The sequence below is a fragment of the Syngnathus floridae genome, chromosome 3 (assembly GCF_059516105.1).
Source record: "Syngnathus floridae isolate MCC-2025c chromosome 3, RoL_Sflo_1.0, whole genome shotgun sequence".
Lineage (NCBI taxonomy): Eukaryota > Metazoa > Chordata > Actinopteri > Syngnathiformes > Syngnathidae > Syngnathus > Syngnathus floridae.
Genome location: NC_142415.1, coordinates 20,852,667 through 21,379,314, shown reverse-complemented (window position 1 = coordinate 21,379,314; position 526,648 = coordinate 20,852,667). Strand labels below are relative to the sequence as shown.

At 40.5% G+C, this 526,648-nt stretch overlaps 22 protein-coding genes, 7 long non-coding RNA genes, 2 other non-coding genes and 1 pseudogene across 70 annotated transcripts; 19 read left to right on the top strand and 13 right to left on the bottom strand.

Annotated features, from left to right (window-relative positions):
- Window positions 1-25,862: 25,862 nt before the first annotated feature.
- LOC148401103 (immunoglobulin superfamily containing leucine-rich repeat protein 2 pseudogene) lies at window positions 25,863-29,810 on the top strand (annotated as a pseudogene). Its single transcript, XR_015857603.1, has 2 exons — window positions 25,863-25,999; window positions 26,614-29,810. The product of XR_015857603.1 is annotated as an immunoglobulin superfamily containing leucine-rich repeat protein 2 pseudogene (transcript).
- LOC148401102 (receptor for retinol uptake stra6-like) lies at window positions 29,670-34,060 on the bottom strand. Its single transcript, XM_088371545.1, has 17 exons — window positions 33,845-34,060; window positions 33,670-33,736; window positions 33,473-33,558; window positions 33,260-33,399; window positions 33,012-33,178; window positions 32,843-32,950; window positions 32,477-32,547; window positions 32,218-32,297; window positions 32,087-32,148; window positions 31,805-31,967; window positions 31,643-31,718; window positions 31,347-31,480; window positions 31,129-31,246; window positions 30,951-31,052; window positions 30,726-30,889; window positions 30,470-30,607; window positions 29,670-30,147 (listed from the first exon to the last, which is right to left on the bottom strand). Exons 1-17 carry the CDS (start codon window positions 33,943-33,945, stop codon window positions 29,894-29,896), a joined length of 2,031 nt encoding a protein of 676 aa, XP_088227671.1. The 5' UTR covers window positions 33,946-34,060; the 3' UTR covers window positions 29,670-29,893.
- LOC148401101 (uncharacterized) lies at window positions 33,143-37,457 on the top strand. Of its 2 annotated transcripts, none has more exons than XR_015857605.1 (3): window positions 33,143-33,409; window positions 35,268-35,413; window positions 35,599-37,457. It is a non-coding gene; the product is annotated as an uncharacterized LOC148401101 (long non-coding RNA). The 2 variants fall into 2 exon arrangements; XR_015857604.1 differs by lacking the exon at window positions 33,143-33,409 and adding an exon at window positions 34,174-34,343.
- On the bottom strand, window positions 34,739-38,091 carry nr2e3 (nuclear receptor subfamily 2, group E, member 3). Its single transcript, XM_088371546.1, has 8 exons — window positions 37,394-38,091; window positions 37,004-37,154; window positions 36,634-36,737; window positions 36,264-36,557; window positions 35,953-36,131; window positions 35,607-35,847; window positions 35,284-35,389; window positions 34,739-35,172 (listed from the first exon to the last, which is right to left on the bottom strand). Exons 1-8 carry the CDS (start codon window positions 37,482-37,484, stop codon window positions 35,040-35,042), a joined length of 1,299 nt encoding a protein of 432 aa, XP_088227672.1. The 5' UTR covers window positions 37,485-38,091; the 3' UTR covers window positions 34,739-35,039.
- Window positions 38,092-40,041: 1,950 nt separating this feature from the next.
- LOC148401099 (uncharacterized) lies at window positions 40,042-44,933 on the bottom strand. The gene is made up of 3 exons (XR_015857451.1): window positions 44,696-44,933; window positions 42,410-42,525; window positions 40,042-40,793 (listed from the first exon to the last, which is right to left on the bottom strand). It is a non-coding gene; the product is annotated as an uncharacterized LOC148401099 (long non-coding RNA).
- Window positions 43,561-48,574, top strand: dhodh (dihydroorotate dehydrogenase). 2 transcript variants are annotated; one of them, XM_088370773.1, is made up of 9 exons: window positions 43,561-45,666; window positions 46,051-46,260; window positions 46,336-46,535; window positions 46,891-46,973; window positions 47,071-47,258; window positions 47,374-47,487; window positions 47,567-47,720; window positions 47,783-47,942; window positions 48,027-48,574. In XM_088370773.1, exons 1-9 carry the CDS (start codon window positions 45,649-45,651, stop codon window positions 48,106-48,108), a joined length of 1,209 nt encoding a protein of 402 aa, XP_088226899.1. In that variant the 5' UTR covers window positions 43,561-45,648; the 3' UTR covers window positions 48,109-48,574. The 2 variants fall into 2 exon arrangements, with proteins under 2 accessions (XP_088226899.1, XP_088226898.1); XM_088370772.1 differs by having other exon boundaries at window positions 43,564-45,666; window positions 46,048-46,260.
- A 144-nt stretch (window positions 48,575-48,718) lies between these two features.
- On the top strand, window positions 48,719-53,514 carry LOC148401096 (uncharacterized). The gene is made up of 2 exons (XM_088370771.1): window positions 48,719-49,125; window positions 49,323-53,514. Exons 1-2 carry the CDS (start codon window positions 49,035-49,037, stop codon window positions 50,726-50,728), a joined length of 1,497 nt encoding a protein of 498 aa, XP_088226897.1. The 5' UTR covers window positions 48,719-49,034; the 3' UTR covers window positions 50,729-53,514.
- LOC148401097 (uncharacterized) lies at window positions 51,083-52,952 on the bottom strand. The gene is made up of 2 exons (XM_088370777.1): window positions 52,474-52,952; window positions 51,083-52,313 (listed from the first exon to the last, which is right to left on the bottom strand). The coding sequence occupies exon 2, from the start codon at window positions 52,300-52,302 to the stop codon at window positions 51,376-51,378; it is 927 nt and encodes a 308-aa protein (XP_088226903.1). The 5' UTR covers window positions 52,303-52,313; window positions 52,474-52,952; the 3' UTR covers window positions 51,083-51,375.
- On the bottom strand, window positions 53,145-55,093 carry LOC148401095 (uncharacterized). The gene is made up of 2 exons (XM_088370776.1): window positions 54,780-55,093; window positions 53,145-54,417 (listed from the first exon to the last, which is right to left on the bottom strand). The coding sequence occupies exon 2, from the start codon at window positions 54,386-54,388 to the stop codon at window positions 53,438-53,440; it is 951 nt and encodes a 316-aa protein (XP_088226902.1). The 5' UTR covers window positions 54,389-54,417; window positions 54,780-55,093; the 3' UTR covers window positions 53,145-53,437.
- A 284-nt stretch (window positions 55,094-55,377) lies between these two features.
- Window positions 55,378-57,466, bottom strand: LOC148401094 (uncharacterized). The gene is made up of 2 exons (XM_088370774.1): window positions 57,005-57,466; window positions 55,378-56,843 (listed from the first exon to the last, which is right to left on the bottom strand). The coding sequence occupies exons 1-2, from the start codon at window positions 57,195-57,197 to the stop codon at window positions 55,825-55,827; spliced, it is 1,212 nt and encodes a 403-aa protein (XP_088226900.1). The 5' UTR covers window positions 57,198-57,466; the 3' UTR covers window positions 55,378-55,824.
- A 253-nt stretch (window positions 57,467-57,719) lies between these two features.
- LOC148401091 (uncharacterized) lies at window positions 57,720-59,433 on the top strand. Its single transcript, XR_015857449.1, has 4 exons — window positions 57,720-58,026; window positions 58,304-58,364; window positions 58,648-58,777; window positions 59,286-59,433. It is a non-coding gene; the product is annotated as an uncharacterized LOC148401091 (long non-coding RNA).
- Window positions 58,444-58,578, top strand: LOC148401093 (small nucleolar RNA SNORA31). The gene has a single exon (XR_015857800.1). It is a non-coding gene; the product is annotated as a small nucleolar RNA SNORA31 (small nucleolar RNA).
- On the top strand, window positions 58,989-59,122 carry LOC148401092 (small nucleolar RNA SNORA31). The gene has a single exon (XR_015857799.1). It is a non-coding gene; the product is annotated as a small nucleolar RNA SNORA31 (small nucleolar RNA).
- A 2-nt stretch (window positions 59,434-59,435) lies between the features above and the next one.
- On the bottom strand, window positions 59,436-62,406 carry gtf2f2a (general transcription factor IIF, polypeptide 2a). Of its 2 annotated transcripts, XM_088370779.1 has the most exons (9): window positions 62,242-62,405; window positions 61,818-61,891; window positions 61,714-61,738; window positions 61,479-61,617; window positions 60,866-60,925; window positions 60,507-60,588; window positions 60,268-60,367; window positions 59,932-60,075; window positions 59,436-59,837 (listed from the first exon to the last, which is right to left on the bottom strand). In XM_088370779.1, the coding sequence occupies exons 1-9, from the start codon at window positions 62,308-62,310 to the stop codon at window positions 59,715-59,717; spliced, it is 816 nt and encodes a 271-aa protein (XP_088226905.1). In that variant the 5' UTR covers window positions 62,311-62,405; the 3' UTR covers window positions 59,436-59,714. The 2 variants fall into 2 exon arrangements, with proteins under 2 accessions (XP_088226905.1, XP_088226906.1); XM_088370780.1 differs by lacking the exon at window positions 60,866-60,925 and having other exon boundaries at window positions 62,242-62,406.
- Window positions 61,943-64,184, top strand: LOC148401089 (uncharacterized). The gene is made up of 3 exons (XR_015857450.1): window positions 61,943-62,050; window positions 63,203-63,310; window positions 63,758-64,184. It is a non-coding gene; the product is annotated as an uncharacterized LOC148401089 (long non-coding RNA).
- Window positions 62,661-64,983, bottom strand: gpalpp1 (GPALPP motifs containing 1). Its single transcript, XM_088370775.1, has 7 exons — window positions 64,764-64,983; window positions 64,561-64,684; window positions 64,390-64,479; window positions 64,064-64,313; window positions 63,732-63,896; window positions 63,525-63,626; window positions 62,661-63,424 (listed from the first exon to the last, which is right to left on the bottom strand). Exons 1-7 carry the CDS (start codon window positions 64,840-64,842, stop codon window positions 63,206-63,208), a joined length of 1,029 nt encoding a protein of 342 aa, XP_088226901.1. The 5' UTR covers window positions 64,843-64,983; the 3' UTR covers window positions 62,661-63,205.
- Window positions 64,984-66,227: 1,244 nt separating this feature from the next.
- On the top strand, window positions 66,228-72,371 carry cyp27c1 (cytochrome P450, family 27, subfamily C, polypeptide 1). The gene is made up of 9 exons (XM_088372036.1): window positions 66,228-66,673; window positions 67,229-67,419; window positions 67,589-67,788; window positions 67,871-68,080; window positions 68,329-68,492; window positions 70,411-70,577; window positions 70,709-70,787; window positions 70,979-71,182; window positions 71,257-72,371. Exons 1-9 carry the CDS (start codon window positions 66,380-66,382, stop codon window positions 71,374-71,376), a joined length of 1,629 nt encoding a protein of 542 aa, XP_088228162.1. The 5' UTR covers window positions 66,228-66,379; the 3' UTR covers window positions 71,377-72,371.
- A 199-nt stretch (window positions 72,372-72,570) lies between these two features.
- Window positions 72,571-79,308, top strand: rbm26 (RNA binding motif protein 26). Of its 3 annotated transcripts, none has more exons than XM_088371802.1 (22): window positions 72,572-73,034; window positions 73,230-73,348; window positions 73,450-73,568; window positions 73,761-73,852; window positions 73,936-74,219; window positions 74,312-74,587; window positions 74,666-74,905; window positions 75,024-75,164; window positions 75,261-75,401; window positions 75,519-75,627; window positions 75,699-75,858; window positions 76,222-76,416; window positions 76,531-76,629; window positions 76,710-76,778; window positions 76,860-76,958; window positions 77,221-77,295; window positions 77,411-77,596; window positions 77,740-77,844; window positions 77,934-78,137; window positions 78,311-78,397; window positions 78,499-78,612; window positions 78,863-79,308. In XM_088371802.1, the coding sequence occupies exons 1-22, from the start codon at window positions 72,976-72,978 to the stop codon at window positions 78,950-78,952; spliced, it is 3,063 nt and encodes a 1,020-aa protein (XP_088227928.1). In that variant the 5' UTR covers window positions 72,572-72,975; the 3' UTR covers window positions 78,953-79,308. The 3 variants fall into 3 exon arrangements, with proteins under 3 accessions (XP_088227926.1, XP_088227928.1, XP_088227927.1); XM_088371801.1 differs by having other exon boundaries at window positions 76,528-76,629; XM_088371800.1 differs by having other exon boundaries at window positions 72,571-73,034; window positions 76,528-76,629; window positions 76,710-76,958.
- Window positions 79,309-86,558: 7,250 nt separating this feature from the next.
- obi1 (ORC ubiquitin ligase 1) lies at window positions 86,559-110,858 on the top strand. 2 transcript variants are annotated; one of them, XM_088371942.1, is made up of 6 exons: window positions 86,559-86,590; window positions 107,364-107,499; window positions 108,001-108,092; window positions 108,312-108,533; window positions 108,639-108,727; window positions 109,326-110,858. In XM_088371942.1, exons 2-6 carry the CDS (start codon window positions 107,415-107,417, stop codon window positions 110,551-110,553), a joined length of 1,716 nt encoding a protein of 571 aa, XP_088228068.1. In that variant the 5' UTR covers window positions 86,559-86,590; window positions 107,364-107,414; the 3' UTR covers window positions 110,554-110,858. The 2 variants fall into 2 exon arrangements, with proteins under 2 accessions (XP_088228068.1, XP_088228067.1); XM_088371941.1 differs by lacking the exon at window positions 86,559-86,590 and adding an exon at window positions 107,026-107,182.
- Window positions 89,504-102,676, bottom strand: LOC148401085 (uncharacterized). The gene is made up of 3 exons (XR_015857383.1): window positions 102,312-102,676; window positions 91,597-91,708; window positions 89,504-89,576 (listed from the first exon to the last, which is right to left on the bottom strand). It is a non-coding gene; the product is annotated as an uncharacterized LOC148401085 (long non-coding RNA).
- Window positions 110,859-111,836: 978 nt separating the features above from the next.
- On the top strand, window positions 111,837-122,464 carry pou4f1 (POU class 4 homeobox 1). 2 transcript variants are annotated; one of them, XR_015857718.1, is made up of 6 exons: window positions 111,837-112,306; window positions 112,671-114,916; window positions 115,511-115,549; window positions 119,403-119,566; window positions 120,664-120,768; window positions 121,758-122,464. XR_015857718.1 is itself a non-coding variant. In XM_088371956.1 (2 exons), exons 1-2 carry the CDS (start codon window positions 112,184-112,186, stop codon window positions 113,670-113,672), a joined length of 1,125 nt encoding a protein of 374 aa, XP_088228082.1. In that variant the 5' UTR covers window positions 111,837-112,183; the 3' UTR covers window positions 113,673-114,954. The 2 variants fall into 2 exon arrangements, 1 of the variants encoding a protein (XP_088228082.1); XM_088371956.1 differs by lacking the exons at window positions 115,511-115,549; window positions 119,403-119,566; window positions 120,664-120,768; window positions 121,758-122,464 and having other exon boundaries at window positions 112,671-114,954.
- LOC148401082 (reticulophagy regulator 2-like) lies at window positions 120,839-124,201 on the bottom strand. Of its 3 annotated transcripts, none has more exons than XR_015857720.1 (4): window positions 123,931-124,201; window positions 123,593-123,824; window positions 122,344-122,479; window positions 120,839-121,849 (listed from the first exon to the last, which is right to left on the bottom strand). XR_015857720.1 is itself a non-coding variant. In XM_088371957.1 (4 exons), the coding sequence occupies exons 1-4, from the start codon at window positions 123,409-123,411 to the stop codon at window positions 121,704-121,706; spliced, it is 369 nt and encodes a 122-aa protein (XP_088228083.1). In that variant the 5' UTR covers window positions 123,412-123,449; the 3' UTR covers window positions 120,839-121,703. The 3 variants fall into 3 exon arrangements, 1 of the variants encoding a protein (XP_088228083.1); XM_088371957.1 differs by lacking the exons at window positions 123,593-123,824; window positions 123,931-124,201 and adding exons at window positions 123,119-123,195; window positions 123,402-123,449; XR_015857719.1 differs by having other exon boundaries at window positions 123,593-124,201.
- Window positions 124,202-162,490: 38,289 nt separating this feature from the next.
- On the bottom strand, window positions 162,491-317,225 carry LOC148401080 (uncharacterized). Of its 4 annotated transcripts, none has more exons than XR_015857547.1 (7): window positions 317,145-317,225; window positions 307,383-307,607; window positions 278,742-278,781; window positions 217,374-217,507; window positions 183,047-183,181; window positions 169,272-169,397; window positions 162,491-162,614 (listed from the first exon to the last, which is right to left on the bottom strand). It is a non-coding gene; the product is annotated as an uncharacterized LOC148401080 (long non-coding RNA). The 4 variants fall into 4 exon arrangements; XR_015857546.1 differs by lacking the exon at window positions 162,491-162,614 and adding an exon at window positions 165,887-166,806; XR_015857545.1 differs by lacking the exon at window positions 162,491-162,614 and adding an exon at window positions 166,956-167,725.
- Window positions 205,437-309,691, top strand: pcdh9 (protocadherin 9). Of its 10 annotated transcripts, none has more exons than XM_088371343.1 (6): window positions 205,437-205,853; window positions 206,672-209,789; window positions 241,757-241,858; window positions 285,386-285,461; window positions 299,077-299,141; window positions 307,403-307,569. In XM_088371343.1, exons 2-6 carry the CDS (start codon window positions 206,754-206,756, stop codon window positions 307,427-307,429), a joined length of 3,306 nt encoding a protein of 1,101 aa, XP_088227469.1. In that variant the 5' UTR covers window positions 205,437-205,853; window positions 206,672-206,753; the 3' UTR covers window positions 307,430-307,569. The 10 variants fall into 10 exon arrangements, with proteins under 10 accessions (XP_088227469.1, XP_088227468.1, XP_088227467.1 ...); XM_088371342.1 differs by having other exon boundaries at window positions 299,074-299,141; XM_088371341.1 differs by having other exon boundaries at window positions 285,260-285,461.
- A 2,688-nt stretch (window positions 317,226-319,913) lies between the features above and the next one.
- LOC148401079 (glycine N-acyltransferase-like) lies at window positions 319,914-324,024 on the top strand. Its single transcript, XM_088371269.1, has 5 exons — window positions 319,914-320,203; window positions 322,695-322,802; window positions 322,874-322,997; window positions 323,172-323,292; window positions 323,364-324,024. Exons 1-5 carry the CDS (start codon window positions 320,183-320,185, stop codon window positions 323,764-323,766), a joined length of 777 nt encoding a protein of 258 aa, XP_088227395.1. The 5' UTR covers window positions 319,914-320,182; the 3' UTR covers window positions 323,767-324,024.
- Window positions 324,025-324,161: 137 nt separating this feature from the next.
- Window positions 324,162-326,008, top strand: LOC148401078 (glycine N-acyltransferase-like). 2 transcript variants are annotated; one of them, XM_088371267.1, is made up of 5 exons: window positions 324,162-324,300; window positions 324,436-324,543; window positions 324,630-324,753; window positions 325,328-325,448; window positions 325,520-326,008. In XM_088371267.1, exons 1-5 carry the CDS (start codon window positions 324,223-324,225, stop codon window positions 325,923-325,925), a joined length of 837 nt encoding a protein of 278 aa, XP_088227393.1. In that variant the 5' UTR covers window positions 324,162-324,222; the 3' UTR covers window positions 325,926-326,008. The 2 variants fall into 2 exon arrangements, with proteins under 2 accessions (XP_088227393.1, XP_088227394.1); XM_088371268.1 differs by having other exon boundaries at window positions 324,186-324,305.
- Window positions 326,009-326,631: 623 nt separating this feature from the next.
- On the top strand, window positions 326,632-328,578 carry LOC148401077 (glycine N-acyltransferase-like). 2 transcript variants are annotated; one of them, XM_088371518.1, is made up of 5 exons: window positions 326,632-326,855; window positions 326,991-327,098; window positions 327,187-327,313; window positions 327,898-328,018; window positions 328,090-328,578. In XM_088371518.1, the coding sequence occupies exons 1-5, from the start codon at window positions 326,778-326,780 to the stop codon at window positions 328,493-328,495; spliced, it is 840 nt and encodes a 279-aa protein (XP_088227644.1). In that variant the 5' UTR covers window positions 326,632-326,777; the 3' UTR covers window positions 328,496-328,578. The 2 variants fall into 2 exon arrangements, with proteins under 2 accessions (XP_088227644.1, XP_088227645.1); XM_088371519.1 differs by having other exon boundaries at window positions 326,750-326,860.
- Window positions 328,579-328,768: 190 nt separating this feature from the next.
- LOC148401076 (glycine N-acyltransferase-like) lies at window positions 328,769-330,887 on the top strand. The gene is made up of 5 exons (XM_088371600.1): window positions 328,769-329,016; window positions 329,165-329,272; window positions 329,359-329,482; window positions 330,281-330,401; window positions 330,473-330,887. Exons 1-5 carry the CDS (start codon window positions 328,939-328,941, stop codon window positions 330,873-330,875), a joined length of 834 nt encoding a protein of 277 aa, XP_088227726.1. The 5' UTR covers window positions 328,769-328,938; the 3' UTR covers window positions 330,876-330,887.
- Window positions 330,888-332,935: 2,048 nt separating this feature from the next.
- On the bottom strand, window positions 332,936-428,654 carry LOC148401075 (uncharacterized). Of its 12 annotated transcripts, XR_015857626.1 has the most exons (10): window positions 428,364-428,654; window positions 422,412-422,530; window positions 406,250-406,363; window positions 406,011-406,133; window positions 396,163-396,301; window positions 385,685-385,782; window positions 384,457-384,647; window positions 336,485-336,622; window positions 333,751-333,847; window positions 332,936-333,675 (listed from the first exon to the last, which is right to left on the bottom strand). It is a non-coding gene; the product is annotated as an uncharacterized LOC148401075 (long non-coding RNA). The 12 variants fall into 12 exon arrangements; XR_015857618.1 differs by lacking the exons at window positions 422,412-422,530; window positions 428,364-428,654 and adding an exon at window positions 415,597-415,698 and having other exon boundaries at window positions 405,984-406,133; XR_015857615.1 differs by lacking the exons at window positions 422,412-422,530; window positions 428,364-428,654 and adding an exon at window positions 415,597-415,698.
- pcdh20 (protocadherin 20) lies at window positions 425,338-429,642 on the top strand. Its single transcript, XM_088371593.1, has 2 exons — window positions 425,338-425,887; window positions 425,993-429,642. The coding sequence occupies exons 1-2, from the start codon at window positions 425,840-425,842 to the stop codon at window positions 428,609-428,611; spliced, it is 2,667 nt and encodes an 888-aa protein (XP_088227719.1). The 5' UTR covers window positions 425,338-425,839; the 3' UTR covers window positions 428,612-429,642.
- A 5,280-nt stretch (window positions 429,643-434,922) lies between these two features.
- Window positions 434,923-441,707, bottom strand: tdrd3 (tudor domain containing 3). Of its 3 annotated transcripts, none has more exons than XM_088371869.1 (13): window positions 441,507-441,707; window positions 440,732-440,834; window positions 440,389-440,454; window positions 439,738-439,895; window positions 438,318-438,459; window positions 438,153-438,224; window positions 437,935-438,078; window positions 437,652-437,789; window positions 437,198-437,369; window positions 436,868-436,990; window positions 435,930-436,786; window positions 435,709-435,839; window positions 434,923-435,543 (listed from the first exon to the last, which is right to left on the bottom strand). In XM_088371869.1, exons 1-13 carry the CDS (start codon window positions 441,542-441,544, stop codon window positions 435,510-435,512), a joined length of 2,178 nt encoding a protein of 725 aa, XP_088227995.1. In that variant the 5' UTR covers window positions 441,545-441,707; the 3' UTR covers window positions 434,923-435,509. The 3 variants fall into 3 exon arrangements, with proteins under 3 accessions (XP_088227995.1, XP_088227994.1, XP_088227996.1); XM_088371868.1 differs by having other exon boundaries at window positions 435,714-435,839; XM_088371870.1 differs by having other exon boundaries at window positions 435,430-435,578; window positions 435,714-435,839.
- Window positions 441,708-442,363: 656 nt separating this feature from the next.
- Window positions 442,364-485,677, top strand: diaph3 (diaphanous-related formin 3). Of its 3 annotated transcripts, XM_088371760.1 has the most exons (29): window positions 442,364-442,520; window positions 442,777-442,947; window positions 443,746-443,778; window positions 444,141-444,320; window positions 444,406-444,510; window positions 444,763-444,893; window positions 445,241-445,315; window positions 445,529-445,598; window positions 446,547-446,683; window positions 446,973-447,078; window positions 447,855-447,965; window positions 448,100-448,218; window positions 448,470-448,586; window positions 449,397-449,515; window positions 449,581-449,645; window positions 449,826-449,930; window positions 450,695-451,021; window positions 451,919-452,033; window positions 457,164-457,259; window positions 457,591-457,685; window positions 458,294-458,395; window positions 459,859-460,098; window positions 461,652-461,781; window positions 463,396-463,521; window positions 464,630-464,793; window positions 466,842-466,977; window positions 469,859-469,954; window positions 470,137-470,199; window positions 484,565-485,677. In XM_088371760.1, exons 2-29 carry the CDS (start codon window positions 442,819-442,821, stop codon window positions 484,924-484,926), a joined length of 3,654 nt encoding a protein of 1,217 aa, XP_088227886.1. In that variant the 5' UTR covers window positions 442,364-442,520; window positions 442,777-442,818; the 3' UTR covers window positions 484,927-485,677. The 3 variants fall into 3 exon arrangements, with proteins under 3 accessions (XP_088227886.1, XP_088227887.1, XP_088227888.1); XM_088371761.1 differs by lacking the exon at window positions 443,746-443,778; XM_088371762.1 differs by lacking the exon at window positions 470,137-470,199.
- Window positions 485,678-526,648: the final 40,971 nt, after the last annotated feature.

The window sequence follows — 526,648 nt, the reverse complement described above, 5'->3', positions numbered from 1 at the left end:
TCATTCAAATCATGCAAAAACTGTCTATCGCATCTTAATATCTGAACATTTAAATATGTAAACTAAAGCGCAATCACTTTTGTAAATGAATGGCTTCTGTTCTTTCCATTTTCGGTTATCTCTTCTCTTATTTTCTTCTCTTCTTTCTTACCGCTATTTTTTATTTTTCTTCTACGTGCTACCGCCATTTTTATTTTTATTCTTTGTGACAGGGGTTCGCTTATGGCCTGGGAAGTTAAGTTCAGCATTCGCTTTAAAGATATCTGGCGCCTTCTAGCGTTGTGAATGGGTATAACGTCTAGACCCCGACGACCCCCACTTTTTCAGTCTTATTTCAATGCAAAAAAACATCGTCTTATATTCGGGGCAATGCGGCACTACGTTCTCGTTAGCAGGACCACAACGTTGGCCACCATAATTAATTGTCACAATAACAGCAGCTCCACATTTAAGCCTTCTAAATGAAGAACACAGCCAGCAAACAATATCGATGACACACTGAGCAGCTTTTCAGTGGCCCAGAAAAAAGTTAAGCCTTGCTCAAGGGCACCTCGGCGGTGACATTGTGGATATCCAGGAGAGGAAGGGACATTCCCTCCCCCAAGCCATACCACTATGCCAGTCAGGGAAATCAGACCTGGGGGCACTTTGGTCTCAGACCACATTAGCACTCCACAGAGCTGCCAATAGAGATATAGATCATGCAAATCAGCTGTGAACGCCAACACTGGCTCAAAGACAAAGCCAACTTGAATGATGTTTTTGGTGTGCTCCTGCACCTGCAAGTGAATTTCTTCCTAAACTTATTGAATTATTTTCGGGAATGGAGAAAATAGACGCTACTCTTGCCCCTGTATGCTCTGAGTCTTGACAAGCGGTGTTTAAATGTGATAGGCCTTCTCAAGGTTGTAAAACTTTATGACATGGCTTATTAAGCAGGCTATTGATTTTTATCGCATCTAATCTTGTGCAGTATTCAATTATTTTAGTTGCTTAAACACATTTGTGCTTAGCAGCAACGGCGACCAATGAAGACACCGCTCGTTAAATTAAGTTTCGGTCATGTGACGTGATTCTTTGTGGAGAATCTGCGAACAAGTTGTGGGTTCTGGTTTGACGAGCTCGTGAAGATAAAACAGGACTTCATCGGAGCTTTGAAGCTGCGGAAAAGTTTTGATGGCTCTATTGTATTATTGCTTTTGAAAGCACATTGAACCTCGTGTTAATTTTTCTCCCATTATTCAATTTGAGGGAAATCAAATGCCAAACTGCTACCTGACATTGTTTATTTGTCAAGCACAACTGGGACAGTACATTCATTCCCCACGGTGCAACCGTGGAAGATTTCATCATGAGATCACAGATACTGTATGTGGGAAAAATTCTTTCAAAGCATAGAAGGTGTTATCAGATCTATGATTAGAAGAGAACATGGCTCCGTTGGGTTCACAAGTAAACAATACTAATGAGCACCTGTGGGAGTCCTTCACAAAACATGAAATGGGCCAGATTGGGAGAACACCACCACTTGGATTGGGGTGGAAACAGTAACAGCTGCTCCGAGGGTATAAATGGTTAATTATCAAATCATTCAATCATACAAAAAATTATTTGAAATGTTCATTTGATTGCTGATTTTTTTTTTCTTCAATGACAAATATTAAATTGACCTGAACAGTATTTAGTAAAAAATGATTGATACAAAAATCACAATAAAGTGTAAAAATGAACAATGTCCTCGCCTTTTGTATATTTATATAATTGAATCCGCCGAGTTCAACAGAGATTCACATCAGCAAAGGGGGAGAAAAAAAAATGAAAGAATTAATTTGTCAGTTCCGAGGCTATACTATTTTTTTTTTTTTTTAGGTAATACACTGATGGGATTTTTGATGAAAAGACTCTGCCCAGGACAACCCATAATGGACTCTTCTCAGGGCTCTGCCACATTTACATGTCTGCCAGTTCAAGCAGAGCTGCGCCTTTTCTAATTTTACTGACAAGCTTCAATTTCCCAGACCCGTCTGCACACTCTCCAGTGTCACGACGGACCCGCTAGTCATTTCCATTTGACTTTTCTCTTATCTGCACACACACGCACACACAAAGCATTTCCATCAAGCAGCCAGCGGGTGTTAATGTGAAAACGGGTTTTAAATTTTATGAAGCGAGGCTACATTTATACATTTGACCGACTTCCCCCCACCCCTCTGCATATAGAAAACTGATGATAGATAGGGTGACCAAATGTCACGTAAGAAATGGCTTTTGCCACGAATATTTTAGTCGGTCCCTTGTCGCTCTGATCACATTCATACAATACAAAATGTAAACGTTATGACGAGTGTTTTAAAAAACAACAACTATATATTTGATGATCTTCTTATAACAGAAGGTAAAATGACTTTCCAGTCAAATAAGTTAATGGGAGCAGGAATTAGAAGGGCGAGCACTTTGAGCACGTGGAGTGCGATATTCACTTAACCCAGCGGCTATTTCATTTACCGTATTTTCCGCACCATAAGGCGCATCGGATTATAAGGCCTTCAATGAATGGCCCATTTTAAAACTTTGTCCATTATAAGGCGCATAGAATGAATGAACTCAACGTTGCTCAAACGTTAATATCACACAACGCACAAAATAAACACGTAAAGCTAACTTTAATAAGTTAGTCCTCATCCACAAATCCAGGCGCACTGTCGGCTTTTGAAAAAATTGGAGGTTTTTAGGAGCGCCTTATAGTGCGAAAAATACGGTAGTACCACCGACCCTCCCAGATTTATGCCCGTCCGCCATGTCAACAAATAGAACGGAGCCCAGTCTGTCTGAGATCCCCATCCACAGACAGGCAGGCAGGACTTTGGGATTTTAAATGTTAATGCCATTCAGATTTATGGGAGCCAGCTGGATTGCCACTGAGGCTATGCGGAGCTCGATACTGTTGATTTCATTGCAAAGCACACAGGCCTAAAATGTTTGCCCCTGAGCCTTTTGCGCAACACTCTCAAGACCCAACGCCGGCGGAAGAAATGAGCTGAAAATTCAATAGTCAATACTCCATGTAATGGGCAAGGTGAATAAAATGGCTATGCTTGGAAGTTAATTTTATTAGCACACAAAGTGCTTTTGTCTAGTGGAGCCCAAGGAGGAAGAAGAGAGCATTTGAGAGAAGAAAAAGGAAGAGTGAGAGAGCCCACCGATAGCCAAGAGTATTACTTCTCCTCCCATTCTCCTGCTGTGTTGTGATAGACAGACTAATATGCGGGCTCACTTTCCATGCCAAAGGCAAGACCGGGCTCACAAGAGACAACCCCCCCCCATCCCCTTCTTCCTTTGCAGCCCTTTTAACTGGAGCAGCCTATAAAGACAACAATATCTCGGCCTTATTACCCTCGAGATGGAGATTTTGCCTCAAACATTACAAACAATCTGCCTGGCCTTGCTCCCTCCATCTCTCTTTGTGCAACTGTGCAAAACGATCAATAGCGTATAAATTAGTAGAACCTCCTCCCTGGTTTCCATGCGGAGTGACTGTGTATTAAATCACACCGATTGATTAGCTGAAGTTCACCGGAGGACAACGTTGGGATTGCAGGGAGACCTCAGCAGCTTTGTTCGTGTCTCATCCTTCGTACCTCAGCGGGTTTTTTGAACTCACTATCTTGAGCAGATCGGGTTATTCATTATTGGGGGGTTAGATCGAGACTTCTGTGAATATATGATTTTTTTTAAGCATTCATGAAAGTTGTATTCAAGTTTGGTCGGAAATTAGTTTTGTGCGTTTGTTGGTGGGACAGCGGCTTGAGGGTGATAGACACGTTAAAACAATGGCACAAAAAGCGTGTCAGCAGGTCAGCTGGCAGGGCAGCAAGGAGTGAACTTCCAATCACTGAAACACACTCAGGAAAGAGAGTGACAGAAAGAGGGCACAGACACGGGATCAAAACAAATGAACTCGACAAGAGCTGCGAGAGGAGGGAGACAGCAGAGTGAGACGCTCTCGGAAGGGGGCGGGGGGCAAACAAAGAAGACTCAGGCTTCGGAGGTGGCATTGAACAGAAAAAGACCATTTTTTCACTTCACCTACACATACTTGGATTATAAATGGAGTTAGCACTGATAAGAAAAGAATATTGTTGGTCGTATACGATATTTTAATAGAAAATATTTCAAATTAAATGAAATAAATAAACCACCCAGATGTGTGTGTGTGACAATCATTGGAACTTTAACTTAACTTTAAAGAAAGGAAGAAAGAAAGAAAGAATAAAATAAAAAAATAAAATGAAATAAATTGAAAATGAAAACGAAAATGACAACAAAAACAAAAAATTAAAATAAATAAATAACAAAAAAGAAATAAAAAACCAAAAGCAGTTTGTTTATTCAATGATACACTCACTTTAACTCTCAGAATATATTCAAGCGACTCAAATTTGCAGTCCCCAGTCCTAACTCGCCACATCCATGGCCTTTAAATAAATGATAAATGTTTTCATTTTTGGGAAACGTTTACAAAACTGCTTTAGCCTCCATGGCCTGTATCATCATCTCGACTCATCCTAATGTGTGACTACAAGATGCTTGTCTCTGTGCTGCCACCCGATTGGCTCATCACCCACAACCTCTCTTGAGTAAATACACACGTGTGTGTGTGTGCGTGTGTGATTCCCAGGCTCGAACTACAATCTAGGATGTGTTTCGTTATTCTGTTCCCTGCTGTGAGATTTGATGGGTTTTTCTCACAGAGGACGTGCAAAATGATCCTGGCAAGTGATTTGCAAGTGTGTGTGTGTGTGTGAAATGGAATCGACGAGGTGATGGGACGTGTGTGTGTGTGTTGGTTGTGGGTTTCAGGAGTGCTTGAGCAGGTGAGGGAGGAAGTGATTGTGATTGAAAACCCAGGCGACACCATCTCACGCTGCGACTGTTGTTTTGTCTCCAAACTGCCTTCAAAGCCGTTTTACTGTGGCGGTGTGAGTCATTTTAATATCTTCCAATTTCCCCGACACCATTTTCCTTTCTTCCACGTAAGAGCCGGACAAATTGAAAAGAAAATAGCTCCGAATGAGTCGGAGCGCATCGCTTGTGTTTTAGAAACACTCTGGTTGTTTTATTCTAATCAACTTGATTGTTCGTGGAGACGGAAGAAAAATAATAGATGCAAAGAGGAAGGGTCTGAAAACCAGATTTGGAATGTTAAGTGTTTCTCGAGAACATGAAATATTCATGTTCATCCTGTATACGCAGTAATCAAAGTTAAAGTTTGGCCGGGAAAACATTCTTATTAAAAATTCAACGGCCACAACTACAATTCCTCTGCTTCACTGGGACTTTTATCAGGCTGAAGCTTGTTGAGATGTTCCATAGCTGTCAACACAAGCAGGAAAGCAACACATTTCACAATATTCAAATAGTCTGATTAAATTATCGCCATCGTGTATATTATTCAAACCGCAGACGACACCACGTAAAGATTTGCATACTTTTAATTTCTGTGCAAGGCTTGTTAACAACTCTCATGTTTGTTGTGTCAAAATTCAAAAAGTCATTGATTTTGGACTTAAAAGCAAGATTTGCATGATCCTGATCACTTCTGAAGAATCTCCATTAAAAACTGAAACATCTCATTTACGTGTCCTCCAGCCTTCCTTTCCCGCATTTCATACAAACAGAAAATATTCACATATGAATGAAATCGTCAGCTCCATCGAGAGGAGAGAGCTTCTCATGAGAATAATCACTGTCAGAATATTTTCCGACAGAGCAGAAGAGCCGGTGGAGGTAGTCAGACAGGAGAGTCCGCCTGCCTCTGCATGTTTTATCATCCGTCACATGAACTCCGCCTCCCCATGATTTACTGTCTTGCGGCGGCTTCTTCACAGCTGTCTGGAAGTGTGCAGAGGATGCAGCAAACAGTAAGCATGGCTTGTCCTCATGAGGTCAAAGGTCAGGCAATTGACTTTTTGGGGGGGGGTACAGCCTGGAGCGGACTCTAACACACAACTATCCATCCATACTACTTTTAATATTAACTCATTCACTGCCAACCCAGTTCATATATTTGACGTCTATAACCTTCAATGGCACTGAATGAGTTAACAAAAAAAATAATTATCTAAGTGAACAAACATTTTAATTTCTCCGTATGCTCGAAGTGGATATAAATTGTTTGAACCCTGAAATGGAAAAAGTTGAGTGTATGTGAAGGAATATTTCACGTATGGTCTGGTGTGACTGCTGCACACATTTCACATGCCACACTGTAATTGTGTCCAGGTTTCCTCTCAGCCACACACACACACACACAGACACACACAGACACACACGCACACACAACGGCAACGTATGTTTGGCATACAAAGGCAACTCTTCCTCCCTGGTGTCCACTGAATCAGATAGGAAGCCCAGCCCCCAAGAAGGAGATTACACAAATTTATGCAAAGCCTGTAAATGATTTATACTGCAGTGCACAACAAAGGGCTTTTTCCCATTTTTCTTTTTTTTTTTTTACAAGGCCGCTGACAAGACGAAGCCAGCGAGAGAAAGTGAGACATCCTGACATCTACAGTAATCCTCACATTCACATGGAGCCCCCCCCCCAACAGAAAAAATGATGCGAAATTCTGGAATGCGCATTTTTTTTCTGATGACAAAACCGATAAGAGAAACTCCGGCGCTCGTTGTGTGGCCTTGGTTTCATGTTTACAGCGAGCTTTTAAGCACTCAAGAAAGGCATGGTGTGCATTTGTGTGTGAAAAGTGCCACACTGGATGTGTACAAGTGGAAGTTCTTTATCTTGGAATAAAAGCAGAAATATATTTAAGCTCATTCTACTGCCCTTCATTGCACTCCTAACACCGAGGATCCACAATGCTCATAATGGACGTGAAGGTAAAAAATCAATCCTTGACGGTAACAAGGCATCTTTGTTATGTGGCTTTGCATTCACTGTCAAAGTTTTTAGTTCATCTATAATTACACTTTATGTTGATCTGTGAAAAAGCAACAAGGAAGAAAAAAATACACCCAAAAGTGGAGTTAAGGTACCACCAAGTGACCTAGAACAATATTATTTAACTTATTATATAAACCTTAACAACAACATATAAATAAATAAAATAAAATAAAATAAAATAATAATATAAATATAAATATTTGAAATGTCAATTGTTGTTTAATTGGTACTTCTCTCAATCAAGCATTTTCTTTTGATATCCACAGATTATAAAATCAGTGCTTTGGCACTCGCCAGAAAAATCTGAGATTTACATCAAGAACTTTCAAAAGCTAAACTAAACCAGTCAAAGATGCTGCCACAGACTTGGACAATGAAAAGAAAATATCCCTTTTTAGGCCCACTACTTTCCGAAACAGCTCTATGAAAATACGAGGTCGTATTCCCAGACACCATTTAATTCAAGGACTTAAGAGAGTTGAAAGCGACTCAGCAGTTATTTAAAACCGAGTCTCTTTTTTTTTGTCCCCTAGGACACCTGCTAGTTCTTGGACGACGTGAGAAATGCTTCTTCAGGTCAGTGATTCTGAACATGTTTCTCTGTGGTCATTGGTAACTGATGGAGTGTGACCACGCAATCCCCCTCACATCCACCTACCGTGTAACCAGGTGCTGACTCCCCCACCCTCCCCTCCCCTTCCTCTTTCAACCCGCTCCCCTTAGCCCTGCCCTTCAGACACCATTGTGTGGATCAACAATCGAGCCATTGTTACCTCAAGGTGGCGCATTGTGTGGGGTGTTCAACAGACACTGCAGAGGTGACCCTGACAGTGTCGCTCGGCAAACCCCAGGGTGCACACGGTTCCAAACTTTGCCGCTTTATTAAGACTCTCTTGTGCACATGGTTCAAAAACGCGTAACTAATTTTGATTCACACCCAAAGAAAACAAGCACATTTTATTCTTTGTAGATTTGACTAGTACTATCAAATAAAATACTATATTATTTCTTTTTTGTTTTTTGTTGTTTTTTTTTGTTTGTTTTTATTCTTTAAATCATGTTCAAAATAAAGATGTATTCATTCATAATATACTAGCATAATATCATATGCTGTATTATACTAATATTTGCACAATTATACGTAGCTATGGATGTTCACCAAAGTGTTCAACTCTTCTCAATATGACAAAGCACAGTCAAAGCCACTTCACCAACTATCACATTAAAAAAAACAAAAAAACTACAAAATATTCATTCATTATTTTGAGTGGAGATGTTGAAGCCTGATTTTCCAGGACAGCTGTACTTTAGACAAAAAGAGGGACAGAGGGGAAGGAGGTGAATGTGCAGCTGTTGCAAGCAGCGTTCTGTTGTTTAACCACTGATAGCTTCTGACCCGTCGGTTCTGGGTCGGTCCGTTTGTGATTAAGCCCTGCAAGGGGTCGGCCATTGTGTTGAGCAACATTATACTTTGATGTCAAAATGGCGAAAAGTGCGCAATGATAGCTATTTTGAAAAAGTGCATTCTTGCTTTTGCAATTAGCCTAATTTTAGTGGCACTAATAAAGTGGACCAGGTGTCAATACTTGCATTTCAACCCACTTGTCTCTTTAAATGACTGTTTTGAAGCTCATGCCCCGCAATTCCCTAATGCAATCAAGGATTGACAAGAGATTTTTCAGTTTGTTCAATATGTTTGATTGCTGTGAAGAGTTATTCCAATTTGTCCATTTGCAAGTAGGATCAAATCGTCTAAATTACTCAAATATTACTTAAATGTATTCTGCACCTGCCTTATGTGGAATTAGGTTGTCCCGACAATGACAAGTAAAAAAAAACCAAAAAAAACAGTGACTGGATTTCAACAGGCTTATGACCTCATCACGAAGGTCAGGGAGGTCAAAACGGGTGTAAAGGGTGATGTGGGAGGAGACGAGGTCAATGACTCATTAGAGCTTTAAAACACAGAGCAGGTCAAAGGGGCCAACAGCGGGTCAGATGACATCAGCAAGACATGTCAATGTATTGTAAAGAGGCAACTATTTTAAGTGGACTTCACTATACTGCGACCTTTGACCTAGGACAAACACAAAAAGTGATTAGTTAATGTAGATACGCTGACATTTGGATGTTATCGTCCTCCCGTGGACACTCAAATTTCTTAATGATGCACAACCTTCATATTTTGTCACTGTTTTGGTCTTGGCTGAAAACTTTGTGTGCTCTTATTCACCTTTGGGCAAAAATGCAATCCAAGCACTTTTATTTTTATATACCTTAAAGAGGCCCCTGGCTGAAAATCCAGGTGGGTTTTGTTAGGGTCTTCTCATTCCTACCTGTGAGACTCTTTACGTGCCTGTTGTGGCATATTTGGCGGTGACGGGAAGATTTATCGTGAGACTGTAACGCTATCAAAGGACAAGAAAGTACCGGCGTAATCCAAGTCACAGAGATAAATTGTCAATGTAGTGCGAGCGAGGCAGCTCGGCTGAGCCGCTGGCAGCCCAGTCAGCAGAGTTGGGATCACACTGGACAGCAGCGCTGCCATCATTTAGAACTCTGTTTTGGGAGATGGATTGGGAGATTTCATTCTTCAGTATTGTAGCAGAAAGCTAGACTCATTTTGTATCATTTTACCAGACTTTTTTTTAATCATTGGAAGATGATTACAGAAAATAAAGACTACAAATAGTTTAAAAGTCAATTAAGATATGCCGCTGTGACTCGTAATGTGCGCCGTGGTTGAAAGGTGTTATTTGTATCTAATAAATAGAAACCAGATTGTATTTGTTGTCTTCTATTACTAAATTTATCACCATCAATGAATGGCCCATTTTAAAACTTTGTCCATATATAAGATATATACATTTGGCCCGCGGGCCGGACTTTGGACACGCCTGCTGTAGTGGCTCAATATCGGTCCATATATAAGGCGCACCTGATTATAAGGCGCACTGTCGGCTTTTGAGAAAATTGGAGGTTTTTAGGTGCGCCTTATAGTGCGGAAAATACGGTAATTCAAATCAATCAGATCTAATTAATCCGAAATTCTCAAGGAAAATTGAAAATGAGATTTGTTTGATAGTACAGTTGACCCCCTGAGGACAGCAGATCACACTGGCACACACACTGGGAGCTCTAATGATTACCAAAGCATTTAATAGTATCGGAGCAGCGGGACTTTAACAGCGCACATATCTGTAGGATGTGATCTTTGTACAATAGCTTGACTCCCCTGGGTAATGAGCACCGCATCTTTGCTCAGATTCACATTAATTCATTTATTCCCATAGTCTCTTAGATGGCAGGCGGAATAAAGGAACAATAATAATTGCCTGATTACATTCTAGTCTGCCCCCCATGTGCCTCGAGTTTGACACCGCTGGTCTTGAATAACATTGGATGACTAAAAATGAAAATAAGCACTGACACCAAAACACAAAGAGTCTGATTTTTTTTTTACTTTTGTGTATACGACACACACACATTATGTTTTATTATGTGCGGGGCCATCAAGGTCACCACCCGTATTTAATGCGTGTTTTATCGCTCCCACTTCATCATAACGTTTTTTGAAGACGACCTGCCATGACAAAACATTGCAAAACACACTGTAGAATTATGCTTACGTCTGTTGAAGCTTTATAGCGATTCAATACTGACCACAGGTAACGAGAATATCACACAATGGAATGCAAAGATCTTCCAAGGCTGAACTGGGAATGAAAGTGAAAAGAAATGCCCCGTATTTTGACCTGAGCATAGAAGGCCATTGAGAACAGTTCTATTGAAGTCAGAGTGACTCAATATTAAATAGCAATTTTTATTTCCACATCTTTACCTTCATTTAATATATGGATGGATTGGATTTCTTTTTTTTGGTATGTTACTTCAGATTGGATTTTTTTTTCCCGCTATGTTACTTCAGTGATGGCAACTTTTGTGTCCTAAACCAGTCAATGTAAAAATGAGGATCACGGGAAGTGAACCAAATGATGATAGTATGGAAACTACCATCATTTGACATGTATTATTCTGCCATTATTATTCATTGTATGCATATAGAGGATGAATGAATTTAAACATCTACTGAGAGATGAGGAAAATCTTCCGCTTTATTCAACGTTTCTTAAGTTTTCTTTGAGCGACTCTACACTCACGTCTCGTGTCTGCTTGCGATCATTTCCGCAACACCAATCACGTCGGCTGAGTGAGCAGCAGAATTTGCAAGCAGATTCCCCATATGCCCTGCTACTGGCTTGACCTCATTGAATGGCCTTTGACCCACGCTGCATGATAAGTGTCTGTGACCTCTGACCTCTTTGGATAATTAAAGAGTTGGGACCTCGGGCAGATTGGATTGGAAATCCGTCATTGATGATTAGTGAGTTGGTCTTGGGTAAGCGGGCACGGATGAAGGCATTTACTATTTTCGGGAGTGCTCAGTTGTGAGAATATAATTTTATTTTATTTTTGATCATCAATACATTTAAATTTGAGCCGGAAAGAAGGACAGACAATGAAAAGGTGACTTATTTATTTATTTATGTATTTTTTACCGTATTTTTCGGACTATATGGCGCCCCAGATTATGAGGAACAGTTTCAAAGAATAATATTTTAAGTGCGCCTGATAGTCTGAAAAATCTCAAATGACCAAATGATGTGCGACTATATACAGAAAAATACTTTCAGCACACAAACTTTCTCAGATAGTTTAGTATAAGATATTGTGGCAAAAAGTTGACCACATCAGCAGGTACACCTCAGCGGGCTCTAATTCACCTGACATTTTCCCGTGGGCTAATTGCTATTCGTTGTCTAAAAGAGCACAGTGTGCTCATAATGGCAGGAAATGTCAAGTCGGCATTTAAAGGGGAGGATCCCTTTAAATCGCTTTGCTTTTTCGATGAAAATATACACCTGCGTGCCGAGACGTACCACCGTTGACATGTACGATTTGAAATTTGATGAGGTTAAGCTACTGTTAGTTTGTTTGTGACATTTGACGTGAACTCGCAGTGGTGAGTTCACTCAAAGCACACATCGTTTAACATTTCCAGACAAAGGTCACGTAGAAACAAAAGATGCTGGTGGAAAAACTTTTATAAAACGAGACAGAGAGGAAGATGACTCACACATTATGATTTTTTATGTTAGTAGACGGTGGAACCTCACATAATCTTTATGCAAAAAAAATAAATCTGATATTTTATTACAAATGATTCATTTTGAGTTACGTGAATTTATAAAAAATAGAAGTGCTTGTTAAGGGGGGGGGGGAAGAGCATTTACTGCTGTGCTCCATATCTTTTCTATTTATCAACTCCTTGACGAACAGATGGAAAATCGGCAAAGTCACGTTAAGATAACCTTGACGGCCAAGAAGCCAAGAAAAAAAAAAAAAAAAAAACGCAAAAAAGCACCAGGTGGAAAGATGATGAGAGGGACATAAAGAAGAAGAGAAGATTGGGGATTGAAGGAGGAGGAGAATAAATGACATTCGACTTGGTGGCCCACCTTGGTAACCTGATTGTTCCTAAATGGGAGCAATGCTCAAGAATGAAGCCGGGAGAAAAATCAATATTGTGCAATTAAATACAAAGCCCAGCGCGGTGGATCTGAGGAGAATTTGTTATTTATTAAATTCTCCTCCTCCTCTTTGGCCGCAACTCGTGTCGGCCTTTAATGCATGTGATTTTCGCTCTTTTTTTTGGTCACCTCTTGAAATGATACGACCTTTGTGGCTCCGAGAAGGCCGCAGCCATTGTACGAGAAGACCAAGGGAGTCGCCGATGTTCTCACCTATTGATCTAAACTCTGTCACCTATGAAATAGCAGCGCTGGTTTTTCAAAGAAAAGCTCAGTCACTTCACAGAACCAAATTCTTGAATCTATCAGTTGACGCAAATGACAAAAAGGTGTTAGCTCAGCGCTGCCCACTTCCAAACAAAGGGAGTCTTTGAAATGCTCTCATCTGCCATTGAGTCTTCTTTGTTTTCTTGCAGGTTATACAAATGTTACCTTGGTTGTTGTGGAGCTTTCCAGATGCAATTAACAACTAAGAAGCCATCTCAAAACAGCTTTGGAAATGTATTTGAATGCTTTGGCTTGACACTGTTTCTTATTATCTTAGCGGGGCACACGCGACTTTAATTGCCAGCCTATTTGAGCCCAATTTCCTCCTTTTGATCAAATTCTGGTTCCCGTTGCACAGGAAAATAAGGTTTTTCAAATGAACTTTTTTTTATGGTATTTATTATTTTATGATTTTTTATGATTTATAATAAACAATATTAAAAATATTTTGTGTTAAATCACTATGTTCACAGAGAAAACCTATAAAAACAGTAAGTTATGATATTCATTATTTAACAATTTTTATAGATTTTTTATGATTTAAAATAAACAATGTTAAAAATCTTTTGTGATAAATTACTGTATGTTCACAGGCAAAACCTATAAAAATGCTTATGTAAGCGTTTTCTGTCTTGTGTATGGTAAAAGTATAGACAGTATTATCTCTATTCATATTTTCTTTTTTCATTTCTGGCTCCAAAGCTACTGCTGCCCCAATTATGAGTCCAAAATTAAAAAAAGAAGTGGCTTTCTTTTGTTAGTACTTGACGCCAGCTTGCTTAAGATTTAACAGGAGGTTAATCTGTCGCAATAAAAAGATTTGTTCACAGTGACCCCTTTCACTCCCAATAAATCAATGCAGGCCGAAGAGCTGCTCCGGGAGTAACCAAAATACGCTCGCTGACTCCAAATTGAAGTCTGCGCTACAATGCTAAGTATTATCGATGCTCCGCTGCTGCAGGTAGAAAAGGCTGAGCTTGATTTTAACGTCGGCCGTAGATGAGGCTCAACAAGTAACATATGGGGAAAATACATAAACGCATTTATTGGACCAAAAGCTTCCGACCTCCCCACTAACCCCAAAGGAAATTAGGAAATTGTTTTTTTTCTTTTTTGTCCCCTATTTTCCTCTTTCTACCTCCTGTTGGTGAATTTGATCCCGGGATGGTGAAGCAGGTTGAGTAAATGAAATATTGATCCACGGTTCAGTGGCCTTGCCTTCACCTTGTCCCGCACGTTGAATTACCGACTCTTCCGTTCTGCTTGTAATAGGAATTATTACAGCCGGCCGGGGCAAGTAATTACTCGGCGTGGCGGGGAGGGCATCGGGGAGGGAGGGAGGGGCTGCCTTATATTTCTTTTAAAGAAGTTATTTACTGTGCTTACTTACTCCAGCCCCAGAACTTCCCCTTTTCCACTCCTGTCAGCCACATTTTAAAAATGAACACAGTTTTCTTGTTCATCGTCATTAATCACCAAGTGAGGAAATAGTTTGGTGAAACTTCGGAATAGGAAAGTGCAATGAGGCCGTAAAAGCTTATGGTTAGATTTCCTTTATTGCTTCCTAATTACAATTTGCTCGGGAATGAAGATTGAAATGACTTTCTTTAAGTCTTCTGGGAAGACTTTCTATAGGTAAACATCTCATTTTTAAGTACATAATAGTGGCGCAGTGAAGCAAAATAACCCGTGGCATCACGACAAAGTGGCTGTTTGTTTTTGAGGGGGTCGCGTCCTTGTCTTTGCAGCCGTCCATCTGCTGCTGCCAAGCCGGGTGACATCCTACTGCATCAGAATCCCTCTGAAGGTCATGGCAGATGGGACAAAGGAAGCGGCAGCGATCCATCCAGCGATGGGACAGCGACTTAACAAGTTTCGGGGGTGTAAGCCACTGCTTTCATTTACTTTGGACAGGTGCACGTTGAACATCGTTGAATCAACAGAAGCCTTGATCTTTGACCTTGTCAGTAATGTCCCGCACACCCACTTCACATCATTCCTTCAGTTAGTCACATTTCTAAAGGAACATTGACTTTTTATAAGTAAGGACAAAACTGGATGGTGTGATACCATATACCGTATGATCCTGTTTGCGAGCCAAGCAAGACTTTGAATAACAGAAATAGTGTTTCTCCCAGTTAGCTAGTTAGTTAGTTAGTTAGTTAGTCAGTCGGTCGGTCGGTCGGTCGGTTGGTTGGTTAGTTAGTTTGTTCATTAGTTGGCTAATTTTAGAAATGTTTGACCATGGCCACATATCAGAAATATTGTTTCTCCCTGTTAGTTTATTAGTTAGTTGGTTAGTTAATTTTGGAAACGTTTGACCATGGTCACATGTCATTTTGGAAGACATCCACCATCTTCGAATGTGCAGTCGAAAGGTATTAGGTTATTGGACTGGGCCTCCGTCCACGTTGCGAATGCCTCGAGATCTCGACTGAGCCGATCGTGCCCGACCCGTTCTAACGAGATCAGACCCAGCCCTCATAGATTCTATTACCCCACCACTCTATTACATTACATCTCCATTTACCAACCTTAAGCAGCTCCAAGCATGGCTAGGTCCTCGACCTTGTCAAAGAGGAGAAACTCTGAGAGAGAGCGAGGGAGAGAGAGAGAGAGAAAAACCTGAACTGTTGGAAGTGAGCTGATGGCGCGAGATGCAGGACAAGGAAGAAAAGGGAAGGGACAAAAGAGAAAATAGAAAATCGATTCTGGTAGAGCAAGGGGATGAAGATTGAAGGATGACGTGGAAGGGATGTCAGGGACGGACGGACGGCGGGGACGACAGCTTACGGTTGAAACAGAATTATGAGCAAATCCCAAGGGTGACCAAGGTGTCTTGGGAGACAGTTGGGGGTCATGGCAGTCTAACTTTATCAGAGGAATGAACAGTGTCATCTTCTGTCCTGTCCGTTTTCTCACTCCTATGCGCTGAAACGTTCCGTTTGCCCCACAGACCTCAAGACGGAAGACAAAAGATTGCTTTTTCTGTATCGGCTAAGAACAAAACAAATTGATCGCACAGTCGCTATTCTTGTGTCCTTGTGTATTGCGAATCATTTCTTGGAAAAAAAAAAATCATAGAGAGACGATTCAAACTGCACACAGATTTGTGTCTCAAACGTAACCGAAAACCACTTGTCCACCGTTTTCAAAGCTACGGATGCCATAACAACCAGACACTTGAATATGTGGCCTTGTGAGTCTCAAGGCTGGAGCACAAGACGATTACTGATACGGGACCTTGTGAACCTTGAGGTTGGATCATCACTAAAACATCTATCCGTCTTTTCTCTGGACGGCTTGTGCTCATTAGAGTCGCGGATGAGCAGTGCTCAAATTCACACCTAAACACAATTCAGCTAAATACATGCTTTTTTTTTTTTTATTGCTTTTATATTTTTAATAGTCTGTTGTTGTTGTTTTTGTCTCTTTTAAAGTCTTGTTTGCACTGTAGCACTTTGAGATTTGGTGTCAAATTTAAAGTGCATTATAAATAATATTTATTATTATCATTATTATTATTATTATTGACTTTGAATAAAATTATTATTATTATTATTATTATTGACTTTGAAAAAAATCTTCCAACAGGCTTTAGGTCTTTTTTTCGTCTCATCATTGGTTTGGTGTGACACACATTTCCTCGCTGCTAATCAGTAATCACTTCGCGACTGACAAGATTGTCGGCCACACTTTCTTAGTTTCATCTGGCGAGCGATATTCAAAAGCAAGCCAAGCGGTGACTGTGGCATGACTCATGTAATGATACGGTATTTTATTTATTTTCTTTTTGGTGGGGGGGCTGTTTCATTTTATTTCTTGTTGATTATATTCGATTTTTTAAGTAATTGAGCCTCTCTCACAGCATGCGGACCGCATAACCGTTATCCCGCCATCACTGTTTGCTGTACTCGGGGAGATGATCAGAGGACTGAAGATGATTTTGTGGAGGGAAAGCATCCAGTGCAAGATGCCAAAATACTGTATTTGCTCTCTGGTCTCTCAACCCTTTCATGTGTCTTGCATCTTCCCTCCAAGGAAGCATGCTGAGGGAAAAAGAGACACGGGCTTGTGTTTGTTTTAAACTCTCTCTCTCTCAAAGGGAAATATTCATTAAGTCCTCCTTGGAAAGAGAGATGAGGGCGAGTAGGCAGACAAGAAGAAGTCCACTTGCGCTGTGTAAATATCTGCCTGTTTATTTGGCTGCACATTCCGACGTCTTTGCCCAAACACTCGGAAAAAACACTCGACGGAGCAGAGGACAAGACGAGGACGCGGCGATAGCCGGGCGAATACATCAGTTTGGCACTTGCGAGCTTTCCACTGACACAACACAAAGGAGAGTTATGATCATTACCCTCAGCGAGGGAAAAGGGGGATGCATCATCACTGATGAATGTCTGACTAATAACCGCTTATTCCGTTTTAATTTGTGGCTTTATTGTTGCCAGTATAATCTCATGGCAATGATTGGAGGTGGCTCAGATAACAACTGTTCATGTCGGTGCTGTGTTCCGATAGAATCTGAATCCAAACTGTGTCACATGACCAAAAAATATGGCGATGTATCATGATCATTTCATGAAATATGTATTTGGAAAAGGCAACATTCTGCAAACCAAAATTTGAAAGTTCTTCTTTTCCTTTGGGCTCGTCCCGTTTGGGGTTGCCACAGCATGCACAGCAAGCTTTTCAAAGTCTTCCTGCATCCTCGCCCATCTGGCAAATCGTATGCCAATCTCAGCTCGGGACCACGCTGACTGTAAATCTCGATTTCCCATTAGAATCCAGAACATTGGCGAGCTTGGGCCCAGCATTTTAAATTACCGACGAAGGAAAAATGACATGCGCTATGAAAGATTTATGTCCCCCATTTCCTAAAAAATGAGATAGTGTCTGTGTTTTTTTTTTTTTTTTGACTTGCAGGCCCGGTGTATCAGCGCTGATCAAAAGACGCTCCAGCAAGCGCTCGCTCAAAGAGGGGGAAAAACTGCAGCCTGCGCTCGATGTGGGCACAGATGGCACACAGTGAGGCTGGAGGCCCCGGGCAGAAGCTGGTGCGGAATATCAGAGGGATGTGTGTGCATGGTGTCGGTCTGCAGAGGAGAGCCCCCCTGGCCAATTACAGTCCATCCAAATGAAGGCAATCTCACAACTCCTCCAGGGAATGTTTTGCAAATGTACACCCGCTGCCTGCTCACTACACATCCATCTCGTGGAAGAACGAAGCTCGGTAGTCTGGTGTTTGTGGTGCTGCTGGATGGAGGAAAGGAGGGGGGCGAGGAAGACGAGGCAGGCAATCTGTGTGTGTCCTTTGAAGCTTGTCTTATGGCTTTTCTCTGTCAGGTCTCTCTCCGGGGACAGGCTGTGGCTCCGGGAGGCATCTGTACGCTGAAAAATAGAATTTCAGCATCCAACCTGCTCCGACTCTGCTCGTGTGTTGTCCGCATTCAAATGGCAAAGGTAGAGACAAAGAATATGAGAGGAATGTCACAAACATGCAATGCTGTAAAGTAACTCGACAGATACTCTGCACAGAATAATTGCGTTTCTATTTTGATTGTGACAAGTCCAACACTGAAGGTTCTGGAATGTCTTTTCAATGCATGTGCTCAGTGATTGTCATCCTGAGTAAAATAAAACTGTTGTGGATTGATTGAAGCCCCACGGTGTTGTTCTCCAAGGTAATGCAACAGCACCACTGCTGGCTGAGGCCAGTAGTGCATTTCCATTTGCCTATATTTTGGAAATCATGTAATACAATACAAATGTATTTATATGGGCTTGACACGGCTCTAGACCATGGGGGACCAAGTCTTCGAAGCCGCTGCTCCCCGTTTGTGGAATGCCCTCCCATACCATTTTCGGTCCCCACAGATGGTGCAAGTTTTTAAGAAAGATTTAAAAAACTATTTATTCCAGAAAGCATACTCTTGCTAGTTTTTTAAATGATATTTTATTTGTTTAATTACTTAATTTGACCTTTCCTGTGTTCTGTAGCACTTTGAGTTTTGCCTTCAAATGTAGAGTCCATTATAAATCAAATCCATTATTATTATAAATAAATTTAATCTTTTTGTTACATCTTATAGTCTGGACCAAAAATGTAAACTTTTAACAGACATTACAGGCAATTGTTTCACTAAATTCCTTCTTGATAAATTGTGCAAATGCCTTTATTATTGCAAAGCATAATGCAACACAGCAAAATGTCAATGCAGATGTAGTCTTAAAAAAAGAAAAGGAAAATACTGTTCATGCGCTATCATTTCTGCTTGGGTCATCGGTCAAAGGTTTATCTTGAAGCAGCTGTATCACTGTGGCAGAACTCTGCAGGTCGCGTCCAGCCCCCCAGCTGCAGAACTAATGTGCTCCCGATCAATAGTAGCTCACAGCCAGGGCTGATATGTGCACAACAACAAGAGAAATGTGACTGCTCTTCTCTCCCCCCCCCCCCCCTATCACCAATTTTAGCTTCACTCTTCTTCAGAAAGCCATGTGTCACGCCATTGATATCATGTTCGGACATTCATGCAACTTTACAAAATATATTTGGAGTCAAGCAAATTTAAACCAAAACTAACAAACAATTGCAAAACACGAGACACCGCCTAACAGGAGATAATGGAGTTCGCAATTAACCTGAGTTAATCCTGACTGCACACGAGCGGAAAACCAAAATCACTAACAAGGTACAGAAACAAGCACACATTTGAGCAGGACCAAATGACAAGGAGCAACAACATTCTGGCAAGCAGTGTCCATCTCGGAGCACTTAAGTAGTCAGCTAATTGGACAGCCAGACAGGTGTGTGCAGGAGACTCCGCCCACCCAGCTCGCTCAGGTACTGGAAAAGTACCAAGGAGAACAATGGATCATGACAACTTGAATCTGCTGACCTCAGAACCTTATTGGGTTTATATTCCAAGAACCATCAGTAATGTAAGACCAAATCTTTTGAGACATTTTTGTTTGGTTGTGTGCCAATTAAGGTTGGGAATAGTTGCCATGTTTAATCAAGACTGTTTGAAAGGCAGCAAAAGTGCCGTGTGCAAAATCACACATTTTTATGTTATATATATTAGTGCCTTTGTTTTCCTCCCGTCCAATCACATTGCATTTTTGAGCCTAAGCAGCCTTATCTTCCTTATGTACGACATGTCAGAAATGATTGTTTCTCGTGGCAGGCAGATAGGCAGACTGCTTGTCAACTCCCCGAGTGCCAGCCAGCCAGCGTGTGCGTTCGCTTTGCGTTATCGGCGGGCGAGATTGATTTCTGTGTCCATCTTGTTTGCCCTTCCCTTTGTGCTCCAAAGCTCAATTTAGACGGGCCTATGATGTATTGACGCGCACGCTGCAAATTACCCCGCTAAAAGATGCAAGCGCACAAAGCATCACGTGGAAATGGATAGCTTCTGTCCTTCCATTTGCGTGACGGCATGCCGTTGCCGTTCGGGGGCACGTCCTCATTGTGAGGCAGAATGTGATGAGGCTAATGTCTGACAGGGACGACACCAAAATAGGATGTCAGCTGAGAGTAATATGAACAAAATATTTGCCTGGTGGCAAAGATTTCCTTTTCATTTTGATTTGTCTTGAGCTGTGTAACAACAGACAAACAAAACTACCATCCGTCTCCACCGCCTCTCTCCACACACTTTCTTCACAAAGCAATCCCTTTACTTTATTACCTCGACAGGCTGTTTGTATACCCGAAACCTAATTAACAATCTTGCTTAATTAAAAAAGAGGCAATCAGTCTTTAGAAGCATAGAAAAATAATGAGCGTGTCACTGCGGGATCCAATAAAGCCCAAATAAAATACTTTTGCCAGCATGAGGCAGTTCTGCCTCGGTTAGAACCCGCAGACACCTGAGCTAACCGCGTATTGTCGTGCGGTCAAAGGGACAAATGAGTTACTGTAATAAAAATAGCTGTAAAAGCTAGCGGGCACGTATTGGCTTGACTCCCTCACCCATCAAAACGAGGAGCGCAATATGAGCAGCCAAAGGGTTCGAGGAGACCAGACACGTCTCCGGCATACAGAGGAGCTCGCCGCTAAATGCCAGTAGGCTGGAGACATTTCGCCGCCTGTAATGTTTCAGCGCTGTTATTACACTCATTCACTCACTGTCAAGTGCAGGGCTGCCAGTTCGGCGGTGTCAGGAGCTTCCAGCGCCGTTACGTGTTGACTTTTGGATGCTAATTGGCAAACATTTAACCTGCGCTCCTCTAAAGCGGAGAAGACATTTAAAAGATATTTTAATGACTGGCCTCAGTCAGTTGGAGTCCTCGTGAACGTGTCAATCGTCTCAGGAGGATGTCGACGGGCTCTGCTGCTAAATGCTACCTGAACTTTGGTTCACTTCTATCAAACCTGACAAGCGAATTCTCGTGCTTTCATTTTCAACAACTAACAAATCACAACAACGGAAAGAAAAATGATCCGTCAAACTACGGCCACTGCAAAAAGAAAAAGCCTTCACCTTTAAGTCCTTTACGATCACAGATTAGAATACGTAGAGTAGAATACGTAGGCTGCGGCTCGCCAATGCATGTAAATACCTTCATGAATGCAAATGGCGCATTTAAAATACAAAGCAACAAGCTGAAGAAGGTGAAGGAGCCCGAACGTCATGCGGTAACAGATAGCCACGCAATGCTGTAAATCTCTTCACGCAAGGCCGACGGTGTGAACTTGCCAGTCAGGAAAACCAAGAAAGGGATGATGTGAGAGTGAAGTCAAGGATGTGTCTGCCCCGGGCTCAGTTCTGGTCAGGCCGTGATTGGTGGATGCAAGTTCGACAGCCTGTTTTGTAGTAGCCAGAATCAATGGCTTCCTATCAGTGTGTGTTGGTTTATAATGTTATCGTATTTTCTGGACTATAAGTCGCCCCGGAGTATAAGTCGCGCCGGCCATAAAATGCAAAACAGATCACGGACACACTCTGGCAGTTGCTCGAAAGTGTCTCGAGATCTTCAGCCAACCTATCTAGGCAGAGAAACTCCATTATGTGAATTAGGCTTTACGTAACAGCACAAAAGTGCAACAATGCGTAATGCCTCACTCGCAGACACAATAACAGAAATGCACGTTGAAGCAAAAGATTTACACGGTTGTTTAATTTCACACTTGAAGGGTGGCAGCCACTCCAGAGAGCCAAGAATTTGTATACAAGCAATTTCAAAGTCAATTTTCCGTGATGTGTCCCCGTCAAATGTAGACATTAGCGAGTGTTGTCGGCAATGGCCTATTGATACAAATCGATAGCTTCAGCATGCATTGCTAAACACGACATCGGGTGGGCCACGTGATTTGTGCCTGCCTTGCATTCCTCCATTCTAAACACGCTCACAGCTGATGAGTGCAGAGACACAATGACGTTAATGGTTTTGTGAGAGCTGTTTTAATTTCCCAAGTGAAGGCGGGCGGGGAGAGCCCGTCCTCGTGACCCTGGCGTGTCTTGGACAGCCCTTCTCGAGCTCAACGGAGAAAAACGGCCTTATTAGCCCAGTTCATTAAAATCATTAATAGTCATGAAATGAGAGGCACCGGAGTCCAAAAGGCTTAATGCTTCATCCATATTAATTAGACGCAGCCACAAATTTGAAGTGAGGGAAACCAGGCTGCTTTTGCTCGGGGCGCACAACACACGCACACCTGCCTGCTGTGGCGTGACCTCCTCACATCCCTCCCTCGACTGTCACCGCGACTAGCCTCGTGTTACCGCTCCCGATTAAATTCCCTTTTAATTAAAAGTGATCACATTAAGGAACTGATGTGCTTAATTAAGCAGAGTCTGGTGGAAGCATGTGACGGCTCCAATGTAAAACACCTCCCGTGGCAGGAAGAGGCCTTACATCACAACCCCCCCCCCACCCACCCATTGAAGCTTTCACCTATACCTCCATCGAACTTTTTTCCCTCCCCCTTGACACTAATCCTCTTTCGTCTTCCCCTCTTTGTTCCCCTCTGCTCTCTTTTTCCTCCGTCCTCTGACCGCTCTGCACTCTCGCTAGCTCTTACAAGTTATGACTCGTGGCTGCCGAGCTGACAGCAACAGCACGGGACACGATAAGGCTGCGACCTCTTTGGCCGGGGACGATGAGATGAATACATTTATGTGCCGCGGGAGGTTGTGAGGAGGTCAGCCGGTGCTGTCCCGGGTGTTTGGAAGCCCAACTAAGTCGCTAACAAGAGATGAGGTGAAGAGAAGGAAGAGGTTTAGAGTACGAACAGCATGTCCCGACGTATCAAACATGAAACCTCGAAAAACGTAATTACTTCAGACCGAATAAATCTGTGCATGGATGTACCGACCTTGTACATTTGAACATTGTGATGAGCTCCAATGCAAGAGTTGTAGCAAGCTAAAGAAACACTTAGGGGCTACTCATAAAGTGGTCCCGGTCCACATGCGGCCCGTGGGCCACCAGTTGCTCACCCAGACAGATACATACAGCAGATTAAAAACAATGTATGTATACAACAAACTCTATAGTCCTTGAAAATTACACAATCATGGCAAACAGTCGGGATGGAGAGTTCATTTGGAAAAAAAACCCACAGAGACAAAGCGATCATTTCAGAAGTGTAATCAATTCATGATAAATGGGCCTGTAAAAAAGATTGAATTTGCTCCTTTTCTGTCTTGTCTCCAATGTTTGTGTTTCACTTTGCACTTGTGTGTCCACCAAGGGCATCATTTATCCAGCAGGCTATAGGTATTAAAAAGAAACTGCTGCCAGGCATTGATGGCTCCTCCCGTTGTACCTGTGTGGATTGGGTTCAAAGGTCACCAGTCACAGGCAATCAGGAGTAAATGGAGCCTGTGTAACTCTAAAAAAGAGCTTTAGAACAAAGCCAAGGCCGTGATTTTGTGTGCGTGTCCGTGCGCATGTGTGTTACCGCTAGACACCCTCACTCCACCTTACCCAACATAACAGGATTTCTTCTTGTTTATTTCCAAACGTCCGACCTTGCTGACGATCGTTATTCTTCCACAAGAAGGCAAACGTCTCCAAAAAAGACCACTTTGGATTTGAAATGAAATACGTCATTGCCGGTCAAATCACTCCATGGGCATCCAGCCAATCCTTCTATAACCCCGCCAACGTAATGGCTCAACATCCCGCGCTCATCTAATCCGACGCCGTTTCACCGTCGTATTGTCTCTCGGCCTGAACGATGACAATCACCACGACAAGCTAAGGAGTTTATCATCCCCGCGCAAACCGAGCCATATTCCAAGACGAGGTCACGGTATTAAATGCACCGAGATTGAACTCTCTGTTGCTTCATCATAAAGCCTGATCCAATTCAGAAAGAGCAACCATTACATATTTGCATAATGCAGTGTCTTCATTATGTTAATTCTGCCTCCACTCATCCAGCTTTTAGGACTCTTTACACGTGTCCCGCCTCGCTCGCCGTAGATTGTGTGCACGAGTGTCTTCCACTATGCCAGCATGTCAATGACTGTGGGAGATTATGGAGGTAAATGAGGCTCTCCAAAGCTCTCCAAGCTCTCCATAGTGCACTGTGAGAGTCAGTGATACCGCAGGGCATCACGGGAGGAGCAATAGAACCGCATTACTGCTGAAATCTCATTGCTATCCTCTAGTGAGGGGTGTACGTTACCGGGAAAAATGGATGGAGCACACAGGAGGGGAGATGGTGGGGATCGGGATACGCCTTTGTGCAATTTCCATTGACACATGTGATCTCTTTAATTTTCCAGCTGGGTGAAAAATGGAAGATGACTTGATTAAATTTTGCCTCGGCTGGATTCCGAAGCAAAGTGGCACATGACTGCTGTTTTTTTTTTTTTTTTTAGATGCCTTTGTAGCAAGTTTGAATGTGTTAAAGGAGGAGAAGTCTTCCTTAGATGCTGCAAAAGCGCTGTTGCTCATCAATCTTTCAGTGTTCTGTCATGCAGGGCCGTGTCAGCGGAAGCCAGCTTTCATCAACGCTGACATAACATCACTGACTTGACTGCCAGTGCTCCTTTTCAGTGGGGGGAAGAATTTTCTTTGAGCCCCCAATGATGTGATCCACTTGGGCACTTACAAAGGAATAAAGTGTCTCCATTTTTATGGTTGTTAATTCCTGATGGCAATAGAAAGACAATAGGCAGAGATTTAGAGAAAGCTTGTGTGCTGTGAAATCAAAGGTCAGCTATTTTCTAGTCACAAATGTTTGCAAATATTATGATATATGATAACATATGCAAACCGATATCTAAAATTCTCCAGGTGTGTATATTTCTTTGTTTTATGACGTTTCGTTAAAGACAAAAGTTGAGCTAACAAGTATAAAGGTCAAGGAGAAGAGTCCCATAAAAATAAAAGAATAAAAATACTCACAAGCAAACAAAGCTTTTACTGCTATCTAGTGGAAAATCTTGCTCATTACATTTGGAGGCAGCACAAAAAAAAAATCCTTTGGATTCTTTTGTTATTCTTTCCTAATTCAGGCATCGGTTGCACATGATAAAAATGTGTTCAACTACCATGGTTAAATATTTTTTAGGTCAAGGGGGAAAATTACATCGGTTCACTACATTTTAATCATGTGCAACTTATAGTTAAGTATTATTTTTCCTCCCAATGATGCAGTTGTAATACTGGTTTTAATGTGCTGAGGTCACTATTGGTCCTGTGGGAACGCAGCAATGGGAGCAAATTGGTCCACTTTCCATTCTTTAGTAACCAAACAATTTTAATTAAAAAAATAGCTCACAAAAAATATTTGGACTGACCTTTTTTTCCTATTGTATATATTGATCATAAAAATAAAGCATAATATAAATACTTAATAAGAGTTCTCGGCACATAAGGAATTTTCTCTAACTATGCCAAAATGTAACAATATTTTTTAAAATATAGAAAAACTTTACATCTTAATGGTGATGGATAATATGAAGCGTCGTCACATTTTTTCAAATGACAATGAGGTCGATTTGGCTTTAAGATTTTTGTTTTTTTTATTTTTAAGGGGGGGGGGGCGTCGATGTATCTGCCTCGTTGGCGACGGGGGGAGTATGGGGGGGATCGAACTGCCGGCAGAAAACAGCAAGACGTGATTTCATCGTCAGCCTTCCAACTTGGAATATTCAGGTGTTGTCTGGACTGGAAGAAACGTCGGCAGATCTCTCGTCTGAACAAACGGAGGCAGGTAAGATAGAAAAACATCTTTGCTTCTAATCGACCATCATCAGTCCGACGGCCATCGTGATTGTCTCGGAATGCTCATTCATAGTTTAGATGATTGCTGCCTTGCTGAGGTGAAAAGCAACCGGACGCTCAGGCATGCAGCTGATGATCCCTTTTTTATTTTTTTTTTCCAAAACATCTGCCGTGCAGCTGCCTCCCTGCGCAAGGACGCGCATCTGAGGAGGCTATTGCGTCACGACCAGATTCTTCCCGAAATGTTTGTCATTTCAACACATGCATGACCATAAACGAGACTTGCCTTCAAACACTTGTATTGTTTTCCAGTCAGACTATTTGGGACCTTCTCTTTTGTTGTGTCCTCCTGATGTTGGTATGGACATACCACAATACTGACAGCATACATTGTATAGCTGCACGGGATGCCCTTCTCAATGCCCTGTATGGACCGAATCATCTGCTCTATATATATCCACGTGCAGCAGTGACACAGCTACTGCGTCGTTCTCATCCTTTCTTCTTAATAAGATGTCACGTTGGCATGAAATGACTCCGAACTAAGCTTGATTAATACCGATTCACGTCTCGATTGACTAAAAGGTTGTCTTTGTTTTACAGGAGCTGAAAATGGCTGTCCTGCTCTTAACGTTGGTGATTTCCACACTCGTCGGTGCCTCACTCGGATGTCCGACGGTTTGCGCATGCTCAATCAAATATGGGCGTTTGATTGCCGAATGCGCCAACAAAGACTTGATAGAAATCCCAACAGGCTTGCCTCCTACTGTCAACGTTGTTAGTTTCTCAGCAAACAAGATCCGTTTGGTACCGCACGGCATTTTTAACAACGTCACCCAGATGATGTCGCTATGGATGGGCCACAATGAAATTGTCTCCGTCGAGCCAGGAAGCCTCACGCCCATGGTTCTTCTCCGTAACTTGGACATCAGCCATAATAAAATCATCAGTTTCCCATGGAGGGATCTGCAGGATCTCACTGGCTTGCAGTTACTTAAGATGAACCACAACGAGTTGGTCAGTCTGCCCAGAGATGCCTTCATTTATCTCCAGAACTTGAAGTCTCTTCGTCTTAACAATAACAAGTTCTTAACTATAGCTGAGGGAACATTTGGTTCTCTGATGTCCTTGTCCCATTTACAGATCTTCAACAATCCTTTTGCATGCACTTGTTCCATCAACTGGTTTAGAGATTGGCTCTCAACAACGACCATCTCCATCCCTGACCAGAACTTGATCACTTGTGCCACTCCAATCACACTTCAAGGAGAAACAATAATAAACTTGCCTGATCTCAAATGCCCACAACCAAAAGTCACAATACGGACCGAACCAAATATCGACGACACGACTTTGTACGAGGGCGATACTTTGGTCTTACATTGCGAGTATGACGGGAATCCAAAACCATTGGTCACGTGGCGTCTACGTAGTCAAGCGCAAGAACTGGACCTGACTTCTACAGAGGATCATTCGAGTGAAAGGTCCTTATTGCCCAATCATTCCGTGCGGATCTTTAATAACGGAACCCTCATCATCTCACACCTCAACGCAGCGGCTGGAGGCAACTACAGCTGCTCCGCCTCCAATGAATTTGGCACCGCAGTAGATTCCCTTTCCGTCAACGTGGCGCCTTCATCAGAAGAAACATCTGCACAGGGCGAGATCACGCCTGGTCTTGACAACGCAACACAACAACCGATGCTGTCCGTGACTGAAATATCTCATTTGGATTCTGTCTCTAACCCGGATTTGCCTACCACGGAAGCCAAACCTCAATCTTTTAAAAGGTTAACCGGTTCATCTAAATGTGGACTGAACGCCAAAAAATTGCACATCTCCAGTCATTCCTTGAATGCTAGCTTGCATGACACAAATCATTACATGTTTGACTTTGGCGTCATCGCACTTTGGGTGTCAGAAACCGAGGCGACCATACGACTGGACCCCCTTCTTATCCCTAGACGGGCAAACCGAAGCATCGCCTTTGCGGCAGCTTCGGAAAGTCCCCGAAACGGCACAGGAAATCCCGATGAAAGAATCGCTTCACCGGGACTCCATTTGTGTGTCACCGCCAACCACAAACACTCACCTGTGCTGTGGTCGCCGGTTAAAGAAGGTCTGGGAACGTACCTCCTCAGCGATTTGCGGCCTGGCACCAACTACTCCCTCTGTTTGACCTACAAGGGGGAAGACTGTGAGGTCCAAGTCCTCTTCGCCACCAAAAAGAAAGTCCCCAATCTGATCATCATCATCTCAGTCAGCATCTGCCTTCTGACTGTGTCCACGGTTCCTCTTCTAGGAGCCATGTGCTTCCACTTGGTGCACAAATACCGCAGCAAGACCTACAAGTTGATCCTAAAGGCTAGAGACCAATACCAAATGGAGAGGAGCCGGGCCACCAACATCAACATCCCACCACTGACTGAATCGCCGAAGAATATAAACGCCCAGCGACTGGATGAGGACGACGGGTCCACAGAGAGTCTGGACGGAGAGAAGGAGGCGGATACGGAAGACAGCATCATGACCGAGACTGGCACTTTGTCTCAGTCGAGAGGGAATTTGGACGAATGCGAGGTCGGATCGGACTTCAGCGACAGACTCCCTTTGGGGGCCGAAGCTGTCAATATCGCAAGCGACTAGAAATACTCGCAACAAGTGCACTTGGTCAAATACTATGCTGCTTTTGTTTCACTTTGTGCCAGTGATGTCAGCGACGTTAGTCTTATGTGAATGTGCTCCAGTCTCAAGTGAAGGACCAAGACATTCGTCAAGTTACCAAGCGAGCAACTAGCTAACTCACTCACTCACTCATTAGACAATCGGCAGTGTTTGGTGAATGTAGCAAACAATACAGTTCAATAATCGTAGGGTAGGTGATGAGGTATGAGACATCTGATTAAAAAAAAAATTGGTGTATTATAACAGCGGTTGTCATTGCTAACTTGCTAAGAGACATCATTATTTGGGTAGCAATAAAGATTGAAAATTGCAAATATGTAGCAAATAATTAGCTCGCAGGAAAAAAGACAATGCAGTGGCGGAGCTAGAATATATTTTCCTTAGGGGGGGCAAGGGGTTGGGTATTATATTCAGTGATTTCATAGCATAAAACTTCTACAATCAGTTCTGTGTTTTGACAATGTCTTCGAACTTAATTTTTTGCTGACATCCACAATTTTTAGTTTTGTTTTTGATAGAATGTGTCGTCAAATACAAAAACATACTGCGATTTTTTTTTATGAACATAGCTGTAAAACCAACCCTTCTTCAATCTATTGTTTTTTTCTTACTGTCTCTTTTCTATTGTGCATTCTGGCATTTAAAACTTGTGTTTCGACGCAAGTTCTTTCACTATCTCGGTGTAAGTTGAACATTGATTGCTTTTGAAACACGTGTTAGCTTTTTCGTCAATAATCAAGATTCTATCTGCTGCTTACATACTGTGCCGTCCCAACTTTGTGACAAGCTTGCAAATGTGATATTGTACTTTGAACTACTTTGTTTTAACATGGCGTGTTTTTCCAAAAGTGGAACTCTGACCTCATTCATCCTGTTGTCATGCTGCAATTGATCAGTCCCGATCAATATATGTGCATGTCAATATGGAACCACCACAGGCCTGCACTAGCAGGACAAAAAAAAAATTCTAGATACTTGGTGCATCAAATCGGTTTATTGCAACAATAGACGGAAAAAAAGTACATCGATACTGTAGTACTTCATCTAAATGATGGAACGATGTTACCTAAAATGTATACTTGTACAATGTAGCAAAGAAAAATTACAGAGCTGTGCATTGCTAGCTTACTTCAACTTGTTGTGACAATAATAACATGTACGGTTTTAGTAAATCAATCTTGATGCTTGTAAGAAATTCTCAATCAGATTTATCTTGCTTCTCACTGGGAGGAACGGGCTCAGCGGACGGCGTCTTGACTGCTTCCCTCTTGCTGCTTGTCTGCTTGCTACGCTTTGGGCTGCCGTTGAGGACGCTCTCCAAACTCTGTGTTGTCTGGAAGTGCTTCCTGGAGCCCAGCAGGGAGGGATTGTTGACCAGCGTGTACACCAGCTGCCAGCGAGAACGAATCCTACGACTGCTAGTCGGCTTGCTTTGCGAGCTCTCTTGGATCCCTGCAAAGTCATTTAGCGTTATGTTGCATATACGGTATTTTCCGCACTATAAGGCGCACCTAAAAACCTCCAATTTTCTCAAAAGCCGACAGTGCGCCTTATAATCAGGTGCGCCTTATATATGGACCAATATTGAGCCACTACAGCAGGCGTGTCCAAAGTCAGGCCCGCGGGCCAAATGTATATATCATATATATGGACAAAGTTTTAAAATGGGCCATTCATTGAAGGCGCGCCTTATAATCCGGTGCGCCTTATAGTGCGGAAAATGCGATACTCAATACGGGCATGAATATTGCCAATGGTGTCCGTGTTATTATACCTTCCTCAGCTTCTCGTATTTTCTGGCCCACTCGGCCACCTTCGACCATTAAGTCCAACAGTAGCCCGCAGAAAGCTTTCATCACCGGATGTGTCTGGCTTACCTCTACCTTCAGAAAGTGTGTGTAGTAGTGATATGCTGGATGGGGTCAAAAGACACAAGGGCACTGATCAATGACATGAATATCTTCAAGCTTTATCTACTAATTGTGCTGTGTTGTTTGTCCTGACTGTTCTTTCCAGTCTTTCTACTTCACCTGGGTCGTAGGATTCGGCAGTACGGTGCAGTAGACTGATGTCGACACGGCCGAGATGCAAAATGTTATACAACGCCGTGATGACCATTCGCCATATGGCCACTATCAGCCCCACCACGGTGTTGATGAGGAACAGCAGGTACGTCAGAAGGAACAAACTCTCCCTGGAAATTGAGTACGATTTAAAACTGGTCCCATGAGGATTTCTACAAACGAACGACATACCTGTTATTTAAGTCTCTGGTGCCGGCGTCTTTTTTGACAAAGGCAAATTTGGCAACGACGTGCTGAAGCACCGTGATCAAGGTGATTGTGACCCACGCAGGCCTGACGCATCGCACATAGGTGAAAAATGATTTGCCTTTTCAGAATGAAAACAATGCATCAATGTTGGCTGACTGACCAAGCCTTGCCAGCAATCTCAAAGGCCATTAGGTTACGTCCGTGGAAGATGGGGATGATAATAAGGAAGACCAGGAACAAGAAGCAGATGAAAAACACCACAGTCTGGATCACCATACCTGCCAGGATAGCACAGAACAAAAACGTATATTTTCTCTTTTGCACATTTTTTTATTACCAAATAATTCATAATTCATTTTTAATTTTTTTTGGCTTTACCCAGACAGACAACTGCAGCTTGGTATCCAGTCAAGCCCATCCAACAGACAACACCAGATTTCGATGGACGGAGGTTCTTCTGGCTCTTGTAGAGGTTGTAAATGTCTCCCTTGTACAGTCCCCTCAGGTTGGACCTTAAACACAGAGAACAAGGACCACTTTCTACATAACCATTCAACCATTGAGACCATTTCACAAACCCGATTATTTACTGGTTCATGAAGCAAATTTGAAGCTTCATTTTCCCATTAATGGATACAACACAATAATTTCTTGGTAGATTAGAAATGTACTACCTGTGAAGCACCATGGTCCTCATGAGCATGACCAGACTGACCATGCAAGACAGGGTCATTGCACAGAGGTAGCAGACTGAAAAAAAAACCACACAGGAATGATCAAAACGTAATTCATTACCTCTAGCAATCAAGATGTAATTTCATTAGAATGTCCCAAACCTTCCAGCAGCCATGTGTAGAAAGTGACAATTTTGACAACTTCCATTCTATCATCAGAGAGGATAATCCCAAATCCCAGTAAGAGGAAGGCGATGTTCTCATCAATACCGGCACGGACAATATGAAGAGTTGGGACAACCAATACAACTAATAAAAGGGCTGTCTGAAAGACAAAATGCTCTACTGTAAGGCAAACGGACTTTTAACACAAAGAAACATTATAGAGAACTTAATCATTTGAGTACATGGTCATAAAATGTGTCAGGATGTTAGCTCACTCACATGGTAGATGGCCACCAAAGCCACAAAGACTGATACAGCCAATTTTAGAGGAAAACGAAACACTGAAAGCAAGATAATAACAAATGAGTTCAATAAAATGTTGCAGTATCTCTGAAGTGAAGGGTGCACACCTTTTTCTGGGATATAAATATAACTCTTAGCCACATCCAGCAGTCTCCTCACCAGTGTTGCTTTGTCAGACGAGGAAGTGCTACAAAGTTGAAAAATAATAATAATTAATCACAGCTTTCCAAGTTTTTAACCAGCAATGTAGTGAATTTAAGAACAGCTGGTCTTATTTGGCCCTTGAAACGTCCATTCTGCCTTCAAATGGCGAAATCACATTTGGGTCACTAAAATGCCGAACCAGCAAAAATGATTTCCATTTACCTGATTGCTGGCGGTTTCTTCTTTTTGAGAAGACCTTTTACATAGTCACTGTAGTAACAGCTATCTAGGTCCTGGAAGAGAAATCATTCAAAACAATATTCTATTATCCTATCAGCAAAATTTGATGTTGAAACAAAACCTTGTATTGATATTCTTAGCACATGTGAGGAAGAAAAAAAAAAAACATCAGAGGTCTTGGATAATCCGCTCAAAGATGCAGAGTTATGTTCGCAAAAAGCTCTTTATTCTAATCATGAACGTGTTGCCTAACGTTGCACAAATACATGTTGTTCAGCGTTGTGTTTTATGTCCCTTCTAGCTCATTGTTAGAAAAAGAGAAGGTGAAATTTGAGACAAACATCTCACCTCTTCAGTCTTTGTTCCTCTGATAAACAGCAAAGCAAACTGGACGCAAAGATACGCCAGGCAAGCTAGCTGAGGCAAAGTCGCTAGCAAAGAGTAGAACTTATACAGCTGGAAAAGAAACAAACTGATCAGATGTTGAACATAAACAAATATACTGAATACAAATTACCTCTGGAGTTTTTGGGCAGTCCAACTTTTGCCACAACTGGATACCAAAATGGCTGCCGGAGAGTAAAACCCCAAACACATAACCGGCCTTATGCTGTAGAGTGCTACAAACCATCAGAGGGTAGTAGAGAACCGGATAGTAGAAGATGGCTGTTATCTTCATGAACTCTGAACAAATATGGAGATTAAATCAATGTATCCTTTCTTGTTTCATGATTGTCCCCTTGAGATTTTGATGTTTCTGTGCACCTTTGATTTCAGCCGGGGTGTCCTTGGAGAAGGGCAATGGATCGGGCGCAATCACCAGCATGGCCAGCTTGCTGAACAGAAGTCCAAAGACAGCCATCGCCACACCTTTGCTCTGTGTCTGGTCCAGGAAGTTGGTCGGACTACGAGATGGTACGGCAGCCCATGTCACGTAAACGTTATCGGGAATCAGATATCAACCACTGCGGAGCTCACCTCAAGATACTGGACGATCCTCTTGTGAATCCCTGGCAGAGTTTATTTCTCCTGCTTAGAACTGCTAGAATTAGCAGAATCACCAGCTAGAATCAGGAGGACATGTTAACAGATTCTGGTGTTTCCACTTTGGCTTCACTTTTTTTAGTTTAAATCAGTTGATGAGTAATATTGTTGCCAGATTGGCCATAACTTACAGATGCCGAGAGTATGCATATGTGAAAAATTGCATCATTGGCTGTTGGGTCACACGGTAAAATGACTCTGTGGAAGAAAATTGGAACTGATGTTGATCAAAATGTATTCCGAATATTATTGGAAAAAAGCCAAAGAGAATTTTCCGACTTCTATCTCAGGGACGGTGGTACTTACTCTTTGGGAGGTTTTGTAGGCTCTGGGTTATTAGAATACCAGTCTGAATAATCATAGTAGGAATATTCAAAAGGTTGAAATTCATCCTTGCTGTGGTTCATTGCGCCTGCTTGGTGAAGTCCACCAGGACCAATAAAGCTCCCGTTCCGCTTTCAATTGAGCGGGTCAGATCCGTTGATGCGATGTTGCGACCCAATGCATTCCAGCAAGCGTTAAGAATTAAACACAGTAGATTAGCTGCTGCACATGGGGGGCGTGGAAAAAGTAGAAGAACATTTTGACCTAAGGTGAACCCTGATTAACCACTTCATCCATCTCGTCGACCAAACTCACACCGAACTTGCATATTTACGCATTGGCATTAGCTGATTTTGTGGAAAAAAATGGCAAGAAACTATGTTGAGATGGGTTGAAGAACTTCACGTATTGTTTTGCCGCAAGCTAACGGCGTCCAAAGGCATTTAAAAACCTTTTGGGGTTGCATTACTGACGCGAGAAGGTTTGTTATTCCTTGTTATACTTTTTGACAAAAATCAAATATAACACCACCTAAACAACTTATAATATCTTGGACATGTGATTTAGCGTTAAAAGTGGTTAATGTCATTTTCATGCTGCTATGTGGAATTAACTTTCATCCTTGTTCTGCCTGTTATTGACGAGACTAATCCCATCTCGGGTCTAAACAAAGGGAACGTTTGTTTGCCTTGGAAGAAAAGTTTAACTCTTAAATTACAGATTAGATTGATTCTTTTCGAAATAGTGTGGAAATAGTGCTGTTGTTTATCGGAAAAATTAATTTTGGTGTGGTTGTTGCTTGTCTGTGATGGACAGAGAGAGCTATTTTGATTTATCATGAGCTGATATTATTTATTTCACAAGCCCAACAAAATGGAAAATGATTCTGTTTCTTTATCAAGGCAGGACAACTTGAATACACACTCACACCAATATTTAATATACAGTCCATCTATCAACCCGGCAAACAAATCATCCATGGAAGAAGAGAACTGAGAAATATTTGCAAACGAGCCGCTTGACACAAAAATAATATACAAGCAAGACGAAACTGAATTACCTGGCGTGGCAAGAACAAACAGTGACCTTAAATTTAACCTTAAAAGCTTTAACAAAAGCAGCAATCTGCCAATACTGGTCATAAAATGAAGACTGCACACGTTTTTCGCCAACAGAATCAGTTTTTAAACATGTCGCAAAGTAGTTTCTCCATGGGAGTGTTTCCGATGGTTCTGTGAAAGAACAGCAGCTCGATGCGCTCCGAGTTCACAAAACGTAACGACGGCAGAAGTAGCAGCAGCTTTCCAAACCTGAAGAAAAAATAAATGGGTATCTTTGCTACACACTTTTGTGACATTCACATTTAGTCATTCCATTTTCATGTTTTTTCTATTATATTAAAAAGAGAGCCAAGATGTTACCTGGCCGCTTGACTGGGGTAATGTGAGCGGATATGTTGTCCCAGCATTACGTGCGACTGATCCTGAAGGTTCTCCACTTGTTCTGGATCTTTTAGACCACGGGTCTCTGAGGACAGCAAGAAGGAGTCGTGTGAGTGAGATTTTTTAAAATGTACTTCTTAAATTCACCTAAATGAGAAATTCGTTTTTGGCTTAAAAAAACTAGTAAAAAGCTTTATTTTAGAAATTATTTCTTAATGGTCTTACTTTGAACACCCCATTCATCAATTTTAATACTAAATTATTTTATTTCACTGGGAAAAACAAATTCTGCAGTTCCTCACCAGGCTTAAAGAGCACAATGGCCTTGAGGCAAGCGAACTCCGTGGGGTCGACGGCGAGGGACTTAAAGCGGCTAAAGACCTCCTGGAGGAGTCTCAGGTCCAGGCTGGTGTAGCTGGTCTTGCCCTGCATACCCGGGCACAGGTCTGGCAAGGAGAGCAGGGGGCAGCTGTCCAGCGGCAGGGACCACTGGATTGCACACAAGAGGAAGAGCTCGCTCCATGCTTCCTCGAGTAGGATCACCTGAAAAGGTAAAACCCAAACAGACAATGATTCACCCTTCCGATTTCAAACTCGCAGAGCATCAGTGATCGTGACTAAGCTTGGGCAATATGCGGGAAGTCACACCTGGTCTCTGAAGGGCAGGTTGGAAAATACTGGCAGGTTCTTGGCCCACTTGACCGATACAAAGAGAAGTCTCGCCGAAGTCTCGTAGATATTTTCTGAGGTGGATGGGTAAAGTGCCATGTGGTACTCCGAAGACGCCCGCTCCGGTTCATTGCTGGTCACGTCAATGTTCTCGTCAACTGGGATAAAGTAGGAGATATTACAGTCTGCTGATGATGACCATGTCGGTATCATTTTAAGTTCTCGGTCCATTTTTAATGCTCACAGAATTGCAACATAACCTAAACAATGTTCCTGTGATTTCTCCTCACCATCCTCGGGCTCCAGCTTGGCGCAAGTTTCGGCCGTCATGAGGCTGGCCATGAAGCGGTGGTTGTTGTGCGGGCTGATGCAGCGTTGCGGGGGCACCGAGGAGGTGATGGCAACGGATGAGGTGATGTGGGGCCACGTGATGACCGAGCCACTCGAGGAGGAGGACGAGGAAGAGGAGGACGAGGAACAGGTGGGCTCCCGTGTGGTAGCCAGGTGCTCCTTCTCGTGATCCACATCGATGGAGTCCAAACGCACCTGAGCTGTGCTGCGGGGCTGCCGCTCATTCTGCACAGCTATGGAAGAGTTTGTTTGATTACCTTGCAACGTTTCAATCGTCAAGAAGTTCACATGCTCCTCAAACTCATTTACCGTCTTTATTCATGCCCGCCTGCAGGCACTTTTTCAGACGGCACGCCTGGCACTGGTTGCGATGGGCTTTGTCCACTGGACACATACCCGTGCCCGCCTGACACCTGCAAACCAACAACCACATCATTTTTTGCAAAACGAGAAAGATTTTTCTACTTTTCTGAAGACCGCTGTTCGCAGATAGCATTTTTATTTTAGGAATATGTGGATTATTGCGTTTATATTTTACATAGCCATATATGTGTCTAATAATTACAATGAATGAATGAATTATCTTTTTATCCCCAAATCATTATAAAAGTTTAATTCACATAAAAGTAAGAAAATTTCCAATTTTATTAGCAATAAAAATATTGTTTTGTAATCCTACCTGTAAATGAGTCTCCTCCTCACGCTGCGTTTGAAGAAGCCACTGCAGCCGTTACAGGCGTAAATGCCGTAGTGTTTTCCACTGCTGGTGTCTCCGCATACTTTGCAGACCAGAGCTGGGCTGAGGGCTTTGCCGGGGGCCGGGCTCCTGGCTGAGGGTCAAACCCACCAGGAGGTTAGTACAGTTGCATTCATTCATGCACCATGGGACTGCCATCTGTGATGTGACTTGAGTCAGTGTAACAAAATATTGCTTCGTTAGATAGTTCTCAATGAATAACTGGTAACACATAAGTTAAATAAACTGAAACTAATTCAAACAATGAAATAAAATGAGTCGACAATCCTTGAGGTACACCTGTTGCTTCTAAAGCTGAAATATGGCTCTCACCTCTGCTGTCATCCATCCCGCCGCTCCCGCTCGACTCGGTGGGCGAACAGGACGGGGCCATGGACATCTTTGTCAGGTGAGCCTCCATCATTTTCAAAATTTTTGTTTTTTCTTGAACGGAGGGGATATAAATGTCCCCGATCCTGAAACTGTATCTGGTATCCACCAGCACGGAGAAGAAAAAAGGGGGCCCGCTACAGCTCCCAGATGGCAACCTGAGTCCCCTGCAGAGTCTTTCAACTGGCTGCAGCTTCTGGTGTGGAGATGCAAACTCAAGCTTACACACAGGTTGTATGTCCGTCACTGTCTGTGGGGGCTCCTCGGTGGCACCTCCTCAAAAGAGAACCGAGGGGCAGGGGGCGGAGGGGAGAGGGGGGGTGCCGGGGATTAGCCCCAAGTGCTGTGTAAGCAGCATGCTTATTTGTCATCCTCTTAATCTTTACTGTTCATCTAGTGGATCAATCAGTCACATTGCCCGAATATTGGTGATGCACAAAATGCGATGACCTCTGGAAGAGTTTTTTAAAATCTCGTCGGTGCATCACTGCATTTCGGTCCACGCATTTAACCGGGAGGGGACGAACTCATATAATGATATTTACACGTCTCTTCAATTGGAGTGAGACACGTCATATATTTAATCTGTGCGATTGCCTCTAAATGAGTGTTTGCTGAGGGGCTGCCGATTAACTTCCATTTTGGACAAAATGCATATCACCTGCTTCCAGGGGGGACTCATAAAAATTGGATGTGAATTTACCTCATAGGGATGTTCTCGAGTTGGAATGTGCACAGTCCAAAGCAACTACTAATTAGCTCATCAGAACTTTTCATTTTGTGAATGAAATTCCCGGGAGGCAATAAATTAATAAGTGTGCGGTCGCCATATTTGTTGACTTTCAAATGATTGATTGGTGCCGCTTCAAATCCCGCTTTCATCGACAGCAAAGCCGACTGTTCGCGCGTGAAATCCGTCTAAATTTGTCAAGTTTGTGCTGATGGCTCAAATCACTTATAAACCCGCATGGTAGAGCAAATTTTTGTCAATGTCAGCGTTTTGCAACAACAACAAGGATGGGAAAGAAACAAAAATGTCAAAAACAAGGTGGAAAGCAGTTAAGTAGATTAGGGTTTGACCACATTTTGTCTGCCCCAACACTAGTCACAGTCAATAAGAGACTGGGGGGGGGGGAACACAATTAGCTCAAAAGATTAAAAGAGCAGCGAAGACACACTTGTTGAGGGCATCTTTTGCCATATGGTGACTACTCTTTTCATCCTTGGCTGCCACTTTGGTGACCTTTGTAAGATTTACCGGTTAATTAGTCCTCGGAGGTCAGAATTCTAAAGACTTTCTGCTTGGATTCACCTAATCGCACACTGATTACCTGGATATGGAATTATTTACGTTTTGAGGGGAGGGTGGTGGGGGGGGGTTATTTTTTGCCCCACTACAATATATAAGAAAATGTTTTCCCAAAGATGCCGCACGGTAACAAAAATCTATCTTTTGTGCAAGTCTTTGTTTGGGGATTTAAAAAAAAAAAAGATTGTAAACAGCAGCAGCGACGTACATAATTTCAAATCGTGATGTAACTTTGGATCAAAGTTTCCATAAAGCAGAGACTATAAGAATAAAGCCGACAACCAAATCACAGTCCATGCAATTAAAAGAGGCCATATTTCTCTCCGGCAGTTTTTCCATCTTCAAAATAGAGTCTCTGGAGTCATATATTATGCAGCAATAATTTACCTAATATTTACTGGCCATGCCTTTTAATATCCTCCCCACGGCTTCTCATGAATGATCAAAGAACTGCTTTAATATTCATTAAAATCACCTTTCAAATATTATGAGCTTTGTAATCGTTTGTTTGAGGATATCAAATGGGCATTTATAGAATAAATATCTTTATCATAAGCATGATGATGTCATACTGTTGGTGTGCTTATTTTTAAAAATACATTTGCATATTTTTTGGGGGATGATTTTGTTTCTGTGGTAAACACAGGTCCCGACAGCGTGTGGATAATAATCTGGCGTTTTAGGTGAAGACATGCTTACATGCGCAGGCCATAGATTATGCCAAGACAAATAGATTAGCATGAGAGCAGTCTAATATTAGGATTCAAAGAATGATTAGAGGAGCGGTGTTATGTAATGATGAAGGATTCATAGCCGACTTTGAAAACAGCAACAATATACTGCGCATCGCCAGACACTTTTCTGTCTAGCAACAACAAAAAATTCAAATTGAAATATCTGTCACTTCATTTGTTTTAATTTTTTTACATTCCAGGGCATTCCATGGATATTGGTCTTCCCAAAAGACGTTCTCCAATTTAGAGTGTCGCCAGGAACATGGAGGGAATTCAAGGATGATTGTGTGGAGATGAAGGCGGGGGGTTAAATCTGATCTGACCAGTGCTGACGGCAGCATTGTGACATCCTCGCATCAGCCCCGTCTCGTGTGTGTTTGTGTGTGTGTGTTATATAACACTATGATAAATCTGCCTTTGGGATCTGACTGTGAAAACTGAGCCTCTTACCTGTACGTATGTCAGGTGTGTCTGACAGCGGATCTTAATCTTATACATCAATCGGCTCAGTCTGTGTTGACATGAGCAGACACACGCAGTATTTTTGAATGATTACTATTATTATTAAATGTATTTATTATACTCAAAGAGAAAGGGAAATCCAACTCGGATATTTTTGTTCACAACAGACAAAAAGCATCATGATTTAATGACGGTTTATTTGGAAAGCCTCATGTACTGACATTAAAGTGACAAATTCAGCAAACTGCCTTTTGAAAAACAATAAAATATCAAATTTACAATAAAAAGACATACCTCTTGATAAAATAAGTAACCTTACCGTAATTGGTAAGTTGCGCACGTATTTGAAGCTGACCACAAACGTCTCACTAGGAGGTGATGATTTGACCCAAATTTAAAATTACAGATCTAAAAATAGGGGAGGAAGTATGTCAAAGTCACAATTAGCCTGCCTGCCATTTCGGCAGCTGTAGAGAAAACGGCAGCGAGTAATGAACGAGGAGGAAAATGAATGCAGCCTCGCTCTGACCTTGAATGGTCACCAGTAAATTTCAGAGCATTCATAGCCGTCACATTTATCTTTGACGGTCGCCAAAAGGAAAGACAGTTAGTGTATCACGAGTGAAGCAATTAAGCATCCTGTTGTTTAATACGTTTAATCCCTGTAACGTTCCGTGGCTCACTTCCAGCCCCGCCATCATCAAGTGGCCCGCAACAGTGCCAGGGGCCGGCATGTCAGTGTTGGCGTTGGACCCAGGCCCGTCTTTTTGCGACCAACTCTCCCTGTCCTGACCTAGATCTCTGACAGTGAACAGCTGCGTCCTAAAGCGATGTGGTGCTGCCATCAGCAAAACAGCCAGGAGAGATAAATGTCAGATTGGACCTCAGCTGAGCCTCTTGATGCAGCTCAGTGCCCTGTGGTTTGTTTAGACCATTCGCAAACACTTGCCAGTTGACTACTGCTGCTGTTGAGGGCTTTTTTTTTTTTTTTTTAAGCTTCTCCTGTTGTTCCTTTTTCATCAGAACAATGTCTGCGTTCACAACTTTTGCCCAACATAAACCCAAATGAGGACAAGCAGTATAGAAAATATGGACCGGTAGATTTCACGCAAGGATAAATTGTCCATGCACAAAATCTCTGACTGCTTAATAAATTAATTAATTAAAAATTTAAAAAAAATACATTTCAGGTATGCAAATACACCTTTAATGTCATAATCTTACTGTGTTTGGTTGTGATTTGTTTTTTCTTGTCCCTTCTGTCAGTGATATGTTTTTCAGGTGTTCACCTGTTTTCATTAGCCCCACCCACTTTGTGTCTTCCAATCAGCTACCTCGGCCACTTATGGCATGTCCAGGTATTCCTCGTTATCTCGTCAACTTGTCTATATTAAGTTCCCTTCTTTCTGTTCAGTCTTTGTTTGACTGTTGTCGTATGTGCTGTGCTGTTTGCTGTTCATGCTAATGTTTTTTTTCTTCCTGTTACATTTGTGTTTATTTATCCCAGTGCCATGTTTTGCTCTTATGTTTCATTTATATTACTCCTGCGGCATTTCAATGCATTTGGGTCTTCAATCCCGTACACTGCACACGTGTTCTATCATTTGAGTGATTTCATCCTAAATCAGTTTAGACATTCCTTTGAATATCAAGTGCTGGCAAAGATTAAAATTATGACCGCTTAACACCACTTATAGAACTAAAATGGAACAATATCACTACTAATCTAAGCAGGTTGAATTTACGCCGTCCAAACTTTGCTGGGTAGATAAAAATCCTCCAATAAATATTATGTTTGAATTGACACCTATCTCCATCATAGATAAGTAAAGCAAACCAATTAAGCACACGTCTGGCAGATGGCGATCACAAGACCTAATTTACCTCGAGCAGTGGCACCACTGTTGCTGCGGCAGATTAACGGCCATGACTTTAGATTAGATTGGGGGGCCCTCGTGGAAATGCACAGAAAGCAAGAAGATTACGACCAATGAGGTACCTCAAGCGAAGTGTTGTTATATTTCTCTAAGCTACAGATATGTAGCTGTTTATCTGCTTTGTTTCAACAGATGGGAGCACTTTGGTGGGCAGTATATTGCTAACTGGTGTGTCTTTTAGTAGTTTGGGATTAAGGGGAGGTGGGGGTGTCTTCTGAGGCCACTGTGGTGGTAAATTGTCATTTTTCAGATGCATGTGAGGAAAAAAAGTAACTGGAAATAATCCACGCAATCATGAGAGCATGTAAGAAACCAGAATTATGAATTGATGGTGCAAATTAAATGATCATTTTGCATCTTTTTGTTAAAATAATAGTAAATGTCAGATGTTTTCCATTCATTCTTTTCGAAACAATAAGAACCACTTGCCTTCAATAGTGCTCTAATACCTCCCCGTACACACACACACACAGACACACTGGCTCATCTAGTGACTGCTGACACAGCCATTACTCACCAGTTTAAAGCAGCTCTTTGGCTGTGCAGCTCAGCCGCTTCGTTAAGGTTTTTGGGGAGGGCTTGAGTGCAAAGGGTCAGGCCATTGGGCATCTGGGATTACCACCGGCCAGCCATCTGCCATTCACAAAATAATCAGAGGGAAGAAATCAATTGCCTGGGTAAATATCGTACCCATTTAAAGACCGGTTAACTTCTTTCATGCTTGCACAATAAATTAGAGCTGATCGATGAGGTGAACGTGTCAAGAAACATTTGAATAACAATGCCGTCTTGCTATTGACACGTCTCAGTACGGCATTTGGTTCTGGTGATCAATATATACTGCACAAGGCACTACAAAACTACTACTTACTTACAGAATAAGAACTATTTTGTCTCAATTGGGAGTCTGAATAAACAAAAATTACATGTGGAGTTCCACAAGGATCCATTCTTGGACCCTTTCTATTTAATGTCTACATGATGCCCCTTGCTCAGATTATCAAACAATACCTCTCATACTTATGTGTTAAATATACTGCCTTGGTGAATGATAATTATTTATGCAGATCTCATGGGGATAATCCATATCAAAGCAATAAAACCATATGAGATTACATCTCATTAGATTAGGCTCTAAACAGTATTTTGTGCTTTGTTGCAAATACAACACATTGTTAAATAACTAGATCAGCCATTATGACAAAAGTATTCACATCCTCTTATTTTTATCTTCTATTCAAACTCCCAACTGCCTTAATCCTGAAAAAAAAAATGACTTTAGCCTAAAAACAATCTGTTGACAGACAGCAGCCGATCTGGCTACCCAAAGACAAAATCCCGATTGAAACTGGGAAAGCCGGCGGGCTGTCTGAGGTCATTGCGGTGGTCATTTATTGTCTACTTGGCGAGTGTAATGCTCCAAAGAGGCGTCAGTGAGGGATTAGACACAAGCGGCACATGTCAGGGAGTGAGAGTGTGTGCCCAAGCGTGCTCGTCACTGAGCTCAGTCCAAGCGCGGCTCGCTTATCGCAGCAGACAGATTATAATTCCGCGCAGGCACATGAAACGCTCACCTGCGAGCATGTGATGGCTACAAAGCGAACAACATTGGCGCTGATTAAACAAATGACATTTTAAAAATACAAGTCAATCAAGAAGCGTGCCAATTTTGGACGGGAATGGAATCTTCTCAAGATGGCCACCATGCCTGTCTTTGATTTCAATGTTTGTTAATTTATTTGGTTCAGAAATTAATCGATAATCACTTATAATATATAAGAGAGACATTTTTTTTTCTGTTGAGGCTCACAATGAAACTGGGTGAAGTTCACCCTTCACAGTTCCTGAATGATCCCAACCAGAATTAAAGTTAGACAGTCCGGTTCGGCTTCCACCATTTTAGATCCGTGTTGGATTTTAGCAAGCAGTGTCCTCAGCTGGCGAGCAGGTAGGCCGAAGGGCAAGCGGCTGCCATGTAATCGGGGTAGGGAACTTGAGCTGTGTCTCACCAGGTCGACGTGGCCCCACTATCATCACATTAACTTATCTCCTATTGTAACCTACTGTAATTCCCCTGCTCATGATTGATGATGTCGCTGTCTGATTACACCAAGACAAAACACCGCCAAGATCATCTTTCCGCCTTGTATCCAACTCCGCGGACTCCGTGAGGTCCGCAGTGGGAGGCTGATGGCTTTCTGTCACATGCGCACCAGCAAAGAAACCACACAAACTCAATTTTAAGACAAATCGGGAAACAAGACGGGGATGGTTATACTTTTAAATTTATTCGTGATTATGGGACACACCATCATGCTGCTGTTCCAACCCATGTAGTTGCAAATACAAACATGTAAATATGGTGGGAATACATTTAATAAAATTACATTATCAATTTATCAGATCTGATAAGTATAACAAGTGCAATTAATCATTTAAACGGATGGGTCCGATGCTTTTGAGCCTGTCTTTGGGCTGACAAATCAGGCAGGTAACTTGTGCTCTTTTTCCATTGAAACAGTGAGCCTCACTTCTCTATGAAGTACATGAAGACAGATGCCTCATTATCCATGCCAAACGGGACAAAACAAGTCCACCCCCCCCCCACCCCTTGCCCCCCAGTAGGCATTTAGTTTCATGCGCACCGACACAAGGCAACCTGCACCAACGCCGAGCCGGGCTCATCTCTGACCTTCGAGTGCAGGTCGCTCACAGAGTCACATTAAACATTGAGTGGATCCAAAGGTCCCCACCAGCAGTGTTAACAGCAGCATTGTCCTTCCTCCCCCCTGACTCAACTCACTTGTAACAAGGCACCCCCTCCAGTGGTCAGGGCCGCCCCACTGGAGGCACAGATACAGTGACAGACTTGAAATCCATTTATCTGCTCTTTGTGATGTGGACTGAAAATCACAATTTAATATCAAAGCCAATAATTGTTTCTTGTGAAGAAAAAGGTATTTGGGCTCAAGTCTGAATGTTAATTAAATTTAAATGTAGGCATCTAGTTGTGAGACCGTTGAAAAAATAACCGTGCCGAAGCAACCCTCACCTAATTTTGGTTAGTGTGATTTATTTTATTTCCCTCTTTTCAAACCACAAGGGGGCTTTGTGACATCTGTTTCAAACAATAACTCTGACATCACACACCGCCGACCCCCTACTGTGAAAATACTGTAATACAATAATTATCTGGGATTAGTTGTATTATTGTTAAATGAGAGTCTTTTGGGTAAATAATGAGGCACCTGCTCCCGAATATATGACATCAGGTCAATATGCTGTAGTTTGGCAAATAAATGCGTTCAAGCCTAAGTAAACTGGAACATGGATAATACCACAAACATTCACAGGCATATACTGCCCACTAAGCATTTTCTGGTTTAAAAGACCTATTTTAAACAATAATATTACTGCGTTTTCATACTTTACTGTAAATGTGTACTTGTAAAAAAAAAACTTTTTATGAAATTACAATGCCAGCTGCATGTTCGACGTTTGTAACAAATCAATCCGCGTTAAAATCGGTAAATAATTCAATTTGTTATCATGAATATTCACGGATGAAGATGCAACAGTATCCCAAGCGCGCTCAAGCGTCCGAGGCGCCCTCTAGTGGTTATATTTATGCAGTCCTCGAGACGAGGAACGGACTGGGTGGAAGTATCGCGAGATGATGACGCGTCCGCGCACGTTTGCGTAACATGATTGTAAAATGTGACTTGTGTCCTTTCATACTGAATCAGAGTGGGACCCATGGCGGCACATTTGAAGGTAAAATGACACTTTTTAATATCACAGACATGACGGTAAAGTTCTTAAGCTACACTAATTTGCTGGGTTTGTTTTGTTTACTCTTTGTATCATTCGTTATGGTGTAGTTGCCACTTTAAGTTACAGTGATCTTTTCCTTCTTGTTTTCATAAAATAGCAATGAGAAAATGCCCATCATAATTAGAATTAGACTAGGGTGACGAAATTGCTTGCACTCTACTTTGTTCTTCATAACTTGCAAACGCCAGGAGAGGCAAAATAGCAAGAGTTTATGCATACTGAATATTATAATGGTATATAATCCAAATCCTGTTACTGTCTCTGTCAACTTGCATATTTGTGACCTTTGCTTGTTTGTGATCTTTTCTCCTCTTTGCACAGAAGCAGCTAAAAGAGGCATTGAAGGTCATTAGCTCAGGTAGCTTCCTCTTTGCTTCCTACCTCACAGTGGTGGGAGATGAGCGTTTCTATGCCAACCAGCTGATGCCCCTGCTGCAAAGGCTAGTGGGGGCAGAGACGGCTCATGTGCTAGCCATAAAAATGATTAGTCTGGGTTTAGTTCCTGTCAATCGCTACCAGGACCCCGACTCACTGGTGAGTTGATAATCTTACTGTCCAAGAGACAAAATTGTATCCTTGAAAACCGTATTGATGCTCTGATGTGTGCAGGAAATTAACGTCCTGGGCCTGAAGTTCAAAAACCCCGTCGGGATCGCGGCAGGCTTTGATAAGCACGGGGAAGCGGTGGACGGTTTATACAAGATCGGCTTTGGCTTTGTCGAAGTTGGGACCATCACCCCAAAACCGCAAGATGGCAACCCCAAACCACGCGTGTTCCGACTGGCAGCGGACCGTGCCATCATCAACAGGTACGTCATTATTTATGAATGCCACTGCTGAATATTAATCATGGCAAGGAAATATAAATCGTTTTTTTGTTTGAACAGTGGCAAAACAACCATGAGCTGAAATATTGCTATTTTAGAAGTACGTGTTTAGAGCAACTATGGCACAAGAAACACACAAAGATGTTCCAGAAAAAAGCAAACATTACACGTAATAAACACACACACACACACACCGCGAAGAGTGTCATCAGCATAAGTCAACACAATATGCAGACTCATGTTTGCGAGTCAAGTGTCTCAATTGTTGTGTAATGAAGAAAGTTGACATCCCTCATTGCAATTTATTTTAAATATGAGATGTTTCACTGTGTTCTAGATATGGTTTCAACAGTTGTGGTATTCTCGAAGCACAGCAGAGGTTGAAGGCCCGAGAGGCAGCTCAACAGGAGCAAACAAAAGGTTTGCTTTATTTGTAATGCTTTCTTAATTTTGCCTCACTGAATATTTCACTGGGTCTGAGGCTTTTTGCGATGATGCCGATTATTTTTCTTTCTAGCTGGCTTTCCCCTGGGAATTAACCTGGGCAAGAACAAGGAGTCCTGGGATGCAAAGGCAGATTACTTGGAGGGGATGACGGGGATGAGCCCGCTGGCCGACTACCTTGTGGTAAATGTCAGCAGTCCCAATACGCCGGGTCTGCGTGACCTGCAAGGCAAAGCGGAGCTCCGAAGGCTCTTGCATACGGTTTGTTGAAACATCCGCTCGTTACCTGCCGTCATGTGACGCCTTATTTTAGAACAGAAATCAAAAACCATTTTTGTTTTGTGCTGCTATTAATATTTTTCTCAAATGATGTCAGGTGTTGAAAAAGCGGGACGGCATGCAGGGAAGACACAAGCCTCCCGTCCTGGTTAAGATCGCGCCAGACCTCAGCGCTCAGGACAAACGGGACATCGCTGATGTTGTTACTGAGGTCTGAAGTTTGAGTTCATTTTGATTTGACGTCAGGTCCTCCCAAACACACACGGTGATGTTTTTGTTTTTTTCTGTAGCTTGGCGTGGATGGCTTAATGGTATCCAACACCACTGTGTCCCGGCCGGAAGCTCTACAAGATCCTCAAAAGTGTGAGACGGGTGGGCTGAGTGGGCAGCCTCTCAAAGACATGTCCACAAACGCCGTTAGAGAAATGTACAGACTCACCAAAGGTACATTACACGCCTTTATTATTTTTTTCTGTCCCACTGCAAGTGTGTTGATGTTTTGTTAGGCAAAGTAACGATCGTCGGGATTGGGGGCGTGGCCAGCGGACAGGACGCAATGGATAAAATCCGGGCCGGTGCATCATTGGTTCAGCTTTACACAGCTTTGACCTACCAGGGCCCGCCTGTAGTCACCAAGATAAAGCGGGAATTGGAACAGCTTCTGAAGTGAGAAGTTTTGACTTTTGTCAGATTTAACAGATTTGCTTGGTTTTTCCTTCATGTCTGTTGCTTCCCTTCCACTTTTTGCAGAGAACAAGGATTTAGTAGTGTTTCCGAGGCCGTCGGCGCGGATCACAAGGGATTAGATGGAGTCACTCGCAAAGAAAGCTGATGTCTCCGCCATCTCTGCAGCAGTCTTTCCTCCAGCTGGGCAGAAGTTCATCTTTTGTTACAGTGTAACAGCGATTAGCAAAACGCTAATACAAACATACGTGACACTACAGACGCCTCATTTGAGCGTTCTCGTTGTGCAACATGAATGCTAATTAAGGTTCTGCTGTGCTCCTCTTGTGAACAGCATTGATTTATACTGTATATATTTTATCTTCTAGGTTTATGAAAGTTCACACAAAAACATACACTGGTGCTCAGTTTGTGGTTGAAAAGTTGGGGGAAAAGAGTCACTCCAATGAAAAATTTAATAATACAGACAAAAGCAAAGTAGTCAAAGATGTGATCGTCACCCCTCTTCAGATTGTTTTGCGAAGTTACTTTCATTTTCTTACCCCATTGAACCAAGGTGACCCAATGGCCTTGTGTATTAAATGTGCTATGAAAATAAAGCTGCAATTATGTCACTTTATTATCAAGAAAAAACAAGTACCCTGGACCCTGCAAAAAAAAATGCAAATGTGGTGTAATGTATGAAGTAAACGGATTTCAATTCAAACATATTGAAGCACAAATACAGATAGTTTTGTCCTATTGTAGTTGCCGTAGCTTGCTTCCCCCTCCCTTTCTTAAAAAAAAATATGGCCGATTTGTTGCGCATGCGCGCTGACTAATTTGTACAGCCACAGTTAGGAGACGCTTCATCAAATAATTGCTTCAGAAAGGAGGACTGAACAAACTAAAGCCTCGACACACAACGTGAATCATCGACTAAAAGAATCATTTTAAATTTCGTGTCCGGGTGTTGAAGCTTCTATGATTAATTTAGCATAACTTCCTCGCGGCTAACAAAGAGACGTGTTTGACAGCAACACATCGCCAAGAGGAGATCGACAAAATGCAAAGTATTCTGATTGTCGCTTGAAAATGTGTGCAAGAAAGACAGCAGAGTGCAACAAGGACCTTTGTGGACCTTTGCGTTTCAAATTGGAGCCTCGAACTGTGCTGTTCAGCGCAGGTTTGTTCTCTTGTCAGTCTCAATTGTTTAGTAGCTGTCTATCAAATATATTCCTAAAACATTTTTATTTACTGTTTACGTCGGTTCTTGCACAAAAGCATGTCTTCACTGTTCACGTTCATGACTCAAATAGATTATTGAACACGAATTTCAAAGTGGTGAGAAAAGGTTGACTTTTGTTTTCTTGTGTCCTGCAGTCCTCAATGAAGATCTTCTTACTGAGCATCAAATTAAAAAGGAGGACGAGCCAGAGTGTTCTCAAATTAAAGAGGAGGAGCCAGAGTATGTCCAAATTAAAGCAGAAGAGGGGAAGTCAAAACATCCGCACATTAAAGAAGAGAAGCAGGAGGACAAAATCACAAAGTTTCTTTTGACTGGTGTGAAGACTGAAGCGGGTGACTGTGGAGGACCACAAACAGACAACCTCTTCGCTCCACTCTCTGAAGGAGACGACATAACGTCACGCTCTTCTGACACTGACGATGATAATCGTGATAATGATGATGACGAACACTCCAAAGGTGATATGATGCGTCACACGGAAAACAAACAATTGAAATGTTCTCAGTGTGACAAAACGTTTGTCTACAAGTCGTCCTTGAAAAGACACGCAAGAATACACACAGGGGAATCTTTTGCCTGCTCAGTTTGTGGAAGACGATTCATTCAAAGAAGCACTTTAATAGCTCACACAAGAACACACACTGGAGAAAAACCTTTTGCCTGTTCCATTTGCGGTAAAAGTTATTCTCTAAAGCAAAGTTTAATATGTCACACCAGAACACACACTGGGTTAAAACCTTTCGTCTGCTCTGATTGCGGGAAAGAATTTTCGACAAAGGGAGAATTAACAGTTCACACAAGAACACACACTGGAGAAAAACCGTTTGCCTGTTCAGTTTGTAGTAAAACATTTTCTCTAAAGGAAAGCTTAATAATACATACAAGAACACACACTGGGGAAAAACCTTTTGCCTGCTCAGTTTGTGGGAAAAGTTACGCGAGAAAGGGCCGTTTAAGCAATCACTTAAAAACACACACTGGGGAAAAACCGTTTGCCTGCTCCGAATGCGGCAAAAGATTCTCTTCAAAGGCATATTTGACAAGACACACAAGAAGACACAATGCGGAAAAATCTTTTGTCTGCTCAGAATGTGGTAAAAGATTTTCTAGAAATGCAGATTTACGGGTTCACGCAAGAACGCACACAGGGGAAAAACCTTTTACTTGCTCTGTTTGTGAGAAAACATTTTCTCTAAAGGAAAGCTTGATAAGACACACAAGAACACACACTGGGGAAAAACCTTTTGCCTGCTCAATCTGTGGTAAAGCGTTTAGGATGAAGATAGAATTACAAATACACACAAGAACACACACTGGGGAAAAGCCGTTTGAATGTTCATTTTGTGCGAGACGATTCAGACAAAAGGGACATTTGAAAGCACACAGAAGAAGACATACTGGAGAAAAACCTTTTGGCTGTTCACTATGTGAACAAGGGTTCACGCTAAAGAAACTTTTAAAAGCACACACATGCGCACTGGCGAAAAACCCTTTGCCTGCGCAGATTGTGTCGCAAGATTCTCTCGAGGGAACAAATTAACTTTGCTCTGATGTTTTTTTTCTGTGTGGGATGTTCTTTATATGCCTTGAGCGTTGAAGTGTGGTATTCTCATTCTATTTAATGTCAAATGTTTCATGATGAATAAATAAAAGTGTAATTCAAAATAAAAACATCTTGTCCTAGTGTACTAAACCTTATACACCTTTTTCATAACATTTTCATTTTCTCAGAAAATAGGCGACTTTTTAAATGAATATGGCATTTAGGAGTAGATGTTTATTTGGTGTTTGTATGATGAGGGCATCCTTGGAAAGATTCTGATTCTTGACTCAGAAATTTGAGAACCCTACCTTACAAATGTCAACATATAGAAAAAATAAAATCAAGGCTTGATTGAGTGTCAATTTGGTTTTATTGCAGTCAAACCCATTTCGGATACATTAGTCTTCACTGTAAAGAGGTGAAGACATACAGTACAATCAATGACGTAATGGAATCCATCACATCATCCCAAACTATGATACATAATTTACATCCTATGCTTGTGAACTTGATTTTAGATGGTAGTGTTGTATAACATGAAGAGCGGAACATACATAAGAATTAATGTTACAAAATGAGTATTGTGTAGAATAAAAACTCAGGTGACTGATGATTATTAAGAAATGACATCTCACAGCAACACATCACATCCCTCCAGTGTGCGTTCGAATGTGTGTTATCAAACTTCCCTTAACAGAAAATCGTTTGTCACAAAAAGGGCAAGTAAACGGTTTTTCCCCAGTGTGCGTTCTCATGTGATTTTTTAAATGCGTCTTTTGAGAGAATTTTGTGCCGCAGTCTGAGCATGCAAAAGGTTTTTCACCCGTGTGCGTTCTCATGTGCTGAACCAATGTGGACCGAACAGTAAAACTGGTTTTGCAGACAGTGCATGTAAAAGGTTTCTCTCCTGTGTGTGTTCGTGTGTGAGTTCTTAGATTTTCCCTGCGAGGGAAACTTTTTCCGCAAATGGAGCAAGTAAAAGGTTTCTCTCCAGTGTGTGTTCTCTGGTGAACAACCCACGCAGATCGATCGCAAAATATTTTATGGCAAATTGAGCAGGAAAATGGCTTTTCGCCAGTGTGTGTTCTTGTGTGTGTTGTCAAATGGGCCTTCTCATAAAATGCTTGACCGCAGAATGAGCAGACAAATGGTTTTTCCCCCGTGTGATATCTCATGTGCCTTTTCAGATTCTTTTTGTGGCCAAACGTTTTGTCACATTCAGAACATGTCAAGGGTTTGTTCACATCTTCTTTGGAGTGTTCATCGTCAGTGTCGGGATAGCGTGACATTGCGTCGTCACTATCTAATAGCGGAGTTAGCAGCATTGTGGATCTTCCGCAATGATCGCCTTCTGCTGTCAAGCGTTGACTCGCGCTGCTACTCGGAGGTTCAGTCCCTCTGTTGTGCTCACTTCTGTCTTCATCATCTTCACTCTTTACGATAACACGGATCACCGGGAAGTCCAGCCCTTGAAGCTGCTCGCCCTCCTGACTGATGAAGCGCTGCTCCTCTTCTTCTTTGACGCTGGGGGGCTGCGCAAAGCAGAGCCCGATTCCGCCACCGTCATCCATTGTGTGTGTGGCTGCAAAAAATGGCAAATTTCAAAATTTAAAGTAACTACTATTGGCTCAATGTAAAATATTGAAATCGGGGAAGAAAAATCATGTAGGACAGATAAGGTTACCACTTAACAATCAAAAACAAAAACCTACTATACAAGTGAAAGTCAAGATTGCTCGAACCTGCTGCGACACAACTTGAGGCTTGTCCAAAACAGTGTCCGTCCGGGAGTTGACGTTATCGCTCGTTTGTTCGCGAAAGTTCACCCTTGTGGACAGTCTCACCAGTAGCCACAGTTAAACTCACAGAATGTGTATTTCGCACTTTTAAACATCTACTCTCGTTATTTCATATAATCACATCACTTTATACACTCTTATTTATTCCGATTAGCGCTGTGTTGCTAACTTCTGCGTCGCTTTGTAAGCAGATACCAAGCTAAGCTAAACCGGAGATCCTCGAAAGTGATTACATAGCAGTTTAAATGGCACCTGATAATTTCTAAATTACGGTTACCCCTTTATGTGATAGAATTGAAAAGTAAAATGAGATCACTATAACGCAAAAATAAACCTTGTAACAGTAACTAATTCGATGGCAGTTGGGCGTACACTGTGCAACGCATTAGCTACGGCGACCCTGTTGGGACAAACTACCGTTAAAAAGAGCGTCCTTTCATTTCATGCATGTCCGGGTGGCAAAAGGCTGCCCACCCGAAGGTTCCGGTGGAATTATTTTGTATTTTTAATGAAGATAAAAGTAATAATCCACAATTTACGGTAATATATCGACCTCAAACGCCAGACGTTTTGACATCATTTTTTCTTTCAAGGAGAAAATACCAAAGACTTAATTGATTCGTGATGCATTTATATTTCAAAAAGACAACATTATGTTTCATATATTATGACAAATTGTGAGTATCCACCACAGTCTCGATACATTTTCATTTCAAGAAAACTGTCAAATGAAAAATCAGGCAGATGAAATTTGTTTTCCATAAAGAACACAATGCGGTAAAGAACGATATCCAATACTGCGATATGTTTTCAGTAAGTCACTATAGCGACATAGAAATCTGTGAACCCTTGCAAAGTAGAAAATGCTTTTGAATATAGCTATCACACAATCTCAATATAGACATTGTTACTTAGTGTGTGTTCTCATGTGATTATTCAAAGAAGAATGATAACTAAAACTTGTATGACAGATTGAGCAAGTAAAAGGTTTTTCTCCAGTGTGTGATCTTGAGTGCGTCATCAAATTTGTCCTTTGAGTGAACCGTTTGCCACATTCTGAGCAGGCAAAAGGTTTCTCTCCTGTGTGCGTTCTCATGTGCTGAACCAATCCTGACTGAACTCGGAAATTTGCATTGCAGACTGTGCAAGAAAACGGCTTCTCTCCGGTGTGTGTTCTTGAGTGCGTTCTCAAATTTCCCTTTCGGGAGAATCTCTGGCCGCACTCTGAGCAGGCAAACGGTTTCTCACCTGTGTGTGTTTGCATATGTGTTATCATGGATTCCTTTCGAGAGAATCTTCTTTCGCAGATAGGGCAAGAATAAGGTTTCTCCCCAGTGTGCGTCCTCATGTGTTTGACCAACAATGCACGCACTCGAAAACTTGTGTTACAGATTGAGCAGGGAAAAGGTTTTTCTCCAGTGTGCGTTCTTGTGTGCGCTATCAACGTTGTCGTTTCAGAAAACCCTTTCCCGCAAAATGAGCATACAAAAGGTTTCTCTCCTGTGTGAATCCTCATGTGTCTTTTCAAATTCCTCTTGTTGACAAACGCTTTGTCACATTCAGAACATGTCAAGCGTGTGTTGACAGTGCCACATGTCCCATCACCTTTGGCATGTTCATCATCACTGTCATCATTATCTGACATTGGAGCGACGAGGCTGCCAGCTTTGGATCTGTGCTCACAAAGCTCATCTTCATCATCTTCACTCTTTACAATGACACAAATCACCGGGAAGTCCACTGCTGGGAGCTGGCCCTGACTAATGCTGTGTTCATCTTCTTCCACTTTAATGTGGGATGGCTCCGGCTCCTCGGACGGAAGCTGGACTTCGACTGCTCTCATCCCTCCGATGTCCATTGTTGGTGTTTTGATGGTATGATATCAAACTGGAATGATCAGAGAAATGATCACTATCAAATCTGAATACTATCTATGGGAAAGGTCACGAGGTAAAATAGCAGTGCAAGAGATTTAAAATCATGCACAGAAGTGGAACAAGCATATGACATCGAGTTGAGCAGAGCCACGGAGTTTGTGATTGTGACGTGAAAAGAAACGATAGCCAATCAGGAAGCTCTATGAAGCTGGAGACCAAAGACTTTTTGAGACTGACGTTTTGGGGAATCGGTGTTGATCATCTTCAATTGGGGAAAACGTGTTGATAATCCAATTGGGAAAATCGCTGTTTGCACACGTACTTTTAATGATAGGAGAAATGTGAATGTTTGAATTAGAGAAGTAGGCAAACCTGTTATATGCAATGGAACTTGAGACTCCCTGAAACTAGATTCCAGTTGTTGACGTTTTCGCTCGTTCTTTTGGATCGAGAAAGTCCCTCGTCGTACTCTTGGTATGTTTTGCAACTTCCGCGTCTCTTTGTTTACGGACAGCTAGCAAGCGAAAATAGCACCGAGGGTAGTTTATCCAAAATAAGTAGAGTTACTGACGTTCAAATTGTTATTTGAAATATTTTCTGGGTGGACTAAAACAGCGTCGTCGTGAACGATTTGACAATAACACCAGTCTTTCTTCTGGTAACCGGATGTGAAGCAGAGTCGTTTCAATCTACGGCAGGCCACTTGGACAAAATTGTTTACCCACAAGCGATGCGTTTGCGAGAAATGAGGGCACACATCGGTGAAGCGGTTTCATTATAATGTTTTAAGTTGTGTGTTTATGTCACAAATCACATATTATAATCGTAATATATATTTTTAATTACCTACTGTACGGAATTGTACGACCACTGTTTAAAACCTGCAACGGGGGACACCTACTGGTCAGAATGGTGTGGCATTAAAGCGCATGCAAAATACATTCAGTCAGAAAAAAAAACAATGCCACAGTATCATGGTTATTTTTAATTAGTTCAGTTTATTATGGATGTCCAGAAGCGATCCGGCATGTTGTAGACGCGCAACTGTTATAACCTAGTTAACGGCACCCCGAGTAGAGTTCAAACTAATTCACTACTACATACACGTCACAATACTGTGCAGTGATTATCAACTGAATCAAGCGCGTCTACAGAAATCACTAATCAGTTCGAATATCAATATGTATTTATTAAATTATTTAATTTTTTTCCTTTAGTCGAAACATGACATTTGACTACACGCAGATTACACACTACAAAACCCTAAACAAAATTTTTCACATTTGTGTCCTCGAGTACAATCTGTGGGCGTTTATTGCACTTAGAAGGTAGGTTGAAAAATATAATCTCTACAAACTGAAATGTTGAGGGATTGATTTATGAAAGAGCCTTCAAGTTTTCCATTCATACCAGTCCTTCACTTACTGCTGTTCTCACCAGCACATTTGTGTCTGTCAACTTGAAATTTGTGAGTAAATCTTTTATCACACACACTGCAGCCAAAAACTTTCTCCCCGGTGTGTGTTTTCATGTGTGTTGCCAATCCCGAACGAACCCGAAAATCTTTATTGCACACTGAGCAGGTGTATGGTCTCTCTCCAGTGTGTGTTCTTGTGTGTATGATCAAGCTTCCTTTTTGAGTGAAACTTTTGCCGCAAACCAAGCATACAAAAGGTTTTTCCCCCGTGTGCGTTCGCATGTGTATCACCATCACTGAGTGCACCCTAAAACTCGTGTTGCAGACCGAGCAGGTGAAAGGCTTCTCCCCGGTGTGTGTTCTTGTGTGCGCTATCAAATGGCCTTTGTGAGCAAATCTTTTATTGCAAAATGGGCATGTAAAAGGTTTCTCCCCAGTGTGCGTTCGCATGTGTGTCGCTAGTGCGGAATTATCGCGAAAACCTTTGGTGCAGAGTGAGCATCTATATGGTCTTTCTCCTGTGTGTGTTCTCATATGTGCCACTAAACTTGCCCTCTGAGAGAACGTTTTGTCACACTGTGAGCAGGCAAAAGGTTTTTCTCCTGTGTGACAGCGCTGATGTCTTTTCAATGTTGAGTTGTCGCTAAACGTTTTGTCGCAATCTGTACATTTCAGATGTCCACTGTCCGTCTGACTCCTCGCATCACCTTTAGGCTCATCAGCATCGGGAAAGTGTGGCGACGCATTGTTGTCTGATTGTGGAGCTGAGAGACCTTCTGCTTGTCTCTTTTTGCTTTGAATGAGTTGACGCTGTGAGGAGTGAGGCTTGTCTTCATCTTCACTCTTTACGTGGACGACAGTCAATGGGAACTTGGCGATGTCAGCTTCCTCCTCCTCTTCTTTAATGCAAGTCTCTTCTAGCTCCTCCCTGGGGCTCCACTTTTGCTCAGGGAAAAGATTATCTTTGCTGCAACTTTCTGCTGGTCTTCCTTCACCAACGTCGTCCATTGTTTGTGTGTCTGCAGAAAAACAACCCAATTTAAATTTGCGCTGAGAGGAAAATTAATCATTTGAACTTATGAGCCAATTTTGCTTATACGTGGTGTATTTTAAAATAATTTGTGTCAGTTTATGGAAAAACATATTCCAAAAGCTACATAAGTGAACGAAGTGAACAAACCTGCACTGTTCAATCCAAGCTGAGGCTTGAAAACAGCGTTCAATATTTGACGCTGTCGCTCGTTCTCTGCTTTTGTACGACAAAGCTCCTCCTCGTATTCCGCTATCGTTCTTTGGAAGACTACAAATACTTCGTCAACAGCCGCACTCAGTCGCTGATTCAGCAACGCTCTCAACATTTCCACTTTGCACATTTTTCACTCGGCAATCACAACACTCGATCTTGGCTTTAGCGGTGTGCGGCTAACTTCCACGTCTCTTTGTTTGCAGCCAACAAGCGAAGCCAATTTGAGGGGCCTTCAGGCGAGTTTATCCAAGCAGTAAGAACAACGATATTTTGCATATACATACAAAAGAAACGATGCTACAAATAACGTACTAACCCGTACAACAACCACGCTAACTTATTTGAGTGTGTTGATGCTAATGTTTATCCACGGTTCTTTTTTTCTTGTCCTATATTTGGTGTTTTACAAACTGAATTAGGGCATTACTGCCATCTATCGATTTGTAATGATTACTGCTTTGCTTTGCTAAACTGATAATCGATATTAAAGATTAAAAAAATACACCAAATGCAATTTAAAAATAAAACAAATACCTTTAATTACTTTGTGTGACTTTACTCAAATTTTTAAAATTTTAACAGCGTTAATCACGTCTTTAAAGAGGCGGAAGTGAGCACACAAGACGTAATATAATAGGTCCGGTGGTGCCTCACTTCCTGCGTAGCTACCGCAGCCATTTTGTGCTCCGAGACGTGCCGGATCAGAAGTTTCTCTGACGAGCTCGATTAGCAACATAGTTTTCGACAAAATAGTTTAAAAATAACGCCTTTAGAATGCCGAGGAGCTGCTGCGTCATCGGTTGTTTTGCAAGCAAAGCAATGCAGCCGGAGAAGAAATTTGACACAAGACGTTTTCTTTTATTGGCTACTCCAAAAATCACGAGTTGCAACCAACCCGTTCCGCGCGACACGTGAAGTCAGAATCGTAGCCACCATGGGTTCTTGCTTGTTTTATGGTTCGTATGTCCTCTTGCAGTCGAGAACTCTCAAGCCTGTTAACTGCGATATTGTAGATATTGAAACTACGGCGCTACAGCTTTGCTGCTAAAGTGATCTAAAAATTTGAGCCGCCCTCGTGGCCGACATGGGCTCGTGTGGCTAATGCTAACCCACGTGTGAAGAGTCGTTACTGGAGCAAAATTTTAATATTTTCTAAAGTAATATCAGAAATAAAAAGTTGTGTTTAAAACTAAGTAGCGAAGATACCAATTTATTTTATGTCTACCCCTCCAGATGTTCACAGGCCATTTGAACACGTGGACACACACTTCTGATGGTGGATGGCATTTTGCCTGTAAGTGTCGATTATCATTGAGAACCTGATTATTACAGAATGTAAGTGTTACTCTACTTTGCTATGGTGGGAACTGTAGCTGCATCTTTGACAGCCTGGGCACTCCTGTTGTGAGAGATTCTGGGTTTTATTATTTCAGATGCAATAATAACTGTCCCTGCGCTTTCTGCACACCCGTCTCATGGTGTCTCGGATTGAATAAGGGACTATATATTAATCATGACACTGGGATAAAATGTGCTTAGCAAACTCGCATGCTGAAATTGTCTTCTTTTTTGCTCAGGGTTAAGCAAGAAGAGTAACAGCATGAACTGTCCCATCTGCTGGCTGTGATGGAGAAAGTCGACATGCCACTAAGAAGAGTGATCACTCATGTTTGCCTGAGGGAAAACAAATGTTCTAGAAGGTTGCCGGTGAGCTGTACATTGATTTTGTTTGGTGAATTTCTATGCATAACAACTATTTTTAAGATTACAAATATACACATATAAAGTAAAGTTCCCATAGTTTAAATATTTTCCCCTTGATCAAAATGGCAGCAACTCGTTTACATCAGACACTTTGTAATGAAGCCAGGTCGACCAGTTCACGTCAGTGCTGGTTGAGGTCGTCCCATGCGTCATGAGGCATCCACTGATAGACCCGAAGCAAGTTGCATTGGTTTCTGGGTTTGCAAAGAGATGCAAAACTAAACTTTCCTCTCGCTTTCTGACTGCTACTCTGACTTGGCAGCACAGTTTGAATTGGGGACTACATATCAAGCTTTGGCTTTCTCTTTCTTTGTGTCACTTGCTTTCTTGCCATCAACATCTACAATTGGGAAAGAATCTCATATTAGCCACCTTTTGTCTGTGCAGTTGTTTCTAGAACTATTGAGCAGTTTTATGTCCTTGGTTATTCATAGCTTGCGTTTTCTTTCAGGAGTAAAATGTCTCATGGCGGGACAAAGTCGACGTTACCTGTGGCAACCCCGCTGCTTCCAAAACCTGCCAGGACTTGGATTCAGTGAAGCTGAAAACCCATTTTACATGACTGTATCATGGATAATCATTAAAACATTTTCACATGACATCTAATCAAAACCTTATTTATTACAGACGATTTTCATACTGTATTTAGAAAATATTTCAATGGGTGGAGATGAAGGAAATGCTAAGGAAAAAAAATCACAAAAATAAGGCATACAACTATGATGCAGTCGGTCATCATGCCTTTGTAAACATGCTATTAAAACTTTTTACCCCAGCATGATCCACAAATATTTACACAGTTTGTTACACACAAATTTCCAATCGAGGTTCCACGGCACACTGGGTGATGGGGTCGGCCATCACATCAAACTGTCTCGTCCTATTCATCTACTTTTTCCTCGCCTTGATAATGTCGATACTCGGGCTTTAGCTCCCAAGTGTTCTTATGCGTCCCTTTCACGTTGTAGATGCCGATGTCGCGCAGGATTTCCTTGAGATAAATCTGTGAACGAGTCCAAAAATATTGCAATCAACGTATATTCTATGAAAGCAACATTCGAATAACCCTGTAAAGTGAATTCAAAGTGCTGTCTCACCACGGGCTGTTTGGTAATGTCCACCAGGTCTTTGATGTTGTAGTATTGGTGCTTCTCAAAAGCAGAAAATAACATGTCCAACACCTGCTGCTTGTCCGCTCTTGCTCTCTTGCCTTCTTCCTTCTTTTTCCTCTCATACTCAATCTGATAAACATAAAGCAGAGAAATAAGTACTTCCTAATTGTGATCCACAACATGCTGAGTAGTAATATGGACAATTAATACAGTAGGAAATGTATACACTAATACTACATGAGGTATGCCGCTAACATTGTATTCTGACATGGTATTTCGAATGAGAAGATCTGAAAGCAGACAAATGTGAGGTAATCTTACGTTGTACGCATGGTCGGCCTTGGGTTTGAAGTTGTTGGTGACTGGTTTTGCTAACTGCAGCGACAGCCGGATCGGCTTGGTGGACTCTTCGATTTGTAACCTGTTTCAAGATCAACATGAGCATTTTTTTTTGGTTTGTTGCAAAAATACAATTGCAGTCTGAGCAAAATATTTCACGGTTCTCAATGTAGTGGTATCATTTCTTAAATAACAGGTTTTGATTAAGACAAGTCTCTCACCTCTTAAGCTTCATATAGCTTTCACTTACAGCCGGCCTGCAATCTGCTCTCTGCACCACAACTCCCTCCAAAGCGATTTTATCTGAAGGGGGGGGAAAAATGCATCTCACAATTGGTATTTGAAAGAATATTCGATTTGTAAAATAACTGCATTATCAAAGCTGACAAATTGACAGATTCAGAGCGAAATGTTGACTTTCAATCACCCACTAATCCACCTAAGGTACCTCGTATCAAAATATTTAAATCAAGAAGCTACCGTTCTGGTGTTTGCATCTTCCAGGGCGCAACCAAAAAAATGTCGGCATCTTAGGATGACGAGAAACTTGTGTGTGATTCACCTAACAAGGTGAACTCACCTGGACCAGCCCCTGCCCCCGAACCTGAGCTGCCACCATCAGATCTCTCTTCTGATTGGCCTACAGGGGGGGAGGGAGGGATGGTCAAATAAAAAAAATATAGATATGTGGGGTGGAAAATAGAGGGAGGAGGAGGAATCCACAATCAGAGCCACTCCCAGGGTTTAGTTGCACACGTTTTATCACCGGGGGAAATGAATTCAAGCCAACGCTATTGAACACATGAGCGCGCGTGCACACCAGCAAAGCAAGAAAGCTCTCACAAGCAGCGAGCAGAGAAAACCTGACCCACCACCACAAACACAACAACCACAAACGACAGTGCTGCCCAAGTTCACACACTGGCCACAACATCGAGGCAGAGCATCTTTTTTTTTTCTTTGTATCATAATAAAACCTTTCAAATGATAGTTTTGCAGGCGCTCTGACTAACAACACTTGTGCTTGCTTCCGTTTTTTTACAAGCAGAACAAAAAAACGTGACTGTACAAGTTCTCCAAAATATTGCTCACTAATGTCCAAATCTGTTGGTGAGCTCTTTCTCAATATTTGAGACAGTTGAACAACCCAGCATTCCCAAGTATAGCTCAAAGATGAGGGGAAAAATACTCACCTGATGTCATCTCTGTGAATACTGCCAATGTCTGACCTCCCACCGTCTGCATTGTCAACGGATGTTCCCGAGGTGCAGACACTGTCTTATCTTCTATCCCATCGATAGCGGTCAATTCTTCATTTAAAGTAAAAGACACCTGTAAGAAATCATGACTAAGATTAAGGTCAACATATTACAGCATAACTACCGATTATCATCATGGCAGATTGTGGTATACCATACTAGTTCTTACCTCTGGTTTCCCTAGATTACCTTTCCTTGAAAGGAAAAAAAAAACAATATGTCAATAAACTGGAATAACAATTAATGGTAATAAACCATAATAACAAAACCTACTTGGAGATTCTGAGTTTCCCAACTTCGCCTCTTCCTGTGGCTTTTGCCCATTGATGAGAGAGGTACTTGGGTACCTGAAGAATCAGAAGTTTATTTGTTTACTGGATGTATTTTGGGAAAAGCTCCACCTACCACAATCAACAGTCTTGTATCAAATACGGTCAAATCTTGCAGTTATGCATAACAACTTCCGCAAATGAACACAATGGGAACCACGATCACGAAGGAGAAAGGTTTAGCTCTTTTTTTAATTTTTTTTTCATTTTTTTTTTTAATCATCGTTCTCGTTGTGTGCAGCAAACACAACGATTGAAGTAGATTTTTTAAAAAAATACTGCAATCGAAATATTGTAGAAGCGATAGTTAGCCGGGTTAGCTAAACGTTGAGTGTTCATATTTCGAACATTTAAATACATGTACGTACCTTTACAAGCCAAACGCCTGTATTTTGTTTAGCACCGGTTAAATCAACTTCTCCTGCTTTCTCTGTCATTGTAACTTTGTTGTATTTAAAATTTTGCAATGGAGCTTTTTGGTCGAAGTATTTCGCGGATGCGTACTGTAAGACGGTGCCTTAGAAGGTTCAAAAATATTGAGGGCATTTGTCTTTTATGTTTCATGCCATGGTTGACGAATATGTGTACATTGTAAATTTATTTAGTGACTGTAATTTACTTTATTTTTACCATTTTTTATCCAATTATGCACTGAACGGTGAGGGTTGATAGTTATTCTGACACAAAACGCTTTTTTTAGGAAAAACATTTAAAAATTGTGCCTGTACAGTATATTAGAAAAGGTTTTCTCGTCACACAATTAGAGAATAAAATAATGTGAATCTAATTTTACAATACACTGAACACTTTATTTTCTTACAAAAAATAATAAACAGATAATCTCTGAAACACAACATGAAGAGACGAGATGATAATTTGCCTGTTGCAGATTTTTTTGGTGGTAGATGTAATTTCACTAGTTTGTGTTTTCCAGAGTTCCCTTGGGCAACAGCATTAGTTCAATGGTCAATTTTCTTATCTAATTTAAAAAATAAAAGTTTATTATATATAGTATAAAATGACACTGAAGCACAGCAATGACATCACGAGCATTTCCAGAAGTTACATTGACTTCACATTACTGTATAACAACAATATGAAATGATTGTTTACTATTTCTTACTGACAGCAGAAAAAAAATAAAACTACATTTACAATTGTTTCCATTTTAAGGTATGGCATGGGAAGAAATCTTACTTAGTCATAACATTTTTACACTGACTAGATTAAACTAATCTCCTAGAAAAAAATGCAAATGCCATCTCTTGGCCGTTATCTTCCAAATAATTGTCCATTTCTGTGTTTTATTTGGTGGACAACATTTGACAGTCTTTAAAGGAACATCTTATCATTGCTGTGGGAGAAGCGCGTGTTCAGTTCCTGAGATTTCTTCAGCAGACGCTGCTTCTGTGCATCATCGAAACGATTGACCTTCAGGTCAGTTTCCCGATCAAACGCTCTTCTCTCCACCGGCTTGTCTTCCACCTGCTTTGCTTTCTCCTTCAGGTTCTTCGTATGCAAACTCAGCAGAGACTCTGAGCGTTTTGTTTTCTATAATAAAAAAAAAGTATCGCATAATTGATTGTGAACATATTTCTTGTCACGTAAAGGGTTAGACAGTAAAAAGATTGATTACGTTGTCACAACTTACATTATATTTGGACACTTTGGCCGCCATTTCCAAATCCTTTTGAGAGATTTGTGGAGCAGAATCTTTCTCAGTCTCCTTGGTCTTTTTTTTCTCGAGGCGCTCCTATTGTTCAAGAATCAACTCATAATGATTGTGTTTTTATAAATTTAAATGATGCTGCAAATATCACACATGATGCCAATAACCCAAGAATGACAATTTTCTTACCCTGGCTTTGCGCTCTGTGTCTGCAGGTGTGTCGGTCCAAATGGAGCGGTCACCCTTCTCCGGACCTGACTTCTTCTTGAAAGTGCGAGCCCCTAAACCGATATGTTGTAGTTCTGGTGGAAGCTCTGTCATCCAAGTCTCTCGGGTTGGCGCCTCTGGAACATCCTAGAAATTATTGAATTATTCATTATTACACTTGCACCAATGCACATCAGAAAAATCAATTACTAGAGTATTTTTTTTTCTCGACCAACACTTCACATGAAAAAAAGAAGATATGGTAGATGTTAAAAAATAGTTATGGAAAAGCCATAAGAAACGCTTCGACTCACAACTTTAGTCAGCTTGTCTTTCATTATTCGTGCTCTGCGTTCAATGTCCTGAGCCACTGTATTTTGAACTGGACCGTCGGATGGCATGGGTCCAATAATAAAGTCATCCTCCTCCTCGCTACTGAGGGAGTCAGCCTTGTAGTCAGGTGGCAAGGCAGGCCCAGAAAAACCCTCTTCATCACCATCATCGTCATCATCATTCACTGCACGGCGGAACCCTGGAGGCAAAACTGGTCCCAGCACAGGTGGCCTGCAAGAAAATTTCAACAACTTTAGCCCAGAACAATGAATTATCCAAATCGTTTGCTTTCCATGCATTCTGTCACCTTTCTGGTGAGCTCTGTTTCTTGCAAAAACCCGGTGGCAATGCTGGTCCAAAGAAGCCATCGTCATCTTCTGCTTTTGTCTTCTCCACTCTGTTCAAATAACAGATGTTATGATTGTGTTTATGTACAGTTCACGTTACATTTATGAATAGCATGCACTTATTTACATACTCTGCATGCTTGTCTTCAGACGCGTGTCCCGTCTTGACTCTTTTGACGACCACTTCTTCACCTTCATCTGACGAGCTGGACTGTTCTCTTCGTTTGTAACCAGGAGGCAAAGCGGGACCAGCAACTAATCACAAATGTATGCTGGATGTGACACTTATACGTGATTTAGTATTGTAATATTTCAAAATGTAAATTATACTCACAGTCACGCTCATCATCAGAATCGTCCGCGTTTTTAAAGTTTGGGGGCAAAGCAGGTCCTATTGAGTTTTGGGAAGCCATACTGGCACCGGTTAGCACAAATCACGTTTACTTGTTTTCTAAAATTGGTTTTAAGTCATTGCGATCCATGTAAAACATTACATTTCGCTCATCACCCAGGACGACATTTTGAGCAAGACTGCGCATGCTCTGTTGCAGTTCACCCCGATACAGGAAGTCACCTACAAAAATATAATCTACTAAATTGTATCCATTGTGATTGTTACGGTTGCAGTTCAATTATGATCAGGCTTCGGATACATGTATATTTTTTCGATCTTCGTTTGAAGTTTGCGACTAGAAAGAATAATATTTATTTTGAAGGGTACAACCGGAAATTGCATTTTCCATCTTCCCCTCGCTTTTTAATCTCAATCTAATGACTGTTTCATACCTGTTTTGTGAGGATTAGTGGCAGATTAGAAGGTTTTAGGGCCATACAAAAACGTTGACGCAATTTTGTGATGATGGAAATTACAATTAATTTGGTTTTAGCTCTCTATAAAGCAAGACCAGCCAATTTTATCATTTTAATTTTAACAGGTGGATTAACCCTGTTTTAGCATTGAAAAAAAAACATTTGAATCTTAGTAGACAGATGCTGATAAATAAAAATGATATTTGTAAGTCAAACCGTAACAGTCACATGCAGTTTTGTAAAATGCTGTAAAAACACATGCAAAATAATCAATAAAATTCATATACTACTCTTTATACTAGCATTTCATCGGTAGCATTGGCCTTCTTTTTTCACGTTTTTACAAGGGTTAAATTTCCAATTTATTCTTAGCCTACAGTCAAGTAAAGAAAAACAATCAATGCTCAATGTGCGAAATTCTTTGGGTGACAAAAGGCAAGGTTTATTTTCACTTGACGTATAAGGAAATGCTTGGGGGGTTGTAGTTTTTTGCTTTTAAAGTCAAGACAATTTGCTTCAATAGAACTTCAAGAATGGCATCTAGAGTCTCGTGCATTGTGCAGCGTTCCAAAGAAGTGAGCGTGGGAAAGTGTCCACCTTCGTCCATTCAAATTTGCCAGCCGAAGCTGGGTTCTGTTCTCTGTGAATCATGTTTTTGTGTCCTGCCTCCTGACACTTGAGGCCACTTGGCTTGGAATGAAGTGATGAGAAAGATTTGAGTTAATGTCTGCGCAGATGCATCACCGCGCGTAATAATTGTGGTCATGTAATTGACTGTATGTTGGTTTTGTGCACCTTTGTGTACATTCGCTGTGTTTGCGGGTTCACGTCATGCCGATTGATCGAAGTGACATAACAGAGTTTGGGGGGGCATGTTGTAATACCTCTCCCCTCCTTTTCTCAAAGAAAGGATGAACCAGAAGTCTTTTTAAGGGGGGCGTAAGGAAACGCCCACATCCGTATACAGAGGTCTCCCGAAGCAAACATCCAATCCTCTTCTTTCATCGCACAAGGCACGGTTTAAAAGCGTTTCACAACACAAGCGCACCAACTTCACGTAACCGTACCACAGAGGACGAGCACGTGCTTAATGTAAACGCTCCGGAGGTTGATTTTACGCACGGGACGCAATCACAAAAAATGGCCCTGTTCAGTAATTTTACGGGAACTTGCTGGAAATATTTGCACGGGGACTATTTGAATAAGATGGTGGTCACACTGCGGGCATTGCACAAATCGGCAGCCAGCGAGGCTTTTGGGATCCCCGCGTCAACAGACGAGGACAGCGTCTCCCCGGGTCTCATCACAGCGGCGCAAGTCGGAGACAAGAACATAAGAGTTAAGAGTTTGAAGGAGATGCCCGGACCCAGCACGACGTCCAACCTCGTCGAGTTCTTCTGGAGGGACGGTTTTAGTAGAATTCATCAAATCCAGGTAAAAATGACTCTGGATGGAAGCGCATCACGCCAATTGTCCGTTTTAATATTTCCAAACCAATGTGCGTAAACCAAAGTAAATTAAGACAGTTGTTTATTTAATCACAATTTGCTCATCGATTATTTTTGAATCTATGCACATGATCGGCATTGTATATATTGTAGAGTTTTTTTTCACTATGGCCCGTGCATTGTTTTGATTCACGCAACTAGTGATTCATAATCACCCCACCAATCCAGGTACTTGCTCCAGGATTTTTTTCCAGGTGCCCAAAAAAATAACTATATTTTAAAATCCATCCATCCATATGCGCGAGGGTGCCGATCTAATAAAATACTGCAGGGGCTCAGCTGCAATATGTCGCACCATCATCCATGCTCTTCAAAATTGTCTTATTGCAATCTTCACAAAGATTCTAAATCGTGTATGAGACACACAAAAATTTGCACATGTACTCCGTGAAATGTTGTTATAGATCATTTAAACAACATCTTAAAGAAGAGCGAACAAGAATATTGTCAACATCTGTTAATGGTTGCCGATGTGTGATAGATGGAGCACAGCAAGAAATATGGGAACATTTTTAAATCCCGTTTTGGGCCTCAATTGGTGGTCTCCATCGCCGGTCGTGATCTGGTGGCTGAAGTGCTGAGAGCTGAAGGTGTGGCCCCTCAGAGAGCCAACATGGAGTCCTGGAAAGAGTACAGAGACATGAGGGGACGTTCGACAGGTCTCATCTCTGCGTGAGTAGTTTTTCTTTCCATAAAGTGGCATGGCTAATAGATTATGGACAGTACATATTGCTGGGTTAAGCAGAAATTAATAAACAATTGTATCGAAACAATTTGCCATCACTCACATTGCTTCCTATTAATTGAAAGTCATTCATACAAAGCATGAAATTTTCTACAGGGAGGGAGAGCATTGGTTGAAAATGCGAAGTGTCCTTAGGCAGCTCATCATGCGCCCCCGGGATGTGGCGGTCTTCTCCGAAGATATTAACAACGTGGTAGATGACCTGATCAAGAGAGTTTGTATTGTGCGTAGCCAGGCGTCGGATGGAGCAACTGTGCCCAACGTGAATGACCTCTTCTTCAAATACGCCATGGAAGGTTCGTAAAAGACGACGTAGCTTTGTGATGAATGGAGAAAGCCAGCCAGGCTTTGCTGTGAGTAAGTCTTTTGTCTTTGCAGGTATCGCGGCCATTTTGTACGAATGTCGTTTAGGCTGCCTGGAAAATGAGATTCCCAAAGAAACTCAAGACTACATCAATGCACTGCACCTCATGTTCAGTTCCTTCAAGACTACCATGTATGCCGGAGCCATCCCTAAGTGGCTTCGGCCCATCATCCCAAAACCTTGGGAGGAGTTCTGCTTCTCTTGGGACGGCCTCTTCAAATTCAGTAAGATGGCGACGTCATTTGATTTAATTTAATTATTCGTGCAAAGTGTCCAGGTAGCTATTTTTAAAAGCATCTCCTTTTCCCAGGCTTCAAAAATGGTGATTAAAGTGAAAATCTTTAGTTTGTGTGACTTCTGTTTCTTACATAACCTGCTCTTTCATTTATTTTCTTTCTTTCACTACCCTTTCTCTACTTGTTGCCCCCCCCTCTCTATTCATCCCACCTTCTCTGTGTGTGTCTGCTCCCAGGCGTTATTCACATTGATAAGAGGCTCAGTGAGATCAAGGCCCAGCTTGAGCGGGGAGAGGAGGTGAAGGGAGGACTGCTTACACACATGCTCGTCACCAAGGAGATGAGCATGGAGGAAATCTACGCCAATGCAACCGAGATGTTACTCGCAGGGGTTGACACGGTGTGTGATCGGCTCTCGAGGAATGCGGCGGTGCACTGGATGTGTGTTTTAGCAGCGGATGAAGGAATCCCACATGTGTGTGCGTACGTGTGTGTGACTGAGTCAGTGTTGGGTTTCAAGGATGGTGTTTCTGCCGCCTGTGTAGTTGTGCCAGCGTCAGGTCAGGGAAGTCAACGGGTTGTCCCGAAGAACCCCAGCAGACATCTGTGTTTGGATTTTGTGTGCTTCTGCATGAAGCCATAGACCACAGGTGTCAAACTCAAGGCCCGGGGGCCAGATACGGCCCGCCACATCAAATTCGTGTCATTACTAGAATTGCAAATTGTCTTCACTTTTAATAATATTTTTAATATTTGACCAGTTTTTACTGGTCTGATTTGAAAAAAGTTATTTGTCAATTTGTTTTGTAGCTTTTACTGTTTATAATATGAGGTGCTCATACATTAATTTGGGTTGACAGTCATAATGGCCCTCCGAAAGAAGCTATGACGACAATGCGGCCCACGAAAAAAGTGATACAATTATTATATTAAGGAATTTTCTTACCATTATTTGATGGATGAAAGAAAAATCATTCATCAGATCTGAGATAATTGAATGACATCACTCCATTTGTCACAACTGGTTATTTTAGAAAAATATGTAACAATCCAAATTTAAGTCATCTCTTTTCAACGGTGTCGGCCATTTCTGGAGAACAAATAGGAATGTGAACATCTGCACAGCTACTGCCTAATTTGTTCGGCGTTGTACCCAAAGTGTTTTGTGCTCATCTGCGGGCCGCAACATGAAAGGGTGTGTGTTTTTGTTGAACTTGTAGCAACGGCCATGTGCTGGTAGGGGGTGGATTTAGCTGTGCTGTTCCTTTACTCAGCAAACACAGGGGCTGTCAAGACACGTTAGCCACAGCTAGAGTTATGGCACAAACTGGCCAGAGGTGAGCTGGCTTAATGGGAACGGAGCGGGACAGATTCTCTCTCAATCTAGCAACCATTCTTTTTAATCGTGTGTGTGTGTGTGTGTATGGGGGGGCGGAGGGTAAAAATGATCCTGGGTGTAACATGGAAGCAAGAAAATCAGAGATTGTGGGGGATGGAGTGAAAGGAAGGTCTTTTAAGAGGAGTTTGGATGAGCCTCTGTTATATGATTCCTCTTGGCCTTTGTCGCAGGTGTTGCAAGTGTCTCCGCCAACTGGCCTCGATGATCAGTAAGGGTGCGAAATGGGGGGTGGGGGGGTGTAGAGGACATTTTGGAAGGGCCACACTGGAAGGCTCCCAAACAAAAAAGAATGGGCTGGATAAAGGTTTGTTTGTTCATTGTTCAGATAGTGATCCCTTACTGATCTCCTGGGTCTATTCATGGTGACTAATACGCAAGCGTCATGAAATACTTGGGTGGGAAAGTCACAAGAAGGCTGAATGGAAAGAGGGAGTGAGATGTGAGTTGATAATCCGAGGCGAACTGGCAGTATGCGGAGATGACACATAAGTGAGAGTAAATTTCTCTCTCTTGGAATTTACCAGAGTGGGGAAATGTTGTAATAGAAATGATGTTGGGTGTTTTTGTCAGAGGAAACTGTGTGAATTTAAATCATGACTATTTTATTTCCAGCAGCGGAACAAAATGTGCGGCTAGATTTAGCACATCTAATTAAGGTATATGCTTAATAATGGCAAGCGGGCTAAAGGACAAGACTGCAGCTGGTGTCTGCTCAGCACATGGAAAAAAAAGACCCCCCTCACCCCTCACTCAAAAGCCCCCCCACTCTCTCTGAACACTTATGCAACGTGATAGAAACTCTTATGTCAGCTCACTCCAGGCACTGCTTACAAAACCCGTTCTCACAAATTTAATAAAACATTCCCCGCTTCAAAAAAGATACATTAACGTGATGAGCTCTCTGTACTTTTTTTTCCAGACATCCTTCACCCTGTCATGGGCTAGCTACCTATTAGCACGGCACCCCCAAATCCAAGAGCAAATCCATAAGGAGGTGGAGAGGACTTTAGGACCTCGAACTGTCCCCGTAGCCGAAGACATAACTCGCTTACCTCTAATCAGAGGCCTGGTGAAAGAAACCCTCAGGTGAACATTGCATGCTACAAATAACTGTTATTGTGTTTGCTGGAATAGGATTATCCTTGTGTCTTATTGTAAAAGCATTAATCTAGAATGGTGCTGATTAACAGTCTTTGTGCGCTCCTCCCTGAGAGCAGGCTTTTTCCAGTTCTCCCAGGCAATGGACGGATTACCCAGGATGACTTGATAGTGGGCGGATACTACATCCCCAAAGGGGTACGTCTTGTGTGGACATTCAACATGTGTGTCTTGTTTGGTGAGCACGTGCTCGAAGAAATTGGAGTCTTTTTTTTTTTTTTTTAAATATACAGTGCAGCCAGTTGTAATGTGATCCTGCATTACTCATGCATCTTTGTTGTACCGCTGCAGTACAGTTGTTCTCAATAGCACACTCTCCGTTTTCTTAGACTCAGTTGGCTCTTTGTCACTACTCCACTTCCTTGGACGAGGAGAACTTTGCTGATGCTTTAGACTTCCGGCCGGATCGTTGGATAAGAAAAGATTCCTCAGATCGTGTCGACAACTTTGGCTCCATTCCGTTCGGCTACGGCATCAGGAGCTGCATTGGCAGGAGAATAGCCGAATTAGAAATGCATCTGGTTCTGACTCGGGTAAAAAATAAACCCAGTGTTGACAGCAAACTCTTCAAACTATGCAAATTATTCGCTCTTGTCTTGTTTTACAGCTCATCCAAAGGTTTCACATTGGCACGTCTTCTGTCACTGCTGAAGTGCACGCCAAAACTCACGGCCTTCTCTGCCCTGCAAGCCCGATCCACCTGCAGTTTATTGACAGAGAAAACTAGGTGAAAGTTTCTCTCTGTAACATCTACTGTATTGTACATTTATATTTTTTAAATTCTCACAAGACTGCCTTCTGCACATCGTCCAGTGTTTCTACTGAGGTTTTACTCGGGCAGCAAAGAAAGGACACGAATCTTACTGGACCAATGATATAAAGTAAAATACTGTAGCTCATTTTATGTTTTGCCCGTTTTAGATCAAACCACTGTATTTTATTGCTAGAGATGAGACTCCTGTGATTCATTCTGTTATTTGCTATAAAAAAATAATGAGTGCAACGCAAATTGTAACCTACATAATCACACTGATGCAGGCACAATTTCACATGCACCGTTTTTTTTTCCCTGGGTTGGACACTGAATGTTGATGGTAAACAGTGAATGTATTGAGAATCAACATTTTTTGTAAGCAATGTCCATAACTATTTTTTTTTTTGCTGTTATATGTGTACTAAACGACTTATTCCAACCAAGTATAGTACCTATATATTTTAATTATTTTTTCAAGTGTAAGCAGTGTGCTAGAATGTTTGCGTACGTATGAAGAAGAAACAGATATGTAATTGATCAAGCCGTTATTTGTAAAAGAGTCACAACTGTGAAACAAATAAAATGTAGGAGGTTTGTATTTTTGTATGCACTGTAAAAGGACAAAACAGTTTAGTGTTATTTTTATGGATGCATAATTTTAGCTATTTTAGAGGTAATACATGTAACAAAGAAAGGGATTAGGATTCCCACTTTTTTTCATGGAAGAAAATAGAACAAATTTATACAATTGTGACGATCTGTTTAATTGTATTTTGTACTGCTCTAATTGTAGTTTCAGTAAAACTGAAAATCATAAATATAATCAAATTATGATTTGAAAAATGATTTGTACTCTTCCTCTGATGGCCTTTAACAGAAGTGTGTATTTGTATTTATCTGCGTTGTATTTTTTACTGCTTTTACTGTAGTTTCAGTAAAACTGGAAACCATAAATTTAATGGAATTATGATGTGTGCTATTTTTTTTCTTCAGAAGTATGGGATGCATTATTTATAGTAATCACGAAACATACCGTACATAACTAAATTTGCATAGTGTCGTTTTTAAATGTATATTACACATTTAAAATATTAAGTGATGATTCGAATGGCGATTACAACGCTATTCATATGAAACGTGTTCTTGAGTCACCGCTACTCTCGCGATAGCTGCTAACGAGATCAAAAGCGGAAGTAAATAGTCGAACAGGCACGCGAGCTACCTCGGAGCGTAAATGGAGTGATATGTTCGGCGTGCAAATCACTTGTATTTTTTAACTGCGCAATTTTAATTGCAATCTAGAGTCGAGCTTGTGAAATTGGTTGGCATACAGGTGCACGTGAGTCGTGGATCCGTAACACTCACAGTACGGACGTCCGACTGCACGTTTCGCGGCCTGGGACTTGTGCTAAGTCGACCAGCATTGTTGCCGCTGAGTTGAGCTAACGGCGCGTTTAGCATCTTAGCTTCAACTCAAGACTAAAGTGGCTACTTTACTTAAGCGAATGTTCACTATTCATCCCGGCGTTTAATTAATCGGTGACAAAAAAATAAATTCCGGCTGGATCTAAAATGATAATAGAAAATCTGGATGCTTTGAAAACATGGCTGTCTGACACGCTCGAGCCCATGTAAGTAAAAACGTTAGCTGCTAGCTACGACTCAGTTCACTAGTTAAACTCGGTATGAATGAACTTTCCTTGAAAGCACACGATTACGCAGCAACAAAGTGTGGATGGCATGAGTAGTCCCTTTATTTAATAAAATGTCTGTGTTTCCCCTGAGCGTGTGATGCGGTTTAAAAGTTGTTTGTTCTACTGTTGTAGCTGCGACGCTGACCCCGCAGCACTCGCCAAGTATGTTGTTGCCCTGGTGAAGAAAGACAAAACTGAAAAAGAACTAAAAGCCTTGTGTATTGACCAGTTGGACGTGTTTCTCCAGAAAGGTACCGATCGATCTTGCAGTCACAAGTTGATTGGACTTCTCGTTTGATCTTGAGTTTTTTTTCTATTGATTATTTTGTTGTTCAATCAAATTCAATTCCAGAGACCCAGCAATTTGTGGACAGGCTGTTTGAAGCTATAGCCAACAAAAGCTATCTGCCTCCGACGGAACCACAACCCACTTTGGCCAAAGTTGAGAAAGATGAGCCGAAAAAAGAGGAGGTAAAAATAATTTGCCATCATAAAAACGTTTAATCCATTCCTAGTTGTACTACATGATAAGGACACACATCAGAGTTCAACCTCATTTAGCTCTCTTAGATAACTGATTGTTTAAATTGTACATATTAAAATGATTACCTTTGTCCAGTACAGCTGCATATATAGTTTCGCATGTATCGCTTTGTTGTTCAGGCGAACCGAGAAGAAGAACGTGACAAAAAGTTCTCTCGGCGAGTGAATAACAGCCCTGCAACATCGAGTTCCCGCTACAGTAGAGATAGCAGGTGCGTGTAGCAAATGTCCGTTTTATATGCACTATTTGGCATCATCTTGAACTGTCTGTCACATATGTTTTTGTAATCCAAAGGAGAGTAGACGATCGTAAAAGAGATGACCGGTCCAGGAAGAGAGATTACGACCGCAATCCACCCAGAAGGGACTCCTACCGCGATCGCTACAATCGACGGAGGGGTCGCAGTCGTAGTTACAGCCGTAGCCGAAGTCGGAGTTGGAGCAAGGATCGTACTCGAGACCGTGAACGAGACAGAGACAGGGACAGAGAAAGAGACCGGGACAGAGACAGGGACCGGGATCGAGCCCGAAGCGGAAGTCCCTCTCACAGCAGAACTCGGTCAAGAAGTAGAAGTAGAGGTAAGATTGTTCCGAGTACACAGGATTCATGAAAGTCAAACCAAATTATTCAAATATCACCCCTAACTGCTGTAACACCTCTTTGTTTCCAGAGCGGGATCCCGGGAAGTTGAAGTACGATCACGATCGAGTGGACAGGTTGGAAGGTTCTGAGAGTTACACCCCGGCTGCTCTTGCTTCCACTGCGACCACTTCCCATTTCCCCGTGCCAACACTGAGCAGCACCATCACGGTCATCGCGCCCACTCATCATCACAGCAACAACACCACTGAAAGCTGGTCAGATTTCCGCCCTGAGCACCCCGTGGATCGCGGCCCTTTCAGAGGACCCCCTCCTCAACCGAGGAAACGCTGCCGTGACTATGACGGTGAGCAAAGCGGAAAAATGCAGTTGTTAAATCCACGTCGACATTATTTGGGCTAATGATGTCATGTCCGTCCTTCAGAGAAAGGCTTCTGCATGAGAGGAGACATGTGTCTTTTCGACCACGGAAGTGACCCCGTTGTTGTGGAGGACGTCGGTCTGCCCAATATGATGCCCTTCCAACCTCCACCCATCCCAGGCGTGGAGGGCCCTCCTCCCCCTGGCCTTCCGCCGCCACCACTAATGAACCCGTCGTCTGTGAATCTGGGACCTCCTGTCCCCCCGCCTGGCACACTGCCACCAAGCCTCCCACCAGTTGCAGGTAAGCTTTCTGTCCTCCTTGGAAAATCCACATTCTGGTGAATAGGCACTTACATTTTGAGTGATTATGGTTTCCCGTCTGTGATAGGGATTGACTTTTTCCCCCCCTTGCTTTTCAGGACCACCTCCTCCTCTTCCTCCACTTCAACCATCTGGAATGGATGCACCTCCAAACTCCATAACAAGCGCCGTTCCCACAATTGTCACTTCTGGTATACGCTCTTCAGTTCCCCAAATGCCTACACCACTTTTCCCCTCCGGTAAGAGCAGCCGCGTGTTCGCTGCTAATCAAATGCATTTGTAACCAATTACGTAAATGTGGCTTACGTCGTCGCTTGTCGTAATCTTTGCGGCAGATACGTACGAGACTGATGTGTACAACCCCGAGGCTCCCAGTATCACGACGAGCTCCAGGCCAATGTACCGCCACCGGGTCAATGCCCAGAGGCCCAATCTGATTGGCCTCACGATGGGGGATGTGGACCAGCCGCAGAAAGGTAGGCCTGGTCCGATGGCAAACGTGCCAGCAGGCTCGTTTGGAAATGCTGTATTTCATACATTCCTTGATTTATGAATACATTTGATGACCTAACTTTGGCTTTGTCCTTCCCCAGATAAGGTTCCAAACAACAGTATGAGAATTGTTATGGATTCGAGCCTGAGGAAGAGACCTTCCGGTTTGCATGATGGAAGCATTCTCCACAAGAAACCTTGGTTTGACAGGTGAGAATTTATGAAGTGGAGTCTTGCCGAAGGCAGCCTGGCATAGACAAATGTCTTCTTTTGCCTCGCAGGCCAAACTATAACAAACCCAACCACCTGGGCTACCACAGAAGAGGTCCCTTCAACTCTCCCAACACCAAGCTGCTAGTTCGGCAAATTCCCTCCGAACTCAACAACATCAGCAAACTGAACGAGCACTTCAGCAAGTTCGGAACCATCGTCAACCTGCAGGTAGGTCACCTTTTCACCGTTGCCGTCCTGTTTGTTTCTTTCGTGACTCCACTATCTGCCTGGTGGTGCAAAGATAAGCAATTCTATCCATGAGCTAATATGTAACTGTGTGCGTGCTTGGGTATGAGTCTCTCAGTATTCGGCAGGGAGGTTTCCATAATGTCAGCCATTTTTTTTCCCCCAAAAAAGATATTTTACAGTGTTGATCTTTGAATTAAGGGAGTTTAAGATGGACAATAAATTTAGTGAGAAATCTATCCACCCTGGGACCCGCTTCTGGGCTCCTAAAATGCAGACTCCATGTGGACAAAACATTGAAATGGCCTTGTTCCTCAAATCATTTCATGCTGTCCATTTTCCAAGGTGGCTTACCAGAATGACCCCGAAGGTGCGTTGATCCAGTTTGCGGCCCCAGATGAGGCCAAGCGAGCCATCCAAAGCACAGAGGCTGTCCTCAACAACCGCTTTATCCGGGTGCATTGGTTCCGGGAGAACGGAAATGATGGACTAGGACAGGGTCTGTCTCACGTGCAGCAGTTGCAATCGCAGTCAGCCATGGTAAACTGTGCCTTTTGATCTCTGAGATTAATACATTTTCACCACCAACACAGAGACTAAGAAGCCACAAACGCTTCTCAGAGCATTGATTGAAATCTCTTGAACATTCAGCAGCCTCCAGCGACTTCGTTGAAGCAGTCTGTCAAAGATCGCCTCGGGCCTCTTCTCCCTGCCAACTCTGAGCCCTCGCAGGATTCCAGCGTAGCTTCTCAGGTGTGCTTTTGTGGAAGTGCAACTTGTCGATGTATACTATTTGGAATAACATGTAACCCCCCGCCCCCTAACTGATCCAGAATCCCGCTAAAGTCTCAGTGAAGGAGCGTCTGGGTTTCGTTGCCAAACCTGCAGGTCCCGTTGAGAAGGCAAGTGTCAGCCAATTAGATCTTCACGTACCCCTTTACATTGTACCAACATTTTTGTGTTCACATTTTGCACAATTTCAGGTGTTTTCAACTTCGGCGGGCCTCTCAAAGACGGTATACAATCCCGCGGCCCTAAAAGCGGTCCAGAAAAACACAGAGGACTCTTTGAAGAAGAAACAGGTGAGGGGTGAAATGTTGCAAGAGGCATGGAGGGCGTCACAAAACCCTCCACCCAAATTTATCAATGAAATGGTCTTCTGAAGATGCCAGTAAAATTCCATCTTTATAGGTGTAATTATATTTTATTGAAATTCATAATATTTGTTGTTTTTTTTCATATATCAGCTCGTAAAAATAAACAAATGGTGGTATTGGTTGCGTAATGCAGCTGTACTTTTCAATAGCGTCACTCTTTGATCATGTCCCATAAATCTTTTCCCAGGAAGCCCTAAAGCTACAGCAAGACGTACGGAAGAAAAAGCAGGAAATACTGGAGAAGCACATTGAAACACAGAAGGTAAGATCGTCCGATTGAATGGACTGGCAAAAAAAAAATGTTTTTCTTGAAATGCCAGCAAGTTACTTTGAAATATTTTGCAACCACGGTTCATTCATGCCCCTGCTGTCCACAGCTGCTGATCTCCAAACTGGAGAAAAACAAAACAATGAAAGCAGAGGATAAAGCCAAGATCATGGAAACATTGGGCACCTTAACCAAGAGCATCACCAAACTGCAAGAGGAAATCAAAGGCATCTCAAGCAGCAGCAGTATCACCAGCAATTTATTGGTACAGCACACAGTCAAGAGCAAGGCCCAGGTAATACTTTGTGAAATCTCAGCATGGACATTCAGCTCTGAATGTATTCAAGTTTCTTATGTTCATGGGATTGAAGTAACTGGTGTTATGTGTCTTGACTTTTGAAAGATGGCGGAAAGTCATGTTTGTTCTCCTCCCTCCAGGCACAGAGAGAACTGCTTGATGCAGAGTTAGATCTGTACAAGAAGACTCAAGCTGGAGAGGATACTGCTTTGCTGAAGATCAAATATACCCAACTGCAGATAGAGGTATCACATTGAGTGATCAGGAAAAATGGAGTTCAATTTGAATAATGTATATTAAAATTTCAATGATCTTGTCCACTGCTTCTGCTTAGGCTGCCAAACGGGGACTGCTGACACCGGGACGAGGCCGCGGGGTTTCATCTCGAGGACGTGGCGCTCCAAGAGCCCGCGGTAGAGGCGCCAGAGGACGAGGAAGAGGCGCCCCCCTGCACGCAGTTGTGGACCACCGACCTAGAGCGCTGGCGATTTCTGCTTTCACTGAGACAGAGTGTGTCGACCTGCTGCCACATTTTGCTGTAAGTCTGCATATTCTGACACTTCTCTGAGTAATACAGTAAATGTCCAGTAGATGGCACTGCAATCCACAATTGCACAATAATGTGCTGTCAGATAGCAATTTCATTTAATTGGTCTCACAAGTTAATATTGGATATTGTGAAGTGATTGTTCCATGTTGACAATTTTCAAGCAATTTGGAGAAATAGAAGATTGCCAGATTGATGAAAACACCTTGTCTGCAGTCATCACCTACAGGACAAGAGCAGAGGCTGAGCAGGTGAGTCGTTGCCTTCCACAAAATACTTTGGGCTGTTTTGCCTCCCACTTCCCTCTTATTTTGTGTTTTCATCTTGCATGCTTGGTTTTGTCAAATCGCAGGCAGCCCTCCATGGCTTCAAGTTGAACAACCGAATTTTACGCCTGGCCTGGCATAAGCCTGCCATGACGCTGAATGCTTCTGATGTACATGAGGTGGAGCCAGAAGAGGATGAGGTTTGTGTGATGTCTTTGTGTCTTGTAGATGAACACATTTGTCATAATGCATTCCACATAATATAAGGTCCAGTCTCAGTGCAAGCGTTGTAGTACCATTCCTGGCCACAAGAGAGAGCCAGTACACAAGAGAGCTCTGATTCGAGCTTCTCTGTACACGCTCAAGAAAAATGCACGTTTCTTTTCATCAGGTATATCTGCATATTAACCAGCTTAAATCAACGGGTTGCTTGTTTTTGTTCTTCTCCAGTACCCAGAAGAGTCACTAAGCGATGACGCCTTGCTGCAGGACGACGATGAAGAAGAGGACGACAACGAACCTCGCTCTTGGCGCAGATGAATATGATCCCGATGTTCTTTCACAGCTGAGTGCAATGATGACCAGATGTCCTGCAATTTATTTATTTTAATGCCTGTTTATAAATCTGACAAGGCACGTAAGCTTGACGTCACACTGATGTAACTGGCTGAAAAAAAAAAAACATGCAACTTTGATTCATTTTTAATATGTAATTCCAGATGCAACTTTTTTTTTTTAATGCTCTTAATGTAGAATTGTTTTTGTTTTCTTTTGTAATATGATAACTGGTTTGTCTGGATATGTGACAGCTTGCTGAATTATCAGTTTGAGAAAATACATCCTGTATTACTGTTTAACAAATTGACAGACTATAAAGTTTTTGCAGAATAGTCTTACATTGGTTGTTTGAAAGTTCATATGTAAATATTTTATGTCGAGGTTGAAAAGATTTGTACGAAAGCTTGCGTTCTCAGTAATTTGCTTTAATCTTGCATTGTTTAAAAAAAGAAACTTGAAATGGTCAGAAGACACTGCCAAAAACGGGGGGCAAAACTACTAGAAGTATGGCAGTTAGATAAACTCTGCTCATTAAACGCTGTATTGACCATTAAAAAACAACACCTAAAGAGTAAACTTCCTGAAAAATTCCTCCGTCCTGAATTTAAGGTAACCTGCTCTATGTAAATGATTCCAATCCAAGGTAAGGCACTGTCAAATATTTCAAACATCTCCACTGTTTGAAATGTGCACTCTTCCCACTTATAAAAAAAAAAAGTGAAACAAATCCTTAAAATGTATATTTTTATTGCAGGTAATCCAGTTGAAGAAATTAAGAAACTTCAAATCTTGCTGTTTTTATAGAATTAATGTATATTATATATATATGTATTTTCCTATGAATTTCCAGGTGTTGTGCTTATTTGGTTCCCGATACAGACTGGAAAAACGCGTCCTCATACCACAGCCTACAAGATTTGGCATTGTTAAAATCTTTTGACCCATCATCAAGAACAACCTCAAGATAAATTTGCTCCAGTTGATTTATCTGCATACATCATAAGTGACCATTGTAGATTACTGCATTGTTTTAAATTCAAAACAAAGATAACCACAACTACTCTTTTACAAGTCCTATTTAAAATGTGAGTCAGTATTCACACAAGGGTGCATCCATCACCATGGTCTCCTCCTTACAAATCCAGCAGTGACTTTGTTAGGTGCTCCTCAACTGTGTGAGGTGGCTCAGCACCCACAGAGACAAGCTCCCACAATTCCTCAGCCTTGGATAAGAGAGGACAAATAAGCCAATCAGGGTGGAGCACTTCAAATCTTCCCGGACCACCCTCGGTTCCTGTCTGGCTCGCGGATATAATTGTGAGGAATCAGATTTGCACATGTACAATTTTGGCTCTTCATCATTTTAAGGCTTCCACAGCAGCACAGCACCTCCATCTCAGCGAGGGGGTGTTAAAGGCCCCCCTCCCGCCATCTCATTTACCTACTGTGGCTTCACCAAACCTCAGACAAAAGAAACATCAAGTTGTAACCGAAAACCTAAATTAAATTATGCCAGGGATTCTCGTGCTCAAACTTGTCACTTAAAAGTTTGTTTACTGGAATCCGGAGGGGCTCCAGAAGATGCTCATATGGATATGCAACATCTAGGCTAGCACATATCCATAACACACTTTCCAGTGTATTTATTCCGATTCATTTGAATCTCATCTCAGGATTTTTGCAACACAAAAACATCCTTGCATGCTAATCAAATTTTGAGTCAAATCCGAATCTCAAATTATCGATTGGTTACATTTACAGTAGAAACCACCGGTCCTTTATTCCACCATGTTAGGGCTCCAATATAAAGAAGGTGTTTTCCACATTGACCCCCCCCCCCAAGTTAAATGTCCCCACCGCTACAATGGCACGCCTCTGTGAAGACATTAATATTTGATGTGATCATGGGCTTCCATAAGCAAATTTCACTCTCTAGCAAGTGGAGCCAAAGCATGATTAATTTAGTATTTCTACCCCTTTAAACAACACAGGGCCCCTGGCCACAAAGCCAGGCACAGTTTGAAACCAAAGTAGCAGCCCCTAAATCATAATCAGCATCGTCATTCAGCATCATGTGACTTTGGGGACACATTGATGTTCTCGCACATCTGCACTTGTGTGAAGAAAGCCTCGCCTCACTCACACCGACATGCACGTTAAATTCAAGATGGATTTCTTCTGCCACCTCAGGTTATCCGCCTGTCTGCCTAGTTGATGGCGAGATCTGTTCACTTGGCCTCTGTGAAGAACCTGAATTTCAGCCTGCTGGCCTCTGATGTACTGCTGAAGTTGACTTGCAGAGAAATGCTATTATTTACATTACGTCAGGATTTTGGAGCGTGAAAATGTAAACAAACCTGATTTTAAAAAGGGACCCTGCTACAGTCAATAAAATAATGCTGAAATCATGTTTTTGTGGAATGCAGTATTTAGTGTAAATTAAAAATAATAATTCAAATTCTTAACATATATTTCTCTTAAAAAAATACTACAACTTTATTTGGGACAACTTAAAAAAAATATCTTGTTCCATCAAAAATTGTTTACACAAAGTAGAACTTTTCAGGTTATGATAAAATGATTATTTGGTTTAATTCAAGTCAATTTGATTATTTTAATTTCAAACGACTCGAGATAATCGACTCAAAAAATTAATTTACATAAAATGTTTGCATTTATTTGGGCTTAGTGCTGGTCCTGCTTGGGTCCTCGATCAAGTATAGCTGCAAAAGATGCAGTGTCACCGCCACTCGAGCATTTACTTTGCAGCTACCATGACTGTGCTTAGGCTGCACACGAACATGATCAGTGTCCAGTTGAACTCCATGAAAGATAACATGCTTGTGCAGATGTTGCAGGACATGGCTGGCAGGCAGGGAAGCTGCTCCCCTCCCCTCCCCTCCCTCTCTCCTCTCACATTGATTGTGACTGTGATTTGCAGCATGCAATCCGATGCTCCGTGACAGCTTGTAACTGAGGTTAAAGATGGCAATTTAATTATGTGTCAGAGGTCATATTAAATTCTGATCCTTGACCCCTGATTTGAGGACCATCTTATTAGGGACAACCTAGGAACAGTGAAGAGAATGCATGCATGATAATAGTCAGATAATGAAAGAAGCTCGACCTACATTCAGAATTTTATGAATTTATGCATATTTGTTATGTCAAGTATAAACTTTCCTGAAGGTATGAAGTCAAATGTTTGCAGAAAAATAAATTAGATGTTGAATGCACACACATTTAAAAAAAAAAATCCCATTATAGTAAAGTGTAGAGGTTTCTTCCGGCCACCAGAAGGCACCGGGCTATTGGTAAGAGTTCACGACCTCTGATTGTGTCACCCTTTGCCGCATTTGTTTCCTGGTCGTGTTTACTCCAGAGTTCCATGTGCACTTTGCATTGGATTGCCAACTTTATCCCTGTGAGTGGTCTTATTTCATTTATTATTAGTTTTATGATTGCTGCTGGTGTTGTTACGTTGATGAAGTTGAAGGCTGAAACTTACACGTTTGTTTGTTTGCAGCAGTTCATCTTTGTCATTAAACAGTATTTGACATTGAGGAGCACATTTCTTCACCTGGCATATTTGTAATGAGACCTAACCCACTTTTGTACAAAAATCTGTTTACATAAATAAATAAATAAATAAATAAATAAATAAATAAATAAATAAATATTTTTAAAGTTGGTTCAAATTGACCCAATTTCCTGGGTCGGTCCAATTTTCAACATAGCATTTTAAATGGTGTATGTATACAGTAACATATAATAGACCTGCACAATTTGAGTCTCAGAAAAACATTTTTTTTTTTAATCAAATAATGTTGCATTCAAAAAGAAACACACTCCCTTTGCAATCATCTATTATGTCGTTGTCAACCACTGTGGTATATTACCATCAAGCAGAACTAAAGAATATCCAGCCTCTCTTATAATAATTTAAACATATTCGAATCAACGTTACAGTGCATCACCTTTTTTGTTGTTATCTATCAGTGGAAGCTCTTTGTGCTTTATGAGCCTTTGAGCTAGTGCAAGATAGTTGTCATGCCCGGGGCCCAGGATGCAAGGCTCCTCTGGCATGTCTTAAAGCCAGCCACGTATGCAAATGATTAGGCAATTGCAGATATACAAATATGTACCCATGGTCCAGGCGGTCTAATGGCCCCCGCTCCCCTCCTCTTCTGGCTTGCTCAATGGCTCATTAAGATATCCGCTCGGTTTATTATGTGAATAAGTCACGGCTGGCTTGTTATGACCCTCCAGGTTCCTGTTTGTGCTGCAAGATGTGTGGCGCTCAATTAGGCTGCCTGGCTGGCAGAGTTAACCCTTCGCATCATCCGCATCGTGGATAGTGAGGGGGTGGACCTGGGTGTTTGAGACAGGGATCAAAAGATCAATCCTAATACAGTGCTACCAAGCTGACCTCTCAGATGTAATAAAGACGCCATCTTTCACCCTTGGGGCCTATTGGGCGCCTCCCACTCCATGAACAAACCTGGTATCTTTAAATTAGCTGACTGCCGTGGCCTGCAGGTAATTGCATTAGTTTATCAATGTTGGCTACAATTTATTACTGACTGGGACCATGCTAGCATCCTGGTGTTAATGTCTACTGTGAGGGGACATGGGAAATAGGGCCTTTGTGTGGCGGGGCTCTTGTAAATAAATAAAAAAAGGACTTTGGAATAAAACACGTTATTGGTTTTAGCTTCATAGGTTCGGTTTTAATGATTACCAACAATCATTACATTTTAAAGCACATTAAATATATTGAAATACAGAAGGAACCACAAAAGGTGGATAGATTCCATTCCAGCAAATTGATCAATTTATTTAATTTAATTTTTTAAAAAAATTCATTTTATTTTATGTCCACCTAAAAAGTAACTAACTGGCAGATCAATAAACGCTCCTGTAACACAAATGAAAACACACAAAAAAAATACAATATTTGAAAGAATTCTTCTGGTTGGAAGCAGCTTTCCTCCCGTGTGCATTATGGTCTGCCGGAGGTCGCCGTCATCATTCTTCGTCCGTCAGCTGAACGAAAGCTCACTGTGCAACATGTAGACGAGTAGCAACTTCCACTTGATCAGGCCTTTGCATCTTGACTCACAAAAGTGAACACACCCTCCCTCTTTCCACTTTTGAACTGTTTCTCACACCTTCTTTGTCATTCACTTTTTTTCTCCCGCCATCTTTCACACCGCTTCCCCCATTTTATGCGTTCCGCCATCTCTTGATCGTGCTCCTTGCGCTCCCTGCTGCTTAATTAAAGCATGTATTATTAATGCGGCCATATCTTTGTCCATCCTTCTTCCCCCGCACGTATGACTGCTACATTACATTTAAATTGTTTTGCTGTACTTTCCCTTTTAAAGTCCCCCATGTAATCAGTATTTGCAGAGGCCAGGGAAAATGGCCCAGATTACAAGCTTGTACTTGCAACTTCCTGTTAGATGTGCCGCCTCGCTCACTCCGTAATTAGGCCTGTTTTACAAAGCAAATCAAAATGGCTCCATTCTGCACAATATGAGCTTAATAAAAAGAACTTGTCAGAGTGTGCAGTCAGTGCCTTAGCCAAACCCCGGGGAAAGAGCCGCAACACTTCAGTGCCTTTTGATAACGACCGGCATTTTCCTGCGGAAGCCATCAAAATGCAGAATTAAAGACTTGTGGGATTCGTAACGTTCAGAGACGCCGTTTCCTGTTGTATGATTTTTATTTTTTCAATATCTCCTTTTGTCACTTTTTGCTCAAGCTTTTTACTGAGTTTATTTACCAAGTCTGTCAAAGAAATTCCCACGACTACGATTGTATTTTGCTTCGTTTGATTTATTTGCCCAACAAAGGAGCTTGTGAATGAGTTCATACGAGGAAATTATAACAGGTGAAGCTTTCTTTTAAAGCCAGGAAACTGCCGGTTGCTTTGAGGCAGATATAAAAACAATTAAAAAATATTTTGTTTCATGTAAAAGTCACGATTTTTCAAAGCAGCTTTATTTACGTAGCACATCTGATACACAAAGTGATTCACACAACAGTTAATAACATTCAGAAGCAAAACAGAGAAAACAAAAGTGCTTCACACAAGCGTTTACAAACACAACAGTTAATGACATTCAGAAGCAAAGCAGAAAAAAAACAAAAGCATATTACAAAAACATATTCAAAGAACGCACAGTGACAACAGTAAAAGAGAAAATTTTAAAAACATTCAAAAAGTGAAGAAATAATATAAGTTTTTAACCTGGATTTAAAAGCATTTATACGCTGAGCTGACTTGACTTCTGCTGGCAGCTTCTTCCATTTGTGTGCAGCATAACAACTGAATGCAGCTTCACCATGTTTACTTTGAACTCTGGCACCATTAATTGAATCAAGTTTGCAGATCTCCAAGCCCTGTTTAAAACTCACCAGTGTGTACTTTAGAATTGGGAGATTGTAATTTCAGCCATCATAAAAAAATTGTTTTTGAAATATATTAAGTCCAGATACTGTTTGCACCTCGGAGGCCCTTGCGACAAAGTACGACAAGATAAGTCGAGACATTTCCCGTCAAAGTCACTCAGTTCTTGCCTCCTCTAACGATCACGACTAATGAAATACTTTTGCCGCTTGACCATACATCACTCGCCAAAAGCTTCCGATCCAACATCATCGATTTGGAAAGCCAATTGGCTGGCGTGCCGCTGTAAAGTGAATGATTTAAAATATACCTTCTTCATTGTCACATGACGGGCGCAGAATGAGATTGGAATTGAGGTCGAATGAGCGTAATAACAATAAATAAAGAGGATAAAGTAAGAATCTGGCAGGCGGACAAAGGCTGTCGATAAGATTCAGCAAGTGATTACCAAAAAGTGCCCATGAGTGGCTGGCTGTGTGGAGATGTTTGAAAAAGTGCGCTGCGGGAACGACATGGCCCGTTAATGGGACAGATGCTGCGCTTGAGTAATGTGCCGCCTCTTCGTGTCGACGAGTAGGTACCACTGAACGACTCGGTAATATTATACAAGAGTGTTTAAATATTTTAATTTGTCAGAGGGGCCCCTCCCATGTCCTGCATTACCCTGACAACCATCCTTCATCAGCTGAATGAATGCATTATTCATTAGCACTAATTATTTTCACATAACGTCTGCCCTGATATATTTAACCTCCACATTACACCCGGGATAATGGCCTTGTAAAATTGAATTGCAAGAAAGAAGTGGAGTTGGAAAGCTCATTTAAAGAACATAAGAGGGCGGAAGGAAAGCGAGGGAGCCACCGGATGGGATTCGAAAAGCAATTGAAGTGGGGAGATGAGAGGAGAAGAGTGTTAAGCACTTTGGGACAAGGAGCCCCAAAGTGACAGGACATTTGTTCCTGTCTCATTTGCATCTTAAGAGAAGGGCCCGGCCCCAGTGGGTCTCCGTCGGGTTGAGGAATCTCGACGCTCGACGTCAAAATTGACTCCCGCTGACCTGACGCGTGGCTTCACCCATTAAAGGAGAAAGAAACTGAATGTGCGCGACTCACGTGTTGCTGTCTCCATTTTGTTCTCCACACAGAGACCTCAGCATCCGACCTGGGAAGTCGCCAAGCTGACGGGCGCTGCCGTCATTTGGGGTACGTTCATTTCAGTAACATTACAAACACTCACCTCCAATCAATGAGGCCTTTTGCTATCTTTGTCTTATCCGGGCTGAGATCATGCATCCATTTTCCGTGCACTCAGGTGGTTGATGGGCTGTCGCAAAGCTCTGGCTTGGGAAAAATAGAATTGTTGTTTACAACGGTTATGTCCAATGAGCTACTGATAAAAAAAATATATATTTGGCATTTACAGTTGACTAGCTGACTAAGTAACATGTATGTTAAATCACCTTTTCCTATTGAAATGAATTGAAATGACATTAATCCATTCCAACCTCCCCCCATAAATATATTTCTAACACAACACACTCACACAAGCATATTGAAATGTCGTTTGCCTTCATGGGGCGTGGCCTCATGAGCGACATCAGGTCAGTCTGGTTGGCCATTTACCACATATTTAGAGTTAGCGTCTGCTTCTTGTGAGTGTTCTCAATTTGTTTTGTTTCATTTGAATCAAAATACATTGATAAATATATTTGATCCCGCCTCCCATCAGGCAATTTTCTGTCGCGGTTGTCTTCCTTAGACTGCTGCAAAACAAGGAGACCAAAATCAGCATCTCCTCTTAGTATGATGCTTTTATATCAATTTACATGAACTCATCCAATTTTTGACATATTTTCTGTTGAATCTCATCCGATGTCACAGGCATGGTACAAATGTAATTCTTTTCCAAGTAACCATCTAATGTAGGAATCAGAGTGACATTAAATAAGCATTTTGCCCCTTTTGTTGTGTTTGCATGCAGACTAATGCTGCAGAAGGGAGCGTGTTCATCTCTAGGCTATGTGAGCGAGCTACTTTGTATGCTTGATGTTGGGTAATTGCAGTTCATTTCAACTGGGAAAAAAAGGATTCTCATGCCTTTTTGTATTGGAGGCCCAGAAGGCATCGCTCTCTTTGTGCAAAGTATCTGTCTCTCTGACATTTAGATTTGCCTTTTAAAGATGGCATTTTTCAAAAATGGCATTCCTTCATATGTTTTCTACAGGCGACAAAATTATTCTTGGCCATCCCAGTCATTGTTGCTATTAAGTGACACATTCATCCAACCTTAAGCTACTTTCCTTGCCTTGGTAATAATGATATTATTTCATGCTATGTCCAAAAATGCTGCTTTTGGGGCATAATCATTATCAGCACTGCCCAAAGACAATCTTCCGAAATTCCGAACCATTCCTCCAACCTTGTGCACGAGTCGACGCGGCTCATCTGCAGACAAGAAAGAAAAAGAAAACATAAGTAAATGTGTCATATGAGTTAAAAGTCAAATAAATAAGCTATAATAGCAACAGCTTGACGGGGTTTGATGGCTGCTGAGAGTGTGCTTTTGTCTCACTACGGAGTAATAATGTCTTCCGTGAACGACTGGCATGTTCATCCTTGAATGACTCCTTTGGACGAGTCGAATTTTCCAATTACCGCTCTCCGGTGCCTCACAATCGACCTTTACCTACTCGGAAAATTACCATGCTATCCCTAAATAATTTCCTCAACAAAGATGGTGCTTTGCATTATGAAATATTCACAACTCAATTTTCCCTGCTCTATCAGACTTTGCTGCTCGCCGTAATTACGTAATAATCCATAATGTAATTCATTTTGGGCGCTTCGGGAATTAGAGTCCATGTCCCGGTAAATATGTCAGCCAATGTATGAGGATGGCTGCACTGCAGAAAAAATTCTTTCTTTATTGGGATTATTGGCATCAAGTGGGATTTTAGATTTTTTATTTTAGATTTTATTTGGACAATAACAATTACGTATAATAAAATAATATTTTTATAGTTCCGATGACTTGTCAAGAATAAGTTAACCTGTTACTGAGTCAAACTTAGGTCCAAAACAATTCAAGTTACATATGTGAGACCTTCATTTTCTTTGTGCAACTGTTGCCATGCAGTGGAATTATTTTGTTATACACGGCACTACATCACCATAAGATATGTGCAGATATGGGCAGTAAAAAACAATTGGCCATGGCTTTTATTATCAATAAAAGTTAGCGCAGAGTACTTAGATGTTCGCTGTTGAATTATTTTTAGTTGGTCTTGTGATTGTGTGTGAAGAAGAGGTAACATTTGTTTAAAGAAATATCTTAGTAAAATTAATGGGCCAAGTGTCACAGTAGAAGAGTGCTCTTTGCGTTAACAAAAAATAAATAATAAAAAGGAATGAATAGTGGCAACATCTACTTTTGTATTTCTACTTTGATGACAAATTTTCCAATATCGCTTTGTCATTGTTATCATATTCCGACGTCCCTTCATTGACTTGATAGCAATTAGCGTTGAATTCCCATTCCTCAGCGTATTCCTGAATACTTTGCTCGAAGGAGGTGTAATTTAAATGGCATCAGTCACTGCGTGAATGAGAATTATGTCCACTCTCATATCTCATGTGACACACAGCAGAGAAAGGAAAGACTGCTATAATTCATCAAATGTTATTATCAAGCTAATTATAATGGGAAATATAGTCAAGACTCCCCTTTCTGCTTCAATTAAGAATGGATTAACACAATGATCCGCCATGCTAATCAAGTTCAGAATAATTGATCATTCGTCTGAAGATGAATGAGACCGTGAGCTAAAACTCAACAGGATCGTAATTCATTTAGACGACTCGTGAAACGTGTTTCCATTATTCCGAATTGACTAATATACAAAATAATATTTTGTAGACACATAGATTGCGTCACCACTTAACATTCATGTCACAAAATGGCTCAGTGATACTTGGCCATGCTCTATTAATTTGCAGAGTGGGCTCACTTGGTGTCATGTCTTGGCAGCGAGGGTCCCCTCTGACTCTTAGCTCCCAGACTCATGCACAAGGGGGGCCCTAATTAGATTCTCATGTGTATTTAATGGACTCACTTACTTTGGTCCTGTGAGAGAGATATGGATGCTGTCAAGTGCTTCAGGTTTTCGGACAACGGAGGGACCAGTTGGATCTGTGGAGCCCAAGAAGTCAAACTTTTTTTTTTTTTGCGGACTTGAACATACGCCAAAGCAAGAGCCGAAATTAACTGTGCAAATTTGAAACTTGAAAGTCGATTAACTTTTAATGTGTTAAACAGTGTGTGACAGATTTGCTTCCAGGACTGCAAACAAAGGGAATATTAGCACTGATGCTAGCAGTGGCAATATGAGTGGCTGCTCCCCTAAGGATCTGTAAGATATTTGATAACAAGCCGCACAAAAAAAAAAAATTGAATTCAGTGATCATGACAGTCTTCAAAACTTTTCTTTTGAAAATCAGATGCATCTTTCTGTGCTTCTTAACAAGCGTCAAAGCACTCATCTTAGTCGTGTGAGACAGGAGTGAAAATGTAATTCAAAAAATGAGTTTAAAAAAAAAAGCACCTTTGGATGACGAAAGAAAAAGAATGCTGCAGAAATTCCCATTCATGTCTGTATTGATGAATCCTATTTTGATCATCTGCTGTTCATTTCTATGCTGGGCTGTTAAAATGAAATTGGAATAAATAGGTTAAAATAATTTTAAGATACAATTCCTAAAACCACCTGCCACATCTCGAAATACATTTCAATGCTACACTAAACATTTGAAAGATAATTAAGAATCACATATCTTAATCTGTGCGTTACTTTATTAGCATATCTAAAACTTAAGGTAGCCACTGTGTGTGATTGTGAATAAAAGGTGAACGTTGCCTTGTATCCTAATGAGGACAAACATCTGGAGCGGCCTCACACTGAGGAGCTTTGATGGATGCGACCCCCGTGGTCAACCCTTGGCCCCCGAAACCCACCAGGACCCATCCCGCGGAAGCCCAGCTCCTCTTAACGTGCTACATAAATCGTTCCTCGCGCGCCTTAACTGTCCAATTTGCATGCTCCCTTCTCAAAGACAACTCTTAACAACACAAGCATGCATGCAGATGAATCCCATGCAAAATTGACAAACTGATGGATGGAACTTCTCTAAATATGAGCAGCGTGGAAACACAAAGACAGAGAAAAAGGAGAGAAGACGTCCGCTGGGAGAAGGCAAGATAAAGAGGGTGGCGAGCTGGGAGTCTGGCGAGTTTTATCTGGTGGGCAGGGAGACGATGGTGGGAGGATCTGTCTCTGTTAGAGAGAACACGGCCCTGTTATTAAAGCCATTTATCACCGGCTGAATATTCCCCCTTTAATAGGCTGTGTCGTTAATTACCTAACTTTGTCAAGATAGGCAGTCTGGGGCTCTCTGTTCTCTTGGCAGCTACGCACGTACACGCATCATCAGGTGACGAGTCGCATCTCACCCTTATAGAAGCAGATTAGAACGTGACACATATCAAATGCTGTCACTTCTCTTGGGTGTCTATTCTCGTTTCTTTACAAAACTGAAACGGTGATACACCTGCATAAAAATATGACAATTTGAAACAGACTTGCAGATTTTTTTTTTTTTATTGTTACTGGCAAGGCAAATTGTCACATATGTGCTATATTCTTTTTTAGCTCAATTGTGATTATCTCTAATTGTAGCACAATGAGCCTTATGGCTTTAAAGTCCACAATGAGACTGATTTGGAAAAGAATAAAGCAGAGCTCAGAATATGAAGAGCAACTTCTGAGCCATTTCTCAGCACGACTGATTAAGAAGAGAGCACAGATTCCCACAGAAAGAGTCGAGCATGTGTCCCAATAGGTTTTCCTCTAGTGCCCAATCGTTTACATTGCAGTTATCTGAAGACGACGATGTGACAGTCACATCATTGATCCCTTTGGCCTGATTAGCTCCCCCCACGTCAAAGCAAACTAATCAGATACATTGATCATGGAACACTTTTTAACGCTTCCCCTGGCAATAATATGATTTTTCTCCAGTCAAATAACTGGTTATCTGTTGAAAAAGGGGTGGTAGATATTTGAGATCTGGAGATTTCCTTTGGGACACGGGAAAGAGTCAGTGGCCTGATTTTCAAAGCATTTAGCCACGCTGATAAAATGCTATTTCATTACCTGAAGAAGTGCCATGATTGCTGTAAACTTGATTTGTTGGACTCATAGCAACAAGGCTATTTTCATTTTTGTCCAGAAGAGGAGGCTGTGTTCCCTGCAAACAACAGGAGGCCTGTCGCAAGAAATAACGTTTAGCGTAGTCAAGAGAATTGATGCCATTAGGAAACAAAAGTTGAAATGCACTTGGTGAAACATTTTCTAAATATGATTTATTTTAAATGTGCATGATGATCATTTGTGTTGTACTAATCAATCCATCTGAGAAATGACATTATTTGGGCATTAAGAGACCCTGTTCATTAAATCTTCAGCTTGATTACTTTAGTAATTATTTACATGACCTAAATGGTGATCGTCCTGACCATTCATCAAACATCAAAAATTGGTGTTTTGAATTTTTTTATCTTTATTCATAAATACGATGACAGCCCTTTATTATTCAGTACACTTTATGTGTCTTTTGGTTTGTCATTCATAAGATTTGTTTGGCACAATTATCAAGCTAGATGCCATAAAAAAATACCGTTATTGTTTTTAGTATAGTTTTCACGAAAGCAAATCAATAAAAGAGGAATCATTTCATTGCCAGTTGGCACTGTGACAACCCTTAACACAGAGCATGGTCTAATTGATTATAGATGTCATTTTCATTATTGACAATAGGGGGCAGGATCCATACATTGACTAAACATCCATTGTGAGTAGGACAAGTAATTGTGCTGTGATGCCAATAAGCGCACAGCTTTGGGGAGTTCTGTTTTGTTGTTGCCGCCTGGACTGCACTTGACTGGACCTTCTGTCATTTGGGCTTACATCATCAAAGTGACACTTTTGCATCTCGACACGCTCCCGACGCACGTGCCGACAACTGCGGAACACGAGACAACCTCTGCAATGATGGTGATCAAACATTACGATAGCATAACATCCCTTCCTGTCTTGACTGCCACAGCCTGAGGCAAAACATCAGCGCGGTGCCTCGCAGCTCTTCTTATGACAAAATGTAAATGTCTACCTTCATGTCTGCTTTATTGCCACTTGTCACTCGGCTTTAGCTGCTTATCCATCTTGTGAGTTTTTGTTGGAATCATCAGACGGTGACTATACGGCTGCTCAAAACCTTTTTTGCTTGTAAACTCAGATTGTCAGAAAGCCAAGCTGCTTTACAATCAACGTTATTTTGAAATAGACAATAGATTACATGTTTGGGCAAGACAATCATATTTGCAAGAAAATTCATGTGACAACTTCAAATGTGGCCCAGATGTCCTCTGCAGGTTGACCACTCCAAGGAAGTGCACATCCCATCATTATGCTCGACACTTAATGTCTCATGCGCCCATCAACATTGGAGTAGTCATTACGCATGACGGTGTGTGACTTAAAAAGCCTGCCTGGTCACATCTGATTAGCGGATGCCTAATCAGACAAATCCCCGCGCAACGTGGACTGCAGCGGAAAAGCCGAGGTTGATTTAGGAGACGAGCGCAAAGAGGGTCAGAGCAGACGACGGGTCCTTGGTGTAAACAAGCAATGAGATTACAAATGTAAACACAAGAAGAGCAACCTTAAAATGGAGCCACCATCTTTGCGGCACATCTGTTCAATGCAAGCCGAGTTAATCATTCCTGGCTTTTTACTGGACTTTTGGGACAGAAATCTCAATGCACCTGTTAAAGCTGCATGCACATCTACTGCCATCCAATACAAAAGATATTCTGCCAACATCATGATTTGGTTAACTTCTGTGTATATCTTAATTACTGTATCACAATTATTTGGATTATCATTATAAGGCGCACCTTCAATTAATGGCCCATTTTAAAACTTTGTCTTTATATAAGGCGCACCGGACTATAAGGCGCACCATTAATGCATCATGTCAGATTTTTAATCCAAATCAAATCATTCTCCATTTTATCTTTTTTATGTCAACTTCAGACGCAACAAATTACTTTACAATGACAAAATAATGATCCATAGTCTTTTTGATTCATGATTCATAGTCTTCAGCGGGCCACTTGTGATTGATTTCATGACACAATGCTTTGGGCCAGTTTAAATTTAGGAATTTGGTCCATATATAAGGCGCATTGTCGGCTTTTGAAAAAACGTTAGGTTTTTAGGTGCACCTTATAGTCCGTAAAATGCGGTTTTCCTATTTATTATTTTTATTATATTATTGATTGATTTATTTGTGTATTATATATTTTATTATTTTTTATTGATTTATCGATCATTATTTTGCAAGGTGTTTCTGCTATTTTGGTTACCATATGAGAGTCAAGATATGACAATATGAGATGTGCTTTTCTACACCACTGCAAATTACAAACGCACCGCAATATACCGTCTAACATATATATGGACCTCACAAGTGCTCCTAATGTTGTGGCTTGTTGGTTTAGGAGACATAGTACTTCAAAAGCTTGTTGCTAATGTATCCATCAGTACAAGGCTGACAGAGTGAGACAAATAGCTCCTTGGAATGGCTTTAGGTCAACCTTTGCTGTGTAGGAACCACATGATGATGGGGAATTGCGAAAGCGCTTTTTGAGAAGAGAGCGAGCACCTCAGAGGATATGACGTCGTTCAGGGGAAACGAGCGGTCGGGGACTGGGGCAGCAGCGCAGCCACAACTCTTCACTCAGTGGCGTTCTAAAATATTGAAAAGCTTTTGTTGTGCCTAGTTAAACATTCACTGATGTGACACAAACTGTGAACAATGCCATTTCGCACACACGCAAAGTCCTCCATCTCTGTATAATTCATGATCAGGAGATGCAGAGGCAGGCCATAGTTTGCTCTCAACATCGTGCACTGAGCTGGAATTAATTAAAAAAAAACATTGGAAAACATTAACTGGAGTAAATATGAAACAGGACAAAAGAGGCACTGGCAAGGTGTGCCACAAAAAGTGTGTGTATTTAGCAAGGCCAAACTCACTCCAATAATGACTGTAAAAATAAATTCAAGGTCCTCTGACCCAATGTTAAATATTCAATTCAGGGTTGTAATATCATAGTGTATTTTTTTAAATTTTAGTTATTAACAGTTATATCGATGACAGTTATCTTAATTAAATGTCAATGTAAGACTACCATCTCTGGAGCAAAGTCACATATTGCTATCCAAGAATTATGTTAAGTATGAATTATGCATCTAAGCAGATTTTAATTTTTTTGTTTTATTTTATTATATCTATATTTGCTTTCCTCTCAGCCCCCAAATAATAATAATAATAATAATAATAATAATAATCATAATAATAATAAATAATAAAGAAGTTAAAAAGATCTCCCACTTACGGCCTTTATTTGTTTGCACATTTAAATATGAACAGTGTTGGATTGTCATCATCCATATCTGGGGAGCTCATGCAAATGTTTCATTTTGGCAGCGCTTGTCTGCGCCCGGGCTGATCAGTAGGGAGGTTCGCAGCAAATAGCTCTCATGATGCTCTCATAATGAATAAATAATTTCATCATCACAGTTGGGAATCTAATTCCTACTGACATTCAATGAACATGTTTTTTTGAACATGTCGAGGTATGGGTCAGCAATTTAAACTGTAGCTACACTTTTGGTGTGTGTATGTGTTTCACAGTCAAAACAAACACAACGTCGAGCAGCCCAGGGACACTCCAACCATAATTGTGCAGGTGGCATTTAAGAACTACACACACAACAGGGGTCAATTTCTCTTCAGGTCACTGAGAATGACATCATCAAACCACTATTAACTCTGCAAATAATTCTGGCGCTGAAGCCTCTCTATCGACGAAAACAAACAGCTTTGCCCTCAATCTCAAAAGCATAACCTCAGAGTGGATAAGAGAGAAATGGCCATCTCGCCAGCAGAGCGAACAACTCAAAATGACACCGCAAACAATCGTGGGCAACATCTCTTCTTTTTTCCCTTCTTGGAGGATTGCAGTCAAGCTTCACAACGTTAGCAATAGCGTTTGCAATATCCGCCATGTTAGCTCCATATTGCTGTCAATGACATAGTGACATGCAAAAGGTGCCGCCCAAAGGTTTTTTTTTTCTTTTTTTTCTCTCTGGGCTGCAGCACCGCAGTTGAATAATTAATGCGGTCTGTCTAATACTAAATAAAGCGGACGTCACTGCTCTCCAGTGCATTTTTTTCCCCCTTCCCCAGATAGGTAATTGCACTTTTACTGTTGCACATGTTCATTAGATAAAACAATATTACTTTTCATTAAAGATGATGAAGACAAATTTGCTCGAAATGGGATGCAATTCTTTGCTGTGGGCAAATCAGCAATTTGGAGGCGAGTCACAGCATTGAGCAGAGGCTGTTGTTGTTTCTCTGTTTGGGTCAAAAAGTTTCTTTCGTACGGAGCATCAATAATTAATTACAGCAATGATGGGACCTTTACAGCCAAATTGGTTCCTTTTTTTTTTTTTTTAAATAGATTTTTGGAAATGAATGTAGATAATATTGACAGACTTGGCAACTTCTGTGAAAGTGACAAAAAAAAATTGATTTCAATGTGCTTCCACATTGAGCCCACTTTATTTTTAATTTTTAAAGAAACAATCGGCTGTGGCATTACCGAGCAATAAAAGCACAGGCAGCATTTGGGAGGTTATGGCAAGAGCATGACACGTGATCAATAGCCACAGTCGCTCGCTCTTCTCCACGTGCACCTTCAACCGCATCGCCACCTTTACCCCCAATCGATGAACTTCTCTGAGTAAACAGATCTGTCCCAATGCTCGCCGCTCCTCATTGTAAGATGATCCTCCGCCTGCTCATGCTCCTCCTTGTCCGTCACCAAGAGAAACCGGATAGTTTGTCTCAATGTTATTGCGCTTCTCCTCAACTGTCTTGTTGAAGTAAGAAGGCTATAAAAAGACCTAATACAGCATCTGCATCATCCTCATCATCATCATCATCTGTACATATGTTGGCCGCATGGGTCAAACAGCCATCAGTGTAAAATTACCTTCGTCATATTAATATTTTTCACCCTAAATATATACACATTTGATATCAGTCCCTCCATCATTAGTTGCAGATAAACTAAGCCAATCCCAGCTAACTCTATTTATACTTTATTATTATTTTAATTTCTTCTTTTCTTACTTTCGGATGTAATTTCTTTTTCTTTTTTTATATTGTTTGAAAATAAATAAAGTCCATTCGTTCATTCATGCATTCATACATGACAATGTAATTTTATTTATACAGTGCTTCGCATTATTGAAATCAGAATCAAGATGAGTTCGGGTGGTGCGAGTATTGATTTAGTTTGATATTTAGGCTACAAGTTAGCCTAGCTTAGCTCTGCTCAACTACTGGCAGAACATGCAAATTAGGGTGTTTTTGCAGATCCCTTTGAACGGGAGCATTTTGCTTGTTGTCCATTAGAGGAACTTTTAAAAAATGCAAAGAGAGTTTTTTTTTTTTTTTTTTTTTTTAAATACTAAATTGTTGCCATGTAAATGTTCATGACTCTTTTTACTGTCACACGACATCACAAAGTGTTATTGCAACTTTTCCTCCAGCTGTGTGAGAAAGGACAGATCTGTCCATCACCGCAAACCGTATACTCCGACTTACTCTTTTATTTAAACTTCCATCTGGAAAGCCAGTCTGCTCAGACGTAGCAGCAAATGTGTCCTCTTTGATTCTTAATGAAATGTTCTCACGCTTCCCCTTTTGATTTGAAACTTTGTGACTCGGACACGTGCCGCTAGATAATAATAGGCTGATAAATCGGTAGGCGCTACACATTCCGAATTCTGCCCATTACATTATATTGCGCTTTCAATCTACAAGGTGACATGAAGAAAAATCCTCAGGAGCCCGCCAACATCAAACTATTCTTTCTCGCAACAATCCAGCCACAGCGCGACAATATGCGGACCAATCTATATCTCCCGTGACCCTCCGTAACATGTCTTTAAGCTTGCTAATTAGATTTGGAGACACCAAGTGAAGGGATGGCCTCGCCGGGCAGTTTGCTATCACAAATGGATCTGCTTAATATTGGAGATTAATCGAGAAATATGTAATCTTAACCGTGATTGAAGCTATGATCTGGTTAGTGGCGAACATGATGGATGTTGAAGCACTGGTGCAAGAGAGTTGCCTTAACCCTTTTAAGATAAGATTGCTTTGCAGCAATCACAATAGTAGACATGCGTGAGTAGCAGCTTGATGAATGAATACCTGCCGCATCAAATTTCATCCGAGTTGGTCAACCCTTTTTAATTATTTGCTCTTCCATAAAAAAAAACTATCATTTGAGACCTTTTGCTATGATTAAAAAATAATTGGCTATCATGTCATAATAGTAGTTGATATTGCTCTTGAGTCAGTCCAGAATTATCAATATTATAATATTTTTTTAATCATTTTCATTTATGATCTCTCCAGATTAGTTGTCACCACAATTAAGTAAGCAGCATCCTGCATGGCGTGAGAAAATGATAATATTTCATGCATGGCCTTCTCGAGAGCGAAGACCGCCTGAGACACGATTCAGAGACAGGTGTCAAAAGAAAGGAAGAAAGTCTAATAAAAGATCTGATTTAATATGCAGCTCTTGGAGGGCCCTATTGAGCGGCTTGAGGTTCTCGCACGGCACGCCATGCGCTCGGCCCACAAACGCTTCAATCTCCTCACGGGTCATGCAACCTCAAAAAATATATATCCTTGTAACTTGCTGCAAAGCGACGAGGTCGAAGCCACATCACACAAAAGTGCTAAATCACTTTGGAGAATCTGGCGTCCCCGCCAGAGCCTTGTTAGTCACTCCCGATACGTAATGACTCCTGCCTCACGGGCAAACTAATTATCAGGTGCTTAACAGCCTCAACCTACAACACAGCTGCCATAAGACCTGTGAGGGATAGCAGGCACATGACCACCTCCTTCATCTCAGCTTCTTCCCCTCTTGTTTTCCTCTCCCCGCTCGCTTTGTCTCCCCCTTCTCTGTGTTCTCCAGCTGGGAAAGTGGCCTTGGGATATCAGCTAGAAGCATCCAACCATATGCTGGATATTTTCATGGAAGGTGTGTGTCGGCTGGGTGGGTGGGGGGAGGAGTCGCTTTCTGAAATGTAATAATTGCTAAGTAGGGCACTTCTCGACTTTGCTTTCCTCTTTTTATGCGTGTTCTTCAGATTTGCAAATGCTTTCACTGAAGAATTTTTTTTGGTCCTTTTCAAACACACAATCAAACACGGAAGACTGCAGCCAAGAGGCTGCTAAGGACACAAACACAGCTTGCTCATTAGTTCTTTTCTTTTTTGGACTCGGTCCAGATTTCTGCAAGTCATAACTTACTAATAACAGGGAATCAAAGTCGCTGATCCAGCAAAGTGCTCAAAATTTGCACTTGGCCTTCCAAAAAAAAAAGTCTCTCATATGCGAGACACGTCACCTCTTGCGAGTTTGAGGAGCTGTCACTGGGAGATCGTCTTACTAATTCAGAACGATATCGGCCGCAAGAACGCTGAGGTAGCAGAGGTCAAAGGTCAAATTACAATACGCTTGTTTTCGGAAATGACAATTTCCAAAGCACTTTAACTTGAAGTGATTTTTGTTCTCAGTAGAATAAAAAATAATCCTAGATCAGCGAGGTAAGGTGATTAAGAGAGGTTTTTGTCCACTAAGAAAAAAAATCTTAGATTTACCTCACATTCATAAATATTATTATTAGATCAGTCAGGACTGTAACCCAGACAGAGACAATGACTCTTCAGTGGCCTCAGTCTGGTTTCCGAATAACTGCTCTTCCTTACGATGTCCTTTTTGGACGGATCCTATCGGTCCCCTCTCGTTATTCCCCTCCATCGCTCGTTAACCTCTCGGCCGGCCGAATCAAAGTTCAGGGCAGAGAGGAGAACGTCAGACGCAGCGATTCAGATAAGAAGAACACCCAACACCCTCTTATAGCCTCCAGCCTAGTGATATATAGATCTGCAGGGGCTAATAGCAAAGTATTGACAGGGAAATGGTGTGCTTATCCTTCTACTGCATGCTGGCAAGAGCGCCCCAAAGCAGATGGGACATACTTTGGGGAGAGCAGGAGGAGGAGGAGGAGGGCGAAGAGATGAAGTAGAATTGTACTGGGACAAATTAGAGTCTTTATGGCTTTATTTCAGCTAATTTGTCTGTGTATGTGTAACTAAAAACACACACATATCCAGCACACAAAAAAAGAACTCAAAGCAAATACTGCAAAATGGAATTATTTCATTGTTTCAGGCATTAGCTGTGATTTTTTAGTCATGATAATTTGCTGGTGCTGCCAAAAAGAACAACAATGCACGTTTCATGTTGAGAGACCCAAAACACCTTAGGATACATTACTGAGGATGCACAACCATTAGATGTGTCTTGCCTACTGTGTTGCTTAAAATAGGTGCAGGAAAAGACCAACAATGCTAAAAAGCAAAGACTAAACATATATAAGCGGTCCTCCTGCAGATAAAGCATTTAAGGCTTGAATCAGTAGGTTATCAACAAAACCCAAGTCTTGAAACAATTGGAACCCATCCTCCAATAATTAACAGGTGACAAACAAATGACGGAAGCCTTAATGCACCATCCTAAATGGTATTTTGGTTGTTTATGATCATTATGGCACTGCTTTGAAAAAAAAATCTAATTATGGCCTAAGCATTTTCCTCAATACTTTTGCTTGTCATTTAACACCATACATGATCATGAAGCCGCTTCAGTGAGCATTGGGCAACGACAATGCAACATCTTGCCAGGGGGCGCTAAGCACTACAGGCCTCGTCCCCGACCATGATTACCCACTTGACATCTTTATAGCTCCGTGGCAGACGCCCTCTTCAACATAACTGGAGAGGGAAGCGCAGTGTGCCAAAGTGGCCCCACAGTGCTCGGTGTGGGCCATCAGAGTTTTGTGTTGACATAATTAGCCTGCTTAGCTGCCATCTGGGCTGTGGTTGTTGGCGGGTGGCATGAGCCAGGTGCTTCATGGGTAATACCAAAGAGAGGCATACAGCAGATGCGCATGGCTAAAGCTGCACTCCACGCTCGCCCTGGCGCAGATCCGGAGCAAGTTAAGTCAAAAGATGCGACCAGTCTGAGCATTCTGTTGAATTGTTTTAGCAAGCATAAATGTGGTCTCCTGTTTAGAAACCCAAAACAACCCACAGATGCTGAATCTGAGCTAAGCTCTTTTTCTAGGAAAAAAAAAACGTGCCAAACAAACCAAGTCATCAGCACTGTTATCAATGAAAAGCAGGTGCCATTTAATTGCTGCCATCCAGCTCCAAATTGGAAGACTTTCTGGAGCAGTTGAGTTGGCCAGTAACTTGATAAGGCCGCTGGATTTACTCGATGAGCTAGAAAGTTCCTGAGCAAGCAGCCGGCATGTGGTTTGTTGTTGTTCCCAGAGGGCTGGGAAACCGTATCTGCCCTGCAGGAGCATCCTCTTTGGTAAGCACTTCTTATCCAGGCCATCACTGCGGGCCGATAGCAGCAGGGTAATATCCAGTAACTGCAGCTTTATGTGCGATCCAATACTCGGATCAATCCCTCGGACAGGAGGCTCGCCATTAACCCCCGCAGATCTCTCTCTTGTCTCTCCTTTTGTCAGATATATGCACGGACTATTTTGTCGGAGACTGCAGCAAAAAAAGTGTGAGGGTAAAATAAGTATCTCTTACACCTCCTCATCAGATATTTTTGAATTCCTGCTGAAATACAATCGTAATCATCTCATGTCTCCAGCAGACTCTCGAATCAAAATGCTGAGTGTGCGATGTGAACGTACAACGTCAGGTATACTTTCACAACAAAACGTCAACAAACAACATGCGTAAAGGTAATACGGTGTCAGACATGCTACCAAAACAAAATTATGAATTCTATCATTTAACTAAAATAGAAAAACTCCCAATATGTCGGCCATGTTTTTACTGAACTGCATTAATGTTACATTAAAATCATTGGTAGTATCAAAGCTGGGTCTTATAATCATTTTCATTGTTTCAAATTAATTTTGCTGGCATGTCCAGTGATAATATCCCTGTGCTCTGTTTTCAAAGGGAAACACAAAACAAGGTGTGCACGTGCGTGTGTGTGTGTGTGTATGCTTCCTTGTGTTCAAGTGTATATGTGCAGGCAGGAAAGCTGAAAATATGCATAAAAGCAATGTTGTGGGAAGGAGCGAGACTTTCCTTAAAACTGCCAATACTTGAGGGAATCTTGCCCCATATATGGTCCCATATGACTGAGCAGAAGAAAGGCAGGCTGAACCAAAGACATGCAGCTCTGAAGAGCATCTGTAGTCCTCCCACGGAATATAAATGGGTTGTTGCCGAATTTGGCGCCATGTGCTTTGCTAGTGTCACACTAAGTAGTCTAAAACATTGAGATTGTTCAAAAGTAACATTTTTTTTTCTGCAAACATAAAAAGGGCCCACGATTGACATGTAATAGCAGAGTGATTTTCTGTATTATGAATATGAAATCTTACTATAAGTCACTCATCCACACACTAGATGGGGAGGAATATTAAATGCAACATCAGCAAAGATACTATTTGATTTGAAAGTAAATTTTATGAGTGTGGTGATCTTACTTAATCACACTTGTAAATTCAGACAAATGCTAAAGATGACATTTTTCCTGACAACTATTAAAATGTCCTATCAGGGAAACTATTAAAACAATCACCTCAAATCTGAGAAAATTCACCTACCTTCAATTTAGATTTTTCAGTGGGTCAACAGTTTTCAGAGCTGTCAAAGCAGCGAGCAGTGAGCACATCCTGGTATTTCCTGGCAGACGTCTGAGGGCCACGAGGAAGCCGGCGGCGCTCGGCCGTGTTCCGGCGACAAGCGTGTGAGCAAGCGACGAGGTCGGGCCGCTGCGGCGCTTTGTCCGGCGCAGCGGAGACCTCGGGACGGGCACACGGGGAGACGGACTGAGCCAGACTGGGCTCCGCTGCGAGGCTTTTTCGCCTCTCCTGCACTGAATGAAAGCAATCCCTAAGAGTGAATGGGTAATGAGAGACCGGCTCCTGAGATTTTAGCTTTCTTAATCATGTTCATAATTAATTCAAGAACATTGATAATTTCATTACATTCTTTTTGTCTTATCAATAAATGATGTGCCTGCACTTTTGGTCTTGTGTATACGGCGAGAGAGGGAGGAAGCAAGGGAGGGAGAGCGACAAGAGAGGTAATACTGCACTAAAAGCACAAGAGATGGAAAATGATACAAACAGGGAAGTGGTAATTATAATCTTTGACCGAGCCACTGGCTGCACAATATGAAGTCAAGTGGCTACAAATAATTAATAAGGCCTCCTGCTGTGTGTGTGAGTGCGTGGAGTTGAGCATGTGTGTGTTTGGGGAGATTGCAAAGCATTTGTGCTGACCAGGTCTTCCTTGACTGAGTTTTGCTCAAATATAAAAATTGTTTGGTTTTGACCAACATTGTGTCGTTAGCTACTTAGTTGCGGAGTACACGCTAACCTTCGGAGGACGACTGCCCATTAATGCCCTTCAGATCTCGGCTCGGGTTTCAGGGAGATTAGTGAAATGAAGGAGACCGCTCTACACCACCCCCCTCTTCTTTCGCCCAAACTTCTTTGCCCTCTATCAGGTCAGAAAACCACAAAAAAAAAAAAAGCGCACTTTATTCTTCTCTGTCTTCTAGTTTCCAGTTATTTGGCAGTGGGGAGTAATGAGATATTATGCATTTTTAATACTTCATTTTCAGAATATTCACTAACCCTTCACCTCAGATATTCACTGTGCGTGTAGTTAATCAAACGATTTTCCGCTCAAAGCTGCACTGGAAATAGAAGTGATGTAATGGATACCCCTGTTTCCTAAAAGTAGCTTGACTTGAATTGAAGAATTGTGCAAAGAACCTGACATGATCATTTGCAAAAAATAAATAAATAAAATCTTTCCATGTATTTTAGTTTTAAATATAATAAAATGAAAATATACTTTGCATGCGATGAGAGTCATTTGGTGATCTGCTTACTTGAGTTGTGCCATGGATTCTGAATTGATTACAATACTAAAGGCTAAAGCTCCAAGGCGCATTAACGATTCCAATACTTGATGTCCCATTTCTTGCTCATGTGCCACAGGCCCTTCTCTTGACATATGACCAGCCAAACACGGGAAATACTAAATAAAATACAAAAGAGGCGAAAAAAAATATAGATTTACTGCCGGCCGTTTTGACAATGGACTTGATATAAGAGGTTCATAACAAGTTTTGCATTTTCTCCCTGGTCCCCCCTCCATGCACATTTTCATCATATTTTATGTGATCTATGCATGCGGCACTCATCCTTGTGACGTGTCCTTCTCCAACAATACTTGTAATGATGGTCCTCCTTCCCAGCTGTGCAACACGGGCGAGAAGGGAGCAGCAGGCTATAGCATTACCATAATACCCCCCCCCCCTCCCCTTTCCACTGTCCCAAGGGACCAAGTGGGCCTCTGCATGGGGATGTGGGCGATGTTGGCTATGGAGGGGACTCGACCGGCTGCTGGACCTGCAGGCTGTATACAGTGTGTGTAAGAGAGAGAGAAAAGAGAGAGAGAGAGAGAGAGAGGGGGAGACAAGGCTGAAGCTGCCTGTGGGCAATGTAATAAAACCGCCACACGCTGCTGGTGGTAACGGTGGCACTGCTGCTATAGCTGCATAGGAGGGGATAAATATAAACTAGGCCTGCATCAAAGAGACGGCCGGCCGGCCCTCCAGTCACAGCCTGACTTACACCCTAATAATTAGGGCCCTTCCAATAAAACAGGGGGCTGTGGCCATGCATCTATTTTACTTGCGTTTGCAGCTGCAGTAGGACTTGGATTCGGTCTTTCGGTGAAGCTCAGGAGGTTTTAAATGAGGGGAATTTAGGTTAAATGTAATCAAGGAAGATGTAATGTTGTAGTCATTTTGCTATTATTTTAGCAAACATTGTTTAACTCAAGTGTTGCTGCTGGTATATAATAATAGCATAACCAAGCAAACACACATTTGTTGTCTCCACTGCCCTGATTGTCTCTGGCCAATCAATCAAGCCTTCTGTGTTTTCTTTTTCTCCCGCAATTGTACTCATCTTTTTCCATTGTATCGTTTAAAATACACAATAACCGACATGGCATCGCCACCGGAACAAATCGACACAATATTTCTAAACAAAATAATTCTAATCCTTTCCACCAACTTGTTTATATTCATACATGTCCAGCATTATATTTGCCGTAGCATCTAAGAAGCAATATGTTTCCAGGAATTTCCATATTTTCTTCCACCTCTGGCTACAGTGAGGCAGAATCGTTCCTAAATCACTCTGATGTGAGATTGCAAAAGGGAGACAATGTAGCGAGAGCGAGGAGAGCGGGGTGGGGTGGCAGTCCAGGCAGGGGGTATCAAACTAATTAAAGCAAGCATTTGTCAGAGATTAAGCCTTAAACAGAAAAGGTCATCTGAGCACCACAGCTCACTGTTTCGCTGCTGTGCTCCTAGGGCAGTCTAAACCTTTCCAAGCTAAATGGTAAAGATGCTATTTGGCAGCACTGGGGGGAGGGGGGGTGGGCGGTGCTCACTACTGGTGAAACTGACACCCGGGTCATCGCTTTTTGGCTGTCCATTACACATGCTGGTCAAATCTGGCAATTGCTGTCATTTAGGGATGAAAAATAAGTGCTGGACAAGATCAATAGATGCAGTCGTCCGTAGCAGCGGTGATTAATTGACTGTCGCCAATTAATGAGCAGCCTGTTGCACGGCAGCGCAATCTCAGAGGGGAAATGGGGTTGATTGAAAATTTCAGTTCAGTCAGGTATTCGGTAGCATTGTCAAAGACCGCAACAGAATTCATATTAGCTGGCCTCCTGAAAACGTAATAAGCAATAATGATTTGTAGACGATATGTTGATTTTAATAATACCACGCACAACACAGAAAAACATACAGGTGACTTGCATGACATAAATTAGTTCCAGCTATCATGAAGTTGTTCAAGACAAATATACATCTAAATAGAAAACTTGTCAAAATTGTGCCCAAAAATATCGGTGCACCTGAATCGTTTATTTATTATTCAAAGGGCTTGTGTATGTCGCTTGGATTGAATTCCGAATGTAACCACTGGACACTTAAACAGAGTGCCAACATACAAACTGGAATCCGTGTAACTGATTAATTTGGGACCAGTCAATTGTAATTGTGTTGGGGAGATGTCCTGCTTGGAGATAAATGAAGCACAGGACATGTTGGTTTAGATATGAGTGATAGCTTTTGAGGGAGTAAGTAAAGGAGTGAGTCCTTTTGTGATGAGAATCGTATAATTTGATTCATTTGTAATTACTGCAAAGACAAGACAATAAAACCTTTTTTTAAATGTGCATAAAATAAAATGAAGCAATCACGCAACATTAAATTCTGCAGCATCTGACAGTTGGAATAATATTTCTAGTTAGGATAGAGAGCATGGTTGCTAACAAATAAGAACCTTATTTTGCTAAAAAAATTAATAAACAACCCCCCCTAAGTTTTCACATAACAAAAATAAAAAACATAGAAGTTTACTTGAGCAACTATTTGTTTACAAGTTAAATTTAACCTGAATGGAAGGTATGTCGAGTACTGCACATGCTGCCCTATCTGCCGGATGAATATTAAACTCTTGTGCTCATATCGCTTCAATGTCAACCTTTTTTATTTTTTCAAAGGTATGTTGTATTATGCAAATAACATCCTATTTCAAGCAACCCGGTCGAGAAGAGAAATAACCTGCTGGGATGCATTATATATACCTGTGGCAGACACAAATAAACTAAAATTAAGGTGAAGTACACATTGACACAAGTAAAAATGATAAATTGGGTTACTTTTATTATGAATGCAAATCATCACAAAAGCAAACTATAATTGCGTTAAAAGCTTAGAAAAGATTCCAATTTATAGTCAGAACAGTTTGCAAATGTCCATACAATAAAATAAAAATGTTCATTTTATTCAACAGCACGGCATCTCATCTATATGTACAGTAATCCCTCGTTTATCGCGGATAATTGGTTCCAAAAACCACCCGCGATAAGTGAAATCCGCGAAGTACCGTTACCAACAAGAAGTACTGGGCAGGCTAACGAGTGAGCGGAAAGATGCTAATTCGCGATCGTGCTAAGACGCGAAAATGGACTTCTAAAGAATGTAAACGAGGCAATACTACATTGTCCTAAAGGTTAGACACATGTTTCCTCAATTTAGAAGTTTTATTTCGACTTTTAAATGTTTTTTTAATATTGGGGAAAAAAAATCCGCGATGCAGTGAAGCCGCGATAAACGAAACGCGAAGTAGCGAGGGATCACTGTACTTAGATTTTGCATGCCGAAGTATTTTGGCCCTTACGTCATTCCGTAGCACGATTTGGGACGTCCGCGTCATATTTGGCGCGCGTTTTTCGACTTCCGGTTACTTCATTTGAACCTTTCAGGAAGGCGCGTGTACCGTTCGTGCTCGAAGTCATGGCTCTCAACTTTCAAACTTCAACACTTTCTTTGACCCTGCCGATATCGTGTCAGATATGCCTCGGTAAGGTAATTATCGTTCTCCTGAAATTTCGTACAGCTACAAAGAGTATTCGTGCAGCGCAAGAGTGATCAAGAGAAGCCGGAAGCGTTTGTGCATGCACAAACGTCGGCTGCAATGTAGTCCCGAATCTATTCGACCGGCGTAGTTCAAGCAAGACGTACCAAACGGACTCTCCCTATTTTGCAGGTCAGACAGCCGGTCATATGTGGCAACCACCACGTGTTTTGTTCGTCTTGCATGGAAATGTGGTTAAAAAAATCAAGCCAGTGTCCCTCCTGCAGACTCCCTATTACGTCAGAGAACCCCTGCAGAGAAATTATAGGTGAGTACACAATGCATTCTGCAGCAAATCAAATGAGATCCAGTAGAAGTGTTTCCAAAGTTTGCATTTTCAAAAATATTCATGCTTTTGCACAAAGCCAGAGGGCAATGTTTTTAGAATCTATTGTAAATGTTGTTTTGAGGTGCAGTTAAATTGCATACTTAAAGCTATGCCTAACCTGTTGAGTGTATATCAAAACAGTGGTTGGGTCTTAAAAGTATATTTAAGTAGGATAATTATTTCCAAGATAAGAATTATTAGTCCCACACTGGAGAAATTTACATTGTTTCAGCACTGATGGTCAATACATAATGGAGAAATGCCAGAGAGGGATTGTGTACAAGCAGTACATTGCACTTCTGTTGTCTGCGTGTCATACTTGAGTGCTGATTTAATTATGAGCATTAATTTGTCATTGTCATTTAACAGTTGCTATCTGGCTAATGTCCACGTTCAGCCACTGATCTTCATGTTATTCGTATCTTCTGCATTCTGCTACAGGAGGTACGAATGAGAGTGATCATGCTGAGAGCCCCTCTGTGAGAAAATGTCTCAGGAAAACTCGGGGGGAGCTCCTTCTGCGAGAATATGAGGTATTGCTCCATCAGGTCAAATTTTGTTTCATTGACAGTTTTTTTTCTTTTTTGGAACACTAACAAATCTTCATTGTTCCACTAGACTTGGGACTCGGTTTTCATAATTTCTGCACATTTAATTTTTTCTTGAGATTGACAGTATTTTTTTTTTATGGGATTTTCATCAACTATGTACTCGTGTGAAAATGTGCATTTTATGCAATCGGTCTTTGCTAGGAAGAAATCGAAGGCCTCGCCCGAGAGAACGAAGAGCTAAAAACCAAAAATCAAAATCTGGAGTTGCAATTGAGGACAGCTTTGGATCCCTGCACCATTAGCTCTACGCAAACGGAAGACAAAAGAGTGGATCCGAGCTTCATGGAGGAATTAGCAAAGAGGCTTCAAACAGCCCAAAATGTTTGTGATGAAGTCAAACAGGACATGAACAAACTTAAGGAGGTATGCAAATATCTTTTTTTTTGGGTCTTCGGACATTTAATCAAGTATGCAATCAAAAGACACTCAACAATGAGAGCTTATTGTTACTCTTGCCATCATCCTCAGGCTAATAAAACACTGCGATCTCAAAATGTTGACCTGGTACAAGAAAATATGAGACTGAAAGCTGAGGTAGTCAGTAGATCTCCACAGAAGTAAGTATTTCATATTAGAGGACGATTATGCTTCTAGAACAGAGGTGTTAAACTCATTTTTCTCCTGGTGTCCTTCAGAGGGCCATTATGACTCTCATCTTCTTGTAGTATAGGCTACTTAACAAACCGATGAATTACTAGTGTTGAAATCAGAGACAAGTAAAAGCTATTCAATTATTTATAAAAGAAATGGTAATATACATTTCTAGCAATATCTCTATTTCTTAAAAGTGAAGACAATTTGTAATTTTAGTATTGACACATAAAGTCGATGCACAATTTGTCTTTGTGGGCCATATAAAATGATGTGTTGGGCCACATCTAGCCATCGGGCCTTGTGTTTGACACCTAGGTTTTAGAACAAGAGCAGTCTTTTATTTTGCAATACTTAATGTCTAGTTGAAAAAAATATAATCCTCAAAACACTTTCATAGTACATGGACACGCCTTGTTCAAGTGAAATATTATGGGCCCACTGCACACTGGTTTTCCTGTGAATCCAAAAATAGGATTAAATAATTGATCAATTTCAATCTCAAAGTGCAAAAAGGGTATTCTTGTTGAACCCTCGCCCTAAACGCGATTACCCCCCACCCAGGTTTGGTCGTTACACAGTCGCCGCCTTGGAAGCGAAAATCCAGCAGTACCAGAAAGATGTTGAGCATTTAAAGAAGGCTCTGGAACGCAGCGACCAGTACATTGATGACTTGGAGAATCGGGTGCGGGTGTCTGAAAAAAAATGCGCAGACTTGAAGGACAAAAAGAGCACGCCCGGGCTCGAGTCCTTCAGCCAGCAGCAACGGATCCAGATGATGATGAGAAGCTTGAGTGATAACGAGAGAGGCTCCATTTGCAGCAATCCCGAGGCAGATGCGCTGACATTTTCCAAGACTGCCAGTTTGATGTTCTTACCGTGTGGGGATCACAAGGACTCTCCCAAAATTCCTTGCGGACTCGCCCAAAAGGGAGAGGACTTAGATGTCACCGCTTCGGACTTGTTGCCCTCAACCCCCTCCTCTGCCTTCCGCTCGCTAACGCTTAGGAGCCCTGGCGTGCGTGAGAAGAAAGTTGCGTTTAAGCCCGCCACTCATCTCAGGAGAATTGATTTTGACGACGTCGCCAGTCCGGGGAAGACCGACACAGAACACCAGCTTGCTTTCAATATGCCTCGAAATATCGAGGAATCTGAGCCGCTAAAGCCTGTTTTTTGGGAATCTTGGAAGTTCTCCAAATCAAATGACCCATCATGTCCTGGCCCAAGTAAAGAAATATTGTCCGCCGATTCGACGGCCGACAATTTTGTTTCAGACGAGCCTGATCATTTCCAGAAGTCCAGCGAGGCCTCCATGGACGCGGCTTATCTCAACAAAATCTCCGAGTTGGACTCCATGATGCTGGACGTAGAAAGCTCCAGTAGCCGTGGTTCTCAGCTCTCCCCGCCGTCCTCCCTTCCCGCCGACTTACACCAAACTCTTGTCCCGGAACCGTGCTCTGGCGTCGGAGCGCTCTTGAATATCAAGGAGGCTTCCGGAGGAGGATGTCCTCCGTCCCCGGTTTCAGATGCGGACGAGAGCGGCGTGGATCGCGGAGGGACGTTGCATACCGAAGACCTCTCTTTTGATTTGCTCTTTGATGGCGTGGAAGAGTCCAAGGCCGGTCCCTCCGGCTGTGTCAGTCCAGCGGGTCACGACACCTGCTCCCCCTCGAAAAAAGCTGTGAACACATCAAGAGACAGACACGCGCTCAACACCGGGCAGCCAACAAAGAGGAAGTCCCACAGCCCCTTTAACAGCAGCAGTCCAACCAAACTTTCAAAGCTCATGTGAACACGGCTCTGCGTATGTCCTCTGCACTGAAACATGTTGCGCTTGTAAAATTTTGCCCATTTGGCTCTCAAGTCCAGTCTGGGCCGTCTGGGCAAACAGGAAAATCACTTTTTTTGTGTGTGTAAAACCCCCAGTATAAAAAAAAAAGATAAATAGATTTTAAAGTCTTGTCTGATAGCGTGAATGTTGTTAGCACTGCCTGTCTACTGTTGCCACTTATTGTTTGACCTTTTTTGTCCTACACGTTGTTAGTTATGCAAGAACCTCCTGGGAAAAAAAAGCAATAAATTCAAATGACCTTGCAATAGTTTCATTTTCTTTAATACCTAGTAAGGAGAAATGCCAAATAACCAAATAATCAAGATTCTGCCCATGAAAGGCGTATTTTCACCCCGTGACGTCCGTTGTGACTTTTTAAATTTTCTCATTTAAACTCAAAAGTGGCAATCGGACTGAGTTTGATGTATATTGTCATGACACACAACCATACACACGCACACAAACACTGTAATTCAATTGTAGCAGGGAGCACTTTATTATGCAAATTTAACGCTATCACGTGTATTTCTCATACTGCTAATCACTGGCATGAAAATTTAATTGGACAACCGTTGTGGTTTGAATAAATGAAGTGTTAATTCATTGAGATTCATTAATTTAGGTGAAAACTGTATAAGGTTACACTAGAGTATTAAATCAATTTGCTCAGTGCTCAAGTGGAGGTGATGAGCTTTTAGGATTAAGGTGCTTTCTTGGCTAACATTGTAAACAATCTCGCGTTTAAACACGATTCATGAAGTTATTGTTCTGTGTATCAGCGTGAGAAGTATAATTATTGCGGGTTCTAACCACAGAATTAGGTTAAATTTTAGTGTATTTATATTTTGCGCTTTGTGAGAAATGCAATGAAATATATTTGTACTTCAATTCATTCATTGCAAATCTTTCATCAAAGATGTTCTCATGATGCCTTGTTTATTTTTACATTACAAATATGTACATCTAGATTTTATACTTGACTTTTTAACAAAATGAGAACTGTTTACATTTAACTACCATTAAGTGCAAGTAAAGCTACTGTTGTCATGAACTAAATTTTTAATATTTACGCTCTTATTGGACTATCAGCCCCCCCCATCATTAACGCTCCCTCGGGAGCAAATTCTAACTAGAGACATGGCTAAAATTGGATGGCCGCAGACATGAAGGAAACTGTTCCGTGGCTCCATGGAGTGCAGCCCTTAAAATCCGCAGACGCCGCCTCTGCCCCGAGAGCGTTTTTTTTTTTTTTTTTTTTAAATCTGTCAGCCAGTTCGCTGCTCTGGCACTTTGTCTCGCGAGAGCAGCCGGGCTGGGCTTGACGAGATCTGAGGCGCTCAGGTGTAAGAGGCTCTCTCATCCCAGCAGTGGGAAACAGTAGACAGATAAGTGCGCGTGAGAGACTGCAGGCATCTCTGTGATCTCCGAGCTCAAGGCTCGACTCGGCGCACACAACACTGCGCACTCGGAGGCATCACAAGCGGATAGACAAAGAAGGATCACTGGCGGTGTCAAGGACTGTCTTTTCGGGCTCTTTTGGCCGTTTCAGCCCTCTTCTCTCGGCGCACTTTAATTGGAGAAGGTCGCCAAGATGATGTCCATGAACAGCAAACAGGCGCACTTCGCCATGCATCCCTCGCTACCGGAGCACAAGTACACCACCCTGCATTCCAGCTCGGAGGCAATACGGAGAGCCTGTCTACAAACTCCACAGGTAAATAGAAATTTTCCTTAAAACTGGCACGGGATCTAAATCTTGGGTTTGGAACTACGACCGTGCGTAATTCCACGGGTCGCTTCAAAGCGCGTTGTTTGTGCGCGCTTTTTTTTTTCTTCCACTGCAATTTCTGTGATCTTTTTTGCTGGTTTCACTTTCATCAAGTGATTTTTATTTTAACTCGTTTTTCTTTAAAAAAACAAAACAAAAAACAGCTGTGTAACGTGCCGCCGAAAAGTCCCAACTGACAGATGCATTTATTAATATTTGCCCCCCTTTCCTGTCCTATAGTCTCGACATGCTCATATTAAATGAGCGCCTCATCATTCTCATCGCTTCTTTTGACTTTTTACGCCCGCAGCTGCAAAGCAACATTTTCGCCAGTTTGGACGAGACGCTCCTTGCCCGGGCTGAGGCTTTGGCGGCAGTGGACATCGCCGTGTCCCAGGGCAAGACGCACCCATTCAAGCCCGACGCCACGTACCACACCATGAGCACCGTACCGTGCTCGTCGACGTCCACGGTGCCACTGGCCCACCATCACCATCATCATCACCACCACCATCACCCGAACCTGGAACCCCCGGACTTAATGGACCATATCAGCTCGCCCTCTCTCGCCCTCATGTCCAGCGGGCACGACGGGGCCGGTGGCGGAGGCGGCGGCGGTGGTGGAGGAGGCGGCGGAGGGCTCATCTCCTCCTCCTCCGGACCCGGGCATGCGCACGCACACTCCCATATGCACGGCTTGAGCCACCTCTCGCACCAGGCGGCCATGAGCATGAACTCGCCTCTCACTCATCACGGCCTCTTACCGGGTCATCACGGGGGGAGCCAAGTCGGCCCCGGGCTGACGGGCAGCGGGCTGCCGTCCATCAATGACTCGGACACGGACCCCAGGGAGCTGGAGGCCTTCGCGGAGCGCTTCAAGCAACGGAGGATCAAACTGGGGGTGACCCAGGCGGATGTGGGCGGTGCGCTGGCTAATCTCAAAATCCCCGGCGTGGGATCGTTGAGCCAAAGTACAATTTGTCGGTTCGAGTCGTTGACTCTGTCCCACAACAACATGATCGCGCTCAAACCCATCCTCCAGGCGTGGCTGGAGGAGGCCGAGGGGGCCCAAAGGGAGAAAATGAGCAAACCGGACATTTTCAACGGAGGGGAAAAGAAACGCAAGAGGACCTCGATAGCTGCTCCGGAGAAAAGGTCCTTGGAGGCCTACTTCGCCGTTCAGCCGCGGCCCTCCTCGGAGAAAATTGCAGCCATCGCGGAGAAATTGGACTTGAAAAAGAACGTGGTGCGAGTGTGGTTTTGCAACCAAAGACAAAAGCAGAAAAGGTTGAAATTTTCCGCCGCCCACTGATGCTAGGAGGAAAAGAAGAAGAAAAAAAAAGACACGAAACAAGTGGCTGAATTTGGGGACCAATGGACAGTGACAGAAAACCATTTTCAGTCTTTTGTCTCCGGCGACCTTATAAGCCGGTGCGCAATGGGCTGCAGTCGTTCGAGAAGAGGCTTCTTATATATTCGTTATTTTTTCACGTTATCGGTGAATGTGAAGTATGCAAATATCAGATTACACCCACCTTGCGCCGTCCCCGTAACAAGGGAAAAAAGTTTAGCGACGTCGACGTTGCCTTTTAAAACATGCGGGAAAGGGAAAGATATAAAGCGAGTTAATTTCTCCGAACAGGCCTATTATTTGAACTAATAGCCATTCACAAATTACCTCATTGATTGTCGTATAATGTGTTCTTTTTTATTTGACTTCTGTCGTTGTTCAAAAAAAAAAAAACCACATGCATTTATTTATCTATTAATTTATTCATGAGTATTTTTATTTATTTATTTATCTCTCTATTTTCCGATTGGGAGGCTGCTATAATTACAATTTCGTTGCGAAATCTTCTGGCTAAACGAAAATGTAGGCCTGCATGGAATTCTAATTCACAGGCAGCATTTGATCCTCTTTAGACTCTCACGTCTGCTGTGGACATATTTATTTCAATTTGCACAAAATACCCTTTATTTATTAGAGACGTGTTTTGTAAATACAAACATCACTTTATCACAAGATTGGAGTTGTGTTAGAATTAAAATGAAGGTGGAAACCCTTTGGCACCACAATTCAAGGTTTAAAAAAAAAAAGAAAAAGAAAAAAAAATCAACCAGAGAGCACGAAAAGCCTTGTCTGCTGATGAAAACAAAACTGAAATGTACTTTTCTGTGTTTTAGTTTGCAGTGCAAGCACTCTATGCATTGGAAGAGGAATTATGAATATTCTTTGGTACAGTAGAGCTGTCTACTGCAATAGTCGAATTTGCCTTGTGATGGTGTAAGTCACTGTTAACTGCCTGTTTTCACATTACGATCACCACGTTGTTTGTCGTGTTAAATGTGAAGGAAAACGTTGTTGCTATGATTTCTTTTTTAAAACTTTGTGCACAAATATGTTTACAGAGCTGGGGCGACGAATGTGCGTCATGGAAATGTCTCTTAAACTCGGCTCTCCTCACAACTTGACCACACGCATTTGTTGTCCCCTTTTCTTTTGCTCTTATACTTTCAATTGTATTTTTCATCCTGTACGCCAAATTCAACAGGGAGGTGTGTTCCAGCAATCTTCTAATAAATCGAAAAATTAATGTTTGCCTCTATGGTTGTAAATGGACCACACATTTAAAAATTGTCATGTGATGTATAAAATATTTAGAGTTGTAATATAAAATGCTTTAAATTAGTCGAGCAAAAAAGCTAATTAGTCAACTAACGGTTGTTAAGGACTCCGTTTGCTCCTTAATCTTAATAAAATATGAACATCTTCACAAACTCAACCAATTATGATATCATGATAAAAATAATCCAGGATGTTGATTGCATGACGATCAGAACAAGTAACGCATGATTGACATGCAGATGAGTTTTTTTTCTTAAATAAGCATACACGAATTTTGCTCCATGCAGTTGCAGGGGAAAAAAAAGCAATAATTATGAAGCAGGAAACAAATGAATTTTAATTCAGACACAATGACTGAAGCCTGAGAGAAAAATGAAAAATGAAATGCTTCCAAAATATTTTCCGTTTTCTTGCTGCTTGTTATTTTTTTTTTAAATAGTATCTATTTTTTGGGGCCACTTCTGAATGTAATTTCAAAAGGAAACGGCAATATGTGTAATTTTTGAAAACTGTTTTGCTTTCAGGGGTAGCATCACGAAGCCATTTGCCTTTCCGGAAGAGACGTGAGTATAGTCTCTTACATAATTTATTTCATTTTTATTCTTTTCATTATTTTCTCACCAAAAACGAATGTTTCAAAACACCTTCAAATGCGGGTCGCGTTAGTTTTAACCCCGCCCCCCCCTTACATTCTGAAAATCCATGCCTCATTTGCATGTTGTTTGGAACGCCGCAGCTCCACGGCTATAATTTCAGCACCACGAACAGCTCCGCTGGCGGACTGAGGAGTGATGCATTATTGAAAAGCTCTATCAAACAGCTCTGGGCTGCTGTCTCGCTGCACAGGGGCCGTGGATGAAGTCGGACGCTCTGCCTGCACAATAGCCTCTAATATGTTAATGGCCGTAGGGGATGCCTGAGGTTCCGTCCCCAGCTGGCTCGCCTGCCATATGTTACGACAGAGGCCTCTATTAATCAGAGGCATATTTCATCAGTAACTTAACCGGTATCATAACCCTTAAAGCTCCATTCATAATGGGCCGAGGTGTCGTTACTGCATGGGCCAGTCTGTGTTAGGCCGGCATTCTTCATTCTGGAATATTTAGGTGACATGATTCACCTTAGTTAGCATCAAAGTATCGTTATGATTACTTCACGTCGTATTTTCGTCCTCGTGTACAGTATGCATGACTGAATAGCGAAAATATAGCCAGGCTAACCAATTTGAAACGTTGTAGAGGTAGGGCAAGGTAGAAACCAATACAATATTTGATGTGCGTAAAAGTGCAGCTCGTTCAACGTTATCTATAGCTTCGTTAGCATAAATAAATAAAATAGTAACGGTGTAGTTTAATTCAGAGCCAATGACAACAGCGATGGAAAAAGAAAAAAAGGGTTATTGTGGCCATCTTTCGTTTTTCTGCCCTCCCCCATGTAAAAACCAGAATCTCTAAATGACAATATTTGCATCTGGAATTTGGGCAATGGCATGTGCATATAGAATTAAAAAAAATCCTTTTATTCAAGCATACTGATACAAAAATATATCATTTGTTTGTGCCCAGAGTTGAATATGTAACATAATTTGGCACTAAATTAATATAATAATAATAATAATAATAATAGTAATAATAATAATAATAATAATAATAATAATAATAATAATAATAATAATAATAATAATAATAATAATAATATCCTTTATAATGATGATTATTATAGCACCTCGTCTCGCCGTTCTCATAAATGGGACACCTTCGGGCCATTAGTCAAGGCAGTAATTAATCTATAGCAAGGATGTAAATAAGAGGAAATTGGATTCCTGACAGATGAGATGTGAGCTTCTGTGACACCACGTACGTCGCCAAATAATGATTTGAGCGCACGTTATGGCAACGCGGCGCAGCTCAGATTTACGAGCGTCTGACTTTTTCGAAGCTGCGAGCGGAAGCCAGCGGGCCTCGGAGCTAATCGCAGCTGTTAGGCACCCACGTCAAGATGGATGACATCATTAGAACGGTGCTAAAAGGTAAAAGAAATGGGAGCGCGAGCGAGCTGGCTCGCACACCGCGTTGATTTTTTTCCCCCGACATATATTGTTCAACTTCAATGCGGTGTGAGAAGAAAATAATCGGAGCGCCCGCATGTTGAGCCAACAATGCGCAGGGAGGCTGGCTGGCCTTTGACGGAAATGTCAAACTGGGGGATGTTGAGGGGGTAGATCCCCCAGATCTGCACTCATTTCCCATTATATTTGCTCAGTAATCCGCGGTGGCAGCCATGCATCGCCCGGGACTGCTTTGAGAAGCGATGCTGTTGACACACGGGTATATTTCAATCACGGAGGGTTCAAAGTCAGACGAACAACTTATTTGTCTAATAAATCCGCCATTTAGCAAGAAAAATATTTGATCTTGGGGGGGCTGACCTCTCGTCATGTAGCCATTGATGCTTCAAGGATATGCGGCTCGCCTGCATATCAAAATAGTGCAAATTGGATTCGCTCGTATGGAAAGGAACGGTGCGAGTGCGCGCAAATATTTACGCGCTTGTCGGCAAAACTTGAGTTGGAGGGCACTAGTTGCTTGTCAAGTGAGTTTGACATTGCAGTATTTCATATGAATGCGCATCTGATAAAGAGTTATATTACAAAAATAACATCAACTTTCACCAAAATAACACATGTTGACTTGCAGCAGATTGGAAACCGCAAATACTCTCAGACAGTGATAATTATTCATAATTGTCTCGTGAAAGTTGTCTTGTAAAAGTTACTTAATTTTATAATCTATAAGAATCTTCCAAGTTATTACATTTTTCCCCAGTGTAGTTTGGTGGATTCATGTTAGCGTTTTGGGGTTTGTGCATGGCTCATTTTGTATTTTGAGTTAAGAAACAATAAAAGAAACAGTAGCTGGGCAAGTAGCAGTTTAATTAGAGTGCTTATGTCTGCTGGCAGCCAAGTTGTGACCACACTAGCCTATGGTGTCCTATTCCATCGAAATGAAATTGTATGAGAATAGCCCAAGACTTTTCTAATCTTGTTTTAATGTACCCTAACGTTTAAAATACCACCCCACCCAAATATGCGCCACACATGGTGAAGCAGAACATTTGAATGATATGGCTTGCACTTTTTTTTTCTTCTCACACAGCATATTTCTGATTATTCGTTCGTGAAAAACGTCCCATGCACGCCACCTAAATTTTTGAGTGGCAGTCCTTGCCTCCAAAACCTTGTCATGACCCTGCCAAGTGTTCATTGAACCCGAGTACTCAACCCACTTCACTGACGTCCTCGCACTTGCATGTGCCGCAGAAAAAAAAATCCAAATTAAAATAAAATAAAAAAATCTAAATTAATTAATTTAAATTAAATTAAGGTGAGTTGTAAGCCTTTTTTATTTTAGTAAAACAAAAATGACCATGTATAATACTTTCCTCCGTACACACAGACTTCAATAACGAAAAGAGTGTTGGCCACCGGTTGTCCGCCACTACGCCATCAAATATTCATCACTGTTGATTAAACAGCCGGCAGCTGCTGATCGGCTGGGTGTCAAATTTGTATCCTGCTACCTCCATATATATATTCACACACACGCGCGTGCATGCATGCACACACACACGCACACGCACTGGACTGGAATCACAGTTGAGATGGTATGACCATGAAGTCCAACCTGCACATGTACTGTGTGAGTGTACATACTCGTGGTTGCAGTGTAGGGCGAGAGAGAGGGAGGGAGGGGGGTACTGAGGCGCACTAAATATTTTATGAGTTTTTAGAGTAGAGGAAAGAATGCCCAGCAAGGTTGGCTCAACTCATTTCTCAAACTATAGTTGAGGAGCATCACAGAAGAACACGCACATGCACGGCTTTATATTACATTATGGCTTCCTCTGCAGACTTTTGGAATACTGCAAAGCAGTCATTGGAAAACAAATGTCTAAGTGAGCCACAGACAAAGAGCAAGCTCATCTTACCGGTCATCGATCGCATCTCTGTGATCCTATTGGCCTCTTGTTACCCAGACTGGAATATCATCCTGCGGATCGCGTTACTGGAATATTCGACACACGACACAGCTGTCGGATCAGCCTCTCGAAATGTCAGTCAGCCAGCCAACACAATACAAATGACAATTTCTGTTCCATTGGCTGGGCCTAAAAATAGATTGCACACTGTACGGATGCAGCAGATTCGTTTTAAGGTTGACCAGCCCCTGGTTTAGATGATGAAAAGCAGTCAAGTGGCTCTTAAATAAATTCTTCTCCGTTCAAGCATATTGTGTTGTGTTGATAATCATGTTCACCGTCCCTGCGGGATCCCGTGTAAGTTGTAGCCATTTCTGACATCTTTCATCAATAGCACCTGTTCTGACATTGATTGTTCTGTTCCTCACTGCTCCTCAGCACGCAGGTGGTACGCTGAACTCTCCTGTTTATTACTCGGGGGACTCCATCGGCTCCTCGGAAGACTGACAGCTATGACAGGCAGAGCCGGAGCTGACGCCGGCACGCGACTGATGAGCCTGTCACTCCGAATTCAGCGAAGCAGCCAATGCGCCCGTCGTCAGGTCGTCAGGCTCCATAAGCTAAGATCATTATGCTTGTCCTACAATTAGTCACATAGTTTGGTCAACCAAATATTCCGCTACTGCTAATTATTAAGGAAAAATGAAGTATCAATTTTATTTTTGCGGTGATTTGATTCGGTAGATTTGGGGATTATAAAAATCATTGGCCGCAATATCAGCACAAATAATTTAGGACCAAATCAAGTTGAGAAAATTCCACTCCTTCCTTGATTAACTGTTGTGCAACTTGATCTGTCGGCGTCACTTCGCGAGTCCCTCACCCGGCCGTCATCCATATATTGACCACTAAGACAAGTGGTGAGTGGTGGAGGAAGAGAGAGAGAGGAAGGGGAGGTGATAAAAGCACTGAATAATTAAGAATGAAAACAGAGGAAATCGATCAAAGAGGCAAAAAATTGACATGAATAGCTCACCTTGCATTGTTATGCAAGACGACAGCGGTGTCGAGGAGGCAGTCATTTTTTTTTTTTTTTAATCTGTCTCACGTGAATCAAAGTCAATCCGCTAACTGCTTTGACTTTTAACTTCCCTAACCCTGATTTCTATCATAATGATGAGTAGCGCAGCAGTAATTTTTTATGTTAGTCAAGCAGATGTTAAGTAATTCTAATTGGCTGTCATAGACCTTTATTGGTCAATTAGCCGCTCAAATCAAGTGACTCAGCCTGATCTAAGCATCTTATTATACTCAATTAAAACAAATGCTCTCTGCGGTGGCGGATAGGTCTGAGAGGGAGCTCCTACCAGATACTCACTATATCATCAAGTAATTAATATTTTCATTAACTTGCTCTTTGTTGAGCTGTGACCTGCCTCTGATCATTTCATTTCCTCAGCAAGGGTTCAATACTTTAGTGGCTCAATAATTACTTTGATTTATACAGTATCTGCCTCCTTTAATGAAGGCGGGCAATCACTTCCCCTTTTTGCTGCTCGTGCCAAGAAGCTCGGCTCGGCTCGCTTCTCATGTCCAATGAATAGGGCGAGAGTAAGAATAGGCCTTGGTGATTTGAGACAGCTAAGGAACAAGAAACAGACACGCGCTTGATGAAATATTTACACCTGGATCTTTGCAGGATGAAGAAGAGGGGCTCGAGCGCAACACGACAAGCAAACAAGCACTATTAAAGATTGAAGAAATACTCGTGAGGAAAAAATCTTCACAAACATTACATTTGGAGGTAAGATCAACTGTGAATGAATAAATACCAATCAATTTTCGATCATACCTTTTACTGATTTCGTGTTTGGAGTACAACAGATCCGTGGCCTATTTTACAGACTTGCTCTTTCTTCTAAAAACTCAAGCCCTTGAGCTAGTTCGGCATCAATGTTACCCCAGACTCAAGATTTCTCAAAACATGATTGTCAGCATAATACATACTGTATACAGAGCACAAGCCAGAGGGGAAGAAAAAAAAAAACATGCAAGCATTGTTGTGTTGTTGATGGGCCGAAGCAACACCAATCTTCATTGGGACATAGCTGTGATTATTCTGATTGGATTTTTCATCAACGTAATCATTGTTTTGAAGCGTTATGCAAACAATGCAATGCATCTCAAAGCAAGTGATCAAGTGGCAACAACAGGATATAGTATGGCGTGTTTGTTTGAGCTCCCAGGCCAAGGCGAGAGGAGTCGTAAAGCTAATCTTCAGTGCCGCATTAAAACGGAGGCGAATTAGCGAGCAGGCCAGGCTGTCCATATGAGCCTCTCTCAGGAACATTTTGCAAACCCTGAATGCAGCTCTCTCTGCCATTTCCCCTTACTCAATTATTGATGGCAATTATCATGGCACACTTAGACTCTGCGATAACAATATATTCTTAACAAGAAGCAAGTCACTGGGCTTTGTGTCCAATCATCTTTTATTTCTTGGGGGATATGTTTTTTTTCCTGCACCTCTTGAATTATTATACACCTGTTACCAGAAGGGAGCTTTCCATCTGATGGAATGGTCTGACAGTCTGTCACTGATTTTGCCGATGAATGACAATTGACGTGAAAGGGTTAGGGTAAGGGTTAGGGTTATGAACGGGTTAGGGTTGGATTAGGGCAGGGCTTCTCAATAATTTTCTGTGAGTGAACGATTCGTTCAAAAGAATGAATTCTTTTTCAGTGAACGAGAGTGAACGAATCACTTCCTAAAGTCATTTGTTCTTTTTTCAGTTCATATGACTTCAACCAGGAGGTTGTGTGCTCGGGCAGATCTCGAAGATAGGACTCTTCTGGGTCACTGTGTAAACTCTGCTGATCCAGGTCTGAACAGAGGTGACAAGTCATGATCATTGAAGGGGATTGCTGTGTTTCCAGAAGATCACACCACAACCAACCTAGTTTTTGTCTAAAGAACCTTCAAATTGACAAGCCACGCATAAGAGCCACATCATGAGTTCCTCACATGTCCAGTTTCTCAGAGCAGCTGACCCTGTGACTGTTCTGATTTTGTTGCATCAAAGAAATGATTCAATGTTCCCGTGTGCTCCCTTCAACGTATGAGTCATTCTTGTTTGGTACATTAAATGAGCTTTATTCCATGTAATTATGAGATGTCCTATTTTGTGAGCGGTCACTGAACGCACCTTGAGTCTACGAACAAACATATGCGAGAGCAGCAGAGGAAGGATTCTAATGAACCAGGCGTCTTAGAAAACTAGCCACCAAAAGAAGTCATTAGGCCACTATTGGACACTGATTTGAACCCGGCCAACCCTGGTGGAATTCCAAGTGTCACTTTGACGCAAATAACGTTTACCTTCAGAGACATCAGTCAGTTGTGGGGTCGTGGCTCTGGACACCGAGAACCCGCCGCTCCCCAATATGGAAGCCTCCTCGTCAGACAACTCCGAGTCAGTGATGGCCATCGCCAGGGCCGTCGTCTTAACATCCACCTGAGCAAGACGACCATAGTGATAAATTGATACATACTGTATCTCCTGCGATATACATTGCTTGCATCGAGTTTCCTTTAAGTTCTAAGTATGGTTCTTTCCAACATTCCAAACGCATGCATGCTAGGTGAAACGGAGACTAGAATTGTTCAGTGCCACGATCACGCAACGTATCGGATGCACTGGTCTCGTAGGGCGGAACATGGCCGCAACAGCTCCAAGCTTTGGAAGCCAACTCTCCATTTCTTACATCTGCTCTGATCACTTTGTGGAAAGTACGTCATTTTGTTTTATTGACGTCAACATTCATCTGTGAGGTATACTGGATGTAGTGCTATAAGGTACACATCCACCATCAGAGGACGCTGGCATGAGTGCCTCTCATAACATTTGAAATGTACTCTTTTTATTTATTTTAATGTATGTGATGCTTTTTTTTTTTTACCCTGTGGGCCAAGAGCCTGTAATAAAATTTATTATTATTGCTCGGATATTCCCTTTTTCTTCCTGCTACTCTGCCGTGACCTAAGGAATGCATAATTACACAGCTTCATTACAGTATGTTTGTCCAATTGCTAGTTTCTAATAATTAGATTGTTCACATATCTACAATTATAATATTATTATATATGCGCATACCATGGCTGGCATCTTCTCCGTTTCGTTATAATGGCCGCCCGGACATGTGACGTTAATGCATTTCGGCCTCACGACAATAAGCCCGCCATCCTCACGACAATCCCCCCCACCCACCCAGCCCGCCATCCTCACGACAATGCCCCCCACCCACCCACCCAGCCCGCCATCCTCACGAGTCTAGTGGCAGCGGACGAGGGAGGCTTTTTGGCGCCAAATAATAACGGCCGCCCGGACATGTGACGTTAATGCATTTCGGCCTCACGACAATCCCCCCCACCCACCCAGCCCGCCATCCTCACGAGTCTAGTGGCAGCGGACGAGGCTTTTTGGCGCCAAATAATAATGTCATGTGACGTTAATGCATTTCGGCCACTGATTTTCCCGCGCTCCCCTCCCCATATAGTATGCACTTGTGCGGCGCGCGTTACACCCCTCAGTCAAAAATAACAGGCTGCCAGAAATGTCAGCGTTTACCTTGGATTATAATGATCGCGGGGATTTAATCGATTCTCCGCCCGCCTGCCGTCTCTACGGACGGTGGTCAGCAAATGCAGCTGAAGCCTGAACACGGTGAAAGCTTTATTCTATTTTTATTTATCGGGGGGGTACGCCGCACGGCGACGGCGTCGTCCCGTTAAATTCTCCTTATCAGTTGACGCACGGAGGCGGAGCTGCCGTCGGCGTTCAGGCGATGGCCAACGCTACACTACAGTCATGAAAAAACAAAACAAATGAGGAATAGTTGAACAACAACTGTGACTTATTTAGATCGTCTGTCGACGTGTTACTCCACGCCCTGCTAACGGTGTTACCCCCTCAGTGGCGGATTCCATGATGTGTTAGCTCGGGGCAATCCTAAAACAAATTCAAACATGCAGACACAAATGAGAACTAGTGTGCTACTCCACGCTTTGCAAACGGCGTTAGCAGTTTCCATTATGTAACAATGTTCAAGGTTCAAAGGTTTTTATTTGCCATGTCTGAGGCTGCCAAACAAGGAATTTGACTTTGGTAAATCACAGCCTCTGTTCAACATTTAGGCGACTAACAAAAACACTCATGACATGTAAAAAATGGGAAATATTCTCAAACATCCCCTGATCTTAAATTCCCAAGAGGGCAAGGAAAAATTCTAAACTCCAGTTAGGGGAAATGAGAACCCTTAAGAGACCACAGATGGGAGGGTCCCTCTTCTAGGTTGACCAGGCTGCAATGGATGCAGTATAACTAAGACGAATAACACATCCGTTCTGGACTGGAATGTTCTTATGATGCACTTGCCTTGCCTGTGCCTTGCGCGTGCCTTGCGCTTGCCTTGCGCTTGCCTTGCGCTTGCCTTGCGCTTGCCTTGCGCTTGCCTTGCGCTTGCCTTGCCCATGCCTTGCGCTTGCCTTGCGCTTGCCTTGCGCTTGCCTTGCGCTTGCCTTGCGCTTGCCTTGCGCTTGCCTTGCGCTTGCCTTGCGCTTGCCTTGCCCTCGCCTTGCCCTCGCCTTGCGCTCCATTTGCGCTTGCCTTGCGCTTGCCTTGCGCTTGCCTTGCGCTTGCCATGCGCTTGCCTTGCGCTTGCCTTGCGCTTGCCTTGCGCTTGCCTTGCGCTTGCCTTGCGCTTGCCTTGCGCTTGCCTTGCGCTTGCCTTGCCTTGCGCTTGCCTTGCGCTTGCCTTGCGCTTGCCTTGCGCTTGCGCTTGCCCTTGCCTTGCCCTTGCCTTGCCTTGCCTTGTACTTGCCTTGTACTTGCCTTGCCTTGCCTTGTACTTGCCTTGCCTTGCCTTGTACTTGCCTCGCCTTGCCTTGTACTTGCCTTGCCTCGCCTCGCCTCCCCTCGCCTCCCCTCGCCTCCCGTCACCTCGTACTTGCCTCGTACTTGCCTCGTACTTGCCTTGCTTTCCCTTGCTTTGCCTTGCTTTGCCTTGCTTTGCCTTGACTTGCCTTGACTTGTACTTGCCTTGTACTTGCCTTGTACTTGCCTTGTACTTGCCTTGAACTTGCCGTGCCTTATACTTGCCTTGTACTTGCCTTGTACTTGCCTTGCCTTGTCTTGTACTTGCCTTGTACTTGCCTTGCCTTGCCTTGTACTTGCCTTGTACTTGCCTTGCGCTTGCGCTTGCCCTTGCCTTGCCCTTGCCTTGCCTTGCCTTGTACTTGCCTTGTACTTGCCTTGCCTTGCCTTGCCTTGTACTTGCCTTGCCTTGCCTTGCCTTGTACTTGCCTTGTACTTGCCTTGTACTTGCCTTGCCTTGTACCTGCCTTGTACTTGCCTTGTACTTGCCTTGTACTTGCCTTGTACTTGCCTTGCCTTGCCTTGTACTTGCCTTGCCTTGCCTTGCCTTGCCCAGCCTTGCCTTGCCTTGCCTAGCCCTCATATGGCCTTGCCTTGCCTTGCTTCGCCTCGCCATGCTTTTGCCTTGTGCTTGCCTCGCCCTCCCTTGCGGTGCCTTGCCTCGCTTTGCCTTGCCTTGCCTTGCCATGCTGTGCCTTGCCTTGCTGTGTCATGCCGTGCTGTACAGTGCCGTGCCGTGCCAGCTTGTGCTTGTGCCTGCCCGTGCCTGTGCCGTGCCGAGCCTTCACGTGCCGTGCCGTGCCCGTGCCTGTGCTTCCGCCCGTGCCTGTGCCTGTGCCGTGCTCTGCCGTGCCTGTGCCTGTGCCTGTGCTTAAGCTTGTGCTTGTGCTTGTGCTTGTGCCCGTGCCCTCGCCGAGCCGTACAATACTGTGCCGAGCTTGTGCCTGTGCCTGTGCTTGTGCCTGCTTGCGGCTGCGCCACGCCTGTGCATGTGCCACTGCTTGAGCCTGCAAGCTTGTGCCTGTGCTTGTGCCTGTGCCAGCGCTTTGCCCGTGCTCGATCCTGTCTGTGCTTGTGCCTGTGCTTGTGCCTGTGCTTGTACCTGTGCCTGTGCCTGTGCTTGTGCCTGTGCTTGTGCCTGTGCTTGTGCCTGTGCCTGTGCTTGTGCTTGTGCGTGTGCCTGTGCTTGTGCCTGTGCTTGTGCCTGTGCTTGTACCTATGCTTGTGCCTGTGCTTGTGCCTGTGCCTGTGCTTGTGCGTGTGCCTGTGCTTGTGCTTGTGCCTGTGCTTGTGCCTGTGCTTGTACCTATGCTTGTGCCTGTGCTTGTGCCTGTGCCTGTGCTTGTGCCTGTGCCTGTGCTTGTGTATGGCTTGTGCTTGTGCTTGTGCCTGGCTTGTGCTTGTGCTTGAGCTTGCGCTTGGACTTTACTTGTACTTGCCTTGTACTTGCTTTGTACTTGCCTTGTACTTGCCTTGCCTTGCTTTGCCTTGTACTTGCCTTGCCTTGCCTTGCCTTGTACTTGCCTTGTACTTGCCTTGTACTTCGCGTGCCTTATACTTGCCTTGTACTTGCCTTGCCTTGTACTTGCCGTGCCTTATACTTGCCTTATACTTGCCTTGTACTTGCCTTGTACTTGCCTTGTACTTGCCTTGTACTTGCCTTGTACTTGCCTTGCTTTGTACTTGCCTTGTACTTGCCTTGCCTTGCCTTGCCTTGTACTTGCCTTGTACTTGCCTTGTACTTTCCTTGCCTTGTACTTGCCTTGTACTTGCCTTGCCTTGCCTTGCCTTGCCTTGCACTTGCCTTGCCTTGCCTTGCCTTGCCTTGCCTTGCCTTGCCTTGCCTTGCCTTGCCTTGCCTTGCCTTGCCTTGCCTTGCCTTGCCTTGCACTTGCCTTGCCTTGCCTTGCCTTGCCTTGTACTTGCCTTGCCTTGCCTTGCCTTGCCTTGCCTTGCTTTGCCTTGTACTTGCCTTGCCTTGTACTTGCCTTGACTTGTACTTGCCTTGCCTTGCCTTACCTTGCCTTGCCTTGCACTTGCCTTGCCTTGCCTTGCCTTGCCTTGCCTTGTACTTGCCTTGTGATTGCCTTGCCTTGTACTTGCCTTGCCTTGCCTTGCCTTGCCTTGCCTTGCCTTGCCTTGCCTTGCCTTGCCTTGTACTTGCCTTGCCTTGTACTTGCCTTGCCTTGTACTTGCCTTGCCTTGGCCTTGCCTTGCCTTGCCTTGCCTTGTACTTGCCTTGCCTTGTACTTGCCTTGCCTTGCCTTGCCTTGCCTTGCCTTGTACTTGCCTTGCCTTGCCTTGCCTTGCCTTGCTTTGCCTTGCTTTGCCTTGTACTTGCCTTGCCTTGTACTTGCCTTGCCTTGCCTTGCCTTGCCTTGTACTTGCCTTGCCTTGCCTTGCCTTGCCTTGCCTTGCCTTGCCTTGCCTTGCCTTGCCTTGCCTTGCCTTGCCTTGCCTTGCACTTGCCTTGTACTTGCCGTGCCTTATACTTGCCTTGTACTTGCCTTGTACTTCCCTTGCCTTGCCTTGCCTTGCCTTGCCTTGCCTTGCCTTGCCTTGCCTTGCCTTGCCTTGCCTTGCCTTGCCTTGCCTTGCACTTGCCTTGCACTTGCCTTGCACTTGCCTTGCACTTGCCTTGCACTTGCCTTGTACTTGCCTTGCCTTGCCTTGCCTTGCCTTGACTTGCCTTGCCTTGCCTTGTACTTGCCTTGCCTTGCCTTGCCATGCCTTGCCTTGCCTTGCCTTGCACTTGCCTTGTACTTGCCTTGCATTGCCTTGTCTTGTACTTGCCTTGTACTTGCCTTGTACTTGCTGTGCCTTATACTTGACTTGTACTTGCCTTGTACTTGCCTCGCCTCGCCTCGCCACGCCTCGCCTTGCCTTGCCTCGCCTCGCCTTGCCTCGCCTCGTACTTGCCTTGCCTTGCCTTGCCTTGTACTTGCCTTGTACTTGCCTTGTACTTGCCTTGCCTTGCTTTGCCTTGCCTTGCCTTGCCTTGCCTTGCCTTGCCTTGCCTTGCCTTGCCTTGCCTTGCCTTGCCTTGCCTTGCCTTGCCTTGCCTTGTACTTGCCTTGTACTTGCCTTGCCTTGCCTTGCCATGCCTTGCCTTGCCTTGCCTTGCCTTGCCTTGCCTTGCCTTGCCTTGCCTTGTACTTGCCTTGTACTTGCCTTGCCTTGCTTTGCCTTGCCTTGCCTTGCCTTGCCTTGCCTTGCCTTGCCTTGCCTTGCCTTGCCTTGTACTTGCCTTGCCTTGCCTTGCCTTGCCTTGCCTTGCCTTGCCTTGCCTTGCCTTGCCTTGCCTTGCCTTGTACTTGCCTTGCCTTGCCTTGCCTTGCCTTGTACTTGCCTTGCCTTGCCTTGTACTTGCCTTGGCCTTGGCTTTGGCTTTGGCTTTGGCTTTGGCCTTGCCTTGGCCTTGCCTTGGCTTGGCCTTGCCTTGCCTTGCCTTGCCTTGCCTTGCCTTGCCTTGCCTTGCCTTGCCTTGCCTTGCCTTGCCTTGCCTTGCCTTGCCTTGCCTTGCCTTGCCTTGCCTTGGCCTTGCCTTGGCCTTGCCTTGCCCTTGCCCTTGGCCTTGGCCTTGGCCTTGCCTTGCCTTGCCTTGCCTTGCCTTGGCCTCGCCTCGCCTCGCCTCGCCTCGCCTCGTACTTGCCATGTACTTGCCTTGTACTTGCCTTGTACTTGCCTTGTACTTGCCTTGCCTTGCTTTGCCTTGCCTTGCCTTGCCTTGTACTTGCCTTGCCTTGCCTTGCCTTGCCTTGTACTTGCCTTGTACTTGCCTTGCCTTGCTTTGCCTTGTACTTGCCTTGCCTTGCCTTGCCTTGCCTTGCCTTGCCTTGCCTTGCCTTGCCTTGCCTTGCCTTGCCTTGTACTTGCCTTGCCTTGTACTTGCCTTGCCTTGTACTTGCCTTGCCTTGGCCTTGCCTTGCCTTGTACTTGCCTTGCCTTGCCATGCGTTGCCTTGCCTTGGCCTTGCCTTGGCCTTGCCTTGGCCTTGCCTTGCCTTGCCTTGCCTTGCCTTGCCTTGCCTTGCCTTGCCTTGCCTTGCCTTGCCTTGCCTTGCCTTGCCTTGCCTTGCCTTGCCTTGCCTTGCCTTGCCTTGCCTTGCCTTGCCTTGCCTTGCCTTGCCTTGCCTTGCCTTGTACTTGCCTTGTACTTGCCTTGCCTTGCCTTGCCTTGTACTTGCCTTGCCTTGCCTTGCCTTGTACTTGCCTTGCCTTGTACTTGCCTTGCCTTGCCTTGCCTTGCCTCGCCCCGCCTCGCCTCGCCTCGCCTCGCCTCGCCTCGTACTTGCCTTGTACTTGCCTTGTACTTGCCTTGTACTTGCCTTGCCTTGTACTTGCCTTGTACTTGCCTTGCCTTGCCTTGCCTTGCCTTGCCTTGCCTTGTACTTGCCTTGCCTTGCCTTGCCTTGCCTTGCCTTGCCTTGCCTTGCCTTGCCTTGCCTTGCCTTGCCTTGCCTTGCCTTGCCTTGCCTTGCCTTGGCCTTGCCTTGGCCTTGCCTTGCCCTTGCCCTTGGCCTTGGCCTTGGCCTTGCCTTGCCTTGCCTTGCCTTGCCTTGGCCTCGCCTCGCCTCGCCTCGCCTCGCCTCGTACTTGCCATGTACTTGCCTTGTACTTGCCTTGTACTTGCCTTGTCTTGCTTTGCCTTGCTTTGCCTTGCACTTGCCTTGCACTTGCCTTGCACTTGCCTTGTACTTGCCTTGTACTTGCCTTGCCTTGCCTTGTACTTGCCTTGCCTTGCCTTGCCTTGCCTTGCCTTGCCTTGCCTTGTACTTGCCTTGTACTTGCCTTGTCTTGCCTTGCTTTGCTTTGTACTTGCCTTGCCCTGCCTTGCCCTGCCTTGCCTTGCCTTGCCTTGCCTTGCCTTGCCTTGCCTTGCCTTGCCTTGCCTTGCCTTGTACTTGCCTTGCCTTGCCTTGCACTTGCCTTGCCCTTGGCCTTGGCCTTGGCCTTGTACTTGTACTTGTACTTGTACTTGTACTTGCCTTGTACTTGCCTTGTATTTGCCTTGCCTTGTACTTGCCTTGCCTTGCATTGATTTGCCTTGCCTTGCCTTGCCTTGCCTTGCCTTGCCTTGCCTTGTACTTGCCTTGCCTTGCCTTGCCTTGTACTTGCCTTGCCTTGCCTTGCCTTGTACTTGCCTTGCCTTGTACTTGCCTTGCCTTGCCTTGCCTTGCCTTGTACTTGCCTTGCCTTGCCTTGCCTTGCCTTGCTTTGCTTTGCCTTGCTTTGCCTTGCACTTGCCTTGCACTTGCCTTGTACTTGCCTTGTACTTGCCTTGCCTTGCCTTGCCTTGCCTTGCCTTGCCTTGCACTTGCCTTGTACTTGCCGTGCCTTGTACTTGCCTTGTACTTGCCTTGCCTTGCCTTGCCTTGCCTTGCCATGCCTTGCCTTGCCTTGCCTTGCCTTGCCTTGCCTTGTACTTGCCTTGCCTTGCCTTGCCTTGTACTTGCCTTGCCTTGCCTTGCCTTGTACTTGCCTTGCCTTGTACTTGCCTTGCCTTGCCTTGCCTTGCCTTGTACTTGCCTTGCCTTGCCTTGCCTTGCCTTGCCTTGCCTTGCCTTGTACTTGCCTTGCCTTGCCTTGCACTTGCCTTGCCCTTGGCCTTGGCCTTGGCCTTGGCCTTGTACTTGTACTTGTACTTGTACTTGTACTTGCCTTGTACTTGCCTTGTATTTGCCTTGCCTTGTACTTGCCTTGCCTTGCATTGATTTGCCTTGCCTTGCCTTGCCTTGCCTTGCCTTGCCTTGCCTTGTACTTGCCTTGCCTTGCCTTGCCTTGCCTTGCCTTGGCCTTGCCTTGCCTTGGCCTTGCCTTGCCCTTGGCCTTGGCCTTGGCCTTGGCCTTGGCCTTGCCTTGCCTTGCCTTGCCTTGCCTTGGCCTCGCCTCGCCTCGCCTCGCCTCGCCTCGCCTCGCCTCGCCTCGCCTCGCCTCGCCTCGCCTCGCCTCGCCTCGCCTCGTACTTGCCTTGTACTTGCCTTGTACTTGCCTTGTACTTGCCTTGCCTTGTACTTGCCTTGTACTTGCCTTGCCTTGCCTTGCCTTGCCTTGCCTTGCCTTGCCTTGCCTTGTACTTGCCTTGTACTTGCCTTGCCTTGCCTTGCCTTGTACTTGCCTTGCCTTGCCTTGCCTTGTACTTGCCTTGCCTTGTACTTGCCTTGCCTTGCCTTGCCTTGCCTCGCCCCGCCTCGCCTCGCCTCGCCTCGCCTCGCCTCTCCTCGCCTCGCCTCGCCTCGCCTCGCCTTGCCTTGCCTTGCCTTGCCTTGTACTTGCCTTGTACTTGCCTTGTCTTGCCTTGCTTTGCTTTGCCTTGCTTTGCCTTGCACTTGCCTTGCACTTGCCTTGTACTTGCCTTGTACTTGCCTTGCCTTGCCTTGCCTTGCCTTGCCTTGCTTTGCCTTGTACTTGCCTTGCCTTGTACTTGCCTTGTACTTGCCTTGCCTTGTACTTGCCTTGCCTTGCCTTGTACTTGCCTTGCCTTGCCTTGCCTTGCCTTGCCTTGCCTTGCCTTGCCTTGCCTTGTACTTGCCTTGTACTTGCCTTGTCTTGCCTTGCTTTGCTTTGTACTTGCCTTGCCCTGCCTTGCCCTGCCTTGCCTTGCCTTGCCTTGCCTTGCCTTGCCTTGCCTTGCCTTGCCTTGTACTTGCCTTGCCTTGCCTTGCACTTGCCTTGCCCTTGGCCTTGGCCTTGGCCTTGTACTTGTACTTGTACTTGTACAGGAAAGATAGAACATCACTTCTTTTATGGACGTTTTCTCCAAGCTAACGGCTAACTTTATTGCATGAAGGGATGCGCCGTGATTCAACAAGGGGAAGATTATGCTTCTCTTGGGGTAATCTTGATTTTATAACACTTACAGTAGTTTTTAAATAACGTGTATGCATATATACGCCTAAATATTGTTATCCAATATATCAACTGCAATTTCACATTGGATTGCTGGTTTGAAATTTACTTCTAATATTATTATTTTTTTTTAAATAAACATTTATGTTGAAATTTGTCTGGTGTTTTATTCCTTGATTTTATATTCGCCAATTACAACATAAAAATCAGACATTTGGTTAACTTGGCTATATATGACAATATGTGTTGAGGGTGGGTGTGGCACTTTTCACATTCACTTAAGCTTCTTCCCTAATGAAGTGGCCTGTGATTAGGTACACCTCATGGACACTTCAATAGGTACACTACACGAGGTAAAAAAAAAGAATAAAGTGTAGCGAACGATTCAGTGAACGATTCTTTTGAACAAAGTTGAGTGAACCGATTCTAAAGATTCAGTTCACCTGAGAATTGGAATGCACATCACTAGTATAAAAGAGTGCACATGGCCAGGGGTTACCAGGTCGAAATAGCCGACTGGTTAGTGACACGGGCTATTTACTCGAAAACAACCTGGTTCGATCCTAGGTGCAACCATATACTTTAATCTGCTTTTAGAATTGGAACCTCGCTTTGTATGCAAATACAACAAATGCAAGTATTTATGTGTAAATACATAAGGTGGCCCCGCCCCCAAGTTGGCGGAGCAAACCAATGGATATACCCTCACCCCCACCTCCTGATTGGCTGTTTGATCTGTGACGTCATTCGGACACTCCATTACGTACACCGCCATTTTCAGATGTACCTAATCACAAGCCACTTCATTAGGGAAAAATCATGGTCAAAGCTTAAATGAAAGTGAAACGTGCCACACCCGCCCTCACCCCCACTTTCTGATTGGCTGTTTGATCTGTGACGTCACTTGGACACTCTGTTACAGGGGTGTCCAAGTCCAGTCCTCGAGGGCCGCATTCCTCCATGTTTTCCAAGTTTCCCTCGTTAAACACACCTGATTCAATGATCAGGCTCCTGCACAACGTGAGGATGAACTGCGGCCCTCGAGGACTGGACTTGGACACCCCTGCCTTACAGTGAGTGCCAAAAGTCCCAATGATCGTGAGCAGCAGGGGGGGCCCCATTTCAACCCCTTACACTGAGTGCCAAGCAGGGAAGAAATGGGTACCATTGTTATAGTCACTGGTATGACTCGGCAGGGGTTTGAACCCACAACCTCCCAATCTCAGGGCGGACACTCTCCTCTCCGGCCACTGAGCTGGTAAACACTTGTATCGTAGTATAACACTTTTAGTCGTTTTTAAATAATATATATTTATATATCTATATACGCCTAAATCGATCGAACCAAGCTCTTGCCGAGCAAGAGCCGAGTCACTAACCAGTGGGCTATTTCGACCGGCAGTCTACAATAGCTTGCACTGTTTTGTACGAGCGATGTGTATTCCAGTTCTTTTAAGTGAACTGAATCTTTAGAATCGGTTCACTCAAAATATTTGTTCAAAAGAATCGTTCACCAAATCGTTCGCTACACTTTCTTCTTTATTTTATTATTTTTTTACCTCGTGTAGTGTTCCAAAATATCCCATAATTATCTGCCTAAATAATTGTGACTAATTCAAAACTATTCTACTTGTTAATACCTACAAAATAACATATTCTAACCGGAGATTGCATTGACCTAATTTTCACATGGTCCTTGTTTACATGTTGCATTTGACACTGACAGCTGTTAAGTGCCACTTTAGGGCTCTTCTTGTGTAAGTTTTGTTATGGGTTTTCATTTGTAAGTTTAACTTTGGGTACTTCGAAAGTGTCATTTTAAATTGTACTTTGCTAGGTGTTCGTGTACACAACGTGTTGTGATGACATCTGCTGTGGAGTCTTCAGCTAGTCGCTTGTGAGCTGCTCCATAAAACCATACATGTTCCTTGCACTGAGAGCAAGGCTTCCATAGGGTAGTGGTTAGTGCTCTGGGCGTTCACCCCAGCGACCCAGGTTCGAATCTCAGTGGGACCAAAGCAATTTTATCATAGAAAATTTGCAACACAGTTGCTCGTGTAACCATAAAACCATACATGTCCCATGCACTGAGAGCAAGGCTTCCATAGGGTAGTGGTTAGTGCTCTGGGCATTCACCCCAGCGACCCTGGTTCGAATCTCAGTAGGACCCAAAAATTTTATCATAGAAAATTTGCAACACAGTTGCTCGTGTAACCATAAAACCATACATGTTCCATGCACTGAGAGCAAGGCTTCCATAGGGTAGTGGTTAGTCCTCTGGTCATTCACTCCAGCGGCCCAGGTTCGAATCTCAGTGGGACCCAAAGAATTTTATCATTAAAAATTTGCAACCCAGTTGCTCGTGTAACCATAAAACCATACATGTCCCATGCACTGAGAGCAAGGCTTCCATAGGGTAGTGGTTAGTGCTCTGGGCTTTCACCCCAGTGACCCAGGTTCGAATCTCAGTGGGACCCAAAAATTTTACCACAGAAAATTTGCAACACAGTTGCTCGTGTAACCATAAAACCATACATGTCCCATGCACTGAGAGCAACGCTTCCATAGGGTAGTGGTTAGTGCTCTGGGCGTTCACCCCAGCGACCCATGTTCGAATCTCAGTGGGACCAAAACAATTTTATCATGGATAATTTGCAACACAGTTGCTCGTGTAACCATAAAACCATACATGTCCCATGCAATGAGAGCAAGGCTTCCATAGGGTAGTGGTTAGTGCTCTGGGCTTTCACCCCAGCAACCCGGGTTCGAATCTCAGTGGGACCAAAAAACACTTGTGCAATCATATAACCATAGACTTCCTAGGGTTAGGTTTAAAGTTAGGGTTAGAGCTAGAATTAGGTTTTAGAGCTAGGGTTAGGGTTTGAGCTAGGATTAGAGCTTGGGTTAGAGCTAGGTTTAGGGTTAGAGCTAGGATTAGGGTTAGGGTTAGAGCTAGGGTTAGGGTTAGGGTTAGAGCTAGGCTTAGGGTTAGAGTTAGAGCTAAGGTTAGAGTTGAAGCTAGGGTTAGGGTTAGAGCTAGGGTTTGGGTGAGAGCTAGGGTTAGGGTTAGAGTTAGTGCGAGAGTTAGAGCTAGGGTTAGAGCTAGGGCTAGGCTTGGGTTAGGGCTAGAGCTAGGGTTAGGGTTAGAGCTAGGGTTAGGGTTAGAGTTAGAGCGATATTAGGGTTAGGGTCAGGGTTAGAGCTGGGGTTAGGGTTAGGGCTAGGCTTGGGGTTAGGGCTAGAGCTAGAGTTAGGGTTAGGGCTAGGCTTGGGGTTAGGGCTAGGGTTAGGGTTAGAGCTAGGGTTAGGGTTAGAGTTAGAGCTAGGGTTAGAGGTAGGGCGAGGGTTAGGGTTAGAGCTAGGGTCAGGGTTAGAGCTGGGGTTAGGGTTAGGGTTAGAGCTAGGGTCAGGGTTAGAGCTGGGGTTAGGGTTAGGGCTAGGCTTGGGGTTAGGGCTAGAGCTAGGGTTAGGGTTAGAGCTAGGGTTAGGGTTTGAGCTAGGGTCAGGGTTAGAGCTGGGGTTAGGGTTAGAGCTGAGTTTTTTTTTTTTTAAACTACCATTTGTGGTAATTTTTTTTTTTTAAACTACCATGTGTGGTAAATTTTTTTATTTATTTATTTTTTTTTAAACTACCATGTGAGGTTGTTTTGGTTTTTTTTTTTGTTTTTTTTTTAAACTAAACTACCATGTGTGGTAATTTTTTTTTTTTTTTTTAACTACCATGTGTGGTAATTTTTTGTTTTTTTTAAACTAAACTACCATGTGTGGTAATTTTTTTTTTTAAACTAAACTACCATGTGTGGTAAATTTTTTTTTATTTTTATTTTTTTTTTAAAGTACCATGTGTGGTAGTTTTTTTTTTTTTTTTTTTTTTTTTAAACTAAACTACCATGTGTGGTAATTTTTTTTTTTTTAAACTAAACTACCATGTGTGGTACATTTTTTTTTTTTTAACTAAACTACCATGTGTGGTAAATTTTTTTTTTTTTTTTTTTAAACTAAACTACCATGTGTGGTAAATTTTTTTTTTTTTTTTTTTTTTTAAACTAAACTACCATGTGTGGTAATTTTTTTATTTATTTTTTTTTCTTTTTAAACTAAACTACCATGTGTGGTAGTTTTTTTTTTTTTTTAAACTTAACTACCATGTGTGGTAAATTTTTTTTTTTTTTTTTTTTTTTTTTTTTAAACTAAACTACCATGTGTGGTAAAATTTTTTTTTTTTTTTTTAAACTAAACTACCATGTGTGGTAATTTTTTTATTTATTTATTTTTTTTTTTAAACTAAACTACCATGTGTGGTAGTTTTTTTTTTTTTTTAAACTTAACTACCATGTGTGGTAAATTTTTTTTTTTTTTTTTTTTTTTTTTAAACTTAACTACCATGTGTGGTAAAATTTTTTTTTTTTTTTTTTAACTAAACTACCATGTGTGGTAAAATTTTTTTTTTTTTTTTTTTTAACTAAACTACCATGTGTGGTAAAATTTTTTTTTTTTTTTTTTTTAACTAAACTACCATGTGTGGTAAATTTTTTTTTTTTTTTTTTTAAACTAAACTACCATGTGTGGTAATTTTTTTTTTTTTTTTTTTTTTAAACTAAACTACCATGTGTGGTAATTTTTTTTTTTTTTTTTTTTAACTACCATGTGTGGTAAATTTTTTTTTTTTTTTTTTTTTTTTTTAAACTAAACTACCATGTGTGGTAAAATTTTTTTTTTTTAACTAAACTACCATGTGTGGTAAATTTTTTTTTTTTTTTTTTTTAAACTAAACTACCATGTGTGGTAGTTTTTTTTTTTTTTTTTTTTTTAAACTAAACTACCATGTGTGGTAAATTTTTTTTTTTTTTTTAAACTACCATGTGTGGAAATTTTTTTTTTAACTACCATTTGTGGTAGTTTTTTTTTTATTTTTTTATTTTAACTACCATGTGTGGTAATTTTTTTTTTTAAACTACCATGTGTGGTAGTTTTTTTTTTAAACTACCATGTGTGGTATTTTTTCTTTTTTTTTTTTTCAAACTACCATGTGTGGTAGTTTTTTTTTTTAAAAATACCATTTTAAACTACCATGGATGGTAGTTTTTTTATTTTTTATTTTTTTTTGAAAAAAAAAACATGGTAGTTTAAAATGGTAGTTTAAAAAAAAAAAAAAAAAAAAACTACCACACATGGTAGTTTAAAAAAAAAAAAAAAAAAAAAAAAACTACCACACATATGTGTGGTAGTTTTTTTTTGTTTTTTTTTAAACTACCATGTGTGGTAGTTTTTTTTTTAAACTACCATGTGTGGTAGTTTTTTTTTTAACTACCATGTGTGGTAGTTTTTTTTTTTTTTTTAAACTACCATGTGTGGTAGTTTTTTTTTTTTTTTTAAACTACCATTTTAAACTACCATGTTTTTTTTTCAAAAAAAAATAAAAAATAAAAAAACTACCATCCATGGTAGTTTAAAATGGTATTTTTAAAAAAAAAAAAAACTACCACACATGGTAGTTTGAAAAAAAAAAAAGAAAAAATACCACACATGGTAGTTTAAAAAAAAACTACCACACATGGTAGTTTAGTTTAAAAAAAAAAAAAAAAAAAAAATTTACCACACATGGTAGTTAAGTTTAAAAAAAAAAAAACTACCACACATGGTAGTTTAGTTTAAAAAAAAAATAAATAAATAAAAAAATTACCACACATGGAAGTTTAGTTTAAAAAAAAAAAAAAAAAAAAAAATTTACCACACATGGTAGTTTAGTTTAAAAAAAAAAAAAAATTTACCACACATGGTAGTTTAGTTAAAAAAAAAAAAAAAAAAAATTTTTACCACACATGGTAGTTTAGTTTAAAAAAAAAAAAAAAAAAAATTTACCACACATGGTAGTTTAGTTTAAAAAAAAAAAAAAAAAAAAAAAAATTTACCACACATGGTAGTTAAGTTTAAAAAAAAAAAAAAAAAAAAAAAAAAAAAAAACTACCACACATGGTAGTTTAGTTTAAAAAAAAAATAAATAAATAAAAAAATTACCACACATGGTAGTTGAGTTTAAAAAAAAAAAAATAATAAAAATAAAAATTACCACACATGGTAGTTTAGTTTAAAAAAAAAAAAAAAAAAAAAAAAATTTACCACACATGGTAGTTTAGTTAAAAAAAAAAAAATTTACCACACATGGTAGTTTAGTTTAAAAAAAAAAAAAAAATTACCACACATGGTAGTTAAGTTTAAAAAAAAAAAAAAAAAAAAAAAAAAAAAAACTACCACACATGGTAGTTTAGTTTAAAAAAAAAAAAAAAAAAATTTACCACACATGGTAGTTTAGTTTAAAAATAAAAAAAAAAAAATTTACCACACATGGTAGTTTAGTTTAAAAAAAAAAAATTACCACACATGGTAGTTTAGTTTAAAAAAAAAAAAAAAAAACTACCACACATGGTACTTTAAAAAAAAAATAAAAATAAAAAAAAATTTACCACACATGGTAGTTTAGTTTAAAAAAAAAAATTACCACACATGGTAGTTTAGTTTAAAAAAAAACAAAAAATTACCACACATGGTAGTTAAAAAAAAAATAAAAATTACCACACATGGTAGTTTAGTTTAAAAAAAAACCCAAAAAAAAAACCAAAACAACCTCACATGGTAGTTTAAAAAAAAATAAATAAAAAAAAAATTTACCACACATGGTAGTTTAAAAAAAAAAAATTACCACAAATGGTAGTTTAAAAAAAAAAAAACTCAGCTCTAACCCTAACCCCAGCTCTAACCCTGACCCTAGCTCAAACCCTAACCCTAGCTCTAACCCTAACCCTAGCTCTAGCCCTAACCCCAAGCCTAGCCCTAACCCTAACCCCAGCTCTAACCCTGACCCTAGCTCTAACCCTAACCCTAACCCCAGCTCTAACCCTGACCCTAGCTCTAACCCTAACCCTCGCCCTACCTCTAACCCTAGCTCTAACTCTAACCCTAACCCTAGCTCTAACCCTAACCCTAGCCCTAACCCCAAGCCTAGCCCTAACCCTAACTCTAGCTCTAGCCCTAACCCCAAGCCTAGCCCTAACCCTAACCCCAGCTCTAACCCTGACCCTAACCCTAATATCGCTCTAACTCTAACCCTAACCCTAGCTCTAACCCTAACCCTAGCTCTAGCCCTAACCCAAGCCTAGCCCTAGCTCTAACCCTAGCTCTAACTCTCGCACTAACTCTAACCCTAACCCTAGCTCTCACCCAAACCCTAGCTCTAACCCTAACCCTAGCTTCAACTCTAACCTTAGCTCTAACTCTAACCCTAAGCCTAGCTCTAACCCTAACCCTAACCCTAGCTCTAACCCTAACCCTAATCCTAGCTCTAACCCTAAACCTAGCTCTAACCCAAGCTCTAATCCTAGCTCAAACCCTAACCCTAGCTCTAAAACCTAATTCTAGCTCTAACCCTAACTTTAAACCTAACCCTAGGAAGTCTATGGTTATATGATTGCACAAGTGTTTTTTGGTCCCACTGAGATTCGAACCCGGGTTGCTGGGGTGAAAGCCCAGAGCACTAACCACTACCCTATGGAAGCCTTGCTCTCATTGCATGGGACATGTATGGTTTTATGGTTACACGAGCAACTGTGTTGCAAATTATCCATGATAAAATTGTTTTGGTCCCACTGAGATTCGAACATGGGTCGCTGGGGTGAACGCCCAGAGCACTAACCACTACCCTATGGAAGCGTTGCTCTCAGTGCATGGGACATGTATGGTTTTATGGTTACACGAGCAACTGTGTTGCAAATTTTCTGTGGTAAAATTTTTGGGTCCCACTGAGATTCGAACCTGGGTCACTGGGGTGAAAGCCCAGAGCACTAACCACTACCCTATGGAAGCCTTGCTCTCAGTGCATGGGACATGTATGGTTTTATGGTTACACGAGCAACTGGGTTGCAAATTTTTAATGATAAAATTCTTTGGGTCCCACTGAGATTCGAACCTGGGCCGCTGGAGTGAATGACCAGAGGACTAACCACTACCCTATGGAAGCCTTGCTCTCAGTGCATGGAACATGTATGGTTTTATGGTTACACGAGCAACTGTGTTGCAAATTTTCTATGATAAAATTTTTGGGTCCTACTGAGATTCGAACCAGGGTCGCTGGGGTGAATGCCCAGAGCACTAACCACTACCCTATGGAAGCCTTGCTCTCAGTGCATGGAACATGTATGGTTTTATGGTTACACGAGCAACTGTGTTGCAAATTTTCTATGCTAAAATATTTTGGGTCCCACAGAGATTCGAACCTGAGTCGCTGGGGTGAAAGCCCAGAGGACTAACCACTACCCTATGGAAGCCTTGCTCTCAGTGAATGGGACATGTATGGTTTTATGGTCACACGAGCAACTGGGTATCAAATTTTCTATGTTAAAATTTTTAGGTCCCACTGAGATTCGAACCTGGGTCGCTGGAGTGAACGCCCAGAGCACTAACCACTACCCTATGGAAGCCTTGCTCTCAGTGCATGGGACATGTATGGTTTTATGGTTACACGAGCAACTGTGTTGCAAATTTTCTATGATAAAATTGCTTTGGTCCCACTGAGATTCGAACCTGGGTCGCTGGGGTGAACGCCCAGAGCACTAACCACTACCCTATGGAAGCCTTGCTCTCAGTGCAAGGAACATGTATGGTTTTATGGAGCAGCTCACAAGCGACTAGCTGAAGACTCCACAGCAGATGTCATCACAACACGTTGTGTACACGAACACCTAGCAAAGTACAATTTAAAATGACACTGCCGGTCGAAATAGCCCACTGGTTAGAGACTCGGGCTCTTGCTCGGCAAGAGCTTGGTTCGATCGATTTAGGCGTATATAGGTATACACGTTATTTAAAAACGACTATAGGTGTTATACTACGATACAAGTGTTTACCAGCTCAGTGGCCGGAGAGGAGAGTGTCCGCCCTGAGATTGGGAGGTTGTGGGTTCAAACCCCTGCCGAGTCATACCAGTGACTATAACAATGGTACCCATTTCTTCCCTGCTTGGCACTCAGTGTAAGGGGTTGAAATGGGGCCCCCCCTGCTGCTCACGATCATTGGGACTTTTGGCACTCAGTGTAAGGCAGGGGTGTCCAAGTCCAGTCCTCGAGGGCCGCAGTTCATCCTCACGTTCTGCAGGAGCCTGATCGTTGAATCAGGTGTGTTTAACGAGGGAAACTTGGAAAACATGGAGGAATGCGGCCCTCGAGGACTGGACTTGGACACCCCTGTAATAGAGTGTCCAAGTGACGTCACAGATCAAACAGCCAATCAGAAAGTTTCTTTTTTTAACCTCGTGTAGTGTACCTATCGAAGTGTCCATGAGGTGTACCTAATCAGAGGCCACTTCATTAGGGAAGAAGCTTAAGTGAATGTGAAAAGTGCCCACCCTCAACACATATTGTCATATAAAGCAACCAAGTTAACCAAATGTCTGATTTTTATGTTTTAATTGGCGAATATAAAATCAAGGAATAAAACACCAGACAAGTTTCAACATAAATCTTTATTTAAAAATAATAATAATATTAAAAGTAAATTTCAAACCAGCAATCCAATGAGAAATTGCAGTAGATATATTGGATAACAATATTAAGGCGTATATATGCATACATGTTATTTAAAAACTACTGTAAGTGTTATAAAGATGCAAAACAAATGCTAAATTCCAAAAACGACGACCGGCCAAGATGAGTCATCAAGCTCGTTGCACATCCTAAATATGTAAATCCCTTTTTGTGGCATCAATGTACACAGAGCAGCGTGTCAAACATTAAACACTCCCATTCCTCGGCCCTTGCTGTCCTTTATTTCCCCTTCCACTATGGAGGAAGGCCCTAGCTTGCTGTCTTCCAACGCCGCAGGGCAAGAAGCTAGCCGGCAGTGAGTTTCCATCAATTAGTGCATCCCTGCGGCCTCCTGGCACAACCCACCTTTGAGTGCACGGAGATATTGATTAGTTGAGCTTGGCTGTCACGTCCGAACTGAGCAGGCCAGGGTGATCCAAGCCCTTCACCTGAGACAAGTTCATGCTGAGTTTCCAACACACACAATGCACACACATTCAGAAATGCTCCCTCAGATGATGGCGAGGTGAGCGTGAGGAAAGATGAGAGGAAAAGTCCACAACAGTGGCCTGTCAAGACGCTGACGGCTGAGCACTGACAAGCGCTTGTTAGTTTTTCAGACTCATCTTGGCACTAGTTGCTATGAAAACGACCATGTGGAGGCAACAAAAAAAGAAAACACACCAAACCTCAAGACTGTTCATACAAACAGAACATTCATAGATGACAATAAAGCAGCTATTTGAACAAATAACAAGACGTTTGTGGTATTGCAAATTTTGCGTCAATGAAAGCAAGGCTTCAGGAGGATAAGCCGTTCACAAAATGGATGGATAGATGGATGGAGAAATCAAACTAAACCTAAACTGACGTTAAAACCAGGGCCAGGGTTTAAAACTAGAATTAGGGTTTAAAACTATGGTTAAGGTTTCAAACTAGGCTTTAAAACTAGGGTCAGGGTTTCAAACTAGCGTTTAAAACCAGGGTTAGGGTTTCAAACTCGGCTTTAAAACTAGGGTTTCAAACTAGGCTTAAGGTTTCAAACTAGGGTTTAAACCTAGGGTTAGGGTTTCAAACTATGGTTTAAAATTAGGGTTAAGGTTTTAAACTAGGGTTTAAACCTAGGGTTAGGGTTTCAAACTAGGGTTTAAAACTAGGGTTAGGGTTTCAAACTAGGGTTTAAACAACGGTTCGCATTTCAAAGTAGGGTTTAAACAACAGTTAGGGTTTCAAAATAGGGATTAAAACTAGGGTTAGGGTTTCAAACTAGGGTTTAAAACTGGGGTTAGGGTTTCAAACTAGGGTTTAAAACTAAGGTTATGGTCTCAAACTAGGGTTTAAACAATGGTTAGGGTTTCAAACTAGGGCTTAAACAACAGTTAGGGTTTTAATAGAGCATCCATCCATTGCAATTTTCTAGTTTCAAAAGTTCAGGAAAGCAGAAGGGAACACTTGTTCATAAGGTGTGACTGCACAGTATTCTCACGCTTCAACATAGATATCACTTTACCCCCCCCCCCCGCCCTCCCCTTGACTTTAACCGAGCAGAACAAAGTTAATGTTGAAGAGCTGAGCCCCCCTGCGGTTCTTAACGCTGTGATGAAATGAAGCGTTTCACCTGCTTTTCATGTCTGTGCTCACAGGAGCTGCCGTCCTATTACGGCGCCATGTCGAGCTCTCTGTCATAGTCAACAACAGAATAGCTACAATTGCTGAGTCAGCCCTTTTCACGATCACGGTCTCCTTCTGACATAAGCGCAAGCATGATCATCATCATCGTTTGTTAAAGCCTCCTCAACGTGTATGCAAATGTCATTAAATATATCGAGATCAGAAAATGGATCCTCTGCTACTGCAACATGACCAATTGTCAATTTTCCTGGGATATCATTGGTTAGCATGAGCAAGGTATCACTTCCATGCCAAAAAATCTGGACCTTTCCCAGATTGTCTCTTTCGCCTCATTGCTGCCAGGGCCAACAGGGCAAAGCAGCAGTTGTAATTGACAGCAGAATTAGCAAAACCTTAAATATATGGCAGGTGATATATCATTACCCATAGACTTGACCCCCGGTGACCCATCCCGACTCCCATGTGGGCTCCTGCTCAGGCTTGCGTGGAGCAGACGGGGGGGCGACAGCGTCTGAAACAGCTAAATCAACAGTGTCTCGCCACTGCGTTTTGCTTGAATGGTTTCATGAAAAACTAATCATCTGTTCATCATGGAGATCAAACATGCGCGGCGCAATGATTAGGAAAAGCAATCTGATCAACCTCGAACAGGCTCGGGTCCAGATAGAATCCGTTTCAGATGAAAATTTCCACTTCCACCTTCTGTCAGCTTTTCTATCATCCTTAAAATTCAAGAAAGGGACCTACAATTATTTAATTTTTAATTGGACTTTAAATGCTGGCTGCACTTCCTGCGTAGTTGCCAAAAATGTAAGGTTAGTAAGAAGCAATAAAAAAAATTGGGTTTGATTTCAGTCACTCAAAAAAAAAACCAATAAAAAAAATAAAAATAAATAAAAAAAAAATAAAAATAAAAAAAAATATATATAAAAAATTTAAAACAAAAAAAAGATAAAATAATAATAAAAAAAAATAAATAAAAAATATAAAAAATTAAAAAAAAAAAAAAGATAAATAAATAAATAAATGCAACCAATAAGGATGAGAAAGTTGAACCGAGTTTGTGGAGTGAAGTTGAACCGGTTACTGCAAGAGAAAGCATTTAAAGTTAGCGCATTCCGGCATTCCCGGGAGATAGCAAGAGAAAACGATGATTTATGACACGCGGGGACTCTCCCGAGCTTAAAAGAATTACCTGCAGATGCGCCTGTGCAGCCCAAGCAAATAAAGAGAAAATAAATAGTGGCTATGTAATGTTTGATACACCCGCTGAACGTAATAACATTTTGTCGTTTCCCACAAAGTGGACCGGAATGAAATTAGAGGTCCCTGTAGTGTGTAATGAAACGTGGCATCTCCCAACTCAAATGCATTTTGTCATCATGAGGCCGTATTAATGCTCGTCTCCAACTTTCTATTGATTGATGGGCGCCTTGGAAATAGAGACAAGCACAAACATTAACATCAGGGGACTGCGGGGGCTCCATTCACTTTAAGACTAAGAGATGAAATATGATGCGAGCAGCTACAATGACATTTGCGAGATTTACTTAATGCACTTGATGTTTGCTTATGAGACGGGTTCCAGATAAAAGTGACTCGATAGCGCCACTTATTTTTATTTTCCACTTGAAAATTATATGATTCAAGAATATTTGTGCTTTACTTGTCAGCAGCTTGCCAGAAAGGTCCGAGTCACATATGACGGTAAATATGTGTATAAAATGGAGCTCATTAATATAATTTAATAATTAATTTGGTAGAGTCAATACAAGGTCTGCCTTCAAATATCATTGTACGCTACATTTATTATTGTGAATGTAGAACTGTATTGCATCATACAAAGGGCTGGTGCGAATAAACTGAATAACATTAATATTATTATTATTTAATATTATGAATATGAGGTAATAAAAAAGAAAGAAAGGCGGGGGAGTGTTGCAGACCCATATTTTGGGTTTGAAAATCATGTTCAATAACATTTCATACTCCTCATGAAGCCCCCTCCGCCTACCACAAAGGTCAAAGGTGGGTGGGGGGTGTTTCCGGAACCCCCCCACGAGAGGCTCAGTGCCACTCCCTTGAACATACTAAGCGGGCGTTAACACCCTCACCAACTAGTGTTCACATCAACACATGTATACCAAGTTAATTGGAAACAAGATGATGAGGATCCCGGCCAAAAACATAGACGGCTTGTCCTGACAGAAAAATTGGCCAGATAAAAATTCTCATCAATTTTTACGAATGAGTACAAAATGTCTGTAGTGTATATAACAAATTATCGCAATAATACACCATCAGTAAAGACAAAGTACTCAATTGAGGACATTGGCACTATATTACTTCAGTGATTATTTTAAATTAATCATTAGAGGGACATTTTCACTGTCAAAAGCAGAACGATTGAATACAGTAATTACGGACATTGAGGATTTATCAGGTGGTGAGGATGGAGATGCTGCTTAGATCAAATACATTCGACAAGCTGGAGATGACGACTTCGGGCCTGTGAAACAAAAACCTAATAAAATAAAAAAATAATAAAAATAAAGATAAAAAAATTAAATATATAAAAAAATAAATAACTAAAAAAAATAAAAATTAAAAAAGGCAAAATGTACAACAAACAAAAGTCTATAGCAAAAGCAATGACAACAAAGACTTTGCCAGCTGTCACACTTGAAACTTAGCAAAGAGCAAACCGTCTTTTGTAGTTTGCGGGCACAGCTGAAATCCCCGCAAGAGATGGCCCTTAAATGGACCGCCGGCCATCCCACTGGGACCCAGCGGGATGAAATACTGTGTGGGCCACAATGGAGCACGTGAGCGACTACAAATCTTCAAGGCTGCACTTCGGATCACTGGCACCTCTATTGCATTAGCGCTCATTACAAAAGCTCTCCTCGGGGCAAAACCAGCAGATACACACCGTAAACTTCACGGCCGCATTATCTTACGTAATAACTTGAATGAACTCACACCTTCTGGTGGTTTCGGGCTCATTAATTGTTACTGGGAGGCGAAGTCATCGCCAATTAAGCTCAGCGTGTCTAATTTTACCGTCACCCCGCAAATGCAGACGAGGAGGAAGAGAGGTCATTATCGGGTGATGGGGAGGCGTCGGTTAATCTGTGAATAATGGCAGCGGCGGGATGCGCCCTTTTTTAGGGGAGAAGCTGCCTTGGATTGTGTTGTCTGGCAGCTCATCTATATTTGATGCTGCCACTCAGACAAATGAAAGCCGAGCCACCCGGAACAAGGGGGGGACCTCTGACACTTCAAAGTGAAGTCCTATGGGTGGGTTCTTATTGAAGCTAGGCCCGTGCGTAGCCCGACCCACATGCAGCCTGCCCCCAGCCCATGCTGGGAAGCTGCTGGGGCCTCATTAACCCTTAAACAGGCTTGAGAGGGGTGCAACATCCATGAAACTAATTACCCGAGCAACACACGATAAGACAGCCAGCGCACACAAACACACACACTTTGCCGAGTAGGCCTACTGATGAGAACAGCGTTAGTGTGATTGGATATGTCACAGTGTAGCCCCTAATTGAAACCCCCAACCTTAATTTTGGGTGGTTATTATCAGTATCAGTGTTACTCGCCCCTCCTTCTCCCTATGACCATATTTGCCATCTCGCAAAAGCAGTATGTCACAATTAGCGGAATGCGAGTGTGATAATGAGGAGAAAAGAAAAGATGAAAGGAGAGAGAGGGGACACAGGAGGAACAAAAAAAAAAAAAGGCAAGTATCAAAGAATGGTCTAATTGAGGTAACATAGTCTGCCCCATTTGCATGAGAGCGTGCAGCTCCACTTGGCCGTGTCTAATGACGCTAATGTCTTAACAAATTAATTTTGCTAATTAGGCACGCCCAGTGGTGCTCACCAACGGATTAAGCAGATTAAACAAACAACTGCTGATGATCCCTAGGTGGCCTGAAAGGTGCATTTTCTCGCGGTGGGTTTCTCCCGCTGACTTGACACGCTTTCTATATTATTATTTGATTTCTTGGGTTACTGCTTTGACACTCAGCAACCGATAATAAAGCAATATTTTTCAAATGTTTTGAAAATTTTAGCTGGCTGATGCGGCCATCTTGCCTCCAAGTGATCATCCTTTGCTTCACAGTTGGAGCATAAGTACCGCCCTCCCCACCCATTAAGCCCCACCCACTTCCCAGTGGCCAAGTGGCGTGTGTGACAGCTGCTGCTGGTAAAATGAATAGATTATATGCGGTAATTAGGTGCGGAGCCGAATCAATGTAGTCTGGGGCGAGCCCTGAGGGGAGAGGCCTTGGCTCTCTATTTCTGTCAGATAACAAAAAGACCACAGTGATGTCAGGAAAGGCACAATTCTCCCCAAATAGTTATATTTCTATTTTTACATTCCCTTATTGGACATTAGAATTAAAATATAAGAGCAGAACCACTTTAGTAAAGGTTGCTGACGGGTAGGAGGGCGGAAAGTGGGGGAGGGGGTACACATATGGAGTAGGCATCCCCAACCCCTAAAATGCCCTCCAGTGTCACATCCTAGTCATTTTTTGGTGGCAGAGTGCTGGGTGACCCGTTTGTGATCTCCTCCATAATTAACATATGCTTGTTAGTCAAGGTTGGTTGAACACTCTCCAACTCCCCTCCCAGACATTTCCGAACGGTTTTCAGTTTCTGGTCCCGTCACAAATAACACTTATCAGCACCATCGGCTTGGCTTGAGCTGATCAAATTTACTCAACAAATGAGTCCAGATCCTTTTAATGGGGTCATGAATATGAAGCACTGAATGCCGTATTTGTCCAATCTCAGCCAACCTCATTTGGACATAATGAAGACATGGAGCCACGTTTGATTATTCTCTCCGTTTCCCAGGGTTCTTGACCTCGCTTTGAGAAAGCAAACACAATCTGCGTAACCAAAATCCAGATAACAGACGACGATAAACGTGTATCTTTGGAGACAAAAAGAAAAAAGCTAGTTTAAAGGGGAAATTGGTGATGTCATGGTAGCAAGCTAGATTGGGCAGTAGGTGAATAAATTGCACGATGAGGTCCTGATGCCTCGGTTCCGCATGTGGAGGTGTCTTGGCGACGTGTGCGTGTTGTTTGCACTCAGAGCATCTCAGCGACTTCAAAGCGCTGTGCAAACTGAGCCCCTGGCAGCTCTTTAGAATCCCATCTCCCCTTTCTGTTTAAAGCAGGCAAGAGAGAAAAGACCCCAGCTAATAAAGGAAGCTGTTATTCAAAAAGAAGAAGAGACAACTCGGCGGCGTGTCGTGTTCACATCGGTTTGAAAAGACAGAGGAGAGAGGAAATGGGCGGCTGGCTGAAAGGTGTTTATGGTGGGGGAAAAAAAATGAAGGCAGGCGAGGTCACCTCCTTTTCATCTCATCTCCATCCTCAATGGTGTCGGCGCCGGTAGCAAAGCAATCGTTTGAATACCGAGACAAAACAGAGGGAAGGAATTGCACGGCGTCATCCCAAATGCTTTGAGGGGGGTAAAAAAAAAGGAGCAGCTTGTTGTCCTATATAATTGCGCTCGCGGCCAGTCAAAGTCATCGGCGTGCTGAAGAACGGCTTGTGCGAATGTTTTCCTGCACATCATAATTTGCTTTTATTATCATTTAGAAAGCCGACAAGTGTATTTGTGCCGCATGCGTCTTCATTGTTTGCGTCTCCATTATGTGATGTGTCTAAATGGCCGTGCTCTTTTCTCTTTTAATGGCGATGAGTGAAAACAAGAGACAGAGGAAGGAGTGCAGAAAGACACGGGGAGCTCGATGCAATTGACGTTGTAAAATAAAATACTTTGTAAAAGGGAAATAAATGCTGCAGCCAGTGGAAGATTCATGCGCTCAAATAAACTGGGGCTTTTGAATTTTTAATTGGGGAGCTCTAATTATGGCCATCAGACAGTACTTCTAAACACACTCTCTGCACTTTCTCCCCATTGCTCTTTCCCCCAACCTCTTCGGTTTAGCTGCGGACGCGGGCTCAGTCCGCGTGTATTTTTCCATGCTATTAATATTTGATGAAAATGGGCCAGGCTGCATCAGCTGCTCATCGCCACTAAGAACATGGCCTCCATTATGAGCCCCGCGCTTCCTCCCAGCCCGTGTGCATTAGCAAGATGACGGAATGCGACGGCAGGGGCGGGAGCTATACCAATGCGCACGGCTTCAATTATGCGCGCCAGCGAATGCGGGTGCGTGCACACGAGCTGGCTCATCAAGCATCCCTGTCGATTGGCGCTATTAAATGTTGAGAAACAGTTGGGTGTGAGCTATAATTGAGCTGACACTAATAACGAAAGCAGATCGGGCCTGCAATGCCCTCGTCATTCAGGCGTTGGGCAGACCGGAAGAATCTATTTTCTTCTTTCCTAGGAAGAAGGCTACAAAGATTTAAAATGGCTGTAAAATGAAACGGGGGCTCCATCTTCCAAAAATGCCGCACAAATCAGGGAAGGGGAAAAGTGATAGAGACAATCCAAGATTACAGCATCATGGAGGAGATTGATCCTGTTATTAAAGTTACAATTGGGGACAGTGCAACGACGTGGAGATGATGCTTGATTGAGGTAATTACGCGCCAGTTCACGTCCCCCTGCACAAGCACGCACACTCGTGTTTTGTTTCCCCGTTTTGCTCACTGGGGAATGAAGGAGGGCCATGTTAGGGATCGGGAGTTGGTGTAAAGCCTCAGTCAAGGACCTCTATAATGATCAACTCAACCTTGTGACTCCTGTCTGAGAGCTTGCTCCCAAGGGATGAGATGAGCGTTTGTGTGCGCCCGTATGAGTGGCGTGAAGTGTGTAAGGGGATTAACCCCATAATTTGAAGATGATGAGAAATAAAGAAGGGATTAGAGAGATTGTGGACCCATTGTCAGTTTTAAATCTTGGGCAGAAAAAAAAACAGGATTTTTGTGGGCAATCAAATTCTAGATAGAAAGAATACACATTCAAGTATCATGTGCAAATGTTGAGCCAAAACAAAAAAGAAATTTCTTTTTTTTGGAGGACTACAATGCTGGTTAGCCAGGAAATATACCTTTCAAGATGCAGCAGAGGGATGGCACTGGCAATCAAACTTGCCTTTAAATATCTTAGAGAAAAAGTCAAACATTTCCTAGTGTCATTTATTTATTTATTTATTTGTTTTGACTTTCAGCTAGTCCCTACCACGGCAAGTCACTTGCATCATTTCTTTGGTAATTTCTTTTCCACAAAAAAAAAAATGTGTTTTGAGTTTTTGAGAATCAATTAGAAATTCTCAGGAAATAAGTTGTATGAGATAAAGATTAATTTCAAAATTGATAAAAGATTTTTTAAAAATTGTGTCGTCCAAGAATTACTTATCTAGCTTCTCTCAATGCTTTGCTAGCAATCATTTACACATTTACACAACTTTAGGATGTCATTATGTTTTAAAAAAAAATCATGAAATACTGCTCCAACATCAGAATGTGGACTTGGTCAGAGAAGCAAACCACCATGGAGTGTTGCTGGGTCACCAAGCAGCATATTAATTACATAAAGTTGCCTACTCTGTAAATTTCAACTAAATCTTGTATGATCACAAGTTCTTGTGAACTTGATTTTCACAAGAAAGTCCCAGCGTGCTCGCAGGCCACATTTGCTTCCAGTTTTTCCCATCACCACCCCAGCTCAAATCAGTCATGCACCCTCGGTCCCGACCATAACTGCTACTAAAACATGAACTGACTGACAGGCAAGTTCCATTTGATGAGGCCAAAACAGGGCAACTTTGTGTTGAAGCTCAGCAGTGATGGCAAATGCAAAGAGACGGGGGTAAGTAGAGTAGAAAGCACCTGTCATCTCCGGCTCTCGGCCGACTTGATCAACATCAAATTTTAATTTTTCCCTCCGTGTTGGGCACTCAAAGGTTGCTCCGCTCTCGCTGCTGAATTTGTTCGTTAGCAAGCGAAGGCAAGCGAGAGAATGAGGTATAAAATTCGCCAAGTATAAATCCAGATGGTGACAGAAAGACAGAAGAGGAAGTCAAATAAATGTCCTACATTTAAACTTAACGCCATACATTCCCATATATTATTGATAACCGCACACGCTATTTAAATGAATTGTACATTTGTGAATACAATATCCATCTGTTACATACTAATGGAGGCCAACTTCATTAAAATGAATCCCCAACCTTCATTGAATTATAGTCTATTGAGTTAAACATGTACAAATAAAAATCCTACCGAGGGAAATATATAACACAATTACTTCAAAGGCTTTCCCAAAAGCACAACACCAAACTACATGAATACGGGACCCAAAACAACTCTAAACGCTTGCAGTCTCAACATGGCGGCTGTAATATTTCATAATTGGACGGCGGAAATCACACGGGCCTTTTGTTGAGCTACATGCAAGCCGCAGAGCTCTCTCCTCCACCGACTCGCACTTGTTCTCTCCTTCTCATTTGCATATTCATTGAGATATCAATTATTTATCCCTTAGCACAATGACTGGCTGCATTACCATGTGACTCCGTGCAGTATAACATACTGGCATATGCAATTGACTGAATAATACATAGGATATGGCCGATAAATCAGTGGCAAATAATAAGAAATAACAATGCTATAATGCTGTGAACAGGGATAAGGACGCATCCAAGAAATCCCCCCCTAAAAAATGCGGAAAACAGAATCTGCCCAACTATATATATATACTATATATATTAAAAAAAGTATATATATATAAATAAATAAATGAATGAATAAGTAAATGAATAAATAAATAAATGAATAAATAAATAAATAAATACATAACACACACACATACAGAATTGCTTTGCGAACATTTAGTCAGAATCAGAGTGCATGCAACAGTAAGAATGGAACACAATATTCGGAAAGCTCTCATTCAATAATGGCATGACCCCCGAGACACATTCCTGCTTCCATTCAGGTGCCCATGTGAGCTGTTTGCTCACCCTATATTATTATTATTATGATTATTGCTGGAAAAAAAAAATGAGATGACTAATGAAAACCTGATTTCAGCATTGCAGAGCTGCAACTCAACCAGCTCTGACCTGAGAGGAAAGAAAACATGGCCTCAGCAGCACAACACATTCTCTTTTAAAGCAGCACACACACACACGCGCACACACACGCACGCACACACACGCACCGCTCTTCCCAATAGCCACGTACACTATCGCCCGTTGCCGTAGCACAGAATAGATGACCACACTTACTTTAAATGTCCCGTGAAGGAAAGTTTTCATTTTTTTTCTTCTCTCCCGCGCCTCCCTCAGACCAGACCTAAGAGTCGAGCGACCGCCATATGCTCCCAGCCGCTACTTTCTCTTATCAAAGCGCTCGGGCTAAAAAAGCATCTTGCTGCCATTCATTTTCTACATTTTTCCCCCCGTATGGTCTCCCACCTTGCACGGATGCAGACTGTGCTCTCTGCATCTGGTTGCACAAGCACAATCAATATGGAAGGAGAGAGCTATTTTATGATTGGAGAAGTTGTTGTGTTTTTGGTGGTGAAATTCATTATTTAGTATCTGAACCTTCAGCAATTCAGTATCATTTATTCATAAAGTCCCTTTTTGCCAGGAGGAAATGGATACAGCTGCAGCAGTCGAGAGAGAGAGAGAGAGGGAGGGGGGTGGCAGAGAGGGGGTGAGTGGGAGGAAAGAGAGAGAACGAGGGAGGAGGATGAAGAGAAAGAGGATGATTGTGTGTGTGTGAGTGTATGAGGGGTGCAGGCGGGGTAAGTAGACGGATTGATGATATTGATCAGCCACCTCCTGAAATAAAGGTATCGGGGGGGCTTTAGTTTTTCCAAGCTGCTGCGATTGACAGATGAAGAGCCGAGATGGCTGGGAGGAGGCGAAGGCCTTGAACGTCACGCGCCGGCGCTGCGATGAAAGAAGTGCTTCTGACAAGCTCAACCAGCGCAGGCTCAAGCACACTACACAGGCGCAGGGGTGGATTGTGAGGAATCACTCGAAATGATGTTTGTTTATTTTGCAAAAGCACAGGAGAAGGGGGAGAGAGAGAGAGAGAGAGAGAGAGAGAGAGAGAGAGAGAGAGAGAGAGAGAGAGAGAGAAAGAAAGAGCGAGAGAGAGAGAGAACTTGCTTTGTAAATTTGCCCTTCTGAAGCTTCAGCTATGGACCCTACAAGTGCTGACTGATAGCGCTGCTTGCTCTTCTCTTTGAAATAAAAAAGAGGCTGCATCAAGGAGACGCTTGAGAATGCCAGTGCTTTTTATGAAAACGTTCACTATGCATAGTTAGAAAAGTTAAAAAAAAAAAAAAAAGAGTAGGGAATCATTTACAGCGCAGTGTTTTTGTCTGTGCTTTTGCTAGGCTATGACAAGCACATCACTCTGTAGCCACAGGAAAAAAAAAGTGGAACATATTCAGCTCTTTAAAGTGTTTATATAAAAGCAGTGGGAAAACAATTGGAGGTCTACAAGTGCAGCAATAGTAAACACATATTACTGAGATCCATCTCAGTCAGGTGCACCTGTAGCTCCATTGGCCTTTAACATCCAAGCTGTGATTGGTTGCCTGGTGTGTGTGTCTGTGTGTGTATAGAATGAATTATTAAAGCTCATATCTGAAAGCAACACAGAGTTAAGTCATTAATATGAGACATGCATCCATGCATCCGTCCGTCCATCCAATCATCTACCACTTTTTCAACAGACCCCCACCTTGTGCAAAGTCTCTCTATTATTCTAACATTTGTGTCACCTATGAAACATTTACCGTCCTTATTTTTTCATCCTCGGCCATAAATCGTGATGGCAAATGTGATCCTGCTGGTGATCGCGTTGTATGAAATCCTGACACAAATGTCAAAACCTTAACTCAGGTATATTTTATGTTCCGAAAAGCCATAAAGCAAAATATAAGTGCAATAATGTAAAGTCAAGTTTTTGGAGGAGCTGTCAGAAGGTGACTTGATGATGCCCTCCTTTTCCATTTTAGTCGGATTTCCATATTTCTATGCATTATAACCGTTTTGAATTTGACTATTGGAAGCATCCATTTCTTTTCCTCCCCAAACTTCGCAAAGAATATTTCCACGTGTTGAACTAGCAGCTCTGGAACGCTCCGTGTCGATCGGATGCGGAGAGGGCAGCCGGCTGTATGAGGGAAGAAAACTTTGAAGTTCTGCTTTGATCGGCAGACATCCACACCGGGGATACTTTTCTGGTCGGGATTGACTGGCAACTCCACACTCACTCATGTCAGCTGTCAATCAAAGTGTCAGTGCGTATGGTTAGCAGCGTGAGGCCACTGAGGACCAACGGCATGAAAGCTCTCCCTTCTGCTTTCTTACCAGAGGGACGTAGTAGCTCCATGACGACAAAACCCCTGCGAATAACTTTGGCTTGACAATTGCGTGTACCTGCAGCCCAACGTGATGCAATTAGGGCCCGATTATGTGCAAATGAAATGAAGACGCCCCGACGCCTGGCATGTTAGCATCCACGACTAGCCAATCCGCTGCCACTCAGAGTGTGCTAATTGATTCGCAGCTCCCCTCAGGGAACGCAGCTCCGCTCATTTGTATGGCAGTTGCTCACACACATATCTTGAAAATCACCAATTTGGCCGAGTGAAAACATCCCTGTTGTTATCGACGAGCGAATTTGGATCACAAGCCACATTTGCTAGGACCTTCTCCTCTTCTCTGAGAGTTTTTGGGTATTTTGGAGTTGACATTAATGCATGCTGAAAAGTGTTTTCATCTCTGATTTTTGTGAATGTGTGTGTGTGTTTGTGGCTCGTGCCAAATCACTGCCTTCTTTCTGAAGCCTCTCTGAAAAATTGATGAGGCGTTGATCCATTGTGTTTGTGTGAGCACATCCTGCTGTGTATGTGTTGGTGTACTTCAAAGTGTGCATGCTAACCTTTACTTTTCTACCCACAAAACAATCAATGTTGTGTGACATGTCGTTTACTGCCTGCTTATTTACCATTGTGCACAAATCAGTTTGAAAACTTTCCTATCAAATGTCATTCCCCGCTACAATCGCTAATTGGCTTGGGGTGCCTGCTGCCTGTTTCACACACAGCACTATGAATAATCCAAAATAAAAAAGAATTTAGGATTTTCCTTTAAGATGTGTGTGGACGCTTTTATCGTCCTGCTGAGCACGTTTAGAAGAGATTCTAATCTATTGGAACTCAAATATCCTAAACTGAGAGCTGGACTTAAAAAGAAAATGTAAGTGAGGGTTTTAGACACACTCTGTGACCTACTAGAGCTTTTCGGAGAGCATTGGTGCTAGCAGTCTTCAGATGCATTCGGTCGCAGATCTGGGCTCGTATTCCCAGTGAGACTGATTATCCTGGCCTGTCACAGACACGGAGGATAATTACAGGGTCTCCCTTAGGTCACTGTGCTCTCCAATCCCCATGAATGGGAATACACTGCTCAGTGACACACTAAAAAAAAAAAAAAAAAAAAGCCACGGATCCGAGGGAATTACTTTGTCACAAAAAAAGACATTTCCTTCCTGTTCGGATTCCGTTTTCTCATATGAGATTGTCACCTCAAGATTACATACTGTAAAATTATCTTGAATCTTTTATCTCCTAGGTAAATGCTCAGGTTCCAATGTTGCACTCAGCTCTAACACTCTCCCTTGTGGCGTGATTAGAAATTACACAAGGAAGAAAACATTTTCAACTTGGGTGGAAGCTGAATAAACAAAAACATTTGACATCCACTGAAGGCAGAGCTCATGTTTCAGACTAGCAGATCCCCCACGGCCCAAAGTTGAGAGTGACACCTAATCATGTGTTTATTAAAACTATTAAAGAACTGCTGTCGCATCTCTGCCATTTAAAAAAAAATAAGACCACTCCTCACCCCCCCACACACATGCTCAAATTGTCTTTGGTGCTCTTTTGCCTCCAAGACAGCATTTAGGATGACTTGAGAGGCCAAGTGTTCAACATCCCACCTCCCCACTGTGTGTGTGTGTTGACTGCTTAATTATTGATGCGTATGTATTGCTGATTTTGGTCTTTGTGTTGTCCCTTGTGCATGCTCTTGTAAGGAGAATGGAGGTATTTATCTAACTCAGAAAGTGGGGCTCTATTCCTCATCCTGTCCACACAGCGCCGGGCCATCCCAATGGATATGACCTCAGCAGTGCCGCAAACAGAGGACCTTCTCTCGCACTCACACGGGGTATTTGTTTTCATTCATCACAGAAATGATACACAGGGCTGTCCTTGAGGGCTACACTTTGTTCTGAAGTTACAGAGGAAGCAGTATTTGAAGAAAATAAATATTCCGTCATTCAACAATCCATTTGCACGGTTTAAACTTCATATTGAGGTTATTTTTATCATCACATTTGAAATATTATGTGTTTTTTAACTATTTATAAAAGTCCTGAATTTTAGATTAACACTTGTCATCAACATCATGGGAGGAATGATGATGGAATTATAAAAAAAAAGTCAACCCAAACAGAATAGATTTTCTAATTTAGATTCTTCAAAGTAGGCAAATCTTGCCCGGATCACAGCTTTGCACATTTTGCTATTTTCTCAGCTAGCTTCATGACGTCATGATGCGTTATGACCTGGAATGCCTTTCCCCTTCCATCTGAGCAATATGAAATGAACATCTTAAATTTCTTGACCTCTTAATGTGTTTGAAACCTTTTGAATTGCAAGATGTTTCTTAAGTTTAGACTGTTCCTGCACACACTATACATGACAACAAAACTAAGTTCACCAAAACCAATTCTCCAAAATGCATTCTGTAACCATTCAAGATTAATAATAGCGTAGAACGAATACTCCCAGCAATACAATGTTAGAATTTTGCAGAAATGCAATGGCGCTCTCTTGCGGTAGACAGGCCTCATTGCTCTCTTGCCATTTCATTCTCCTGTAAATCTATACAAGCGGTATTATTGCAAGCGGGCCTTTTGTAAATAGAAATTATACAGTGTTTAATTCATCTGTTTATTGAGTCTATATAAAGACATATCACACATTTTGTAAATAGCACATTGCAGTGGTGTGTACACTGTCCACTACACAATTGTGTGTATCTTAAAATCCTAATTGCAGCAATTGAAAGCCAGTCTAACTCACATGTGCTGTATATAGACCCATTGAGGACTCTAAAACAATTATCAGGCGTGATTGACCATTGTGTTGCCATTCTTAATGAATCAATAGTTTGATCTGGACTCCCAAACAGAGGATGCGTCTTATTAGTTTTCTGCGACCCGTCTCCGAGCTGCTCAATAGATCTTGTCAAACAGATCTGGTTGCACAAGCTGTAGCTCTTTGGAGGTGGAGGACCTCCAAAAACAATATTAGCAGTATTGACAGCTTTAAAAGTAGGACAAAGGTCTAATCCCAGAGGCTTGCAGACTAATGGGGAAATATCGAGTGTTGCCAGAACAGAGGATTTCTCCTAAATTGTCCATTACGTTCCTTAGACAAGCACTTCCATCAGAGATGAATGTACACTATATGCCGCATGTAGATTGTGATCAATTGTGATGCAATTAAAGGGGTGATAAATCACAGTATGTCACACTTGCCAAGCATTAGATGCCAGAAAGAAAAGTATTAAACGAAGATCTCGCATCCATTTCCTTTCTCACCGATGGTTGTCGGGGAGATTCGGATCAATGCAACCCTTTTGATCCTTCCATGTCCTGCATTATGGCACACTTTCAAATCTTTTGTCTCAATCACTTTTGCACTTCAATCCCAATTGTCCATTATCGCAGTCCACCAGATGCAAAAAAAAACCCATAACATATGGATGCAGGACGGCATCTGCCAGACTGCACTTTTTAACCCAGTGAACATACTTTGCATGTTTGACTGGATAAACGAACTGGCAGGACGTGAGAGACAGCGAGGTAATTGGGAAAGGGGGGTGCTTTCAGTTCTCTGATGCAGAACTAAGACAACAGCATGCAACACGTCTTTCGCCCGGGGCTCTATCAGAGCAGCCTATCTCTCCTCTTCAACCAGCCATGTTGGGACTGTGCGATGGTTATGCCAGCCAGCGGATGCCGCTGGAGCTCATGATAACGCGTTGGATTGGTGCAGGCTGTCAGGGCCTCTTTGGCGACAGCCTTTCAACTGACTGCTCGCTTTTGTTAGGTAGCATGATCTCCGGAGAGAAGCAATAAACTAGGAAGTATTTTAGTGTGTTTACATTTTCACCCCGACACTTCAACCTTGTAGTGAGTATGCAAAGCCTCATCATAGTCTCCACGTTTTGAGCCAAGCGGTCTCGCCGTGTTTTTTAACAAGCTTGAAATTTCTCTTTGATGAAAGCTCATCAGCGAGAATTTATTCAGGACAAATTTCAGTCTTGAGGAAAATACTTATGCCAGTCCTCTTGACTGCTTCTGTTAGCTAAATGAGCTAAAGTGTATTTTTACGCAGCTTTCGTCAATGACACCCCCCCCACACGCACACACAAATAATTCTAAATATACTATATATAGAAAATATATACAAATATTCTAGAATAAATGACAAATAATAAAATCCATCAAGGGATTTAAAAGGGCTGAGTAAATAATTATCGCATTATTTTCTTCAAGGCCCTAAATCCAAAAGACAAGTACAGACAACAGATATTCCTCAATTTTGAAAAATGATAAGTAAAAAGTTCTTGGGGGGAAAAAAATCCAAAGCAACAGTGCGTACCCCTTTTAGCGCTGACTCACAGTCTTTCAATTCATTCAAAATAATTGCCCAGACTTTTGGTGACTCAGTGTTCTTGTTCCTCATTGTGGCCAATGTCATATTATTCTGCTTGTTTCCTACTGAGCTGCATGCTGAGACCTCGCTACCCATGTCTGTGACCTTTACGATTGTTGTCTTTTGTGCCTTTATAGGTAATCTGACCTTATTAAAATCTATTTCGTAAAATATGCTCACAGGTAAAAGTCAATTTCTTCTTTGAATATGATAGCCGTGCCATTCGTCAAATGGTAACAAGCTCATGAATGGAGCAATGCAAGACAGGAACAAGTTGTAAACACACCGACACAATACAATGAAGAAAGAGCAAGACGGACGTGAGGGAAATGGAGAAAATTGCGGGGCTGGATTAACTTCAAGCAGTATTCACACTTCTGAAGTTTGAGGTTGGAATCAATAACCTTGCCTTCCTGTGTGCGGCATAATTGCCTGAGTATAAGTCGCACCCCCGGCCAAACTATGAAAAAAACTGCGATTTATACTCCAGGAAATACGGTACTTTGCGTACCTTGACCTCTTACACAGACTCCAGCGAGTCCATTTTACTTCCGCCATGTGGACCATGTGCCTTATCCCCATTGAAATAAAAGGGAAAAAGGGGCACCCCACAACGGCGCAGACGCCCTTTTCTAACTGCGCCCTTGACTACAACATGCCCCAAAGTTGTCTTTTTATGTCTGCAAGTGTGAATTTGTCTATATATCAGTGCCGAGATTGACTGGCAACTCGTCCCGAGTGTAACCACATCGGTCCAAGATGACCACTTCCATCTATGAAATAGCCTCAGCCCAATATGATGTCCTTCTTTGAACTTCCTGACCGTGTCCTCGTCTTTCTCGTTTTTGAAATTCACATCGTGGTGGAGCGTCTAATTCTCCAACCCGCGCAATCCTCGTCTCGCATTTTCTTGTATGCGCGAGCCCCCCTCCTAAGCATCACAGGCTGGTTTCGGCTGATTATTTGGGGTATCAGCGTGAGCTTTCACATCAGCGCCCCTCCCCGATTTACCCCAATTTCTGCCTCCTTTTTTCTTGTCTGCTTTGTGAGTCTGAGCTGCTTCTTTATTCTTTTAGTTCGCCACCTCAGTGAACTAACTTCACTGAGGGCAAAGTGTCGAGTGTCTACGCTCCCGCACGTTGGCGTTGAGTGGGAGCTTTAACGGAGTTCACTTTCTTTCATTTTCATCTGCTCTCTGTAAAGATAAAAATGATAACTGTTGTCGTCATTTCTCTACAGCACAATAATTCGGACAGTACAATCAATGCGACAAAAAAATGAAACTATGATATTACTGTACTCTCCGCTTCATTCCACACTCTCTTCAAAGGTCTCTGTGCTATAATTAAAGAACATTAAAAAATCACACATACATTAGATGCTCCTCTCCCTCTTTACACTGGAGGAAAAACCTCTGTGCAGCTTTCAAGTGGGATCAAGGCAGAATTAACCAACTTTAATTTGATCCGTGTTCATTATAGGAATTAAAAATAGATCTGTCCATGCTGAACTGGTAATGACAACAGGGCGGGAAACTCTTTTTTTTTTTTTTAGCCTTTTATCCAATCATGGCCCTGCAGGAGAGCAGGACAGAAAAATGGATGACTTTTGAGCATTTGATGGTTAATCCTATCAAGGATGGAGTCGTCGTCTTCCAATGCAATTAGAAAGTCCAGCTCAAATTCCGTTTGGTGGCTTTAAAAATATTCTTGCCTCTCTTGTGTACTCAAAGCCAGACTGTATCATAGTCGGCTTAATTTAATTTCACCATTTGCTCGGGGAATTATTCATTTCAAGTAGATCAATTGACTTTAATATTAAGCTGTTATTAACCTAAAAGTACCTTAGGTATATTTGATTAAAATGTGAAATAACTGCAGAGTACATGTAAATTAAAATCTTATAGCAAGCTCAGTCAGACATCTGTTTAATTTCACATCGGAAGACAAATATTGTTCTAGGTTCTTAGTCTCCTTACTTCACTGGAATTAATTTAACAGACAATTAACAGCATAGCAATGAAAACAAAGATTACACATTAAAATAGTTGAACCGGACTGACTTGCTTATATACAACTTGTCTATACGTGACTGCATGAGGTGTCGGAGCTGGAGGCAAATTTTACTCCAAGCTGACCCAAGAGAACAAAACACTATTTTAAAAAATATTGCATTAATTTTATCCAGCCCCATTGTCAAAATGGACCCTCGGGCTACTAAAAAAAAAAAAAAAAATCCTACAATGTCCACCTCCTCACCTCGTGTTTTGACAGGTGTCACTGCCGGACGTCTGTCTTGCTAATAAGCTGTGAAGCCATTTTAAATGACACCCTTCACCCCATGTGGAAACATTCGTTGTTGACTTCAAAAAAAGGTGACAACAGCCTGAGAGAAAGAGTTGTCGCTGCAATTTTTAAGCGCCGTAACAATGACAGCACGGCTGCTCCGCTCGCCTTTTCAGCCCGAAATGAACACCTGCAGCACACCCATGGCAACACATTCATACATTGTTTTCCACAGCCGCACGGAAAAGTAGCATCTGGGAGCTTGAGATCATCTTGTGGCACTAAAATGTCACAACCTGCAGGCAGCTGTCTGTAAAATTGGGATCAGCACAAACGAACGGCGCAGTGGTGAGTAAACTTTTGAATTGGCCTGCTTATTTTCCAAGTGGATGTTTTTTTTCGACTTTGATGGTGCATTAGAGGTAACGGGATGAATGGATGGATGTAAGTTGTGTTTTAAGGAACAAGAGAAACTATTTGTGACCCTCCTGTTTTCCTCCATTTGGGAAAGTGGCTACCAGTCAACGATTTTATCAAGATGAAGAGGCTGCTGCTGAAGAAAACATTAGTACAAGTTGAAGTAATGGGGGACTAAAGCTTCTTGTAAGCAGAAAAATAAGTCCAAATCAGCAAGGATCTGCCGCCACTCTGCGTTTCGTTTTGTATACAAAGCAGGCAGATTTGTGATGTTTCTAAATTCACTCTTTATGAGGTATAGATTGTTAAACATTGCGAGTCTCTGCAATGAATCCCAACACAAAAAGACAACTTGTTTAAAACGGGAGTACATGAACAACAGGGGAGCCGTGATCGCTTGTGTAATGAGCGATGACCAACAAGAGTTCATGAATAAAACAAAGTCTTGCGAGTGTGTGCGGGCGTTTGTGTCAAGCCACTAACTTGTATACATTGTAGCGTGCTGCATCGAGCACATGCATACCAGATGAGGTTTTCATACCGCACATCGGACAGGAACTGAATATCTTTTTGCGATTATTTGTCATTCAGTTTGGAATCCTTTTTACCATTTTATGAATACATTCAAAGTCAAGCGGTATATTTTTTTCAAAAGTACATGTTGGTGCAAGAAAATGATTACATTCTGTTATAAAGGAAGCAGAAATGGGCGACGGGAAAACGAAGCTTCAAATATGCTTCATGAACTAGTTGTTTTTGACTTCTCTAGATGGCACTGTTCAACATTTTGCTGGAAGCACAATGACTTGCAATTTAAATCAACAGTGCTATCTAGAGTCCAAAAATATAACAACTGGTTCACGAAGCAAATTTGAAGCATCACTTTGTTTCGTGCTGCAATGCTGAATGAGTACAACTTGTGCTGAGTGTAAATTTACTGTCCACTCAAAATAACTCAACACACCGCCTTAAATGTCTAACCTACTTCACTCCCAAGTAAAAATGTCCAAACCGCATCTCAAGTGTCAATGTTTTATATAGCTACCGATATTTTCCAGCGTTGCCTCAAGCCCTTCATCAGAGCTTCATAAGTCGCCAGAGGTATCCTTGCAGCATTCGCCGCAACTTTGTTGTCACGGTCATCTTGATTCAATCCACGTCTTTAAACGGGTTCTTTTGAGGACTTGCTGGAGCTTTCGAAAGAGGGGAAAAAAATACGTTAGGTGAGTAGGGAGATTGTTTAGTGTTGCAATGTTGGCCATGAACTTACAGATGCTCAGGAGCGTTGTCATGGTGAAGCGAATCTCTGTTGATGTTCTTGGCCACACACTTTTGGTATAAAAGATTGTGACACAATATTTGATCGTTTTTATTCTATTAAATCCCCTTTAGAGTTATGCAGTATTGATGTTCAACCTGCTCTTTGATTGCAGAACTAACATGAACTGTGATACAAGTAGATATATATTTTTTCTTCAACTCCAACCATGTCTTGCTTTGCAGAGCATTCACCACTGTGCGCCGCAAGGATCAATGAGGTCTTGCGCTTAATAGATTCAAGGTTAATTCATTTAGTTCACTTGATGAATTCACTCGACTTCCAAGTGGTTCGTAGCCCCCACTACAAGTTCGTGAAGAAGCCTCTTGGATAAGCACAGCAGTACTTACAGGAGTTACATCGATAGCTTTTTTCCCCATTTATCATCCAAGCATGCCTGCTTTGGCTCAACAAGCCATGTGAATTATGTTAGCTGGAACAAACCAACTTCCTCTATGAAAGGAGAAAATAACTATGGTTAACACTAGCGCTTTTATAAAAAATGTGACATTTCTTTTTGAAAATTGCTCATCCTTGTTCAACGACTACTGATGATGTCGGCGACACAAGGTCGCGGAGAAACGCGCCGACGTTATCCCATTTTAGTAGCTTGTCGGAGTGCAAGCACAACTCGGTAATCTACTTATTGAAAATCTACAGTGACCGACTTCTTATTTGATAGCCAAAATGACTGACAGCCCTTTCGATAGATAGTGACAACTTAAAAGCAAGCCTGCCAGGAAATTTTTCTCATTCCTAATTCCTTTGAGGGGGGGGGGGGGGAACAAATACAATAAACAAGACTTTGGCGTGCCCTTCCCAAAGTCCGCTGTCCACCCCCCCTGCACCCCCCTCCAGATATAAGCATCTCATAACAAGCAAAGCGGGGCCATTAGCCCCCTGATTATTACATCCTTTAATTAGAATTCTCATTATTTACAGAGTGAAGGGAAAATCTTGGCAGTCACATTCACATCAAAGGCATCGTCCGAAGGCAAAGATGATAATTAGATAGTCTAATCTGTCCTCTGAAGTGTCTCTTCCAAATCAACATTTCTGGATTGTTTGTTTTCCTCCCCCTCCTTCTGCCTTTGCTTGGCTAAGGGGATGTTCAATTAGATTCATTGGTGACTCATTTTCTGTCTTTTGTTTTGCCTTTTTATTCTCAGAAGTGATAAATGTAATTTAGAAAAAAAGGTATTTCCAAGGAAGTCAGAGATTCAATGTAGTTATATATGGAATATATAAGGAGTAGATTAAATATTCACCTTGCCCATAGTAGCATCAACAGATGGCAGTGTTTCCCTGCTAAGAATGTCCAGCTGGCCTGGCTGCTCACCACATCTCCCTCCTCTTTCCCGGCGTCCTCTTTGTCTCATTTCCCTTTTCCCATTTACTTATGCAAAATGAGGCTAGCGCAGAATCATTAAGTGTAACTGCTACCTGAGATTAGTGAGAGGAGCTCAAATGAAGTGTCACTAATATGTGGATTAGCAGGGCAAAGCCACCTGAAGTTGCCTATACTGGCATGTTCAAATAGGAGAAAGGATGTAATGGTGGTAAACACGTGGCACACTTATCTCCTGAACAGATAATGTTGCCATTCAGGTGCTCTAATAACAGCACATCATGTGGTTGTTACAAATGCTCTACTAGGTATTACTGTAATGTGTTGAGATTTTTTTTTTTTTTTTTCCATAAAGGAGATTACAGCTTCGGATGCAAAACGTTGAGGACATCACGGCTAATCCCAGCCGACCTGTTTGATGGAGGCTCTACTCTTGCATCCAGTAAAAGACGTTATTGAATTGTATGTGTTTGTGATTCGGTGGTTTACAATACCATAAAATGTTAACGTTGAGCTAGTGGAGTGGTAGAAACGAATTGTATGATTTGGTTGAGCGGTTTTGAGTTTCCAACTGCGAGTGAAACAAACAGCCTGAAGCAAAGAGTCACAAAGAGTCTTTGTTTCCCTAAAGTAATGTTATCTGATAATCTCATTTGAATTAGACAAATAATTAGCAAGCTGTGCGACAACTTCTAAAATATTTACCTTCCATCAATATAATTTGAATTATGACTTTGTACCATTAGTACAGTCTGACAAGCAACGAAAGAAAAGCTCTACCAAATCTCTTGGATTGACTTCAAATTATAATTTTTTTTTCTCAAGTCATTTAATCTTGGCTACAGGAGGGACTACATTAGCGGAATCATCAATAATTGCGAGCGACATGAGATGATCAGTATGGAAGAGAGGGTGAGACTCGGATAGAGGTGTTCAAAAATGAACCGAACACAATATTTTAGTTGCAAAGGGAAAATAAAAGAGAATCTTTCATGGCTGCACTCCTAGTCTGGATCCTCAGAAACCACAGACCACATAAGAGAGGAGTTGCACTTGTACAATGCTACAGGCTCCAAATGTTATTTGGAAAAAAAATTGAACGTGACTGCAATTATTTTAAATCCTCTTTTGGGTGCATTTTGCCCTCACGAGTAAAATAGGAGCGAAGACATCAGTGGGGGGTTGTTTCACATTTTGTTGAACTCCAAGAAGCTACCAGGTTAAAAGCAAGGAGTAGTCGATGGGATTATTGACTGATTCTTTAATGTATTTTTTTCTTACCTTGTTTGTTTAGTGTACTGCATATAGTATCAAAAACAACTCATTACTCGGTAGGTTAAAATTGATTTATGAGACTGACCTCAGCTGGGTAAAAGATTGCAGGGTAGGTTGGGATGCAGCAGAGTGAAAGCGTGCACGTAGATCAGAACATAGTCAGCACACATTCGTTTCACTCTGAACACACCACAGATTATTTTCTTTGATTCTTTGTTCAGACACAATCGCCTTAAATACGATTTAAGACTGCCAATTTTCAGCCTCTTTCTTCGCCGTCTTTAATCCACGAGAACGTGCACATCGATTGCTTCCATCAAAGGGAATTTCAGATATAAGCAACATAAATAATAGAGATATGTGCGCTGCATCTCTGGGCAAAGTGTGAGTACAATTAATGTCTTAGTTAACTTCAGCTTGAGGTGGGGTTCACACAATGAGGTTAATGAGACGTTCAGAAAAGGTACAGCTGCATTGCAAAAGGGGAAAGGCAATAGTTATCTATGGCTCTGCTGCAGTGTCAATAAAATGATAGCGTTATTTGAAAAGAGGGAATGGCAAATTAAAAAATGCTATCAGAGCTTGCGCAGCTTTATTGTGCGAGGATCAGTGCAAAAAAATGCAAACATTTTTTAACAGAGACTGTAGGAAGACGGTCATTTGCAGATGCAGAAAATCGGGACACTATTTCAGATGTAAACACAATTAGGTTATTTGTATACATGACAAAATTTGCATACAATTGCGCTAGCGATGAATGCTAATGTGCGGTAATGTATGTCTGCTCATTTGCTTCCTTTTCCCACGGTTCATTCGGATATTTCTGTAATGCAGGCACATAATGTGCCAGTGCTATGATGAACATTTTAATTGGGTACAATGAGGCAGTAGTTTGTAAAATAGAAACGTGCAAATGACACAACGGGAGCTTTTCTTTTTAGATCATTTGCCTCCACTGTGTTAATTTCTCCGGTTTTCTTCAACACTGGCCATTTGGCAGGTCCACTGGTGTAAAGTGGCAAGAAGAAAACTATTCTATGAGAGCAAAAAGCTGCCAACTTCAGGAAAAAAAAATAAAAAAATCAGAGCATCTATTTGTTTTAATGAAAAGAAAACCAGAATGTGATGGGCAAAAATACTTTGTGACAAGATCAGAACCAAAAGAAAATCAAACACATCTCCCTGTGAGGTGAAGCTGCTTTTGTTTGGCTTGTGTTTGTCTTGTCTGATCAGATCACCAAAGCATTTTGATCCCACCCTGTGCCACATAATAGCTTAGAATTCTCATATGAGCACTAAAGCCAAGCGAACTGCTGGACAAAGAAATGAACTCTGGGGACAAAGCACCTTGATACTGTTTTCAGTGCTCATGATGAAAGCATCAAGTTGGACTCCTCATTAAGAGATACACGGCAGTTGCAGACAATGGTGCAGGTGTTTACAGCTGGAAAAAAAAAAGTGCAAAAAGACTGTCAAGAGAAAATTTGGGATTTAATAGAGCATTGAATTGAAACTGCCGCACAGAAGCACAGCTGCGAAAGCTCACCGGGTGCAGGCGATAGGTATTATTCCATTTTAATTGCTCCTAAAAGTAAATATTTTGCTCAATTAATGTGTTTTTGTTCATTAAAACACTCAAAATTGGTGACAGTGTAAAGTGTAAATAAGTCTTTGTGACGGTGCTGTACAAATGTTGTCCTTTTGAAATATCAAAATAAATAAATAAATAAATAAATTAAAAAAATATATATATACTGTATATAATATAATGTATATACATATATAGTATATAAATATAATAAAATAAAATATATTAATATAAATAAAAGTCATTTTTGATGGGGGTTCTGTCATAAAATTTGTCAAATGTAAAATAGTCAATGTGCCTTGGCTCATTAGACGCAGGGAAACACTGTAATGGACAGTGGATTTAATGAGGCTATGGAAAAACAGCAGAGGCAGTCTTTTTGTGTACATGGATTAGTTACAGGTCGGGGTGAGGGCAGCAGAGGCAGGAGGGTGTAGACAGAGTTCAACATCCTGACAGTCTGACGTATGAAGATGTTCCCGAGTCTTGTGGAGTTGGCCCCGAGGCTCCGGTATCTTCTCCCCGAAGGCAGAACGGTGAATCGGGAGTGGAAAATGTAACCGGCAATACTGATAGATCTGATGATGAGGCTGGTGTTGAAAATGGCCGCGAGGGAGGGCAGAAGGGCTGCGAGATGACGGTTGGGGCTGTATTCATTCCGAGCTTTTCAGCGGGAGGCAGTGCAGCGTCCGTAACACACAGCCAGTGATGACACTCGTAATGGTGGCACGGTAGAAGGACGACGTGATGGTGAGAGGGGAATCTCGTCCTCAATCTGCAGAAGCAGAGGTGCGTTTGAATGTCCAAATGTGTTGGTCCAATAGAAATCTTGGGAAGAATTTCATTGACACTTAAAGGGGGTGCTGAAGTCCTCACAGTGGGAGTCAGATTGGATCTGTCACTCTGCTCAGGGAACACATTGTCCATAATATTTCCACATTCAAATGGAACAAATGTAGAATTTTTTTTTTTTGACAGGTCGCACTTTGCTTCAACGGCGTCCCCGCATCTCTTTCAAAATGTGGTCAAGGAAACCAAATGGCTTTAGTTTGCAGTCTTGCAAAATGGCGGTGCTAGGCTAGCTCTCCTGGTTCCTCCCAAAGATTTTCCCTCAAATTGCCTCAACACTGTGCATTAACCACAGTAATCCTGTTTTGTGGGGACGTTCCCAATCATACTCTTAAGGATACTTTGACAACTAAGCCAGAGAGTTGTTAAACCAACTTGAACCAGCAAACTTTCGATTGCTGGAAGAACACTCCCTGCAAAATGTGTCGGGACATGTTTACATCTTCGACCACGTCGGCGCAGTTTGCTCCAAATCAATGCTCTCGTCAGATGGCCGTAATGGGCTCGCTGCCTCTTTCATCCCTCAGCAGGCAACACATGTACAGCACCACTGTCAAGTAAATGCCTTTGGAGTGCTTGTAATATTTACTGCTGCAAGCAACCAGCGTACGGCGCCTCCAAATGAGGCTGTAGTTATCCCGCTGCTCCCAACGTATTGTTGCCGTGCTGATGACAAAGTCATTCTTTGTCTTAAGATTATCTCACAGCTCCGACGCTTTCATCTTGAAGGCAGCTGAGGGGAGGTTGAAAATGGCGAGGCGTTGTCATCGACCGAAATGACAGCGCGCGTCTCTCGCTTAAGCGTTTCCAATGGACCAATCGGGAAATGATTACCAGAGAGGGAAACTGCTCCATGCATTCACCGTATGACAAAGTGTAAAGAAGTCTGATCGCCATAATCAGATTGCCTCTCGCTCACTTAGTCCTCTTGTATCATATTCTTCAGTTCTTGCTCGGCATTTTATGGAGATTGCCTATGAATAGTCGAGCTAATGCGCATCGCATCTTAAGCCGGGGTGCTTTATGTCGCTACGTGGCCAATTTATGTTTGCATCTTTGTCAAAGTGTAACAAATCTTTGGTTTTTTCTCCAGCGACATCTTAAGAGGCGCAATCATTATCTAAGACGTTGCCTTTAACAGGCAGCGACTCTACGGCTGCCCCTGCGTATAATGGGAATCAATCTGAGAAATGGTGATGATAGTGGGGTGCCGCCGGATGGAAAATAAATAAATAAATAAAGGCCTCAGTTCATCATGCAAATTCATCCTCCCAACCGTGGCACATTCTTCAAACAGACACCTCCTCTGGAGAGAAGAGGCGCAGTCTGATAAAGAGACAAATGAGCTAGTGATCTCCATAGCAGCCTCCTACCTCGTGAGCCGCCATCCCATGTGTGTGTGTGCGTGTGTGTGTGTGTGTGTGTGTGTGTGTGTACAGAGTGCATTGGGGTTGTTGCGTGGCTCTACTGACCTTTGCAAGGATGACAAGCATGTCCAGTACAAGACTCCGTATGTGGGCTACATTCATCCCAAGTGATTACTGATGACAGCATGCGCTGGATCTGATGAATCGCCGTGACCCTTCAAGAAGTTCTGGCTAACAGCAGAGGGGGACAATAATTGCACAATTACACTAATCATACGTAATGGCTAATTGCAAAGTGGGATACTGCACGATTGACAAGTGCACACAATTTTTAATCCTGACCAAAATAATCTGGCTATCCAAATCAAGATGTTATTATGCTCTCAATTTCATTTATATACCACTTGAACAAATACCACAGTTGTAACAAAGTGTGCAAAAAAACAACAACATAAAGGGCAAGAAGACAAACATAAATCACTGAAAAACAGAATAATGTTATTATGGCAAAATTGCTTTCTTGTCGTGTCAGTCAGTTTCATGACTTATTTTCTGATGGCTTTTAGCAAGCCAAAACCTTCTCCCCCTCTTGCCGTCGCCCTCACCCCCTTCCTCCCCCCTCTCTTCATGAATTCACGTATTCCAACAAGGTGATAACAAAATTGCCTGACATTTCCAGATTTATTGCTGTATTTTGTTATTATCGCCAAAGAAATATACAGAGATTCTGTCCCATAAATCATATTGAGGGAGCAATGCAAACGCTATTGTGTTTGGCCCATTGCAACCATTTTAGAATTAGAAATAAATTGCCGGCTCATTTTCACAAATGGAAATGAAAAACCGCGGCCGGTGCCGCAGCGTGACTTTCTCAAGAAAGTGTTTATCAATGGATGGATTTCCTGAGTGCTTCTGCTACGTGAGGATCAATTTCGATTAGCTGCTGCTGCTTTGACAGTGGAGCTGATGCTTCTGCATTTTATGAAGCTTTTCCTTTCCTCTTCTCGCACTCTCCATACACCCGCATGATTGCCTGGTGCAAGTGTTAGATTAGGAAAACACATATTTCTTGACATAAAAATAGGCTGCAATGTAATTTAAAAAGCGATGCCTTCTATACATGGGTTAACGTACATACATACAGAGAGCGAGAGAGAGAGAGAGAGAGCGAGAGAGAGAGAGAGATAATATGACAGCGGAAGACATATGGGTAAGATTTATAGGCTAAGTCTGTACTAAATAATTCCATGGCAGTACAATATTTGCCTTGAGAGACAACGTCCTTCTTTTTATCCTTCCTGGATGAGTTTATGCAAAAGTTCAAGCATCAAATGGACACTAAAAATCTAAATTTGTTTTTGGACAGAATGATGCTGACAACCACGGTAAAATAAGCCCCTACAATCTATGACATACAAGACTTTTTTCTGGTATCACAGAGGGGAAAAAGGTGGAACATTTTTTTTTTAGAATATTTATGTGATTTTTTGAGGTGACGCAAAGTCAAAGCGGCACTTCTCCTCCTCCATAGTTGCAACCTTTGAATCTGAGAAGGTCTTTGTGTTTGTTCAAGCATATATCCGCTTTGAGGCAAGCTCAAATTCAGCATATGATTTTCGTGAATTTACCTCAAAGAATGTTGGCCTTTCACATCTTGTATCGTATCACACAGAATTCTTTGCAAAGTTAGAAATCTTTCATCTGGTACTGGGCGATTGAATGACCTCTAACAAATTTACAAGCCCAGAAAATGTAATAGATACACGACCCTGTAAAAAAACAGAACTTGTATTTTTTGGGGTATTTAAAGAGTCATTTAAGTTGGACCAACTTTGAGAGATAGTATATATTATTAACATTTATGGCAACAATATTAGTTAGCACAACAAAGCAAGCAAGTTGTTGGCTCCAAAATTATTATATTTTTTTAACTTGTATATCTTTAGGTTAGGGGACAATATAAGGGACAAAAAATGATGAGTTGAATTGCACAACTTAGAAATGTATCCGTTTTTTTTTTTTTTTTACTATTTAATTTGCATTAAAAAAAACTGTGGTGGTGGTTAGCAGAAGCGCCTCACAGTCAAGAGGTTCAGGGTTCGAGCCTGGGCTCAGGCCTCTCTGTGGAGTCGGCATGTTCCCACACATGCCAGTCTAATTTAATTCTCGCAAGTGTCAGCCATTAGCAAGTGTGAATTTTAGTTTGTCTATTTGTGCTCTGTGATAGAATCATTTCTACAGATAAGTCTGTATATTAGTGCTTGTGTCAAATTTTATTACCAAGGTTTAAAAGAGAGATTAGATTCTTGTTGTCGTTGCGGTTGTTTGAGTTAGCGGAATGTGCCGACAGTTTCTGAATTATGATTAAACAAAAGATTTCCCCCCCCCACACGATAACACACATTATATAAAAGTCTAAATATAGTCAGCGACAACAGGGAGGAAGATAAATTGTGACGATGACGATCGTTGAATGAAATTAGACATTCATTGCGTCAACCCTGAGTATACTATGCTCATGTGTTGCATTTGTGACAGTCAAGGAAATGGTAGTTTACACTTGCGTCTAGGTTTAAATTTAATGTCGCCACTGTCAAGTGCTCCGCCAGCAGTAAAGCAACAGAATGGCAACGATAAAAACGAATGTTGTCTGATCGTTTGAAAAGCCAGTGCAGGACCTGAGGACTTGGAGTGTAGACACAATAATGCTTCATATAAATAGTCAATAAACACAAACAGTAAAGCTCGCCATAAATAAACACTTCTGGGCTGTTAGAGAAGGGCTCGACTTGTAAAGCTACAGTACTTATTTGGCCGAGAGATTACCGTATTGAGCACTTGAACGAGTCCCTCGGTAAACGTAAAATGTCCTTTCCTGTCATTTTTTTGTAGCTTTAGTTCCAAAGTAAATGTCTTCTGTCAAATGTGCTGCTCAGGGCTGTTATCCTGCCTTGACTCTGCTCACAATGGCATCACAGCCAATGGGGGAAGTTAGAAAAACAGTTTTATTGAGTAGATTTTCCCCAAGCGAAAATATTTGATGAAAGATTGTTTTCGGGTTTGAAAATCTCCTCGCTAGACACTTTGTAGCATTTTATGCGCGTACCTGAAACACACTAGACTGCATTTGCGACCCAACTCTTCAAGGTTCTTACAAACTGAGCCACTGAGAGGACACATTTGGTGTGTACACCTGATGCCACTTTTCAGAAACCCAAATGGAGTGAAAACAAAATGTTTATGGACCACAATCAGGCTCAAGTTCCTGGTGATGGGCTACCAGTGTCACGCTTAATTTAACGGCACTGGAGGAAGAAGTGGCATCCACAGGGTCGACAGTGCACATGCCCGGCGAGGAGTCGATACAGATGAATGTACATCACCGTGGCGACTACTGTTTTTCCCAGTTATGAGCACGCAGAGTATAACAACCTTAATGAAAACTTGAAACTGCAATCATCTTCCTTTATTGTAGATTTTCTGTTCTTGAGTGAGTCAGTGGCGGGAAAAATACTTCTGATAGCTTTCTGAAATTAATATGGACTACGCAATGATATGCACCTTACTGGAGAACATTGTGACACCTTCAATCCATCATAAATACGATTTACAAGCAAACACAAATACAAGAAAATATCTTCCTACATATAAATAACAAGCCAAATTTATTTTAAAAAACAGACTACCAATTTCATTTTTTTTTCCCCTACTGAAACCAGAGTTACGTATATCTCCTCTATTTGCAAAAAGTAGTAGGACTACTAGATATTTGTAGCAATATCTGGGTGGAAGGAAATATCTTTTGTTTTATCTTTTGTGAAATCCATCGACTCTGGCACAACTAACAATTTCAAAATACAGAAATAAACATCAATAAAGAAAAGTATTCCTTACATACTTGTGATTAATTCTAAAGCCTACAAAAAACGTGGTCATGACTTTTTATGATCACAAATTCCTGCTTTACGTATGAAAGAATCAAGGTTATCATTTACAATATAACGCAGCATGCAGAATTTTCATATGGAAATTAAACATTTTACTAAGAAATAAAATCCCAAGGCTGTGGATTATTCTCTATTCTTATTTCAATGCATATAAAGAAACACACATAGTACAGGGTTCAAATACTGAAATGTCCACTCAACTGGCACAATATGTTGCAAAACATGTTGGCAGTCAAAGATGGATGTACGCATAAAAAATAAAAACACCATCGTATACACTCCCGCCAATTGGTGCTGGTGAATAGAATTCACCGCTTGAGTTGTTTCCCTCAAATTACATTTTACTGCTCTGCTGATGGTCGAGGGAACACAATTTGCGAGGATTTGTTTTCACTATATGGATTATTTATATTACACAGAAAAAATGTATAAGACTTGACAGGCGTTTATGAGTCTTGTTGTCTCGACGCATCGCTGAAAGCGGTGTGGCGTCGTGTCTGTGATTCATTCTTTTGTCTTTGCTCATCTGACCTTGTGTCATGGAACAACGAGACTACAGTGAATCATCATATACTTGCATGTTCTGTGAAATTGTCTACTGCGCTGGAATTCGCTGTTAACTCATTAACTGCCGACTCAGTTATTATCTTTGAGGTCGATAATCGTCAATGGTACTGAATGACGAAACGCGTTTATGATTTTAGCAGAAAATCTTAAAAATGGAGGTCATCCAGGATTGTGTAATGGCTTTTGCCACTGTACATGTGCTGACTGAGTCAGGAAAATGGGAAGCTAATTCGGTTAGATTCATTTTGTGAGATTTTTCAACACATGCAACATCGATGGAACGCTTATGACGCCACCTGCCTTGGAACATAGAAATTATATTATTACTCAGCTGTCATAGCCGTAGTAATATCAACACTGTTTTCCCGTCACGCTTTGTTAAAATACATGACCCGGGAGTCTTTCTCCCTACGAGGACTCTTTGGCTTGTCACCCTGTCAGCATTAAAATCACACTTGAGGCATTATGACTGAGAAAATGTGCAAGTAGTGAAAACATTTGACCTAAATCTATCAGCTATCGCAACATGTCCGTTGTAGTAATTATTGTTCCAATTAACTTTGAAAATGAGATTGAACTACGCTTGCAAAGCATTACGACAATGGATGCTTATTGTATTATTTTCTTCCATTGCGAGTAATGTACTGCTGCCGGGCATGAAACAGTTCAGGATCAAAGTCATGCAAGTCTAAAACAGTATGACAGCTGAGTTGGACAGCTGCTCTGAACTCAAGAGGAATAAAAAAAAAAGAGAATCTATACAGTGAGTTATTTTCATTAGTCCACCGATCACCCAGTAATTGCTTTAGAGTTACATTAGGGGCGGAGCTTGCGGTGAAGCCCAGTGCTCTGGAAGACGTAACTGAAAGGATCAAGGAGCAAGGAGCATTATTGGGCTTAGTGTGCGCTTGCAAGGACCGCAACAACACATCAATCGACATGATGTAAGACTACTTTAAAAATCAGTGCAAATGTACGTCAAACCTAATGCATGCTGCTTGAAAGCCACTGGTCATTTGCTCGAGTGCATTTTTTCCTTGATAGAGCAACAAAATTGCTTTAAATGAGCATAGTTTTGCTGATGGCCTACTTTGGGTAGTCCACAAGTTTAAAGACCCCACCGACTAAGAACTGTTTTGTGCTGAATTCTTACGATATAGCGTTGAAGACTTTTTCATCATTACAGATTTTGGGACTTTTTGGGGACAGGGTTGAAAAAGCACCAGACATAAATTGCTCCTCCAAAACTACTAAATAGGAACTTGAGCTGCCCGGTCACGTAGTTGGGAGACTGGCATGAGTCCCACGCCGCCCACTTTGTAATTTCTTGTGCAGTTAACAAGCCAACTATATGCCTATGGCCCCGGGGATGCCACCATTTACTAAACAGAAACCGAATGAATATAAATACATAATACTATAATAGATAATACTTTTTCCACCCTTACATTTTGCCTGTTTATTATGACCGTGGGTAAAATGGGGTCCAACAAGTTGACCCCAACATGCTAGCGAGCTATCTTTGTTTTACTACTATGCTTCAGCAACCAAGTTAAATTGTATAGCCGCATGGCCTTCTGGGAAATGTTTTTGTTGTAGAAATGTATTTTGATAGCGTTTTACTCCAAGGCTATCCATCCACAAATGTATAGTAGACCTCTCGTACATACGCATCGAGTACGCCGCGACCATTCAATCAGAATTAAAAGTGAAATCAAAGAGTGAAGTAAAGTTGTTTCACGGAGTGCACCTGTGCATTGCATTAATAGCTCTCTAATTCCTCGTTCTCTTAGCGTGGGTGGGCACTGAAGCGCATTTTCCAAGTGAGCCATATGTGGTTGTTAGTCGTCAGGGATACAAATGCAACTCAGGCCAGCTTGGTTTCTATCCCTTAATGAAATATATTGTGCACATAGAAGGGGGATGCACTCAGAGTGAAGTGCATCCTTCCAAATAAAGTGCACCCACCAGTCATAGCATTCTTTCCATTTGGGGAGCAATCATCTGCCACTGTTACATTTGCAACAATAAAGATACAAATGATTTTAGGATTGTTTGGTTGTGATTTTGTTTCCCTCCAAACAATAATCACAAGGAAATGATTGCGTTGGGCTCATTTTTAAATGTTGACTACTTGTCCTGGTGACAATGCAGGTGGAGAAAATATTAAGATGAAGAATAATTGTCTTTTTTTCTTTCATTTTTCGATCATCGTACAACGGAAACCTTTTTCCCTCCATGTGGTAATAATATACTTTTCAGCCGTCTTATGAAAACCTTATAATTAAGTCCTGAGGTTATCAACCTTTTTGAAAGTGAGAGCTCCCTCTTGATTAATGTGAAGGGCTACCAATTTACCGCCCACACTTCTGAACTAGCTTGCTAACTTGCTTCCATGAAGTCTATGGCTTGGCTACATAATGAGTGGAGATCAAAAGTAGACAATGCATGAAAAAAAAAATCTAAATCAAACCAAAATCAAGATTATATTTTGAGTCGGGTAATATCCATTAATTCCAGGATGATACACATAAATTAGTATTCGCTTATTCTGCTCTAATTAGGAGGGTCCGGCCGAAGTTGAAAATTCCAGAGCCGATTTCTTTATTTGTTTCTCGGGGCTTAGCCATGTTTGTCTCTGTTCCATGGCATTGAACACGTTATTACGACCCCCTGTGCTCATTTTGGTGCCCGACATTCCACTTCTGGAAGATTACCCAAGTCATATTATGCAAGCTGGAGGCCACAGCAGCTAAATTGGAAGGTCACCTTCACTGATATTTGAACAAAAATGAAGAAGAAAAAAAAATTCATGCTGCGGAAGATAATAGACTACAACTGAGCCAATTTGATCCGTAAAAAAAACTACGCTTTGAAACAGCATGCAGGTATTTAGCATGAAATAATTGTACATTAATATTGTATTTCACTTTCTGTTATATAGCCAGTGTTGTATGCAATTTTCTCCCCAAGACCTTCAGAATTCTCCATGCCTGCAGGTGTAGGCTACACGAGAGCGAGCATGTAATAGAGATAGGCATTTTCAAGGACAATGCGCATTTCCAACAATAAGACGGTAGAGAGATAGAAAATATAAGGAATTATACTTCCTGGCCTTGTGACAGAATACATTCTATGAAAGTATGCTTTAGGATGATGCAATGCATGTCTTGTTTCTAATAAACGCTTTCAGCCCCTGCGGTAGCTGCAGAAACACAAAAGACAGCTGCTCTCTCAGTATGTTGCTCAAGTCATGATGAAGGACTGCAACAGTCTCTCTAAAACAGAAAAGTAAATCACATCAAAGTGATTCAATGGCAATACGCCGGAAGGTAATCAGTGCCAAAACATATTTTCAAAGTTGGAAAAACATAAGGCACTTGAATGGATCAATATTTTCTTTAACTATATTTCATTGCTACGGTCAAGTTAAAAATTAAAGCCCGACCCCCCTCCAAAAAAATAAAAATAAATAATAAAATAAAATAAAATGAAAATTATTTGATTGCTCATGTTAAACCAAACAAGTATGGGGGAAGGTTATTAACATTTCTATGAACATTCCAAAATCACACTCACAGATAAAGAAAATTTCTCGCCTTCGACTGACTTAAAAAACACATTTTTGGAAAGTGGGAGGTACCCGGGGAAAAAACATGCCAGGAAAACATGCAAACCCCACGCATGAAGGCTGGTAGTATTTTTCATAAAACACATCTGGTATCATTTTGCCTATGGGAGGTGGGAGGATTCATGCCAGTGCAGTCATGAGAAGAAAACAACACTGGCATCCAGTTTGTTGTCACATGACTGAGTCTGAGTTGGCCAATATGTTGCTTTCTATGTCCAAGGTGTTTTTTTGTTGGCTCCACCGAGGTTCTTACAACACTAACAAAAAAGCAGTTTGAATTTACTCCATTTTATTTCATCAAGTCGTTGCACAGAATAAATTTGTCCAGGTCCAAATCCATTTTGAAAGCCTTTCTGAAAGATGATTTTTTATTTTGTGAAACCATTTGACGAAATAAAATGGAGTAATTTCAGCACAGCATTTCTTTCATTGAAGGAACTTAGCTTGATCAGACCATCATTTGTTCCACGGTGTTTTTGTGAATGGTTGTCTATCTTCTTATTGACAGTTGATCTCCAGTTTATAACCAAGTCAGCTCCAGTTGTGACTTATTCTAATGACAAGCTAGGTTGGGGACATTGATTTGTAGGCTTGGTAAATCAAGCGATGCCTGACAGCTTGTCTATAATATAAAGTGGGAGACCATCATATCCTCGTGGGGATTCTTCATGACCACCGCTCTTTTGTCTCGTGTTTGAGACCTTATTGTGCTCAGGTTTTCGGTGCTCAGTCATCGACCAACTAGCATGAATCACGTCGGGCCCTAAGGCGGTCCAGCTGTTCATACGTCACAACTCTGAAGCAGTTCTGTTCGTGCTGTGCAATGTTTCCACCTTCATTTTGTATTATTGCTTCGGTCATAAATTGTACTAAATGTAAACTTGATGGTGGAAAAAAAAAAAGGCCAATTGTACAGTTTAGAGAAAATCTGAGCCAATTACAAAAACAATGCATAGCCAATAGAATCGTCTGGAATCTTCTGAAGCGTGCTAAGCAACAGACTCAAGATATCACAATCGCCTGTTTGCACTTCATGAATAAATGAACAGAGGCGAGCCTCAAAATATCTGGTGAGAAGGTTTTCCAAAGTGATGAGGCAAAGATTAACCTTTACCAAGTGACAGGGAGGCTAAAGCTTGAAAAAAAAAAGAATGGATCTGCTCACAATTGCAAGCATACAAGCTCATTCTGGAAAGAAGCTGATGTCCTGGTTTGGGCTTGCATGGCTTCTTCTCAGACAGGCTCATTAATCTTCATCGATGGAACATGTGATGGTATCAGCAAAATGAACTCAGACGTCTACAGAAATATTTGCTCTGCCAATTTCAAGCAAATGGAGAAGATAGTAATGCCGAAAACATGTTGCCAACGAAGGAGGACATCGGGTTAAAGAAGTTTTAGAAAGGCCAAGTCAGGCGCCACACTGAAAGTAAAAAATAAATCTGCAAGATTCCAAAAAGGATTTTGAGATTTGTAAAAGGCGAGAAAAGCATTACAAAAAGAATGCAAACGTTCGGAGATGTCACCGGGTCACACATTATTCAACAGTGTTACAAAAGTGAGTTGTCACTTGTTCAGAAAACCCACAAAATAAAGTTAACTGATTTTTTTTTATGTCAAGCCCAAAAGTCTGCAGCAAAATAACGGAAGTCACTGTCCCAAAACTTTTGGAGTATTTATTTCACAATTCCTCCTTTCCGAATAAACAGACAGAAGCAAAAGAGCTGACGAATTCCGTCTATCCATCATGTCACAAAATGACATTCTTTTCTTGCATGGCAGATATCAATTCAGTTTTATTTGGGATTCTCTCATATCTACTGAAATAACTGTTGCACAGTAGCATCAAAGTGAGACGAAGTCTTGCCGTTTTCAACTGGAATATTAATCACAATGATTTATTATTGAACATACCGCAGGTTATCTTTGTTTGATATTTTATATTTAGTAGACGATATTTGCTTAACCTTTCAAAATTAGGCTGCACTGTCCAATTGATGAATTATTCATGGGAACCAAAAAGAAGCTTTTAAAGATCTGTTTTGTTTTAATCCTTCAACAAGCCGGATTCCTTCTTTTCACAGGGCTGTGACCAGCAAGCTCATTGCTGACTGTCCCAAGAAATGTCAGAAGGTCGACAGCTGTTATCATGGCGGCCCTTATCTTTCACTTGCAGGTGCACAAGCACAACAAAGACGACCTGCACTTGATTTCATGGCCAATTAAAGCCCCCCAATATACAGTTACTCTTATCAACAGATCATTGTACGACACGGGGAAAGAGCCAAATAGCAAAATTCAGCATTTTTTTTTCCAAAGTGTTTGTTCAAAGAATTGCTGAAAAAACAAGATGCACATTTACAGTAATGCATTTGGTCAGCTTAGCTTTAGCACTTTAATAGTGAGAGCGAAATAAAATAAGCATTGAACAATTGGTTCATCTTTCTAGCGCAGTATGATTACATTTCTATATGAGCAAAATATGCATGTGCTCTATAATGAGGTTGAAAATCTTATTCTCAAGAAACTTATGCAAGGGTTTCACAGTAATCAAAATAAATCTTTGATGAGCAACAGGAAGTGTTTTTTTCCCCAAGAAAGAATTTATGAGTCAAAGCAGATTGGGTACGCACTGAAAATCCAATGATCATCTGAGCCATGGAAATCTTACATTTTAGACTAGTTATGTCGCCATAACAGACCTCAACAAAATGTAAAAGTGGGCCCATCTTGGTGACTAACATGTCAATGACTTCTCAGTTACAGAACATTTCGTGCCAGTCTGGCCCTGATTTTACTTGACTCAGTAATTCTCTTACCAGTCCTTTGAGACGGTCTCATTTATTTTAGGGTTAGTTTACTTGGAGTTATATCGTGCATTCTGGAATACACCCCAAGTGAAAAGAAAAGCCAGAGACAAAACATTGGAGGAAAAAATTCCAAATATACATGATCAAACTTGAGAATAAAACAACATCTTGTGTTTAAACCAAGATACCTGTGATGCCTTTTTGTATTATTTTAATGAACTGCATCCAAAGCAACACTCCTGTTTTGAGATTAAACGAGAAGGAAGTAAAGTTTGAAGTATTTCGAGCAAGTGATTATGGAGCTAAGGGATTCGTTTACATTTCCAGCATCCAAATCAAGGCGGCGTCATTTGTAGAGACGAGATCAAGCAATGTCTCGGCATTAAAGTTTAATTCAAACCTAATACAGGAAATGATGGGAGCCTTTTTTCTTCTAAAGGTTTGTTTAATCATCACACGCACATCTTTGATCGTCTTCCCCTTCTTTAATCTGGGTGCATGCACTCATGGCCTGCTGCCTTTTCGGTCTCTCATTCCAACTTGTTCTTCTTCAACCCGTCTGTCTCCTTGTACTGCTTTCCTTTCTGTTGACAAAGCATTACAGAGCCGCTGCGTCTTGTGCTGCCTAATTGGTCCACATAGACTAATTTAGCATCTAATTACCAAGTTAGATTTTGTGCTTTAAAATTTTCAGGGCCATGTTTTGCCTTCTGACAACGTCAAGGCTATATAGCACCTTGTGTAGCACTGAACCTTTTGAATCGTACATTGTGAGAGGAATATAGACAAGACAGAATGCAATTTAAAAGTCTAAATAAATAAACGGCAATGACCTAATGGCTGTAAGTGCAATAGCGGATATTGTGAAAAAAAATTATTATTCAAGTACCGGTGAAGCTGCTGGCATTTTTAAAATGGATTGGAAGTGCCCACTTGGCACTCACCCTGGCCCATTTTACATGATCTGCCCCTGGAGGTCTGCTTGCAGTTCCTTCTGAACTTTGCTCTCCTGCATGAACTGGAGCAAATCAGTTCTGCACATTTACAAGGAAATGAGAGGAACTGCATCGAGTGGCAGCGAGGCAAGTCAGCTGTGCCCACGCCCACCACGGCGCAAACTGCCATTTCCATTCATACACATCTGATCGACGCTGCCAATGCGGATATTGCCACTCCCCTGCGCCAGATTTAGACTGGGCACAAAAATCGAGCACATGGAGTGAGGCCTATTGGATGAAACCAACACTGCCAATTAATCCTAATGACAAACCTCATTTGTAATCTTGTCTCAGTTGACTCATTCACTTCGTCATCCCAGACAAAATGTAAGTAAAAATGCAAGTAAAAAAAATGCGACTCATCAATGAATCACTCACTTTATGTGAGTCACTTGCTTACTCACAGCCTAACAGCACACACACTCTCGTACCTCAGGGAGACTCTGATTGACGGTAGAAATTAATGATTCACATCACATGTTAAGTTTGTCCCACAAGGTTTATCAATTGGTTGAGCGTCAGAGATTTCACACTAGATTTTCTAAAGTCAAATGAATGCGGCAGCTTCACAATTCAAAAAGACCTCAGAATTTTCATCCAAACTTCTGAAATATTAAAAAAGTTCGACATGTTTGACCTGATGTAAGACTGCAACACCTCACGCTACACTTTGGTGCACCTTGTAGAATAAGCAAGCATAAAAATAATTGCTGTACTATCTTTAGAGCCCTTGTCTGACAAGTGAAAGTGAATTTGGAAAAAATACCTTCAAGGTTTGTTTTAGACTGGTGACATTTTGACCCCGAAACCGATTAATTGCATTTTAAATGAGGGGAACGTGTTTCCAAGTCCAAACTAGTATGCTCGAACAGATTTTTAATGTCAATTGTCAGTTTTGTAGTAAGCATGAACTCCGTGTGCTTCAGGATGAGAAGCAAGATGGCAGTACAGTTAAAAGGCATTTTAAAAAAATATAATAAACAAACAGCTTGTGAGAAGAGCTGTGTTTTAAGGTGATATTTAGTTTTAGACCACAATCAGTACATTGTGTTCAACTTTACTATTTTCACTGTACATGTGTAGGAAGACAAGCCGGGTAGATAAAATAAAAAAAAAAGTTTACCACAGCTTTTGATCTATTTTTATTGTTTGTGTTGACTCGTTGGGTTTGGAAATTTAGCACCATCTTTGGTGTGGTTGACAATTACTTCATCTGTAGCGGCAGCAGGAGTGTTGGAGTAGGTGTCAGTAGCGCACTGCTAATTGGCCAAGCAACCTCATGGAAGATCAGCAAGAGCAGCACTTTCCAATGTATTGGCTCACGGGAGCATTTTACAAAAAGCAACAGCTCTGAGTGTGAAGAAAAAAAAAAACCCAGCCCGATGTGGCTATCACCTCAGGTTGAAGTCTATTGTTGACTATGGTATGACTAACAGCAACAATTTGGACTCTTCTTATTGGCTCTCATTTGCAGCAAATGTGTGGCTGGCTGAACTTTGCCATTGTAAAACGTTGAATTGTTCTTGCAATACCCTTTCATTGCTGCTGAAATGTTGAAGCTGTAATTGGGGAGCTGGCCAAAGTGCGTATCAATAGATGTGCAAGGTGGTGATCGGGTGCGGTTCTCGGATCAGAGGTTCAGAGCTGCTGAGCTCTCGCCTAGGCAAGCTCCATTCCACAGCAATTACATTCCCTCATTTACGTATGAAAAGGAAGCATAACACTTTTGGATGAAAGTGGTGATTATGTCATGAAATCAGATAAAGCTTATTTAAATGTTGAGCCAAAGAGGATAGATTGGATTTAAAATACAGAATGTGGCAGAGACGTCTAACCTTGTGAATGGATGTTTGCATGGCATTTACAAAAGAGAAAGAAAAGAATGACTACACATTTAAAGTGACCATTGTAAAGTCAGAATGCTTGCCTGGGCAACAATCTCTTAACAGCATGGCGGAACAGCGGTGCCGTTGTTAGGACTGCCACCTCACAGCACGAAGGTTCTCCATCCAGCCTTGAGCCTTTCTGTTCTCTGCTTGTCCTTCATGTGCCTTTGCTGCTTCTGTATAGGTGGTCCGGAAAGAACATGGAGGTTAATTGTAGACATTGGATTGCCCTTAAGTACAGAAAATGAATGAATGAGTGGCTTTCAACACATTGTATAAAATGATTGGATGTACTTTTCTGAAAATAAGTCACTCCATTATACCTATCGCAAATGCATCATTTACAAGAAAAAGAACAACCATATTTTTTCCAGAGTATGTCACGTTGGTAGATTTATTTTGCAAGACCGAGACCAAGAACGATCTTAGTTGCCCAGCTGCATTCGGAAAAAGACACCAAAGTGTGCATTGCTTCACTTAAACCATTTAAAAATATAGAATCTCGGCTGAATGGATGGGTGGGTGGGTGGATGGATGGATGGATGGATGGATGGATGGATGGATGGATGGATGGATGGATGGATGGATGGATGGATGGGTGGGTGGATGGATGGATGGATGGATGGATGGATGGATGGATGGATGGATGGATGGATGGATGGATGGATGGATGGATGGATGGATAGATGGATAGAAAAATAGCAGACTCACTTCCTCTCACACACACACGCACACACACACCTGTTAAGATTTAAGAATAGCCTTAGCAATATACTTGAATGATGGTCTTTGTGTTTATTGGATTAATGTCCACTCCGTGATACATTTACAGGAAATTGTCCGATAATGGCAAAGAAATAATTTACATTACACCATCTTCCGTGATAAATGATCTACAATATTGCATTTGTTCTTGTGTTACTACAATTATGTAATTCATGAGGTGGTGAATAGGCAGAGAGGGTGAAAATCGACATTTTCTTTTCTCGGCAGCCATGGCTGAAATAAAAGCAGTCCGCCCACAAACAAAATGTATATATATATTAGGATAGATATTTCATCTGTGTTTTGATCAGGGTAGTGATAAACATACACAAACACTGTTAAACAGAGACAAATACTCATCGCAAAGCAAAAAGGTCACGATCTTTTGTTTTCTTGTTTGCCACAGAGCCAATTACTTTTCTGGGGGGGGGGTGAATGCTCAGCTCGCACTTCAGAGCAGAGCTGCTGAACATTTTGGCAATGAAACATTTTCGCAAACACACAAAGAGGAATTCAACTGAATGTAGCGCTGTGGGGGTTTTTGTGTTCCAGTCGTAATTGATTCACCTGCATGCGATTAACTGCTCTAAAGCAATCCATTCTGTCAAAGCAAATTTGGGAATCATTTTGTAGCTGAAAAATATTTGGAACCTCTCATTCAGTCAAGATTAAAAAGATCCAAAAAACAATCTGAAGGTTAATGGAAAGCGAAGCTTATTCAATAGTAACCATTAGATCAACTTTGCTCTTTTTTTAACATTTTATTTTACGGTTAACACTTCTGCCGAGTTTTCAAGTATGAAAGGCATTCTTGCATTTTGTAACTAACGACACAATTGTGTGCTTGTCTGCTTCAATATTAATTTAACCGCATCCCGCCAAGAATTAATTAATGAGCGTATTAAATGATATCCCATGTGTGTGCTCAGCAAATGTGCGACTCAACTTGCTCTTCCACTGATTTGCAACAAGAGAGTGGAAGAGAGAAATGTGAGCTTCTTCAGTTTGAAATATCCAATAGAAAGAATTTTGCTGTGAGACACTGATGTAAAAGAAATCTGAATTTTAGGGACAGTAAACTGTTCGTGGAAATGCCTCATATCACATTCAACACATTTCCAGTCATACAATTTTGGAAAACATTGGCGTTTTGATGAATGAAATCATTAAAAAAAAAACGGCTCAGTGACAATCAAAACTCAACCAGAACATTTTTTTTTTCACCCATTTTTATGATTTGCTTTTTTCCATGATTATCTAAATTGACATGGTCATGGAAAAACAATTTCCAACCTTGTTTCATTTCAGCTCGTCTGTGATTTGTAAACTGGAGCATGTCTTGCAAACGTGTCATGGCTGACACGAGCGATAAAAAGCAAAAGCTCATTATGTTGTTTATGTCTGTCTAATGAGTTAACATAAAAGCTGATTAAAGTATTTTGTTTTCACGTTATAATTCAGATTACTGAAAGTAAAAGAGATGCGCAGAAGTAAGCAATATAATATAGCTACGCTGCTCGTACATGGTACAGCACACCATCTGTAGTCTTCTTAATATTTATAATAATAAAAATAACAAGAGATAATTTATGTAAGATTTAGTGAAGATGCCTCTGCATAATGATGCCAGATTAGATCAGGCACTAAACAAACATTGCTGGCATCCCAAGGGCACAAAGTAGTCTGTACATAGCAGGTGGGGGAGGGGTAAAAAACAAAACCAAAAAAAAAACACCAGGTTGTACTTTGCAATTTGCAAGACTGATGAATTACAGGTCAGCAACCTCTGGGCCCTTGTCGTGGTGGTCACAGGGAGCAAAGGACAAGGAGAAGAAGCGGGAACGAGAGCGAGGCTGCTAGAGGCTCTAATCTCTGTTTGCAGTGCAGCTCTCGATGGCGGCCAGCAAATAAATCTGCCAAGCAGCAGCAGCAGATTCATAAAGTCCCTCAGGTGACTCTGTTCATTTATCTACATTTGCCAGGGTTTGCAGCTGCCAAAAGCAGGTGGCACACTTTGGATGGGAAACTGGTTTTTCTTTTTTTTTTTTTTTTAAAGATGTGGGCTGGGTAAAAAGCGACACTGAGAAGCTACTGGGGGAAGGGTTAAAACGGTGGCATCAGGTTGCAAAAGGTTACAAGGGTGGCATGGTGTGAGTGGAAGCCGGCCGCCATCAAACATGTTGCAATGGAAGTCAAAATTGAAATGGAATTGCTCTCCTTTCTAATTTCCTCTCCTCAAAATCAATTTCTAGATTAGTGTACAGAGTCAAAGGCGGCGCCTGCACGGGGGCAATGGAGGGGAGGCAGAAGCGGCAGATAAGAAATTATAGATGGAAATAATCTGGGAATCTATTTCCTTTCCTTCCTTCTTGGGTGGGCTGCAAATAGATAGAGGGAAATTAAAAGTCGCCGCGGTGCACCTCATTGCAGCTAGCACTTGTTGGCCCCCCAACAGCTGCTAGCAATACACAATGGCTGCCTGATTTAAATGAATGCACCGCTCACCCGAGTCATCACATTTTGTCATCCTGCACCCGACCATTTAATCGGAGGGCGTTTCCATTGATAATAGTATAACATTTCTGGAAAGTCTGCAATATCCGTATTTTGTCTCAGCAAACAGCACTTGTGACACAGATTTGTAATTACTCTGAAACGAAAGTAGCATCAAATGTCAGGTTAGTTTTAATTACCCTTTTCAGCACATTTAAAAAAAAAAAATTCTGAAGCACTTCTAGGTTATAGTGAGACGCTGCGTTAATGACGTGTATAGTGCAGAAATGTCTCAAAGCTGTCGTGAAATTTTCCTCACAGCCTTTTTTTGCATTTGATTGCGTCTTTCTCTTTAGAGGCTTTGAAATAAAGGCAGTGAGTAAATGCAAACACAGATGAGTCTTTAAACAGCCTTGCTCACAAGGCTCCTCTCACACGCTGGCATGAATATGACGAGTGCGTCTTTCTTTCCAGGAAATACATACCGCCAGTAAGGATAAACATCTATCAATGCCATTCAAATGTTGAATACATTCATATGTAGAAATAATCAAGAAATGCAAGATTTTGATTGATGTTTTCTATCCAATAATTTATTGAGCTGCAATTTTTTTGGGGCGGTTGTTTTCTCTGTCAACTGAAGTATCACCATCTGCCTAAAGTGTCCCTTGCCGTCTTGCCGGCGCTTGATGCCGGCTTCCAACGTTGAGGATATTATGCAGGCATCCAGTGCGATAACACATCATTAGAGATGGTGCATTGCTGCTGACTATATTTTTTAAAAAGCAGGTCAGGGATACGGAACAAGGAGAAAAGTGCAGGATTGGCAGATTCCAGCCGATGCATGTGGTCAAGTCTTCACAGCATCATGCCCACTTTGACATTGAAGCATTTTTTAAGCACAAAAAAATGCATTCAAAGCAGAATCGCCGCCTCACAGGAGAAAGTTTGCAAAAACATATTTGAAGAGAATAAAATGCCTTTGTATTATTTCCGCTGTGGGTGATAGGATGGAAAATAGAATTTGCGATTGCTTCAGAAATGGACAATGCTGACAAATGCTATCAGAAAGCTCAAATTCATTGCAATAAGGGAAATAGAGGTGTGAAGGTAGACAGACTCAGTCCTTCCCCACATTTATGCTGATGGTATACCATACACATTTTTGGTACCGCCTTCCCATTTGAAATTAGCTCATAAATATATAAAGTAGTTGAACAAAAACTTTTTTTGCAATATAATTTGAAAATATAAATACTATCTTTAATCACCTGGCTTAACACAATTTACTGAGATTGCTTTTTATTTTAATGCACAAAGTGTTTTGGTGTGGGTGTGCGTGTATGTGTGTGAAACTCGTTTGGATGGAGTTGATGAATGTTGCAGTAAATTCCACTTTTTCATTTAATGCTTCAGTTCCTTAAGCAAGTCACTCGCTAGGAGAATTTGGGCACATTTTGCTCCTGTGCTCACATTCCAAGACATCGTATGTAAATTCTTGATTTGTGTTTGTGTTATATATATAAAAAAAAGCATCGATAGAGGCGCCCAAAAGCATCTAGGAGCCTTTCAGAATTTTGATTTGTGCCAAATGCAGTCAATTGAATAGAGTGCCATCGGAAAAGTCTGTCGGCGGATGTCTGGCCATGTTTTCTTGGTGTATACTTTCCTCCTATGGACAAAAACAACTTTAGTCTATAAATATTTGTCTTTCATCATGCGCCGGGCCTATGATTGAGTGGCGACGTGTCAATGTCATCCAGGATTGACTGCAGTCCTCCAAAGGATAACTGCTACAGCTAATGGATGGAGGGAGGGTGGACATGCAGTCAATGACAAAAAGTGACAAATGTCCCCAACAGCCCATGAAAGCTAAACTGTCGTGTATCAGAACTCTTGTGGCGGACCAACATTTTTTTTTCGTTGTTGATGTTTTTATTTATTTATTTTTTCTCCCATTTTTCACACTAGCTTATTTCTAGGGGATATGTTCAAATTAATTTTGATTGTTTCCCTCTCGCCATCTGTGAGTACGACATACTTATATGACCAGAAATAAGGAAGAGGAGGTGATGGCAAAAGATGAATCACCTTGAAATCAAGCCAAGTCTGTTAATGACTTTGTGGCTGCATGCTTGAAGAAAGGACTTCATCATGTGAAGTCTATTCTTAGACGTGTGTCTTCACATTCTGAGTCCATTATACATTTGTTAAAACTTGAAATGATCAAAGTTGGATCTCAACGTTTTTATTCTCATGTTAATTAAGATGATTCTTTTGCTTGATTTGTTTTGATTCCAATTTATTTACTAGCAGGCTAATTTATTATCATTTAAAGAGTTGTCTATACCCTAATCTAAGATGAAATTGTTTTGTACTGTTTTGAACTACCCAGTTAACACTTTCTGATGTATTCCCCAGAAATAGCTATGTGACACATTTTTCGAGTCAAAGTGATGAAGTTAGATGGCTTCCTGAATGTTCAATTATTTGACAATATTAGGAAGGAAATTGCAATAGAACTCTTAGCTTTCACCATATTTTGAGTTAGTTATTTCTGAAAATATGTACCGCGTTGCAGATGATTGGAAGGCATCTTATGAGAAAATACAATTGACAGCACACATTTCGTCTGTCGAACACACGATGCGCAACTCCGGGGTATGAGTGGATGTAATTACATAGTGTATAATGTGCTCTCTATGTCGACAGTGCTTTTTTTTTTTTAATGGAAAATGAAGAAAGAAAAAAAACCACCGTGCTCATAAAATATTAAATGTACTCTGTTGTTGATATTACTCAGTTTTCCAGAGACAATATTAAAGCGTCCATGAAAAGAGGCGCATACCGTTTGAAGACTGCAGATGATTTGACCACGGTTGCTAATTTTCCTATTAATGGCTCTCGCAGCCTGCGCAAATGTTCTGATCTGTCATCATTTATCATAATCAATTTTGCGGGGCCTCCCATTGACCTCGTCATCTGGTCTACCTGCTGCAGCCCTTTGGTATTTTTTATTTTTTTTCCATCTCATTAATTTAACAAATTTCAACAGTGTGCACTCTTTACATGTTTCATTTCTTTGGGCATTATTTCAGTTTTTTTGTCTTTAAGTTTCACGCAGGCTTAGTAGACAATGCAAGGTTAATGACTTGGGCACCCAGCTATTTTCTCACGGCTTCGCAGATGCGTATTCAACTGCTCGCATTTTTTCTACACACATTAGTGAGGTATTTAAGTAGGAGTTAAAAAAAAAGAAAGAAAGAATAATGGAATGAAAGGAAAATCGACACACAATTGTGCTTGATGCCGTTGCTGGCAAGTCTACAACATCTAAGCAACAGGGGTGGTGCAAAAATTGATTAATCACCCGTGAGCAATACAATACGCCTGCAATCAATCTAGCCATGAAAAGACCAACCTAGATTTTGTCTAAATGAATACTTCTGGTTAGGTGTTTGTTTTTAAATCCGCTCTAATACAGGAAGTCATGATTATTTTATTTTTATTGAAGGGGAATTAAATTTTCATTCTGCTGTGTATTCTGTGTTCCGTGCAAGGACAGATGTGAGAACATGATGGGCCGAGTTCTGGTTTGCTTGTAAGGGCACCTTGACAAAAGTCAGGATGCAGACTAGCATGACTCAGATTTGATTTTTTTTTTTTTTTGGCTCTAGGTCTCAAAACTGTGACCATCCAGTTCCAAAAATATAAAACTAAAGTGGTTTAAAAAGGTGCACAAGGTAATACAAGTAAACAAAAAGAAAGAGCAAAGCACAGTAATGTTAAAGTTTCAACCAATCCACGTTGGACAGCAGGGTCCAAAATCATCCAAGCACAAGGACAAAATGCAGAATGGAACAAAAGGACTTCAGTGAACCACATTGAGGCAGCAGGTGTGCGAGTGCAACAGGTCCATATAAGTGGGTGTGGCAGGTGTGAAGGTGGGAGGAGGCTGACAGGTGCAGACTGACTGAACAGATGCAAGCGTGAGTGGGACGGGGCACCGCAAGAAGCCGCTTCTAAAGAGTCCATGACATTAACTTTTTACACAGAAGCACCGCGTTTGAGGCAGATAAATATATAAAAATGGCACCGGGGAATTGCTATGTGGAGGACACCGATGTAAATCTATTTGACTAGATTGATTGTTGCAAAAAATAGTCACAAAGTTATACTTGGATTCACAAGAGGCAACATTGATTTTCTCAATACCTGACTTTAATCAGGTAAACTTGTCATAGTCAAGCTGTTTTCTACGCGGTGAAAAATCGGAACACTTTTCCAATCAAAGCAAATTGGACCATAACAATCTGTGCTCCTCAGCGCAAGTTTGGGCTGCAAGTGCAAGCAGCTGATAGAACATTTGCAAGAGAAGCAAAACAACATGTTCGTGTGTAGATGTCATGATCTTTCAAATACTGTTAGTCATGCTAGCAATTTGTATTGAGCTATATTTAGAATGGTGCATTAGTTCAACCAGTGAAGGACTCAACGTGCCACCATGATAGCAAACGATTAAACGTTATGTATTTTTTATTTTGTTTATTTTTTGTTTTGTTTACTTCCAAGGTATCGACATGGCCTCCTTGTGTCATCACCTAGCATTTATCAAACAGGCCGATTAAAAAGACGCCAGCGAAGGCTTTTGTGATTTCAAGACATGCGATCCAAATCCACCTAATTTGTTAAATTGTCACCGAACAAAATCCGTAATGCGTAAAGGTTGTACATTACAAAGCGTGTAATTCCTCTGGATATCTCACATACATGTGACAGACACAAATAGCATATTTCTCTTATTCATAAGTAAACAAGCCCAATCTATTGATTTTCAAAGCAAGCTGCTTGATTATGTCTTCATTTTTTTAAGCGTGGTTGATTTTTAAATGAGGTTAGGGAATTTGAGATGCAACGGCTAGCGTTACGCTTGTCAAGGTTGCTTGCATGCGCACATCGCATATTTTGCGGGCTGCGCTTAATGTGGCAAATGGCTTTTGATGCACATTTGGATTTACATAACATCGGAGGAGGGCTGCGGTAAAGGATTCCCTTAGCACCAAAGGACATGGAAGATACTGCGGCGTATTAATGACTGCCTCTTCTCGCCGGCAAAGAATCAAACAGAAATTTCAAGCAGGACACACAGAGGGTGAGGCAGGGCAGGGAGATGAGACAGATTTCAGCATCACACACAGCCAGACGTCGTGGATTGCTGCTTGTAGAACTTCAGGACCGTCCTATCCTCGGCTAGGCTGCTCTTCGCTTCTTCTCACACAAGCTTGTGGACAAACAGATGCTACATCTTGTCTTTTTCAATAAAACATCCCGAGCATTCAGCCTGTGCATACGCTGGGATTTGTGTGTCATTATTGGGTCACGGACAAAGGCAGAGCCAGCGCAGAATCACTCCGAGGATCAATAGGACATGTTTACATATTCCCTCTTTTCAAGTTCTAGCAGCACAAAGCCGCATCATTTACTCAGACTGAATTAGCTGGCAAGATAAGGGGCCAATGTGTTTTCTATGTGCTTAGACATTTGAAACACTGGGCTGATTTATTTAGATTGTCCCCATTAATATCAAATCTAAGTAATGAGGCGTGATGATCATGTGTACTTGCTGCAATAATGATGAGAATCACACAATAATAAAGAGGCGGCTCTCAGAGAGCGAGAGAGAGAGAGAGAGAGATAAGGCTCAGCTTGCTTTCCAGGCACAGTGGCACTAGCTTGAACAATTACAGTACCTGTGAGCATTCCTTGCTTCCGTTGCGCTGTAAATCAGTTGCAGCGGAGAGGAAAATCTCACAACAAAATAGCACCCGCCGGAGCTTGGCTAACTCCAACTTTGCACATTTTATGATAATGATGAAGTGTATCTCTGCAGCAAACATAAACCAGACAGCAACGGCATTGCAGCTGTTCGGATCGGGCAGTGCGTCAAAGAGAAGTAAACGTGCGAGGCATGAGAGCTTTGCATGCCTCTTTGTCTTCATATACTCACTGGACAAAACATTAGGTACACCTTCCATACCAGGGGTGTCAAGCTTATTTTTGTCAACCCCAAAAAATTTATGAACGCCTCATATTATATATAGTATAAGCTAGTGGAAACTTTTCAAGTATTTCAAAAATATATTTATTTTTAAAGTGAAGACATTTGCAATTTTAGTAATGGCGTGTAAATCTGATGCACAATTTGTCTTCACGGGTCACAAAAAAATGATGTGACGGGCCGTATCTGGCCCCCGGGCCTTAAGTTTGACACCTGTGTCCTATACAAAATCTGTAAAATATGCCTTCACGAAGAATCATTATCATATTTGGCAATGTTTGTAATCTTAACCGTACACGCTTATTATATTAATTTCAATTTGACAACTATTCGATTCCATTGGTCCACTCAAGTGCTGCTTTTCTATAGTAGGTATAGCATTTCTTTTTTTGGTAATGTACAACTGTCGTCCATCCATTCAATGGTAAATAGAATCTTAGAACGTTTACTTATTCACTGCCAAATGTCCATTGGGATGGCATGAATGAGTTCAAGGGTGCATTGAAGTGATCTGTTGTGCTGTCGTCTATTTTTGTTATTTCCTTAACACAATGTGACCTCTTATGAAAAGAAACAGAAATGAACAGCCGTAGGCTATGTTTAAAATTTACATTGATTGTAATGGTCAACAATTCCTCATTGACCTCTTTGACCACCGACTGGAATGGTCTAGCAGCTGTATTTTTCTTCTTCTTTTTTTTTTTTATCTGGCCCGGTGACAGAAATGTTACGGCTTTGGCTGCCACTGTGATTTGATGCTTTATTCAGCTTTGGGCCCACCGTTCCTTTGTGACTGATGAGGACTTGACACTGGTCACAGCTCCGTAACCAGCGAGCCTCTTGACGTTCCATCATGAATTTCAAGCCATTTCGTTCGTGATGCACCCTCTTGCTAGGCTCATAGCATGGCGGGTTTCATATCCTTCCCATTTCTGCTCATTTCTTCAAGAACATGAATAGCTTAACGGCAATTTTATCTTGATTACATTTTGACAGTAAAAAGCAGCACTTAACAAAGGTCTTCAGGTGGCGAGCTTACCAGTGCAAGTTAAGTGTCTGAATTTGAGAGAATTTATTAATTCAAAACTATATTCGTGGAACTATTCTCTCGACTGAAATATAAAAGGTAGGGAATCATTTTACACCACATCCTCCAATTAGTTTTCCTCCTTGGTGCAGTCGGTATCATAAAGTCATGAACTTCAGTTCGGCTGTACTGTACTGTATGTTCTTGTACCAAACAGACGCTGGCAAAGTTCCTCTGAAGCACTTCAAAATCCAACCGATCCAAATGAAAATAATCCACCAGGTTCAACCATAAGCATTATAATTGGAACATTAACTACGTGCAGTGTGAATTGTACTTATGAGACCGGTGACACTTTACACATTACAATGGTTGCCTAGATGTGACCAACCCACGTTTTTTTGAGAAACAAACCGTCACTCATTGATTCAGAATGTCCCTGCTAAAAGTGAAACCCAAACGCAGTACACGCCAGACAGTTCTGGAAGAAAAACAGGCGAGATGGAAGACATGGGGACACACAAAAGTAGGAATGGTGAGCCCACTTATGCTCGAGTAGCACAGGCTGTGAGATGGAGCATTTTGTTAAGAAAGGTCCAAAAGGTACTCAGGGCGACGGGGGTGGACGGATTTAAAGGTGAGGAAAAGAAGTTGGCTGGGGATTTTTGAAGCCAATGAAGATAATGATGTTTTTTTTTATAGTAATTGTATCGCATTTTGGCTAAATGTTGACCTACTAATCAAAAACCACCTATTTGCATTTTTGAAAATAAAAAATATATAAGGACCAATCAGACCGCAAATGAATGAATAAATATTTGGATGTATGTGCTCTTTATCATTTTTGTGTCTGTCTTTTTGCATGTCAGCCCTGGGCAATTGTGCTGGTCGCTTCTGTTTTCGGAATAAATATTAATGAAAACAAGTCTCTTGTATGTTATTTATCTCTCACTTGAAATGAATATATCCCTCAAATGTTTCGGTATATCATATTTTAATGATCATAAAGTTTGTCTTACAATTATAGAATCATGAAGATCCCTATAACATAATCTATTTTTTTCTTTTGGGCTCAGCATGCAGGTGTCACTACAAATGTTAAGACGACATGCGATCTGCTTGGTGGGCTTTGATGAAGCACTCTCAGTATCTTGTCAGTCAATAGCCCTCTGCTGTGCTTTTCTGAGCATGCCTTCCTTGGGATGCCACTTAGACTTGTTTTTTTTATTTTTATTCTCCCCTCTGTGTACTACTGTCAACTAAACGGTATCGTGGCATGAGCAATCGCTCAGGAGGAGGCTTAGTGAACATCAGGCACGGAGCCCATGCTGGAAAAAAAAAATCGTTCTATTAATTAATGGTGCAATTAAAGTTTTGTCATTGACATGCCACTCGCTGACAGGGATGGATGGGGCTCTCGGTCCTACACAAGACACGAGCGCATCGATAATGAATGGCAGCTATTAGCAGCAGGTTTGTGCGGTGATGGGGCCACCTGCAAGGGCTTGGCTTCCCCACCTCGCCATGTTCCCGTTCCTTCCCAAGCCCTTTATCTGTTGCCAACACTTTGCTTTCTTAAGCTTACTCTTCATTTAGCATGCTCCTAATTTCACTCTGCTTCTCATTTATGCCGGTAAAAGCTCAACCCCGCTGCTCTAAATGGTTAAAATTAATGTTGGCTAATTCAAGCAGAAAATTGTTTTCCCAGAATATTTTTTGTTGTTATTGTCACCCTACTTTGCATTCCTTACTTAATTCAAATGGCTGTAAAGCGCCTCATTGTGTTGAGGAACGCTCCGTGTGACTTTACGACAAGAGTTAAATTGGATTTGAGCCAGCCAGGAATATAAATTATCGGCAGGCTCATTCAGGTGTCCTGTGAGCAAAAGTCTAAAAGAAAGAAGCAAGATATAAAAGTGATTTTTTTTCCCCCAATGCATATTATGTTGTTGCTCATAAGCACGATGGGAGCTTAAAAATCAACATCAGTGGTTCAGCTTTTAATTATTAAAGCCAAAAGGATGCCATGTAATATTAAAATATCTTCAGGCAATCCACACTTGTGGTGTAGGAAGATGGTGCAGGGAGATTGTCAGTAAATGTAAAAAAAAATAAAAAGGTCGGATTGAATGGTGTTGGAGATTGACATCATGATCACAAATATCAACCAAAGCAGCCTTGAAATGTTTACATTCCTTAACAAATGCTGAGAGTGTGCATTCACACTCGTTTTATTGCCGTGTGATGTTTTCTGTTCTGCGCTGCATGAGCTGCATTCGCAAGATTATGCAAACACAGCAGTAACAACTGCAACTACATTTCAAGATGATTCCGTTCTATCCAACCAAACATGCTATCAAATATATTTTGTAACATTTAATAAAGAATAGCGAATTTCATGACTTTTGAATTTGAAATTACTTTGCGTTGTTCCGGCGAGATTATTTCACAAGTATTTGACAATAGGACACGAATATACTTAATATACTTGTTATTGTCTTAATGACAAATGTTGACAAAAACAAACAATATAGCTTTTTAGTCTCCAGGGAAGAGAGAGACAATTCGTGTTGTTCGATAGTCATTTTAGCTCTTATTGCCTGGTCTTGCAGAAAATTGGCCAATATCTGAAATTAATCATCTCATCTCGGTATCATCAGCAGTGGAACAGACACTCAGCGACACTAAGATTAAATCTTAACACATTGCAGCGCTGTTGATTTTCTTACGGCGGGCTGGCCGAGAAACTTGCATGTTGTATATATGTCCTGTTTGTCAACGCGCACAAACCGGAATGTTTTATGCTTACTGAGACAAGGTTACCTCCTGTTTTGGATTCATGACAAGTTCAGATGCTCTCCGACCTTTTCGCAGCATTTTATTCCGCTCAAATATACAATTTGCTCCATTGCCTCATGCGATGACTGATACAAGCTGCAGAAAAGCTTTTAACCCTTTTAGGAAGTCAAAGCTAACCTATACAATTTTTTGGGGGCAAGCTGACTGGTTTTTGCTTGGAAAGAAAAATACTTTATGGACTGCTGCAATGGCTGAGTATTTTCAGGGTTGTCTTATTTTACGACGATTGCTTCTTCTTCCCTGTAAATCACTGAGAATGTTTACATTTCAGCTAAAATATTTCCTGAGCAGTGTGTGATTTTTTTTTTCACGTTGCTTTCACTTATATAGGTGTCAAAGTCGAGGCCCGGGAGCCAGATACGGCCCGCCACATCAATTTATGTGGCCTGCGAACACAAATTGTGCATCGACTTCGTGTCAATACTAAGATTACACTTTTAAAAAATAGAAAAATTGCATTTATTTAGTTTTTACTACTCTCTGATTTTAAGGCTAATTATTCATAAGTTTGTTGTGTAGCCTATACTGTATACAATAAAAGGCTTTGACAGTCATAATGGTCCTCCTAAGAAAACTATGACTGATGCGGCTCGTGACAAAAATTAGTTTGGCACCCTTGCTGTAGTAGATTGTATTTGAATTTCAGTTGTTTTTTAGTGGAAATGTAAATAATATATACAGTATAAAAAATAGAATATACAGAATCGCAATCCAATTTCATGTGATTTGTGATCAATACAGCGTTCAATGACTTAGCAACTAGGCATCAAGGCGCGTTGTACACAATGCTAAAGCTGTTCAAAGTTTAATCACTCTGTTGGGGGTGCGAGAAGCAGTGGATGAAGCGGAATGCGGAAAGCGAATGAAGACGGGGGGGCTGCAAAACGCTGAAATGTGAGAGAAGCTCTATCAGTCTGATCAGTCATCCGTTCCCCTCCAATCTCCTGATAGAGCAGGTAGCGCAGAAGGTGAAACGATGTGTATCAAAACCTCATGAAGATCGATGGCTTCCTTCTGTCAGCTCTGAGTGAGACAAAAGAGAATGAGCTTGTGGACTCGATATATTTATTTATATATTTATAGATTGACGATCTAAATCGACACAAAAATGGAAGCTGCGGTGAAACGCGGGAAATTGACTGCTATTAAAAGTACAAGGCCAAAGGAGTTTTTTTTTTTTTTTCACACCCTCCCCCCCTGCCAGCCCTATTAACATTGTGTCAGGGAAAGGGTGGTAAATAAGTCTCAGAGAAATGATAGAGGGATATAATCAGTATCTGCGGAATCTCCAGCCAGGTGTGTTTATGTGCACAGCGATGAGGCAAACAGCGCAGCGACAGGTGATAGCGGCTTTAAGAGCTTAGCGGGCCTTCAGATGGGCAGGTCACGGATTGGCATAACAAACACACTTGGGCGAAAAGTGAGACACCATTTCCATTTTGATTCCAACCCTGCAATAATGCCACATTTACTCAGGCATATAGTCTCTATTTTTTATTATAAAATTGCTGTCGTAATGAATTTTAGATTCAATCAAAGCTGCTTGTCACAATGTTGTATTTGTGTGAGAGTTATTCCTCGATCACTGACTGCCTGCCAACAGATGTTGATCACTGCATTCCCATATTTCCAAACTGTTTATTTTCTCGCAGGGATGGCACCTCTCTAATGTGTTTCAAGTTATCAACAAGGCGAGTCGCACGCTGTGAGTCGGCTGACAGAACACAACATCCAATCAGTGGCTGATGGTAAAATGATAGCAACGCTCTCATTGGCCGAATCAGAACATACAGATATTTTTTTCGTACCTCCCCGGGATGAAATTTAATGCTGTAAAATTCCCTCAAACTGCAGAAATATAAACTTAACATTTATAAAAATGACCGGAAGCGTTTCACTGTAGTTTAGTCAGTATGAAGCTCAATTTGTACATGTATGAAATGACTTGTGGAAAATGCATTTGAAAAGAGGAGGAACATTTTGCAAGAAAGAAAGCTTGCAGTCATTCTGGCAGCATCCTGCCTGTGAATGAGGCTGCCAATTCTAATGCGTGTGATTTAAGCACAAGGGGCTTTTGTTGTTTGTGTGGCAACTGGAGGTCTGCCCGTTAAGGGCCTTGCTACTTTTTGTGTTGCTACGCATGCTGTTCATTAACTCTTTTCTTCATTCCAGCGTTTAAACCTTAACCTCAAAACCATAACCGCTGTCACACCACACATCCAAAATAATTAAATTGTATTTCTTTATTTTTGCTGTAGACATTGGTTTGATATAAAAAGATAAATAAGACACAAGAGATCAACATAACTGACATCTGCATCTAATCGTCAAAAAGACAGCACGTATTTTGCAATGAATGAGTTTTTAGCTTAGCGCTAAGAATATCACAGATTGACAAATATTGGAGTGAGTAAGAATTCAGTGACAAATCCTCAACTGGCAACAACTGTGAACCACTGACATCCCCAAACATTTTGCTTTTGTGAACATTCCCAGGCAGTCTCTTTCATTGACCGTTTATTTTGGGAGGTTACTCCTGTCAGTCTCCTCTCAGCCAGGTACGGAGATTAACTCAACAAGTCTGAAATCCTCCGTTTCTTTCTGTAAGTGAACTCCCTTAGTGTTTTGCTAGCCTGTTGCCACTTGATAACAGATAAAATGTTTCTGTAGACTTTTGAGTTAATGTTACCGCTGCCGTTGTGTCTTACCTGAATGATAATTTATGAGCTTGAAGAAGCCATGCATCGACATCACTACCTGATTTGCACAAATGATCTTAAATGTTTGAGATTTTGAACATATTTGTTGAAGATTTAGCAATTTCAAACATTTTGACGACTAAGGATATTTTCTGTATTTTCCCGGAATGGCAGGTCTACATCGGGGTTGGGTGATCTGCGTAAATGCTCTCCACCCCTCGACGTCCTAGCGCCTCATTGCTGTTTGACGACCTCAAATGACCTCGTCAACCCGCAATGAATACGTTTTGGAGAGTGACGCATCCGACATTTTGGCCAATTTTCAAGCTCCTTCCACAGACTAAATGCCTAAGCAATGCATTCCTGCTGCGGAATAAGTAATTACGGATAAGAACGGTGGCAAAATCATCACGCCAATCGCTAGATCCCTTTCAAATATACCGTATGGGTTTGTAGCAATCAAGGAATGAACCAAAAAAGAGTTTTAACACCACAGCAACGTCAGTTCAAGATCAGTTGAACTGTTAGTCATATCCGATGGTGATAGAAATATGCCGAGTCATTCATTTTCTCAACTTTGTTGGAAATGGCGTTCAAGAACGTCTATCGTAAAATCATTTCATATCAGCTACAGTGTGTTGCAGGAATGCAGACATATCGTCGCATAATGTGCCAGCAGAGGTTCTTCTGCGGACCAACCTGTCAAGGTTTGGTTGTTTGTTTATAACGCAACAATGATCCCACAAGCGACATTTGATCATCTTCAACAAATACATTTACCTCCGCAAGGATTGATTTCACTCTCTGCGTCAACCTGCAATGTCCTACAGACAAGGAGGGAGGATATTTTTCTGCTCAATAATATAGTGCACCACATCACAACAAGGATCTGAGAGCAAACACTTCTCTCGCTCAAAATTGCGATCAAAATAAAGCCCAAGCAATTCCAACAACAATCTAATTTCATGGTGTGTTGTGTTTAACCTCTCAACATGTTTGACCTGTTATGGAAAAAAAATTCAAATTTAATTTGTGGCGGAGCGATCCAAAACACCACACATAGAGTCACAGAGTTAAGCCTTCGATAGATGAAAAATCACAGCTGGGGCACAGGAGTGTGATTTGTTGGAAAAGCCGTGTATGGTTAAGGGGCTTTATGCTGATCTCCACTCAAACACAAACAATGGTGCGGCTCCTACCCTCACGCTAGTGTGTTTAATTACGCCGCCGAGTCCCATAGTTACACTCTGCACTCACATTTCATGCAAATGCAACAAAGAAAATATACTAGCATCCATTTTATCCTTTCTTGTCACGTTTTCAGTTGTACCTATCGCACATCTGGAATTGAATGCATTCGGCTTTTGCTGCATGGGGTTGAGATTAGGGTTGAAAAAATGCAGACTGCAGCGGTGAAAAAAAAAATCTTAGAATAGTGACAACCGGTGGCAGGCAAAAAAACATATCTGACTGAATAGCTACTGTTGCGAGATGCTTACATTGCTGACAGCTGGAGAGAGACACAGAGAGACGACCACAGGGAGGCCAAACAGGAGACAGCAGAACTGTGCCAAAGGGACTCTGGTTATCCATCGGCTAAGGTGTTTGTTTGTCTCAATCACGTTCAGTGGATCTTTCAATAAATGATGGCCCGTGCTATCAATGTACTGATGAGTCACCCCATTGGATTCAATCTCAACATCCGGAGCAAGCTCGGCCTGAAGTTATCCCCGTGATGCAACCTGCTGAAAGGGACTCAGACCGTCACATTAACTCCCAACACAAGAAAATCCTGGTTTTAAGGTACAATTGTTTCCCATGCACCCCGCAAAAAAAAATTTGAAGGAAAGCACTGGGATGAGTCGTCTTAAGTGGCTTCTGCCCATGGCATGGCGCTAATGTTGCAATATAATTAGAGGGTGGCCTACTGAAGATGGTCTCCTCTCTCTTCACCCTGCCAATGTGCCATCGGCTTCAAAAGCTCTCCCCAAGAAATGGAGCCTCTCTAGAACATGTTTCATGTGCTGCTCCTCGAGAGTATTTTTCTTATTGTATCCAGTCAAGTGCCTGAATTTTCTTCCACATAAAGGATAATGATGTCAATATATAACTTTGCATTAGTTAACAAACTCACATTCTTAAAGGAGATATACTACCGTGTCAACAAATACGATTGTTTACTTCCTTTTTTTATTTTTATCGTGACGATAATGATCTACTATTTATATCACGTTAGCTTAGAGATGACTCAAGCTAGATCATGAAGTCAGATCATCAGAAACTACAAAAACAAACATACCTGCCCACCTGCTCAGGTTGAGGATGCGTGTTTTACTTACAATAACTGTCTCGGATGAGACATGATACAGCTGAACAAGCAGCAGTAATCAGCTTCTTATCAAGGTGAGTGAATAATTTCAACGGTCCTGTCAGGAACCCTTGTGTTATTTACCGTTGATCATTTAGCCGTGACAGTGTTGGCAGATACAACGGCAAAAGGAAGGAAGCCATATCAATGCCTCAATGCACCTGTCATGATCAGAATTGATCATTAGACAACATGACAGGACCTCAATGTGCCAGCAATGCTTGATGGACTTTTGCATAACATACGCGCTTGCAACTTTTATCACACAGACAAAGGTGCTGTACGTGACTTTGCGAAAGAAAATGTAATAACTCGGGCTGTCTATCTATTTAAAATACCTTGTAATATTACTAGATAACAGAAAATAGTCATTTGCCTATTGCACAAAAGACCCCATCATTGTCAGGCAACACAAACAGGAAAATATTGATTGCTTCTGGCAGCCTGCAGGTGTACTGTAAAGCTCTCCTGGCACATTTTATTTTTTTTTAGCTATTATTGCAATGCCAAAGATTGTGACTTTCTAAAGTGAGCTGACAAGAATAATAACAAAGTTACTTTTTTGTAGGGGAGATTCAATTGCACTATTGTACACTGGCATAGTATGAAATTAATACCTGGATGTGTCATTGTAAAAATAAAAAAATGACAAAATAAAAATTAAAGGATAGCTACTATCCATACACAGTGGGACCAAACATCTTTTTGGTCAACAGTTGGTGATTTTTTTTTCTCTGGAAGTCACACAACGTTGGCAAAAAGAGCCTCAATTAGCAAGGAGAAGACTCTCATTAGGAAAGCATCACAGTTCCATGTCCCTGTAAATCCCTGTGGTGCACTCTCGCATAATAAAATGCAGACCTGCACACCCGTGTTTTCCGGCCTAAGACAACTTAACCTGCTGCAACTCTTTAAAGACAGGATGTACAACATTGTTAGTGTCCATCTGCGGCCAGTTGGGAATGGGCTGTCTTATCTGCATGCACGGTGTGATTGACTGGTGGACTAAGCCTGGGTACTGTCTGCTTTACGTATATAATAATAATAATAATAATAATAATTAATAAATTGTTATTTCATTAATAAAGTAATTAATAAATATATTAATAATCTTTATATATATATAATTTTTTGCATCATCTTGAAAACTCTTGTAGCTATTTATCAATCAGTCCCTGAGCATTATGCAGACAAAAAAAAAAAAAAAAGAAGCAAGATCCGTATCTTTAAGTTTTACAAGATATGCACAAGGTCAGACTGCAGAGCAGACTGTTCTTGTAGCAGAATTTTCTTTCAGCCGCTCCAGCAGTCTTTGAGTTTTCTATCTAAACATGTGGCTCCTTGCTTGCATTTCACTAAGCAAGGCGAATAAAAAGAAATGCTTGACCTTTTTCAGCGCATAGTCTGGAACATCATGTCGAATCCAAAGATATGGCAAGGCGAGCCTTCTGAATAATTATTTTTCCAAGATTACACCAATATGGGACTAAGAGTATCAAATTCAAATGTTCACCGTTAGTGTTAATTTACTCTCCAGGTTCTCTTAGACAAATTACACACTTTTAGGCCATGCCAATAATCCAAATGCATCGTAGTAACCAATGACAAAAAAAGAAAATCACTGTAAGACTTGGAAGTCTTTATAAATGAAGTAACAAACTGTAATTATAATTCAAGCATCAACTAAGTGGATTTAGGCTACTACAGTGTAAAGTAAACTTTCAAATCAGCGCAATGCCTGATTGGTATTCAGGATCTACCCCATGTGCGATGCCAATTATCCACTGGGTCATTACCGCTCTTGTGAGAGGGCTTAAAGGCAAAAGGGTGAGATTTTCATCAGCAGCTGCGGCGACTCTTTGCTACTTTGGCACAGAAGAATCGAGTCTGCTACGATTGTTGTGTTACAACGGAGGATTCACAGAAAATCGACGTAATCGTTTCAAAGTAAATCATGTCATTTCATTCCTGTCAGGGAAACAAAACCTTTGAAAGAACTATTGAACAACTGAAATCTAATATGTTCTAATAACAAGAACAATAAATAATTTTCCAAGTACATATGATTATATAAAAATGCTTTGTTTGCACGCAATCAATTAGAAAGTCGGGCCACCGGCTGTTAGCATTTTCTAGGGCAGCAGCTCCAAAGACCTTTATTGTGAAAATACATTAATTACCGCCTTGACCTTTTGCTTTTATGAGCATGAAAGCGAAGCATGTTTGTTTCCCTGTATTATTCATGCGGCCAATTCAACAGCATGAGAAAGTCAATAAATCAGTGTGAGAATCAAATGAAGGTGAGCGCTGTGATTGACTGTATTGGCGTACGGGGAATTTGAAGACCTCGGCTTTGGACGCTTCCCTTAGGCTCTGTCTAGAGTGTGAGGTTGTAGGAGGTGCACCTCGCCTCCTAGAACATATATTAGCATACTACATTATTCATCACCTGTCAAGCGCTTGACTGGCAGCAACATTAGCTGTAGCCAGTTCAGCCCACTAAATAGGGAGATAACAAACCTGAGCAACACTATATTTGGCGTGAGAAGCTCTCGGGACCATCAGGTCATGTGAAAGATAATCTCTTTTGAAAGCTGCGGTGATAAAGACTGCTGAGCCTGTTTTTAACGCTTTCTTTGCGCGATTAATAGAAGTAGGCTAATTTAAACAAGCTACTGCAATCATTAATGGCTGGATCCAGATATTCATTGAAGCGTGCCCTGGAAAGAAAGTCTTTGACGAAAAGGAAATTGGACCTTCTAAGGCACACGCGAGACAACGTGACATCTCCAAAGTCAGAAACGAGCGTCTCAACATGTTTACATTCATTGGCCTGCGTATTTGGTTGAGTAAGACTCGAAAATGAAATGATGGTTCCCCTCGGGTGCTTCCTGATTGAACATTGATGGAGGCAAAAAAAAGGTTCCTCGCCATTAGGTTTGAACTGCTGGCCTGTTATGAGAATTAACGTGGTTCATTGTGGTATTCTTTTGTACAATCATGCCCTTCTTTGCTTTGAAATGAAACCAGGTGCTTGTTGCTTTGAGATCCAAGCTGGCTGCCCAGTCCAAATATTTGGGGAAAACTCGCCTGAAGATGGCAGTGTTCACCATGCAAGCCCACTGCACGCTTGCTTTCTCCAGAAGCAACACAGAGAGAGAGCCGTGGATGATTTGGAGGCTACTGCATTGGAATTAAGTCATTATTGACAATGAAATAGGGACCTGTTCTGATAATTATCTGTCGTTACCTCGTGTCATTTCTGACGTGTAATTTGGGGGTTCTTCATATTAGCCACCCTTTGCTGAAATAAAACTTATCAAATGAATTTGCATTTGTGTGCAAACCCAATTAAATCACGTCATCCGTTATTGGAGAACATGTCATAAATTTAAATGGAAAAGAAATATAGGTTATATCCCGCAAAGGAGACGCTGTCCCTCCACACAGACGCACAACTGTCGGACTTTGACGAGTGGAATGACTGTCAAGGTTATGACTTGGAGACATTGCTGATGAGTGCCTGCAGGCTGCCAAGTGCAGAAGGACACAAAGCAAATATGCAGCTTGTGTAAACATGCTTAGACAACATCTTTCTCTTTTTGACTTTAATTAATCGTGACTATCAACCGCAGCTTTCATGCTTTAGCAAGTCATGGATCACGGTTGCATAGCACATTTTGGGGCAAAGTGAATCAGATTGGTGGCTTTGCAGCACATTCATTCCAATTAGAGTTTCCTCCCCGACAACCGCAGCAGCTTAACAGGTTGACTTTTCTTTTTGACTTTGACGCGCGTTTTGTGAATACCTGCAGCGTATATATACAGTGCGAGAACGATCGCTGTTTTATTTGAGCAATAATAAGCACAAGAGCTCCTTTGTCGTCATCGTCGTCATGACCACCCCACTCTCGCTTTTTGGGGGGTTATGGTGAAATGTCTCCGCAGCCTGCAGCATCTTCGCGGAGCATCCCACCGCGCAACCCTCGGATCCCGCAATAAGTGACGTTTCACCGGGCCAATCTTGTTCGTATTACGCGTGACGACGCAGCTGAAAAAGAGCCGGCTTGACCAATGAAGCTGGTTCGGCCGAATGAGTGGGCGTCTGTGTATTTCACCACCCCTCCCGTGGTTCGACCGAGGAGAGAGAGGGTTGGAGCAAGACATCCAGCCCGGAGAGCGAGAGCGCAAGGATGAGTGCAGGCGCGTAAAGGTTGCGCATTGGTGTGACATTGAACGCCTCTTGTTTGAATTTTTTGCAGCAACGAGGACAACACAATCGGACATTTTACACCTCTTTTTGCCTTCGTTACGTCTTTTTCGACTCATGGGCTTCATGCCAGGTTTGAGTGACAATGAACCCGCTTGGACTTGAAACATGAGGGAATAGAGTGGTTGGTCTTGCCTTCACCCCGCCGGCGCTGCTTCGCAGCTTTAAAGTGCATTTTTTATTTCCTTCCACGGGACGTAGACCGGGAGCCAAGCATTGATTTTGGGAGACGCTTTAATGGAAGACACCGCAAACCACTGACCACCTGGCTGCTGGAAGATGAGATGCTGATCACCGCAACAGCCGCAGGTAGGTCACGCGCTTAAATCCTTCCCATTAGTGAAGTTAAACTGGGGAGGAAATGCAAGAGGCACTCATGTTGTTTGTGCAACTCAAATGTTCATTTTTTGGGTTGTTTTCCCGGACCTAATTACCAATGCCAACGTAAGATGAGAGTACCATGAGCTGGCATACTCCAAATTTTCTATTGCGATATTGTGTGTACACTTTATATATTAGAAGGCTGTAGCCATTCAGTTCAATTTGATTTGTAAGTGTGCAATGCTTACGCAAGGTTATCAAAGTCACAAGTGTTTTGTAATTTGTAATTCATTCTTGTTCATTTTTTAACATTGGGTGTCAGAATGGAGCAATTCACACTGAAATGACTGATGCAGTGTGTTAAGTAGATTTCCCGACTTTTTTTCTTCAGATATTATGGTAAATAAACCAGAAAGGGCCTCATATGTCAAATAGTTTTCTTATATTTTTCCTTTATGTCCTTTATAACCTTTTGTCTTCATCCGTTATTATCCTCTGAAGTCCGAATGTTGTCGACAAGCAGTTAAACCTCAACAAGGTTTTTATAATGAGTACAATCTAACAGCCTTATAAACGTAGAATCACATACATTGCATCAAACAGTCATATTGCTGAATCATGAGTATTCTATAGAATGTCGTTCAAAAACAATCACCAGTCAATGGAAAGGTGGAACAATTGAGAACGATTCATGAATGAGGCTCAATATTTTTAGGTATGGAATTGAAATGGTTGGGATGTCATTTTTGATTTGATCACTTTGCCTTTTAAGGTATTGACTCAACACATTCTCTATGTATTTTTAGGCTTGGACGATTGCTGTCATCAGTGAGAAGTCTGCTACTGCCGTTTCTTAGAAAGAAGTATTTTTGCCTCGCTTTCTCTGTCATGGATCTAAAAGACTATTACCTGTTGGGTGCTTTGCTTGCCTGCATATGGTTAGACCCTTCAATAGCCCAAGAACTCATCTACCCCATCAGGGAGGAGCTGCAAGAAAATGTCCTCATTGGAAATATACCCAGAGACCTTAACATCTCCCACACAAACGCTGCCACTGGAGCAAGTGCTAATCTTGTGTACCGGTTGGTCTCCAAAGCAGGAGACAACCCTCTGGTCCGCGTTCTGAGCAGCACCGGTGAGATATTCACAACATCAAACCGAATAGATAGGGAGAAGCTCTGCCCCGGTCCCTCCTTTGAGGACAGCGAGTGCTCCTTTGAAATTGAAGTGGTCATCCTGCCTAATGATTATTTCAGGCTGATTAAAATCAAAATAATCGTCAGAGACACAAATGATAATGCGCCCATGTTCCCATCCCCAGTGATCAACATCTCCATCCCGGAGAACACGCTCATTAATAATCGCTTTGCTATTCCTTCAGCCACTGACCCAGACACCGGTCCAAACAGTGTGCACAAATATGAGCTGATCAATGGGCAAAGTGCCTTCGGCTTAGACATAGTGGAAACGCCAGAGGGGGAGAAGTGGCCCCAGCTCATTGTGCAGCAGAATCTGGACAGAGAGCAGAAGGATACCTATGTGATGAAAATTAAAGTGGAGGATGGCGGGAGCCCGCAGAAATCCAGCACCGCCATTCTCCAAGTCACCGTGACAGACGTCAACGATAACCGACCCGTCTTTAAGGAGAGCCAGGTAGAGGTGCATATTCCGGAGAACTCTCCTATCGGCACGTCTGTCGTGCAGCTTCAGGCCACCGATGCGGACGTAGGGGCCAACGCGGACATTCGATATGTATTTGGGACTCAGGTGTCACCTGCTACAAAGAGGCTGTTTGCACTAAATAGCACATCCGGCCTCATCACTGTGCAGAGGCCTCTGGACAGGGAGGAAACGGCAATACATAAGCTCTCCGTCGTGGCTAGTGACGGCAGCCCGAGCCCGGCCAGAGCTATCATTTCAATCAACGTGACCGACGTCAATGACAATCCCCCCAATATAGACTTGAGATATATAATCAGTCCCATTAACGGCACTGTTTTCCTCTCCGAGAAGGATCCCATTAATACCAAGATAGCCCTCATCACAGTGTCAGACAAAGACACCGACATCAACGGCAAGGTCATTTGTTTCATCGAAAAGGATGTGCCCTTCCATCTCAAAGCCGTGTACGACAACCAGTATCTTTTGGAGACATCTGCCCTGCTCGACTACGAAGGCAGCAAGGAATATAACTTCAAAATCGTGGCTTCTGATTCCGGAAAGCCGAGCTTGAATCAGACCGCCTTGGTGAGAGTGAGGCTGGAGGACGAGAATGACAACCCCCCTATTTTCACTCAACCAGTCATTGAACTGGCTGTCATGGAGAACAACAAACGGGACCTGTTCCTCACCACTCTAAGTGCCACGGATGAGGACAGCGGTAAAAACGCAGAGATTGTTTATCAGCTCGGACCGAACGCCTCGTTCTTTGATCTTGATCGGAAAACGGGGGTTCTGACTGCATCCAGAGTTTTTGACCGTGAGGATCAGGACAAGTTTCTGTTCACGATAACGGCACGAGATAACGGCACCCCGCCTCTGCAGACCCAAGCGGCCGTCATTGTAACCGTGCTGGATGAAAATGACAACAACCCCAAGTTCACGCACAACCACTTCCAGTTTTTTGTCTCGGAGAATCTCCCAAAATACAGCACAGTTGGCGTGATAACCGTGACGGATTCTGACGCCGGGGAAAACGCTGCCGTCTCGCTTTCCATTCTGAACGACAACGAAAACTTCATCTTGGATCCTTTCTCCGGCGTGATCAAGTCCAACGTGTCGTTTGATCGGGAGCAACAGAGTTCCTACACCTTTGACGTGAGGGCCGTGGACAGCGGCAGGCCTCCTTGCTCCTCGGCCGCCAAGGTGACCATCAACGTCATCGACGTCAACGACAACACCCCCGTCGTCATCTACCCGCCCTCCAACACGTCTTTTAAGCTCGTCCCGCTTTCCTCCATCCCGGGATCGGTGGTCGCCGAGGTGTTTGCGGTGGACGGCGATACGGGGATGAACGCCGAACTGAAATACACGATCGTGCACGGCAACAACAAGGGCCTGTTCAGGATTGACCCTGTCACCGGGAACATCACGCTGGAGGAGAAGCCCGCAGTGAGCGATATAGGATTACACAGATTAGTGGTGAACATCAGTGATTTAGGATACCCCAAATCCCTCCATACCCTGGTGCTGGTATTCCTTTACGTCAACGATACCGTGGGCAACCACAGCCTAATCACCGATCTCATCCGGCGACGGATGGAAACCCCGATTGAGCGCAACATCAGCGAAAGCAGTGAAACTTATCAAAGCGGGGACTATTTAACCATCATGATCGCTTTTGTGACCGGCGCCTTGGTGGTGATCATTGTGATCTTTGTGACCGTCCTGCTGCGCTGCCGGCACACGTCCAGATTCAAAGCTGCGCAGAGGAAAAAACAGGGAACAGAATGGATGTCCCCAAACACAGAGAACAAGCAAAACAAGAAGAAAAAGCGCAAGAAAAGGAAATCTCCAAAGAGCTCCTTACTCAACTTTGTCACCATCGAGGGAAACAAACCCAACGATCCCGCCCACGAACCAATCAACGGAACCATCAGCCTGCCCACCGAATTGGAGGAGCAAGGGATAGGACGCTTTGATTGGAATGCCACGCCGACCACCACCTTCAAACCCGGCAGCCCTGACCTGGCCCGACACTACAAATCTGCCTCGCCGCAATCGGCCTTCCACCTCAAGGCTGACACGCCGGTCTCCGTCAAGAAGCATCACGTGATTCAGGAGCTGCCGCTGGATAACACCTTTGTTGGGGGCTGCGACACCCTTTCCAAGAGGTCCTCCACAAGCTCAGACCACTTCAGTGCCTCGGAGTGCAGCTCCCAAGGAGGGTTCAAGACCAAGGCGCCCATGCACACCAGACAGCAGGTAAAAGAACACTTTTACTGGTCTATAAGTACTGCCTATAACTGCCCGGTTCCTCAGTGCTAAAGTGTCAGTTCACGTTTGATTCTCACACTTAGATTATCGATGCAACAACAAAGTCAAGGAAGCACACTGATTTTCCTAATGATCAAACTTAAAGATGAAACAAAAACAACACAGCAACTAAACATCCACCAATTATGGATTTGATGGACTCTTCTGTCACACACATAACTTGGTGGTCCAATCAAAGACTGATGCTCGTGTGTCATAAACGTTTGTTAGTAACGATGATCCGAATGAAAATGGGTGAGTGGCTGCCTTATTTTGTGAATTCTGCACCCAGGACAGATCCAAACTGTACATTAATCTCTTGTGACCCACTGCTCTTTGTGAAAGAAACATTTTTTTCTTGCCTATCTACTCAAACCTGACAACGGGGTTCACACTCGCTAAAAAGATACAAGACGTCTCACCTTTCATAAAACCCGAGCGAACGTTCATGTTTATTTTGTTTGCGTGTTTCAGTGTTCTGGTGTGTACTGTGATATCACACAAAGCCAGAGAAGGTTCTCAATACCTGTAAGCAATAACGAGTCGTAACAATTAGTCCCTCGTAGTGTCAAATGTGAATGTCACAGACGGCTTTGCCACATATCATCAAAGCCGGAATTCAATTCTTCCTCTCAAAGCACACTAACAAACTGAGTGAGCCTTGTCTGGGATTTGATACACATCCAATTCAAAAAGGATTAGCCAATAATGAGCCTCAAATTTAAACATAATCCATGCTGCTTTTTTTTTTTTTTTTTTTGCGTATCAAAGCCTTATTAATTTTTCTGCTAATAAAGCCCCCACTACACAACAAACAGTTCCAATCTAATATAACGCACATGGACAAATACAGGGAGCAGCAGAGGTGGGGATGAGAAAGAGGACAGAGGGAGGGCCAAGTGAGGAGGGAGTTGTTACTGACTCAGGCTTGACTGGTGGTGGTACTGAACCCTTAGGTGGCAGTGTTGAGCTGTACGGCGGATCCTGGCGCGCCGCCAGCCTGCAGTGCTCCATGCAAGGCAGGATAAGAAAGGAGTGAAATCTATGTTGGCGTTCTTAGTGAAATACTCTCTTCTAATGATGCTGAGGCTGCACGGAGAAGATTGATAACGGCAGGTAGAGATGGGAATGATAAGCTCTCGCCAGGAGAGGAAGAGGAATCACCTAGGGTGATGCCACGCGGGACCTGATGTCGATGCGTACCTCCGGGTCACTGCATCCCGACGAGTATTTTGTGCCTTTTTGTGTGAGAGCTAGCAGTCAAAAAAAAAAAAAAGGAGCTTGGTTTGTCATCTTTCCCTCGAGTTAGCTTGAGTGTTTGGCCGCTTGCGGGAGGTGTGGGGGATGAGGCAAGGTGATGACATGGGTGGCTGTGGGCTGTGACAACCAGGATAGCACATGTGATATGACACTATACAGTGAACACATCATTGAAAGACTTATTGGGATCAATAAGTCTGATACATGACCCAATGAAGCACAAAAACATTGTCGACTGTATTTTATACTGTGCCATTTATGGTGCAAATAACTGTAGTGCATCGGTTCTCCAATCAGCTCCAGCATAGGTGTCAAACTCAAGGCCCGGGGGCCAGATACGGCCCACCACATCGTTTTATGTGGCCCACGAAGACAAATTGTGCAGACTACAAATTGTCTTCACTTAAAATAAAAAGAGTCTCAGATTTCAAAACTAGTTATTCATCGGTTTGTTGTGTCGTCTATACTGTGTATGAGATAAGGCGATTACAGTCATATTGGCCCTCCGAAGAAAATTATGGATACGATGTGGCCCGTGACAAAAATTAGTTTGACAAAGAGTCAAAACTGCCCTCAGATTGCGCCACGCTCTTTTTGGCCAGGCTGTTCATCTCATCTTGTCTCTCATCTATTCATTTTGACTTGACATAATAAGTGGCAGTATCACATGGAATGTTTTATTTTTTTCTAATTATTGCCAAACTGTTGGATGCTTCATCTGTTTTTTTTCCAAGCTTTTCTGAGTGGAAAATTATTCGATTTTTGCACTTTTTCCTGCTAATTCTTAGGCTTGAACGACCTCCCAAGAGCTGGTCATTTTACCGTCGTATCAATTCCACGTCCTCTCACTGAGGTATTCATATTTGAGGTTAAATGGCAGTTATTGATTGTGGTAAAATGTTTAGACAGACCCGTGGAGGGCTACATTTTCAATGCCTCCTTTTGAATCCTAATGTTAATGTTTTTTTTGCCATTAACATGCTTGACACTTATTACATTCTCAGACACACGTGCTTTGGTTTGAAAGGTAAAATGTCATATTAGCATTATAGCCCCATTGTGGAAAAGTGCATGATAGGACAATTTAGTCTTTACATTGTTTGCTCTTGAGTAACTAACATCATCAATCACCTCCTCTTGTTTGATGTTGATGTGAAATAAGCAACTAAGCGAACAAGGATGTTTAAGGCAAAGACATGACTAAAGCTTTGGGGAATAGCTTTTGAATTGATCCCCCCCACCCCTTCGAATTGAAAAGCCATTCTGTTTCATCTCTCAGGAGTCACTTCTATGCAGCATCAGCATCAATCAATAAATAAGAAAATTGAAAGCAAATTGATTAACAAGTAGACGGCCAGATGAGAAAGGTCGAGAGCAGCTGCGGCAAAGCCTGAAAAATCCACCGCTTCTCTGGTGTCTGCTTTTTCTTTAACATTAGGAAATGGGAGACATTTTAAATGGCTGTATCATTTTTGAGAGACCCCCAGTGTGCTGATAGCGATATTCGCAATCCTTGCCTTGTCTGTCATATTTTTCACTTATTTATCCTGTCGGGACTAACATAAACGGAAACAACAGTGCGTAAAAAAGCACATTTTGGCACGGCGACACAAGCTTCTAAGAAAAACAAGTTGCTTTTCCAGCATCGCTTCCTTTTAGTTTCATCTCGCACCACTTGTACGATATATGGACGAGAACATGGAATCTCAAGGAGAGACGCAGGTATGGCTGACTAGCCGAACACGTGCCCGTTGGCTATGCATCATCTGCACACTGTACATGAGATCCCCAGGCTCATGTTGAGAACACGTTGATTTGATTTCAGCGAGTGTAGCGAGCTTATAAGTAGTCAGTGAGATGGTGCGTTAGGCACGGTGCTAAACTGATTACAATCCTTGCTTTAATTTATCAATGTTCATGCAGGTACACTATTTGCCAGGACAAAATCAGAAAGAGAAAATTTGAAAATAGTCTTCCTTCGTCACCTAATTTCCGTCGTGAATGTGAAAATAAGGCTGTCTATTATGTGAGAGGCCCATGACGATGAGATGGGTCCATTTTTTTCCCCCACTCACTTTGTTATGGTAATGTGACAATACGCTGTATGTGGGTGCGCACTGCACAATTACCAGCTTTATATGGGACTCACAGTGATATGACTACATTTCTCCAACCAAGCATTTATTTGCCATGGGTGATCTTATTATTATTATTTTTTTTGAATATGGAAGCAAACACGCTTGGACTTAGAAGCATGGACCGACGGTTGCGTTTTTCACACACTGTTCACTCTGATGTGCAAATCAGACTGCAGCTAAAAGGGCCATTTTATAAGAACTGCCTTTGGAAACGTTTCGCTTGGAACTTGGACCGTACTCGTATCTGATGGCGAGTGATGTATTCCAAGAGTAATTAGCTGGGGAAGAAGCTGACTGGAAATAAGCGCTTGTGTATAATAATCAACTAAACTCCCAAGATGGCAGAAAGAAATAATTGATTATTGACCGCAGGATTCTTTTAATAGCCTTGTTTCTTTCATAGACAGTCTTGAGATGATCAGCTCCAGTGTCCTCGTGGGCTGCTGCACTTCCTGTTTTAGATAGTTCCCTCCGCCAACACACCTGATTTAAGTGATCAGCTCATCGACAAGTTCTGAAGAAGCCTGATCATTTGAAGCGTATTGTCACGAACTGTGTCTTTTTGTTTCATGGCAAAATAGACGAAAAAAAAAAAAGCAATTGCAATTAAGTAACCTTGGAGGGGTCGACTTTGCTGTGCAGGTTAATTTGCCACATTAATGAGAAGTGATGAGAGTTGATGGAAGCAGGGAAGATTAATAGTCTTTGATAATGTTGAAATACTCTCAAAAGGGAAGGTGACGACGATACTACAATTCAGTACTACCCCAAAACTTCATCGTAAAGACAAATTAAGGTTTTACACAAACATGACACCTCATTCATGTCCCTGGTGAGAACATGCTACAAGAAGTAGTCCTGCACTATCTGTGTACATGCTTAAATGGAATGACGTGTGGCCTCAACTAAGCTATCGGACGTTAGCAAGTAGCAGACTAAATTAGAGCCTTGAGGGGATCTACTTTTGTCTGCACAAAACAACTAAATAAATCAACGCTGTCTGTAAAGCTGCTGGACCATGAGTTATTTGCTTTTCTTCTCCGCTGTTAAACCAAATGAGGTCTTTGTTGATTTTTTTTTTTTTTTAGATATATTTATTCCTGAAGCAGACTACCCAAAACACAGATGATGGCAAATTACCAGGAATTAGATTTAATTTGTTTGTGCATATTTGTATTCCTGTGAGTATATTTTCCACCCTCATCCTTGAGTTTGGCATCATATATAGAAATTCAGTTTTGATAACAACAAATGCTATCATAAATCAAAGAGTGTCTCTGCGTATGTGTACACACGCGCGTGTGTGCATATGCGATTTTTCTCTGTCTATCATTCGTTTGTTTGTCTGCCACTTTTGGCTGACAAGCCATTCATCTTAAAAGTAAACATCGTCTATCTCTGCAAATTCTCACAGCAAATTGACCGATGATCAATCATCCCGAGAGTCACTATAGGATGGATATTCATGTTCTGCATGCACAAAACAACAACAACCAGAAAAAACATTATTTTAGCTTTTGTGGGACTGTCATGACTTCAGTCATCTTCACGTTTTCACTAATCCAGAAGACATTGCGCAACCTTCCACTACAATCAATCAAGCCGACGTACTCGCGTTATGTTTTCGTCTAACACGGCGAGAAAATGCTTATAGATTTCTACGGAAAATAAGAGTAGAGGGTGGAAGAAAATGTTTCTTGACTTGTTGCTTGTCCACAAAAAATGATCTACAGTTATAATGGTATATCATTGTGTGAATGTCCCCATCCCTTCTTTTTCACCTCACCCACCGCCAACTGCCCTCCTCCACCGCACCTTTCAGCCAATTTTCTTCGGCGGGTCAATGCAATGTTAAATCACCGACGGCATGGTCACCGTTTTTGTGTTCTGATCATTTGTGACAGATGGGAGCGCTTTGTGTTCCCTCGCTGGTGTAAAAGACGGGCAAAGCATTTCTGTATTTCTTGACATGACAAACCCAGAGGGAGACATGTCTTTGTCATTCACTTGTTGTTACATGTGACGCACGGGCCGCTGCTGCTCGGTCGGTCACTAGCTTGAGCCCGTGTCCAAGCTAATAGTTGTGATAATGGCTGTGCCAGACAAACATGCCCAAGGCTAGCCGGTAGGGGGCAAGGGAGGGGGGGGTCGGTGTGGTGGGGGCGGTTGTTTGACGTGAAATGTGACTGCCATTGACTGCTGTGTCACATCACTCACAAAGACTCTGTAACCCTCATCAATGTAAATCTTTATTGTGTATATATGATATGTTTCATGTAAATTGAACTCCTGGTAATTTTGCCTAATGTGCTGTGTTAAAAAAAATAATGGACTTAATTTTGATTTGCTCTGCTTTTTTTTTTAAAAATAGATTTTTTTTTTCATTGCTGGGACCTCTGAAAAGAACTCAAAACAAACTGCCAATTATTTAGAACATTGCAACTCCTGTTTTTGAAAGCTTTATTTGAACACTGCTATTCTACCTAAAAGAATTTCATAATAAATGTTTCCAAGAGCTCATTTCCTGTTTCTTATCTGTCAGTTTGTTCTCCGTTCCTGATGGGCCAAGTGCGATCGTGTAAAATGGCACATGTCAGGCTGCTACTGAACAAATGATCAACTGGTGACGATCAACAGAAATACACGTTCATGCGTAGGCCCGATCTCTCTGAATATGATCTAGAGACAAGAATAGCGACAAGGCCTCAAACATAGAAGCCCATGGAGTCACATTATAGTAGGAATGTCAATGCAAACAGTTTGACAAAAGGTGTCATTCAAACGCTCATCACACTCAATCAAAAATTTCCTGCCTGATTATCATATTCAAACATGCCTTTTTTGTAGCACCTCAACCAATCATATGACAAAAAAGAGATTATTAAGATTGACTAAATAAATAGATAAAAATACAAAATATATTTTGCATTCAAAACCAATTACACTTCAATTTATCTTAGTGATAATTTGGAAAGAAAAAGTTGCATCGTTTATTAATTTATTTTACACCTTTTTTCGTCAAATCTGGTACCATTGGAGCCTTCCACAGCATACATGCTAAAACGCTAATGTTATTTTGCACAACTGTACAAGGATACCTAAGAAGTAGTAGTGGTTTCTATATGTATATTCAATTTAATCCAAAAGGTATAGAATTTTGTCATATCGATCAACATCGTCTCCACCCTGATAAGTAAAACACATAAATTGCTTTTAAACATTATGGAAAACAGACACTGAACCGCACTGTTTGTACTGACAAACTGTCACTTGTCATTCACTCTCAATTAAAAACCAAAACAAAAAAGTATCACTTCTTCTCAAAAGTGTGCATGCGTGTGTGTGGAAGGAGGGGGGGGGGGGGTATTTCAAAGTGCCACACCATCATATCTATGGAAAGTAGGCCTAACTCAGCTTAATCTCTTCACTCTGTTTGAAAGCCTGAAGCAGAGCTTAGTCTGCATTTGAGAGAAGAGGAGGAGGTGGAGGAGTGAAAGAAAAAAATAAATAAATATCTGCTTGCTTCATACTTTGACCTGGTGTGTACGGTCACTTTCAAAAAGCCATGTGCACTTTCAGCCTGGAATTTGAAACCTGACTTCTGACTCAAGGACTAATCGTATTGCCTTTTCCTCTGAGAAAAGTAGAAAAAAAAACTTGCAGTGACCATTTTTATAAGGATAAGGCCACATTTCTCAATGTTCCGGTCTCAATGTGCATGTACAAATACTGAATGTAACATGAAAATGGGGAAAATGTCAAGGCAAGATTTTTCTTTTCTTGGAAATGGTAGTGAAATTGCATTTCTCCTATAAATTGCATGTGAATGCTGGCAGATGAAAGAAATGAAAGGAACACTGTAGCAGGCGTTAATACATCACAGCATATTATACGTAGCTCTCTTCGGATACTGAGCGACTTCCCCCCTAGGGGCAATGAGCAGCATAGCCATGACATGAGAGCAGCGTTTGGCTGTTTAGGAAATTCCTCTGATCATTGTTGCCGCATTATTACACGCTGTTCAAATATTGAACGTTTTGCTCACCCTATAACAGTAATCATTATCAACATGTAACTTACACACAAGCTAACAATAGCGGCAGTCCTGGATTTGAAAATCTGGAATTTTCTGTACCGTGACTGAAGTTTCACTCCTTGTGCACTCGTACATCCCAGTTGTTATGTCACGATGCGTTGAAATGATCATTGAGATTGTTGTAACTTCATCCAAAGTGGTGTACTCGACAGACAGGTGTAAATGCCCATTTCCTAGAATAAAAGTACAATTATACGATTAGATTCAAATGTGGAACAGAATAAACCGAAATCATTTCACTATAATGTAGCTTCACAGAGATATTTTGATATCTCAATAAGATGTGATGAGTTAGAAGTTTTCAATTGAAAGTTATTAATCCAGTGTTTGGATAATTTGTAGCATATGGTTTTGGAAATAAAGTTAAATACATTAAAAGGGAACTCAAATAAAAAATGAATTTGCTAGTCTAAATTTGGAATTGCGTTTGGAGAATATAAATAAGCTGCATAATCCCCCCTGAGGAGGCGGCCGTTTTGCCACTTGCGGTCGATTAAAAGTGACCTCATCTTAAGGGTTCAACACCACGAGAGCAAAATCAGAAAATAGGTGAGACGTGATTGGTCATTATCTGATTGAGCCACTGTGATGTCATTTCCGGTCGACAGATAGATTTAATGGGTATTCCGAATAGTGGGGCTGCATAGAAATTATTATTCTCGACAATATCTTTGTGCAAGACAAAAACACCCACAGTTCCAAATGTTACTGAGTGCCTCTGAGGCACAGTGCAGAAGTCGAATGTTGGAGGTTAGTTCCAAATCAAAAGTGCCTGTGCGACTATTTCTTTTCCCTCCCTGTGTGGCACTTCAGTGTGACACTGCTTAGTCATGAGGGTCAGTGTGGAGAAGGATTTTTTTTTTTTTTTTTTTTTAATCAATAGCAGTATGTGTTTGAGGCACACTGTGAATGTTTTCACTTTGCGGTAACAGAAGTCAATGGAGGTTTGAATTGCCAATGCGACGGGGTCCTACTGCGGGAGCAAAAGTGACACGTCGAAATATCTCTATATGTACATATTCTTTTTCTTCCAGCGGAAATCTCATTCTTGGCTACCAAACAAGTTTTCCTTTGGGCAAAATGCTGCAACAATATAAGAAATACGAGCAAATAAATGTAGCGGAAAGAGTAAATCAAGCAAAATTGAGATCAAGCCTTTTTTTTTTTTTTTTTTCAATAGCTTGGAATTGAGGAAAGTTGTGTTTATCGATTCAAGGCAACAATAACCATGACAACAAGAAGCGGAGCCTTTTATGTGATTTGGGGTAAAGTAAGCTGAATAGCTGAGTCGAGTTTTCCACAAAGCATCCCGACTTCACTAAATATGCTTACATATGCTTCATTCCTGTATCTTTTCAAGAACTGACAGATGCCTTTTGAACACAGTGTTAGCTGGGAGCGCCACTAAATTAGTCATATGCCTGACGCCATTGCACAGAATTAAAATCCGGATAAGTCAGAAGCTTGCGGGAGGCCAGAGACTTTATACTTGATTTCTATTTTTTTTTTGTTCTTTTTTTTAATCTCTCAGGGATGCACATTTCTCTAGTGACAGCTTGGTCTTGTCCTACGGACATTTTCCATTTGTGTAATCTTTCTCATTCAAGATTCGGTCACTCATCTTTTTCCTTTGGGTGGAAATAAAAAAAAGGAAAGGTGAGTAGATGTTTGACGAGTTGATCCTTGAATAGACAGGATAAGTTGGAGTGCATTTTATCTACATCATACAATTATATTTCCAATTCTTATTTGGTTGAATATAAAAGAAACAACTCATTACTCTGAATAATAACATTAAATCTGATTTTATGGGGATTCTCGAGGATTTAAATTCATGCTAAATGTAACTAACACCGTTGAAATAAAAAGGATAATCCTCCGTGATGAAATTTATATGCATATTTTCAAGGCCTTGCTTTCAACTAACAAAAAAATCATTTAAAGTAGCGAATGAATCAAATTTAAAGTTATATGATATGTTTGGATGGCATTTCTTTACTTTTGCAAGACAAGCTTGCTGTTCAAATATTAATATTTGGTAAGTTGCCACGCTAACCATTTCTCTGAATAAGCGCTTTCGTCCCCGTTTTAATTCAGCATAGAGTATTTCCCTCGGCGCAGCGGATAAAACACTTGATTAAGTCGCCGTTCAGTCAAATTATTAAAATACATCTTTAAATCTGTACATCATTAATAGTTTGTCATCATTCAGCCAGAGCGCAGTAGCTTAGCAACTCTGGGCACAAGATTTTCCTCAGGAGAGAGCGGATGGAGAGATATATGTGTAATTTAGTAGACATTTAATGCTCTTCAGGGAGCTAATTAGATAAGAAGTTGTGATGTATGGCTGCTTGAGGGATGTGTGTCAACCCACTCCAGTTCAATGTATAGACTGCAGATTTGTATTGATAGTATGCTTTGTCTTGCGCCTCAGGCTTAGACATAGTGCTCCATCGCCTTTGTCTGGCGAGGCGAGCCGATAAGGTTCGTGATAAATCTGCCGGCGAATAAGCTGTCATGGAGGTGCCGCGCATGGGAATATTTAACACAAACATAAAATATAGCTTGTCTGTTGCTTCATCGTCGGGGGGGAGGAGGATAGTTTTAAAATATCCTCAACCTTCTTAGTTTGCTACTTTCTATCACTGCAGGACACTGCAGAATCACGGAGGTAAAAAAAAAAAGAAAAACATTACACGGGTTGCTGAACCTGAACCTTATCGAAGATGAGTACGCAGAGGTGTAAAACATTTGGATGGCTTATTGCGATGAAATGATTTAGTTGGGCTTGTGTAGACTTAGTGAGGGCTGAGTGGAGTGGTGTGTTGGAGGGAGGCGGGGGAGGGAGGCAAAAATTGCTTTGCCCTATCTTCCACCACACAAAGAGACTCAGCGAGCGTTCCTCCCGCTGCAGACTCCCCTGTGACGATAACGTATGCTGATAATGGATATATGCGCAGAGATTTTTTTTTTTTTTTCCAGGAAACTTCTCTTTCATTTAAGTGTGAACTTTACTAGTGTGATATGACAAAGGACTGAAGAAAAGCTGGCAGGAAGCCATACAATCAAAATACAGCAGATGATTTTCAGTTTTATAATAGCTATAGCAAAGGTCATACAACCAAAATTCAGAAGATGGTTTTCAGTTTTAAAATAGCTACAAGCAAAAAATCTTGTTAAGGGAAAGTTTTTTTTTTTCCCAGCCACTAGCTGAGTCATTATCTCATTTCAAGCCATTGCACGAATCTAATTTCTCTTCCCACGGGACACTTAATTAGGTACACCCACACATTCCAATGAAAGTCAATAGAAGAGTAACACAATTCTTTTTGATTTGGCTACCTCTAAAAGGTCCGCTGGAGTTCTCAGTGTGATGCCGCGCTGCAAACTACAATCGGCACCATCAGTCTGCTCACCAAAAATCAAACAGACTGAATGTTGCTTGACTCTTAATCGTTAGCAAGCTTTGAAATAAAATTCCTTCCAAACTTCCGCTCAAGTTTATTCCTATTTTACTTCTAGCACAATTGGATGGTTCACTTACACCCATACCTAATGTTGTGACCTATGATTGCCCTAGTTCCCTCCCTTATGTGATATCTTTCCAAAAAGGGGCTGGCTCAATTTGTCATGTGCAGTTACTGGGCTACACGCTTGCTCGGGTGTCCCAGAAAACAGCACAGCTTCCATCCAGGGAACAATGAGGTTCCTTCAGCGCCACAGACTCTGGACTGTGGATGCCCTGGGCCATATATCATACGGAATCCCTCATGAATACAAGCATGCGTGTGCGTGAGCCCACGTGTTTTTAACGCGGATGCTTCTCAGGGCAGTGATGATGGAGCTTAAGCGCTCAACACACAGTCAAGGCTGCTCTAAGCTCTTCCTCCATAACGATCACTTGCTGTGGTCCGTATCTTCACCGAGGGAAGTGTGTGGCTGTCCACTTATTAATAGCGCAGCCTATGGCTTGATATTCAGAAACGGAGCAAGACAGAGGGGATTTTATGCCACGCAGTGGGCGGCTGGACTGATTAACATCTCCAAGGATCATGTTCTTTGATCTTGTTTTGACTCGCTGATTGGAAACATGCTGTTTGAGGCCATGTGACTGCACGTGGTTTCGTGGACAAGGGCGTACTTCATTGGGTAGAGATGGTCATGAGCTTTGCTGAGTCTTTTTTTGTGAGGAGACATGCTTGTTAGCATCATTAAGTTGGGAGACAAAACTGTGGGAGAAAAAGTGCTGAAGATGACCAGCGTGAAGATGTTTGGCGTGTTGACACTTAACTCCAAAATTAGTAAAGGAGGACGTTTTTTTTTTTTTTTGCTAAGCGAGCAAAGGGTCAGTTTGTCCCTTTTGCTTTTGCACATGAGCACACACATATACATACAGCATGTTCTATTATTCATGCAGCTTTTTCTCCAGGATTAAATCTTTTTATCCAACATGATTTTCTAATTTGCTTTCTCCCAGTGTGTCATCTTCATATAGATGTGCTCCTAATGCTCGTCTGACCCGAGACTGACCTCATTTCTAATTTTAACAAGAAGCAATGCTAACCCATGCAATGCCCTGCGTGTCTGGAAGCCATCATTGAGTCTGAAACTAATTATTAGTCTTACACAGACATAATGAAGCCATGCAACGCTGACATTTACTGTGGTATTTTATTTTTTGGGCAACTTGTTTTAACCTGTCTACACATAACCTTTTTGCATTATTATTATTTGATAGAGGCCCGAAAGGAAATTGAGAATACACGGGGGGTCCACGTAATAGTATACTACCATAATCCCCAACCAGGGGACCAAACATTATTTATTATTTGTATTATTATCTATTATTCAATATTTATTTATTTATTTTTATATATTTTTATTTATTATTTTTGTAGGTAGCTTCGAGGCAAAACCTATGCCATATTTTGGAAAATTCCATATTAAAAATATATATATACTTGGTCAAGCCACATGTTTGACTGTTAATTTTTACAAATTATTACCCAACCTAAAGCGTTGAAAATGGTTTGTGCTCTTTGGAGATGCAATGCCAGTAACCTTTATACATATCTGATTGTCTGGACCGGATCGGCTGATGTTTAGCATTTTATGCAAAATGTCATAATTTACCAATCCGTCAATGATGCCATTTTTGGGTCTCCATTAGAAATGACGAAATTGGACGTATGAGAAGTCCACCGGAACCGAGCAATAAACTAAATAAAAAATGCTTCCCAGTCTGTGCTACTTTAGCCCATTCCCTGGCAAAAAAAAAAGTTGGAGACCACCGCTATACTCCACGCTTAATTCACTTTGTCACATTTGCTCGACACACAAATCTAAAGTGTGTCTCATCTTAACATTCTGCACCTGGTTTCAGCCTTCGGGCCTCACAAGAAGGACTTGTTTCATCCTTCCGTCTTCAAGTGTGTGCACGTGTGTGTCGAGGCTGTGCAGAGGTCATCACCTTTATTGAATAATTGAATGAGAAGCTCTCTTGCTGGAGTCCATCACGACATTAAGGAAATATTGAAAGCCACCCACTCTGGACGCCCATTCAATTGTCAATAAAGTCTCAAGTAAAGAATAAACGACAACGAGCTTTGCTGAGATGGAAAGCACAAAAGCAGGCTTGTGTTTAGTTTTGCGAGCCTACCTAAGGCTTCCCTGAACGCCAGCTTTAATTTTTTTGATGTGAATTGAGCCTTTTAAAAAGCCTGCTAATATCAAGCACAAGCAATCAATTCCGGCCAATCTCTTGAAGCCTTAATGGACTTGGAAAGAATATTAAGAGGTTTTGTCTGCAGAGAAGCTTTCTGCCACAGCAGACGTCCCTCAGCTAATTTGTGTTTGTGTGCCAAGGGAGGCCACACACTGGGACCGCTGTAACCGGCTCTCAGCCCCCCCCCCCACCAAGTCGCCGCTACCGGGCCAACAAGCGCACACACGCAAGCAAATATGTGTTGGCTTTAAACATGATGTGACAGATGATTTTGAGTATTAGCATTTGGGTTTTTAAAGGTGACATTTCTTGGACAAATATGACATATTCGCCGATGAGCTTGTGTTTGAGGTTTTATTTGTGACAGAGGTGGCATTTTTGAATGCCAAAGATGAATGTGGCGCCGGTCATGAGAATGTGGGAACGGCGCCCAATCCTTGGGTGGTGGTGGTCCGCTTGTAAATCCGCCTTTTGTTAACAGGGAATGCTAATGAGACTAAACACAGTGTCGTCACGTCTTAGCCTTTACCTCGCTGTCGAGTAGAACAAAAGTCTGCGGCGAGAATTTTAATTAACATGCGCTACTGATGACCTCCTATGGCTCCTATTTTCTGGGGAGGGCTTGACTTGTATGCACTCGGGAATGGTCGGCTTAGGACTCAAACTGTTTTGATTGCTTTTTTTGTCTGTTTCCTCTTTCACTGCACATCTTTTTCTTATTTGAGTGACAAGTGACAAGATGGTCATCCGTAAATGTTTTTTTTTTTTTTAAGACAATGACTAAGAATGAGACTCGCTGCCCATGTTCCAACTCAGGTGTTTAATCTTTTGTGTTGTTGTTTTTTTTGCAACGTCTTTCCTATATTTTCTCACTTCTAATTTCACGTTTTCACTCCGCCAATTTCGACTCCATTTCCTCGCCCGCTGCACCGCCACCCTTTCACACTCCCCAATCTTTTATCTTTCAGACCTCTCTTTCCTGTGCATCTCCCATTTTGTTCTCTAATTTGTTTCTCACTTTCCATCATTCGCCAGCCGCCCGGCAATTTCCTTTCAACGCAAACGTGGCAGCACTCCAATTTCACAGAATCTTTCTGTTTCTTTGTGGCCTTTTTCACTTAGCCCAAGTTTATTGTAGTATGTAGAGTACGCATGTGATTTAACTTAGCAACAGCTAGTCTCTTTGAGCGGCTGCTCAACTGAATGCCAATTCAGAGCAGGTTTATATTCAGGAAAGTAAGGCGGCTGCCAAAGAGGCAGATGGTCAGAGGCGGCTGCAAAAGATGCTGGGAAATTATCCCTTAACCTCTAAAGCCTACATTCTCATTTCAGCCGTCCATTTCTCTGCTTTATCTGCGTGGTTTCATGGATGATTGAAACACAGGGGCAAAGTGGAAGGCAGCCACACAATGCTCCATGTTTGTCAGGCAACAACACACTGCCAATGGATGTGTGCTGGAAACCTCCATCATTATCTACCTGTATGGTGAGAAAATCCTTTCGCAACATAGCCTTGACTTTTTTTTTTTTTCATATCTTCTTCCACCAATTTACGGCCTCATTGTCATTCAGGTGCAATCGGTTTGTTTGTATTCAGTCAAGAATACTGCTGCTACTTCATGTCCATGTGTTACAGATTGTATTTTTTGCCACCTTTTGTGTTATCTGCATCCCCTTGTTGATTCACTTCTCTACCTTTTTTTTTTTCCAAACTCAAGGCTTGCGCTGCTCTGTGAAGTGTGCGACTGCCCAAGCAATTTAGACTTGAACAATAAAACCTCGCAAGATGTTCGACAATTGCACAACCATTCTTTTCTTTCCCTCACTGGGAGAGTCGCTTTGTCAGGCGTGGACTACCAATGCATTTGCAATGATGTAGAATGTGTTTTCTTTTTGGGGTCCTTTGTCTTAAAAAAATATGCAAACCGATTTATTTTATTTTAGTTAATAGTGAGTGGACATGAGGTTTCCGTTTATGTTTACATTCATTGTCCAACCATGTCACGCGTCACTTACTCTTTACACAAACAAATAAATAAATGAATGAATGAATGAATAAATAAATAATAAATAAATAAATAAATAAATGCCCTGGTATCTTGGATACTATAAAGTGAAGTACGGAAATTAAGTGTCCAATTATTAATCATAAATGTTTGCTATTTCCTCAATCAATCTTGCGTTTTGTATTTTTGTATTGCAGTACCACTGCAGTGGTTCTGCTGTCATGTTTAAGTGCGTACGGTAACCAATAGTAACGGGCTAATATAAGAGGATAAAAGGTTCATTATAACCCACTGAGTGAAAATTAGCTCCACTCTCACGATAGAAAACCGTCTTTCACAGGATAGTCTTGCATATCTTTTGTCGTGGTAATTGGTCCACTTCCCTGCAAGAGATCCTTTTTCATTTTATAGGTTCATTTTTGTAAAGCTGTTATTATTTGTATGTGGCATGAATGACGTAATTCCATGTTAAGGCATTGCTTCATGGTTTTCTTTTAGTGCTTGCACAAATCCCGATCAATAGGAGTTGGCAGACAGTTCAATTGCCTCCCATTTACTTTCATCAATGACTATTTCAAACAAACAACCATTTCTATCGTCTTCATACTCATTTCATCGGAATCTGTCTTTAATTGAATGCTGATTAGTTTGTAAATGAGATCATTTGAAAATGATGCGAGCAAAGTTAGTGTCGACAAAACAGGTCATGCCAAAATGGCACCAAAGTCTTTCCCTAGCAACTAGTGAAATCATTAGCAAATTATCTGAAACAAAGATAGCCAAAGTGATGGTCTTTTTTTATTTACTTTTTTATATAATACTGCTAAATCAGTTGGAATTAATTATTTCCAATCGCACTGGTTTTCCATAAAGTTTTAAAATTCTACACAATTATCCAAGGCAAAAATGAATAAAATAGTGTCTGTGCCTCGAATAGAAAATATACCCCAATTAGTGCTCCATCCACTTAAGACATATTCATGCCTCGCTTTTTGCATCATAAAAAATAAATAGTTTAACTCCAATTTTCTCAGTTCATAGACACTATGGTTCCCTAAGAGACATTAAGAAGTAAACGACACATCTTATTTGAAGTATCCGAGCCTGAACATGTGAAGTCACGGTTCCTTCTTAACGTGCTATCTACACATTGCCTGCAAATTCACACAAAGCTTCCTTCCTACTCCCGCCAGTCTAATGTGTGTTTAAATTAATATAAGGTGGTCATTAATCAGCGTGTCGGCGCCCATTTCACTAATTCATTTAAACGGTAAAATTTTACTGTATACAATAAGAAAAGCTTTTAACAACATTAAAGCTTAGAAAGCATTAGCACGTGCCGCGCTGCCTATTATTCATTCACAGCAAACTGTAAACACGTGTTTAAACCACTGCACACCTTGTTTTTGGTGATAACAACCCAGCTCTTCTTAAAAACAATACTTAGAGCTTGTTAGAAAGGTCCACCTTTCTATTACAGTCAGTCTAAATGAATTGACTTTGGTAAATCCCACCGCAATTATACTTAATTTATAATTAATGTGAGGAAGACAGGGGACCTAATTTACACTTGCGCGTTCTCACTTTCTCTGCATGTGCTTGTCATTCCGCATACGAGTAAACATGAGTTGCTTTGGAAAGACGGTGGCTTGCCTTCACGATTACCTTGGCTCTCGGGAGCACTGTGGCACGTGTAGTGAGAAAAAAAATTAAAATAAATGATCTGACTACGCAGTCGAATCAAATACGAGTAAGCAGGTGTGCCCGGTCATGTTTACACGAGGGAATAACAACCGGATATTATTGGAGGCCGTGTTGTTTATTGTGGATCAAAAACATTTTCAAGTAAGATGTAAAGTGGATACATCCATACGGTTATTTTGAATGCACGTCTGTTGACGCACGTCTTGCATCCATCGTTTGAGGAAAATAGGCATCTTGTTAACAATTTGAGTGTCAGAGCGCCTCGTCGTTGTATTGTGCCGAGGCTTCTGATAGACTTTGACGCGCTGCTGCCAATGTGCAAAGACAGCAGCTTTGCTAAAGAACCACACCGTATTACTGCAATCGCAGCTCTGGCAGTCGGACTGACAAGTTGGAATTTGTTTTCCTTCTCGAGTAAAACAATGGCAACGAGCTTCTCACATTTGGTTCCGCTGGCTCGGTACAACTGTGCTGGTTTGAAAAATGGGCTGCACGCTGACAGAGGCAGAAATGTTCAATTCAACATTAACAAGAGCTCAATCCACAGATGTTCGAATTGTAATTTGAGCTAATTAAAGCTCCTCCTGGTTTTGTTTTTGGTTGCGGGTCTTATCGATCAAAAAAATAGGAACAAAAAAGACATTTTACAAATATGGTAAACGCTCATGTGCACTTAGCTACTTCATTTGGTGCAGTCATGCAGCAAGGGAATGAAAGGAAAACACTCGAAGCAGCTCTCAATATGGTATCACAAAAAAAAAAAAAAATATATATATATATATATATATATATATTAAAACGCAACATTCGAACAACACAATAGATCTCATTACTGTAATTTCTGCAGGCTTATGTTGTTGCAATTAGATGAGGCAGTAAGAGCAATAGTTAAATTCAACCCTCCCCTAATAGACATGATTACATTTTACGCTCATTTGTAGTAAATAAACTTCGTTACACACAAGTAAGACATAAACACGTGTTCTTTCAGCACTTTGGGGCTAAAGAGCAAAGATGAACAGAAGGTCAAAATCTAAAATTGCTAAAAAAAAATAAAAAACTAATGTTACCAAGATGTCCTTATGTTGTACATTAAAGTGGATTGAGTTTGTTAATCACAAACAGACACCAATTTAACTGAAATAGCACCTCATATGACACTGTAGTCCCTAATCAGAGTGGTCGTGGAAGAATTACTGTAATTCCATTACCACTTGAGCTATCCGAGTTTTATTATTGACTACTATTTTTACCGTTTACCTTTCAAATCTATGTTGCTTGCCAGTCATACGGGATTAATTAACTGCAAAGGATGCTAGTTGCTGTAATTTAACAAGACACCGTGTCTGCTGTGAAGAGAAGCCCACACGGGGTGAACATTTAATTGAGAAATCATACAAATATATGTTTTAATCACTTTGAGAATAATGAGGGACTATAATTAAATGATTTGGGGGAAAAAAGTTCATATCCAAGTGTATAAAACAAAATATGATATGATGGAATGAAATAAATAAAATTCTTGATTTAATATTCGGCATTGTTTCTTTTATGTATTCATGCACTATTGATGTGATTTTGCCCCATGCCAATAATGAATTTATATAGCGTTTTATTATTGTGGAGATTTTAAAATTTAATTTCTCTGTGGTTTATTAGATACCACAAAGTGCTGTATGATCTCAGAATTGTGAGGACAAAAAAGATGTTACGACTCTTTCAGTGCGGCAGTGAAAGTGACTAGAATCGAAATAACTGATGATATCCAATTAAAGTGGCCTTTAATCAATAGACGACTTTAACACACCAAACACAATTACCAAAGTTGTACGATTGAACACCAAGTAATTTAATCTGAATTACAATAACAAAAAGAAATCAAACCGGTCTTAACGAATTCCAGTTTTCTCCACGTTACACCGAGACAAGTTTTACGATTCCGCAGAAATTGTTTACGAGCTTGTGATCGATACTTCGCAGAATTTAAGCTTGAGATTGGTGCCGCTATAAACCTCCAAGACACTTTTGGGCACCAGTTTAATAAAAGGTACTTTAAAATCCCATCTTCAGTTGCTGCAATAATAATATGCTGCTGAATCATTCCCAGAATTTTGGAAGGTTTTAACTTCATTTCACTGATGAAAAACATGCATTGTAGTCCCAAAGCTAATTTTAGGAAAATCTGAGCTGCATAAAACTCCGGCTTTGTGAAACACCTCCTTTGAAAAGTATTTTGGCAGTGAGGCAGATGGAAACCATGCATCCGAATTGATTGGGAAATTCATCCTCTACGCAGAAAGATAATGACCCGAAACCCACAGCCAGAAATGAAAAAGGGAGTTCATCAGGGAAAAGGAGAGGATGCTTTCGAGCTGCCCGAGTCAATCAGCAGATATAAATCCCAGGGAGAAACAAAAACGAAAAAAATGAATGCAAGAAAAATCACGGGATGCAACTTCTTGTCGTTTTGTTTTTCTATGCTTAATTTGGTCAAACCCACAGGCAATATTCTTAATCACAAGTTATTGTCCTAATGTCAAACTGTTTTATTAAGAATATTCTAAGCACAGACACTTCATGTCATTGAGTGATCATGTGGTGGGTATCGGGAATGTCATGCGTAAAGTCATCTGACAACTTTAGCACGCATCAACCGAATTTTTTTTGGTATCATCATTGCTTATGACCTAGTTGCCGATACAACACTGTCACATGTTAAGTTCACTTTAAAACATGCTGATTTTATATATTTATTTATCTCAAAGTTGATCATGCAGTACAGTCTTGGCTCCCTTTGGAGTAACTGAAAAACTGACAGCTATATAACTTTGGTTATAAACTATAAAATCATTTGTGTATAAAAAGGAACGCTTGCCAGTGACATTGATGCTGAATGATTACTGTGCGGTGCCAATGCTTTGTTTGGGAAGCGCTAGCCTCTGATACTCTAGTCGCCGAATCCAACAGCAACATACTTGATTTCAGGCAACAAATTTCAGTCATAAAACAAATTCCGCTATGTTGATGCCAAGTCCTACCAGCGAAAAAGAAAATAATTGCATCTACATTTTTGTCTTTATTCCACTTCATTGGCTGATTAGATTTGCAAGATGATTATTTAAAAAACATTCGAAAAGTTTTGTGTCTTATGAGGCCTTCCAAAAATTCCACCAAAAATGGGAGATGATGCATTTTGACTCATTTTCCAGCACATATTCCAAGAAACAATTTTTGATGGATGAGCATTAACTTGACCTAGTTGTCGTTAATTCCACTTTCAGCTTTTATCAAATCACACTTATTATCAGACGTTCCGAAGCAACGTCACTCTTGCTGAAGAGACTTGTGACTGGAGTATTTTAGTCTGATAATGGGCCTTTCTATCAGCAATGCGTTTCTCCGCCTGGAGGCCAAACAGGGATGAACAGAAAGCTTTCAAGTTGCAAGAGCAGCCCTTCAACTTACAAATAGTGTACGCTGTGATTTCTGTCCACTTGAGCCTTTGACCTTCAGTTGCAATTTTTGTACTACGGCCAACAAACCTGGCAAAGGTATGAGGTGTAAAATCCTTACACTTTGTAGAGGACTGTGATGTACTTTCTTGGCAAAATTATTTTTCATGCCTATTGTACACAGGGGGATTCATTTTCAGCACCGGAGTTTTAGTGCTTAGACCGGCTAACTTTAGTTTATGTTCTCATGAAGATACACAATCTAACAATTCCCTCCAAATTATTTACGTGCTTACAAGATTGGGACTAGTGTTTATTTGAAATAGTATAAGAACATAAGCATCTGTGTACAACACTTCCTGTTAGCGCTTTTATTTTAAAACCTATTCCCAAACCTAGTTTGAAACGTCCACGCCATTTTTGGTACAATACCTAGTCAACAGTTGGGTCTTGCATAGTCTTATTGTTTCCATAAATAATGCAGTCCGTCCCAGTGAGACTTTGCCAGAACACGAGATTACCCAGTCCAGGCCCGATTTTACAGTTCTTTGATTGTCTTAATACCCGTAGCAAACTGTGACACATGAGTTACGTATTTCACCTGACTGCAAATCCTGCTAACGAACCTCAGTAGAAATGTTTTTTTTTATTTTTATTTTCTTTTATGGGACAACAAGAATACACAGCCACACCTTGTGGTATTTTATTATTATTTATATTATTTTATCTTTATTTGGTATTTTAACAAGTCCAAACGTGACAACTAAATGCAAATCCGGCTAAGGAACCTCAGTAGATTTTTTTTTTCTTTTTTTATGGGACAAGAATACACTTGTGGTATTTTATTATTATTTATTTTATTTGTATTTGGTATTTAACAAGTCCAAACGTGACGACTAAATGTAAATCCTGTTGAGGAGCCTCAGTTGAAATGTTTTTCTTTTTTTTTTTTTTTAATGGGACAACAAGAATACACAGCCACAGCTTGTGGTATTTTATTTTATTTTATTATATTTTATTTTCATTTGGTATTTTAACAAGTCCAAACGTGACAACCCAGGGGAGTTTAGATGCAATTAAGTAAATATTTGACTCTTTTAGTTGATATGTCATCCTTGCAAGTATGATTTTTTTGACTCTGCCATGCTGTTAATTCAAATGTGTCTCCGCACACGCACAGTGGGGCACAGACACGAGTGAGTCATAAATTGGGAGACAAATGCAAAGGGAATGCACATTAGTGAAGAACGAGGAGGAGGAGGAGGGATGGAGAAGTGAGTCTCTTGCTTTGGGGCAAATGGAGACAAAGTAAAAGTAGATGTTGCGACCCTTATGTGCCTCATGACTCGCAGCTGATGTTTAATTTGGCCAGTCAACATGGAGGATTGTGTGCAGAAGAAATGTGAGGCTTGACAAAAGATCGCATTTGGTTTTGGTGATTCACAGGTGCTGCGCATTCACACCTCTAGGATTTTGTTTCCTTGTTTCAAAACAATTGGCTGAAAAACGATGAATCGCAAAAACCTTGTGCTGTTGTGTTTTCCTTACATGTTTTTTTTCTTTCTCAAAGCAAGTCAGGTGGAGTTTTTGTTCAAACTCATTCAGTGCCAGCTATTTTCAAAGCGTTCTTTACACAAGCACGAGACATCCTTGGCATTGAGTGAGTTTGTAACAGTAGCGGGAACTCGAGTCTCCAAGGACTCGCCTTGAGAACAGGTTAGTAGTCATAGAAGTAGAAGAATAATCATAAGTAGTTTTTTTATCATCATTTTTAAATATTAAATACATTTAAAAAAATTACAAAGTTTTACTCTTCCAAATGATAAAAATGCTGATTTTTCTCGAGTCATTTGATTGAGTCATTTATTAATTATCCGGTTAATAAAATTATATTATTGGATTTGAGCTACAAGATTGTTTCATTTTAAGAGTGAAGTAAAAATGTAATATCTTTATAAACCATTTTTTCCCCCCTAACATCAGTATATTCTCGTGAAACGGAGAGCAGACATATTTTATAAAATAGTTGCACATTTGGGCAACACTAAGAGACTCGTCGCATGTAAGTGTGGTTAAAATGTCTATTTTAGATTTTGCAACATCCTGTTTTGTTTTCAGTGCGGTCCCATCCATGTGACATTATGCCAAATTGTAAAAAGCTCTATAGTATGATGAATGACATGGACCGTTTGCAAGCTGCAATTTCCCCACCTTAAATGAAACCAGTTGAGCTGCCACACCAGTCAAAAGTTGGCGGTGACTGCCTTGACACTAATTAACGAGTGACAGTAAAAAGTTGCCTCAGGAGCCGCATAATGAGTGAACAGTCATTTTCATTCTGACCTTTTCCTGCTAAACTGTCATGGTGGTTATTTTCTTGCACATTGTCTGAGTAATGTTCTGGCATTAACTTTAATGTCATTGGTTTTACGGTCGAGCCCTCCCGTTCATTTGGAGCACCGTCAAACATGGACAGAACTGGTGACAGCAGACAGATTTGTTGATTAATACACGTTAGAATTATCTTATAATGAACCTTAAGGGCTATGCATGCATTGGGGAAGGGCAGGGCTGGAAGTCCATCATTGTATATTGTTTGGCAGTGGCATTCAGAATTTTCATGTTTTTCCAACATTGTACTGTGAATTCAGTACAGTATCTTTTGTAATTGTGTCTTTAGTCCCAAGGAGACCAGTTGAGAGTTTATAATGTAAAACCTGCAATTTAACAGTTTGGTAAATGATTAAATTCGTTTCTGAAGCAATGATCACCCCGGGGCAATTACTTTTCCATTTGGTTAATTGACTATTTACTCAATGTAAAGACAGCATTGGTCTTTTTGTCAAAAGCATTCCTTTCCTACAAGTCATTTAATTGCTCCACAAGTGTTTCGTTAAAGCCATGAACTCATTCAGTGCCATTGACGTTTATAGACGTCAAATATATTAACTGGGTTGGCAGTAAATTATTTAATATGAGAGCATATTTTCCTCATTTATTTTATTAGAACAGCAAAATTAGATGAATTTTGCTGCCGCAACTAACATGGTCAACAAGTGCCTACGTAGGCTCAACAGCCCTTCCAATTTCCTTCTTGCCTGTGTAACACTGCATCACTTGTTTCTATCTCCCCCTGCCCTGCTTCCTCCACAATCCTGTTTCTCCATCTAATTGGCCATAAAAACAAGATCCAATTACTAAGGCAGCAGATGCCGACATCAAGTACGATGCGTAAATGCACGCCAATGATCAGATTGTTCTTCCTTCATACGATTTTGCATATTCAGATGCTCATTACACTTTTATAGGATGTGTAAATAAAGTCAGCGTCCATTCAGCTCCTCGGTCGCCTATAAAGCCGGTCGACGTGAGTGCATGCTGTGCTGGATGTGAACAGACGCACAGGAGCAAATCATCTGGCAAGGACGTATTTTCCTTCATTGTTTGATAAGCACAGTATATTGACCAACACGATTATCTCTCATTAACTGTGCCGCATTTTGAAATGACTTTGCTCATGACTGATAATAAAAGCTGCCTTAACTCACAAACATGAATGCTTTGTTTAAATCCGGTTTTCTATCCCCAAAAGCATTCATGGTGCTAGTTTGTTAATGCAGTGATTGGCTGGTTGTGCAGAGACTCCGCCTTTTACCTGAAGGCACATCATAGTGAGGTTAAGCACTACGTATGGACGGTTAGCTAGATGGTTTCCTAATTTGGAATACAGTGAAGTTTTCCTCAAGCAACTTCACAACAATATTTTTGCAAAACTGTGTTTTGTTCTTTGTTTACTGCATAACGCCATCAAGGATTTATCCAGGGACGGGTACATCTTCGGCACAATCTGCTTCAATGCTATCCTGGCGCCATTGTTTGGCAGCTGTGGCTCAGTTGGTACATTGGGTTGTCAAGTCAGAAAAGGGTCAGATGTTTGAATTCTTTGACTGGCTGCTGTGGGCAAGAAGCTGGCAGCAGATGCCCATTGGTGAATTAATGGGAGCTTCTATAAAATTGCTTGGACCACAACAGTGATGTAATAAAGCGCTATATATTTTAAGTGCACCCCATTTCTCATTTAATCACACTGATATAAAACTTGTTTGTTTCGACCAGTACTCCCTAAAAACCAGAAGGGAAGACCAACTCAAAAATATTTGAATGCCAAGAATTAAAAGTAGACGGCCAATTGACTTTCCAATCCATGTTGCAACTCTGACAAAAGCTCTTGCATCGTTCTGGCAGGAGCCGCAACACAAGCGCTTCTTCGCTTTCTATCTGGTGGTATTTGCATTTGATTGGCAGGTGTGACATAGCCAGTGACACAGTGGGCAAACCCCCAAGTGCCAGTTCTGCTCGTGTGGCTGGTTTGAAGCCGTCTACATGGGTTGTCTGGCCAACATGGAGAACATGGTGAATTAGACAAGTTGACATGGTAAATCAGTCGACTTGGCTCTCAGTGCACTGCCGTGAGCCATGCATACTTTTCTGCGCCGGCTGTGCATCAAGCAATGCGTCACACTTATGCTACTACCCCCCCCCCCCATAGGTATTTATATTTCAATAGGAGAGGCAAGATAGTAATAAACTAGGAGAAAGAAATCAGGATTGTTTTTTATTAAGCCAGTCACATTGGGCTCAAACCACGGAGACTATATAGATATCCATGCTTGGCTGTCTCTCAGTGGTCAGAGTCATTCACTCCCACCCTGACCCTCTTATAGCCAGCAGCGCTAAACACTGTAAAACCGATTCATTAAAAATCTGCTGTTGGTGAGAGGACACACACACACACACACACAAAAACTCACGGATGAGCAAATGGACCACGGCCAATTATGTGATTCCCTGCCAGTTAGAAAGAGATTTAGGCAATAAGCATCTGAGGAGAGAGCTCGCGCTCAGCACAGCTTATCTGCACATGATTGTAGTTTGCAAACTAGTGTTTACATTGACTTCATACAGTACATGATGCCCATAACTCGTATCGGCACAGCGTGAAAGAGTTGAAATGCAAAAGTCCGTCGCAATGAAAACGATATGATTTGAGGTCGCTTTTACGGCTATTGGTGGAAATTCAAAACGGTGGGGGGGCACACGAACTGAACACTTTACTAAATGGCTCGTTATTATCATCAAAGGGATTAGCGGGATATCAATAGACTATTTAATTACATATAATCCTATTTGATTAGATCGTGATTGGGAGCATGGCTTACAATTGACTAGCTGCCGGGCAAGTGTACTGTACAACCTTTTAAGTGGTATAGATGATGGATGGAAGACTGGAAGCAATCACAATATTTTGGAAATAAAATTAGTTATGTGTTGAGTCTATTTTTACTCGGTCTTGTGTATCAGGCTTCAGTATTTCCGAATCTTATAATACAGCCTTTTTTTTTCCCTAATGGGCTTTGCACGTTTATTGTACTATATTTGAATGGAAATGAGAAACTAGGAAACTAGTGTTGCATATTTCAATCCTGTGTGAATTTTCCACACTAAAGGGTCTCGGCAAAAGTCAACATAAAGGGAATATTCCCCAAGGATAGGTTTTAAACAACAGAAAAAAAAAGAAACATGTCACATTTTGACTGGGTGTTTCTTGTTCTTTGTGAGAACTGCTTCCAAGCTTAGGCAAGATATCAATTTTAGTATGCCCTGAGAGAAACACAGAATTGATATTTTCAGTGGCACTTATGAGTATGTTTGGTTTTATTCTGCAGTTTTTCTTCATTTGTTTCCATAACATGGTTACTTACAAACTGCTCGCAGAGAATTAAAACAGTGCACTGGATTCATTTTTGTTTTGTTTTTGTCTTTTAATTTTATGTACATATTGAATAATAATAAACTCCACATTCTGATAACATCAGTATAAAGAAAAGAATTTTAATGATTTACTACTATTTTTTTCTTTGCAGTATTCAGTGTTACCCTCAGCACCTGATAAACTCGGTTATTTCACTTTCTGTGCAATGACGTGATGATAATGTTCCAAAATATTTTGAGTAGGATGGCCATTGAAATATGCTTATGCAGTGGTGCATATTTCGTGCCCCGGGGTTGGAATTTATGGAAAAAGGCCAGATCACATTAAGAGACGGACTTTATGGCACATAACAGAAGGCGGGCGAGCTAAAAACCCGGAGCTTTTAAAATTCATTGCGGCAGCAGCTGGGGGAACAAGTGAAAGGTTGATGGCAAACTCCTATCCAACATTCTAACTAACAGCTCCCTTTTAAGTCCTTCTGAGCTTCATTAATCCCTAAACGCCTCAAAAACCTGGATCTGGGATTTATTTCACTTTTTATTTTTCTTGATACCTTTAGGCCATCAGCAATGGATTTGAAGTGAAAAGAATCAATACAGCACTATAACGTAACCTCTGTTTTACATCCAACTTTACTTTTCCTGACCAACTCTTCTGGCTCTTCATTGCGTGTGGCTTTAAGAACGCATTAAGCTTCTCAAGCGGCAGACACTTTAACTTCCACAATCGATAGGATATGCATACAGACCGCATTACGACACATCATTACATCCAATAATGTAGTTGTTACCATAGTCACTTACTGTCATTAGTAACACCAGCGCCAAGCTCCCCAAAGCCTACTTGAGCCATTAAAAGTCATTTATTCCGACCACATTTGAAGTACAAGAGAGTGTTTGAAGCAAACATCTTGCAGTTTAAGTGATCGTTATGTTCTGGAGCGCCTCCCTTCTTCCTTTGTAACCTCAAATCCTTCAAATCCTACAGGTTTAACGTTGGCTGAGTGATTTTGCTATTAAGGGCAACTCGGAGACAGTCTATCTGCACCATTGGCCCCACTACACTTGACTTCATCTCATTTAGTGGCATTATGGCTGGCCTAGTGCAGATAACATCTTATGCCTTTATTAACTCTGGATTACCTGCCACGGCCCCGCCGTGGGTTCGTTTCAATCTGCGCTAATATTAATTCGTAATTTATCGCAGGCTCTTCTTGGCACGTTACACATTTATGAGGACAAATGTCAATATATTGCATATGAAACTGGCCGATGAATTTTTGCTGCATGGAAATATTTCATTTGTTATATTTGACATTCAAAACATTATGTAAAAATCCCCTCAATTATGTATTTTATTTCAACCTTTGATGTTTACTTTCTGTGTCTGGAGCAAAAACAACACAAGTTGCTCTTATTTACTTTTCAAACACCTTTAGCAATGATAGTAACTGCTCTTTTTCTACCTTTTGGATGAGGAAATTATGGATCAATTTTATTTAACCTGCACCGCAATTAAAATTCCTCTGTACACTCCTTGAATTTCCTGTAATATATTTTCTGACATTGGGGTGAAGGTTCCGTCTAATTGACTCTCTTATCTCAGTTAATAAATTAACATACTTATCAAATAATCCATGCAAATCTCAAACACTTTGGGAGTCCAACAGCATCACTTGGGTTTCTCTTTGGGATATTTCCACACGTTGCAATTTTACCAGCTACCGTTTTTAGGCTTCTGCTGTGGTCAACACCTAATTTTACTGCTTTTTCATAATATAAGATTGAAGATGCTAACTTCAATTGGTAATCAGTGTTGGTAGAAATGGCTATTTAACCATACATGAAAAATGACTCCATCATCTGTATGGTAAATGGCTGAAGCCCATTAGCTTGCAAACGTGTACTGCTCATACTTTATAGCGGCTGTTCAGTCTCCCAGCTGGATTAACTGCCAATGTCTTACACTTTCACAAGTGTTTCTATCATGTACTAGCATTGGCACGGAATGAAGTCATTTGCCATTCTCTTTACATTTGCATTTTGTCCCACCTGGCGGCTGCTGAATTCAGTCTTTTGCTCAATTTTTTTTTCCAACACGCTAAGAATAGATTGCATCTGTAATAGGTGCAGATAGGGGTGAGTTTAGCAATTATATATCATTCATCCTCTATATTGGTCTTTTTATTGTAACTCTTCTTTAGTCTCGCACATCAAATTATATGGACTTAATATCACATCTAAATTATAATTATATAATTGCAATTTGGATTAAAATTGGTATCGGCGTTGGAAAGCTTTTATGAGAAATCTCTATTTGAGCTTCATTTGGAGACAAACTGGCTTTCGAGTGAATACAGAATGACTGAGATGTACAAGAGCAACGTATTGTACGTGTGGTTGTAAAGCTTTGTGAAACAGGCACCGTTAGTTTCCGGAACGGAATAATTAGAGGTTAGGCCTTCCCCAATGTCTGCCTGCTGAGCTGCTTGTATATATTTTGATGCAAAATTGTGCAATGAAGCGCTGCATTTGCACTAGGAGAGTGCAGGGAAAGAGTTTTTTTTTTTCTTTTTAAAGCTCATTCAAACTGAGCCATTCATATGCATTTTTAAAACAAGTGCAATGTAGCCGTGACACGAAAGGCAAATTGCTGCACAGCTTTGTAATTTTATAGTTTGTGAATTTATTATGCTACTTGATGTCCATATATAAGTTACTCTGCTATATATGTAGTTCAGGCTATGTTGGACATCTATCCTTCCGTCCATTTTCAACATTTTCTGACTATTAAATAGCAAAGGAACAAGTTCCATTGCATTCGGGTTGATGTCTGCGTCTGAATGACAGGTATACCTAGATGTCAAACTCAAGGCCCGGGGGCCAGATATGGCCCAGCTCATCATGTTATGTGGCCCACGAAGACAGATTTTGCATCGACTTTGTGTCATTGCTAAAATTACAAATGTCTTCACTAAAAAAAAAAAGACATTGCTAGCAATTTTTATTACCGCTGATTATTTTAAAATATTCGAACAATTTTTACGAGTCTCTGATTTCAAACTAGTTATTCATCAGTTTTTGTAGCGTATACTGTATGTATATAGAAGACGTTGACAGTCATAATGGCCCTCCGAGGGAAACTATGACGTGGTCCGTGACAAAAAATGAGACAAAACTCTTGTCTTATAGGTCAAGAACGTTGGATAACAGACAGCACAAACTCAGCTGATTCCAGCCTAATGTCCGGGAGGACTTTATCCACAAAGGAGCACTTATCAGGCTCATTTGTATTAGCCCTGCTTCGGCCCGTAAGTCATCAGGCGGAAAAGGAGGAGAGAGCCATGCCAGCACAGGCAGGGTGATTATAGTTTTAATATATGAACCCATATTGGGCCATATCCAGAGACCAGTCAGATCAAGCCGTATTTGACTTAACTGTTCTCTAAGTGCCACTTATTAAAGTTTCTCTATGTGGAACATGTACGTTGCTGATTTTAAAGTCCTCAAGTACAGATCTGTTTCGCTTTTCCATTAAAAAAAATCTATTTAAAAAAAAAACGCTTTAACCCGATAACCTTAAATATTACCTCTAGCAAATAATCAAGTCATTCATTTTAGCCCCTGAGTCTTATGAGGAGTCACAAGTTGCCTTACACTGCTCCATTCTTTGTACCACGCACAAAGACATACACGCGGTTAAAAAAAAAAATTGGGGGAAGGATCTAGTCTTGTGATGTCAGAGTAGAGTGCATACTGTGATATCTCCAATGTAATTAAACAGAACTAAAGGTCTGCTGTGACTGGGATAGTTTGGCAACACTCGGCTAATGGTAAAGCTAATTAAAGTGTGTTTTATCCTCCTAATGAAACTCATCTACTCGCCCACAAGTTCAGCAGAATGACTTTAAAGGCCCCATGGGGAGATTCAACACCATGATACTATTTCTTACCTTTCCATGTTTCCTGTAAGAAGAAAAAAAAAACATCTACAAGGTTGAAAATGGGCTTACAAACCGAACTGTGTTCATTGCTTAGGGTACACTTTTCTACACACTATGTATTTGTGCTCAGATATCAGTGTTATTAATAGTCCTGTTATCAACTCTTGCTATTCCAAGATTTCAACAAACAGGCTGGAATAAGCACAGTGCATTTCTTTTCCCTATTTAATATTCCCTTTCAAGTGGCCCATATCACTTTGTTTACATTTGCTGAATGCCTGAAACATTTTCAGTCTTGTCAAATCCAAGAAAACAACAAAGAGCTGGGACAGAATGTAAGCAGAAAAATGTGAACAGAAACAATGAATACAAAGATGAAAGGTAGTGTTTTGATTAGCCTTGATCAAATCTTTTTCCTCATAGGTAATATCAGCAATAGTCAACTCCTTGCCATGTTTTCTTCCCGTTAATAGTCAAAGCGCCTCGAATCTATTAAGACCATATTTCAAAGTATGTTTAGGCTGTTGTGAGGAGAGCCTCTTTGGTGTCAAACTTAAGGCCCCGGGGGCCAGATACGGCCCGCCATATCATTATATGTGGCCCGTAAAGACAGATTTTGCATCAACTTTGTGTCATTACTGAAACTACAAATGATCTTCACTTTAAAAAAAAAAAAAGATATTACCATTCGTTAGTTTTCAAAACTACTCAGTTTGTTTTGTAGCCTATACTTTATATAGAAGACAATCATAACGACCCTCCGAGGGAAACTATGAGTATGATACGGCTCGTGACAAAAATGAGTGTTCAACATTATGTATTGGCATATTTCAATATCAGGGTGATGGGGTGTATGAACATAAAAACTACATAATTCTTCATACAGGTAAGTGTTAAATGTCCATGTGGTTGCATTTGCAGTGCACATTATAGAGAAAGCTTTTGATGTCGGTGACAGGAGCCAGACAGACACACTGGCAGGCTGCCATTTAATACAATGCAGCATCAATAAACAAATCCTACCACTTTTTCGTAAAGCAATAAAGCAGCTAGCAGATAATACATTGCTTGCCAAATTTTACATATATGGGAGATAACTCTGCAGGTATTTGGACTCTTTTGATGGAGGCCGAAAATTGTGCCAGTGAAGTTAGAGCAACAATATTGTCTTTGTTGATGATGATGAAGTTTAACACGGCTAACTGCTACAAATCCGTCGCTATTTCTTCAGCTATGTGGTGATGCTGTTCATCTGGAAGTCGGCTAAAGACAGTGATTTATGCCTGAGGTTTCATACAGAGTAGCCTCATTACACGCGGCCATTTTGAGAATCAGCAGATAATTACAGTATACATCATAGACCTCACGGGGCCCACAAGATTCAGTCCATTCCACTGACTTGCCGTATAATCTAGGGCACATGGCCTGAGAAATGTAACAAAAATGGTGTGTGATGGTATTTCCTCATAATTTAGCAGGAATTTCTTTTCGAAATCTCATTAAACGATGCTGAATTTACATGTTTAATTGCTCCGCCGTGACAAGTTGTCGTGAAACCGCTTCATGATTTATCTTGATTCTGCTCCTTTGAGAACGCTATAATAGGTTTGAATTAAATGACGACTTCTGTGTTTTAAAGTGTTTTGCATTCCTCTTGAGGTAATTTCATGTCATAGCTCAGTGGAATGTAACAGCTGTTGAATGTATTTAGCAAATTACTATCTGCACCTTTGACAAATGCTTTTTTTAAAAAAAAAAAAGGTCTCATGTTAATTCAACCCACCATTTTCTAACTTCAATTTTCTAATCTTTATTAAAGGGAACATTAACACGCGCCCGAACTGAACTGAACCCCGAATATCTGGACCTACGTCCCCGAGCTGAGCTCAACCCTGAATATTGGACCCCTTGCACGCCCTTAGTGAGTACAAATGGTCCCATTTGCCATTAATCACCTTACATCCATGCATCTCATTAAATTTGATAAATTAAATCCAATCATAAGGGAATTTTTCTTAAGTTGAACTGACTTGTTCCAAATTCAGCAAAGTGTTTGCTTCTCATTCTAATCATTCAAGCATGCCTAGTCCTGTTTACAAGCTCCCCATTTCCTCTTCCCATACCGTGTATATTCTTCATTCATTAGAAATTGCCTTACATTGTAGTTACAACATCATTAGGTTCATTGCCTAACGCGATGAAAACATATTGCCATTTTTACTTGAGTCATAAGCATTAGACTCATTAACGCCATACTTGGAAAACAGCATGATAGTCATTTGGGGGTTTGTGGAGATTGCTTGTGTTGTTGTGCACACACACGCGCACACACAGAAAAATCTTGGTGTCAGTTTCTCTTCCTCTTCTATTATCTATACAACAAAGTGAAGTTTCCTTGCGAGCAAGGTGTCTTAACACATCCGCATCACATTATGAACTGTGTCATCAAGTTAATTTGTGCCTCAGCGAACGTCTTTGAAAAATTCTATTTTCTTGATGTATATTATATATTCTATAGTAGAATATTCTCTGAAGACAACACCCGCAAATAGCTTGTTTGGAAGGTCCGCAAGGATAATAGGGAAGTGCAGGCTGACAACAACATAATGATGTCTATAGGGTCCATATTAACCATCTACTTCGGACACACACCCTCACCATGTGCCAACATAGTAACGACTGGCTAGATAGGACGAGCTGCTTGGACAAATCTTTTACGTAATGTTGCAAAATGTCCAAAAACTATTATTAGAAAATCCACATTTAGGCACACAAATTCCTAAAAACAAAAAAAACAAAAAAAACATAACCACCTTGTTATGTTTTTTTTGTCCAAACCTCAAATGTGTTGCTGCCTCTAGAAAGCATTATCTTGCAGCATACTTACTGTATATTCTCATTTGTCATCAACACATTAAACATTTATCACCTGCGTTCTTGCGGGTTGAATATCAACACGTGGGGATGGCTCGCAAGGCAGCAGTACACATCTACTGTAAACATTGCCAATGGAAGTCCCCCCCCCCCTCCCCTCCTGAAATTCCCAATAGGCTGGCTCCAAGCCCTCAGGTAGCATCTTTTGCTGCACTGATTAGACCGTCATGGCTCCAGTCGGCACAAGAGGTCAAACGCCTGCCCATATATACAATTCAGCAGCACAACATTCCCAGTCTGCTATGATATTTTATCCCTCTGTGGTTGTGGAGCACATGATGCTTTTTTGATTTAAGACTTCTGGTCCTTCCCACATAACAAAACCTCCAAAGGCCGTACTTGTTTCTTTTTTTTTTTTTTTTTTTTTTTTTTAATGCAACTTGGATGTCACCATTTTTCTACCAGAGTAATGAGCACATGTCACAGATATAGCTAGAACTTATTATTAAATATAATTGTATCATAAAATATTAAAATTAATCAATATTTATAAATAAAAATAATCAACATTTATAAGTATAATAAATAAAATATGTTATATTAAATATTAAATATTTTGATGATTCCAATACTATAGGTGCAATTTTATTCAATGTAAAAGTGCTCTTTTTGTTCTTTAATATAGCTAATTTTCATTAAAATAAGTTCAGTTCCCCCAAAGTAAACACTAACAGCATCCAGGGACTCGAATAGAAGCCTCTCTAAAGTGCTGTGTAGTCTTGACAAAACATTTCCTTTGCATTTTTTAATTCAAAAACATCAGCCTGTGCCCAACTCTAAATTATTCTTTGCAGAATAATATGCCTCCCTTCACTATGTGATTTGTCTTCTGTAAATCATACTTTTTTTTTTCTTTGTTTTGATAAAAGCAGCATATTGTATTTGCTGCCACAAATTTTGTTGTTTTCCATTGCCAACAGAGGCTTTTTTTTTTCTTTTAACCGCCGGCGTGCAGCAATGATCCTTGTGCTACAGTAAATACGCACAGAAACCAATTTGCTCATTCCTTGTTACATTGGCACCAGATTGATATCATTACACTTCACTCAACTTAGCCATTTCTGTGACAGATTCTACGATTGGAGCAAATCATTTCTCAAATATGTATTCCGATATGTAGTGCTAACTGTGGACGTAAGATTCAAGTGATTTAGGGCGATATGAATTAACTTTACACGACTTGACAAACCCCCCAATATTCATCAGAAATTACAATTTGGTGAATTTTGGTAAATCCAAGCATTTTTCTCTCGGCAGTGGATTCGCGGGCCCCAACTTGCTTTTTTTCTTTTAAAAACAGCCGAGCATTCATCACATACAGACTGAGGAATGTTCATTGAAAAGCATTCAAACAAAACAAAGACACCTGACCTTTACACAGTGAAATGAATGCATAGTTAACGAATGCACACTTGCAAAAACATCACACAGAGTAATAAAAAATCAGAGACAGCCTTCAACAATTCAAATGCAAAAGACTGGAAAAAGATGCAATGGGTTTGTATGACACACTACATTCTCGTCTTAATGTTTGACTTTCTCTGAAGGTCAGTTTGGCCATTAGCTAGATCAGCCCATTATTGCACGCCCTTTCTCTCCACTGCAATTCTTCTCACTTCTCCTCGCCATGACCTAAACACAGTGATTGTGGGTCTAAATTTATCTTCAAAGGTAAGATGCCAACTCTGTAACTAATTGCTGATCACATTAACTTCACCGGTCGGAGACATCTGTCAAAATAACACGTACCCGTTTGTCCTCTACCCCCTCGTGCGTCTTTCTTCTTTTTATCCTCAACTTGATCCTCCCATCCCGGTTTTATTAACAACAGGGCTGCTGGCTCGTGATAACTGGTCACTCCTCCAGGCGTTGAAAAGCAAGGACACTCTATTATCCTTGCTAGATGGATGGGGTGAAATATTGCCTGCAAGTGGCGGAGCTCACTGCAAGAACTCCTACAGCCCTAAAACCCTCTTTGTCTCTGACAAGGAGAAAAATTAGTGACAGTGCCAGGTTTCTGGATAGGGATGCACTTCTTTGAATATGAGGTGGGGAGAAAAGTGTGTCAGGAAATCCACATGATTGTTTGGTTGGAGCATTTGTGGGAAAAATAAACTGCTGCATTGCCTTTGATACCTACTGTTTTAAATCCCTAATTCCCTTCCCTCCCAACAATTCCAAAGTGGTACATATGTAGGAGAAAAAGGAGACAAATCAAGTTTGTCTCTGGGGTGTATACGTTTTAAGAAAAATCTGTTGGTTTTTATTATGCACCTCTTACCGCCCTTTGTCGTTTCTCTGTCACGGGAAACGACACTAACCGATGTGCTAGCTTGGTTTATGTATATCTGAGAGCTCGCTATTGGAAATCAAAGTCTTAAGAGTCAATATATATATATATTTTTAGATGAATGAAACCCTGAATGTCACATTTGACTGGACTATTCATACTTGAATAACCGCGGAGAATTGTCACAGCTTCATGATCCATCAGGATGTTAAGGCCGAGAATATAAAAAAAAAAAGCAAAAAACAGAGCCGCAGCTGTAAATGTGAACTAAACCCGACTGTGTGGTGAAATATATTATTTCAGTTTGAAGTAATCCAACAATTTGAAAGAGGTGAGCTCTTGTATCAGACCACCTTAACCTTGAGCATCAAAATAAAAAGCAGGGTTAAAGTTGGCGTGCCTTTCCTGCCCTGGCGTATTTTCTGGATGTGTCCTGTTTATACCCCGGGGTCTTAGAAAATACGACTTATTACGAGCCAGAAAAGTTGTAACTTGCTAAATTGTCTTTTATATGAACCTTATTATACAGTCCAGTAATTGGAGGCAAACATTTTGGTCTATAAGACTTACATTCCCGTGGTAAGGTCAGATGTTTTTGTCCTGATTTCTGCATTGCGGCTTTAATTTATTCTGTGACTATGTTCCCAATATTATCATGCTGCAAATAGTCACAGTCGCATGTTTACCTTTTGACATGCTTGTAAGCAGAAAGTTTGTAATTTGTCTCACACATACACTCCAAAGCATTTCTGATTCTTACTTCTAAGAATTGCAATCTGAATATAAAATAGGATGAGCAACACCCGGCGACACAAACGCAAACGTGACCAAGAGACCGAAGCGATTCTGTTTTACGCTGACGTCAATTCTCACGTTGACACTTCTCAGTTGTTTGCTGCTTACATGAAAACTTCAATTATCGTTAAGGGGGCAAGGGCCTTTCACAAATAGATTTTAGAACACCAGAGGAAACATGAAACATACCGTCCAGGTTAATTCAATTAAATCAAACCTTTCAATGACAGGCTTATCTAACTGTATTAATTTGATGACAACGTGAGCGACCCCTCTATTCTAAAATAGTTGCCATGTGCACTCAAGGACGTTTATAGAGAGAAGAGAGAGCCATTGTAATGCGACACAATTGCCTCACTTAGTGTCTTTCCCTCACCAATCGTCAGTCTGGTGACTTGGAACTATTTCTGTTTCATCCTATCACTTATTTAAGCATTTAAAAGCAAACATGAGTCCATTAAGCTTCTTAAGAGGTTCTAAATAGTTCTGGAATAAGGATATAGCTACACTATTATTGTTAAATAATTCCTGATCGAAAAAGAAGCTTAGGATGAGAATAATTTGAATAAATCATTTTAATGATGTCCTCAAACTACGAATACATTTTGTCAGTAGCAGTGGAGAAGATCAAATTCAAGTTCACGTTTAGAGGTGCTCACTTGAATGGGCAACATTCAAAGTCAATAATTTAACCAGTCTTAATTCACATATTTTCTTGTCTGGAGCATTTAAACAAAAGATTTCCACCTTTGAGCTGGTTCTCAATAAATATCCCTCTCTCAGAAGAATGTACATCTCCATCTCATAAATGTTCAAGTCAGAAGTTTATTGGTACCGCAAGGACTAATAAAAGTCATCCATGAATCTCATTTGAATCACAGACCACTTTGTGTGGCATCTTCGTGTCAACTTGTTTGCAATGTTTATAAAGAGGCAAGCGTGTTCAGTCATTTGTTGCAATAAACTTGTTGGCTTCCAGCACGTCCTACAGGTTGTCCGTGCGGTTCGGTTTGCTACGTCTGCCATAACCCGAGCTGCACACCTCGTTATCATAAAGGCACCTGGCTGGCATAGTAAGCAAGGCTTTATTTGCTAACTAAAAAAAAAAGCTCTTTTCAAGTTTTCTGCAATGCTCCTCATTAGATATACTACGCCAAATTGGAGCCATGAAGTTCTGACGCTGCCTTTATTATTAGTACAATTGTGAGCTAAAGCATATGGTTGCTTTTCCCACTCTAGTTTGTATCTCACTTACAGGATCTCTCAAGTGAAAATATATCTTGTAAATTTGGCACAGAGAAGTGATAAATAAGAAATAATAATAATTGTCACAGCCAAGTTTGGAATCTAAATAAATAAATAAATAAAGTTGTATTTTACTGGCATAGGTATAGATGGAAATATGGTATATATTATGCCATATTTTTGGGAGAAAATAAGAGCAATGTCCCATGGCAGCCTTGCTAATCTCTTGCAACAAACCGGGCGCCGCAGCATACTGGCTGGAAATCGCCGCCCTTAGAAACGTAATCACGTTAGACTGTAATGAATTTCACGACATGGCAGCTGCTAGATCCAGCCGGGGCTCAATTAATTTTGCCCCGGCTAGTTTACTGTGGAATAAAAAGGACCACTCAAATGTATCCGGACATTATAGATTTTTTTTTCCCCTTCTCTTGTTTGCACAAGCAGATGTGTAAGTGGCTGATGAGCATGAGTCAAGCACAGAAAGCAAACAGCATTTATCCTCATTTTCCCAATTATTCCATACTAAGGCCCACGCTGTTTCTGCTGACATATTTTTTTTAGCTCAAGCTTTGGTTCTTGACACACATACCCCCTGGGCTTCCTGTAAGAGAAGACTTGATTTGGCTAATTGGTACCCAAGCTGTTAATTGGGACAGTGGAAAGAAAGAAATGGAGTATCTCAAGATACACTCCAGGGAAATATGTTTGTTCAACCTCATTTTCTACCTTTACACATTGTTTGTTTTTGTTCCATTTACTGGCAGTGAAGACATAACTTTATTGTCATAACAAAATGCCCCGCAGAGAAATGCATGATAGAAAACAAATATACTGGCCCTAAGTAAAGAAAATGTACTCATTGTCTGTCAAACTGCCTCATTGGAAGTGTTGTTAGTTTCAATGCATCAACTTTGATTGTTCAAAACATCACCATCATTCTAATTTGAAAAATATATAGATATTTGCGTCAGTTATATAAATACAGATGCCTGCAAATTGTATTGTGATATGCAGTTATGTCACAGCTAACACAACTAAGTCCCTTTCTAAAACTGCCAAACTGAACAAATAGTCAAGTAAGCAATCAATATATCTTCTCTCAAGACGATATTTGGAGGAAGCAGATATCTAAAGGTATTCCGCGGCCGCCCACATTATTATTATGATTATTTTTTTTAGGTGAGATTAGCAAAGAGCCACCAACTTCCCACTGCTGAGCAAAATCCTCATGCTATGAACCCTGGGAAATGCAAGTACCAAGTGTGTGAACATCATCAAACACTATCCCGAGACAAAATCTGTGTGCCCGGGCAACAGATGTTAGGACAGCTTTTGATGTGTTGCCCGGTACTGAAAAACCAACAGAGCTCAAATCTGGATGCTTAAAAAAAGACATGCAGCCAGTGGTGCAGTCAATTTATGTGTCCTTTTTTTTTTTTTTTGGGTGGAATAATGTTTTAATTTTGGGGATTTGAAAAGCCTATCGAGAAATCTAATTGTTTTCCAAGAACACAGTAAAAGCATGCAAGAGTCAATGAATGCAATTATGTGAAGTTGTTCATTATTTATTTGGGGAGATTTTGACTCATTATCATTATTTCAACACATAGATTAGCATTTTTTTGTTGCCCTTTTGGCCTGTACACACACATGTTATTGGATTAAATGAAATTTGCATCAGCAAACAAGCTCACAGTTGAATAACACTCATTAGCGAGCATCCAAACAAAATGAAATATGGAGGCTAAAAAAAAAAAAACATGAGGCAAATGGGAAATTTCATAAATAAATGGACTGGTGAAAATGTTGAAATAAAAAAGGGAAGTCTCCTGTGGTCAGCCTCTGTTAGACCTCTTGGTCTATGAAGGCATCATTAAGTGGCTTTATCAACATATTGACTTTAAACCCGGTACCTGTGGGGCTTGACTCGAGCAGTTCAGGCAGAAGCGTACGAGTCTTGGTTGGATGAAATAAGACTTTGAAGCGGATTTTCCATTTGAATGATACTTCTGGGATTTGGAGTCATGGCCGTTTTTGTCTTTGAGGCTCTGCACTTGTGTGGGTAGAGTTAGAGTTACTGAATCGATTGTAAAAATGTTCATGTTGTTACTTTTTAGTTTTCCAACTGATATTTACTGCAATGCTGAACTGCACATCACAGTATCAGACTATCAAAGACATTGTCGGGACAAAAGTTATATATTTGGACTGGAAAATGTTAACACGAGCTACTTATAATTGAAATATCATAAACATGGTGCCTGTAAACAATAAAAAAAAAATTCTTGCTATGTTCAAGAATACAAGCAAACCTATTATTGTTTCAATGATTTGTGTAATTGTTCCAAAAATTGGTTCCGCAAATACCTAAAATGGGAATATTTACCAATAGATGAAAAAAAAGAAATCATATGGATTGTCCTTATCCCAGTATATATTGTCATAACCTACTTTAGTTATGAAATAACCCGTTCGGCACGATTGACCTATATTTCAAGTGGAGGAAAAATCCTTTTGTTTTGAATTCATCTGCTAAGCCATGCTATCAGCCACATGGTGTATGCTGAAGGAAATATGCAGTAGCAAACACAATAGCACTTTTAGAATAATCTTACTCAGAAACATTTTGCTGGTGCATAAATAGTAGTCAATAAAGTCATTGATAACATTTATTAGGGTTCAAGAAAGATCTGGAACTATGAATTCTTGTTATTGTGATCAAGATAATATGTAAATGCTTTTGTTTGGTGGTAAAATGTCATCTCGTAGAATTCGTTGGTTCGTGTACTATCCTGTAGAATTTTCAGGGGGCTGAATATCAAATGTGTTTTCTAGCAACCCCTGGATCATTTCATAATAGCTGTTGTAACCTTGAGCGGGTCCAAACACTTAAATCCCCACAGATTGTATTCTGATTGGATTAAAAATTTAATCTGCAATACTTCCAGGGCAGCGCAAGTACTGTGCACGTTTCATAATGCTATAAGGAAAATTCTTGCTGCATTGGGAATAGACATGGACACAATATTATTTGAATAGATTATACAACAACCAAACAATTAACCATTTTTTAATATTCTAAAAACCCAATTAAAGAACATTCAATAAACTGATATGAATAATGTGTGAAAAGTTAAAGCTAAGAAAAAAGATGAGTCCTGTCACTTTATGAAACACCCTGCAAGTGCTGATATATCTGATTGCTCTAACAAATGATTCTCCCATTTTCCTCCGCCACCTTCGTCTCCTCGACAGTTTTGACACCTATCGGAGCTGTTCTTTAGCACTCAATTATGAAACTTTTTAAAAATAAACGTTTTGATCTGAGATATGGCACCTATTAGGGCTTGTCTCTGACAGTAACTCACAGCTTTACTTTCTGTGTAAAAAAGGGAAGTGGGAGGAAAAAAAACAGATAAAGCAAGTATAATGGAAGGATTTTTTTCCAAATTGAAGGCAAAGATTACAAGTATAATGGAAGGATTTGATTAGTTCTGGCGATATATTTTTGAAGTATCTCTGTATGCAAGTGAATAACCTATTTGATTGCCTCTCATTAATACGGCTTGAAAAGAAATACTTAAAACAGAATGGAGACAGTAGGAGCAATATGTTAGACTTTGGCTGCTGCATATGTATGAACATTTCAAAGGGTTACTATATACATAAATCCAGTCTGAGCGGAAGAGGGGGAGGGAACCAATTGAAAAAGCTTTGTAATATTAGACATTGTTGTCCTCTGAATGTAAGTCCAACATTTCAAATGCAGTCACTGTGTCATTTCTTTCTAGTTTGAATTCCTAAAGACTCGGAAGGGACAAACAAAAAAATATTCGAAGCTTTGCAGCAGCTTTTTTGAGGCTTGCTTGCCTTATCTTTATTCAAGGTGAAGCACTCTGGTGCAGCCTCCTCCCTTGCATTCCTTTTTTTTTGTGATTATGTGAATGGCTTTCATGGCTGAATGACTTTGTCTAAGACAGACAAGTTATTTCAAAGCTCTCAAAATCCTCCACCATAGCTTGAAGGTATTTGCTATAAGACCACAAGAAAGGTCATTTCACAGCAAAGGTGGCTACGCTATATATCATTCAAGGCCCATAAGTGATTAAATAACTACATTGTGTAATATAATGTAGTCCAACAAATCAATACTTGATCAAAATGATAAACTGGATGCAAGCCAAAATGTTGGAACCAAATGCAGGTAGGCAAAGGGAGACTCAACTCAAAAACTTTCAAGTGTAAGAAGCTTGATTACAAATTACAGTGATCAAATGACTGCAATTAGACAAAAAAAGTGCCTCGACTTTGTGCTGGAGCAATTTATCAAATTATCCGAGTTAAATGTTTTCACTTTACTCCTCAGTGAAGAAACTAAATGACCTGCCACAGCGAGAATATTTTATATACTACTGTTTCCCCAATTACTGTACACTGAATTGAGCCACATAATCACTGCCTGGATTATGTTCTCTGTAAACTGAATTTTTTAGATTGAATTTGATAGATTTATAGACTTGGCTGTCACCAAACGAAGGTGGTCTGCGTTAAATCATTCCAATTTCCACCCGACGGATTTTCCATGAGTCACTAGGGCTCGATGGGCCAAGCATGACTTGCACGTGCATGCTGTATTGAAGATTGTGGGAAATTGAGAATCCAATTTTGAAATGTCAGTTCAGGACAAACTAGCAGGTGTTGTTCCAGTGCGTGTCTTTTTGTGTTGAACATTTGGTTGCTTGTTTCCTCTATTGAGCTGCGACTGGAAATTACAGAATCAAAGGCAGGCAGGACCTTTGCTCAAAAAAAGGATAGCAAACACTAAAATAGCAGCTAAAGTTGCCATTTTATTGGCAGCTTTCAGTACTTCCTGACAACTACTTGAAAGTGAATGTTTGATGCTTTCAGGCACCGTTGACCTTTTCCAAGACTGTCATCTTTACGTTATTTGGCACAAGTGCTGTCATTCGCAATTTTACAGAACATGGCTGCTCCTCAGTGTGCATTAAGTTCCACCCAACTTTCAGTAGTATTAAAAATATATATATTAAGTTCAAGCACGACTTTTCTCTCCTCTCTTTGTGCAAAAAGTGGCGGCTTATAGTTCGGAAAACACAGAATTTTATTGGACTTGCTAATTTAATTGCTTGTTGCTCTTGGTGAATAAATATAAAGTTTTAAATCAGTGAATAATCATGTTCTTTGATTGTGGTTTCAATTCCCATAAATTATTTTTTCTTCCACACTCGTACCTATATTGATCACTACATTTATTTTAATGAGGCCGTTGTTATGAAGTTACCTTTTTTGTTTTCTCTGTAGACTGTCTTTTTATTGTCTTCTTTTTGTCTTTAAACATTTTGTAACTATAATCATAACAGCCAGTTCAGATCGTCTTCAAGGCAAAAACAATCTACTCCTTATCATTTTGTGTGTATCCGACTCGTGTTCTTAGCTCTATTGGAGTGTTTGTCTTCTCTTTATGTCCCAAAACTTTGTTTCCTTGTTTGTTCGTCTTCCTTGCTTCTCTCTGTGCACTTGCTCCATGCCTGATGGATGCAGCTCTAATAACCACAGAAGGATGCTCTCATCTTTTTTATCTTCCCGTTGACTTATATATACCTCTGGGAGCTGTAAGGGCTACCAAGTGAGGATCAAATGCAATAAAGTATTCTTCGAGAGTTTGTAGTTCCCACCATCTTCAGTGAGAGGGAACCGTGCGTAGGGAAAAGGGGTCGTGATAAATTGGTCTTGTATTCCTCACGAATCACTCAGGACTTTGAAGCTCGTCACAGTTTTGTATTACTCTTGTTTTGCCTTCAAACCGCAATGTGCATGGAGTACTGCACAGAGAAAACAAAGATTTTAAATGACAGTGGCATCATCATGTAACGAGATACCCGTTTGAACACTGGCTAGTTGAAAATACACAGTGCAGTACGTTATCCTTTTGTTGTTGGCGGTCTCATGTGATCGCTTCTAAGTCTTCTCTAGCTTTACTCAAAGTCATGTAAACATGTTCCACCGATACTTTCTTTTGCTATTCTGTTCTGATAGCGCTGCTTGTCGTTACACTATGCAATCTTTGCATCCAGTCCACTTTTTTTTATTGAAAAATATTTGACATTATGTGCGTCTTCGCAATATAGTGGAGAAACAATGGATACCAAAAGTTTTATAACCCCAATATTGGCCTTCGTCCTCTGGCTCCCAATAATTTTAGAAGTCATTTTAAGATACTTGTATTTGTTTTCAAATGCTAAATAGTCTCGCCTCCAGCTCTTCCACCCCTACGCAACTGCCGGAAGTGCTGAGGACTAAGCAGAGTCTGCTGTCGGTCCTTCCCACTGTAACGACTTCCACTTAAATCTTAAGGAAGCCTCCTCCGTCTAATTCAAAAACTTGTTTGAAGACCACTTTTATTCTTTGGCTTTCGACTGACTTTTGTATTGTTCTTCTATGGTATATTAGTCGATTGTGGTTATACTGTTTTACAGTCTACTGTCTTTGTGATTGTCCCATTGTCATATGTAAAGGGTTTTGTTACAGCTTCAGCAGTTGTGAAATGCGCTATTTAAATAAAGTTGCATTGTCTTGTATTGTATTGAGCATTGTATTTGTTTACCAGCAGCCTTTTCTTGGAGCCTATTCAGAAGGCTTTAGGTTCTTGCGCTGTAATTCTTACATTTCAATGAATAATGGAAGAGACTTTCAGAGCGAAGGTGCATCATGCACTTCTGAAGCCCATGGTTCCCAATTAGGAGTGTGGATTGGTGCCAGAGCACATGTTTTTTTCCACTGTATTTGCTGGCACTTTTTAGACATACCCTCCTGAAGAATTAATGAGACTAGCAAACAAAGCAGTACTTGCTAGAGATATTTCATGCTGCCTTCACAACTTTGCCACTGCGCACCGAAAGATTGTCACATTGCATGCCCGTACGTAGCTGCTTCTCTAAATGGCTGAGGGAGCAGCATTCATTTATATATCGGCAACATCTTTCGAACCGCTGTGTTACGTGATCGTTCCGACTGCGTCTAATAGTTTGCCATCAACACAAAAACACTGATTGCTCTTTTACTGACTTTTCATTTGAAACTAAATCAACTTTTATCCCTGAGGAACCTACTTTACTTTAAAAGACGTCAAGGCACTGCAGTCTTTTTCATTTTCGCTTACTAACAATACCAGAGCTCTTTAGCGAGGCGGAAAATGGTGAGATCAGACGACGCTTTGGTGGAACAAAGCTTGCCTTGTATAAAATAGACACTCATCAAATAAGGTAGGTAAGTCTAGTCGGGGTCCAATTGTCCAAATATCGCAAAAATGAATTATTAAGATTCAGCAGTCCTTCAGCACTATTGACCACAGTAGAAAATACACATGAAAATAAACCTATTTGGGATTTCATCAGTAGATGGTAGCAAAGCTGTACCCACGGGTGATTTCGGAAATATGCTCCGAGCACGCTCTACCTCTCAAAAAACATATTACTCTCTCAGTTGTGTTTGGCTTCAGAGTAAATTTCCGAATCCAACCCTTGCTGCGTGACCCATGCGTAAGCCTTTCCAGACCATTTTTAAAATAGAGACTGTAGCGAAGAAAAGGAAACTTGGCAGACAGACTCCCAGTCAAAACAAGGTTACTCGGACTAACACTGCAAAAAATTTAATTACACATTTTCACCTGAACAAATCTTGACTCTCTTTGCAAACACCACCCCAGGCCACCCCCTACGTCCGCCCCTGCTGTCTACCAAAGAAATGAGCCACATCTTTGGCTTTCCACCCACATTGTTGTTTGAGAATATAGACTCCCATATGAGCTATCCTCAAATGCATTGTAACAAGACTTGAGAAACTGGAGAAGAAATTCATTTGAAATGTTCATGTTTCCCCATGCCAAGATGTTACTTTTACTATATCCACACTGCATGATTTGAGATTTGATTTTCTGTTGTTTTTCTTTGCATATTGAATGATACCACCTGTCGTCCGTTCCAATCCAACAATGCTTCCATTAAAAGCATTTGTGTGTTCATTTTCCTGGTGGATATAAAATATTCAAACCGTCAAATCATTATTCAGGAATTGAAGGAAATATACTCAAAAACAACACTGCTGCAGAAAAATAGTGAGTTTGTATCTTTTTTCCCAATAATTTAAAAATAAGTAGTGACAATTTATCTGTGTGTGTGTTGCTAATAACATTCTCCAAAACAAATATAAAACAACAATGGCAGTCTGCTGCATGTGCGGTTATTAAGTGGCCAGTGACTCTCAGACATGCACAGTCAAACGCTTCATAAAACCAATAAGACAATTAATATGCTACTTGAAGCAGGCTGTATCATTTCGCTCTTGATCTAATAACATAGGAAATCGTTGAGCACATTGTAAAACATCCCCATTGTTTATCGAAGCCAGTCTTTAAAGCTATAATGGTTTCAATTACGCTGTTGATGGAAAAAAAACAAGTCAATTCATGACTGCATTTTTTTTATCACCCTATAAACAATAACAAACTTCAGATTCATGTGAATGCTATTCAGTGTCCTTGGGCATCCTAGCTCTCATAAGTTAGTCTCACATTTTTTTTTTCCCGCCTCTCACATTTTTTGGCTGCGCTGTACTGGTTCGGCAAAAATGGCAAGGCAACTAACGGAGCCGCTTTTGTAGGTGGGGCAAATTACACGACATGTCATGTTGGTGGCGTCGCAGGTAGCGGGGCCCACGGGAGATTTACTGGCTTTAATTACATTTCTCTTGCTGGCCGTTGAGGAGAAAGGAATTAAATGGGACTGTTTTCTTAATCAGCTCTCACTCTGTGTGTAACCACCCTGGCTTTCCAAATGAAAAAGTGCATCGATGCGTAAACGCTGTGCTGCATCCAGTCATGCTTATGCGGTAAACAATAGCGCCTGCTCACATGTGTGTGCGAGTGTGTTAGCAGATTCCAGTTCGGAAGATGGACTCCTCCGAGTGGGCTTTGATTCATATAAAGAACTGGCTGGAAATGTGGTGTTGTTGATTACTGTCCTTGGAAAGTGAACATATGCTGGCGGTGATGTTGCAGAAAAATATTTTTCGGAGGAGAAACATCAACTCAGTCTGGGCACTAAAACTGCATGAATATGCAGCGAGGGGAATATTTATCAAATGTAGGGCCTTGTTCAAAAGATCAACAAATCTTATTTCAGACATTTAGTATGTTTAGTTTAGATGCAGTGGGGTCGTGGTTAGTATTTCTGTCTTACAGGCGAGAGATTCTGGGATTGAAATTTGGCTCAGGGCTTCCTGTGCAGGGTTTGCATGTTCTTAGCGTGCTGGCGTAGGTTTTCCCCTGGTATTGCCGGCTTCCTCTTATCCTCCCAAAATATTCATGATAGGTTCATTGCCAATGTGAGAGTGAATTAATGTTTATGTAGATGTGCCCTGTAATTGACCCTCGCCAGAAATCAATTGGGATAAACTTAATAGGCACAAGCGGCATGGATGGATTCATAAGTGACATCTTACTAGTCAGCAAACATTTTTTTTTTTAATCAAAGGCATGTACTGTATTATAGTAGTTTATTTATTAATACTATAAATTAAGACTTAGGTTCGGCAATTGGTGGGATTCTTTTTTCCACTGAAACGTCGTAGCGAAAAATGAAAATGTCAAAGCTAACAACAAAAATGTCTCAAAACCCCCCAAAAAGTGGAATTTTTTAAAGAGCATTAAAAATACATTTAGACACACAAAGCTGATTAAAATTTTGTGGTTAACCACTGTAATTAAAATTACATGTAAATTTCTCCCGAAATATTAGACTGCTCTAATCACTTAGTACTGTTTCCATTGTTCATTTTTCCGTGCCAGTCTTACTCAGCTTCAGCATTCCTTTTTCCTCGGGATGCACTCGGAGATGGCCGCGCTACAGCGGAGAATTTACTGCCCCATCAGATGCTTCTAATGTATAAAGTAGAGCATAATGGCTATTGAACAGGAGAGAGTTATGATGCAAGGTATTTATACCCTTGGCCCTTGAGTCCGATAACGTGATATTGAGATTGAGCTGGCCGCCAAGCACAGGGTGAGTCGAGGAATACTGGGCATTCCACACATACGCACACGCACACACGGTCAAAAAAGGGAACAAGGCTCCTATAAATAAAAGAGGGCTCATGCGGTGTAAGATAAGACAGTCCAGAGGTAAAGTACCATATTAATCCTGATGTATTATGACATGGTAATGTCAGAGGTCATGAAAGATGTGAAGGATGAAGATGTGACCTTTAATCCAAGGCTGTAGTTGAGGTTAAATTTGATGAGGTTTGACCTTGTCCCCCCTGGAGAAGAAAAGGTGTGAAAGCCAATAAAAGTTAAAACTCATGTGGGATAAGGCCAAGGATGGACTCTGGTGTGCGTTTCTTTGTGTGTACTACGCACGTATGTGTGCGTATTTGCTTGCAGTGGAGGTGTGTTTGTAAACAGCAGAGAAACCTGAGAGGCTTATGATCCTCTGTTTGGTGTTGACACTAAGAGAGCGGTGCCACAGTGGGGATCAATAGCTGAAAGTGCTGGCTGAGAGAAACACACACACACACAGACACACACACATTTTACATATGAGGAGCAGTGGTATGATAAATGGTCGCAAAAGGCGATTCAGGTCACCACTACTGTTGCAGCAGTTGACTGCCAAAGCTCCTACGCTGTGCTGCGTCCGAGATGTGTATCTGAGGTAGTGCTATTACAAAACATGCACAAACACAAGCCGGGCTTTGACCTTGCTTATAAAATGAATAGTGTACGTGTCACTTGATGCGGGGCAAGATATCAGTCTTACCGCATGACACCAAGCCCAACTGTCATACCTGGATGGATGATTTTTTTCTTGCAACTTCTGCTCAATTATTTTTGCACTAAAGTGTAGGACAAAATAAAGCCAAGAAAAATGATTGGAAGGTCCCACGCAAACCTTGTAGCGACGTTTCAGTACAAAAGAGGCAATTTGGACTCTTAAGCAGTATTTTTTTTGAATGTATGGATGGTAGGTATACCGGTAGATAAAGTGATAGAGAAATACAATGAGTGAAAGACCCGACAAATCAAACCAAAGTGGTGAATATAAATGCTGCTCGCGTTATTATGATCACACCAGCGTGTGCTTTTCCCATTATCACTGTGGATCATTTCATATGCACGCATGCTTGCCCCGTGTGGGTGTGCTGTGTAGTTTGAAATTGTAGTCAGGATCAACCAGGCGCTTCCCAATCCCTATCATCCAACACAGAGGAAGTCAGTCTCCATTCTCCAATAATTCTCCCTCGTTACCTTTTCCGGTTTAGATTGCCTTTCACGTGTTCTGGCTTGCATCACAGTTTGCTTTATCCTTCCTTCCACGACGTGACCTCCTGCTTTCTGTCGTAAACCCCTGGCACTATTTAATCTGAGATGGTTGACCAAGTAGGACTGCTTTCAAATTTGCTCCTGGTATTTTCAAACACCAGCTTGCCACGATACGTTTATGTATCTGTCTTCTCCGTCTTTCGAAGAAAAGAGAACTGTGGGTATGTTTTTTTTTTTTCCAAAATTCTAAAAATGACATGTACAGAAGAAAATTAGTCTGTCATGCAGATTTGTGTGCAATGCAAATTAAACACAAAATCTGCATGGCAGAAACTAATGTCCATCTTCTTCCTGAATATCTACTTGAAGAACTCGATCAATATTTAGCTACTTTGCATAATCTGCTCAACTTGGGAGCATTTTCCCACTTTTAACTTCCACTTGTGTTCCGTCCAAACTCCTCCTCCCTCATCAAGCTGGAAATGTGTTCCTGAGCAAAGAATTGAAGAGCTAGCTTGACCCCAGAGGCCGTTCATGAGATGTGTGCCACTCTGGAAACAACAAAACAACTTGAGCCTGTCAGCATCTTGACCCATGCGCGCATCTCAGTGTTGGCGGACATGATAACTCCTACGACTGTCACACTCGGTCAGATCCAACAATCTTACTTTTGCGTAATGATGAGTCGGAGTATGCAGCGTGTCCATCCCCCATTTATAAAAATAACTGTGTACAGTGTGCGATTGGCTAACCGAGGTGATTTCGGCAGCCGATTTGCTGAAAGATTTAAGACGATATCCTGCGTGTTGTCACGACCCGCTGCGAAGCCTGAAGAAGACAAGCCTATCTCGCCTCCCGTAAGCTCCCCCTTACACAGAAATCAATAACTCGTCTTCCTTCACAATGCCGACACAAGTTCAATTAAAAATCTATAACAATGTGGAAGAAGCGGAAACAAAAACACTGGAATCATTTTAGAGTACACGTGGCTGATCTTGCTCATCCACTAATAAATGTCTTATTTCTAAAAAGTGTTGAATGGCCAATGCAATATCACAGAAAGCAAGAAAATTCACTTTTTTTTTTTTTTTTAAACGGAATGTCACCCGCAGAGTAGAATAGACTTTCCAAAACAAGACACAGTGGGGCGGTTTTAATTCAATTTTGCCAGTGTGGGTTTCAGAAGATGAATTGGTGCAGCAATGACAATGTCTTGCGGTAATACGTATCGTATGTGGATGTTTTTATTTTTGTGCATGAGCACATATTGCTCCAATTTCAAGACACAATTAATCACATTTAGTCAAAGGCATTAATGATCATCATTTGAAATGATTTGAAAATGTCTTTTTGCATTTTGTAATCAGAATCTTTATTGCTAGTTCTGCATTTTCTTCCATTCATCATGGTGAAGATCGTAATAAAGGATGGACATAAAGTCCATGAAGATCAATTACCAAATGAGAGCGTTGGCTATTTAAATAAGAAATGGACTATAGCTTTGTGTAGCCCATTCATGGCATGCCATGAAAATCCATCTTTATGAGACACTTGAAAATGTCTTTAGATCACAGAATAAGAGCCCGTTATAAATAATTGCCACCATTTTAACACATTTATTATTGGTGTGGGAATAACCTGTGTACAAATGAAGATGATGCAATGTAAAAATAATGAACTTGAGCGGCTAATGTTAGTGCTTGAGACAGGACACATTTTAAAAGTAAAAAAAAAAAAAAATCCACAGCTGTGTGTCTTGATCTGTGAGTGGCACAGGCGAAGGGACTTGGTGCCAGTGCACAACTGCACCCCCCCTGCCGCCCCCGCACATACACACTCTCAAACTAGCACAAGTCTCCCGGGGGCACACGGGAGATTGCTTGAAATTGACAATCGGCAGTGCTCATTACCGTACGTCCTGGATTTATTTTGGAGTTAATTTCCTAATGACTTGATTATATATTGGAAATTATTTGTTAAATGTTTCCCCACTCACAGTGGTTTGCACAAGTCATTAATTACTTGGATAGTCCCAGGATAAGTAATGATCGGGTGCCCCCACCCCCCGTCCTGCTGATTTTTTTGGCACACGTACTTCTCAAATGTTAATTCATCACCAGATGCACCAAATGAATTTAATCTGACAAGCTCCACCTCACTAAAAGTAGATCCATACTGACATGGTGTCATTTTGGAGTCATCACAGCAAGATGAACTGCATGCTGTACTTCATACTCTATATTTATTTTCATGAATGATTGTTTCTGTTTTGTGTTTAGTTTCCTAACTCTCCAAGAAGGACGGTTTGTGTAATTTAGCGTAATTTAAAACCCTTTATCCACTGTGGTGAATACAAATGAACCACAGTGAAGCTGCATTGTACATAACTCTAAAAAGTAATTGTGCTTGTTGATCATAAATAAACTTCTTGGCTGCTCCACTAATCTTATAAATGTTATAAACCATTGGAATCTGCGCTGGTTGTCATTCCACAATTAGAAAAATCATTTTGAAAATGATCATCATCCGTATTAATTATTATCCGGTACAGTTTGTTAGCTGATGTTGAATGACTACAAAGTCCCATTGTCATTTCTTTAGATGTGTTTTATCTGTTTTCAGCAGCCCAACTAACTGTCTAACTGACTCTGTAGAGCTATTAGAAGGCTTTTAGATTGATACGGAATTGCCAGGCTTCTGCTGTAAGTGCATTTCAGAGTTTCCTTTGGGAAAACACAGATGGACTGTTTACCATGCTCGTGTCATTGCGTGTTTCCTCATTTCATGTTAACTTTTCAAACCTCTCAGTTGGACATCTCTTCCCCCTTTTGCTTTTTTCATTATTTACCAATGCTTCACCTCAGACATACGGCATGTGACATTTCATGGCAGTGACTAAAGAAAGGCGGCCGAGCCTTGCATAAGATGTTGAAGGTTTTCTAAAAGCTTTTATTTGCTACCAGAATTTTGACAGTTTGCGTGGGCAGCGTGTGGTATATTTAGATACACCAATCAAATACATCTCCTAAATTGAGGAAAAATCGACTTATATTTTATGACTCATTTCTTTTTTGTGTCTCAAAAAGTCAGTTTGGGATGATTTGCACCCTCACATGATCACAAATCAGAGGGCTTTGTAAATGCAGTATAAGGATTATACTTAAAATATCATTGAAACATATCAGTCTACTTCATTTACTGTATTATTATTTTTGTTATTTTATCATGGCTTTTTAGTATTTATTTTTTTGTTAGATTTCAGTTTAGACTTTTAGTATGCAACTCTTTGTATCCAGCAATGATTGTTTTGCTATCAATAATTAAAGTCACATCTGTTCCATGTGTCACGTATGTATTTTATTTTAAATCAGTCCTCAGTAAGGCTCGCAAAAAAGGAAAGGTGCAAATGATTGTTTTATTAAGAAGCCCTGGATAGTGTTTTGGTTCCACGCAGTGTCGTCTTGTGAGCTTTTGCCGCTGGGCATGTGCTGCCAAGTCTTTTTTTTTTTAAATCCTTCTTTTTTTTCTGCAGTAGACGCTATGCTTTGCAGTAGTTGGGTTCATACGGCCATGAAAATGCAGTTCATTGCTGGTACACAAAATAGAGCTTGGCAAAGTGCATTTTTGGATCGTAAGAGACGCCGGCCGTCCAGTGGGGTTGGCCAGCTCCATAGGAGGCTTGTCTTGGCGTTCTCTCCAACACGGCAGGGACCCTGCTGTGACTCACTTCAATTTTATTTATAGAGCACTTTCAAAAACAAGCACAGCTGTATCAAGGTGCTGTACGTGACACTGAAAACAAAACCTTGATAAGCAAAATAATATCGATTATTTTTTATTTTTGAAGGTCTTTGTATTTGTGACTGGCAATAGGTCTGTTGCGCCAAGCTATTTAAATCTGCAAAGAGATGGGTTAGACCGAGTCTTGGTAATTTTATAGACACTTGCAAACCAACACATTTAACAAAAAGGGAAGTTTGACAGTTGTGGGCATGAAAACAGTGGACTCCATTTGCCACCAAATCAAAGTGGTTCCTCTAAGTCATTCTTAAGGCTTTTAGCAGTACGGATGCCAGTAAAACAACTAAATTGTTTTGAGACACCCTGCTGTAATTTCTGAGATACACAACTCAAATAGCTAGAGATGGTCTGTGTGACCATTGATGGGAATTGGCACGATAGACTGTGCTCCAGCAAAAAAAAAAAAAAAAAAAATCTGTATTTTACGAGGCTCCCCGTGCACCTGAGTCGCTCGCTGAGCAGACCCCTTTATCAGAGCCAAGCAGCAGAATGGAAGAGCACATCTTGGGCTGATAGCGGGGCTGCTGCTTCTGACTAATCCTGCTCCCTGCTCGCGAAATAAAGAAATAAATAAACAAGGACTTGAGAAAGAAAGGAGGTTGAGGAGGAAAAAAAAAAACTTGTATAGAGAAGCAGTTCAAAGGCTTTCAGTCATATAGAGGAAATCGCTAGTTCTGATCCAAAAGATAAAGCTGAAGCGGGCAGAGTGTATTTGCCAGGAAATGCTGACAGACTTGTGTGTGTGTGTTTCGCTTTTAACTGTGAGCAACGCATTTAAAAAAACATCCTATTGATTTTCCTAAATCAAGTTTTCAGGATGACCCTGCAAGTATATTAAATTTGAGAAGGCTTGATAAGTTCATGTGCTTTCAATTGTAATGGCTCATACATGACTACCCGCCATGGCTTTACAAGGTGCCTGGGTTCGAATAGTCTAATAGCATTTGACACTTAAGACAAACATTAGTGTGAGTGATGTAGGGGAAGCCTTTGCGGTGCTCTCAATTCGATCATCTTCCTCTGCTTTTGCTTGTGAAGCCTTCTGACGGCAGATATCGAATGTTGCAGACTTCCCTTTCTCAATTCGATCTTTGCTACACTTCAAATATCCACCAAATCACAGCCTGTGTTTAAATAAATAAGAAATAATAGTTATTTTTTTTATTATGTGTGTATATATATTTTTTTCAGGGCACTAGTGCCGTAAAATGGCCCAACCTGATATTAATCACAAAAATAAAAGGAAGACAGCTTTAATAATCTCTATTCAATCAATATTCAAAACCCTTCACAATAGCTTTAAGCAAAGCACTGTGATTTTTTTTTTTTTATGCCATCGGGCAACAGACAATCAAAGTGATGTCTCGGGCTCTTAGGGAAGTAGTTGAATTCTTTGTAGCATTTTTTTTTCTGCCATTTATGCGTGTTTTCAATACAGACTAGATGATGTAGCAATCTAGAGACCTGTAAGTACAGCACCCCTGTGCCTGTGCGGGGCTGCACGGAATATGGCTGATGTTCTGCCCAGAGGCTGAACGTGGCAATAAAAGCCTTTCGGGCTGACAGCTTGTCAGTACGTGTTCACTTACTGACTTGCAGAAATTGCATATCATTCTGTATTTAATAGACTCCTCCACAAAACAGCATGCATGGACATCTTCTCCAACCTGACTAAACAACTTTGGACAAAAACTGTTGGCGTGACTATATTTTCCTACCACCGACACCAAAGGTCCTGTCCAAATGTTCTGGTAGATTGGGGTGGCCATGGACCCCCTGGCCACCACGTAGATTCGTCACTGTTAATTGGAAAAGTCTTGCTTTGATTTCTATTGCATTGTATTGTTATAGCTGGATGGCAAGTATTAGAGATCATTTTGAACATGACACTATATTGACGTTATACATTCGCACCTACAAAAGCGCTGAGATTGTCTGACTATAGTCATTTTAGCGAACATGAAAAAACAACAACAAACTGCTTTGGAATTGTCGTGCTGAATTTAGAACCAGTGCTGCATTCTTTCTGTGTAGATTGAAATAAAGGTCTCACATCCATCTTTTGGTCTTCAGTGAAATACATTGTACATGCACCAATTTCTCCTTGCATCCACTTTCTTTGAAATGATGACAGCTACATCACAGTGAGTCAAAAAAATTGTGAAGCCAATACTTGGCAAGCCAGCTATTTTTTTTTATTTTATTTTTTTCAAAGAGCAGTGGAAATTGGCGATCCTACAGACATCACAGAATTCATTTTATTTCCCTGGCTGCTGCTTCTACCTTTGTTGTTATTCTCTGAAGGCTATGTGCATCCTCAAGACCCCCCTCCCCCCAATATCAAAATAGCCATTCAGGGATTACTTGCTACTTTAGAGTGTTTATTTCTTACCACGGTAAACACAGTTCAAAATAAACGTGGGGGGGGGGGGGATTTTGACATGACAGAGCTGACAGGTATTTGTCAAAATCATAACCCATCTAATACATTTTTCACATTAAAACAGAATGTGTGCAATTAGTCAAGAGCAGATTCTGAGCATTTTTTTTCAAAATACTTGCACTGAAGCAAGTAAAAATACATCGATGGCAAAGCATGAACGTTTTTGAGAGTCTGGTTAATTTTCAAAAGCAGCTTAATGCAGAGTTTACCAACAATGCAGTGGTCACGCACATTACTGATGTTTCCTGGAAGCCTGTGTGGCAAAAAACTCCACCCAAAACCAGCAAAACCACTGACTTCCCAGACACATTAAAACTCTCCTTCCAATTGATCTTATTACTCCCTCATGTACTTAGAAATATAGTGATTTTTTATTTATTTACTTGTTTTTATCTCAGCCAGTTTGCTATCATCCCGAATGCTTAGCAGGACACTCGCAAGGGTAAGGCAAGGGTTCTCAGAGGTGAGCACTGCTCTAGCGTTGCCCATTTATCACCGACCGCCTCAGCGAGGATAGACGAGACACGCTGTGAATGCAGAGCAGTATTATGGGATGCCAGTCTCTTGATCTTGCCGGTGATAAACATTACACCGGAGGCCAAGTGTGTCTTCCACTGTTATTTAAAGGACTCTAAATCGGAAAATACCCTCCCTGGGGCCTTACTAAGCTTATTTGTAAATATGATGTATGCAAACGTGTTTTTCAGGAGCTTGATGAACGGACATATATTGTTTATGAAAACAAACATATGAAATGTAATGAGATATATTATTATGAAGCCTTGATTGCTTCGTTTTGATTGACAGCGTTGTTTATTTATGCGGGTTTTTTACCGCCGCTGTGCACGTCACTTAAATATTTTTTTTTTGATCGGAGCTTGGAGTGAATCTCGATGGATTCTGCAGCTGTTAAATATGTGTAAGACAAAATCGTAAGGCAAGATGAATCATGCATCATTATGCATGAGATAGTACATGGGATCGCATCTTTCACCATGTTAGCCAGCGAGTTGCAGAGTGCAGCAAAGTCTAAAAGAGGCTGCCATCATAAGTCTTAATGCTGCCAGAAAAGGTTGTGCACAATGTTCACCGATGCTGCACTAAAATACTGATTGCAAGGTAAAGCATGATACAAGCCGCCACTTAAACTGAGCGAGGGGAACTCTGGACTTGGTTCAGTTCCTCGATCTCCCGGAAACACATTTGGAATTTAATGTGGAAAAGATATATTTTTTTAATAAACTGGAATCTGATGTCTCCTAAGAGCTACGGTAATTAAAAATATCTTTAGAGATGAAAATACTTATCTGCTAAATATGTTCGGAGCAGATTCATGTATAAATAGAAGCCTTAATGTCAGTATTTTATTTATTATTTAATGCAGATGATTATTGTATTATGGAGTGTGAGTGGTCAGAACTTCTAAGCGCAATTTTTTCTTCTTTTAACGTCAACAACAACAAACGCGGTTGCCGCTTTTATTCATCAAGTCGGAATAACTTGGATGGGAATAAATCATCGGGCTAATTTACTCTATGAATTCTAAGCTCTCAGCAGCATCTTTTGAAAGTGGGGGTTGGTTATTTCTTTATCCTCTCTGAGAAAGTCACTACTTCCATCCCACTTTTATTTCCACTGCTTTCAGGGCTTCTAATGGGTGGAAAAAAACAGGTGTTTTTGAGGGGGAAAAAAAAAAACCTTCTACAAGGCTTGTGAAGACCAGTGGCAGAAAGATGTCCCATTTTTCTTCACTTGCTAACCAATAAAATGAAACCATTTCCTTCCATCAGAGACATCAGATCCACAGCAAGGACCTTAATCACAGTGCCGCCTTCCTTGAGATTGTCGTGTCGTGCCGCCACTTCCCTCGACAACCCTGCTTCATTTTTGTTCACTTTCCCGGTCATTATATTTTAAGCTTTTAGTGCCGCTGAGCTCATTTGGTTTCCACTTAGCAGCTTCCATCCTCCTGTCCACACGCTTTAGTAATGAGCTTTTCTTACACACACAAAGGCTGAACTTGACATGTACTCTACCTTGCGCTGTCAGTGGTTGTTGGCAGGCTGACAGAAAGCCAAGGAAGACAAAAGCTTGGCCCCTCTCTGGCTACTTAGTTCATACCATAAAATAAATATATATCTGAAAAACAACCTCTTTTTATTAAATTCAAAAGGTATGATGACTGACAAGCTGTTCAACACCAGATTGGTGAATTCTAAGGAATACATTATGTTATATTAATTTAATTATATTATATTTATTATATTATATTATATTATCTTATATTATATTATATGTCAGCCTTTATTTTTGCCCTAAAAGTTCTCCCTCATTTTCAGAATAAGGCACACTTAAAATCCTTTTTAATTTTCTCAAAAATGGACAATGCACCTTATACTTAGTCAAAAATGTTACCAATGTAAGAGAGCTTCTCTTTACACAAAAACATCTATCAAATCTATCAAACTATTATGAAGAGCAAACATTTTTGAGCATGGACATTAGCATATTGCATGATTACAAAGGCAGCTTTGGAACGGCGATTTTTGAGCCGTATAGTATACAAGTCTGTTATTCTCGGGAAAATACATTATGAGATTATAATGGAATGCTAAAAATAGGGCGGGCGGATGATATTGCAAATGCTTAAGCTTGTAAAAGCAGGATGCAAGTATATGACGTGTTGAGTGAAACGATTAAAAGGGCAAATGAAAATATTGCAAGCCAGATGACCCTAGAAAATCTGCGTGACCCGGATACCTGAGCCTGTTTTCCTAAAGAATTCCTGAATTCCTCATATATTCAATCCACATAAATACATCACAGCACACCACGCTTGGGGGAGGCGACACTCCCACAGAGGGAGTGAGTAGTGGCATAGAATTACCATGAATAATTAAAAGACTGGTGTGAGCATTCTGGTAGCTCTTTGATTGACTCTGAAAGCCCCGGGAAGAAATTGGCAGATGAGAGCAAAACTGCAAAATAGCCAGCTCTTTGCTCTCAGTTCCTTGCCCAAGATTTGCTGGGCTAAAACCTTGAATCAGCAGTGTGTTACAATGCCCTTTTTTGTGTCCGCATGCCCCAAAGTGAGATTCAAATATGAAAGGCAAGAGGGGGAGAAAAGGAAAAAGCTAAGCTAGCACTTCTGGAATGTGAGATGACTTGGCTTTTGAAACGACTGTATTTGGTGACATTGTGAGCTTTTAATGCATAGGTGTCAAACTCAAGGCCCGGGGGCCAGAGACGGCCCGCCGCATCATGTTATGTGGCCCGCGAAGAAATATTTTGCAGCGTCGTTGTCTTCACTTTAAAAATAAATTGAAATATTGCTTGTAATTCTATTATACCATTTGTCTTTTGATTTCAAAACTCTTTATTCATCCATTTTTTGTAGCCTATAGCGTATATAGAAGACGTTGACAACCATAACGACCTTCCGAGGGAAACCATGATTACAATTCAGCCCGCAACATAAAAATAAGTTTGACACCCTTGTTTTAATGCAATAATTTCTTACACAACTCATCGTCCTAGTTATCACCAATTGCTATTCAACAGCATTGAGAAAGAATCCAACTGAACTCATTTCTTTGACCCATTGGGTGACAGAGAAAAATGCTGAGAGTACGGGAAGGGGGAGGTCAATGGGGAGTGGGGCTTGGCAACAGCCCCTCACCTTCCCACTGTGACCGGATGCGGGCGGCATCCCATTACTCATCCATATCAATTTGCCAAGCCGCCGTCGGTGACCTTACATATGTGACACGAAGGCCAATGAGTGACGTGAAACTCGCTGGTGACTTATTTATGTTGACAGACCATAAGCTACAACTTGCCACAGGCGACGGCGTCAATTTGAGTGGAAATCACATTAATTTATTCATCTCATCCAATTTTTAAAGTACAACTATGTGATTTACTTGAGTTTATTTCACACACGCACACACTTGTCCATCAAGAAAAAGGCTTTGTTGTTTGTAAATCACCACCAAAGACATGTCAGGTAGCTTTCCTACCCTACTGCCTGACCTAAATTTGCCGTTTGATGCCCCTTTGTGCACTCGGAGGAAAACAGAGTTTCCAAGACGATTGACGGCTAAAACACATTGCACTGCTGTAAATGGAGAACCATTAAAAATGATTGACACTCATCACAGCGGTCTATTATATACGATTTTTTTTAACATAATATCTTGCAAGCATTTAGTTTCCAGGAATCAGTCTAATGATCAAGATTATTAATGGAATAAATGAATATGGATGGGAATAATGAATTAGTTAAAAGCTTGTTTGCAGAACCGGTCAAGTGTGTGCCTTGTGTTTTATATTACAACAAAAAATACAATTATTTTCATTTTTTTTTCAGGGAACATTCGGTATGGAGCAGACAGAAGCACGAGTTTGATGTTAAATGTTTTAAAATGATTCATTTTGGTCTAATTTATTTAAAAATGGAATTTGAATAGGAACACTGCAGACGTTAGACCTCTCACATCCACTGCAGAAAAATCTAGATGGATGGATGGATGAAGAAGAATAGACAGCTAGCTAGATAAAAGTTATTTATAGCAAAGCCTACATGCTACCTGTGTGCCTTTAAGGAGCAACGTGACATTATTACACATGACAGACCTGTGCTAGCTTCTACAAAGCTTCTACTTATCAAAATTCTTCATGTCATGCCGCCTTTTCTCTACAATGACACAATAAAACGAGTATGACTGTTTGGTTCTGAGACCATTGTCATACTGAGAATTGCCATCACAAGACTTTATTGTCTGCTGCTCTGTCGGGGGGCGTAATCGTGACACTCAAAAGTTTACTCTCGAGCACTAAGGGCAAAGAAATTGTATCAATTTGCCCTCTTTAAGCAGGGTCAACATATTCAACGTCAATCCAAGTTATAGCCAGATCTTGTCCAGATTGTGCATTTGCTCTCATTGTTTTATTTGTTTCTAATCCCATTTGGATAAATTTATACAATGTCTGTCGAATCTCAGCAGAGCAGTTTAAAGTTTACAGGACCGCGTTTATTATGTAGGATCTTGTTATCCTTCCTTCTCTTCCATTACGAGATTGCATCTGGAAATGGCATTTATCTGCCGCAAGATCAACCTGTGCATTTTATTTCTTTTCGTAATAGTTTTCCTAATCTCTAACAACAAGATACAGAGTATACCCTTAATCTCTTTTTGGGAGATCAGAATCAGTATGATAAAATTAAATAAATTAAACAGTCATGATGGCATCAGCAATAACTGTGTACTGGAATGTATGAGTAGACAAAATGAAAAAAGTAAAAATATAGATGAATATAAAAATTAAATAAATAAACCGTGAAAGGCATTCTCATCTTTTTGGTGGCGGTAATAACCCAAACATGGCTTTTAAATGGAAAATGTTTTTCGAGCCATTCTGTCGCCATTCGATTTTAAAACCCATGTCCCGATTGTTCTCTGTTACATTGTTAAACAGACTGACAGAATGATTGAACAACAAAAGGTAGCGCGACTGATAAAATGGAGGTGTGAAAAGCCCCCATAAATCACTGTCAATCACACGTACTCCTTGCGCCAGTCGTCAGTCGGCGCCATGCAACAAGCATGAATGCAGTAGATGACCCGCCATTTTCTGCTCCTTTTTTGATATTACCCATGACCACCAAAAAGCCTCTGGCAAAATATACCTTGAAAGTAGCTCGGGAGCGACTGGCAAATGTGTGTGCGGTAGACGGAAAGGAGGACAGGGCGATGGCAAAACCAAGGCGAAGAGCGACGCGAGGAAAGCAAGGTGGCGAGGCGGGGAAAGTAATGCTTCTGTTTATGGATCGGGGCTATTTTGTACATCAAAGTACACAAAAAAGGAGAAAGGAGAGGAAGGAGGGGACCCCGCTGCAGGCCATTTGATTGTCGTTGTTTCTCGGAGGTCATATGGGAGCGCACATTCTAATTCTTTTTTTTCTTGTCCTTCCTCTGTTCTCCATTTCTCCGCAGTCAAATCAAGCGCTCGTGCCGAAAATGTTGTTGACATGAGCCCGTAACATGCACAGTGAGCTTCTCTTTGTTGTTTCCATGGATGAAAAACGAAAAGATTGCTCCCTGTCCTGCCTCCCTCCTTGTCTTTTAAAACGCTACGCACGACCCAGCCATCTAAGCCTTTCATAATCATTTCAAAGTAGTCAGTCTTAATCGCGTCATCCCTCCCCTTAATCTCATCATACCTGTTCTTTTAATCTCCTCAGAGAAATGGTCTGTCGAGATATATACGGAGGTTTGACTCAAAGTAATTGGAATAGATACTGTATAAGATCCAAATCTTTATGTTTTGTTTTAGGTCAAACGTTTGTTTTCGGTATTGTGCACTAATTTGTGTCTGTAGCCTTTGAGCCATGACACCTATGACCCCGTTTGGCTGTTTTCACATCAGTGTCTTCCGTATAGGCTATACAACAAACTGATGACTCGTAAAAATGGGTCAAATAGTTTAAAAAGATGAATGGCAATAAAAAATGCTCGCTGTTTTTAAAAGATAAAGACAATTTGTAATTTATGGAATGACACAAAGTTGATTCTGGATTTGTCTTTGCGGGCCACATAAAATGACGTGGCGGGCCGTATCTGGCCCCCGGGCCTCGAGTTTGACACCTATGACAGACATAATATTTCTATGACCAACTCAACGAAAATCTCGTCTTTATTTGAAGAACGAGTCACAAGCTAATCAAAGTACATCCCAAAAAATGTCACTTTCCCTGACACTATCCGAAATGTCCTTCCAGTCTCCTTGCATGCGGTGCCATATGTGTTCGAGCTTGTCCAAAGAGATTTGACAAGGGCCCTGCAAGGAGAAGGAAATAAAACGCAAAGAGATGAGGCAAACATTAATCTTGTTAAGTTAAACGCCGACCCCCACCTCCTCGCTCTCGCTCTGCTCCCCAGTTGCCTGCCCAGATAATACGCAGCATTCACAGTGAAAAATCGGCTAATTTCAAACCACAACTTAGTCTGACTCGCAAAAGCTTTTAGGGGAGGGTGGGGGGGAGCGCCTAGATGCCCCCCCACCGCCCCGGCCATTGTCTCGGCTTCACTCTGTCGCTCTCCGAGGGAGTCTTTAGCTACACATGCAATCTTCTGTCTCCATTTTGTCGCTCACACACACACATTTATCTCTGTCCTTCATCCTTGCTCTTTCCATGACCTTGAGATGTATGATGGATGAGAGTCTTTTGGTTTAAGTGAGTTTTTAAGTTTTAGATTGGCATTGATGGACCATATTGATTATGTTACACAGCGCAAGAGAGGAAATGGCTGAAAGACAAACATACAGTCATACAAATTACAAAGGGGAGGGAAAAAAAGGAAAAAGAATTCCACTGTGGCTGATGTGTAGTTGGACAATGTTTCCCCCTTGTGGTGCTGGCAAGCAGGTAAGATTTGACCTGTATTTGTGGTCTGCCTTAAATCCAAATTGAACAGCTAAGATTGCTGAAAGCTGACACGCTTTTCGCTGGCTGAATAATGATTTTTTCTTTTTTAAAGAAGGCTAAGGAAATTGAATCCATGTTAAATTTCAATCTTATTTCGGCCGCCTTGTACTGCGCTTTCACCCTATTCCTGCTTTTCAGCCTCCAACAAAACTCCAATCATCTTCCTTGAGGTAAACGGCGCTGTCACTATTGTGACTTTATTGATAATCATGAGAGCCTCCGCTCAGTTTTTTTCAGGCATCTTCACCTTCTCAAACTGATACTGATTTTGGAATAAACACATTTATTGTACATTGATTGCTTTCACAAAGGCATAGTTTGAATATTGAATTATCCATCCAAGTCAACCAATCTGGGAAATCTGCTATCACCGCAGATGTTGCACATTACACAGCAAAGGAGAAAATAGCTTTTTAACCTTAACCTACATGCTTCTTCCTTGCTTTTAAGCTTTCAGTGGCGCAGCCGACTGCCGCCACCGACTAATAAGATTAGACTTGATTGTGCAGTGAAAAGCCGTCATATCCGGGCCGATTCCCCTTTTACGGCGCCTCATCTGGATCCCCCTTCCTCTCGCGGACAACAGAGGTCGGCCCACTAACGCTGACCACTTCGAGAAAAGACAAAGTATAATATTAAGCAGGGCACAGCTGCTGATGTTGTTACAGAACGGAAATTGTTGTTTATCCCAAAGCTTGATATTTATCACGGGAAGAAAACAGCTGAGAGTTCTCCCACAACGTCGTTCCAAAGTGTCTTTTCACGGAAAAGAAAATCATTTAGCAGTTTACGATAAAATGTCTTCCCAATCTTATGACGCTTGTGATTCACACACAATCTTGCGCCATCGCCTTGTGTGAATCATTGGAACTGGACAGAAGGTAGCCACATTGCAAGCCTCTTCTTCTGTCACTTGGCAGTCAACAGTTGCAGATCGAGTGTGTGTTTGTGTCCGTCAACGTGTATGTGTGCGTCGTCAGCCAAATGTCCGAGCATATGGTCACCCTGTGGCTGTATAGATGCCATTAATGCCGTGCAGCCCAAAGAGCTTACACCGTGTGCGACAGTCATCCCGCGATTGATGGCCTCGCCCGTCTCAACCATTACGCTGGCGGTTTTAAGCTCTTGATGACACTGTAGCATGAAAGATGAAGATTATTCCTCAATTGTGCAAGAGAGATGGGGCAGATTATCTCCGTGCAGAGATCTCTCCTCAACAATAACAGAGTAGCATTGCTCTCTATTTCCCTAGCAGCGCTAATAGTTGGCTACATGCAGCTCAAAGCTTTGATTTATTCATGATATCAGAATATGGCACTTTTTTTTTTCCCCGCTGGCTTTCTAAATGGAATTGCATAAAACGAAAAAAACTGCAGTGACAACGCAGCTCATGTCAACAAAAAAAGTACAGCGTTAAAAATACGGGGCTACTTGTACCCTGAATATAAGCGCTTCAGTAACACGAGGAATGGGATTAATTCTATTTTGGTATGGGTGTTTAGGGACTGACATAAATATATATACATATATATGAATATTCAGCTTGTGATATCATTTAGAGTAGCTGTACAGTAGCTGAGCTACACAGACACATTTAATTCAGCGAGGTTTAACTGCAAGATCAACTCCAGCTCAAACTATTTGTGTTGAATCAATTTCAGGTCACATAGTCCACAAATGTTCATTAGCAGATAGACAGGAGTGAGGTGATGAACACGAAAAGGCCATCGGGAATCACCGGGGGGCACGGTATCCTTTAGCAAACAGAGAGGAAAGAACCAATTCGAGAACAACTACAGGAGAATAATTGGAGCACAAGAGCTTGCCACATTAGCGGATCAACGGGCTAAGTGCTCGGCAGGTTACGCGAGTGCGTGGACAAAGAGAATAGAGACGGATGGAGAGACGAACGGATGAGGAGACAAATTGACCTGAAGGTTGACAGATATTTCTGAAGGTCAGAGCAGAGATAGTAACATGTCAAAACATTTTACAGCCCTTCAGAGAAAGCACCGAAGCTCTTGAAATGAGTGTTCAGCATGCTGTGTGTGTGTGTGTGAGACACGGCAACAATTTTAGCCATAACCTCTCACTGATGTGAAACGAGATTAGTTAAAACCGACATGTTGCCTTGTTAGTTGGTTCAATTTCAACCGGGATCAACGAATTTCAGAGCAAGTGCAGCAGAGAAAAGTTACAGCATGCTTATGATTATTGGTTTATTCAAAAAGAGTCTATTTCAGGTAATGAGATGTAAATATATTTATCTTGATCTCATTGTCGTTTTCGAAATGTCAAAACACAACGTTTCTAATCTGGCGCTGTTAAATTTAGTTTGCACGTCAATCAAAGAAATAAAGAAAAATGAGTTGAGCAAACGGAGCAGCTGTAAAAAGGGAAGATTCTAAAGAAAAATACTGTTTTGTTAAAAGGCGTTTTATTGCTTTGCCCTATGTTAGTCTGCTCTCACAACCGCTTCCAAATGATTTTTCCTTGATGAAAATATTTGTTACCGGGCAGTTCAGTGGGTCATGTGGTTGCTCCATCATTCTGACTCTTGCTTGCTTTCTGTGTTCCAAACTCAGCTCTGAAGTTTGCGTACAAAGCTGCATGCGGTGTTGTTGGAGTAAAGTACATTCAGACTCAACTGGATTGAGATCAAACGAGACAGAGAGATAGCATGATATGGATGGATAGATTGATAGACTGTGTGTTCCTCTCTCGCACTGATTGGTAAACTCCATGGGCTGTCAGCTCCAGTGAAAAGAGATCATGGTAGGTAAGCACTGAGCCCCTTGGAAAACAAAGAGCGTGTTCCCAGGCATATCTGTCTTGCTACTACGGCACGAGACTGAAAGCACATATGCTATGGGATCTCCACTAACTTATCTTTGTTGCCTTCTCTCCGTCTCTCTCCCTCGCTCTCATCTTCTACCTTACTCTTATCTATCTTGTTCCTTGTCCGTTGTTTGTTTTGTTTTCTAGTTATGGGAAAGTAAGTAAACTGTTGGCTGGAAGATTGTCGGAAGCATCTTGTCAGTTGCTTTCACCGGTTTTATTACGTTGGGGAAGATACCTTGTTCCCCATGGCGGAGAAGAGTTGTCTTTAGTTTGATCCCGTCAGATGGGGTAGCTGGATGCCAATGTTTTTCCATGAATATAAAGAATACGAGTCTGTAAGCTTTGGAAGAAGAGGAATGTTGACTAATTATTGCAAGTAGAAAAACAGTCAGTAGTTTTTGCTGGGATTGTCACAAAACTGGCCTAAGGGCATTCCATGGCATTTGGTGTTGCAACAAAAGTGTCATTTAATTATGGGAAAATTAAGCTTCAAATTTACTTCATGGACCAGTTCTTGTATTTTGTGACTCCTCTAGATGGCACTGTGGGTTTAAAGCAAGGGTGTCAAACTACTTTTTGTCATTGTCATAGTTTCCTTCGGAGGGCCATCATGACTAATAAAAGACAATTTGTGATTAAAAAAGCTAGCATTATCTCTATTGTATAAAGTGTTATTTGTAATTTTAGTGTTGATGCACAATTTGTCTTTACGGGCCACATAAAATAATGTGACGGGCCGAATCTGGCTCCCGGGCCTTGAGTTTGACACCTATGGTTTAAAGGAATGGCAAGTTGCTTTCAGCTTGATGTTGAACAGAGCGTGTCATCTCGACGTTTTCATTTCAGCAATTTCTGAGCTGTCATTTCCAGTAAAAATGGCAGATTTTTGATGCAGTTGATTCATGGGCGTATGAATCATCACAGCACAGTTGACATGTCTCTTCCAATGTCATACATGTCAACTGAAGAATGGCAAAACTTAATAGGAAAACTAACTTTTAATCTCACTTGATTCTGTGGCTACAAAATTGAAAGTTGGCGTCGTAGACTTGTCCTTGCCCAATCGTGTATCATATCAAGGCATATCCTTTATCATGCATGTTATTACAAAGACAATAACAATCCCATTTATGAAAATTCAAGCTACGTTTCGCCCCGACACCTGGCGTTCTGTTTGTGATGATGGAATCTATAAAGCGATTTCAACACGTCAAGAAAGATGGATATGGAGGAGCGAAAACAATCATTCAATGTTTCAGAGCATTTCATTTATATCTCTGCGTAATTTCCCTGGAGCTAAGGAGACCCATCGGTAACCAGCTTGCAACCCGACTGTCATTGCACTAGCGGCCTGCATTATCCCTTGTTCCCTATACACAAAGGATAAGCTTCTGGCTTTGTCCCTCTTGGGCTTTTTGAAGAGAGCGAGAAGAGACTCCAGTGGCAGGGCACAGCAGGTCTTTGTAGACTAAACACATTCTCTGCAAAAGTCAGCTTGCTTTACGCGATCAAACAGCTCAACGATGTAAGACTGCATACGGACAAAGAAGCCTTCACCTTATGGATCAGTCGTTGCGTTCGCCAAGAAAACACCGTGATCATGCTTGAGCCGTAGCAATTCACTCATATTGTCATGTATTTTCTTCCAATTTGCATTCTTGTTTTGGAATAACCTTTGGTGTAAGTGAACTATTGTTGCGTTGAAACACAAGACCAGAAAAACTAAGAAAGAGACTTGGGGAGCTGAGAAAATATTCATTAAAATATTTCATCATAACATAATTGAAATAATAGATATAATAAATTATATTTATTTATAATTAATATAATACAATTATGAATATTAAAATAAAATATGAATTAATATATTTTAGAATATTAATCAAAATGTTGGAGGGGCTTAAGCGGGGCTACGCAGATTTCAAAAACCGAAATTTAAAAAAAAATCTCTTACATCATTTTGTTGTTAGAAGAAAACACTATGTGTTTTAGTAAGCTATTTTTTTTTTTATCAAGACAACACTTGCACTCAAGGTAATGTAAATTGGTCTCAAAATAGCTTTTCTGACCTTTGTGAAGTGTGCTGCTCTCGTAATGTTCTACTGTGATGTTCACATTCATGAAATAGCTTAATTATGTCTTTTTTTCTTAACAAGTGAGTTGTATGTCTAGTTGTGACAGTATGTATTTTAGTCTGGGCTTGCCATTTAAACCAGGAAGCAGAAAAAGAAAACAATATCAACACCTTACAGTAAACACATATAATAGCAATACAACTGCAGTAGCTCACCAAGCTAAATTAAAAAAAAAAAAAAGGTGCATTGGTTTGGAATTCCCCAGCTTGTTTGGCTTGCTGAGCTGCCTTAATTTGGTTGTATCATATTTATGCCTCCTGGTTGATACTCGACGAGATTAATCATCGTAAAATATGAGTCAGATCTGCCGCTTGTTTCCTGGAGGTAAAAGCTTGTAAGTCCGCTTGTAAATACACCCAGAAGAGAGCATGTCCTCCGAGACAAATATTAGCAAAAGTGAGGGGGTGAAAAAAATAAAAAGGCTTGCTTGTTGTATGTTGCTTTCGGCTTTATCTGACAAAACGCCCTGCGTGTTTGTAGATGTATGCTTGGTTGTGGGATTTTATTAAAGGAAGGGAAGATTATGAAAGCTTAACAAAGTGGAAGTCAAGGTTATTTTGTTGTTGTTGCCTATCGTCTCTGGCCCGTGGTAGCGACCAGCTAAAAGTGCTGAAAGGTAGCATCTGAAATCAGAATAAGATCTTGCGCTAGCAGTGTATTTCTGAGGCCAGTTAATACCCTCTGTACAATCTGCGCATTTCTGATATTGGCTGCTACGATCTTTCATCTTGACATAAGCTGGCATATGCTGAGTGGCTCCACATGTTTATCTTTTGTGCAACAAAAGCAAGGCCAAAGCATGGAAGGTAATCACTTCAAAGACCTCGATGCTCGACTCCAGCGTTAGATGCTGCTTTCCTTCTAATCAGCCGCTGACCGTGCGGGTATTATGTGCACTGGAAATGAGTTCACAAGATGTTCCGACTCCAAGTCGGGTGATGCAAATTGGGTGTTTTCCAGTTAAGGCTGTTATGGAGGAATACACAGTAGCCATTCTTTTTAAAGCCAGAGCTTTAATTATCTAAAGCTTTGATGCTCAAGTTTTTTAGGAAAACTTGGAAAACTCTTACGTATGTAGAAAATACAGTAAACAGAAGATTTTTGCAAAGCACGACTCTGTCCACCACAGGGTGACAATTTTCTGCACCTCAACCACTTTGGAAGGAGCAAAATGTTTGTGTAGAATAGTTTTAAATTTGTTGCATGTCTTTTTATCATGAGCCCGGAAAAATATCTATTTTAAATATTTTTTTTACCCAATTTGGGTGTGAATAAAGATCAAGCCAACAGTCATCACTTTGGATGGCATTTCAAACGTTACCAGAAAAAACTGTAAATGTCACTATTTTCAAACAAATACATTTGTAATCCCTTATAAAACATTTGCAGAAGAGTCTATTTTTCATTTATGGGTGTGTGTGAAAACAGATTTAGTCAACATGGATGTCGTGACATTTGACTGAAAAATGAAACACTTAAAGCACACTGACCTGCCATTTCTTAAACCTCTTCTTAAACCAACAGTGCCATCTGGAGGAGTCAAAAATACAATAATTAGTTCATGAAGCAATTATGAAGCTTCATTTTCCCATCACTAGGAGCACATCAGATACCTTCAGATCAGGCATCTTAAAAATGAAAATTCACTCCATTTTTTTTTCACCTCCAAAAGTAGGACTTCCAAAGGAACATGTTCATACTGTCAAATGGTTTTCACTTCACCAAGCGCTTCCACTTTGGTAATGCACACACATGAGGGACACAAGACAGATACATGTGACAGAGCAAGAAGTCACCCCCGTTGACTAATGAAATTAAATGACAGCTCTTGAGCAAGAAGGGATACTGTGAGAGCTAGCCAGACTGAGAAAGAGAGTGTGAAGTAGGCGAGGTTGGGGGATTGTGTCCAGCCAGGAAATTGAAGCCATCGCAAGCAAATTGAGTTCAGGTCATTTTGGCGGGCAAGAGCAGACCAATCAATTTGGCCTACTACTCAGTGCCTGTCAGGCTCACAGAAGGACACCTTGGCATCCAATAATAAGAGCACAGCAAACAACCCAAGTCCTGGCTCACTTACTCTCAGCTAACATCAAGCGATCTGTAATTTCTCCTTAGGGGCAATACAGCAATATAACTGTAGTCTGCTATATTTGTGTTGATACGAGCTGTCAAGTTAAAAGGTTGGCGCGATCCCTTTCACCGAGTCGTCCAATCAGAGACAGCGTTTGCATCTTCTCAAGTAGGAATCAACTGCTCGTTGTTTTCACGTTTCCCAATTGCACCTAATAGGAGCTGCATTCAAACTCAAGCCGATTACAGCAGTCGGCTAATTAACGAACAAATTGCGTGTCTCGTTCGGGAAGGTGAATTACTGCACGGCTGTTGTCAGATGAACAGAAAATAAGTTTCGCCTGTCTGAATGGTTGAAGCGCAGTTATGTAACAAATATTTCAGCTTATCACGACATTCTCGGGTGATTTCTAGTGAAATTACTGGAGTTTAATAACATGAAAAACAGAAGCATTATTGCAGCCATTTTAAAAAAGGTATCAAGGAATTGATGGGAATATGTTTTTAAACAGTTTGTTTTTCTCTGTACCCTCTGCTAACCTGTGGACAGTGCATGACACAACATTCTCGTTCATTAACTAAATTACACAGCAGGAACGTTGCAATGCTGAGGCAACAGGCGAAAAGCAGAAGAATCGTACAACCCCAAAGGCCTAATTATCTCTGCCGGCTCCCAATTAATCTATTAAGTTGTTCTGGCTCAACAGCAAGACCTGAGGCGCCATTTCAGATATCAATATATTGCACCATCAAATAGACATGTTGCAGGTGCTTTTTGATGGTTAGAATGCTGCTCCTGTATCTGCTTTCCAAATCCATAAACATTTTCAAATATCCAAAAGGATTCCAGCTCACATACAAGCTCCATCTTTGTTTTTTTATAGTGTTGAACCGTGTAATTTTACGGCTTCTCATTGTTGAGCCTTCACTGGTTTGCAAAGATCGACTTGCAAATGGAAAACTGCTCTCATGCTATTGATGACTTTCAAATCAGTCACTGATTGTTTCTGTGATTAGCCACTGGATTTAAGATGCTAAGAGGGGCAAGTCGGGTTATGAGATTCATGGGGGTACAGACTGTAGACATTAAGTTTGTTTACACACTGCCAGTGGAGTAGAGTTAGCGCACATGAGTGATTGCTGGAATATTGCTCTCATCTCTTTAAACTAATAATCATTCTGCATTTTCCCCCAACACCCAAGCCCCCAAAGATAGCCTGCCCTCCCTGTTCTTCCCCACTTCAATAATGTTAATGTTGTTCTGAGGCTAGCAGGGGGTGGAAACAGTAAAAAACAAACAAAAAACAATATACAGTAGAGTAGTATTGAAAGGTGTACTTTGTCTCGCTTGGATTTTTAGCCGTTTTGAAAGACTCCCAAGTGAGCACATGCAAATTTACACACCAACTTCTTTTGAGTCTTATTTATAAGACAACACATTGTTGCAAAAATGCAAATTTTTATACCATGGTTTGTTTATCCAAAAAAAAAAAAAAAATCTTTCAGGGTATGTTCAAAATATTTAATAAGGTGTCAATTTTGCCTCGGGGTATCCTTGAATAACAAACATCGTTTCCAGTGATTTCCGTGACATAAGCAGCACGTTAGTGGCATTTGTTACTAAAGACGAATGTCTCGTTCCTGCAGCCATCTAATCATGATATTTAACATATATATATATACACACAATTCTTTTTTACGCTATACACTTGTAGAAATTACATAGTTTCCTTTAACTTGGCTTTTTTGCTTTGCCAGGATGCAATGTGATTATACCTCCACAGAGTACAATTACTTCTTATAACTCAGGTGTATAAAGTGACTTGGTCAGCTATTTCAGCTGCAATAGGGCAGAGTCAGTCAGTAATAAAAACCATTCCACATGAACGTGCTATTTTTTTTCTTTTCATTTGCTTGAGCTCAACATTTCACAGTCATCACAGATCTACTGCTATGAGTGTGACACCGCACCATAGCTGCTGGCACATACGCTCAGAGCAGGGTGTCAATGCATGATCTGGTGCCAATGTCAACAATTTTCCATGGCGCTTGAGCGTCAAAAGTTGTTAAAAGTCAAGCGGACATCTGCTGCTTCGTAATGTTGCTTAAAACAACTACAGGTTGTAAAATGTAGAGGAGATGCCAGACAAAAACGTGTTGCCATTCGTGTTTTCAGGCCACCAGAAAAAAAATCGCGTCCATTAAACTTGGTAGCAATCCACCAAATATGACTGAATAACAAATGGAATGATGAAAAATAACCATTTACTTATTATAATTAAGGTTATTAAGGTGTTTTGTGTTTGTAGTATGAAATTGTGCTGTGGTTATTTATTATTATTATCAGTAGTATTAGTATTGTGTTATTGTTATTATTGATATTATAATTATCAGTAGTACAGTATCATTAATATTATGTTATTATTATTAATATTATAATTTGAGATGTCAAGGCCCATGTTCAGTGCTCGTGATCCTCGGCACCTCTGCTCAGCACTCAACAGTCGCCAGACTGGCAAATTCTCTTCTCACTGTGAAAGAGTCACAGAGAGAAGAAGTGCTGTCTCTCGCGCTTTACGGCTGGAGATGCCAGCAGAGAGTAGTGCCAATGAATGAATCAGAAGAGGTTAACATGTAGCTGATTCTCTGTGGCAGTTCAACAGATTTTTCCAGCCCTGCTTCAGGCGCACAGAGCAGGTTGCACTACTCCAATCTCGCAGTTCTCAGTAACCTGAAGTCAGCTTTATTTAACGACAGCCCAAATTTAGAGTGAAGGTGGAGAGCGAGAGCACGCGGTAGTGAGATGTTGGCTTCACCCGAGAAAGGAAGTGCGAAAGCATTGTTTTAGATGGAGGTTGCTAAAAATATGGATAATCATCAATCTGAATCGAAAATGCTTCAATCTACTCAAATGATTACATGTACTTTTTCCTGATCTGATTTCCGACACACTTTCCACCATTTTATTTTTACATTAAAAAAAAAAAACTATAAGGAAATAATCCTTAAGCCAATAAAGGACTAGAATTTGACACATCTCGGGAAAAGAAGTCAATAATTTAGTGCATCTCATCCCAGTGCTTCGCTTTTATAACTCACATTACTCTTTTGGACTGTGCTCATCAACCTCATTTTCCAACTTTGGCACATGAATCAGATAAGCAAGCCCAGCTCAGTGAGAATATTGGACGAGCATTCATGTTGGCAGAATCAGTTCTTGAAGCAAGTCGGTCTAATGCGAATGCATGCAGAGATAAGGAATACTCATCGAAATGTGACTAAAACATATGCTGAGTTTACAGCATGGCTTTCTTAAATGAAAAACTAAATGTGGAAGCCTGCGAACCTGGCCACGGGACAGACTGAGTCAGAGCGAGCCGAGTCATTTGCGTAAAAATCCAAAATAGGCAAAACTGTGATTCAACTGTCACTTAATATTAATCTTAAACAAAAATGGCTGAAGCAAAGCATCAAGATTATTTCATTGTTGTTTTTTTAGATGTATTTACAAAGGTGACCAGCAGATGGCAGCGCACCTTTGTTCTTCCAAGGAAATAGAGGGGAGGAATGGAAAGAGATCTTGTGAGTTCTACTCTCCCGCATGACTGATCTCCCTTAGCGGTGCGATTGTGAGAACACACTCGTAGGATGTGTTCTCTCACTGCAGGTGTCAGACTGCTGCGAGATAAGATTATTTGTGGGGCGGGGGGGTGAGGAGGTTGCATTCTGGCTGTGCAATTGTGTGCGTCTGAGCATTAACATTCTGCTCAGTGTGTGTGTGTGTGAGCATCTTCCTTTAAGATTGCAATGTTATACAGTGTTTTCTTGAAATAATACCACACACAAGTTGTTTTGAATTTTAACACTGCACTCCATGTGGTCAGAAGCGAAAAGATGGAGGAAGGAAAGAGTACAAAGAAACATTGTTAGACGTGTGTTTACTGTCACACGGCGTGGGTCTTTATTTTGACAGGCCTGGCAAAACGTTTTTCATTTTTAAAAAGGACGAGATGCCGGACGGAAAATGCATTGCATTTTCAGTCTGCTTTAAACACAGATTGCAGGTTTAAAAGTCAATATTCCATTTTGGTTTAGAGGGCTACTTGTTTGTTCTTGATTTTAATATGAAAAGCCGAGCTCTGAATCAATGAAGTTTAAATTCATTTGGAATGCAACCATCTACTTTTATAGACCTAGCTAAGATTTACAGCTACAACTAGTCTGTAGAGGGCTCAGACATTTTCCTCTTTGATGATTTATGTTGACTTGGATGACATTTGGATGACGTGTGCAAAACTGGCTTCTGATCTTGCCGGCTAAATTTTTGTACAGTTTGCATAGCAAGGGCAAATGTTATTCCAGCTCTTCCTCATCGTATGCAAGCTTGCTTTACATGTCACCTTGCAGTAATAACCTGCTTCTATTTATTTTTTTTGACAGTGCTTGTGTGTGTTTGTGCAGGGAAATTATTCACAAAAAAACAACAACAAGCAGATAATAAGGGTTAGCAGGCGTGATAAGCCATAATAGCTTGTAAACTGGCAGCAGGGACAGTTAAAGCTGGTTTATGCTAATATTATTACAACCGACAGTCGGCAAGCCGGAACGCGGAAAATATCTTCAAACGTACAATCGGCCACGTCTCAGAGATGGAATCAATTCACACATTTGCAAGTCTCACATAAGTCTCAAGTTGTTACATTCGAGTCTGAGCAAGTCCCAAGTCATTTGGATTTGGGCAAGTCCGGTCCAGTCCTGCCTTGTCATATGTCAAGTCATGATCTATCAAGGGAGTCGTTTCCATCCACCCTCGCTTTTCCATTCTGTTGTTCCTGTCCCCATAAATGCACCCATCCATTATTTACATCCATCACTATGGAAGTATTTTAATCTGAAGGAAGCATATTTCTCTTTGCAAGACCACCCCCCTCACCCCTCCTTCAACCAGGCAGCCTTTTCCTCATTCTTATTTCTATTATTAGACATCTTTTTTAGTTGGATTGAATGCCACGTGTTCTCGGAGCAATTTTAAATATATAATGAGGTCATTTGCATTAGACTGCAGATTGGCTGACCTTTGCTTTTTGCCAATAATTACTGTAAAAGCTGCCGTGCCTGTCTGTCATCAACAATGATATGGCACGAACACCTCGCTCTGCCCACAAAAGGTTAGCTGGAGGCTTGGGTCTGGACTTATGAAAAAGCCGCAGGAAAATGTCATTAGAGCTGGAGGCAAAAGACAATCAAAATTAGTCGTTGGAAATTCAATCAAGTCGGCTTTAAAGATTGTGTGTGCGCGTGCTGAGTGTGTGAGTGCCCGCATACCAATAATTACCAGTTCCTTTCTCCGTCAAATAATTTTGTTAACTCCACTTTGACTTTGCAAACCCAAATCAAACCGACAACACCGAGTAAACCATTTTATGACGTGCTAACACTTTGCCACGAGTAGCTTCGTGTTGTACTCTGTTAATCATGTCTGCTGTTACATACACACATTTTTTCCCTTTTTTTTCTCGTGATGAGTAATTTCCTTGCTAATATGGGTTGTCTCACTGTGCAGTGAAACGTGACTGTTTTGCGTTTATTAACACCCCCCCACAACTATAACACCAAGTCTAAAATCAGCCGTAAATCTGAAACTGCATCGTTTTATCAATGTTTAATTATTAATAATTAACCAATTTTCAACCCCTCTTCTTACTGAGTCTAAATTATCCAAGGCGACGTATTACCAACTGCAGCACTGTGAAGTAGCATGCACAAATAGATATTCATTATATGATAGTTATTTAAAAAATATATATATATGAATAAAAACAAAAAAAAGGCAGAAATATTGCAAAAATAGAAATTAATTTTATAATAATTAAAAACTAAAACTAAAAAAAGGCAGAGCACTAACATGGAAGGCTCTGTTGTGTGCTCTTGGTTCTAGTCGCAGCGACGCGTCACGTTTCACCTGCCGGACGGCTCCCAGGAGAGCTGCAGTGACAGCGGTCTGGGGGAGCACGAGCCCGTTGGCAGTGGCTCCCTCCTCACACAACCTCTCCCTCTGGTGCAGGCGCAAGACGACTTCTACGAGCAGGCCTCCCCCGACAAGAGAACCGAAGCAGACGGCAACTCTGATCCCAACTCTGGTGAGTTTCAGCATTTGGTGTCCAAACAGATTTTCTGATCTTAGCATATTCAACAAGAGAGCTCCAGCTTGTGATAAAAGTGTGAGAAAATAAAAAGGGACTTGAAGAATACAAGACGTGGTTAAGAACACAAGTATGATTTCATTTGGAACTACTCAAGTGGGTTTCCAGTGTATACATGAGCAGGTCATTCATTTCTCAGTTAATAAGCCAGACATGTTGGTGCTTCCCAAGAGCCAACCTGGGTCTCCCGAAGGCTCTTCACCTATTTGTGAAACTCATTGGATTTATTTAGAGATGATTTCCCAGTAGGAAGTCGAGGTGCTCTGAAGATGTTAACTTTCTGCTGGGGATGTACATCTCCGACCCACTTTTCTCATTTTATCATTAAGTGGCAAGGCGTGCGTAGAGATCAAGCGCATCGCCCCAAGGTCGGTGGCAGGTTGTGTTGCGAGGGCGGAGGAGTCGGCGCCACGGAAAAACGAGGAGCATGAGTAAACGGGGGGGTGCTCTTTGACACAATTGTCGGGGTTCTAGTTGTAGTTGACACGGGAACTAAAGTGAGTAATATGCTGGCCTCTTTGACTCAGAGTGTTTTTAAAAAGCATCTGATGATTTGAATAATGAATAATCCATACATGGCACGTATCGCTCTGTATTTATAGATAAGCAGGATAAGTCATATGTAGAGCATTCCTCTTGTTAGCGTTTCCCTCTATTGTTTATGTCCCTTTTGACCTCACGTCACAAGATATTTTTCTTCCTTCTAAGTCAGACCGTTTAAAAAAGTCAACTTTTTTGAGGAATTGGTTTTAGAAGAAAAAAAAAATCCGAAAAGCATAAACATTAGAGGTCGTCGGCAACAAAATAGGCTTCGAGCACATCTCTTCACTCAGGCTATTCAAAAATTCTGAATGTGGTGTTCTTAGGTACGTCTGGCAACGTCTTAGGAAAATATGAAGAAAAAGCAACTAACTTTCAGTTTGCACAACAATTCACAGGCACTTGAATACTGCAAATAAAAAGCGGACATTGTTTTGGAAATGACTAGACTAATAAAAAAAAAATCTCTATTAAGTAAATAATATAGGTGGAAACTAAATGAAAAAGTTCCCCTTCAAATATTTCTCAATCAAAGAAACAATATTTGAATGGTTCAAGCAGACACAATCCAAGTGAAGAAAATCGAAAGAGTTAAGACAGAAAACCAAGCTGACATTTTCCAAAGCTGACCTCTTAAAGTATTTGGGCGCCCTCCCGTGACAAGGACACCAACAGCATCATGCCAACAAGAGGGACACTTGGGTTTTGAAGGAGTCAATGAAGTGAGCAAGGAAACTAAATACACACTGGTTAATTATTCAGATAAGAACACAAGTGCAGGTAAAAAGCTGAAGCACTGACGCAATGGCTCGCCATTGTCATGCTTTAAAGCATTTCAATCTCTTAGTTAACACAATTCAGGGAGTAAGCTTTTTTTTTTTAATAACAGACCCGAGCAAGAAATGTAGTCCCTTCACGAATTTGAATTATAAGCATTTATCATGCAGCGCCATAATATTGATGTAGACATAAACAAATGATAAAAGCCACAACGGACATGAGTTTATTACAACAATCGTGAATCAAATACCCCGTTGCCAAGAAGATATAGGCGTGCTTGATGATCTATAAAACATCTTTAAGCATTTTTACTCTGTCCACTGTTGGATGTGAAAAGTCATTTTAATGACGCTTGGATGTCAGCCAATCAAATGAGTGAACGTTGAATTTGAGTTAACCTGCCACCTTACGGCATTTGATGGCTAGACTCAACCGACATTTTCAAACTCCTACGCTTTCTTCTTCAGGGTATATCAAATTTACAAATGAGTCCACAAAATATGACAAGGCCATTATTTAAGACAGTTATAATGTCAAATCAGTCCTGTAAGAAATGCGACAGAGAAACTTTTTTTCTTTAGGTACTTACATAACGAAAGACGTATAGAGGCAATAAAAAATCTTCGTCAGCATATTTGCATTTCAACAAATACAAAATTCATAGTGATCTGAGCAAAAGACTGCATCTACTCATCTATAATGAATCATATTTACAGTGAACCTAGAGATGAGTCAGCACGCCGCATCTCGACACTTCCTTTCGTTAAGACACAACAGGGGGAAGATGTGTTTGTGCTGCACTACTTCCTTGCACACGCCGGCTGCTTTTCAAGTGTGCTGTCTGCTCTCATGTGTGGTAATTAGTCTTTTATCTGCAGAAAGTTAGAACATCCACAATGTGGTATGAAAATTCAAATGATATATTGTAGTTCAGGGGCGTCAGACTTTTTTTTGTCACGGGCCGCATCATAGTCACAGTTAAAATTGTCAACCCAAATAAATGTATGTACGTCTCATATTGTATATATAGAGACATAGAGATTAATAAAAACTGTTCAAATATTTAAAATTTAAATATTAAAATCAAATCAAATATTTAAAAATAAAAAGTATTTAAAAAAATGAATGGTAATAAAAATTGCTAACAATATCTTTTTTTAAAATGAAACCAATTTGAAATTTTGGAATTGCCATATAAATTTGATGGACAATTTGTCTTCGAGGGCCACCTAAAATGATGTGGCGGGCCGTAACTGGCCCCCGGACCTTGACACCTGTGCTGTAGTTGAATCTTTGACAGTATAGATGCCAAGTAACAATTACAAATAAAGAAAAAATGCCTGCCAACAATCAGAAAGCAAATTTATTTCATAACTTAAATGTATGAAGTTACTTTTGAGGTGTGGTAGGGCAGCAAGAAGTTGAATGTACTCAACTGGCCTCTATTGACATTCTCCCAGTTCTTCCACTGATGATTACAACCTCCACATTATTGATGTTGCAGTGAACTGCAAAGACGTCAAACCTCTTGAGAATGAGCGATGTGAATATTTCATCCAAGCAGTTGTATGATATATGCACAGAGACAACGAGGTGACTGAAACGATGCAGAGGGAGAGTGGATAAGTGGTCAGGTTGTTATTTAAAATCGTATATTACAACTCCGCCTTGAGAAGCTGTCACTGTGCTTGCTAGAAAAGGGACACGTTTGTTGAAAATGCAACCATTATGGCCATTACTCACATGAATATTTCAAATTCATCGCTCACAGTCATGTATCATCATACAGGAGGAAAACATGCACCCGATGTGTCTCTATGGCAGAAAACACCGGAACACTAACTACATCTGGCAGGTTAGCCAGGAAAAAAAAAGTTATGAGATGCAAAATGTGTTCGGCTACAACTTGGTACTATGCCGCAGATAATACAATAAATATATGAAATTTATGTAAGTTTTTTTTATAAAAAAATTAAATAATTTATAATGAAATAAATAAAAATAAATAACCTTTATTGTCATTGTAACCACACAGTACACTACACGTTAGATTTAAAACCTAATTGTTGCTTTACAGTTGGAAATGTGAACGCCGCAATGGACTTCTGTGGGAAATCTGTGCTTGAAGAAAGAAAAAAAAATCTCCCCCTTACAGCTTGAAATAGACTACAGTGTAAATAGGAAATGTTTTCTTGGAAACACTTTTAAGAATGTGCTTTTCAGTCAATGGGATCATACTGATTTTGGATAGTGGTTGCCACAAGAGTGGAGACATGTCTGAAATACTGAACTCTTTCCCGGCAGCCATGTTGTTATTGTAGTTCACACGTCTTTCAACAATTTAGGAGGAACAATAACAGGCTGTCAGTTTGGCAGGCGTACGACCCCATGCAGCACAATTGCTACACACAAGTGCCACTGATTCGTTTTCCTGTGATTCATTTCAGTTTGGAAAGACAATGCAAGAGCTTTAGATTCTTCTTCTTCTTCAAAAAAAAAAAATAAGCCAACTTTTTTTTCCACTCATATAATTTTCTTTAGATCATACATCAGGAAGCGGTGTTAATCTCTCCTCTCTATTGGCCTCTGTAAATATGTTGCCCTAGGATACAATGGGCTTTAAAGGATTTCTGTCTCCAAAGAGAAATTAGACAGGTGCTTGAGAAGCCAACTAAATGGAAATGCTTGCTGGAGCATACAGGCGGAAGCGGGGTGCTGCTGTCAACCAGTAAACATCGTCTCAAACTCGCCTCGGTCATTATCGCTCTAGTCAGTGCCAACAGCTTGGGTGAGCAGACGGGGGCCTGATGAAGAGCATCCTCTAAGATGATTAGTCACAGTAAGGAGAAGAAGAAGATTCCTAGGAATGTGGGATTATAGTCGACTCTTTGGTCCCCGGGAGAGTGGCAAAACATAGCAATTGGCAAGAAGCTTTTTAATAACTTGCAATTAAGACAAACTGTTGACTCCAAATCAAGTCAATCCAATTGACTAGATTAAAGACTGATTAAGGTAGTATCGTTTGTTTGTAGAAGATGAATGGAAGATTGTTTCTTCAGATTGTAAAATAGGAAATGTTTTCTTTCCAAATCTTACATTCTTTGCCATTATAATATGTGTTCTCTAGTTGTTACGTGATCAGCTTCTCTTGATGCTAATGTATTTGCCATTATGTGGAAAGGACGATGCTGTTTATTATAAAAGTTAAAATGATCAATTATTGTGAGGCCAGAAAAATCCAATAATGGACTCCAATTTAAAAACGTGCTAATTTAACTGGATGATCTTGTCCATCAAATGTAATTTTTACAGAATTACTGACCACCCAGCCATAGCTAATATTTCACATTTTCTTGTTGTAAGAAAGAAATTAATCCTTCGGGTATGTATGGTAAGACAACATTGTATTCGGGTCACCAAAGTTTCACTCAGACTGGGCTCCTCAACATTTCGATGTTGTTATTCTTACAAAGAACTTTATTGTGCTTTCTATATCATCCTTTACGCCGATGAATTTATCTCAGTGTGGCAGACTCGGTGGTAGAAATTAATCCTTTGCTATTGGTTGGCACGAGGCAGACCATTTCAAAAGTGCTGATGAAGGAACATGAGCTAAATTCTGATGCTGATGCTCATCTGCCGTTATTTTGCTTGCCTTTGAAGAACCCTGTAAGTGTTAAACATAATCTTTGAATGCAAAGACTGAAGTTGATTGCATTAAATAGCCACTTGCAAAGTCTGCTCAAAGGTAAAATACTCTTTCTTATTATTTAGGAGATTATGATTTGCCAAGAATGACAGGTTACTTGTCATTTTTTTGTCGTGACTTATCTGCTATTGTTCAAAAATAATACAATAGAAAAAAAAAACAATGCTATTAACTATTAATGCTTTGCGGTCACATTGCTCGAACTTGTTGGATTTTCATTAAAATTCAGTTATTCTGATTGATGAATAATTCTATACACAAATATGCACACATACACACACACACATTGGTAATGCTAAGTTCACAGAAACATTTTTCAAATGCTGTTGATGCGGTAAAAGTGCATGCAAAGAAACTTTTTGAAAAACAAAATTGTCGGAGGAACTCTTCTCTTTGCAAGTTAATTTAAAATACAAATTTTAACGAGGGGAATTTAGATGATTTAGATATCCTGCTGATAGCATAGGATGAGTGAGAAGTGTTTTAGTTTGACAAGGGCGTGGTCTCGCAAGGACGGTGAAACTTTAGTTTTGGAAGCCATGCACATGCAGGCACCCCTAAAAATGGCGAGAAAGATAATATCGCATTGAAAATACTAGATGACAGCTGAATTCAAGGTGAGCCGACAGGGCATGAAGTAATCACTCAGGGAGTCAAATGCATTCTGATCTTGTAAGTGATGGAAGGCAAAAGGTCAGTCGCAGAGCAGAGCGCATTTGAGGGGAGAAAAGCTTGTAAAAGCTTTCAGCGTGAATTTCAATGACATTTTTCACACTTTGTTTAGTGTAGCGAAGGTGTGTATTTGAAACACGGGGAAACAGGTCTTGAAATTGAGTTATTACCGTTTACGGTATCGCGGCCCTTCGTTGATTATCACTTAACCCGTCTTGGCGCTGAGATCAAATGCCGTGATAACAAAAATGTGCCGATTAAAGGCTATATGGAGAATTTATGCAGAAATATAACATTATCTCGGCTGAACCTGTTTGAGAACCTGAGGAGAAAAAGTCATGTTGTGAAGTTCGCCTGAAGTGACAGCTATCGACTGAGTACAAACGTGTGTTAAACGTTCGATGTTGTGTGAGGATTATAAAGACACAAAAGTTCAGGGAGGATGTTGAGAGAACATGTAGCTGAGCAACTGTTGCTAAGAACACGCAACCTCAACTCATTCAATAACGATGTCAAAGATGGGTTGGCAGTGAACGAGTTCATGTAGCGTGTGTAGCCAGCCATTAAAGAGAGTTCTCCCAAACTATGAATTGTCTTGCGCTGGCCATCTCGTGTTACTAGCGATCCACCGTGCCTCCCTGCTGTGTCCTGCTTGAACCTTAAAAGCGTGAGCTAATCCCTGAAAATGCCATCCAGAGCTTGACAAGTCACCCGTTGCTTACTGGTGTGGAATTTGCCACTAGGTGAGAGAGATAGCCTTTAATCTTCTTCCATTACAACCTTCCCATTTTGCATGCTAGACAGACTTAACCAGATCAAGTGTGCGACATAGTTGGCAGAGGGCAATCCCCAAAAAGCTGAATACAACATTTTCTTTTAGTTTAAAAAGTCAGCTTTTTTTTTTGTCTTATGATATAAAACGACTATCGTAGTAAACAGTAGGCGGATTCTGATTTGCATAACAGGTGGTAGTAGAAGTTCCTCTAGACATGAGACACCTGGAATGTCTCAGATAAAGTCCCTCGATCTTTAGATTTAAATGTCATGATTGACAGCTGTCTCAAATGCCCTAATGCCAAGTAACGTTCACATTTCAGTGATATGACAATGACATTTTACACAATTAATTACAGGTGGAAACATTGAAATGGATGTGTTGGGCTGTGCCATTTGGGCAGAATTTTAATGAGAGTGAAATTGTCTATAATTTGAAACATTTATCAAAGTTCGAACTCCAAAGCGGACTCTGTCAGTGACAAATCGTGTTCATCTCAACTCTGAAATTAATTAAAAAAAGAAAAAAAACAGGGCTGGTTAGCACTGTGATAGCATACATGTACAACATAGGTGTCAAATTAAAAATTGAGTTTACTTTTAAAAAGTTAATTGCTAGCAATTTTTATTTACATTACTTTTTTAACACTATTTTAACCGTTTTGGCCATCCGAAGAAAACTACGTTCACGATGTGGCTCTTGACAAAAACGAGTTTTTGTGTTTGCGTTTTCATCTGAATTCTACCATCAAAGTGATTCATTTCAATATACGGAATATTACAACCCTAATGAGGAAAAGCGGTTTTGAAAAGAAGATGGATGGATGATGTAAGACGGCGTGTGTGGGAGTAAAGCGCTTGAAAGAGCCCTCAACCCTGATGTTTCATTGATATTCTGTATCCCATTAAGGAGCTTTAATATAAAAGACTTTGGTATTGTGTGATCAGGTGGTTGATCAGTCAAAATGATGAGCGTTTGTGCTATTCTGATGCATTAATTAAAGATCTGTGACATGTCAAGTCCAAAGCAAAGCGGTGGCTTCATTAAAGAGAACCATCGCAAGTTGGTTGGCTACACCCCTTGTAAGTTCAACCAACTCCATCTTCAACCTTCCCATATCAATGAGCGGATGTTCATAGGAAGTTCATGTTTGAAGCTCCAATGCATATTCCAAGCTACATCAAAAAAATCAGACCAATTTCCTTTAATATGGCAACAGCTTACAGCAAAAGGAGCTTTCACACAAGTCCCAAGTGTCTTAATTAATATTTATATTTGTCCAATGCCTCAAACTTTGCCTTCAAGCTTTCATTAAATTATCATAAGTTAGGGGCCCGGTCGGGCTTTTCTGTGCAGTGCTGCTCTCTTGCACAAATATGTTACACCATGGCATCCTCAAATCCAACCCCACCCCAAACATTTTTTTTGAATGACATAACACAAACAATACCAACAAATTGGGGGAAGGGTGTAAAAAAAAAAATGCTTAGCCCACCCTTTATTTTGCATTGGCCAGTGATGTGGAAAGTTGCCTTTGGCAGCCCCAAAACCTTTGCACCCTAAGCATTACATTCTGCACAATTAGAGGCCATCCTATGAGCTATCTGACAGCGTGACCAGGAGGTGCACAATACCTTGTGCTCTACACAGTGTTGCTAAATGCAAGGCAGCTATGATAATTAGTGTTCCTAGCCAGAAGCTCCTCACTGGCGTCTCACCCCCGCACTGACCCGGGGAGATTGGAAAGACGCCTGCTGGCTCCCGAGGGACCGAGCCTGTCAGGTCTGTCACTTCTCCCATGACACGGGAGTGAGTGGAGGTGTTTTAAATGCCAAAAAGGAGCCCCTTTCCACAGCCCTCGTCTGGTGCCGGAATAAAAGTCCTGTCTGTCAGCGCCGTGTCCCCTGCTCTCGAGAGCCTGAAGCAAAAAGCTGAAGCTAATTGTCCAGGCTGAATTACCCCGCCGCCAAGGAACAAATCCGATAAGATGACGTGACATTGTTTCCGAGTTAACTTGAGCCCGGTTATACCGGAAGATGTATTTTCATAGGCCGCCATAATGCGAACGGGTCGTCGCAGCGATGGAGAGCTTTTGTCACGTTGCGCTAATTTGAATTGATTTTCAAAAATCGTCAAGAACGGGATGACATTTGCATGCAGGCAGACTCGAGATCGAAGATAGCGAGCGAACCGACTCGATGCCGATCTGCATAATGATATTTGTTTGCTCTGTGTTTGTTCTCCCTTTGACACCGAGCTCAAAGTGATGAGATGCAAATTTCATGGTTTTTCGAATGAGAGGCTCACGCTTCAGCTTTCTCAAGTGAATAAGAAGTCAAGTCATCCATGCTAAGTCGAGAAAATATTTTCAGCAGACCTGCTGTATACAGCTCACAGCAGATGATGTATTTCAAAGTCACATTTGAACAGAAAGCAGCTTTTTACCTGCGTTCAAACTGGAACTTTGCTTAAACACTCGCCTCGGTGCTTGAATTCTAAGGCAAGATTGAATTTCCTTATTTTATGCTCAGGGGAACAAGCAGCATTTTCTTGTGTGTCTCTTTGTTGCCATTTCATAAATAGGCCCATCAAATAGGCTGCTTAAAAAACAGAATACACAAATGGAGAGGTTTCGGATAAAAATAAGATTTTTTTTTCCCCCACTAGAATAAAAAACATTTTTTTTAACATGTTCCTTTTTTTTAAATATACATTATGATATGTTTTGGAATGTAGATTGCAGTTAACTATTAGAAATAGTAACTTATATGTGAGGGGACGAGAATTTGGAATGCAACAATTGCCGGAAAGAGAAAACTATTTTGGACTAAACTCATCCTATCATTGAAAATACTTTCCATTATGCAACCAAAAAGTGGCTTTGTTTATTTTATAATACATTCAGGCTTTTTGAGCTCTTTATGGACCAATTTTTGAAAAACAATATCTTCTCATTATACACATCCTGTATTTAAGTCTTCTCACAGTCGAGTGCAGGAAAAAAAAAAAACAATCTGCATGGATGGACCAAATTACTGGCACTGCAGAGCAACAAGTGTGAATGCGTGAAGTTTGAAATCACTTCATACTTAATAAAAGAGTCTTCAGTGCAATGTGCCTATGGCGGCTTAACTTAAACAACTGCACATTGACACTAAGGTAAAGATGGTTAGCTAAATTTAATGGAGCCTCCAACTGCACATTAGAACTAACTTTTTTTTTTTGTAAATGACTTCTCGCCGAGGAGAACGAGCCAAAGTGCACAGCGAGTCATGATGTAAGAAGAGCAGCAGATGGGTTTGCAGAAGAGAAAGAGAGTCAACCTATCGTATCAGTGGGGCCATATGCGACTTGGATAGCATCCCAATCCGTGGTGCGTAAATAAAGCAGATGTTTGCTTGACGATTGCTGCACTCTAAAACCGCAACAGAAACTTCAAAGTTGAAAAAAACAAAAAAGTCATACAATAGCTGGCTCCAAAACAAAACTCATTGTTTTTTAATGTGACTTCAATATGATGAGTAATTAAACGATTCGTACTTCATAACTTTGCGGGAAAGGTTTGAAATGAAGTGACATTTAGTACGGTTATAGACGTTAATGATATGAACTGGGTTGGCAGTGAAAGAGTTAAGTGACAAGCCCTCACATTTGTTGACAGCTCCGAGTTAAGGCCCACGATGTCACACGATCAGCCACGATGCCCCCACGATATGACTCAGTTAAAAATGGGTCGTTGTGACCTTTCCCTTGGGTACGAGAGCTGTCTGGAAGCGAAGAGAGGACTGTGGCTGTTTGCGTTGCGGCCATTATGTTATTTGCGCCGCGTATTCAGCATTCATAACGATTTAGTGCCAAAAGCTCTGTGACTCACTATTTTTCTGAGGATCAGGGCCGACAGGTTAAGCAATGGCGACATTAATGCCGAGTAACCTCTCGTGTTGTCCTGATTGCGCCCGGCGGTAATCTTTGTTTTTCTTTTAGAACATGAAAACGTTCATAAAACACTTTATCGGCTCAAATAAATGGGGTCAAGATGCTCATAAATGGAAATTATGGAAGCTGAAGACTGCGGTAAAAAAAAGAAAGCGAAAGCGACAGCTAGTTTATGTCTTTTCACAGTCTGGTGTCATTTCCACTTGGCCTGAAATAGAAATTATATTGATATTTCACAGGGTGGATGTTGATGTATGTCTGATTGCCCTTGAGGGACTTTAGCTCCCCTTTAAATTAAGACTTGGAATAATCAAATACTATGAATTTTTATTCTTCTTAATCATGAAGAGGATGTGTGGGGGAACAGCAGAGCCAGAGTTGATTAAAGTGCGGCAGAGATTCATTGAATCTGGCTCAGAGCTCAAAGGAGTGGTTTAAATAGGAGTTCATTTAACAAAATGTTACGTTCTTAATGGCTAGGTAATAAGACGGTCTTTATCTTTTATTGAAAAAAGTGGAGTCGTCTCATAGCGTGATGTATGCCTCTAAAGGGAGCTTCTTGGAGAAAAGGCAGCGGGCTAGAAATATCATGAGAGAGATCAAACATTTGATCATGACTCCGCTTACCTGCAGGCTCGGACTAGAACCGACACTTGGCGCCACAATAAATCGTTTAGTCTGAAAATGACTGTTTTATGCGTGTTCAAAGCGGAAATGGGATCAATGACAGTCAAGTTCACACACACCTCGCAGATGTTCTCTCGGAGGCCAAGAGTGTCGTTATTGGAATTGCATTTTAATGCACTGCGAAAACAGCAGAAAAAAAAAGCCATTTAATTCTTTACGCCAAACTTTATATACCGTAGCAGTTAATATTTTAGTGGCATATATGTCACTAAATATCAAAAGAAAATAATTCATCACACAGCCAACAACGTTATTCATTCATTGCCGATCACACGGAAGGTGTTGCCTTCTTTCCCAATTCCCAAAGATGACCAAGACAAAAAGCCACACTAAACTTCCAAAATATCGAAACTCTCTCATATTCATCATCAGTTTGATCTGCTTTTGCATATTGGCAGCATATGATGCTCAAAGAGTAATCCATCAATCCTTGTTGTGTTGGCATATGATGAAAGGTGGGGATTATATAGGTCAATCCTGATGCCCTTCTATTCTAATTACCTGGTCTATCTTCCTCCACAGCTCGCTATTCTATACAAACCCTCCAAACCTTGCGTTATTTACACCAACTTGACATCTATTGTTCCGGATATTCAGGCTGCTTTTGATTCTAATGAATTGCGCTGGAGCTACGAGGTCGAGTCTTAAAATAAATGCAATTAGTAATGCCAAAGGCCTTACACACAACCTCGTGTTACTCTTTGTACTCTTAATTACTGCTATGCGGGTCTCTTCTAAGGACAATTTGCCCTAGCGACTTGTAGCCTGACACAAAATGCTGTTTGAACCGCAGTCGGCTGCAGCCAAACACTCGGAAGGATGCAGGAATGTCGTAAAGTCCAACAAAATGGTTGTGCGCTGATTTTCTGTTGAGTTTTCAAACAAACCACATTGCCTTTTAGCAACGAGTGGGATTCTTGGTTCTGAAATATTGGGCTGCATGCAGCAGTTAAAACTCTTTAAGCAACGGATATCTGAACACAAATTGTGCAGCAACACATGCAGATCTACAATTTGAATTTCGTCACCCTAGTGGCCAAGATGGCGCCCAACGTAGCGATTGAACGATTTAATGGCATTTACGTTCATTTAGGGTTAAAATGATTTGAGATCATGAAACAGATTAAACAGATTTCGCAAACTAATCAAATGCGTACTGCAAACGCAGCAGCCAACCTGCAACATCCACGTTAAAAAAAAACAATCACCTATGGGCATCAATCGTCTGCCGCTCTTCTCACGTCACCACATCCCAAGGATGAAAGCAATTATTGCACCGCAATTAAATCCACTAATGAATTCACTGGCTGCTCTGATGCGACGGTTCAAGTGTCATCTGGATGTGTTTATGGGTCATGTGAAGTGAAGGGTATGAATAGCAGTGAAGATTTTATGCATCTCTTGGCACACACAGGACGCCCACCCTAGGCCACCAAGGATATAACATCCAGAGTAATGTCATTTAGACCTTGGCGAGCTTCTTGTGGCCCACTCAAGGGACTTTCTCGCCTCCGCAACGTCTCTCTCTCTTCTCAATTCTCGCCGCCCTCTGCCTCTTGTTTTCCTTCACTCCTTGGCAGCCTTGCTGTTCTTTTTCCTCCCTCCATTTTCCACCTTCTCCAAAGGCCACTCGTTGTGCTTTTTTTCCCCCCCCTTTTATCCCCATCGCCCCTCGCTTTGGCCATCCTGCCTCCCGGAGCTCACCCCGGCCGACTTACTGTATGCTGTCGAGCGTCATCACACAAAGCGGTGGCATGATCCAGAAACCCCATTAACACTGGGATTTCACCCAGAGATTATTTAAGTGTGGCATGCCTGCCAGGCAGCGTTGTTCTCTGTAATCTGGTGAATAGAGTAGGACTCGGGGAAGAAGGGATTTGCAAGAGTTTCAAGGCTGATTGGGTTCTAGAATGGATACAAAATGGGCTTTTAGGCATTTTCAATATTTCAGTCCCATATGGAGTTGGATTTAGGTCGTGGGGGCAATAGCACAATGTGTTCAAGAGAAGTTGAGGTTAAGTCCCCGGCAGTATGATCCCATTCTTGACGAGCTATGTATTCTACGGAGGTTTGCAAAGTAATTTAATTTGAGGTAATTGTAGCAAGGAGCCGTAATTAAAATAATTCAAATGCACGCCATTTATAGAAGAGGGAAATGAAAGGATAATAAGGCCGATGGCTGTTTCCGCTCGTGGCCCATACGTGGCTTGCCTTTCATTATCATTCCTTTGTAAGTGCATCTAAAATCACATTTCTTCACGTGTCACAGGATTGAACGTCGGATAAAAATAACAAACTTAAGACAAAGCCAACGATGACACCTTTCATCTGACTGTTTAATAAATATTACTGTCTTGGGGACTCGTTTCTATTTTGTTTATAGTGACTGTCACTGTTGTTTTCCCACTTGTGCTTCCGGAAATACTGCTCGGCGTGTCTCGGGGTGATAGCAGAGTGTGTCCTCGCCACCGCACGGTTGGTTCCCTTCTCACAGCGGCAGAGGTCTTTGACCCAATCAGTAAGTCAGAGTGCCTGCTGATTTTTTGACATTGAGAGGGGCACAGACAAAGCTACTCATCAAACATGGGATGATTGAGGGGATTGGAGGAGGAATGCTTTTGGACTGAGGGACGCTTCCAATTTACATGCTGGCCTTGCTGTGTCAGACTCAGAAATAGAGACGATGATAGTTATTGACACCATCTAACAATGGAAACTATTTTTTTTTTTTACGGTAGAGAAGACATTTTGAACAGCTCCTGGTATGGATCTGTATTTGTATCTCATGTTTAAAGATTAACATTAATAGCCATTTTTTTCTCCGACATTAGGAAAACTAAATATTCTTGCAAAAGGCCACATTTTCTTTCTTTTTTGATTTTATTTCATCAAGTGGTTGCACAAAATGAAATCATCTGCATCCGGATACATTTTAAAGTAGATGATCAACTTAAAAAGAATTATTATAAATAAATAAAATATATACTATAGGTTTTGAAATATTTTCAGCATTACAAAATGGAGATTTTGTATATATTATATTTCACACTCAAATTTGCATGAATAAACATCCAAGTTTGCATCATTCTAAAAAAAAGAACATTCTAATTTTCAAATATTTATTGAAAAGAGGCGCAAAAGTTTTGCTTTTTGTATTCTGGTCAGCTGCCTTAGATAAATATGGCTTCTATGGTCAGCGGACCAATCTCATTAAGGACAGTAAAATGCCGTAAACTAGATTGCTTCCACCGTCTCTCCTCGATTATAGTCTTCTTGGTAATTAAAAGCCGTGTTCACACGCCATGTCATTTCATGAGTTTTGGCTGATGGTGAGGGGAGCGTTCCAAATGGAAGGAACCGAACCGCTTTCATCCTCATGTTCGCCGCTTAGCAGTGAGCGTGCATGCTGGAACGAGTCAGTCCAACAGGGAAGAGTCCTGATTATAGGCACAGATGTAAGGATTTAGGAGTGCTCAATGCTGGCATTTACACAAGGCGGCATCATAAAAATATTCTCATACTGGGCCCTCAGAGACACAACCAAAGCACATAATCCTCCAGATTAGTGTGATTGATTGTTTCCTCCAAACAGGATTTAAAATAGCAAGATAGTTACAATCTTCCCCGTGATTGACTGCCGAGCAGCGCCGGGCGAGTCAGTCGGAACAGACGGCGGCTCACCCGACGAGATAAAGGGCAAGAAAAAAATTGAAGGAGTATCCTTCCAAGATGATTTTTTTAATGTCGGGACTCATAAAATGCAGGTCAATTAACAAGTTCTTACCCCCTGTGTCCTTGAGTTTAATATTTACCTTTCAGCAGATGTTTCCGTTATTTGGAACACCCTCAAAAAAGACGACCTCGACGAATGCACAGCTCGCATTTGATTTTCTTGGTTTGAAATTTCAAAGGTATCACCTGCTGTAATTGCCTGACTCAGGAATCTATAAATCATTCTTCACTAAGGTCATCTTGTAATTTCTTGCCTAATGTTGGCATTTATTTTCCTAGCATGCTCTCTTTTTCACATTTAATCTTGCCAGGTCATTTGAAAGATTAATTGCTGCCATCCTCAAAAACAACAAATTAGTTACACACGTCCTGACATTAAACGTGAGCACAAGCGCACACATCAATACCAACGCGGTGATAGGGAGAAAAAAAAAAAAAAAAAGCTCCATTGCAGATGAAGCTATCAGCGATGTGCCCTTTCCCAATCAATCACAGAAAGCGTTAAACCCTGTAAAACGGTCCTGTTTTTCATGCAAGTTCATTTGAACAAGTCTGCAATTTGTGTTGAAATTAAACAAAATTACTTCCCAGTATTGTTGCACCCAGGAAGTCATTTAAATGTCAAATGAAATCCATGTTTACAATTAGTAACGCCTTTTATTTCCTGTGCTCCAAAATGTGATCATGATGGCTGTTAATTACAAATTTCCACTGGCTGTCTATTTATGACTCTGTTCCAATCCATGTAAAAGGTAACTGCCACTTTTTTACTTTCCATGCTTGGTCTTAAGTGTCACTCCTCATTTCTCTTCTGCACTCGTGTCAGTTTATGGCTCAGGAGTCTCATTGTTTAATTACGTAGTAAACACAGAGGCGATCGGAAATCCTTGCGACGTAAACAATGATTGCACGACCCCATTTAGAGGAACACAAAGCAGTATTTAATTCATAAAATCAAAAAGATACTGTAGATAAATTACAGATTATTATGCCTATTGAAACAACCTTCGAACCTCAATTCCCTTTTTTTATGATTCTTGATTTATTAAAATATTGACTATTTTTTCCACAACTGTTATAATATTTAAATTATAGATGAGTAAATTTCCATTTCTTGGTCCCTTAGGCCAAAGTTTGTGGTTTGTTATTATGAATATAATATATATAAAGATAGCGTTTCAATTTTGTTTTTATGACCATTTTGAATGTGCCTTGTGGTCATTTGAGACAGCATCAATGCTCAAGGGCAATTTTGGAGAGCTCAGCACGTGAACTGGCATCTCCTTGCAATTAAATGAAAAGAAATTGGTCCTTAATAGGAACGAGTCCTTAGGACCTAATTCTTTTTATTTGACTGTATCCTTAGGCAGGATAAAATGCAGTCTATTGGGTACACCAATTTAAGGGCTGCATTGGTGTGAGGCCAACTCGGTAGAAACCGGTAGAGTCTATGGACGAGGTCAAAAAGTAGGTTTTTTGGTCCTCCTGTTCCCTGGCGATGTTCCAAATTTAAACCAGTGAGCACTAACAGATTTTAGCTCATAATTTTTCTGGTATGAATTTTTAAAGTTTCTAAAGTTTACTGTTTGAGTCACTGTGCCCTTATTCAAACTCACCAACCATAATTGAACAATTGACCTTATGAACAAGTTAAAAATGATTATGAGCTATACAATTGATTGTATTACCATTCATTATTTCCAACACTCATCTTCCACTCCTTTCCGTTGAGGCTCGTTCACGCAAACCTCTTCCATGACAGCTAATTTAATGCCCGACCAACTTGCAAATTTTGACACAGTTGCCGTCTTGCGGGGTGTCACGCTTGTGAACGACGCGACGCAATTACCTTGAGATGACTCGTGAGCTTGTGCTTAGCTGCATGAGACAAATAGAATTTACTATACATTTGCTGTAAGTAGAACACTAACATGAAGCTATACGGTTACCTTTTTAGTCTGCATATCATCGCATGTGTGCACAATGTAGGTGAATTTAAGTCATCCATGAATATGCAAATGAGTGATAATGGCTGTTTGCCTGCACATCCCTTGTGGTTAACTGGCAACCAGTCTAGGCACTGCTTCACTCCCATGTTTCCGACTCACCCGTGACTCTGAACAGGAAGTGGTAGAAAATAACTAAATCATCACACAACAGTCCATAACATCCATTTCCCACATTCCATTTATCAGCATCAGCAGCCTTAATTTTCAAGAATGCCTTATGAGTTTAATTTAGTGCACTTTTAATAACCATTACATTTCTGTCCTTTCCCTCAGGTAATTCGAAATAAATGTATATATGTGTGCAGATCATACTCAGAGATGAAAATTATTATGAGAGAGTATACCTGCCACCAAATTGCAATTACAGAGCTCTCAAAAGATGGACAAGGTTCTGTTTTATTACCAAATTCCCTCGGGCTCAGCACAGCATGTCTGTCACTACTTCACTCAGCAAGCCTTAACGTTGTCTGCTTTGCTCATTCCTCAGTCTTATTTTCCTATCGACCTTTCACAATACCGGAATAAACAAGACACAGCAGTTCTTCGTGGTTTGCTTTTCCTACTTGGTGTTGTAGCGTTTGAAATGTTAAACGAGGCATGGCTAGGAGTTCTTGCACGAAACCGGAGTCAATCATGTTTCCAGATCACAGAACCCATTCTTCGGTTTCTGATTCCATAGGCGGAAGGATTTACACGACTCTATCTAAAGGCTTGGCATTGTACTTGGGAATGTACGCTTAGTCTTGCATGCAGCTGCCCGAACACTTTATGACCCTCATCTCATTCGCCTGGATTCATTTTGGGTGAGGGTTTGTGCGATTTAAATCGTAGGAATGGAATGAACACCACCGTTTCTGCTTCATACCAAAGTATAAAACTGTCTTAGTATAAAATGTCAACTCAAAGACCGCTGACTGGCTTCAATGTGAGATGATTTTGTTTTATTTTTTTTACCTGGCTTACTTGGCCAGGATTTTATATCTGTGTTTTACCCACTGCTCTCACTGACTAATCATATTTTAATGTATTTAAATTGACTTTAAAGACGAGGCCATTTGGCAAATTTATTCAGTGAAAATACATTTGCTTTCTATGGCTAATGTTGTCACAGGGGCTGAATAAAACACAAAGAAAAAAAAAATTCAAGTCACGCAGATCATTTGCCAAATCATCAAAGTGAAAGGATTTTTTTGAAGTTTCCGAAGTGGGCCATAGTGGCTTGTTAAACATTTTGGTGGGTAATATGGGAAATATTTTCACCCCTGGATTTGAGTTGTTGGTAATATTGCACGGCACAAACTGAAAATGAATGCGTAGGCGGTGGATGAACAAACAGTGGGGTGGAAGATGCCCTTTACTAGGGACTTATGATTTAATTCTCGTCACTGATCCCTCCAGGAACGACAGCACATAATCACGGTGTCTTCCTTCTGCATCTTTTCTGAGCCCAAGCAAGAACAAACTTTGTTCCAGTTAGATGTCATTGCAAGAATATATAAAATATAAAACACGGCATTCATACAGTAAACCGCTTGCTGTATATTTCTCCTAGGAGTGATGAATTACAATTTAAGAATTAGGTAAAATTCTGTAGAGCAGAAACAGTTAGGATCTGAATGATAATTCTGCAACCACACGAAAAACGGTTTACGAAACAGCTCGCAGTAGCATCATCCATTTACTTATTTTCTTCAAAATGTCCGTTAACAAAGTTTTAGGCTCATGGAACACTCTCAGTGTTGTCCTGCTGCAAATTTGACATAACATTGCACATTCCAAAACCAGTCGTTAGGATCTGCTCCAAGAAAGTTTCTGTCCAAAACGAAAATGGGGATTTGAACTGAAGTCCAAGTACCAAAAACAATTGCAAACATCATTATACTTTAATATAGAAACCCCAACCACAAAAATAAATGGGATGGAGTTTGGAAACAAGCTGTCAATGTTATAGTAATTTTTTAGACTATATAGGTCAACCACACTATGCACGGACTATGTGGTTACTGTATTAAAGATTCACAAAGATTTCATGCATGCAGAACATAAATAAATGACAGTTTATTTTGTCGTCTCCCCATCTTCTATATGAGTTTTAACATAAAGTACAATGAAGTGGAAATGTGATTTTCAGGGACGATCTGACAAACATGTAACCGTTGTTGGGTTAATAATAGGCTTTGTGTTGTTTTCTTCAAATCACATAGCCTTTTTCTGCTCCCCTTCCAACTTTCACGCTGCTCTTATATATCTCTCTGATCACCTCTCAGTTCCATTCTCAAGTTGTTTTTTCGATGTTATTCCCGCTAGCTTTTCATCTCTTCTCACAAGCCGCCGCTTCCTGGCCTCAAAGGAAACACGAAAAAGGATCCATCAACCGGACTAGTATTCTCCAGAGGATGTCTTTTTTTTTTTTTTTACGTTGCTATGATATGTTCGCTATCGTATTTAACCAACCTGAGATCGCCTCTTCTGTAGATCACAAAATTTGCTGCAAAGCTGCATGAACCACATGACTCGTACGTTTTGCCAAATATCTTACAACACTTTTTTTTTAGCTGTGTGAAGTACATGTGGTTTCAGTAATCACAACTCAACAGAGAGTGCCATCTAGAGGAGTCAAAAACATACAATTATTTTATTAATCAAAATTAAAATTGAATTTCCTCATCACTAATATCCAAGTTGGAACTCAATGCGGCAGCAGGTCCCAAACAAGATGGAGAGTTGGCGTTCTCCTACCATGTGGGTATTTGAACAGAAGCTGGAGACAGCAATCTGCCGGCAAAACAGAGTTCCATTCTTTCCCAAATAGCAACATCTGGGCATGCTTAACAGCATGGAAAAATAAACAAGCCCTATGGACACGAGATCCCCCGTGCTCAATCACGTTTACGCTCTCCCTGCCCGTTCTTGCCGCCTTTGTGGAGGCTGTAGGTTGTTGCTGTACGCCAGGCACTTCAGCACTGATAGAGTGCATCCAATTAATTAGCCAAACACTATCTCATTAGCTATAGCCAACAGACAAAAAAGAAAACACAAATACACTTTTATACAACCTTCTCCTCTTCTCTAACCTCCATGGTGCTGAGTGGGAGGGCCATGAGAGAATATGTGAATGCTGCTCTGAGCAATTGTCCATCTCTCAACAATTGTAGTGCTCTTGGATAACATTTATTCAACCGTTTCTGCAGAATTTATCAGAGCAACCCTGAGTGCATCTTCCCAATGTTGTCTCGGGAAGAAATCTAATGCTTTTCTTTGTCTTTATGAGATCCATCTGTGTGGACATCTGCAGAATTTGCGCAGTGCTGTAATCGTCAGCGCCTTCAGACACATTTCCTTGCATTTCTCAACACCTGTGCCTCCGTGTTATTTAAAGCACTCGAGGGCTTTGCACCCAATCGAAGCCACCGGCTATTTGCTTTTGGCGTGTAATTCTATTCCTGCTTGTTAGCAAAAAAAAGAAATATCAATCTTGCTAAAATACGAGTGACAGATAGATAACACGTTGGTTGTGATTACAGAGGTCAGACGAATTGTGAAGCACAAGTTAAGGCAATATTCTCGGGCCCCGAGATAATCAAACACGCCTGGCAGTGATAAGCCTTGGAGGTCACTGATTCTTAAATAAGGTCATTTCCAAAGAGGAGGGTTTGTTTTGTTTTACACGTAGGTGTGCATTGATTTTATGGCGTTAAAAGCCCGAGGCCACAAAGGAATAAAAGTTGGAATGTAGGCATGGAGTATCCAGTAAAGTGACACTCTACGATAATTAGTTGTATAATTATTTAGCAGAAGAGGTATCAGATAAATTTAATCTGAATACGCTACACCAAGGGAGGGCCTTCTATTAACCTTTTTGGAATGGAGGGCTACAGGTCGTATATATAAAAAAAAAAAAAAAAATCCATCTGGTTTGCATTTGCCTGCAGTGTGAGCCTTTACTTCGATTCCTCTCCGCAAATATGACGATTTTCAAGTGGACACTTCACTGGTGTGCTATTTTCAAACAGGCCCGCGGGCTACTCATGTAGTCCTCGGGGGCTAGCTGGAGCATTAGTGATCGATGCTACATTGTAGGTTTAAAACAATCCTCTGGTATATTTGACATGATATTTTGACTGACTGAGCAATTCGTTCATACTCGCCAAGCATTTATGTAATCTAAGCCTGTTGACAAAGTTGTTGTGCATGAACAGATGAAACCTTCTGAGAAAAATCAATCTTCTGCCCACCACATGTGAATTTTTATATATGAAGGACATACACAAGGACCCTATCTCGTTATTTCTTTCTGACACAAACACGACTGAATATTTTCATTTTAAAATCAATACACAAGATGATCATAATCAATACATACAGTGATCTGAGCACATCCAGTTCTACAAACAATTTGATTGATTGTTTTTTCTTCGGTTAAAGTGTGCGAACTGCAAATATATCATTATGACGCTCACGCACAATCAGCGTTCTCGACCATGAGCACCATGTCCTCCAGCTCTCTTCCCTAATATCTCCCCAGAGGTCTATTCACTCGTCGACCATCTCATTTAAGGAATTCATCTTGCTATCTCATGGGTGCCATTGATTATTGCATTCTGAGGTTAGGCACACAACCATGATTGTTTTTGCCTTGCTTGGAATTTTTGTGTACCAATTATGGCTTCCTGTTATTGTGATGAGCTCCATGTTCCCTTACAGTAGTCATCACATTTGTTAGCCTCACGCGTCATAAGCAAAGCTACAATTCCACGTTTAGGCCTCAGATTCGTGTTGTCAGATGGACACGTTCTTGTCAAAGACTGAAAATACATTCGTTCTGATATTGTACACATGAATGAGCAGCAATAATAATGAATCCGGTTCAATCGAGTCAATACAATCTTAGTATAGTTCACCCGGTCAGTTCTCATGAGCGGTTTGAAGGCCACTCTATGAAAAATGTTTTGCAACATGTAGAAAAACAAGATATTTTGAATGAAGCCCACAACTTAGTGTCATTGACATGTACTCACCCTATTTTCCATTTCCTCAGATGGGCCCCTGGGACCTCGTGGCCTGATGGAGGCCTCGGAGATGTGCACACAGGAATGCCTGGTCCTCGGACATTCGGACAACTGCTGGATGCCCCCGACGCTGGCGTCCTACCAGCAGCACAAATCCCCCGTGTCCAGTTTTGGGTCGCAGAGGGAGTGGGGTCCCAAGGATAAATTCCTCAATGGACATACCTTGACTCGAACCTGGAAAAAAGAGAACGGGCAGTCGGACTTTGGTGACAGGAAGCAATTTGGGAGCGAAGAGGGACACTTCACAAGCAGTGGCATGGCTGATATTCCTTTGGTAAGTTTGAAGTCCTGCCAGACAGCTTCCTGCCCAGATAGCCCCAAGGACCAGCAGCTTTAAAATGGACTTTGCCCGTGTGTTGTGACAACACAAACTGACAAAAGAAGGAGCTATTCTTTTTTTGTTGTTGTTGTTGTTGATTTCTTCTTTTTATCATCTCTTACCACGTCTGCTTCCGCATAGTGGTAGCAACGTGTACAATGTACAGCATAAAACTAAAGTGCTTCTGCAGTGTTCCCTCCAAGTCAACAATGCTGAGGATGTATTTTTTTTTAACCTTCATGGATTGAAATGGGGAGGGCGGGATGAAAAGACATTCATTAAAAAAAAAAAAACTATCATGGGAGACTGAAATGTATACAAATATGTAACGTGGTTGCTATTGAGGTTGTCTCGGCTAGTATGTATTATTCTACACGAGCAAAGAAAATGGATTTACATTTCAGAAGACAATGTTCTCAAAACACTGTATGCAGACGCTTGTTCATTCATGTCATTGTGTTTGTAAATAAGACTTATTAACCACTGTCACATATCTGTAATAACCACAGTGATTCGGAGAGGTCGCTGCTATAATCATTACTTTAGTCATCAGGGCTGAGTCACCTGTAACATGTCTGTCATTTTCATTTCTTACAACCCCCCGCCTTTTTCCGTTTGCTTTTGAAACAATGCTGTTGTCACAAAGTATTTCCCGTATGGCACATGTGACTATAAAATCATAGATAATCTGTTTTTAAACAAACAAAAAAAATGTATGAAGGATGTCAGTGCTCAATATGTGCATTATAAAAGCAAAACGCTATGAAAACTCTATAAACTGAAAGTGTTCAGAACAATTGGGTTGCAATATATTTGTAAATGTTTTATCTGATGTTGATCTTATTGCTGTATAGATTTGAGTCAGATTGTGATTCAATTCAGTACAATCCTGCAGTAGTATTTGGAATTTGGTGACATATGTATATATCTAAGTATACGTATATATATATATATGTATATTATTTCCGCAGGGACCATTATTTTTTGCACACCACACAAAAAAAAAAAAAAAACACAGGTAACAATCATATTTTAATCACTGTGCCTTCATGACTTTATTTTAAAAACTGTTCTATTCAATAATGACCATTTTTTTGGCCACTATAATTGTCCACAATTAAATGCCTTATGCATTGGCTGGTTGCCAAATTTTGAGTCATAACTGCACAGGTATTAAAATGAAAAATAACAGTACAGGTATTTAAAAAGGCATGTGCAGAGAACGCTGTCTGAAAAGGTTTGTTTTTCTTCCACAGCATGGATGGCAAAATACACAATGGAACAGCATGCTTAACGAGATATAGCTTTTTGAAATTAACTTCATTTTGTGTGCGTGTGTGTTTATTTTTGTAGAATTTATTTGTGCATATAATATTTGGTTTGTGAAGCACTTTCATGTTTACGTCACAATATAAAGTAGGATGGAGTGATTTGCTTATCGCGGTATGTGCCACTTGTGAGGGTGTTTGACATCACAGATAATGAAACAGTTAATCCTTGTTACTTCTATACAGGTATACAGCTACTGCAATAAATGTTTTAAATATGTGTCTTCATACTTGTGTCATTTTCTACTGCTTTTCACAATTTTTTTTGCTACAATTGCACACAGTCCTTAACGTTACTTGAAAACAAATTTAAAAAAAAAAAAATCCTTTTTTTCCCTCACTGTTTGCTTGTAGTTTTTGTTTTTGTTGCTGCAACACATCCCAGTCAATCAACACTTAAAAAAAAAGTAACTTTTCCGTAATACAGTACATTGGAAAAAAAGTGAATTTACACCATTTTATTTTATCAAGTGCTTGCTTTGAATAAAAACAACAGGACCTAGATTCTTTTTTTAGTTGACTATGTATCTACTGTACTTAAAAAGAAATATCTTGGTCAAAATGATTTTGTTTTTGTGCAACCAACTAAATAAAATTGCATAAATTCAAAATTTCTTTCCTGTCTCCTTTAAGGATTTAGTATTTTTCCTCTTTAGTTGCATCTGTGTCATTAGAAGACCAGTAAGCAAAGACTAATTAGAATAGCTACAAAAGTAATGATGGATTCTTTGTGTATATTTTTTTACCCTGTAACCTCATTGATGTGCTTATCAACTGCCGCCCAATGGACTTGCTGAAATTGTTTCTTGCCATGCTAGCTAGCTATACTGATTTGGGCAAGAATTGTCACTGAAATGCATCAAAGCTAATTGCCTTGGAAGTGGGAGGATGGCGAATTAATGTTATGCAAAGTCTAAGAAAAAAAAAGGCTCCATATTGCTTTTCTCTTTTCATATGGCTTGAAAAACCTCCATGCACAATGTGGAACTGAGTGGATGTTCAGCACACTATGTATAACGGCGATGCCGCATTTTGCAGCATTTGAACATTTGCAAACATTTTCCATTAACCTTCACATTGTATGCAATTATTGCAAATAAAATAAAAAAAAATATTAGAGGGCATGAATTATTGTGTTCGCGGAGAAGTTCTTTGCTCGGAATGAGTTTTCTGTGAATAGATTAAAGCCATTTTATTTCATCAAGTACCATTACTTCGAAAGGTCTTTGGACAATGGTAGCATTTTTATGAACGAGGCACAGGGTTTTGCTTTCTTGTGGCCAATGGGCTGTCTCACATTCCAAAAAATCTCTGTCCTTTATGTTGGCCTTTAACATTGAATAAATATGCAATATGTGACACATTTTCGTGCCGAGCTGACAGCACAACCTTTTCACTACTGAGCGTAGACAAATTAACCCAAACACCCAGACATTGTCAGAGGCAAAGTAGAAGATAATATATTGTTTTGAAAATCCAACACAATTGTCTTCATTTAGACAAAGTGCAGAGCTAAGTATTTATGACAAATATGCCCTCCGGAAGCAGAGGCTCCCTAAATGCAACATGAAGGTCACAAGGAAAATGATGAGAGGACAGATAGTTCCATGCAAAAGCCACAGTAATAACCGTGACAGATTAAGAGTGTGTCACAAAACATTGCGCCCTCTTCCACGATGACCTTATGTCACACTTCTGAATCATCTGAGCTATTACACTGCCACAGGCCACTCATATATTGTAGGTCATATTCCTGGTACGAATACTGAGAAGTATCTTCAGAAAAGCATTTGGAAAACAACATGAGCAATGCTCACTCATATGAAATCCCTCATACAAATCTAAACTATTGTGAATACTCTATGCATATATCTTAAACGAGATCATAAAAAAGGTCATTGAAAGCCTCGACTGTTTCATCAATAGTGAATGCCTTGCTAAGGATCAATGATCACCGTACTCTCCGGTAGATCCATTCCCTGGAAGCAAAGGTCGTTTGGAGGGAGATCTGATGGCTTGTGTCTGTCTTGGGGCTTCCAGAAATCGGATCCACGTGGTGACAACAGACATATATATGGATTGTTCCACCACAGCCAATCAAGGAGCAAATACCATGCCGATATTCCCGCCAGAGGAGAGAGGTCAGATGAAAGAGGGACAGAGGAGACGGATTGTTGATTAACCTCGGTAGTCTGTAGTACACAAGACAGGAGAAGAACCAGGCTCTAGTACATGACTCGTATCTCTCCACTGAGGCAATCACTAAAGGAATCTTGTCAACAACAACTACCTTTAAATACGACTATGTTGGAAGCGGTTATGCTCTAATTTGTTTGTGTAGTGTTTTTTCAGTTTGCGTGCTCCAGGTTGTCATGATTACGGCTTTATCACAAAGCAGAAATAGAAAGGTTTGTCTCGCCCGCTCAAAGTAGAGTGGAGAAAGATTTATATTAAAAAAGAAAAAAAAATCTCATGTCCAATTAGATCTAGGCATCGAATGATTCTGAAGGTCGACGATTGAAGATTTCGTTTTTGTGACCTCATAGTCTTGTCCTCAAATAAGATGAAACTAAATTGAAAATATCTAGTCACATTGTCCCATTCACTTTTAAAGTTTGTAAAGTCACAATATAAAACTGCCCATGAGAACAGTATAAAATAATATTATGAAGGTCTGGTACAAAAAAAAAATCAGGCTCTCTGAACTTCATTTAAAAGCTCGCTTCTCTTGATACATTAGATGAATGTTCAATTTCATTCAGTATTATCAAATGGAAGGTAATTAAAAAAAAAAAAAAAGATTTTCATCATGGCCTTACAGAGATCTCCCAATTGAGTTTGGAAGTGTTTTACTGCCATTTGACTGAATTAAAACCAACAAAATCTTTCCTGCCTTTTCAGATTGTTACACTTAATGTGAGATTTTTTATAACACCTGCGAGAACTGAAAAAAGTCAAATCGATTTTTGTCAAAAAAATGTCACCAAAAGACAGCGCCAACATTAACAGAAACAAGAGCTTTTGCTTATTCACATGCAAATGACAGGACAAAGAATTTCAGTGACCTCCATCGTGACATTTGATTTGGAGAAGATTGATAAATTAAAATTCCTCTCACAAGTACGTCCTGCCGGTTCATATTATTAACTGCGGCGTTTTCATTCATGGCCATGCTTATGTGCATGTGTCATTGCAGCAATTAAAATTAATATATCATGGGAGCACACATATGTTAACATGTTCAACAAAAAAGCATTGCGGCTTTGTGACGAGATCGACTGTTGGAGTGAATCTATTAATCCTTAAATCTTAATATATTCTTGAAACTTTTTATTCTGAGTACTTACTGATTTTAAACAAAATCATTGTAATATCACAGAGGAAATTTAATAATAATTATTGTCATGTTAAATAGTAGCCTGATCAGACTACTTTATTTTCTGCTGTCCCATGTTCATGATTCAAGTATGTTCCTCAACACGTATTCTTCCCCCAATTAGTCTCCTGCTCAGGATGAGGCATCATCTCATCTGGAAGGAGAAGCAGCATCAGCATCATCATCATCCTAATAGGTATGCCGAGAACAGTAAAGGGCCTTTTCTGACCTTCGTTTGTAATCTCCTTTGTGGAAATTACACTCTCACTTTATGAATATATTGTAATTAGGCATATGTATTCTATCGGACAGTAAAATATAGTTTCTGCCTAATCTCTCATTTATATGCAAAGGCGCATCGGGTAAAGAGCTTACACTTTCTTCCGTCTTAGTGATTTTTTTTTTTTTTTTTTGCACTGACGAAGTTGCTTTTTTCCTCGCTCATCCTCATTGCTGTCACATGCCGAATGCTTCCATCAAGAACAAAAATAATTTCATCATAATAATAATGACACCCATAACTAACTTTTGTGGCTGATTTGGTTCCAGAGAACTTAGCCATTAAATTAGTTATGGCCAAGGTTCTACTTCTAATTCTGCTCCCGAGCTAATGAAATGCGGCGGGGATGTGTAAAAAGGTCACCCGGAGGATAGTGCGCACATGGAGATATAAGTTGATCTTCAAAAATATTCACACTTTTATTATTATATATTATCTTCTGTCTTTCCTCTGGGGATAAGTCAAAGCTGTACTTTACTCCAAAAATGATGGCGATTATCCCCATGATAATCTTATTCCGACACACAGACAGCCTTTTGCCTCCGTTTGATGGAGAAAAAGCCAACTGTTGAGAATTGGCAGCAAAAATGCTAAAAGAGAGCCACTTGCACTCAAATTTGGATGCTGACTTTAAATGAAATTTGCCAACGTACAAAACAGCTCGCCGGAAGAAAAATATATATTTTTTTTTAAACTGTACTGTTTATAAAAGAAATCCAACAGCATTGAGATAATTATAAAATAAAGCAGCTTGCATATTTCCTTCCAAACCTTTCAGTCATTCAACAATAAGCTCCAAACATCTTAATTTACTTGCCACCATGTGTTCAATTGATTTTGCACCTCAACTTCAAAGCGGCAAAAGTCAGCGAGGTGGAAAGCAAAGGTTCCCGCCTGGCTGGCTTTGCAGAACTGATCAAATGCCTCCTACTTGGCCACACCAAATTTCCCTGCAAGCACAATTAGTATGCATTGAAATTCTAATGACGCTTTATACTATCCGGTACCTACTTCAGGCACGGAGAGTGAAATGCAAAAGAAAATCTGTCGATATGCTTCAACCATAAGTGAAAACCATCTGGCTGCTATTTATATACTGCATTTAATATCCAAGTTGGCACTGGATTTTTTTTTTTTTTTTTTTTGTGCAAATTATTAACTTCCCTTTTTGTTTCCCTTTCTTATTTGGAAAGACAAATAGCTGTTCCACGTCATGGAAGTTTAGGATTGGCCAACAGGCAAGGTTAACGTTGGAATTGCAGAATTTCCGTCAACTCTCGCGACCAGATTCAAACTAGCACTCCAAAAGTAGAATGTTCAAGAGAGCTTCTTTGATAAAGACTTTTCTCAGTTCAAGGTTGCGGTAGAGGTGAGATGCGTTGGTGGTGAAGATTATACAAATGATAACATGCTCTAATTATTCTACTCTGTAATTCTCTCAAGGTTTGTCTTTTTTTGTGTCCCTTGCTCCCCTGACACACATTCAGAGGACAAAGTGGGAAAAAAAAAACTGTTCTTAACTTATTAAAACTTGACTTGGAATGACACAGCCAACAAAGTTTGGTATAGTTTCCATTTACACTTCACCACAAGAGAAGCTTCCATTTAACACAGAAATATATTATGAAGAAATATCATCTCAATGTGCCCCACTGGCCGACTTCACAATGGCTACATAAGGTAGCTCTCGATTTTCAAGTGTTCCTTTCCCCGGATCCAAGTTGACATTTTTAGTCATTAAAGATTCATGCGTCCATAATTTGAAGCCAGTCTCAGCTGTCAGTAAATCACGCCACTTTGGTGTGCATAGCCTCCAACCCAAGCCAGCAATGCAGTCAAACTGCATATTTTCAATAGGACTTTTATTATGGGAACACTCCAATTGTTAAGGTGAGGAAGGTGGTGGACACGTCAAAACAGTCAAACTGACCCATTCATACCTACTGTCAAATTTTGGTGTCAATTATAGCCATTAAATGCTGATTTTTTTACATTTTGCAGAGTTAAGGGACTGGAAAAAAAATCAGTCTTCTGTAATGTATTTATTAATTTATTATGGGTAATCTGTGCAAATAATTTTGCTGTCTAAACAGCATTGTGACATGTTCCATTTGTGACTTGGATCATTTTGGGAAAAAGAGAAGTGCTCATTAAGGCCTTTTGTGTACAAAAATTCAATTATGAGTTCAGCTCATTAGGAATGGGAGCACAAATAAAAGTGTTATATTTGTATTTTGCCCAGTGAATGTAACAGTGGTGATTATTTGTGTGTAAAAATGCTGAACCCAACTCTTCAGAATTAAGTGGAATAATTATTTTGAGGTCTTGTAGCACTGAGCACTAGTTTGAGTCTTGTGGGACACACACACTGTTGTGATAGCATCTTGAAGAATGAATGTGAAATTTTCTTGACATTCCTACATGTGCAGCACAACCAAAATGTGACGAAAAAATCCTGACACTTCCATTTAATGTTGGTATTAAATGAAATCCTCTGAGCTGATACAAATGTTGAAAAGCAGACGGTCTGACGTTAAGCTGGCTCTTGTGTCCTCCAGTCACTAAAATGTTGCATACAACATTGAGTTTTACAAAATACTTGGATGCTTCTCTCCTTCACTTATTCTCTCACTTCGTCTCCATGTCCTCTATTTTCCTTTTTTTTCCCCAAATCAGCTTCCACCGTCCTGAAATACGGGTTACCCTTAGGAGAAGGATAATTATTAACAATTAACATTCATAATGATGTCTCCGTCCCTGGACGGCCTGCGCAGATACTCAGTCAAATGGATTTAGAATTCAATTTTGACTTTACATAATCCAATCAAAAATGCAGTAGCGGCATTATATAAAAAAGACAAACCCTTTCTTTCTTGTACGCTCAGTATAATTTCTACAAGTCATGTACGACATGTTTTTATATTTTTAGGAATCGTTGGTTCGTTTTTTTTCAATGGGTCAAATGTGTTTATGTTAACATGTTTGAGGTATTCTCTTTTCCTCGAGTCAGAGAAGCAACGCAAAGCAAAGAATTGAACCAAAAGAAACTGTGACTGATTAGAGACAAGCTGTTGCCTCCGAAACCTGCCAACATGTGACTAACCGGAAGATCTTGATCATGTCAGCATTGGCAGCAGGTGCACGTTTGCGTTTTGATGCTCGTATTTCCAAGCTGTTGTCGACGTTGGCTGTTGCTTCTCGCAATTGTTGTAGAAAAATGAAGGATGGGGGGGAAAAAAAAAAGAATTTGGAAATGTGCATTTTAATCAGTCAGCTGTGCATCACATCTGCATGTGAGTCTTCAACTGTCGCTAATTTGTGCTACAATCATTCCATCCCTCATCAATGAAAGAAAAACAATGTATATAAAAAAATAAACCATGATAAAAAAAAAAAAAAAAAATAGAGGTAGCCAGATACAGCTGTGGCCACAGGTTGCCGACCCACGCTCGGACCGATTCCCACAAGAGCACACGCAGTCACGGGCTCAACACCCATCCTCCAGTTCTTGCATTGTGTCCGTGAAGCGGAATTCTCAGGGTGGTGACACGGACATATCAATAACTTTCTGCCAGCATGGAGTTCAGGCCGAGCTCATACAAGCTGTCAGTTGTATTTGACAGAGTACAATAAAGAAGCTGTCAAATCCACAGACATTTTAAGGCCACTGGGAAAGTAATCCACGTGGAAGGAAGTATGTACATCTTAGCAAACTGTCAACAGTGTTAACACATAACTTCAACCCTAGAGTATTTACTTTTAGAACAGTAGAAAATCCTGTTCAACAAACTCCCTTTCAATGGTTTGTTCAAAAGACAAACTCATCATTATTGTAGCACCCAAATGTCAACTTATAAAGCAGGTACCCCACCCATAAATGTTTTGAGAGTCTGTGGCACTGGCACATGCCTAAAGGCAGTGCTGAAGAATTTAAAAAAATAGCAGGAAGCTCTGTGTTGTCACTGAGATGAACCAGCCTTATTCAGAAGCTTGAAACGCTTTGATGAATTTAGCTTGGTAACTTGAAGGCTCCGAGGTATCAATAGCCCAGTAATCTTCCACCAATGGCCACAAAAGGTCATTATCAACGCTTGAAATGGGCCAGTACAAAAATACCAGCACTCAGTTTTAACCTCTAGCGTACCTGGATTTTTCTCACATAGAGACTTCATATACACCTACAGTGCTCTCTTGTTGCATTTCTTTCTTGCATGTGTTGATTTGAGTAGCCTAACAATCATTACATATTAAAAAAACATTTCTGCCTCTGGCTGTGGTTTAGTTCGCATGTCATTTAGATATGCACACAGGTAAGCAGCAAACATGCTTATAATTTTTAATGCGCTGTCAATGCAAATTTTAACTTCATTCAATCCATTCATTTATTAATATAATGATCTGTTGTTACCTGCCACAGAATTCATCTGGCAACAGTCAACTGTGGGGAGTACCTGCACTGATTTGTTTGTCACTGGTTTTCTTCTCCCCAGCACAAAGTAGTCAGCTAATTGGGGCACTGCACAGGTGTGTGCCTGAGACTCCGCCCATCACCTGGACCAGGTCTTGGAAAAATACTGGGGGGAAGAAAGGATCATGACACTGGTCATTTATGATTTTTTTCCTTTGGAACATTTATTATTATTATGATTGTTATCATTATTAACTAAATAAATAAATAAATAAATACATGAATAAATAAATAAATACATAAATAAATAAATAAATAAATAAATAAATAAATAAATAAATAAATAAATAAATAAATGAATGAATGAATGAATGAATGAATAAATAAACAAGCTATTTGTATCATCTAACCGGATAATTGAAAGATGGCAATCGTATTCTGGTTTGTAGTGTATGACTGTAATCATGAGCAATTATTTACCGTAACCAAATGATTGGTTTCATATTGCTTTTGTGTCTCATCTAATGATGGTTTAACATACTTTGTGGGAAAATAATTGGCTTTCCTTTCCTCCGGGGTTGATTCAGCGGGAGAGGTCAAAGTGTGAATATTCAGCAGGCCTCGCCTGTGTTTTGCATCAAATTTTTATCAAGACATAATTGTGATAAATGATGCATGTAATCAAGCATTAAATAATGCTAGAATATGCAAAGCTCCAAAGTTTAACAATGACTAGCATCCGCCCTTTGTCCCGAGGCGATAGGTGCCATCTGGCCGCAGCCATTACCTGTGACCTGAGTGCCAGACTCCTTAGTGAGCGAGGAAGCTCAACATCGGCAGGTCAAGCACCCCCCACACCCGACCACATGGACGCAACCTTGCCAGAGGTGTTAGGGGACAAATTACAATTTTGACAATGCCGCATCCTCAAGGTTCTTCTCTCATGTAGGCAACTTGAGTATCATACCGGAAAGTTTACTCTCAAACCCTGAGTGATTATTTCTGCAACACATGTTGCTAGGATACAAATCGCTGACATCTTCCGTATACAAGATCATATGTAGTAGTATGTGTAGCTCTAGAGTTAAAAGTTAAATTAAAGTTGAAAAGGTAAAGTAGTAGAAGGCAGTGATTCCTCAGAGCAAATAATGTAATTATCTTTTGACATCAAATATTCAAGCAAACAAAATGATCTGTTGACTGGACACATTAAAGATTACGTCTGCCAAATGAGAAAATTGCTGCGCTTCTTCTGCAGGATGTAAATAGATTGATTTAGCACATAAAATGCAATTTACCACATTGCGATGGTTGATTTTTCATCTTTAAATATAAGTAAGGAAAAGCAGGTGCGCGATGTTAAGTGCAGTGTGAAAAGGCCCTAACAGCCCTATTATTGACGCCCACTGCTCAATTCTGTCTTTTTCAAATCTTATTTTATGCCAGAATTAGTCACATGCTTGCACCTGTGCACCCTTATTTCATAAGAATACAATGTCATTTCTGAATATTTTATTTAGATGATTAAGTATGGAGGTTGCAGCCTTTCTTCAGAAAGTTCAAAATGAAGCATAATTGCTTTTACAACACGTTCCTGGCTGTGATAACGACACTATGAACAAGCAGCAATCATGATTTAACGCTGGATATTTTGCCACTGTGACACATTTCTGGCAAGTCTTTAGTCTCTCAAATAGTTATTATGTAAATTTGCTTTCAACAGGTTTGGTCTATTTGACAGAGAGAAGATTTCAATTTCTACAATTTGCATCTATGCAATTGAGTGCTAAAGACATGTTTCAAGTGCTGGAAAGTGAAACCCTGATAGAAATAAGACAAAGATAGAAAATGTGGGCAAGAGGAAATGAGACACGTAAGGAAGCAATCGGAGAGCAGTTTCGTAAGTACCATTTGAGGAGCGAGATAGAATTGTCTCGGGGTGACACGTTTTTCAATTGTCATTTCCTCTTGTTTATTAACTCCTCGCCTACCGGAGTGTTCCTCAAGAGCAAATTCTCACAACAAATTTTGCAGGATGTCACATAATGGAGAGATAAGAATGAAAATAATGAAAATGTCTAGTTCTCATTAATTAATCTCAAAATGGAAATATACAAAGAAAAAGATAAATGAAAATAAACACCACAAAACATTGATTTTTATTTTGTCCATTCATTCATCAGTTATCTACCAAATCCCGCCGTAAAAATAAATAGAATTTTCTTTTCTTAGTCATTATTTTTTTAAATAGAAATACACGAAGAAAAAAGAAAATAAACACCATAAAAGACTGATTTTGATTCCGTCCATTCATTCTTCATTAATCCACAGAATCCCGCTGTAAAAATAAATACAATTCCTTCGTCTTTTTCCAGGCACCTGAAGACGGCCTTCTTTTGTTTGCAACCTTATTTAAGAAGCAGCAAAGGAGCCCAGCCTTGACATTACAGTCATTTGGACTTGGCATATCTGTTAAAGACTAATTAGTGTGAAAAAACACTGTCAAGATACCATATGGCGGCAATGACAAAGCAGCTTGCTAAGGTCTGGTGCCGCAAAGTAGACTTACAAAAAAAATGTAATGCAGAAAAGATGCTCTGCGTCTCGTAAGGTACACCCTATGCAAATGAGGTCAAACATTATCATTTTGACATATTTGTTTCACGTTAACAGAGCGAGTTGGAGGGGAGGTTTGTGCATGTGTTTGTGTGTGTGTGTGTGTGGGAGGGAGGTGGGTTCGGTGTCAATGCCTCCATTATTTATTTCCGGCATCGTCTCCACCATACGTATTAACGAGGGAAATAGCAATTGACATGCTCAATAATCTGGATCTTCAAAGTGTAATGTGATTTCTTCCAAGTATGGTTTCGATGAGAGGGTAGCGCACGGGGTCAGCGATATCCCAGGGGATTATGCTAATGCTGAATGAAGGAACATGAGTATTGTCCTCAGTCAGATGAGACAAATCCGCGTGTGATGACGCTTTGTAAAACTCTTTTGTTTGTCTTTCTACCTCACCGTCCTGGAACTACTGAAGTATGGCAAGAAAAAAAAAAACGGTGAGTGAATTTAGATAAAATAGAGAGGTGGAAAGGTGACTGGTAGGTTTCGGACTTTTAGGAACTGGAGTGAAGGAGAAAATTAGAAGTTGTTTACTACAATATGTGTGGTATATAGCTATTGCTATCAAGAAATGTACAGCAACAAGCTCTGTGATAGAGTGGTACACAATAAATAGAGTATCAAAACATAACAGGAAATTACACCAGGGAGTAACAAATCGCAACCAGAAAGATCAAGTGATGATGGGACCACACTGAAAAATGAAAAAAAAAAAAAAAAAGAAATATATTCTTTATGGTGGTGCCCTTGTTCAATTGTACAGTGGTACCATGACTTGTGGGTGGGTCATATGGGCAAATAAATGCAATATATTTTGATTGCTTTGTCAAAAAAGTCATAAATTGAAAAAAATAAATCAAACTATCATACCAAAAATTCTGTCATTTTTTGAAAGAATGCACTTATTTATTTTATGTTTTACCTGTTTGTTTTGATTTTACTCTTGAATGATTTACTCCTGCCTTGCAGGCATACGCAGGCCTTATGCCGACCCGATTAAATATTATCAGCACATGCTGCGGGCGAGTAAAACGCTGCGGGCCTCAAATGTGATGTAGCTTGAAATCTATTTTAAGTACTGGTTAATTAGATTAAATGAGAAATGTATGTGTCGTTAATACTCTGCAGCTACTTCCATTGAAAAGAAGCATTTTCTCTCAAACAATATTTTCAGTAGACTCCAAACAATTTTTGGGAATCACTGTATGACTACACCTTCACTGCATTGTAAAAATAAATGACAAAAATAAGGATGTGGAGAGAGAGAGAGAGAGAGAGAGAGAGAGAGAGAGAGAGAGAGAGAGAGAGAGAGAGAGAGAGAGAGAGAATTTATGTATTTTAAAAAAAACTGTCAACTGAACCATTCAAAACAATTCACACCGAACCTTGCTCAATATGTCTTCTGTTGGACAACTATCTTAGGGAGTGTCTTCGGCTTTTGGCCAATTTCACTGACACCGGAAAGTAGGGAGGTAATTGCATTTCGGGCACCTTTTGGACATTTCCAGTTAACGCTATACCTTTTGGCCTTCATGGAGCCACTGCAACGTTTCAGAAAATGAAGGACAAGCTTTTGAGTAGCACAGCAGCTGATGCTGCAGACTATTTGGATGATGTGGTCTTTTACAGCAACATCACTTTCCTCATATAGGGCAAATATTAAGTAGAATGAAGGATGCAACCCCGAATTTCTGTCTATAAAAATGGACACTTGCTAAACAAGAATCAAAGTACTTTGGCTTTTTTGCTCGCCAAGCAGTTCATCCGTCGACTGGTTGGCAAAGTGGATGTCATCATGTCAATGCAAAGAGCCAAGACAAAGACATTAGAATATATTCTGGACTGTCACCCATCATTTTGGCGAACAATGCTGTCAGCTGGTGCTCATCTCAAGCTTCTCCTTTGCTAAATTGTACACTCTAACAAGCTAACCCTCATTATCCCTAACATAAATGCAAGCGCTCCCACCTTCAGTGTTGTTCAAGGTGATTAACCTTGAATTTTATGCAAAGTGCATATGATTTGCAAATAGAACACACACAAGGATTAGCTGTTAATTAAAATTATTATTATTATATTTCATATCATTAAAGCTTTAAGCTAATTATAAAACAGGTCTTCTAGTAAATGTATTCTGTGGTTTGTATAATTGTTTGTAATCATTTCAACTGTTGGAGATTTGCAATTAGCTAAAGCCAACCATTGACACAATGTTATGCGAACATCCGAGTGCAAAAAAGGGGGGGAGGCCCTAGCAAGGTTAAAAATCAAATTCACTAACAAATGTTACTTGTTCTCAAGAATGGAAGATAAAGTTATTGAGCCAGATAAGACAAAAATGTTTTGCTAAAAACATGATGATAAAAAAAAATCCTTTTCCTTAGCATATTAGACCTTTCTTGTTTCACATAAAACTCAGTTTTGTCACTGGGAAAACTGATCTCAGGAGAAAGGCCTGCACTTGACTGACTGCTTTTGTTAGTATTAGTTTGTCACCATCCTAAAAAAATATGCTTAAGACATTTTTTTTCAGAAAATTGATTTGATTATATGAAATTCAGGGTTAAAATTGAATAAAAGTTTAATTAAGGACATTACAGACCAATATGAATAAATATGCTTTGAGAAATCCAAAATAAATAATTGTTCTGGGAGTGCCAATAATATTCCAAGGTGTGGTCACATTAGAAATGTGAAAGAGCAACTGTATGCTTGACACTTAATGCGCAGCAATCAAAATGATCATCTTGAAAGCATTTAAGGACCTGACTTTGATGAAAAAGATCCTTTATGAAGAGCTACCACAGTCTAGTCATGTAAAGTATTGGGGTTCTTTTTATTTGTTTTTTTATTGCTAACTATTTTTACTGTGGTTGTCTATGTTTAACTTTACAAGTGCAGCACATTTTGTGCTCGATTGTGCTTCAGGTACTTGGTGGATTGCATCATATCCTGCGAAACAACGTGTTTCAACTAAAGATGTGCGTCGACTCCTGGCCTACGTTCAGCACGGCCATCTGCTACCATCAAAACCAGGTAGAGAACGCGATACGGACCGGCTGGAGGAATAGATTTGCTTGTTTGGTTGACATATGAAGAATTTTCAGATTGGGAGCAGTTTTGTGGAGCTTCCCTACAATTACAGCATCTTCTCCAAAAACCAAGACACTTTAAGAAGTCTGCTGAGTGATGACAAACTTGTCAAGTGGAAGAACGGAATTGAATTTGGAGGTATAAAACAGTCAGATTTGACCAAAAATAATCCTCAATTGATTGTTTTCGTTCGTCTTCGTATACCAGCGATTGGGAAGATCAAGTCAAACTTCATCCAAAACATTTGTGATCATTGCGAGCTGTTCAGTTTTACATTAACTTATTACTCATTTTGTTCTTTTGTCTTTTAAGTTTCAAATCATAACTCTGAAATCGTCCGCGAAATTGCTTCTCTCAGAGGACTCCATGTTGAGGAACATGGAGGTTACCATTCCTACATCAACTACAGCCCAGAGAAGTTGAACATGCCAGAGTAAGAAGAAGACAAGTCATTGAATTATTTTTGTCATCTTTGTTCACATGCACTTATTCTCTCATGAACAGAAAGACGTCCATGCTCGCAATGTCTACTTTGAATGAGTCCCATGCAGAGCTTGTGGTCCAACAGTTGCCTTATGGAGGAAGCGAGGAGATCAATCGAGTGAAAGCATACATCAAACATCTGCCAAACTGCTGTGTGGTGGATGAGAAGGGACATCCCGTGTCTTGGGTACTGACAGATGAGTTAAATGAGATGAGAATGGCTTACACTCAACCAAAGTACAGACGGAAAGGTCACTTTCAAGATATGATGCATACTCTGATCCGGCAAAGAATATCAGAAGGTTTGCCCGTCTACTGCCATATCCATAAAGACAACGCGGCCCCTATTGGATTCATGATCAAGGCTGGCTTCACCCGTGGTGAGGAGACAACCTTCATGTCCATGAGTGCATCTGAGAAGTAAATTATCACCCCAAAATCTCTCTTTTTGGAAACCACAGACTTTGGAAATAAAAATAAATAAACGTCATTGCGAACGCCTGTGTAGTCTTTTACAGTCCTTTTCAGTAATAAGATTGCATTTTTTCATTTTCCATCCACTTTTTGTCCTTTACAAGGACAAAGAGGATTCTCTGCCCGTTCCAAAGGTTGACGACCATTTGAGCTTTTAGTTCAACTAAAACACAATTTTGTCATTGGGAAAACTGATGTTTTTTTTTTTATTCGGTCATCTTTTTAAAACAATGGTCACACATGGTCATGACATGGATGATACACAAGACAGCGACAGTTGTGCTAGGGCATGCATGTAAGGGTTAAAAATAATTTCCCAAGGTGTGGTTACATAAGAAAATTTGTATAACTGCACCTGCACACCGGAGCCAAACAGTTTGGGACAGTCGATTTGCATCCGACTAAAATGATCATCTTGAAGGCATTCAAGGACCTGACGCTGATGAAAAATATTCTTTCTCAAGAGTTACCCCAGTCCATTAGCGTAATGTATTGGGTTTATTTGTATTTGATTTGTATTGCTACTATGATGCTGCTTTTATTGAACTAGTTTATTTTAAAGTTTCGAGTTGATCATTGGGCAACTTGATGAGTTTTTCTGTGCTCGATTGTGCTTTAGGTTCTTGGTGGATTGCATCATATGCTGCAAAACAATGTGTTTCAACTAAAGATGTGCGTCGACTCCTGGCCTACGTTCAGCACGGCCATCTGCTACCGTCAAAACCAGGTAGGGAAAACGACATGGATCGACTGGAAGAATTGGATTGGTTGTTTTGTTGAGGTCAACATGATCTTGTAATGAATGATTTGCAGATTGGGAGTAATTTCAAGGAAATCAATGAGAAATGCAGCATCTTCTCCAAAAACCAAAACGCTTTAAGGCGTCTGCTGACTGATGACAAACTCATCCAGTGGAGAGACGGACTTTTATTTGACGGTAATTGAAGCAGTTTGAAACAAGAAACTTTTACTCACTGTAGCAGGCATTTTAGCATACGTTCTCAGTGCGGGCGTGAATGTTTGTGTGTAAACATGATGAACACTCCAAGATATTTGTTTGGTGCAACTGCTCGTAACCAGCAGTCTTTTTCGTAAACTGCTTTTCTTGTTCAAGCTTAGTTGATTTCGAAACACTTTTTAAATTTGGGCTTGTTATTTGATTGGTGGATTCAAATGAAGTGGTATTCAAGTGAGAGTGTTTATATTTTGTTGCTTTACACTTGCCTCAAAAAATATTGGAACAGTGAGGTCAAAAAGAGGGAAATTTAGCCTTTATGAAAGGACAAGGCCTGCGAAATAATTTTTCATTGCCATCATTTGTCCATTTAATTTGGCATTTGTTCTGAAAGGACACAAGTGATCAAGCCGTTTACTTTGCTCTGAGCTTGTATGTATATATGCTAGTTAGTCTCCACTGTTTAAAAATAATCTATGGAATGTGACTTAGTTTAATGTGATGTATACAATTGAAGGGAAATAAAAAAACTATTTTGTTCTTTTGTCTGTTTAAGTTGCAAATCATCACTCTCAAATCATCCGTGAAATTGTATCCCTTAGAGGATTCCATGTTAAGGAAGATGGAGGTTACCATTCCTACATCAACTACAACCCAGAGAAGTTGAACATATCGGAGTGAGTAGAAGACAAGACATTGAATTATCTTTGTCATCTTTCTTCATTTACACTCATCCACTCTTTTACAGAAAGACATCCACGCTAGCAACATCTACTTTGAATGAGTCCCATGTGGAGCTTGTGGCCCAACAGTTATCTTTTGGAGGAAAGAAAGAGAACTTCAATCGAATAGAAGCCTATATCAAACATCTGCCAAACTGCTGTGTGGTGGATGAGAAGGGACATCCTGTGTCTTGGCTGCTGACTGATGATTCCAATGGCCTCAGAATGGCTTACACTCAACCAAAGTACAGACGAAAAGGTCACTTTCAAGATATGATGCATACTCTGATCGGGCAAAGAATATCAGAAGGTTTGCCCGTCTACTGCCATATGCATAAAGACAACGCGGCCGCTATTGGACTCGTGAATAAGGCTGGCTTCACCCGTGGTGAGGAGACAACCTTCATGATCATATCTGATAAGCACATCTGAGTAGTAAATTACTCCCTAAAACTCTGTCTCTGTTTGGAAACCACAGACTTTGGAATAAAAGAGAAATAAATGATCATTGCAAATGCCTGCGCGGTCTCTTACATGTCTCAATGTGTTGTCCTTTTCAGAAATCAGATTGCATTCTTTCATTTCCCATCCACTTTTTGTCCTTTACAAGGCCAAAGAGGATTCTGTGCCCCTTCCAAAGGTTGACGACCATTTGGGCTTTTAGTTCAACTAAAACACAATTTTGTCATTGGGAAAACTCCATCCATCCATCCATTTTCTGAACCGCTTAGTCCCCACGGGGGTCGCGGGCGTGCTGGAGCCTATCCCAGCCGTCATCGGGCAGTAGGCGGGTGACACCCTGAACTGGTTGCCAGCCAATCGCAGGGCACACAGAGACAGACAACCAATCGCACTCACACTCACACCTAGGGACAATTTGGAGTCTTCAATCGGCCTACCAAGCATGTTTTTGGAATGTGGGAGGAAACCGGAGTGCCCGGAGAAAACCCACGCGGGCCCGGGGAGAACATGCAAACTCCACACAGGGAGGGCCGGAGGTGGAATCGAACCCGCACCCTCCTAACTGTGGGGCGGACGTGCTACCCAGCGCGTCACCGAGCCGCCTGTCATTGGGAAAACTGATTTTTTTATTGTCATCTTTTTAAAACAATGGTCACATGGTCATGACATGGATGATAGACAAGACAGCGACAGTTGTGCTAGGGCATGCATGTAAGGGTTAAAAATAATTTTCCAAGGTGTGGTTACATAAGAAAATTTGTATAACTGCACCTGCACACCGGAGCCAAACAGTTTGGGACAGTCGATTTGCATCCGACTAAAATGATCATCTTGAAGGCATTCAAGGACCTGACGCTGATGAAAAATATTCTTTCTCAAGAGTTACCCCAGTCCATTAGCGTAATGTATTGGGTTTCTTTGTATTTGCTTTTTATTGCTACTATGATGCTGCTTTTATTGAACTAGTTTATTTTAAAGTTTTGAGTTGATCATTTGGTAACTCGATGAGTTTTTCTGTGCTCGATTGTGCTTTAGGTTCTTGGTGGATTGCATCATATGCTGCAAAACAATGTGTTTCAACTAAAGATGTGCGTCGACTCCTGGCCTACGTTCAGCACGGCCATCTGCTACCGTCAAAACCAGGTAGGGAAAATGACATGGATGGATTGGAAGAATTGGATTGCTTGTTTGGTTGAGGTCTCTACATGATCTTGGAATGAATAATTTGCAGATTGGGAGTGATTTCAAGGAGAGTCACGAGAAGTACAGCATCTTCTCCAAAAACCAAAACACTTTAAGACGTCTGATGACTGATGACAAACTTCAAATCAAGTGGAGGAACAGACTTGAATTTGACGGTAATTGAAGCAGTTTGAAACAAGAAACTTTTACTCACTAATTCCCTAGCAGGCATTTTAGCATCCGTTCTCAGTGTGGGTGTGAATGTTTGTGTGTAAACATGATGAACACTCCAAGATATTTATTGTTTGGTGCAACTGCTTGAAACCAGCAGTCTTTTTCGTAAACAGCTTTACTTGTTCAAGCTTAGTCGATTTCGTAACACTTTTTAAATTTGGGCTTGTTATTTGATTGGTGGATTCAAATGAAGTGGTATTCAAGTGAGTGTGTTTATATTTTGTTGCTTTACACTTGCCTCAAAAAAATATTAGAACAGTGAGGTCAAAAAGAGGGAAATTTAGCCTTTATGAAAGGACAAGGCCTGCGAGATAATTTTTCATTGCCATCATTTGTCCATTTAATTTGGCATTTGTTCTGAAAGGACACAAGTGATCAAGCCGTTCACTTTGCTCTGAGCTTGTATGTATATCTGCTAGTTAGTCTCCACTGTTTAAAAATATTCTATGGAATGTGACTTAGTCTAATGTGATGTATACAATTGCAGGGAAATAAAAAAACTATGTTGTTCTTTTGTCTGTTTAAGTTGCAAATCATCACTCTCAAATCATCCGTGAAATTGTATCCCTCAGAGGATTCCATGTTAAGGAACATGGAGGTCACCATTCCTACATCAACTACAACCCAGAGAAGTTGAACATATCGGGGTGAGTAGAAAACAAGACATTGAATTATCTTTGTCATCTTTCTTCATTTACACTCATCCACTCTTTTACAGAAAGACATCCACGCTAGCAACATCTACTTTGAATGAGTCCCATGTGGAGCTTGTGGCCCAACAGTTATCTTTTGGAGGAAAGAAAGAGAACTTCAATCGAATAGAAGCCTATATCAAACATCTGCCAAACTGCTGTGTGGTGGATGAGAAGGGACATCCCGTGTCTTGGCTGCTGACTGATGAGTTCAATGGCCTCAGAATGTCTTACACTCAACCAAAGTACAGACGGTACGGTCATTTACAGCATATGATGCTTACTCTGGTCCGGCAAAGAATATCGAAAGGTTTGCCCGTCTACTGCCATCTCCATAAAGACAACGCGGCCGCTATTGGACTCGCGAATAAGGCTGGCTTCACCCGTGGTGAGGAGACAACTTTCATGATCATATCTGATAAGCACATCTGAGTAGTAAATGACTCCCTAAAACTCTGTCTCTGTTTGGAAACCACAGACTTTGGAATAAAAGAGAAATAAATGATCATTGCAAATGCCTGTGCAGTCTCTTACATGTCTAAATGTGTTGTCCTTTTCAGAAATCAGATTGCATTCTTTCATTTCCCATCCACTTTTTGTCCTTTACAAGGCCAAAGATGATTCTGTGCCCGTTCCAGAGGTTGACAACCATTTGGGCTTTTAGTTCAACTAAAACACAATTTTGAAAATTGATGTGTGTTTTTATTCTGTCATACATACTTGGGACAGGGATGGTTGACAAGACAGCGACAGGTGTGCTAAGTCATGCATCTAAGGGTTAAAAAGAAATTTCTAAAGTGTGGTCACATTAAGAAACTTGTATAACTGCACCTGCCAAACACTTTGATACGGACAGTCGATTTGTGGCCAACAAAATGATCATCTTGAAGGCATTCGAGGACCTGACGTTGATGAAAGATATCCTTCATCGAGAGCTACCGGAGTCCATTAATGTAACATATTGGGTTTCTCTGTATTTGCTTTTTATTATTACTATTCTGCTACTTTTATTTCATTTATTTTAAAATTTCCAGTTGATATATTCATCATTGGGCAACTCGATGAGTGGCTGTAATTTTGCTGTGCTCGATTGTGCTTCAGGTTCTTGGTGGATTGCATCATATGCTGCAAAACAATGTGTTTCAACTGAAGATGTGCGTCGACTCCTGGCCTACGTTCAGCACGGCCATCTGCTACCGTCAAAATCAGGTCGGGAAAACGACATGGATCGATTGGAGGAATTGGATTGCTTGTTTTGTTGAGGTCTACATGATCTTGTAATGAATGATTTGCAGATTGGGAGTGATTTCAAGGGAATCAACGAGAAATACAGCATCTTCTCCAAAAACCAAAACTCTTTAAGACGTCTGCTGACTGATGACAAACTCATCCAGTGGAGAGACGGACTTGAATTTGAAGGTGGGTGAAGCAATTGAGGCAAACAGTTTGACTCCAATGTTAATATTTGAAGAAGGAAAATTTTTGTATATGCTGATTTGAATTTGCCTTCATTATTATTGAAACAGTTAGTTTTGCTGTAGGCAAATAAAAAAAAATAGATGTTTAACGTCAAGATTATCTTAGTGTTTAGTGTTTTAGATCTTTACATTGTCGAGAACGCCTGCGAGCACTTGGGTTGGGCTCTTCTAAGTTGTGTCTTACTAAGATATGATAAATACATAGAAATAAAAGCTCTAGAATTGATCATTTCACTTTTTATTTTGATATTAAATGCAAAGATTTTCAGTCAACAACAAACAAATGGTCTTACTGTTCCATTTGTTTTGTAGCAGAGTGCAAGTCCTCATCTTTAAATATGGGCGACGTGGCTTTAGTGGCATGTGAAGGTTCTCGGTTGAGATCATGCATTAATATCGCCGAGCAACCTCAAGTTGCTCCTGGTGCTGCATCAGTGTTTGAATGAGCCGTTATTCTTTGATGATAATGTGGAGCGTGTGAACGAGGAGACAGGGTAAAACATGCACACATGAACAGCTCCACATGAGACAAGTCCATGTTTTATTGCCATCCTTTGTCCTTTTAATTTGGCATTTAATCTGTAAGCACACGACTGTTAAATATCCACACTTTCCTCTGAGCATGTATATCTGTTAGTTAGTCTCGGTTATTTTAAAGTAACGTATGGAATGTGATTTAATGTGATGTATACAATTGAGGGGACGCAAAAAACGTATTGTGTTCTTTTGTCTATTTAAGTTGCAAATCATCACTCTCAAATCGTCCGTGAAATTGCTTCTCTCAGAGGAGTCCATGTTCAGGAAGATGGAGGTTACCATTCCTACATCAACTATAGCCCAGAGAAGTTGATCATGTCAGAGTAAGTAGAAAAGAAGTCATTGAATTATCTTTGTTATCTTTCTTCATATGCACTCATCCCCTCATTCACAGAAAGACATCCACGCTAGCAACATCTACTTTGAATGAGTCCCATGCGGAGCTTGTGTTCCAACAGTTGCCTTCTAGAGGATGGAAAGAGAACTTCAATCTAATAGAAGCCTATATCAAACATCTACCAAACCGCTGTGTGGTAGATGAGAAGGGACATCCCGTGTCTTGGGTGCTGACTGATGAGTTCAATGAGCTCACATTTACCTACTCTCACCCGAACTACAGACGGAAAGGTCACATTGGCCATTTGCTGTTTACTTTGATCCAACAAAAAATATCTGAAGGTTCGCCCGTCTTCTGCCAAATCCATAAAGACAACGCGGCCTCTATTATAGTCATGAGTAAGTCTGGCTTCATCCGTGGTGTGGAGACAACCTATCTGATGGTGAAGGCTGAGGGGTAAACTTGCAAATCAAACTATTTGATTTGAAAAAATATATCTTGAATTAAAATATTAATAATAATAATAATAATAATAATTCATTGAATTTGTATAGCGCTTTTCAAAAACCCAAAGAAGCTTATAAAAATATATTTATAACAACATCAATAGATGACCTTGATACTAGGGCTACAGTTTTGGGCCTCATCATGAATATTAAAATATTCTTCTAATGAGAAAGAGCAGCAGTGTTGAAAATAGCACAAGAAGATTTATCTTTCCAAAGCTACAGAGAGAAAATCTGGAGAAGACAAATTTAGGTGTTGTAATTCGTCAATTAAAGCCAATATATTTTCCAAGTCAGGACTGACTCCCCCCGATTCAAATATAGTTCTTAGTGATAAATTCAATAAAATGGTACTTTGCAGTTAAACACTGGATGTAATGCACTCCTGAAAAATTAAAGGCAGAGCAAAAATGTCAGTTCAACATTCATCTCAGTGACCAAATATGGTTATACAATCAAGTTAAGGTGGAAGAGATAAATTGGCCTAAGTGGAGCAGCTATTCCCTGCAGTTTGAACAGTGTGAAACAAATGTCCTGTTTGTTTCAACCCATAATAACAAACGATCAGTTCCAATTAGTGTTTGTCTAACCAATCACCTGCAACTTCAAAGTTGTCATCTTTAAAAATAACCCAATGTGGGTGGACTGAAGTCCTGCTTGTACTGTATATTAGCATTTAGTGCCTACTATTTCTTTTAAAATGGTAATTTTCACAACAGAGCAAAATGTTAATCAGAATTGTAAACACAGATTCATTGGGCATCTTGTGATGATAGTTGCAGAAGAAATGTTTTTGACACAATGTTAAATAAAATGTGATAACTGAATTTGGACTACATTCTCAGTAAATGCAATTTGGGTGCAGTTACTTTTTGTTATCAGCAGTTTCATCATTCCTTTTATATCAGGAGGATTACATGAGAACAAGATGTCCTGTGAAAAATTATAAAACTATATTTACAATTTAAGACAGAATATCTCTCACAGCAATATGTTTCTAGTTATCGGAGATGTGACATCTTTGAATAAATGTGCCTATGATGAGAATGGAGAGGATGTCTACTTTCTATGTATATGTTATTTTCTTAATACAGTAGATTACCACAAAAAGCTTGTAAAATGATATGTGCAAAACATGTTGATGCTATTGGACAAAAAAAACCTCAAATGCATTCTATCAGCCCATCTCAGCAGACATCATTTCAGTCAACATCAAAAAAATAACTGCTTATGCGGCTTGCTTCTTTTTTCTTTGGCTTTTTGAAGACCGAAGAGAGAAAAAGATGTGCGGGAAGAAAAGAAGCATAACCTTGATATTAAAGAAATCTGCCCAACTGAGCACAAATGTTGATTCTGTCAAGTGATGTTTCCAGTTTGATTCCAGTCCAGTACATGTATAATTATAATATTCATATTTGATATAAGACATAAATATACACTTGAAGGTCTCAGGTGGCAACATTTTGGATTCTGAAACTAAATGATGATAAAATTGTATGGGGTCTAAGGTCGAAGCGTGGCGTAACGCATTGTGGTTGACCTTCAAGGCATCAGTTTAGTCATTTTCTGAACTCCTTCAGCAAAAAAAGGCAAGTGCCCTTGAAGAATTTATGTGACAGAGGCTTCCAATTCACTTGCAATTCTCTGCAGATGCACAAGTCCGACTGACATTTCTTATTGAGCTGGTACAAATGGCATTTCCCCAGACAACTTGTTAACTTTTAAAGGTTGATGGATTCAATACACATCTGCCTCAAATAAGCAGTGGATCAGTCTGAAAAACAAAGCTCAGAGATTAGCCGCTGTCAGCTCAAGGATGAGATGTGCAATTTTGAGTGGCAAAATGTGAACGCCATTTATCTGGTGACATGGAACACACTTTATTGATCTACAAGCATTTGCTGGAACCAAGACCCTCATTTGAGAATCTCAGCTACTGAAGTCGCTATCTTTGTTCGCAAGCCCTTTTATATAAACAAAACAAAACCGAAAAATAAACATTAGCCTTTGTGCTTTTATTTAGCAAGTCAAGAATATTAAATCATACACAAACTTTGTTAAAGTATAAATACGTACAAAAACTTGGTTGTGTGTTTATAGTCATAGTTTCCTTCGGAGGGCCATTAAAATTGTCAACTCAAGTAAATGTATGAACGTCATATTATTCATTGTATCGGCTACACAACAAACTAATGACTAACTACTTTTCAAAACAGACACTGTTCAAATATTTAAAAAAAATTGAATGGAATAAAAATTGCTAGCAATAACTATTTTTTTAAAATTGAAAACAATTTGTTATTTTCGTATTGACATATGAATGTGGTGCACAATTTGTCTTAGCCGGCCACATAAAATGATTTGGTGGGCCGTATCTGGCCCCCGGGCCTTGACTTTGACACCTGTGCGCTACACGGATGCTAAATCCATTCATTTTTGTTAACCACATCCTCTTTCTGCAGCAACCCACGTGTTTCTTGACTGGCACTGTACACAATACTGTCTAAAAGTCGTAAAATATTTTATCAACATAAATAACAAATTAATCCCGAGTAAAAGAAGTTAATACTTTGTGGAAAAAATTTCATTGGCAAGGACAGTTTCTTGAAGTTGGTGAACATATTTACCTTTGAGACATTTCTGTGATTAAGGGCTATATAAATAAATTTGACTTATCTTGACTCACAGCTCAAAAGGGAATTTGGCCCATTCCTCTTTACAGAAGCTCTGGAAATCCTTCAAGTTTCTGCTCTGCTGCATAAAAAGATTAATCAGTAAAAATCCAAACGTCTGTGTTCCTGACAAACATTGCAAATAAATCTTAGATACCTGCAGAAATAAGATGTCATCGGGTTATGATGACGTAGATATGGCGGCAGTATGTCAAAAAGGTTATGGGTCCAATTCCTTAGCCACTGACCTACATCTGTAACATCATTCTTATTTCAATATTCTTTGAGGTTATTAACACATTGTGTTAATGTGCTTTAAAAACATAAATGTCGAGGAACAAAAGCAATATGCTGCATGTCTAAAAGTTAACAATTGCTAATAGCCTAATGAAGCCATGTTTGAATTAGCTAGACATTTGCATCTAAGCTTCCACTCAGCCAAGAAAATGTCCCCGAGACAGCCTGCATGGCTTTGTTTTGTATTAAACCCGGATTAGATTTTTGCCATAAAATATGAGCTTTCAGTTAGGCCCTTTAATGAAAACGGTGCACGTGTGTGTGCATGTGTGTGCGCATGTGTGTGTGCGCACCAAAAGGAGAGTAAAAGGAATGACCAGTTTGTAATCCAAGAATTGGACATTCTTCATATTAAAAAAGAAAAATGTTCAGTCCGTATTGAAAACTCAAACTTGTGCAAAGTAGTTTGCATTATATTTTAACTGGCCAGCATGTCTTGCGACTATAATTATTTTTATTTTTTTTTGCATTTTGTACGTCTAGGGCATCAATGTTGTAACATGGGAGCTTTAACGAATGCAAGAAAGGCAGAACCGAGGTGTGACGTTTGACACCCAAGACTCTCTTCCTTCGTCGTTATGTTCAAAATTGCCGCTGTCTGCCAAGAATACTATGTCACCCTCAATGATGTTCCCACACGTCTAATTATTTGATTGCGGGATGCCGCCGTCCCTGTCAGTGTGCACAGCTTCACAAACCTCACTCATGGCTTATGTGTAAAAGGCAAAGGCGGATAAATGTCAATTCGACTGTTGCAGCTCAGATGCAGCATTTTGTAGCTGCACTGTGGCACACAAGCAATTCCAAATTGCTGTTCCCGCATTTATGCTGATTGCGATTGACTGCCAATGGTATGATTTATAGATTGAGCATGACATATTGTTACGGCCTTTGTGATACTAGTTGCCGGAGTTCTTTGAATAGACAAAGAGGACAACGCAGTCCTCAGTGTATGGAAGTGTGTGTCGTGACAGCCTTGATGCTGGATCTGCTCAAGGGGGTGCCTGACAAGTAAAGCTGCAATATGATATACGCCAGAAGGAATGAAAGTAGGGGTTTTTTTTTTTTGTTTTTTTTTTGCACAAAGCTAAAATATACGAGACAGGGTGACTGCATGAAGAGTTTCAATAACTTATTCCGGCTTTGGGGCATTGAAATCTTAGTGCATGAACAAGAGAATAAATAGATAATAATTCTTTACATTTGTACGTCCTTACAATGCTGCAACAAAAAAGTAAAGTTAAAAAAAAAGAAAACCCAAAAATATTATTACTATGCAAATAACGTTATAATAATTGTAAATATTTGATCAGTTTTAATATTTGATAGCAAAATGAAAATAAAAAAAGTAAAGCAAAAAAAGAAGAAAAACAAAAAAATTGAATTACTATGCAAATAATATTGTGATAATTGTAAACATTTGATCAGTTTTAAGATTTGGTACCAATCTAAAAATAAAATAAATAACTAAAATAAAATTAAATAAAAAAACTAAAGTTTGCTTAAAACCTTGTTCAGCTAATCCATAAAACATTTTTCTACAGTCGTTGGCAAAACATTTCTGTCTTGTGCTTTTTCCCTTTAGGGAAATAAGTGGGAAGTAGGTCATGCCTTTTTTGGACTAACCATTTTCTGTTGATACATCATGAATATTTGATGAACGTAAAGTCCCGTGTGGATAAGAGGAAATATCAACGACTCTGCGGAAGTTGTAAAAGATGATGTAAACACAGACTTTAACAGCAGTTAGCAATACTGTAAAGCTACAAAAATGTGTTTTGCATAGCTCTCCAGTTTTCTTACACAATCCAAAAGCACGAATGCTCGCTTTTTTGTAATGTCATAAATGGGAGTTTATCATGAATTAATAATCATTTACCAATACAATTTCTTTTTATCGCATTCGAACTGAGAAAACCAAAATGTTTTCAACATGACCTTAGATGATGTCCTCCAACGACTTCTATTTTTTGACTAAAACCAACACGAAGTGGTGATGCATGTTTTATTATGCATTAATCGAGACACCCTACATTTTACACTTATGACCCTAAAAGCATCAAGCTTTCCAAGGGCAAAACAGCTATCATTGCACTTTGGAAGATTAATGCCAGGCTTATACATAGGTCACCTTCTCGACTGTAGAAGGACAGCACGGGCCTGCGTTTGGAAATATTACTGTATATTCAGTTGAACCTTGGAATGTATGATTGAGTTGTTTGGAATAATTGGAATAAACAAAAATAAAATCTATACCTGAAAAAGGCTAACTACTTTGCATTTTAGTAGCAGAGAAAAATCATACGATCTTTTTTGCCACACCGACGTTGGTTCAAAACAAAATCAAAATGTTCTCGCGAGGCGGGAAGGCATAGCCTGCTATTCAAAATGTTACTTATGTATTTAATTGTCAATTTTTGTGGCACTAGTATTCAACAATGAAGTAAAAATGGCTGAATTTTAACATTGATCAATTTTAACCAAACCTAAAATTTAATGGACAGACCATTGTGCAACGCGCAACTGAGTGTCAGAGTGATATCGACGATTTAATCCATCCTTAAGGTGTACAACATAAAGACTGTAGGTCTGACCTTCTCAAATGGTGGAGGACAGTCAAAGATTTATGTCACGGTTGAGAGCTTCTGTTGGGGAGGTTGACAGATGGATAATCCTGTGGTTTAAACTTGGCAAATATTGATCCGGCGGTCCTGCGTTGCAGGCTTGCCGACCTGAAATTGGGTGAAATAGATTATTCTGTAGAGTCAAAAAGAAGACAAATGAGGAGGAGCAAAATATGCTATCTTGATCATCAGACTGGATAACACTGAAAGGGTGCATAAGCGTAGCCCCATTTGAAGATCGGTCAACGTTGGTCTTTGCATTGTGGCTTTAAATGCATGTCTTCTCATTCATCAAAGCATGCATTATCCTGCCTCTAGTAACATTAACCTTGATAGCGTAGCCTCGAATGAGACTTGAAATGAGACTTTGGTGGGTCATGTAATCGAGGTGAGTGATTGCTACTATATTTAAAAAAAAAAAAGAATCTGGTAAACTAATGAGTATTTTTAACATTTTTAAATATGTATCAAAGCATTGAGTTTTCAAAGTTTTGCAATATAATATGGAGGCATTGTCGTAGTTTCATACACACGAGTGTGTGGTTCATTTTGAAAAGTCTATGACTTTTGAATGAATTTATTGTCCGCCATGTTTTGAGTATTAAGGCTTTCATCAAGTAAATCATAACACAATTTCATTTTCTAAACTTATTGTCTTTATTTTAGAACGTATTTATTGTCCACTGTCTTTTGAGTATTAGGCCTTTCAGTAAGTAAACCATAACACGTGTCCATTTTCTATACTCGAGAGCTAAAGCAGTTCAATTCAGGCAAAAGGCAGATGAAACCACAATCTGACAATCACAGTCACACACAATGGCAAATGTACTACAACACAATGAGTCAAAGTATTAATTGGCTCCACATAACATTGGTGTGTGTATTTGTATGGATTTAAAGAGACACTCAGTCACGGGTAATGACATAAATTGACATTAAATACATTGCTTTTCTAATGCTATATAAGCGTGATGGAAAATAAACAGATTCTGTATACAAAAGGCACAGATGACAGTGTGTGTGCTGAATATCACTGCAAAAGTGGTTTTCCTTTTTTACAAATCCATTAACAATTGCACAATGGTTCACTGTTTACGGCGGTTAAATTGCTTTTTTTCCCCCATTTTATTTTATGCTGCATTTGAGTTAAATCATAATTGGACATTCAAGCGTATGATTGCAATTCAGCTCACAAGGCTTGTGAATAATTTAGTGCTCCAGTGGTGTTTGCATTTCTTCAGTGACATACGAACGAAACATAAGTGTGATAACAAGGGAGTGCCGAGAGACGTGGAAACACCTTCGTGGAGGTGTGCGACGTACTGAAAAAATCATGCGTAACACGTTCCTTCGGATATTACGACCATCGGCACAACACTTTTTCTGCACTTAGCCTTCAGTTCCTTGTTTAAGGGCACCCCAGTGTGTTGGAGCCAAACTGCTTACAAAAACCCCCGAGAATATTTTCCAAGCTACATTACTTTCATACGAAAAGATGTGCCGCTGGCACCGGCTGGTGGCAAATTCAGGCGAGCTCTATATTGCCATTGCCTGTTGGCATAGTAGCAGCAACATGTTAAAATTATTTATAGAGTTATGTATATATTTTTTAAATCATTATAGGTGTTATTTGCTGCCCTCAGTGTCAGGTTGTGTTGCATTGATGATGAAGAGGCAGAGAAGGTCCCCAAGAAATAAGCTTAACTGTAAAAGTTGTTCCTACAAAATAGAGCAAATATGTGTAATGTATTTTTGTCTGCAGAGAGAGAGAGAGAGGGAAAGAGAGGGACAAGTGTGTGCGTGATTAATGGGCTCCTTTGCACATTTTAGTTCAAGAGATGGATTAGCGAATTATTTGTCAGGTCTCCTGCCTCTCCTTCTTGGGCCCTGCCCCCTTTTTTTCCCCTCTGTGTGTGTTCAAGTACGTGTGTGTACGCAGGATTAGAGCTAGATGCACTCAATCCTTGTCAGCTGCATTCCGAAGCTAGTCTTGAACTCCGACTCGTCACCAGTTTGACTCACTCGGCTACCAAGTGAGCTCCCTTAAGATGCTGTTTATGCCTCATCTAACAGAATCGGAGCTTTTGCTCAGAGTTTCTGCACCTGTACCCTCACCTGGTTTTCCTCATTTTCTGCCCACCTGATCCAACTTTGGTTCTTGTCATAATCACCATTTGCAATCAGCTCTCGTACCAATAGTGTCATGGAACTAGAGCCGCATGTTCTTACACATTGTCACGGAGTGCTACCATGACCTTGGTGAAGTTTTCAGCAAAGATCATGCTGCGGCCCTCCCTACCCCTTTCCACAGCCCTTATGATTGTGCCATCGATCTCCAGCCCGGAGCCACTCTCCCTAGTAGATGACTCTATAACATCTTGTGACTGGAAAGAGAGACTATGAAAAAATATCTCTGAATATCTCCTTGCAGGTATTATTCTATCATTGTCCTCCATGGTAGGTGAAAGGGGGAAGAAGGATGCGACTTTAAGACCTTGCATAGACTAATAAAATCAATAAACTCCCCATCGAGAACAAATATCCCCTTCTATCGATTGATTCAGCGTTCGTCCTTCTCCACCGCGCCAGTTAATTCCAAGCTCGTCCTGGACAATGCTTGCCGCCTCGTTTGAATTAGAGTAGAAGATTGGAAGACAGCATTCAATATCTCCATTAAGACACTATGAATACCTCATCAGGCTGTTTGGGTTAACAAAAGCTCACAATCATGTATTAATGTCCTTTGGGACAAGACTAACAAATTTGTGTTTGTCTAACTTGATAACATGTTGATTTTGCAGTTGTCCTCTGAATGCAAAGAGCATGAGCCACTCCTGCTCCAGAATCTGAGACGTCTCTAAAACCACGTTTTTTTCTGAGTGGCCTAAACCTAATGACGCCTTTGGTCTCACTTCCACCACCATCCCATTCCGTCGGTTGATGTTGATGATGCGGACTTTGCTTTCAGCAACCTCAAGAGTCAATTTCCATTTGCTCCTGCTCTCGTTTCTCTCTATCCTTTTTGTCAGATCATTGTGGTGGTGGGCACTACTGAGGTGGGAGTGAGTGCTGCTTTTTTTTTTCTTACAGTAGAGTCTTCCCAGAAAAGCACAATTACTGTATCGGCAAACGGAAACTCTTGGCAGTGAAATTGGCTCTTGAGGGATTGGGCCAAGGCTATGAACTTTTTTTGTCATTTCCCAGCGTGACCAGCCATTCAGGATTTTCAATAACCACATTTTTCTTTTACTGGATAATAGAAATTACACGCAACAAACTTCATTTGGTAAAATAGGTCAAAGCAGGTTCATAAGACCGGGGCAAAGCAGCAGTTAAAATAAAAGATGTCTCCACTGCATTTTGTCTTCAAGAGCTACCAAGGATGACCATAAAAAAGAAAGTTTGTTTTGATATAATTATATGATGCTAAGTTATTTTTGTTCAGGAGCACTGCGTAAGAGCTTTGAGTTGAAGTGTTGACACTTCGAGGAAAAAAAAAAGACCTTGACAGAAAGCTGAGAGTTGCATTTCGTAGCGTTAATTGCTTTTGTGTAGTGTGGCTTTTGTACAATATATTGCAAAATAGACATCCAGTATTGACCTCCAAACAATTACTTCCATGTAATACTCCCATAGGTGAGACAACATAAAAATCTCTGGACAAAAAGCAAAGATAATTTGCTGACCAAGCATTCCACGCTTATTGAATCGTAAAAAGTAAAAGAAAATATATCGGATCTCTTATGAGTTTATATCTGTCACTTTTATTTTCACATTGTGAATTCAGTGGGGAACATGGCTTCAGAAACACAATAGCTCCAAAATCAAAACTTATATTTTGGATTGCACAGCGCATTCATTTGAGGCTTTAAAAATTACATTATGATTGACATATGAACCCAAAGGATTAACATGATTTCAAGCACCAAATTGTGTCTATTTGCTTTAATGTAATGGACGATTGCAAAGCAAAAGCAGATTATTGGAAGACAGCTATTTCCAAGCTTTTGTGCATTAATATCTACAAACAGGGAAAGAAAGAGGCCGTCTAAGCGCAAACCTTATTAGTCAGAACCCGTCTAATCCCACATGCTGTGGGCCCGTGGCAGTGGAACATCACTGGGTTGTTGTCTACTTAATATTCGTCCAGATTATTTGCACTGCTTTGAGAGACAAACAAATACTGGAATGCTCCAAGAAAGTACAGCACAAGGAGGGTAAATAAATATATTGGGGAAAATCTTGACAGGTTATTACACCCTGTGGGATTAAGAAGGAGAAAGTTGGAGCATTGGTTTATTTGTAGTTTGATTTGAACAGCAAATGAACTGTTTAATAAAGTGCTTACTTGATAAAGAGAGAATGCAAAGTGGGCGATTTCGATATTTAAGCAGCTCATCAGCACACATAAAAAATTTAACAAAACTAAAAGTAATACTTGTACCTAAAATTTTGCTGTAGTTTCGACAGCTTTGCGATGCAATTTTTTTTTAATCTTAAAAAAAATGCACAGTGAGCACAAGTGTGACATTGTATTAAACGCAGAATACAAACATACATGTCAGACGGAATACAAACAACATAGCGTGACAACTATCATGGTCCTTTGTAATCTATTTTTTAAACCAGCCATGAAGACACAGCAGCCAGGGAAAAAAAATTAAATAAAATAAATGAACAATAAATCACAATGGCACATTGTGAGCATGTAAAAGTAGCCTAAGGATATCGTTTTATTTTTTCACTCCATCAGCAAGATTGAGATGAGATTCAAAAAGACACATGCATAGCAGTATGAAGAAGAAACACCTCACTGAATTACAAAATGACTCATGTGCTGTACAATTATATTATTTTCGCAAGATATATTTTAAATATCCAGCGATTTATTAATTTAGCTTCCCATTATTATCTCTATGAGCTTACCCATTTATCTATGATGCTAAGTCAAGCATAGTGCTAAAAAAATCTTAGCACTGTTTTTGTGGGTCAATGACATCATGTGATTGGATTAATGACTCAATGAATTTGTTCCAATAAAGCAGAACAGATTATATTTAAAATTTGGGAGCCATTAATAAATCATTGCTTTTTTTTTTTTTTTCTGTGCCATCAATGGATGATAATGTTTCTGTTGCTTATCTTTTTTTTTTTTTCTCTGTGCCTCTCCATGAGAGTTTCATGGGTAGTACTGGCACCGTTCTTCTTGGCAGAGGCAATATCACGGGGCAGTTGGCATATCACTCTAATTGAAAACACAAAGGGAGCAAAAGAGTCTTTTGAATTTGAATGAACACAACATTTCCAAAACAAACAAACACATTATTATGGCTCATTTTCTTAAATGGCTGATAAGCCTGTTGGGACAATTGCTTTGCTAAGGCCAATCTGCCTCTCAGGGACTTATTTAATTGTTTGTTTCCACCAAATGCCATTTTTATTATTTTTGAGCCACTGTAAAATGTTCAAGTCCACCTTCAAGTTTCTCTACATTGACTACATTTTCTCCCATTTTTTTTTTTTTTATCAAGTTGCCAAGGATATGCATTTATGCTGTAAACAGTTTCACAACATAGCTGCAGGGAAAAGTTTATCCAAACGGCCTCCACAGAATCACAGACTAAATTCATAACAAGCTGAATAAAACATTGCCTTATAAAAGGATCCAATTTAAAAGCATAAACCGGTAAAGCTTTGGCTACGCAATTTAATCTTAAATGTTTGTGTAGCATATATGTATACACAATTAGATGAAATAAATAAAAATATTAAATTAATAATAATACGTATAATAATAGTACGTGTCAGAAAAATCTCATGTTGCCTCATTAGTATTCCAAGCCTTAAATTAGAACATGTGTTAAACATCTGTGTAATATACCGTACTTCATTTTCCTGTGAGAGCTGACTTAAGCAAGAACATAGTCATCTACATCTTCATCTTTTTTCCCCAGATAAAGAAATTGGACATTCCTAATTAACACGGCTCATTTGTTCGCTTTGACTCCTTTTTTTCTTTCTTTGCATCATTTTCACAATTCTCAAATGAATGCATGAGCAGTGACTTATACCGTCCTCATTTTTCTGATTTATCCAGCAGATCCGTTCACGCTGTCAAGATCTCTGCTGTGACTACAGATTAGCCTTTTTGAACATACACCCTGCGTCCTTGTCTCATCTTGTGCCGGGGCCAGCGTGGCTTTTTGCACTTGTGCATGGACAGCGTGTCGGAGGTGCTTCTGGCCATGAATGAATACAGCAGAATATGAAAAGGTTAGCGTCATCAATTACGGTTAAGGGAGGGATGCTACATGGGGAGGATGGAGTGTGAGATTCTGTTTTAACGGAAAAGACGCTAGAGCGGGCCATGCCTTGGATTTAGGTCACCTCGGATTAAGATAAATGGTTGTCTCAGAAAGCCAAATAAGTTTCTCACTCCCGGCCAGAATGTCATTACAAGTGAGGACATGGCCACCCCCTCCCCCCCTGCAAAATGCATGTGCTCTTTAAATAAACATTAACGGGCATCTTTTGCGGTCAGTTTAATCTCTTCGTTTTGTCAAGTAGTTGAAAACACAACAGTTATGTTTCCTTAGCGCTCTCACACGCTTTCTGCAAAGGTTAGCAAAATGCCTTAACGCTTTGGTGCCTCGCTTGAAGGAATTAGAGTCAGATGATTTCCATATTTAACCCATGCTCCATTTCCAGCATAATCAGTATTTTACTGTACCGATTAACAAGTAATCACTTCATCATGTAATACTAATAAGCCTCTTAGTTTACTGTCATATGTACGATGATGTATGAATCTTGGGGGAGATGTCAGGAAATATTCCAAAGCCTTTTGAGGCTAGGCCGAAGAGTTAGAAAACTGACCCTGTGGAAACAAAGGACTTTCAAGCGGGCCCTCCGAGGCCCATTAAAAGCATGCAAACATGGATCGCTCTCAACGGTATTTTTGCTGGAGCGCAGTGGATGAAGGTCAGCGGATCAAAAGCTTTTGGCTGACATTTCTTGGTGCCTGATGAGCCCTCTTGGGTTTCATTGATTAGCCAATGAGAGAGTGGAAGAACGACATTGAACAGATAAAAACAAAGTGACTTGTCCCGCTTCAGATGAAGAAAACTTCTTTTCCTTTCAGCTTACCCGTGAGAAATGAGCGATCGGGGGCCTTCTCCTCAGCCGCAAGACACTTAATCTGAGTTTGAGCACTGTCAAAGATCCTCACATCCCGAAAAGTGGCGATAAGACACTGACGGCCGTGTAACCATATTAACCATTCAAGGTGTTTATCGTCAGGCCTTATTTTCAGTCCTCTTATTGCATTAGACGTTTTGATTGAATTTGGACAAAAGTGACCCCTTCCCAATCCCACAAATGTTTTAATTAAGACGTTAATTATAAAAAATGTACCAGTGAGACAGAACAGAATGTATTTCTGATAAGAGAGGAAATTTAGAGCAGCCATCTCCAGGCATTGTTTTCCAATATCCATATTCTTGGCCAACTATTTAATATACAGTGCGGTGCAGTCGTAGCGATGTGTCAGCTAATGTTTGTGCTTTAGCGTGTTTAGAGAAACTAAACTAGACATTTGTCTCAAAGTAATACTAAAGCGGTGTGTGTTTTTTTTTGCACCCATAAAATATAACAGAACAAAATGATCCATATTCTGACGGAAAAATCAAAACTGTGCTGTTTTACTGCGGCTATTTGAGACAAATAAATGCTTTGCCTGTTGGAGGAAAGCGAGAGAGAATCATTTTGTGGCATGTTAATGAACGACTTTCCAAGCTTGCTGGCTCCGGCGCTAGAATATATTTAAATAGAAAAATAAGCCCCGTCTGACATCTGGGAATCTCCGTTCTCAGAACGAATAATCCTCATTTGAGATTAGCATGGTAAACTAGATGCAAAACAGTCTGTGTGAGAGGGTTACTTTGCACACACACATTTTTTTCGGGGGGCCTCGTTTCTCATAAGCATCGGTCAAAATGAGCCCCTCGGGCATTGTTGGAGAAACATAACGAGGATGATCACAAGTGGCGGAATGTTGTCCTCGGTGTCCCATGTGCCTTTCAGTTGGTTTGTGCATAATCCTGGAAGTCGTCTTGAAGTTTGCCACTTTGTCATTCTGTTGTCAATCAAACATTGTAACAAAGATTTGTTTCGGTTTGACTTCCAGTCTTTTTACATGATTACTGTTTGTTTTATTGTCACCACACAGTATAACACTTTTGTTTGACAACTTTTGCGAAAACAATCAGTATATTGACAAGGATGGCCACTGAGGCCTGATCTCCAAGCTTTTCACTCAGCCTCCATTACAACAAATCTGCGATCTGACTTTGAAGACCCTCAACTTTAGCAATTAATTCATTCACTGCCAACCCATTTAATATCATTGTCTATAACTGTCAATGGCACTGAATGAGTTAAATTCCAGCACTTCATCACAGACTATCAGATCAGGTTTATCGATGGGGATAACCGTACGAAGGTTCTGCTTTGTCACAGCACCGGCGACTACCTTTTTTCACCCGACAGGCCGAAAATAGGATCGGCCGCCCACAGAGATCTGACCACAGCCAGACTTGCCCCGCTCTAATGGTGCATGACTGTTTGATTAATTGCCCCACGTCACTGCCTGTCACCTGGTCTGTTGTGATGAGAACATGGTGGAACAAGGGTGTTTAAAGTTTGTGGGAATAAAGCAGATGGTCTGACCATACCGATAGACTGACCCACAAGTGTGTGTTATGCCGACCCACATTTAACAACAGATGTGTCATTTTGTCGATTTCAGAGTAATGAACATTCTAGGGAGATACCGTTTACCTCCATTTAATTGCAGTTGTGCTAAAGTTGACCGTTCTGGAATTTCCATTCACTTTTCAGGTTGATACTTGGGATTGCTAATTTCTATACTGCCAATATGATGAGCAGTTCAAGCGCCGGGGGGGGGGGGATAGGCAGGATATGTTGAACAAGCTAACAAGTGGGAAAGTTAAAATAAGACAGTCTCACACATGATCCCGGTTTATGGCAGGTACCACCGTAGCTATGACATGAGGGTGAGTTTAATGAGCAGGGCTTCATACCTTGCCAGCTGCCTCCTTAACACTAACATAGCTGTTCCTGTCACTTTGGGATGACAGATGTGGAAGCAATTGATTTTCCCGACACGGTTGCTATTGAATTCAGGATGTGGAAAGGTCCTTAAACCTTCCACAATGCTTTGAAACCCCAATCAACAGCCAATCTGAAAATGACGTAGCTTCTATTTCCTTGCTCCACGTGGCATCAAGACTAACAAAGTTGAGTTTTTACAAATTGATCATTTAAATAAAATCCCCCCATAATGTAATAATCTTAAAGTTTTCCTCAAATTCTGATACAGCTATTGCATTGTGTGTTACGAAAATAAGAATCTTTTTCAGCCTTGGTCAGTCCTGTAACAATAAATAAATAAATAAATACATTCCTGAGATGTGTAGCATACATTTTTTTAAAATTTAAATTAGAATTTTAACTGGATGCTGTTGTTGAAATAAAAAGATAGGGTTGCCCAATGTTGTAAAACAGTCAAACAATGATACGAAGGAGGCAGACAGACATGAAGCTCGCATTGGCCAACACGGTCCTTGCAATTATTCCTCAGTGACGGTGTTTCAAATGTTGAGACACATATCTCTGTGGCTCGTCCCATGAGTTAAACACTTGATGATAGTGGCCGAGGGAAATAAGTGGGTTCGGTCTCCATCGTGCAAAAGACCGGTAGCATCATTACAGAATTAAGAGGTGTGTGTCAAACCCCCAGTGGGCTTGTGTCATGCACCAGTCTGTGCCGGTGGTTATCTGACACTGAAGGTTTCCTCAATGACAATGTATTATTGCTTTCTCTCCCTTCACTTGTCTTCTTTCACTCTTGCTTTCCTCCCTCGTTGTCTCACTGTCCTATCGTGTGGCCCAACAATCCTTCTTGGAAGTGCCAATGAACTGTGGCTCACAGGCCTAAAAATATCTGCCCCTAGACAATGCTGGTGCATATCTGAGCCTCTTCTACCTGTTCTATTTGGGCCTACATTTCTGGATCATCTTCACCCAGCCCCATTTATTTCTCCTTGAGCTATGTCATGCTTATCAGGCTGTTCCAGAATTTAACAAGACTCTTATGACCCACAAGCATCAAAGTCTATAGAATAGATTTTTTTTTTTTTTTTTTTTTTTTTTTACATTTTGTCATGAGACAGGGCTTTGACAAGTACACCATGTCTGCAATAAATGACAGTAGCAGCCAAACGAGCAATGCTGGCAAAAACTCCAATCCCCAACGTGTCGCATATCCTGGAGTGTCCTCACGGGTGGATTGTAGCCTGCTGGCCATATAATGTATTGCACAGGTCCGACTTGCAAAGCAGGGGGTGTGAAAATATAAACAATCTCCTTTTAAATAAACCTATGTAGCATGTTATCCCTATCTTGTTACGGTATGGGTTTTCATGACACTTGTAATTTCCTGAATCGACAAATAGAATTGATTTGAGTTGCCTTCAATTGCATTTCACACACAATGCAATCAGCAATCATGAGCACTATTGATTTGAGAAGAAGTACCAATTTGGATGAACATGCACACTGCGTGTGTCATTTGTGTTCGCAACGTGAAATATGTGACGGACGAACGGACAGATAGATAGATAGATACTAGAAAGACAGACTGGATGGATGGATGGATGGATGGATGGATGGATGGATGGATGGATGGATGGATGGATAGATGGATGGATGGATAGATGGATAGATGGATAGATGGATAGATGGATAGATGGATAGATGGATAGATGGATAGATAGATAGATAGATAGATAGATAGATAGATAGATAGATAGATAGATAGACGTGCGTGTATTGTGTGTGTGTGCGTGCGTGTGTGTGTGTCTTGAGAGGGTTTGTTAATGAGCCAAGGTAATCAATGCCTGCAGAGATTACTTTGATGGAAGCCTTTGAGAAAACAATGCGGCGTAATGACCTCTGTCTGAGGAAAGCACAAAGCAAAGAAACCAAACAAGACGAGTGACCTTCAGCTGGGTTCCAGCACGCGCACAACTGACCGATTAATTCACTGCTTACACACGTGTTGATTTAGCTCACCTTGGAGAGAAGACAAGAATAAACGGATGGGAGGCGTTGCATCTAATTATGACTGATAGTGACCCCCCTTTAAGTTTCACCCTTTAAGCAGCAAGAAAAAGCTTAGAATGACGATGAAAACTCTAAATCAGCTTTCATGTAAGCTTCATTTTTTTTTTTTTTGCCTAGTTTTTCCTAATTCAACTTAAATGGACTTTGCCGTCCTCAAAGTGGCTCCTCTGCATAATGTAAATGTCACAAATCCTTTTCACTCTTTAATCCAGTCAGGATATTGTTAAGCAAGAATTAATCCTGGGAACGCAAAAGATATGCAAATGCCAAACAAAGTCAGCCGTGTTATTGTCTTTAGTACTCTTCAATGTTCCTGTTAGGACTGGACTGCACTTAAAACCACTCATTTGAGACTTGAACAATTGTTTAGTGAGTTATATTGTCTGCACGCGTGCAATATAGTAAAAGACACGTTTGCATTTAATGTGTCCGCCGGGCATTGATGGACGATGATTTGGCTTTAAAGTCTGACATCTCTGCTTGTATAATGACGTATCACAAAGTAATTTATATTTGTCAGTGATGAGAAGCCGTTACACCGCCGTGCCTGTCATGCTTCTCGTCTCACCATCATGCAAGTTTAATGGGAAGCTTACTGCAAAATCATTGACTCCATGCTGTGTCCAAGCAATTATTTTATACTGAGCAAACAATATATATCATAGAGAGGAGTTGTTAGCGAAGTTGTTGTTGTTGTACGTATAGACACTTAAGCAAAACACTCGGTTGAGTTGAGTAGATTTAGGATTAGTTGATTTAATGATAAATCATTTGTGTCGCAGTTCTGAGTTTGGTAGTTCGAATGTGGGCTGAGGCCTATGATGAAGAGCTTTGAGGAAAATAAGTCAACTTAGCTAACCTTACTCACTCGCTCCTCTAATTAATTATTATTTTTATATATTTTTGAACATATGATATATATATTACAGTATATTGAATATTAAAACCAGATGAATGTAAATGATTGAGATAATTGGTTCTGAGCGGAATACTTTCTGTCAGCTGTGTGTTCAGCAAGACTGTTTTGACTTCAAAATGTCAGCCCAGTATTGACTGGACAAATCCCCCGTGGCATGAAAGTTGCTTTAGGCCACAATGCTGCTTAAAAATGCCACGGTGTGCATTTATTGCAGCAAGTAAGCCTGCATAGTTGCCAGTAATTACTGTCAAAACATCAAGTAGTCTCGCTATCGGGCCAAGAGAAAAATAAATAAGTAAATACAAATGGGCAGTTGTTAAAGACAAAGGTGTTGGGACATATTGATGAAATCCACGAGGGGATGAATGATTAAATTTGCACGTATCTTCATCAATGCCACGACCTTAATACAACCTCATAAATCGATGCTAGTGGCTGTGTTAATAATTGTCTTATTCCTCCTTTAAATTATAACCAAAACGGACATTTCTGAACACAGCTAGATTTCTTTTTGTAACTTTAAAAACAAGTGAGAAATTTTGCAATGGCAATGATTGGCATTTTCTGCCATTAAGTTGCTTTTTTACCCCCCGGTTATTTCTCTGCTTTTCACTTCAACATATCCTTCAGCTTCTGTTTATATTTACTGCCATTATACCTTCTCGATACATTTTAATGATGACTGACTGTCTGCTTTTGTACTGTAAAAAGACAATATGTGTGAATCGAGATATTTTTAGATTTGAGTGGGAAATCATTCTTGTGTTGCAAACATTGCCATATTTTCAAAAATAAAATTACCATTGCAACGTAACAATCAGTGCCAGTGTATTATTTTGAGCGCAAATATGTTATTTGTACTCCACTTGCAGCCAGTGATGCTCTCATGTCTTGATGTGTGCATGACTGGGATTTACAAGCTCCATCTATTTGCAGTGTGAGATCTAATGCACGGTTGGCTGCGCATTGTCGTAGGCGTTGAAGAGCGACAAGCCAATGACAGCGCGTTATGCACTACTGCTTTCAGTTTGCAGGATTATCTGTAAGACTGTCACGACATTAACTCAACTCATTTGGTGTGTAACAGTTGTTATTAGGGAGTCGGGCTCTGGCTATTGGACTCGTTGCATCAGGCCGAATGTATCAAATGTTATTTATATAATCGCTGCCATTAGGCAGAATCTCCTCCAATATTCGGACTTTTCATCATCTCACAAGTGTTGCCCACGTATTAAGGCAGGGGTGTCAAACTAATTTTTGTCGCGGGCCGCATCATAGTTTCCATCGGAGGGCCATTACGAAAAAACTGTTCAAATATTTTTAAAAAATCAAAGGTAACAAAAATTGCTAGCAATATCGGTATTTTTTAACAGTTTTTAACTTTAGTATTGACAGATGAAGTTGATGTACAATTTGTCTTTGGGGGCCACGTAAAATGATTTGACGGGCCGTATCTGGCCCCCGGGCCTTGAGTTTGACACCAATGTATTAAGCCTGTCCTCCCTCTGGCACGACCTCACCTTAAATGCGGTTTGTATACTTGAAACTTTTAACCTTGTGTAGTTGTAAAGTCGACTCGTCTCGTCAATTAATCCATTCAGCCCGACTAGACATCCCCAAAAATGATATATTTAAATCTGGGACAACAAAAATTGAAAATGTGAACCGCAATTGATCCTGTTCCATATTATTATCAAACCTTAATCTGAAAACAAATAAATACCCTCTTGATCTTCATTCTAACTAGCCCTCCCAGACGCTAATGAGAGTGAGATTGCTCTCTGTGCCACGCTGGAAGAATTAGTCCATGGAATAATTATTCATTTCCATCCAGTATCCAGTGCCCTTGTTTGGTTGAGAAAGGCAAAGACAGGCCCGCGTACGTGTCGTCTCTCCTTTTACTCGTGCCTCAGCGGTGCACCGGTCTCATTTCTTTCTGCCCTCTTCAATATCATCCCCTGCTCAATCTCCTGGCCCCCCATCCAATCCTCATTCTTGAGATGTTTCTTTGACACCATCAGCCTTGTGTAAGGGGTCATTAGCACAGCTACCATTAAATAAGTGAAATCAATCCAGAAAAACAGCTGCCACCTTGGGAAAGAGGGGAGGGGGGGGGGGATTTGGGAATACACCAGAAGGTAGAAAATATTGACGGGGATGTTGTGGTGATTTGAGCAAGTCTTCGTGTGTGTCTGTTCTCATATGGCTGGTTGATAGAAGAAGGCCTCCTATTAAGATCTTTAGATTGTTCCCAATCTCGCCACAGTAATTATGATGTAAGTGGAACAACAGCATGAGGTGTGTGTCTAGTACGTGTGTGTTTGTGTGTGTGTGTGAGAGTGTGTGTGTGTGTGTGTGGTAATTAACCTCAGGCAGCTGAAAAATGAGTCTAATGAGCAGAGCGGGACATTGAATCTATTCAATCAATCCTTTTTTTTTTTCTGGAGCATTTAAATTTATCAGTGACCTTGTAATTGTTAACTGCGACACACATTTGAACCCATTTAGCAGACAACAACGGTTCATTTATTTTTCTGTCGTGTTTTTCAAACACTGAATGCATCTTAGTCAGATTTCTCCTCGTTTGTTTAACTTTTATTTGAGCTCCCCAAAGTGGTCAGTGACTAGAGCTTATTTTTGTGTCATATTAGTTGTCTCCACTAATGAAGCAATTTTTTTTTGTTAAATGATTAACAAGAAAATTAAACCAATTTATGACCCTAAATTCCAAAAGATGGGGGTAATAGAGCCGATCATACGTTAGGCTCCACTGACTGAACTTCATTAAACAGATAGTATTCCCATTTCAACTAAACGATAAAATAAAATTGACAATTAATTAAACTTTAATTTTATGCAGTTAAATTACTTGCATACAAGAAATTACAAAGCAGATGATTGCAATTTTAGGGTTAATATAGTGTGTTAACAAATGTTTTAGATTATAAAGACAATTTGTCTGAGAGACTATCAAGAATCATCAAATGCTTTGGTTTGGACATTTGCTATTTTGCTGAGCTGGCAAAATGTTATACTTTATACAATTTAGATAGTCTGGACTTCTTTTTGTGTAAAAAAAAAAGTAATTTTTCCTTTGAAAAATGTTCATAAAACACACACAAAAAAAAACATATTTCAATAATAGAGAAAAAAATTTAAAACACAATTCTGGTTGAAAATAATTTTAAAGACTTAATCATCTCCCCCTAAAATAATTCTGACTTCGACCGTCTTTGTTGTTAGGGGCAACACCGCAAAGAAAAGTTGAATAGTTTTCTACTGTCATAGCAGATTTTGTTATTGTTGGAATGGCAGCAGGAAGAACAAACAAAACCACATTCATGTAAAACAGAATTTTTACACATTCATTAGCTAAAGAGGCCGCTTTTGCATTTGCAAATGACACCGGCGTTCCCCCAAAGGGAGGAGCTGACAGATGAAGGGCTGATTAAGATGGAAAAATCTTGATGTTGCCACACTTTGTTGCTGAGACTCATCGCTGGTGACAGGCTGGGTTGGTCCTCACTCACACAGCTTGCAACCTAATCAGTCTTCAGCTGTCCAAATCACTTTCGATATTATACTTGAAGATTAGGCCAATGCTTTTGCAGTGAGCAAAATCGGACTCACTTTTGAGCACTTGAAAATTAATTGGGGGCTCCGAACATCAAACAATGAATTTGGAGATGATTATGGGACTCAAGATATTACTTGTGCTAACACTGGTGGCAAAAGGTTATACTTATTTAAGATACCGATACTAAGCAAACCATTTCCTATAGAAAGTAAAAAATTGCACACAATTTATTTGCGATATTTTGATCTGACTTGCTGTTTCATGAATTCATGCATGTTCAGAGACATGTGGGGAACTTTACAGTTTATGTTCAAGCAAAGAGACGAATATCCCAGCCAACCATTAAGTACAACATAAAATAATTTGATTTCCCCCATTTTACATCTCAAAGCATCCATTTGGAGTGAGTCAATGTTTGTATTACAGCTAGCTACACAATGGATAAATGAACTTCTGTGCCCATTTCATGCCCAAAAGTATTTCTGTTCTTTAATGTCTCTCTTTAATGTGCTCACAAAATGTTTTTTTGGCAACCCAAACAGTAGAAACTAATTTTGTATTTGCATTCCCAAGTGTTCATGGCCGACCTGTTTGGCAGACCGTAGTGCTCCTGTTCTGTTTTTCCTCGTCTTGTAGCAAGAACAACAAAACTTCAATATAGAGAATAACAAAAAATATTTTTAGAATGTCTGCATTCAACTGTATAATTAATTTGACATTGAATTGATAAAAATATAATAATTTGCTAGCTAAATAATAACATTCAATTAAAATGTTATTTCTTTTAGAATTTCTGCATTTTACTGTATGTGATTTGATGTTTAATTGATAAAAAAAATTAAATTTGCAAGCTAAATAACATTAAAAGTTCATAAAAACCTAAAAGTACTTACTTATTAGATACTTGTTAGTCATGATACCACGTAACATAAAAAAAATTATGTAGCCTAATTCAAGCTACTGTAATAAGCCTTGATGCGTACCACAAAATAATACGGCATTCCAAACAAACACACGTGCTGACACTTCCCTTTAGCTAACCTTTCAGAATTTATTTCAGCCAAATGCTCACTGCACTGGAGAATACGATGTTGCCTTTTCTCCACCCCAGATTTAACAGGGTGACTCAAACTCTACGAGAAAAAAAAAAAAACACACACAACAGGGGAGTGGGTCCTGTCGCATTAGTGACAGTACATTAGCGGAAGCACAATAATCCCAGAAAAAAAACAAAAAAAAAACAAAATGATGCCAAAAGGGGCCCAAAGGCAACATATTTTCATCAAGCCTATGTATTGTAACACTGACTAGACGAAATGTTAGTTATGCACATCCGGAAACATCATGTCATTTATTATAATGGTCGGTAGTGGATCTTGCGCAAGGTCTGGTGGTCTTCTCGGGGCATGCTGATTATTTTTTCTATAAGCTCCCAAATGGTCATAAAGTATGCTTCCCCAAACAAACATTTCAGCCCTGAAGCACTCCCAGGTTGCTAGCTGCGGCGACATCTGTAGCACAATGTTGCTGAGGAAAAAAAAAAAAAAAAGCCATTCTGTACTCAAGCCCACTGCATCCATTAAATTCTGTTTAAGCTCCAAACGTGTTTATCTTGCTGCAAATCTCCAAACTAGTATTGATCTTGTTTAAAAAGAAAAACCAAGGATGGAAAGGCTTCTAAAATTATTTGCTCCGACTTGCCAACCAATACCGTGTGATCAACAATAGCGGTCAGCGGTGTTTACTTTCCAATTTCTGCCAAGGTAGGCTGTGATTCAGCTTTCACATTTTCAATCGTGGCTTAATGCTGCAACATTGAACGGCGTTGATTTTTGTAGGCCAAGAATTCTCTCTTCGGGCGATCACAGTATTTTTGTGCGCATCGTTGATATCTTCGGTATCTATATCATCAATCTCCAAATTCAACTCTTCCGCTTCCATTTCATCTTTACATTTCTCTAATTCATACTCCTCGTTATATCCAGTAATGCCATGCTTACTTTGAGTGGACATTTACCGTCATTTGAAAGCCACTTTAAGGAATCGTTTTTTTCCTCAACAAGAATTAAGATAGAAGGCAAATCAAGCACTCATTTATACGCGTACTCTCAGTCATGACATTTTTCCCCCTCAACCATTGTGCTTATCTCTCTGCTTGGCAGCGTTGAGCCGCAGCTACTGAGTTGATGAGGAAGACAAAGACACAGCAGGTGGGAGATGAAAAAATATTCCACATTGTATTCTCATGATGGTATCGTAGTGAAATGTGACTGCCCACAAGGGTTGATAATTGACATCAAACGCTCGCCTCAAATGTTAATCGTGTCACGTCGACATACATTTTTGCATTCCAACATGTGAGCTCTGCGTATGGACACAGAAAGAATGGCAAGGAAAATTCACAGACTTTTGGAAGAAGACCTTTTCTCAGCATCTTAATTAAACTTGGGTCTGCGTTTGCCTGCAGGGTATTGCTGACAGTTTTGGCAAACAGCCCCAATTTGGAGTTTATTTCTGCAATTCAATCAATTCCTCTACTTCTTCTCTGGTGCAGAAAAAAAGAAAATCAAATATATCTGCATTTTCATGGGATTCGTCATTATTTCCATTGCAGCGCAGAAGTGCATTCACTCATCATTATACAGAGAAAATGGCGATGCAATCCGCCAAGTTGTGATAAACACATGAATACATGAATATATGAGCGAGCGCTGCCTGCAAGAAGCTAAAGTGTTGTTTGAGTGGAGAGAGGCGGGACTTTGCTATTTACATTACTGAGAAAACGGCACGTCGGTTACGGCAGGTGCCGGTGAAACCTCGCAACAAAAACTTGATTGCACGTCGTCTCTTGATGAAATAAAGATCAAAATGCCTTCCTTGAGGAAGCAAAAAAGAAAAACAATCAGTATAATAGTCTGTTTGATATTCACCATCCAATAGAGCAGTCATGCATAAATCTTTAAAATCTCTCAAATGGAAATGTGCAATTGTTTTTCCCCTGACTGACACGTGACAAGCAAACAGCCATTCATCCTGTTGAGTTTTATTCAATTTCATTAGCTTGTTTACAGCGCACAGTATATGTACCCTACATTTGCTTTCCTGATCCGTCAATACATTGCAAAACAAAAACATAAAAAAAAAAAAAAGAGAAGCTTCAGCATGATTTATAGCCCTCATAAAAGCTCAGCAGCACCTGCAAGGTGAGTCAAGGGCATCCCGGCTTCTTTGCCTGGCTCAATATTCAAGGTGGTAACGTACCTGTCCCTAAACACATCGTACACGCACACACATTTTGCAAAACTCCTTCATAGCACATTTCACAATCAGCCCACGATGAAAAACTATGACCCTGATGTGGGATATTTTGCTGTGAGTTGGTAGGTGTTAGGAATATATTTACCTTATCACTAGTTTTTTTTTTTTTTTTTTAATGCAGTCTGGCATCGCACATGGTATGCGAATTATACCTCCCAAAAAAGTTTTTCAGATCTAAAGTACACTGTATCCTGAAACCTGCCAATTTTCTGTCTACTTTGCAAGGGGGGAGGGGGGGGGGGTGTACCCCCTGGTGACTTTAATGTATTACAAGCCAAGGCGATGTGTCCCGACAGAATACTAATGCAAGCATTTGACAACATTGTCAATGTATTTGTGTGAATGTGTCATGTGAAGTTTTGATCGAAACAACCGAAAAGGATTAGAGGACAGCTTTACTTTTGGATGACATTTTTTGCACTCTGACTTGTCTTTGTGAATTGCAAAGTTTGGAACAGAACCACCAACAGTTGAATATTAAAGAGCCTGTGGTTCTATTAAGCCTATGATTTAAACGTATCCTGTCGAGTCTGAAGGACACTGAGATGATTTGTGGTGATGGGCGGTCTTCAACTCAATCTGGCCCACAAACCCACCCAAGAAAGGCCATTGAGTGTTTTTGCATATGATATGTAACTTGGAGTGAATGATGTTGATGTCGACCTATTCATCACAGAGTGGCAGCGCATGCAGCAGGACTGAAATATGTCATTTCTGGAGATTGCTATGTGCTGTTGAGACTTTTTTTTTTTTTTTTTCGCGAGGGGGGCGAATTTATGGAGGTCTAAGAGCCACTTACAAGGCTGGGCAATTCACGTTCTATGGGAAACTATCCCAGAAGGGCACAGAATAAGTCGTTGTCTTGTTATGATACTTTAAATTGGACAACAGTACAACATAAATATACATTTTAATGGTATCTCTAGTATAATATTTACTGAACCTCTTCACCAATGTTGGTACATTTTTGCTTTCAATTATCAATTCCTCACTCACATAGTATTTGTCAATTCTATAGGGTTTTCCATCCATCCATCCATCCATCCATCCATCCATCCATCCATCCATCCATCCATCCATCCATCCATCCATCCATCCATCCATCCATCCCTCCCTCCCTACATATTGCACTTTATTAACAGCTGCAGCTGATTTGGAATGCACTCTATAAAGCTGTTTTGCATTATATTCTATTTCATAATAAAGGTCAATCCGATCAACAAGTAAAGGACTAAGTTTGAATTCATTTTCCAAGATGGGGATGCTCATGGTAAATTTTTTGGGTTTGTCATTCAAGAAGGAAGTAATTAAGCCGAGTCCAGAAGGAGTAATCAGTGTGGATTACAGTTTGCTCATTAAACGGACTCAGATGTCGACTTAACAGTCTAATTCAGGTCAGTTTGCAAGATGCCTGACTTCTGGGCTCCAGGGCTTCTTTGGCGAATCAATACCGTGACCTCAAAACAAGGCGGCTTGTCGTCTTTGCATTCGGAACTCGAGTGTGCGTGGATGTGTGTGACTGTAAGTTTCCCATTAACTTGCAACGAACAGAAAATTACACTTTTAGAAATACGATACCACATTGACCAATCCTGTCTAGCGGCACATGGATTTTTCAAAACAGATCTGTAATGCAATTAAAGAGAAAGATGGGGACATCAGACACATTGATGCATAGAACTGAAACCAACTTTTTGAGAGCCGGAAAGTAAAGAGGTGACCCTGCTGGCAAGGTAACATTGTGACTTTTAGCCTCCCTGGATGGCCCGGGATGAGGAGGGAGTGGGGGCGCGGCGCGGCACGCCTTTCAGCCACAGCCAAGGTTTTGATGTCCTGAGCCCAACGCTGCCGCCTGCTAAAGATAGAAGGCTCTTATCAATTAGTGGCTGAAAACACCCGACTCTGAGCACCTTGCTCAGATAATTTGTCCTTGCACAGGGCGATTGGATTCCCACATCCCTATTTGCCTGCCCCCTCCTCCTGCCTTTCACTTTTTTGGCATTGCATGACATACTCCCTCCCGCTCCTCCTCTTTTTGACTCTCGAGGTAACCTTAACAGTGAAACCCAGGAAAGTAATAGACCTTGCTAAATGTTCTTTCCAGTGTGAATTGAAATTACTTATGGAGTCATTTCATTCTTTTTATTTTACCCACCCTGCTGTCTATTCGGTTCCATTTTGAAATCCAGCATCTGCGTGAACAAAAGATGTCATCGTTCCACGCAAATGAAATGATTACCTTAATAATTTAGAGGATACAATGGCTATATAGCTTTCCCTGATAACCATCTGTCCCTATGAAAATGGCGTTTTGCAATGACACGCCCTTAGAGAAGGACGTTTTCATGTTCTCCTACAGCTTGGATAAACATCAGCGTCAGTACGGTGGCATTTTGACTCGACGGAAGTACTGTTCATCCAAATCTTATCCTTTATCAAAGTACAAATTCAATCCACTGCTTTGAAAGATTTATAGAGTCATGCAAGTTTTACACCGAGCTGGGAGCGCTAATGGCTTTTAGTGCGGGGGCCCTAAGGAATTATTCTGCATGAAAACTGAAAAACGCAGAGCAGCACTTAAAGCTTACCACAATGTCAGTTTTCTGTCCAAAAAGACACAATTGACTTTGAATGGCGGTTCCAAACAGGGAAGTTTTCGACAAGAAACGACAAAGTGCATGAGCTTGAATACTTTGCAGCCTTTGCCTCTTTTGCATTAATTGTCTCTTCATTTTTCTGGTGCCAAAGAGGTCATGTTTTCATGATTTTTGCTTTATATTTGAAAAGAAGAAATCAAAATTCTTAATCAAGATGCATGGAGCGAGGAATAACATTTTATTTTAGTCACTCTGCACCTGTTAAATGTGATGTTCTTTAATTGCGCAATAGAAAGCAAGCTAGTTGAAAATCCAATTTGCTTGAAAATATTTTTCTTCATTTTGTTTCCTGTTGTGCGTCATGGCTCTTCATTTACATATGCATGAACCTGTGCTGTTAAAATGTATTAAATGTCATTGATTACTGCGTTAGCGTCTGTCATTTGCCTCCAGATGAAATCCCGGGGAGATGAGATAGGAGCTAAATGTCTTTCTAAGACGATGGCAGTCAGACATGCACCACTAGAACCTTGAGCACCTAATAAATCAAGCAGCATCTTCTGCCACCAACCTGTCAGCGTAATCGAGCTAGACAACTGTGAAGACAGAAGGTGTCTCTAGTTGAGGCGCAAATGGTGAGCTTGTAAGCGAAAATATCACATTTCAAGAGGATTCGACCAAGTGCTGACCTCACGTGACAAAACTGGACAAAAAAGAAACAAATCAAAAAACATGTTTTAAGCAAGTCTAGCAAAGCCCTGAAGGAAGTGGCACGTGGAATAAAAAATGGCCACCACTCGCTGTTAATAATTCAAAAGATTGCAATGGCACAAAAATAAACAGTTGGAAAAGGTGCGACCTTTGACCTGACATCAGAGTACTTGTCTTTTCCATGTTCTGCTGCTCAAAGAGATTGTGTGAGACAACAAAGCTTTGACACACACTTACGAGACCATTTTGTGAGCTTTAACAAGCAGAAAGGTTGATAGGTCCATCTAAAACCACAATCGTTGCTCGCTAGGTTAGAATTGCACGCAGGAATTTACTGTGATGAAGATAAAATGAAATTCATTAACAGCCAACTCAAAACATCAGATGGAAGCAGGCTTTCTTTATTTTTTAATACCGCAATCAAATCATCAATTATGAATTGTGTGGCTGTTTAAGTGTGAGTGTTAATTTTTCAAAGCTGTCCTGGTAGCTTTAATGATGAGCTAAATGACGAAAGGTAGTTTTGGTTGTTGTATTTGTTTTTGTAATTCACGCTGGTCTTCAAATATGTTTTTTGCAAATACTAATAGTACTAAAAACAGCTCCAATGGGGGTAAAAGAAAAAGCTTTGTAAATTAGTTTTTTTTTTTTAAATATAATTGAATGTGGCTTAATATGTTGATGGAACATTAAAAGGACAACTATTCTCACTAATGCAGCCATTTTATAATATTTGATTTTGCCATTATGAAAAGAACTTTGGAGCACATTCCCCATTCTATTTAAATAATTACAGCACACAATGAGTGACAAATTATGGGTTAGCATGTTTAATATTGTTTTCATTATGATCTTAAATGCATTTAACAATGATCTTTTATAACTTCTCTAACCATAATGGGGCTATGCGAGGACCACGGTCCTTTTATATTTTTAAAGATACCTAATAAATGTCCCATGATTAAGTGCTTCTTTTTAATAAGAAGAAGAAGGAACGATATTGAATTTGCCATAAAGTCAAGCAGCTGCTTCCAGGGAAGAGCAATGCACATGTATACGTCATATTATTTTCTATAAAACTTTTAACTATGCTGTGGTCCAAATGTATAAAAGTATTGAGATACATGGATTGGGTGCATCTGAAATAAATAAATGAATAAATAAATAGTTCAGTGTTCATCCAAAAGATGTTTGACAAGGTTGACAAAACTTTGCTATAGTAAGCAATTTGATGAACACAGTCATTATTGGGCAACATTTTACGATTTCCATATTTAACCAAAAACATTTAGTACACTAATTGTTCATAAACACTGCAATGTTGTTGTTATTTCAATACAATGAAAGGTATTTTATTTCAGTGCATCTCTTTTAATGTACGTTTATGTTTTGATCATAAAGCCTAGATGATTCACTCCATTGATCTTTTGCTTATTTTGCATTTCTAACCACGAGTCCGTGTACGAATTCACCTATTAGCCTCTGATATGCCCCCGCTTGATGCCTCCTTTAATATCCTGTTTGTAGCCGCAGACATCAAAAGCTTTATGTGGTGAAGAATAATTAGGGCCGTCCTTTGCTGTGCTCGGTCATAATCTGTTTGCAAATGACAACAGTGACAACATTTCCATCCGAGTGCTTTAATACCGCAAGTTTGATTCAACTTTACAAATAATTTCTTTGCCAAGGCAAGGCAACATTATTAAGAGTGTTTTTGCATTGCTACCTGCAAGATTATTTTTTAAACGTCAATGCTGGTGATGGATTCCTACATTCCATGTCCACCACTGATTGTGTAGGTTGTGCTGTGCTTGAATCCACCATGCACAGATTCTAACTTTTCTTAAACAACACAATGAGTTGAACAACAACTATAGGAGTGGAGTACAGTAAACAAACAGCAAGTGTGTAGGATAATAGGCATTGTGCGTCCTTTCTTTCGTGCATGTGGCAGCATTTTACAGCAGCCCTGAGTCTATTCTTTACTATGCTAATATTGGCGGTGAATAGAGTATTGTTACTTTCCTGGTTGTTATTGCGTCTTGTATATAGTGTTTTGTTAGCAGATATTATTTGTGCATATAGTATGACATTTCTTTCCAGCATTTTTCTTTATAACTTCCAAGTGTTCTGAAAGATAACTTGCCAGAAAAATCCAGCTCAGTCAGCATCATATTTGATGCCACACTCAAAAGTTTTTTTTCTTATTATTTTTTAAGTAATCGCTGAAGTGGGAAATACAAGGCCGAGATTGTGACAAGAATAATATTACGTGCAATAAATTAAAGAAATGTTTACCACATAGTGAGCCTGCAGCTATACTCCCTCTGTGATCTGTTTCATTTGATGGTTTGCTCCGCTAGCCTTCATAAACAAGTCCCCTGCAATAACATTGTGCTCTAGTCACACCGCTGGGCAAACTGGTCAGGGACTCGAGTTAGCTCTGGACATTCAAAAATGTTTGAATATTCTATTATTATTGTTTGGTATTCTTTTGATATTGCTGCCTTTCATTGGGAAAACAAACACATTGCAATGACGTTTTTTACAAGACCAAATAGTCTTCATGCAGGAGTATTAGTTGAAACCTCGGTTCCATTTCGTCATTGGAGTAGCCTATAGACCTCTATTTGCACATATTATTTTATTTTATTTCATTATTTTATTTTATTATTTTATTTTATTATTTTATTTTATTATTTTACTATTTCATTTTATTATTATATTTCTCCGGTAAATGCAGTCTCCAAGACTCAAATGTGCTGTGTTAGTTTTACAATACACCTGTAAGAACCCGGGATGAAAGTTGGGGTACCGTTGTTGACCTGGGTTTTACTGTACTGAAAGATCTCGCAACTGGCAAGTGAGTCTAGCACTCACTAACAACACCTGGCCTCATGTTTTCTTACTCTTATCAGGTAGGAGTTTGTTAGATTTATTTTTCTAGTTATAAAATATTACAGGTGGTCAGAGAGTATCGCTCCCCTGATTGAATCGAAGTGAGAGAAGCACACTATTGCCATACACATGTTTTAATAATCAACCCAAGGTGCTGCTGAATACACAAGTGGACGTCTGTATTTTGTTTGTTTGTTTCCATGGCAACTATTCATGCAAGTCTTCTTTTGACAAAAGTTACAAATTTAAATGCCAGTTGTCTCTGTCTTCATTCATACATTGATCAAATGCACCCTTTAATTTCACCTCAGGCTCCCACCTCTTGCAAGTACGTGACCCCTAGTGAGGATAAGCGCTACAGAAGATGGATGGATGGATGTAATTTCAAATTTATTTCTGTCCAGAGTAGCATTCATTTTCCACCACTCTGATGATAGTCAGGCCACCCTCCTCACGTATGAGATTGAGCTGATTTACCTAATGTTATGGCTGCTGAGCGTAAATCACCAGACACAACAAATCTGGAAGATTGCAGCCAGAAAGTAAAAAAAAAAAAATGCACTGCATAGCACTGACGCAAACAAAGAGCTTGGTTGTTCCGACACAAGGTTTCATTCTATTAATTTGTTGTTTTATACTGAGACTACATGGAGGGATTAGGTGGGGGGTATGCAGAGTAGGCATTAGATAAAATCCTTGAAAATTTGCTTCCTGTGTTTTAGGATATTTAAATTCATAAAAAAAATAATGATAGATAAGACAGATAGCACTCTCACACACTCCGTGGGTTGGCCTCTATTTTTTTCTCCACTAATAAGCGTTGGGTTGCTTGCTTTCCAAAGCTTCTTCAAGCATGTGTAGTCTTTTCTAAGTTCTAAGTCTGGGCTGATCATGTTTGTGGGTCGCTCTAATTAGTTGCGTGTCCCACAAGCTATCTCTCTGATGTGATAATGTGTGTTATGGATTGAGGATACACTAGTAAACAAGCTTATTGTGTATGCTTTGTTTAAAGAGGAAAAATGTGATTAGCATTATTTACTTTTTTTTTGTTTTGTTTTGCATTACCGTGTTAGCTGGGGTTGCTATTGAAGTGAACAAAGGTTGAAGTGTCTGACTCCTTTACTTTAAAATAGACGGCACCAGGAGAAATCCAAGACAATTATCGTATTATCACCTCCAGATGTCTACCTTAAACGGAAAAAGGAGAACACTCAGCGGTTTTAACATTAGTCAAACTTTGAACAGACTGCCGGCAGCCACTTTGGATGCCCTCCCTGCTGTGTGGGTATCACCCGCACATCTGCCAACTTTGCAAATGATGACAAAAGAGAGTCTGTGCCTCATCAGAGTGCAAATCTAGATGGAAATCTACTTGAAACGCTTTTAGGATCGCTGCCACAACTAAGATATCTATTCCAACCAATAAGTGTGGCATACATTCAAAGTGGCCATTGTTTTGCTTACGTAAGAGTTTCTATTTTTTATTTTACTACTACAAGGAACTTGGCAGCCTTCTTGTTTGTCAAAATGCAGCTGAAAGAAAAATCTTTGGTCTGATTAAACAAAGATTGAAGTCTTTAGCCTGACTGCAATGAATGTTTGGAGAAAACCAGGCGCAGCTTATCACCTGATCAATAACATCCTTACATTAAACATGGCGATGCCCGCATATGTTGAGGTTTGATTCATCTTTGAAATCTGTGCTAGTAAAGGCTGCAATTAAACAAGATTGATTTCAAATGCTATTTAATCCAAGGTCCTACTGCCTTTTAATTGAAAACAATTAACTTATCTTCACAATCCTGTATTCATTCCTGAATCATGCACACTAATAAATTGTTTTGATTTCTGATGTTAGGTCATTTACACTTCCACTTGTGCCTTCATCATATATAAATACAGAAGTAGCTGTTAACTTTGAACAATAAAAGGCTTTTGCTGCAGAGCGATCAAGGGAAGATAAAAATAAATCAGTAAGTACAGAAATCAATACAAATGTTCTTTGGCCTTGACAGTTTTCAATGATGTTACGAACAAGTCAGCTTATAGTAGACTGCATTTTGTTTTGGCCCTGGGTTTGACTGACAAATAATGGCCCCGCAGTTGTATTTTTTCTTAGCTCGGCACACAGTGTGTAACAGACGCCCATCTCACCGGCTTGTGGCATTGGGGAATAATTACAGAAGGCCGCCCGAGGTAAGGCCTGGCAGAGCGAGTTCGTTAGCGATGAGGGGAGGGGAGGGGTGGCGGATAGAGGCAGGGGAGAGCCAATCGCCTCACGCTGCACAAGTGCACGTTCAGCGCAGACAAAACAGCTTTCCCAGCACAGCCTCGTTTTGCATAGCGCTGTGATATTGAACTCATTTGGAGAGAAGCTTATTGAGCAAGTTGCACGAGCGTAACATGTTACTCGCATTGTTTTCAATTAAGACAAACCGTTGTAAAAATTCTTGCTACGAATCCAATCATGTCACTTCAACAAAGCTACACAAGTTGAAAAATGCACACAAAAAATCTGAGAAGCCACCGAGAGTTCACTGAAGAGAAAAAAAAACAATTATTGGTTTATTTTGGTTTCCTTATTTCTGTTTGTGTGATAATTTTCTGATCTTTTGATCTGTATCCAACTCAAATGTTTATATGTGGGTGCACGATAGCGCATGCACTTGCTAATTAATACGAGTCCCTAACTCAGCATGGGGCTCTTTGCACAGAATTCACAAACATTTCTCTCTGTTATGTTGTTTCTTGTTATTCAGCTCTCTCACGTTGGAGTATGATATCAAACTGATGCAATAAACATTCAACTTTTTTGCCAAATTACAAAAATAAGTTGTAAACACCAATGTAAACAATTGCAGCGTGAGCACAGTTAAATATTGCTCCTTTGCTGTTATATACCAAAAACAAACATTTACACAACTATTGGTTGGTTGAAATAATTTAAAATAATTGTAACAGACAACAACACCAAAGAGAAATATTTTCACCAAAATCTGTCTTAACAAAAGTATCTTAAAGATATAAAAGTCTACTAAATAAAGACCGTCTTGGCATGCAAGTCACTTTCCCTCTGGGGAATTTGAAAAAACATAATAACTTGAATAAGTATTTGTAGCATTAGCACCATGCACAAAGTATCACAGTATGCACGGACCCCGTGAGGATGCTGGGAAACGGATCGCCAGGATCAAAGGCAACGTGGAACACAGCGGAAAGAGGGGATCTCGCAGCTTAAAGGCTCATTAGCAATATTACAAAGGTAAGGCTTGGAATTAGGTGTCTGGGATTTAATACTGAGACAGTTTTAATACAAAACCTAGGAAAGGATAGCTTATACATGTTTTACGGGCGCAGGTGGGGGATTTGGCTGCAGTTGAAAAGTGCTTGTCTTATGTCATAAAGCCTATTACGAACAGTCTCACTGTAAAATGTGCTTGACCTTGAATTGAACGCTACAAATGTTGCATCCCGATTCTTGTAATTATCATAAATAGTATTTGATTTATGTCTATAAAAGTTGCAATGTGTTAATAAAAAATTCCAACATTCTTTAGAGAGGCTTTATTATCAAGCATCAAACCAAGTTTTATTTATCAGCATTTCCAACCCTTCTATTCTAGAAAGTACTGCTCAAAAAAGCAACTTGCCATCTTCTACCTTCTGTGTCCAGTCTGCAAATTAGCCGTACACTCATGTGAGTGGCTAATTTAGTACATACATTTCATACATTGTTGGTCGCCAAACATCCACCAGAGATCTATCTTAAAAGCCTGTACAATGTGTCTCATTATGAGAAATGTAGTAGATGAGTTGATTATTACACAAATTTGTTTTGGTTGTGTTCAACACATTTATAGTTGGAGCACACAAAGAAATCCTGCTGTCATTCGGACACAATTGCCTTGAGTTGTTTTATGAAGAAAAAAAAAATACCTGACTTATTACGTGAATTCACAGAGTGCCAAGATTTTTGCAAATGCCATACAGCTCCCTAAATTACATTTAAACCCAAGTACTACATGTTGGTTAATGCTATTTAGCAAAACGTGGCATGGCAGTAATACCAAAAGTAAGCTGTGCTTTGAGTGTCCTGTCATGATGATGATAAGCCAGATGTTCATGTGGTATTTTTTGATGTCATGAAAATGTGCGTGTATTATAATAGGAATGCAGATCTTCCTGGCTTCTGTATGCACCGTACATGCCCATGGGTGACACTCCATCGGAGTCTTTAGCATGTGGAGGAGGGGGGTTGTAAGATTACACCATCTGGGCGGGAGTATCAGAATTCAGAGGAGGGTGATGAAGAATGTTATTCACCTTGTGGCTAAATGTTGGAAGCAGAGCGCTTATTAATGTCAGTTAACTAAATGCTGGAACAAGACGAAGGGATTCATGGTTATGGAACATTTGTTTTACACACACGGGGGTATGAAAGCTGGCCATCAAATAGGATTGCCTTGTGCATGTTGCAAAAGACTGGGTTAGTATGTAAATACATGCTAATGTCTTGTAAGCATATTAGCCACAAACATAGTCACTGATTACATTATTGTTTTTTTTTTATTGACCTATTGTAGGTCAAATATGAAAAAATGGAATATATAAACTCATTATGCTGAGGTCAGGCAGATACCTCCTGTCGTTTTTGTCTCCCACAAATCTAAAATATTGGTGGCTCCACATAAATGTGCGTTTATTTATTTATATTTATAAATTATTGAGCACTAAAAGTGTTGAGAACAGCTTTTTTGACGACACAACGTTTATGATCCTAAAAAAGTCAGAATCGCTTTTTTCAACGTTTGAGTATTTTATTTTATTTTTAAAGTTTGAGTATTCACAAGCTAATTTTTTTTTTTTATGGGAATGTTTTCAATTTTGTAAGAACAAATCAAGATTAAAAACACCCACGCTTGTATGACTGTTAGGCATCTAAACACCTTAAGTTTGTAAAGGTACCAGAAACAGCCAAACTGAATGAGCTCAGATAATTAACATCGAAAAATTATTTTGAATGAACCAAACAATGATACTAAAGCAATTTTATAAAACTCTTTTTTTGCTCACTGCTGTAGAGGAGGCACAATAGCATGTCCCCATGGCATGGTTATTCAATTGTTAATAGTAAGCATAAGGTTAGGTTACTTATGTTCCATGTTGGCCTCGCACTCCTCGTTAACACGATTCCCACGGTACGTTCTGTTGCAGTACTACATGATTCATCTGTGCAGTCAGAGTCAGCCAATATAATAAAGGCACTGCATTTCTCACACGTGAAAGCAAACACTTAAGACTTTCCATCAGGAGACTACAGAAGTAGTTAAGCCCAACACAAAGCTTACTATTTGTTTTTTTCTTTTAGTCTGAAATCAAATAATTGCTTTCAAAATGTTGCTTTCAAAACCTAAAATTTCTTTCTTTGCATTTACTCGATAAGAAGAAGGAATGTATCTGTGCTAGTATAAGGAAAGTCCTCAAGAATTACTTTGTGGCCAAAGGTAGAATACAAAAGCATTTGCCAACTGCCAAAAGAAAATTGAAGAAGAAATGAGAGAAGAAGAAAAAAGAAGTAGTTGTCATAGCAACCAGTGTGTCTCATATAACTAGAATATGCTTAATAACCAACCAGGATTCTACCTTTGACCGAAATGCAACGTGCCGAAATGACATGACTAGCGTCAATTAAATACCTCAACTTTGACCTTATACATAGATGCTAATTTGCCTTTTTTTTTCTTTTTTTTATAGCTGCCTAAATCTTCTGGTGGCTTAAATATACGTGTTCTTTCAGCATGAAATATGCACGTTAGATTCAGTGAAGACGGAACTGAGTGGAAATGGTTCGGGTTATACAGAGACATACAGTTGATATGTGGCCTCAGCTGGGGGGCTCAGCCCTCGACTCAAAACCAGCTGGAATAGGCTCCAGCTCACATATGACCCTGGCTGAGGATAAACCATATAGAAAATGGATGGATTGGCAGAATTAAAAAGGCTTAGTGAAAGCATAATTCTGTGGCACCATCTCTTATAATATACCCACAAGTGCAGCATTTTTTAAATTAATTCTTCAGTATTTATTTTTCCATGTTCAACACACTAAATAATATTAATCTAGCGAGCTGTGCCAGAGAGTTATTCATTGTATGCATGCCATTCTTAGACTTTGAAAGACCTCCTTGAAGAGAGCTTTTTTTCTTTTTCAACCTGCCATCTTGCTCTCTGCCACTAACAGTTGTGAATTGCATTTTTTTTTCTTTTTTCAAAGACCCATTTAAATATTTTCTATGAGGTGTCCCCAAGTCCGGATTTATTTTTGAAGGTTTGTTGACATTTCGATCTTGGCTATTTAAAAATCTGCGGGTCAGCTATCTCCTTTGCAACACTGCTCGAGTATTCCGACAACCTTGACGATTGAAAATAGACTTGTAACACGTTTTGGCAAAGCGATTATTTTTGCAAAAGGAGAAGCAGTCTGAGGTCCATCAAAAATGCACTGAATAATTAATTGTGAAAGCTAAGTGCAAAATCAATCTATGCTTGTAGTTACTTTTCATTGAGTGGGCAGCCAGATTTTAACCATAACCTGGATTAGCGCAGGATTTGCATGCAGGATTTCAAAGAATTTCATCTGTCACACAAATTCTAACATATATAGAAACTGTGTGACATTCCTAGTTTGACCTATCCAAAGATAATAAAATATAAAAACAAAATTAATGATTATAATTATTATATAATAGCTATAATATTAATAATTAAAAATGGTACGTACAAATTTTATTTGACACAGAGCATTGGCATTCGAACCGCTGCCTGATTGGTCGACCACAAACTACTTTGTGTTGAACTGACACAAACCGATCAAATCATTAAAGATGGCAGCAAAAAAAGCTGTATCAACGATTCTACCTTTACAAAGAGCATTTAAACGATTACACCGATGCATTGTTCCCATTACATTCTTTTAAACCACATACATGACATGCTCCTTTTCTATGGGGACACGATTAAGAAGACAGGTATCCATTACCTTGAAGCCGAGCGCTAAGCTCTAGCTTCAGGCTTGATGTCACACTCTAATATATACAAAGCCCTGTGAGTCTACCCCCACGAAATCCCCCGTGCCCTTTATCTGCCAATCCCGTGACTTTCATTGGCTGACTTGAAGGATGATACCCCTAATGTTGGTGACAAATTAATCCACGTGGGAAAACAAATGACAGCGAGATGCCAGTGGGTCATCCTTTTGGCTAAGTCTGTCATTTTACATTTGCAGGAACTCGTATGTATGTTGCCCTGCGTACACTATAAAAAGAAAACAGCACAGTTGAGCAAATCCTGTCAGGGTGTTGATAAAATTAGAAAACCAAAAACTTTATCTAACTAGGTGGATTAGATCATCATTTTGGGCTGGAAAGTAGCAAAGTACGGAAATTTATTTGACGATGAAACCCAAAAAACATACTGAGCTTTGAAGACTTTTAACTGGTCATTGTGAATTTTTGTTTCCTTTGATAAGTGTCCACTGAGTGATTAACTGGTGATCAGTCCAGAGTGCACCAACTGAGGTACCTGCTCCTTTTAGAGAAAATTGAGAGAAATAGATAAGTATTCAATTCGCAGCCTTTTGACACTGTCTGGTTAAGAAAGAAAAAACGGAAATGTAAAAATTAAACAAGTGCCCCTAGTGCAGACATTCCATTAGTCACATAATAGATGACGGAAAGTGCAGCTGAAAGACATTCTTGTCATGTAATAGAATGTAGGAAATTTAAAATTTATTCCATCATTATTAATTATACTAATTCACTGCAAAACTTTACAACATATTTCATTTTTTTCTTGTTTCATATATTTGAAAATATTAGCTTCTCTTCTTGTCTCAGTTATGGTATGGACTTAAAATGATCAGATTGCTATTGTGTTCCAGTACCATCGATTTGCCTTTTTTTGTGTGAAATCAAATTGTTTATCACTGCTGTATATTTCATTAAAAATGGCCGAATGGTTGGTATCATGCTCCAAAATGCACAGGTGAAGAAATTTGCCATGGCTATAAACACGCAAGGGGCTTAACAAGCAGCCCATGTAGCAATACTGTTCTGCTATCACTTCTCATTGGCAGCTTGCAGCTATATAGGAGGCAGCAGCCTGTCAATTAAAGCTACAGTATGTCACCATGTACACAGTGCACAGTGTACTGGCTGCCTGGTCAGCAATGCATTTGCAACTTTGAGAAGAATATGCATTGAGCCTGCAACCACAATTTCTTCACACCTGGACCACGTTTAATGCACATATAAGCCAAGTTGAGCCGGAAGCCAACATTCACGCTATATTACCAACCGTGTGGTACTTTCAGTATTTGAGCTTTTGCAGTTGCCTACTAATTACTTAACATAACGGGTGTCTTAAAATTGGATTGATGCATTAACATTTTTCAGACCGTCGACGGAATCGTGCCCAGTCACAGGGCAATATTTCGAGTCGGGTAGCAACCACGAAGCGGGTACGTACTTCAATAATGACTCCTACATCCCAATGGTGCCAAATTCAAATCCATCCGTTTTCCAAGCCTTTTTGTTCGCTGTTAAAGCCAATCCACAAACTGCATAAATTGGGTCAGATATTCATTTTGATATACTATGCATGAAACAGCTTGGTGATTAATGATGTAAGGTCACATTTAAGAACAAATGTTACCTTTATGTCCATCAGGTTCTTTAACCCAGAGGACCCGCGTGCCTTACTCCAAAGCCAGGACGAGTTGTTTCCTTTTTCCTGAGTTAACCAATGCTTGTAATCTCGTTTTACTGAACTCTCAGGACCCTACCGTCTTGTTAGCCACAGCACAAAGAACAAGTCCATTCATTATTTGGAACCTGATGAATGACTTGGTCAGACAGTAAGGGAAAGCCAAGGTGTAAATGTTCAACCTCTCATAAATCACATTGACGGGCAAGTCTAGACCTTAACCTACATGTACTCAAGAGTGATGATCCTTTGTATATTTTTCCCTACTTTGGTAGAAAAATTCTTTGAGAATAGTTCACTACTGCTGCCTCTTTGTGCTATTAATAATCTGTGTGAACATGGAAGAGAAATATGGAAGGTCAAAATATTCTTAATACTCTGTAAGAATAATTAGGCACTTGGAAAATTAGTACAAAATAGTGTGAAAACATGTTTCTGGTGGCAATAATTAAATTTGAGCAAGTGACTCCAACGTGAACAGTTTTGAGCTTTTTATAGTGCTTCCTCAAATTAGAGTTGGCATTGTTTTGATTTACACTTTTGGCAGCCATTTAAATACAAATTAAATCAGTGATGTCATCAAGTTTTTTATTTTTATTTAGATTTGCAATACAAAAATGGATTACAGCTCACTAAAAGCAGCTAATAAAGAAGATTTTGTGGACACATATTTTTATCTGACAGTGATAAAGCTTGTGTAAAGAACTCCACCTATAGCCGCTCATATTTTTCCAGAACTTCTTTTTAAAATTTTGCGAGTGCAGCTGTGTAACCTTTCCATATTATCTATTTCAAAATGCCATCACGCTTGTCAACATGACATCACAGTAAGGTCACCACCCCAATCTATCCTCCTCCTGAGGCTACCTGGTCTAGTTTTGTTTCAGTCTCACAGCAGATTGGAACATTCTGCTCATTGGCATCGAGACAACTTCATTTAGAAAAAAAACTTGACATTTTTCGACAAACCTAACTAGAAAAAAACTTGTATTTTTGCTGAGCAATTGGGTTTATTTCACTTGAAGCTAAATAACATAATTTTGTGACAAGTCATCAAAAGCTCAACAGAAAAAAAAGCATAAAGAAATCTTCTATGTAAATTTTATTACTTATTTCATTATTTAATATTATTTAATTTGATTAAATTTTCCATATTAAGATCAGATAGTAAATAAAAGTCAATAATAACAATGAGGATGTTGGACCGCAACACTAAATAAATATAAATATATAAATATTAAAAAAAAAAGAAAACAGTTCAAAACGCAGTCTAGCCCTCCCCTGCGCCGATTTACACTGAATGTCACGCCGGGCTTACGCAGGGCACTAAAATAGAGCCCGCGGTATCTCTGGCGTGTCCTGGGTCGTCCCTGGAGACTCGTCCCGGCGGGAAGTGCCCGCAACACCTCACCAGGGAGGCGTCCAAGAGGCATCCTAAGCAGATGTCTCAGTCACCTCATCTAGCTCTCTCAACACGGCTGCAAAAGCAACAGCTCTACTCTGAGCTCCTCCCGGATGGCCGACTTTCTTGCTTGTACCATAAATTAATAAGTTTGACTTCAAGAGACCTGTAACAAAATGCCCGTCTTAAAAAAAAAAGGTTTAATTTGTAGAATTGCAAGGGTTTTGCTGCCCCTCGGGCCCCTCGTGAATTTTGGCCACCGACCCACACCTAATTCAAAATATTTTGATACATAATGTACATTTGCAAATCTCACAAGTGAAAGCAATTTCGAAAATGTGCACCTCACTCGTGATTAAAATGCTTACATTGCCATGAATTTACATTTACATCCAGCTGGATTTTAGTTTATGGGTAGTCAGACAAATATGGCACATTGGGTATGTAATGTGTTCACCTATAAAAATAAGTTTTATGCTAGCTCGTTCCATTAGCAGAAGGCCAAAATAACTCCGGTAATTGATTTGTTTCATCATTTTAATCGAAAGTCCAGACCACCCTTATTGGAATATGAGAAGATGATTTTAAAGGAGAGCACGATTCACGAGTGGACAGTAAAAGCTTCGCAGGCAATTAGTATGTATGCTCCTAGATGGTCTGGGTGTCACCAAGAGACTGTGACATGCCTGTACCCCGGGTGCACATCCACCCGACCACTTTAATTGGACAGATGCTCGGCATTAACATTCATCTCCACATAGCCACCTCTGTGAGTATGATGGCTCTTTTATTGTGACAAATATGAGGCCAATTTATTGGTCTCCTTGGATAGTAAATAGAAGGTTAGATGCAGCACCAATGCTTTAATTGCATTGTTGGGAGGAAGATGATTTTCAGCCATGGCAGCTCTTGATGTGCTCATAAGAAGGAAACGGCCCGACGGTTTGTTTGCACACAGCCATTTACGATATTAGAGAGACAGCTGCTGCTTCTTCCTGGAAAGAGGTCACAACTTCACGTAGATTACTCAAGTGACTCTTGCTCATCTTGCAAATAACTATCAGTTAACCCTCGAGTATCCCCAATCAAATCAAACTAATCAAATCTTACAGAAATGTATCTCAGCAGTCACATTGAGCAGCGGATAGAATTTTACTCGGGCAAACCAAATAAAATTAACGGCAATTAACCGGGCCCCAATTTCACCGCTCCGTCATTCGTCGGTGGCTGCGTCACCCTTCCATCAATGTCAGCCTGTCATCGTTTCAAACCCAACCGAACTGTAATTATTAATCTGTTATGTTATTGGAATGAACTCAAGAAAAAGCAGAACCTTGACCGAAAAAGCCAGCCTGAAACTAAAGTGAATCATGAAAGCATCTCTGAAACCAAAACTCCGTCTTTCGTATCTGATCACAGTACGGATGAGTTTTGCAATCACATCGCTATTACACAGTGATCAGTGGAAACTGCAATCAAATTATAGAATGATTGAGCAATAACTCCATATTCATTACGCAGATGAACTATTACTGAAATTGTAAATGAAAACACTTTGAAACTCCCCATTCAAACTCACTCCACACGAATGCGTGATCAAAGCTCCGGGAGGAGGAGAAAGGAAATAAGGCAAGATAACTGACTATGACATCATCAGAGGCGAGAAGAAGTGAAAACTCTCCTGCAAAGCTCTCTAATTGGCGTCTTCTTTGGCATGAGGGCAGAAGACCACCAGAAGGATAGAGCACAACTGGGGATAGAGGAAATAAACAGGAACGAGCAGATGGTCCACTTGAGGACAGACACTCCAACACATGGAACAAACTGGACACCATAAAAGTTAGTTGGTGTGTGTGTGTGTTGCTGCAGAAAATGTCAGCCAGCGTGTCATTGAACATTGCATCTCCAGCAGTTAACACTTTTTTAGAAAGAGATTTAATTTGTTGGTGCTTATTCGTCGAGCAGAAGATGTTTTTATTATTTTTAATTCAAATTAGAAATCAAGCAAAAGTACTTTTCGAACGTGCCCGAGATATAACATACAACACACTCTTGCATAGTAAAATCCATGTGATCTAGTAATCAGCTTTTTCTTTGTGGAGTTCTACATGTAATTGTCTTCTTTCAACGTGCTATTTTAATCTGTTGACAAATAAGATTAAAATGAATTTCATATAATCCAATTTTCCTGGCACTAATTTTGTGTGAAAGTGCAACACCGTTATGTCTTAGTGGTGTGCAAAATTACTTTGGGCTCTTGGACACGCCTCACTGTCATGGAAAAAAAAAAAAAGCTTGTAATTTGGCTGAGAGCAATTTTACACTTTTTGCTATGCTTTTACATGTTTCATAATGCTGACAATTTGCATATTATCCAAAGTATGTTCTTTAAGTAAAAAAATAAAAAAATTGTAAATGTCATGTCCCACTTAAAAGCATGTCAGTCAAATGGCCTAATTCAACACCATATTTTAATGGTGGATATGATAAAAAAAATCAAATTCAATCCAAAATATGTATTTATATATTTGGAAATAAAACAATTCCCTATTGCAGCATCAAAAAAGTGTGCAATGGAAAATTAAATACATCACATTTCCCTTCAATGTTGAAAGTGTTCATTTTAAAATGTTTTATATTTACAAAAAAAAATACACATTTTTAATTGGTGTCAAGGGTTAACATTCTCATGGTGGTGGAGGTCACAGAAGGCGAAGTACCCGAGCGCAGCAAAGCAGGGTGGCAGAGCACGACTCAAATGATTTATTTTGCAATTTAAAAACAACATGAAAACTTTGTCATATATTTTAAAACTGTCCTCTCTAACCTCCTTCCCTCAGGTAGGTGCTATTAATCTACGCTCACCAAAAACTAGCATATCCTTTTATTCATAGCTGCAACGTAGCATCTGACACACATTTGCCAAAGTTTCACTTCCCCCTGTGTGACAGTATTATTGTAGCTTTGCCACTCTGTAAATTTGCATAACCATCATTGACCGTCATGCCACACCACGAGACACTTGAAAGAGCTCTCTGCATAATTTGCGCAATCATCTCTATATCATTATAACGACACGATTGGTCACTTGAAATTGTGTGACCGTTCTCTGCATCATCTGCGTAAATGTCATTTGTAGGCTATCATGATTATTGCACGACTGGTCACTTCATTTTGCTTGTGGATCAAACTACCAGAGAGATGTTTTTACATCTTTCACCAATAAAGCTAATTCTGAAACTACTTCAAGCAAGAAGACGTTGTTAAATTAAGAACATTCAAATTCCCAAACATTTCAGGATGCTTATATTTCATTCTGCTTCTCAGACTTGCACTAGCTTATTTTCAGCATTTATTTTGGCCTCACTTCCCTTATCAACATTATACTATTATGTGTGACAAAATGCCTCAAATGCATAGGAGCATGCTTATTTGCATCTCATTTCATTTCCATTCACTAAATTGTGATTATTCAACATTTTTCTTTTCATAATTGAATTGCATTCAGTCGAAAAGGGTGAATCGACTCAGCGTGACTATTTGGCCTGAGTGTGTATGTGTGTGGCTTTGAGTGACAGCCTGAGTTTGGGTGAAGACGTCACGGGGGGGATTTGAGAGATTTGTGGCTCCTGGTGATCCAAAAAAAAAAAAAAAAGTGCAAGGGTATGAGCTGATTGGTTTGCCCAGTGAATTTGGGGGATGGCCAATTGCTTAAATGTCAGATGATTGTAACAATAACTCTGGTGAAACAGCTGTGGCTCTGTCATGTGTGTGTGTGTGTGTGCTTATTGACACATGTTTGAGCACTCCGATAATTTGTATTCCTCACCCGCACACAAGTGACATACAGGAAGTAGAGGAGCCAGGATGTTGGGCAATTTTACAATTTAATAAAGCATAAACTGAGAGTCTTAATGCAGGGAGGAAATCCAATCATAAGCCTCATTCCCAAAAGCCGTACAGATGGTTTCAATCCAATACGGGATGGCATTTGTTTGCATATCCCGTTATCAAGAGCTGTGAAAACAACACCATTGTATCCCATCAACCAATGTTTCTATATAAATGTGCAAAAAAAAAGTGTGACAAAAGTTATTTCGACAAGTTAGGTGGAAGACTGAAGGAAAGCAAACAGATAGATTGCGATGGGCAAACAAACAAGAAGGTGAAGAGACCTCACAGGGGAAAAAAACAAAAATGTGGACAAATAGATTGGCATACTGCGGTAAAAGAAAAGGTTGAGAGAGAAGCAAAGCGTTAGCCGGACAGAGCAAATCATGTACTCAGGTTGTGGAACTGCCGGGCTGCAGAGTTGATTGATGCCTGCCAGGCAGACTGAGTCGCTGCAGTGAATCAGCAATGAAGATTGCCGGAGGGGAGCCACACCCACAAACAAACAAAATGCCCCAAGACTATCGAGTGTGCGGGGTCCCAAAGATTTTGTCGGAGCCAAACAGAAGTGTTGATTCAAATAAAAATCAGGAGTTTTGTTTATTTATGCATGTGACAATCGCAAGAAGCACAACTACAGGTCTTGCTTCCAGCCTAAGGGCACTGTTACAAATTGCAAACACTGACTGCCAGGTCAAGAGAAGAAGTTTTAGCCAACTGTTTTCTTTTGCTTTATTTTTGGTACAGTCCATTCCCCTTGTTTAGGCTAGCAGTAACGTCAGCAGGCATTTAACAATTTTCCAGAAATTAGTTTTTTGCACATTTTTTTGTACACGGGTTTGCCGTCTCACCAACTCAGTGAGTTTTCCCAGGAAGTTTTTCTTTTTACATATTTACCCCTGTCCCCAGTAGGGAACATTTAATGAATGCTTATCAGCATTTTCTGAATTATTTGGGAAATATTTTATTTTGCCAATCCCCTGAGATAGCCTCAGCCACCCCAAGGAAAAAAAAAATTCTAGCTCTGCCATGCATGATTAATAACATTGATGTCTGTGATTTTTTTTCTTCTGACTGTTCACACACTCCAATAAAACAATTGTGTCCCTCAACAAAGTTGCCCCATTTCTGATCTGTGCTATTCAAACTTTGAGAAGACAGCTCAGCTGGTTTCAAATCTGGGCTGTACTTTATGTTTAAGGATCACTGTCAGATTGTATCAAACATGAAGCTGACTGTGAACTGCACATATCCAAAAGTAATTTCCCTGACAATGTATAACTGCATACTAGCAAAGTGATCGACATACTACTTCCTCTAAGAATCTCTTGCTGGTGTCCAGGGGATTGCAAATGTGCTAAACATGCTGAAAAACCAATCTCGTTTTTCATAATCATGCCTGGGACTTTTTTCCCCCCCCTGTCCAAATGCAGGAGTGACATTAAGCCCCATCGCAGCAGGATTGGCCTATCGTTCGACGTGCACAGACTTGAGCTTTTCTGGGCATGCACACACACACCAACACACCTACAATTTTGTTTCTGAACGGTTTAATACGATTCCGGTAATATGCACTTGTATCTTAGGGGAATGTGAAGGTGAATCTCAATTAGTATAAAAAGTAAGTTTTTTTTTTTTTTTTAAAGCATTTTTGAACCATCGCATTTCCAAGAAAGAGAGAAACTTTTCCAATACAGCTGTTACTGCGTTAGTTCATTTTTATGCTGCTGTAAATGCATTTTTTTGTGTGGCATTAATCATTTTTGAAGCAGAGCAGTTACAAGAGAGAAAACTTTTTTTAATGCAGCTGTTAATGCCTTAGTTTGATTTTATGCTCCTAACTAATGTACATTTCAGCAAACTAATACCTAATGAAAGACATTTATTTTGAATTTAGAACCAATTCTTGTAGATGGCACTTTCTTGGAATAAAGGGGTTTGAGAAAGAAAAAAAAGTGCAATATCGAACAAAGTGCCATCGATAGAGTCAAACAATACAACTTGTTCATGAAGCAAATTTGAAGCTTCATTTTCCCCATCACTACTATAATACGAGTAGATAGTAACTCAAATTGATGCTTGATGAAGTGTAAGTTGTACTTTTTCATAAAATACGACTGTATGGCTGTCAGATAGCAAATGAAATACGATCAACAGGATAGTTGCTATATTCATCTTGTGAATTTTAAGAAAGAAATCAACTGCCATCATATTCTAACAAGCACACCACTCACCGTCTTAGTACAATGTTTTTTATTTTTATTTGCATCAAGTTGGTATTCAAGCAGTAATTCGAAAGTAACTACAGCTCGATCGCCAGTTGTCTCCAGTCACACCCAAAATGTGGCTTAGAAGTAACGTGTTGCACAGGACAAAACAAAACTCCCTCTTCTAGAATCAGAGTTGGGAGAGAAATAATTGGCTACGTGTCCTTTGTTGTCTGCTCCCCCAGGCTCATTCCTTATTATCTTGTCGGATATATGAATTGGTAGTTAACAACTGTACTGCGCTAATAAATCACACACTACAGAGCACAGAAGAGTATTACGATTGTGCCAAAGGAAACAAAATTCAATAGAAAAAAAAAAAAAACTTCAATCTGTGAGTTCATTATTGCAAAGGTGACAAATATCAGTCCTTGGCTCACCGATTTTCTTTCTTCTGCAGTATAATTAATAAATAACACAAGGGGATCCTTTGTGCTCAAAAGCTGTGCCTGGTTTTACGCCCAAGCTGTGTATGAAAATATACCAAGGTGTGAAACAATAAAAAAACAAGCTTTAATTGCCTTTTTCCTTTCCATCTTTGACATGCTGTTAAATATTATTTAAGTCAGTAATTAAAGAGGTTTATGCTGTTACGGAATATATATATGTCACTCAGGTCCATTCCTTTTGTTTTTTAACACAAATTGAAATTGAATATTCTTCCGTCGTCAACTCCATTGACTGATCTCATTGTGGCATTTAAATTAATTCAAAATCAATATAATTAAATTTGATATTTAGGTGTGTGGACTTATTGTAGTGTGTGAAATTATATCTTGTTGCCAGGCTGTGAAACAGCATCACAACAAATTTCCCATCGATATTAAACGAGCAGCGCTTTCATCGATGTTCCTACATTCCCTTTTCAGTGACCGTAATAATCAGTACTTTTCTATGATGTATTTTGCCATTTTCACATTTCTCTGGTCCGTTTTTTACGCAAGGTATAATTTCCCCATTGAAATCATACTTTCTCGAAAGGATCCCGAGCACCAAACAATCACATTATCGCACAACGAGTGCCTTCCACCTTCCGAGGCAGGTACAAGCTCGGTGACGAACGCTCGAGGGACTGATGATAGGAGTGTTGGCAGTGCCACTAAGAAAAGAGCCTCCTGAGGTATTTTCATTAGAATATGCTGCGAGGACAGCAGAATGGCCCCTGCAGCCCCAAGGATATTAGACAAAGAAAAAGAAAGTGAGTAAAACACGTACCTACATGGAGTTAGCACATCTGCCTCAAAGGCGCTGGCTTCCAATGTTAGCTCAAATATTTCTGTCTGGCATCTCGTATATTTTTCCTAGGCTACGTTTTGGGTATTGCAAAGTGCACAGCTGTAATGCAGTGTGTCATGAGCCACGGTTATAATTGGTAGCCGTTGTTGTCGAGCAGCCACCCATTCAAGATGTTCCCTTGAGGGACCGACAGTACTGGCCAGAATGAAAGAATCGTGCAGATCCAGGAAAATTGGCATACACGCGTCACCAGGCAGTTCACGTCGCAAATCACCTGGATTTTAATGGACTAAATCCCCTTATGACTCACGTAAGTGACAGCTTGGAAATCTGCTGCACGCAACCGCATGCGAGTACAGATGATCAGGCGTAAAACCCGAGGAATCAGTCAGTATTTGAGAGAGAAATCATGTCAGTTGGCTCTCGAGTGACATCAGGATTTGAATCTGTTCATTTGCATATCGAACCAGGCTGGTATGTTCGGCCGCACTGACAAAAGGCCGACTCAGCCCTGGTACGAATTGGACCACGATATGTTGGAAAGAACCACCGTCCCTTGTAGAACCACCGGGCGAAGGCAGGAAACCGGGCAATGCAAGTGAGCGGCGTGAATAAACAATATGAATTATTTCCGTGCCCACCTGCAGTCCTGGTTTGGGGACCCAATACATTGTATACTCCATGTCTTATTTTTTAGTCGTCGTTCTCCTTTTGGGCTAACTGAGTCCTCGCAGATGGCAGCTCAGGATCCACAGAGGCTTGTGATCCTGTTAGCTCGTATTGTGCTTGCAGCCATATTGTTGTGATTGTGGAGATTGTGGAGTGCTTGCATCCCGGGAGCAGTTTTTAAACACGAGACAGGCTTGCACAAAGAAGAACGCCTCCAACCCCGATAACGCCTCTTGGCATATTTATGAACAAAATACTTATGATACCCACCTCACATTTTCCTCAGAGCACGTCCATCTGCCTTCCTGCACCTCAAATTTACTCAAATCACGCTAGCACAAATATTTGCACATGATTCGAGCACGATTTCATCAGCCATCAAATAGTCCAATGCAGCGAGCGAACACTGGAACGCCCACCGTGGTACAGAGCCAAATTCCCCAAATTAACAAGGCTTGCAACAGCTCGACAATCAAGATGTGCCAGTTTTTACACTGGAGCGCAGCTGCAGTTCGAACATGGAGCCCCTGAGACGAACCTAGGGCGTGGTGGTCCAAGGGATTGAGCAGTAAAACTGATTAATTATTGCAGTTGGTAACATGCTCACAGACATATACCAACTTGACCTCATTTTTACATCATTTTACTAGCCCTTGGCGACTTGAAAACGTAAACATTGAACCGTTATGAAGATCTGATTGATTTTTGCTTGGAGGTAAAAACACAATGAGGAAGCCGAACTATTGTACATCTGTATCTCCACTCTGACGGGCTGTCTGACCTTCAAGACGAGAAATACACAGATGCTATGCTCAACGAAAATAATATTGAATCCCACTATATTTTGGAGTGAAATTTTACCTGAGGTTTCCATGAAAATGATATTGATTTGTCCCAGAATACAGTTTAAAAGCACAAATAAGGACCATTTGTCAAAATGCAGGTACTTCCCCGACTAACAAACCTTCTCAATTAAACAGAACATTAATAATATCTGATTTCGATAGATTGGAATGCTACTAAAATATTTCCAGTCTGAAAGTAAGAGTTGCAGCTTTCAGATTTTAATCCCTCTTCAGTACTGAAGCTCATGTATTGACCAAGTAGTACCGTTACCACGCAAACTCCATTTTCTTTTCTTTAGCTCAAGGGCAGTGCTACTTTTTTTCTGATGCCACCTCCATACATTGACCTTTCCGCCTATGTGTGGACAGGAGCACATCTAAGATTGCAATAGTATCAGGCACCAACCTTTGAGCCCATGTCCCCTGCATATATCCTTCGAGAATGCTCGAGCTATATTTGCCTCCACATTCTCTCGCATTCTGTTCTTTTATTTGCAGAAGGAGTTGATTGCAGGGCTTGTTAATGACTCTGCGTTCTAATCATTAACAATACAAAATGTTCTTGTGGCACAATGGATATGGATTATATGCCCGACAGGCCCTATTTTACTTTGCATACTAACTTAATTACTCTGCTATCTCAAACTAATCGTCATACTCTAAAGTGATTTTTATGAGTTGGCTGTTCTCTGACAAAATCGGGATGTCCCTTATATTTAACACCATGGTTTGAGGAAATCAAAACCTGGTCGTTCTTCGGTATCTCCCAATTCAGTCAACCTACCTAATCGTCAAAGCCAATTAGAATGGTTATCTAAACAGTCCTCTTCATATTTTGACATCAAGAAACTTGACGTTTGCTCGACAGCACTGAGACGCGTGTCAGAGTGTCATGAGCAGGTTGTCAAAAAAAATAAAAAAAACAATGACTAGAAGAGACACAGAAAATAGTGGCAGGTGGTCATCAATCTTGTCCCTTCCATTGAGCCCACTGAGAATATTCCAGGTGATGAGTACAAACAAAAAATACATTTTGTCTATCTTACATCAATTTAAGCTCCAAAAACAAAATACAATCTCAACATGCCTCTCAATTTGAGTGATTCTGGAGAAGAAAAAAAAAAATCTGATACGGTGCGCACACAAATGAGAACCATAAAGCAAGAATTGTTGCGGTTATGGCCTATTTTTCAAACAAATTGACTACCATTACAGTCTAACTAACTGTGGCGTGTGGTGCAGTAATCATAAAGCTATTTGGAAGTAGACAGCAGTGGCAGTGTAAGAGCTGATGCGCACAGACATTCCATTATTTAAGTGATCTCATCAGAAATAACACTGGCGCCGTCATCACCCAACTGCTGCGCCCTCGTTTACTCAGCCCGTTTTGCAATTCAAAAAGTCAGCAGGTGTACGCTTAAAAACATATCAAGAACACACGTTTGAAAATACTGCCAACAAAAGGTATCTAGTTATTGTATTGTAGTTTTTTATTCTCACCCAGGGCATGATTGGGCATTATAATAAAATTGTGAACGGGGTATTTTGGTGCAGGCCTGAATGAAAATACATTTCTTTGAGCAACACGTTGGCTAGTCTTTTAAATCGCAATGCCTAAAATAATAGATATATTTTTTTAAAGTTTGGCAACTAATTTAATGGCAAATACGCTACTCTGTTTTGATCATAAAATCTGATTCGAATATGAGCAGCCGACAGTTCCGCCTCGCAGTTTCGAGTCCGACCGTACAACTCTCGGCTCCCGGTTTGAAATATCAAGATATATTCCACCTCTTCTCATGGTACAGCTTCATCATTTTATTGGCAGCAACAACCTCCGTCTCAGGTTTCTCCACAGCCTTCTGACCTCATCATCTCACGTGTACAAAAGGGACAAATTAAATTAGGTGGCGTAATGAAGCAAGATGCATTTCATATGAAATCGTTCTCTTCATTGTTCCCCAAGTCACTGAAGAGACTCATCGGCGCTGCATGCAATCCCGCTTTCACTTAAATGATGTCCGTTTGGATGAGCTCTCAGGGGCCTCCCTTTTCAAGCGTACCTCCTCATTGGACCGCGTAATGCTTCCTGCAGCGAGATATACTTCCATGAATGGAACTTAACATGATCCATTAAATTAACAAATTTGATTCCCTTTTTCCCCCCCCAAGAAGGTAATAGACTTAAATTCTCTGGTATTTTAAAACTGCACTGACCTGAAGAGGAAGGAGAATGGGAGGAGCCAAAAAAGGACAGGCCAATCTCGGTAAGACATTGATACGAGCGTAAACGATATATGTAATTAATGACACACTCACTCCTAATTAAAACATCAGAGTTCTTATTTCACAAGGTTGCGGCAGCAGGTAGACAAGGTTCTTGCGGAGAGATGAGGGACATGCATTTTCTGACAGTATCGCATAGCAGCACCTGCTTTTTGCCCACACCTGCGTCTGCTGGAATCATATCTCATTAAGTCAATGAATTAACATCATCCTGGGCCAAGGAGAAAAAGGATGATTTTCTCATCACAGTGTGGGGGGAAAAAAAAAAGCTTCGTGCCGCAGAGGTGCCGCAGCGCGTCTTTCAAAAATAAACTGGCAATTGTGTGATTCAGCGAGGCAAGCCAATTCGCCCCCCAAAAATGAATTACTGACATTTGGCATTTCCTTCAGTAACCAACTGTTTTCCTGTATTTCCTTTGAATCAACTTCAAAATCTCCTGAGTATAATCTGGTTATATTCAAACTGTGAGTGTATGAATAACACGAGCGAGTGCATGAAAAGAACAAGTCAGAAGGCGGCAAAGCGTAGAGAAGGAAAGGAACGGGGTAGAGAGGCAGAAAAGGCAAAGTCGGCACACGGGAGGCATCATAACACCATGCCCCCAGATAATAAAAGCTACATGGGAACAATAAAGCCATATCAACTCAGTCACTTGAAAAAACAATAGGAAACAGGCAGGGAATGCCATTTAGGATTAAAAATTGATATCCTTTCAATAGAATATTCTGTTGTCTTTAAAGAGAGCAGACTACACAAGGCGCCCTGCGGGACATGCATACAGGCACTTCATGAATACATGAATCCCACTGCTCGGGCTGGTCTTCGTCCCTACTCACCGTGCTCTCCTCTTGTCAAACCTGTTGCACGTGGCCTTTATGTTCGGCTAATTGTTTTTCGATAAATATACTGAAATGGATGCAGTTGGACAAATCATAGAAAAAAACAAAATACCAGGTTGCAAGGTATATTTTTTCTGTCCTCAGGTGTATATTGAAAGAAACAAGGCCCAGCTTTTTGTAAACTAAATAAATACTACTACTACCAGTAAAAATAAATAAATAAAAATAAATAAATACACAAAAATAACTACACAAATAAATAAATAGGCTACTCACCTCATTTGTGCTTCTCCATTGACAATAATGGTACCATGATATGATAAAATATGACTCCTGCATATTGCAAGGTATATTTTTTCTGTCCTCAGGTGTATATTAAAAGAAACATGGCCCAACTTTTGTAAACTAAATAAATACTACTACTACCAGTAAAAAAAAAAAAACAATATAAATAGATAAAAATAACCAAATAAATAAATACACAAAAATATACACAAATAAATAAATAGGCTACTCACCTCATTTGTGCTTCTCCGTTGACAATGGCACCATGATATGATCAAATATGACTCATGGTGGTCAAGTTTACACAATATTGTTACAAGACGTGATGGCATTGGATTGCACGCCTGCCACACAACACCATGCATACATCCATCATAATTTCCGACTCCCGCTGTAGCCTTGTATTCATTCTTGATCTCCAGGGCTGTCATTATCACAAAAGAAAAACAGAGCACCGCCTTTTTGTTTTTGTTGCTATTTTTTGGGTACATCATGTATTACCAACCTGAAAACCCCTTGGAAAGAGAAAGTCAATGCTTCTTAGTTAGAAAGAGGAAAACATTGACATAATTAAATATATTAGAGCATCAGCAGCCCACGAAGAGCAGAGGTTAATGCGTTGCTCTGGTCCGTGCTGTAAAAACGATTGTTCAAAACAGTTGTGTGGTATTAGGCAAAGAGCCAAACACATCCTCAGGGATACATAGTTCTACTTCAGCTCTCATAACCTTCACGCACAGAAATGGTGTATTCAAGGCATATGTATGAAGTGGAATTCACAATTCATGTGTGAAAAACTCTTTGAATGGCCTTCAATACCAACCGTTCAATATGCGAAGACTACAAATCATACAGAACTTTGAATATTTATAAGAAAAGTCACAATCGATGTCATTTCATCCTTTCCTGAGTCGTGAAGCCTTTTTTCTCGTTTTTTCTAAGTCATTTGAAGAACTATGAATATCCCTTTTCAGCTGCAATTGCATTCCAACCGTACTGATTTTGTGTTTCATCCACTAACCCTTGCCTTGTTCCTTCCTTCTTCATCAAACAAAATTCTCATAAATGTATCTCTTTATTCCAAAGTAGAAAAACCTACTCGTTTGTGATTCCACAGAGTTCAACTGATGACTCACACATCCACATTTGCATATACAACAAATTTGTAAGTTCTTACAATATTCATGAGCACTGGCAGAGCCAGGACTTTTTTTATAAGTATTTTTTAAACTCAAAAAATTGTTCGGAAAAACCTGAGAAACATTCATTATAGGTTCCAATAATAGCAAAAGGTGGATAATGTTGCAAATCATTCTTGGAAAATACTCAAAAGTTGATTATTTGGCCTGAATCCTCAGGGGTGCAAGCATATTTTAGGGAGGCCAATGCCCCCTGCAGCCCCCCTCTAGCTTTGCCAGCGCATAAGTACTATAGATGTAAAACATACAATAAAAAGCTTACCATTTTTTTAGTTCAATCTTTGTTGACAGGTTGTGTTTTCAGATTGATGAAAAGCCCGCAGCGCTGTTGCAGCGTGCATGTGGCCAGATGGAAAGTACCTTGACACACAAAGAGAAACAGACAGGCTGCGTCACTTCACACGAGAGCAGTGAAAAGTTGTGACGGGCCGTTTCCACGAGCACCCATGTCAGCCGGGCACATCGACCTCGCTTTGATGGAATAGTCGCATAAGGATAAAAGGCAGGTGACTTTTAATGTTCACCAATCAATCAGTGCAGCAGACTGTGATGCTCTCAGTTTTGTTTGAGCGTCTATTAGCCGGTTTTGGCTGCGGAATGAATTTCACAGTGTTTTTAGTAAAGCAGAAAGCATGTCTAAGTGGGAGGCCTAAGTGGGAGCCAATAAAGCTTGTCAGACAAAATACAGGGCACATAATACAAAAGAAGGCTACTTTTTAAAAATAGTAATTGGAATGTTAAAAGTCACGACGGAAATTTCCCTGTTGACAATGATGCATAAAATACTTTTTTCATATGTCTACTCTTTTTTCATATAATGTCTACTCGGTTCATTTTTATTTATGTTTATCATCATAATCATCATCATGGCAAAACCTTCCAAGGAAGCACTTTTGACCTTCACATTTTATTTGTGGGTCTGCATTTGGAACCGCAAAGGGGAAACATCTTCCTGTTCCTGTTGCCTTTATTTGAGCTATCAGTGTGTAAGCAGAAAGGCAGGTTGGATTTGATCTCATTTCAGGGTCTCGAGAACATCACCCACTGCTTTTGGAGCAAGGACATCTTTAACCACTGCGGCTGCCTTTGTTCTGCCTGTCGTGATATTTTTGAAAGAACTTTTTGAATGCGGTAGGAGCTTTTGATTAAGCACAGTCAGCAGTGCTGTAGCTGAGGTTGTGTTTGAATGTGTGGCAGACTTCAGCTGCAGTCACCTCCAAGAGGAGTTAAGAGGCTCCCACCTGACTCTCATAAGACATGAAAGTTAAGAATTTATGTCACACTCACTGAAACTCAAGTATTCATTCAGAAAGCGAACTTTTTGGCGTTGAATAAGGAATTGGACATTTTGTAACTAGAGATTGCAAAGGATTTGGGCTGTTAATTATGCTTTCTGATCTTGTTACCTTTGTTGGAAAATAAATGCCCCCCTCCTGCTCAATCTCACAACTTCCCTGTGTTTTGGTCCAACTGCCCTTTTGCCTTCAATTTATCCAATCTTCATGCTCTTGCTGCTGGATTTTAGCAAATAAATTTCCACCAAAAATGCGACTTATACTCCAGTGCGACCTATATATTTTTTCTTTTTTATTATCCATTTTATGGCTACTGCGACTTGTACTCTGAAGTGATTTATAGTCCGGAAAATATGGTAAGCGAGAATAAAGTGGGCAGGATATGTGTGAGACACGACCACACACACACGTGTGCACGCACACTCGCACGTACTTGGAATGAGATAAGTCTAACAAAGGAAGGCCTGAAGATACTCTGGGCTGCCTCTGCCTTTGTACAGTTGACAGGCTCATTCACCGTACTAATTAGATGACAATGCGTAAGCTGTAAATTCAGATGAATGGAAATAAAGCTTTGATAGGTACTTCAACATTTTAATAATTAACGACATATTCAGGACTCTCCTTTTCTGGGCACTCAGCACCAGTGGAGTGTTCATGGTGGCCAGCTTGCCTCTATGTTCAGTTTTTCGGTGCAGGAGGAATCTAGGCACAAATGATATATATATACTGGTCGCCGGGGTTCACAAAAATATTACCAGTGTGTTTCTTTGGCTTTCAATATGATGGCTCTTCATCAATTATTCATATTTGATCATGGACTGTACATCTTTCCCGGTTCACAGTTTTATACTGATGCTATGTCAGATAGAAGGTATACGGCTGTATGACACTTCCCCTCTTTGCTACTAACTCTTAAATAATTAGGTAGTCAATTTTGCAGCAGCACAGCCTTTAGCTTCGTTTTATAAATGTTTGAAGCCTTTGCAAGCAGGAAGCATCCGGACGTCAGCTCAAAGGGTTGTTTTCCAGGTGAGCTTCTGTCACTGTTTCATCTTTACAGTCTTCCCAGACTACAGCAGATAACAAAGCGCATTTTGCGATGAGTTTTTTTTTTTTTTTTATTTACATACAATCTTGCATCTTTTTGCTTTAATATGTTGGCTATTTTTAAAATCAGAATTTAGAAGAAATGGAATGGTCACACACTCTGGTTGTACCAAGTGGGGTGTCGATGAAAATGGCAGATGACATTTGCACGAATAATAAACATCTAACCCAAGGAGTCTCCTTTTTTATGTGTCCTGCTATGAGGTCTTTACATCTGATATAATATGATTGGGTGAAACTGACCTTAAAACGCTGAAAGAGCCGATGACCCATCTTCAAGAACTCCACCTGAGCTAGTATTCCATAGTTTCTGCTCTTTATTCATTTTACTGCACTCAAAGGAAGATCAATATTAGGAAGTAAAGTGTTGCCAGAGCAGCCAGCAGGTACTTGTGTGAAACCTTGCAATTGCATCAAACTCAGTGGATAAAAAAAAAAAAAAAGAGAAAGCCAGGGAGGACGCTCAGCTCTGTTAGCACACAACTCATTGCAACAACTATTACTACTTCTGTGTGCACAAGGGTCTCTATTAAACACGCCCACTTAATTAACACAGGTGTTTTCACTTGGACCCTGGTGTCAAACCCGAGGTCCAAGGGCCAGATATGGCCCATCAAATCATTTTATGTGGCCCGTGAAGACAAATTGTGCATCGACTTCATGTGTCAATAGTAAGATTAGAAATTGTCGTCACTTTTAAAAAATAGAAAAAAATTCTAAAAATGTTTAGCATTCCTCTTTTTTTAAAATAAATAGTTTTTACTAGACTCTGATTTAAAAACTAGTTATTCATCAGTTTCATCATCAACCAAGAAATACTGAATACAATTAATCAAAACATAAATTAGAAACAATATATAATTGCGAGCATAACTTAACAGAAAGTCTGTCAATCAATTGTACACCTACACGTATAACGAAACAGACTTGGTGCTAAAATGCAGCAATATACGTACTTCCACTATTTACATCTTGTCCCAGCATTCAATGAAACATTTAAAGGGCACTCGAGCGTAGTGCGTCGTAAACCAAACTCGGAGTAAATACTTCAGTTTCAGGATATAAAGTACATGTTCATATTGTATGCCGCAGCGAGGAAAAATGAGGCAACTTTTAATAGTCTGCAAACATTGCAAATTGATGGAGCGTGAATCGGCATAAGCGGGAAATAAATTTATGAAACTACATGATGTACATTTGGCTGTATATTTACCAAGTGAAACAAACAGTTAGCGCCCTCGTGCAGTTTTGCTGCCTTCAGCCTGCGAGGCTTGTTGTGTTGTTGTGCTTGAGAGGACAGTATGTGCTGCATATTGAGACTAATGCCTCACGCAAGATGAGAAGGGCGGCAGAAAGCCACCCAGAAGCTTTTTTTTTTTGCCAGCTGGTTTCCTACGCATTATGGAATCTTCTTAATGGCCGAAAGCAAGGCTACAAACACAGAGTCACTATGTTTTTACTTCACGTCAACATTGTCAATAAAAAAAATAAAAATACTCGGCCAACTGTGACCTTGGGAAATGGAGCCTTCGTTGTAGAATTTGATAAGAATTAACATTTTCTAAGAGGAGGGATAAAAGCTAGTTAAAGTGGATTGTAATGCCCCACAGGTGGTCAAGGATAGACTCAGCTGTTAAGAAATAAAGAGGCATTAGAAAGGCAAAGGCAAGAATTAAATCAAACACCCGGGAAAGAAAAATACAATTAATAGCTTTGTGAAGGAGTAATGCACAGATGGCAAAGCAGAGATTGATGTTGTGGAGTAGAACAAAGTGGCAGAGACCCTAAACAGTCACTTGGCTGAGAAGAGGTCCCAAAACATCTGCTCTCTGCCTCCGTACCGCCATGATTTACTTCCTCACTCCCATCATTCATTTTCCCACTATTGGTATTGTATGGACAGGTTGAGCTCTGCAGCAAAAGGCCAAATGAAGCAAGCTTCCCATGTTTCACGGTTTGCATTTCACAGATGAGTGCCAACTATTGCCGCTTTTCCATTACAGGTTTCGGGAACGGCACGACTCACCACCGAATGGGCCTCGCTTGGCACAGTCCAGCCTCTGTTGCTTTTTCATCACAACAGGCGCCGTTTAAATCCATTCCCATGTTTAAGTGGTGTTTTACTGTTACGGTATGGCACTTGGTAAAATTGCAACAAATATAACCGGTAATTAATCATATGGCGTTTGTTAGCATATATTTTGCACGTAACCCATTAAAGTCTGAAGCTAGTTAATGATGTGGGGACGTGCTATATGCAATATTAATTCGGGCTGTCATGGGAATTAGCGACAAATCGGCTGAATAAACAACGTCTTAATGATGCCGTAGGTGGTCTTCTTTTTACAATGAAATTGTAATTGTCTGGGGATCAAGTAAGGCAAGCCGAAGCCGCCCTCATCAACTCGCTTCATACACCGTGGCGTCACTTTTAATGGTTAAAATACAACCCGGCAAGCCTCATGACGATACTTTGAAGACTTTTGATAGACATGAGCTTATTGTGGAAAACCTCATTATCATCTACCTAAATAATGAAGGCCCTGGGGCAGAAAAATTCCTAGCACTAAAATAAAGATCACACAGGTGGAAATACTACAAGCTCCGAATGCGATATTGGCTACATTGTTTGGACGGCTGTATGTGCATCCGTTAGGGTATATTATCTGTTTAGGTCGTATGAATGCTTGACAACAATTACTGTGGGCTAGGTACTTCACCACACTTGGGATTGATAAACAATACGATTTTCACATTAAATATCGGAGCCAGCTTCAAGCCAGCAGTTTAATCCATGTCATCAAAAAACATACATGATCATTTTTTGTGGTCTGATGCTCATCGTTTTAGTCGACAGGTGGTTTTATTTTGCTATTTCACGATTGGTTAAGCCCTGTCATGTGACACCCAAATGGATTTGGGATGGAGTTTTTGAATGAATAAGTGCAGCAACAACCAAGTAGGAGCTGATTATGGTCTGGTGATTGCTTTGTATTGTTTCGACATGAGCAGAATTCTCTATCAGACACTGATAGGATTTTGCTCCTGAGTAACTGTAAAATACAAATCTTATCTATAATATGCAAAACGAAGTAGTGCAGTTTGCACACTGCATGGCCCTTCTGCCTACGCTAACTAGGGCATTCGTTTACGAGTCAGTGGAAGGTTATGTCTTTTTGAAAAATAGACGACAAAGCTCCAGTTTGATTGACACTGCCAAGCATATACATATTTAGTGATATGGTTATTATTTATTGTTACATAGTGCAGTGTTTGTAATCATAAGAAATTTATATGGATATCTTTATAATGTCATCTTTTAAAGTTGAAGCTGTGTTAAAAATAAATGAAGGACTATGTGTGAATGGTTAGATACTTTATGTCCATATTTCTTCTGCAATTCCCAGCAGGATTTTCCTACGTCTGTTGCCTTATTTCTTTATTGCTGTGGAGGTCTTTCCACAGGAGATCTCTCTATCAGAGAAAAATCTGTGTGCAACAGTCCACTTGGCAGCACTTCACTCTAAATAAGGGGGGAAATGGAAGCTCTGTCAAGTGAAAATGCATGAAAGCTTGATTTGTTTGCTTCTTTCTTAAGAACATTACTTTTAGCCTGTTTTTCTTCCCCCGCTCCGCCTTTTTTGTCTGATTAGTGCATAAATTTGATGATGAAGTGATTTGCTCCTGCTTCTTAAAAACACAGAATCCAACATCACTCACATTTTACACAATATCAACTATTCCGGTGCTTAACTTCAGCATTTGTTAAAAACAAGACAGTAGCACGATCAATAATTGAAAATCATAATATCATAAATGGTCTTTGATCAACGGCGCTGTGAGAACAGCAGCCTGTTCCTGGCAGCTCCAGCTCACTCTTGAGCTTTGCTTTTCTTTTCTCATCTTTAGTTTATTTTGTTTGTGTTTTTGGACCTCAGTGTATTGCTTTTACTTTTTAAACATGAATGCACACTGTGTTGGCTTGGAGCCAAGGCTCCCATGTTTGCAGGCGGGATCAACTGTTGGCGCCCCACGCTCGCTCTCCGATGGCTCCCCGGGGGGGAGACTCCACATTCCCTCTGAGCTGTGGAGGAAGGAGACGGACGGGGGTGTCGTGCCGGGATGGGGCGGCGAGCAAGGAGGAGACGATGTCAGCCCATCCTCCCATCTGTTATCATGGCAACGTTAGAACTATCCCCAATAAGAGTCGCGATGTTAACCTAGCATGACAAGGACTTCCAGGAGGCAGGCCTGCTGCTGTTTACGCAGTCACGGCTAACAGCACTAAGATCAGAGTTTTTCCTCCTGGCATGTTTCTTTTTTGTATCAGCTACTGGTGCTGAAATGATGCTAATTTCTCGATTGTTGGACTAATCATTTTATATTTATCCCATCTTAGTTTAATATCCTATGACTGACGTTTACACATAAAATTGAGATGTTGACTTGGACCACAGATTAAAGTAGTAGATCAAAACTCCCCTCAGGCTTTCCTTGTTGATTCTTTTAGGTTGCCCTGCACAGCAAGTCAATAGTTCGCTTGCTGTTGGATGGCAGCGTTCTGGACTTCCTCCAGTTGGACTGTATGTGTTATTCATTAGAAAATTCTTTTCACTGGGGCTATACAGAAGAGAAGTTTGACCTGATGATGCCTTGAGCTGAGCTATGGCTGCCAAACACTGAGTGAAATCGCCACTTTTACCTATTTTATGGCTTGTGGTTATTCCTATTTTAACGTAAAAACACAAACGCGTTTATGAAATGGCAAGCCGGTGTGCTTTCAGTTCAATGTTGAGCAAAGCAGAGGAGGAATAACACAACTGGTTGTGTTCTTTGTAAAGTAAAGGTTGTTGGGTACTTGTAATAACAAAGCAAAGAGTGGGATACCTTTATCAACTCTTAATTCAAATTTAGATTCTAATTGCTTCATTAACCACCAATATTTTAAAAGTATTGAAACGGAATGAATCGTCAGTATGCAAGGGTCGACTGTATTCTAAAACTGTCATACAAACTGGTCTGATGACGAATAGTAGTCAAAGACTACACTTGTAGTGAAACTGCAAACGATGTCTGCCATATTGTGTTTGCAAGAGCAAAGACAGCCTTTACAACTACTAGGCCTTGATACGATGTAGTATATAACACCCTGAGGAGCAACCATTAGAGTGTGCAAGACCAGACGTTTCATGAGAGACAACACGGAGCTTGATGAAACTCTTTGTCAGGCATGAAAACCCACAACGTTGATCGGGGGGGTGGGGAAGGATGCAGAGTTCCTGAGGGAGACCCTGACCCTCGCACTCTCTTCAACCACTGGTTTCTTGGTTTTCGTTATCTGACAGACAGCTTGAGGATTTTCTTTCTTGATGGTGAACTGTACCAAATCAGGCTTTGGGCATAAAGCAAGATTGAAAAAAAACAATAGTTCAATGTCTCTGACACCCCCCGAGTGTGAAAACAACAATAACACAGTCTCAGTGGAGACCCTTAAGTTGTTACACCAAGAATCTAGAGACCCCCTAATCATTGATTTCTTGTTGGGAGAATGTAAAATACAATGTCGCTGGTGGCTATCGTTGAATTGTTTCACATTTCATTGGTGTTGTCCAATAAAAAAATATCACTTTCATTACATCTATTAAGTCTCCATTGTCAAGTATCAACATTGACCAGATATCCAAGGACAAGTTGAATCCATTATTCATGAAGAAACTATTTTCCCCTTGCAAATAATGCTCATCACATGGGAAGAACTATATAATTTACATTTCTGGTTTATGCACTTTGTTTTGACAAAAAAATCAGCTGACAAATGTGATTTCCATCTAGGCACAGTCTAGAATTGTGCCAAGCACCAAAGAGGCTTTCTCCATTGAAGTCTGACGGACTGGCTGCAAATCTTGGAGCATGGGGTTTTCCTGACACTTGTGAATGCCTTCAAATCTGTTTGAAAAATGTAGCGCACTTTAATTATGAAATAAGCAGCATTTGTGTCATTCCAATTTGGGATGTGAGCATGCTCAGCTGCAAAACATTTTGAAGAAGAGCTGTCTCTGCAGCTGTGGTGCCACACACCGGACGAGTCGTTCTCATATTTTGACAACTGGCAGATCTGATGTGTAGTTGTGACACATTTGAGTGGGCGGGAGAATACGCACAGTCAGAGAAGTTTCCAGCTGCGTGCTTTTTCGGACTTGAGCTCACGGTGTGTAACCTTAAATGTGACACCATATACCAACTTTAGCTGTAAAAAAGAGAATCCAGTAAAACAACTTGCACTTGCAGCACACAAATCAACATATATATATATATTTATATATTATTATTTATCATTATTATATTATATTATATTATATTTAATTAGTAAAACATGTTTGAACAAAGAAATTATTCGTGCAAAATATTATTGACTGTTATATAGAGAAGGAATAGTCAAATCATTAATCCGTCATGGGCTCTTTCAGGATGACGATTTGAATTTATCGATATGAACTTGTCAAAATGCATATGAACTAAAATACTTCAAAGCCACTTTGAACGTGTTGTGCAGGCAGTGAGCGCTGACATGAATGCGTGGTGAAGTGGTTCTAATATTAGCATATCTTAGTACCGCCTGTTAAAACATCAACAGATGAATAGATTTCAGTCTTTGTCTCGGATCGAACCGCCCATACCGCCCCTTGCTGTCCATTGAAACTGACACCCGAACGCTCGAGATCGTCACGACTGTTTTCTAGCCATGTGACGTTTACAAAGTGAGCCCGAGGCCAGTTTCGACATTTGCTGCTCAATCAACAAGCGCAAAAAAAAGTCCACACCAATGTTTAGATTCCCTCTATTCAATTGAAACACACATCTGAACTTTGCCATCATAAACCCACAGATAGCACATCGTTCATATTTCAATGAAATCCTATTTCAAAAAAGCAACAAGGCGGGGGCGGGGACCGTTGCAAACAGGTCTGGAAGCACCGAAGTGAGGATGTCTGGCCGAGTGAATTACATTGGCCTTGTTGTTTTTGGATTGTCAGAAGCCTTTTGGGACTGACTTAGAGTAATGCCTTGCCCCATATCTCCCTCAGCACTCAGCCAAATGCAGCTGCGCAACAGTAGGCCCACTTAATGTGATCTTGCCCGGCTTTCTGAGTGCGAAGCGGCAGAGAGACAAACAGGACAAAGGACGAGACGGATGACTGATGCACACACATTCTCAGCTATGCACATGCCATAAATAGTTGCCGTGTGTGTGTGTGTGTGTGTGCTGTTGTGCACATTTAAGAGTAGGAAGTGCTCCTCTGTAAGTCTTGTATCTGAAGATTTTTTTTCTCTCCTCGGCTTCAAAATAAAAAGTCCACTCATTGAAGTTATGAGCAAACACAACAGAACAAATTGTACAATTAACTCAATTTGTATGTGTTACTTGTAAAGGAAGCAAGTGCCGTCTGCCTGCTGAATTGGTTGTAAATTGGATTTTATAGACTAGAAATTTAACTGAAACATAGTGTTGTCAGTCCCAGGGCTGAATGAGCCATCTGCCTTCAAGGGCGGATGCCCGGTGGGCCAGCATCGACATGATTCTATTTATTTTCCTCCATTTTACTTTTTTATTTTAATTGATTGTGCATTCCATAAAAAATGACATCAAACTAGTGACACTTCATGTTTGCATGTTAAGCTAGCAATTTCATGCCGCCGTGAAACAACACGAAATTCTTGTCCAAAAAATATTTTATCTGTCGACGTGCACAAATCTGTCCCTTCTCTGTACCAACATAGTCTTATTTCTGTAAGATCCAGATTATCTGCGGTCTCAAACCCAGAACATTAGCTATTTGTTTTATTAAGGGTCTCTTTTGCGTTTTAGCTGGAAGTGATTGAGAGGGGAAAGTGGAGCAGGGACAGCCGGCTGATTTAAATCACATTGGATAGAGGGCACATAGATAATTGCTTGTCTGGCCCTATAGTCACGTGGAGCGGGCTGTTATCTTCTACTGGGAGATAAACTAGAGGGCAGCCCACAATGATAACAACATACCTGACTGTCAACAGATGAGATGTAAATGAACCCCCCCCCCTCGCCCCCCCTTTGCACCACTTTCTCCTCTCCCTAGGCTTCCTCCTTGCCTGTTATTGTTCAAATGAGAAGTGAAGTGTTTCACTCATTCACTGCCAACCCAGTTAATATCTTTGACGTCTATAACCATCAATGACACGGAATGAGTTAAGTGGCTTGGAAATCAGTCGGCAGTTGCAGTGGTCATCTGTGAAGTGTATGTTTTGGTGCCTATTTGTCAAGTCTAATCAATAAAGCAAACATGAAGGGCTTTCTTACAGCAATATAATAATGATGCTTCATGGTTTTTGCAGCATCTCCTCAAGATGTCTCTTCCTCCACTCTATCACTTTTCAAGGTTTGTGGAGGGTTGCCCCACTCAGCAGTTTCAGCAATAAAAGCCCATGTCGGTGCTCATCTGAAACACAGAGAGTCAGTCTTGATTAAATAACCTGACAATGCGCCGAATGTCACTGTTGCCACGGAGACCAAACTGACCTTGGGTGAATGCAAGAAAAGGACATAGGAGGCGGCACTTGAAAGCAAAAGACCACTTGTGTTAAAACCGGGAGACGGAGAATTACAACTGGTATTATTTTTGTTTTTGTTGCATGCTTTCAAATGTCGCATATTGTGAGGGGTTCCAGCTCATCTCTGACCCTGAATAGGATAAACGGCAGAATAGCCATGCGTGTTTCATGTATTGTACCACGACAGTGTCTATTTTTATATTCTTCATTTTCCATTCATCCATCCATTTTGTGCACCTCTTATATAAAAAAAACCCCAAAACCTTTTCAATATACTGAACAGCAGCGGACTCTACCGATTGGACGAAATGGGGCTTAATGCAACTCGGCAAGAATGCTTTTCAAACTGGATATGTCTCAGCCACATTATACAAAAATAATATAATAGTGCAAACAGCACAAGCAGTTCTCATTTGTGCTCATTCTTATATGTTGCAGCCTCCACGTTTCTACTTATAAATGCGGATTACGGGATTCTTGGAGCATCCGCAGAGAACACAATGCATAAAAAATAGTTTTCCTAATGCTGTGTATCGGATTAAATACTTCCTGGGCCCAAGGGTGCAATAATGGAAGCAAAGTGCAGTGGCAAAAAAAACTGCTCTGAACTTTTGGCAGGAGTTTAGTGTCTTTATTTCATTTTCTCTGCCTTCTGAAAGACTTAAGTGTAAATGTGACATGGGCTTTGCATCACATTATGGAAATATTTCAATGTAATAGAAGGAAACAGAGAGAGACAGAAAGAGAAAAGAGAGAGAGAGAGAGAGAGAGAGAGAGAGAGAGAGAGAGACATTTAACAGTACACAAAATTATTGCTATACCGCAGTTGGTTTGTTGATTATTATGAAATCCAGCACACACACACACGGAAAGAGAAAAAGAGTATTACATCATTTGTGAAGGTACTAGTAATGAACGCAAGGAAGACATGCAGAAAGTGAGAACCATCCCTAAATCGTCACACTTGTTTGTCAGCACAGAACGCATAGTCATTCTCCCCCCCTTCCCATTTTCCGTCTGTTCCACCTGCTAGATGTTTGGTGGAAGACGAATGGGAAGAGGAGCCTTTCATTATTGTCATTCCCGCTGTGTTCCTGCGTGCGGCTGCTAATTGATTGGCTTTTTCCTCATGATTTCTTTCAGAAAACAATACAGCAGATGAACATTTATTTGCCATTGGGGGGTTGCTTCCATTGCCATCATTGAGCATCAATTAGTAGACCGGCAGCACAACATGTACGTACGTCATGGTGCACAGGCAGGGGGGGACTCACCGTCTTATATACGGAACATTGTTTTATTTTTTACCACACGGTCCATTATTTATTGTTGTCAATCAATCATGAGCTGACAGGCTCAGTGTTCTTGAACATTTTATAAACCCGGCTGGGGTGAGACTTTGTGGGCGGGATGGGCAAACTGTTTTCTAATTAGCCAGAATAAAATGGAGAAGAAAAAAAAATAGGACTGGAAACAACAGAACAAACGGCTAAAATCCCTTGATGAGAAATTGTCACGCAAATTTGATCCTGTCTTTTATCATGAAGAGGCCTGATGGAAAATGTCAAGGCCAATTTTTCTTCAGTGTGCACAGCTGATCACATGTCAAATGTTACTTTTCAGTAGCAAATACAATCATCGACAAGGTTTAACTAGTTCTGCTTTAAAGCCGCAGTTCTCAAGCTCGACGCCTGTATTGATCCAACACAGGTATGTCCTACTCCTCACATGCATAATCAAAGTCAGCCGCATTGGGCTCACTCCAATCAATAGTTATTCCGACAGCGTAGCTCCAGAGCCACAATTCATAATAAATGCAACACTGCAGTATATACACCTGACCTCTTTGTTATGACAGCGCTTACCCGAACATGATCATAACAACGGCTGAAATCGATCAGAGCCAAGTTCACAAGGAGGTGAGTTCACTTATGCCAATTAACAAAGTTAAGGCATCGTATTTTGTGCCACCAGAGAGAAGAATCTGATTCAAAAGGGGGAAACCCCTCCAGAAATGAGTCAAAACACGATCCAACCTAGGTCCCTCTAGCCCACTGGTGTTAAACTCGAGGCCCGGGGGCTAGATACGGCCCGCCACAACATTTTATGTGGCCCGCAAAGTTTGTTGTGTAGGTGAGACTATAAAGAACGTTCATACATTCATTTAGGTTTTATGGCCCTCCGAAGGAAACTATGACTACGATGCGGCCCGCGACAAAAATAAGTTTAAATAACCCCTGCTCAAGCCACTCGATGGCGGCAATCCAGTTCGATCGTAAGGCAATAAAAATGGAGGCCACCTGAAGCCAGCGTGCTTATGCTGAGGTTGTATATATGCCGGGACTGAATTTGCATTTGTTATTCTGTAAAATAGTGATATTAAATCAATCAACTGTATCAAGCATATCCATAATAATAATAAAAAAATAAATCAATAAACTGTATTAAGCGCATTAATAATAATGATAATAAACTGTTGAGTTCTGCCTTGTGGATTTGCATTGATTGTATGAAACTAAATAAGCTAACAAAATGCTTTTTGCATTCTAAGGTAAATCCCAAGCGAGGTGCTCTTGAGACAAACACTGCCTGGTTTTGCAAAATACCAAGACATTGTAATTCTATTCAAATGACTTCTCGCAAGGTTAACATTGCATTTTTTGCTGCTTCACTCCAATTTGCCTCATGACTGCTCAGCATCGAGCTGAAGACACATCCAGAAAAGCAGCGGTAAACAGAAAACAGTATTGTGCCGAGTTTAATTATTTGTGGCTTCAAGACTGGAATCAAGTTTGCCATACATGATGCACATTTTAATCATTCATTTGTAGATTCAATCAGGCCAGTGGTTATATTTTAGCAATTAAACGATGTGACTTTTGTGTAAATATCTCCAATTCGCATGTCTTTGCCCAGGCACTTGAAATCCTCCACAATCCAGTTGATGTGTTGAATGGCTTGTGAAGTAAGTGGCATGAAAGAGAAATATCTCCTTCCACCACTGCTCGCACGCACTTCATGTAGCGTTGTGAGTGAGGGATTTGAGTCTGCTCCTTTGACAGCTTGAAAGCCAGCCATCCAATCTTAATCCTATGGGCAAAAATGCTCTCTTGCAAAGGATTCTGTCATCTGCTTTTAACCTCTAACACCAAATGCAAAAAAAAACAACACACGCCTGTTGAAGTTGGACATCTTTTCGCAACATATTTGCGAGTGAGTCACCTTTTATGTGTTGCTATGGTTTTATTTGGGTTTCCTTTTCTCACATTCCCTCTCACAAAATTGGTTGACTGATTATTCTGAAATTATTCATTTCCGGCAAGAAAACAGGCAAAAAATTTTATACGATGCATTTTCGACTAATTGTGGGCATTTCTGTACGAACCTTTCCTTAACCAATTAGCTGCTAACTGGGGTGTCAAACTCCTTTTTCGTCGTGGGCCGCATCGTAATCATAGTTTCCCTTGGAGGGCCGTTATGATTTTAAAGTGAAGACAATTTGTAATTTTGGTAATAATACAAAGTCTATGCAAAATTTGTCATCGCGGGCCACATAACATGATGTGGCGGGCCGTATCTGGCCCCTGGGCCTTGAGTTTGACACCTATGTATGGATTAGAGCTTTAATTTGAGAAAAATAAACTCCCTTTTTTGACAATTCTCTCATCCAGCTTCCAAAACCACTAGAGTACAGCAGCATGTTACGCATTGCATTGAGGATAATTTAATAACACACACGCACACTCGGCTCAGCGGATCCATATCAGGAAGAAATAAAGTAAAACTCCCTATCCAAGAAAAGAGTCTTGCTCTCAATATTTTAACTCTTAAGTCTCGGGGGAATCAGATGAAATCTGGTGTTTTCTTCCCTTGGTTCCTTAATACTAGGTCTCCTGGGCTTCCCAACCAATATGTGGGAAAAAAAAGAAAGTTTAGGGAGGAAAAAACCCATTGATAATTTCTAATTTATGCATAGGGAAGTTGTTTAAGATACACCTCACTAATGCTGCTCCCTCTCCCCCGCTATCCCCTAGACATTTTCGGACTTGTTTTGTTTTAGATGCAAAATCTGCAAGATCTTACCTTCTGCCATCGCCATATGTACTTTAGCTCAACACAGATAACTAAATTAGCACACAGGCTTTGTCCTGCTTTTGAAAATTTAAGTGATTCTCTCAAATAAATCTGAGCGCGAACCTTTATTTTAGATCCTAAAGAAAACTTGAAGACACAAACGCATTCACATCTTTTTAACAAATTGACATGTAATAATAGCTTGCGTTAGCTGCAAGGCCACCACTCACTGGGAACATCTTAACCACTCACATTTTCCTCTGGAGGAAAAAAAAAACAATTTAACTCACTTTTTTCATTTCTGTCATTTTTAACTAGTAAAAAAAAAAAGGTAAATAAAAAAAAAAAAAATCCCTGACTGAAAGGGCTATTTTGATCTGTGTCCTCAAAAGCTGCCTAGTAGATGTTTTTGTATGAATCAGATTTTATTTGATAAGGTCCGTGGCAATGATGACAGAATTTCTCCTGGAAAATAATGGTGGTGTTGTGCCAACCACCACAAGTTGTTCCATTGCCAGTTATTTTTACTCTATTAACCAGTCAAACCGAAAACAAAACCACCTGCTGATAGTTGTATGAATAAAAAAAAAAAAATCTGCAAGAAAAATCTTCTGGTATTGTAATGTGGAAAATCCAGATGTGATGCTCAGCACATTGTCTAGTGTGTTTTTTTTTTCCAGGTCATCATGGCTGAGGGTTAGAGTTAGTGGCTGCAATTTGAAGATTGCCGATGAGACTCGTTGTTCTCCCCCCGCAGACCTGTCAAAGTGTCCTTGAGGGAGAAACAGAACCCCATTTGCTCCATAAGATGGGTCTTCACAACTCTGGAGACTGTGAAGGATTATCCTCTACCTCTTTGAACTTATTTTCCTTTTTTGGTTTTGGGGGAGGGCATTTTCCAGGCAACTTAAAGCAAAAAAATATATATTTATATAAGTGATTTTATACCAGATTCTACCCAAAGGAGTTAGACGAGAACTGCTTAGAAAGCGCCAATAAAAACGATAATGACAGTTAAAAACATCAAAAAATGGCTGCCAGTAAAACATTGGACTGTTTTGAAGTGCTCTGGCATTCAACATGGGTATTTTATTTAAATATTTAAAAAATATAAATAAATAATAATAAAACGTTTCAAATATTTTAAAAAGTTGATTTTAAAAACTCAAGATAATTTGCAATTTTAGTCATGACATGAATTTGACGCACAATTTGTCTCCGTGGCGGGCATCATCATAAAATGATGTGGCGGGCCGTATCTGGCCCCCGGGCCTTTTGTTTAACACCTGTGAGTTACAGGAACAGAAGGAAATTTAGTTTTTCTACTTTTTGAACAAAATATGCTCTACAAAGACCCCCTAAATCCTCTGGTATGCACATAAATTAGGGCCCTCTGGACATGCTGGAGAGCGCCGAAGTTCGAGGGCAACATGCAAGCCACCGCTTTGATGACTTGCCGCGATGTTCCTCTGCAGTGCTTAGGAAGCTAACAGGCGCTTTTGCAACAACATGTCCCATATTTTTGTTCTTTGAGGTGCCTGGGTCTCACACTGTGCCTTTACAAAACACACCGCTGTTACAAAATCAGCCTCCATTAGAAGAAAAAAAAAAGAAACCAGAATAAAACACAAAAATACAAATATTGCCAGTTCACAACAACTGCACAAAATGAGATTCAAGCCTCGCAAGGAGAACAAAGAAGCCTTATTGTTTGCCTCCTTTGTCTCCCGGGGTCACAAGCCTGGCTCGTGTCCATCGTCTCTCACTACCCCAAGGCCAGAAGAATATTGTCCTCGTCTTCCTACAATGTGATCTACCTTCTACAGAGCCATTATTCCAGCTGGGATTATTCTTCCTTTCTTTCAACTTCCTCCCAGTGACAGATGGGACTATAACTCGGATCAAATCCTTGAAGGCAAAGAAATTAGTGCCTTTCATATGGATCCAGAGTAGCCAGACACCAGGGATGCTTGGCAAGAAGTAGGAGATGGGTTGAAGCCTTTCAGTATCATACATCCTTCAAAAAAAAAAAAAAAATGTAAAAGACAAATACAAGGCGACGATATAATAGGGACGGGCCTGACATATTGTCTCTATTGTTTTGTAGAACAAAAGAGCCGCGTACATCAATATAAATAGAACGTACAGGGTGACACACACGCTTATGTGTATGTATTCCCCGACAATTATCGTACGCACACTCACACACACACACACACACACACACACCTCTGTGGGCTGGTGATAACTGCTCAGCCGTGTGTGCTCCAACAATTGTCAGACTGCCAGGGCAGAGTTAGCCAGTTAGTGAAGAAGAGGAGGATGAAGGAGCAAGCTCTGAGTGGCACCATCGAGTGGGTACAAGGAGAATTGAATGGAGCTGTGGAGAAGGATTGGCAAGCGGGAGAACTGCACGAGGTGGGGTCGAAATAGAACAGAAAGAAAAGGAGTGTACAGTCATGGGGAAAGGCAAGGGGGATAAATAGGGGCGAAAAAAATGGTCCTAAATCCTCATTTTCAACAATGCGGGGGAAAAAAGTTGCCGTGTACTTTACATGGCAGGAGTCGGCTCGCTGGAGTCCATTCGGGAGATCAGCGCACGCAAAATAAGATTTTAGTGGTTGACAAAGGTCTTGTATCTTCTCGTCCACTGACTCAAACTTTTAGCAGCCTGTCATCAACTGAATATGATTTATATGTGATTTCAAGGCCAACTGATGCAAGGCTGTTTTATTTAAAACGTGCTGATTAAAAACATATTCATTGTTTTTTTTCACCGTCACACTTTACCTCATCTCAGATTATGCCAAAGATGCGGAGCAGGAGAGAGAAAATAATGTGGGGGGGGGGCATACTGCAATTGAAACTGTCCTATGACCTCATGGTCAGCAGTCTACTAGCACCACCATGTGGTTGCACAAGCAGGGTCCACTAGAGAAAAATATCCCGAGCATCGCCTATGCTGGAAACCTTTTGAAGTTGCTCTCATGTCTTGCTGATGTTTTGCGGTAAACACTTCAAGCAGTCGACAGAAAAACAGAACGCATGCATACTGTATGTGAATACACCGAATACACAGAAGCTTGCTTTGAAGTGGGTCCTACACTAGATGGGTCGCTATGGTGATGCTCTATCCTCCATTTGTCCATGTCAACAACTGACCTGCTTTTCTTCACCCCCCCCCACCCCCAAATCCCGCAGCACCAGCAACCCCCCCGCTTCCGAGCTGCACACTTAAAAAACCTTTTAGCTTTGGATAAGGCAACCAGTTCAGGTTATAGGACTAGGCGGAGAGGAGCAATTGATGACATGAATGTCAAGTTTTAGACATATATAATAATTAATAATAATTAAAATCAAATAATATCATAACATATTCTGATTATGATATAATGATAATAATAATAATAATAATATATATATATTTTTTAATAATTTAATCATTTTAATAAAAACATTTAAGAATAAATATAGAATAAATAATTTCGGTTTTTGTATCCAAACTTCAAAAGTCTTTCATTATGAGGGCACAGATTTTCTTGAATAAACGCTTTCTTGGAAGTCCACAAAATTTAAGTGCAAGCAGAATCTTGGAGACATTGTGCGCAATCAGTGCGTAATGACCCGCTGCCACCCAACTGTCGTTTTATAAAGTACGTACATCCATTGGACACATATCGCGACGCTGACATGCACTTAAGCCGGCTTCGAGTCCTATTCTTCAAGTGTCGGCTCTGTGAATGTTCTCCACAGGGTTGCAGGATGGAAACAATTACGTCCCTTAAGTCTTTGACAAAGCTGCTTCTTTTTTTGTATGTCCACTTGAAAATGAACGGTAATTGAAATTGATCAGTCTGTTTCATAACGGCAACAAATGTGAGAATAGAAGATTAAAAATGATATAAATTAAACAAAAAGGAAATCTTCCTTTCAATAAATGTATTTCATTGCTTGTCCCCCCGTTATGTAAATGAAGAAGAAATAAATAATATAAATTGATAAATAAATAAATAAGAATCAGGAATTAATAAAGAAATAAATAAGAATAAAAATAATTATTGATTAAAAAATCTAAAGATAATACTACAGTACATCAACAATCTAATCACGACCAGACTATACGACAAAGGAAAGCTACTTTTTCCCCATCTGATGTCTGTGTGACAAGTTAAACCTCCACACACCTACAAATCTCTTTTTTTCCTCACTTTGCACAATGATTCGGAAGGAAAAGGGTAAATCGATGGAAAAACTCAATCACATTTCCTTATGTAAATATCCAAGTGACCCCCTCCTCATTTTACCACATTGTTAGCATACAGCCCTGTGGCTCCTCTGGTGCAAAAATGCGCATGGGAGGAATTAACATTTACTCTCCCAGTCTCCAAATGGCAGCTCATGCTTGGACTAGCTGAGAATGAGAAAATATTTGAGCGATAGCGATTAATAATTCCTCTTGCAGAGCAGTAACATTTGCTTTTGGGGTCAGTGAATTGACAGAATGGCTTTCCTTGGGCACAAACATGGCTTTTGTTGTCGTTTTAGTCTTGCGAGGTGAATGTCGATGAATCTAGTTGGCGTTCGAGTGTTATACGGCCTCATCGCTGTTAACCCCGGTGTGCTAAACATTGAAACTGTCGGATCGTTCGACGTGCTGTTTAAATGGAAAGGTTTGTCTAACAGCGAGTGAAGACATGTAACAAATGAGTGTGCGACCATTCATCAAGGTAATTAGTACACGTGGCATTAAAAGAGTAAACGAGTGGAGATGAGACACGAGCGCCTGCTGCAACGCCACGGGAACCACGAGAAGAGCACCGTCCCCCTGCTACTCAAGATGTTTCACTCAAGGCAAGGAAAAAAGCTGCACATGGCTTTTCTCTATTCAGCTGCAGCTGGATCCTGCTGTGGGAATCTACTTGCCTTTTTATAAACTCCGAGTGTGGATGCGAAATCAACAACACAAAGATGCATAATCATCAGCTAGCTTTTCAACCGACAATGTCCATCTTTAAACAGCCTCGCCAAAGGTCATCGCAGATGGAGGAAATTACTTCTTTCTCAGAAAGGTCCCAATAGATCAATATGTCATTTTGTTTCAAGTCGTGCTGTCCTACTCTTGAACTAGTTCAGGGTTTGAAGCTATGTTCATCCACCAACATAACGGTTCAGCCGTTTTTCTATACTTCTCTATTTATATATATTATATATATTTATATATATATAAAATGAATAAAAATAAAAAAATGAATATATATATATTCATTTTTTTAATTTTATTTTTTGCAAGATTCATTTTAGAATGCATCAAAAAAATCTCCAGTTTATACGCTCACGTGTTGTGTGCCATTTTTCTATACTTCACTATTTATATATATATAAATATATATAAAATGAATAAAAATAAAAAAATGAATATATATTCATTTTTTTAATTTCATTTTTTGCAAGATTCATTTTAGAACGCATCAAAAAATCTCTAGTTTATACGCTCACGTGTGGTGTGCCATGTTTCATCTGCACCTTAATTGTGTCTAATCTCTTGTTTTCCACGGTGAGGATTGCGGCTTTTCATTTATCCCGGAGTCAAGCGTACTCAACTTCAAGGAGATGTGCACCTTTTGATGAGTGGGTCCAATATTGATGCTGATTAAAAAAGAGAAAAGCATATTAGAGCAAGGCTGTTATACGCCGCCTCCCAAGCAGAGAGCATGCTAGGCGGAGCATGAAAGAAATCCTTTGTAAGGCTAACCTTGGCTTACCTGTGAAGAGCGTCTTGATCAGAGTATCTGTCAGATAGGTCCTCTGACATCACATGCTCTATTTCTTTCACAACATCAGCCGTCTTCATTAGAGTCGAGACAGTTCAGTTCAGCCTGGAGAGGGGCAATAAGAGTCAGCCGCTCCTCCTCACACATTACTTGCCGAGGTGATGTCACAAGCCGCAGCAGTCACTGTTTTTTTGTCTCACATCACACTTTTTGCTGTGTGTGTGCGTAAACTGATTTGGCCTCGCTATTCCAAGTTTTCATTTATAGTCTCCAAACTGCATAGTTGTTAAATGAACATAACTCAACAGTAATGGGCGGATATAGTTCACATATATCATTGTCAGCTAGGACATGTTTGTTTTTTGGGGGGGATTTTTTATTGTTGTAAACAGTAGAATGCAAGCAATGCAATAAAATGATTATAACATCAATAGCTGCACTTAGAGTGGGGAAAAAAACAGCACGCTGCTATAAAAATGCCAGTTGGTCTGATATTTACAACAATCATATAAAGCTGTACAGATCAACGCAAAAAATATCACCAGCCAGCATCTCTTGCTGTGAATATTCTCATTCACCCGGGCAGGCCATTTTGTTCGCAGGGCACTAAATCGATTGCAACTGGACTGTTCTGGATGTCTTCAAAGATGTTTCGCCTGGCATCTTTTGGAAAATAGAAACTCTGCACAAACGGACCAGTTCTTCCCTTTTGACACATACCACCCACTGGAACACAAACGGCGTTGTCAGAAGCCGACAACACAGAGCTGATCACGTTCCAACCGGCCCTCAGGCCAAAGAGAAAAACCAATACACCTGAGGGGGGCCATCAAAACCTGCGGTGACCAAAGATGATACTGAAAAAAGGACACGGTGTTCCAGAAAGCAACAAGAGCAACGTGACGGGTGAATAAAAGTGACAGTGACCAAAAACATCGCCAGGTGGATTTGAGGATTTATAAGAAATGCGTCATTTTGGTACCCTTAATCGAAAAGAGGCATTCTATTGGAGAAAGTCATGACGTCTCAACACAGACGGAGGTCGAGCCTCAGCTGTCGAAATGCACCTCAAAGCGAGACGGCGCCCTTTTGAGGACGGCAATGTTCATATTCTGTCCAGAAAAGACAGGTGGTTTGAAAGTGAGCTCATTTCTTTTAAAATTGAAAGACTCTCAGAACAGAGGTGAAGCTTTTTGACGATTATAACAAACACACAACAGCGGCGTTTGGCTTTCAGGTGCCTCCAGCGCTATTTTACAAGTGAATGGAATATTAAAGAGGGTGAATCCACCTCAACGATTCTTGTTGCTATGCAAAGGACTCCCTCTCAATCCTCCTCAACAACCGTCATTTTTTTTTTTTTTTATCCCAAACCGGTGATAGCTACCATATGTTAGTATGTCTTGTGCACACGCATCTGTGTAGCATCAGTACATCAGTTTATGTGCATTTTATAAAATTTGTTTAAGAACTTGAACTTTAAAGTATTGATAAGATCACTTAAAAATCAGCCTTTGTTGACCTTTCGGGTTTTAATTGAAAATTGAGTTTGCTTATTCAGCACTCAATTACGTTAACACACGTATTAAACCCCCGTCAAGTCTATCATCTTTGGCTTTGTTATTTGATTTTATTGTTTAATTGATTTGATTTTAATTATTTTATTATTTATTTAATTTTATTCTATCCATTATTTTATTTTAATTGAATTTATTTTAATTTATTGATTTAATAATTTGTTTAATTGTTTATTTTTAGTGCTGATGAACAAATATCCTACTGGGACTAAAAGCCTCATAGTCCATAATGTTCTAGAAACATAAATCTTATTAGAACTTCTAACATTGAGACAATCTACTTGTCAACAGAAAAATTATGAGTAGGGCATAAAATAAATTTGAATCCAAAATAAACATTGCGAGGAAAGCAAACAACTCGAAAGGCATTGATATGCATGGAATGTTTTTGACAAGAGGAACTAAAAGCCTTGCGTGTCAGGGGAACAAACAAATAAATGTATTCGGGAATCTTCTGAAACTTTCCAATCCAGAAATAATCAACAATGTTGTTTTTACCATGCAGGAAACCCCGCATAATCATTGTTCGGCATTTGCAATTTCATGTATTTGCATATTTTTTGGGGGGGGGATCTCATCTCTTGTCCCCTTTAGGTAAAATCCAAAAAGTCACAGTTGTTAGATTAAATTTATTGATATTGTTGTTTCATGTTATTGATCATTCTGATTACTCTCAACTTTTCACAAATTGTGTCAGGGCTCGCTCCATAATCACTTTGTTTGACGCAGACATGAGCGTATTGCTCTCCGCTTCTGAATCGACAAAACATTCTTTATTCATATTTACTTCACAATACAAATTCACGACACTTCTTCTTTGCATCCGAATCTATTATGCTTTATAAATAATGGAGTTTCATTACAATCTAAAAATGTTCTTTATCCTCCAACCATATCCTTATTATCAAGTTGTCAGGGCCTTAATTTCATTTCCTCCATTGATGAATGTGAAGTCATTGGGGGTCGGAGAAACGGAAGCTATTTTGATACCTCACCCAACCGTGATTCCTTTGGGGAACTAAGTCGACAGCGTGATAATGCTCATAGCAGTCTGTAGAAGAAAAATTAATTTAGAAGGACTTCAGGCCTCCTGTTGAATGAAGGGAGAGTCGATTTTTTTTCTCCAGCCTGCATTGGATGTAGTATCTCGTTTGTACTGTTTAGAGTTGTCTCATCTCATCCACCATGTGGAGAGTTTGGCTCATTGGTAGAGTAATTGTAATGCATACTCTACGTGTTAGACGCAGCTTCAACACTGTGTAGAAAATGAAACAAGAAGTCACGCTGTGATCAATATGCTGTATAGAATTCACAAAAGTTCCTGGGCTGCTGTCATGAAAGATAGATTTCAAATCCAAACTACAGAGTAGAGGTAATCCCTCTGGAGTCCAACATACTTTCCTGGACTTTTCTGTCTCCTGGATGGATTCAAAAGACATTTTTGGGGAGGCTAGCAACATGGAATGGTGATTAGAACAGCTGCCACACAAGTCAGAGATTCTGAGTTTGAATCCCGGTTCAAGAGTTTGTGCTCGCGAGTTAAATGAGGACAAGGAGTACAGACAATGGTTGACAGTGTACAGTTTCTTTCTTTCACGACAATGCTGCAGCTGTTTGCCTCAGGACAAAGACAACATCTTGACTTTTTTTCGAGACCATTAATTGGTTGAATATGTAAAGTAGCCCGAAGGTTAATTATTTGCCAGCTATTTTATGGTCACTATATGCATCTAACCTCTTTTTGCCAGTAAATGCAAGCCGTTGAATTTATTTAACTACAGAAAAAAAGAATATTGACTTTCGGAAGATATATACAACCCATAACAGAAAGTTTGCTTTATTAAATATTTTCTCTGCTAAATGCCAACTCAGCAAAATTGCTTGAGCGACACCATGTTATTTTTGCTGTCATATTCTCACGAGAGTGACAAAAACAATGCCATTTTTACAGCTTTTCAGAGCTAGGGATAATTTTAAGTGACTTAATGCTCTATTTATTCAATCATAATAATGTATCATCCAAGGGAGTAACAGAGCTGCATCAGTCCCTGCCACCCCCTGGGGCAACAGATGTTTCACGGCCCATATGGTGCCTTAATTTCTTTCATGCTTTCTCCGAGTCTGTGTGTGTAATCTCAACATTTGTTTTTCTCTTGTTCTAACAGGAAAATAAAAAAAAAAACATTTAGACAAACTCATGTTTATGTGTTTGCGAGCATATTCCGAGTATGGTGGACGTCCGTTTTTCATAAAAATAGGGGTTGGATAATGAATGAGCGTAAATAATTGATGTTGTCCTTGAGGTCACTGCAATTGCTAAAAGTGATTGTAATTGGTCAAAATGATGTCATAACATTGAGAGTCTCATATGCTTAGGATCATCTTCAAACGTTGCTGCTCCCTTAAAAGCACAAGGAGTATCTCCAAGCTAAATTCGGACATACACAATGAAGAGTACGTGCGATAATAATTCTAATCATGATAAGTTCATAAATCCAACTAAGTTGACCATTTCCAAATTGTAGAAGATAATTTCGTGTTTGTTCATTTTTTTCCTGCTGTAAGCCACTACTCTCAAAACACGTCCTCCTTGTTGACATTCATATCCCCTTTTAGTTTTGACCATTAGCATGTTCAATGACAGTCTTTACGGTGAAATTTCAAAATTGTCTCTGATTTGACCTCCTCGCCTGAGTCTGTCAAAAGCCAGAACATTAGTCATTACTCAAGTGCTATGTTTAGGCATTTCATATTTCCAAGCCAATCCAGTAAAAGTTAATAACATCCAGCCTCCGCGCGTCACTGCCACAGTGGCACTTGTCATTGCCGTGTCCCGCGGCCTCATCATCTCATGACACTTTTGTGCAGCGAGTTCTCTTGTCACAGCTTGTCTACGAATCCCGGATCTGAACACCTGCCATTCATCTCCCGGGATAGCAGGCCTCAGTTGCTCGCCAACACTCCCCCGCTGGGATTTTTCTCATCACAGTTACAACAGCAAACGGGAAATATCTTTTATTCCATTATCAAGTAATTCCGCAGACGATTATCATACAGAGGGAACTGAACATAGCCTTTCTTTGTTTGCTCAAATCAGTGCGCGATGTGAGGAGTCCATTTGAGAACGGTGGGATCTTTTGTGTAAATGCTCCGGCAGCACCTCAAGCTTACCCGAGTTGAGTGTGAACCACTCGAGGCTCGCGCCGCGGTTGCCGCAATCTTCTCATCATTACTGACAACAATACGACAACCTTCGTTTCCTATGGACAATTTCAGTGTCATTAAAGACAACAGCTGCCGTCTATCATTTTCTTTCACAATTCCACATGACATGATAACACAGACACCCTCTGCAAGTACTTAGACTTGACAGAAAAGTTTCCAACATTATCGGTCAAGAGATGAACGCACGCTTCCCTAAAAAGCAAATTTGTAAATTATTAGCCCAAGCTAACATACAAGTAAAGGAATATGCAAATGATGTAGCCAAGTGTTCTATGCCGAGCGGAGCTGATGTTTTTAAAGACAACTTTTTCTTGCTGCTGTTTGTTTTTTAAATGAAGAATTGTCACACGATATAAAAGAAAAACAAATGTGTATCCTACTCGGAATACACTTGTCTGTTTTTTAAAAAAAAAAAAACACACACACGAAACACCGTTCGTCCCCTTTACTCCGACAATTCTCTTGGAATTTTTCGGTGTTTCTCAGGACCGTGTTCTATTTATCTATCTGTCGGAGCAGCATAGCTTTAACCCCATTCCTTTCCTCTCATTGCCTGGGGGCAAAAGGTAAAGGGAGGTTTCTATCAGTGGAAAGCCCAGAGCTGCAAAAGGCTTTCAACTCCCACCAATTGAACCCACGAGCCGAGGAGCTGTCAAGGCAAGCTACTGAGCCATGTGAGAGACCAGTGAGGGGGAAGGAAAAGGCAAACGCCATTACTGTCTGTTTATGCCAGCCGAGGAGAGAAAAGGGGGGAGGAAACAGGGTCATTGAGCAAAAGAGGAAGAAAATTGCTCTGTGATCCAAACCGAGGAATCCTAATCAAGGAGCACTGACGGCTACATCTCATTTGCTGTAAAAATGCAGAGTCTTTCAAATTAATGTTGTTGTCATGTGGCGGCTCGACCGTCTAAGCCATCCGAATTTTTAATGGATGGAAAGAATCAAATGGTGTAAGCTAGAATTGAGCTAAGGAATAAACACGAACAAAACTTTGCGACTGGAGCTGTCGTTGTTGATTTGATGATGAGTCATACGTCTCTCGGTGAATTCAACGGCGCGGTGAAACCGATTGCGTTGGAGCAAGCGGGCAATATTATGCTCCGCTTACGTCATCCGAGCTCCAAAAGAAAGAAAAGTGGGAATAATACTCCACTTTAAAAATCTGAACGTTTTTTTCATGGTTTTCTGTTGAAATTGCTTAGTGATGGCAAATGAAGCTTCAAATTTGCTTCAAGATGTACTTCTTGACTCCTCTATCACCCCTTGGCTTGTCAAACTCAATCATTTTCAAAAAGACAGAAATTATTATATATAATTGATTAAGAGTGTTTTAAAAACCAATATGGTCCTCTTAGGTACATAAAGCTAGAAATATATGACAGATACAAATATATGACAGATCAATGGCCTTTTCAAAAAAACATTTGAACCGAGCCTTGTAATAGTTGCCCTTTTGGGTTCAATACAGTTTCCGTCAAATTTTACTGCCAAAAACGCTTTGTGGCAATTATGTTGAATCTTTCACAAAGCCAAAGCAGGCATCATATGGGAAAGAGGGGGGGAAACAGTCAGTGTCTGCTCCCTGCCCCTGATTTTTCTCAACACTCCGCTTGACGACAGTGTGACGGCAGTGCTGCTGTAAGATCAATGGTGGCATGTCTGAAAATGTTTTGCGACGTTCCTGCTCTGGCTTAAGATGACTGACATCACCATCACCCAGTCTGCTCTTGTTGAACACTCAAGAAACTGACTGAGACTGGTGTGAGCAAGAAAAAAAAAAGCCTGTGATTCTGTCACTGGAGAAAAAAACCATGGAACAGCATCTTGCAATTGTTTCGCTATCAATTAATGGTACATTTATTGCTGTTCTATACGTGACATGAAATATATTTCACTTAATTTTGTTTCATCCCTATGTCACGAAGAAATTGACACAACTGGTTTGAGAATGTTGAACTCACCCTGAGAACAGCGAGAAGCTGGAAATAATTCCGATCCCTACAGATTGTGCCGGTAAAACTTGATAAGCAATCCAATTTTCATACAATTTCAACAATCTGCACTCAGTCCCAAAGTGGTCACATTTTATTGTCAGCTCCCCCTGAAAGATGTGCCTGCACAGTCTTTGGGCTGAAGGCTTTTCTTCCATTTATTCTCTCGGAGTGAAAATAAAAAAAACAATGAAAAATTGTAAATGATATTTTAGCCAGGGAGGTGCATGAAAAAAAAAGATCACTTGCTCTGTAGAATTAGTATTGTGCTTGTCTGGGTTTATTTTGTTTTGCCTTTTGGTTTCCCTTCCCTTTGTTTGGTTTGGTCCTATATTCAAACTATATATTTATATTTATATTATATTTTTATATAATATATATATATATTTATTTATTTATTTAGTTAGTTAGTTATTTTAACTACACCGATACCGATTTTTTTTTTATAAATTACTATTAAATCGTCAGTTCATCCTGTCTCGCGGGGAACGTCATGCTTATTGCCACAGCTGTTTTGGAGTCACAGCTGTAAGCCAAAAAGACTTGGGAGGGCAAGGGAGCAGATGAGGAAGAAAATAGAAGAGGGAAAATGTGCATTTCATCATTACCCAAAATGCAACATCGATTCTGGATCAAGAGGGCTCGTTTGGAGTGTGAATTTAGGACAAGGCAAACATGAAGAAAATCTTAAAGCACTGGAACACGGGTTTAGGTGTACTAGAAATACCACTACAGCACAATCCTTTGAATTGATTGTACTGCCTCAACACGAAATATCCACATCCAATCAAGAAAAGAAAGCAAGAGTGTTGGGAACAGAATTGGTGAGTGAGCAAAAACAAAGGAATGAATTTTGATCAGGTACGCGATCCCAACCTGAGCCGAGCCCCAACCATCTGTGAAAGCAAAAGTGAGCGCGGTGACCTCCAAAGTGTTGTTTGACTCCAGCAGTAAGACATAAGTGGGTGAGGCGGCTAACAAGGTGATGTGAGGCGACGACCCCTTGCTGCTCTGCCCAACTGGCCATCACAGCTTGAGTTTTCACTCGCTGCGCATTTAGAACTTCTCTGAGTGACCTTTTTATCCAGGTGGACGGTGAAATAAACAAAATCCTCAGGTAGGTAGGTAGCTCGGTCGATGGGTAGGTAGACCTCTCTGTGTCCTTCAGTCCAGAGAGGTGATCTTGTCCCACATAACAAGATGTAACTGAATAAGAGAAGAAAGTGGAGTGGAAAAAAGATATAAAGGTCTGAGGAGGGGGTACAGGCCACAGCGATAATAGGTTGCATTATCCACATCTGCTGGGAAAAAGCCCGCAGAGAGGAAACTTGCCTAGTGAAGTGTAATCTTCAGCGGCCTGGTCCCTGTGAGAGCCAGCACAGCGAGTGGTTCTGGGTGGGGCCAGCGGACCCTTACATAAAGCAATGACTTTCTCCACGGTAGAGGATAGAAATAACACACACTGAGCATAAACACAGAGGGAGCTCATCAGACCATGCAGGAGCCGTGACTGAAAGGTAGATTAGCAGTGATATATAGAGAAAATGTCGGGAAGGGGACTGTGGGGAAATTGGCTGGAGGCTGGAAAGGGATGTGAAGATGATACTCGGCAGCAATAGTAAATATAACAGAACTGGAGGGGTGGCGGCGGCGGTGTACTGGGAGCAAAATAACGGCTCCTAGGATATACTGAGAATAAATGTGCCACACAGAAGGAGACGATGCAACACGCAGGTATGTCACAACAAAGGCGGGATGACTCTTCCGGCCATCTAGCTTCAGCTCAAACAGAAACAGCACGATTTTCAGCACAAGAATGCACATGAGTGATGGGTGGTTGCAAAGAGGAGTAATCAGTTCAGCATCTACATCAAAGTTGAAAGCCCATCTTGGAACACGGGGGGAGATCTACGACACGCAGGGCTGTCCTTTTATCCTTTCCAAAAAGATTTGATCATTTTGCCTTCTTTTGGCTTTCAGGTGCCTCTCTGACTGGTGTTACAACGGACACCAACGATGGCAAATGCAGCCTGTTGAGTTATATTCTCAGTTATATTTTGTTTCTTTTTTATGTTTTGATCAATTATATGTATTACTTTTTCGGATGACGGAAAATGTTGATTGATTGTCTAAGTTGGGTGTCAAATTCATGTTTGGTGCAGGCTGCATCGTATTCATAGTTTCCTTTAGAGGGCCATTGTGATTGTCAAGTTCTTATTTTATATACAGTATAAGCTACACAACAAACTGATGAATAACTAGTTTTGAAATAAAAGACTAGCAAATACTGTTTAAAATTTTTAAAAAGATTAAATATTTGCTACTTTTTTGTAAGCATTTTTTTCTATTTTTTAAAAGACAATTTATAATTTTAGTATTGATACATGAAGTCAATGCACAATTTGTCACATAAAATGATTTGGCAGGCAATATCTGGCCCCCGGGCCTTGAGTTTGACACCTATGATTATTTTTTATTAGCTTCATAATGTCTTCTAGATGCTATCCGTTGATTCTTTTGTTCAGACAGAGATTTTTGTTCTTACCTGCTGCTAACACTCCAGTCTTCCTCAGAGCTGTTTGACACCTATGGTCTAAGTCTAAGACACCTGAGTGAAGTGGACACCTGTGTTAACGAAGTGGGCGTGTTTAATAAAGAGCTCTCATGCATGCAGCAGCAGTCGTTGTTGCAGTGAGTTGTGTGTTATCAGAGAGGATCACCCTCATTTGGCTTTCTTTGCTTTTTTTTATCCACCCAATTTGGTGCACTTGCAAGGCTTTCGCACAAATACCTGCTGCTACTCTGCCAACAAAGCCAAATGACAGTCGTTGGCTAGCAAGGCCGCTCTCTAATGAATTTTAACAAGTGGCATTTTGCTTCTCCAAAAATTGAAACGTAGCCAAAAAGGATAAAATACTTGAGTCCGACACGGTCAGCCTTGAGCTGTCTAATCCTCAAGCGTCAACTGATGAAGCCTGCTCAGATGGAAATGTCGACAATTTTGAATGTGCTCAAGCGTTTGATCAAAATGGAAAGATGTCGTTGACTCAACACTTCTGAGTTGTTATCAGTTGTTAGTACTCACTGAGGAATCGCGAAATCTGTCACTAAATGTCCCATCGCATCAATATAAACAACTCAAATGACCACAAACCAACCACAAAGTGTTCCTGCAAGCTCAGATATGAACAGGTTCCGCCGATTTTTCATCAGCGAGCCTTTCACACTTTTCCATTTCAACGTTCGACTTCAATTGTTTGACTAGTTTTAGTGTCATTCAGCCAAAATTATCTTTGAAGCCATTTGCAGCCCGCCTCACAAGTACTCCCTCAACAAAGCACTTTGAATGCAATCAAATCATAGCACATGAGCAGATGAGGCAGCCGTTGATCCGTGGCCATCAAGGCAACAAGTCCATTGAAGATGTTGATAGCCGCCTTGCCGTCGATTCTACTTGACCAGAGGACTTCGCCTTTGCGTCGTTCATCTTTCATGTTGCGATTGGAACGCTCGCGGCACATGTGGGAGATTCAACTCGACTTCATCCCCATTTTCCACGTCTGCCTCTGCCCTTTAAATCGGTTAGGCTTCACCTGATTATGAACTCGTTCACTGACATTGACGGAACTAGACGTCAAAGATCTATTTTAACTGGGCCAGTAGGGAATGAGTTAACGGTGGATCTAAAATTGAGTTGGCAAAAGAAGGTGAATTTGGCTTCCAAGCAGTTGGTTGCAAAAGTGAAATAAAATCTCGGGTTTGAGAATGTCCCAGCCCAGGTATTAATCGCCAAAACCCAATGTCCAATATCAGGGGCGCCACGGAGACAACAGCGGAATCATAAAAGTCGGAGAGTTTCAGGTCTGTATTTTTGACAGCTATCCGAAAATGAAGTTGAAAAAGTCAGCTGTCAGCTCACACACATCTCGGGTTTTAAAAGAAGAGGCTGGCGAAATGAAATGGGCAGATAAAACCAAGAGAGGCTTGGATGATGTGCACAACGCCAAGGGAGATGGGCAAACCCGTCCACACAGGAAAGCGAGGCACTTGAAAGCAAATCGAGGTGCATGAGCAACTTGCCTGCGGGGGGGAGAGTACTTGTTCGGTGTTGGCCACTGAGGTGGAAATGTGTGGACGGCCCGGCGTGGTAGATGACCAATGTTTTGATTTTGTGGGGGGGAGGCAGCAAACAAGTTTTCCTTGAAAGCAATGTTTGCTTTTAGAAATAAACTATTGAAGTGACCAGGAAAGGGGGTTGCGCAACTGGCTCTGAAAAGAAAGCAGCTTGAACATGGCAAGTTGTATTTTTAAACATCACGCAGAACCCAAATTGGTATTCGACTCTTGCTGTGATGAGGTTGAATCGTGTCATTGAATTATTAGCCTCACTGAAATTTGAGAAATATCTTCATGTTGAGTAAATTACAAAACAGAGGCAAACATTTTTTTATTTCATACATAAATTAGTTCGTTGCGAAGCTCACAACTTGGTATTTTGCTTTCTGCCGTACTTACTATAAATTAAATTAAGAATCGAAGCAGAACTTGGCTTACTTGGTGCGGCAATTTGAGTCACATGATTTCAACTCGAGTCACTGATTTTATAACTCGGACCAAATTCCGAGAAGGGAGAGGCACAGTATGGGTTTGGGGAAAAAAAAAATTCACCAAGTAGCCAAGTGAATAGAAGACACAACAATGTGCGTGTTAGTTATCGACAAAATAATCCCAAAACACTTTTTCTGACTCACAATAGCAAACGCAAAAACAAAATGAAAGAGGCTCCTGTCGTTTTCTTGTTGAGAAAATCACTTGAGCTCATTCAATTCTTGTATGTCAACCTCTTTGTTTTCAAAGGCAAACGGCCTCCGGAGAGCTATTATCGATATTGTGCTTAATCTACAAATATAATGTCTGATTTATTTTGTTTTTTCCTCCCCCGATGCTGTCAGCAATGTGAAAAGGACACAAGTCATCCGGCTGATGGATGGCACGCAAATGTAGCTCGGGGCCCGAGGGTGGCCTGTGAGACAACTGTACCTCCTAATTCATACGCAAAATCACAAACAGCGACACACAAACATAGCCTCCAGATGCTTTCCCTTTTGTGAGCCGTATGTAAGATCCAATTATGCATGTCCGCATAGTGTGTTTGTTAGTGTGCGGAGGCCGGGATTACAATAATGGAACAATTGGAATTTTTGGCCTTTCCGAGCTTTTATTTCTAGAAATCCGTTAATGCGTACAGAGCAGTCTCTTGCAATAAACAGTATATAAAACATTTTTGAAAAAATTTCCAAGAATGATTTCCATCATCTCGTGTGGCCCACGTATTTTGTTGTTTATGATATCGGTGAGTATATTGTTAATAAGATGATGGCGGAGTATTGCGATTTGGGCGTGTCTGCCGGCACCCGAGTTATTACGAGTCGGGTCATTTTATTTTCCAGGTCAAGGTTGTGTGTTGTTGCCATCGTAAAACGTCTTAATGTGCAGTATAAACTGGCGCTCCAGCATTACAACCTTTGTTTATCGTATATTTATCTTGTGGTTTTCAACTACGGGATCATTTACACAAACACGAGCTTTATAGTATGGCAGATAAAGAGGACAGAATGAGATGCCAAGTGTTGTTATTATAAGCCGTAAAGTACAATCACTTGTTGTGTCGCTATAAGGGGAGATCACATGCTCGGGATGACCAGCATGTTTTCGAGCTAGCCACTCGGCAATATTGAATATCAGATATAATAAATACATATTAGAATACCATATATGGTCATCTTGCCATTACACCTAGTACATCTAGTGTGATTAGATTTTTTATGTTCATGTTGTGTAATTTTAAGGGAACATTGTGTCTTGTTGTAAAAGTAATAGTCGAAAATTCTAAAAGAAATATATAATTATAATAAATAAATATTAAAATACTATACATGGTCACCTTGCTATTACACCAAGTACATCTCGTGTGAATTTTTTTTTTCATATTGTGTAATTTTAAAGGAACGTTGTGTCTTGTTGAAGTTGTAATAGTGGTGAATTCTAAAAGACAAATGTCAGACTAATAAGCCACAGTCACCGTCCCCTCTTCTCTTCCCTGCCGTCAAGCAGCCTAAAAGCACCGAGAGGTCAGAAACGAACAGAAGTCCCACGCGGGCGGGCTTTAGCACTCTGACCTTTTTAGGGCCTCGTCCCTGATGTTCATTCCCAGAGGACGTCAGATTAAAAACGAGCTCAGAGGTCAAGTATGCAAAGGCATGCAAGGGAGATGGAACTCCAGAAGGTGAAAGAGGACAAAGTGATTTGAATGCGTGCGGATATGCGATCACAGAAAGGGAGGTCGACAACACACAGAAGGACTTCGATGAAGATGAGTTTGGTCTGCGGCACATCAGAGGCCAATTACAGCTGTCGCTTCTTCTCCCCCCCCACCATCACCTTCACTTGCTTCATCCTCTCACTTTCCTCTTCTCACACCTCTGAGCATCAATGTGCCGTCAGCAACAACAGATCCTTAATGATACCAGTGTGCGCTGGCGGGTTTTATCTTTCAGTGCTACAATAGAAAAAGCGGATCTCAAATGAGATAAGATTGGAGCCACCAGCGGTGACAACGGCAAAACGATGCTGAGGTGCATTGTTTGAGGCAGTGCTTCACTGCCATCTATTGGTGCTTATCACATTAGCGCCGCCATTAAACTGAGGCAGCTTTTAACTGCAGGCTGGTGCCATTTTCTTTTATGAGAGGTCAACTTTTGATACAGCTGTTATATGGCCTGCGTGTCTCCCATGAGTGCCATTTGTATTCTTCTCTTATTATGCAGGAGAGCCGAATTCAGTCATATCCGTAAAGCCCCACCGCTTATCCATTTCCAACAGTTGTGTGCAAAATTATATTTTGTGTCTGTGGTGTAGACGAACATTTCCCCTTGAAAAGTTTGATGACTAACCCTCTGCTTGGTTTCTACCTGCAGCGCACTCTGACAAACTAATGATGTGTTGAGTCTCACCGCCTGCTCATTAACCTTCTGTAAAAATAGCACCGAAAGTCCAATTATGTTGTTTAATGCTGTCCAATCACTTGATAAAATAAATTTAGGATGTGTGTTAAATCTTTGTCTTTGGATTATTTATGTCTGTTGTTTAATTTGTGCCCATTGTGTTTATTTAGTGCTGGTTAATAAAGTTGTTTTGAAAAGGACACAAATGACGATCATAGGACCACTGCAGAAATCATGGGACATCTGGTGGAGACATCTGGAGCCAGGGGACTTTTAGGAGCTCCACAGCATCCTCTCACCTTGCGACTAAATTAGCAAAGTGAGGAAATATGGCGGGGGTAAACGATGGTGACAATCCAACAGAGGGAGGATCGTTGCGACAGGCTGCAGGGGCATTTGTCATTTGGAGGTCTTTTTCTTTTGCTCTCCCACAAACAATGGCTGATAAATAAAGGCCAGTGTGGGAGTTATGCGTTCATACAGATGTTTGGAGGAGGCGGAATCTGGAGCATCCTCCTTTTTATCATGGCAATCAAGCAAAAAAAAAGTCTGCTGGGTGGCTAATTACAGAAACCTCTTCTGCAATTAAGAAGGCAACATTTTGTCATAAAGTTATAAAAGTCGTAAAATGCACACACCGTTTTATTTACCGTGTGTACTATTTGATTTCTATTTCACAAATATGCAAGCTATCAGCCAATCAGAGTGATCGACCCTCACACCATTTGCACCAAACCTGCCTTAAATCTTCACAATTCTAAATTTTTCTTTTAGTTTGCTATTCACAAAGTAGTGGTAATCTGAATGTTTTGTCAGTCGCTGCCCCTCTTAAATTGCTTTGGTCCAGACTCCTTCTCCCAGCTTGTTTTGATTCGATCCGTTGAATAAGCTAATCAGTGCTACCTTATTTACCATCGTTTTGCTTTCCTTTCCGCTGGCCTTGTAGTGCCAATCAGGGCAAATGCGAGAGGAAGAAGAAGTTTACTTGGATTTAACTTTAAGATATTCTCACTCAGGCAGTATATTTTATGTTGTTCTACAATAAGCTAGATGGAAAAGGTCAAACAAAGCATAATACGACTTAACATAGTAAAATGTCCATTTTACATAAATATAAATAATTAACATATAAATAAATATAATTTATAATATATAATTATGATAAAAATAAATATATTGGTGACTATTACTTTCCCCCTCCACAAAAAAAATCCTTGATATGTTTTTTTTTATTCTTCCAAAGTTCTGTTTACGTTTGCAGAGGTGAAGGGTCACTATTCATTTTACATCCCTCAAATTTGATGTGGCCGTAAAAACTTTAACGCATTGGTTTAGAGGCAGCAAACGGGGTAAAGCAGTCCCCAAAGCTTTGCTTTTTCAGACTTGAGCCTGTGCTGAAAAGTCATCTTGACAGATGCACCAGTTTTATGCTCGTCCACACGTTGACGAGTTAGCACGTGTCACAAAGAGAGAGAGATGTCAAATGTGATGTGGAAGAAAAGCCAATCCGCTTCTCTTTCCTTTCCCCTTGGCTTCATGTAAGGTCACAGTGAAAAAAAGGTGGTGCAACAAAGACACTGAGGCACTCTGACAGCTTGACCCTTGAAAGAGAAAGTAGCCTGTCTATCTGATGCTCCGCCTCCCCATGCCCTATACTTTCTCCAAACTCCTCTCCTCTTCCATTTGATCTATTTTCTTCTCATCATGTGTAATTCATCTTTAACCTTTTCTCTTTTCTCATGTGCAGAATCGGCAATTGTGGCTGGACCAATATCCTCACCGGTCACAAAATTAGGTACACCCAACTGTATATGCAGTTAAACTATTTTAATTGCGTCTGCATGGGGAAGTACGTCACTTTCAGATTCAAAGAATAAATCATGTTTAATGAATGCCTCTCTGATGCTGGATATATAAAAAAAACTGGATTATCAGAGTAACTGTGTCTGCGGCGAGTTGAGTGTATGTGTAAACCTGCACACCCAGATACAAATTCCTCCGCTGGACTGGAATGTCAAAACGAAGTAATAAAAATGTTCAGGGAAGGACGGCCAGAAATCCATATTCTTCCTTTTGTTCCACTCGGCTCGTAACTCTCCAGAGGGCACGAGGACATACATCACCGGGAGACTCGGGTGACGTAGACTTATATTACTTTTGTGCTGCTTGTCATCATGCACAACGACCTCAAGCATACAAAAAGAGCAACGTATACCGACAAACAAGGTTGCAGATCGCTGTATGTTCCGTCTCAGGAGGGATTATTCAAGGATTTATCTCATCCTAATCAAAACAACACGATAAATGTATGTTCCAGGGAAGGAGCGTGGAGGTACAAAGGCGGACATATACTTACATCATTTGTTGCATCCCCTCCCTACCATCTGCCATGTTGTCATGTCAGATGTGACCTTGAGCCAGTCCGTCGTATCATGACACGGACGGCGTGCTGTCAAATCCGAGCACTGCGCCAATCTGAATAAAAACACAACAACAACATCCTAATGATGTGGCACTGAACAGCAGTTGCAGGAGCAAACAGTGAAGGAAAGGTTTGTCATATCCAATTAAAGTTGCAGAGGTGCTTCCTTCCCTGTTAAATACTTCTTGGCTCAGGTTACTCCTCGCAATTGGCATTACAACTGTTGCTGGTTAGAAATAAATAATACATCTTTTTATAATTACTGATTGACACCTCAACGGAATATTTTTGCTCGGTGTGTAGAAAGGAATGCGGCACACTGAGATACGTTTCTGATATCTTGCCCGTCCGAGCAGCGAGTCAATCAAATCTTTTGTTTGTGACACATAACGCACCATGAAGCAGAACACTGCTTGCTAACTAGGTTGCCCTTTGCTCTGGCTTGTGCCACTAACTGTGTTTGCAAAGTTCACTATTGTCCTTTTCTTTTCAAACTGACAAACAGATGGATAAGAAACACTAAGAAGATCTTAAAATTAAAAAAAAAAAATAATGCACAAAACGGCAATGATAAGTATTTGAACACATTAAGTCTTTGAAATCTAGGAGGGCTCTGACATATTAAATTGAATAATAAATGCAAGACCAACAGTGAAATGATCTTAATTCAATATGGCGTGAAGTGATTTAAGGAAAATATAATTAAACCTCTCAATTCTGAGCTACTTTGCCATTTTCTCCCATCTGCCAAATTTAATGAGCCAAATGAGCTTTGCGCTCTCCTGCTAAGATTTGTTTAACCATATAAATAAATTCTCTTAACATTATAACCTCCCCAATGACTATAAAAACGTGAAAAACAGAGAAAGCAAAAAAAAAATCCAATCCAATTTTCTATTGACCCAGATGTGAAGCTAAATTGGACTTTCTTAAGTTGCTTACATTTGTTTTCTATCCTTAATTGACACCCTGCAGGAAGCACTTTTAAAAAAAAAACAAACTAATGCACTCAAAAACTTTAAATTAAAACTTTGAAACAGTCAGCAGACGGAAATAAGTAGTACCTATGGTGGGCTCAGTCAATAGAAACTTCATTACTGGTCGACCTGGCAGGTAATCTTCTTGGCGACTGCTGTGTGAGCGATGCATTGCACTGAGGCAACTTTCGGCAAGCGGGGACAGACAGGCCCAGCGTGCACCTTCAGTCACATATAGAAAGTCACTCACACTCGAACCACTCGGATATTTTAGTCTCAACCCGCCTGTCTGTCAATCAAACGCGACATCACCTCAATTGATTGCCGTCTCGCTTTCTGTTGCGTTCCCCTTTAAAGATGAGCTTGGCACTATTACCAAAACATGTTCAGCATTTGAAAAGAGCCAAGAGAAGAAAAGCACACTGGATGATTTAGAAGACAGACCGACATATGAGATGCATTTGTTCGTAGATTTATGAAAATAAGCAGTTTTTTTCCCCAGGATTCCATCTATTTAAAAATCCATCACACTAAGCTGACAGTGCGCCAGAAAAGCAATCGGTTTGATTTCATTGTAAGGTTGTCCTGCAGCATGATCAATGTGTAGTTTACAATTCCAACCAGCAGATGGTAGCATAAATGCAAAGACATTAATCGGGCCATCCTTTCTGAAGCCCTCGTGATACTCTTGGGTGAGCAAGAGCCAAGCCCAGAAAATTCAACCTGTCATTTGATCTAATGTGGACAAAAAATTAAATACTCATTCCCAAAAAGTGCAAAAAATGACCCATGTAATTACCCTAAATAACTGGACTCCCCTAATGATCATTATTTTCAAGAACGTTTGCCCAAATATTTTGATACTGCTACAAGTGGAGCTAATATGTGAGTGCTCATATCCATCTGACCAGCCACCAAGTTGTGTCACAGCTATCAAGCTTGCTTAGCTGCACTTTGATTAAAAGAGGAGACCATCGTTGATAAGACATCTGTTCGGAAATCTGGGAAGAGATTACCCAGCCTCATCTCACACAGAATCAAATGACGTAAATAAGTCATAAAACCCTTGGCCCGATTGAAACTTCCTTTTGTAACCCAGAAGTCACCAAGTTTTCCCACATAGTACTGTGCGAGTATAAATGCATATGAATTTAATCCCATAAATTAATGTGAAGCTTCTGTGTTGTTTTGCTGAGCAGGGACATTTTTTGCATCTGCTGTACACATATGGAGTGAGGATTGTTTGAACTGTCTGTTTTCACTCTATGCATGAATTTGTGTGGCTACTTTTATGACGAGCGACTTTTTAACTCATACACATTGAGCAAAGATGTTTTATCATTCTATTATTGCCATTAAATGCTATTTATTTGATCATTACTTTAAAAAGACAAGTATCAGAATACAGATGCTAGAATTAATCAAATATTGTCATGCAATATTTACAATAAATTCTTGCATCTGATTAAAAATGGAATTGATTTAACAAAAATAGAGAATATTTTTACAGAAAAACAAATATTAGATTTTTGGGTGGAACCTGCGAAAGTCCAACATTTACAAGCCATTTGCATCTCAGACTAACTCGGCAGTCACGTTACCACACTGTAAAGTCACAGCCACTGTTTGCGAGAATGTTTTGGGCTTTAGCGCTTTGATTAAAACGTTGGAAGGAAAGGGGATTTATTGATTATCTACATCGCGATAGCGTGCTCGGGCGTGTGTGTATTTCCAATGGACTTCAATCATTATTTTCTCTGAGCAGTATGTTTCCAATCCCAGCAAACAGCTGGCCTGGCATTTAGAACACATGGGGATTAGGGGGTTGAATTATTTAAAGGCTCAATCTAGAATCAGACCATATCACTATTTATGATGCCAAGATCTGCCTTCTGATCATTTGTTTGCCGTTCATTTCATGAACAAAATTCTTGCGTGAAAGCTGGCTGGCAATCTTTCCTCATCATTTATTTTTCCTTACCTTTGTTTTTTGATTCTCATATAATCCCCCCAAATGTTTTTTTTTTTTTGCTGAATAGGATTTACCTGTTACGATTCATATGGTAATTGCAGATGGCTTATGCTGATTAATGAGTACAAGGAACCCAGGTGTGTAATGATGCGTGTTAAAACCACGAGAAAAAGGTAACCCGCAAAGTACAGATGTCTCAGTGGCCGTTAGGGCTCATTGGACGGCATATGGGAGTGATTTGCATACAGTGGGAGTGTCCCGAGCCTGCGCTGGGATGAACGGGTGCTTCAAGTCAGACAGCAAGTCGGCTTTGGACAAAGCAGAGACCTGCATGGCTCAAAATGCCTTGCTTGTTTCAAAGGCTACGCCTCCTGCTATAAGTGCAAACAGCTGGAATAGGACATACCTTAAATATGGTCAACAGAAAGCTCCCTGGACTTGGCAAAAGAGGGGCAATATGGGTAAGTGTTAACTTCAGAGTAGAAATGGATAAATATACAAAACTAAATGATATAGTTGTGTTCAAAATGTTTTCTATATTTTCAAAAGCTCATCTTGTGTTGCAGGGATTTGTCATCCTTTTACTTTACACCGGCCCTCCTTCCTGCTTTGCAACGTTCAGTCAAGCAAAAGAACTCATCTATAGAATAAAGGAGGGTTTACCCAAAGGGACCTTTGTTGGAGCCATCGGTGTGGACTTACATTTGGATTTTACAGTTGACCCCCCCTATTTATTCAGCGTGGCTCAAAGGAGGCTCAGTGAACAGTATGTGACACTTAATAATCTGACCGGGGAGTTTTTTACATCAGCGACAGAGATTGATAGGGAGACACTTTGCCCTCATAACCCAAACAAACACGGATGTTTCTTCTCCCTGGATGTGTTTGTGCTCCCTCAGCAATATTTTCAGCTCATCAAAGTGAAAGTCATCATTGAGGACGTCAACGACAACAGACCAAAGTTCCCCGTGGACGAGATCGTTATATCCATCCCGGAAAACACGGCGGTTAACGCTCGCTACGCGGTGGAGCAGTCCGCGGTTGACCCCGACTTGGGTCTTCACGGAGTGCAGACCTACTGGCTCGTCAATGACTTTGGTGTCTTCACGTTGGATGTGGAAGAAAACGAAGGAGGGGAGCTAACACCCTTTGTCATCGTGACCGATTCGCTGGACCGTGAGACGCGAGCCGAATACGTCACGGATATCATCGCGGAAGATGGTGGGGCCCCTCCTCTACTTGGTGCGGCCACTTTGAAAATTCTCGTCTTAGACGTGAACGATAACTGTCCCCGGTTTATCCAATCGCACCTCAATGTGACCCTGCACGGCAATTCCACCAAAGGAACGCATTTGGCTCGTCCGCATGCTTTTGACCCTGACCTCGGTGCAAATGCTCAGATCAGCTATGCTTATAGCGAGCGTGTGCCAAGAGAGACCAGAAGCTTGTTCCACTTGGACAGAACTACAGGGCTGATCAAACTTGCGGGAAAAATAGACACGGCTACAGCCACGTTTTACAAACTCACGGTTCTGGCCAACGGACCTGGTTGCATTCCCGCCGTTGCCACTGTTGCCGTTCGTTTGGTCAAAGTTCAAACGGGACCACCTGAAGTCATACCGAGATACATCGCACAGGAAAAAGACGGAGTGCTGACGATTAAGGAATCGGAGCCGGTTTATTCTCCGATTGCTTTTTTCACCGTCAAAAATCTACAAGTCGGTCAAAGTGTGGACTGCTATTTGGAGGGTTCGGGCCCTTTTAGGATCGGACCGTATCAGCTGGCCAAAGACGAATACCTGCTCGAAACCACGGAGCCGCTGGACTATGAGACGACGCGGGGGTATGAGCTCATGGTAGTTGCTGAAAATAGTCAAGGGCTGGTCATCAAGACTTTCCTCAAGGTCGAGATTTTGGACGAGAATGACAACGCACCGGTCTTTCAGCAGTCTTTTGTGGAAATATCGGTCGATGAGAACAATGCACCCAACACTTATCTCACGCAACTCCATGCCACAGACCAGGACAGCGAAGCCCGTGGGGAGGTCACCTTTCTCCTGGGAGGTGACGCCCCTGGCATCTTTGTTTTAGATCAGGTGACGGGTATTCTGAGCGTGACCACATCACTAGATCGTGAAGAGAAGGAAACATACCGCTTTATCGTGAGAGCGGTGGACCGGGGAATCCCGAGGAGGGAGTCCATCGCCACCGTGGTGGTGACCGTGCAAGACCGCAATGACAACAGTCCGCGTTTCATCAATAAGGATTTCACTTTTTTCGTGCCTGAGAACTTCCCAGGTTACGGTGAGATCGGGGTGCTGTCGGTGACGGACGCCGACGCCGGGGAAAACGGCTGGGTGGCCCTTTCCATCCTCAACGGGAGTGACATCTTTTTGATAGACACCGGCCGAGGCACACTAAGGGCCAAGGTCTCGCTCGACCGCGAGCAACAAGGCACATACCAGCTGTGGATCGAAGCCGTCGACGGCGGGCAGCCGGCGCTCTCCTCCGTAACCATGGTGACCGTACTGCTGTTGGACGTCAATGACAACCCACCCATTGTCCTCTTCCCTCAATCCAATCAGTCCTACATGTTGGTTCTGCCCAACACTCTGCCGGGAACGTCCATCACGGAGGTGTACGCCGTGGATAACGATACGGGAATGAATGCCGTGATCGCGTATAGTATCATTAAACGAAAGGGAGCCGAGCCCGGTTCGTTTTCCATCGACCCGGAAACGGGAAATATCACTTTAGAGAGGGAACTCAGCAATCGGGGCCTCCATAGCCTCCTGGTAAAAGTCAGCGATCACGGTCAGCCCGAGCCACTTTACTCCACCGTCATGGTTAACTTATTTGTGAATGAAACCGTCAGCAACGAAAGCTACATCCAGAGTTTGCTGAGCAGAGAAAAAGATATCGAAATAGAGGACAAACCTTGGCAGATCGGTCAATTCCAGGAGGTGCCTGAGAGGAAGGACACCTTTCCGTGTAAAGCCGTCCTCGTTGCCCTTTCGGTGACATGCGCCGGGCTGTTCTTCTCCCTCGTTACAATGACGGCTTGCATATGCTGTAAAAGATTTCAGAAGCAGAAGACAAAATCAGAACTTGAGTTGCCTCTTAAAATGACGACGGACTCCATGCAGGTCAAGAATGGGAAGTTGAGGCATGTCTCGAACATTTGATGACACACGTGTTTACACCAATGTTTACAAGACGCACTGTGAGAAGCTCTTTTTAATCTGTACGTGTGAGCATTTTTAACTCATTCACTGCCATTGACGCCGATTGACGTCAATGATCCATTTTTACTCGGCTGGCAGTGAATGAGTTTCACTTTGGTCACCACTGGCAAAATGTTCTTTACAGAACTTCTCAGGCTACTTTAACACAATGAGACCTAACATAGCCACAAAAATGATACAAAGATCTTATTTTTCTGGGGTTTGAATTTAATGTATTCTATATTTATAGTAGTAGAGTTTTCAGGTGTGTACAGTTGCACTACATCATATTTGAGCCATCTGAGTATGATGCACAACTGCAAATTATTAAATTACATTTCAATGCAGTTTCTCAATGTTTTAGATTGTGCACAGTGATTGCTTGCAATATGATTTTAAATTCTGAATTTTCTATCAAATTAAAGAGTGGACAAAGAAAATAATGTAATTATGTACATATTGCACTCTTGTTTTCAACTTTGAAGGAACATATTTTATCTTTCTAAGGCACATTATAGTCATAGCTATCACACAATGTTTTTGTATGAACGTATTTTTTAAATGTCCTTTTTTCGGATGTTTTTTGGACAGACCACAAGAAACGGTTACCTTTTTTATTCCTGCATTCAAATATAAGACCAAGGAAGATTCTGCCCAATATAAAAATGCATGAGGAATTTGATCCATCCATTTCATAGTGAAGACTGACCTAAAAGTTTGTTTATAAACGTTTCCCCTCTTCTCTTAAGGTTACATTTAACTTGACAGTTCAACCTGTTTTTTGGCAGTTTTGGTCAGGTGCTACAATTGGCAAGTTGTTTTTTTGTAATGAAACACAAGTTGTCATATGGCGCCTTGTGTTGCATCCAATGCATTAAGTTTGTCTGTGTTGTTAGATCATACAAATTACCCTCTTCAAATGTGCAATTTTCAATGTGTCTGTGAAATGTAGAAAAGTAAATATTAAAGTGCTTATATTTTAGTATACATTAGTGTTTGGACTCGTATTTGGAAAATGCATAGTGAAAAATCCAGTTCTGCCGTCATCACCTGCACAGGTGACGACTTGGGCGTTGCAGTCATGCAAAGAAGGAAAACAAACGTATGGTTTTTTTTGCTTTGACTGTTTATCTCTGTTTTTACAACATGAATGCAAAGTGGGTAAAAGAAACTCATCGGGGACACGCACCCTCCCAAGAGAGGAACTCCTCGGTACTACACGTCTTTTTTAATCTTGCTTGGGTTTGGCTGGAACAACAACTGAAAAAAATGCAAACAAACCAGTACGAGTTGGAAACAGCATTGCAGCAGCACCGACACATGTCATGTCGGCACGCAGCACATTGGGAACAGCTCAGTGTAATCCGTCGTAATCACCTCTGGCCACCCTGTATGCTTCCAAAATAAGCTGAGCTATGATATTCATTTGACATAGAAATTGCAAAAAATAGACAACAACAAATACAATTAATATATATATATATTTTAAATAAAGAATAATGTCCAGTGATAAGTTTCATCACAGCTAAGGAGTTATCGTGCGAGAATTTTTTTGTTTTTGTTTTTTCACCACCCACAAACACATTGAATTCAAACAAAGAAAAGAATAGAAAAAGAAAAATGAGTATGCCTCTTCAGAACAGGTCAAATATGTTCCACGATCAGAATTAAAAGTTCTTTGTGACCTTTCTCTCCCGTTCATGTCCTTAGTATTTTTAGTCTTGAAAAACGCAAAAAAATAAATAAATTGCAAGCACATACAACTTGTACAGCTGGTTCCTGTTAAAGGTTTCCAGTTCATTCATTATACAAACAGTTGAATAAATATCCCTACGACACCCCCTCCCCTCCCCTCCCCTCCCTCCCTCCGCCTGTCCCATCTATCTGTCCATCTGCCCATCTGAAATTACATTAAATTCTTAATGGTGCGGACAGACAGTAATTATCGGACTGTATAATCTCGCCAAGCGTGAGCCCATTTTGAGATTGGCTTGATTTTCATTTGACTGCCAACAAATAAATGAAAACGGCCCAGGTTTGGTTACTCCTGTTCCAGCAAAGTTTTGATCTCAAACATGCAAAAAAACACAAGCGCATGAAAAGGTTTTATGAGAAAATGATAAATATTGTTATGGTGGCACACAATATTCAAAACAGCTCACAAGATCCCACAATGGATAATCATTTCCTGAACTTCCCAACTTAATATTTGAAGTTTAACGAGTTTTGCATCCCAGCAACACACACAGATGCCTAACAGATTTATTTTGGCTTTGATTTGTGGACGACACAAGTCAAAGTGGTTCTTGCACAATGCAAACAAAAGGCTTTCAATTATCCTGCAATTTACTGTGGTTGAAAAGTTTTTGCAACTCATTTCTACCTGAAAGACACTCAAAGATCTTTTGCTGCTTCATTCGCACACCTCACAATGCCCAATTAGAAAACTGACCCTTTATATTATAATATTTTTTTGCTTTTGTTTTGTATGAGTACTTGCTACATGCTACAGAAATTTTTAACAAGAGCCAAACTGACAAGGAAGTGTAGGAAAGAGGCATTGGGGCAAATAAGCCATTAATGCCCTTTTCCATATGACTGATCTGGGGGGGTCATAAAGAAGATGCCGTTTAAGGGCTGACAGTGTAGCTCAATTGTTGAATCATGCCAACTTTAATATGTGAGATGAACACTTCTTGTTAGTATGAGTCACTCATGCATTTCAGGAATCTTTTCTCTCTGCCAAGAGGAACTAAGTCCACACACCACATTTGGCAAGGAAAACTTAGAGCAGATTTTCAGGAATAATTTGGAAACATTTTCGTCAAACAACCCCAACACATCCTGATTGGCAACTAGCCAATGTTTAATTTAATAAAATGTTTTAAAATTGTGTTGAGCCATGTTTGGGTCTGAATCTGGGAAAAATAGAGAATGATACCCTAAAAAAATGCAAAGTTGGTTCCCTGATTTCAAAACAGGGATTAGTAAATACTGTTCAAATAGTTTAGAAAGATGAATTGTAATAATAATTGCTAGCAATATCTCTGTTTTTAAAAAGTGAAGACAATTTATAATTTTAGTAATGACACAAAGTCAATGCAAAATATGTCTTTGCGGGCCATGTAAAATTATATGCGGGCCGTATCAGGCCCCCGGGCCTTGAGTTTAACACCTATGGTGTAGAGCCAAGCGGTTTTGGAACAAATACATTCAAATCTCAGCTCACTCAACCTCAAAAGTCATTTTAAATCCAAGTTAAGAACATGTTTGACACGTCCAACCCGATCGGCCTCATACACACCTCAATGGCAGATTGAAATGTGGCTTAGTTGGTGTCAGGTTCTGCTGATAGACATTTCTCATCTGCCACATGGCAGTAGGCGAGTTCATTGAATCACTCCCTTAATTAAAAATGTCACACAAAAGGATTTGTTTGGTAGTCATGACGTCCGGCTGCTATTGTTTGAGCATCGTACAGTACGTACACATCAGAGAGACATCTATTGTGTTCAAACACGTCACTTCTAAAACATATGCAATAAAACACAAATGTTTTACGATATTTGGAAAAAAAAATTAATCAACTGATTCATGAAGCAAATTTGAAGCTTCATTTTCCAATCACAGTTGCCTCGTCAACCGCAGCGTTATCACGAAACCAAAATTAATTAGGTTAGGGTGTGTTGACTGTGGATTGATACACAAATAGAAATTTCCTGTCATTTTCAGTTGTCTTAGCTTTCAGAGAACCTTTTACTCTTCACCATATGCTACCTCGTTATAAAAATCACTTAGTAGGAGAGAATTGCCATGACACCCATCCTCTCTGTTTATGGTGGATTTATTTTTTTCCCCTGCTTGCTGAAAGACACTCTCTACTGTTCAAAGGTTAATCCTTCTGTGCTTCATCAGACAAAGGCGATTATAAGTGACACACAGAACCCTAATTTGGTGTGCAGGGGCTATCTTTGCTTTTCTCTAAGAACTGATATTCATTTTGTTTCAAATCAGTTTTTGGCATTGCAGAAGCTCATCAATATAAAAGTAGCACAGATGATTTGGATCTCCGCTGTGTTTTTAAGTTTATCATTGAGGTCAGTGGGTCGGGGGAAAAGACAGCACCAAACAACCTCTGGTGCTCATTTGAGATCCACACGAGAATGTATGTTTTAAATTATTTACAATGTTTGAAGACATTCCAACCTCAAAGCAGAATAAAAATGTGACCAGTCACTGTGAAAATAAACAGAACCATATCAGGGCTGTGAATATCCAAGAGGCCTTTGAAGGAGATATGAGCTGATACTGAGAGTCGGAAAAGATCAATGGTGGATTAACAATATGTGGCAGGAAAAAGTTAATCGATAACACCAATCCAAAACTCCAACGGGATAATCTGACAATAAAACTGAATACCGAAAAAAAAAAATCTTGTAGGAAGTAACACTTCTAAAGACACAGAATATCTGGTTTCATTTAGTTTGCCACTTCAAGAACATAACAGGAAACACAATATTTATCACAGATGGCCTCAACAGATTTTTTTTTTTTTTAAACGCTCATGAACGTCAATATCCAGCTGCTGATTCATCAACTCACCTTTCCAAACGAAAGCGCTGTTTGAGCATTAGGCAATAAATGTTGGCGGACTGACCCTTCCGTGTAGGCCACGGTCGGATGCGCACCGAGAACATCCATTAGCACTTGACAGGCAGCCAGTACCTTGCTCATTATGTGTTGAACCTCGCTGCTGTGGAAACACGGATGCTTTAAACCCTGCCAAACTTTGTCCGTATATGTTATTGTTGCATCAGTCAGTTTAACGGCCATTATGGGGGTCATTAAAAGGTCATGTTTTTAGCTCTCGTTTGGGCTGTTAGACCGCTGTTCCTCAACAATGCGAATAAATGAAGTTTATTCACTTGACAATCAATATAAACAAAAACATGATTGTGCACCAAAGGGATCAAATAAATCAAATCTGAATATGTGCTCTGCAGCAATTACATATAATTTTAATAGGCTTCTGTTTATGAGAACTATTTTTTTCATAATTCCAAATAAGTCCAGTAAAAACTTTGATGTTTGACTTGACCAAAGATGGAGTCATTGCAGCAGGTGGAACTGCTGACACAGGGGTCCCAAAATGGGTAGAAATTATTCCGTTCATTTGAACTTGCTGGCCGTGTGTGTCGAAGCGAATTCAAACGAGGTAAGCGACTGTGTCCCAGGTTGGTTTTGGTCAACGTTGCTTTTGTTACAACTTGCACTGTGCGAGAGACGTTTTGCAATTCAAATTGTATTTGCTAAGAGATGCCAACCGAGCATTCAGATGAAGTGACTTGTTTACATGTAATGCCACGCTGATAGTAGCCAAAAAAGTGTCTGGGCTATGAAAATGTGTCGATTCTCTCGAAAGTTTGGGTTTGATGTAGAAAATGTTACAAGAAAGGACACATTTACAGCAATCACATGGTTCAGATATCACGGCCACAAAAGGGACCGTGGTGGGGTCAGGTAAAACCAAAGATAATGGTCATTGACGATGAAAAGTGACATGAGAAGCCGGCAGAGAAAAAAAAAAGATTTTGTGGTCTCCTCTCATGGGGCGCAAAGCATTCCTCGAGCTGTGAAGCTTATGAAGTTGCAGAACTGGTGAGGATTCAAAATGAAATAAACTTAAAAAGGATTGGTCTGATTGAAAATCTGTACTTGATGAATATCTGGACAGTGTGACATAATCAGTCACGATGCAGTGACGAGCTTCAATTTCAGTTCCTCTTGGATAACTTTCCATATCACCACACATTCATTATTCATCTGCATCTATTTGGCGCCTCAGTAGGAAAATAAAGCAAATCTATTGAACCGGTGACACAGTATAGCGCCGTAACCTCCATTGAACCCTTTGCGCATTGTGCACGGGTCTCCTGCTGCAGGTGCGGCTGTAATTGGAAGCCGGGCGCAGAATATTTCCTGATGTGTACAACTTGTCCCTCACGCAGTGTAAGCGGCATTTGTGTGACGCTTGAAGAAGGAAACCTTTTGTCATGTGCAAAATGATATCTGTGCAGTGCAAGCGGCTCAATTACAGGGGAAGCGATTGTTTTACACGGGTGGGATTTGCTTCAAAGAACAAAACCAATAAGCGCGGCGCTGCTTGCTAAAGTCGCTACAGATGAGCGCTGGGGACCAAACAGCCCAAAAACCCTTTGAGCTTTCTTTTACGTCATTTTCATTTGTTCAGATCCAGAATGCAACACATGTGCTCGGTAGATTAGGTTTTATTTCAAGACATCCATGCGCTTAACAAAATCGAGTGCTCGCTGTTTTTTGCATTGTAAGCCCTTTGAAAAGCCCGCCGTGTCTGTGAACGGTCAGTTTAGGAGTCACTCGGGATTCACCAAGAGAGCCCGAATTCTATTGAGAAGGGAATCATTTGACGAAGGTAATTTCTACATTCCGATTGCATCAAATAAGGAGAGAGGTCAGAGGAAGACATCTATCTGTTACAGTCGTTACATCATTCCAGCAATCTTTTTTTATTTTTATTTAACAGCCTGTCAGATGGGCTGTTGAACGTATATTAGAAATAATAATACAAGGTTAGAAAAATATCCGAGTGGATAAATGAGATGTTGAAAATTAATTCAGTTCATAGTTGACCCATTTTCTAAACAGTGACATTTACAGAAGAGAAAAAAAATAATACCACTGAGGGGAAGACCCAGAAATTGCATGTAAATTCACCTGTCAGGCAAAAAATTTTGCCATCAATCTCGCGCCCGGGGCGGTTGGTAATACTGTTGTGTTGGTCTCGTGCGCCTCGGTTGTCCATCTCCGCCGCGGCGAAATTCTAGGGAACTGTCGTAGTAGCCGTCATCTTCCTCCTGACGTTGGGCAGTTAACAGTTGAGAGTTGTTAGCTGAAATGTGATTTCATTGATTTTTCATGACAATGCGTAGTAGCTTCCGCATCATGGGCTTTTTTTTTTGCCGAGCAATACGATATTGGGAGACTATTTGAAATGTTTTTGTGAATGTGTCATTTTTCACCTTACCAAGATGTCGGCGCTGACAGGCTTGAGGTTATGGAGGAGGACCTCTTCGCAGTTTCCATAATCACTAAACACCACCACGGCTGTCGAGCCTGACGGATGCACAGCATCGATTCTGGCGTGGTAGAACTTTTTTTCCCCATGTGTCAAGACAAAGCAAAGTGTCAATTAAAGTCTGCGGCAATTTGTGAGCTTCAACTGAATGGAGCAAATTCATACCTTACTGTCTTCCCAGTACAGAGCAAGGCATTGATCTCCGGGTTTCCACGTCCGATCGACATTCCAACTTTTCATCCCTCCTCGAGGAACTTGACCTTTACCGGGCCCGGACTTTCTTCTAGGCCCGGGGTTATTATGAGGGTTCCGCCTCGGAGGCTGATCCCTGTAAGTAGGACTGGGTGTATTAGTTGGCTTGATTGGCCCAGTCCTTATAGGTAACGCGTCTCCATTTTGATAATTCGATGGAGCTCCTGTCGGCAATTGTGAATCCTGCAAGTTTCCTCCCTTTGGTGGCGCGCTATCCTTTTGACGTGCGCCATAGTCAGCTCGGTCAGCTTTCCCCTTCTTCCTCAAGTGGTTTGGGATGGGGTGAGGGATTGTATCATTTGCCGAAGGATTTGACAGTTTAGATAAGGGCGCGTAGTCCTTTGGCCCTCTCCGGGGAAATGGGCCAGCCGGGAACCCGCCGTCATCATTTCTTGACCGCTGTGGAAACGATCCGACTGATTCCATCTGATGTTGAGTTTCCTTCCTCAAAGACGGCGTCGAGGCAATATGCTCGTCGTCTATCTCTTTCCTGTCATTCGATTGTCTGTCCGGTGTTCCCCGCGACGACCTATCGTGACCTTTCCACTGCTGCTGGGCCGATGAAGTTTGCGAGGTTATACAGTTCGAGACGGGCTCCTGGCCCGGTTTGGGAAAGTCTGCGTCCCTGTGAAAGCGGGGCGGTCTGTCGTTCTTTTTTTGCCGATAGTCGTTATGTGAGGAGAACTTGTTATGAGGGGCTTCTTTGGAGTTAAAGTCTGAGCCGTGCCAATTGTTGTTCTCAAGTCTCTGGGGGGGCTGGCTCTTTGACTCTGGAAACACATAAAAAGACGCCAATCGATGTGCTATGCAGGAATTCGAGACCAGGCGGTAAATCACTCGGCTTTACCCACCATCGATGGAGAAAACGCCCATCTTGGATTCTAGGAAGTCAAATAGCGTACTCGGTCCAGAGGGCCTTCCTCCAGCCTCCTCCTCCTCACCATTTCTGAACCGGCCTCTCCCCCTACCTCTGCCTGAATAAGCCCCACCCCCAAATAATTTGTTACAGACAAGTGAGCAATTCAACGTAATAATACACAGTTTGACAACTTCCATCATAATCTCTGGATTTTAAAGACTTTTTCTAGCTAACTACAGTATATACGTCCATTTAGGTAGATATTGTCCACCTTTGCTCCCACTGACAAACAAATGAAATCCCACATCTGTCAATTACATACCTCGAGGCTGAGGCTTGTCTGCGCCAGCAGAGTTGGGCCTGCTACTGGAGGATCCGGTGAGAAGACTGTTGAGAGCCACCTCAAGATTGTTGTTGCTATCCATTAAGGCCTGTCTGGCTGCCTCTTTGTTAAAGCCCATATCGATGATGTCTCTTAGTGCACGCTCGTCCACCTGTGCACACGGAAAGAAACGCAACAGCAATATGGTTGGAAGGCGCTGCGGGATGTTCATTCGCGTAGTCATCCAAAACGAGTAAACAAGAAATATTTTCCTCAGTATAAGGTTAGAAACGGGTTAACATGTCTCAACATTTAAAACACTCAATGTTTTTACTAAAGAATGTAAAGCTGCCTGAACAGAGAATCCGTAGATATCAGGCTGTCTCAGCGCTGCAGTTATTTATTTCCTTCTTTAAAGAGGCCTCAACATCTGACTAAAATCAAGTCTTCTCACCAGCTCCCGATAGTTTCCATCTTGTCTGTTTTCATGTCTCTCAACCCTGTCTTCGCGCCTATACTTGTCACGACTCCGTGAAGTCGTGGTGGATAAATTGTTTCCTGCGTTTCCTCCTCCGCCAAACACACGGGGACCCTAACAAGGAAACATAAAAGAACATGAGGAACCAAGCTTGTGTGAAGCAAATAAAGAATAAGCAATTATGATAAGATGAAATTCAGGCTTAGGTCTACAACAAGCCAGGAAATGCAAGTCAGCGTGCGAGTCGGGTTTGTGCTACCTCTTTGCCTTTGGCCACCTCGGCAATAGCTGCCGTACGCTGCTTTGCAAACTCGTCATTCTCCTCAGCAGTCTTGACTACACTCTGAAGGGTTTTTCTCTTGTCAAGCTCTTCACTGTCCATTTCATCCTTCTTTGCATTCTTCTGCAGAAAGCAATAGTTTTTGTTAGTTTTCATTTTTTTAAACACATCATAATTATCTTAAGGGTTGACCTTACCTGACCAAATGCCAAAAAAGGAGGCGGCCCACCTTCTGCTCCGATGTTGTTTCTGCTGTGTTTGGCCAGACTCTACACGTGAAGTAATAAAAATATTAAAATGCGTTTCAAAACTAACCCTTATTTCACCAAACAGGCGAAAAAAAAAAAAAAATCAACCCTTACACGTTGCAGTTCCCATTTCTCCACCATGTGTTCAACCTCTCCACCAAGAATAGAAATGTTCGAGTCATCAAGGAGCAAAAACCCATTTCTAATCAGGACTGTACCCAGGAGCTTAAATTTTGTTCCAGGGGGAGTATTAAGGCTGAAAAGAAAACAAAATCAGACATTAGTGCACAAAAGCAGTTTGCTGAGAAGCTCAAGAAACACTTCAGTTTAATCATGACTGATCCTAGCGGGTTTTTTTTTTTTTTTTTTAGCAATAACTGAATTTATTTGTACATAAATCCAGATCATTCCAGATCTAGCGCAAGTCGTTCACACTAAACATCAGCTATCAGCTATTTTTTCACCAGATGCCAATCTTAGCAGAAAGAGGCAGGATTTATGATGAACACTGTCAACTATGGCAACGAACAAAGTGATCTGGGCCTGTCACTGACGACCCAGTTATTACAAAATCCAAGTCTTACCATGATCAGTATTTGAAATCAAAGGCACTGGAGGGTGTTGTCATGTTTCTGAAAAGTCTGACTTGACACGCATAAAAAAAGACGTTTTCTTTTTTGTTATCCAGACGATAATATAAATTTGTGGGAAAGCACTCGACAGTTGGAAAAGTTTCCAGGATGCTCTGAGATCTTCCCCGTTTCATAAAACATGGCCTGGAATAACACATTTATTTTTCTGCCAATTCCTTTTCTGTAGATTTACCAGCTACTTTTGCCTTTCCCTTGTGTGTTTCTCCGTGCCATGGGGCACGGCCAATGGATTAGATATGCAGGCTAGGGTAGGACGACTAGAAAATAAGATCCAGATGTTTACTCTTCTATGTGGTAAATGACAAGCCCCTGTTCTCATTAGACCTGCGAATGCATCAGCCTCATTCATTTGGGAAACAAACAGAAAACACGGTTCATTTTTTCCCCATAAATTCAACTTATTCATGTGACCACTGTCATTTTTATTTATCGACAGAGGGGTCCCAGCAATGTCGTCCATGTATGTAAAAAGGGGATTCGTTCTTCTGCGGTCTCGCGACCCATAAGGAAGCCAAGGCCTCCACTCAAGCCCCTCCACCTGTACAGGCTGTCTGGTCACCATGGTAGCAGTCACCAAGGACACCATTGCTTGGCTAGAGAAATAATTCAGGCTGGGAAAATGTTACATCAGCAGCTGCCACATGGAAATTGCAGATAAAGGGAAAACTGAATCGGGTGTCTGGCAAGTGACAAGTGTTGACAAGGTGGTGAACTGTGGACAGAATTTCAAATTTGCACATGCATATACTGCAGTACAAGGGAGCAAATTGATATGTAGAGCGCAGATGGAAAAATAGTCATGTCACTCAAGCGACAATATATAGTTAATAGAGCAGAGTTGAAATTATTTTTAAAAATGTGAGAAGGGGTGACTCAAGCACCTGATTTTGCTAAGTTGTTTAAACTCCACTCCAGCACAGGTGGTATGGCCATCTGTCATTTGCAGGCGCAGCATTCGTGGCCCTCCCTGGGACTCGATGTCTTTTGGTGCGGAGATATTTCTCGACTTCTGCAGCTGGAGAACGCACGGACCCTCCAGCTGGCCATATAGAAAGATAGACGTTGGTAAAAAGAAGTGCAGAAAATGAACAGCAGCAGCAAAGAAAGATTTCTTCTTCTTCTTCTGTAAATACATGTCATTGTTGACTTCTTTTATCATGCTGCATTTGGAGAGCTTTGGAATATAAACACAACTGAGTCCATTTTTCATTTCTATTTCATTGTTGAATGGAAAACAAGCAATCCATGCATAGCGAATTGGGTGAGGAAAGAAAGGTGGGAGGAAAAAAAATGTAACCTGTATTATGCAGAGTCATTCATACAAATTGCATGAGCTGCATGACGTGTATGCGTGGGTGGTGTACGTTACACATAAAATTATGTGTGGATCCACAAGAGCAATTTTAACATTCCCACTTGCTTGACAGCCCGAGTATGAACAAACGTGGATCCATCGCTCATGTTTGAAAGTACGTTAGAGCCATCTAGTGACATTTAGAAGAAATGCAAGCCAGCTCAAATGTTCAACTCACCTTTTCAACCCTTCCACTATTGATGTCTGGAGGCAAAAATTTCCTTCCAATCAATCTGAGATCAGTCTGCAAAAGGAATATTGCTTAACTGAGAGACATCATCAACAAATGATTTACTTCCACTAGAATACGTACTACAAGGATAATAACTGCTTGCTGCAGACATCATTAAGGCTAATTCAGCATATTTGTTGTTACCATGACAACCGATACATAATGACTGCTGTTGTAATAAAGACATTCAAAATTCAATTTAACAACATGTAACTTGGCTTGAAGTCAAGTGCAAAAACACACGTGCAGAAACTCTGTAGTTTGTAGAAGGAAATATTTCTAAACTCACATCAAGTGCAATGCTGATGACATCTTTAAGTGTAATTTTCTCAGCAGAGCCTTTCAGTTCAGCAGAGCCTTCCAGTTCAGCAATGCCTTCATCACTGAGGTACCTGTGAAAATAATAAGTTCATCAATTGATATACACATGCACCGTGCAGTAAAATGCCATACATTGAGGAAAATGAAATTGTAGCCTTGAAAATTGCCCTTGTGGGTCCTCCGGTTTCCTCCTACATTTCACAAACATGCATGGAAGATAGTTTGGAAGACTCTAAATTGCTTACCATAAAACTTAGATAATAAAATGCAACATGATAGACAGTTTAACTGATCTGCACTTAAAATAATTAATTGTACAATAAAGGGGAATTTGAACAAAACTTAAACTGTATACACCGTAAACAGGTCGTTACTCCTATTAGTATCAGTGTTGATGTTATTATTGTTGTTACTATTATTGTTATTGTTAATAAACGTTGCAGAAGCAGCAATCGTAGCATTGTTATTATCATTGTAGGACTTGTCGTAAGGACGAAACCCCGCCAACACACACTTCAAGTGGTTAGCCTATTTGTAATTACGTGCTACATAGTTATGGCTGGCTAAAACGTTGTGATCCTGTTTTGGCTTTGAAGCCAAAACCCCAATAATAACACATACTTAACATTGTGTTTTTGTGGATGTGGGGACCTTTGTGGTTCTCCTCCAGCACGAAGTTCAAAACAATCGAACACGTTTTAGTTATCAATTTGTGGAGCAATATTAGCTACCATGCGACTTACCAGCCCTCGTTGGCCAGGGACTCCACCAAAGTGGACATTGTCGCCCAAGTAGACGGTAATATGATGACGTGGTAATATAGTCAAAGACATACAAAAGAAATCAAATTGCACGATACTCTACTACATATATCCGTAGGTTAATAATAATACCCGCTACGTCGACTAGCTTAAACGTCATCTACGTCACTATTATGAGACGGGACGGCGTGCCAAAGAGTTCAAAACAGTTCCCAGTTTTGCGTTGTCTTTCAAAGGAGTGGAGTACATTTTTAATTTCTGAATATTTCAAAAGGAATTTAAATATATTGCAATTCATGAACCCTAACCCTGCAAGACATTTATGAAAGTGAAGTACTTTTTTCTTTACTCACTTTGATCGTTAATGTCACAAAAAGACCTATTAATTGATTGATATGGCTCGATCGCTCACAAAGAAAGTCAGGATCTTGCATAAGGTGTACCACTTTGTGAAGAAAACAGAAAACACTTTTGACAGAATGTTTCTCAGTTAAAAATATTGTAACAGCGGTTACACTAGTGTTACATGATTACACTGTAACACTGTCAGTTGTGCTTGTCCAGAATCATCTTATCCACTAGATGGCAATACATGCACATGTAAAACGGGCAAGAGGGCGACGCACTGTCAAAGAAATTACTAAACAATTCAATTTCTGCTAACAAATGTTCGGATAATGCATGGATGGAAGAATGTCTACCCAGAAAAAAACAAAAACAGGCTTTTGAAATTAAGTTACTTGATTGGCAGCAATGATAACCAATCAATTGCACGTTCAACTGAAAAAAGGAGGAGTTAGTACCCTGATGGTTCCGCCTCCACTTTTCAGAGGACGCGATTGGTCGAGTCAAACAGGAGAATTTTTACACCTCTTTGCGCGGGTCTGTCGAAAAGGCAAGTACTGTAGTGAGTTGTCTTACAACAGTTTTCGTACTTGGACGTAATCAGTAGACATAAAGCATATCTGCAAAGAGAGACTGCAACGTCTTTCCCAGGTTAGTGCAAAACGAACACGTTGACGTGACACTGACAGTGGCCAAATTGGATTAGCGTTGTGTAAAGCTACCAGTAAATGAGGTTGTCGCAAACCTGCCATTGACAGCTATGCAGACAGTTGCTATGTGCAAGACGCCACCGCATCTGAATAATAATAATAATATGTCATCGACTTTATGCAAAACGACAACCTCTGTTTGGGTCTGTCAAGCCGACTTGCAGCGTTTGACAAGGATATGTTGGAACTCCACACAGGTCGAGGCCGTGACGTCGAGTAGATGCGCATAAGTCAACAACATGGACACTTACGGTCAGCGGTTTGAAGCCGCGTCGGGACGAGATGGTAAATCGCACAAGAAGAAGGCTTCTTCCTCTTCACACCTCAGTACACCATGCAGTGACGAAGGAGACCGCAAACCCAAATTTGTAAGTTTTGCATCACTTTATACTATAAAGTGGTACAGGTGTCAAACTCAAGGCCCGGGGGCCAGATACGGCCCGCCACATCATTTGATGTGGCCCTCAAAGACAAATTGTGCATCAAATTCGTGTCATTACTAGAATTGCAAATTGTCTTCGCTTTTAATAATACCTTTTTTTTTTTAAATATTTGACCAGTTTTTACTCGTCTGATTTGAAAATGAGTTATTTGTCAGTTTTTTTTGTAGGTTTTACTGTATATAATATGAGGTGCTCATACATTTATTTGGATTGACAGTCATAATGGCCCTCCGACAGAAGCTATGACTCCAATGCGGCCTGAGAAAAAAAGAGTTTGACACCCCTGCATTATAGGAACATTTTCCCAGTATGGAGTCCTATGCTGAATTTCTCAGAGAACATATCAAAACTCTCAAAGCTCTTATTGGCATCACTGCTTAATATGAACTTTATTTGCATTGCTGTTTATTAACGTCATTATAGAGGAAAAGGATACTGCAAAATAATGATGACTTTGCATATCTTGGATTCACCGAGAGAGATTGTAGGCCTTTAAGGGTTTTGTCTCATCACAACTATTCTACACAAGTTGAATGGATTAGTTTTGCACCAACAAGACAGTGTTGTCAACAAAAATGTAATCATTTTTTGGAATAAAAAAGCATGAAAAACCTCCAGCTGTTCAAGACACAAATACTAAGATGACAGAAAAGTCTTCATTACATGCAGGGCAGTGATACTTCATGAAAATTCATATTGTTTTTGTCTGTCCTCTATTCATAGCACCTACAATTTAGAAATCTCACTGATGACATGGTAAGATATTAAAAAAAAAAAACAGTCGTCCTTCCATTTTCTTGCCTGCAGACTAACTAGCATGACTAGAACCACATTCTAATTTGAAACTCTGACATGTTTTTATTAGCAGACATCACATTCATTTACAAAGAAAAATATTTTCCTTTAATTAAAAATAATTACCAATCTTCCCTTCACGCTTTCTAACCCCATTCATGATTTTCTCTCAAAATTCAAATGGGATTTTTTTTCGAATGTAGAATGCACTGTTGACTCTGGTAATAATTACTTTTTATCTAAATTAATAGTCATTTTCAATAGGCTGTGCCTTTTTATTTTATTTTGACTCTGTCTTTATTCCCTTTCCTCTTTGCTTCTAGCTGGACAGGTTTGCAAGCATTCGGATCCCCGGTGGCAAAAAGGACCGGCCACTCGTACCGCATTCGAAATACAGTGCCCCCGATTGGTCTGTATTTTCATCTTCTAACTCCCAGTTTGAGGAACTTTCGTCAAAGATCACTTCAGAAAAAGAAATATTGGCACTGTTTGAAAAGATGATGGTATGCAAGTAATATCAGGACATCCTGTTACCAAGGACATTACAACAAAAAAATCCTTCTTGTGTTTTTGTCCATTTGATTGTAGGAGGACATGAATTTGAACGAAGACAAGAAAACTCCCTTGAGAGACAAAGACTTGAATACAAAGCGAGAAATGGTCATCCAGTATGTTTGTACTGCTTCAAAAACGGTGTGTTTGATATTTCAAAAGACGTTCATCCTCATGTTTTGCTGGCCATATGTAACAAGTCCCGCTTTGACGTACTTAAAGGTGCACTGTTTTCTTCTCACCTTTAGAGATGTTAATATTAAAGGAACCTCATGGCCGAGGCCTTGAGAACAGCATGTGTAAAACTACTATGGTGGTGTAGCAGAGAATTGTTGTATTACAAGATTTTTTTCCTCACTTGCATGTAAAATATTTTCTTTTTCCTTCCTGCAGGGTAGTTTGAAAAGCAGCTATCAGATCTCTCCTCAAGAATTCCTGGGAGAACTCAAGTCTGGGGTGATGGAAGAACGTCTTTTTGCTTGCCTCGACTCGCTGCGTGTCTCACTGACGAGCAATCCCGTCAGGTACAGTGTGGCAAAGATAAAACGACTTCTTCCGACATTTTTTATTGCTCCCGTCGTTTGAATGAGAATTTCCCTCTTGTTTTGATTCCAATGATATGTCACAAGTTCCTTCACCTTTTTAAAAATACGCCTATAAGTCTCCATTTAAAAATTTAAGGTGACTCAGATAAAAGTCTTCATTCTACAATAAATAAATTAATAAACACAAAAATAAATAAATAAAGGCTACATTTGTGCAAACTACTGGGACAAAATTATATTTAAAAAAGATATATATAAAAAAAACTCATAGCACATTACCTAATTTGATGACTTCACTTTTTCATCACTTTTTGTTTTTTGTCCAGTTGGGTGCAGAGTTTTGGACATGAGGGCCTTGGACTGTTACTTGACATTTTGGAGCGATTGCTGGCCAACAAACAGTAAGTTTTAAATTCAAAGGTGACTCGCCTTTTTTAATAAATGTTAGCAAAACAAGTCTTTGCTCAGACATTCTGTGCATCGTTCTCTGAAAATGAATAGGCGTTGAGTCCTTCTTTGTTCCAAACTCAGATACAGGCTCCAGGTTCTCTGTGACCCTGTGCAGGGTCAATCGTACACAAAATGGATTGATTTTGTTCATTTTCTGTCCCTAGGCAGGAGAGGATCGACAAAAAGAACCAACATAAGGTTATCCAATGCCTAAAAGCCTTCATGAACAACAAGGTAAAATACACTAACAGACACTTTTCTCGACTCAAACTTGCATTAATAACACGCTTGCACCTGACATGACACTTCATACGCAGCAATAGAGAAGCGTTGCGGCAAAGATGTTTACATTTGCAAAATTAGACTCTGCCTGTGTGCAATCATTTGAAAACAATGTCAATTAGGCTGCATTTAATTTGTGGCCCAGCAGCATTCCAATTATTTTGTCGAAGCCCCCCCCCACTCCCCCCTCGCTATATGCGTGTCAGTAAAGAGGAGCAGCGATGTGTCGGCTTGTTATTTTAGTAAACTAATTAAACATGTTATCTTTGTTCTCCTTTACTAAAAGTGAGATGTAGATGCGGTCGCCACGTGCACATGTTTGGAATCGGAATGAAAAGCATCTGTCATGATGGGATGGTGAAATTGATCATTTGCAGAGTTGTTTGGGAGCAACACAATGTGGAGGCACAAATTAGGGAGCAGAGTTAACAAGCCAGAGAAGTCAAGTGTGAGGAGCTGAGACGCTGTTTTAATGTGTCTTCGACCGACAGCCACGTTCATGTTGAGGCATTCTTTTTGCAAACCCTGCTTATATGCAGAATGAAGACTGGGGTTGTTTAATTGTAGTTATATTAAAGATTATATTATTGTTTTCTATTTATTTTTTATTATCATTTTTTTAATCATTTTTCTTTCTATTGTATTTATTATTTTATAATGACCCAATTTTTATTTCCCAATTGAGCTAAAAGGATTTTGCTACGGCCTAATGTGCCATTAATCAATATCAAGTCCTTGCACCAAATCTAGCAGAAATCAAACTTCCATCTGTTGTCCATCCACTATAAGATTTTCCCCTCGTCGCTGCCGAGGCACTGTCGTCGTTTTCTTTTCCTGGGCCAAGTCATATGCTTGATTCGTTTCACCGTGCAAATGAAACGATGTGCTTGTTTATTGCAGTATGGCTTGGATCGAATACTTGGAGAGGAAAGAAGTCTTGTGTTACTCGCAAGAGCAATAGATCCCAGCCAGTCGGCCATGATGACCGATGTGATGAAGCTGCTGTCGGCCATCTGCATTGTGGGCGAAGATAACATGTATGTTCTCGTGTCATTTTGTTTTGCTTCAAACAAGAGTTACAATGCTTTGTTTTGATATCGTAATTTTAAATCAAATGCTTTTAAACAGTTTCAATATTGGTGTAATATATCAAAGTTGAAAAAAGCTAGAAATTATTTAGTACAACTTTTTATATCGTTTCATTATTGATTGATTCACTGCCCAATTGAAGCATCTACGTGTTTTAAAATTACAAAATAACGATTGATACATTTTACAAACGTCACCATGATCATTCATCACTCCTGCTTCTGATGTTTTCATTAGTTTGGAGAAGGTCCTTGAAGCCATCACCACTGCTGGGGAATGGAGAGGCATTGAAAGATTTCACCCCATTGTGCAAGGACTTCGAGATCGATCGGTGCAGTTACAAGTAAGAGCAAAGAGGCGGCGTCTCAACTTGGGAGAGTTATTCAAGTGGCACTTTTGTTTTTTAAACGTATATTTTATTGATTATGAAAATATTTTTGTTGCTTTTGTATGTACCAAACAAGGTCAAAATGTTTTCACATATAATGTAGCTATTTCAAACCTTCATATAAAGAAAAAAAACAGGACATCTTTTACTTTACAGTTTACCACCAGGAGCTCTTCAACATGTCCGCTATCTAGTGGCCAATAATACTATTAAAACTTAGAAAGCCCTTTCAAAATTGGTTCATCTGTTTGCCAATGTAATCAAATAGAAATATAAGTAATACATAACGATACATATATAATGAATAATAATTACTTGTTCATCTTTTTTTGGAATCTCGTGTTGCTATGCTATTTTTCATCCACGACTTGATGCAATCAATAATTGATTTGCGTGTGACTATTGAAGCTGCAGGAAGCGGCAGACCCAGAACTAAACTTAGAGGCCAGCAAAAACCAGCTTCCAAATGATCCAATTTTCCCTTTGATTGACTGTTGGGTTTTATATGTCTACAGTTGTTGCATCAATATTAAAATCAGACCTCCCCAGTCGGAGGCTGGAGAAAATAGGCATGCATTAGTTATGTTTCTCTCCGTCCCGGGCGAAAAGCTCATTTACGATGCATGTCGGTGACCCGGCGTGCTCATCGACTGTAAGAGGGATTCTGTTTGGCGCTGACCCAAACGTGCCCCTACCTGTTTTTAATGTTATTTTTCCATATCATATTTCAGGTGGCATGCATGCAGTTAATCAATGCTCTCGTAACATCACCCGACGACCTGGACTTGCGGCTACACATCAGGAATGAATTTATTCGTTGCGGCCTTAAAGCCGTTTTACCCGTAAGTACCACCCCGCTGACATCCGACTTGTTTGTATCCACACGTACGTTGTTGATAAAGTCGTAACGCTCGAGTCGCTCAACACTTTATCTCCTTGCAATATCTTTACCGTATATTCTTTATTTTAAACGTAGCAACTGTCATCGGTGAGGAACGATGCCCTTGACATTCAGCTCAAAGTCTTTGAGGAGCACAAAGAAGAGGACATGATGGAATTCTCTCACAGGCTGGAGGACATCAAAAGCGAGCTGGAATATCCTTCATAGCGTTAACCCAATATAATGAATGTCCACTCTTAGCGTGTTCTATTTAAAACGAAAATCCACGTCACGTAGTGGAGGTCAAATATTTATGAATAGATATTAGATAACACAAAGTGTGACACACTTTGAATGCAACGATTCCCCGGCTATTCATTGAAAAGGATGTTTTTTATGTTTATTTTTTATGGTTACAAAGCATTGCTTCCATGAATCTGCCAGTCCTCGCCTTGACTCTTTTTACTGATGCGGGGGACGTGTTCAATATTTTGCTGAATATGGTGAAGGACAGCAGTGCGGAAAACTATTTCATCTCCATACTGCAGCACTTGGTCCTCATTCGCAACGACTATTTTGTCAGGTGTGTTAAGATGGTGAAGGACAGACCCTTAAAAGTTGACATTTCTGTTTTCCATCAAAGGAATAATTGTTCTGTACGTTGTGATGCATGTTTTGTTAGCTTAGAAACAACTTAACGCACACCACTTATCATTCTTCAAAGTCTTCAGACTACTTGTATTTGATTTGTACGTAGTTGCCCATCTGCTTGTTATTGTTTTTTTTTTTTTTTCAAACGGTACCTTTTGTTGAGTTTTTATTACCCAATACCCTTGCGAGGCTGAGCGGTATCGAGAATGGATGGATGGCCTCGCTATGACCTTTTTTTAATCTTTCACACAAGGAATAGCGTGAACAGCGGAAGTTCGATTTAACGGACTAATAAGGGGACAGGGTCCGTCCGTCAAAGTCGTTGTGTTGGTTAAATTGTTTTCAACCGCGCACTTAGTGCAAGATCCGACCAATGTGAAATAGTGTGATCAACCATTGCTATATTTTTACTTCACGACAACCTTTCACAGTCTGCGGACGGGGCCATTTTGTTCTTATAACGCCCATGTGGGTCTTAAAGGCGCCGAATGGCATCAACTAAGCGAGAGAATGTCTCTTTCATCTGATAGCAATCTAGTTTCCACCGCTCGAGAGTAATTCCCCCCCCCCCTTCTTTTCTGTTACTTTTCAAAGTCTTTCATTTAGTTGGATCACCCACAGCAGTGTGGGCTTTGACCAAAGTTCTCTTGATCAAAAGACGGAGCACTAATCAACAACAATACGGCTTGTTTTTGCCGTCGCAGTTTTCATACAACCTTAAAGTTTCACTTGTCACTCTCAGGTCACAATACTTTAAGATCATCGAGGAATGCGTGTCGCAAATCGTTCTGCATCGCAGTGGAACAGACCCAGACTTCAGTTATCGTAAACGGCTTGACGTGGACTTCAGCCACCTCATCGGCAAGTCACTTTGTTTTGTACATATTAGAGCTGGAAATTTGATTAACTGTTTTTTTTTTTAATAGAAGTTTGTGCCGAAAAGGCTAGATTTGAAGAGTATGAACAAAGAGCTTCTGAACTGGCAGAAAAGGCAAGTATTGATATTGTGAAGAATTGAAGTCAGTTTGAGGAGCTTTCAATTTGTTGTTGATTTTTAACAAATCTAGCTAAACCTATTTGTGAAATGGGTCACCAGGTAGCGCCCTTCAGATGGGAGCTTAAATTCATTAAAAGACATGTCCACTCCAAAATAAGTGACACTTTTTTTTAGCTTGATGAAGAGTTCGTAAAACGACAGGAGGCCCAAGCTCAACTGGTCAAGGGTGAAGAGAAGATAGCCGAGCTTCAAGCCGAGTTGCAGGCTTTCAAGTCGCAGGTATTTAATCTGGTCGTCTCAGGTAACGTGTATTTCCGATCACACGCAAAACATGCTTTATGATGTCAAACTTTGATTTATAATATGCCAACACAATTTCAAGTTTCTTACAATATATGGTGTGTTTGTTTTTTTTGGTAGCTAGGCTTTCATGTTTTATTTATTTTTTGTCGCACCCAAGTATATCATTTTGATTTGTGTACTGGTAAACGGATACATAGTTTAATGGTCTCGGCACATGTCGGCCATTTCTGACGCTCTTATCGCCATTCCGTGAGGGCAAATTGTCTTAAAAGCAATTTCTTTTGACAAGGCTCTTCCATTTTTTTCTGGCCCACTACCCCTGATCTGCTGCCTCAAAAGAGGATTTTCATTTTCTTTGCGAGATAAATTTTCAATTTGAGAGCGAAGAACACTGAAGGAATACTCAACTAGCTGTGTTGTGTACATAAATGGCTGTGGAAGTTTTAAGAAGGGTTCTTACACACAGTCTGTCATGGGTCCTAATATTCTAACTCTAAACACTCACCATGATTCATCGAATCCGATATTCAACATCTCGATAAATCCTCCTCTCCATTAAAGCTGACGCCACGTTACAAACATAAATTGTGCTTGCAGGGAATTTGTGAGCACTGAAGAAACCATTTTTTTCAAGTGTGTTATTTAACACATTTGCTGACAGACCAGTCAGCAATTACCAAATCTAATGTTTTTTTTCCTCACTATCATTTTATGTGCATAATTTTGATCCTTCCATCTAGGTTGGAGTTGGACCAGGGGTTGTGTCAGAGGTGTTGTCGTCATCATCTTCATTACCCTGTGGCTCTTTGCCCAGTAACCCGGCATCTGGTTTGCCAGTTCCTCCTCCTCCGCCACCACCACCACCACCTCCTGCTCCTCCATTACCTGGTTGTCCAGCACCACCCCCTCCCCCTGGAGTGCCTCCTCCATTTGGTGCCCCTCCTTTACCCCCGTTAGGATTTGCATGTGCTTCAAAATTGTCCGCTTGCCTTCCGCTGCCTTACGGCCTCAAGCCAAAGACGGAGTTCAAGCCTGAGAGCTCCACTAAGCGCCTGAATTGGTCCAAGGTGAGTACAAGCGTGACGACTTTTGAAAAATAAAAATGCAGCTCCATTTTAAACACGTTGGGTTAACTTTAAAGTAGTGATGGTAAAATGAAGCTTCAAATATGCTTCATAAACCAGTTGTATTTTTATTTCAATTTTTTCAAAATTCTATTCTGATAGCGACAGTTTTTTCTGTTCATTAAGTCTTATGAGTAAGTTACCAAAAGTTTGTCAAACTTCAATTAGTTTTAAGGGTTAGCTTTAAAGTAGTGATGGCAAAATGAAGCTTCAAATTTGCTTCATGAAGCAGTTTTTTTTTTCTTCAAAATTCTATACTAATATCTACAGTATTAACTGTTCATTGAGTCTTGTAAGTTACCAAAAGTTTGTCAAACTTCAATTCAGTGCCCCCTTTTCTCCACTTACCTTTGTCCCTGATATTTTGTTGGCAGCAGATCAGGAAAAGCCTTGTTTTTGCAGACCCGAACAACAAGGTTCTTTGAGAAGACGGCAATTCTTGAAAATAACAGATGATCATATGCTTCTGTTCCATCACACTGAGTGGCACCTCTACAGATGTTGTTCCCCGCGGAGCGATATTAGTTCACGCGGCAAATGGTGTTAGTTTGTGTTGTGATTAATTATTTAATACCCGCTGTAGAGAATGGAGATTTGTACAGATGTTCAACCAACTCAAACATATGCTTGCAATACCAAACGAGCATTTTACAAGGACAGGTTGAGGGATGCATGCAAAACCTACAAGGGATCAAAACTTGTGAAATAAAAAAATAAATAAAAAAATAGCATCTTTGAATATACAGTATACTAAATATGTGCAGGACTTTTAATGTCATGAATTTGTGCGTTGGCAAATGACATCATTGTGTAATTTTGGGCTTTTTCTTTTCTATCCAGATCAATCCCCAGGAAATGTCAGAAGGCTGTTTCTGGGTGCTCGCGAATGACGATCAATACGCAAAGCCCGATTTGCTCAGCAGAGTTGCTCTCACCTTTGGATCACAAAGAGCAGGTAAGACTTTGCCACGTTTGTCATTTTTATGAGACCCAACGTTCCGTCTGCGTTAGATTTATCATTACAGTGTATAGATCTTTGTCGCATAGCAACCACCAAGTGTCGCATTAGACGTATGAATATTACTTCAAGAAAAAACGGCTTCAAGGGTCTGCTTTCTATTTTTGTGAACTCTTTTCTTGCCTATAGAAGTGTCACTCGCTTTAAGTGTGGCCATTTGATTGCTTGTCTAAAATTAGACTGAAGAGGGTTTTAGTACGGAGGAGTTTTTTGTTAAAGCAATTATTGCTCTAGTGTCTGTTCATATTTGTCCTTGATTTATTCACAGCTCTTTCCTCGCTTGTCCCGTCACTGACATCGATGCATTATTCATCTAGGTCTTAGCTACCTGTCAATTATACGCCTTTTCACTCAAGGCACCCCCCCTCCCATTCACACACTAACATTTTTTTTTTAACATGAAAGTACATTGAAAAGCTAAACAGATATTCAAAGTTGTGATTTCTGGAAGCCATAAGTGGCAGTGAATACTATCCGCAGAAGATTGCGTTCCCCTTTTTCGGAAAATGACCCTAACCATGACACTTTGGTTGACGCCACACAATCAGAAATTCATTTTTCTGCAATTTCTACTCACGTTCGGAGAAGAGCAGAACGCTCAGAGCACTCCGTCAATTGACTGCTGTTTTGCATTACATGCTGCAGTTTTACATTTGGGAAGGAATGCATAAAATATTTTCCATTCCAGATGGTTTGTGGCCATCTCGGTTGTTTTCTTCTTGTTTTCTTGCCATCCCACCGGTGGTTATAAGCACAGCATGACTGACTCGTTCAGCTGGCAGTGAGAATTGCCGTTGGTGTGGGCCTTCTCAACGTGTTTGTGTTGTCTTATTATCACGGTGTAGTGTCTCATTTAAGAACAACATCTGGATCATCATTAAAGATTTAGAAGGACACCATACGAAGCAGTTTTCAACTCATCAAATTTTCATTTCTATCCTCATCCTTTTATGACATTGGGGTCCTTACCGATGTTGACTTAGACCGAGGAGTCCCAAGCGTAGGGATTTATATTAAAACCCCAATTTATAAACTTTTTTCAACGACCAAAATTCAACTTGATCCAACTATATGGGTGACCCAAAAAGTTGGGTCGCAACTTGAATGAGCCCAAAAAATTTAGTTGGTCCCCTTTTGCGTTTTTGACCGCCGACCCACGTTTATGAGCTTGGACCAGTTAACAAAGATTTTTTTTATTTTTTTTTATTCCACCAGTAGTTTTCAAACCATAATAAAGAAGCAAATAAACCCTACAAAATAAAGTTGCTTAGATATTTGCCGATGCCTATACTGAGATAAACTTATAACACACTATGATGCAATAGTTAACCGTGCATGTATTGTACTTGACACCTTGCTAATAAACAAGCCACAAACTTGACAGTAGTGATAATTAACAGAAACCTAGACCTTGTATTGTCCATTAAAATAAATGTCACTGATCTGGTAAAATTAATTTTGTCTTGTTTCGGGGTCTTACGTGGCTTCACACTTGGGTGTCTTTGACAGAAAGCAAGGTTCGTATTAGAACAATGACACGCCACAGTGCTCGCGTCGTCAACTACCGCCTCGTATTTTTGTCTACACGAGGCGCAAAATGCAAATTTTGACCCGCCGATTGCAATCCGGCTTATTTGGATCCTTGAATTAGCAATGTGAGAAGTGGTTACCACCCTTGTGTACTTTTCTAACAAACATGGCGTGCCCACTTCATACAAATGACAAATCAAAGCTCTTGATGACTAAAGTACGTGACCTATTCTACTGCCCACACTGCTCTTCTCACGAGTTATGTCCCATTTGCGCTATTCATCAGGACTAGAACTAAATGGGTTGGAGAAAGACGAAGAGAATTAGAGCAGTGGGGAGGAGGGGATGAAAGGATTTGACAAACAGTAGGTGTTTTTTTTTTGGGCTGAATATAATCTCAAAAATGAAACTCTTTGAATGTAAAAACAATCCTTTTAAAAAAATACTCACTTTGTCCCTTCTTTTTTTTTTTTCCCCTGTGACATTTTTCAAGAACTCCATTAGCTCTGTAATGGTTTCATGCGGCTGCTGAAATTTTCTGTCATTATGAGAGCACTCATCAGCTGTATAATCATGAAGGGTTCTTTTTGTTGTTGAAAGGCAAGGTGTCATCATGTCCAATGCATGGCTGCTCTGGCCGTTCTCTTTCTTATAATGTACAACACAGAAAATAAGAACATATAGCTATCGTGAATCATAGACGTGCATCATATTTATGAAAAAAACAACAAAAAAAACCTAATTAATCTCCATTTTTCAGTGTCACTCTTCTCCGTCATTGTTTTTCTGTTCAAATCCAGCCACCAGTTTTTCAGGCATCAGCGTTTCAATGTCAGTTTGTATTTTTATGTCCTCACATCACCCAAGTAATGGGCCGGCTCGTTAAAAAGATATTTGCTTTTGCAACATTTGCCTGTTGTGATTTTTCATCCACATTTGCTTACGTTGGGGTCGGTAAGACGTCTCGACGCAGACTTGCCTCCGTCAAAAATGGCAAATGACTTTTGAGATGAGGGTGATTTAGAAAACCTCAATCCACTAAGAGACTTGGGAAATGTTAGTGACTCAGACGGAGCTCGCCTTATTTAACATTTCATAGAGAGGCTAATGTCTCATTTGTTGTTATGGAACTCAGGTTGCCGTGTGTTTATACAAGTGACCTTTAGAGGGCACTACTCCACCGAGAATCCAGCCGACGGTCCAAGCCAGCAGGCCTGTAAAAAGCCTCCGATCCCGGCAATTTGTGTGTATACCGTTGTGATGTTTACGAGTGAGCTTTATGCAGAGGTGATTCTAATAGTTTGTAATTCAAGCCAATGTGGGAAGCCGGAGCAGGTCTAAAGAGAGAACCTTAATGAAGTCTGTTAATTTGCTGCTGTCAGAATTAAAGTCTACCAATAATTATAGCCCTCGGTCATCTGTTGTGAATCACAGGGAGATGTGGCCTTGCACGGCCCACTTTGATTATCGCTCTCGCCGCCCGGCTCCTCACTCCATTATCGGACTCGCCCTTCTTCCAACCTGCCTCTCGCTCATCTGCTGTCCTGTACTGTCGGTATTAGTCAAGGTGGTTGAGTGTGCATCGGCAGCACGGAGACGGGCTATTTGTTGATTTGCTGTCAGGGTGACTGAACTCCGAGACTCTGCCGCAGCAGAACAAAACGGCGAGTCAAACAGAGCAGCTGCTTTGACGACTTGACGGATTTCTTCACTTGTTGCGCACGGATCCCCTCCTGTGCATCACATGTCTGCTGGATTTGACTGTGGGCAGAGATGAGAAATGATAGACACACATAGATGTGTGATACGAATAATCAAAAGTCTTAACCGCAATGAAGGTTGCAAGAGGTTGCGACATTACAGTGAGGAGTATGCTACACATGATTCGCCATGGGTCATCTGGAAGATGTAATCGTGTACGTCCTTCGCTAACAACATTGAACAAACCTTGGAAATGTCACGTTAAATCGGCACGTGCCTCACACTGTTGCCTTATCACAGGGGTGTCAAACTCATTTCTGTCACAAGCTCCCCCAGAGGGCCATTATCACTCTCAACGTCTTCTATATACATGCATTATAGGCTACACAACAAACTGATGGATAACTAGTTTTGAAATCAGAAACTGTTCAAATTTCTTAAAAAGATGAATGGTCATGACAAAGTCGATTTGTCTTTGCGGGCCACATAAAATGAGGTGGCGGGCCGTATCTGGCCCCCAGGGCCTTGAGTTTGACACCTATGCCTTATCAGAATCCACTTTGATAGGAGTCAGTGAATTTAAATTTAGTATGAGACGACTGCATCCCAGACAGACACAGGTGTGTATGTTTTGTGTGCGGGAGATTTGAGGTGTTACCTGGCTGTCTCGGAGGCCTGCCTGTCATGTACAGCATCAGTCATGCTCTTTCACAGCAGTTTTATTTCATCCAGCGTTCCCCTTTGGTGTTTTCACAATGCAATTTAGTGGTCCAGCCTCGGGGGAACTTACTGCTAGGGTAATACGTATGCATAGATCAGTTGCACGTCTTGGTCCTCATACAAAATGGTGGTTTTGGAGTCCATCACATTTACCCGTGTCAGTTGAATTCCAACCATTTTGACGGTCATCGCTTTAAATTCTTTATTGTTTACTCAATGTGATATCCAAAATTGTGTATCTGTCTTTTTTTTTTAAAGCAAAAAAAAAAAATATTATTTCTGTCCTGTTCTTTGTGTACTTTACCGCCCTCACATTTCCGAAAGAGTGCGAAGAGAGTACGTCAACTGAGGAGCCACGTAAGTCCAGTGACTGTCGGTGTATTTCTGTATGTCGGTGTATATTTGTAGCAGAGCACACTTGGAGCTCTTTTTAGGAGCAGCTCGTGTCAAAAGTCACACTTCATTATTAAATGTAGCATCCTTGTTAAGGTGCCAAGTTGAAACAGTAGGGATCCTTCCTGTCCCCCTCCCTCGCTTTGCCTATACTAGATTCCTGTTTGTGCAAAATGTGTCAGAAAAAAAGTCGCATGCAAACACTTCATCCCAATTATGCAGGAATGAAAAAGGAGTGATTAGTTTCATAAATTCATTTTTTTGTTTTCATCTCGCCAAAAATGGAGCAGGCATATATTTGGGTGGATCGTTGATGAAATTGTTGATAAATATTGTTGTGCTTCCTGTCACTTTTACAACAATGGCAATTTTGACAACAGCTTGTGTTAGTCATTTTCCGGCCATCACCTGTCATGACAAACAGTTGTTTTCTTTGGAAATAAAGATGCAATCATTTAAAATGAATTTCCTGTTTTCTCCAAGTTGAGGTTGACATTGTTGTCGAGTATTCAACAATTAATTTATTGCTTCCCCCCCCCCCTCCCATGAAAGTGCATGCCTGTGGATAATCACTCCGTCATGCACACTTCATGTGTCTGAACCTGGGAATAAAGATAATAGAATAAACCCTAATTGCTTGGTAATTTGCATATGTCAGGAATAGGTGTGTAATTATTTACTGTATTCATAGATAAGAATTTTCTGTTTTTATGTTTTCATCAGCCAAAAGAGAAGAGGAGGATCTGGATGATAAGAAATCCATTAAGAAGCGAATTAAAGCGCTGAAGGTGCTCGATCCCAAGATAGCGCAGAATCTATGTAAGTATTTATTTATTTGGTTTACCCACTCCTCACTGACCCCACTTGTATAAAAAATATATATAGTTATATATTAGAACTGAATGAATTAGCTGCACATTGTGCTGCCTGCCTGATAATGTTTTCTTCTTTTTGTCCTTTATTCCTTTTTGTATGCTTTTTTAATGCTTTTTATGTTTTTGTAATATGCCATGTGAATTTTTTTTCTACAAGAGGTCTCAACTTTGTTTTCATGCTTTTTTTTTGTTTTTCATTTTTATGTTAATGTAATATGTAATGTAATTTTTTTTTCGCAAGGTGTCTCAACTTTCATGTCTTTGTTTCTCTGCAGCCATTTTCCTGGGCTCTTTCCGCATACCTTACAAAGAAATTCGTCAGATGATATTGGAGGTTGATGAAGAGCAGCTCACAGAACCCATGATTCAGGTGGGCTCACTTTTAGATAAGCTTTTGTTTGACGGAGAATCACATTCGTCTTTTTAAGTAGTTGGCAGCTACGCTAAGGGAAAAATAGGACGCCTCGTACCTCTTAATCAATTTAGAGTGTGTAATTTTGGGCAATTTTAACAATGCTAGATGTTTGTTTGAGTGTGTTTTGGCCAACAATTGTGGCACTTGAACATCAAGCTGGCCAGTAAGGCCAAGAAAGCAATTAGTCTGGTTTTGAGTGGCCAACAAAATTGCATGAAAGGCAATTTTCACTGAGGTGCAAGGTTTTTTTTTTCTTTGACATTTTTTTTTCAAGGCAGAAGGCCTGTGATGTTTCCATAGTAGCGTCACATTGTGAAAACGGAAAGACAGGAAAAGGACAGAAAGCGTGAGAGTGAATATCAGATGTTCCAGAACACCCAAGCACTACTTTTGGTTGGAGACGTGTTTGGAAAATATCGGCACCTCACTTTGCTGTGTAAAATGAGTCAAAAGGTCAAAGGTCATCCTGACTATACGCGATTCTTTTGTTGTGCTACTTTTTTTTCTCTCCCTCATCTCGACTGAGTCACATTTTTTTCCCTCTTTCCCACTTGTCATTGTAGAACCTTGTGAAGCACTTGCCGGAGCAGGAGCAGCTGAACGCTTTGGCCAAGTACGAGAACGACTATCCAAATTTGTCAGAGCCGGAGCAGTTTGGGGTTATAGTGAGTGTCTATGCAAACACACAGACTCCCATATATGATTCTCTTTTTATGCTTAATCAAAACAAGTAAAATTTCAACATCACATCTGTAGTCACTGCGTTGCAGTAGAGACACATTTTTTCTCTTTCCGTAAGGTCTCTGCATAAACATTTTTAAATGGAAAAAGTATGTCAACAGCTGATTAAAGACTTGTTGCTTTCTTAACGAATGTAATGTAAACGCACGAGATGGTATCCGTCGCATGGTGGGGATAAACAGCCTAAATGACTCGCAGCTTTTTAACATTCAGCTATTTGAGTGACACCTGGAATACCTCCCTAATTTATGCACTTTTTAAAAAGCAAATTTGCTGTCTAATTTTCTGCACTGGGTTTCCTAAAGACTTTTCGAATGAGACTAGCGCAAAAATTTGCATAAGGACTGTATAAATCTTGGAATGTGACATGACTCCCGCAAGCAGCTCAGTTGCTGATAAAATTAAGAAAAAAAAGAAGGAAAACTGGAAAAAACAACTTGTGTTTTTTTAACGAGCCAATAGAAAATTGCTGAAAATGTCTTTATAATTAATATAGATGTTGTTGTATGTTATTAAATCAAAACTTTTGAGCTGCGCTGTATTATTCAGATCTCTGCATGGCAATGTAAGTATTATATTGATATTTTCATGTTGGGGTTGCTAATTAGACTTGGCTTGAGACGCCAAATATCCGTGTTTACTAGTATGCATAACCCCCACCCGCGTGTAGTCACAGCTCATGACTGGCAGCGTTTTGGATTAGTCTTTCGTCTGGGATTTAGATTGTTGTTGACACTTCACTCAGACACGTTTTACAAGTTGCCAAAACATTTACTCACCAATATGTTCTTATACACTGCTTTATGTTCCAAAGTATGAGAATTGAGTTTACAATATTACATGTTATTCTAGCTCACTTATTTATTTATTTTAAATCCTTTCAGGGTTTTTTTTATTTTCTATTTTCATTATTTCTTTATTATTTCTTTATTATTATATATTATTATATATTAACATCAGACAAGACAGACAGCCTTTTTTTTTTTTTTTTTAACACACGTGGAAGCGGAACCCCTCTAACCCAACTCAACACGGCATCCGCAATCGCCCTAGTGTCCAGGTCTTGAGGCCCAGTGCAATATTTTCCAATTTGCTGTAATTGTGTGCGAGCGGTAATCCAAGGCGGCCTGTTATGTATATTCCATTCACCTCCCCTATAAGGACACTCACCCCATAATTAACTTAACAGTCGTGGGTTCCAAATCGAATCAATGCCAGCATCTATCATGCCTGCCTAGCAAGACTTTCGAATGTGATGATCACCTGTGTGTTTCTGAACACTTGTTTTCAAGAGTGACTGATGGTTATTTTAAGAAAATTCACACATTTGACCTTGATTTTTCTTTCACCCCCTTTTCCTGTCTATTTCCTTTCCTTCCTTCCTTAGATGAGCAGCGTAAAGCGACTTCGCCCACGACTCAACCATATTCTTTTCCGGCTGCAGTTTGACGAGCAGGTGAACAATCTGCGGCCGGATATTCTAGCTGTAAACGCCGCTTGCGACGAAGTCAAGACAAGCCGCTCTTTTGGCCGCTTGCTGGAACTTGTGCTGCTGCTGGGCAATTACCTCAACGCTGGTTCCCGAAATGCCCAGTCGTTCGGCTTCGACCTCAGTTCTCTCTGCAAGGTGAGCGTTGACCTTTCTGTCAAATCTTTAAATTGATACAGGAAGATGCCCTAGTTGAGCTTGCCTCACAACCCAGTGTGCCCTATATATGCAAATTTCCCAAAATAGATGTGCTCATCGAGGCTGTGCCTTAGAATCCGGTGAGCCTCGTAATCCAATAATTACGGTAAATCAAAATTTTTGAGAAGAGTCAAACAAAGTCTTTACTATTCGAAGGTAAGCCTTTTTAGTTAGCCGGATCCTGTCTCAAAATGTCAAATATCATATGGATTTATTTATTTTATTTATTTGTTTGTTTGTTTGTTTGTTTTTGTTTGTTTGTTTGCATGCATACATCTTTTTGGGGTTTATTTATTTTATTTTTATACACTGACATGACGCATATCTCCTGACAGTAAACAATAAGAGTCCTCTTAAAAGAAAAAACTCCAATGGAAAACGTGCGTGAACCCTGGCTAGTACATGATGTCGAGTTCGTGGACACGTTGGACTGTCCTTGCTTCAGGTGGCGAGGACTCTGCAAATATTTTGCATAGACCGAAGGCAGAACAGTCACTTTTTGTGCATGATAGTGATGATGACAGAGAGCAGAGTGTAATCCCTTGCTAGGAGACTCATCCATCTTGAGCGGCACAACTACCAAAGCAGCCATTCATCACTGACAAAATTCGGCCCTGTTAAACTTGTGCTTTCAATATTACCTTCCGATAAATAATGTTTATTGTATGTGTCGACTTGATGAATTAGGTGGACGGTGGTACAATACACTGAAAAAGTTCTTTTTTTTTTAAATGTAGAAATGCTGATGATTCAGTGCGTATTTTTGTAAGATTGCAGTCTCCTTTGTGGCGGGGTCAAGGTAAGAGTTTATATGAAAAGACGTTTATGTACATAAACGCAAACATTAGCCTCCTGTTTACGTTTGAACTATATTCAGCAGTTTACTTTGCAACAAAGAAAATTTTGACATTTTCAACTGTGTTGAATATGTGCATGATTGAGTAATTCATGTGAGCTTTAGAATAAAATAAGAAAATTATTTATTCGATAAATAAATCGGTGGGCTGTATATTAATTATCCGGCGCTGCCGACTATTACGGATTGTCCATATTTTGTTCTGGAAAATAAAAATAGGAGCATTTTGCTGCTTAACTCAGTCCACAAACATATTAATCAGTATGCCGTGTTTCGACGCTAAGATCATATTATTGTAAAGATTTTTATATTTCTATCCCAAGTCACAATGATGTACAGTTAAGGTTATTCAATTTGCCATTTCGGGTCCCCTTAGTGTTTGTTTGCCTCGGAACCTCTTTGCAGCTTGACATCATGAACGTGGATGTGGCTCTCGTGTGAATGAAATAACTGAAAGAAAGAAAAAACTGCAGGATATAAATTTGGAAGACATTATGTTCTTCTAGCACTCAGTGAACATCACACATTGATCCACATTTTCAGAAGCTCTTCCCTTGTGCCAGATGGAAGAAACAGTCGTCATCCTGTATATATATGTCTCAATGTTAATGTTTTTTTTTTCTTTCGCTTTCAACAGCTAAAGGATACAAAGTCAGTTGACCAGCAGACCACATTGCTCCATTTCCTGGTGCAAATATGTGAAGAGGAATTTCCAGATGTGATCAAATTTGTTGAAGACCTTAAACATGTGGATCGAGCAAGCAGAGGTAATCGGCATGCCAATTCACACTCGACACACATCGATTGTTCCGTTTTTAAAATTTCTATAATCGTATGAGAAAACCAAGTCTAAGACCCTGCAGTGTACATAAAGACTCGAGTGGCTGCTAGCAATTCATGACTTTCCTTGCAGAAGGTTTGAATAATCCTCTAGAGCAAATGCATCCACCATCTAGCCATGCTTTTTTTTGTATCGCTTATTCGAAGTTTGGTCATGGGTGTGCCAGCTGACTCGGGGCGAGAGGTTGTGTTGCCCCAACTGATTATAGGGAGTAAGCACATAAATGTGACATTTCCCTTTTATGTATGAAACACAGCAGCAGGGGTCACCAACCCTTTTCAAAGCGAAAGCCGCTTTTTGGGTGTTGATTAATGCATACCAGTTTGGCACATTTTTGAGAAACACATTTGCTCAAATTCTCTTTTACTAATGTTACTGTTTGTGTTATTTTTATATAAATCACTGCAAATGCCCTTTGTCTGTTAGCTTGGATTGGCTTATGCTCACTGCCACCGAAAATCAGGCCCAAAAATGGATGAATAAAAGAACGGGTGTTTAAAATAGACAGCAACAATACATTTGTTTTATGCCCCTTAATCAAAGAGCTGTACGGAGGTCGAACTTAATAATTTAAGTTGCACACAAAAAAATTAGGCTCCGTCAAGCTGTATTTTTAATTAATGCGCTGCGTTTGTGTACTCATCCAAAAAGCCAAGAAGCTTGATTTAATTATTTGTTAATAGTAACGTTAGTGGAATATTCCATCAGCAAAAAAACTCATTACGATCTTGACAGTACAGAGAGAAGTCTCGTCTGGGAAAAGCCGCATTAAACTTTTCACCTCAAAATTAATTTTGGTGAAGCAGATAAGCAGTAAATATAGTTACCTCCAAAAGACCTGACAAAAGCGCCAACCTGTACAACTGACGTTGAAAGGGACTGAGAAAGTATGCTCTTGTTCAATCGAGGCTTTTCGATCGTGTGCGTGCTCATTCATGCTCTTTGTGAATAACTAGCATGTGTTAGGAGGTTCGTTATAGTCTATGCTTTTCAAGCCTAAAGCTCCCATTCTTAGTAAGTACACTTCAGTATGTTTGATGTCTCATTGTTTTCTGTTTTCACTCCTTTCCTTGCCTCGCACAAAATCATCTACTGTAAAGTGGAGCGCCGTTCGTGCCCTGCGGAAAAAAGTACACAGAGATGTGTGCCACTCATTTTTATTTATCGCACAGCAGGTTGGCAGAGTAGTAAAGAGGTGTCAATGGGGGGGCTTTGACCTCTGCAAATTTAGCAACTTTTATTCCTTGATATCATTCTACATCTGGCGGCGATCTCTCTCCGCTACTTTGACATTTAACTCCAGCACTCGTAAAATAACTCTGGCTTATACACACAGAATAAAAAAAATAAGGGAGAGTAATATTTGCAACTTCCGTCCGATGCTTCTCGCTCCTCAAAATAGGCATCGATTCGATTTTGGGAAATAATAGTTGTCCTTTGTGCTTCTGTTTCCTCCCATTTTCTCGCCACGATGACGTGCGTGTGTTCTTTGTGCTTTTTTGAATCGGCGTGCGCTTGAATGCATGTTGGCGTGTGTCAGTGTCTGCAGAGAATTTGGAAAAGAGCCTCAGGCAGATGGAGAGGCAGCTGTTGCAGCTGGAGAGAGACCTTGAGACTTTTGCGTCCTCTGATGACCCCAACGACATGTTTGTCAATAAAATGGCAATATCCTTTCCACGCATTTTCTTCATTATGCGGCGGTGCCTTCAGTTGCAACTGATCCAATTTATGAATCCGTAAATATTATTTATTTAAAAAATATATTTTTGTTAACCAATAAATATCACTCGGTTTTGATCTACTTTTCAAAGAAACACCAGAGGTTATTTTTTTTTGGTGCTCAATTTTGTTTTCCCAATCCACCAAACTTGTGGATGAACGCGAACATTTTTGCAATTTAGGCAATGTTCTTATTAATGTATACGTGTATATTTATTTTTATTATTATTATTCTTCGCTGTCAAGTTTTATGCTGGCCTAAGGCTATGATGTCAGACTGTTTACAGAGCTCATCCTGTCATACTCTTGCAGATGTGGATAAATAAACAAGGTGTCCACAGATCCCTAAAAAAATAAATCTTAGGTTTCAAAATGCAGGCTGTAATTAGCTTTTTCCTGTAAGGTATCTGCCTTTCAAAGGTCTTGCAAATGCCAAATTGACAGATTTGGAAAATTTCCATTTAGCATTTAAATGTAATGAGAAGCAGAGCTGAGCAGAACTGTCAACATTTGTCATCATTTGGTTGCTAGGCTGATTTTTCTCTGATAATGATTAAGGAGTTTCAACTTGGAAGGGCTAATATTTGTTTGTGATTGATGCTTAAAATGTCTCAGCTACACGCTGAGTCTATTTTCCGTACCTCGCAATTAGACATGTCAAATTGCAATTGCTGTTTTGAGAAAACTGCTCAAGTTACCTTGAGATCAACATTTTTTCCCAGCCTGAATGTTTTTTTCGTTTTTGTCGATATGCGTAAGTAGTCTCGTCATCGCTAGCCAGTTTTAGCTGGGGCTGGAAATTTATCATTTATCTCAAAGATAGTGTATTTTTCTCTCTCCTAGCTACAAATCTAATATTCTAGTTTGAGATTTGGAGGACGCTAATGCAGCAGGGCTCTCCCACCCTTGGCCCCACCGCCGGGTCGCCGTAATATAAACAACACAGTTAAACCTGACCTTTCCATTTTAATATTTTAAGCAAATTAATGTACCTCCACGGCTAATTTGCTGAATGCGTAATGAATTTGTGCTGGACCTTGACCAACACCGTCACAGTTTCAGCAAGGTGGCGCGTGAGCAGTATGGCAAGCTGGTGAGCATGCAGAGCAGCATGGAGACTCTCTACCGGAATCTTTTGGAGTATTATGCCGTGGATCCGAAGAAAACATCCGTGGAGGAGCTCTTCACTGACCTCAGCAACTTCCGTAGCATGTTCATCGTGAGTTGAATTTCAGAAATTGCACAACCACAATAACCCATTTTAATTCAATTCTTTGCACAAACAGCTATATATCGGTGACTGAATGGAAACTAGTCGTCGTAAATGTCATATCATGATTTTCAAAAAAAAAAATCAGTGGTTGGAAAAAAATGGGGTCATGCACAAATATTAGCTTGCAATTTAGGTTGTATTTTTCCACTTCCATGTTACAGAGTGCATTGTTAGAAAAGTCAAGAACAAAGTCAATCCGAGGGTTTGCCATCCATACAGACAAAGTCAAATACATAGGACTGAGATTTGAATACCCGTATCACAAATGTTAGCTTTGTATGTCCCTTCGGTTATGCGAATACATATTGTACATTGATATGTATGATATTTTCCTTGGTCCAATTTCCGAAGCCTTACATTTCATCACCATATCATCGGTGTTACTCTCCGGGTCCTTACTAAACATACAAATGAATAATAAGTGAAGAAGCAGTCTTGTAAGGACTTTGAATGTACTCCCGAGGACCCCGTTTTAATAAGACAAGGTGCGAGCGGCTAACAGCCTTCGTAATTTGTTCAAAAGGTGTCTTCCCACCGACATCCAACCGGGAGGTCAAAGGGTGTGTTCATGCAGTAAATCTCAGCGCAGTAACCTCTCGGTCAAATCTGTGTCAGCATATACACCGCTGTGCCAAGGTCCATGCTAATAGCTACACGTTGTTTGGAGACCACTGCGTGTAATGAACTTGAGCCTTCAACTGCAACTGTGTGCTGCGTTCTCAAAATATGTACGCACGTTTGTGTGCGAGGAAAAGCTAAGCAGCTTTTCCTCGACGGGTGTGGGGGGGGGGGGAGGAACGTCGCAATGACAAGCGCATACAAAGGCATAGACAAACCAGCACACACACATGCAGCATGCTCAGTCACCCGTAGGAAGGAGACCCAGGGCGAGGCCGCGCATCTGACAGGAATCCAATTGAGCGTGTCTAATGGCAGACATCCAGGAGAAGAGGCGGGGGAAAACAGACCTGGAGTGATGAGGAGAGCTAAGGGCAATATCCTCTCTGTGTTTGGCTCTGGCTCTCCCTCTCTCATTTTGCATCATCACTCTATTAGAATTTTGTATGGGCAATAAAACACGACCCCTGACATTTTTTTTTTAATGATAGAATTACGTTACACCGCTATGTTTTCGTGTTACTTATGATCTAACATACACATTAAGATGGTAAACAAAGAACCTTTTTTCACTCCCATTTACTGCAACTCTATTGACATTTGGTTTTGGTGACAGCATGTTTTTGTCATTGTGCTCTCGCTAGGTTTTTGTTTGAACAAAGTGGCTCTGACGTATTGCTCTTGAGCTGCTCTTCTCCTGCTGCACTGAAGCTAAGCGTGATTCACTCCAAGCAGGACCACTTGTTGTATCGACTCGTTATTGACTAACCATTGCTTTCTCTTTGCTAATGGCATCAAGTAAAGGGACTTTTTTTTTTTCCCTCCCCGCTTGTGAATGTGCATAACAACATTGATAGAACCATCTGTTGCGCAGATGCCATGTACTATTATGATTGTCTTTTATCAACCCTGACTGGGTTATATTTTATTACAACTGGCATTGCTTTGCTGGACAGCAGGGAATTTAGTTTAGGTGAAGATTCAAGGTGATTAGATAGTTACTAAACAATCTGTGATTTTTGCCTTTTTGTGTTTTGATTCTCTTTGACATGAACTGGTTTGTTCGAATACCCACGGTGTGTTTTCAGCATTTCCTTAGACTTCCCCCAAAGTCTTTTTCGAAGCCACAAACTAAACTAAAAAGCATGAAAAATGTTCTAACTAAACTCGTTTATAAAAGCGGGTATTAGTTTTATGTAAACTCACCTCATAATGGCTGACACGAGATGGACCAGAGATAGACAAGCTGGCGGCAACCCGAACTTCCATTTGCAGAGTAAATAAAATGAACTCGTATGAACTCACACCCAGCGCTGAATACTGAGGCAAATTTGTACTCTGGCGCCGCTTACACGTTTTTGTTTCTCTTTTTACAGCAAGCACTCAAAGACAACACGAAGCGTAAGGAGTGTGAGGAGAAACAAAGGAGAGCACAGGCGGCAAAGGAAAAGGCTGAGCGTGAAAAGCAGGAGAGACAGCAGAAGAAGAGTGGCTTGCTTGAACTTAATGCAGGTAAGAACTCATTTCACCGTTGCCTCACAAGATATTTCATGCTGTTTTTCTTTTTACATGACATGCTTGTATGCCACAACAATCCAAGATCTAATTAGAGGTTGCATTTTTTGCAGGTGAGATCAAGCATGGTCAGTTTTACATATTTGTGCGCCGCACGTATCCAGAATATTTGTATACTCGCGACTTTAAAAAGTCTCCCTGACTGTGCCCTTCAGTTAGAATTAAAGTCGACATTTAGAACACGCTTCAAACTTCCAGTTGTTTTTTGGGTTTGTATTTCCCTCCCCCCCCCTTTGGAGTATTGCGGGTGCCAAAAACTTGTTTAACAACACAGCCTCCAGACCTATTTTCAACGCCAAAAACCAAAGACTGGCAGAAAACTCCAGCTCATCAGCCCCAGCCCCATGCTAGTGCGTAGTGCTAACATTTGCCAGCCATTGTAGCTTGCCTGCAGACAGAGTGCGCGTATAAAAACCACGAGTGTGTTCTGTGCCAAAGTACTGTCACACGTTTTGGCTAAATATAATATCAAAGCTCCTCGTTCCCTCGCTGTCGGGTGGCAAAGTTTAACCCCAGAAGTTATTTTACAGGGTTTAATAATAGAGCGCGAGTTAATCGGTTAAGTCACATTCTGGTAAGACGGCAGATCACCCTTGTAAGTTATGTGTACAAAAATTGTATTTTGAAACGTTCTATTTGAAGGTATCGATGAAATGTCAAAGTATAGCGCTATCTGTTGCTAAAGCTTTGGTGCTATTACACGCAGCTCGAGATGATGCCTCGCACGAGAATTGTTTCACCGCAGAAAGCTTTTCTCGTCACATCTCGCCGAGAAACGGCCATTTCGAAAAAACGTCGCCTCTTTTCAAAGGTTACTTGCACACCTTCAGGCACCCTAAAGGGGCCGAAAATCCCACTCTCCATTAGTCAGCCCGAAACCTCATTCCACCACCGACATGGCAGAGCCATCCAGCTCGAACCATCCAAAGTAGCACGATAGCCATCAGCAAATATAACTTTCAAAATTCATCTTCACGTTCTTCTCAGTCTGCCGAGTGGTGGCCAAAATACAAATTTATGCATCACTGCGAGCCTTTGGATGATTCTATTTTGAGAAGGGTCTTGAGAATCTAATTATCCAAGACTATGACGTGTTATATATGTACGGGCGTGTGTGTGCATGCGTTTGCGGGTTCACTGTTTACTGTTGATGATGTTTAAATAAAGTGGATGGAGAAAGTCAACGTTGCAGCAAGCAGTACATGCCAACAAACTGCTGCTTTTGGCAGGGCAGGGTATCGCCACACCAACAAACAATACAACAGAACGAAATTCATATTTCATTTGGCATTCGGCCACCAACCGGGGCCCACCCGCTTTCACAAACTCTCTCGCTCTTTCCGTCTGTCTCCGACCATATTTATTAACGTAAGAGCTTTCTCTTTGTTTGAGATTTGCCCTCAATGGAGATTTTGTATGTAATCATTTCATCATCCATCAATTCCCTAAAAGCCCCAGAAAGTCTGTTATCCACATTAGACTGAAGGACACTGCAATGAATAGCATAGGATAATAAAAACGTTGAGGTAAGTTTTTTTTTTATATATATAGATATATAGATTTCTAGATGAGCATACTAATGTATACTATGATCATAATATTCAAATACATGCTATCAGAGACTAGAATATCCACATACTGATGCACAGAATGTTCTCACCATCTGCAGCGTGTCATCGAGCAGCCTGAGTGAAGCCATTTGCACCGGGCCTGACGGAGATTGAAATTCAGATTGGATTGTTTTTTTTTCCTCCTGTAACTGTGCTTGTGTATGACAAATCTGTAGCATTAACTCCCAGGGTAGGCCAGGAGCTGGGATGTTTGTGCTCAGACATATTACACAACAAAGCGTTATTTAACATTCAGTGTATGGCTACAAGCCACAAACTGTATTAAGGAATCAAATGCACAAAGAAGCAGAGGTGTGCAAAATATGGAGAACGATCTTTTTTTGGGTGCTCTCGTGCAATTGCAGAATCTAGTTGGCCATATTTATCAATTCTCAATTCCCTGACACGACATGAGTTTACTTTTAGCTTACATTTTTACCATTTAAACATTACAAGTATGCTGTAATGTTCCTCCTGATTGATATCTACAATTTGACTCTTTCTACTCCCCAATAATCGGGATCGTGTTCTATTTTCCACCTCAAGAGACTCTCGATGTATTTCACATTCCCGTACTCCGGAGGAAAATACGTAGTCCGCTGCACTTGACGACACACACTGCGGGTTTCAGTTGATAGATCCGTTCCGTGTTATTTGTTTTGTTTTGATGAGGAACGCGGATGTGTGGAACTCTTGCTACACGTGATGAATCGCCGTAGCAGCCAAGACAATTTTAGACGTCAAGGAGCGTTGGGCCTGCTCAGAAATCCATGCTGTTGCTGTGCTCTGAGTAATGATGAAGAACAAGATGTGAGCGTAGATACTGCTGAACTTCGGGGTGGGGGTGTCACAACAAAAGCAGACAGTTTGTAGCATATTGTTTGTTTGAGGGAAACAATACTGCATTTTCCATTTCAGACACCACAGACGGTATTGATGTAGGATTAAGGTTTGATCAGACACAAGCTGTCAGTGATTTGTATTTTCTTACCTGGTTTCATTCACTGCCAATATTCTGTCAACAAATTAACCTGACTTGTATTCCCAAACTATTTTTCATTAGCAAACACCAGCTTGTGTTTTTGTTGCGAGGCTCTCGTGTCAGGTCGAAACGATTTGCAATCATTATGTAAAGTCTTCACGACTATAAGAAGGTCTTTCTTCATCTGATTTTCTTCAATAACCTCCTCTTCTTCTTGGCTTTTCAGAGAATGATGAGACAGGCGTGATGGATAGCTTGCTCGAAGCTCTACAATCGGGAGCTGCATTCCGAGACCGCAGAAAAAGAGCACCGAGACCCAGAGGTAAAGCTCCCTTGCACATGATTATGGACTCACGTTGACTTGAACAGGGTGGCCCCAACTCGCTGGCCAGGAACAGCCCAACCACACGTCCCCCACACCTCCAACTCATGGCAAATTTCCCAAAAATGGAACAACTCCTTACAGCGTGTGTTTGCATTGTGTGTAAAACGCCTCCGTTGCAGATAACCAGCAGAAGACCATCAGTCCCAGATCCTACCGTCAGGTTCTAAAGCCCGTTGATCACGGTAAAGCAGTAATGTCCTCGGCTAAGATCTCAGGCATGGCCAATACTATCTACTTGCTCTCATAAATCATCTTTAACCATTTTCTCCTCTGCTTGGAATGGGAACTGCGTTCTTTATGCTCTTACCTTTCCAGTGATCCGTCTTCTCGTGACCCCGTGTGCACCGCGCACTTTGTATGGACGGCTACTTTTGAGCAGTGGTGTGTTTTGGGGTGGATACAGACAGTGTTTGGGGAAAGCTGTGTTAAGATTCTTTGAACTCTGCGGGCGGGCTGTTCTTTTGCTGTGGTTTATCAAAGTCATCTTTTTTTTTTCTGAATTTGAATTCACGTTGAAAGAATAGTGAAACTTGAGGTGAATGTTGGGTTAAGCAAAACGGCGAAAAGTATTCGTTGAGACAAAGCATCCGTATATTAAATACAATTTAATATTGATTATGAGTACTTTTGAATAAATATAGTATATCAAATTAAGTCGGCTATGAAGTTGGTCATTGCGATGGCTTTCAAACAAAACAAATCTGATTTCGTTTTTTCAAAGGTCCTCGACATTCACGACTGAGTCACTTACATTTTCGCCCTTTTACCTTTTATTACCTGTAATCGAAATCCCCACGGGCCGAGGTACGGCGCACATGAATAAAATTATTCAAGCTCAAGTCCGCCCACATCATTGATGGCAATGATAAAGGGCCTCGCTCAGTTGTTCTGCCTTGGAAAGCGATGAAGGGTTGGGAGAGATACAGTGTGGGAGGAAAAAGACAGATCGAGGTGGCTGTAACATCTGAAACAAAAAGAAATTGTGTGAGGAAAAAAGATTAAAACAGTTGGTTTGCCTCAAACACATTTCTAATATGCAGTAAGAAACAAATATGGATCCTGGGACTGACGTGTTTGATTCAATCACAAAGATTGTACAAGGTCGCTATTAACGTGGGGGCGACAATAAATACGATACACAAACTTACTCTTTAATAATGAATCCATTTTGATTGGAATAAGGAGTTGGAAGTGAGCAGTTGGTAGTTACAGACCTGGCCTTGATGACCCGTAAACCTTAAAGGCTCATCTGTATTTGCATAGCGGGGCCCGGTGTTGTGTTCAATGCCAAACACCCAGAGCAAACAGCTAATTACTTTTCTCTGCCCTGCCCAAACACCAGCTCAGCCCTCTCAGTGCCCATTCATCTTAATTTCCCCCACTCTGCCATCTGCCGCCTAAATAACACTCCTCCACATTTCCCTACCATCCCGCCCGCATCCCTGCTGTCTTATTCTATACTCTCATGGCCTGACAGTGGCCCACCCCAAATATAATTACCTGTTATTGGTATGAAGTCTACACTCCTGCCTCAGCCCATCACTCATAATTCCCCGCCCGCCTACCTCGCAAGAAAATCGAGCTCTTTTATCTCCAACACTTGAGAGCCAGACTTAATTCTGCTTTAGTGGCGATGCTTATTGTGAGGTATAGTCGCTGAAGCGGCCGTCTAAATACCAACTTTTACAAATGTATGATTTTAATCATTGATCTCATCGGCGATGAGATTGCAACAGCAAAAATAACAAATACAGAAGCATCTGTGCTTTCCTATTCTGCAATTCATGTTGGAAGAAGCCTTTTCAAATGTGACCATTCATTGTGTTGTCATGGCAAAATTTTGCTATAGATCAGTTATGGCTGGACCGTGTTCTTCATTCGGTAAATTTTGATGAGTCGTCTTTAGTGCCAGTTAACAATTTACAATTAATTTACAATTGAACACCAAATGAGGAAGTCAGAATTTACTCAATTTTTCTAATCTCTCATCATCGCTCGTTCCTAAAAATTAACATGACTCAGCAAATGAGGACCCAACGTAACCATGCCGCTTTTTGTTTTATTTCGAACCGGTCCGCAGTATTCTTGAGCACACATTCGCAGACACAACCGACTTGAAGGGATGAAGGTAAGCGGGCTTTGTGGTAGCCCGCCTGAGTTAGGATAAGGCTTTAGGGCTTTGGGGCTCCTTGGCTCTCCAAATTGGATTGGGCTCTGCAGAATGATGGATCGATGGTGGTTAGCCACACGGGTGTACGAGACATATTGAATCTATAAAGCAGTCATAGCTTTTTAACTGTATCCGCCTGAAAATGTCTCTCTAGGCACTGTCTGATCATTTCATTAGTTTTTGGGAAAGCCATTACCTTAAGGTTGTTGAGAGACGTAGTTGTGGAGGTATACGGTATATGGTTATGGATGTTTTTAATTGGTCTAAAGTTACTGTGGAATAAGAGTTTAAAATGTGTTGTAGAGACTCATTTCAGTAATACGAAGGCAGATCACTAGTCATTATTTTATATTTCGTTTATTGTAATAAAGATGAATTAATCAAAAGGGGAGGCAAAAAACATTGAAAATGACCTTGAAAAAAAATCACATTACATTGTAACCACAAATTTTACAAGGGGGAAAAACACAATTAGATTATTTTCCATAATAATTCAGCCCTAGTTATTATAACTTCAAAAGGCTTAATATTGGACCACTTGTTTTTAGTAGATGCGGATTAATTTACATTTTAATCTAAAATGATGTTTTTTCATATTACAATACACTAATCTGTATTTCTTATTATCAACCAAAAACTACCTCTCAGCTTTGACCAAACTGCACATTTCTTACTCAGCAGGCAGAATTTAAAATGCTATTTAATTTGCCTTTGAATAATGGCATCCCTCAAAGCTGCAGGCTAATAAATTATTGATTTTTGAATGAAAAGTCACAGTATAAATTATGGCCTAATATTGCATTGAAATACTATTTAAGTATTTTTATTTATTGGTATGTGGCACCTTTGGCCAGTAAAATTGTAAGTAGTAGGGCACATATTTCAGAACACAGAGGCATTATTACATAAGGCTCCTGGTATAACGTGTACATTGTGTGTGGTCAAGTTCAACCACAACAAAGCCACACACTCACTGGCTTTTGACCATCACAAAAAATATGTCAGTATTCTACATAACACAAAGCAATGTAGTTTGTTTTCTCTGCGTGGAAATGGGAAACATACCTTTATTGTTTGGAAAAGGAAAAGCGGAAGCCACACTTGAGGTGGCAATGGCATCACCATTTTTCATATAAGTCTTTATTTCCCCCCCCTCTCTAGACTACGTGTTAAAAAATTGAGTGCGGATGGGCTCTGTCTGGAATGGGAGAGTGTTGATGAACAAGGCTGACTTATCTCGGAAGGCTTTGGAGACGGAAGGTGCCGGCTGCCTGTAAATCATCCGCCGTAGCTCCGACAATGGAAGGTGTTTGGGCTACAGCCCGCTTGACGTGATTTATCAGTATGGTGAGTGATTATAGGAAGCCTCTGTACGTCAGAAGCAGATGGACCTAAAAAAAAAAGGTTCCTTGGCGTTTCATGAAACATGCAAATCATCGTTCATCAGGGCCTGTGAGAAATAGTCATCGAAAGAAATTGCGAAGCGGTTTGAGGGACCTTGAATCCTAATAACCATTCTTGAGAGCAAAATGCTATCTTATAGCTAATTGTTGTGATCACTGGCTTTCCAGCTTGTCACTCTATGTGAAAACGGCTTGAGGTAGGAAATGACAAAATGCGGGACCTTTTTCATTTGGAATGGATAATTATCTGTCTGGGGTGTTACATAGGCGAAATGACGAGCACCAAAATAGATCAAGTAAAAGGAAAAGTCTGTGATCTCGTTTCCTGGCAGTGAAGTGGAATCAAGTAATGAAACACTTAAAGTTAAACCACTGCGCTTTTCATGTGCAAATTCAACTTCACACATTGACAGTTCACTCAGGCTCGGTTGATGACTTTTTTTTTTTTTTTTTTTATCCGACTTGTCATGTTTTTTTTTTATTAAATGTAAGTCATTACGTCTTTGCCTGGTCTCGGTTGCCATGACTAAAAGAGTCCTGCTTTGATGAACGAGGGTAAAGGAGTTGACACTCATTTTAATAAACTTAAATGATTATCTTTGAAGGTGCGCATGCAATAAATAAACATCAACACAAACTAGTACAATCGCAGCCTCACGGGGAAGGCAGTGGGTGAAGGTGCTTGACACACATACAAGAACACAAATATGAGCAAGTGGCAGCATTTAAATGCAACAGTGGGAAGATCTAATGGGAGATAAATCGAATCAGAGCAGAACGGGATTTCTCCCATTCTAAAATATGTTTCTATGCCTTCCCTTGCTCTTGACCTGAAAAAAATATGATAATAATTCCATTTGACGCTTGTTTTGTTTTTGTATTTTCAAAGAGCGCTAACCCTTCAAGGTTGACGTCGTCCTCATGACAATTTAATAAGCTTCATAAGGAAATGTGCCATTGCATTTTTTTTAGAAAGCAGGTATGTCTTGGTTTAAGCATAATTTAATTCATGAATTTTTTCCCCCAAACTTTGTTTCTTTATCCGCGGGCATGTTGTTGAGTTGCTCGAATAATTGAGGGAAAAGTATGAGCATTGCAAATTGCTTGGTCTCCCCTGCCGTTCTCGGCATTTCCGCTCTCCACCTATAGCTAATTTTTGACGACGGTTCCTTCCTCCCTTTCCCTCCAACTTTGTATCTTGCTTTGTGTTAATCAAATTACCTGTGATTGATTCTGATTGTCAGTAGCAGATGCATCCGCCTGGTGTTTTGTCCGTGTCAAGTGAAGCCTAAGGTTAGCAGCGTTACTTATCAATCAATGCTTCTCAAGCTTCAATGCCTGGATAAAGTCACTTGGCTTCCAAAGACCCGGTATTGTTTCATCAAGTTATCTCGAGAAAAAAATTCTTTCATATTTATCTGCAGAGATTTCCCCCCAAACTTCAAATCTTTTACCTCTAACGCACTGAAGATACCCTACCGGCAACATCAAGTATTTGCGTCTCAATTTGTTAAGTCTTTCTCGACAAGACCTTTGTGGCTACGCCTTTATCTGAAAGCCTTTGAATGGTTTAAAATAAGTCACAGTCATGTACTAATCATGAAAATCCAGTAAGACTGCATTCATGATATTTTGCAGCATATTTCATCATTTGCCCGTCTTTGCATGTAACAGGAGCATACCTTGTTGGCTACCCTGTTTGAAATCATTCTTAATTTATACTCGCTGGAAATTACACTCTAATGTGTCTCAATAGCATTTCTCCCAAATAATAAACTATGGATAGTAAGATAAAAAAAAAAGTGCAGCTTGTTTTGTCAGGTTTTCTATTCACAGATGCCAAAGATGCAACACATTCCATGAGAGTAGTTCACCTTCAGATTGTTGTGATTGCAGATAAAACATTCAATGTAAAGTGAATTTCTTCCGTTCAGATTTATTCAACATATTTTATCTTTATCGGAAATATTTGATTCTACTGTTTATGTCTTACAAAGTAAGGAACATTTCGATGTTAAATGAATTTTATGTTATTATAAATTATAAAATATAAAAATATGATACATTAAGTAAAACTGCTCACACGTCGGAAATCTAATTGAAAGTATCGCGTATATTTAACCAAACCGATTACAATGGAGCGTCATCTCTTCCTTTTTTAGCCTGAGAAAAGCGTAGACACTTGATTCCCGAGGACCAGGCAATCACAAGACCAAAACGTGGGCTTATGTTTACGCTGCCTGTGACTGATAATCACTCACTCGTGTTGGCCAGTTTGTTCTCGATAGTCTGGCAGCTAGTCTTCATGAATCATTTGGATCAGAACTCGCTATGTGGACACATGGCTATCAGTGGCCCCCCCCCACACACACACACACACATTGTGAGTTTTGGCAGTAGACAAGAAGCAAAATAAAGATTTCTGTAAATCGTAGGATTTGCTAATGTTTGTATTTTGGGCCGCTAATCACTACGGGACATATTCCGCGTAGTTTTGCCTGTGCCAGTCTCTCGTCCACTCCATTGTGTCATTTACCTCGTGCCAGATAGGCACTTTGGGTTGATCAAGCCTGAAGCGTGGGTGTTCTCTGGCCCTATGCTGCACACATTCTCCCGTGGATTTAAGCATTTTTTTCCTCCGCGCTATAAATCCTCGCTGGCCGGGACCTCGGCGTCCTTGCTACTGTAGCGATTTAGCAAGCGAGAGTGGACTCAGGTGTCTTCACATTCATTCTCTCGCTCCGTCGCTGCGATGGCCCCTTTCCAACTTCCCTCCGTTTGACCTCGGCACCGTCGGACGCAGACGCTCGCTCTTTTAAAGCCTTGTCTCGAAGGATGCGAGATTATTTGAATGTATTATTAATATGAAAGATAAACAGTCTCGAGATAAAAGCAAGCTATTGCTTGGAAAGACGTACAATCGGCGGAGCCTGGCAAATGCTTTGAATATCTTTTAGATTCTTTATTTTGCTTGCATATCGTGTTTTGTTATAATACATTGTTTATTCTCTTGACAGTTTGATCAATGTATTTGTGCTTTTCAAACAAATGTGTCAGACTTTGTATCGATTTTCATGGATTCAAATTAACCGGGATATTTACAAATGTTTTTTTTATTAACACAGTTAAAAAAAATCATTAGAATAAACAGACGCCTCCAAACAAATACAGAAATGGGAAGGATAATGAAGGCGAGCCATATTGATAAATTTGAGATGACAGTGAGGAGGAGGAGAGAGGGAGAGCGATGCAACGCAGCCAATCATGCCCCAGTGGTTCTTCTAATCGCGCAAACAAGGTCACCGTGCTCCAGAGCCAAACTGGCAGCCGATATGCTTGCATCTCAAACACGCCCTTTCATCCGCTGTTATCTTTTTTTTGCCATCATTGTGCCTGTTTCCTTCGCTCATTTAATCAAATACAGAAAACGGAAATGACTAATAGAACAGCACACACCAGCAATTAATGCACTACTCTTATCAGTTCAATGCGTCGATAGAACGATTTTTTTACCCCGGCTCTGTAAAATTGATTACTGCTTAACATATTGAAAATAACAGCAGATGAAGAGTGCATGCCAAACGTTCCTCTCCACTGGTTCCGAGACATTGCCCCAATTGAAATGGGAATGACAGCTGAAAAAACAAATGCCCCAAAATATTCAGAAGTCCGACATATTTTTGTATATTCGTTATTAGACGAACCACCAGTGTTTTTGTATCCCACTGTGTATTCTGCAATTGGTGGTGCGGGCCTTTGTTAGCCTTGATAAATACAACAACAAAAAGAAAACATCAGTCGTCCTAATTTCTGCCAGCATCAAAGGATTAACTCTGCGTGTTGCTTTTTAACTTTGCGCAATTCAGTTGTGACCAAAGTTATTCGCCCCCCCCTTTTGAAATTCGACTTCTCTGCAGAAATTGCTATTAACGCACATCTCTTATCTGCGAAACAAATCAAAACTTGACAAGTTTGATCATATTTCCTTGATACAATAAGTTTAAAAAAATGGGTGTGATGTCACCGTTACGTTTTCGAGAGACTTTATCAGCATCGGCAAATGCCAAAGCGATTTTTCCCGTTTGTTGTCTGTGGATTTTGAAGGATGAATTCCAATCAAGGCTAAGGTTAGTCGTTGTACAGCTGAAGGAAAGCACTGTCAGCAAAATCAGTTTTAGGTTAAAAATCAGATGCATTTCAATGGCAGTGTCTGTGCCGATCAATGAACTCTGAATTTGTGAACCAAACTATCAAAATAGCCTTTCATTGTTTCTACATAAGCATCTAATTTACTTTAAGCGCCAGCGACAAAGTCTCTACTCAGCTTGGAAGTGATCCCTCGGGTATGCGCTGACAACTATTTGCAAAATTGACTTGCCCAAGTCGGATATGCGAGAGGTCACCCGTCACTGTTCATCTTTTTATTGATTAACATCTCTACATTCTAAACGCACCAACGCCACCCTCCTTGGATTCCCGTCATTTTTCTGCCGTGTTGAACTACAACCCTCTCCATTCCCTTGTAGGTGATTTTGCTAATGTGTTCCCCTGAGCTATGAGATGTACACATTTTTTTTCCCCCCGCATCATTTGTCTGCTGCCTCCATTAATGATTCTTTGAATGCAACTGGCCATCAGTTGCAAGTGTAGAAGTAATATGACGGATTACGGAATGGATACGTCCAATTATGTGTCTCTGGTGTAAATATGTTATTATGTTCCTCCCAAAAAAAATTACACGGACCAATCATGCGTGTGTTTTTAATTGCTGGGCCTGAGAAAGGAGAAGCCCCAGGAGAGGTGGCAAATTCAGAACCATCGGTGCATCTTTGTCCGCGTCATTTTTGTTGAATGTTTTCCTGGGTAAACTTTTCAGATTTTCGTATTAAATGAAAATTTGCATGGGAAAAAAACGAATGTTTCCCTGCTCCAGTGAAAATCCTGTCGCTTTGGCCACCACTTATCCATTTCGCTTAGAACCGGTGCAAATCACATTAGCGCTGCCACTTTCTGTAGCACGGTTGTCATTTGCTCTTCATATATTAGGAGTTTTCACTTTCTATGGATTTTGATCCACGGCAAATGCACAATGAAGACTTCTAACGTGCTGCACCGAACCATATCTGACCTTTCAACTCTTTTGTACCAACCAGCGCCGTTATTGGGTCAACCCCTAACCGGTCAGAACTTCATGTAAACGTCTTTCGATATTATGTTAATGTAATCTGTTTGATTTATCAGTGAGACAGCCCATCAGTTATGCAAAAAAATCTTGGACCTCGCTTTTCATTCCCTCTTCGTTTTAATGCTGATATGCCTTGATTTGATCACATTTTCCAAAGGCTGCTAAATGGGCATACATGCTCATGCCCACAGGCTTGCGCATGTGTTTGTCATGTTTATTCATCGTAGATTATATATGAGCTCAAGTGGGCATAAATTAAGCATTTGGTGATGTCGCAGGCAGTGTATAATATTGTGAGGCCCTTTTGTTCTGATTTGTAGTGGGTATTCCAGCCGAGTATCTCTTCTTTTTCAACTATCAGTGCAATTAAAGTTCTCAGAATTGTATCCTACGTAATAATTCAAAACATCGGGCTCGCATGATGAAAATGATCCTCATATCAATTAACAGTACCAAAATACAATTACACCCATTTAAAGTGGAAATTGGGTCACACACACACAAAGTGGACAGACGGATGGATGGATGGATGGATGGATGGATGGATGGATGGATGGATGGATGGATGGATGGATGGATGGATGGATGGATGGATGGATGGATGGATGGATGGATGGATGGATGGATGGATGGATGGATGGATGGATGGATGGATGGATGGATGGATGGATGGATGGATGGATGGATGGATGGATGGATGGATGGATGGATGGATGGATGGATAGAACAGGTTTTGAAAGTAGCCAGGGTGTTACAGTACCACTATTAAAGTAAACAAAGGAAAAGGGAACCAAATGAGAGGGAAGACAGGAAAAAGTGCAAAGTTGTTTGACAGAGAAAGAGGGCAAACTCTGTGTTGACGGAGACAGGCTGGTTACCAGATGGCTTTTGTCAGAAAGCGAGGGGAACGGAGAGCAAACTGCCGAAGAGATGGGGCCGATGTGGCCGTCTGTAATGCGATATGGCAGATGCGATTTTATTTTTAGGATGCGAGGCCCCAGAACGATAGGTTTTATAGGGTTTTGAGTGGGTTGATCTTTTTAAATATTCAACTTCAATGAAATATAGAGCATGACTCCAGGCCGTTTGGAATACATAAGTCTGTTTGGCAGTACTGGCCTTGCATGTTGAGATCTGTCAAGCAGCCTGAGTGTTAAACACAACCGCTCAAGTGGCACTGAAAACAATGGCAAAAAAAAAGGAGCACAACTCAAACATCTATAGGAGCCTTACTTATTTACTCGCATTTCCATTTAAGTAGACAATATAACTGTTATTTACACAATGGGGCCTTTTTTTTTTTTAAGAAAAAAATAATGTCTCCATCCTTATTAAGAAACCACTAACCAGCCACCACAGACTTGTTTAAAAGAGGAAAAAGGGTTTCATTATCACATAATTGCAAATGCGTATTAACAGTATTTTTTTTTTCTTTTTTCCGGCTTACAATGGCAGAGAAAATGGCTGTCTGCCGTTTGTGTGAATCTGCTGTTGTGTTGAATATGTATTCACACGCTCACTGATGGGGATATTTACCACATAAATAACAACAGGTAGCAGAGCCCCAAAGCCCAGATATGTTTAATTCAAGCCGGCAGCTGTGAACTACACTGGCAATATTTTATCAGAGCTTAATAGAAAAGGTGAACATGTGAGTCTGTGGGCGAGATGGAAGTAGAAGAGACCTTTTGCAAGTAATTCCGTCCTACTATGAGTATACATTCTCAGTCCATTAGCCCGCGTGTCATTCTAGTGAGGCTGAGTCGATTAAGAGCCATCTGCCAGGTGTTTCTCTTCTTTCTAATGTCTTTTAATTGCCGGCTGCATTTCAAAACACAGCGAGTTTTGCCTTGAGTGAATGCATTTTTACAAATTAGCCTCGCTAATTGACATCTCATATTATCAGTGTACCCCCCCCCCCTGTTTTTTTTGTTCCTACTAAATGAACGCGTCCTTCACAAAGTGAGTTGATTCGAGGATTTGCTTGCGTTTTATTCATCTTTTGATTTATTCTTTGTTAAACTAGATTGAAAACAGTTCCTCAAATACAAAGTAATGCAATTTGTCTCTCAAAGCGACACTTTATGGAAGATAGCGGACACTCGCAATAAATAACACAATCTCCAAATGTAACCGATCTTTGTTAAGACGATTTTTGTGCTGTGATGTTAAGTTTGGTTAGGGTGTGAAATACGCCAATAACGGTCCAGTTACTCTTATTGTATCAAGTTTTGCAATAATTTGAAATTTTGCGCAGTATTGTTTTTGTAAAATTAATTCTGTTGAGAAGAAGCCAGTGTGGTGGAGAATCGGGTGGACTTTTGAGGCATTGTTGGATGCACCAAAGCGTGCAAACCCAATGTCATGCTTCAGTGCAGCCCACAGCGGTTTGGGTTCACCGAAGGGCGCAAGACTTGACGGACTTTCAAGTCAGCCCTTTCATATTCTCGAGGTTTCCCCCTTTGTTTTAGGAGCGACACCGTCCTCTCCAGTAATGTTACTTCGTGATGTTTTCTTGAATGCGTCCGACCGAAAATGTCAGACGTGCTTTGAACTTGTGCCCACCTGATACCGATTTTTTTTGTTGTTGTTATTTTTGATTGTATCGATCCTGGTTCCAATATTTGGCAAGGAGAAAAGAATCTGGAAAACGATTAATCGGAAAAAATTGTGTTGTTTTTGTTTGGACTGATCCTGGTTCCAATATTTGGCAGGAGAAAAGAATCTGTCAACCGGTTAATCAGACAATTAATTGAAGACATAAATAATGTAAAATAAAACCTTTTTCAGCCATTTAATGTCATGTAGTGGGCAAATGAAAGACAAGATGAATAAGCCGCAGTGTCCCAGCAGCCGAGGTGCGAATCTAAAGTACGTATGCTAGGTTTGATCCCTTTAGCTTTAACTTGTTGTGTCAATCACTCCACGGGGAGAAACGGCATCTTCTTATAAGTGTCTGACTACTTTCGTCTGCGTATGATCAAATACTGCAAACTTCATAAGAGCGACGAGACGGCGAGTGTGAGAGTGGTGAGAGGAAAGGCTCATCTGCATCTTGTTTGATGTGGCAAATGATCTGATGAGGAGGGGAAATGTGGATTCTTCCTCGCAGCTATTTGCAGAGTGAGGGAAAAAAATGGACAGGGCCTTTTGTACAAAACACAATCTTACCAAACATGTGAGCATGTTTATCTTTCTTTTTTTTAAAAAAAACAAAAATCCTTGTTCTATAACCAACATGGCTCGGCAAAGTTGAGAAAAACACTTTAGCTACCACCATAGATATTTTTTATTAGATATCGTTGACATGAGTAGACAAATGAAAACAGCAGCAAGATGTTGACTGAAACGTTTCGAAATCCGACTTGCAATCGACATCCGCAATAAGTGGTGTAATGCGATCAAGAGCTACTAGACTTCCCAAGGAATGACCTTTGGTATAAGTGTGAAATTGCCAAGCTGCCATTACACTTTGAATCGTAAACTTTTAGTGTCACAGTTTGTGAATCTATTATCTGGAACAACATTTAATCGCTTTAAAAAAATGACAATTCAAATAACTCGCCAACTGCTATGAATACAACTCAATGGTCTTCTTCTGAACCGACCGATCCAAGCCTGCATTTGTAGAACGCCCTTTGTGTTTTCCTCAAAACCCTTCTCACAGTTGCGAGACTCAAACGATCCTGATAACCAAAGCATCAGGAACAAAGTTGTCTGGTCCAGCCCCTGATTGGCAGATTAAGCGGTACAATCATTACTTGAGTTCATGAAGCTCATCAGGAGCTCGGCCAGACAACATATCCTTCTCCGTCTCTTCCTAAATGTCTTGCTGAACTCAAGAATTGGAATTCAGGGGAAGCCCTAACTCTCGCCTGATTATTTATTGATTAAAGCGGATACGTCAATACTTTTGCCCCATCGCGGTTAAACACTCGCGAGTCTCGGTCCGAACGGTTATCCGCCGCCGACTCGCGCTTGACTTTTAGTGTCAGCTTTCGGATGAAATTAGCAAGCGGGCGATGACACACGCTTCACATCTTTCCGCCTCGCTTTACAGCCTCTATGAAGGCAAACATTGAGAAGCTATTTGACTTCAGAGGACGGGTGAGCGAGCATGTCGCTGAAAGGGAAGCGTGAGGAGAAAGTGAACCCGAGAGCACTTTGATCATGTTCGCTACTTTAATACTTGATGGCTTAACAACCATCAGATAAAATATAAAAACGGTACAGAAGAGCTAATCGTGATCTCAATATACTGGAATCAATGTCTCATCAGGCCTGTCATCTATGAATCTGAATTTGTTTGGAATCATACCTTAGTTTTGGAAAAGAACTGGCAATATTTTGTCACTGTTCCGACCTACTCTCTAAGATGATTGGCATTCTATCAGCAGCAGTATGTTGGAAGTTAAAAGGCAATTTACCGATATCACTGTAGCCAATTTTCACATTAGCGCTGAGTGTGTTTGGCGACAAATTCGTGTTTATGAGGCATTGCTCACACCTCGAGCGGGGAAGCAGTCGCTAGGGTAAATGTCAGAAGGAGAAAGAATGGAATTATGAAACGACTTTTGGCTTTTCGATAAGTCACGGTCGAATGAAATAACATTGTCCTTTTTTTTTCGAACGGCGTCGTGTTCTGCAATTGTGTCACCTCTGATTGAAGGCTTACTTTGCTTAATTTTTGCAGTCTGCACCATCTTGTCTGGTCTCCTCTGTACTCTCCCTATATCCTTATTTATTTGTCAGAGTTTGTGTTCAGGGACTTTGCTTGTCATTCGTCAGCGTGCCCATAAAACACACTGTCATGACTGACTGGCCACGCTCCAAGCTCATTACCGATTGGCTGACAGAGCGGCCTGTTCTGTTCTGCTCCGCTGTGTCTGACTCCTCTTTGCCAGACGTCCCGCGTTCGGGAAACTTTAAATGCGGCGGTGGCGGCGCTCCCGCCGTACCTTCGCCGTCTCCCGCTCAAGGTCGCATGAATATGGATTGGCCCTCTCCCGCCAGCATGCACATACTGATGATGAAGTCCAAGCTCCACTCTCAGGGATAATAATTCACGATGCGGCTCTGATTTGCTCACTGACTGACTGTTCTCAACACTATGAAAGCAGATGGGAGGGGCCGGGGAGGGCGAGGACCAGGGAGGGGGGTGACGAGACCCATCGTGGCGGTAGTTGAACAGATAATGATGGTGAACGCAGCGAGTTGTAGGATGGACATTATTGATGAGGAAAGAAAACATGACTGGAAGATAAACACGTGTGTTTCGATCTTTGTGTGTTTGCATCCCAACAAACAAACAGCGCCAATGTGGTTGTTCACTTTGCTTCCTGTGACTTAAGTGCCCCCCCACCTCGCTTCTCCTCATCATTTGTTTGCCACACTGACAACTTTAATGTTGTTTTCTTTGCTTATAATTTAATCAAGTTCCTTTGCTTGCAATCGTCTAACAATCGTGCTGCTCATAAATTTCTACGATAGGGCTGGGCAATATGGTTCAAAAGTATCACCGTCGTATCAGTCGATCCATTTTACTCTTCCAAATAAGTATGAGGAAAAGAGCTGAATTTTAAAGTAGAATATTTACACTAAATTAATTTAAATAAAATAAATATTTACATTAAATTAAAAGCAGTTGAAACAACTATGACCATTTTTAATTAACCTTTAATTCTATTGGGATATTCTATTGATTTTGAATTATTGCCCAGCCCTATTCCACAATTTTTCATCATTCACTTTTGCTCACTGTTTTGTTTACTCCCCCCCCCCCCTTACAGAAAACAAGAAGGCGATTTTACTCCGTTCTCGCTCTCGCCAAAACGTCCATGCCGTTGCTGCGGCGGCGAAGGCTCCGCCCACCAAGGAATCTGACAGCCAAGCAGCTTCAGCAGCAGCAGCACCGTTCAAATCTGCGCTACGTTCCGACACGGCACACAGGTACAAGAACACCCCGGGCCACACTTATGCGTCAGAGAGCGAAAGAGCAGCGGTGAGGGAAGATCCCAAACCTATAGAGATCAAGAGAAGGGATGAAGGCGAGCCTCTGGCCTCTCAGACGCTATCCAGCGGAGCCGTGCACTCCAGCGCCGGCAGTCCGTCTGATGTGCAAGCTCTGTTGGCGAAACTCAGGGCCTTGTAGGAGTCGCGATACAACCAAACATTGGCTTTATAGTTTGCACACGTATCATCTTAAGAAGTGAATCTTTGAAGAAGCTTCACAGAATTAAAACTGTTAGACCAAATTGTGGCTGAAAGTATATCAAAAAGACACAAGTTTGGTGTCTTTGTAAATATTAAACCTGACCTGAAATTGCAGTTTTTGTTGTCCAAAAACGTTAACGTCAAACAACTTAGCACTTTCAAATGTTATTCAGTTTGCCTGTATTTATCTTACATTCATGCAAATTTGTCTTATCTCATGAATAACATTTGTTCAGCCGGCTTTCAAAAGAATTAAGTTGGAAATCATACAAGATATTAGCACTACAATAGGACACTTTTCAATTCCAACATCTCCACAGAATTATTTGATTTTAGCATTTAAAGTCTAACTCATTGTGGACCAATTGTCTCTTATGGGCTAATTTTTGTATTCTCCTCATGTTGTGTGTTCTATTTTCTATATTTAAAACGTTTTTTTCTACTTACTATGTGTAACCCGATATATGATTGTAACTTTTCAAGGGACATGCTTAGAGATTGTTTGACAGTAAAATGTATTTGACCATGTTTTTAGCCAAAGGAACGCTTATACCCAAGCATTACTAATTATGTCTTAAACTACTGTCCATGATTTGCGAATAAAAATGTTAATTGCTGTTTATTCAATCCTGATATTAAATGCTTCCTTTTATATTCCAATTTGCAATAAAATAGTTGGCTGTGTGACAGATGCTGACATTGTCTGCTTCCCCCCCTGAAACAAAGTAACGCTTCTTTTTGGGTTAACGTTTGCTAATTGCGACGCTAATGCGCAGTCCATTGAAATCAAACATAATAATTGCATCGGGAATGATTCCCTCGCAAATACAATCATGCTCAGTTGATTGGAATTGTCGGAGCCATCTTCATTTATTGGTTTTAAAAGAGATAGAACTTCATCAAAGTTGGTTGGTAGGAAAATATTTATCTCATATTTTAATTTCACCAATCACCACCCGATGCGTGGGTGTTTTTATTTTAATTCTTTTTTTGACTTCATAAAGGGAGTTTTGTTTAACTTGAGCAAACCTATTTTCGAGAAAAATCTCACGAGGTCTTTTGATGAGGTGACTGAAAATGTCTTCATTAAATAATGTTTTTTATCGATTAATTAAATTGATTGAATATTATAATAAATATAATATAAATATTAAATACATTTAATTTAATTAAAAGCCTTTGCACTTTTCGGACCCAATGTAACGAGTGTCCCGCTTTTTCATCTATTCTTTGACTTTGGCAAATCATTTTGCTTCCTGGAAAAAAAATAAAAAATAAAATCAGCAAATTGAGACAGAGAGCATAAGGGAGTTGGATTCCGTTCCACTCGGGGAGCCTTCATTACTCGCAGGCCTGTGTCGCAGCCATGAGGTTTATCTACAGTCCTAATAAAGGAGGACAAAACATATTGTGAAGCAGATTGCAATCTGGGCCTCTTTGATTGGAGCTGAAGTTAAAAAGCATCCAAGGATTCCTCCGCAAGGTGGCAAATACAAAAAAAAAGCCCATCCGATTTGTCACTATTTCCTTCCCCTTGAGTCGTAGAGGGAACGTTTATAATAGCCTCCTCACATCAAGCTGTGTAATTCTCCGTCACAGTTTATTTTTCTAATTTTCCAGTCCTCTGGCGGTATCATTTGTCATCTACTGTTGATCGTGTCAGTTGGACTGTCGAGTCGGCTAAAAACAGGAACGATCCGTTGCTTTGTCCTTCATATCACGTTTGTCATTTGTCTTGCCAAAAATAATTTACAAGCTTACCGCTGCTCGGATGCTTCTTGAGTTGTTTGTACGTCATTCTGAGTCCTCACAAACAGAGGGCATCTCCATTTTTTGGAGCAGGTAGACCAAGGCTGCGAGTCAAAACGCAAATTGTGCATCTGGGCTCAAGTTTAAAATCGTACCATAACACGCCCCAGGCTCTCATTTCCGACTTTTCGCCGCTAATGCGATATTTAACGAGGTTTTACTGAATATTTAAATTTGAGCATGGGATGCCAGCTACCTCACCGGTAAAGGAGGCGAAAAAAAATAAAATGCTGCAAAATGTAGATTATGGTTCACAAGATATTAGCAGTTTTACGGTGTGAGCTTTGTTTTTTTTAAGTCATATGCACTTTGTTCTTTTGTTTTGTTTGCACCCCAGCTCCCTTATCATTGTTATTCATAAACATTTGCGGTTCAAAATGCAAAACAATGATTGAAGTTAATTTGATAAGTGACAGCTGAAAAAAAATATTCTTTGTCGTATCTGACGTGAGTTAAGACTCTTCGGATGTTTTTATGATGCACAAGAGTGCTTGATTCTATAACAACCAATCACAAAATTGGGTGAACATCCGAGACGTGCTCGAAACTCTGAACAAGCAGGGAACACGAGTCTGAACAGTGATTTCCATTTCATGTACATGTTTTTGTTTTGTTTCCCCCTGTCCAATTGGAGCCTTGGAAAGCTCTAAGCAATGTCTAAAATTTTGTAACCGTCGTGTACCACAGTGTTTCTGCGCCACTGTTGTTGATTAGTCAAAAAAAAAAAAAAAAAAGATATTGGCATCAACTCTCAAACCGATCTCAAAAACAAACAAAATTGTTGCTTTACCTTTGATTTTCCATTAAAGTCTTTTCTTTGTTCCCAACGAAACCGGCAGCATCTTTGTTTGCTATTACATTCTTTAGATTTTTCATATCAGATTTAGGCGACCGGATACCAAAAAAGACGAGAAGTCATTCATTCTTCTCCCGACAGCATCTCAGTGTTTACTCCTCTGAAAGAAGAATTGTTGTAATAACTCAGTGCGTCAATGCCAAAAAACGCTCCGCTCTTCTCAAGACTTTTACTCTCGACATCTACTAAATTGGACTTCTGAGAGTCTGAGCTGTGTATTTTTTTTTTCCACTTCTCTATCGCCACAAGTTTTTCCTTTTTACTTCTGAGGTATAAAGGCCGCAACAAAGACGAGGGACCCGGGTGCCGGAATCCCGCTGATCTGGCAGCACCGAAGCAGGAGATCCTCGACATGGGGTTCAGATCCACAATGCGGCTGTTGGTAAACTAATAATATCCCAGGGACGGGTCTTTGCTCTCTTCTCTCAATAGAGCAAAGATCAAGCTGGTAAGCCAGCAACTCTTGGCTATTATCCCTCCTTGTTCCCTGTCTACCTGTTTGCACGCTACTTGGCTTCTCTCTTGTGAAATGGGGCCGGCGCCATCTGTTCCGGCAGGTGTATTTGTGCGTCTTGTTCAGCTTTGATCACAGTTGTGGTACGCTAGCGGAATTGTTTGGCCTCCGTTTTTGTTTCTCTGCCCCCGCTGTGATGTTTCTCGATGTTTTTCTTGTTACCTCAATCAGTAAAATAACAAAAAAAAGGAGAATTCCTCACCGTTCTCATATCACACCAGATTTTGATGAACTCATTTAGACTTCCTGTGGGCTGAACGGGTACTTTTAAAATGGCTCGAGAAACGCTGACTAAGATGATTCGCCGGCGTTATTTTATTTTTTTCCCTCTGACACGTCAGTACGCTTCCACTCATGCATCTGTGTCAGCAAGCTGATAAACCAAAGTCTTGCTCTTTGCTTTACAAATGCTTGTCATAAGCAATTAAGTTTGACTTTGGGGAAGAATGAACAAGATCCCGTCTAATTTCCTCAGCGCCCCGACTGATATGACACCGATGTCGGCCTGTAATACCGAAAATCTGACAAATGAGCGTCATTAGCTTTATATTGATTCTCACTTCCTGTTTCCAGAATTGGTCTTGACTTTTAAATTTTCATTCCTTTCCATGCTCTGCCAAGCCAACTCTGTGAAACCCATGAGGGAAATCCTCCCACACCAAAGCTATTTTGTTAGATTGAATTCTTGTGAAGATGAGAGCCACTAGATTGTCCTTTTTAAGAAAGATGAAGCTATCGTGATCTTTGTGACGGATTGTCAATCTGCTAAAAATATCTGAAAATGGGACACTATGATGGAAAGAAGAAATCCTCTCCCGAGTGTTTGCACAATGCTAATCTCTACTAAAGGGCTCAAAGATGAGACTTGAGTGGCTTGAGTGTGTTGCGTTGCTGCCATTGGGACTGTCGAGTAGAACACTTGAACGATCACGCATCTTTGCGTCCATAACTCATTCACTGTTCATATCTTTGATGTGTATAACCGTCAATGGCACTATATGAGTTAATTAGCGAGTGAATATGATTTGTGGATGTGTTAATGTTGGTAGCAACTCTGAGATTGCAATAAAAACTGGCATAATGCAAGCTGGAATGAAAAGTTTCGAGCAATTAATGACAAAAATGTCGCCGAGGAAAGCCAGCAGCAAAGCTCGTGGGCTGAGGCCATTCGGTCCCCGATTATGAGTTGTTCGCTGCTAAGGACCGTGGCGGCGTTCCATGTTTGTCTCGCGCCGGGGGTCAGTCACCCTGTGGCGCCGGCTCCTGCCAGTGCGAATGCGACTTGACTGCCAACAATCAGGCTCTGCTTCTGAAGCAACTCAACAGCTGTGTTTTCTTTGCGGGCTCTCAAATGAGAAAAGAGAGCTGCATATCTGAAAATTAGAGTGCTCGCGTTGCCTTTTGTGCTGACTGTTTAAGAAATTGAGGGAGTCGGGTTTCTTTTAAGAAGGAACAATAAGTTGCAAATTGCTGCTGATTAGCTATATGGACAAATGTATTCAGACACCCTTGAAAGGAGAATTTAAGCCAAGATATGAGCACTTCATTATATTCTAAATATAATTTTTGGCCTTTTCACTCGTTACAGTTCAAACGAATGCACCGTTTATCAACCCATAATTACCTATTTTATTTCAGTCCTCACATGCACATTAGCTCCATAATAAAGCATAATCAAAAAATGTTAGCATGCACTTGTACTTGCAAAGTTGTGAGCGCACCTGGATTCTTTTTTTTTTTTGACTGGCAAAACATTTACTCATTGCTACGATCCCTCTGATGGCCCTCGTATGTTTTTTGTCTCGCACAACATGGCATTTATTTCTGATGCAAAAGGTGGACCGACTCTATTTTTGTTCTCACTCCCCTTCTTTCTCCAAAAGAAACTTTTCCCACCCATCACAAAAAGTTGAAATTAACTCCAAGTCACATGTGACATTTACATCCCATAATCAGTTTTAAACCTTTTCAGCGGACTTCCACCGAGGACAACCTTGTGTTCATGCACACTCACAGCCATTTTTCATGATATATCCAGCATGACAGTCAAATTTAATCCTCACAAAGCGACCGAATGTGGCCGTGAATCCAATGTGCGCTTGCCCCTCAAACGGTGTATGAAAGCTTCATTATTTTGGCACCATTTGGAAACGTGAGCCATTCTTTCTTTTTTGTTATAGTGTATTTTTCAGTTGGAGTCGATACTTGTTGAGAGTTGTTCAACTGGCAGCTGCATCTCAGTTGGAGAGGAACAGACAGTGGCATCCTAACAAAGCGTGTGCTGCACACGCCGCGTGCATGTGTGTGTTTTCTCCCGTTATCCTGCACTTTTTCTAAAACTTTTACAAGCAATGGAACACAGATGAAAAGCAGACCATCTCATTTGAATATATAGTTGAATATTTAGTTTGTGAAGCCTTAGTGTCACTATTTGTACTACACCAGGGGTGTCAAACTTATATTTTGTCGTGGGCCGCATCATCGTTTCCATTAAAATTGTCAACCCAAATAATTGTATTGTGTATATATACTATAGGCTACACAACAAACTGATGAATAGCTAGTTTTCAAAACAGAGACTAATAAAAACTGTTCAAATATTTTAAAAAAGAAATCAAATATTCAAAAATAAAAATTATTTAAAAAAAATGGTAATAGAAATTGCTAGCAATATATCTATTTTTTAAAAGTGAAAACAATTTGAAATTTTGGAATCGACTTGTGAACTCGATGCACAATTTGTCTTTGCGGGCCACCTCAAATGATGTGGCGGGCCGTATCTGGCCCCCCGGGCCTTGACTTTGACACTATCTGTTTTTCGTTTCAGTCATCTTATTTGTACACATCATTCAAGAAACGACAACGTGACCGTCACGCAACATGAGAATCAGCCCCATCCAAGATTTACATAATGAAAACTAATATTGTCTGTGCGTCCTTCCTCTTCTGATTATGTATATTTATTGCCTTTGAGACAACATTTAATGCACACACACGTATGTTGAATTTTTTAATTCACGTGTCCTGCAAATTGCATTCGTGTCGTAGACTCTGATCTATTTTCCTGATGAATGAATTAAGATTACAAACAAGCAACAGATGCCCGTCCAAATAACCAGCTTGTCTCATCTAATTTGCAGATCATGTAAAATGTTTTCAAGATCCCTTTGATTCCCTGCTCTGGAGAAATGACTTCACGCCTGACATGTCGAGCCTGCCAACAAAATGGACGCTCATTTTAGATGGATGAGTTTGTATAAGCTGGAAAATTCTCTCAAATGCACTCATTTGTTTCTGCCGAGTCTGAGCTCTCTGTTCAAGAGAAAAGCTGGCAATAAAAAGTGAAAGAGAAAAACATGATTCTGACATTCAGCGGAATCCCTCTAATTCTCCCTCAGGTCTGATGGTCAGGTCAGATCAACCGACACGTGGCGAGCGTGTAGATGCTCAAGGCCTCTCCACAGCGTGCGTCGGAGTCAAAGTTCCTCTGGAACGCTGCCAGTGATGGCAAGTGCTAATAAGCTTTCATTATGATTCATATTATGGTGTGATCATAAGTAATCAGCAATTCTATGGACGTGTTTGTGTGCATATAGATGGAGCCATAATCTCAGCAGTATGTGAGCGCAAATGCTCCAGAGACTGAACTTTGATGTGCATCCTTGAATTTTTTTTTTTTTCTCTCCCCCCAGCCCCTCTGGCAGATAACGTTGCTGTGTGATTTGGGGCTGAGGGGTTGGAGTGTCTGAGTCAGCTGTAGCTTTGCTCAGGGAACAGCCTGCCTTCCACTCGTTTGAAAACGCACCAATATTTTGTCCCTTTCAAGAACCGAAACACCACGGGCACATTTGAAGGATGCTTGTAACCTTATAGTTGAAAAGATTTCGTGTACATGTAAGAATCACTGTAGTGTTGGATTTTCACTGTGATATTTTAGATATTTTTATTTTAATGCTTTCAGTGTAAATATCAAAACAAACATCAAATCTCAAAACACACTTACCCAAATAAAACAGTATTTGACCTTTGTGCTAAAAATAGTAACTGGTGGTAATAGACCGACCTTTTGAAATAACATGTTGATCCGTTTGGAAACTGTAAAGCAGAGAGATGTGTTTACAGTTTTGTGAAAAGAGTGTCGGGCACCCGAAAAGTGTGTTCCATTTGTGCTTTAGGTTTTGTGAACTATACGATTAGCTTTGCTATTTACCACTTTGGCACAAGGGAATCGAGCTTGTATGCATAGATGTCCCACTGACATGTATTCACCATGTGAAATTGAATGATATTTTCTGCGGCCTGCATAGGTCTTATGTCACCTCGCACCAACTTGTTGATTGTATGAATCGATTCACAAAACTCCCCCGGCAAAACCTTTTCAAAACTTTCTGTCACGAAACACATTTGACCTTGTGATACACTTGCAAAATAGTTAACAGCGCCAGTAAATAACTCCAACGCTGCTGGCATCCTTTAAACCACAATTCAAAATTGAGCATTTCATCGGATCGATTTTTGCCTGATAAAATCCATTCAAACTTTTTGTACACCATTTTTGTGAAGATACTGAGAGAAGCAGGGAAAATTATTTAACTATTAATTATTTATTATTATTATTTATTAACTATTGATTATTCAATTAATTAGTTCTTTATTGAATTAATTATTTTTCATTATTTGATTTAAGTATCATCAAGACATCCTACTGTATTTCTACCAGCTCTAGTTTTGTCCTCCCTTGACTAAATTTTTTTTTTTTTTTAAATATTCTTTGTCGTCAACATCCCAATTCCAACGAGTTGGTTCCATGACGCCTTGTATGAAGAGACGCACGGTGACTGCTTCTTTCTTTATTCCCTATAAGTAGAGTGCCAATTAAAGCAAGAAAGCTTTGTCTTGCTGGACAGAAAAAAAAAGATTGCCTCATTTACTGAACTGCTTCGCCTTTCCTTGAGAAAAAGTCATGACAGATAAGAAATGTACAGTTGTCGTACTGTAAAACACATAGCTTGATTGGGGTGAGTGTAGGGCAGCAAAAGCATTTCCTGACATACAACTAATGGATGTTTTTGACACACACACAGAAAAAAAATAAGTACTTATCTTGAACGCGCCCGTGTTTTGATGCTTACAGTCCCTGAAGACTCGGGTTTCTTTGACATACAATGGGTTTAAATTTATCGTGTTCACATAAAGAAGAAAAAGAATGGGACTTAGTAGTTATGGTTGGTCCATTTCTTTTCTGCCACTAAACTTGCAGGAGGGCGAGTTGTGATTAGTCGGGAATTAAAATCACTCACGAGGAAAGAGAAAGACGTCACAGTGATTTTGATTGACACTTCAAGTGAAGCTAAAATAAATCCCTCAAGAAGCATGGAGGCAAATTTATTCTTTTTCATGACATTTAACTCATGCTTTTTGAAATAAAATGCAACAATTAGAACAATTTTTGCCGTCTGCAAGATCCAAACTGCACAACGCGTGCAGAACTTAGAAGCCTTCAGCCACTGATGCTGCTTATCGCTTCCACATATGCAGAAAGCAAGCCCATCTTTGTCCTTCTACCTTACCTCATGATTCGTGATGACAGAGGCAGACATTTCACATCTGGTACGGAGAGCCAACTTGAGGCAGCCCGGTGAAGCCAAGTAGGTCAAGCTGGTTGTTGAGGCTTCGGTCCGATTGAAAAATGGGGGATGTAAAACCCTTGTCATGTGCCACCAGGATTTAGCTGTATTGTATTGGAGTGTTTTGCTTTTTGAGGAGAGTAGCTCAAAGCGTTTGGCAACATAATAATATGGCTACACTGGAAAAGTATCACATTCAGCTACAGCAACTTTTAATGATCTTTAATTGGACAACAATGTAAAAACAACCCAATTTTTTTTTAAAAAAAGCTCAAATTAACAACACCGTATGAATTATAGCTTCATGTTATCGCAACAAGTCACAGAATTTTAATTTTTATATCGACTGTTCACTTTCTGTTGTATCGGTACTGGTCAGATCTTTCAGCTAGAAAAGTTCCTCTTTATCTGTTATATATTATGTAGTTATGTGCACCGCTGGTGGCAAAAAGACACAAATAATAGATTCATATAGGGACATAAAACTATAAGGAAACTTTTCTCCTGGGTGCTGCCCCCCCCTCCCCTCCCCTCACTCACACACAAAGCCTCTGAATCATTAATAGCTGTGACATCTGTGTTGCTTCCCATTTCCAAATGCAGAGCCACTGGAAGTGTTCTCATGAGTGCACAGCTTCTCCATTGCAAGCTCCTAAGTGTCATCTCAGACTCAAAACCGTCTGAGGTTATCATGTATGCATGCTTGTGTAAACTGGTAGAATTGATTTAACAGTTTGTCATCAACAGTGCTGGTTAGTTACGAGTGTTCAGAATGGAGCAATTTGCTTTGTAATATGAAATTGTGAGTACCGGCTTACTTTTGTGGCAAATCAGTGTATTTTCAGTCCAATGTTCAAAATAGAATTCCATCTTTAAGAGTCAAAAAATACAACTGCTTCATGAAGCAAATGTGAAGCTTCATTTCCTCATCAGGTTTTAGATTTGAACTTTTCACTTCCCTGGTTTTGTGTGGAATAGATGCACATGCTGTTCCTGTGCTTGCACAAATTCCTTTTGAGAGTATGTTTGGTTAATACAAGACTAAATGTTTTTATAAGTGTGAATTTGTGTTAGTTTGTGTTATTACTTGTTAGTCTGTGCATGGGAGCTTTCCACTGATTGGTGGGCTTAACTCAGCCCACCAATCAGTGGTCTGATTTGGTGATTGGTATGTTAGGCCTCTCTGCAGCGGCATTCGCAAGGGTGAATGCTGACCTCCTGCCAATTCCAATATGTGTTAATTTTGAATATAATTATGACTCTATTCCCCCTGACACTTTCACACGCTGTTGTTAGTTTTTCATGCTGAAAAAAACCAACAACAAGCATTCAACAATGTGAAGCATCCTGGAGGACAAAGAAAGGAGCCCGATGTTGCATGACACTCTTTCCTGATGCCAGTGCCAAGCCCTCAGGAACAGCTCCAGGCAGTGTGCATATTTTGCTGGCCTGAGTTTGCACTGCACCGTAGCATCATAATATACTTGTTGGTATGTAATTGCAAACAACTTTCGTACTGTCAAGTATTTTTACTTTTGAGGGCAAACGTAAAGCCAGCAAGCCAACTCATTATACTGTGTGGAGTTGTGTGTGGGAAGTTGGCTATGCAGAGCCAAGTGTGGGTCAAATGTAGCCACAAAACACTTCTTGGGCTACTTTACAGTTTGTCTTCAGCACTGGTATATATTTTTGGGATGAACTGTAAATTTCCGGCAAAGGACAAATTGCAGATTATTTCTCAGGAAGACGCTAAAGACATGAAGATGTCTTTAAAACTGCAAAAGGTCAGAGAAAATAGGTACGATAAGAACATGATGACTTTAGGTAGGTCTTTTAAAAGCTGGATATCTTTGGTGAGAGATCAACCAAAACTATCTGTTGGGCGCTTCCTCTAGAAAAGATGCATCATTCCCGAGTTTGGAAAAAAAAAAAAATGTAATTGCTTTTGATTGATTTCTACCAGCTGGGAAAAAAAACATTTCGTCAAAAGTCTAATTTGTTCATTTTTAGTCACATTTAATGAAGCTTCATGAAGCACCTGCGATATTTTTAAACGACTCTAGATGGCGATTGTGCTCTCAGTTCAAAGATAAAGGCTAGTGAAGTGAGAATGGAATTTCAACATCTTTAAGCCTCATTTGTCCATCAGTAAATACTGCAGGCTTAATCTTGCTGCAATGCACCATCTGATATGGAAAAGTGTGGATGTTTTCATCGTCGTCCACATCCCATAGTTGGACTGTCCCTCTTTTGATGTGTTTGTATTCCTTTCAAGTTGTAAAAATGAGGGAAAGATCTGTTGGAAGCAACAACTCCTGCAGTGTCCATCAGTATCACACATTTAATTATATCAACCACCTCCAGGATAATGGATCAAAGGTGATGAAGCCAGCTCGCCAACCTCAGCTGTGTTTTTCTATAATATCGTCTAAATGCCACCATGGTGCTTATTTTCCCCCTCGCAAGTTCCTCTTCAAAAAGTAATATCATTACTTGCACAAGCAAAGCAATGATTTGTTATTCATTGCCAGATTAGCAATGCTTCCCAGAACTTGTGAAACACAATCGTTTGTCCCAGAGGCTGTCTGAATCGCAAATGAATGTCTGCTGATGCTGTGTGCAGATTGCAACCTAAGTTGCCTGTAAGACATTTTTGTCCGACCATCCAATTGGAGGATACAAAAATACTGACTTGACAGAAAAATAAAAGTATCGAAAGTCCAAATGAAAAAGAATCAGGGTTTAAAAGGATTTCCTCACCACATCAATCTCTTGCAGAATGTCTTGAACCTCCCCTCAAAAGAAAAAAAAAAAAGAAGTGCTTTACAACATTGACTTCATTTGGATACTAAAAGAAGTTGTGTTATTCTTGGACATTGCTGAGCTATGCTATTGATAGCATGCTCTCGATCCAAGTGGGCCTCCTTCCACCTGGAAACGCTGCGCCAAGATAGAATCCAATTAAGACTCAATAACCTGACATATTATCGAATTACACACTGATGCCTGCTCCTCACAAGAATGGCAGTTTTAATGATTCGCTCGCTCAACCCATTTGCCAGGGCATCTTGTTCGTTCGAGCACGTGTGCTACACTAGACGAGTACAAATGCAAATATCACATATACGTGGGTTGGTATAAATATGCCCACATTTGAGAATCAAAATCCCATTAAAAAAAATCTGTGTTTGCTGAGCAAAGGGGCCACATGCATGTCATTATGTCAGATTAATAAGAGCCAGCGAAAATATTGTGTAAATTTATCCATTGGCTAAAACAAGCAATTCCTTTTGATTGACACAATCACGAAACATCCTCAATAACTCCCAGACTGGAAAATAGTGCTTCATTTATACCAAAATATAAATTTCCATTTTCCCCTTGGGCCGTCACCTCGTCGGGATAGAGGATCTGGAAATCATCTGTGGTTTTACAGTATGCCCTTGGGAGGGTCACCCCTGGCAAACAGGTTCTTGATGAGGGACCAGACAAAGCTCTTCTAAAAACCTGACCTAGTTGAGCACCCCAGGGAAGGGCCTTGTCAGAGAAAAGTACCCACAGTGGAATTCCTACTACCCCAGTTCTTGGACTGTTTGCAGGGTCATTTTGGATCCAAATGAAATTCCAAACCACAAAACTTGTCTTTGAATATTTAATACAAGAAAATGAATTCATTTAACATTTAAGATGAAGTAAAATGAAGTCGCACTGAGGAATTAAAAATCATACTTTGGGAGTCTCCCTCCACTTATAAAAAATATTTTTTCAATAATTGTACATAATGAAAGAAATACTAAAGGAAGGTGAGGCAGAAGAACAATTTAAAATACAATAAAAAAAAAGGATAATTTAAATTAGCCAGCAGTAACCCAATTAGTGCACGGTGTGAACGTTCAAGAGCTGCCAACCAAGAGCGACTGTTTGGAATCTTGTTATAATTCCACTTGTATATCCATCCAGTTTGATTAATTAGTCAATTGAAGAAAGAGATGAAGATGATGATAAGGAGGCTGGTTGGGTTAATTGAAATGTGCTTCACTATCTCAGCTGGTAGGACTGGGATCAGAGTTTCCACTCCGGACCTTGACCTGATGAAAAACAGGCTCGGCTGGTATTTCGAACACGTACGGCAACTGCCTGACTTGAGGACGGTAAGAAAAACATCCACATGTGATGACCCGCTCGGATAAATTTTGCAGTATAGCGCTGAATAGTAAAACTTCATAGAAAGATCATGTTGGATTTTCCTGTCATGGTGCAAGCAAAGTGAGGATATTGGACAGATTTTGCCCGGAGCCATGAAATGAAACACAAGATTGCTACAAAAAAAAAATTTTTTCATTAAAGGCGGTACTTCTGCTGTCAGGGTCAAGTCAAACTCGCTTATAGATGTGCCGCCGCGAAAAGCATGACTTCTCGAGATGCAACTGTTGATTTAGATAAAGGGGATTAAGAATTGGCGAGTGCCTAATGCTGAACAGAGTATCACCGAGAAAAATCAAACAAAACTGGTTCATGAAGCAATTTTGAAGCTTCATTTTCTAAGTCATGGCTAACAATAACATTGCAGGGGCCGATTGACACTTGACAACTGAACGTTTTCCAGAGTTGTTTTCCAAGCTGCCTTTTCTTTACAATGACGATTATAATACATTTACAAGATTCCACAAGAAATATTGATAACACTGAGCGAAACGTGGCATGAACAACCCTTAAACAGTCTTTGTTTATTAATGACATTGCATTGCATTTTCTGTGTAATTTGTGTACGTATTGATCACAATTATTCAATATGCAATTACATTTACCCCATCAGTCAAGTGTTAGCAATACTACGTGCAGCTTTGGCATTGAAATATCTCATCAATGTCATAGATTGTGAATATTTTTTCCCCTCGACATGCAAGTCCAGGTGATCCATTTTCCAACCTAATCGGGTAAGGGTCCTGGCCGTCGTTCAATAAACGTAATAATTTGTCCTATCCAGCTGCAATGTGTTTGTTGGAACGACACCTAAGGGATCTCCAAAAGCACTTGGGTCCATCTGTGAGAAATAATCCCTTTAGTGTGTCCTTGCTCTAACCTGGGATTGCATCCCACACTTACAGAAAGAAGTGACTGCAGTGACACATGAGTGCAGTTTGCAGAACCACATGGAAGAAAAAAAATCAACTCATGGCCTGACGAATTATCTTAGCAGAAAATGCTTGGTAAGATGAATGGCATGGAACAGGGGAAGGCTTTCAGCATCTGCCACGGTGATAAGAGAAAGAAATGTGGCGTCGCAAGGAAGGTTAGATTGCAACAAGGCCAAGATGAGCCTCATAAAGAGGCCGAAGCTGTCAAAGTTCACTGCTCTGAAAAATGCAGCAGGCTTTTCAAACTCATTTTCTGCTACTCGGTATAATAATCAGTAAAATGGTACCAAACTATGGATGTTTCTTTTAATGGTCAAATTTAATACCTATAATGGCTTTTTTGGGTCTGGACATTTATTTATTTATTTATTTAATTATTTATTTATTTGTAATTTCTAATCCTTTTAAAATGCTGCTGACAAAATTAATCAGGCTCTAAAATGTGTGATTTAGAGTTGGTTCTTGTTGAGGGGCTAGAAGATTTTATTTCCTGTCCTCTGCCCATATTGTTTTTGTCCCTCTTGCAAGTGTCTACCCCGTTGTTTGTAACGACCTCCATCAATCTGCCACCTTTCAGGGTTAAAATGATATCTCTTGCTTGAAAAGATCTTAGAAAAGTCCACTTCAATTAGAGTTGAGTTACTTTTACTAAATGACTTATGAAGACAGTGTGTCAGGAGAGAGCGAGAAGGTGAAAAAGAGTTTCTTCTCACATGTACATGCAAAGGCGAAGCCAATACATGAAAGCATTCTAAAAAAATTACTTGCATTCTCAAATTATCATATTTTTCTGTGTGATCTTGCATGTGAAAATGTGTTTTGCTTGTGTGATTAAATCACGGGTAAGAAAGTGGCGCGACCCACCCTGAGCAATAAGTACACACAAACACACACACACACTCTTCAAGAGAAAATAACAGTCGACAAACAAGAAGAAAAATTTGCAATCAGTAAACAACCCTAAAGTCGCTTTTTTTTTTTTAACTCTAAGCCCAGAACATTAAAATGAGTGTATAGGGCCCTTTAATGTATGTTGGGGAAAAGTCAGGCCTTTACTTTGAAAGATGATAATGACCAGAGAGTCAGAATATATTCTAACAAGTGAGAGCTGAAAATAAAAGTCAAACAACACTTTAGCTTCTCAGCAAATTTGCAATTTCCTACTGCCTGAAGCGCTCCAGACTTTGCACCTATTTCCTTCAGCCATCTGTACAAATGCCACAAATAGGCCAGCCATGGCAACGGTACAACACGTTACCATTTTGCTGCATACCTTGTGACAGTTGGCTTCGTATTGTGTTGCGCTTTGTTCGCTAACAAATACAACGTATGGTGTCTGAGTACAGATATTGGAGAGATGTTTATTATTTTAGTGTAAAGTGCAAAGAAGCCAAGCTGGTAAATGATGGGATGATATCCATGTCAAATCAAATCAAACAAAATGTCATCCATTTAACCTCCCAGTCAGTACTCCGTGCAGACAATGCAGATAAGAGCCACACATACATGCTCCGCCCTGATTGGCTGTCACAAAGTCATTGTCCTCTCTGGAGAACGTGGAGCCGCGGGCCACGAGGACCGTCAGGAAATAGCTAAGCGTGTCACTCTTGTCTTCAGACCTTCTCACTCCGATGATATTTTCAACATTGCCTAAGGTGATGCGGTCGTGTGACCCATTAGAAATGGACTTTATTCTCCAAAACAACTTAATTTGGATCACTGATTTCACATGCCTTGGGCTGTTACAATTGGGTGACCCCCCCCCCCCCCTTTTCCACCGGCCTATTTTAGTCTTATACATTTAAATCAATCTCACTTTGATGCCACTCTGCAAGACTGTCACCTTTTGGAATGTGAGGAGTCTGGTATTACAAATGTAACATCAAACAAAAGAGACAAATATATCGTCAGCCACATGGTGTAATTGCTCGAGTTATTTTTCACTGTCTTGGTTATTATCATTTGTTGGTGACATCCGATCTGTTCCAATGTATGCAATCCTTTGAGCTTACAAAGATGGAGAAAAAGACAAAATTGATGTGCACTTGCAAAATTGAGCCAGCGCATTTCGAAATTTGTTTCTGAAAGGCAAAAGCATCACTCATGTTGATTTGCAAAATGTTGTCTATTTAGTGTCTTTATCTTATCCCCAAATTAAGCCTTCCAGATAGTTCATGCTGTACTACAAGCATAGAATGATTTTTTTTAAATCAAATGACAAGATAATGACAAGCCCAATCTTTTGAGGGGAAAATATAAGTGTAATTAAAAATAGTTAATAGCCTGTCCTGATATTTTCTAACGGTCTTTTTAAGGTGTTTGTGATCCAAACAAGCTGGCCATTTCTTGGTCAATGTTATCATCATTCATTTGAAAATTATTCACCTAATTAAGTTGACAAAATGGCGGTTAATAATTATTGCTTCATGCTCATTTGTTTACTTTGTGACAAACATTTTTTATGGCCGTGTCCTGTCTTGACCTCCATGCTAAGTGAACATCACTTGCACAAAATGTGTCAGAGTTTTGTTTTGTTGTCATTCGTCGTGGTGTAGAAACTCAACGATTTTAATATTTTGCTTTGAGAGTCAAAGTAGAACACAGTGCAATTGTGAAACCCACAACGCTAAACAAATTGCTCTCTGAATCTCTGACAGCGGTAATCATTATCGGAGATTTTCAGCGTCTAGGCAAAATAAAACATTAGCGCTGGCAAACGCGCACCAGAACAGAATGAGCACAAACACACAATATAAAAAAAACAACAACAACAAACAAAGAATCTGTGGAGCGGTTAGAGCCATAACGGTTGTTCATGCTGTGCAGCTGTCATTGGTTATTGATGTTGCCTCGGCAGATGCTGGAAACTCAGCCAAAGAGGTCTACCAATGCAGTAAATTCAATTCATAATGTAATTGCCATAAATATCGACTCTGCTTTTGACAAATATATCATGTTGTTCCACACTCAAATTGCGTCTAATTTTACTGCCTCTGCGGCGGTTAAGAGCTGATAAGTCTGTTGGGTTCTCACTGTCGTTACAATAGCAAGTCACCTTCTGCTTCAGTGACAGTGTATATATGTATATATATATATATATAATTATTTTATATTTATTTATTTTATATATATTTTATATTTATTTATACTATATTTTTGGAGCTCATGTCTTTATTATTCCATATTATTTATTTATTTTATATATATTTTATATTTATTTATATTGTATTTTTGGAGCTCGCGTCTTCATGTGTGTAAATGTAAAGGACGCCCACGAAGAATATTTCACTCATTCTTCAGCAAGAATGTGTGAGCCTTTTTTTTCCCAAATCACTCCTAAGAGAAGGGAGTTGCCTTGATGAAGAGGGATCAGTCTCTGATTACAATCCCCTTGCAATCCATTAGACACTGAGTATAATCACTTCCTTTCATTCCACCTCCCCCACATATCGATGTCCGCACGTGCCTTCGCCGTGGTGTCACTCTCAGGGGCAAGCCGACTAACTCCTCCTATCTATTAGTCAGGTTTCCTCCTCCAGGAGAAGATGCCGGATGATCAGACAGTCTATCCATCTCAGATTCATCTATCGCCTCCCCGCGTATTCAAATCCGTCAAACTAAACAAGGGCGATGGCTGTTTGGTTCAATTAACAATCTCTCGTTTTAATTGACACATGCGAATGTTTCTCAATAATTAAATTTCAAGTGTTGCAATTTCACAACTTTTCCGCCTTTTTGCATGTTCATTGATTGGACTTCTGAAATTGTCACAAAAAAAAAAGGTTAGCCAACGCACTTACCAAGGTTTTGATTAAAACTGGGTGCCAAAAATATTCCTAATTAAGTTGCTGTCTTATCTGTTTTGCGTCTGTTGTTACTCTAAAGCAGACGGGGCTGAAATTACTTTGGGAAATGAACAAAATGAGCGAGAGGATGACAGGGCAAGCGGAGAACAGGAAGGAAAAGCCCTACAGGGAGATCTAATTAGTTGTCTCTGACAGATGACATGCAAGTCTGACATGTCCCTTGTCACGGCATCAATTAACTGACCACACACACACACACACATATACACACACACCCCATTTTGTTTTTTGCATGTCATGGGGACCTATTAATCACAGAGGGCTCTTTGGCACCCTCTTGTGGACAATGGTTTTGAGAGCATCGTTTTTGGCTATGGTCATCACAAAGCCATGACCCAGTATTCCTTCCTTTTGATGCCAATAACTTTTTCAGTTAAAATAATTCAAAATACAGCTGTTAATGTAACCAAATAAGAAAATTGAACACTCGATAAAAATTACCCAACGACTGGACGTAAATCAGTTTGAAGTCCTGATCTCTAAGCTCATCTTTGTTCAGGTTTCAAAACTTTGCACGGTCTTTTGGGGTGCTGATAGAATTCGTAATGCTATCGGAAATTAGCCAGCCGGTTCGGTCGCCAAAGTAGCTGTGCACTTAATGCTGTCTGGTGCACAACATGTTTGCAAAGGTCTACAAAAAGTTATTGTAAACGTAATTGAATTGTTGAAGCAACAATAAAATATATTTTTTCAACTTGTCATATTCAATTTATTTAATTATTTAGTTATTTGTTGGCCAATTACTCCAATGTCTGTTAGGTAAGATAATCTGACCCCGCTTGCATCCTTTTTGAGTAATCAGTGACTCACTGCTGTCCAGACCAGTCTCAATACGAACCGTCTTATTGCTTCCATTGAGCGCCTCGGGCGTGAGCACAGAAATCTCTCTTAGTGGAAAAACTCCTTTGAGGAAATGTCCAAAGCCAAAAACAAAACGCGTCTTGTTATCTGGGGATGTGCCAGTAGACATTTGATTCCTTCCACCCTTGTTCAGTGTCCGCCCTCTCATTCCTTCAAAACTCTTGAGCCGTCACCCTAAACAACGTCGCGCGTGTCTCATTATTTTACGATCCAGTTCTTAAGAATTGATGTTTTAAGGTCATACCGCATGGGATGAAAATGGCCACAGACTGGCTTGATTACTCGGCTGCTTCACTGCACTCGGCCAGCAAATCGCTTATTTGTTGGGTTCTCCGTGATAAATGACAGTTTCTTCCATCTCACAATGCCGTAGTCTTGCCCGCCATCAATCCCATTTGTCTTAACGTCCTTAGCCATCCCTTTGCCTTCGCACATGTCCAATTGTCGGATACGTTTGAGGAAACGATTCAATTACAGGCCATCGTTGTTAAAAGAATAAAAATGCCACAGTCAAAAGTGTCAGTCTCTATCAGGATAAACCTTCTTGCATTCTGCATGTCAGCCAGAGACCCCCACATCTCTGTGCTTTATGGCTTCAACTCTGTAAAAAATGAAAAAAAATTGGAAAAACAACACAGCTCGCTCTCTGCATGTGCAGTCTTGCATTGTTTTGCACTTGTATGCTTGTTTGGGGAATTCTTTACGCCATCTGCGCGGACGCGCCGAGAACGAAACAATTAAAAAACATGATTTTCCTCAAATATATGAAAGCTTACTTGTGATTTGACTGAATGAGCAAGCTCCCCTGTTTCATTTTGCATGCGCTTCTAACAGATGGTCATCAGACCTCTGGCCTGCAGACCAAGTCACATCAGATGCTAAATGAAACATGGTAATGATTATGATGACCACTAATTCGTGATGCACTACATTACTGAATCAGCTCTGTTTCCTCGGCGAAAAGCAGCAGACCTTATCCTCTGCATTTCCCGAGATGGCAAATTCTAATGGAAAACAACATTGCAGAGAGGCAGGCCACTGTGCCTCTGAAAATGTAAGATATCGATTCATCTTTTTGGCTTGGAATCTAAATGACAAAAAATTATCGGGTATGAATATTTTCTTCATTGGCAATTTAGTTGTGTTCAATTTGGCCATGCTCTTTCTTTGCCCGTTCCGGTGACTTCCGGCCTGGTTATTGTTGTTGTACAAATATGAAAAGATTGTTTTAGTTTTTGGCGCCCCAGGCTCTTTATGCAGATTGCAACAATAACTTCAGAATAGCTTGCAAATGTAATGTGAAGGTTATAATGGTGCGGCAAATTACCGGGTCATGCAGTTGTAAATTACTAGGTACCTTATACTGCTGTTTTGGCTCCATTACCAACAACTGGCAGCGAATGTTGCTAATCAAAAGGACTCAGTTGGGGACAACTTGGGGGCAGAGCTTCTGTTCTGATGCCTTTTAAGATGAGACCAAAGAAGGATGAATAGAAAATGTACAAAAGCAAGAAAACAAATGGAAGAAATGAGAAACCAAATGTGCTAAACATGAACAACCAATCAGTAGGAAGACAGCACTGGACTGTGGTTATAAACGAGATCAACCGTGAATGTATGTACAAGCATTGGGGAGACATGCAAAGTTCACACAGAAAGGTCCAGGCCTAGATCAGATTCTGAGGCTACCAAAGAAACATTCTGACCCGTTCCCACAATTCTTGTTAATATTCAAGTTATCCACATGCTTCTTTTTGAAGTGGTGCTAGCAAATATCTCTTCGTATCTGATGAGCAAGCGCATAGCATTATTTGCATTTTTCCGCATTTAAAAAAAGTGCTGTGCAGTTATATAATCTGGGAAGTATGCGAGTGCTATAGGGGTGTGCGCCATGGCTTAAGACAGCAAAGTTAATGGGGGGGAAGAGGATGATGGAACGGGTGCACATGCAATGGCTTCAGTATAACAAAATAACAAATTACCATATATATATATATTATATATATATATAGAGAGAGAGAGAGAGAGAGAGAGAGAGAGAGAGAGAGAGAGAGCGAGAGAGAGAGAGAGAGAGAGAGCGAGAGAGCGAGAGAGAGAGAGCAAGAGAGAGAGAGAGCTTTATAATTTATTTTATATTATTTTAACTATATTTATATATAATATTTATTTATATATATTTTATATTTATTCATACCATTTTTTGGAGCTCACGTCTTTATTTTATACTTATTCATTAATTTTATATATATTTTATAATTATTTATACAAATGAAAAGGATGCACACTTGACGACTATTTCATTTATTTTTTATATATATATATTTTTTCTTCATACGTATTACTCATGCCAATGCAAATTCTTACTGGTGTATTGTCAGTCGGTGAGACATAATGTCTTCCCTTCTTAGAGCCATTTGTCATTTCAGTGAGACAGAGCAAGGTTGAAATCTAAATACAAGGAGCATGCCTTTCAAGTCAAATGTAAGTCTTGCTCTGGAAAAAAAAGTCATCAGATATGGCACAAGCCTAAAAAATTCTACCGATAACCTTCACACTGAAATGTCCCTGAATAAATGTCAAATGCTATCTGCTGTTTGCTCTGTGCAACCATTGTATCCAATCTGCACAAATGGAGGTGAAAAGCGGTGAAGAAAAACAGTCTGGATTTGCACCCAAAATGGTGAAGACAAGAAATCAGCATGTTGATTGCATCTGGTAATTGTAGAGTGCCCATGTGGATTTGTTACATTTCGCTACAGTGCTCTGAGAGAACTCCATATGAAAACGTTGGTCGGGGAGATGGATCAACTCTTTGGTGTTGCACGTACTGTATTTGCTAGCAGTAGGGGATACAGAATATTGCTCCAGGGGGCACATACTATCCTGTCTGAATATTCTATTAGGTTGTGTTGAATTTGTCACTTCCTTCTCCTCATTTCATAAACAGCGTGAGGTAATATCTGTGTCTGCTTTTATCAAGGCCAGTGATGTGTCGGAGGTCACGTGAGCCTGACGGGAGAGGAAGACACACGACTGCCCTGAGGTAAGGTTGAGGAAAAAAAATGTCTTTTCTTTTTAGAAGGTCTGAATCCATAGCAACTTTTTAAACCCATTTTAAATGCTCAGTTTGTAGCTAAAGGCCAAGAGAGACTGATACATTCAGTATCACATACAGTAAATGTTAATTATCAGTATGCATGGAAACAGATGAAGTTTCCATGGATCCATCCATTTTCCACAATGGTTGGCATTCGTCCGACCTTCCACCAAAGTCAGGTAGAATAGGATCGGGCTCTATGAAAATGAGTTGAATGCATAATGTATAATGCCGTTATATTTTGAGGGCTTGCATCCTGTGTACAACTTTTGGCTCAGTAGCGCCACACCAGCCAAGGCCAAAGTGCAGCTTGCCAGCTGCTGGGATGCCTTCATACACATTCATAAACTCTCCCACAGGAAATTGAATGTATTTCTCTCACTATGCATTCAATATTATATCTCCTTTTTCACACTTGGAGCTTACTCCGCTTTGGAGCAGTCCCTGGACTGACAGGTCACATCTCGACAAACGGCTACACTCACTTAGGGGGCAATGTGTGTTTCCAGGACTGTTGTTACAAAACATCCATTTGAAACCATAAATTCCATTATAAAAATGAAAAAAACAAGAAACAACATCAATATGTTTTGCCTAATTTGGTGGGGATTGATTCAATTTGTTGAAAAATAAATAAAAGCCCCACACAACAGCAAGCAGAGGGTTAACAGCATTAATCATGAACATAAAAACCATGCAGCCATTCCAGTAAAAACAAAGATTTTTTTTGTATGCTCCACGGAGCACTGTCATAAAACCACAAATGGATTCAGGCGGAAGAAGAATCTGCTTTAACCAAGTGGAAGTGCCACTTCCCCAATTGCAAGGTCACTGCAGTTGATTTGCACCAGCATGGCTCCCAAGATACTTTATGTGACAATAAAGCTCACAACACTGCAATATCCTTTAATTGAATTTTATTTACTCTTATTCACCAGCTGAAAAAAAAAAAAAAAAAAAGCGATTGAATAAGGTTGATGCAGAGCACTTGGATACTTTTGCAAATGGCTGTTTATAAAAAGGCAGTTTGATGCGACTGCATCAGCTCTCGTTTGTATTAAGCAGGTGTAATGGTGCGTGATAATGTTATACAGTACGTACTCCATTTTAATTACTGCATTATATGGCAGCCAGTTTTGTTACACCGCTCCTAATTTTTTATGAGGTTGACTTAAAAATATACTATGTGTAATAAATCAGCGGTGTTATCAAATATTCCAAATAAAAATACTAGCATTGTTTAATATTAATGTTATATTTTAGATCTCATTTGCTGATATTTCTTTAACCTTTATTAAACAACTGGCAGTACGACTTTTAATGAGGGGACACCCTTGCAGTTCTTCATATTATAAGGAAAGCAGCCATGTAATCACTTCCCGACTTAACACACACTCTGTCAACAACTGGCTGGATTTCTGCTTGAGCAACCACCTGGACGGCTCCCTGCCCTGAGGAGTTCCGATCTGCCCGCTTTCTCCTTGGCCGCCGTTGACTTCCAATCACTTGTGCCGTACATGTTGCCAACTGATCTTTGGCTCTTGGATCTTAGTGCAACAAGGTAGAATAAAAGGCAAAACAAGAGGAGGGATGAAAAAGGCAGGAGGTTAAAATGGAAGAAAATTGCACATTGATGAGCAATATGAGAGCGGGAATGGGCCTGGATCCAGTTTGGACATCTTGTCACACCTGTAGCATCATCTGTCTGGCATGCATGGGTGAAAATTCTAAGTTGATAGCCATCTGCTACAATATGTACCTGGAGCTTTTTCTGTCCAGGCAGTGCTTTGCCAATTGTAAGCAGCTCCCATCTTCCACTTCCATTATCTGCTCATAATTTCCTCAATTTCAAAAAAGTTTCACAAACTTCTCAGAAAGAACTTCATAGGTTTATTATTCTTCAAAGTTGAGTCTTGAGAAAGTCAAATTGGTTATGTTCAGGTTCACAATGCTGCAAAATGCCAGTTTGGAGCTGTGCCAAGCTGTGTACTAAAACCTAGTCTTGCCCACCCTTGCGTAGATCTCGACCAGGGGTGTCAAACTCAGAAACTTCACATATTTAAAAAAAGATGACGTGAACACAATAATACAATTTTAGTAATGAATGAATTTGATTCACAATTTGTCCGCGGGCCACATAAAATAATATGGCGGGCCGTATCTGGCCCCCCGGGCCTTGAGTTTGACACCAGTGATCTAGACCCTGCCTCATACTAGACTGGACCTGAAAAGAGAACTCATTCACCTTGGGTTGGTCACTCATCCATTACAGGCTAGAGATGCAAACAACCATTCACACTCCCATCAAATTGCCATCAGGAGATTTCATCCTCCGCCCTTTGAAATCAATTTAAATCTAATTATCCGTTTGGATATTTAAATGACTGGTGTGAGAAAACAAACATATTTTTTGTCACATCATTTTGCAACAGCAGGACTCACCTCCCCAAAATTTAATGATGCCCTTTTATTATTGAAATGTGAGTTACGTGATGAAAGTGACAGTCGACTAGTGCATCTACAGAATTTACAGACAGATAGAAATAATGATCAAAAGGAAGAAAGCCTCGCCTCGGCATGTTATTAGTGGCTCACTGGATGAATAGTCCATCCAGTATTCATGGTTCCTGATATTAATGATTCACCAGACATGCTATCTTGTATGTGTCACGCATGTCACTACACTTAACAGGCACCCAAGAAGATGTAAGTCTCAAACATTAGTCACTATCAATATTTCATCCTGCAACACAAAGGTTGCTTGCCGGATGTTGCAATATGAGAAGATGATTCTCGTGTTTGTAGATAGCAAACACCTGGGTGACGATTATACGTCGTATTTGCTTTGGCGGCGCCGTCCATTTCTGTGTGGAGAGACAGCATTGTCACTCTTTCTTTCTTCCTTTTGCGGCATAATCGGCACACAAAAGCTCACTAAGTGGCAGAGTGAATCCACCCACTCGGTGATCTACTTTCATGAGGAGTTTGTGAGCAACCCGGAATTGGGGCAGTGGCACACATGGTATATTATATACACCACTACGTTTTGCGCTCATTGGACTCATGGGAGCGTATTATTTGTTCGATTTGGTCTCTTTGGCGGAATAACAGATCAGGCCATTGTGTCGCTGTGACCTTTTTCTCCTGGTTCGCCATCTTCTAATCTATCTTCAACCATGTACACGTAATGAGTTAAGACTGTGGAGTCGCCCTTCTGTGTGTGGGTGTTTGAGAGTAGGAGGCGTTTTGAAACCTTCCATTTCTACCAGATGAGAGAATTGCCATTACGGTCTCTCTTTAAGTTGCCATCGTTTATTCGAGTATACCTCACACTTATTAGCATTAAGATGGCAGTAAACTCAACTTCAAACTGATTATAAGATGGCTTCGCCGAGGGGCGCCACCATCTTGTAATTCATAGACGGATAAGTGTATTGTTTTTCATACACTGTCATGGAAATGTTGATTTGTCGTACACACGTCTGTCATCGTATCTGTAATGGATACACAATATTAGATTTTCCTTGAGCGTCGTAATGTAAAGTTATTGCCCCTTCAAAAATCAATCCCCTTTTAACATGGCCATATCAGAATGATAAATCACAATAAACTTCATCTTGATATAGTGTGCTCTACTCATTAAATCAGAAAGGTTTGCTGCACGGCAAGTGGCATTCTCATCAGCTTACCTTATAGACTCCAATCTTTTCACTTGCAATGATTAAGTTACACTTGTGGAAAAGAAGGTTTGCGTCGACAACACATTGGGAGATGCCTCCCCTTTTTATCATATTTGGAAAGACAAAAGTTTTTCTAAATCTCAACTGGTAGAATTAATGACAAGAAATTACCAAAAGTAACCCTGTTGCAAATTCAGTGTTCGATGGTGTTGCGTATATGTCACGCTTGATTAATCTTTATTCATTTAGCAGGAGCAGCGCAAACACATGAAAAATGTGATTGCAAATAAATATGAAACGAACATTATTTAATTATAGAATTACCCTGGGATGTCAAGCATTCATTAAAACTGTATTCCACATTATACTTTGGTTCATTCATGGTTGTTTGCCTTTTGCCAGTTCACCAATATATTTCCTGAGGTGCCTGATTTAAAGCAATCAAGCGACCTGAAGCTGCTTTCTGTTGGCATCTTTAAATTTTCTCGATGATATTCTTGAGTCTTTCCTTCGCATGCATTTTGAGGTGAGGCAACTCACTGCACATTTTTTTTTTGTATCCACTCGTCTTAATAGCAGCATGGAACCAACAGGCCGAAGCTGTCAGATTTTTCTTTGCAATAGCAGCGCTCGGCTCTCAAAGGATTCTTCCGTTAAATTAATACCTTTCCAGAAGTCACGCTAACGCTGTTATTTTTCCATGCAGCATTACGAACAGTGACCCCTGCTTCATGCCGCCGACTGAGTCGAGCATATGTAGCGAAAACAAAACTGCGGTCTCGCTCTCCCCATATAGCCAAGAAAGAGTGGTCATGATGAGGGAAACTCAGCAGGATAGAACACGCCAGACTCTCTGAAAGTGCACAAACTGCCTGGACTGCACACTGCGATCACACTCTGTTCGCACCGGGCGAACCTGCGAACAAGAATCACTAATAATAAACTGAAGGTTGGCTTCTCTTATGGAGTGGATAGTTTATGTTGGAACCTTACGTCAGTCCCTCTCCAGTCATGAACCTCACCGCACCTCACTCATATTTTTATATTGTGAATGTGAATTATTACAATAATATTCCAAATAAGGGATGACCGATTTAAAATTTAATTTTGGTTAACCCTAATTCTAATTAAAAAAAAGCAGAATTAAATCCCCCCAAATAACTACCTAAAAAAATCTAAATAAACCTACCAATCTAAATTCAATCGGACGCAATGCTAGGGATAGCCACCAGGAGGTACCCGAGGGTGACCGGACGGCGTGGCGGCCATTTTGGAAAAATCATGGTACCGTGAGTGAAAGGGACACTCAAAATAAGGACCTTCAGGTAAGAGCAGAAGTCAGTCAAAGATTCTGTGGGCATTGCAGTTACCATAAGAGATCACAGCAAATGGAACACCCTGCCAATGGGATCCCCATGTCAAATGTCAAAACTGAAGCACAATAATGCAATGTGATAGTTAGAAGTTTGAAATAAGATAATAGAACAAGACCAATAAACAGTAATTGACTAAATAAAATTGACAGCAGATCATTAAAATGAATGAAATCAAAAGTGTAGGGGATACACAAAAAGAAGTATAATAGTAAAATAGGGAATGGTATGAAATGGATAAGCAACTTTTGTACTCAACAGGGACAAAGGATGCAGCCATATTTGAGGACACACCTCTCAGGGTTGTGAATATTAATATAGGTTTTGACTAATAATCGGAAATCCAATAAAGCCACGCTCAGGGCCGCTCGAAAGTATATCCAAATTACCTGCAGTACCTGCCGGAGAATAAGAGGTGGTACACAAGAGATCCACAAGAAAGAGCCACAAGGAACCTGAATGAATGGGAACCGTGAGTGTAGAAACTTTCTGAAATAGTGACCCTCTGGCAACAACAATAATGACAGGTTGGCCTTCCCTGGGGCCTTGCGGTGTATGAAGCACTGGGAAGTGGAAGGAATTAAATCCAGCATCTCCTTAGGTCGTGCGTTGTAATAGGAGAATAAAAGGAGATTGCTCAAGAAGATAGGACCATACTTTTGTAGGCTGGTTCTCACTCTGATCAAAGTGGTTGATCCTGAGCTGCCTTGAGTGGCTTGACCTGGAAACCTAGAAGAAAGAAGCTTTTTTTGCAGGTACAACCGGGAGGAGAGCACTGGGGAGGCACTGCTTAGTCAGGGCTGGCTCCAGTGCTCTTGAACCCCGCCCGGTCAGAGGAGAAAGGCAGCGGTTCACCGCGGCTGGTTCTCACTCTGATTGGGGAGGATTTATCCCCAGCTCTTCTGCCTTGAGTGGCTTGACCTGGATACCTAGCGGTGTTAACGAATGGTCAAGCTGACTCAGGGCTCCAGTGCTCAGGGGCTCCAGTGCTCTTGAACCCCGGTCGGAGGAGAAAGGCAGCGGTTCAGCGCAGCTGGTTCTCACTCTGATTGGGGTGGATTTATCCCCAGCTCTTCTGCCTTGAGTGGCTTGATCTGGATACCTAGCGGTGTTAACGAAGGGTCAAGCTGACTCAGGGCTCCAGTGCTCAGGGGCTCCAGTGCTCTTGGTCCCAAATCGGAGGAGAAAGGCAGCGGTTCACTGCGGTGACTTGGATACCTAGCGGTGTTAACGAAGGGTCAAGGCGACTCAGGGGGGTAAGTAAGCGGCAAGGATGTGCGGTTCAAACAGTGTGGCTATATTAACAAATGTCCGTAGTTGAGCTGATGTATTGAATAGCTAGTGTTTTTTGTCATCTGTCTGTAACGCCGTGTTTCTTTAGACAAACAAAACGGCTTTGAAAAGAGATCTTACGAAGGCTATGAAAAAAGGTTCTCCAGCCTTATGGCAGGGGGTGCTAGTGATCGTCCATTTGTTTCGTTTTACCTTCGTTTTTACATTTCGTTTTATAATGGATTACATACTAGAGCAGCATTCCCCAACTTTTTTTGTGACAAATTTTACCAGGGGGGGGGGGCTGACGTCAGTGCCTCCCCAGTCATGAACCTCACCACACGGCACTGCTGTGAACGTATATATACATTCAAAAACTACATCCATTGTTCGTATACCCTTCATATACTTTGCGTTAAATAGCCCAGTGTACCAACTATGTCTCCAGTCAATGACCATTTTTAATTGCCTCTATTGAGCTGCTTTGCCAATTGAGTCAATGTGGTGAAAACTTGACACTGCATACTTTATAGCCAAATTATCGACGAGAATATATTGCAGGCATTGCGGAGCTCATCATGGACATCGATCAGGAATTTTAATGGAGAAAATTGATTCATGCGGCTTTGGAAGACATGTTTACCATTGCTCAGTGCCGTAGAACAAAGACTTGGAAGACGTCCTCTTTTAGTTCATCTAATTTGACCACCACTTCGTGTACCGTATGGGGATTGGACTGAACCTTTTTGATATATCCAAATCATGATTTACCATCACCAAAGCACTAGATGAACTTGTGAAATAGAACATCAACCTTTTTGATACAAATATGAATTTTTAATGAAAGATAAGCACACTAACAATTCAAATGAATTTATGTTTCTTATATATTGTAAGAGGGGGAGGAGAAAGGGGATCACTCTTGTCTTGTTGACACAAGGACACTTGATGTGTTCTATCTATGTTTGGAATTTGGAACCTGTTGTTTTTGCTTTCACTAAATTATATTGTGTATTTGCTTGATATAAACCTATACTAGGTAAACTGTATAATAAAGCACAATTTTTTAATGGTATTGTTTTACCCAGAAACCAAATACCGATTGTCTTTGTTGAAGTTTGTTGTTTGTTATGTTCAAGGTCACTGGGGAACCTAGCGTAGCGGATTTGCAGCAAAAGATGGTGTAAGGCCTGGAATGAAGACCAGTGTGTGTTTGGGAAAGAAAATGAAAAATGTAATTGTTATCATTACTTTCCCCTGCAGACAACAGTTCTGCCATGTTTCTAAAAAGTTGCCAACTTTTATTAATTATAGAGTTGTTATTATTGGCATTGCATGAGGTTATTGGCTGTGGAGGATTGTATACTTGGATAGTTCGATAGTTGTATTTGGCATTGTGTTGGGGACTCATTTGGAACAAACACTTTTTTGTGGCTGCGGGAATGCTGAGCGTTTTAATCATTCACACTACTATTGTTCTCCAATACCAACATAAATTCTCGGCGCTAAAGCTTTTTCATGATACCAAATTAAATGGCAGCAAAATCATTACCTGCCTGACAATTTTTCATGCACTTCTTTGGCATTTGGCTTGATGAAAATTTCCAATTGAATACACCGTTTCACAGATTTTGTTTGGGAAATGTTTTTGTGTGTAACAATTTGTCCTACAAATTTTGATTGCATCATTATTTAGCAATACGGTGTTAAAAAATATTTATCCATCAATTTTATTTATTTATTTCAGTTTGCAATCTCACTTTTTTAGCACTGATATTTATTGCATATGTACTCTCAGAGTACATCAATAATGTTCATATATGGAAAGCATGCATTAAGCATCAATTAATCTCATTTTAGTAGTGTTGTGGTTTTGTCTCATTTATTTACAGGCAAAAGCGCCTTCCTCCCGGAAAATGGCACATAATACGCCAGAAGAGGCTTTAATTATTGTCTCACCAGAACATTGCATGTGCCTTGTGTTGTATCCGATTAGTGCCAAGGGAATCAAGGCTGTAATTGTTTGTGCAAAGTGTGTGTGTATGCGTGCGTGTGCATTTGTGAGTATGATGAGTGGTTGGTCACCCATAGGGCTAATGTTTTTACTTTGAACAGAGGAGAAGTGATTTATTCGCTTTGGGCCTCGATGTGCATCCAATCAGCCCCCGGGACCCTCGGGTGACACTGTCATGGTCATCTCTCCAGAAGAAAATGATGCAAGCCTCACAGAATTATATAGGCTGCGAGAGCGGCAAAACCGGGCCCATTCTTGTCACTGGATCAGATAAGGACCGGCTGCTGGATGCATCGTAGCAATTACTGCGCTCTTCAGCTGTGGGATTGGGAAATGATCATCTGTGAAGCGCGCTGGAGGACCATCGCCTCAAGCACAATAACTCAACATTGTCCTCTTGGCTATGCCCCGCGTGCATGAGGTCCCAAAGGGGAAAGTGACTCAAACAAAAGGAGCGGGGGAAAAAATGGATCTAATTGGAGTCTCATGCTAAGCGACGCCGGTGAAACCGAAACAGTGAAAACGTGTGATGGCGATGTGGAAACCAACACGGACAGTTTATGTTCAACTTACTGTTCGGTAGCTTGAAAGGGAGGCGCGATGGAGGGAATGTGAAGAAAATGAAGACTAATGAGCTGTTTGGGCATTTATGCAGTGAGCCGTATACGCGTTGTATTATATCTTAATATAACAAGTAATCTAACAATAGGCCGGCCAAGGGAGGTCACCAGTAACAAAAGCATGTGCTCAGTGACACGATATCCATTACAGCATAGACGTTATTTAAATTCTCAAATAGGTGTTGTGGGACTGATCTTTTCTTCCCACCTGGCTTGAATTTAGATGTCAAAAACAAATGAATTATTTTGTTTCTTTGCTTTTGACCCACAGGAGAGCATCACTGGGGGGCGGGTTGCAATTCTACTTTGTTTGCAAGGACAATTGCGTTTCTCACTCATTAACACTCATTTGACACATTCATTTGTACAATCTAATGAGCTCCGGTGCACGTTTCTGTAATCTTGCCAATAACGAATGAATGGATGATCACGGCAAGGCGGTATTAAATAAACAACATGTTAGCTGTTTTTTTTTTTTTTTTTGCGGGGTGTGCTGCATCAGGCAGCACGCCAGTACGCCGGGGGGCATGTTTCTTTTTTCAAATAGCTGCAATGTGAAATTAAAATACTATCGAATGTAGTCAACCCACCATCTGAAAGCAGTTGTTCTCAAAGTGCGGCACTATTTATGTACTCTGTGTGTTTGTCATATTTCTACATCCACAAGGTTTGAAAGTTTAGAACATATTAAGTCATTTTCTCTCATCGACGGCTATAGATGATATTAACAGGAAAGGCAGAGAATGAGTTAATGAATGTTTTGTGATGCAAATAGAACAAAAAAGAATTTACCTAGACTTGGAGGGATGGGCTTTTAAAATTTCATGATTTGGAGTCTCTTGTGGGACGCAGAGTCTCTAAATGGTGACAATTTTCGAGTCTGCTTCACATCTCATAAGTGAGAACGTGCGCTTTGACTGCACTTGGTTGACGGGACCGATGTGACTGGGCGCGAGGACTGATGGCATTTTTGTGTACATATTCAAGATTGGTTAAGGAAACGTAGCAGAAGGATGTCGAGGCGCTGACAGAAGTGGATCCCTCTTAGTCTTTCCCCCAAAAAATTGTGGCATCTTAAAACAGATAAATGGACGGTAGAATTTAAAATCAATTGAGGCACCTTTGCCTGGTAGGTGAAACGTGAATTTTGCTTTCGCCATCTTTCATTAATTTTTGAATTAGAACCTTGGAGATAATCTTGCGCTGGAATTAGTCACACGAGGCCTTATGATTGTACAGTATGATGAAAGCTTTTTTATGCCCCTCTGCACTTGGCGGGGGCTAGAAAAGGCAAGCAAATAAAGTTTGAATGAATTGAAGTCAATATTCAAGGATATTTTGTAAAATGATTTATAAAAAAAAGCGTGCTTTCTCATCACCCAACTGACGTGCCTTTCCTCGCCCCCTCCCTCCTGGCTTGTTTGGAGTCCAACTTGCTGTCACTGGTGCGATCTTTGATGAAGCGAACAATGGCGACGCCTCATCAAGCTCCCGGCATGCCCCGTGGCCTCTGATGGACGAACATAATCATTCACTCGCAGAAAGGATGAACCCACCCATGCCTTGCATCTTGACTATATCTCTAACACGCGGCCCATTTGTTACGTTTCGCCTGCTCTGGCTCCCTTGAAACATTTGTTACTCATTAGTTGAATCCCACAGAATATACAAATTGCCTCCTGCTTTAGCCGCTGGTATCTGGACTTGTTTCTCCTCTCAGCTCCCTCGGGAAAAACTTAGATGGCGATGATTGAACCCACCAGGCTGGGGACAGGTTTTTCTTTTCAGAGAGGCACCATACAACCCGCTTTAGTTAACTTTGTTGCAGCACAAAACTAAAGGAGCCCACAACGGTCACCCGTACATAATAATTGGGGATTCTGCTCGCTTTTTTTGTCTCTACTTCCAAATGAAGAGGAAAAAAAGGACATTACTTCCTATTTTTGCACCGTAAAGTTGAACAAGAATGAGCTAGACGTTGAGACAGGGCCAGCTAGAGTTGAAAAAGCTGAAGAAAAGTTGAATGTGCCACAGATAGTTAGAGGACTTGGGAGAGAATGGATTTCAGAGAAAAATAGACGGATGAAGAATCTGAGAAGTGAGGAGGCTGACAGTTAGGTTGAAGCAAAGTGAGACAATTTACAGATACTCCACACTATGTGCACACAAATACGGGACCATCAGTTTTGTGATGCTGAAAAGATGTGTGTATGTGTTACTTTTTATTTTAATAACATTAAAATTAACATTGCATTCCTTTTTACTTAACCGTGACAATCCATACAGCATTTCCTTACAAATATAACAAGCCATGCATAATAGACAGCTAAATCCGCTAATTTGCAGTCTTTGTCTCTGCTCAGAATAAAATGAAAGAATGCAGTGATTATAATCATAAATGCAAGACAATTAATAAATAGCAACAACAAATTAACAGTTAAGCAATTTATTATTAATTGGAGAGGAATACACAAGTCAGCAATGCAGTATATAAATAGCATTTAATATAAAAGCTGCTGCTGTGGGCTTGCTAACGTTTGTGCAATGCAAGGAAGCTACAGTGTAAAGCTGCACCACCACTTAAGAAAAAAAATATGGTTGCGCGATTACCACTCGAGATTTTTATGCTGCATGAATTTTGTTGCCATGTTTTTTCCAGTTTCCTTGCTTACATCAATATTTATGAGTTGGATTCAAACAAGTTCATCTCAGGGTTTGGTGTTTTGAAACATACAGTTGTCATTTGACATTCATGGGTTTGAAGAAAAAAAAAAGTCCAATTATGATCCACGTGACTGTCATCAGTGGTCAGACACTTGTTATCAGCACCGATACTGGGAAATGCAGGCCTTACTTTTCCATGATAGATTGGATGTAAACACGATTTTAGACGATTCTAATGAGACAGTAGAAAAATCCTTTCCTTTGAATGAGCTTCCAAGTCATACAATTTTCATTGTCTCGCTGTCACATGAAAGGAACCCGTATACCCGTCGTCGAAATCATTAACCGAGCTCGACGGTGCTCCGCAATTGTATTAAACAGAAAATTAGATATAACCGAACAGCACGGTATAATGTTGCATAGCTGTGACAAGTGAAGCTTCAAAAATGCGCTTCAATCATAGAATCATGTGATGTGGCAATTCACGCTGAGCAAAGAGAGAATCTTTTAATGGATTGCAATGTGATGTGCAGCACAATCTTCAAAGCTTGTAGAGTAACGGTGGTTAAGACTTCCTGGAGGCAGGGAATGTATAAACGTGCCCTCCACTACTCCGGCTGTGCTCAGCAAAGGCTTTTAGAGGCCGGACAGAAAGATATTTCACATTTGATGAGGCACTTTTCCAAATAAATGTACATCAGAATTGCCCACAGTGATAGTCTGTGTCCTCGAATGTTCTTGTCACTAAGATGACTGGATATGTTAATGCATTCTGTTTTTCATATTCCGCAAAGTTTTGTGGAAATATTGTCAAGGTTTTTCTTTTTTTTCCCCCTGCAAACAAATGACCACAAAAATAAAATGGCCGTGAAAAATATTCTCCTTGCCTCGGGTGAACATTGCTAACCGCGCATTTTGTGGTGTTTTGCGGTTTTCTTTGCTGACCAGTGAGTTTTGACAATTAAAAAGACTATTACGCCACACACACACTTTTGTGGAAAATGCCTCATCGTGACACACTGCCTCTGGAATGATTCCATTGTAATCACTGTGGTTAGGGGGAAAAAAAAAAAAGTTGTAAGTCCCCCAGCCATGAACCAACAGCATGACTTAAAAGCACAGAAGCATCCTCGCTCAATTTGTTAGCCTGACTACATCTTGTGATGTTTTTCCCGCAGCACCTTCTTGAGTTAAGAGGCAGCAGATGTGCACCGTGAACGGCCAATTATTGGACGACTGTAGTGAAACCAAGCGACCAGTCAAATGTTTTTTAACAGCAGGTATGAACCAGCGTGCTCATTAGAAGCACAAAGATGAATTCCCCGCGCAAACAACACAGGCACTATTCCAAAGTTAACTGAAGTCGATTTCACTTCTGTGAAACATCAAAGCATCTTTAATTTTATTTTAGCTGATGCCTCGCATGGTCTTGGGAAATTTCACTCACTTTTGGCGACTCCCTGAGGAGGCCGGGGTATGATTTCGGCAGATCTCATCGTTAACTCTGTTCTGATCCCAAATGAGCGGTATAGCCTGATACTGGCAACAGTCTTGATCTTGGGTTTTAAATTGGACAACGATTTTAAATTGAACCAGCAAATCAGAATTGTTAAATAACGTTTCTTTTATTAGTTGTGTCGAACTGGTACTGTATTTTAATTGAGGAAATGAAGCTTCAATATGCTTCATGCACCAGTTATGTTTGTTGAGCTGTCTAGATTGCCCTCTCTGTTCAATATTGTGCTGAATTGAACACTCCTTCATTCAAACCAAAGTTGCCATATAAAGGAGCTAAAAATCCCAACTGGTTCATGAAGCAGTTGAAGCCTCATTTTCCAATCACTACAAATTGGAATGAATAACAATTAAGTGGTGTAAATCTTGGGCATAGATTATTAAGGATGTGTGTGTTCTGAATAAAACAAGATGGCAGTAGCAAATATTCCAGAATAACAAAGATAAACAATCCAATACATAGCAACAGATCCACATCACAGAAAATGCAACCGTCTGTAACATCGGCGGCATATGCGAAGAAAGGTGAGGGATGTGTGATCTGACAGCAATTTTAAAATCATATTCATAAAGTCCATGAACTTCATGACGTGTGAAGGTGAAATATATGTGGCATCGGAACAATATAGCTTTTACATAAATATCATCGTTGCACAGGGGAATTTTCCAACCTGACATCTTATTTTCTGTGCAGACACTTGAGTGATGTTGCAGTGGGTATGCTAGTGAGGTTTATTTTTTTGGGGGGGTAGCTGGGGTGAGTGGCGGTAGGGTAGAGCCAATTTGAAACGTCTTACAGAGAAAAATAAATACATCCAACACGCGACAAAAGGCGCAAGGATCCTTTTAGTTTACCTTTGTTTGCCTGGAAACCAAAAGCCCATTTATTTCTATTGTGAATAGCGAATTCAATTGCGCATTCAATCGTGACATCTACGTGACAATGGGAATGGAGTTGTACAAAGAAGACATAATGTGGCTTTTTTTCCTCAAACAAAGCTCGTCCGCTCCTTGTAATAAACAGCCACATGCTGAGAAGAAAAAAGAACAGATGTCCTCTGGTGTTGTCCTTTGTTTACTATGTCACATATTTCTCTTTTTTTGTGTGAGTTGATTGTACTGATAAAATGTTAGCAACCCGGAGATGCATGCCTGTCTGCCTCACAGCGAGCGGGTTCTGGGTTCAAATCTCTGCTCCAGCCTAATATTTGCTTGGGCTCGTCTATTATATTCGAACAGCCTTCATATTTTTTCCAATCTAACTTCTTTGTACATGTGCAAACAATGTATGAATTACTGCCATCTTCAAACCTCAGCACGCTGCATTAATGTCAAAAAATAAATTTGAACTTGGAGAAAGACACATCAAATAACAAGGTTACAAATTACCAGGCTTTTTTGCAAGTACCAAGGATGAGCTGGTAAATGAGATCCTGAAACTATCCCTGTGCCTTTTCAATTTGCTTGCAATAGAATCTTGCACGGCAGATATTGAATAAATATTCAGATAAAAAGGATCCGTACCAATCAAATTGTGCATCACGACGGACAGCTTTCACGGCGAATGCAACTGTGACAGTGGCGGTGCACAGATGTTTTGTTTATTTCATTGTCTGCAGTTCCAGAAAACATTGTCTCGCATTAACTTGAAGCAGATGGATGGTTTGTGAAGCATGTTAAGGGTCAGGTTATATAACTATCATGGTGTGAATTTATAATTATAGTTTTACATGTTACCCTATCATTTTGTGTGATTTCTAGACAAACCGTATTGTCGAAATGAAGCAGTGCTGTTTTGAATTTCAGATTTGGTAATATGAGATATTAGCTTTGTCTTGCTGTTGTTTTGCCATCATATTTGTTCGTGCTGCCAAGCGTGTCATGTATATGTGGCCAGAGGGTATATGTCTTGATCACAGTCGGTTAATTAATTACTTAGTCTGAAAGCATCTGCAAAAACAGCAGATGGGCAAAAGAATCACTTAAGGTGTAAAAAGAGAAATTTAGTCGCTGTGTAAATCCATTCTAATGATGGCCTGCAGGGGGCGTTTATGAAGCAAATTTGAAGCTTCATTTTCCCACCACTCTTTAAGCACGTGATGATCTTTAATCGGCTTCATTCCTTGCATTCACTTGTATTGATGTGACTTTGTGTGCCATTCAAGCTAGGACCAATCGTGTGCTTGTTTGGAAAATGTTCTGAACCTTACAGCGTGTTTCAATCCACCATTTAAACATCTCTTATATCTCTAACATTCTTTACAGTTGATATATTCAACTATAATTAGATGTTTCAAAACAAAGTACTAAAATAACAGACTTAGTGGCTTGATCAAAATAACATCAACACTAGATTAAGTGTTTCCATAATGAGGACCAGAGCGCCCCAAAGGGACAATTAGGAGCAATGAGAGCATTCTGCTGACATTGCTTATCTGTGGAATAATTAACACCTCTGCCCTTTGTGTTATCCCTGTGGATGGCCCGTCTTCATCACTGGTGGGTAAATCAGGTAGAAACATTGTAGCAGTAATATTAGTCACACGCTGGCATGAAGAAAACAACACACTTGGAGTCGTGCATAAAAACAACACAACGTACGTTTACTGTAGATGTAAGCTTTGGAGCTTTATGTTCCGGCAGTGACATTAATCAACATTAATTATGTACCTTGGAACACTTTAGTGAATGTTTGCAAAAGGTTTAAGTTGACACTCCGTCATGAGTGAGGCGAGGCAGAGCCTCCAGTCCAGCCACTCAAAGATGACCCCATTCCTTCAGTGACTAAGAAATTCTTACAGCCATTAAATTGAGTTTGACTGTCTGAAGACTTAAAAAAAAAAAAAAGATCCAGTTTTCCAATCTCCTCAATACATAAGTAAATACATCCTCAATTGGATGTTAGAAATACTCAAGCTTTATCGCTATGCACACGCGTGCAAGTTTTTATTATTAGGAAACTGAATAAAATGGATGTTCGATTGGTTTTAAGTCTGGAAATCAACTTTACCATTCGATAACTTTTCCTTTTTGTCCCCAATGAGCTCGTGTTTTGACAGTGTTCTGGCTTATCATCTTGCTGCACGATCAAAGGTCTTCCAATCCGTTTGCTTGCATCCTTCTTCAAACTGGCAGACAAAATCGTTCTGTTTATTTTCTTAACGTCATCATCGATTCTAATTAGCCCGTCCCAGAAGAAGCCGTGCAAGCCTTAACATGTTTCACTTGGGGGTATAAACTGTGTTTGAAAAATATATCACACTTTTAACGTGAAATTTAATTCCCATCACTCATTCGGAAGTTAATTGACACCAGTGAGACATGTGGACTGAAGCTCCGATACATTTTAAAATTCTGTATGAAACAAATCCAATACAAGTAATTGATTCAGAATACTTATCCACGCAAGGAAACAGTCTGCCTATGCCACGATCAAATTCACCAAATTTGCATTAAAAATGTCTGCGCCAGTATTTAGACATAGCCCAAACTGACTTTCTGGCACCATATTGTCATTCCGCTGAGCATATCTTCAAGGACGCAACCTCGTTACACCGAAACGCCCAGCACGGCGCAAAGTGGTCTGCCAAATTGGCAAACAGGCACGGCGAGCCAGTCGCGTTCCCCACTGGATTCCTTGTCATTTATTTAAAGAACTTAATTATCTCCATATGAACTCTTTCCTTATGATTGTACTCAGTGTTGTCGGAATGAAATGAAGAAAATAAATCACTGTGAAGAGCATTTATTTTTCTTCTGGCTAATCGTCTCCAGCCTTGACAGACACCGTAAGGAAGCAAAGGAATTAAGTTATACTGTATGTTGGCAAATATATGCCAAGCTAAAAGTTGTGGGGTGAGTTAAGAGGACCCTTGGCAGAAGCTCTAAGAGCCACAGATAAAAGTGAGGAGGTAATGTGACTAGGCTGTGCTAGGTGAGATCAGCCTAAAGGGGAGATAATTACACAGGAGCAGAGGGATTAGAGTGATTCTAGATGAAGTGGAAAAGCTATGCAAAGCACATTATTCTGATGAGAGGAAGTAGAACTAGATCTTTATATCCTTTATCCCGTGCGGCAGCAAGCAGGTAGAGAGGATTAAGAAAGCTATTTATTTCTTGGGAAGGTATTCCGTTCCAAAGAAGTAAAGTGTGATATCAAATGGAATCAAGGTCACGTCTCCCCAAAACATGAGTGAAAGACAGAAAGAACGTGTTTGCTCTCTTTACAGTATGTTTCGACAACAGGCTTGTCAGTCACAGGCTTAATTTCTAAAACCGTATCAGTCGTGTATTGTTAATGTGTACAGGCAGTTATTTGGTCTATGCTGCAGAACACGGATGTCTCCCTCTCCAGCTGTTTTTGTCACTATCTAATTAGCCATGGTAGGAAGGCTAATTAGTCTCCAAGGATCAGCGTGCAAAAGCTTTTGCTTAGCATGATGTAACGTCTCACAAAGAGCTCCCACAAACACATTTTCAGTGGATGTGTAATATTAGGAATTCACAAGAAAGCTTTGAGATGTCACATTTTATGTTAAAGTATCGCAATGACACAAGACAGCACAAAAATAATAAAGTACTCTGTGATAAGAAGACAGTGACCCCAATGACTGCTTGGATGGTGACCCCAGAGAGAGAGAGACAGAGAGAGAGAGAGAAAAACACAAATTACACACTGTACAGCGGAGGTACAAAATCTAAGTAAGTTAAAGTCAAATTTAAGTAAGTTATTCCAATCAGTCACTTTTTTTTGTTACGTTTTCTGGTTTGCATCACACCTTACACATCCAGCCGTCAACTTCCTCATCCTGCTAAAAGATGTGTTGGTACAGACACTTCACACTGACTTTGGCACGATTAATTGCAGGAGATGGGAAATTTCTCTCTCTCTCTCTCTCTCTCTCGCATAACTCACATTGCACATGTAATGCAACAAGCTACCCTCCGCGTCAATCAAGTGACAAATTTCACAGATGATTTTAGCTTATTCCCTGGCCGCTATGTACGTCGATCGCATAAGACCGAGAGGGCGAGGCCCTTTGCTAGTTAGTTCACAGTCGACTTTACGGGTGTCAAAGTCAAGGCCTGGGGGCCCAGATACGGCCTGCCATATCATTTTAGGTCGCCCGTGAAGACAAATTGTGCATCGAATTCATGTCAGTTCCAAAATTTCAAATTGTTTCCCTTTTAAAAGGGGCCATATTGTTAGCATTTTTATTACCATTCATTTTTTAAAATAATTTTTCTTTTTTAATATTTGATTTCAGTTTTAAATATTTGAATTGTTTTTATTAATCTCTCTTTTGAAAACTAGTTATTCATCAGTTTGTTGTGTAGCCTATACTATATATACAGTATGAGATGTTCATACATTAACTTGGGTTGACAATTTTAACGGCCCTTTAAAGCAAACTATGATGTGGCCCGCGACAAAACTAAATTTGACACCCCTAGTCTACTTCATGGGCACCCCTGCACCAAATTCTTTTCGTTGAAATTGGCAATTATGTATCTGAATAATGAGCTGGCAATTCTAACTGGGCTCTAAATTCCAGATGGGATTTTATCCTGCGCAAAACAAACATTGTTGCTATTTAGATCGCAAATAGAAAACAAGCCCATTGTGCTCCCAATACTACCAAGTCAAGTTTATTCTTCACTGCTCTGATGAGAACTCTTGATAGCAACTTAGTGTTTGCCGCAACATTTGCGATAACATCGGCTCGTATTGTGCCAGTGACGTGAGCTAACTCGTTGCAGCCCAGTTTGGACACGACTATTATTTTTTTCATCATAATCAGGAAACAAACAAAGAAACTTTCCGTCGACGGGGTCAAGCAATTTGCTCCCTCCACGCTCATGACTCACCAGAATCCGTCCCTGGAACACATTCCGACACGGCTAGAAAATGTCTTTGCCAATAAAGACAGAAATTTGAAACCTTAAGATAACAGAAATGATATTACCCACAAGGCAGAACTGAGTCCTGTCAGGAAGGAGATGGAGTGAGTGATTGGCCCAGTTATGCATAGCTGATATATCCCATTAGACTTTGGTGGAGGCGCAAGCCCGCAACTTGTGCCGCTCAGGCTCAGGACCGGTTATTGGCTGACACGAAAATGATTTTTCAAGCATAAAATGTCAGAAAGTAGGATTGATGTTCCTGCTTATTAATGCCCCGGCATTTTGGGTGGGTTTGCTTAAAATGAAGACGAGTAAAGAAGCCTGCAATTGATATTTCTGGCTGTTGATGTTTCAACTGATGTCCGTGCTAGGATAATCAAAAATGAGTACACAATAAAATAGTAAATAATTATATAAATAAGTAAATAATGTATATATTTATGTATTTACTATATTTATATATTTATTACTGATGTCCGCGCTAGGATAATTAAAAATGAGTACACAATAAAGTAGTAAATAATTATATATTTGTAAAAAGCTTTCAACCTGACACGGCCGTTATGTATATAAACATCTGGCACATTTTTCCATGTACAGTAATAAATGGCTGCAGGCATTTGGAACCTTTTCGGAGTGTAACAAAATGTGGCAGCTCAAATCTGATCCAGCCCTCAAATGTTATATAAGAGATGCAATTTGAAAAAAACATGTCACCTCATTCGCTAGCCAAACTACACTGCAACAATCCCAATTGAGAAGTGAAAGGCAAAAAAATGAAATGGGGCCATTGCAGAAAACATGGTTTCGGATGTTTCCAAATTTGTACCAGGCTAATATATTCAGTCAC

Coding starts and splice junctions, on each gene's coding strand:
- dhodh (XM_088370772.1), top strand. Junction 47,488..47,566: donor TCGCTGATGTTGTTACTGAG/GTCTGAAGTTTG, acceptor TTTTTTCTGTAG/CTTGGCGTGGATGGCTTAAT. Junction 47,943..48,026: donor GAATTGGAACAGCTTCTGAA/GTGAGAAGTTTT, acceptor CACTTTTTGCAG/AGAACAAGGATTTAGTAGTG.
- pcdh20 (XM_088371593.1), top strand. CDS start 425,840: ATGGTCAACAGAAAGCTCCCTGGACTTGGCAAAAGAGGGGCAATATGG. Junction 425,888..425,992: donor GCAAAAGAGGGGCAATATGG/GTAAGTGTTAAC, acceptor CTTGTGTTGCAG/GGATTTGTCATCCTTTTACT.
- LOC148401095 (XM_088370776.1), bottom strand. CDS start 54,388: ATGGACATCGGAGGGATGAGAGCAGTCGAAGTCCAGCTTCCGTCCGAG.
- LOC148401102 (XM_088371545.1), bottom strand. CDS start 33,945: ATGAACCACAGCAAGGATGAATTTCAACCTTTTGAATATTCCTACTAT. Junction 31,247..31,346: donor AGCTGCAGTTGTCTGTCTGG/GTAAAGCCAAAA, acceptor CTATCCTGGCAG/GTATGGTGATCCAGACTGTG. Junction 30,608..30,725: donor TGCCGAATCCTACGACCCAG/GTGAAGTAGAAA, acceptor GACCCCATCCAG/CATATCACTACTACACACAC.
- LOC148401076 (XM_088371600.1), top strand. CDS start 328,939: ATGATCATCTTGAAGGCATTCGAGGACCTGACGTTGATGAAAGATATC. Junction 329,017..329,164: donor AGCTACCGGAGTCCATTAAT/GTAACATATTGG, acceptor ATTGTGCTTCAG/GTTCTTGGTGGATTGCATCA. Junction 330,402..330,472: donor GAGAAGTTGATCATGTCAGA/GTAAGTAGAAAA, acceptor CCTCATTCACAG/AAAGACATCCACGCTAGCAA.
- LOC148401096 (XM_088370771.1), top strand. CDS start 49,035: ATGTGTGCAAGAAAGACAGCAGAGTGCAACAAGGACCTTTGTGGACCT. Junction 49,126..49,322: donor AACTGTGCTGTTCAGCGCAG/GTTTGTTCTCTT, acceptor TGTGTCCTGCAG/TCCTCAATGAAGATCTTCTT.
- LOC148401077 (XM_088371518.1), top strand. CDS start 326,778: ATGATCATCTTGAAGGCATTCAAGGACCTGACGCTGATGAAAAATATT. Junction 327,099..327,186: donor TCTGCTACCGTCAAAACCAG/GTAGGGAAAATG, acceptor AATAATTTGCAG/ATTGGGAGTGATTTCAAGGA. Junction 328,019..328,089: donor GAGAAGTTGAACATATCGGG/GTGAGTAGAAAA, acceptor ACTCTTTTACAG/AAAGACATCCACGCTAGCAA.
- gpalpp1 (XM_088370775.1), bottom strand. CDS start 64,842: ATGGCTTCCCAAAACTCAATAGGACCTGCTTTGCCCCCAAACTTTAAA. Junction 64,685..64,763: donor TTCTGATGATGAGCGTGACT/GTGAGTATAATT, acceptor ATTTGTGATTAG/TTGCTGGTCCCGCTTTGCCT. Junction 63,627..63,731: donor ACACAGAGCGCAAAGCCAGG/GTAAGAAAATTG, acceptor CTTGAACAATAG/GAGCGCCTCGAGAAAAAAAA.
- obi1 (XM_088371941.1), top strand. CDS start 107,111: ATGGCTCTCAACTTTCAAACTTCAACACTTTCTTTGACCCTGCCGATA. Junction 107,183..107,363: donor GTCAGATATGCCTCGGTAAG/GTAATTATCGTT, acceptor CCTATTTTGCAG/GTCAGACAGCCGGTCATATG. Junction 108,093..108,311: donor TCCTTCTGCGAGAATATGAG/GTATTGCTCCAT, acceptor GGTCTTTGCTAG/GAAGAAATCGAAGGCCTCGC.
- LOC148401079 (XM_088371269.1), top strand. CDS start 320,183: ATGGCAAGAAAAAAAAAAACG. Junction 322,803..322,873: donor TCTGCTACCATCAAAACCAG/GTAGAGAACGCG, acceptor AAGAATTTTCAG/ATTGGGAGCAGTTTTGTGGA. Junction 323,293..323,363: donor GAGAAGTTGAACATGCCAGA/GTAAGAAGAAGA, acceptor TCTCATGAACAG/AAAGACGTCCATGCTCGCAA.
- LOC148401097 (XM_088370777.1), bottom strand. CDS start 52,302: ATGGATGACGGTGGCGGAATCGGGCTCTGCTTTGCGCAGCCCCCCAGC.
- LOC148401078 (XM_088371267.1), top strand. CDS start 324,223: ATGATCATCTTGAAGGCATTCAAGGACCTGACGCTGATGAAAAATATT. Junction 324,301..324,435: donor AGTTACCCCAGTCCATTAGC/GTAATGTATTGG, acceptor ATTGTGCTTTAG/GTTCTTGGTGGATTGCATCA. Junction 324,754..325,327: donor AGACGGACTTTTATTTGACG/GTAATTGAAGCA, acceptor TGTCTGTTTAAG/TTGCAAATCATCACTCTCAA.
- nr2e3 (XM_088371546.1), bottom strand. CDS start 37,484: ATGATGGAGGCTCACCTGACAAAGATGTCCATGGCCCCGTCCTGTTCG. Junction 36,738..37,003: donor AGGAGGAGACTCATTTACAG/GTAGGATTACAA, acceptor GTTGGTTTGCAG/GTGTCAGGCGGGCACGGGTA. Junction 35,848..35,952: donor ACCTGCCCTTCAGAGACCAG/GTGTGACTTCCC, acceptor TTACCTTTTCAG/GTGATCCTACTCGAGGAAGC.
- pcdh9 (XM_088371336.1), top strand. CDS start 206,754: ATGGATCTAAAAGACTATTACCTGTTGGGTGCTTTGCTTGCCTGCATA. Junction 209,790..241,756: donor CCATGCACACCAGACAGCAG/GTAAAAGAACAC, acceptor TCTTTATTAAAG/GGAACATTAACACGCGCCCG. Junction 285,462..307,402: donor CAACTCTGATCCCAACTCTG/GTGAGTTTCAGC, acceptor CCATTTCCTCAG/ATGGGCCCCTGGGACCTCGT.
- diaph3 (XM_088371760.1), top strand. CDS start 442,819: ATGGACACTTACGGTCAGCGGTTTGAAGCCGCGTCGGGACGAGATGGT. Junction 445,316..445,528: donor CGATTGCTGGCCAACAAACA/GTAAGTTTTAAA, acceptor TTCTGTCCCTAG/GCAGGAGAGGATCGACAAAA. Junction 449,646..449,825: donor CTTCTGAACTGGCAGAAAAG/GCAAGTATTGAT, acceptor ACTTTTTTTTAG/CTTGATGAAGAGTTCGTAAA.
- LOC148401082 (XM_088371957.1), bottom strand. Junction 122,480..123,118: donor CGGAGAAGATGCCAGCCATG/GTATGCGCATAT, acceptor CGTCTTGCTCAG/GTGGATGTTAAGACGACGGC. Junction 121,850..122,343: donor ACTGACTGATGTCTCTGAAG/GTAAACGTTATT, acceptor ACCTCTGTTCAG/ACCTGGATCAGCAGAGTTTA.
- rbm26 (XM_088371800.1), top strand. CDS start 72,976: ATGATAATAGAAAATCTGGATGCTTTGAAAACATGGCTGTCTGACACG. Junction 73,853..73,935: donor CGCTACAGTAGAGATAGCAG/GTGCGTGTAGCA, acceptor TGTAATCCAAAG/GAGAGTAGACGATCGTAAAA. Junction 75,402..75,518: donor TGTGGACCAGCCGCAGAAAG/GTAGGCCTGGTC, acceptor GTCCTTCCCCAG/ATAAGGTTCCAAACAACAGT.
- pou4f1 (XM_088371956.1), top strand. CDS start 112,184: ATGATGTCCATGAACAGCAAACAGGCGCACTTCGCCATGCATCCCTCG. Junction 112,307..112,670: donor CCTGTCTACAAACTCCACAG/GTAAATAGAAAT, acceptor TTACGCCCGCAG/CTGCAAAGCAACATTTTCGC.
- LOC148401094 (XM_088370774.1), bottom strand. CDS start 57,197: ATGTGCAAAGTGGAAATGTTGAGAGCGTTGCTGAATCAGCGACTGAGT. Junction 56,844..57,004: donor GCTTGGATTGAACAGTGCAG/GTTTGTTCACTT, acceptor GTTTTTCTGCAG/ACACACAAACAATGGACGAC.
- gtf2f2a (XM_088370779.1), bottom strand. CDS start 62,310: ATGACAGAGAAAGCAGGAGAAGTTGATTTAACCGGTGCTAAACAAAAT. Junction 60,589..60,865: donor GGGGGCAGGGGCTGGTCCAG/GTGAGTTCACCT, acceptor CCCCCCCTTCAG/ATAAAATCGCTTTGGAGGGA. Junction 60,076..60,267: donor AGGCCGACCATGCGTACAAC/GTAAGATTACCT, acceptor TATGTTTATCAG/ATTGAGTATGAGAGGAAAAA.
- cyp27c1 (XM_088372036.1), top strand. CDS start 66,380: ATGGCCCTGTTCAGTAATTTTACGGGAACTTGCTGGAAATATTTGCAC. Junction 67,420..67,588: donor TCGACAGGTCTCATCTCTGC/GTGAGTAGTTTT, acceptor AATTTTCTACAG/GGAGGGAGAGCATTGGTTGA. Junction 71,183..71,256: donor TGCATCTGGTTCTGACTCGG/GTAAAAAATAAA, acceptor CTTGTTTTACAG/CTCATCCAAAGGTTTCACAT.
- tdrd3 (XM_088371868.1), bottom strand. CDS start 441,544: ATGTCCACTTTGGTGGAGTCCCTGGCCAACGAGGGCTG. Junction 438,460..439,737: donor AAACAACTTAGCAAAATCAG/GTGCTTGAGTCA, acceptor TTTTCTTTTCAG/CCTTAATACTCCCCCTGGAA. Junction 437,370..437,651: donor ATGGAAACTATCGGGAGCTG/GTGAGAAGACTT, acceptor CCGTGTGCACAG/GTGGACGAGCGTGCACTAAG.